Genomic DNA, 576716 nt, shown 5'->3' on the forward strand with positions numbered 1-576716 from the left:
GTCTGAACAGTACAGTCAGCAATAGGAAAAGGAGTGGGGAGGGAGAGGGAAATTGTCCACCTTTTCCTGATGATAATGCCTGGCTCAGGCCCCAGATTCACATCATACTGTGAAGAAGTTCATAAATTCTGGGCACTGCTCAGCCTGAGGAGGCAGGCAATATCCCTTCATACCTCAGGGTGAGATGAACGGTCTGTTGAAGTCATGCCAGTACAGAATACGTTCACCTCTGCTTGCTTTCTCCCCCAAGCCAGAATGTAGTTGAACACTTACATGTCCCAGGCCAGAAGATCAGGGTATGAGGAGACTGAATACTTGGCTTGGCTCTTGAAAACATTGAGTCCAAGTGTAGTTCTCTGGCTTGAAGGTCACCATTTGCTGCCTCACCATTTTTATTAGGACATCTGGAGATTGCAGGTGTTAATTGGAAGTAACTTTTCTGTATTTGGTTTCTCTCCACACATTCAGGCTTCTAGGACCTTTTGACCCAGTTGGATGGCTATATCCTAGTATCAGATTCAGCCTATTCCAAGTGGGAAGAACCATGATAGACAAGTAAGATTGCTCTTTGGCTTGGTGGCGGCGGTGGTGTTGACTCTGTCAGTGGGGTGATTATGGGTGGCCATGATGGTAAAGAAACCACTGATAACAATAAAAATGGGTATTTTTCTGAGCACTTAAAAAACCAATTTCCATCTGCTAACAGGGGTTCTGATCTCTTTTCCCCAAACTCCTTTTTTCCCTAGAAGATACTGGCCTGTCTGATCAAAAAAGAGCATTCCTTCTGAGACCATACCTAGCCAACTTATGGCCAAACTATACTTGCCTGTTAATTTACTCAAAACTAGGTTGCCTTTTAAACCTCTTTCCCCACCTCTGGCATGAGGACAAGACATGTGGAGGAAGAATTAGGTCACCTGGGGGTCCACTGTTGCATCTGGTTAAGTGGTGTAAAGAAGCCAAGCTTTCTAGAAGTGTCTGTGTTTTGTCGTTTCCGAGATGGTGAGAAAATCCGTCTGGAGTGTTTATGCCCCTCTTCGTAGCCAAGCCACGGGCTTTCTTTTGTATCGTGCTACTGAGGTTAGTCACCGCCCTCAGAAGGGACAATTTCACGATGACTTACTTCCTAGTAATCACTGGAACAGTCTCACGAGGATGTGCACAGCTGCTGCGTTTCTTTGGGCCTGGCACGTTCTCAGATGGCAGACTTGCAGAACAAATGAGAGGCCTGGCCCGGTTCACAGGCAGAGTGATCCAGAGTTCAGGCTTCCCCTTGCCTTTTATCCTCCGCCCTCCTTCCTCTGTTCCCCCACCTCCTCTTCTTCTGGTCTCTCCATCTGGAAACCATGAGCCTCATGGATTCCAGGCACGAGTCTCAGATTTCAGATGTTTGGGAAATGTCTTTGCTTGGGTCATTCTTCAAGAGTAAGAGAATTCAATTTGGGAGGAGAAAGAGCTGAGACCCTTCCTTGCACAGAAGAGAAAATAAATAAGGTGTGGTACGTATCCATCCCCTTACCCACTCAGTTCCAAACCCACACACAATGTCTGATTTCAGAAACAATATTGAGATTCCCTCCTGGGAGGGAACAGAATGGAAAAAAACAAAATCTCCACTCCTAAAAACATACTTTTCTCCCTTCTGAGGTATCAGCATAACTGGCATCAGATAATAGGATGTAACTGATTTTGTGTGTGGTGTTGGGGAGGGTCTCTGGAGGGTGGAACTAAGAGTGATGGAATGAAGTGAAAAGTAAAATGTAGCCTAAGTTGTTAGGGAGGAACTGTTAACGTTAAGAACCACTTAACCCCAGTGTTGCATCTCCAGGAAAAAGAACAATGTGTGGTCTTCTGTCCTTGGAAAATGGAATGAGCTTTCTCCTAATAAATAACTAGGTTTCAGAAGCAGACAGACTTGGTTCTAGTACTGGCTCTATCCTTAACTAACTCTGAGGAACTAAAGAAGCAGCTGGATCTATGGGGCTTAGTACAGTGCCCGACACGTAGGAGGAACTTAGTGAGTGGTAGCTTATGACCACTGTGTATTGTGATGAGCATCACTCATCAAATTGGAGTCCTCCTGGGGCTGTAGATGGAGCCTGCCCTCATGTTGTCCCACACTGGCTTGTCTGCGCAGCCTCTAGCTCCTCCCCAAGGCTACTTCGTAGCCCTCTCTACCACACCCACCCAATTATGCTTTCATGTCAGTTATAAGGATCTCAAGTTATATGTATTTATTTGTTCATATGGTTACTGTCTGTACCTCTTTGAAGCTTGTATTGTTTGTTCACCGATGTATTAGCAATGTTGATGAAATTGCCTGACGCAAAATAGATGTTCAAAAATGTTTGTGGACTTGCTGACTGATATCTTGATAGCATTCGTGTCCAGAGTTACTCCAGGTATTAATTACATCTTGATGCAGAAAACTGGGAAACACCTTTAGCTACATCTGCCCCAGCATAAGTGACCAGAGCACTCAAAAGGTCTTTGAGTCACTTAGAGTAGAAGAGTAGGTCACTTACCTGCTCTTCCCAGAAGAGGGAAGAGAGTTAGGAAACCTAACTGCCATTCCTACTCTGCCACCAATAAGCTATGCAGCATTTGGCAGGTCAGTTTCCCTCTCTAAATACTCATAAAATGAGGACTAGAATCCACTAGATTGGAGGATCTTTCTGCCTCTTCCAGATCTAACATTGTAAGATTTTAGCAAAGCAAGAAGTGACAGCGAGAACGGCAAGATGCTTCCTCTAAGAATCCCAGCTTCTCTTCCTCTGTGTGTGTGCACGTATGTGTGCACATGTACATGCACACGTGCAAGCAGCAGTGGGGTTCAGGGGGCCGGGGGGACACGTGAACTGGGGCTGGCCAGGAGAGCTAGACTCATGTAGACTCTGTGGAGAGTGACATTTCCCCAAATGCTTTGGGCTGAATATTCCAGTTATCCCCAAATTCCTGTGTTGAAATCCTAATCCCCGATGTGATGGTGTTAGGAGATGGGGCCTTTATGGAGTAATTAGGTCCTGAGGGTGGAGCTCTCATGTGAGGACACAAGGAGAAGTCAGCAGTGTGCAGCCCACAAGAGGGCTGTCACCAGAACCTGACCAGGATTCAGACTTCCAGCCTGCAGAACTATGAGAAATAAACTCTTGTTGAAGAGCCATCCAGTTGATAGTATTTTGTTATAGCAGGCCAAGCAGACTGACACCAGATGTGCATAAGCCATGACCAAAGGTACCGTAGTCGAGTAAACGGGGAGGTGGCACAGTGGGCTGAACAAAGCTGAGCAGGTTTCTTCTGTGGGCCTTCTCAGACCTCTAATGTGTTCAGTTGCACTGTGGAATTTCAGGAGGGGTAGAGTACAGTTTTCTGGCGTTCCGTCTAACAATTTTAGGAAACACTGATTTAGGGATGAGTCCAACTGACCTCATTTAACTGGTGAAAAAACTGAGGCCCAAAGAGATTAAATGATTTGCCTAAGGTCGTACAGCTGTTGGGAAGCCTGAGTTCTTGCCCAGATTTGGCCACTGTCTCCCAGAAGAGAAAGTCTGTTTATTGGCCCAAGAGCCTACATTAGAACATTCTAGGAAACACCCCAAGATTCCCTCTTTGATACTAAAGGGAAGCGTTGCATAGGCTGGAGTTCTTAGTCTCAGGCCTGCGCAGACATTAGCGTTCGGCACAGTGCAGACTTCCTCCTCAGAGTGGCAACATCTGGAACCCAGCTGTGGTTCTCTCTCGCTTTCCCTTTCTCTATCCTTCTCTGTGTGTGTGTGTATATACATGGTTTCCTCTCTCTCTGGTTCTCTCCCGCTCCCACACCCCAGTTCTCTTTTCCAGGCTGCATTCTGGGGTTACTTTTGTGGCGAGTAAAGGCAGCACTGGCTGCTTGATGGAGACCTCTACCACGGCAGTACACCAGGCGCCAGGGCGAAGGTGCTCAGTAAGCCTTGTGCGTTGGCCAGACCTTTTATTCCAGCTTAATGGTTGCATCCACTTTCTGGACTAGGTAATTAAGGTGTAAGGTTATTAAAAAGGGTCACGGCAGTTGTGTCTGGCCTCTGAAGGAGTTGACTGTGGACCATTCTCAAATGCCTTCCTTGGCACTTCAGCCTTGAACCTTCAGGTGCACTCGTGGGGGCATCAGTGTGGCAGGCAGCAGCACAGGGGTGGGAGATGCCAGTGAATGTGTGCGTGTGTGTGTGTGTGTGCGCGTGCGCGTGCATGTGCGTGCACATGCACACGTGTGGCAACACCAGAAGGAGATGTGGGCACATCAGGAAGAATACCGGCTTGGCACCCCTCCAAACTGCTATTCTTTAAATATTAGGTCAACATTTATTTAGAGGAAAGGGTGGTAGGCACCTTTCTGTGAGTGTGGTGGGCAAGCAGTAGAGGCTATCCCTACCTGCATTCCACACTCATAGAGACAAAAGCCCTGACCCCCTTTTTTAGAAAAGACCATTTAGGCATCCTCTGTTGTTATTCCAACGTACTCTTTTGCGGTCTCACCCCATCCACTAACAAATGACTTCCAACTCCACACATTATCTCCCTGAAAGGACTTCTTAAAAGTACAATTTTGGGGCTTCCCTGGTGGCGCAGTGGTTGACAGTCCGCCTGCCGATGCAGGGGACACGGGTTCGTGCACCAGTCGGGGAGAATCCCACATGCCGCAGAGTGGCTGGGCCCGTGAGCCATGGCCGCTGAGCCTGCGCGTCCGGAGCCTGTGCTCCGCAACGGGAGAGGCCACAACAGTGAGGGGCCCGCGTACTGCAAAAAAAAAAAAGTACAATTTTCGACCTCATTACAATTCTAGTGAAGTTTTTACACCAGCCCTCACCCTCAGCAGACTGGTCATATGTCATGTGTACATGTGTGTGTGTATCGTCAGGATGGTGATTTAGTGATGACCCTGTTCCTTATATAGAAAGTGTGTGTGACACTCTCATGTGGTCACAGGCTCTCTCCTACTGAGTTCAGTGCCTTCCAAGTAAGGAAGAGACACAGGGCAGTATTTTCTTAGGAGATTATTATATCCACTGGAATGTAGCAAGAGCATTGAGCAATTGTAAGGAATAAATATCCCCACTTGCTGGAGCAGCTGTCTTTCCTCTGCCTCCTTCTTCTCACCCCTTTCCGTAGTCCCCTCTGACCCTTTCTCTCCCAGGGACAAAGGCATCGTCCAGAGGAGCTCATGGACACAAACATGCCTGGACAAAAGCTATTGCCTGAATGGTCCCCAGTTGTCATCACTATGTTGCACACCTATGGAGAGATTCCGTTTCTAAGAATGCACAAAACCTATGGCCTTGAACTGGATTTACCCACCATCCCACTTCAGGTACTCTTAGCCTTACACAACAGAACACCAAGACAGCCAGGTAATGGAGGGAAAAAAAAAATCAACTGATTGTTTGGCAGAGATTAAATGGAACAACTACTAGGTCAATTGAATTATGCATTTAAAAATGAGGTTTCAGGGGCTTCCCTGGTGGCGCAGTGGTTGAGCGTCCGCCTGCTGATGCAGGGGACACGGGTTCATGCCCCGGTCCGGGAAGATCCCACATGCCGCGGAGCGTCTGGGCCCATGAGCCATGGCCGCTGAGTCTGCGCATCTGGAGCCTGTGCTCCGCAACGGGAGAGGCCACAACAGGGAGAGGCCACAACAGTGAGAGGCCCACGTAACGCAAAAAAAAAAAAAAAAAAAAAAATGAGGTTTCATAGGCACAGCTGGAAAGAAATCCTCTTGTGACCTTGAGCTTGAGGTCCTTGTACTAACGCCAAACTCAAAGATTTGCTAATGAAGACTCAAGATGGTGACACTTCCAATAATATGCTTCCAACTGGATTCCTTTTCCAGCAGTGGTTGCCAAGTTCACCTCACATTTTACCAAGTTCTCTCTTTCTAAAATAGAGATAGGTTCTCTTTTGAGTAAAATAATGGGTCAGAATGCCTAGGTTTGGCATTTATTAGTTACTTTAAACAAGTAACTTACATGCCCTGTGTCTCTATTTCCTCATCTCTAAAATGAGGATAATAATAGAACCTACCATTCTGGATTGATGAGATGACCAATAAGATAATGTATGAAAAGTGCTTAGTATAACACCTGCCATATAGTAACCCCTCAAGAAATAAGATAGCTGTGATTGATATTAGCATTATTATAAATTGATTGATGAAGTACAAAAAAGCCTTTTAAAGGAAATTTGGTTTTATCCAATCTCATGTCTAGAAGTCTAACTGAAAGAAATATGACACATGTACAAAGATTTTTGCATAAGAATGTCCATATAGCATTGTATTTAATGGGAAAAATGTGGTAATGACCTAAGTATCCATCAATAGGAGACTAGCTAAGTATCTTAGAGTTCTTCCATGTAGAGGACTACTGTACAGAAAATCGAGGGTGGGTTTTGCACTGCCTGTTCAGCACAGCCAGCAATGCTTTTGAAAATCACCAAGGCCTCCATGTTTAGATTGGCAATTACAGCTTTCCTTCCTACAATCACAGAATATTCTCTGGGATCTAATGAGATGATGATTTCGTTTTACTGGGAAGAGTGGATTTGCATCACTCAAGACAAACTGAAGAGGCACAAGCCCTGACGAGGAAGGAATCGAGAGGCTTGGCTGAAAGATGCCCTGGTTCCTGGTGCAATCCCATCTTCTCCCTATGACCTTTAAGTCATGGGGCCACTAGGGCAGAGCAAATGAGTTAAGGACCTCACTTTTGGCCATTGGAAGCCCTCATCAGAGCTTTCTACCATGAGAGGAAGAAAAAATCATCTCCTAGGCCATGTTAAAATAGAAAAAGCGGAATGACCTTCCCCATCTCTTACTGCCCCCCAATCCCAATCCCCTGGTCTGCTTCCTGGGGTTCACCTGTTCCCTGTAGCAAAAACACTAGCTTGGGAGTTGAGCCAGGCACCTCAGCCACTTTGCCACTTTCCAACCTCTGCTCCTCCAAAATGAAATCCTCATTCCTGCTGTGTCTGATTTCTCCCAGCCAGGAGCACTAATCAAGATGCTGTTCCTCAAAACAAGAGCTGTCACTCTTCATCTGAGGTTCTTGTTTTGTTTGGGTTTTTTCTCTCTATCCCTGGACTGCTCTGTGCTTGCTTTCCCTAGACCCCACTTTCCTTGCAGGGGCAGCCTTCATTTTATTTCAGTTTAATGAAAGAAGAGGAGAGAGCACAGACCACAAGAAGGAAACACGTTGTAACTCTGGGCAGTCCTTATACCTGCAAACTCTACTTCCTATTATAGTGACCCCATTATATACATCCTTGAGCACTCCATTTTGACCGTAACCCTTCAGAGTTCTTCCTCCTTGCAAATGAGGCAGAATGAAAAAGCTGGAGAGAAAACCTCTGCCGCCTCTAGAGGTTAAACTATGCAACAAGCAGTGAGTTTGAAAGCATGTTGAAAAACAAGTGCTACACTACATGCTGTTAGCAATGAAGAGCAAGCTGGCAGGACAGGCAGATTCAAGCTCCAAACTGCCCTGAAGGGAGGTTATTATCCCCGGCTGCCTCTTAAGAGCCATTGTAAGTCAAGTCTGATCTTAAGCTCCCATTTTGACACACTTTTTGATGAATATTTACACCTACAAAGAAAGTGAGGCAAGACTGAATTCTTGCCATCTCAGGTCTTGCCCCTGTAGCTAATTTCCCCCTTAATGTGAATAGGAGGCTGTGTTTCCCCATGCAGTGCCAGACTAGGCCAGCAGGGGTCTGCCATTAGTTGCTTTTCACCCACTGTGACTGACTCTTCATAGTGTTGGCTATGTGAACTTGAAGCGAGGAGCGGACTGCTGTGGTTTGAGACAGCAGAACTCATAGGTATAAATAGTTCCTCCATTTCTGTAGTTAAGACTATAAACAGTTCAGCCCACATGGCACCGATTTTCCTTATCTACAATGACGTGCTTGGCTTAATCCAATTTTCATGTTTACCCAGAAAATACACTCTATAAGGGAGCTACCTTAATCCAGGAGCTTGGACCCTCCAGATTTCTGTCTGAAACTGCACCAATTGCTGTTCAGTCCCTAAGAAAGATGCCATGGGGTCCTAAGGTGATGTTAACAAAAACGATGGTGTCTAAAAACGTAAAAGTCTTATAGACGCTATTGTAAAGAAAAGCATACGTTTAGTATTTCTGGATTGTTTTTTAAGGTTGGTATTTCAAACAATGAGTCTTTTCATTTTCCTTGAATATATTTTTGTTGTGGATGAAAATTCGTTACAATACCTAAGGAAAGTATTGTGCTTTCCAGTTTTCAAAGCCCTTTCACACATTACCTCATCTGGTCCTTTATTACAAGAAAGAAGTTATTAGTCTCATTTTATAGCCAATGAAACTGAGGCTCAGAAAGGTAAAGAGAGTTGCCGGAAATCACACAGCTAGTAGTGGCAGAGCCGACAATTTTCCATGCCGATGCAGCAATTAAAGTCCGTGCATATTACAGAACTGTTACATGTGCAAACGTTTTTATAACGCAACCCTATTACGAATTGTGCTTTTTTCAGCAATTAACCTAATTTTACTTATTAGCATCTATTTATATCTTGTTGCCATGCTGGAAAGTAATAATACTATAATTTCCTTAAATTATGGAATGCCTGCTTTTCATGAAGTTGCACATTCCTTCCCTTCACATGTCCCTATCCTATGTTCTGCTCTTTGCTGAGATGGCAGGAAGTGGGAAGAATCCAGTCTCCAAGGATTCACAAAGTCTCCCTATCTTCAACATGCTACTTTCGTCAGAGAAGACCAAACTGTTTGTTAATCATCAAAACAACCCAAAGAGCCAGGTACTATTATTATTATTTTTTTTCCGGATGAGGAAAAAAGCACAGAGAGGCTATGAAGTGCCGGAGCTGAGATTTGTAGCCAGGTATCTTGGCCCACACCGGGTCCACAGCCACTGTGGGCCCAATACAAAAGCCTCCAGATGGCACAAAGAGGTACCAGGAAGGACTCCAGAATGTCCCCACAAGACACCAGGTGGTTGTCACGACTAAATGAAAAGGGAATGTCGCTATACCTTGGAGAAGAGGAGAGAAATGTTTTTTTTTTTTTTTGAAGTTATGAAATATGGATTTAAAGGAACTTTACAGACAACATTATCATTTTAATGCTAACCACTCTGAGCTGCTCAGGCTCTCAGAATCTTACTTCCCTTTCTCCCCTGTTATTTAGAGGTTTAATGACCTCATGTACAATTAAGGACAGACACCTTGAGCCCAGTTATCTGTGACCACTGCAGCCTGAGAACCTACTCTGTGCGGAGCGTTTTGCAGCGTCTCTGAAATGGGTGCTTCAGGTGGTCTATCTAACCAGAGTGCTGCATCAGCCCCCCTTCCCGCCCCTGCGCTGGGAATATGCCCCGCCTCCCAGCTTCAGGGGTGCGCCTGATTGGTCTAAGGGAAGTCCCGCCCCCTCTGTCAGTGAGTGGTTCAGAATGAGCACATGACGTGCAGGGGCTTCTAGGAGACTTCCACCCCCCTAGGAGAAAGCCACGCAAAGACCCCAAGGCCCCATCTCTCTTCTTTCATACAATTTCTTGTATGAAAATTAATACACAGGAACCTCCATTTAAAATGGAGTCAGGAGGCCAGAAAGGGGAGCTCTCATGCCCTGCTACTCAAGGTCAATTGCATGGCCCACAGGAAGAAGAATACCTTGCACCCCCAAGCAGGAAGTGCAACTACTGGACTATCCCCAGGGAAGAATTTCTCCTTGCTCAGCAACAACCTGGCCAATGAGAAACACCCCGGCTCAGTCAGTGAGAAGTCACTGCCACCCTGAACTTCTACCTTTCTCCAATGAACTTTCATTTAGAACAGCCCCTCCTAATTCCCTGCTTTTCCCCATAAAAGCAGGCTCCCTTCCTTTGTTCTCTGGGCATGCCTGTGGTTCACCATAGATTGCACGTCCCTGAATTGCAATTCTTTGCAAAATTTTGCTAGGAAAATAATTTGCTGTTTTAATAATTTTGGGTCAACAGGTGCCTGGGTGTGACCCAGGCTCCCGAGGAGGAAGCCAACCTGGGGAGGCAAAGCAGAAGGCGAGGCAAAGCAGAAGGCAAGGCAACTTGGGACAGACGCGCCATGACCTGTGCCCAAAATGCTCTAATTGACATAACGCTCTAACCCTCACAGCAACCCCACTAGGGAAGCCTGGTTAAGGCCTTTCTGCAAATGAGGAAAACAAGGCCAAGGGAGGTACACAGAGGTGCCTTAAAATGAATCAGTGACAGAGCTGGAGTTGAACCCAAACTGGATCTGTCTGCCTCCAAAACCGAGGCCACACTTCCTCACCCCAATCTGTCACTTGTCCAGAAGGGGAAGAAGTTAGAGCAGCCCCTTTCTGTGCTTGTCAGACCAGGGACTCACCCGACCCAGGCATCCCTCCTTCCTTCCCACCCTTTGAGGGCAATTTCTTTGCTCAGGGTGCCCTGGGCCCTCCTCTCCCACCAAAGAAATTCTTTCCGTCCTCCGAAGCCCACCTCTAGGTTAAATTCCTGTTCTGCCCTTGAAATACATTACATCTCCTCCAGCCCCTACCAAGCTCTCTCTCAGCTGAACTTCTGACCTTGTCATCTGTGCCCCCCAGTTTGGCAGTCCCCCAAGTTTGTGTCATTCTTTGGGTTTTGATATATCAACATTTAAGACTCTTGAAGTTGGCCATCATCAGGTCTTCCTGGGACCTACCTCTGGCTTATATACACATCTCTATATCCTCAGGAATGAGGTCTGACATCAGGGGGTACGTCTTTCCCGCCATTTTCTCTCATTTGTTTCCCTTGTGCTCTGTGAGCCAGACTAGTTTACTAGCTTTCCAAGTGTACTTGTTTTCCCTCCTCTAGATCTTTGCTCAGGCCACTCCCCCTGCTTGGAATGCTCTCCATATCTTTATTTCTACCCAGTAATATGTTAATTTTTGTGTCTTATCCCCTTTAATGAATTGGGGACTTGATGAGGGAAAGATCCTCGTCAATTTCATCTTTCTTTATATCCTCACAGCACCTAGCTCAGGGCCCGGCCCACAGGAGACATTCAATAAATGTTTGTGAAATGAATAAATGAATAACTTTTACTCAGATATGAGAATCTATGTATATTTTCAGGACCTAGGAAAAAACTCTTCTTTGGAATGGATCTCCCAAGGAGGTAGTATTTTACAGCCAGTGGGGGTCTTATACTTTTTAACGCTATTTAAGTGACTATTGATCTCTCTCCTGTATTTTAAATAACACTTTAATTTTGAGTCTTGCCCATAGGCAGTGTTGCAAAGTCTAACTTTTTTTTTTTTTTTTTTTTTTTACAATCAGTAACACTGATACATTAAACCCAGAGCATGCACATGTGTGGTAACACCACTCACTGCACTAGAAAAGGTTCAGACAAGGCTTAAGCAGCCTCCCACCTCCTGTATCTTCTGAGCTAAATTCAGCCAAAGACTGTCTGGGTTTGTTGTGGATGGGAGAGTTTCTGGTGGTTAATTGAAATCCACCGCCAACACCTCGTTGCACTTAACAGATTTGACGACCTTTCCTGACCATGTGTTAATAAGCAGGAAATGTAAGACACTGAAGTTTGCCTCACTCTCCCTGCCAACCAATAGTGGAAACTTGAGAATACTCAAAAGGCACAGAAAGATTTAACAAAACTTCCCACCACCTACTTCCCAACCCTGCCAGCTCCTGACTTATAATAATCACCTGAAATGATTTGATGTTTTAAGAAAGTCCTCCTGGAGAAGGAGAAACAGTGTTGCCTCATGGTAAAGGTACAGGCCCTGGAAGCAATCAGACCTGAGGTCAAGTGCAGACTCCACCACTTTCAACTAGGGGGGCGGCGGGGAGCGGTACTGCTATGGTATAATGTTTGTGTCCTCCCTGCTAAATTCGTATGTTGAAATCCTAACCCCTAAAGGTGATAGTATTGGCAGGTGGGGGGCTTTGGGAAGTGATTTGGTCATGAGGGTACAGCCCTCGCGAATTGGGTTAGTACTCATATAAAGGAGATCTCATGTATTTCCCTAGCCCCTTCCATCATGTGAGGATACAATGAGAAATCTGTGACCCAGAAGAGGGCCCTCATCCACCATGTCAGCACCCTGATCTCAGACTTCCAGCCTCCAGAACTCTGGGCAATACATTTCTGCTGTTCGTCAGCTTCCCAGTCTGTGGTATTTTGCTACAGCAGCCTGAAGGGACTGTAGCAGGCATTGAGCAGACTCCTGAGCATCTCAGGGCCTTAGTTTCCTCATCTGCGAAAACCTACCTCCCAAGGCTTTGGACTGAGGTTATAGATGTAAAGGTGCTCCATAAACAGCAGTTCCTACTGGAATCTCATCTTGCAAACAGACTGGATACAGGGCCGCCCTCTCTCCTCTCTCCTGCCCCACTCCCAGACGGAAAAGCAACACGGAGAACTTGTCCCTATATTCGAGGCTCTTTCTCTTTCCTCCTGCAGCTGTTCACTGCCTGTCACACTGCACATGCCGCAGTGGCTCTCACTGTCCTCACTCGGGGCACTGCAGAGGAGCAGTTCAGTGCGTGGGCTCTGGAGCCAGATGGTGAGGGTTTGAACTGTGGCTCCATCTGGGATGTCCGATCTTTCTGGCTTGCCGTGAATTGTCCCAGTTTTAGCACTGAAAATCCCACATCCCAGGGAACCTTTCAGTCCCAGGCAAAGCAGGGCATTTGGTCCTCTTCACTAGACTCCTTAGGGGGCAGTGAACCTGGCTAACATTACCTCTCCGTACCACGGGGATTTGAACAATTCTGCAGTCACCCTTGGTGATTGGAAGGAACGAAGTGAGTGCCTGGAGCATCCTGTCCCAGAAGCTCAGTCAGCACTCAGGGTCTGTCTAACCCCCTGAGCCCACCAAAGGGCAGAGCTGCCCTTGAGAATCTATGAAGTGCCTGGTCTCAGCGTCACCTCTTTTCTTCTGGTGGGAGGGAGCTTTGACATGTCCATACTAGGGCGAGCATTCCACTGACACCCTCCCCTGTGTTTCTGAGCCCCCCTTTAAATCTTGACTCTCTCCAAGCCAGAATGAACCCAAGAACAAAGGAGGCCAATGGGGATGAAGGAAATGGGGAAACTTCTCCCTGGGATGCCAGGTGTAGGCTGGAGGTGAGGGCAAGGTGAACAGAAATGGGGCAGCTGCTTCTCTTTAATGAGAGCAGAGCTGTTGTCTGCTCCAGGAGCACATCAACAGCACTAATAAGCCTGAAAATCAATCCTTGTTGCTGTGCAGGGGTTGGACCAGGTTGCCAGCAGCCCAGGCTTTATGACTGGACACCCTACAGGGAAGCTTCCAATTCCCCTTCCAGGTTGACATTCACAGAGGAGGGGCTGCCACCACATGGCCAGCTGTGCTACGTCACTTCTCCCAGGGTGGCTTTCTGCTTTTATTGCTCAGCACTTTATTGTTGCTGGGGGGTTAGAATTTTGAAACAACTCTTCAAGATAGGCAGTATCAACATCTCCATTTTCCAGTGGAAAAAATCGAGGCCTAGAAAGTCAAAGGGATTTTCACAGTGTCTCACAGCTAGTACAAAGGTAGTGATTAAGAGCAGTGATCTTCAAACTTTTCATTCTCAGAGCCTGATCAGAAAGATGAATTCTGAACAAATACCCCGAATGTATATGCATAATTTATTTATAAAATATAGCCATGACTATTGTATTGATATATTAAGTATATTATAAAGCATAAAAATAAACATTAAAATGATTGAGATCATACATATTAATAAAAGGTCGAAGATCTGCTTCTCTCACCCCAGTGGATGATCTTATACCATCAATGAAGTGGGCACTTTGGAAACACAAACCCAAATGCCTACCAGAGCCAAGCAGGCAACATAAATAAGGAAAGTGGACTGAGTGTAAGAGAACCAATGGTATAGACAGATAAGAAATGGCAACTGATTCTCAGCCTCAGTGTTGGGCCAATAGGGAGTGGTGGGGACTGTGGCAACAATGAGAACAAATCCTTCATTTAAAGGAGGCAGCCATTACTCAGTTTTAGTCAATCATTGCCATGTGACAATGTGGGCCCAGCATTTCCAACCTTCCAGTTTTTCAACAGAAGTCAAGCATTGAGGCTTTTATGTGAAATTGCACACTTTTAAGATGTTGGCCACTGGTTTCATTTTTTTTACAAAAATCTTGAGGTCTCAGTGAGTCAAAATCAGGTTGCAGGCCTCCAAAAGTCAACCACTGGAGTAAAGGAAGGAGCTTGGCCTTTGTAGCCAGTCTTAATTTTGAATCATGTTTCTACATTTAACAAGCAATTTAACCTCTCTGTGTTTTTGTTTTGGGGCCAGCAAATGAAAATAATAAGAAGTTCCTTTGAGAGTTTGCTATGATGTTCATGAAGTCTTTAGCACAGTGCCTGGCAGCCTGGCATACAACACAGGCTCAGTTTATTGTGCCTCCGGTCATGAGCGGGGGCCACCTAGATCTCGGCCCTGCTCACTGCTGACCTAGTCCTCTTGCTACTCTAAGGAGTCTTAAACAGAAAACCCCTGTCCCTGGCATCCAAATTCCAGTCCTACACTTTGTAGAATTTACTCTCCCTCTCAGAAAGTCAGTTCTTTCCCACCCTGGTCCCATTGTTCCCAAGAAGAGTCCAGAAGCCAAAGGAATGAGCAGGCTTTCTCCCTAGCAGGCTGGGATGGGAGGCGGCATGGAGCCCGTCACAAGCACTGGAACGGGAGTCACACGATCTGAGCTCTGGTCCTGGCTTGGCCACTAACAAGCTGTGTGAACTTAGACAAATTGAACTACTCTAGGCCTCTGTTATGCCATCCAGATGTGGTTACGATAATATCCACCTCAAAGAGTAATCATGCAAATGTAAAATTATACACTGTGCTGGATCTTCTCCATCTACCCCACCCCAGATCCTCTCTCCACCCTTCTCCTACCTGCTTTGTGCCCCAGAGTTTGATCTTAACAGACTGCGTCAGCAGGGCCCTGCTCTGGTCCCCAGTAGTGGTCAGCTGATGGGATACGCCAACAGGTGAGCAGTAGATAGAAGGAAAGAGAGGACGGGCTGTTTATTCCCCCAGCTCCCTGTGTGCCAGGGCCCCAGTCCATGGCATTGGTCAGCGGCAGTGCTCCTCTATGGAAGGCCACGGCTCCTCCCAGGTAGTCCACACCTACAGCTCTAGCTCCAACTCCAGCCATAGCTCCTTTCTTCTTTTGGAATCCACTTCCTCCCCTTCCTCTGTCAGCAGGGGTGGTAACAGCTCCCTGGCATCACTAGCCCCAGGGGATTTTGCCACCCACTGTTGGTTTCCTGTAACCCTGCCCACACCTTTGTAAGTAGTCCCCATTATGCTGTCCTCAACTACCCTGATTGTGCCACCTTTCCTGCCGAGATCCTGATCATTACTCATATATAGCACATGAGTTGTTGGGGTTTTTTTGTTGTTTTTTTTTTTACCTTGGAGCCTTGGATGTGGAAGGCTCTCAGTGTTGCTGGAATTAATTTGAAAACATAAGCTCTTCTGCTTCACCCTCAAGCTGCCAGAAAATCCAATTATCCTGATCCCTCATTCCCCAAGTGCCCCAGTCCACTGAAATCCATATTCATTGATGGGCAATTCGTTCATTCACAAATGCTTGTCAGGCAGCTATAATGTACCAGGCCCTGAATTAGGTCCTGAAGCTCCAGCCGAGATCAAGCAAACAATGTCTTTCTCTTTTGGAATTTTTAGTCTCCTGGGATTATGTGAGTACTGTTACCAGGGGAACAACCTTTCTGCAGGCCACCATGAAGCCAGCTGACTGGCCAGAGCTCCTGTGGGTAACCCAAGGGTGCCCTTTCAGGACTATGTTAATTTGTGGTTAGCGTTTGCAGCCAACACCATGAGTTGGCTGACTCAATTCCCATTCAGAAATCTTAGCCGCCTTCCAGCTCAGTAGCCATGAGGAACAGTTCTGGCTAATAAGACATAAGCATAAATCATCAGGATGGGGCTCCCAGGGAAGCCCTTTCTTCCCTTGTAAAAAGAAACAGACTCCACTGGTATAAATGTTTGTTCTCTTTCCGCCTTTTCCCTTTGCCTGCTTAGAACAAAGATGTGATGTTTAGAGGTGCAGTGACCACCTTGGCACCACAAGACAACCAGCCTACACTCTAAGGGTGGTGGAGCAGACAGACCGAAAAGAACTTGTTCTTATGATGTCATTCAGCTGCCACGTCAATCCAGACTGCTTAACTCTGGATTTGTATAAGACAAATAACTCCCTATTTGTTTCAGACACAGGTAGGTAGATGTGTTACATATATTCAAGAGAATTCATATCTGGAGGAAAGCCTCAAGACTGTCTCATCCAACTCTTCTCCTTATGTAGGAGGAAACTGAGGCACAGTGAGGGACAAAACTTGCCCCAAATCACACAGTCCGACGAGAACTCAGGTCCCCCAGCCAGTCCTAGTCCACGCTCATAACCTCCTATAACCTGTGCAAAGATTTGTGAGCTTGTGCGTGTGTTTCCACTGTTTGCATAGTTTACAGGCCCTTTGGAAACAGAGCTCATCTCTTTCAGTCCTGCTTGGCCCCCTTAAAAATAAAGCTGACAGGTAGATTCATGAGCAACAATACATGCTTCGTATTTTAAGCCACTGAGTTTGGGGGAGGGCGTTGTTACACAGCAAGAGCTAACCAATACATCACATCTATGGACCATTTACTGTAAGCCAAATCGATGCTGAGAGCTTTACGTAAATACTTCATTTAATTCTCACACTGGCCCATGAAGTAGATATTGTCATCCTCATCTTTTAGATGAAAAACACTGAGATTTAGAAAATTTAAATAACTTGCCCTAAAGTCAAACAGTAAGAAGTGAGTCCAGGATTTGAACCCAAGCATTCTGACTCTAGAACCATACTTGGATTTCCTTTCTTTCAGTAGCCTCTGTTTTTCTTTTTCTCCTTCTAAAACTGGTTTGGCTCCAAAATCTTAGGAGGTTGTTTTTCTTCTTTTTTTTTTAAGAGCTTGTCACAGTACCCAGAACCTCTTGGGGGTCAGGATATGAGTGATTTTAGCCAGGGACTGAGTGGACATTCTGAACAAGCCTGACCTTGCCAGCAGCTCTAATTCCTCTCTTTCCCACAAATCCTGTTTGCTCTGTCTGCAAAATCTGCCTGACTCATCACCTCGTTTACCACCAAGCTGGTCCAACCCACGGGCCCTTTCACCGGCATCACCACAGCAGCCTCTTAACTGGTTTCCTTGACTCTACTCTTTCCCACTAGTCTTCTTTTCATATCAGCTGGAGTGATCATTTGAAAATGAAAGTCAGATTGTGGCAATCTATGCTTTGATATCATTTGTATTTGTCTGTAAGGGCTGCTATAATAAAAAGCCACAGCCTGGGGCTTAAACACCAGAAGTTTATTTTCTCATATTTTGGAGGCTGGAAGTCTAAGATCAAGATGTCAGCAGGTTTGGACAGAAATAGAGACACAGATGTAGAGAACAAACGTATGGACACCAAGGGGGGAAAGTGGCGGGGGTGTGGTGGTGGTGTGATGAATTGGGAAATTGGGATTGACATAGATACATTAATATGTGTAAAATGGATAACTAATAAGAATCTGCTGGGCTTCCCTGGTGGCGCAGTGGTTGGGAGTCCACCTGCCGATGCGGGGGGCACAGGTTCATGCCCCGGTCCAGGGATATCCCATGTGCCGTGGAGTGGCTGGGCCTGTGGGCCATGGCCGCTGGGCCTGCGCGTCCGGAGCCTGTGCTCCGCAGCAGGAGAGGCCACAGCAGTGAGAGGCCCGCGTACTGCAAAAAAAAAAAAAAGAATCTGCTGTATAAAAATATAAATGAAATAAAATTCAAAAAAAAAGAGAAAAAAAAAGATGTCAGCAGGTTTGATTTCTTCTTAAGCCTCTCTCCTTGGTTTGTGGTTGGCCACCTTCTCACTGTGTCCTCATGTGGCCTTTTGTCTATACACGTGCATCTCTGGTATCTCTTTGTGTGTTCAAATTTTCTCTTCTTATAAGGACCAGTTGTATTGGATTAGGGCCTACCCTAATGGCCTCATTTCAGCTTAATCATCTCTATCAAGGCACTATCTATGAATATAGTCACCTTCTGAGGTACTGGGAGTTAGGGCTTCAACATATTAATTTGTGGGGAACACAATGCAACCCTTTTACAACACCTTTTTATGGCTTCCCAGCAAACTTCAAATAGAATCCCAAGTCACCTCCGCATCCTCTAAGGTTCCATGTGCTCGGGGCCCTGCCACATCTCCAACTTTATGTCCCTCCACTTCCCGCTTTGCTCCACGTGCTCTGGCTGCACTGACCTCCCAGCTCCTCGTATCCACACAGCCTGCTCCTGCCTGCAGGGCCTTTCACTTTCTATTTCCTTTGCCTAGAACATTATTTCACCCCCAGATCTCTTCAAAGGCTTACTCTGCCTTTGTCCTCTGTTGTTTTGCCCTAATACTACCTTCATAATGGGCTAACTTCTTACTTTGCTTTGTTTTTCTTTGAAACATTTATTACTACCTGCCATTATCCTATGTTTGTTTATTGTTCAATTGTCTGTCTTCCCCACTGGAATATCAACTCCATGAGGGAAAGGCTCCATTTGTTTTGTTCCCAGATATATCTCCAGGGCCTAAATATAGCCGTGCTGCACATAATGTAACACCCAATAAATGTTTGAAAGAAAGAAAATGAAATGAAAGGAATGAATAATAAAGGTTTATTTTTTGGCTGCACATAGCATGTGGGATCTTAGTTCCCCGACCAGAGATCAAACCCATGTCCCCTGCAGTGGAAGCACGGATTCTTAACCACTGGACCACTGGGGAGGTCCTAAAAAAGAATGAATAAATGAAAGAAATGAAATAGAATGGAGTAAAATGAATTGAATGAATGAAAATTAAAAATGAAAGAAAACCCCATGCAACTAAAAACAAAATTCTTTTTCACACCACTATGACCTTTGTTCTTAATTCCAGTGTTTGACTTAAGAGTTAACCACTTATCTTCTGGAAGCTCATTAAGCATCCCGGAACATTCAGCATTAAATCTCTCCCAAGTTGTCATCAACTGATCGCAGTGCAAGAATCCAGAAACTTGCAAATATTTTCCCCCTGTTTATCTTTTTTCTCACCTACAACTGACAGCCCCAAGCAAAGATGCACCCCACAGCTTTGACAATGAAATCATTGAGAAACTAATATACAAACAGATCCTTTTATTATGGGTAAAGAAATTCAGATCTTTTGAAGATAGAAAAACGGGGGAGGGAATGTATACAAAAATTATGCACTCTTCAAGCCAACAATCCAATGTAGGTTTCCCTGCAATTCTGAGTCGACCCATTGCTCTAGCCCTAGTGGTAGCTTCTGGAATTGTGGGCAAGGAAGAAGAAGTGAGAAGTAAAGAGAAGCAACTTTTTTTCAAAAAATTCAACAACTAGTTTAGGGGACTCAAGATATAGCTGCCTCTCCTTTTGGGAAATCAAACCCCAGTCTCCAGCAAAACATGATCTAGAAGCACGAGTCTGCAAGAGTATTTTGACATCTTCTTTGTTCTGGTCCTATAGGTGCATTTGATGGGGAGCATCTGTTTGAATCCTCACAAGAAGCACGCAGGAAGGATAACCATCCCAAGGAAGCAAAGGCTCAGAAATATGAAGTATTCACAGAGGTAAAAAGGCTCAGGATGTGAACCTAGGTCAGGCTGATTCTAAACGATGTGCTCTTCCCAGTACCTATCAAAGGGGATAAGCCTCAGGAGTTCATCTCATTTCAGCCCACATCAAAATTCCCAAGTCTCTGGAATTTGAATTTCCCTGCCAGTTACAGTCTCATTAATTCAACGGCCTTTATTGATTGCCTCCTAAGTGCCAAGAACTGTGCTTTGCCCAGTGGCTTCCAGAGAATGAGCGAATGATAATAATGATAAAATTTAAGTGGTGAGAAAGCAACTCCTAAGGGTGTCAGAGTGTTTTCTCAAAATGAGTTACTTTTTCACTATTGAACAAATTGTAATTTGGAAAGCTGGTGAAAGTGCCTTCTTTCGGTGAGCCAAGCCAATCAATACGTGCCATTTAGAATTCTCCTTTCTGCTTTTCTCCTATTCAGGCATTTAAGGCTGAGATTACTAAGCTGAGTTTCTTAATGGAGTGTTCTTTGGTTTTGGATTTGTTTTGGCGGAGGGAGTGATTTGTTTCTGAAGAATAGGCAGTCTAGGGATGGCTAGGTGGACTGCTTTCCTGGAGAGAGAGGAAGACGGGGCTTGCCTGCTGCCTGTCCACTGGTCACAGGGGAAGCGGGGGAGGGGGAATAGCCCCTGCAGGAGACTGCTTGGAGAGGCATCCACTCCCACTGGCCCCAGGGACAGCTGACAGCTGTCGTAAGTATTGATCAACCACAAAAGCAGATTTCTAGAACAGTAGGTACCTGTTACAGGACACACATATTCAGGTACAAAACTTGGGAACTTTGGCTCTACAATCTTAAAAGGGGCTATTTCTGCCTGGTGGGATTATTAGTGACTTTTTTTCCCTTTTTGCTCCTCTGTAATGCTAATTTTTCTTCTCTAGTCTTATATCCCTTATAATCAATAGGTGTCGTTTGGCTACTAGATATACTAGAATAGACGTCATCTGGCGACTCCACACCCCCTTTCACTCTCTTCTAACATCTCCTCCACCTCTCTTTCCTTTTTCATTCCCTTTTCAAAGTGATGATTTTTTTTTTTTTTTTTTTTTTTTTTTGTGGTACGCGGGCCTCTCACTGTTGTGGCCTCTCCCGTTGCGGAGCACAGGCTCCGGACGCACAAGCTCAGCAGCCATGGCTCACAGGCCCAGCTGCTCCGCGGCATGTGGGATCTTCCCAGAGCGGGGCACGAACCCATGTCCCCTGCATCGGCAGGCGGACTCTCAACCACTGCGCCACCAGGGATGCCCCCCTCAAAGTGATGATTTTTAAAAAATAAAAATAAAAAATTCTTTCTGCCCCATCTCCTTTCTGTCTAACAGGGATGAGAAAATCCTCCCGGTGCCGCCTCTCTCTTCTCTCCCCTCCCTTCCTCCCTCCTCACAGCCTCACTGAGAATGCTGGGGGTTCCGGAGTAGGAAAGGAATTTCTCCTACCCTCAGTCATAGCTTGTCCATCAGATCCCTCTAGATGTTTCGCTTAGGAAGGGACCACCCATAGGTACAAGCAAGGGTAGATGGCAGGAACAGGGTTGGCACATGATAACAAGGTCATAAATCTATCCCGCACAATTTCCTTTTCCTGAGCTCCAGGAAGAGTGGGGCTGAGTCAAATGGCCAGGATCGCACATCCACAGGATGACCTTGGAAGCACAGAGATATTCAGGGACTTACCAGTTTCTTCATTTGTCAAAAGGAGAGAATAATGTCTCTTCTTCACAGGTGTGTAATGAGGATCAGATGAGATAATGGATACAAAAGTGTTCCAAAAGATCAAAATCCTACAGAATGAATCACCAGGCCTAGTAAGTCTCTCTTCTTAATTTCTATCCTGTCTTCTCTCAGCTTCCCCCGAGCCTACCCTAGTCTAGGCCATAATCATCCTAGCACTGCTCTTTCGGTCTCCCTGTCTTTACTCTTTCCTCACCTCAGTCCCTCCTATACATTAATGCCCAGTAATCTTTCTAAACCCACTGTTCAGCAAGGTGCATCCCTCAACAAAAATTCTTTTTGACCAAAACAAAACTTCAAATTCTTAGCCTAGTGGTGGTAGGCAGAATTCTTAAAATGAGCCAGTGACACTCATCCTTATATAATCCATTCTCCTTTGAGTGTGGTTGGAACCTGTTAATAGGATGAGTTATCACTCCCAGAATTATGCTATACAGCAAAAGGGAAATTATCCAGCTGGAACGAATTTAATCATATAAGCCTGTTAAAAGCAGAGAATTTTCTCCAGCTAGTAGCAGAAGAAGAAATCAGAGATTAGAAGCTTGGGAAGGATTCAACAACAGCCAGCAAGGAAGCAGGAACTTCAGTCCCACAACCACAAGGAGCTGAATCCCACCAGCCAAAGGAGCATGGATGCTGATTTTTCCCCAGAGCCTCTGGTTAAGAGCCTAATCTGGCCAACACTGCCAGATTGAGTTCTGCCTTGTGACTCTGAAACAGAGACCCCAGATGGAGCCTACCAGGACCTCTGACCTACAGAATTACGATATAATAAGCAGTGTTCTTTCAATCTGCTAAATCTTTAGCAATTTGTTATGCAATGTCTTAGTTCAAGCTGCCTTAACGAAATACCATAGGATAGATGGCTTAAACAACAGAAGGTTATTTCTCACAGTTCTGAAAGCTGGGAAGTCCAAGATCAGGTGTCAGAAGGTTATTTCTCACAGTTCTGAAAGCTGGGAAGTCCAAGATCAGGGTGGTCAGGTTCCGGTGAGGAGCCTCTTCCTGGTTTGCACATGGCTGTCTTCTTGTTCTGTCCTACATGGTGGAGAGAGAGATCATCTCTCTGGCCTCTGTTCTTGTGATGACACTAATCCCATTCATGAGGTCTCCCACTCTCATGAGCTAATTACCTCCCAAAGGCCCCACCTCCTAATACCATTACACTGGGGGTTAGGGCTTCAGCATATGAATTTTGGGGAAGATACACACACTCGGTCCCTAGCATGCAGCAATAGAAAATTAATACACTTGATATTTCAAGACCTTAAGAGTTCTTATTCGGCCTACATGTCCAAACCATCTCTCAAACTTAAGCTCTGGAGTGATTATGGGGTTCGAATCTGAACTGTCACTTGCTGGACAATTAATGGCATCTATTCCTCCTCTATATAGTTAAGATATTTATAGAACCTTCCTCATGAGATTGTTGGGAGGATTAAATTAGATGATCTAGCAAAGCACTTAGTACAGTATCCAGCAAAAAGTATCTGCTGGGTAAATTAGTTTTTTCTTTGTGTTGTTATTATATTCTCTGCAGACGTTCCTCTTAAGTCAAATGCGCTTATTTATTAACCTAGGAAAATACACTCTTTTCTTGACTCACATCATGCCCCTTTCCCTTGCTTCTCTACCTCTCAAATACCCATCCTTCCACACCTTGCTCAAATTCCTCCCTGCTCTGTGAAACCTTCCCATATCCTTCCAGTTCATGGTGGTCTATTCTTTGTATTAACTGCTCAAGAACCAGAGAATGGTGTAAATACTTAGACTGTCTCATATCTAATCACTTAAAAGGATGTTTTTTATTATAAAAGAAATGCCTGTTTGTTAGAGATAATTGGGAAAATCCATAACAGTTCAAGGCAGGAAATGAGTCACCTGCTGCCATTATTAATATCTCCTTCCGGACTTCCTGTTTTTGTTGTTTATGGATATATAAACATATAGGAAAACGGTTGCCTTCCAGAGAATAAATCTTTGCATTAGTCCACCCAGGGCATGCATCTGCCTGAGAAGAGACTAGGATGTGTTCACAGAAGGAATTCATAGGGAAAGTACAATGTGACATTGAACCTTACTCATGCAAAACAGGATTTTGCAGAAAACCAGGGTATTGAGAAGTTTTAGCCAAGGTCCCTGCGTTAGTTTCCTATGGCTGCCATAACAAATTACCACAAACTTAGTGGTTTAAAACAACAGGGATTTGTTCTCTGACAGTTCTGGAGGCCAGGAGTCTGAAAGGAGTCGAAAGTGTTGTTAGGGTTCCTTCTGGAGACTCCAGGGAAGGCAGTTCCTTTCACCTTTCAGCCTCTACAAGCACCCACATTCCTTGGCTCATGGCTGAATCACTCTGATCTCTGATTCCATAATCACATCACCTCCTAACCTTAACCCTCCTGCCTCTCTCTCATAGGCACACTTGTGGTTCCATTGGGATCACCTGGATAATCCAGGATAATCTCCCCATCTGAAGATGCTTAACTTAATCATATTTGCAAAGTCCATTTTACTTTGTAAGGTAACATAGTCAGAGGTTCCTGGGATTTGGATGTAGCCGTCTTTCAAGGACCACTATTCTGTCTACCAAAGGACCCTAGAAAATAGAACCTGAGGTAAGGATTATGTGCTGATAGTTTTATTGTAATGTATGAATCTAGGGCAGTAAGAGTGAAGAAAAAGGGAAGTAAAGCAGCAAGAATGCAAAGCAATGCAAGATGATGATGACTGAGCAGACCACTGCCTCAGGATGAGCTGAGAGAAGACACAGCAGCTGGCTCAGCGGGTGAAGGGTTCAGCTCCGTGGGAGTCAGGTTATGCGGAGAAACTGTCTCTTGGAGCAGTCAGTTGAAGAAAGGAATGAGAGGGAATTTATCTGTCAGGTTCCCTCCCATCTCTTATTTCCCATTGATCAAACGTTGCCCCATGTGGAGTGAATTCCTACACATTTCCGGGCCACATCATTTGGGCCCCTTTGAGAGTTTTTTGTAAGGCCTATGCCCTTCGGTGTGGTGTTGTGTCTGAGTCTGGAAGTGGTGGGAGGAACCAGACACGCCATGAGCATTTGGTCAGCCTCAGGAGGCCTACAGGGAAGTGACGGCCAAGACAGAGCCATCAGCTGAGGGGCCAGGTTGCACCAAAAGAATCCGAGAAAGCAAGTGAAGTCAGGGGAATCTGAGGAGGCCCCTGAGATGTATCCAACACATTGTACCTCTTGAATCCCTCAGATCCCTCAGACCCTCCCTTTATATCCTCTTCCAGATCATAATATGAGGCATGCAGTTATTTTTTGAGAACAAGATGCCCTCACTTCTCCAATCTAGTCAGTCATAGAGTCCCTTCGTGGTTATAGCCAGTCTAAATTTCCAGTAAAACTGAAGGCAAGAAGATTAATAGAGCAAGCTACATTCCCCACTGTGCTGGTCCCAAGGCCATAACAATATTCATCATTCCATCCTCTACCACCCATTCTAGGCCTTTCTCTCCCTTGGCCTGCACTTCTTCTGGTCTACGTTACTAGAGCTTGGTGTGCCCTATCTGGTTAAATGGAAGATGATTTGACACCAACATTTTATTCTCTCTAGAGTGACTTCCCAGGGGTTGGAGCTCCATTCTGCAAAATTGGCTCTGTGTTATGTTAAAAAATAAATTAGGCTATGCCTCCCATGTCCACTGCGTAAATGAGGGTGCAGTAGGTACAGGGCCTCAGGATCAGGCACTGCTGCCTTTTGCAGCTCAATCATTGGCAACGATGTCATCATGGTTCCCTGCTGGCTTAGTGTCACAGGACCAAAACAACTCTGCAAACAGGAATGATCAGTAGTTATGCCATTGGGTAGAGAGGAGTTCATTAAGGCCTACTGGGAGGAGCCATAGGTGTTTTGGAAGGAATTCAGGAATGGAAAGCTGCAAGGGAAGCGGTTCTTATAAAATTATTTTAGCAATAGCTACCGTTTATTGAGCATCTGTGTGCCAGGAGCTATATGAGGCCCCTTTTTTAAAATAGTTGATAGGAAGAACAATGTTGAGATAACCACAGCATCTGAGATTAAAAACTGCCTACACTTCAGTCACCTAATTCAATCAATATTTTTATTTTTTCCACATGCATATACAGTTCTTTCATATTCCTTATAACATTATAGATATAACTTAGAATATTAATTTCTACCTTTTCACTTTGATTTTTACCTTAAATAATATTTGCATTTTGTGAAAGTCACAAATTTATCTCCCTCTCTTCCAACTTGCTCTTCCCCCACATTGTAACCAATGTTAACAGCCTGGGAACATCTCTCTCTATGTTCATTTAAAATAATAATGGTAATAATAACAGCAAACCGTTACTCAATGCTTATTACAAGGTAGGCATTGTTTTGTTTTGTTTTGTTTTTACCACATTACCTGCTATAGCTTATTTAATCCTCACAACAACTTTAAAAGAAGTACTAGTGTTATCCTCAGTTGTTGGTGGGTTTTTTTTTTGCGGTACGCGGGCCTCTCCTGCTGTGGCCTCTCCCGTTGCGGAGCACAGGCTCCGGACACACAGGCTTAGCGGCCATGGCTCACGGGCCCAGCCGCTCCGCGGCATGTGGGATCTTCCCGGACCGGGGCACAAACCCGCGTCCCCTGCATCAGCAGGCAGACTCTCAACCACTGCGCCACCAGGGAAGCCCCTATCCTCAGTTTTTACACCTGAAAAAACTGAGGTCCGACATATACAAAATATTCAAAAATATAAACAAATACCTAGACACAAGCAAAGGAAGTTTTTTGGTCATTTAAAATAAATAGGAAATGTGGAACACACAGTACACATTTCATTGCAGTAACTTTTCCAGTAGAGAATATCATTGCCATCTCTCTAAGTCAACAGGTCCAGATCTAACAGATATTTTAGGAGCAAACAATGCCCCATTGTTTGAAGGTACCATCATTCGTTGGCCCTATTGATGGGCATTTATGGTGCTTCCACTTTTTTTGGCCACCACAAATGATATAGCAATAAATATCCTAGAATATAAATCTCTAGTTGCTAGCACTTTTATTTCTATAGGATAGGGTCTATGGGCATTAGTGCTAAATCTGGAATCCTCCATATGAAATGATAAGCACAGCCGTGAGCTGTGCCAAAGCATCAGACTCTTGAAATGTGTGAGCTCTCCAGAGGTCAGGGCGAGAAGATATACCATTTACACGGCCAAGGGGCTGGTAGCCAAAGAACATACACAGCCAGGGCAGCCCTGAGCTGGCCTCCTCCAGGGCCCTCCTCTTAGGTGGAGGCCAGCTCAGGGCCCAGCCTCTGTACATATCCCAGTCAATTCACAATTTCTTTGGACATCTCTTGGGCATAGAGAGCTGTAGCAATCACACTGCCCTGAGTACCGAGGTATCCACCTTCTAGTCTCAGAGTGTTCATTCCAAAGATAGAAGGGAGGAAAAAAAAATGAAACTACTTATTTCCTCTTTCTTCTTCCCTAGGAACTCTTGTTGTCCCTGGGGAGGCTCACATTAGTCTCTGCATCAGATCCTACATTTTTGTAGCTGTATCACTGGATAAAGATAACATCAGATGGGGAAAAAATGAAAGAAAACATAAAAGGTAAATGAGAGAGGTGACAGATAGTGGTTGGAGTGAAAGAATAGATGTTCTTGACCTGCCTAGTAGAAGAGAAAAACACTTAAATAAAGTGTTTTTCTCAAACGTCTATTGTAAATAAATGTTTACAATAGTCTGATATGTAGAAAAACATGCATGTGTTCAAGTAGGAAAGCATCTTCAAGTAACAAGACAAGTTTAAAAACCGATTTCAGTAATTTAAAGGGCTTATTTTTCTTGCATAACAAGAAGCCCAAAGGTAAGCAGCTTCTGGGTCAGCAACTCAGCAATATCAGGTCCAGTGTCTCTGTGTGGTCGCCGGGCCCAAGTGGAAGATGCATTAGTAATGTTGCTAGATGTTCCCAGACTCCCTTGTATAAGGCTCAGACCATTTTGTATTCTCTAAAATACAACATATATCTTAGACAGAAGATAAATATTCCTAACACATAAAGAACTTCTAAAACTTGAGATGAAAAGCAACAACAACCCTATAGAAAAATGGGCAGAGTTTACGAATGGTTTCACAGAGGGGAAATGCAAGTGACCCCAGTGCAAATATATTATAAGAGCTCAACTTCCTCTGAATATGAAAAATGCAAGACAGCACTATACTGAGATATCATTTCTCAGCTATCAGATTGGTAAAAATCCATAGTCCAACAACATTCTGTTGATAAAACTTTCAGGAAACAGGCTCTCTCCTAAGTTGCTGGTGGAAGTGCAAAAGGGTACAATCCCATGGAGGGAAATTTGGACCATCTAGCAAAATTACAAGTTCACATAACCTTTGACACAGCAATTCCACTTCCAGGAATCTATCTCAAAAAGTAAACTGGTAAAAATATAAAGTGACGTAGTATAAGGATATCCATTGCCAGTAATTGTAATAGTGAGGGGATGGAAACAATCCAGACGTCCATCAATAGGGCACTGGTTGAATACATTATGGTGCATGCATACAATGGAGTATTATACAACTATAAGCATGAATGAAAAGGCTCTCTATATACTTACTTGAAGTAGTTTCCAGGATATATTGTTAAGACAAGCAAGTTAGAGAACAGGGTTTATAGTATGCTATCTTTCATTTAAGAAAGGAGGGTAATATGAATATAGGAACATATATACTTATCTTATCAAAAGGTAATAATGGAAGAATAAACCAAAAACCAATAAAAATGGGGGACCTATAAGGAGAGAGAAGGAACATGACAGAAGGGCAGAGATGGAACCTAGACAACTGCATGTAACTTGGATAGTTTTAAATTTGTACCCAAGTAAATGTTTTAAATAAAATTAAAGTTAAAGACGAAGAAGAAACTTATAAAAGTTGGAAAAATGGAAACTCATAATAATAATGGCATATTAGATTGGTGGTTTAGCCACCCAAAGAAGAGTTGTTACAAATGACTCTATAAAACAGTATATTGACAGTATGTCCTTAAAGGGGTAGATCCTGAGGACTAAAAAGAACCATGAAGAAATCTTAAAGTGCATTCAGTGGTATATCAATCAGGATAGACTAGACTATGTTCTATTATAATAACAAGCCCAAGTCCTGGTGCCTTCAACGACAAAAGTTTCTTTCCTCCCAGGCTACATGTTCTTTGTATGCTGGCTTCAGCTCTGATCCGTATCATCGTCCCTCTGTGACCCAAGCAGGAAGGGAAGAGCATCTGTCCGAAATGTTTTGCCAGTCATTGAGTCAGAAGACATCTCTCTGGAAGTGACGATCACTGTTACTCCACTCCAATTTTATTGGCCAAAGAAAGTCACATAATCTGAGTTCAAAATGTCAGGTATGTATAATCTTCTCTCAGCAAGAAGCACTGCAGAGATTGGCACCAAATAGGGGTGAACAGTAATACAATCTCACACAGAGAGTTAGTAGGATTATATTTTTGTTTTGGAACTATCACATGCATATTGTAGGATCAACAAATTAGTACTTTTGTTAATGTCATTACAAAGATCTTCAGCATAAAAGACAAAAGACACAAGTATAAACCCAAACAATTGGGAATTGGAAATACCAATATGAACTCATAATTTATCTTTCTAAAAAAGAGGAAAGCATCCTGTCAAATGAAAAGGTTTAGAAGCAATGGCAACCTTGTAGCAATGAATAAGTACTGTGCCTAAGTTGTGATCTAAAAGCCATTTTCTTCTAAAAGGAACCAGGGCACACGTGACCTACCCCAGACCTACTCTACCCTGCTTACCCTCATTATTCTGGGCCTCAGTCACTTGCCTAGCTTCCTGGCCAGAGCATCCCTGTCTAGGCTCCCACTGTTCTTCTGATTGTAAATCCATGGTACTATGTAAATATATGTTGCTGCTACAACATCCACAAGAGTGAGGATAGCCCTTAGCAGCACTGACTGATAGAGATAATGATGCAATTCACTGCGTGAATTGGACCCACAGAAGTTATGGCTTCCCCATCGGCCCTTTGGAGGGCCCATTTAGCACCACCGAGATGCGTCAGACTATAACACCATTTAGCACAAATGTCAAACAAAGATATGAGGTGAGAAGTAACCACTAGATAAATTGCTTGCCTTTCTTTCTTCCTGGTGGATTGTTCAGAAGCACAGCAGTTTCTAATGACGTCCAGTGACATCAACCAACCACCAGCGTTTTGTGTTTTTGCAAAGCTCAAGGCAACTCAGTAATTACCCCTTAGTGATTATTCTCCCTCCTTTCATGTCTCTCTTGCATTCTTCCATGTATCTTTCTTTCCTGGGATTGTTCATCCCAATAAATTGCTAGTGAATAAATGTTTGCATCACATTCTATTTTCCACCAAACTCAGGCTAAGGCAGTTGTTACTAGAAGTGGCTCTTAAGAAGCAGACCCTCAGGATGGGATTTTAGTGCTGGGTTGTCTGCCTGACTAAATGCAATAAGCCTCCCGTCGCTATTGGTTAGTGGAGTCTCCAATAAGTAGTGATATTACAATTACTAAAGCTGTCACCTGTGGATAATTTTTATGAGGTGAAATTTTCAATTATCAGGTGGCTTCTGCACTTGATTAATAAAGGGGTGATAACAATTATAATGACTGTGGCATGAGTAACTGCTTTTGAGGGCATTAGAAACTTTGAAATAAGAAACGAATGAGCCCAGGACTGTTCATTGCCACCTTAAGGCATCCCGTGAAAGCCAGAGGGCTGGTCTAGTAGCCTTAAAGTTTTCATCTCCTACCCCTGCAGGTCAGATCATGCTGAAAATCAGATCAAGGATCTGATTGTAAAAGGTCAGAACTACAAAGAATACTAAATGTGTAACCATAATAAATATCTATGTCAAAGTAGAGCCCTGATGGAAAAAGAGTGGGGTTCTGAGACATAGGATGGGGACATTGGGTAGACGAGCTTCAGATTCTCTAATCAACATTCCTCAGAATTACCCTGACTGGAAAAAACAGCCCCATCCATTTTATCAGAGAACAGCCTCCCCTTTCTGTATACCAGAATAATCACTGACCTTACCTGAAGTAAATACCTCATGCTATGAAGCCTGGTCTTCTTAAGATCCTCTTCTACTCATCTTACTGTTCCCAGGCTATAATCAGGGGCAGATCCCAGCACAGCCTGAGTGGAGAATTATAATCCCACTGCAGGAGGAAATTGCCTACGCCCAAAATAAGTTTTAGGAACTGGCTGAGTTTTACCAACAGGAATCAAGAAATATATGTGGGAGTGGATCTTTAGGATATTAGACTAGGAGAAGGGGCAGAATACGGGGCTAATGTATGAAGGCACACACCTGTGTGTGTTTTGACAAGGGTATCTGAAGCCAGTCTAGTTACCTAGAATGGTTCTTTGAAAGTTGGACATGACAATGACATACAGTGAATGAAGTAATAATGTCAAAACCGCCTTGGCAGAATACTGAAGAAGCCAAAATATTCAGGGAAATACTAATGGTAGAATGGACTTATGAGTAAGACCTGAGAACCCATCACCGGACTCTGTGCTCCCGGAGGACACAGGCAATGGTTCATTCACTAAGACAACAGAGATTTCACCAGTGAGAGGGGCACTGGCATCTTCGAAGACCAGGTTGATGATGAGATATATTACCATGGAACTAGGCTTCCTAATATCAATAGGAACGGTGGGATTCTGGAATGGCAAAAAAAACATGTGGCAGCACCTAACACTAGGGCAAGAGGCCTGATTATTATAATTGGCAGAGGGACTTCCCTAGTGGCACAGTGGTTAAGAATCTGCCTGCCCATGCAGGGGACACGGGTCCGAGCCCTGGTCCGGGAAGATCCCACGTGCTGCAGAGCAACTAAGCCCATGTGCCACAACTACTGAGCCTGTGCTCTAGAGTGCACAAGCCACAACTACTGAGCCCACGTGCCACAACTACTGAAGCCCGCGTGCCTAGAGCCCGTGCTCTGCAACAAGAAAATCCACGACAATGAGAAGCCCACGCACCACAACAAAGAGTAGCCCCCGCTCACTGCAACTAGAGAAAGCCTGCACACAGCAACAGACCCAACACAGCCATAAAATAAATTAAATAAATCTATTTATTTAAAAGAAAAATAATAATATTTGGCAGAAGGCCAGAGTGGCACTCAGGGCACCTTGACCTGCATTTGTGGCATTGGCTAGTAGACGTTGGTGTTCATAGTAGTTAGGCAGATGGACAAGAGTGTTGCTCAGTTTTTATAATGAAAAAGTACTGATAGCTGGAGAACAAAAGGCTAATACCTGTCCTTCATCCAGTTTCAGATCTAAGTCAGCTCACAAACACTGAGACCATAGGCAGAGGGATTGGATCCCCCTAAAGAAGGACCCTCTAATGCCATTTCAAGTATATACAGGAAGCAGTTCCCCAATCTTTCCCCAAAGAGACCTGTTGTCTTTTGCCAGGGTAATAGTACGCTGGGGGGAAAGTCTATGAATCCACCCCTTGTTTATTTCTCTGGTTCCCAGTGATAACTTTGGTTAGAATGCATAAATGGGATGAATATCTTTAAGAGAGCCTTCTCATTGGTTCCCTGGCTGATGGGGTAAAAGCCATTTTTATAAGAAGGGCCATGTGGAAGCTATCTTTTGTCCTGGCCAAGATAGTAAATCGGAAGCAATACATCATTTCGAGAGGAATTACAGAAATGAATGCTAATATCAAAGACTTAAAGGATGCAGGGATAGTAGCTCCCATCACATCTCTATGCAATTCACTTTTCTAGTCTTTGCAAACCCCAGACACTTCTTGGAGAATGGTGGTGGAAAATTGCTGTGAACTTAATCAGGTGTCCTCACTTGCAGCACAGCTGCCTTGCCAGTTGTGGTATCTCTGACATTTTATATGTGGCTGTTGATAGGGTGAAATATTTTTTCTTTTATCCCTAATAATAGGAAAATCAAAAGCAGGTCTCCTTTACATGGCAAGGAAAGCAGTCGACCTTCTCTATTGTTCCTCTGTTGAGAGATGTATTGCAGCAAAAGAGGTAGGTGCCACCAGAGTCTGGATCACCTGTTCATGTCATTTACTTGTGCCCTCTGGATTTGGTCAGGCCGAATCCTGAATGGAGCATATTTTTCATACGGTGGATTACTGCTGTATTCACCCAACCTTATGACTCATTGGCTCCAATAATACTCAGATCCTAGGGAACATTTGTGGTTACATAGTCACCTGGTGTCCCATGGTCAGACATTAGTCACTGGGAGAGCCCAGCATCAAGGCATGGCCTTGCTGCAGAACTCCAGGAGTCTGTGCTGCATCTCTCTTACTGAAGTTTGTTGCAAGCCCTGCAGCATCATTATCTGCCGTAGTTACCTCTAGTACCGTCAGGGCTGCTGGCTCACATAGCCTAAGTGTCAGGGAAGCTGCCTGGACAAGCTGGAGAGCCCTTTTTGGCTTCGAGCCTCGCTGGAAGCTCTCATCCCTCTGAGTCACCCAATAGGACTTGGACTTGGTTCTAGAAGCATGACTATAATGTCAACTGTAGCCAAAAATGGGCTGCTGCCACATTACAGCCCCACTTAGAGGGCCCCCGAAATCATGGTGGAGGAAATCCTCCCAGTGGGCAGAGGCGCCAGCAGTACGTTGGCTTAATGTGTGTGCAAATGTTGACTCTTTGTCAATAGTGAATGGCTCGGCTTATTGGTCAGGGACCTGGAAGGAAAAAGGCTACAGTCCATATACCACCTCCAGTGTCCTAACCTGCCAGGTGTCCCTGATCTGGCCTTTTAGCTGACATTTCACCAGGCCATTCCACCATTTTTTTCTCAGGCTGGTAATCCTTGCTGATGAGGGACGTGAAAGACTGTGTATCTTTTTTTTTTTTTTGCGGTACGTGGGCCTCTCACTGCTGTGGCCTCTCCCGTTGCGGAGCACAGGCTCCGGATGCGCAGGCTCAGCGGCCATGGCTCACGGGCCCAGCCGCTCCACGGCATGTGGGATCTTCCCGGACCGGGGCACGACCCCGTGTCCCCTGCATCGGCAGGCGGACTCTCAACCACTGCGCCACCAGGGAAGCCCAAGACTGTGTATCTTTTGTTTGAGCTCAGTGGGTCATTCCCACTTGGTAGTAAAATGTGCTCTTTGGTTCGGTGGTAATGTAGTGTAGGATTCTATGATGATAGATTGGGCACTTTTTCAGTCCTTAGGTGGTGGTGGATGGTGATAGATACACTGAATAAAATCAGGAATGAGGAAATCTGGGGAAGAAGTACATGAATAAACTTATGGGAGTAGGCACAAAATATCTAGTTGACATCAGCTAGCCTTTCTCCTTGGCCTCTGCAGTGCTTGCAGAGTGGGCCACGAGCAAAGCAGCCACAGTGGCAGGAATGGAGGCTACACCTGTGTCCCAAAACATGGAGTCCTTTTCATCAAAGCTGCCCTAGCTTTGATGCTGAATGCCTAACGTGCGAGCAGCAGGGACTGATTCTGAGCCCTCATGGTCCCCTTTGTGGGGAGGTCAGCTAGCCTCCTGGGGGCAAGTAGATGATATCAGACTCCATTCTTCCTCACCAGAATCACCACGTACTCAAGATACGAGGAATTCCCTGGTGGGCCAGCGGTTAGGACTCCACCCTTCCACTGCAGGGGGCACAGGTTTGATCCCTGGTCGGGGAGCTAAGATCCCGCAAGCCGCACAGCACGGCCAAGAAAAAAACAAATCCATCTCTCAAAGTATAGGTTTGTTTCATCTTCCCACAATGCCTCCACCAGCACCACCATCTGAGGGTTGACAGAGTGCTTGATCTATAAGATATATGATATCCTATGCTACTTTGTACGAGACCAGAGAGAACGTTTTACTACACATGAAACATTGGGCTCAAAAACCACAAGTTACACCAGTTTTCCATGTACTTCATCACACCGGGTTGACCAGCCTGATAAAAAGGGTAGAAAGGGCTGGTGAAGTCTCAGCTAAAAGGCCATTTCAGGGATACTTCAGCACTAGGTGCAGTGTACACACTGAGCCAGAGCCAGGCTATGGTGCTAAGGTGCACGGGTCCAGAAACCAAGCAGTGGAAGCAGCCTTGGCCTTCTCAGCCTCACTCCCAGTAGACACGCCAAATTTTAGCTTCATGTTCTTGCCACCGTGGATTCTGTTGGACTAGTGCCTGGGAACCCAGAGGGGGATGCTTTCACCGGGGTTGTAGTAAGGATTCCACTGCCCTGGATGTTGTAGAACTAAAATAGGTGGTAGAGGAGTGAGATGGTGAATATATATTTTGACCGTTGGACCAGCTGTGGCGGTAGGGTTTGTAGCTTGGTTTGCTAAACCTCTGTAGGTCTTTTTAGGAGATTGCAACTGAACATTTCCTGAAAGAATTGGACTTGTACTTCCACTGCTAGGAAAGAAATGAGGACGATTTATTTCACGTGAGATCTGAATATTGTAGGAGGGTGGGAGCATGTCTACGAGGCAAAGGGGTAGAGGAGCCAGACCCAGTTAGTGTACTAGCACACATCTCCTTGGCCCGTCTCCACCAGGGGTCCTTGCGCACTTGCCTTGCTTCCTGGCCAATGCAGCCCTGACAACAACTCACACTGTTGTCTTGGTTGTAAAGCGGTGCCCACGACCACTGCCACCAGCACACACTGGGGAGTCCCCATGCACAGCAGTGACTGGTAGGGAGAGACCACCTTCACTGCACACTGATGGGTCTGGGCACGTGGAAACTCTGGCTTCCCCTACAGCTGTGACCAGAGCCAAGAAACACAACTGGGGGAGGCAGAAGGGACATGCAAGTGTGTTTGCTCTCACACTATAGCATGTGAGAGCAAACGGGAAAAGACAGAGGTGAACTGCTGCCCTTCCTCCCTACTGCCAGGCTGTTCTGAGATGCCATGGTTTCACACCTCTTATCTCAAGAGGTGCTGTCCAGCCAAGCAATTGGCTGTGTTTTCTGTGAAGCCAGGGCAGCCTGGGGACACCTCCCCTCGTACTCCATCTCCCCCCACTGCCTCACTTCCATTGTTCACCTTCCTTGTTTCCCTGGAATTGCACTCTTCCCAGTTAAGTGTTAACGTGTATGTTTTTGCCTCAGCCTCTGTTTTCTAGTGAACCTGGACCAAGACACAGGGCTTCTTGGAAAAATGACTGATTACTGGTCTGCAGAAAGAAATGCACGTGATGAGCCTGGGACATCTTATTGTGCAAGACACTAATGGTGTCATGTCAAAAGGACACAGGAGCAAATTTGAAGGGACTCCAACTGGCCAAAGGTGGGACAATTTAGGCATCAAAAGAAATATTGACTACAGTAGATTTAAACACATCAAGTACTTTTTAAATCATGAGTTCTTAATGATACCAAGAGAAAATCATTGGTAGCTAGTACACCAACTCAGTTCTGAAAGTTGATCAAGAAAAGAATTATGTGTATATTCTGTCTTTTCTGTGAAAATGTGTACTCTAGGGGGACTAAATAGCTGATGAGCTAAATTCTTCTTCATAGACTAATTCTGCCTAATAGATGCAGAGGAATGGTAGATTTAGAAAATCACCTGTGATGATTAATTTTGTGTGCCTACTTGACCAGGCCATGGGATGCCCAGAGACTGGGCTAAACATTATTTCTGGATGTGACTGTGAGGATATTTCTGGATGAGATTAACATGTGAATCAGTAGACTGAGGAAAGCAGATTGGCCTCCCCAATATAGGTGGGCATCATCCAGTTCATTAAGGGCCTGAATAGAACAAAAAAGCAGAGGAAGGAAGAATTCATTGCTTCTTCTGCCTGAGTACTTGAGCTAGGATATAGGTTTCCTCCTGCCCTCAGACTGGGATTTGCACCATCGGCTCCCATGGGTCTCAGGCCTTCGGACTCAGATGGAATAGCATGACAGGCTCTCCTGCATCTCCAGCTTGCAGATGGGAGATCATGGGACTTCTCAGCCTCCATAGTCACGTGAGCCAATTCCCCATAATAAATCCCCTTACAGAACCCTGCTGGTTCTGTTCCTTTGGAAAGACCCTGGCTAATACTTCACCATTTTACAAACCCGAATGAAATAATAGATTTGGCAGTGATTTTCAGTAAACAGTAACATAATTAGATCAAAAGTTGATAGGAAACTTGTTAGTGGAGAGATGAGGCTGACATGTCTGAAGCCGGTGATCATTCCCAACATTGCAGAAAGGGAGTGAAACAGATATTCTCTTCTCGTAATGTGATGCAATAGAAGGCACCACCCATGAATATGGGGCCTGAACCTAATTGAGCCTTTAAATCTAACAGTCAGCTCACAGGAAATTCAGGGAACATGGGAACAAGTTAAACAACGATGCAAAGATGCAATCAGGCAAACCCAGAATGTGAAAGGTTCTGTGATAGGACACATGACCCACTTTTTCCAAAAAGATAATTGCGATGTATGAATTTTGGCTTCTGATTGGAACAAACCAAGTATTAAAAGACATTTTTGAGACAACGGGGGAAGTTTGAGTGTAGACTAGGAAGAGATAGTGCTATTAAGGGGTTTTTGTTAATTTTATTAGGTATGATACGGCATTGCTGTCATGTTTTTTAAAGTTCTTGTCTAGTATAGATGCATACTGACCTATAGATTCCTGGGATTTTCTTTAAAATACTCCAGAAAAAAAAAAAGTGGGAAGGTATAGATGAAACAATAATGGAAAATGTTGGTAATTGTTGAAGTTGAGTGTTGGGTACATAGGGGTTTATTATACCATTCTCTTTGCTTGTTTGTGTTTGTGCTGGTTATTCTATTTTTTTGCCCCTAGATCTATTCTCTGTTCTACTATGCCTTGCTCTGTGCCCTAAAGGCCAATCTTGATAGATGGAATCCCCTAGACTTCTGTGTTGTCTGGTTTCTGGGTGGGCTCAGCCAGTGGAGGTCACCAACAGCAGATCAGCAGTGGGAGTGATGAGCAATCAGGGTATTTATTCCCCCTCGCTTCCTCTCTGCCTTCCTGAGGTTCTAGTAACTCTGTTCCGCCACAGCAGTGGTATTAGTTTGCTAGGGCTGCCATAACAAGTGACTGCAGACTGGGTGGCTTAAACAACCTCTTTCTCATGGTTCTGGAAGCTAGAAGTCCGAGATCAAGGTATTGGCAGGGTGGGTTTCTTTTTTTGTTTGTTTTTGTTTTTGCGATACGCGGGCCTCTCGCTGTTGTGGCCTCTCCCGTTGCGGAGCACAGGCTTCGGACGCGCAGGCTCAACGGCCATGGCTCACGGGCCCAGCCGCTCCATGGCACGTGGGATCCTCCCGGACCGGGGCACGAACCCGTGTCCCCTGCATCGGCAGGTGGACTCTCAACCACTGCGCCACCAGGGAAGCCCAGGGCGGGTTTCTTTTGAGGCCTCTCCCTGGTTTGCGGATGGCTGCCTTCTCCCTGTGTCTTCACATGGTCTTCCCTCTATACATCTCTGTGTCCGTATTTCCTCTTCTTATAAGGACACCAGTCATACTGGATTAGGGCCCGCCCAAATGACTTCATTTTAACTTACCTCTTTAAAGATCTATCTCCAAATGCAGTTATATTCTGAGGTAGTGGGTTTTAGGACTTCAACGTGTGAAATTCAGGGGAGACACAATGCAGCCCATAACAGCAGGGGTCAGTACACTTTTGCTATAATGAGCCAGATAGTAAGTATTTTAGGCTTTGTGGGCAATACAGTCTTGATCACCACTACATAACTCTGCCATTGCAGCATAAAGCAGCTACAGACAATATGTAAATGAATGAGCATGGCTGTGTTCCACTAAAACTTTATTTACAGAAATAGGTAGCAGGCCAGATTTGGCCCACGGGCCGTAGTTCACTGACCCCTGCATCTGATGACAGCTCCTGTCGGTCAGCCCTTTTCTCACGTGTTAACTTCTCAATGGTTCCTGCCCTTTCAGGCCAAAGGGTGGTAACAGTTCCCAGTGTTGCTAATCCCAGAGTGCCACCCTTCCCTTCTCTGGTTCCATGAACCTGATCACACTTTCCTTACCCCCTACATTCAGTTCTCTTTGGCTAAATGCCTTTTGGGTGTAACACTTGTTTCTTCAGGACACTCATTGAAATAGCGTATGTTTGAAATTTCCCATAGAAGAATCATAATGAAAGAAAACAACAGATTTGAAACACAAAATTGATACGACTTGGTTCTTGGATCTGTAGACCAGGGGCTGGATGGAGAACCTGGCAGGTGCTCAAGGTGAGAACCAAGGCGGGGCTGGTGCAGGCCGGGGGCACGCCCAGGACCTGACCAAGCCCAAAGACAGGCCAGGAGACCATCCACCAGCCACAGGCTGCCCTGGCCACCACCTGCGGCCGGGCATGGACAGTCACCCCTCAGCAGGCCCAGTGCAAGGATGCGGAGGCCACCGCCTCCCCCTGCTGCCACGTGTGTGGCCACGGTCCTTCTCCACATGCCCAAGCCCTGTCTCCGAGAGGAGCGGGACAGTATGAGAGGCTGAGAGGGTATTTGTTTGTTGGCTTGTTTGTTTTACTTAAGGAGGCGAACCATAATTTCTAAAAACTTGCATTAAACTAAGTTGACAGGGGCTTCCCTGGTGGCGCAGTGGTTGAGAGTCCGCCTGCCGATGCACGTAACACGGGTTCGTGCCCCGGTCTGGGAAGATCCCACATGCCGCGGAGCGGCTGGGCCCGTGAGCCATGGCCGCTGAGCCTGCGCGTCCAGAGCCTGTGCTCTGCAGCGGGAGAGGCCACAGCGGTGAGAGGCCCGCGTACCGCAGTAAGTTGACAGGATTGGACTAGAAAATATTTTATCCAGCATCTGGGGGCCTGTGAAAAAAATCTGGGTAGATATGGACAAATAAAGGAACTACATTTTCTCTGCAGCCCCCAGAGAACTGTGGGTAATTTGAGGACTGGCTCCACCTGTAACGGGCCTGTCGACTCCGGCGCCAGTGAGAAAAAGGAGCCGGAGCGTCACGAGCTGAAATCGGCTCCCGGGGGTTCCGATGAAGGGGTGTTTCTGGGCAAACCCCGAGAGCCACAGAAGCCGAGGAGAGCTTCACCGAAAGGTCCAGAGGCGGGCTGCTACCCACTGCGGGAGACGGTCCTCAGCCCTCGCCGAACGCTTCCCGCCAGAGGGCCGGGGAGGAACTTCCTGCGCCATGACTTCACCGCGCTCCGCCGGCCGCCGGGGCCCCCGGGAAATGAAGCCAGGCAGCTGCCAGCCGGCCTCCTAACTCCTCCTTCCTCTCCGGTAAGGATGGCGCTCTCCTCGCGTGTTCCTCAGGAAATTGCACATATTTCCCTGCCTTTGGTGCGTGCCGGCAGCGCAGCTGTTTGCCCCGTTCACCTGCCGTCTGAGGCCACGGGGAGAGGAAATTAGGAGGGTGAGCTCATGGGAAAGGGAAGCAAAGCAAGGCGAGGGGCAGAGCCGAAGGGCATCATTTATTTAGGTGAGAGCGTGGGCCCCTCCCCTACTGAGGGGTCTCAATCCCGGATATGCTTGTAAACGTGTCTCCAAAACTCCTGCATTCATCCAGAACAATCCGGTGGTCAAAGCGCTGCCCTGGCTGGGCACTCAAGGGGGCCTTAGTTCGGGCGGCTCTAACAGAATACCGTAGACTGGGTGGCTTATAAACGGCAGAAGTTTATTTCTCAAGAGTTCTGGAGGGGCTTCCCTGGTGGCGCAGTGGTTGAGACTCCACCGGCCGATGCAGGGGACGCGGGTTCGGTCCGGGAGAATCCCAAGTGCCGTGGAGCGGCTGGGCCCGTGAGCCATGGCTGCTGAGCCTACGCGTCCGGAGCCTGTGCTCCGCAACGGGAGAGGCCAAGGCAGTGAGAGGCCCGCGTACTGCAAACAAACAAACAAACAAACAAAAAGAGTTCTGGAGGCTGGAAGGTGGGGATCAGGGTGCCAGCAGGGTCAGGGCCTGGTGAGAGCCCTCTTCTGGGTTTTCACTTTGGGTTTTCACATGGCAGAGAGAGTGAGAGAATTTTCTGGAGCCTCTTTTAGAAAAAAGGGCACTTAGCCCATTCATGAAGGCTTCCTGAAAGCCCCACCTCCTAATACCATCACATTGGGGATTAGGATTTCAACATAGGGATCTTGGGACAGCCACAAACATTCAGTCCATAACAGAGGAATACAAAAGAAATTATTAAAAGGAACTAAAATTACCTCACTCCTCCATTCAGCCAGCATGTACTGAGTGCCTGATTTGAGCAGGTGGGTGTTTTAAGCGTAAGTGGTAGAGTGATGAATAAGATGACAAGGAGGATGTGAGATAATAAACGATACATAGGTACATGTCTATACACACACATACATATGTGTATACTTTATGTTTTTGCGTGTGCATACATAAAATACACGCATACTACACTCATATTCATGTGTATACGATACATATATAACATGAGGTAAGGCTGAGTGCTTTGAAGAAAAATAGAACATGGGCAGGGGAGAGAAAACATCGAGGGGTCAGTAGCTCTGTTCTGCTGTAGCAGCAACTGCACACTTTTTCTGTAAAGGACAGGACAGTCAATAGTTGAGGTTTTGTGAGCCATATGGTCTCAGTAGTCACTACTCTGCCCTGATTACCCCACTCCTTGGGGCTTTGGGGAAATTACTTAACCCCTGTGGTGCTGCCATTTCCATGTTATAAAATGGGACTCAAAAGAGTCCCTACTTCTGGTGGTTGTTGAGAGATTACATGAAATAATATCTTTAAAGTTCTTTGCACCAAATAAACATGAAAGGCTCCCGCTTTTGTTACACCTCCCACTCCCCAAGTCTGAAGGGGAGTAGGGCCATCGGGTCACCTGTCCTGCCCTCACACTTGGTGCTAGATGTGCAGACCCCTCCCTGCCTTACGGGTCTTGGTATCAGAAGAGGCCCAACCCCCGACTGACAGCCTGGTCTGAAGCAGCCCCTCGAGGAGAAGGCAGATCTCCACACAGATATTAGCTTGATTCACCTCGTTTACTCCCTCACAGCAATCCTGTCCCTTTGATAGAAGAGGACACTGAGGGTCATGGATGACGAGAAGTGCTCAGTTGTCTCCATGACACATCATGATGCCTCACAGGGAAGGGTTCCAGCTGAAACAGTAGCAGACCACGTGGTCCAGAGATGGAAAAGAAGGGGTCCCTCCTCTGTTGCCATCCCTTCCCCACCAACATTTAACCTGCCCCTGAGACTCCCCAGGTTCTGCGGGATCATGCCCTTCCCATGTTCCCTACTGCAGCTTCTGTGCACACCTTTCTCTCGCTCCGTCAACAGCAGTGCTGCCTCGTGCTCCATCTCCTCATGGGCCTCCTAATCTGACTAATACATTTGAATTAATGAATAATAAAAGCTTACTTGACGATGGGAAGACCTCCCAGGGAGCATGTACGTTTCAGCAAAGTTTTCATTCATTTGAGGGTGGATGAGTCCCAGGGGTGTTGTCAGGCACCCTGGCAGCCCATCTGAAGATATTTCATCTTGGTGAGGAAGGGGATAGGAAAGCTTTGTCCCATTTTGACAGATGAGGAAACTGAGGCTCAAAGAGTATATAAATGTAGTAATGCCTTCCTATTTAGATCATGCCAAATTACATGCCACTGAAATCAGGACTATAAATGCCATCACATATATCAAGCATACAGTACAGTAAATATTGTTTATCTACCCTTCCCTCTTTCCAATCCGCCAGGCTCAAGCTGGAAGAAATGCTTAGGTAAGGTAAGGAAGGACATTGAGGAGGGGGAGTTCCAGTTGGATACGGAGAAGGGGAAAATGAAGGCTTATTTGCACAGTATTGCACGTTCATCATATCACAGTTTAGAATGTGCCAGACCTAACCCATTTCCCGTAAATACATTTACTGACATCTACAACCCCCACTGAGAAATCTATTTCTGATCTCCTTTTGAAGACTTACATAATTCCAGGTGAGTGTGGCCCAGTGGCAAGATATTTCCAAGGAAAGGGAGGGAACCTAATTCTCTGCTTGGTTTCATCTTGTTCTGGAACACTTGTGAGGGCTCAAATCCAAGGGGAGAAAAAATGCTCTACTACTTCAGGCAGCACAGCAAGCATAAAGAGAAAGCAAAAATTTCCATGTAAAAGGAGGCAGGTACAAGCTCCCTCATGTTAGCACCACTTTACAAACTTACCATTTGCTTGAACTTGGAGGGACATAGGACTTTTCAAGGGCCAAGCGCAGGTGGAACAAAATGAATGTTTCAGTCTTATCCTGCAGAGGTTTAAGAGGAACAGTGGAAGAGAGATGGATGGATGGATGGATGGGTGAATAGGTAGGTGGATAGATAAATTGGTGAATGTACGGTGTGGGGGGTGGGGCAAGTGGATGTATAGGTGGATAGATGGGTGGATGTATAGGTGGATAGATGGGTGGATGTATAGGTGGATAGATGGGTGGATGTATAGGTGGATAGATGGGTGGATGTATAGGTGGGCAGATGGCTGGATATATAGGTGGGAAGATGGATGGATATATAGGTGGATGGATGGGTGGATATGTAGGTGGATGGATGGGTGGATGTATAGGTGGGCAGATGGGTGGATGTATAGGTGGGCAGATGGCTGGATGTGTAGGTGGATAGATGGGTGGATGTGTAGGTGGATAGACGGGTGGATGTATAGGTGGGCAGATGGCTGGATGTGTAGGTGGGCAGATGGCTGGATGTATAGGTGGGAAGATGGGTGGATGTATAGGTGTATGGATGGATGGATATGTAGGTGGGCAGATGGGTGGATGTATAGGTGGGCAGATGGCTGGATGTGTAGGTGGGCAGATGGCTGGATGTGTAGGTGGGCAGATGGCTGGATGTGTAGGTGGGCAGATGGCTGGATGTGTAGGTGGGCAGATGGCTGGATGTGTAGGTGGGCAGATGGCTGGATGTGTAGGTGGGCAGATGGCTGGATGTGTAGGTGGGCAGATGGCTGGATGTGTAGGTGGATAGATGGCTGGATGTATAGGTGGGCAGATGGCTGGATGTATAGGTGGGCAGATGGCTGGATGTGTAGGTGGATAGATGGGTGGATGTATATAGGTGGGCAGATGGCTGGATGTATAGGTGGGCAGATGGCTGGATGTGTAGGTGGATAGATGGGTGGATGTATAGGTGGGCAGATGGCTGGATGTGTAGGTGGGCAGATGGGTGGATGTATAGGTGGGAAGATGGGTGGATGTATAGGTGGGCAGATGGGTGGATATATAGGTGGATGGATGGATGGATATGTAGGTGGATAGATGGGTGGATGTATAGGTGGATAGATGGGTGGATGTATAGGTGGGCAGGTGGGTAGATGTATAGGTGGATAGATGGGTGGATATGTAGGTGGATAGATGGGTGGATGTATAGGTGGATAGATGGGTGGATGTATAGGTGGATAGATGGGTGGATGTATAGGTGGATAGATGGGTGGATATGTAGGTGGGCAGATGGGTGGATGTATAGGTGGATAGATGGGTGGATGTATAGGTGGGCAGATGGGTGGATGTATAGGTGGGCAGATGGGTGGATGTATAGGTGGATAGATGGGTGGATGTATAGGTGGGCAGATGGGTGGATGTGTAGGTGGGCAGATGGGTGGATGTATAGGTGGATAGATGGGTGGATGTATAGATGGATAGATGAGTAGGGATAGGATGGATGGATGGATAGTTGGATAAATAAGTGGGTATATGTGTGTGTGTGTGTGTGTGTGTGTGTGTGTGTGTGTGTGTGTGTGTGTGTGTGGTGGGTAGATAGGTGGGTTATCGGTTGGGAGGACAGTATAGATGGATGGAGAAGTGCATAGGGAGAAATGGATGAATGGTTGGATGGATGGAAATGTAGGTGAATGGATGAGTGGGTGATGAATGGGACGATAGGGGAGCTAGGTGGCTAGCTAAATCCTGCTCATGTTTGTGTTTTGTTTCACCTATATGGTATTTGAATTAGTTGTTCTAATTTTAGGTACAGAAAAATGTACCTAAAAATCTGGATTTCTGGCCTCTCCTGAAAAATCAGAAGCTCTGGCAAACCCGGGCCTACATTCCTTCAAGGCAACAACTGACTGGAACTGAGTCACAGCTGTCCCCTTTAGGTGGGTGTGAAGGCATCAGTCCACCAGAGTCCCCACCACTCCACAGTAGCTCCGACACCTGCCAACTTCATTCTGTGACATTATCTACCCGCCCAGTAGGCATTTGCTAATTCATCAAAGGACCTCGTAAATCTGGGCCTTTATTAAGTAGACACATGGTAAATTTATGATTCAGCGACTCTGCCCTCAGGCCCATGATAAGAGGCTCTCCATGTCCCTTCTCATTACTTCCAGTGTCACAATCCTAATCTTAGAGGATGGGGATGGAAGGGCTTGCCTCACCACACACCTCTTTATTATGGAGATCTAACCTCTTAGCATAACATGAAAAGCGTTTCAGGATCCAAATTCCCACGTACCTATTCAACCATGTACATAAACTACTCTATCCCCCACTGCAAACTAAAATATCTCAACTGCTTTCCCCTTAGGCTGGGCATGAACCAACAGTTCTTTGCCTTTGTTTGTGCTATTTCTTTGGCCAGGAATGGGCCCTCCCATCACTCTTGGTCCATTTGGTAAACTCCTCATCCTTTAAGTCTCAGTACAAGTATGGCCGCCTTCTCTGGCCACCCTCTCCAGACAGAATGAGATGCTCCCTTCTCTCTATGCCCCTCACATGGACAGTTATACAAACACATCCTCATATGACCATCTCTCCCAACAACCGTACCACCTAGTCTGGATCCTTAGGGCCCAGCACAGTTTCTAGCCGGTAGTTGGTCTTCATCCATGTTTGTTGTTGAATGAGTCAGTAGCTATACTGTGCTCACTTCCTCATTGAGATATCAAGGAAATTCTTTACTGCTATAGCCACTCAGGCTGTGCACTGCACACCTGCAGGGGGCACGGACATAAACTGAAATAAGAATGGCACCCCTGGATTTTGAAGTACACAGCAGTATTGGTGGACCTGCCTACAGACCATCCTGGCAGGCAAACTACAGGAACAGAATTACCTCTCCCCAACCCCTGCCAAGGTCCGTCAGAATAGATTTTGTCTTACTTACTGGATATGTGACTTTGGGCAAGTTACCTAGCCTCTCTGTGCCTCAGTACCTTCATTTGTAAAAGAGGGATAGGGCTTTCCTGGTGGTGCAGTGGTTAAGTATCCACCTGTCAATGCAGGGGACACGGATTTGAGCCCTGGTCCGGGAAGATCCCACATGCCGCAGAGCAACTAAGCCCGTGCACCACAACTACTGAGCCTGCGCTCTAGAGCCCATGAGCCACAACTACTGAAGCCTGTGTGCCTAGAGCCCGTGCTGCAACAAGAGAAGTCACTGTAATGAGAAGCCCGTGCACTGCAACGAAGAGTAGCCCCCTGCTCTCTGCAACTAGAGAAAGCCTGCGTGCAGCAACGAAGACCCAACTTAGCCAAAAATAAAAAATATATATATAAATAAATAAATTTTAAAAAATTTTTAAAAAGAGGGATAGGGCTTCCCTGCTGGTGCAGTGGTTAAGAATCTGCCTGCCAATGCAGGGGACACAGGTTCGAGCCCTGGTCCAGGAAGATCCCACATGCTGCGGAGCAACTAAGCTTGTGTGCCACAACTGCTGAGCCCATGTGCCACAACTACTGAAGCCCGCGTGCCTAGAGCCCGTGCACTGGAACAAGAGAAGCCACCACAATGAGAAGCCTGCGCATCGCCTCAAAGAGTAGCCCCCGCTCGCCGCAACTAGAGAAAGCCCATGCGCAGCAATGAATACCCAACACAGCCAAAAATAAATAAATAAAATAAATTACAAAAAAAAAAAAAAGAGGGATAAAGAGTCCCTTTTTGATGGGATAGTATGAGAATGATATTGAACAGTGTTTGATCTAATCATCATCACCCTCATCATCATTGTCATCACCATCATTATCACCACCACCACCGTCACCATTACCACCACCATCATCATCATCGCCTTCATCATCATTACCACCACCACCATCACCATCACCATCATCACCAACACCACCACACTTAGAAGTTCAGAATTACTTTGATCCTAGACTACGAAGATTTGTTTGGCCCACATGTCGTACAGCCCCTGGAGATCTGTATAGGATTGGCCTGGATGCCCCCTCTCCTGCTTCAACATCTCATGGAAGTTCAAAGCCCTCCCTAGCATTTCTCAGATTCCCAGCGTTGGGGGAGTTATATTCTCAAGACTCTCGCTTCTGTTTCTTCCTACTCTGGTCTTTGAATCTGATGTGAAACTCAACTCCCTCCTCAACCTACCCATGTACACACACACAAACACACACACACATACACACACACCACTCCTTCTAAGCATTTGTGGGTACACAGAAGATTTTCCCCAATCAGGGTAAGCTGGAGGGGAGAGATGGAAAGGAGTTGTAACCACATACTTGTAAAGAACTTCAAATTCAACGTTACACATCCCAGCACTTTAAAGGTCCCCCAACCACCATCCCACCAGGGACCTGTCTCCACCAGTCTTCCCTACGCATTCACTGGTCACCAGCCTCACACTTTCTCACGGGCACGCCTCTCCCTGCTCCTCTCTGAAATAAAGGAACAATTGTTCTCCTGAACTCACTCAGAACAGTTTAGCTTTGTCCTCTGTCACCTGGGTTCTTGCCAACACCCATGCCCCTGGGTTATTGCCTCCAACTCAAATACAGTTCATTCCCCAAGAATTCTGGGGCCAGCTTCTAAGGCACTAAAATTCTCACCTCTGCTGTGCTTGATTGGGGCCAGCTTCCCAGGCCTGCAACCAGTGCAGATACACAGAAATCTATACTTAGAAGGGCCATACTTGGGGCTGAATGCTATTCAGCCTCTATCTTGAAATTCTTAAATTTTTTTATTTAATTTTGTGTTTTATAAGTGAAGGCCAATGGTTCTTCACTTCAATGAGGTTTGGAGCCTAAGTTCATGCATGGTCCCCCCCTCCAACCACCTTCCTGCCTTCTCAGGACAGGTCCTCATCTGCCTGCTCACTGAACCCTGGTACCCAGGCCCGCCTGGCCTCCTCCTTCCCACCACTGCCCCGTGACCTTACTCCTGGGGTGTACAGGAGGCATGCACTTACACTGAGTAACTAATTGAAGGTACAAAACTTGGCACATAAAAGATGTTCTGTAAAAGTTCTTGTTTTAAGTTTCCAGGTCAAAGCCTCTTCTGGTCTGCAGGCCCATGTGTGGACCTCTCCAGGCTTCTTGGCCTTCAATTCTCCCACTTCCAAAGGGCTCCTCCATTTCTTCCTGGATCTGATAATGTGGTCCTTCCTCCTAATAATATCCAAGTACCGTTGTCTTCTATCAGTTGAGTGTCACTTAGTCCAGAGGCGCTCACTTGAGTCAGAGATGTCTATTATTTTCCATTATTCTTCTATTAAGGTATTCTAGACAGAGCTCCATCTTCTTCCTCATAATCCAGCTCTTCCTTTTGTCATTTGGCCCTAGGCCTTCATTCCTGACAGCCTCTGAGGTGTATCTATAAGTTTTTTCAACTGTGACTCCAAGGGTAGAGCTTGCCAGACTATTCTTCATGCCCTGCACCTCTCCTGCCTTCTTCTCCCCCATCCATAAAGCTGCAGCCATGTCCCTCCCCTCCCATCCTCAGTTCAGCCCTTCTTTCTAGGAGTTGGGCCCACAGTTAGTGATCTGCGCTAATGAGGGAACCTCCACTTGTACAAGATCCTGGTTTGTTTGACCCCTGAGCCCATGTTCTTGGAAGCATTTCCTCATACCCTATCTCCCACCCCGGTAAGGCTATCCTGGCAGACAATCTTCCATTGGTCCAGAGTCATCTAGGTCAGGGGTCCCCAACCCCCGGGCCAGTCCGCAGCCTGTTAGGAACTGGGCCTCACAGCAGGAGGTGAGTGGTGGGTGAGCTAGCGAGCGAAGCTTCATCTGCCACTCCCCATCACTCCCCATCACTTGCATTACCGCCTGAATCATCCTCCCCGCACCCCCGTCTGTGGAGAAATTGTCTTCCACAAAACCAGTCCCTGGTGCCAAGGTTGGGGACTGCTGGTCTAGGTCACCTGAACTTTCCTGGATGGCTTTGGGTGAGGACAGTGACATCTCTGCACCATTTTCCCTCTACCCCATCTACCTCTTTTTCTCAAATTGTCAGGAAACCAAAGCCTAAGAATTTGCTCAGGGGCGATAGAGAAGCGGTCTTGACCTTCCTCCCACAGGCTTTCCTCACAGCACTGAGTGAGGTGCTTTTGAATCAGATGGGGCAAGTGACATGGAGCCAAGTTAATGACTAGACAATACCCTTGACTCTCAGGAATCCCAATTCTCCAGTTGTTTTATAAGTGCTAATAGTTTTCTCTGTTGAGTTTGTCATCTTTTCCAATACAGGGGAAGACTGTATCTATAATACCTTTCCCACAGGTGCCTAGAACAGGGTGGATTATCAGACATGGACAGCCAACATATAGGTCTGTGTATGGCCATCATCACCCATCCTTTTCTTCTGGTAACTACAGTGGTGAGGTCTTTTAATTGTGCCCATCTTCCATTTCTTGTGATTCATGGGGGCTGCCTGCCTGGCTGCTGGTCTAGGCATGTGGCCTAAGCCAGACTAATCAAATAACCCATCCCCCTGGCCATGGTAATTTGCCAAGTGAGAGGGGCATGTGATCCACACAGACCAATCAGGGGCCTTCCCTGGGATTTTATATATGGGCTCCAGGAGAGAGCTCTTTTCTTCTGCTGGAGTTTCCAACTAGAGTGATGCAAGTCCAGAGATTACATAATTTGGGAGCAGACCTCTCTCCTTTTGTTCCCTTTTGTCACTGGAATGTATGAATACATTAAGGTAAGCAGAGTTTGGGGATGGGAGGAAGAAAAGTTGGCAAAAAGGGTTAGAGAGAAATGGAGAGCGAACAGTGGAAGAAAGAGGGAGGCCCTCCAGTCCAGCACATGCTGTAACCAGTTCCTGCTGCCTCTTCTAATCAAGCCTCAGCTACTCTGTCTCTGCCACTCTTTGTCCCTTTATCTCCAGGCTTTGACATCAAATTCTCCCAGTGAAACAATCTGGCTAGTCATCCTTGACCTTGCTGGGCCTGGTACCACCTCATAGGTTGGTGCTTAGAGTATGGACGTCTGTCCATAGGCGAGGTGACCAATACCCCTATGAAAGGGAGATGGGAGTCACAAGGTGCCACAGAGGCAGCTTAGAGGAAGGAACTCCCAGAAGGTAGAGGCACAGCACACCTTCTGGAACTGTGGCTATCCAGTGCCACCAGCCATCCCCAAATTGGATTCTTTAGTATTGAATATGTATTGATTAATGGATGGAAAATACTGAGTTGATTGCCAGTAACTAACTCATACAGAGTTCCTCCAAATTAAAGGGAGCTAGACGTGAGAGGCAAAAAGCAATTTCCTCAAAAAATTCAATTTGTTTTGTTCCCTGTGTTCTCTGGCTCTGATTTCCGTATGACCTCCAAGACCCCCAGACTCAGCTCACATCTGGAGCCATGTCTCCAGCCCAGGCCCAGGCCCTGCCAAGAACGGACAGGCTGGCTCCGCAGTGAGGTCTCCCTAGGACACATTAACCACTGTCAGGGTGTGAAGGGTGATCAGCCGTTAGATTAATTCCTCATAAAATGTCACTTAGGCCAGAGCAGGTCTGCTAAATACGTGGTCTTAAGAACTATACAGAGCTTCTCTTTTGGCTCCAGCAAAGAAGAGAAAGGCAGGGCTACAGAGGTATAATTGTGCAGGGACCTGCAAGGCTGCTGCTGGGCTGACTGCCAAGTTACTTGAGGGCAACACCATTGCAATGAGAGGGTTGAGGTTTTCCTGTCCCCCACTTGGCCTTCCCTCCACCCACTAACCCTGCAGTTTCCTTCAGCTGAAGTGGATATCAGTGGAAATCGAGAGGTTCCCTCCCACCTTTTCTGGGGACAAAACCCAGCCTCCAATCTCTGTAGACTTTAGTGAAAGACGCCAGAGTGTAGACGCCATGTGGAGTGTAGAGAAAGGTGGAATGTGGTGGAAATGCTTTGTCAGAGGTACTGCAATGATAACACAGGTTTTTATTTCATCACTGAAAGAAGCATGATATTCACTGCTCTCCCTTAGATGGCCTCTGCTCTATCTTTGCCGGTTTTCTCAATATTCTTTAAACGCAGCTTACATGCCCCCGTGGACCTTTGCACTGGCCGCTTCCTCTGCCTAGAATACCTTTCCCTTCGATAACTGCATGGCTTGCTTGCTCCCTCACTTCCTTTGGGTCTTTACGCAAATGTCACCTTCTCCGTGAGACTCTCCCTGGTCACTGTATCTGAAGTTTCAGCCACTCCAAACTGTTGCTATTCTCTTTCCCTGTTTTATTTTTTTCCTCCTTATCCCTGATTATTATTTACACTTGATATACTTTACTATTTAATTTGTTTATCTGTTTCCCTTACAGAATATAAGCTTTGCGAGGTCAGGGATTTTTTCTATTTCATTCATTGCTGTATCCCCACGAATCACGCCCCTCTTGTAAGATCCTGGCTGTACAGTGCCTGGCACACAGTAGGTGCTCAAAACATATTTGTTGAATTAGTTCAGCCATTGGAATGAGCCCATATTTGGAATCAGACCTGGGTTTGGATGTGTGTTCAGCTGGTTAGAAACATTACTTCTCTCTGAGTCTCAATTTCCTTATCTGTAACTTAGGTATAATACCTATTATACCTAGGGTTCCTGGGAAGGGTCATGAGATAATGCATGTAAGGGACTGAGCACAGTGTCTGGCTTGGAGTAGGAAGAACATAACTAGCAGTTATCTTGCTATTGTAAGAACATAAGTGTTTGTTACTACCCAGAAGCTTGAGAACAGGTCAACAGAAACAGAAAGAAAAATGAAAACCTTCAAATCTGCCTGGATTGGGGATAGGGGGCAAAACAAACCTCGTGTGCAAAGACACATGGGTATGTAAGGCTGTGTGTGTGCATGTGTGTTTGTGTGTATGCACGCACACGCATGCATCCCATTCATACAAAAGTTGGGGCTCATGGATTTTAATCCCCATCACAGTTATTCAAAGCTCTATCTTCAGACTTCTGTATGTGCACAAGTATTGTAAACACCACACGCATACACACAGATGCTCAAGCATACTCGGTCATGCACAGGTGATCCCTCAACCTCCCCGCCACCCCCAAGGGAGAGGCTCTGTAACAGGGCAGCTACTTTACTGTTTGTGGCTTGGAGGACTTGAGAGAGAAATTGCACCATTACAGCCGTGACTGCAACCAAGTTCCTTCCTAGATGCTGTCCCCAGCCCAAGCATGACTCTCTGTCCCACCTCCCTGACCCTCTTGACAACATCATACTGAGCCTTCTGAGTCTTCTTGAAGGGACTCACTCCTTCAAGACACAGAACCCCTCTATTCGTCTGACTGCAAAGGGGAGTGAGGGCCCTGCGTGAACATATGCCTGTCTCAGCCTCAGGCATCATGGAGAGAAGACACATATTGAGCAGGACAGTCATCTTGGAGCCAGAGTTTAAAAGATGAAGACTTTCTGAAGGACCTCCCTACCACGGCAAGGCACCCTGAGGTCCAGACCAGGGGGCGACTTCTGGGGCAAGGCAGCACCTGATGAGAATGGCTGATGTGGTCGTACACCCCCCAGCCTCTCCATCCCACCCCATCCTGACCCCCCTGCCACAGTGAAAATAGAATCCTGGGAAGAGCACTGGCTTCAGAATCAGGTAGTTTGGGGACTGGAATCTTAGCTCCAAAACTTGACAGCTAGGGAACTTCAGCAAATTCCTTAGCCTCTCTGAACCACAGTTTCATCATCTGTCAAATCATCTGGACAATAACTCCCTTGTAGAATTGTTGGGAGGATTTAAGTCATGTATTGCTGCTCAGGTTGTGCACTACACAAGTCCAGGGGGCCACCATAAGGCCACAAAGTCAACGACATCCCTTGGATTGTGTAAGTATGAAATATTGTGTTAGGAGCCTCTGACACAAAGCCTGGCACCTAGTAAGTGCTGAATCATGGTGGCCAAAAAATCAGGCTTATTAATCATACTTTTAATTCACAAAGGGAAAACCACCTAGCTTTCAGCAGGCATAATAGTTTCAGAGTAGAAAGTTGTAGCCATGGTAATATATGAGGCAACTTCAGAGGTGACAGGGATATGATGTCCTCAGGGAATGTATTTTCATTGTTTTTTAGAGCCCAGAGCTCCAGAAGTTGGTCATGCTTACTGGACGTTTTCTTGTGAGTAATCAGAAAGCTCGTAGTGCTTGGACGTATGTGCTCTTGAAGCCATTTTGTCTTAATGAGATGAGGTTTGATTTAAGTGGAGAGTAATTGTCTTTCCCTATTAAAATAATGTTTTTTCCTTAAATGAAAACATAATGCACAGGAGGAGTCCCAGTGAGATAGCCAGGTCTTACCAAATCTGCCTATGGTGAAGTCCAGCAGCCGGCAAGTCACACTGAGAAGCAGAGAACTTCTAATCAGCAGTTCCGAGCCTCTCTCCTAGATGTCCATCGGATATTAAGGGACAGATTTCTGGAAGACAGAGACTAAAACAACAATCAAAAAGAAAAGAAAGGAAGGGAGGAAGATGGGTGGGGGAGGGGAGAGAGAGGACGGGAGGAAGGAAGGTCGGAAGGAAGGAAAGAAAGAAGGGAAGAAAATGGAAGAAAAGGAAGGAGGAAGGAAGGAACATTAACTCAATTAATTCAAAGCTGGAGGCAAAATAACACTTCCCCCAAACTTGTAATTAGTAGCCATAATGAGAAGATTTTACAACTATAAAACAAGGACAAAGGCTCATAAAAAGAGACGACGAACAAGAAAAAAACACCTGGAAATTAAAAATGTGAGAGCAGAAATAAAAATGCACTTGATAAATGAGGTGATACAGTCGAGGACATACCCTAGAAACTCAAACACAAGAACAGAGTTGGAAAATGAAAGAGAATGATATGGTCTGTCTGATGGTCCAAGTCCAAATAATCAAGAGAGAAAATGGAGGGGAGGAATAAGTAATAGAACATTTCCTAGGACTGAAATAAGTAAGCTTCCAGATTGAAGAGGCCTTCAAAGAACCTAGCATAATGGAGGAATTCTCACATCAAAGCCTGGCAATCCAAAATTTCATATCACCAGAAATAAAGAAGATCGCAAAAGCTGTCAAGGAGAAATAGAGATCAGAATGGCATTCAACTAGAAGACTACAGAACAGTGCTTTCAAACTTCAGAAAGAAAATGATTGCCAATTTGAATTCTGTAACCTGCCAAATTATCAATCAGGAATGAGTATAAAATAGAGACATTTTCAGAAATGCAGGGTCTTAAAGATTTTACCTCTTATGTACCTTCTGAAAGAAGTTACTGAAAGATGTGCTCCATCAAAATGAGGGAGTAAACTGAGAAAGAGGAGTGGAATCAGCAAGTCATCCATTGCAGCATAAGACAGTGGAGAAAAGGAATTTTCAGGAGGATGGAAGAGAGAAGACCAGGAAACAGCTGAAGAGGAAAACCAATTCAGAACAGAGTAGGAGAAGGGCGGTGTCCAGGCAGAGGGACTCTCAGAGTAAAAAATGAAAGTAGTAGATTATCCGACATGGTTGACTGTGCGAAGAGACATTCCATAGTTGTACAGAGGTTTCACCAGAAATTTGAAGAACACCAAACAGTTTTTAAAAGCAGTTAAGTACAGTAAAAATAAAACATCATACAATAACCTCCTATAAGAATTATTAAAACTTTTTCTCCATAGTATCTCTTCACATATTATAGCACTTTTCAGACAAGAATTTTCTGCCTTTCATTTTATTTTTGCTCTTGAGACAACAAAATCTTACCCAGAAGCACACTAAATATATATGCCATAAGAAGTGATAGTTTGACATTATAATTTTAGGCAGTGACACACTTGCCAATTGATTCAACAGTTTCCAGTCAGAGACTAGTGTATTGGACCAATGTGAGATACTTACTATGTTTGAATGAGCCTCAAATGCTTTGTTATGCAAGGACTGCCAAACAAGAAAGACCTTCTGCAACACTTCAGTCTATTAAGTGTGCATGCTCTCTCCTTGTGTTTCCAAGCACTCTCATCTTTAGCTTTCATTTAGTCCTAGGAGCATCTTTACCGGTACTCCAACTTTAAGCGCAGCTTGAGTGAAAGATATTCATGAGCCCAAAAAGTTTGGTGAAGAAAATGGTACAGCAAGAACATACCTTCCAGAGAATGACTCTTGCAACCGTCATGCACTTAAGTCTACTCTTCTTCCTTTGGTGAGTAAAATAAGCCTTCATTACATCACATTATATATGCATAATGTGTATACAATATATATATACACACACACACAAACTGTATTTACTGTCAAGTTATCGTGTATTATTTATTTAAACTTGTTTATATTGTTCAATTGATTTATTTTTCTACCTGTTAAAAATGTTTGGGCACCTGGGGTTGCATTGGGATGCATCAATATTTTCCCCATTAAAATTAATGGCATTTTTTTTTCATTCATTTAACAGCTTTTCACTTATTTGTAGGGTTTTCAGGATCAAGTTAAAAATCTGTAAAAAGAATGGGTATTTAGGAAATGAAATGTAAATACACTACTTGGCTCAGCAGTGAACAATATTTACATGGTCCCAGTCGTGAAAACAACAAATATGAATTTAGTAAAAGTGATGATTTAAGCCATACGGGTGAGAGTGCTGTATCAGAGTTGAATCTTCGTCTTTCTTATTAGGAAGTCAACGTATGATATATAAATCTGGAAAATCAAGAATAGCAATACTAACAAGTGATTTAGAAAAATAGAAGTGCTAGAAGCAGCATCTAAAAGGGTTAAAAGTGGTTGCCTCTGGAAATGAGGACTTGGGTGAAGAAGGGGAAGCTTTATCATAAGCTTCAAAGGACTGTTTGACTTTTTAAAGTAGGCAATAACTTTGATAAAAATTTAAATTATGTTTAATAAATATATAATAAATATTGGGAAAAGCTCAGAAAATACAAATATGGAAAGAGAATAAAATAAAAGCCATTCGTAACATATAAACCCAGAAAAGCCTGTCAAGAGACACTAGTTTTGAGTTTTGAATCTCTCTACTCTACATACATATAGGCACATTTTTTAAAAGTGTGAGATTGTGTCGTTAATATTGTTTTGCAACGTGCATTTTCCCACACAGTCACTGTAGGGGATTTTTCCATATCAATATTCATCTACTACATCATTTTAATGGCTGCATATTTCCCGTCATATGAATATACTATAATTTATTTAATTCAACTCAACGTTAACCACTAATTATTCAACCAGCCTAATTCTTCCAGCAAAGACATGCAACTTTAACTTATTTTGGAAAGATAGCAAAAAGGAATTTTCTCTACTCTGTGTTCAATTGTTGTCTTCAATAATTTCTATTTTGCTTTACTAGCAAAGGAGTTAGAGATTTCACTTGCTCTGAGATTTCCCCCTGACTATCCACACTGTTTCTTTTGGAAATTCTCTCCCATTGAAATTGTAAATGGAATGCATATGTGGTAGATGGCTGCTCTTGCCTGTCCGTGTCCTTTTTTTGTCTTTAGATAACAGCACCTCAATTTTCCTTGGTAGAATCCCTTCTCCTTCCTCCCACAACGCTCAGCCCACGTGGTTTGGGTAAAACTGACCCACCTTCATATCTGGAAGGTGAGTTCAGCCTAGTTCTTCTTTCTAGCCTCAGTGAATGGTTCAGGGGTGGACATGTGCACAGAACTGATTCAAGGAGAGTCAACTCCAGACTTTCACTGGAACCTTTAGGAAAGAGGAACTCTCTTTCTTCTCACTGGGATTGCTGAGCTGAGGAAAGGGCAAATCTGGAGTGGCTGGAGGCCACTGGCCATTACAAAGGGAGAGCCTGCCTCGGGATAAAGCCAAAGAGCAAGAAATATGAACCAAGAGATGCAGAAAGTCAGATTCCTGCCGACACATTTTGTGCACCTGGATCCAGCACTGCCTGGTGTCCTTAGCCACAGTTGTATGAATTAACACATTTCCCCTTTTCCCTTAATCTTTTGAGTTGGGGTTCTGTCATCTGGGGTTCATACATCTATGTGTATAACATAGACTCAAAGTCAAATAATTTAAACAGAACAGAAAACCATAAGGTGAAAATTAAAAATTTCCTCCTTACCCCCTCAATTCTCAGTTTAGACTCCCCAGAGGCTGTCACTCCTTACAGTTTCTTTCACATGCTTCCAAAATGTGTCTGTCCATTTACAAATATACCAATTTTTGAAGATATACAAACAGGATTATACTATGCTGTCCTGCAATTTGTGTTTTCTACTTTGCCATGAGGTGAATGACACCTTCCGTCATCACATCCTGACATCTAGTCCATTTATCCTAAGACCTGCAAAGGATTCTATTATAGGGACAGCTCATATTCCAACCAGTCCTGTACTGATGGCCAATTAGGTTCACTTGATTTTTCACCATTAAAAAGAAGCTGTGCTGAGCATTCTTCTCATATAGTTATACGTGGCAAATGTGCTTCTGGTCCCTCGTTACCCAGACTCCTTCCAGGGGCTACATTTAGTGGGGTGTGTGTAAGTAGTTGCTAGCTGCACAGTGTAAGAATAGCTTCCAGAAATACTCCAACCACCCACTGTGCCAACTCACAGGGGTCAAGATACAAAGGTACAGGGCCATAGATCATTCTTCAGTAAAAACATGTGTGAGGATAACAGGACAGAATTATGTAGGGAGTGGAAGGGAAATGGTCTGAAATGCACAGAGCCAGAAGCTAGTTTGTAGAAAATTCTTCCAGTCATCAGAGGTATGAAAATGGTTTTGTTTCTCACCAAAATCTGTTAGAAACATACTTGATAATGCAGCATATATAGACTCCTATAAATGTACCATGTTTTTTTTTTCTTTTTTGATGAGAATCATAGAGAATAGAATATATTAAAACTGCTGTCTTTGTAGGGCCCAAATGTGTACAAGTACTGCAAACAGTGAGTATGTCTGTGGGAAGCAGCATGTTTTATGCATCAAAGCTATCAATAACAATAAAAAAAACAAGTTTCAATTTACCATGCTATAGGAACAAGTGAATTATCTTCTTATTCTCTTTATTAAAAAAATTTCAAAATTGTCATCATATGAATAAGGAGTGATCAAAGAATATGTAGCTAAAAATAAAAGGTAGGAAAGAAAGCATAGTAAGAGTGTATCATACTCAAATTAATAAAAATATGATGTTACTTTTCTGAATTTTGTGATGCTTTTGTTATTTGTCACCTTTTTAGAATGCATAATTTTTGTAAGTTTTTTCTCATTGTAGATAAATATTCATTTTTGTGCCTGACTTGTAAATTTTTTTTAAAAGAGATGCTCTAAAATTGTATGAGCTTCAGACTCTACAAAACTTGGATTCATACCTGCATAGTGTCTGAACATATAGTGTCTGGAGTTAGACTGTTCAGCTTCAAATCTCAGGTGAGCCATTGTTGCAAACTGAATGTTTGTGTCCTCCAAAATTCATATGATGAAGCCTAATCTCCAGTGTGATAGAATTTGGAGATGAGGCCTACGAGAGGTGACTAGGTCATAAGGGTGGAGCCTTCCTGAATGAGGTTAGTGCCCTAACAGACCACTCTGTTGCCCCTTCCACCATCTGAGGACACAGCCAGGAGGTAGCCATCTATGAATCAGAGAGAGAGAGCTCTCATCAGAACTCAACCACACTGGCACCTTGATATTAGGCTTCAGACTCCAGAGCTGTGAGAAATAAATTTCTGTTGTTAATAAGCTATCCAGTCTATGGTATTCTGTTACAGCAGCTCAAGATCAAGACTAAGATGGCCATCTGCCAGTTCTGTGACCCAGGGAAGTTTACTCCACTTCTCTGTGCCTCAGTTTCCTACCTAAAAAAAATGGAGTTAATAACCTCAGAGGGTTGTTGTGAGGATTAAATGAATTAATACCTATATAGAACCTAGAACCTGGCAATCAGTAATAGTCAATAACAACTATGGTTATTTCTTATGCACTTGTGCAGATATCTCAGCAGGATAGGTTCCTAGAAGTGTAAGTGCCATTATATTAATTTTAATAAAGAATGTGCCAGGGCTTCCCTGGTGGCGCAGTGGTTGAGAGTCCGCCTGCCGATGCAGGGGACACAGGTTCGTGCCCCAGTCTGGAAAGATCCCACATGCTGCGGAGCGGCTGGGCCCGTGAGCCATGGCCGCTGAGCCTGCGCGTCCGGAGCCTTTGCTCCTCAACGGGAGAGGCCACAACAGTGAGAGGCCCGCGTACAGCAAAAAAAAAAAAAAAAAGAATGTACCAAACTGCATCCCAAAAGCAATGCCAGCTTACCCTCCCATTATGTACATAGTGACATACATCAGAGCTGTGGAGTCAGGAAGCCCTTCCCAGATGAACTTATGGCTGTGGTCCTTACCACGGTCCACACTAGTCCAGTTCCCTGAACCCTGTCCAGGCCAAGTTGGTCAGTGGCTGCTGGGAATGGTAGGCCCTGCTTCTAATTAACCGATCCTGCAAAGCCTATGAGTAGCTGCCATTTACCAAGCACCTTCCCTTCATTGAGCTCAGCAGCCCTGTAGGTTAGGCAGGGTGAAGCCGAGGTTATTCTTTTATGAAAGATAAAATTGTGGCTCAGAGAGGTAAGGGACCTATGTGAAGTCACCCCAGCAGGTAAGAACCAGGGAGAGGAACAGGAATCCAGGTCTTCTAAAAACCTAATGCTTTTCCTATTATACCTTGTTGCCTCTCAAAAATCTTTCCATTAATGAAACATACTCTTTATAAAGAAATATATTCATAGTGAAATATGAAGCTTTCTCCAAGTTAGTTGTGAAGAGCAAGCATTAAGACTATATCATGTACTAAGAGTGTGCTTTTAAGAAAAATAAATTTAATTGCAGCCTCATGATTCAAATCAAATCCACCTTGCTTTAAATCTTCAATTATGGTAAAATATAGCTGTAGAGAATGTGCTTTCCATCCTAAGCACCTTCTGTACTTCTACCTTTAAAAACCTACCTCCCCCATCCCCCAGTCTTGTTATCTTCTCTTCGACTTGCCAAACAAATCTTCTCCAAAAAACAGAACTGATTAAATGCCTAAGGGAAGGAAGTGAAGAACTCAAAATTAGTAGAGTCTGTTCCCACATGTTCAGGCTAATTTAACTTTTCTCACATGACAAATTAGAAAGGAAAAGAAAAATTTGCATAGAAGGACAATTAAGAATAAACTAGAGGTGTCCTCTGCCCCAAATTAGAACAGGATTCCATAATTTTGTTTTACAGGCATGACATGCAGGAACTAATGGGTGGATGCTTTTGTCCTCCGGTGTCACCCAGCAAGTGGGAGCTTCAGCACAAAGTGAGGATTAGCCCATGATGAAATGTGCCTCAGGCCTTCTCTTCAGCAAGCTGGGCTAACTACCATGTTACATACTGTCTAGCTTATGGAAAATGTGAAAATGCCCAGGGCCCATGAAAGTTCGGTCAAGTCTATCGATAGATGATAGGTAGGTAGATAGATAGATAGATAGATAGATAGGTGATAGATGAGTCAATGAAACAATGAGAGGCTCCTCACCAGAGGGATTTATCTGAATATGCAACACGATGGCTCCCAGGCCATCTTCTAGCTCACCAACCCTAGTAATTTCTAGTGACTATCTCCTTCCTCAAAGCTCTAAGAATACTCAAAAGACCTGCTCTGCAAGTACAATTATGGGGGTAGATTTTTAATGTGCAGGACTTGGTACACAGTAGCCACTTATTACTCCAGCTGCCACAGGAAGTTTCTTTCTCTCCTTGGCAAAGCAAAGATGCCTACACATAGAGATTCCCAGCTGCTGACAGCCTTAAATTATCCAGAGATTTGCCTTTCAGAATGAGCTTTACAAGAGCTCAAAGGTCAATTAACCCTAAATAAGAACTGGCAAGCTCCCTACCCACTTCCTGGTGAACCAGAAGAAGAGAGAAGATATACAATAGGATCTGAAGTTTTGAGCATCTTGTTGAAACATCAACTATATATATATTTTAAATAATAGGTAATAGAAATTGACTCTGGCTAATTTAATTAAAATGAAATGCTAGCATTTATTGAAAGGACTTATGATAGCCTAGAGAATCCCAGGAAAAGCTAAACATAAGAACTTCTTCAGGAGTAGAAACCCCAGTAGCTCTGGGAATCTGGAGAGCAGGAATCCCGTAGCTCTGGGAAATGGGCAGTACATCAAAGAACTGTCTTGGAGAAAGGGCTTTTCAAATTATTTTCCCATCAGGCTCCTCACCTGTTGGGTGAGAACATTCGATTAGTTCAACCTTGACCACGGGGACAGAGGACACAGGGGAAGCCTGTCTGTGTACAGTGTCACAGGAGTTATTCCCCAAAGGCCAGCTGCTATTATTTTTTAAAGGCCAAAGAGATGTGGGCAAACAAAAGCAACAGGAATTCATTATGCTTAGTTTCTGTCTGTAACCCAAAGAAAAATGTATGCCAAACCTTCCAAATGTTTCAGGCCCAACACATGAAACGCCCAGTGTTCTATTTCCAGGAACTACAGATCATACACAGGAACAAACTTTCCCCATCCCTAGGTCATATATCAAGGACAAGATCTACACCTTTGGAGGGGATAAAGGGTTTGGTTTACAGATAAGTGAACAGCCAAGTGCTGTGTAGTAAGAGCCATGAGAGGGAAGTGGACTCAGGGAGGGGCAAGGAGGAGTCAAGAGTGGGTGAGAGGTTGGCAGTCTATAAAGAATGGGATGTCTGAGGGCAGGAAAAGGAGCGTGTGTTACCGTGGAGGGGTGCTGAAAGTGCTTCTATTTGTCTGGAGCATAGGGGTTTACAATAAATTGAACTACTGGTCCCAGTACTTCACTCTCTGCTGGCTCAACCTTGCCCTGGGTAGGATGAAGAGTACTTCTTTCTGTGTTGACTTTGACTTGGCCATGACATTGGTAGATGTGTCAGAGTGCCAATCATTTTTTTTTTCACAGTGCTAATCTTAAGAGGCATCTTAAGAGCCTAGGTCTTAGGCATTGGGTGTTCCACTCACCTGCATGAGTTTCTGCCACTGCCATAAGAAGAACATGCCCCAACTGCTCTGCTGGTCCAAGGAGGATGAAAAAACACATGCAGCATGGCCTTCAGGCCAATCCACGGAACTGCATCTAAAGGTAGAGCCACTCAGCCAAGCCCAGTCTAGATCACCCAACCCAGTTGCCACAGCCGGAAGCAGAATTGCTCCAGCTGACCTTCAGATCCATGAGAATAAATGATGGAGGGAGGGTTCAAGCCACTGAATGTGGGGATGGTTTACTATGCAGCATTACTGCGACAAGGGCTGAGGCATATAGGAGTGACAGTAAAAAAAAAAAAGCCTGAGAAGGGACTGGAGAGGTAAGCAGAGGCCTAATCGTCAAGGACTCTCTAAGCCTATTAATTTGAACTTTTATCTTGAGGGCAACGGAGTCCACTGAAATGTGTTAAGTAGGGAAGTTACACAGTCAGGTTTCCCTTTTAAAAAGCTCACTCTGAGGGTCTGTAAGGCAGACAGGGTTGGAGGGGGCACCAGGAGAGATTTCCTAAAGTTCTCAAACTAACAGTTTTCCAAAGTGTACAATTTTACGCATTTTTCTTCCAGCATATGACTTTCCTATTGACTTTTTAAATGGTATCTTTAATGGTTAATTTTTATAAGATCCAACTTATTAAATTTTCTTTTATGGCTACTGCTTTCTGTGTCTTTTCTAAGAAATCTTTGCCTTTCTCAAATTAGGGATGATATTCTATTTTTTTTCCTAGAAGCTATATAGTTTTAGCTTTTAAATTTAGGTCTGTGATCTGCAGTGAACTAAGTTTGGGCTATGTTGTAAGGTAGTATCAGGATTCATTTTTTCCCCATATAAATACCCAGTTATTTTGGCACCTTAAAAATGAAGATTTTTTTCTTTCCCCATTGAATTGCCTTAGCTTGGATATGAAAACTTCATTGGCCATATATGTTTGGATCTCTTTCTGTATTCCCTATCTGTTCCACTGATCTATTTTTCTTTTCTTACACCATGTTGTACTTTTTTTAAAATATTTATTTATTTATTTATTTGGCTACACTGGGTCTTAGTTGCAGCATGTGGGATCTTCATTGCGGCATGCGGGATATTTTGTTGTGGCGCGCAGGCTCTTTGTTGCGGTGCATGGGCTTCTCTAGTTACAGTGCGTGAGCTCCAGAGAGTGCCGGCTCAGTAGTCGCGGTGCGTGGTCTTAGTTGCCCTGCGGCATGTGGGATCTTAGATGCCCGACCAGAGATCGGATCCGTGTCCCCTGAATTGTAAGGCGAATTCTTAACCACTGGACGACCGGGAAAGTTCCACACCACATTGTCTTGATTACTGTAGCTTTATAAAAGATTTGAAATCAGGTGATATGTCATTCAACTATGTACTTTTTCAAGATTATTTGACTATTCTAGGAGCTTTGCATTTCCACGTAAATTTTAGAATCAGCTTGTCAATTTATACTCTCCCCGCCAAAAGGACTACTGGGATGGTTATTGTGATATTTCCATAGATTAACTGACATCTTAACAACGTTGAATCTTCCCATTCTTGAACATGAAATATCTATTTATTCAGATCTTTAATATTTCTCAACAGGATTTTGTAGCTTTCTACATAGAGGTTTTAAATATCTGTCATTGTCTTTGTCCCTAAGTATTTCAATTTTTTGATGCTAAGGTAAGTGATATTGAGTTTTTCATTTTATTTTCCAACGGTTTGTTGTTCTTTTACATGAATGCAATTGATTTTTGTATATTGGCCTAGTATCTTGCAATCTTTCTAATGTTACATAGCTGAGATAAACTATACTTGGTAATAATGTATTACATCCTTTTAAAATATTACATTAATTTAGTTAAGAAATTTTGCATATAGGCACAGGAGGGATATCGGTCTGTAACTCCTTCCTTGCAATGTCCTTAACCCTAACCCTTTCTGGAGTTATGCAGGACTCATAAAATGAGTTAAAAAGTGTTCCCTCCTCCACTATTTTCTGAAAAAGTTTGTATAATGTTGGTATTATTTCTTCCTTAAATGTTTGGTAGAATTCATAAATGAGGTCATGTGGACCTGGAGTTTCCTGTGGCAAAGGCTTTTAATTACAAATTTAATTTCTTTAGCAGAGAGTTATTCATATCCTATACTTTTTATTTTGTGATTTTTATGTGCCTTTTAAAGAATTTGTCAATTAAAAATTTTCTAATTTATTGACATGAGGTTATTAGATAGTCTTTTATCTGTCTTTTAATGACTATAGAGTCTACGGTGGTGTCTTACATTTCCTTCCTGATATTGGTAATTTGTGTTTTCTTTTTTTCTTGATTAGTCTAGCTAGAGGTCTGTTTTATTATTCTTTCCAAAGAAAACTTTTGGCTTTGTTGATTTTCTCTATTGTTTGTCTACTTTTTAGTTCACTGATTATTATTACTGAAAACTATTATTCACTACTTTTTATTACACTCTTTATCATTTCTTTTTATTTATAATAGGTATAATTTATTCTTCCTAGTTGCTTAAGATGGAGGCTTAGGTAATTGATTTAGGCCTTCTTCTTTCCTCATATAAGCATTTAAGACCATAAATTTCACTGTAAATACTTCTTTAGCTAAATCTCACAAATTTGGATATGTTGTGGTTTTATCAGCAGGTCAAAATATTTTCTTTTCTTGTGATATCTTCTTTGATTCATGGATTATTTAGATGTGTATGGCTTAATTTCAAAATATTTAAATTGGCCAGAGATCTTTTTGTTCTTGATTTTTATTTTAATTCTCTTATTGTCAAAGTATACCCTCTTTATGATTGTAATCCTTTGAAATGTATTGAGATGTGTTTCATGGCCCAGCTTATGGTCTATTTTGGTGAATGTTCCAAGTACATTTGAAAATAATACATATTCTGCAACTGTTGATTAGTATTTGATAAAATGCCAGTTATGTTTATATTGTTGATAGTCCTCTATATCTTTTCTGATGTTTTATATGTTTATGTTATATGTTTATATAACATCCAACAGTTCTTAAGAGAGGAGGGTAAACTTCTTCAACTCTTATTGTGGATTTGTCTATTTCTCCGTTCAGTTCTATCAGTTTTGCACCCATGCATTTCGAAGCTTTGTTATTGGGTATATATACATTCAGGAATTGTACATCTTCTTAATGAATTGACTTTCTTGTCATTATGTAATGTCCCGCTTTATACCTTACAATTGTTCTTGACTTTGTCTGATAATATGGCCACTCCTGTGTTTTCACAATTAATCATTACATGGTTGTCTTTTTCTATTCTTTTCCTTTTAGCTTGTACGCGTCTTCATATTTACAGTGTGTCTCTCATAAACATTGTATAATTGGGTCTCATTAAAATCCAATCTGGGAGTATTGTTCATTTTATTAGACTGTTTAGTCTATTTAGATATAAAGTAATCAGTGATTTAGCTGGGTCTAATTCTACCATCTTGCTATTTATTTTCTCTTTGCCCTATTCATGCTCTCTTTCTTATTTCCCTCTTTTCCTTCCTTTTTTTGGATCTATTAAATGTGTTCTAGTATTCCATTCTATCTTCTCTATTGGCTTTTTAGCTATGCTTCTTTGTTTTAATTTTTAGCAGTTGCTCCAGGGATTAAAATAAACATATCAGTCTACCTGTGATAATGAATTAACTTTATACCACTTCACATATAATGTAGCGACCTCACACAGTATACTTTTATTTGCCCCTTCTTATCTCTTGTGCTACTGTTGCTAATACACCCTGCTTCTAAATAGATTATATACCTCACAGTACTTTGCTAATGTTTTTGGTTTAAGCAGTCAATGTCTTTTTAACAAATTTCTAAAATGAGAAGAATGTCTTTTATATTTTTACCCGACAAATTTTCTATTTCTTGTTCTCTTCTTCATATAGATCTGATAACTTATGGAATCATTTTCTTTTCGCCTGGAGAACTTACTTTAATATTTCTTAGGGTACATGTATGCTAGTAAATAATCCAACTTTTGCTTATCTGAAAATGTCTTTATTTACTTTTTTTTTTAAGGCTGTTTTTGCCAGATACAGAATTCTAGGTTGACTGGGAACTTTTTGTTTTCGTTTATTTTTTTATTTAGAACTTCAACGATGTTGCCCCATATCTTCTGACTGGTTTTATGTCTGATGAGAAATCAGCAGTATTTCTTATCATCATTCCTTTGTATGTAACCTTTTTTCCTCTGGCTGCTTTTAAAATGTTCTTTATATTTGGCTTTCAGCCATTTGTTTATGAAATGACTAGGTGTGGTTTTCTTTGTGCTTATCTTGAGTAAGTTCCATTCAGGTTTTTTTTATTTGAATGTTGAAATTTTGTCACCTAATTTGGGGAAATATTGCTCATTATTTCTTCCATTTTTTTTTCCTTGCCTCATTTTTTCCTTTCTTCTCCTATGAAGACTCCAGTTACACTCATATTATACTACTCGATATTTTTCCACAGGTCACCAAGTCTTTGTTCATTTTGTAAGATCCTTTTATTCTGTTTCAGTTTAGATAGTATTTGTTGATCTGTTTTCAAGTTCACTAATCTTTTCTTCTGCATTGTCCATTCTAATGAAGTTTTTCACTTCATAAATTATGTTTTTTAGTTCTATAGTTTCCACTTGTTTCTTTTTAAAGTCTCTCTTTCTCAATTGAGATTTCTATATTGAGATGTCCATCTTTTCCTTTAAATTCTTGAACTTATTTGTAATGGCTGTTTTATAATCATTGGCTGCTACTGACTACATCTGTGTCATCTCTGGGGCTGTTCCTATTGACTTTATTCTCCTGGTTATGGGTCACACTTTTTTAAAAATTTATTTATTTATTCATATAGTTTTGACTGTGTTGAGTCTTCATTGCTGCGCTCGGGCTTTCTCTAGTTGCAACAAGCAGGGGCTACTCTTCGCTGCGGTGCATGGGCTTCTCATTGCAGTGGCTTCTCTTGCACAGGCTCTAGGCATGCGGGCTTCAGTACTTGTGGCTCGCAGGCTCTAGGGTACAGGCTCAGGAGTTGTGGAGCACAGGCTTAGCTGCTCCGCAGCCTGTGGGATCTTCCCAGACCAGGGCTTGAACCTGTGTCCCCTGCACTGGCAGGTGGATTCTTAACCACTGTGCCACCAGGGAAGTTCCGGGTCACATTTTCTTGCTACTTTGCATGTCCAGTAATTTTTCTGAATGCTGGACATTATGAACGCTACAATGTTGAGTTTGCTTTATGCTGTTTTCTTTTAAAGAATGTTGAGTATTGAGTGTTGAGTATTGCTTTGGCAAGCATTTCATTCAACTTTGATCCTGTTGAGCCTTGTTTTTTGGCTTTGTTAAGGTGGGTCAAGAATAGTCCACATGCTAGGTCTGGAGTAGTCCTATTCCTTGGATCGGACATTCTGGGGTCTCAGCTAAATGCCCAGAGTGTTCAGTAACATATCTACACTGAGACTGGCCAGAAGCCCAACGTCCCCCATCACTGTGTAACCTCAAGAATTTCCATCAGTTCATTGTCTCTCCGTAGCCATTCTCTGCCCAACCATGCAGGGTCTTGCCTTGCACATGTACAGCTTTGTATTTGGCCAAAGCCTAAAGGGCACATGAATGCAGATTTCTGGGGCAACTTACCTGTTCAGTTCTTTCTTCTTTAATACCCTATCCCATCCATTCCAGTCACCACAGCAGCCTGAACCCTGTTGTCACCACCCAGTGAGACCACTGCTGTCTTTTAATATCTACTTTCTCATGCCGCCATTTGGAGCATGTCCCATGGCAGAAAGCTAGACTGAACGTGGGACTCACTTCATGGGTTTCCTTTGCTTAAGGTTTACTGGCTGTGTTTTTTGGAAATCTTTACAAACACTGAGTAATGCTCTTGGCACATATTAGGTGCTTAGTAAGATGGTTTTTAAGGAGGAGGGTGTGATTATTTTGGCTCACCTAAGTCCTACTTCTGGAAATACGCACAAGGCTTATCAAGTGTTCTATCCAGAGAATCAATCTCCGTCTCCTCCTCCCACTCCCAGTTCCCCCTCAGGGTAATCAACTTTCTCTTCAGAAGCTGGCAAGCAGTTTTTTGCACATTTGGGTTACTCAGTTTGAGAGGTTTGAGCATTTGGAGAATGATTAGAATTACATTCATCCACAGTTAAGAGGCACACTGTTCTCTGGGGGATTTGATACACTTTTTCCAAATTAGCTAAATGCTCTCTGGAAGAATTATTGGTGGGAAGGGGAGGCTGTGAATAACCTAACATAAGTCATCATTCGGAATGTAGCCTTGAAGCCTCCCATGTAGCTTCTCACGTTACCAAGAAAAGAGCTTCTGAGGTTGTTCAAAGAGGGATGCTGAAGAGAGGAAGAAGGCAACTCCAGTGGGACCTCCTGGGAGGGGAAGACCGGCTGGAGGAGGCGCTTGGGCAAAAGAAATCCCCAACAAATGCCTCCTGGCTCTTTTTATTCACCACAAACACCCAACTCCACCTCATCTTCCTGGGGCCCATTTTCTGGACCCCAGGCCGTTTTCTTTTGTTTCCATCTTGACTGGGAAGATCAGGTCTCCAAAGAGAGGATTATTTCAAGACTGCTTTGGCGATTACATTTGGATTTTTCACATTTCACCATTCTCTGTCATTCTGCACACCCCACCCTCACCCCATATACACACTACATAATCAATGCCATCCTCCTTTCTGCAAAAGATGCATCATTTGGCTTTGTGGCTTAATGACCCCATTCTTGCCTTAGAGACAATGAATGGACAATTTGAGTTTGGAATTCCTATAGTTTGACCAATGGAACTAACCCTCTAAGATTTCCTGTTCACCAACACCACCACTCTCCCCAGGCCTGCATTTTAGTTCAAAAGCACAAGACAAACAAGGGATTGAAATGACTAAATGTGTGAGAGTTTTAATTTTCCTCTGGGGGAAAAAAAACAAGTTATGATTTTCCTCCAAGCAAACAACCTATTTTCCATATGTTTCCAAGAAAAACCTGCTTTTCAGTTATTCTGCACGTTCCATGGATGATTCCAGTGGGGAGAGCCTAGGAGATCCAACCTCAGCACGTTTTCTCTTGTTGCAGGGAAAATATGTTTTCCAACTCATAGTCTCTGTGTTCTAGTAATTGGGCTTGTGGTGCCCACTTCAATTCCACTTCTGAAAGGGAGCCAGAGAATGAGGAGGAGCAGGGTTTGGTTTCTACAAGCTGTGAGGGCCACTGGGTAGGGGCGCAGTGAGGCCTGGCCTCATGGGCCTGAGGAAGCTGCTGTTGCATACCCCTGTCCCTGGCCCCAGGGTAGATGAGGGGGTATTGTGCCTTCTGCAGAAGGATGGTCTAGAATAACTTCTACAGTGGAACCTCTGGAGTCTGGCTCCTGAGACATCTGTAGCCCCCACTCTCAAAGCATGGAGCAAGGATCTAGGGTGGCCCTTCTAATCCTTGCTAGACTATTAAAAACACCTGACCTTGTCGTTCTCCTATTTCAGTACCTTCAATAGTTCCCCCATTGCTTTTAGGATAAAGTCCGTACTCCCCAGATTTTCTCACAAGGGAAGTTCTCAATAACCTGGTCCTACTGTAGGCCCTGCCGCTTTCTCCTCTCCAGCACTCAGAAGTGTTTGCAGTCCCTTGAATGAACTGGACTTTCTTTCCGCTTGGGATGTTGTTCCTGAGGATGGGAACAATTCACACATGCTCCACCTTGAGGACTCCTGGTCATACTTCAAATCTCAGTGTAGGATTGCTTCCTCCAGGGAGCCTTTCTTCCAGGCTGGAGTGGGTGTCCCTGCTACTTGCTGCCATAGTGCACCGTGCTTACCACATCCCAGCTATTCATTGACAAGTACTCCTGAGCATGTCTATGTAGCAGCCACTGAGCTAGGCTCTGGGGATACAGTGGAAAGAAAACAGTAACAAACAAGTAAAAGAAGCAAATAAGTGGGGAAATACCATTTGTACTAAGTACTGGGAAAGAAGAGGATATAGAAATGGAAAATAAGGAGTGAGGTAAAGATTACCTATACTATTTTATGCTAACTTCCTCTTTACCTCTCTGCCTTTTCATTAGACAGCAGTTCCTCTAAAGTGGAGATTTATATTAATCACCTCTTTATTTCTACTGCACAGCACAGGACATGGCATATAGAAGGCACTCGATAAGAGTTTGGGGTTTGAATCATAGCCATTTTCTGCACCATTTCTAGGCTTATTTTCAACTCTGCTGGAAAGTGGAAATGTCAAATCTTTTTCCAGGAGGGGTAAACTGGGTAATTAAAGGGACAAAGAGCAAAGACACTGGCTCATTTGGGAATCAACCTCCAAATCTGCCATGCACCTATCATTATTCATAGAATAGGAGAATGTTTTAATATATGTCCTTGGAGAGAGTGGCCAAGATGGTGGAGTAGAACGAACCCTGAGCTCACTGCCTCTCACGAGGACAACAAATTCACAACTATCTACAGAGCAGCCATTGATGAAAAAGACTAAAATACGTCCTCAAATTCTTTGACAACACTCCCTCAAAAGATGTAGCCGAATTCTTCTCCTCTTGAAAGTGTGCTGGTCTTGGTGACTGACTTTTTGTTTTTAATTAATTTATTTATTTATTTTTGGCTGCACTGGGTCTTCGTTGTTGCACGCGGGCTCTCTCTAGTTGTGGTGAGTGGGGGCTACTCTTCATTGAGGTGCATTGGGCCTCTCACTGTTGTGGCCTCTCTTGTTGCAGAGCACAGGCTCTAGGCACATGGGCTTCAGTAGTTGCAGCACGCAGGCTCAGTAGTTGCGGCTCACGGGCTCTAGAGCGCAGGTTCAGTAGTTGTGGTGCACGGGCTTAGTTGCTCTGCAGCATGTGAGATCTTCCCGGACCACGGCTCAAACCTGTGTCCCCTGCATTGGCAGGTGGGTTCTTAACCACTGCACCACCAGGGAAGCCCTCAGTTGGCTTTAAAATGGAAGATTATTCTGGATTAGCTGGGTGGGCCCAGTGTAATCACATGATCCCTTCAAAGTAGAAGAGGAAGGCAGAAGGGAAAGTCAGAGATATTCAAAAAGCAAAAGTGATTTAACATGCTGTTTTTCACTTGAAGATGGAGGGGCTATGTAAGAATGAATATGAGTGGCAGCTGACAGCCAGCCAACAACAAAGACCTCAGTCCTACAACCTCAAAGACTGGATTCTGCCGACACCTTGAATGAATTTGAAAGTAGAATCTTCCCCAGAGCCTTCAGATAAGAGCCCTGATGGCTGATTTCAACTTTGAAATCATCTTGATTTCAACTTTGGAGTATACTGAACAGAACCCAGAAGTGCCCGCCTGGATTCTTCACCTACGGAAATGTGACAGAGTAAGTAGTATTGTTTTAAGCTGCTAAGTGTTTATTACACATGACTAGAAAACTAGCAATATCTAAGTGCTTTTATTTTTTTAATGTTTTAGTCTGGATTTTTTGTTTTATTTTGGTTTTTGATAGTCTAAGGCTTGAATTCATTGATAGATGGTTTCACACATCCAAGCTCCCTGCCTCTCTTTGAAGACCCTGTCACATTCCATGTCTTGCAGGAAGCTTTCCCCAATGGAGTCATCTTTCATCAGCAGCAGTAATGATCTTTTCCCCCAAAATTCTTATTTTGTTGGTATTTGCACTAATGTGTAAATGGACCAAATACTCCAATTAAAATTTAAGTGAAAGTTAAGGATGGGGTAGAGGTGATAAAGGATTGAATGTATGTATGTATTGGCAGCCAAACAGAGAGATAAGTTCATTAATTCATTCATTCAAGAAATGATTGAGCACCTATTATGTTCCAGGTAGTCTTCTAGGAGTTAAAGGTATCCTGGTGAATAAGACAAGGTCCCTCTCTGATGAACTCTACATTCTAGCAAAAGGAGGCAGACAATACATAAGTCAATAACTAATAAAGAAAATATTTCAGACAGTAATAAGTCCTATGGGGAGAAAACCTCCAGTAATATGTGGCTTCCAAAGGAAGGCACATTAGAGAGGGTAGCTGCTGAGGACCTCTCTAAGAATGTATTGTTGAGCTGAGACCTGAATGATGAGAAGTCTGGAATGCATCCAAACAGGGAAACAGCAATTGCAAAAGCCCTGAGGTTGTAAGGAGCCTGACATGTTGACTGAGCAGGGGAGAAACGCACAGTTTGACAAAGATGCAGTGAGCAAGGGGAATGCATAGCTGAGGTCAGACGGGTAGACAGAGGCCAGATCAGCCAGAGCCTTGTAGACCACCATTAGGAGTTTGGGGTTGATTATCTACACTGGGCAGCCACTGGATGTGGAATATTATTGCAACTGCTTTCAGACCAGTCTCCCTGTGTCAGTCCCTTCCTTCCCAGTCCCTCCTCTATTTTGCTACACCTGAGTGACCCTGGCCATATCACTCTTTAAAAACTACCAGTGAATCCCACAGCCCACAGGGTGAAGTCCAGACTGGACTGGGCAGACCCTCATGATAAGTCCCCATCTTCACTCCCAGGCTTGTCTCTGGGCCTCCCTCATCTCAACCCCATTGTCAGACCACATTAAACTATGCTGCTTCCTCTGAATACCCTCTCCTTGCCTCTCCTCCATGTATCAACATCAAGGGTTAAACAGGAAAAATACTTCCTTGCAGGAAGTTTACCCTAGGGACTATGAATAAAGGTAAGAGTTGATCTAGGGGAAGCAACAAGTACAGTGAATCACCCAGGGACCAGCAACAGCAGGGAGCTGTTACCTGGAAAGGTCTAAAGAAGCAGGAGGAAGGAGTCATACCAGCAGAGCCTGGTGGGAGTAGGAGCTTGGAACAGGAGCTGGTGGGTTGGGGGCGGGGGGGGGGCAGTGTGTAGCTGCTGTCAAAATCATAGTAGGCTTGGAGGGAGCAAATAAGTATTCCAACTGCTCTAACCTTTCACTCACCCGCAGAGCCTCTCATTGGCTACAAAACAGAAAGCCAGAGGGCAAGCCTGCTTGGCGATGTAGTCATAGAGGTCAGCTCATGGGTCACAGAGAAAAAACAGAATGAGCCAGATGGGAGAGGGCAAAGTCAGTACCCAGACTCGCTGTTCTTACTACATGCAATGTCTTCCTCCTGCCTTTTTGCCTAGAAAACCAGTAGTTTATCTTCAAAACTATATTCCAAAACCTACCTGAGTGGAAGGAAATATATGGAGTTAACGTATTCTACTAAAGTCCTTGCATTGTCCAGGAAGTAGCAAAAGCATTAATTTGTATTAAACTGTTTTAAGTCAAGAATGTATGGTATAATTTCTAGGGAAACCACTTAAAAAAGATAAAAGAATGTAATATTTAAAAAGATAATAGAGGGTGGAAATGAAATGATTGAACAGGCTTGAGTAATTGGAAAGAAGTGGAACAAAGAGGAGAAAATTATAAGATGTAGATTTAAACCAAATATATAATTTTTTCAGTATTTGCACTAATGTGTAAATGGACCAAATACTTCAATTAAAATTTAAAGATTGTTAGACTGAATTTTAAAAACTCAACTATGTGAAACACACCTTAAATATAAGGACACAGGAATGTTAACTGTAAAAAGATGGAACAAAATATAGCATACAACATTAAGAAAAACAAACATAGTGGAGCTGTACATAACAAAGTAAATATTACAAAAGAAATGATATTAGATGATGATAAAAGAGTCAATACACCAGGATTGATTTAACTCTGTTTAGCATAACACTGCTAAATTTTTATGCATGTAATATATAGCCTCAAAGTATATGAAACAAGTTAACAGAACTGAAAGGAGAAATAGGTAAGTCTATTTCTCAGTAGATGATAACGTAGACAAAAAATCAATAAATAGAACAACACAATTAATAATCTTAACCTACACTGAACACCATAGTCAACAACTGCAGCATATAAATTTTATTCAAGTGAACATGGAATATTTACCAAAATTAACAGTATACATGACCAAAGCAAATCCCTATGAATTTAAACGAATTTAAATCACACAAAGCATGTTCTTGGCCTACAATGCAATTGAATGAGAAGTAACAAAAAGATAACTACACAATTGGGAAAAAATTATGGAAAGCCTAAATGAATGGAGGGATATACCATCTTCATGGATTGGAAAGCACAATATTGTAAAGATGACAGTGCTCCCAAATTGATCTATAAATTCAGTGCAAGCCAAAGCAAAACCCCTGCTGTTTCGTGTGAGAGTATGTGTGTTTGGTGGGTATTGACAAGTTGATTTTAAAGTATATGGGAATGCAAAGTGCTAAGCATAGCCAAAACAATATTGAGGAAGAACAGACCTATAGGACTAACAGTATCAGGTATCAAGACCTATAATGTTACATAGAGTGTAGAATTATTGTAAAAAATATACAAATAGACAAAAACAATAGAATTTAGAGTCCAGAAATTGATAATGGTCACTTAATTTATGATAAACTAGAAAAACATATTTGTTTAAAATAAATTGTTCTAAAGCCATTAGAAATCTTTCAGGAAGAAAAAAATAAATCTTGATCCTTACTTTACATTACACATAAGAAACAATTCTAGATGATTGCAATCTAAACTGAAACATAAAACAAAAATTTCTAAAAGTAGGAGAACCTCTTTGTGCCTTGGAGTAGTTAATATTTCTTTAGAAGGACATAAAAAGTGCTAAACATTAAGGATAATGGGCTATGTTAAAATGAAGAACTTTTATTTTTCTGAAAACATGATTGAAAGAGTGCCAAGGGAGTCCACAGAGTGGGATAAGTTATGTATAATACATAATTCAAAAAGAGGACTTGTATTCAGAAGATATAAAGAACCCCTACAAATCAACAAGAAAGTAAACAAACATACAAGTCAATCAGTCAATGGAAAAATAGCAAAGACTTAAATAGACACTTCACAAAAGAGATTAGCCAAATGGACAATAAACCTATGAAAAAGTGCTCAAGTTTATTAGACATCAGAGAAATGCTAACCAAAACTCCAGTGTGTATCACATCTACCAAAATGAGTACAACTAAAAAGCTAGATGATACTAAGCATTGGCTAGGATATGGAGCAACTATAATCCTGTATATTGCTTACAGGACTGCAAACTGAAGGTATCTATGAAAGTTGAACATACGCAACCCTATAACTCAGCAAATTTTACTGCTAAGATATCCAACAGAAATGCATTCATATGCTCCTCAAAAGACATGTGAAGAGGTACTGTCATACTAGCCCACATGCAATGTCATACTGGAAACCACTCGAATGCCTGTCAATGTCAACACTGTAAATAAATGTTGTATATTCACATAATGGAACACTAAGCAGCAATGACAACAAACAAATGATAATCACGTTCAATAACATGAATAAATCTCACAAACAGAATGTTGAGCCAAAGACAGAGAAAAGTACATAGTACATCATTCTATTTATATAAAGTGTATAAAACAGACTTTATTGTGTTCAAAGTTAGATGGTGGTTACCATAATGAGTGGATAGTGGTTGGAAGTGGGCATGACAGAGCTTCTGAGGTGCTGGTTACCAAGGATGTTCAATTTGTGAAAATACACCAAGTTGTACACTCATGATTTGTATACTTTTCTCTATGTATGTTATATTGTAATAAAAGGGTACCAAAACTCAATTCCTGGTGGATTGATAAATATGACTACTTTAACAACTTCTTGGATAACGTAATCCCACTGAAGGGGGAGAAGAAGAAAAGAACTAACTTAAGTTACTTTGGAAAACAGGATGATGATTATATTCTGTAAAGATAAAAAGAACTGTGTAGAAATACTGTACTGTAGTGTTCCTCGTAAAGGGTATGGGTTAGGAATTCTGAAACTAATTTATGCGTGTATGACATTTGAACAAATAAGTAAATACATCGTAGGTCATGACAGCTGGGTTTTTCACTATCAGAGAAAGAAGATAAAAATTAGAGAAATGGGAAGAGTCAAATGAGCCCTGTGGTGTTGGATAGAATCTATAGTATCAGCATGAATTCATGGCTTTTAATATACACACACACATATACATAGATGTGTGTGTGTGTGATGTATACCTACCTACATATACTTCTTATTCCCTTCTGTTGAAAGGGCCTAGAAGCAATGACACCCCAGTAGCAATGAGCACACCTAGTGCCAAGATCTTGGTTCTAAATACCAACCTATAATTCAAGGAACCAGGGATCCTTGGAAAAATGATTGAGTCTAGGGTTTGGACAGGGAAAGTACAAGGTGAGCATGGAGCATCATATGGAACCAGAAAGGAAGGAACTGCAAAGGGGAAAAAAAAAGAAAGGTGGGTGACGTTGAAAAGGCACAAGAGCCAGGACTTCCCTGGTGGCTCCGTGATTAAGAATCTGCCTGCCAATGCAGGCAACACGGGTTCAATCCCTGGTCCAGGAAGATCCCACATGCCGCAGAGCAACTAAGCCTGTGTGCCACAACTACTGAGCCTGTGCTCTAGAATCCGTAAGCCACAACTAATGAGCCCACGTGCCACAACTACTGAAGCCCAAGCACATAGAGCTTGTGCTCTGCAACAAGAGAAGCCACTGCAGTGAGAAGCCTGCGCACTGCAGTGAAGAGTAGCCCCCGCTCGCCGCAACTAGAGAAAGCCTGCGCACAGCAACACAACGCAGACAAAATTTAATTAATTAATTAAAAAAAAAAAGAAAAGGTACAAGAGCACAAAATCTGGGGCAATTTGAGGAATAAAATAAATATGAGAAAAAGGAATATAACCCAAAGAATAAAATAAGTACCTATGAATCCATATTAATACAATTGAATAAATAAACGGGAGCAAAAGGACAGCCCTTCCCCACAGCAGAACTTCCAGTTTATAAATTTGGAAGGAATTATAGAAGTAGAAAATTACTACCAGGCAAACAACATAGTAATAATTATTGCAGGCAAGAATCATCAAGGGATGCTAAAATTAGTGGGTGAAAGTCTAATGAGAAACAGGGTGTTTGCATAGTCTCAAAGTGTCTCCCCAGGGGATACTCATTATTGACAAAGGGAAAAACGGTAACTTTACTTTGGAGAATCCTGGCACACACCACCTTAATCAATTGATCAAAGTCAACCTGGACATAATAAGATATATTAGTCTATGTGCCTTCTGATCTGATGCACTGAGAAGCACATCCATGGTATCCTTGCCCACCCCCACCCCCCCGCCCAATACATAATCTCAACTAATGCAAAAAATTGACAATCTCAAGTGCTGCCAAGGATGTGGAGAAACCAGAATTCTCATGTGTCGCTGGTGGTGATGCAGACTGGCACAGCCACTTTGAAAACCTGTTTGGTAATTACTTATTCATACAGTTAAACATACTGTTACCATATGACCCAGTAGTTCCATGCCTAGTATTCATCTGAGAGAAATGAAAGCTTGTGCTCACACAAAGACTTAGACACAAATTTTTATGGTGGCTTTATTAGTAATAGCTAGAACTGGAAACAACTCAAACGTCCACCAACTGGTGAATAGATAAACAAATTGTGGTACATCCACACAATGGAATACTACTCAGCAATGAAAAGGAGCAAATTACTGATATCCAACATGAATGTATCTCAGATACATTATGCTAAGTGAAGAAAGGCCGACTCAAAAGGCTCCATGTTGTATGATGCTATTTATATGGCATTCTGAAAAAACAAAACTACAGGGATTAAAAACAAATAGGTAGTTGTCAGGGGTTGGGATTGGGGAGAATAAGCTGACTACAAAGGCACATGAGGGAATTTTAGGGGGTTGATGATGCTGTTTTATATGTTGATCGTGGTAGTGGTTTCATGACTGTAAATATTTATCAAAATTCAAAACTGAATGCTAAATAGGGTGGCAAAAAAAAACAATAAACCAAAACTTCTTAAAGATATCATGTTTATAGTTACTAATGCTTAAAATAGTGTTGATAATCATAAGAAAACATCAGACAAACCCAACTGGGGGACATTCTACAAAATTACTCTTCAAAAGTGTCAAGGTGATAAAAGACAAAGAAAGACTGAGGAATTGCCACGGCTTGGAAGAGACCAAGGAGACATGTCAATTTAAGGCAATGTGGGAATCCTGGATTGGATCCTGAACTGTAAAAAGGATAGTAGTGGACCATTAGCAAAATGAGATTAAGGTCTCTGGATTAGTTAATAGTATTGTGACAATATTAATTTTCTGGCTTCAGTAATTGCACTATCATTATGTAATGTGGAATATGTTACTCTTAGGGAAAGCTGGATGAGGGGTACACAGGAACTCTATTATTTTTGCAAGTCCAAAGTTTTTGTAAGTTTAACATTATTTCAAATTAAAAAGTTTAAAACCATTCATAATTTCTATTTATCAAAAGATTCCGTGAGACTGTAAAAAGGCAATCTACAGAATGGGAGAATGTATTTACAATATACATATCCAACAAAGAATTCATTTCTATAATAAAGAAGTCTTACAAATTAATAACAAATATATATATATATATATATATCACATTAGAAAAAGGACAAAAATTGTGCAAGTTTACTTCATAGAAGAGAATATCTGACTTGGCCAATAAAGATAAAAGTTGTGTAATTTCTTTAGTCATCATGAATATGCAAAATAAAACCACAATGAGATGCTGCTACACACTTAATAGAATTGCTATAATTAAAAGGCCAATAATTCCAAGTGCAGGCAAGGATTTGAATTAATACTGGATTTTCACATCCCTTTGATGGGAGTGTAAATTGGGACAGTCCACCAAAGGTAAAGATATTTGTGCTTTGTCCCCCAGCAATTCTGCCCCTCAGTATACAGAACTAAAACTATATGTGTATATATTCATCCAAAGACATCCACAAAAATGTGATAACAGTACTATTTGTAATAGCTCCAAAGAGATGCAAACCAAATGTCCATCAACATAAATTGCATCGTATTCACACAATGGAATAGTATGCAGCAGTAAAAATGGAGAAATCACCACTATACATGATAACATAATTGAATCATACAAACATAATATTGAGCAAAAAGAGGGAAAATTCCTCTGTGATGACAGACATCAGCACAGTTGTTACCTTTGGAGAGAGGCAGGCAGTGATAGAGTGGGGAGGTGATGACTGGGTGGGCCTGAGGGGACAATGGTTACGTCTGTGTGTTCACTTCATGAAAATACATTGAGCCGTACCCTTATCTGCATATGTTACACTTACAAAATATTTAATTCTTAAAACCTTTTGGAAAGAAAATAATAAAGGAAAAATAGTAATGTTTTCATGAAACTATTTAAAAGTCCCTTTGTTTTGAAGAAAACACAATTGTTCTGGGTAAAGCACTTCTCTGTATGGGTGAAGAAAACACCTGGGATAGACCTTTTAAATGTAGGTGTGATGTAAAATCCGAGACTTCTCTATGCTGAAACAGTCTCAGCAACGTAAACAAATGCCAAAAGCAAGCAGACAGAAAATTAGAGAAGAAACTAACCATACAAATCTGGAGAACCAAAAACAAACCAAAAAATTAGTTTCTAAGAAATTAGAGAAGTGAAAATACATGTTTTATATGCTAATCAAACCACCCTGCCATGGTGATTTTGGGAATCAGCCTTCTCAGAGTGAAAGCCATGGGTTACCACGTGGGGCAAGGATAAAGAAAGCAAAAGGTACATTGCATAATGAAAGGGCATCAGAATGAAAAGAAAATAATTTCCTGGGACACGAAATGCAATCAAGTCAAGACCCATATTTTATCTCTGCTGGAGGCAGTCTTATTTGTTAGTAAAGTGCTGGGATAATCAACCATTGTTCTCCCTGCCAAGACCGTCAAAACAAATACAAGCTTCTTAGCTCAGTGCTAAAAATGTCTGAGCCTTCAGAGAACAGCTGGGCAGAAAGCAATCTTGTTCAATTTCAGCACATTTTCCCCTAGTATTAGGCTGTCCGAATGCAACCCACATCAAAGCATCCCAGACATCCGCTGCAGGGATAGACCTGTCATGTGAACGCGGCCTATCAAACTCCAGCAAGCAGAATGCACAATGAAACCACTTTAAACTTGTCCAACTCCACATCTACAGGAGCAAAGACTTTGAAGCATAAAAAAGCTACTCTAAACAAATAATTTCTTTGAGTTGCTTTTTATAAATATAAAAAAATAATGGTCTGCCTGCAAAATGCTGTGTCTTGGTAAGGCTCTGGGAGTGTTAGAAATGATTCGTGATCTCTTGGCTATCTATTTCAATATTGCCTAAGGGACACCTTCTTCTAAGCATTTTCGGAATTATTCTCCAGCTATTGTCAGCTTTTATTAAAGTATGTCTTATTTGTGGCTTTGTGATTTCTATTAATTACGAAGTGCATCGATTAGGATGTTTGGGATTGCAAGTAACAAAAAATTTAAAATAACTGATTTAAACAATACTTCTTTTATCAAGTAACAACAATCTAGGGTGTAATGTACAACATGGTGACTACAGTTAATAATAGTGAACTGCATATTTGACAGTAAGAGAGTAGATCTTAAAAGCTCTCATCAAAAGCAAACAATTTTAAACTATGTATGGTGACAGATTTTAACTACACTCACTGTGATGTCATTTTACAATATAAACAAACAACAAATCATTACTTTGCACACCTGAAACTAATATAATGTTATATGTTAATTATACTTCCATTTTTAAAATAAATAAATAAAATAAAACAGAATGCCAGAGGTAAAACAGTCCCAGGTGGGTTAACTCATTTGCTCAAATGGTTCATCAAAGGCCCAAGTTCTTTCCATATTTCTGCTCTCTTGTCTTCATGCTAGGTCCCCTTATGGTCATAAGATGGCTGCCACAGTTCCAGGCCTCACATCCAGATACTAAAGTGTTAGATGGATAGGAAGTGTTCCTGTGAGTTTCTTTTTATCAGTGAGAAAAATATCTTTGCAGAAGGCCTCTCAGAAGATTCATCATCATGTTTTATTGGTCACAATTGTGTCATATGCCCATGTCTAAGCCAAAAGGGATCACAATGCAACCATTAGACTAATTTACTTCTAAACACAGGGATAGGGCAAGCTTTCTATGACTGATATGAGGGAGGAATGGACACCCAAATATATGTGGGATCCTGCCAGTTAAGCGGAAAGGGGAACAGGCTGTTAGGTGGGCAACCATCTGTGTCTGCAACAATTGGGATGCAGAGCAAAATATGTTTAACTAAGTTGAATTTTTGGCTTAATTGTGGTATGTGCAGAAAACCTTTTAGATTGTGACCTTGGTTATTGAAAATTATTCTGAAACATTAATCCCCTTTTTTCTCTACTATGTAAAGTGGAATGACATCTTTGGTGCCTCTACACGGTGACACTCTCTTCTCCTACCCTTTGAGACCTCCTCCTTTATCCCCATCCTCAGGAGGGCAGGAGTAAACCTCAGCCTCCATGTCTGGACAATGGGCTGTTGCCTCCTTGGCCATAGATGATTGGAGCTGAAGTGTATACAGTGGACACCAGCTGGACCAATCAGCTTCTCTTCCCTGGGAATCTGGAATGGGGGCACCATCTGATTGCATCAGTTTCTTCAAATGGTTGGGCCTGTAACACAAAATTTCCAGAATTGTCGGGCAGCTGTCTGTGTGTCATTCGGGATGTGAAAAGCTGATGTTTGGGACGGTAAAAATGAAATAGATATACAGAGAGACATAGACACACATTTTGGCTCTGTAAGTCCCCTTGAAATCCACCCCGCCCCCCCCCACACACCCAAATCCAGATCCAAGCTAGCTTGAAGTAGCTTACGTTCCTTGCAGCTGAAGAGTCCTAACCCATACATGAGAGCACAGCGTCCCTTTTCCGGGGTGACTGAGGATTCTGTGGCCTTTTAGGGTCATCCTTAAGGACTTCCAGTTCTCATTAGTCAGAGCTCTGTGTGCAGAAAACAGAAGAAAATGAGTCATACCTGTCATAAGTTCACCCCAGAAGTTGCTACAAAAGTTTCCTTCGTTTGAAGTCCATCCTAACTATTGGTTCAGTTTCTAAAGCTTTAATTCTTTTCCCTAAGGAAGTATTCAAACAAAACACTTCGCAGGAAGGACGACAGTCAAGTGCGAGTGGTGCGTGCAGTGCTGTGGGCCGGAGAGGCAGGTAATGGGACTCACACATACTGAGCTCCAGCAGTCTGCTCTCCACGCATTGTTTACTCCATCCTCACCACCTACTCTGCCGGAATCACTGTAAAACCATTCTACAAATGAGGAAACAGAGGTTCAGAGAAGCTGATTGATTTTGCTAAGGGGAGGAAGATTTTAAACCCTGATGTGAGGAGAACCACAGCTAATGATGTTTTCACTATTTCATGCTGTCATACAGGAGGAAAAAAAAATGTGCCTTGATTGGATGTCCCATTAGGTAGATTCTGATTAATGGACTTTTGACTCTGGTTATTATGAGTATTTACCATCCTAATATCAAATCATTTGTATATTCCAGGAAAGAGACACAGGGAGGATGACCACCTAGCACCAGGTCTATTAAGATATTTCTGCATTTTTCTAAATTAATCATTCCCACATCTGGGAAAAACAGAGGACAAGAACTTTTAGCACCTTATTTATAAAGGCGGAAAACCCAAAAGCCAGAGAAGGTAAGTGACAGGTGCAGGAGCCTTACCTGGACCTAGAAACACTTTGTAACCATGTGGTTCTGGCTATCACAGTAGGTGTACATTCTTAAGCTGTTGATTTTTCTTGACTAATTAAAGCTGATTGGAGTTTCAGAGCTGGGCTTTGTTTTTGTTTTCCCCTATCTTTCACATACTGGAACTCACAGGCTGTCTTGCTGCTGCCAATTAGCAATAATGTTGGAGAAGAGTTAGTCCCCGCTGTTCCCAGCTTGTATGGGAAGCTGTCAGAATGAGATTAGGGAGAATCAGGCAAAACTGTACATTTCAGTGTGGCTTGTTCCTAGCAAGACAATCATGCAGATGTTTAGATCAAATTTTCCAGACTCAAAATTGTCACAGACACGTAAAGCTGCCCATCTGGAATATGCTGCAAATCGGAACCAAATATTTATCCTCTCCTGCTGCTGTTCTGTAGGCCAGTTAACTTTTCTCAACCTAGTGACTGTTTTCTTAGTTTTATTTAGATTTAAAAAACAAAGCAGCTGACTTGGTTTTCTTCATTATGGAGAAATGTCACATCCTTATTTTGATGCATTCCAACATTACAGACATAAAAGGTAGAAAGGGAAGATTTGGATTGGAGTTTGTAACACTGTCAGTAGCTTTTCCTGTAAATCTTGCCAATGTCAAGAACATCTTGGGGAATGTAAGCCACAGGAAAACTCCAATGAGTCAAAATGTCCAGGGGATGAGGGATTCCAGGTTATCCCGGAGTTACCCAGAAAATCCTTTTCCCATCAAGCTTGATGTTGAAATCTTACTGAAAGGTGTGAGTTGCGTTTCCTGCTCTAAGAAGCACAGCTCACTGTGAATGTGATTTAATGCTTCTCTGATAGTCGAAGGTCAGCCTGGACCTCAGGCTAAACATTCTGGACCCCAATTCCCATTGTCCAGAAAACAAAACAGGAGATTGGGTAGAATTTGTACTTGACCCCAGGCCATGTTTTTGAAGTTCCTTGAATAAGCTTCTTCCATGTATTTTGCTCCTTTTTCCTTGTAGAAGAAGAAAAAAAAGTCTGCAAAACTGGGGGCTTTGCCTATACAAATTCCAGTAAAATGAAGATTTTACCGGATTTAAATATTCTCCTTTAGTCCCAATGGAAGATGCACTGAGGCCTCAGCCGTCAGGAGTTGGGAGCCTTCCTTCCCTTGGCCTCAGGCCCTGCACAGGTGGAACTGGAGGAGAAGCGAGTCCCTCCCTTAGCCCCTCCCCCACTATCAACCCCCCCACCCCCAATAGAGAACAGAACGTAGGGGCTCTGTATTTGGTCGTTTCTTCCCAGATCATTTGTCACTATCTAGACCAGGGTTTCTCAACTTCGGCACTACTGACACCTTGGGCCATACAGTGCTTTGCTGTCTTGTGCACTGTAGGATGTTTAGCAGCATTTCTGGCCTCTACCCACTAGATGCCAATAGCATTCTCCCGACCGCACTCCCCCCAGTTGTGACAACCAAACATGCCTTCAGACCTTGCCAAATGTTCCCCAAGGGGCAAAATGCCCCCCACTTGGGAGCTACCAGTGTAGACAGAGGCACGATTATTCTTTTTCTCCCCCCTCTTGTCGAGATTATGAGTTTTCTTGACCTTGGCAAGTAATTTCATAACATATTTCCTGTGCTATTTTATGGAAGAATGCAAATAATTCTCTGATGAAAGTAATATTTTGATTTGAATTGTGTGAGGCAGGTCTCATTAAAACAACTGCAGGTTTGGCATTGTTTTTAGAAGGCAGTAGATTTGTTTTCTGAATCAGTTCTGATTTTGAGTTTTAAATACTGAATTTTCATACTTTCCTAAATTTCCTTTGAGGTCACTGTCATCACGGACATGAAGTCAGTGTCTTAGCCACAGTCTCTCGTGTGGTACTGTCATTCTCAATTTCATATTTGCATCCATCACAGAAATATTTTTACTACTGTTGCTGCTTCCTAATGCTTAAGAGATTTTCCACCCACTGTTTTTTTTTTAATCCCTTATTCCGTCTCTCCAGTGGATTGAGTTACATTTAAATTAGATGTTCTTAAAGAACAGTCAGTAGATTTCAAAAAGAAATCTGCTAAATTGGTGCAATCCAGGGGTTAGTTTTATATCCCTTATTTCAAGCCTACAGAGGTATTTATGCTATAGAAAGAGGGAGGGGTTAAATTGTTTCGGATAAGCAGATTTTCTGTATGTTTAATGCTGCCGTGAAAGTCTCTGTACACAAATCTTTGTGCACACGTCTCAGCAGCACTTTCAGCTAAAACTGGAGAACAAATACAGGGTCAAAGGGTATGAATTTTTTTAAAATAAATTTATTTATTTATTTATTTTTGGCTGCGTTGGGTCTTTGTGGCTGCGTGTGGGCTCTTCTCTAGCTGTGTTGAGCGGGGGCTACCCTTCGTTGCGGTGCGCGGGCCTCCCACTGCAGTGGCCTCCCGCGTTGCGGAGCACGGGCTCTGGGTGTGCGGGCTTCAGCAGCTGTGGCTCACGGGCTCTAGAGCGCAGGCTCAGTAGCTGTGGCGCACGGGCTTAGTTGCTCCGCGGCATGTGGGATCTTCCCAGACCAGGGATCAAACCCGTGTCCCCCACATGGGCAGGCGGATTCTTAACCACTGCGCCACCAGGGAAGCCCAAAGGGTATAAATGTTTTAAGGCTCAATACATATTGCCAAATTACCTCCAGAAGGTAGTGCCCATTTTCAGTCTCTTTATTGGCAATTCTCTTGAAGGGCTTCCGTCTTGTTCTGTCAGCCTCCAGGCCCGTGAAGACATTTCCCACGGGACAGTCTTCAGATATGTCAATGGAATAAGATCCATCTCAAGATATCTGTCAACAGCCTCCCTGGGCCCATCTCAGACCATCTGGCAGTGGCAACTCTAATATATTTTTGGAAGATGCTGGTGCAGTTGCCAAAAACAAGCTTGCAATATTGAATCAGGTTTTCCAATCAGTGAGGTTGCAGAATTGAACTGTGTTAATGGCGTGTGACAATCTTAGTCCAATATCCAGAGACTCCTAGAAGGAATGTTTCCTTGTAAATTTAAGGGCAGCTGCAAGAGAGGGAGTGTGGATTACCTTTCACGTGAATTCTGTAGCGCTCGCACCATCCCAACCACGTTGTAAACCTGGCAGCGAGACTTGATTGCCAAGCCTCAGCTTCAGGCAAGACTGGGGAGAAAAACACTACTTAGATTCAGGGCTGTAGTACTTAGAAAGGCACAGCGATGCCGTCTGACTCTCACACATGCAACTGGTACCCTGAGTGGGTTTGTATTCCATGCCACCAAAGACACGTAAGTGTGATAACGTACGTGCCCCCAGGAGATAGAATCAGCTTGCTTACGGTGTATGAAGTGGTCTGTAAATTGGAAAGCACTATACGGATACGAGTTTATTACATTTGTCATTGTATTGTTACGAGCTCTGAACTGACTCTGAGATGTGGAATTGAAAGCATCTAGAATCTATCCATTTTATTTTAGACACACAAAATTGTAAGTCCCTTCCCTAAACCCTCCTTGGACACTTGAACTCTAAAGAATCATGGAGCGCAAATCAGCATTTAGTTTCAAGAGGCTAGTATAAATTTCAAGCGTTCAGATGGACGGAGTTGCCTCTGCCCTCAAATGGATGATGTGTTCTCTTTTCTCTGTACCACTGGCTGAGTCACTCTTTGAAGTGTCACAAAGCCCCCAGATATCCAGTCTGTTCCTCAGCTCCCTGGACCGTATCGTCCCCTTGGCATCTAGTATGAATGAAACAAACCACCAAAGCCAGAGCAGACAGAAACCACAAGGAACACATAAGAGACAGAGCCCGGGGCCACCACCTTGCCAACGAGGCAGACTGGAAAGGCAGGCCTGACCTGAATGGTTTCTCACTATAAGTACCTTTAATAAGAATGGGCTGTACTCAGCCACCCTCAGACAATCTCAAAGCATCTTATCTGTTCTCCTGTATGTGGCTTGTCAAGGATAAGAATGGCCTGATTTCTTTCTGTCATTACAAGGCCACCAAAATGGGGATTACAACAGCTAAGATTTTTAAAGTACTTTTACCTGTTTGGTCGTTCATATGGTCGTTCATATGGTCGTTTCATATGGTCGTTCATATGGTCCTACAAGCCAGGACTTTTTATGTCTTTCAGAGAAAATGAAACTGAAGCCCAGAGAGGTTATATCTCACCTGAGGCTACACAGGAAAGAAGTGGCAAAGCGAGGACAGGAACGCCAAACTGCCTGACTTTAAGGTCTCTGTTCCCTCCATTATCGCATAGTGGAGTCCTGGGCTGGGATATTCTTTCTGGTTTGGCTTCTGAGATAACCTCGTCCCAGCAGATCCACAATCTTCCATCTCTGCCTCAGAGCTGCTATTGAGCTGTTGAGGGAAAGGAAGTGGGTAGAAGGTGAGAGATCCAGTCAGAACGAAAACTTAAGAAAATTACTTAAGTGAAAAATTACTGTTACAAGGCATGATATAAATTTGCTTATAACTTTGTGCAATTTTTGTGTTAATTTTTCTATGTAAAGGAACCCATTCTACTCTACATCAACATACATACTTTACCTGTGTCTTCCTACAAATTTTTGTTTAGTCTCACACTCCTAGTACCTGGGAGCCGTGGCCATCTGTGTTACACCTAGAACTTAGAATTGCCTTTCATTTTCCTTCAGTCCTGAATCGGTGTGGAATTCAGGGACAGTGCAGATAAGAGTGTATGATTGTGGCAGACACAGGCTGCCCAGTTAGGGTCCCATTTCCAAGTCCTCTCTGCTTTGAGCTGGGCTCAAGAGACTGGGAGGCAGTGAAGAAGCAGGAGTGTTCCTTCTAGCTCCCTCTCTTCCCTTCCACCTGGATGCAGAGAACTTTGGGGCTGAAGGGCAGTGATTCTCAAACTTGAACATGCATCAGGATCAACTGGAAGGCTGTTAAAACACAGACTGCTGGGCCCCATCCTTAGAGTTCTTATTCAGCAGACCTGGTTGGGATCTGAGAATATGCAAGTCTTATAAGTCCCAAATGTTGCTGATGCTGCCAGTCTGGGAACCATGCATTGGAAACCATTGCCCTAGAGCAACACCCTAGTGCAATCCTGATTGCACTTTATACTCCTCTGAGAGGTATTTTAAACATTTTGACGCCCAAGCTGCTATTTAAACCAATAAAATCAGAGTCTTCTGGGGTGGGGGGCGCATGTATCAGCATTTTTGAAGCTCATCAGGTAATTAAAAAGTGCAGTGAAAAGTTGAAGACTGTTGCCTTAAAGTGGAGCCTTACGGTGGAAAGAACATGGGTTCTTAAATCACTAAGTGTAGGAAAGCAGTCTGTCAGTGAGAAGCATCCACTTTAGATTGTTATATGAACAAGAAATAAACTTTTATTATGTTAGGCCGCTGAAATTCTGGAGATGATTTGCTATTGTAACCAGCATTATCCTAACTAATACAATAATGGTAACTATTAAGAACAAGTTTTCAGAAATTCTCTTTTTACCTCCTGCCTTCTTCTCCTCTGATAAGGAAAGTATCTATCTGATTGGTTCCAAGACACTCATTGGCTCACATTTTCTAAAGGTGACGTTTCAGTGGGAATAAGGTTCCAGCACATGTAACATAGTAGGCTCTTTTTCTCGCTCTTCCTTGCAGCCAGGATGGCAGGGCAGCCCTACATTCCCCTCTCCCCACCCCTCTACTTTCTCTCTGCTTGGACACACATTCATCCTTTCCACCTGGAAGCAGATTCAGAGTGCTTGACTCGGCCTGACAGGTGTTAAAGTAGCCAGGTGAAGCCCAAGATTGAGTCGCTCATGCTAAGCCCCACGTCAGCGAACCAAAACTTAACTGAGTTTCGAGGCTCCGTTCTCCCAGAAAAGGAAGACTGAGGTCCACCAATCAGGGCTTTCCCGCTCAACACAAGTTACCTGACACAAGTTACCTTCTCCGAGGCTTCCTTTTGCTCCATGTAAGGAACGCAATCCTGCTTTAACCAATCAGTAAATGCCCAGTATAACTTCCTTGCCCCTGCTCACTTTGGTCTATAAAAAATCTCTTGCCTGGTGTAATGCATTGGAGCACCTTTCCAGCTGCTAGATTGGATGCTGACCAATTCCTGAATGACTGACTAAAGCCAATAAGATCTTTAAAATTTACTCAGTTGAATTTTGTTGACATAGGAATTGGGCAGAAACTGGGCAAATATTCTGGGCAAAGGTGACACAATGCTCTTTTCCTTCTCTGATGTATGTCAAAAACCAAAAATCGAAACCAAACCAAACCACAACGACAAAACACCTGATTCAACACATGTCAACAAGTGCCAGAGACTATCCAAACTGAGAATATCTGAGAATTGGGATTGAACAATGAGGAGAAAGAACATGAGTTCCATCCTTGCTTCCTGACTTTGCAGTAGGGCTTGGGACCAAAGCTCTCTCTAAAAATAAAGTGCTTCTTATTGCCTGCATGGGGCACTGCAGAGAATGGGGTCGATAGGCCAAGACAGGATTCAGGTGATTCTGGGTACCCCTGGCCAAACATCTTTGTATACCATCCCTGAGCTAATAAAAAGATGGTGTAATTGAGATGGTAACATAAACACTTAAAAGGCATGGTGACCAACGAAACGACATGGATGACTTTTTGAGAATTCAACCCATATCTGCCTTCACTTTAAAGCAGGTCCAGCAATCACTTGAATAAAAAACTGGATAGATTTTTTGCCCATAGAAACATCAAGTGTTACATGGAAAGGAATGGAAAGGTTAATGGCTCTACGAACATATTTTGCAGCTTCTGCCTTCTCATGATAAATGTGAAGGGACAAATACCCTCAGGTGAGAATTTCTTTGCCGGCTGAAGGGCTGTGATCTGCCCCCACTCCCCGCCTCGCAGCTCTCATTCTTGGCGCCTCCTCTCAACTTCCTCTAGTGGGAGAGAGACAACTCTTTCAGCTGCAACCAACAAAATCCAGTCCAACACAGTAGGAGCCCAAATAAAATTTACTGAATCACGTAATCGAGAGGCTGGAAACAGGACTTGCTTCAGAGATAGACTGATTCCGGGGCTCCAGCACTGTCCTCAAGGTCCAGCGTCTCATTCTTTTCCCGAGTTGATAGTATTTCCAGACATGCGCTCACTACAGGGAGGAAGATGCTTACCAGGTGTTCAATCTCACACCTCTCATTCAAGCCCAGCGAGGATAGACCGAGAATCTCCTTCCCAGAATTCCCAGGGAAAGTCTCGTTGCCTCTCTAATTGGCGCCAATTAAGTCATATGATTATCAATGAGCCAATCATTGGCAGTCAAGGAAATACAATGCTCTGATTGGCTTAGGCCTAAATCACATACTCTATTCCTGACCCCAGGGTCTAATCCTTCTAGAATCACTTGATTGAAAAGGGAAGGGGCTGGTGACGTTGTCAAAAGAAGGAGTGGATTCTGAGTGTCCAGAAAGCCACAGGTGCCCGCCACTGGTGCCACTAACTTCCCAAGTCAGCTCCAGAAAATTCTTTAACTGTTTCCTCCAAGAGGAGCTCCGCAGGCACGTCTAACTTCTTATACAGCTTTTCCAACTAGTGGCGATAAAAGGGGCGATAGAAGGGGGAAGTTGGAGACAAGAATAAGCCTAAAAAGGGAGCAGAACCCTGGGGCAAAGATCTCCTGGGAAGTAAAAGGCTGCTGGAATGAGAGCTGTGTTGCCTGATCTGATTGTCATTACCCCGGCAAAGTAGCCCGCGGCACAGGCACTGGATACTAAGTGTTGGAGATATTCTCTTTCCGAGGAGACTCACCAGGCGGATGCTTCTTCCCCTGTTAGCTCCGGGCCACTTCTCTTTCTCCGCTCTCTTGACACACACATAGATCCTTTTATGACGCTCCATGGAAACCAGAGATGGAATAAATCAAAAGTGGTCAGAGGAACCATTGTTCTCACTTGTAAAATAACCGAACCCTTGTTAATTTGTTGCCAGCCTTACATTTCTCCCGAGAGCTCCCCATTGGGTGGAGGCTGTAAACAGGAAACTTGAAACCCTCAGTCATCCTTTGTATTACTTATTGTTTGTGGGCAGCTGCAAGGGATTCGCCATCACAGGGCTTGTGAATCCTAGTGGGGAGATGAGCCGTATATATTTCTAAGACAGAATACCCGGAGGAGAAACTTCATTTCTTCAAAAACAAAGTAGAAATGCGGCTCAGGGATGAGGAAAGAAGCATTTTTTAACAGGTGACAGGTTTGCCAGAATGGTAAAGTAACTCTTGGTTTTACTTGGTGTACGATCAGCAGCCCCCCCACACTGTGGCCAGAAGAAAATATAAAAATTCCTTCTTCTCCTGCAGTACAGCTGAAGATGGACTACAGCTATTGAGAATACTGAAGTGTTGGGGTAATAGAAGGACAAGGCAGAACTACTCCTGTCCATGCTGAAGAGAACCCTTATTGCAAAGATGGTGCCTAGTGAGGGTTAGGAACTAGGGTCCTGGTGCCAGACTGTCTGGGTGTGAATCATAGCTCTCATACTCACTAGCTATGGGACTTTGGAGAAATCACTTAGCCCTTTTCTCCCTCAATTTCCTCATCTGTAACATGGGAATAATAATAGTATCTACCACATTGGGTTATTGTGACTATTAAATAAGTTATTATATGTAAAATACTTAGGAAAAAGACCAGCTCAGTGTAAGTATTTGTATGTATTAGCTGTCGTTATGACTAACCACAGAAATAAACGTGGCAGCTTAACAGAACATTAATTTATTATTGTATTTTCTATATTTCTTTATGCAGGGCACAGGGCAACCTCTGTGTGGCAGCCAAGGGCTGACCTCAGCACGAGGGCAATTCCTTATTAAGTCTGCATTTCTCTGGGAGTCTGGGCGCCGTTGTCAGAGTGGGCGCCTGTGTGTCCAGCCTCAGGCCGGTGTAAGAACCCAGTATCCTCGCCTCATTCTCTGTACTTGGATCTGACTCTTACCAGGATGATTAACGACTGAACTTTCTCTGAAACTCTTCCCACAGAGGTATGAGCTCAACCTTTAACCTCAGAAGTTTCTTCGTGGCTGAACACAATGGTCAGCTATCAGTATAGTTCTCAAATTCTGGAACTTTTCAGTATAGATCCCCAAATCTGAGTTATTTTCCCTCCTCTGGAATGTAAACCCCGTGAGACTGGGCACTTGACGGTGTTTGTTCACCAGTGCACCTCTGTCTAGAATCAGGTCGGCACTGGATTTGTTTATTGAGTGAATAAATGGATGTGACTGGATGGAATCAGCCTTGACTTCTACTTCACACAGAATATCAACCTCACAGCCCAGGTTGGGTTTTGCCCAGTTCCATCTTCTCAGCCATGACTAGTGCGTGAGGGAGCTTCTGCAGCCTTCTTGGGTGCTTTCTGCAGCCTTCTTGGGTCTCCAATCTGTAATTCCCAGGAGCTAGCCACTCCTCACCCCCTCATATGCCCAGAAAAACAAATTAAAGTGTAGTCTAAATCTCTTCAGGAGGGAAGAAAGGTTTTCTTCAAATAAAAAACAAAATCAAGCAATATTGCCTGTGAAACAGGCAATTTACCAAATGAAACATTTCTCATAGTAGGGACCAAATGGATTACTGGGTACCTTCAATAAAAATCAAGGTGTTATCTTCCAGGTTATTTGATTCTGTGGGGTCTCTGTACCTTTCATTGCCTTGAGCTGTCTTACAGCTTTGTAAGTGGTAGCTGATCAGTACCAATGCAAATAATTCTTTTCTGTAGACATATGTAAGAGGCTTCTCTTGCTCCGCAGCAGACTACCACAAATTTGACAACTTACTGTAACATAAATTTATTATCTTGTATTTTCTGTGGGTCAGGAGTCCAGGCATGTTAGCTGGGTCTTCTGCCCAAGGTCACAGCAGGCTGACATCAAGGTCGTGACCTGGTCTCTTCTGGGGCTTGGGTTCCTCTTCCAAGGTTACTGGTGGCTGCCTGAATTCATCTTGCAGTTATACATCTGCGGTCCTGCTTTCTTGCTGGCTGTCAGTTCTCAGATTCTAGAGGCTGCCTGCCATTTCCTGTCATGTGCCCTCCACTGCTTGGCAGTTTGCCTCTCAAAGGCCAGCAGAATCTTCATGCTTCAAATCTCTTCCTTCAGGAAGGGTCTGGTATCTTTTAAGGGTTCACTTGATTAGGTCAGACCCACTCAGGCTAATCTCCTTTTTGATTAAATCAGAGTCCCAAAGTTTTAATTACACCTGCAAAAATCCCTTCACTTCACCTTTGTCATCTAATGTAACCTAATCATGAGAAGAAAGCCGTCATATTCACAGTCCTGCCCATACTCAAGGGGAGGGTATTATACAGGATGTATACACCAGGGGGCAGACAGCTCAAAATTCTTCCTACCGCAACATGCAAATAGATTTTGAAAATTGCCCCTACCACCCTCCGTAGAGCCAGTTTTGCATCTATTAAACAGATTTATATCAACCTCTACATGTATGTATCTGCTTTTTTTTTTTTTTTTTTTTTTTTTTTGCGGTACGCGGGCCTCTCACCGTTCTGGCCTGTCCTGCTGCGGAGCACAGGCTCCGGACGCGCAGGCCCAGCGGCCATGGCTCACGGGCCCAGCCGCTTCGCGGCACGTGGGATCCTCGCGGACCGGGGCACGAACCCGCGCCCCCCGCATTGGCAGGCAGACTCTCAACCACTGCGCCACCAGGGAAGTCCCTGTATCTGCTTTTTGAATTCTCCCTTGAACTCATTGTATCATCTTACTGGTTCCTTAATTAATGAATGAGTCGAATAAAATCTTTGACATGTGTTCATTTTGTATTTGTATGAGTCATGAGTTTAAAAATATTATACTTTAACATCACCTTTATAATAATAATTATCTCATAGTTTCTCTTAAAACAGTGGATGTGTTGTTTACTTTTACATGCATAACTAAAGGGTTCTTTCCCTTTTCCAGAAATTACCCCAAAGAAGTATTCAGATTGTACCTCTTGACACCTGATACTATTTGCTGCTTTGAAAGGATGGTGTTTCTAGATTTTACTGATCTCACTTGAAGTGGCTTAATCCTGGCACCCAGTAACACCAGTACTATCTCTTTAGCATTAAAAAGGGCAAACAACAGCCCCACCGTACCACTTTTATGTTAACTTCCTCGTTATGTACAAAAAATATCAAAGGGCCCTGCTGACATTTTCTCCTGGAATCTTGGGCTTCTAGGATTTTGCTAGTGGGGTGGGCAGAGGGTTTTCTCCCCTCTGTGTTCAAAATGATGCACTTTTCTCATCCCTAGCAGTGATTAGTTATCTGTACTTAGCATGATGCCTGATACAAAGTAAGTGTTCGGTAAACGACAGCCCTCTTCTTCCTTTCCAGCCACTCGGTGAAGAGTGAAGAGAGAAAAGACATGGGATCCCTGCCTTATCCTGGGCTCAAGCTCCTTGAAGGCAGGGCACAGCTTTCACAAGTGAGTATGGCTCATAGCCCACTCCTGCTTGTTTTCCTAAGCAAAGCAAAATCTTGCTCTGCCAGAGAAACAAACGAAAGCATCGTACCAGTTAAATAATATGTAATAGCTGTATCAGTATCCTGTCTTCTCACAGTCAGCTAACTTTGTAATGTGTAAATGCTTATCGGACATACAAAATCAAACTATGTAAACTGTTGTAAAGTGGAAGGAATGATTCCGATCAGTCTGGCAGAGTACAAGGCCACAGGAATTGTATTTTGCTTCCCTTTCTGCAGTTGAGGTAGGAGATAGATGGGCTCTTGGTCTGGACAGCTGCTGTTTGTCCAGTGGAGTAAAATTGAAACTCTGTGCTCACCCAGACACTCCAAGGGCAAAGCTAGTGTCAGAAGCTGAGCTCTGCTCAAGTAAATAGATAAGGGGCCCACTCCTTAAGTCAGGGAAAACTTCCCTGTCTGCACATGCGCGGGAAGGCTCTTGGGCGTCTAAAAGGGAGGGCACCCCATAATACCTGTGGATGTGCACCCACAGGCCTCTGTGGTGGGATCCATCTTAGCAAAAAGTTGCGCACGCATCTTGCGGAGGGTCCTAGGACCAGTCAGGTGTAAAAAAAAAAGAAACAAGATAATCTGCCAAATGTAAAGAAAGACCCGGAAGGACTGTCCTGTATAAGTGATTTAAATCACCTCTTTACTGCACTCCTCATTCAGGAGCCCACACTCCACTCTGGGTGTATATTTCTGCCCTGCTTCTGACTTAAATAAATAAACTGCTTCCCTGTGTGCTCTCCCATATGTTGTGCTGTGTCTCTAATAATAAACTTTGTATCTGGTTTGTGTTTTTTTCCTCCTTGAAACATTTCTGCTTTCAAACGGGGTAAGAATCAGGGAATTTTGCTTCTAGCCTCTAGCCCCTGCTGGACTGGCGTCTAAGTTCAGTCCCTGGGCAGCAGAATAAGATCCTGCTCAAGACTACTGTCCCTCCAAGAACACAGTGAGGAGCCAGGCTGACATTCTGGACAATCATAGCAAAATGATTTTCCTGTCCAAGTTTAAAAGGCATCCATTCAGTGTTTATAACTGGTCCCCCCAGTCCACCCCTCATGCTACCTCCCTCTCAAGTTCCCTCTGCCTTCAAAAGCAAAAGCTGTACCACCATAGCTTTTGCCTCCAAAGTCATTAGCATATATTGAGTATGTTTCAGTAAGGTGTGTTCTGAAGAGACAGAAAATCCACATGACTGTCTTTATCCATTTTTCATTACTACATGGTAAGGATGACACAACAAGCTAATTTAGAAAAAGCATTAAAGAGGGGGCTTAAGATGGGGAGAGGAAGTGTAGCTTGCAATGTACAACTTGAAAAGGCATTCAAGTGTGAGCAATGCACATCTTTGAAATTGCTTCCGGATCCACTGTTATAGGTTACATTGCCAGCTACCTGTATTGATTATTATTTTGTAGTTTATTTGTTAGAATTTCTGCTAATGGACACTTCTGAATCATCTTCTGCATTTAATGTACCTAATACCCATTGATCAGGTCATTGGCTTATTGGTTATCTACTTTGCTGCTAAATGATTCTCAATGGTTGCTTTTTTCATTACACATTTTTATTCCTGGAGCAGCTTCTACTGTGTCCCATTACACTAATGGAAATTTTTTTTTTTTTTTTTTTTTGGCGGTATGCAGGCCTCTCACTGTTGTGGCCTTTCCGGCTGCAGAGCACAGGCTCCGGACGCACAGGCCCAGCGGCCGTGGCTCATGGGCCCAGCTGCTCCGCGGCATGTGGGATCCTCCCAGACCGGGGCACAAACCCGTGTCCCCTGCATCGGCAGGCAGACTCTCAACCACTGTGCCACCAGGGAAGCCCTAATGGAAATTATTGATATGGAAATTATTAGGCACTGAGCTTACGAATTCTATGATACACAATAACATTCCATTTCTTCAAATGGTAGAATTGTTCCTGTATAATTAGCAGTAAATATTGACATATCAGTGAAATTAATTTATTTACTATAAAGCAAAAGAACAAGAAACATCTTTAGAAAGGAGAGGAAACACCAAATATTTTGCATTACTATGCATACTTTGGTAAAAATAAATATGGCAAGTTCAGTGTTTATGTTTAACACTTTGTGTTGAAAATTCTTTAACATCCCTAGTTAAACACAAGAATATTTTTGGTTATAGTTGCTGTAAACACGCCCATGTTACAGATAGAAAAGTTAGCCTCAGAGTCGCCAATATCTGCATTGTTTTGTCCAATATGGTAGCCACTAGCCACATGTGGCTGTTGAACTCTTGAAATATGGCTAGCCCAGGGCTTCCCTGGTGGCGCAGTGGTTGAGAGTCCGCCTGCCGATGCTGGGGACATGGGTTCGTGCCCCGGTCCGGGAAGATCCCACATGCCGCAGAGCGGCTGGGCCCGTGAGCCATGGCCACTGAGCCTGCGTGTCCAGAGCCTGTGCTCCGCAACGGGAGAGGCCACAACAGTGAGAGGCCCACGTACTGAAAAATATATATATATATGGCTAGCCCAAATTGAGATATGTTGTAATTATAAAATTTACACCGAATTTACACCGAATTTTTAAGGTTTAGTATGAAACAAAAGAGTGTAAATATTTAGTTAACATTTTACTGATTATATGTTGAAACGATAGTATTATTTTTTAAAGAATTGTTTGATGTGAACCTTTTTTTTTTAAGTCTTTATTGAATTTGTTACAATATTGTTTCTGTTTTATGTTTTGGTTGTTTGACAAGGCATGTGGGATCCTAGCTCCCCAACCAAGGATCAAATCCGCACCCCCTGCATTAGAAAGTGAAGTCTTAACCACTGGACTGCCAGGGAAGTCCCGAAATGATAGTATTTTGAATAGTCAATAAAAATAAAATATATTATTGAAATTAATTTTATCTCTTTCTTTTTTCTTTTTTTTTCTTTTAGTGTGGCTACTAGAAGAATTTAAGTTACATATGTGGTTCTCATTATATTTCCACTGGACAGCACAAGTCCTAAGTGGGTTGTGTCTAGGGCTGTGCTGTCCATTAAAGTAGCAAATAGCCCCACATGACAGTTATATTTAATTCAATTTAAAATTCAGTTCCTCAGTTGTATCAGGCACCTGTCAAGTGCTATTGCCATATATGGCTAGTAGTTAACCATTCTGGACAGCACAGATAGAAAAGACTTACAGAATCCTAGAAAGTTCTTCTGGGAAGCGCTGGCCTAGAACATCACTAAGCAGGCATTGGAACTAAGAATGCCACTCTGCTAAGCCATTGTCCACTGAGTTTGTAAAGAAAATAGATGTGTCATAGTAAAGGTAAAACTGCAAATAGTGATAGCATGTTGGTGGTAGTGATGGTTATTAAATACGGGATTCATCCTTAGAAATTCTCCTCTTCTAAGTGCTGCTCAGGATATAGCTTCAGAGACGATGCTGATCCATTGGGGTGACCACCTAATTTTGATGGACAGAAAAGATGTCAATTAGGTGGAAAAAACTAGAAACACTTAGTATGTTTCATTAAGTTTTAGTGAACACGAGTTTCTGTGTCAGCTCCAATTCCCTCTTTGTAGGGGTCTGGAATCTGCTGTCCAAAGAAGTTAGGCTACAAAACAGGGTCTGGGTCTCCAAGTCAGTGAACACCAGTGTATGTTCTGCTGGGCTGCCGCCCCTCCATTAAGGGAGTAATGAGATCGGTCTGTATGTTTAGGGGTTAGGGGACTACAGGATGGGGAGGTCACAGATTTTAAAGTAAGCACTTAAGGGGAAAATTCTCTAAAGTCAAGAGTCAAAATGATTCTTAAACCATCACCTTCAGAATCACAAGCCAAATTTAATTTCTTTAGTCTTTCTTTTATTTTAGCTGTGACCTCTTCTCCCTAGCGCCAGAGAAGGCCCAGGTGTAGTCCAAAAAATATGGCAAAGAGGTAAAGGGGGAAATGAACCAGAGTTTCTCATTTTCTTTCTTTGGCACACTCTCTTTTTTGTGATGGAAGGGGAATGGGTGTCCAAACACATTTATATGAACATATACACAGTGGAACACCTCTGAAGTTTTGTTTGCTTTATTCTGTTTGTCCAGAAGTGAAGACACAAAGGGCATTTGTTATGATTGTCCTTTGTTTTCAGAGAAGGAAACCAAGCCTGTGAGTGATTAAGTCCACTGTCCAGGGTCACTAGCTGGTTAGCAGGTAAACCAGGATTTAAACCCAGGACTCCCCGAAGCCAAACTCTGCTTTACATCAAAATACCTGTCTGGGGCACCCAAGACGGGGCGCAGTAGTATTCCCTGCTGCCAGCATTAATGTGGGTGTAATTAGTTAACCCTGTCTATTGTTTCTGAGGTGCATTTCTTAGCCTGTGGGAGTCTCCACGCACTGGAGTACAGAGGCTAAGGATCTTTGTTTTGTCACTGATAAATGATCTGCAGGCTCTTAATCCCAGTTGCAGATTCCTCATTTGTAAAGCTGTTGGCATGTTTGCACTGAGCAGAGTGGTCTCTGCCAGCTTAGCTTCCCATTGCAGTTTGGGATTTTTTCTTTTTTTTCTTTAAGATTTTATAGAACTGAGTATAAAATGGCAATGTTTTCATAAACGCTTTAAGCATCTTTAGTGAAGTTAATTTATAGAATGTAAATGTTCCTCTCCGGCAGTTTAAACCCAAATTCCTCAGCAGTGGAGTGGGGGCAGAGAAACAGGAAACCACTCTGTTTCATTGTTCGTGCTCAACAATAAAAAATTAAACGGCCTGAGAAAATGCAAGCCAGAGAGAATTTTTTTAGACATTTTCTCCTCCGAATTTGAGTGATGGTGAGGAACACAAAAATTGCATGCTTCTCTTTCCTTTTTTTTCCCCCCCACAGGGCCTGGCAGCTGTATCTTGGACCTCTGGGGTGACCCAGCCCCCATGGCACAGTGCTGGGCACGACACCCAAGCAGTCACTCAGTTACCTTTGCCAGCTGCACACCTTCCAGCCTTCCCTTGGGAAAGGCGTGACCGGCCGGTGAAAAGCTGCATTGGGCAGCCCCACAAGGCCCTTTTGCACAGTCTGCTAGAGAGCTTAGCACTCAGCCAAAGTCTGCAGGAAGCTTCCCGTGGTAAGATTTTTTTGAGCTACTTTCTGCTTCTATTTTATAGCCCCATCCCTGTTTTAGTGTCTTTTTTTTTCCAAATTATGAGACAGCATGAAATCTGCCTTCGCTGTTCTGTTCTCCTGTGGTACCAGGCAGTATATATAAATAAGTAGGTATTTAATACATCAAAAGAGCAGGTCTTTCTCCTCCATTCTTATCTATGGCTTTAGCAGTTCAACACCTCCTTTTATCTCTTGTCCCTTAACCCTAATCACATCCAAAAGATGCTAAATCCTCTGTGGATATAATGACTTCTTTTTTTTTTAAATTGTGCATAGCTGACACCATCCTAGCCTTCAGATCAGGAGATTATGGACACTGTACACTAACAGAATGAATTCAACAACTAACATTGAATAAGTCCAATGCTCTGTCAAGTGCCTTATAAAAGATACCTCATCCCATTCAATTCTCGCAACAATCCTGAGACAGGTGCTGTAAGCATCATTCTCATTTTGCAAATGAGAAACAGGATCAGAAGGATTCTGTAACGTATCCAAGGCCACGCGTGTGGCTCGTAAATGGCAGGGCAGGCACCCTCATCCGAGTCGTGTATGTCTCAAGTGCCGCACTGAGCGGAAAGCCAGCTTTCCAGATTGCCCGTGATGGAACAGAAAGACATTCCTCAGGCTGGGTCTCCAGGCTGACCAAGACCAGAAGACAAGGTAAATTCAGGTACCTCTCATTACACGACATAGCTCCGTATTTGGAAATCGTATTAGTCCAGGCTAAGGTAGACTCTGCTATGATAATAAATCCCAAAGTATTAGTGGCTTAGTGTAATAAAGGTTCATTCTGCTCATGCAGAATCCACTGTGGAAGCCCAAGCTGGGTGGAGACACAGTGTGTGTGTAGTTGCCTCAGTTAACAGCCTGAATGGGAATTCAGGCACCAGACCTGTGAAGAAAGAAGCTTCCAGATGCTTCCTGCTCTTAGCATCTGAAGTCACCTCCAGTTAGTCACATCTTCTTAGCTAAGGCCCCAGATATCATGGAGAGAGAGAGAGAAGTCATCCCACTGTGTCTTGTCTGAGCAATTCTCCACGGAATGCGTGAGCCTATTAAAATGATTGTTGTTTTGTGGGTGGCTGGTTCTGAGTCCATAGATAAGCGCAACATACACACTGGATCTGCACATGCTGCAGGGTGTACCTTTCAGTCACTCAACAAATATTTACTGAGCACATACGAGGAGCCAGATGCTACTCTGGGCATACATCAGTGAACAAAACAGATAGAGACTCCTGTCCTCATATTCCACAGGGAAAATAGTTGCTGGTTTTTCCAAATAATCATTTTAAATATGTTTTTCTAGGAACAAAAGTAATATTTGCTATTCTACAAAATTTGAGAAATATAAAAATGTTTAGAAAATACAAAAAAATCCAACAGAAAATGATAATTACCATGCAGCAACAACGCATGATTACTCGCTAGTGTATTATCTTACACACAAACGCATACGCATACTCTCCAAACTGGAGTCACATTATGTGTTCAGTTTTATATTCTACTTCTTTTTTTTTTTTTTTTTCCATTTAGAGTGTATTGCAAACTGTCTTGGTCCATATTTGGGCTGCTTGTAACGAAATACCTGAGACTGGGTGGTTTATAAACAACAGAAATTTCTTTCTCACTGTTCTGGAAGCTGGGAAGTTCAAGATCAGTATGCCTGCAGACTGGTTGTCTGGTGAGAACCCAGCTCCTGATTCATAGGTGGCATCCTTTTACTGTATCCTCACATGTAGGAAGATGCGAGGGAGCTCTCTTGGAACCTCTTTTATAAGGGAACCAATCCTATCCATGAGGGCTCCACCCTCATGACCTAATCACCTCCTAAAGATCCCACCTCATAATACCATTGTCTTGGGGGTTAGGATTTCAACTTTTGAATTTTAAGGTGACACAAACATTCAGACCATAGCACAAACTTTTCCTCACATCACAAAATTATGATTTTTAATGGCTGCATATGGTTCCAGCCTGTAGCAATACCAGCTACTTAACCGTTCTGCAACTATTTTACATCTCAGTTGATTCCAATTTTTCACCGTGATAAGCAACGCCTCGAAGAACAGTCTTGTACACGCATCTTCGGCTGCATCTCTGATTCGTTATTTAGAATATAATCAGAGAAGTGGGATTGCTCGTTCAAAGGGTATGCAAATGTTCAGGTTCTTGATAAATATTGCCAGGTTGCTTTCCAGAGTGTTAGCACCAATTTACATTCTCACCTGTATTTTATGAGATGCCGCTCTCTTGCCAATATTCAGTATTAGAGTGTTTCTAATCTTTGCCAGTTTGTTGCATTAAAGAATGGTATTTCATTTTAACACTGGTTCACTGTCTAGGTTGCTCAATAATTATTGGGATTTTCTGAGTTTTAATTCCAACTCTGGCACCTCCTACCAAGATATGTAACCTCTCTAAGCATCAGTTTTCTTTCCATCAAACTGTGATAGTTATTCTGACTTCTTGGGATATTGAGTGGATTAAATATGTTCAGGTTTATAAACTGCTTATAAAAAACTGTTTAACACTGTGCCTGTCACAGAACAAATAAATGGTAACTATTATCATGGGTGTTATTCACAATTCAAAAATTGTCAACACATGAATAGTTCTGGCCTTTTTCTTCCCTCTGCGCCTTAATGAAGGTTCTGACTTTGCTCTAACATATTTCTTTCCCTTCCTTCTCCTCTGAAAGGGGGCCACCATTCTTTTGGGCTTTTGTGAATTAGAATTAGTACAAATGAGAGAAAAACATACAAAGAGACACATTGACCAGGGACAGACCACCCAACCCCCCAGGGGCTAACGCTCATGCACATGGATCTGGTTTTGGCTACAAGTAGGCTGGTGGTGGCAGGGCTCAGCTGGGCGGTTCTGCTTCAGGCTGTGGGCTGACTGGGCTTAGCTCCAGGTTGTGAATGGGTTCAGCTCTGCCCCAGGTATGCTTGATCTGGGGCCTGCATGGAAGGAGCAGAAAATACCCAGGTGTGTTCTCATGCTAGATCACAAGAGCAAACGAGGTCAACAAAACTCACAAGCAAATTTAAGGCCTCTGCTCTGGTTACATCTGCTAATATTCCACTGGCAAAAGCAAGGCACGTGGCCCAGGCCGTCATCAGTGAGGCGGGAAGTCTCCTCCCCAACGAGAGGAGGAGGAAGTGAGTGAATATGTGCCTAACAAATTATCATAATGAATGTTGCCAGGAAATTTCCGGAAGAGGGTGTTAGTGTGTGGTGTATGGAGACTGGAAAAAAAGTGATCATAAGACATGTTGGGTGTGTGTGAGATTTTACAAATCAGAATCCTTTTAGTTTCTAAAATTCTCCAGTTAAGAACTTGTAAATTACTTTTTGTCTGTCTGGACTGGGCTTTATCAAATGGTACTTCCCCTTGGGACTGACCTTACAGTGTAATGGCTTGCACAGAGTCACATAACGGAAACAATTACTATCTCTTCTGTCACAACACTACATAGCTCTTCCTCTTTGCATATCTTAGACCTTTTAAGCATTTTCTGATGGTTCTGTTTCTTTTTCTTCCACTAGTAGAAAAAGTATGGATAGTGGATTCCTATTTGTGATTTACCAAGCAGAGGTACAGTCTCCACGGGAAGTGTGTCAGATACCCCATTGCCATCTCATCTAAAGTAGGGCAGACATCAAGTTCGAGAAAACTTGGACAGGAGGAGCCCAAGGGCAGAGAATGAGAGCAACCAACGGGGTCTCAATCATGACTCAGAAGCTCCAAATTCACTCAGAGAACCTTCTGGTGAAATCAGATAGTGAGCACAAGGTGTGACACTGGTGAGATAGAGCCGAAAGAACTCTAATGAGAGGAACCGTGTCATTTTAGTGGCCTTTATTATCTGTGTAGAAAGCTTCCCCTTGCCTCCCTGGAGATCATTTACCTGGAACCAGATCTCCAGGTTTGCTTAGATCTGCGGACAGCTGGCACGTCACATGCATAACATTACCCCGCACTCCCAGTAGGACAAGGGGCTTGAAAATAAGTTCATCCCAAATATTAATTCTCATCCACTCTGACCCTAGGTAGACCAGCTGAACCCATGGCTGTGTTAGCTCTGCTTCCTTCTCTAAATGGCATCTGTCTATAACTTTACCCAAAACATCTGAGCTTTGTTTCAGAGAAAGCCATGTTTTGACCTCTTAAAAAATCCAAGCTGAGAAGAATCATAGACCATGTAAAGAATTACACTCAATAATTGATCCTCAGCCTTCCTAGAGCTGTGGCGTGGTGCGTCAGTAGCCTCAATATCCACTGGGCTTTCCCTGGAATAATAAGCAACATGTGCTTTGAAATATATAGTATATTTGAGTACTGGGGGTAGGGGATTGTCTGTAATTCTGTCTCCTTAAGTCATTAGAAAACATTTTTAAGAGTTTTAAAAAATCTATGGCCAGATTAGCTGTCTCCCTATTTCCATAAAAAGAAGGGAGTGTGTATATAAAATCTTCCCTGCTATTGTTTCTCCCTCCCTCCCATCCACAAATGGTTGCTTTTTCTTTTTCTTTTCTGAAGTCCCGTTATAGGCAATACTTTCACAAGGATAAATGCTTCGACTCAGGAGTTGGATAAGGCAGGTTTGATCTTCAGCCGTCTCCTAGCTCTGCGACCTTTCTTAAAGTACTTTACCTTTCCTGTGTCTCAGTTTCCTCTTCTGAGAATGAGGAAAAGAATAGGACCTACCTGTGGAATGTCCGATACCTGGCATATCGGAAGCCTCATCACTTGCCCCCGTGGGATTTGGGCTGTGACTACAGTGGACAGCTTCCCCACACACTCTGGCTGGATCCCACCTCCAACATCACCGAGTCTCTCCCATTAAACTGCCTGGTCCAAGTCCTTGTCTCAAGCTCTGCTCGGGGGAATCCCAACTAAGAAAACTCTCAATAAATATTTGCTCTTATTATTTTTATGGAAAAACTTTTCTACTCCTAGGAAGACCAATTTTGGAGCTCAAATTCAAGATGCATGTTGAGACTTTCGTTTTCCTCATTTGATATTTCATTCAAATCAAAAACTATACCAAAGGATAAACATTGGCTCATTTGGCTACACATTTAGCAAATCCTGTGAAATCAGACTCTTCCCCCAATACTGGAAACTGGTGGTTTCTGTACTTCTTTTCCTTTCCTGCCGCTTCTCACTCTTGCTTTGGGGAGGAGCTGGGCAGCCTGCTTGATGTGAGAGCACTCAGGGGACTCAGTGTCTTTATTCAGGCAGTCAGCTGTCTGTATTGGGGTGTGCTGCCCTGCCTGTATCTCAGCCCTCATTGTCAAGATCGGCATTCGGTTCTCCAGAGTCCTTTACCCAATCCCTTTTTGATCCTGGATACCGGCATTGGCAGGACAACTGAGTGGGATGAAGATTCTAGCCAGTGACCATAGAACACTTTTTTCCCCTCAGGGCAAAGCCAACTGGCCCACAACAGTATCAACCTCCACTTTGGCTTCATTGGCTCGATGCTGAGAGATCTGAGCCAACTGGCCTTCGTGGACGCTTCTAGCATTACCATGGCCTGATCTTTCCCCCTTGGAAATTTTCATTGTAATTACCATGGCGTTTCGCCATGATCAGGCTCATGGCTATATGGCAGGGAGCTGAATCTTGCGGGTGGGTGGGCATACCTCTACGGATGGGCTCGTGTGGGTAAAAGTCCTCCTTCTAGTTCTCTTTTAAATTCAATCCCTCTCTGGCTTGGCCACGAGGGCATGGGCATCGCCAAGGTGACTTTCTTATGTGTATCTTGGAGTATATTGCCTTTTGTGTATGTAGTTGTTTCCTGGAATTATGACTTCTGGTAGGATTGGGTTTGATTTCTGGCTATCTATTGTTTTTCCAGCTGAAATGTTTTATTCCTTCACTTTGCCATTTCATGAAGTTTAGTGAGGACACCCATCCTGCTCTGGAAAGGTCGTTTTAGAGGGTGTTACTGCTCTCAGCTTCTCCTCCCGCCTGGCCAGCCGCCACGAGGTGTGAGACCAGAGGCGGGTTGCAGCTCTGACGCTCCTTGACTGTAGGACTGCGGGCTCATATCTTGATTTCTCTGAGCCTCTGTTTCCCCAACTGTAAAGTGGTAATAAAGATAGGACAAAAGAGATCATGTGACTCAAAGTAGGAAGTAATCTAAGGTATTTGTTCATTTAGTAAATATCAGAGGAACTTTTGCCAGAGTTCCCAGCCTTAGAGAGCTATGGTTTTGTGGGGGAAACGATACATTAATGGTCAATTAAGATACAGACACATAAATCCTACAAACAGGGATAAACACAAGGTGTTAAAAGAGCACATGGGAATGAGGCTTAACTCAGTCTTTTTTTTTTTTGCGGTTCGCGGGCCTCTCACTGTTGTGGCCTCTCCCATTGCGGAGCACAGGCTCCAGACGCGCAGGCTCAGTGGCCATGGCTCACGGGCCCAGCCGCTCCGCGGCATGTGGGATCCTCCCGGACCGGGGCACGAACCCGTTTCCCCTGCATCGGCAGGTGGACTCTCAACCACTGCGCCACCGGGGAAGCCCTTAACTCAGTCTTGAGGGCTCATGGAGGGCCGCTTGGAAGAAGTGTAGGAAGATTAAGAGTTATTAATGGTAATATTAGTCATGACTAGTCGGGAGCTTACTATGTGCTGGGTACTGTATGCTGTATGCTGAGTACTACCTCATTTAGATGTCATAACTGTGCCTATCACATGGCGTCTTAATATCCCTTTTGCAGTTGAAGAAACCGGCTCAGAAAGGTGACGTAACTTGCCCAAGGACACCCAGCTAAGTGGCATGGTCAGACTTTGCAACTAAGTTTGATCCCAGAACCCTCGCTTTTAACCACGGTGAGCATCTGTCCATGCATGACCCTGCTTAAAACTGACCATTTGTGACTTCCTATTGCTCAAAGGATAATGACTAAACTCCTTAACATGCCCCAAATCTCCTGCCCACTCCTCTGGTCTCATCTTTACCCCTCTCTCTGCTCCCAACCTCCATGACAGCCTCAGCAACAGCTCATGAAGGTTATACTTGACTGATAAGTCTGAACTTGTCCTGTGGGCAATAGGGAGCCATAGAGGTTTTAAGCAGACAGAGTGGCAGCAGGACAAGACCCGAGAAGGCCAATTAGAAGAAGGTTGAAGCAACTCAGGCCAAGGTGCATGGGGATATGAACAAAGGGAGGGGCAGGAGGGAAGGAGAAGGGTGAGTTGGAGTCAAGAGGCATTAAGTAGGTAGAACCTACAAATCTTGGTGGCTAATCATGTTGGGGAGGAGTGAGTGAGGGGTCCAGGCTTATCCCCAGATTTCTTGCTTGAATAACAAGGTAGAGGGTGCCAGCTATGCCTAACAGAAGCAAACAATACCTGTAGTTCTATCGCATTTTCATTAGTTGCGTGCTGAAGGGTCCTGGAAACTGTAAAAAAATTTCCCTTCCTTGTCTCTTTTGTTCCTTCCCTTCCACACTGGGTATAGGAATTCAGTGAAAACTGACAAAAAAAAAAAATCCTTTTTCTCTGCCCACCCGCCCCCTGGTGCCCCCGGCCCAGAATTGAACTGCAAACCCACACAGCATCAGCCCCAAATTAGGCATCAAACAGCACCTGAAATTAAGCTTTTTAAACATTAAAATCAATCAAGCCCAAAGAATCTAACTTGAAATGAAAAGGTGTTTAAAAGAAGTAGGCTGCGGTGCAGCGAGGAAAACAACTTAAATTATTAAAGTGGAGTTTTCATGGTTCAGGGAAAATGTTCCAGTAATGTCAGATTAAAAATGTAAATCTATTTACCTTCCAGATGATTTTTTCAAGTGCTCTTATTAAAGTCTACTGCTTACCTGTTTGTCTATGAAAAAGAGCTTGTTACTTAGGGAAGGGGATCAGACCTCGGCATGCTGCAAACATTGCCTTGTGTTTGTCACCGAATGAATATCTCCTATCGCTTTTGGCTTGGTAGTTAATTACTGTATAAATTTCCCTGCTGAAAATGGAGATCTTATTCAGTGTTGGGCTCTTTTCAGAACTCAAGCGCCAAATGTTCATAATGTTTAAAAAGACGGTATCTTTCTTCTCTATTCATTCCCCCACTTCCTTCTTCTTGACCCTGTGGGGCATTTGTAATATTGAAATTATGACATTAAAATCACTTTTATTTCAAGTGACTTGGATGACAAAAATATACAGTTAAGAGGGGTTGGAGACAAAATTGCTCAGATGGAGACACTGGGAAGAAAAACGTTTTTTTTAAGTCAGTGATCTCCAAGTGAACTTATATTCAACAATGATGCAAGGAAAGCAGACAGGTCATGTGTTCATTCAGCAAATAAAATATCTGTTATCAGTGCCCTTGAAAAGAAATATGTTGTGAGCCCCAAATGCAAACTACATATGAAATTTTAAAATTTCCACATTAAAGAAGCAGTAAAAAACCAGTGGAGTTAATTTTAATATTATTTTATTTAAATCTATATATCTAACTACTATATTTCAACCTACGGTCAATGTAAAGATTATTGAGATCTTCTACATTCTTTTTTGTACTGTCCTTGCAATTCAGTTTGGGTTTTATACTTAGCGCCTACCACAATAGCCATATTTCAAGAGCTCAACATAGCTACACGTAGCCACATGTAGCTAGAGGCTATCATATTGCACACTGAGGATCTATATAATTCAATGACAGTTTTCCCTCTCAAATTGATCAACCAAGAATAGGTTTATACATGTAATGAATCTACCTTTTTTTCCTCCCTTTCCAATTGAGAAGGAAAAGAAAAGTGCCTATGATGAAAACTGGCAACATGGCCCTGTTGATAAATTGCAGGTTAAATTCTTTTTCATGTAATTGTTTGTTGGTTCCAGGACTGGTCACAAATGAAAAATAACTCTTTTAAGGGTGTAGACAATTTCATTCAAGGGGCAATAAAACTGAGGCATTAAAATAAATAACAAGCTGCATGTTTTTTGTAAATGAGGGATAAAATTTTCATCCTTTCAGATGGTACACATTTTTCATTAATAAATGTCAGCAGATCTCTCTTCCTCAAGCTAGTGACTATATTAAACATGAATTACAAGAACTCTTGTAAGTCATGTTTACGTGAATTTTTCTGTAGATTAGTCTGACAATTTAAAAATATATCTATACGTTTGGCAGCTCTGGGATGACTTTAATTTCTAGCCAGGAGAATTCTCACACTCAGCATCTTTTGGGGGTGGGGACTACTATAATTAGATGTATCTAGAAAAGTTTTCTGGAAGTTGAATTGTATTACATAATAAATCAAGTTCTATTTAATGCGCTGAGCATCTTTACCTTTCTAGCCCCAAACCCAGTGAACATATTATCTTTCAAGCTGCAGATACATTCTGGCTTTCATGAATTGGAAGCTATTTTGCTGTAGAAGGCAGCGAGGTTCAGCATAGTATCGTGGGAATCCTTTGGAATCAAAAGGATCTGGCTTCAAATCTCGGTTATTTTCGTGGGTTATTTGGGGCCAGTCACTTAAATTCTCGGCACCTCAGATTCCCCATCTGTGCAAAAGGTATCATAATATCTAAGTCAGAGATTGCTGTAAAGACAAATGTTACCACAAATGTACAATGTCTGATACAGGCACGATTAATGACAATTCTCTCCTACTGCCTTCCTCAGGGTAATGGGTAAGTGAGATTCAGTGATGCTGAATGTTCACAGACTCAATTTTATAGTAAGGTTTTTGTATTAATCTGTTGCTCTGTAACCAATTATCTCAAAATTTAGTGGCTTAAAACAACAAACATATATAATCTTCCAGTTTTCCTGGCTCATGAACCTGGGCACAGTTAGCTGGGTCCCTCTGCCTTAAGAGCTCTCATGAGGTTGCAGCCAAGTGGTCACCCAGGGCTGTGATCTCATCTGAAGACTTGACTGGGGGGAAGATTTGCTTCCAAGTTCAGTTATGTGATTGTTGGCAGGATTCAGTTCTTGGTGGGCTGTTGGACTTAGGGCCTTTGTACCTCACTAGCTGTGGCTGGAGGCTTTTATAGTTCCTTGCCAGTTGAACCTTTCCATAGTGCAGTTTACAAATTGGCAGCTAACGAGGGAGAAAGAAAAAGAGAGAGAGAGAGAGAGAGAGAGAGAGAGAGAGAAACAGGAGCCTGAGTGTTGGTGTAATGTAGTTTGGGAAATAACTCCCATAACTTCTGCTGTATCCTCTTGGTTAGAATTGAATCACTAGGTCCAGCAACACTCAAGGGAGGGGATGACATAAGAGTGTGAATTCCAAGAAGTAGGATCATTGGGGGCCATATCAGAGGTTGCCTACTGCAGACTTCTGCAGCTTTAACCTTCATATTTAATGGTATTACTTCCCACTTACATGTGGGTCCTCAGCCAGTTATACAAATAAGAGCTGAACAAATCAGGGCTGTGAGTCAGGAACTCTGCATAATCCTTCACATTGCCCAATGATAAAGGGCACTGTATTACAATTTGATATATGAGCTCTATGAGGACAAGGAAATGTGTGCTTACCGCAGCAATCCAGAGTCTAGAACAGTGTTTGACACAGTTCTCTCTCAATAACTGTCAAAAAGGTAAGGGGATCAGTGAGTCCTCTTGCTTCTTGCAACATCCCTAGGAGGTGGGTACAATTGTTGTGTCCATTTCACAGAAAACTGACAGTTGGAGGTAAAGTGACTTTCTCAGCCTCATAGAACTAGTAAGTGGTGGGAGGTAGGAGCCCAGGTGTGTCAAGCCACTTCCAAGCCTGTTCCTCAGTTACTTGACTTTGTGGACTCATGATAATAACATGTGAGGGGTAGACAGTGCACATGGGCATGTGTGTGTGTGCTGGGCATTGTGCATTTCAGGAGAAGTGTAGTCATCTTCTTCCACCAGGCAGCCTTTCAACAGACACATTCCAGCATCTACTACAGGTTGGAGTGGAACAACCCTTCTGTGGCTGTATCCTCAAGTGAATTTCTGTTTTCTTCACATACCAGAGAGAAGAATGAAAATCAGATGAATGAAAGGTAGAGCCTAGGGCAGGGAGTATGGAGCCCTTGTGAAACTGTGAGCCACAGAAGTGACTGGGGGGAGGGAGGTGGGATGTCTCCTACCATCTCTCTGCCTGATTTTTTTTTTTTTTTTTTTTTTTTTTGCGGTACGCGGGCCTCTCACTGCTGTGGCCTCTCCCGTTGCGGAACACAGGCTCCGGATGCGCAGACTCAGCGGCCATGGCTCACGGGCCCATCCACTCCGCGGCATGTGGGATCTGCCCGGACCGGGACACGAACCCGTGTCCCCTGCATCGGCAGGCGGACTCTCAACCACTGTGCCACGAGGGAAGCCCTCTCTGCCTGATTTTTTATGAAGCTAATGCCTACTTGTTTTCAGTAAACTTTTTGTAACTCAAGTTTCTCTCTATCTTTTCAGTGTCCCTGGCTCTTCCTCCTCTTGTTATTCCATACAAGTCCTTACTCTTCTTCAAGTTAAAACATTTTTCTAAAGTTTGAAAGTTGCTTAGGTGCGTTGGAAAAAAGGTAATGGTAATGACAATAATTTTAAAATAAACCTTGATAACAATAAAACGAACATTCCAGTGCTTACCATGTAGCAGGCAAAATTCAAAGTGTTTTCTAAGTATGAAGTCATTTAAAAGATCCTATAGAATCATTAAGTCAATCCTCTGGATGGTTTTAAAGGCAGAAGTACTAGTTATCTATTGCTGCATAAGGAATCACCCTGAAAGTTATTGGCTTAAAACAACAATAAATATTTTTTATCTCTGACAGTTTCTGTAGATCAGTAATTTGGGAGTGGCTGGGTGGTTCCAGCTTAGGATTTCTCACAATAGCCAGTCAGATATTGGTCTAGGCCCAGTCATCTGAGGGCTTGATCGAGGCTAGAGGTTCTGCTTCTAAGATGGTTCATTCCAAGTTGGCAGGAAGCTCAGTCCCTCTCCATGTGGGCCTACCCACAGGGCTGCTTGCGTGTCCTCACAACATGGTGGCTGGCTTTGCGCAGAGCAAGGGATCTAAGAGAGCAAGGAAGAAACTGCTATGTCCTTTGTGACCTAGCCTTAGAAGTTACCCATTGTCACTTCCACAATATCCGTTGGTCACATATGTCGGCCAGCCCCATTCAAGGGTGGGAGGGGACTACACAAAGCATGGATACCAGAAGCCAAGGATCTTTCAGTGCCATCTTGGAGACTGGCTACCACAGCAGCTGCCTTGTAATATGAATCACAGCCACAATTACCCCAGCATCTACCTTTCCTTGAGCAATTACTATGTGCAAGGTACTATGCTAAAGACTTTACATATCTCATTGAATCCTGACAGCAACCCTAAGATCTAGGTGCTCTTTTTATCCCCATTTTACAGATAAGGAAACTAAGGCTCAGAGAGGCTGATAACTTGCCCAAAGTTACAGACTAATGTGTGGCAAGTGAAGAGAATTGGAGCACATGTAAGAAGAAGCTGAGCTCAAGTCTAGTTTGTGCTGTTTTCACCTGTGATGTCGCTGGAGCTGCTGTGAGGAGTTAATGAGAAAAAGTATGGGAACTATAGAGCATTCTACCAAAGACCACGGAGAGACAAAACTCTTTCTTCCCTCCTTCAGCAATGTGAAGCCATGTTCAAAGCACACATCCAAGGTCAGAGTGTCTCATTTTTGGTAAATAAGCGCCATAAAGCACTCTGGTTTTGATTTGTATGAAACCAACTGTAAAAAACGACTTGGGACTGGCTCCCTGAGATCTGGACAGTTAGCACTGGAACCTACCATGTTTTCTGGAAACCGAGTGTCCTGTGCTTTTGATAGAATTCTAAAGAACTGGGAAAGAGGAGAGTAATGAAGTATAAAGAATGGTTTTACCTCCTGCCCAGGTTATATGGTGAGGAGGTTGGGAGTGATTCAATATAAGTATAAAAACAACCATTGAATGTAAAGAGGGGTTTACATTGTTGGAATGATTTCAAAGATATTCATATATTTAAAAGAAATATGTGTGTGTGTGTGTGAAAGAGAGAGAGACAGACAGACAGACAGAGACAGAGAGAGACAGAGAGACAGAAAGCAAGCCAGGCACACTAAATCCAGCGTTGAAGGTCATGTACCCAAAGTAACACAAGGAAACAAGAAAGATGGTACTGGGTCAGATCCATTCTCTTTCTGTATTCCTAATGTTTGGGGGAAATGAGTAGCTGTAGGAGAAATTATTTGCCTTCTTGTGTATCTTTATCAGAGGCCAGGGGCCTCATTCCAACATGCTTCCTGGAAAAACACACACCCTGAAATATGCATGAAATTTGGGGGGGCTTTAAAACTCTTTGAAGCTTATGAGATGAGCTCCCTAGTGTTTCATGGATCCCAGGATAAAACCCCCAGTTGCTAAATCTTTTGGAGAATTTGTTTATGTTTTCCATGCGTGACAGACTCCTTTGTAATATGGAACTTGCTCAACTCTCCTACATTGCTGCACATTTTCTCATTACCTTGAACCGTCACTGGTATTTTTAAATTTTGACCCGATTCACTTTAGCCTTCATGTTTCCAGACTAGAACAGATAATTAAAAAACAACAGCATTGAATTTCAGTATCCTGCAGGTTGTGTCCAGCGCATCCCAAATCTAGTGTGGGCATCCTATCTACAAGCTCCCTCACCCACAGTCCCAGCACCCACACCCTCCTTGCTCCTCCAAACTGGTACGATTTATATACAGTAAAATTCACTTGTTTTAGGTGTGGGTTTTAGGGATGTAGTTCTCTGTTTCGACAAATGTATAAAGTTGTGTAACCACCACCATAATCGCCATGCAGAACAGCCCACCAGCTCAGAAGTTTCCCTTGCACCCCTTTGCACTCATCCTCTTCCCTAGGCCAGACCCTGATAACTACTGATCTGATTTTGGTCCCTAGAGTTTTGTTTCGCTCCCTTGCCCTCACCCCTCATGTCTTTTTTTTTTTTTTTTTTTTTGCGGTACGCAGGCCTCTCACTGTTGTGGCCTCTCCCGTTGCGGAGCACAGGCTCCAGACGCGCAGGCTCAGCGGCCATGGCTCACGGGCCCAGCCGCTCCACGGCATGCGGGATCCTCCCGGACCGGGGCACGAACCCTCGTCCCCTGCATCGGCAGGCGGACTCTCAACCACTGTGCCACCAGGGAAGCCCACCCCTCATGTCTTATACATGGAATCATAGGGGACTTCTCTGGCCGTCCAGTGGTTAAGACTTCACCTTCCAATGCAGGGGGTGCGGGTTTGATCCCTGGTCGGGGAGCTAAGGTCCCACATGCCACAGGGCCAAAAAAATACCAAAACATAAAACAGAAGCAATGCTGTCACACATTCAATAAAGACTTCAAAAATCGTCCACATTAAAAAAAAAATGAAATCATACAGAATGTACCCTTGGAGGCTGGATTCTTTCTCTTAGCATGCTTTTAAGATTTATTCATGTTGTTGCATTAGGTGATAGAACACAATTTGTTTATCCATTCCTTAGTTGATGGATATTTCCAGTTTTGGGCGATTACTTGCGTTCGGTTTTTTGTTGTTGTTGTTTTTGCTTTGGTTGTTTTCTGGGGAGGGGTGGGGCTGGAGAGTGGAGCACGAAAGTGTCATTGATTCTTCCTCCATCTAAATTCTTTGAGAACTGTCACCAGTGCTGTCTTGGAGCCCCAACTGCACTGGGGCCCCAACTTCTTTTTGTATGTGGGCTTCTACTTTCACATTTACTTTCCTTTTCTGCAAATTGGGACCCAAAGTTCCCCTGGTCTAGGTAGACAAGATCCAGAGGAAATAAAGCACAGGACAATGCTGTGTGCCTACTCCACATGTGGTTCACCATCAGTTTCCAAATCACCTAAAAGCTTGTTAGAAAAGCAGAATCTTAGACTCCACCCCATACCTACTGAGTCAGAGTCCCGGTGCGTCGATGCGTCTGAGAAGTTTGAGAAGCACTCACCGTATTCCACTCTAGCTACTAAAAATAATACATACGTATATGTGTGTGTGTGTGTATATATATATATATAATTTTTTTTCCTCATAATATTTGGCCCTTTCTTCCAACTTTTTCTTTCCCTCCCTAGAGTACACTCATTTTGTAGTTCCGTAAAGAATCCAAATTTGGGACTGAGGAGGAGATGGTGAGCGCGGCATCCCCAGACGATGGAGGAGCAAAAGGCGGAGGAAAAAGAGAAGGAGAAGGCGAGAACAGAGCCCAGGCTATTACTAGATCTTCGCAGCCAGACGGGGTTGGCTGCGAGAGGCCGCCAGGGCCGGACCCTCCTCGGCCTCCTCCGCGGCCTCTCCGAGCCTGGACACTCTAGGCAGGACGCGGGCTCGGCGCGCAGCCGGGACGCTCGCAAAACTTCGCGGAGCTGGGCCGGGGCCGGCCTGGCCGAGGAGGGCGGGGCGGGCGGGAGGAGGGACAGCGGGGGGCGGGGCCGGCGCGGCGAGGGGCGGGGTCAGCGCCGAGGCCGCGGGGGCAGCGACGGCGCCGGGCAGCGGGAGCAGCGGCCGCGCCATGTGGCTGCTGGGGCCGCTGTGCCTGCTGCTGAGCAGCGCCGCGGGTGAGTCGGGGGGCGTCCGGCGAACTTTCTTCGGGGCGCGGGACGCGGCGGCCGGGCTGCGATCGTGCCCCCTCCTCTTGCCCGGGCTGCGTCTCCCGGCGCGGGTGTGCACGGAGGGCGGACCCCGGCGCCGGGCTGGCCGGGACCCCGGCGAGGGGCCGCGGCGGGGTGCGCGCCGTCCTATTGTGTGGGCGTGCGCGCCGGCTTGTGCTGTGTTGTGTGTGCACGGGCGGGGCTTTGTGTGCAGTCCGGCTCTGGGGAGCCCGGCAGCTGCCCTGATTGGGCGTAGCTGGAGAGTTCGTGCGTGTGTGTGTGTGTGTGTGTGTGTGTGTGTGTGTGTGTGTGTGTGTGTTGTGTAAGGGAAAGGAGGAAGGGAGGGGAGGGGAGAGAACGCTTCCCTGATCCCATCATCCCAGACGCGGGATGCTCCGTGCCTTGCTAGCCTCTCCAGGTCCCCTTTGGTTTCTCTTGTGTGCACCCCTGTGCCTCAGTTTCCTACCTGGACAGCAGGGCGACCGGTAATCGCCGTTTCCTTCCATTCCTCCCTGGGACTGTGTTTGGTTTGGGCAAAGAGAGATGAAGCAGGGCCGGACCTGGGAATTATTAATCTTTCCCATTGATACTGGGAGCAGGACATTTATTTAAATCATCTGATTACCCCCACTCGACCTACAATGGCGAGATGCCCTGGGAGAGAATCCGGGCTTCATCTGCCGGCCCTTTGAACCTGGCATCGCCGTAGCGTGTGCATCCTGAGGTCCCCAGGAGCAGCATTGCTATTCCAGGGAACTTTTCTGCTGATGTGGGCGCGCTCCGAATTCCAGCCTGGAGCCCTTCCCCTGCCCCTGCCCGCCGGCCACAGCTGTCAGCTGCCCCTCCTAGGGTCGCCACGCCCTTGGCCCCTTGATGTTTATTTCTGGGCGGCTGATGCCCAGAAAAGTAGGTGACAGGGCCCAGTGAACTTTCTTCAGCAGAAGCTGGCTTGCCTGACGTCGGTGCCATCCTCATGTCTAATTAATGCCTGATTCTCCCAGATGCTTCTAGCTACTTGCTGTGGAGGTGTCTTTGGTGGTGTGTTTGTTGGGGAAGTGGAGACTCACTTAATTCTGAACTTCCCCCTCCCTGCCAGGTGTGCACTTGGAAAGAGAAATCTCCTCCTTCCTTGAAGTCCCTGGTCCTGGCCATCCTCAGAATCCACTGGGTAGCCTTCCCCCACTCTCAGACCTATGACATCATCCCCACTCCTGGAGACTCCCGTTTAGATGTCTGTGGGTTTGCTGCGGCTTCCAGTGAGGGTGCCATGCTGGTGGCTGCTGTGGATTTTTAACCAGGTCTGGGTCACAGTGCCTTGTTCCTCCTGAACTATTGGGCCACCACAGGGAGAGAGTTCCAAGAGGGCACTGGCACTCACGGGTAGGGGTGAATGATTATTTGGAGGCTGTTAGAACAGGCAGATTTCCAGGACATCTCAGACACAAAGACCTGCCTAGATTCATGCTCTCAATTTGCATTGCCCTGGTGTGTCCCCTGATAACACCCAAGCAGGACAGTCTGGAAGCCGGGACTTGTGTTTGTCCTCAGAGAGCTGCTTGAGGCTCAGTAGAAAGTGTTATTTATTGCATCTCCCAGTTAGTACTGGGCTGCTTTGGTTGAGTCTCCAACTCTGTAAAAATAACTGTAAAGTTAATTTTGTCTTTCTCTGGTCAGCACGGGTTACTTAATATGTGTGTGTACGTATAAAATAGGGCTGAAATAAATAAAATAGTCATAATGGGGAGGGAAAAATGGAGGGCGTGCGGTCACAGAATGCCTGGCTGTCCCAGGTGGTGGTTTTCTGTTACCTGTGGTCATTGAGCTTGTGTGGTTTTGTCTCACCTTTACAGTTAGTTGTTGGTTTAGAAACTTCTAGGCAGGTTGGGGTGTGTGCATTTCCTGTTATATTAAGCATCATCCTTCTAGCAGGGATTCTATTTTGACCTGAAGTGTTACCAGAAACAGGGCTGGTCAGTTTTCCTGAAGCCTGCATGGTGGTTCAGTTTGGGGTTCATAGTAGGCCAGGGACCCTGGCCTTCTATCCCATATCCTACAGCTCGATCCTCTTCGGGGAAGTTGATAGAACAAGAGAGATTATAAAAGCTGGTGCTTTTGACTTCTGTCTTCTTTTGATAGTCTGTAAAGAAACCTGGGGTCAGAGTGGAGCCCTAGTCTGAGTTCCGGATCTTTGTAGGTCTGAAAGGCATTTCTAGAGCAATCTGGAGGCCTTTGTTTTTCAGGAACCTTCTCAGACGCCTTCATATGTTTGTGTATGTATTTTTCTTCCTTTGTTTTTATTGTTTGTGTTAGGGAAGTGAAGCATCGATTTTGACCGCTATTATTTTTTACTGTAGCCTGTGAGAAAGGCTCAGCCCATCTGATACCCAGCTTTCCTTCCCGTGGTGGGCTCGGTGGATGTAAGTGCGTGGATGGTGAGGCATGTCTAATGGTGGCCGGGCCCTGAGGGGGTCAGACAGCCCACCTCCTTCCTGGCTGACCTTTTAGGGACTGCCTGACATTATCTTTGAAAAGGCTTGATTTCCCCTATGTGCACCCAGGAGTGTGGGTGTTGACCTTTTCTCCTGGAGAGATCTGCTTAGTGGTGTGAGTGGGTGGGTTTTATTATTATTATTTTTAACGAACTGAGTCGCTTCGTGCAGCCCAGGCCAGTCGATGAGGCCGTGTGCACCAAGTACAAATAAACACACCTTGTTGCTCTTCGTCTTCAAAGAGATGGATGAAGGCTCCCTACTGGGGTGTGAGGTGTTTTTTCCTGACAGCTCACTTAGGCCTTTCACCCTGTGATAAGTGAGGGAGAGACAGGGATATGAGCCAGTAGGGGAGGGAGGACGGTACCTTCTGGGCCTGCAAGACTGGTTTAGATGCCTCGTTGTCAGAGTCACCTGGGTAACTTGAAAGTGGACTTGTATCATCACTTTTCTGAAACAGTTTAGAGAATTTGGGAATTAGGACGGTTTCTAATCACATAATCTATGAAAGTCATGGCCTTTTCAACCTTGCATCTTTTCATGGGCAAGGAGAGGAAAGGGAACCCAGTGTTTGTGGACTGTCTCCTGTGTATGAGGTGCTTTGCTCGCCATTGAAACACATGATCCCGTTGAATTTTTCCAATAATATCATGTGATGGGAAGTCATTTTGTGGCTCCTGAGAGGTCATCTGTGCCCAGGGTGCCAGATTCTAACTCAAGTTTCTCTTGGGCCACAGTCTGGGCTTTCCCCCCTGTTTCTAGGCATCCTTCCATGCCTTTCCCCCATGTGCTTTCGTGAATTAACAATCCATGAGCTTGTTTCCATAAACAGCCCCCCTTCCCAAATCTGTCCACTTTGCAGTCACAGCAGTTGGTATTTGTGGTAATACATAAAAATAAATCCCAGCAACTTCCCTGGTGGCGCAGTGGTTGAGCATCTGCCTGCCAATGCAGGGGACATGGGTTCGAGCCCTGGTCCGGGAAGATCCCACATGCCGCGGAGCAAATAAGCCCGTGCGCCACAACTACTGAGCCTGCACTCTAGAGCCCGCAAGCCACAACTACTGAGCCCGTGTGCCACAACTACTGAAGCCCACGCGCCTAGAGCCTGTGCTCCGCAACAAGAGAAGCCATCACAGTGAGAAGCCCACGTACCGCAATGAAGAGTAGCCTCCGCTCGCCGCAACCAGAGAAAGCCCGTGCACAGCAATGAAGACCCAACACAGCCAAAAATAAATAAATAAATAAAAATAAAATGAAATAAATCCCAGTCCTTGAGTAAAAACGGAACTTTCAAAATAGCACCCGTATTTTTACTCTGTGCCTGGGAGAGGCACGCCTGGCAGGGAGTTACCAGTGGACACGGTTCCATTTCTTGACCTGAGTTGTAGTTACATGGGTTTGTTTTCATTCATTAAGCTCAATATTTACATTTCCCCTCTCTTATATGTTTATCATATTTTACAATTAAAAAATAAAAGATGCTATATACTATGGATGACTCAGAGTGATTGAACTGTTTTTAGCTATGAGATAGCCCTGGGGGCAAATCTGTTTTTGGCTGTGGAGTTGTCCTGTTGGTTCTCTTCCCCTCTTTCTTTCTATCTTTGGATTATTTTGGAATCGCATGGGCCATCCTAACTGTACAGCTCTTTTTGCCTGTGCCTCTACCTGACAATTGGGGAGATTTTTAAGATGACAGCTCCTCTGTGTGTGTGTGTGTGTGTGTGTCTGTGTGTGTGTGTGTCTGTCTTTCTTTCATTGTAATTGTGAAAGAATCTACTTTCTTGGGTCCTGAGGAGCGCCCTTAAAGACGTTTACTGGGAGAACATCTGAGGATGCAGCACTTGCGTGTCACATCTGCTTGACGTTTACTCTTGCTTACGGGATATGTGGACTTTTGTGACACGGTAACTGCCCAGTCAGAGGCATGGCAAACGTTTATTTCAGGTAGGATTGTTAGGGTTTTGGAGACGGCTGCAGGGATGGGGTTAGTCTAGGGAAGTGTCTCCACCTCGGTGCTGTTGACGTTGGGGCCGGAGAGTTCTTTGTTATGGAGGCTGTCTTGTGCATTGTAGGGTACTTAGCAGCATCCCTGGTCCTTGATGCCAGTAGCAGCCTCGCCCAGTTGTTACAACCAACAACGTCTCCAGCTGTTACCAAATGCCCCCTGGGGGCAAAAATCACCCCCACTTGAGTACCCCAGTTGAGAAGCCCTAGTCTGGTGTGAGTGCCCCCTCGCCATACATCTTGAGCATTCTGACTGCTCATCCTAAGAGTGTCTTGTAGATGCAGTGGTTCAGGATGGCATCCTCCTCCCAAGGGTGTCTTAGTCATCAGGTTTCTGCTTTCTGTTTCTGCAACCCCACAAGTTCAGTCAGTGTGAAAATACATTTTTATGTAGAAACACCCTCAGCATTGACCTTTCCCTCCTGTTTCCCTCTTGTGCCATAGTGAAAGCGGGTAACCTTGGAGATTGTGGAATTGGTTCCCTTGGGAGTGACAGGCTGAGAAAGCAGGTAAAAGGCAGGTGGCGGGGGCTTCCCTGGTGGCGCAGTGGTTGAGAGTCCGCCTGCCGATTCAGGGGACATGGGTTCATGCCCCAGTCCGGGAAGATCCCACATTCCGCGGAGCGGCTGAGCCTGTGAGCCATGGCCGCTGAGCCTGCGCGTCCGGAGCCTGTGCTGCACAACCGGAGAGGCCACAACAGTGAGAGGCCCGCGTACCGCAAAAAAAAAAAAAAAAAAAAAAAAAAAAGGCAGGTGGCGGGTGACACCAGAAGCCACTCGGTTCCCTGAGTAAACTGTTAAGCTCGGGAGGCTCACTAGCGCAGGGAACTGGAGGAGAAGCTATCTGAAAGTTTGCCTTGGGAGTTGCGCGTTGAAATCTTACCCTGGAAGTCCCCCTGCCTCTGCCCTACAGAGCAGTCATTGTTCCGCTCAGTTCCCATTTCTCCCCGTGGTTCCCTCCCCCTTCCCATCAAAAGCTTTTATAACTTGAGTTCCTTCTGCAGGTGGGCGGGAGTGTGTGGAGGGGAATCCTCTGTACTAGCAGCCAGTTGGTTTTGGAGAAATTCTCATCTTCTGCTTTCTTCTCTGAAGTCTTTGGAAAGTTACACTCTGCGTCACTTTGTAACTCTTGCATTCCTTTAAGACACTTTGCCTCGCAGCTGTCCTCCTTTGTCCTTCTCCTTTGTTCGGTGGCCAGTCTTCCTTGGGTTTTTTGCTTCCTCCTCTCTTCAGACCAGCGAAGTGCATTGTCTGCCGCTGCCTTCTTTTGTGTGTGGATTCGCGGGAGAAAGGATGTACCAATAGAGGGGCGCTGGGTTTTAAGGGGAGAGGTGCTCGTTATCTTCCCTCAGGCACACGAGAGCCTCAATCACGCCCTCTTCCAAAAGGCTTCTCCAGGGAAGAGCCCTAGCTTCCCGAGCAGGCGACCCTTTTTTTCCCTTTTGTCTCTGGGTAACTCGAAAACTCTCCTTGACCCTTTATTTGGCTGTTCACTAGTGCGGTACCAGCTCTGTGCTGTAGGGGGGCAGAGCTGTGTAGAACTTGTTCTTGGCCCTTGAAGAATTAAATGATCCAGTGAAGGAAATGGGGTTGTTTGCCTCTGTCGTGATCTGGGAAGGGCAGAGACACGTCTCCCAAAAGTGGGGTTTTGGAGGTGTTTCTAAATGTGAGATATACTGACGGATGCACCACCTTCTTGGGAACAAAGCTGTGTGTATGTCACAAGGTCTTGGCAAACGTGGATATCTGGTCATTGGGAATGTTTAATGGATGGGTCATTCTTTAAAAAAAAATTTTATTTTTATATAATTTTTAAAGGTTACTTTTCATTTAAAGTTATTACAAAATATTGGCAATATTCCCTGTGTTGTACAATACATCCTTGAGCCTGTCTTACACCCAGTAGTGCTTGTATCTCCCACTCCCAGCCCCTTTATTGCCACTCCACTGGTAACCAGTAGCTTGTTCTCTACATCTGTGAGTCTGCTTCGTTTATGCTGTATTCACTCATTTGTTGTATTTTTTAGATTCCACATATAAGTGATGTCATACAGTATCTATCTTTCTCTGTCTGACTTCTTTCACTGAGTATAATGCCCTCCAGGTTGGATGGGTCATTCTTGATCAGGTTTCAGAGGTGATGACACATGTCCTAGCTTGCTTCTTTAGCTTTAGCTATCCAGATAAAATGTTGGGGTACATCTGTTGGTATTCTAAGGCTCTTTTAGCTCTAGGCTTATGAGATTCTAATGAGACATTTCTTCTGTGGCTTTAGGCAACAACCTTCTTTATCTTATCATACTACCTACAGACACATATATGTACATACTACATACACTGTATATGATAAATATGTGTATATGTGTATAATATACATATCTTGGTATATGTATATATATACACACACATATCTTGGTGTATGTATATATACATGTCTTTATATATATATCTTACCTCTTTTAGTCACTAATCCTACTAGCTTGTAAACTCCTTAAGGGCTAGGATCATATGTTAAATGTATATGTCATATTTCTTATTTCTTTTGCGGGGTCTAGGAGTGTAGTAACGGCTACCACTCGAGGGTTACTCTACCCGGCAGGGTGCCAAGACTGTACATGTATCATTTTGTTGTAATCTTCCTGAATTAAAAACATTACAAAAATAATGCATTGAATATATGCTCACTATAAAAATTTCAAGCACAACAGAAGTCATTAAAATAAAACATTAAAATCTCTCTTCATCCTGTTTACCTTTTTTTCCTCTTTTGAAAATTACTATTAACTGTCTGGTATATATCAGTTTAGTCCTTGTGTGCCCATAGAGTTTAATGAGCTCATACTTGTCTATATTTGTAGTTTTTTGACTTGCTTTTTTTACTTAAAGATTGAATTTTGTCAGTTCTACTTTGAGTTATCTGAATTGGTCACACCTGCCTCCTGTTGTTTAAACCTTCTAGTTATTCCAAAGCATTTGGCCTTTTCACTCAACTTCACTTGCAGTTCACTTTCTCAGTTCGTGAATGGCAATCCTTTTGCCTCTATCTCAGAAACAAAATGTGGTATGGTTTCAGCTGTTTCTGGATATATTCAAGCACCTTCCTTTAAGGTGTTTGGCTTATGCTTTGCAAGAAAATATGGAATTTTAGTCTTTCTCCAATGACAGATATTTGTTTCCCTATTTTCAAATTTACGCCGTTTCCTTGCCTTTTTGTATACACAATAATTTTTCATTTCAATGCAAAATTTTAGTGTCATCTTTTACAAGACATTCTGAATAGCAGGTAAATTCAACCTCGGCATTACCAACAATGCACAGAACTGGACGGAAGTGATGACTCACATCAGCCGCTGTGACCAAGTTCACCCAGGCACTGCCAGTGACCAATAGATCACAGCTTCTGCTTACCCTGTGCTCTCATAAGAGGCTGTTGGCTGTTGGGCACATCTTGATTTCAGAGATGTTACAGTATTAAAGATGAATGAGGCACATCCTGATTTCGGAGATGTTCCAATACCAAAGGTATGTGTCTTCTTGGCCATCTTTCTTTTAGTTCTTATATAACTACCCATTCTTTTAAAAACAGCTTTAAAAACATCTGGTATATGTCAATATCGTAATTTTTTTCATGCCTCCTATGCTGATGAATCTTATTTCATTTTCACAGCAGTTCATTTAGGTAGGTGGTATGCTGTGCCATTTCAGAGATGGGGAAACTAGAAGGCTAAGGAATTTTCCCAAGCCCGCAGCCAGTAAGAGGTGGTTTCAGAATTGTCATGTAGGTCTGCACAACTTAAACCTGTGCTCTTGACTGCTGGCTCTACTGCTTTGGCACCGAGTAGACACTCAAGTTCACGTGTGTTGGAAGAAGGAGGTGTACTCCCTAGCTTGTGCTAGAGAATTCCATCACTGGGTAGTGGTGTCAGTATTGAGTCCATGCTTATTATGTTGGACAGAATGATCTGTTGGAGAGCCATTGGTCGGGGCATATCTCAAGTTGATTTTATTCAAGTGGCCTGTCCTTGGCCGATTGAAACTGACATTTTGCTCTTCCCTGCTATGGAGGACTTGTTGTTATAGGCATTTAAGTTAGCCTTTGTAGAGGCTTCCTTTATTAAAAGAAACAATAACGACAAATTATTTCAGCACCATGAGACTTGCCTTTGAATGTATTCATGATGGAGAATTTTCTCCCCCCCTTTGATGGAAATATTTTGTTGGAATACCAACCAAAAGCAATTTCTTTTTGGTCAGTACTGCCCTCAAATAGTGCTGGGTGCCAAAAAGAAGGGCCCACTGTTTATAAAGTCTAGAAATAGATTTTTAAGGCAGAAATATAGTGCTGATTATAATGCCTCCTATAAAAAGAAAAAATCTAAGTTTTTTCTTATTTTTTCACTCTGAGCTTAAGCTTGTTTAGTTCACATGAGAGAGAACTTTTTCTGAACTACTCATTGATGTTATTTATTGCGGAAGGTGAAATGTTAATGTACTGTACCAGAAAGAAGTCGTAGCTGGCAAGAATTTGCCCCATCTTGTTACCTCAAACCAAGGGGCTCTTGTGGGCAGCAGGTCCAGTCTTGTGTGGAAGTAACGCTGCAGGTCTGAAAAGCGTTAATAACTACAGGCAAGCCAGAATGAGCCTCAGAATTCCAAACCCTTACTCCCAAGTTCTCTCCTGAAAACTGTTTCTCTTTTTAATGAGTCATTGTGATACCAGGAGACTGTAATTTGGGTGAATTTGCAGGTGCTCAAGTCCAACTGTGATTTTCGACAGGCGACGTAGTTCAGTCTAAAGACAGGGTTGTCTCTGGCCTGGAGGGAGGCCGCAGCAAAGAGGGAGGGCCGCCAGTCAGCTGACTCTGGAGCAGGCCTTCAGGAACTGGGCGCTGGAGGGACATGGCTGTATGAATAACTTGATTTAGAAGACGTGCGGACCTAAGATGCCGGCGTTCCATGTGGGACACTCGTGTGCCTGTTGGCAGAGAGAAACGAAAATATAAATGGTGTGTAACTTTATTGCATTAAAATCCCTTCTCGTTATTATAAGGCCCAGTGAGGTTAGCTCTAGGGGTATCACAAGTGCGCTGCCTTTGATGGCCTTAGGGGAGCATTTTCCTTCAGCTTTTGCCTTGAATCAGGGCAGTGTTCTCCGAGAGTCATTAAACTAACCGGACACGGCTGAGAAGTGAGACCTCATCACACTTGTAGCTCCATAGTCAGTTGAAAAAAAAGCCTCTCGATTGGTTTGGAAAGTGCTAAATTTAACTTGTTTTTTAATTATAAAAATAAGATGGGGGAGTCTGGGGACGATGAAAGAGTGATTAGCAGCATAGGGTGTTTCATCAGAAAAACATCCAAAGCTGTAAAAAACTGTTGATGCTAAAAGAAACCAGAACAGAACCGAATGGAAGTTTCAGAAGCAGACTTTATAAAAGTTTGATTACAAGGTATGATAGGAGGGAGCCCAGCTGGCTGGGGCCTGGCTTAGCGGGACTGGAAAGAATGGTTGCTAATTACTGTAAAAGAGATAAAGTTGGAAAGAATGACTCGCATCAGGAATATTCCGTATTAATTAAAGATTGCATTAACCTTGTAAATGTTATAGAGAAACGATAAACATCTGTGGAACCTGTGAAGGACAGCAGTGATGCAGTAGGGGAAGATTTAGCATGCCCAAAGTTCAGTTATGTTGCCCAAGTAGATGATAATGAAATTGGACTATATGTTCAGGGAAAGGAACACAGTCCAGCACTGAGGGGGCAATCTCAGGACCTTTTGAAAGTACCCATAAAATGTAACTCAGCAATAATCTTGAACTGAAGAAAGAACTCTCCCATTCTCGTGTGATTCAAGTTCCATGAGGCGGGATGGGGTCTGTCGTGTTCTTTGGCGTCCATCTTATTTGTTTTACGGTCCAGCACCTGAGTCAGGGCTTGGCTTCGTGTCTGTCACACAATAGGGTTTCCTGTAAGTTACCTGGAAGGCACGGAGGTGATCACTAAAGATAAGTGACTGTGACTTTGAAGAAGAGAAGCAGTTGAGGGAAGAATGGAATTTAGATGTTGCCCTTTGGTGACACATTGTTTCTTCTCTAGATTTTAAAACAGTCTCATTTGGCTTCAAAGACCTGCAGAGATCTTTACCAGAGACACCTGTGGCTTAAAAAAAAACATGACAAAAAGAGAGAGGCCTTTGAGAGGGAAATGGATTATAGCAATTGTAAAGTCAGGTGATAAATTAGACAATTGGGAGTCTAGCATGTGGCGTATAAACAGGGGTTTCTGACAGGTGAATGAAAACTGTGCATCTTAATTCCATTTGAGGGGAGTTCATACAGTTTACTTAAGGAACGTGAGAAGTTACTGCGAGGAAAAAGTGAAAGCAGTTCTCTTATAAAATAACAGTGTTGAAAACATTAAACAATAAGAAAATTAAGGTTATCTTCCGGTCTAATTTAAAAGGAAATAAAAGTTTGCTACTGAAACCACACAAATGATTCAAGGAAGGAAGTGCATCAATCAATATAATCTTAGAGGGAAGTGGAGGGTAATAGAAATACATCAATTATAAGACTAAGTGTACAACAAAATGTCACTAACTCTTGCGGAAAAAAAATTACCCATCTATTCATTGTAAGAGACATAGTAAAATCCAGAAGATAGAGAGTGAAAAGTTAGGGAAATAAAATCCTGTATGCAAGGGCTACTTTCGTGGTATCAGATGAGTAATTGCATAGCATTGAGCATTAAAGGAGATAAACAGGGTTACTGCAAATGGCAAAAGTTTCATTAAACAAGTATCTGATAATGCCATGTAAAAAGACATGAAGAATTAGGAACATAATTAAAGGGTGTTGAAGGTTCTTTGAGATAAGATTAGCAAGTGCTTGCCAGATTTTGGAAGGTTAAAACATTTAGAGAGTACCTAATTTTAATGTTTCAAAGAAAAGGTCCGTGGGAATAGGGACCACCAAATCTAAAATGTGCTGGCGACTCGGCAACGAGAATCTGCCGTCAGGGGTGGCGGGTGAGACCGGCTGCTTCCTCAGGACACCCCTGGGGCCTTTCCTCCACATACCTGCTCCATGGGTTTGTGGAATTGTTTGCTAACGGAAGCTTTGGGGATAAAATCCTCCCTGCTAATGAGACGAGAAGGTTGATAAAGCTTCGAGTTGGGCTTATTCTGACACCAGCGTCTGTGGGTGGGAATTTACAAGAGCAGTTTAAGCCCTGCCATATGGATAGAAAAGGAGACTGCAAAAGTGATTGAGAAGACAAATCTGTTTTTGCTTTTATATCTTAGTAAGCATTGACATTATTTAAATTATTAGAAAACATCTTCCTGGTTGAGTATAGTGTATTTGCTCCTTTAAGAAGGTAATCTTGTCATGGGAGTATGGTGGAGAGCTTTGCTACTCAAAATGGGGTCTCCAGGCCGACAGCATCAAGCATCACCTGAATCAGAATTTGCACTTAAACAAGATCCTCGGGTGACCCTGGCTCGCGTTCAAGTTTGAGATGCACTTATGTCGTAGCTAAGAATGCAGGCTTTCCAGGGAGCCAGCCTAGGTTCAAATCCCAGCTCACTGCCTCAGCTTTGGCCAGGTTTCTTCAACCTTCTGCAACCCACTGTGTCTTCATCTGTAAATAGGGATAATAATGGTCCCTCCCATGTAGAAATCTTGTGAGTGAGGTAATGCATGTGGGGCTCTTAGCTTTTATGATTGCTCACTAACATAACTAAATGTTGTTTAACATTTAGTAACGTATAACTAAATGTTATTTCAAAAATTATTCCAGTTTATTGTAAAAATTCGGACAAAAATTTAGAAAAACGAAACTTACAGTTCTATGATCTAAAGACTGTTAACACATTGGTTTGTTTTCTTTGCTTTTTATGTCGTTTTGATCATCCGGAGAATATAATTTCATATCCTGCTCTTTTCACTTGTGAATGTAGCATTGGCATTTTCCCTCCTTAAGCTGATGTGGGAGAACAAATGGTCTAACATCCCAGAATGGCTGGGTGTATTCTTTGATGTCGGCTGTAAAAATCCTCTAAACCAACCAAGTCAGCGGCATGCTCTTTCACAGCTTGTTTCCTTGTCTATACATACAGGCTGCTATTCCCTGCCCTGTCTGATTTTACCTGGGAGTCGTTGAGGATCCTTTGAGGATCATGTATGTGAAAACAACTAGTGATAGATAAAATTCTGCTCACATCTATGTTACTGTAAATGGGTGGTCTTGCTATGTAGGAAAAGCCTAGAAGCGTAATTACCCACTGACTCCACAATTCCACTTCTAGGACTTTATCCTGATGGGATGTGTACAAAGATTCAGCCATGAGGATTGTGTGCCAGCATTGCTTTTAATGGTGAAAGGCTGGAAGCTAATGCTTCCTAGAAAGGGTGAGGTACCACATCAATATGCTAGAATACAACACAGACAGTAAGAAGGATGCTCTCCAATATGACATCCACTTGCCACATGTGGCTACTTAAAGTTAAATTAGTTAAGATTAAATAAAATAAAAAATCAAGATCTTCTGTCACACCAGGCATATTCCAAATGCTCATTAGCCCCACGTGGCTAGTGGCTACCTTATTCGGCAGCTCAGATGTGGAAAATCTCCGTCATCGCAGAAAGTTCTGTTGGATGGCACTGTTCCCGAAGAATAATTCTTACATGGAAAGAAAATTCTTAAGAAACAGAATGATTCAGATTTGCAGTATGTGTGTGTTATAAGTTTCCCCTTGGTACTTGGGGCACAACATAGCATTTCTTCATTTTTCTAAATTCCATCAAATCTAGCCCTGATTGCCTTCCGTCACCAAAAGCTAGCAATTTGCTGTAAGTCAATTGTTGAATTCTGCAGATCTTCTCAGGACCCCTGGGTGCCTGACCTGGTCACTGGCATTACTATTGCTTTTTGTTCTAAGGCCTGTTGCTTAGCTTTGGACCTTCTTGTTTGCCAAACACTTCAACCCACCTCTTCCCATAAATTAACTCTCCCACACATTTTACAGCAATGATTTACAAGGGCTGCATGGAGAGTAAACCCCTATGCCTCTTCCCCGTTCAGATGGGTGGGAAATGTTACCTATGGGGAGAAAAAAGGCTGAAACCAGACTACATTAGTAATCAATAATAAGAAAACTCTCAATTGGTTTGTGCGCTCAGCTTTCGTCTGGTTTGCAGATCCCAGTGGATACTTCGGAGAGGGCTCTGCAGTGGTGGACCCTGCATCCCTGCCCTTCCCAGCAGCATCAGGACTCCAGGCACCCAGGCCTCTTCAGGAACACCCTCCCTGCCTTGCCAGTGGGCTGAACTGATACAGATGATCCTTGCCCTAACTTCCTTGGTGGACGGTGTTGGTGCCCAAGTGATCCCTATTTCTTGCTGGAGTTTTAGCAGATGGTTCTGGCCAGCTTGACTGAGAAGGGTTTCCCAGCTCGTTCCTTCTCCCACAGCTAAATGCAGCCTTATGTCTATAGTGTGTACCCTTGCTTGCTGTCTGGTCTTACTATTGATTTAAGCTATGCCCGTGTTTGTACAGTTTTTCAGAGAAAGCTTCCTCTACACCCTTCACAACTCTACTAGTGAATTTCCTTGTCTAGAAAGCTTTCCTGCCATATTCAATTCCCAACCCAGAATGAATCTCACTTCTTTTTAAAAAAAATTGATATATGTCTACATTGCGAAATGATTAGCACAGTAAGTTAACACCCATCGCTTTACATAGTTACAATTTTTTTTCTTGTGGTGAGAACTTTTAAGATGTACTCCTTTAGCAACTTTCAAATATATAATACAGTATTGTTAACTATAGTCGTCATGCTGTACACTACATCCCAGGACTTATTAAGAATAAAACTGGAAGTTTGTACCTTTTGACCACTGTCACCCATTTGTCTACCCGCCCCCCCATCCCAGCCCCTCCCTCTGGCAAACACCAGTCTGTTCTTTTCTATGAATTTGGGTTTTTTAAAGATTCCACATATAGGTCAGATCGTACAGTATATGTCTTTCTCTGTCTGACATATTTCACTTAGCATAATACCCTCAAGGTCCATCCATGTATTCCAAATGGCAGGATATCCTTTTTTTATGGCTGAATAATACTCCATAATCTCACTTCTTAACGGCTGCCACTACCTTGCTTTTGTTCATGTTAAACTTCACACGTGGTATTCTAATTTATTTATGCTCGTTCCCTATACTTGAGTGGTTCTTAAACCTCAATGATTATAAGAGTAGCCTGGGTGTTTCAAAATACATACTTTTTAATTACTTTAAATTCTGGAATCTCTCAAACATCATAAAAAAACCAAGAATAATATAACAAATGCTAGTGTACCTGTCACACAGATCTATCAGATTTTTAACATTTTCCATATAAATTCAGATTTCTTAAAGAAAAAAATATTACAGATACTCTCGAAGACTGTCCCTCATCTCATTACCTTCTCTTCTGCCCAGAGGCCACTACGATCCTCAAGTTGGCATATAGCCTTTCTGTCTCTGTTTTTATCTTTTCCCGCATTTGTGTGTGTCTCTCTCCAATGCATCACATTTTAAAGTGTACATAAGTGCTATCATTCTGTGTGTACTTTTGCAACTTAATTTTTTCATTTATTCTTGTAATTTTGAGGTCCATCCCTGTTGCCACATGTAGATGTGTTTTTTTTAACTGCTGTAGGTATCCCATTGTATGAATATGCTGAAGCTTGTTCACTCATCTCTTAAGACATTTAGGTTGTGACCATGACTAGCCACTGCAGTGAAAATCCTTGTGCACAGAGCAGGACTTCATAATATTCTCGAAGTAGAATCCTGGATCAGAGGGTTTGCACATTCTCCGCTTGTCTAGGTAATGCCAACGTACCCTCTGAAATGGTCCTATCTATTCATATTCCCATTAGTGGTTTATGAGAGCACCTGCTTCCCCACATTTCTTCCAATATTTGGACTTGAGTTCTTCATTAGTTTTCCCAAGGGCACAAAGTGGTAACTTGCTGTGGTTTCAATGTCCTTTCCCTTGATTACCAGTGAGGGGAGTGCGGTAGGCTGTGGCCAGACCTCCCCGCCTCGTCCCCCCACTCCTTGGTCCCCCAGCTGGATATAGATGGAGAATCGGGAGGACGTTCAGCACAGGTGCAGGTGAGAGATGGTTGCTTCCGTGTCGGCATGGCAAGAATTTCCAGGTCCAGAACTCCAGGCCTCGGGGCTGGGTAATCAGGTCTAATTCTGCTGAAGGGCTGAATGTCTGCTTTCGACATGGATTCTGGGGGCTCCTATGGCTCAGCATCTCGAAGGCGGTTCTGGGCTCCTCTGTCTTGGTAGGTGTTTTACCCTGTAAGGGCTGCTGAGATCACTGGACTAGGGGTGCTCCATGGTGAGAAAACCAGCAGGGCACTGGGGAGCCACTTTCTGGACTCCACTTCTGATGGTGGTGTGGGGAGTGATGGCTCAGAAGAGAGGCAGGCTCTTGGATCAAATGGTCTGGGTTCAGATCCTGGCTATGTGACCTTAGGCCAGTTACAGGACCTCTCTGTGCCTCAGTGGGCTCTTTCCCTGTAAAAGGGAGATGATGCCAGCCTCATAGCATTCTTGGAGGTATTCTCTGTGCCTCAGTGGGCCCTTTCCCTGTAAAAGGGAGGTGATGCCAGCCTCATAGCATTCTTGGAGGTATTCTCTGTGCCTCAGTGGGCCCTTTTCCTGTAAAAGGGAGATGATGCCAGCCTCATAGCATTCTTGGGGAGTGTGGACGAGATCATGGATGCAAGGTATTTAAGCCTGGTGCCTGGCACTTCCGCAGCATCACCACCTGCTTACTAATCCATGCTCTGCAGCTGGGTTTGAGGGCTGGGGGTGTCGTTTATGTCTGAACTCCCAGTGCCCAGCCCAGTGCTGGTACTGAAGTGGGGGCTCAGTGAATGGTTGTTGAATGAATGTATGAGCTTCTACTTACGTATGAACTTCAGTTTGTACCGCAGGCTATGTTCAGCCTATTGAGTACTGGAAATATTTTCGACCAGGGACGACTGTGATTCTGGTCTTAAAACAGAGATGATGACTCTTGGTCCGCCTGGCATGTTCAGTCCTGAAATTTCTGGTCATCAACCATGAGCCTGAAATTAGGTTTTTCTGACTCATTTTCACACTGACTTTGAAAATTTTATTCTTCCCATTTTTTCTCTCCCTGAGATGTTTGCCCCTTGCCTTGTTGGCCTTTCTGAAACATTCAAACAGCTTTTTTTTTTGTTTGGTGGCTCTGAAATACCCAAGTATTTGGAGTTCACACTGGAGCTTGTGTACAAGTTCTAGAGGGTACTCTTCTTCATGACCTAGGACATATTGAAGGGTCAGTACTAGGTTAGACTCTGGAAGGAGAGTCCTGAGAATTCTGGATATATTGTAGGTCTGCTGCAAGTTCAAACGGCTCGTCTCTGTCTTTGCCTCTACAGAATCCTTTTTCCCACTTTTCAATCGAAGAGGGTGAATACACCCTATGGGGCCATCATGCAGACTAAGTGACTGATGATAATTTTCCATATGTGGTCCTGCTCTGACTTCAAGGGAACGAACAGCTTGCTTCTGGGAGGTAATCATTACGTTTCCTGGGTTCTCTGGAGCACCTCCTTTTAAATGAGTTCCTACGGTGAACAAAAGAGCCTCAAAGATTTTGAAATAGAAATGCCCTTCCTCTAAGTACATTTAGAGGAAGACACACGGACTGGTCCCTTGTCCGTTTAAATAATTTTCATTTATTTGAGAGACGGAGGAGGAGAGCAGATTGGAATGAAATTGAACTCTCTCTGGACGTGAGTTCTTTGCATACATAAGGCACCATACCAAGGCCATTTAGTGGATCCAGAAACCCAGGGGGATGAGGAACAAAACAGAGGGTAAATGGCTAGCTTTGTAGAATAAATAAATAACAGTGCCACATGGAAAGGGTGACTTGAATGAAGGGAGGGAAATAATGTGGTAAAGACTAAACCAAAGGAAGACGTAATCAAAACAACACGGAAGTCAGAGTGCAAAGTTGTAAATTTAATGGGAGAGCAGAGTCGAGTCGTGTAGTGACAGTTAATCAGAATTGTGGGGTGAAGGAAGTGCTGGGCCCCAGAGACAATGGATTTCAATCCCATCAGATTAGAATTTTAATTACTGTCCTTTCGCATTGCCTGGGATTTTGGGATGAACATATTTGTGTGTGTGTGTGTATATACATATATATACACACAGCCCTGTATATAGATGTGTGTGTTTATATACATATAAATGTTGCTAGCTTTGGTTCTAGGGAGAAATTCAGCATCGGACATAGGAAGTCATCACACTACATCTGCTTCTCTATTTTAAAATGATCTATTGGGGATGATATCACTGGCTTCTTAGAACAATTACTTATTGATCACTTACTTGTAAGGCACTGTGGCAGGTACTGATGGATGCACAGAGCTTCCCCTGACTTTAAGTAATTGAGTTTTAGCACAAGAGGGAAGGTGCGCACATAGGTCTGAATAAGGCATGTGTGGTCACGTGGAGAGCAATGCAGTCAGGAAAGTGGCACAGACCAGATGCTGCCCGAGTTCAGAGGAGGACCACACTTCTTCCAGCTGCAATGGATACACAGGGATTGTGAAGGAGGTCCCTGACATGAGCTTGGAGGAAAGGGTGGGAGTGAGGCTGGAATTTCGGGCTGGTGGGGCAGAGTCCCAGAGGTGGGAAGGTATATGGTGTATCTGGGGACTCACAAAGATTGTAGTTTTGCTGGAGTCTCAAGAAGCCATGGGAGATAAAGCTAGGAAGAGGGCATGTCTACTACGAAGACTGCTTCTACTAACTGTCCCAGTTCATGGTACTTACTGTGTCCCAGGCACTGTGGAAAGTGCTTTACACACATGATTTTGTCAGATCTTCTCAAGATCCCTGTGAGATGGGGACTGTCACCATCATGGCTTGACCTAGTAGGAGACTGACGCTCAGAGAAACAAAGCAACTTGCCTGGACTTGGGTAAGAGCTAGGCTGTGGACCCTGGGCTTTTCCAGCTCTAGGGCCTGTGCTTTGGTGGGTGGGGTGGTGATGACCAGAGATGCCAGTGAGAGCTTGGGCTCATGTGATCGGCACTGAGAAGGTTTTGCCTTGATCAAATCTGTTTGGAAAGGCTGGGGTTGGCCTTTTTATGGGGGCTCTGGTATGTCTGAGTAAGGACAGCCTTTTCTGGACTGTCTGATGCAGGAAGGGGCCTGGATTTGGAGACCTTGGAGTGAACAGTTTCCCTTGCGTGGTGAGAGCAGAAGCTGGGTTTGTAAATTAGGGTAAAGAAGTTGAGCTGGGGATGAAGTGGAGGCAGCCATGCCCCCCTGATGGGATTATTCGGGGGACTTCCATGCTTGAATTTATGGACCAGTAAAGTAATGAAAAATAAACCAAAAGAGGCTGGACTTTCGATGTTGCCTCACCTACTTTTATTTGATCAAACGAGGACAATGAAAAAAGAATCACCTTTTATCAAATCGCCACCATTTTATAATAGACATCAGATTTTAATACAACAATATAGGAGTAGCTTATCCTCAGAACACAGGGTGGTCCTTTAAATGGGGTTCGAAGAAGAGCTGCAGCAATTGTTCCTTCAGTTTCTAATTTCGTCGCTGACCACTGAACCCTTCGCAGTGGACCAAGGCGTTCTTGCGATGCGCGCTTGGGAACCGCAGGTAGAGGCCGTCCTGTCCCGAGGTGTGAGTGCGGGGGAAGGAAGCTGGAAGCAGAGGCTGCGGGCAGTGGGAGATGTCGGTGACCTGTGTTCAGGAATGTGCGTGTTTAGGGTTTAGGGAAGGGTTTTCTAGGGAGCCCTGACGATGTTGAGAGGAACTGGGGAGGGCTCCTGAGAACATAGGAGGGTGGGACATGCCGGAGAGACGAGGGAGGGAAGAAAAACGGTGGGGGAAGATCTGACATTTATTTAACACCCGCCGGAGGTGCGTTATGAGAGATCTCTCACGTGATCCTCATAAAAAGTCTCTGGGAGGCAGAGGCACTATTATTCCCATTTTACAGATGAGGAAACTGATACTGCAGGTGTTGGATGTGCCGAAGTCACGTCACAGCCAGGTCGCAGAGCTGGGGTTCACATGCTGTTTGGAACCTAAAAGGTGGCTTATTTATTTGGAGTAACAGTCGTGATGTGTTGAGGCCCTTCTGCGTTTCCCCTTGGGCCTTGTTGGTTGTCTTGTGACTTGGTGACTGTGTCAGGCGCTTATATTCCTAAAGCGCAGCATCAGGATTTGGTATCTGGCAGACGGGACCGTATTGATGTACAGATTTCCTAAGAGCGTCTGGCGTGCGCACCAGTCCCCGGCTCAGCTTCACGATTTTATCCGCAGGCCTGCATCGTGGAATCGTGGGCCTTACCCGAGGGTGGCAGCTGGGGCTCTGGTTTCTCCCCCTCGGGAAACAGGGATCCCCGACATTCAGAGCAACCAGGATTCGAACCCTGGGGCTGCCTCCTCTGTCCAGGCCCATCTCACTCCCGTCCGTGGAGCTTCTGCCTCACGGAGGGAGGCATGAACAACCCAGAGGCCCTCCTGGAAAACTCATAATGGAATCTTTGAACAGCTGCCCAAGGACGGTTTTCAGATTTTCAGCCATTTTTCTCTTTTAATGGAAGCTCCGTCTGGCTAGCTGGTTAATGGGTCCCAGGTTCTCCCAGGCCACTTACTTCCTAATTTTCAAGCATTATCCATGGAGAAAATCCACCCTGCAGGAGCTTATGCCTTAATGAGCCCCGTCAAAGTCAATCTCAAGTCGTGGGCAGCAGCTTTGATCGTGGCGATGGGCATTTGGGTTCCACCGAGGCGGGCAATGGGAGTCTGGCTCTGCCCATGATTTATTCATCGCTTCCTTGGCCTCACTGCCTGCCCGGCTGGCCTTGGGAAGGACCCAGCCTCGGCTCCGGGCTCTATACAGCCTATGGGGCTTACAGGGCCTTCCGTCTGGATGCTTCTGCACAGCTGGAAGGCAGCCAGATGTTGGAAGCCGAGCTGCATACCTTGGGTAAACCCTTTCCAGCAGCCCTCGGGGCTCCTTACTGGCAGACCAGCTCTTCTCCCTCCTCCGAGGCATGTGGGGCTCACGTGCCGGAGCACGCTTGCTCAGAGACCCACTGATAGAATATTTACATCAGTGACGTGGTGCCAGGCCCTGGTTGTACGTTTTAAAAGTCTTAACGACACATCAGCCATAAGGATGCTGGCATGTTGGCTTTTGGTTTCTTGCTTGTGGTTTTTGTTTTTACGAGGAGTGAAGAAGTGTGGCCTGATCTTCTGGGAAGGAGGCTGCTGTGTGGGAGAAACTGCTCCCTTGTGTGGCTTGTTGAGTGCCCTGTGTGCCCCTGGCAGCGTTCTTAGTGCTTGGCATCCTTGTCTCTTTTTAATCCTCTCACTATCTTCTAGGTGGGTTGAATTATGCCCCCCCACAAAAGATATTCATGTCCTTACCCCTGGTATCTGTGGATGTGACCTTATTTGGAAATGGGGTCTTTGCAAATGTAACTTTTTAAGATGAAATCCTACTGGATTAGGGTGGGCGCACATTCCAAGGACTGATGTCCTTAAGAGGAGGGAACGCACAAATGGATACACACAGGGGAAGATGGCCGTGCGAAGACAGAGGCAGTAATTGGAGTGATGTAGGTACAGGCCAAGGAACGCCAAGGATTGCCGGCCACCACCAGAAGCTAGGAGAGAAGTGAGGAAGCATCTTCCCTAGAGCCCTCGGAGAGAGTGTAGCCCTGCCAACAGCTCGATTTCCAACTTCTATCCTCCAGAACTGGGAGAGAATAGATTTCTGGATTTTTTTTGTTTTTTGGAAGTATAGTTAATTTACAATGTTGTGTTAGTTTCAAGTGTACAGCAAAGTGATTCAGTTATTTATACATACATACATATATATATACATATATATTATTTTTCAGATTCTTTTCCATTATAGGTTATTATAACATATTGAGTATAGTTCCCTGTGCTATACAGTAGGTCCTTGTTGTTTATCTATTTTATATATAGTAGTGTGTATATGTTAATCCCAAACTCCTAATTTATCTCCCCCCCATCCCCTTTGGTACCATAAATTACCGAAGTTTGTTTCCTTTGTCTGTGAGTCTGTCTCTGTTTTGTTAAGTAAGTTCATTTGTATCATGTTTTTAGATTCCACATATAAGTGATATCATATGGTACTCGTCTTTCTCTGTCTGGCTTACTTCACTTAGTATGACAATCTCTAGGTCCATCCATGTTGCTACAAATGGCATTATTTCATTCTTTTTTAGGGCTGAGTAATATTCCATTGTATATATGTGCCACGTCTTCTTTATCCATTCCTCTGTCAGTGGACGTTTAGGTTGCTTCCATGTCTTGGCTATTGTAGATTTCTGTTGTTTTAAGCCACCGGTTTGTGGTAACTTGTTAAGCAGCTCTAGGAAACAATACAGTAGGAATTACCTAGAAGGGAATTTAGAAAGGCATTAACCCCATTCTGCAGACGCACAAAGCAAGACTCAGAGATAGTGAGCATTCTGCCCCAGGTCACTCAGCTCGTGTGTGGAGACAGACGAATGAGGGATTGCATGGTGCTGTGGCCAAGGCTGTGCTTTCAGGGTGAGGTGGGGAATCTCTGATGCCCATTATCTGGGTCACCTTACTGAGCAGTTAGGACTAAGAGGGGGGTCACTCAGTTGCAGTGTAGATTTGCTTTCAATCTGGATTCAGCCAAAAGTTTCCCTGAGTGTGACTGTGGGGGCGACCCTTGCTTTGGCTGAGGGGACACAGGTATTTTGTCCAGAGGATCTAAGTATGGGGTGGAGATGTCATTTCTGTGACATGACATGTATGTTCAGGGAGGCTCATAGGTCATCAAGGGCCAAGCCTCATTCTTCAGAGAGGTTGGACAGCTTGCCCCAAATCTGTCAGTTGGAAAAAAGAAGAGAAATAACAGAAGGCACCATCCTTCCTAATCTCTCTAATCCTGTCTGTTCCCAGCTGTGCTCTTATCTCCGTCTGCTTCTTTCCCCCCTCCTTGTTCTCAGCTGGGAGGGAGAGAAGTAGGCAGGGGTCAGGTGTTGGAAAGATATTCTAAGGGCAGTGGGACACCCATAAAACTGAAGGCTTTTATGGAGGGGAGTGCCGTGACTTGTCAGATACTGTTATGGGCTGAATTGTGCCCCCGCTACTGCTCCCAAATTCAAGTGTTGAAACCCTAACCCCTGTACCTCAGAATGGGCACCTTTAAAGATAGAGATTGGGCCTTTAAAGAGGTGATTAAGTTAAAATGAGGCTAAGGTGGGCCCTCATCCCATCTGATTGGTGTCCTTATTAGAAGAGGAAATTTGGACATACAAAGAGAGATCAGGGATGCAGGCACACAGAGGAAAGGCCATGTGAGGACACAGCAAGGAGGTGGCTGTCTGCAAGCCAAGGGGAGAGGCCTCAGGAAAACCCAACCCTGCCCACACCTTGATCTTGGACTTCTAGCCTCCAGAACTGTGAGAAAATAAATTTCTATTCTTTAAGCCATTCAGTCTGTGGCATTTTGTCCTGGAGCCCAAGCAGACTCTTAGAGACGTTTCAAAGCTGAGTGTAGCAGCAGCGGGGAGTGTGGATGGGGGTGATGTCATGGGCATTCAGAGCAGCTGGGAGCTTGCAGGGAAGAGATGAAGGCGGCCTGCACTAGGGAGGTGGCTGCAGAGGTGGAAAGAAGTGGGAAGGTTACAGAACAGTGTAGAGGTAGGATCCACAGGGGCTTGTCATTAGTTACCGGGAGGGGGCCTGAGTGCGGGAAGGAATCCAGGGAGACCCTGGGCTTCTGCCTGGTTGAGTGGATCCAGGGAACACGCAAGAAACTGCAGGCGTGGGGGTCCAGGAGTCTGAGTTGTCTGTGAGAAGACGTCCTGGGTTTTGTATCTGGAGCTCGGGGGAGAGATCTGGGCAGCGATGGAGATTGGGAAACTGCCAGCGTCTAGAGGGCATTACGTCGCGGGCGCCAGCGAGGTCGCACCTGAGCAGAGAAGAGCTGAGCTTCGTGGACCACAGAGCTCTGAGGACTCCACCTCCTCAGGGGAGACGCCGCCCAGGGAGATCTAGAGGAGGAATGGCCAGCTGTCTGTGCTGAGCAATGGAGACGAGTTTTAGGACACAAGCTGGGGTGGAGACAGAGATTGGGAATCTTTAGTGTGGATGTGTGGGGAGATCCATCGGGGGCTGAGGGGGTCTTAAAGGAGGAAGAGCAGAGGACCAGAGGGACCACAATGGCTTAAGCATTTTCATCGTGATCTGTCTTTAGATTGGTAATATCTGTAATGGTTCAGAATTTGAAGAAAATATGGTGAAAAAGTAGTTCTCTCTCTCACCCCTGCTGCCTCACGATGCAGTTTACTAGGTACCAGTTAATACTAGTTCTCCAACGCAGAGGAAACCAGCCCTCAGATTCTTGTGTGTTCTTCCAGAGGTAGCTGTTTATGGCTACGTAATATGTAATATATAGACATCGGTTTAGAGATGGATATCCATATATAATATCTTATCTAGAGTTGTGTATACTGGATATAATATTGGGTATATATATTCTAAATTTACTTTCTTTATAGAAATCATAACATGCAGGTTGTTCTACAATTTGTACCTATTTACTGATTTGAATTTTGTTTTGAAAAAGAAATGTAACCCTGTGGTTTAATATTCATAAGGTACAAAAAAGCACACAATGAAAAGTCTCCCTCTCCTCCTGTCTCCAGCCACCCCTAGTCTCCTCCCTGGAGACACCTCTTGTTTGTTTGCATTTTGGTTATTGTTGTTGTTTAATTCCAAATATATTTCAGAGCTCTCTCTATCAGAACAGAAAGAGCTGCCTCATTTATTTTTATGGTTGATGGTATTCATGGTATTCTGTTATGTGAGTGCACCATAAATTACTTAACCAGTCTCCTATTGGTAGATTGGATGATTTACATCCTTGCTGTGACAGACAATGTTATGTTATATTATATAAATACATTAAAATAACATAGGTTATTTTAAATGTTCAATGAAGTAGAATTGTTGAAGAGCTAAGTGCATTTGGTATTTGGTCATTACTGCCTAATTGTCCCCCGGAGAGGCTGTTTCCAGTTTACCCCAACCAGTTGTAAATGAGGGTGCCAGTTTCCCCACTGCTTTCCAACTCACTGTGTTATCAGACATTTTATCATAGTCACTGTCTCATGGTCACTGCTCTTTTAATGAGTGAGCATCTTTTCCAAATGATCTTTTCTTATTGATTTGTAGGAGCTACTTATATATTAAGGAAATTAGTTCTTTGTGATATATGTTGCAGAATATATTTTCTTACTTTAGTCAGATTTATTAATCCTTTCTTTCTAGATGAAAAAATTGTTCCAGATTTTCACTTCACACTTAAGCCTTCCTCACTCCAAAATTACATATTAAAAAAATTGTGTTTTCTCCTTTTGATTTATTTTTCATATTTAAATCTTTTATCCATGTGGAGTTTATTTTGGTGTCATGTGTGAGCCAAGGGCCCCAATTTATTTTTTTCCAGGTGGCTACCTATTTCTTCCAATCATTTACTGAATAATGCCCCCTGCTCACTGACTAGACCTGTATTAGTTTTCTATTGCTGTGTAACAATATTATTACCAATGTAGTGTCTTAAAACAGCACACATTTATTTTCTCACAGTTTCTGTGGGTTAGGAGTCTCGGTATGGCTTAGCCAGATTCTATACAAGGCTCCAATCAAAGTGTCAGCTGGAGCTGAAGTCACATCTGAGGCTCGCCTGGGGAAAGATCCATTTCCAAACTCACTTGGTTGTTAGCGGCATTCATTTCCTGGCAGACATCTGGACTGAGGCATCATTTTCTTTCCGGCTGTTGCTCTCAGTTCCTTGTCATGTGGGTCCCCAGCATGGCCTCTTGTTTCATCAACCCAGCAAGAGAAAGAGGGGGTCCTACAGTCTTCTATAACGTCTCATCACCTTTGCTTTGCTGGAAGCAAGTCACAGTCCTGTCCACATTCAAGGGGAGATGATCACACAAGGTCATGACACCAGGAACCACGGAGGGGCCTTCTTCTTTTTTTTTTTTTTTAACATCTTTATTGGAGTATAATTGCTTTACAGTGGTGTGTTAGTTTCTGCTTTATAACAAAGTGAATCAGTTATACATATACATATGTTCCCATATCTCTTCCCTCTTGCGTCTCCCTCCCTCCCACCGTCCCTATCCCACCCCCCCAGGCGGTCACAAAGCACCTAGCTGATCTCCCTGTGCTATGCGGCTGCTTCCCACTAGCTGTCTACCTTACGTTTGGTAGTATATATATGGCCATGCCTCTCTCTCGCTTTGTCACAGCTTCCCCTTCCCCTTCCCCATATCCTCAAGTCCATTCTCTAGAAGGTCTGTGTCTTTATTCCTGTCTTACCCCTAGGTTCTTCATGACACTTTTTTTTCTTAAATTCCATATATATGTGTTAGCATACGGTATTGTCTTTCTCTTTCTGACTTACTTCACTCCGTATGACAGACGCTAGGTCTATCCACCTCATTACAAATAGCTCAATTTCTTTTCTTTTATGGCTGAGTAATATTCCATTGTATATATGTGCCATACCTTCTTTATCCATTCATCCGATGATGGACACTTAGGTTGTTTCCATCTCCTGGCTATTGTAAGTAGAGCTGCAATGAACATTTTGGTACATGACTCTTTTTGAATTATGGTTTTCTCAGGGTATATGCCCAGTAGTGGGATTGCTGGGTCATATGGTAGTTCTATTTGTAGTTTTTTAAGGAACCTCCATACTGTTCTCCACAGTGGCTGTATCAATTTACATTCCCACCAGCAGTGCAAGAGGGTTCCCTTTTCTCCACACCCTCTCCAGCATTTATTGTTTCTAGATTTTTTGATGATGGCCATTCTGACTGGTGTGGGATGATATCTCATTGTAGTTTTGATTTGCATTTCTCTAATGATTAATGATGTTGAGCATTCTTTCATGTGTTTGTTGGCAGTCTGTATATCTTCTTTGGAGAAATGTCTATTTAGGTCTTCTGCCCATTTTTGGATTGGGTTATTTGGTTTTTTGTTATTGAGCTGCATGAGCTGCTTATATATTTTGGAGATTAATCCTTTGTCAGTTGCTTCATTTGCAAATATTTTCTCCCATTCTGAAGGTTGTCTTTTGGTCTTGTTTATGGTTTCCTTTGCTGTGCAAAAGCTTTGAAGTTTCATTAGGTCCCATTTGTTTATTTTTGTTTTTATTTCCATTTCTCTAGGAGGTGGGTCAAAAAGGATCTTGCTGTGATTTATGTCATAGAGTGTTCTGCCCATGTTTTCCTCTAAGAGTTTGATAGTTTCTGGCCTTACATTTAGGTCTTTAATCCATTTTGAGCTTATTTTTGTGTGTGGTGTTAGGGAGTGGTCTAATCTCATACTTTTTACATGTACCTGTCCAGTTTTCGCAGCACCACTTATTGAAGAGGCTGTCCTTTCTCCACTGTACATTCCCGCCTCCTTTATCAAAGATAAGGTGACCATATGTGCGTGGGTTTATCTCTGGGCTTTCTATCCTGTTCCATTTATCTATCTTTCTGTTTTTGTGCCAGTACCACACTGTCTTGATTACTGTAGCTTTGTAGTATAGTCTGAAGTCAGGGAGTCTGATTCCTCCAGCTCCGTTTTTCGTTCTCAAGATTGCTTTGGCTATTCGGGGTCTTTTGTGTTTCCATACAAATTGTGAAAATTTTTGTTCTAGTTCTGTGAAAAATGCCAATGGTAGTTTGATAGGGATTGCATTGAATCTGTAGATTGCTTTGGGTAGTAGAGTCATTTTCACAATGTTGATTCTTCCAATCCAAGAACATGGTATATCTCTCCATCTATTTGTATCATCTTTAATTTCTTTCATCAGTGTCTTATAATTTTCTGCATACAGGTCTTTTGTCTCCTTAGGTAGGTTTATTCCTAGATATTTTCTTCTTTTTCTTGCAGTGGTAAATGGGAGTGTTTTCTTGATTTCACTTTCAGATTTTTCATCATTAGTGTATAGGAATGCCAGAGATTTCTGTGCATTAATTTTGTATCCTGCTACTTTACCAAATTCATTGATTAGCTCTAGTAGTTTTCTGGTAGCATCTTTAGGATTCTCTATGTATAGGATCATGTCATCTGCAAACAGTGACAGCTTTACTTCTTCTTTTCCGATTTGGATTCCTTTTATTTCCTTTTATTCTCTGATTGCTGTGGCTAAAACTTCCAAAACTATGTTGAATAAGAGTGGTGAGAGTGGGCAACCTTGTCTTGTTCCTGATCTTAGTGGAAATTATTTCAGTTTTTCACCATTGAGGACGATGTTGGCTGTGGGTTTGTCATATATGGCCTTTATTATATTGAGGAAAGTTCCCTCTAGGCCTACTTTCTGCAGGGTTTTTATCATAAATGGGTGTTGAATTTTGTCGAAAGGTTTCTCTGCATCTATTGAGATGATCATATGGTTTTTCTCCTTCAGTTTGTTAATATGGTGTATCACATTGATTGATTTGCATATATTGAAGAATCCTTGCATTCCTGGAATAAACCCCACTTGATCATGTTGTATGATCCGTTTAATGTGCTGTTGGATTCTGTTTGCTAGTATTTTGTTGAGGATTTTTGCATCTATGTTCCTCAGTGATATTGGCCTGTAGTTTTGTTTCTTTGTGACATTCTTGTCTGGTTTTGGTATCAGGGTGATGGCGGCCTCGTAGAATGAGTTTGGGAGTGTTCCTCCCTCTGCTATATTTTGGAAGAGTTTGAGAAGGATAGGTGTTAGCTCTTCTCTAAATGTTTGATAGAATTCGCCTGTGAAGCCATCTGGTCCTGGGCTTTTGTTCGTTGGAAGACTTTTAATCACAGTTTCAATTTCAGTGCTTGTGATTGATCTGTTCATATTTTCTATTTCTTCCTGATTCAGTCTTGGCAGGTTGTGCATTTCTAAGAATTTGTCCATTTCTTCCAGGTTGTCCATTTTATTGGCATAGAGCTGCTTGTAGTAATCTCTCATGATCTTTTGTATTTCTACAGTGTCAGTTGTTACTTCTCCTTTTTCATTTCTAATTCTATTGATTTGAGTCTTCTCCCTGTTTTTCTTGATGAGTCTGGTTAATGGTTTATCAATTTTGTTTATCTTCTCAAAGAACCAGCTTTTAGTTTTATTGATCTTTGCTATCGTTTCCTTCATTTCTTTTTCATTTGTTTCTGATCTGATTCTTATGATTTCTTTCCTTCTGCTATCTTTGGGTTTTTTTGGTTCTTCTTTCTCTAATTGCTTTAGTTGCAAGGTTAGGTTGTTTATTCGAGATGTTTCCTGTTTCATAAGGTAGGATTGTATTGCTATAAACTTCCCTCTTAGAACTGCTTTTGCTGCATCCCATAGGTTTTGGGTCATCGTGTCTCCATTGTCATTTGTTTCTAGGTATTTTTTTATTTCCTCTTTGATTTCTTCAGTGATCACTTCGTTATTAAGTAGTGTATTGTTTAGCCTCCATGTGTTTGTATTTTTTACAGATCTTTTCCTGTAATTGATATCTAGTCTCATAGCATTGTGGTCGGAAAAGATACTTGATACAATTTCAATTTTCTTAAATTTGCCAAGGCTTGATTTGTGACCCAAGATATGATCTATCCTGGAGAATGTTCCATGAGCACTTGAGAAAAATGTGTATTCTGTTGTTTTTGGATGGAATGTCCTATAAATATCAATTAAGTCCATCTTGTTTAATGTATCATTTAAAGCTTGTGTCTCCTTATTTATTTTCATTTTGGATGATCTGTCCATTGGTGAAAGTGGGGTGTTAAAGTCCCCTACTATGAATGTGTTACTGTCAATTTCCCCTTTTATGGCTGTTAGTATTTGCCTTATGTATTGATGTGCTCCTGTGTTGGGTGAATAAATATTTACAATTGTTATATCTTCTTCTTGGATCAATCCCTTGATCATTATGTAGTGTCCTTCTTTTTCTTTTCTAATAGTCTTTATTTTACAGTCTATTTTGTCTGATATGAGAATTGCTACTCTAGCTTTCTTTTGGTTTCCATTTGCATGAAATATCTTTTTCCATCCCCTCACTTTCAGTCTGTATATGTCTCTAGGTCTGAAGTGGGTCTCTTGTAGACAGCAAATATATGGGTCTTGTTTTTGTATCCATTCAGCTAATCTGTGTCTTTTGGTGGGAGCATTTAGTCCATTTACATTTAAGGTAATTATCGATATGTCTGTTCCTATTCCCATTTTCTTAATTGTTTTGGGTTCGTTATTGTAAGTCTTTTCCTTCTCATGTGTTTCTTGCCTAGAGAAGTTCCTTTAGCAGTTGTTGTAAAGCTGGTTTGGTGGTGCTGAACTCTCTCAGCTTTTGCTTGTCTGTAAAGGTTTTAATTTCTCCATCAAATCTGAATGAGATCCTTGCTGGGTAGAGTAATCTTTGTTGCAGGTTTTTCTCCTTCATCCCTTTAAATATGTCCTGCCACTCCCTTCTGGCTTGCAGAGTTTCTGCTGAAAGATCAGCTGTTAACCTTATGGGGATTCCCTTGTGTGTTATTTGTTGTTTTTCCCTTGCTGCTTTTAATATGTTTTCTTTGTATTTAATTTTTAACAGTTTGATTAATATGTGTCTTGGCGTATTTCTCCTTGTATTTATCCTGTATGGGACTCTCTGTGCTTCCTGGACTTGATTAACTATTTCCTTTTCCATATAGGGAAGTTTTCAACTATAATCTCTTCAAATATTTTCTCAGTCCCTTTCTTTTTCTCTTCTCCTTCTGGAACCCCTATAATTCGAATGTTGGTGCGTTTGGTGTTGTCCCAGAGGTCTCTAAGAGTGTCCTCAGTTCTTTTCCTTCTTTTTCTTTATTCTACTCTGCAGTAGTTATTTCCACTATTTTATCTTCCAGGTCACTTATCCGTTCTTCTGCCTCAGTTATTCTGCTATTGATCCCATCTAGAGTATTTTTAATTTCATTTATTGTGTTGTTCATTGTTGTTTGTTTCATCTTTAGTTCTTCTAGGTCCTTGTTAAATGTTTCTTGCATTTTGTCTATTCTATTTCCAAGATTTTGGATCATCTTTACTATCATCACTCTGAATTCTTTTTCAGGTAGACTGCCTATTTCCTCTTCATTTGTTAGGTCTGGTGGGTTTTTGTCTTGCTCCTTCATCTGCTGTGTGTTTTTCTGTCTTCTCATTTTGCTTGTCTTACTGTGTTTGGGGTCTTCTTTTTGCAGGCTGCAGGTTCGTAATTGCCGTTGTTTTTGGTGTCTTTCCTCAGTGGCTAAGGTTGGTTCAGTGGGTTGTGTAGGCTTCCTGGTGGAGGGGACTAGTGCCTGTGTTCTGGTGGATGAGGCTGGATCTTGTCTTTCTGGTGGGGAGGTCCACGTCTGGTCGTGTGTTTTGGGGTGTCTGTGGCCTTATTATGATTTTAGGCAGCCTCTCTGCTAATGGGTGGGGTTGTGTTCCTGTCTCGCTAGTTGTTTGGCATAGGATGTTCAGCACTGTAGCTTGCTGGTCGTTGAGTGAAGCTAGGTCTTGGTGTTGAGATGGAGATCTCTGGGAGATTTTTGTCATTTGATATTACGTGGAGCTGGGAGGTCTCTTGTGGACCAGTGTCCTGAAGTTGGCTCTCCCGCCTCAGAGGCACAGCACTGACTCCTGGCTGCTGCACCAAAAGCCTTTCATCCACACGGCTCAGAATAAAAGGGAGAAAAATTAGAAAGAAAGAATTAGTAGAAGTAGAAAGAGAGAAAGAAAGAAAGAAAGGAGGGAGGGAGGGAGGAAGGAGGGAAGGAAGGAAAAAGAGAAAGGAGATAAAGTAAAATAAAATAAAGATAAAATACAATAAATTAAAAAAATAATTATTAAGAGAAAAAAAAGAAAAAAAATTTTAAAAACGGACGGATAGAACCCTAGGATAAATGGCGGAAGCAAAGCTATACAGACAAAATCTCACACAGAAGCATACACATACACACTCACAAAAAGAGCAAAAAATAATAAATCTTGCTCTCAAAGTCCACCTCCTCAATTTGGGGTGACTCGTCGTCTATTCAGGTATTCCACAGATGCAGGGTACATCAAGTTGATTGTGGAGCTTTACTCCGCTCTTTCTGAGGCTGCTGGGAGAGATTTCCCTTTCTCTTCTTTGTTCTCAGAGCTCCCAGGGGCTCAACTTTGGATTTGGCCCCGCCTCTGCGTGTAGGTCGCCGGAGGGCGTCTGTTCTTCGCTCAGACAGGACGGGGTTAAAGGAGCCGCTGATGCGGGGGCTCTGGCTCACTCAGGCCGGGGGAGGGCGGGGCATGGAGTGCGGGTTGAGCCTGCGGCTGCGGAGGCCGGCGTGACGTTGCACCAGCCTGAGGCGCGCCGAGCGTTCTCCCAGGGAAGTTGTCCCTGGATCCCGGGACCCTGGCCGTGGCGGGCTGTACAGGCTCCCCGGAAGGGGGGTGTGGCGAGTGACCTGTGCTCGCACACGGGCTTCTTGGTGGCGGCAGCAGCAGCCTTAGCGTCTCTTGCCCATCTCTGGGGTCCGCACTTTTAGCCGCGGCTCGTGCCCTCTCTGGGGCTCCTTTAAGCAGCGCTCTTAATCCCCTCTCCTCGCGCACCAGGAAACAAAGAGGTAAGAAAAAGTCTCTTGCCTCTTCGGCAGCTCCAGACTTTTCCCCGGACTCCCTCCCGGCCAGCCGTTGGGCACTAACCCCCTGCAGGCAGTGTTCACGCCGCCAACCCCAGTCCTCTCCCGGCGCTCCGCCCAAAGCCCGAGCCTTAACTCCCAGGCCCGCCCGCCCCGTTGGGTGAGCAGACAAGCCTCTCGGGCTGGTGAGTGCCGGTCGGCCCTGATTCTCTGTGCGGGAATCTTTCTGCTTTGCCCTCCGCACCCCTGTGGCTGCGCTCTCCGCCGCGGCTCCAAAGCTTTCCCCCTCCGCCACCCGCAGTCTCCGCCCGCGAAGCGGCTTCCTAGTGTGTGGAAACATTTCCTCCTTCATTCTCCCTCCCACTGGTGCAGGTCCCGTCCCTATCCTTTTGTCTCTGTTTATTCTTTCTTTCGCCCTACCCAGGTACGTGGGGGGGTTTCTTGCCTTTTGGGAGGTCTGAGGTCTTCTGCCAGCGTTCAGTAGGTGTTCTGTAGGAGTTGTTCCATGTGTAGATGTATTTCTGGTGTATCAGTGGGGAGGAAGGTGATCTCCACGTCTTACTCTTCCGCCATCTTCCCGGAAGCCGGAGGGGCCTTCTTAAGAGTGTGTCTGCTACCCTACCGTTTTATAATTTAATTTTCTATGTATATTTGAACTCATTTCTCTAATGCCACCAACTTTTAAGGAGTAAGAAGGGACACCTGCTCACAGACGGGGAGGAGGTGCCGTGGAGCTGTGCTCATCTTCTCCAACTCCCTTGGCCTTGGAGCCTAACCCTGGCCAGCTGTGGACTGTGTTTCACTGAGACACTTCAGCATCTGGCACTATTCCTTGGCTAACCTTGATACGAGGGACTGCCTGCTGCCTTCATGTCCATGTTCCATGTCTCCAGGCTGAGATAACCTAGCAACTGCTTGGGTATAATGGAAGTTTGCAACCTCACTTCCATGCATTTGGCCCTGGAATTCTGTGTTTTATTAGAGACGCTGCTCATATTAATGACTTACTTTCTGGTCGCACCACTGCCTCTAGATGCAATCAAGTGTGTTGTTGCAACTTGAAAATGTTATCCTGGTAGAGGCAGTAATAGGACAAGCTGTGGGGTGTTTCAGATGCTGATGGGTTAGTACCAGTCCTTCTTCCTGGAGGACAAGAGCGTGCACAACAGGCCTCTGGAAGGAGGATGGAAATTCTAGCAGCTGTGTTCTCTCCACTTTTGTTTTCCCTACACTTCCTGAAGTCAATTTTGTTACCTATAGTTTGTGGCCAAAAAAAAAAAAAATAATAATAATAATAAGCCCGCATTCCCATTCCCAATAGTCATTATGGATTGATTGGTCTGCTGGGAGGAGTGGATGTAAAAAGTAATTAAGAGATGATGGGTTAAAGGAAGTTAACAAAAAAACCCAACAATAATGAACAGCAGATGAACTGGTGTGCTAACGGTGTAATCTCTGGCACTGGGCTTTGTAGGGTGGAAAGGTGTAGAGTGATGCACTGGTTCTTGATGGGGGTTGGGGAATGGACCCTCTAGCCGGGCTGGGCCAGACAGCAGGCCTAGAAGAGGAGGGCAGTAGGGGGCTTTTGGAAAAATGGAAGCATTTGAGACCAAAAGAGAGAATTTTTATGTTGCTCGAAGGTGCTGATGGTGGTAGAAACTTCTCAGAGCAAGCAAGGACTTAAGCGCTAAGGCTCAGGAGGATGGGTACTTAGAAGATGCCCTTGGCAGGGTTGGAGTCAGTGGATGCAGAGAGGGGACCGTTCTGCTTTCAGGTAGGTGGAGTTGGACTGGTGCAGAATGGAGGGCTTTCATATCCCCACGAGTGCAGAGTGCTGAAGAGAGGCCCAGGCCCTGAAGTCGAAATGGGGTGGTCCTACAGTTCAGGGGCAGCAGAGTAGCATAAGGTGATGTTGGCAAAAACCTGCCAGGTAATTACTTAAACTTGTTGTTAGTGAATCGTATCGTGGTAGAATTTGAATTTGCAATTAAGAAAAACATAGTTGTAGGGATTAATTCTGTGAATCCAGAGATGTGGAAGGCCAGTGTCCTGGGGGGAAAAGGAAGATCGGTGGAGACGACTTGGCACTTACAGGTGGTGGGACTGGAAAGCTTCGCCACCACAGCACCTGCTGGGAGCTGGCTCGGGGGAGTCTGTGAAGGAGGTCGTATAGAGAAGAGAGGGGACGGGGGTCCTGGGAGAATGGACGAGGGATGTTTCCTGGAAACACTGACACAGACACACTCAGGAATGAAGATGCTCTCTCTATATATATCCTTGTACACTCCTTTCCCCTCTCCCAGGCCAGTGGATGAACTTTGTTTCATTCATCATCAAGTTTACTATGTTTCAGGCATTGTGTTAGGCACTTGGGGATTCTGAGTTGAGTAACACGGTCTTCTCTCCAGGAGCTCAGTGGAGTGTGTTTGGGAAACACACTTTCAGGTATCTGAGATGCTGTTGGAATGAATGAGACTTCTTTCCCAGAAGAGTTTGTTTTGGTTGAATTGTATTGTGTGGCAGGGTAGACAGTGACTTAAGTGGTATGTGTGTGTGTTTAGCTGTGTTATTTTAGCTTTTTATTTTTCTTGGAGTCTTAGAAATAGGTGTGCTTAAAACTTATTTATGAAAGTGTTTTGTTTGGGTGTAATGGCCCTACTGAAACTCAAGCCAAATTCAATAACTTGCGTAATTTGCATGAAAAGTGCCTTTCTCAGGCATGTATTAAGCCCCTTGAGTAGCTTTCAGGGCTTGCTGGAGGCAGGTCATTCAGGGTGGCTTGGTGGCTTCATGTTATCAGGGACCCAGGCTCTTTCTCTTACGTCTTCCTCTGCTAGCTACTTCATGACCCAAGATGACTGCTTGAGTACCAGCCATGTCATCTGAATTCCAGTCCGGAGGAAGGAGGAAGACACGAAGCAGGGTGGGCTCCCTCTTCTTAAGGATCCTTCCTGGAAGTCAAACCCAGAACTTCTTTTTATATTCTGTTGGCCAAAACTTAGTCACATGGCCACATTCTGCTACAAAGGAGATTAGGTCTAATCAGGAGTCCTCTTAGTAATTAGAAGAGGAAAAATCATAATAGGGGATGCATGCAGAGGTTAATTATGAAGGAGAAAGGACCAAATAATGGAGTTTTGTACCTGAAAACTTCTTTTAGGCTAACAAAGGGTACAGGGTAGGTTGCGTCACTGAATTAGTATATTACAGAAAACATGTTCTCCCAGGCAGCTTTGAAAGAGGAATAAGAGGTGCCCTGGGAGAGTTCAGGCTGGGAGAGCCCCGACAGGGTGCTTCAAGGTGGTGGAGTGAGGGAAGACAGACAGCGGTTTCCAGCCTGAACCCCATGCTCACGGTGGACACTCTGGGTTGCGGTTGTCGGTTTGCAGGGCTGCACCTTCTCACGTGAGCACCCCGTGGAACGTGCTCCAGCCAGGGTGAGGTTTTTTTTATTGATTTAATGATGGCTTGTGATTCTCCAGACTGATGCAGGGTAAGATGGCCAGTTTACAACTAGGAATTCTGACTCATGTTTTGGGGGAGGAAGGGAAGTCATAGCGAAGCATCTCCCTCATTGCATCAAAGGTAAAATCCAGGCTATAGACTCTGGGAGCTGGATTCCTGCTTTCCTGCAGTCTCCTCTTCCTTGAGGTTGGTGTGCCTGCCGTACAGAGCTGCACTCTGCAGTCCTTGTCCAGGGCCATCCAGGCTGTCCAGGGCGGAGCGGCCCCATCCTTTCTGTTTGTAGCATTCAGGTGACACGTGCCTGGCACTGAGGTGTGCTCAGTGTTTCCCTGTGTGCATCCGTTCTTCTTGCTGTACTAAGCTCCTTGGTTCCCTTCGGGCTGTTTCTCACACATCTTTGAGTCCCCAGCGCTGCTCTGCTTGGGACGTTTGGTGGGACCCAGTGCCCTAGATGTGAGGGCCCCTCTGGGTGGCAGTCCTGAAAGGATTTCCCTGTTTTCTTAGCCTCTTGGCCTCACCTAAGCAGGAGGCACTGCTTTACCTAGGGCAGATTATTGAGCTGGAAAAGACAGTTCAAAGGTAAATTGATCACCAGCTGAACCTGGAAGAGTCAGCTCATTGAAATATTTAAATCTTAAACACACACATTCAGAGTTGTTTCTCTAACAGTCCTAGTGCCTTGGGTTAGAGGGAGGGAGTAGGATTCTTCCAGCTTAAATGATTGCTTTAGCTCTTGATGGCGTCCCTTGAGTTTGGGCACCGGGATGCAAGTGGTGTGGTTTCTGCTGTGAGCACACTGCAGTTGAGTGGGACCAGGGAATCCCAGATGGGACAGCCCGGTGGTAGAGTTTGGCCACAGGCCAGACCAGGCAGAGGATGGTCCTCAGAGGGCTTACAAGAAAATACCCAGCTATATAGTTCCTTAATTCACTGCTTGATCATCTTGGCTAGTTTGGGGATCAACCAACCTGTGACCTTTTGACTTTGGGAACTGCAGTTGCATTAGTTGGCTCTGAGATTGATGGGTTGAAGGGTGCCAGGGTCTCTGCCAAGGTACTTGCAGTCTGATGGAGCTCCCTTCCTGAGGGCGGGCAGAGGCTAGTCCCCAGGCAGTGGGCGGTGTTAGTGTTGGGCCTCTTGGGTCAGCAGAGCTTGCTTGCTTGCTTGATTTAACATCATTTGTCTTTTTTTATTATAGCCATTAAAATTTTTTCTATCGAGATATAATTGACATATAATATATGAGTTTCAGGTGTACAACATAATGATTCGATCTTTGTATACACTGAAAAATGATCATCACAATAAGTCTAGGTCACATCCATTACCACACAGTTACAAGTTGTTTTTCCCCTCATGATGAGAACTTTGACTCTCTTACCAACTCTCAAATATACAATACAGTGGTTTTAACTATAGTCACCATTCTGTATGTCACATCCCCAGGACTTAACTTACTTTATAACTGGAAGTTTGTACCTTTGACCCCCTTCACCCATTTCACCCACCCTCAACCTTCTGCCTCTGGCAGCCACCAATCTGTTCTCTGTATCTATGAGTTCCGTTTTTTTCTTTTTAGGTTCCACCTATAAGTGAGATCATACAGTATTTGTCTTTCTCTGTCAGACTTCTGTTTCACTTAGCAGAATGCCCTCAAGGTCTCTGTATGTTATTGCCAAAGACAGGATTTCCTTCTTTTTCGTAGCTGAATAATATTCCATTATGTGTATATACTACATTTTCTTTATCCAGTTGTCTGTCGGTGGACACATAGGTTGCTTCCTTGTCTTGGCTGTTGAGAGTAATGCTGCAGTGAACATGGGGGTGCATGTATCTCTTCAAATTAGTGAGCTTTAGATGAGTGTTGAAACCATAGGTGTTAGAGTTTCTAGTCCATTTGTTTTAGGTTGTTGTCATTCATTTGCCTCTTCTGAAGGCATTAGGATAAGGAAAGTTAAACTAAGTCAAGTTAGTTCAAGCTCTTTCCTATGTACCATGCTTGAAAGAGAATTTATACGATCCATTGGACCTCGTAGTTCTGTGCAGAGACATGTGGGGTCATAGGTGGGACAATGTTCTTGAGCCAGTGGCTGTCTACTGGCGGGGGCTTTCCTAGTCTCTTGGTTTCAGCCTGGCTCTCAGATCCATCCTCTAACCTTTCTTTTTAGCCAACTATTTATCAATGCTGAGCTTTATCAAGACTGTTAGAGAAAGGTCTTACATCCCTGCTCTAGAAATGTCTAAGCTGGTTTTGAATGTTCTGGTCTTTAACAAGGTAATGGAAAATTTTAAAAAATAAGGCTCTTCATTGAGCCTTAATTTCTATTGAATTAGTTTTATAAGATTTATAGCTGTGTTTAGTAGGCCTCTAATGATACCATGAATTTGCATAATGCTGATTATCCAGGCAATTCAAAGTAATTTATAGCTATATCTTCATTATCAGATGATAGATATTAACCCCATTTTATTCCTGGGGAAATTGAGGCTTCTTTGACCCAAAAAAGTCAAATCACAGGAGAGGAATTACACTCAGATTTCAAGATTTCCTGGCATTTCCCCTCTCCTAGTCACCCCTGTCTTTATGGGGATGGGCATGCTCTTGTTAGGCAACTAAGCTACTGGCCAGTTAGTTAGCTGGTTTGAGTTACTCCTTTTGGAATTGTTTGTTTTTATATATAAAAAATGGAAATTCTAGTTCATTTGGCTCTCCCACTGGGAAGGTTAATGAATGAATGTGAACTTTGTTAAACAGTTTGGGAAAATGACAGTATGAGAAATGTTATTTTATTTTTTATTTTTTAAATTTTTGGCTGTGTTGGGTCTTCATTGCTGCTCATGTGCTTTCTCTAGTTACGGCGAGCGGGGGCTACTCTTCATTGCAGTGCGCGGGTTTCTCATTTTGGTGGCTTCTCTCGTTGCGGAGCAAGGGCTCTAGGGTGCATGGGCTTCAGTAGCTGTGGCTCGCAGGCTTAGTTGCTCCGTGGCCTGTGGGATCTTCCCGGACCAGGGCTCGAACCCATGTCCCCTGCATTGACAGGCAGATTCTTAACCACTGCACCACCAGGGAAGTCCTAAAATGTTATTTTATTAACGATAAACTTGGATTTTGCGTTTGGGCCTCATGCAGGCCTTTTCCAGTTTCCCAAATGTGCATGCCAAAGGCGCTGATAAAGCTTAGTCTACTTACTTTGTGTCTAACCCAGCCAAGGACTTCTTTTAGAATATTCCCCTACAAACCACATGTTTTGAAATAGCTTGCTGCTACCAAACCGCAATTATTAAATAATAATTTGTATTGTTAAAACATTAATGAAAGACTTTTATAACTGAGAGATTCCATTTGAAGGAAGTAGTTTTTACCACACTAATGTGTTTTGATTTCAGCCAAGAACAAAGAAATTTGTTGTGTGAATTGCCCAACATTTAGGCAATTGGACAAGTTTGGTGGGTACTTTTGAATTAGTCCTGGGAATATTCGGTATCCCCAGCCCTTTGGGGACCTCAGTTTGGGAGCTGTTGTTGAAGACCATTGGGCCACGGCTGACCCCAGTAAGGTCAAGGCGTTATCATTTGGGTTTTGGTTTTCAAAATGGTTGAGAAATTTCATATATAAAGAAAAAAAAATGTAGAAAACCTCTCTCTCTGGGGCCCAAGTTCTATCTAGAGCTCGCCCGGGGCTTTTAGTTCTTGTTTCTCCACTTTCATGGGTCATTAGGTCACACCTTGGGGAAATAACAGAAGGAAATGGGAAGGCAGAACCAATGGCAGGGAGGATTTTACTGTGAGAGCAAGGGCTCTGCAGACAGAGTGACTTGGGAACAGACCCGAGCTCTCTGTTTCTCTGCTGTGTGACTTTGGCTTTGTTACTTAACCTCTCTGGTCTCAGTTTTTTCATCTGCAACATGGAGGCAATAACTGCCTCAGTGGAATTGTTGTGAGGACTAAATGGAATAGTGTTGATAAAAAAGTGGTGTCCTAGGCTAGCACCTGGAAGGCTTGTAATATTGTTAAGAACGGAAAGTAACTCATGGAGACCTCAGATCCTATTGGCAGGTGTACATACTGTTGAAAAGGTTTGTTTTCACATCCTCATATTTTGTTTGTTTGCTTGTATTTTAAGTTCTGAAGCAGGAATGATGTTATTTGCTGTAGTTTTTAAAAATTTGTTTAGTTTATTTTGACTGCATCGGGTCTTCGTTGCTGCGCACGGGCTTTCAGGGGCTGCTCTTCATTGCAGTGCATGGGCTTCTCATTGTGGTGGCTTCTCTTGTTATGGAGCACGGGCTCTAGGCGCACTGGCTTCAGTGGTTGTGGCATGTGGGCTGTAGAGCGCAGGCTCAGTAGTTGTGGTGCACGGGCTTAGCTGCTCCGCGGCATGTGGGATCTTCCCGGATCAGGGCTTGAACCCGTGTCCTCTGCATTGGCAGGCGGATTCTTAACCACTGCGGTACCAGGGAAGCCCATCCTCATATTTTTTAAGAATATACTAATCTTATGTTCTTTTAGATGGTCCTGATCCTGTGACCCTCGCCCCTCCCTTTGGGGAGGGAAGTCAGTTTCAGTGGGACCCTCTCTTGGCCTGCAGTTTGCCCAAAGCCACCATTGGCATAAACAGCTCCCTGGCAGGATGGCCTTGAGAATCCAAGGGTGCTTCCATCTCCCACCAGGTTGTCATTGCCCTGGCTTTAGCTGTGAGCAGGAGTCAGTGGCATCCCGGCTCAGCCCAGACTGTGGACGAGCTCTATGCATGGAGGAGGCACATTTTGGTTTCATGTCAGAAAAGTTGCATTTCCCACTCTTGGTTCTTCCAGTGGACGATCAGGAAAGGTCACTTCTTACTTGGCCTCGTGACCTGGGAGTTTGAGTTCCTTGGCCCTTCCAGCACCAGTTTTGCTTCCTTAGCTGTTCTGGGTTGCAGTAATTAGGCTCAAGGGCCTCTTTGAAGACTGGGACCATATTTACGCTATATTGGGTATAGTGGGTTAAATAAACCATATTATCACAATGAATTTTACCTGTTCCTTTTTACTTTCTTTTGTAATGCGGCTGCTAGAAACATTTAAATTACACATGTGGTCTGCATTATATTTCTATTGGACGATGCTGGTTACCGCCTTCTCCCTGTATCTGTGTAATAAACTACATGGACCTGCCTGGGTTATATGGCCGAGCTGAGGGTTGAGGGCAGAGGTGGGCGTGAGGTGCTCTTACGCGCTGGCGTACCTTCTGGATGGTAATGCCGAAGGGGGGTGTAGGGAGTTGAATCCCCTCCCCCCAAAAGATATGCCTACCCAGAGCCTAAGAATGTGACCTTATTTGGAATAAGTGTCTTTGTGGGTGTAGTTAGGATCTTGAGATATCATCCTGGATTACCCAAGTGGGGTCTAAATCTAGTGGCATGTGTCCTTATAAGAAGACGAAAGATGGGCTGTGTGCAGACAAAGGCAGAGATTGGAGTGATGTGTCCCCAACCTAAGAAATGCCAGGGACTGATTGCCGGCAGCCACCGGAAGCTGGGAGAATGGCATGGAGTGGATTCTCCCACAGAGCCTCCAGAAGGAGCCGCCCTCCCAGTACCTTGATTGTGGACATTTACCCTCCGGAATTGCCAGAGAATAAACTTCTGTTGCTATAAGCCACCCATGTTGTGGTAGTTACAACAAGAATGTATTCTCCCTCCGTTCTGGAGGCGAGAAGTCCAAGTTCAGCACGGCAGCATGGTTGCTTCCTTCTGGAGGCTCTGAGGGAGAGTCTGCACCATGCCTGTCTCCTGGCTTCTGGCGGTTGCCGATGACACTGGGCGCTCCCTGGCTTTGTAGCGGCATCACGCTCACCTCTGTCTTCATCTTCAAATGGCCTTCTTCCCTGTGTTTCTGTCCAGATTTCCATCTTAGAGGGATACCAGTCCTTGGATTACTCTGACCCAGTATGACCTCTTCTTAACTTGATTACATCTGAAAAGGCCCTGTTTCCAAATAAGGTCACATTCACAGGTCCTCAGGTTAGAACTTGAACATATCTTTCGGGGGGACACAATTCTACTCACTACAATAACCTCGGGAAAGTACTAACACAGTACACACACATAGTGGGTCTTCAATAAATAATAGTTTCCATTACTCTTCTGAATAGAGTGGGAAAACCTACATGGAACTTTCTAACTGAATTTTTCTGTATTTTCAGACCTTTGAGGTTTAGAGTATCAATAAAGCCAGAGCATTTTCTGTTGTTTTTTGGTAAGGCACAGCTTTTATTTGCAATACGATGCTCTTCTAGGGTATGTATGAGAGCTGCCATGCATCTCAATTACAGAATACGTTTGCCATTTGGATTTTGAGTGACTTTAGCCCAGTGCTGTCAAGGTTTCCTTCGGGCACTTTTGTCTTGCTTAACAATGCAAAACAGAAAATGCACACAAATAGTTCCCCCAAATGAGGCCTGTCATTATTGCTTCTTTTACCTCCGGGGCCCCAAACTGCAGAAGCTTATTCACTGCGAGGCAACGAGAGCTCTAAATCTCCCGTCTCCATATATTACGTTTCATATTATACTCGAACATGGCGAAATTAATTGTGACCAAGTCAGGGAAGACGGGAAAAACCTATAATGGTTTATCATATTTTGCAGGCTTTGTGAGGGCCATAAATTTTTTTTTTTTTAGGGCCATAAATTTAAGGCATATAGGAATTGTATTTATTCCTTAGATTTCACAAATTTGTCACGTTCCCTTTCTCTGAGGATGACGAGTTCTTCGAGACAACAGGATCTCTGATTTGGAAGTAGAAAAAGAGGTGACCGTGGAGATGCTCCCAGTGTCCCAGGCGACTGCAGGGCTGTCCCTCTCAAGCTTCTTTGGTTACATGGCTGTTAATAGCTAAATTATTAATGTAGGTTTGCTGGTGGAGGGAGCTGCTTCTGACTGTTGTCTCTTACATCAGCCCTTTAATAGCTGCAGTTGTGGGAGACAGCCTTCCTATGGAGCAGTTCATAAACTGAATAGTGTGTGTGTGTGTGTGTGTGTGTGTGTGTGTGTGTGTGTGTGTGTGTGTGTGTGTGTGCTGGAAGGAGCTTGTAGTAGCTTCTGACCTTATTTTGTGAGTGCACTTGTATCTGGGACCTTGAGATGCAGGAATGCACATCTTGGAATTGGATTCATCTTGGAGCTGCTTAAACAAGGACATTTACCCATTACTGAATTCCACTGGCAGCTCAGCAGCTTCCATCAGCATGGAAATGCCCCCTGCCTCAGGCTGTTTGGGCCCTGAAGGTGCATATTCCAGTGAAATTCACTGAGATGGTGGGTTCTTCAAGGTCACAGTGAAGCAGTTTTGGCTATAGATTCTCAGTGGCTGCATCAACAGGAATGCAGCCTTGATTTAATGGTCTTTGTTTCCTTTTCCAAAGGAAAATCCATGAAGTGATTTTTTTTTTTTAAATCACAGAACGGTGTAACTATCAGTAACCCTGTAGCTCATTAGCTTCAAACTTTGTTGATCGCAACCCACAGAAACGTATTTATAAGTTCGCACAAACATTTGTACGTAAATGGTTCATAGCAGTGTTATTCAAAATAGGCCAGAAGTGGAAACAACCCAAATGTCCATCATTGGATGAATGGATAAATAAATGTGTTATATTACCTGCAATGGAATCTTATTCAGGCATAAAAAGGAATGATGTACTGATGAGCGCTGCAATGTGACCGACCTTGAAAACATTATGCTGAGTGGTAGAAGCCAGATATAGAAGACCACATGCTGTATGATTCTGTTTTTGTGAAATGTCCGGAATAGGTAAATCCGTGGAGACAGAAAGTGGATTGGTGGTAGCCTAGGGCTAGGGTGGAGGTTAAGAGGAAATGGGGATTGACTGCTCGTGGGTATGGGGTTTCCTTTTTGGGGTGACACAATGTTCTAAAATTGACGGTGGTGCTGTTTACATAGCTCCGAATATAGTAAAAACTGTATACGTTAAATAGGTGAACAGTTTGGTATGTGAATTATATCTCGATCAAACTTAAAAATCACATGTACATCGCAAACTAACATTTGTGTAAAGCTGAATTCAAACTTACTCTTTCTGTGTCTGGTACTTTCCGATTTATCCCAATCTGTTCCATTCTATTTCTTTAAAAAGTTGCTGCATGTGACCCACCGAATCGATTCCATAATCCACACTTTTATAGATTCCACTCCCTTTGACAGATGAAAAAACCGAGTCCCAGAGCTTAAGAAGTGAGAGCAGGGTTGCACAGTTTGTTAGTGGCTGAGCTGAGACTACAGACTGGGTCTTCTGATGCCCAGTCAACTGTGCTTGCCAAGATGCTGGGTGTTCTTTTTAAAAGAGTGAGTGGAATTTGGGGTTAAGAAAAGGTACTGGCCATGAATAGCCTCCTTATAAACACCTTCTCGCGGGGCCTGGGGTGCTGGAAAGCTCAGGACACAGAGAAGGGCTGACTGCGGTCTTGCATTGAGCCCAGTATCCAGTCCAGGACACACGGTGCAGCCGCAGCTTATCCAGGAGGCCCTGTGTGTTTATTTTTCAGGCAAAGATGCTATTTTCTGAGCATTGCAGAGTAAAAACATTAGAAATTCCTGGTTGCCTGCCTTCTAGCCCTTCTACTGGAAGTAAAATTTGACATAGGGGATGATAGAAAATTAGGAGAATACAAACAGGCAATTAGGGAAAAAAGAGGAGCTGGGTTCCCCTGCAGCTCTTGCATTAGCCTGTTGGTGGCAATCAATTGTGCCCTGAGTAAACAGCCCTGGTCAGAGATACAAATAGAAGAGAATTTTTCCCCAGGTAAAGGATGGGGAGGGAGTGGGGAGTGGAGGTACCCAAAGTCCCGGTTAGTCTAAGTGCCTGGTACCTTTGCTACAGGGTTCCTTTCCGAGGACTGAAGAGCTGATTCAGCCCTGCTGTCTGCTCCCGGGTCTGTGAGAGACCATTTCATGGGCAGGGCTATTTTTTCACCAAGTTTTGCTCAACTTTTGGACAGAACACTCTACCTCCTTAGTTAATTATGTGCATAAACATTTGCTCCTTCCTAACAGGACCGTTTCCTGTGTTAAAAAGGGCTCACGTGGAGTCAAGGTTTTCTTTTCTCCCTCCCACTATGAATTTAGTGCTGGTTAAAGGGGGCCCACCTCAGGGACAGAACACCTCCTGTTTAGTTAGGGGTCTGGAGCCGAGGTGGAAGGAGCAGCCTGTTTGTCCAGTGGTCTGGCCTTCAGCCGGATTCCCGGGGCCCCTACCTGCCTAGGAGGGCATCTGCCATTGGATTGACATTGGGTGACAGCACCGAGAGCCCGCTGTGCACGGTTTCAGTGTGGGTGGAAGCCTGCTTCTTGATCAGGAATTGATGACCTCCCTGCCCTGATTGAGAGGGTAGGGGGCAGGGACCACGCCGGAGGGAATCCGAGCAGCAAATATAAGTAATATTTGATAAAACAATAACAGAAACAGGTTTGGGTTTCAAGTCTCACTGAAACTTTCCCAGCAACCCCACGTAGAGGCTAAGACACTGCTGAGACTGAGATGGGGCAGACCTGCCTCAAGTCCTGCCTCCTCCACCTGCCCGCGCTGTGACCTTGGGAATGTTTGCTCCCTTTCCCAGCCTCAGTTTCCTTCTCTGTCAACCGCGGATGGTGATGTCCTCGCCTCATGGGGTGACAGACAGTATATGCGTAGCACTTCACGTGTAGGATGGCCCATAATATATGCTCAAAAAATGACAGCCATTTATATGATCAGGTGGTGACTCTTCTTATCCCTGTTTGACAGATCAGAAGCGGAGGCACTGAAAGCTCATGTCACTTGCTCAGGGTTCACAGCTCCGAAGGAATGGGGCCGGGACCCGAGTTCAGGGGTGCCTGACTCTGGACCTCGTGTTTTTCACCACAGTGTCCTCCTTGCTTATCATTTAATCAAGGGGTTAAGTTTAGAGGAGCCACCCTGGTAACGGGCACTGGACCTTCCTGCCTTTTCAGATCTGCAGGTCTTCCCAAAGGGAGTTGACTCACCCAAGTGACCTCAAGGATGTTCACCGGAGAAGGGCAGTCACGGGGCGTGTAAGAGTGCACGAGCCTAAGCCTCTGTCTCTCACGTCCCTCTTTCTCTGTTCCTGGAATTACTGGGGCTGAGGAGGTGTTTTCCACCTGCCCTTTTTTTTTTTTTTTTTTTTTTTTGCAGTACGTGGACCTCTCACTGTTGTGGCCTCTCCCGTTGCGGAGCACAGGCTCTGGACCCGCAGGCGCAGCGGCCATGGCTCACGGGCCCAGCCGCTCCGCGGCACGTGGGATCTTCCCGGACCGGGGCACGAACCCACGTCCCCTGCATCGGCAGGCGGACTCTCAACCACTGCGCCACCAGGGAAGCCCTCCATCTCCCTTTTGAACTGACGATCTCAGGGCTGGTTTTCGGCTGTACAGATTCCTTTGTCATCCAGTTTTCAGCCTTTTGTGCGTGTCTGTTACAGATTACATTCGGTCCTGGCAGATACGGGCTTCCCCCCTCCCCCTCCCCCCGGCTTCTTTGATGCTTGCAAACATTTCTAGGGGCTAATAAGTATTGGATGGGCCCAAGAAATTGAATAAACACATTTAATACGAGGTTGATTTTTCTGAGGCCCTCCCGCCAGCCTCCTTTCAGCCATAGCATACTCGGTCTCTGTCGGACTTGTGTGCGCAGCTATGTGAAATCACTTAGAGCCTGTTGGGCGTGCTGATTAAAAAATAATAATAATAAAATAAAAAATAATAATAAAAAATAATAATAAAATAATGATAATAACCAATAAACAATCCTAGCCTCTGGAGAGGATTATCCTGGATTCCCTGGAAAAACATCCTCTGTGGCTCCAGGGAGGTCAAAGTTGTGAGCCCGGGGGCCTGTGGTCTGTAAAGGCGGCAGATCCTCTAACCTGGGGCCTTGGTCTGATGGCTCAAGGAATCCTGTGGACTCAGAGTAGTAGTAGTAATAGCGATTTAAAGTAGGCTCATTACTGGAGCAGTTATTGCTTTTGTTCAAAATGGCCCATTGAAGTCAGGCCCTATTAAATACAGCCGTTTAACTGACACTTAGCATCTATAGGGAGATAAATTATCCTTTGGCCTGGTCACCTCCACTTTGAAATTTGCTCACTGCTATGAGCCCTGGGAGGGTAGTTCGGGCAGACTCATCTGCCCACAGCAGCTCACGTTTCAGTCATTTGTTCAGCACACATTCAATGAGGACCTGCTCTCTGCTGGACACTGTGAAGCTAGGAGGTTTGCTGAAAATGGGCCCTGCTTTTAAGGGGCTCACAGCTTTTATTCAGTCATGAAACACTGATTGAGCACCTACTGCATGCAAAGCCCTGTGCCTGGCATTGCAAGGGAGACATTGATGGCAGAACGGGCGTGCCCATGGGGCCCTTACAACCTTGTGCAGAGGACAGACTTGGAACCACCTAACGGGGCACAGCCTAGAGCTGAGCCTGTGTTCTGAGAGGGACAGGAAGGTGCGGAGAGCACGGAGGGAGGAGTGATTGGTTCCATCACTTGGATTGAGGAAGGCTTTGTGGCGGAGGTGATGTTAACTGATCCTTGAAGGACGTCCTCGCTGATGAAAGTCAACCAGATTAACTTTAAAGGAGCTTAAAGCAGGGCTACTGCTTTGGGGCCTGGACCGGAGCCAGAAGGCTCTCCAGGACGGAGGCCGCTTCTCTCCCCATCTGTCTCGATGCCTGTGTGGTCGCTTCCTCTTGGTGTCCTTGGCCTCGCTCTGCACGCCCGCTGTGCTCTCGTCCTGCCCACTGCCTCCTTCAGCTTCCCGTCCATGCCGCCCAGTCCTGTCTCCCTCATGCCCTTCCCACTCAGCTCCCTGCTCACTGGCCCGCTGTGCCCTAAAGACCCCAGGGGAGGCATGTGTGCCACCTGCTCGTCTTTTCTGGTCACGCCATGGGTGTCACTGGCCCCTGGTAACCCCGTCTTGGATCGGAGGGCTGCCTCTGGTTCAGTCAGCAGACGTCAGGGTCTGGCACGGCGACAGTGGTGACCTGCTCCTCAGGGGCCCTAGGAGGGTTGAGCCACGTGTGCTACAGACCAGGCATTGTCGCTCAAGAGGGGGTCTCTGACTGTGCCTGCGGAGACGTCTACCAGGATGCTCACGGCAGCTCTGTGTGCAGTGGTGAAACGTTGGAAATGGTCTCAGTGTGCATCTAAGGGGACTTAGTAAATAAATGCTGGCATTCTCCTAAAGTGGAGTGCTATCTGGCAACTAAACTTAGGGGACTAGGTCTTCACACACAGACATGGATAAATCTTTCCAGAAATTTAGAGTGGGAAAAAGAAAGGATCTATATGGTATATGCCACTTGAGTTTATTTTGAAACCACGCAAAACAGGACGGTCTATCTGTCTGTCTGTCTAGTGTGTATGTGTATAGTGTGTATATATAGATACATAATTATATATACACACATACATAGTGTATGTACATATACATATGTACATGAATATACACACACACATTATTGTAGTAAAGGTACAAAACCTGAAAAGAAGATTTACAGCAGGTTTGTAGTTACCTCTGGGGAAAGTGGAATGGAATGGGATGATGGGGGGGGTACTCTCAACCATCCATCTCAGTAGTATTTTATTCCTTAAAAAAGATATGAAATATGGCAAAACGTTAATATTTGTGAATTTGGTCTGGGTCCATGAGAATCTATTACGTCAAAATCTGTGCTGCTTTTTATGCTTGAACTATTTCATATCGTTAAAAAGGATGTTTAGAGAATGGAAGATTGTGTGGGGATAGCTGGAACTTAGTCGTGGATGATACAGATAGAAGGTGGATGGAAGCTGCATCATGTGGGCCATGAATCTTCTTGCCAGTGGGGTTTTGGGTGGAGGAGGTGGGGAGACATGAAGTGGAGACAGTGAGGTGATGAGCCCTCTGTGAAAATGACTGAGGGGAGGAAGAGCTTGGGGGCGCAGAGATTGGGTAGGATGCTGCAGTGATGGTACAGACAGAGAGGATGGGGGCCAGAGCCGGGAGGGAAGGGGGGTGAATCGGAGAGCAGGAGGTGAGGCAGTGGGACCCCTGTGCCCTTTACACTCCAAGGCGATGCTGGCTGTCGAAGTGGTAGAATCGGTTTACCCAGACTTGAGGGCTGTGTGTTCTACCTGTTCAGTGGTACCTGCTCTATGAAGGAACTGCCCAGAAAAGCAGATTATGGTTGGAATGAGAGCTTGGAGAATAAAATGACTCTGAGTCTGACTGGTCAGGTGAATGTCCACAACATTTTGTGATTTGAGTGTCATGCAGGCATGCTCGAAATGTAAAGTGTCCGTTACATTTATTTCCAAGTCACACATTAAGGATGCCACTTATTTCAGAAAGATTCTGTGGAGGAATTCTTTAATTAATGAGCTTCTTTTATGCATTACTGTATAGTTACTTTGTCAAAAAAGTCTTTTAATTGAATTATTAGGGGAAACTGTCTCTTCAGAGTCAAAACTAACCTACTTTGATGTACTCTCTGACAGTTTGGTTCTATGATGGTCTCGGCCCCCATTAAAATTCTGAAAAATCACGTTTATTGCTATTCTTATTGTTATTTGTTGTGGAAAATACAGTTAATCAGGAAGAAGAAAATAAAAATCACCAGTAATCCCACCATTCAGAAAAAATTGGTGTATTATCCTTTCTGACATGTTATATATGTGTTTGTATGTATACGTAGTTTTAAAACTTTATTTTATGGTACAGATGAACCTATTTGCAGGGCAGGAATAGAGCTGTAGACGTAGAGAATGGACATGTGGACACAGTGGGGGAAGAGGAGGGTGGGACGAATTGGGAGATTAGGATTGACATATATACACTACCGTGGGTAAAATAGATATCTAGTGGGAAAATGCTGTAAGGCACAGGAAGCTCAGCTCTGTGCTCTGTGATGACCTAGATGGGTGGGCTGGAGGGGGGGTGGGAGGAAGGTCCAAAAGGGAGGGGATATAGGTATCCATATAGTTGATTCACTTCATTGTTAGCAGAAACTAACACAACCTTGTAAAGCAATTATACTCCAATAAAAAACAAAACTTCATTTTAAATATTTACATGGTGAACATTTTTCTGTTCATTAAAACATTTCTATTTTAGTTTATCCTCAGTTTTTCCCCTAACTCTGTTCGTCATTATAAATTTTATTAGCTTTATTTTCTGTAGTCTATATTATGAAAACAATAGGCTTTTACATTGTCTCCTAACTTAGGTTGTCTGTTCTAATACTAATTGATATTTTTGAAACCACACAAGACCCCTCTTAACTGAGCTGCTCTCCATCTAAGGAGGATGCTTCCACTTCCAGTCACCAGTTCTTCTGCACGAGCTTTAATGGCTGTATTGAATTCTGTCCAGGAGATGTTCCATCATTTATTTAACCACTCCCAAATTTGGGGCATTTGTGTTGTGGCCAGGTTTTTGTTTATCCTAAGCATCACTGTGGATAACATGTTTGTAAGATGTTATTTGTGCACAACTGTAGTCATTTCTGTGGATTAGAAAAATTCCCAGAAATCCAACCCCCATTCGTGTCCCCGGTATTGAATGGCCAGGAGCAGAGACTGTTGTCTGGCATGGTTCCTGCAGAACAGGAGTCCGATAGCTCACTGCTTCATGCCTGTGTTGTGGCTGCTTCCTGTGTCATCCTTTTGTTAACAACTAGAGTCGTGGCTAGTACTGCATTATTCTGTTACTATTACTGCCTTGCCTGGAGAAGAGCCCCAGTGATACCCTCAGTTAGCACCATCTCCTCTGGGTGCTTTTTTTCCCGCTTAGCTCTGGCTCTGTGTCTTAGCAGCCACCCAGGGCCACATTGGGTCTTCCTAATCCAGGCATCAGGCCCCACCAGACTCCCACTTGGCTGCAGGACAATGGGTCTCACTTCACAGACGGGATCTCAGAAGGTCTTGGGTTGCTTAGGTGGGTCAAGGGGCCCTGTGGTACACCCACCCCATCCATTGCTTCCCACTTCCTAGTAGAAAAGAATTAGAAAGGGACCACCTAGGTAATGAGGTGGTGTTTATGTAACAGAAGCTCGCCATCATCCTACAAATGTATTAATGTAATGGTAGCCATTTCCTATATAACTGTGTCAACTTTATTCATTAGCTGTCTGGTATAGAGTAACCTTGCGAGTGTTATTAGGTTACCATACACATTTTTGTTAGGTAAAACCATACACATTTCCAATTAAGACAAAGAATGTGCAATTTCCTGAAGTCAGGGTCGAGGTCATAACCTTGAGTGCTCAAGAATTCCAAGTTTAATTAATCCACCCAATTATGATGACTAAAAGGAAACATCCTATCAATAGTAGATGTGACGGGACGGCGATCTGGCTGTGACAAGGCGCTCTTCTGGTGGCCAAGCCTGATCTAACTTATCTGGCTGGTCCAGGCAGTGTCTTCTATCAGAGTGAGCGCACCCGCTCTGGACGCCCGCCACCTTCCCTCCCAATACCCTTTTTCTGTGGCAGTGTAGACTGCACGCAGATTTTGCCATTGTGGGAGTCATGTGTTGCTTTCCTTCTACATTACCTGTGTTTTCTCAGCCTGGCTCTCCTGCTAAAGTAGAAGTTCCTTCAGTCCGGAGGCCTGTAAGCTTTCCAAGCTGAGTGGCGGCAGAGAGATTTGGTCCAGCCGCGTCCTGCTTCTTGCAAGGAATGGAGTGTTTTCAGTGTCTTTGTCCCTCTTCTCAGGAGTCGCACTCCAGGGAGGGAGCATCTATTCAGCTTAGATCACACCACTTCCCTTCGGCTGGAGAGTGTAGGACTCCTGGTTATGGTCCTGTTATAGCATAGCCGTTGAGAGAGAGGTAATTCCAATAAAGCAGAGGGAGAAATGGACGCTGAGTAACTGAAACCAACCCCGCCACCAGTGTCCACTGTAGTCGTGGCTTGAAAACAGCCTGCTTGCTCTCCACGCGGCATGGGCTCTGGGACCTTGTGGTGGCACCATTCGATGTTCTCTGGCTCCAGCCGTTCGGTCTCCTTTAATCCTTTTTCTCCCTGAATTGCGAAGGCTGCATGGCGACAGTTAAGTTACAGATTAGGCTCTTAGTTTAGAGGAAAAAGCCTTGAATTTAAGTGGGTTAAATTTTAGCTCTGCGACTTATTAGCCGGATGGTCTTGACTTTCCCTCGCCTTGGTTTCTTCATGGGTGAGGTCAAGAAGATGGGACACCTTCCAGAGTTGTCCCAAGAATTAAACAGAGCGGCCTCGGTGAAGGTGCCCCGCTGTGTGCCCGAGACATAGGAGGCTCTGAATGGACATGTGGTGTTTTCTCCTTCCCCAGAGCCCTGACGGGCATCTGGGGCTGGCTGCCCCTCAGCAGATGCTGCAGCTCCCGGGATTTCACCAAATGAGTCTGAGAGTCACACCGACGCGGTTCCACTACTCTGATTATGTGACCTTGGGCAAAGTGTTTAGTCTCGGAGCCTCGGTTTCCTCCTCCGTAAAGTTAGTGCGAGTTCCATCCTCACTCACGCGGCTATAGTGAAGGATCATAGGCAGATGCAGGGTTTGTGTCCTTAACTCAATGTCAGGCACGTAGCTCGTGCGCTGTTGCACAAGGTGAAATCTCCAGATGGGCTCAGTCCCAGGGACCCAGACCTCCCTTCCAGCAGCATCGGCCTGGCTGCACCGGTGCCTGTTCTGCTTCTTGCAGGGTAGGGAGCACTTTTAGCTCAAGAGGGAGGCAGGTGCTGCTCTTACACCACCACCCTGTGCAAAGCTGCCCCTCCCCGTCCCCTGTTTTTGTCTCAGCCCCTCACAGTGGGCCTGGGTGACTCGCAATCTGTGGGGAAAAAGTTAACAATTCTGATTGCAAGAGCTTTGGAAAAGTCCCACCTCCCCAGCAGGCATTGTATATTTATGCTTTAATCTTCATAGACTCCTCTGAGTTGCTCTCACCTCTCCTGAAAGCCCGGAGTAAGTGGATATAGTGCATGCACCCGAAGTAATTAATGTATTTTCTACTAGCAAGGGAACATGTAATTTGCAGGAATGTGTGTCAAGACCCAACCCTGCTAAATTTATACCCTGCAATTTGCAACATTTGCCGGCACCCGAATCGGCCGATGGGTGAGTTTAGCCTACCTGCTTTGCAATTATATCTGCTGGCCGGAGTTGCAGGATTGAGTAACTGGGAGACGGAGATCTCAATCGTTTAAGTAAATTAGAACGGGCTCTTGGGACCCATCTGAGATCACCCTGTGGTAGAGGAGGCTGGTGGATGATGTTTTCTTTGCACAAACTTTTGAGAGCCTCTGATGAGAGGCAGGAGGGGAAGAGGCAAAGAAGACACAAGTCTGCAGGCTATCCTGGGCGTGGTGGACCACAGGCCTCAGGAAGGCATCTCTGTAGCACTCTTCCCTCTGACAGGCCTCTGGAAGAGGAAAACACAGAACTAATATAACAGAAAAAACGGTTTTATGGTCTGTTTTATGAGCTTACATCAGCCCTAATAATTGGCTCTGGGGAGATTCTTGTCAGTTTTTAAAACTGGAAGTCACTTCATAGCCTCTGCAGACTAGTGATTTTTGTAAAATCCTCGTAAATTTTCTGTTTTGAGCAAGCTACAGAAGAATCTTGTGGCTGACATGCAGGCTTCTTGTTCTGTGGGGTGCTGGGCAGGGGGCGGTGTGTGTGAGATGGCTGGGCGTACCCTTTTGGGCCAGATGGAAGAATCCAGCAGAAGATAAAGTGTCAGCAGATCCAGCCCTGGTATAAATCCCAGATCCTCAATTACTCCTGTGACCTTGGGCAGACTATTTAACCTCCCCGAGCGGCCTTTCCTCATTTGTGAAATGGAGCTAATGATTCCTTCGTTTAAAACTGTTATAAATGTTAGATGTTTGTAAAGGCATCTGGCACATGGGGAACACTCAATAAATGGTAATTGTCATCGGTACCATTTATATTTGTGGAGGGCATATTATTTATCAGTTGTAAAGAAGGCTTGGCCACACAAACCAGGCAGTATTGGTGATCAAATTGGGTCAGATCCTTTTCTCTTTCCAAAAGCCATTTGTGTATACACCCTGAGGGCTGAAAAAGGCGGGTCAGTTGCAGTGGGTGCCACTGATGGGAGTGGGGTTGTAGCTAAAGATAAGCCTCACTCATCCCAAGTCCAGGGTTTCTTAAAGAGGGTGGGATTTTTATTTTGCCTTGGGACCTCCAGAAGGCTTGAAAAATAAAAGGAGGAATTTAGAATCTGGAGAGAGAGAGAAAGCAGGACAGAGATTCTTTCCCTGGGGAGTTGGTTGTGGTGACGGTGGGAGCTGAGGCTCTAAGTGCTCCCACTTGCAAGGTTGGGTTTGTAAATTCATGGACAATTCTGTGGGTGTCCCACTCCTGCTAGGTGAGAAAGAATATTTTCTATGTGTGTGCACGCGTGCATGTGACCGAGTGTGCGTGCCTGTGTGTGTGCATGTGTTGGGCACATGTATGGTGTGTGTGTGTGTGTGTGTGTGTGTGTGTGTGTGTGTGCGTGTGCGTGCCTGTGTCTGCTTCTCCTAAATATTTATGGGCTGGGAGATGGCAACTGGGAAAGGCCGGTGTGTAACTGACTAAGTATCAATAAGCATGTTCCAGAGAATTGAGGCCTTTGTTTTGTCTTCATCAAAAATGCATCAGCTCTCATTCGCTGTGTTTCTGCAGGAAACTGTGCTGTGTGAAGAAGAAGTGCTGCTTTGTTTTCCTTGTAGGCTTTCCCGCTTGGGCTTCTATTTCCATGGAGGCCTTATTTTTAAAAACATGTTTTTACAGCAGAATTACAGCTCTGACGATATGGCAGTCTCTTACAACTCTGGTTATGAAAAGAGTTTCTGTAGTGTTTTTATTTCTTTTAATGGACCATTTTCTTACCTTCCCTTTTCTTCTCCTGGGACTGTGTCAGGTATCTCCCTCCTGTGTGTTTTCTTCTCCTTTGTCCAACAGTCTGAGATCAAGGCCTAGTTCCACACTTTCACTGTCATCCTGCTTCCTGGGATCCAGGGAAATGGATTTTCTGCTGTTCTCGTGTCCCAACCTTTCTCCAACTCCTATGTGTGGCTGCTTCTACCTTTTTTTCTTCCTAGAACTTCCCTGAAGAGTTCATTTTCTTCTCTTGGCATCACTTCCTAGGAAACTCCCTTTTCTGCTCTGAGACTGACCTTTTTTGTTTCCTTAAATCAAATGCTTCCAAACTACAGTTGAGGTCCACTGGTTTGGAATCAGACATCATCCGCGAGGCTTTTGATGAATTCCATTTGCAGGATTTGGTTGGCTGTCCTGGTCACCTGGCTGCAAAGGAGACTTGGAAAAAAATCCAGAAGACAGTCCTGTATTATTTTTCACTTCCATACCTGAAAAATTAGTTTCCATTAGAATAGAGATGGTTTTTCCTCCTGCCAAAGGTTTCTGTCAGAAGGAATAAAGTGGGATCGCAAGGATGAAATGAAACTCTTTAGGAAAGGATGGCTCTCCCACCCCGATTATAATCCCTGCTGTGCACCATCCTAAGTGGGTCGGTGCTGTTGAAATGCAAATGCCATTGGGTCTGTTATTGATTTGCTCACAAGAAAGTAGCAGAAATTTAATCCATGCAGAAAATGCTATGAGTCACTTCATCTCCTGCAAGAGTTACTTTATTATTATTATTATTGCAGAAAGGAGCACATCAAAAGGCAAGTCTAGAAAAACAGTTTTCAGAAAGCTAGTTTCATTTGTCTTACTTAGTAGTTATTTTCCAGAAATCTGTTAACCAGTATAGGAGTTTTCCGGCTTTGCATACATAACCACTTATCACTGTCTGATTCTACTCCATGCTTTTCTCTCTGTTGTTGTTGTCTTTTGAAGATTTGAGGGAAACTGGTCTGAATTGTTTACAGAGTGCTCAGCAACGGCCCTCCGCCAAATACCACCAGCACTGGAGATTGAAGAATATAATCTACTCCAGTGTACTTGTGTCTGGGTTATCCGAATGCTCAAATTCGAAGCCCAGTACAGCTTCCTTTATTGCTCGTTACGCTTTGGGATTGCCTGCCCCTTGCTCCAGGGGTGCAGGATGAAGAAATACAAACAAAGTGCAGCATTAGCTTGAGCAAAACATATAACTAGGACAGTGGATCTCCTGCCAAAAATACCATCTGCTGTTTTCTAAGCCAAAGATTGACGACTTGGGTTGTCTCTTCCTTCAGCAAATAGTCGCAGAGACTCGCTGTATTTATTTACTTTAAGTTTGACCAGCTTTTCGTCATAGTTCTTGTTAGAGGGGGGAATGTATGTTGGAGTTAGTAAAGTCAAACCCAACTCTGATTCCCAAACAGACGCCTAAAAATGTCCAATAGCTTCCAAGCTGGATTACCGTCCTCTTTCCCTACCCCCAGTGTCTCTCTAGGTAGGGGTGCCAGGTTAACTGACCCGAAGTGTCACTCATCTCCTGTCACTCCGCAGCTTGAAACTGATGCTGTTGGTTTCTCATTGTGTACAAAGTAAAGTCCAAACTCTGTAGTCTGGCGTTTAAAGCTTTTCTCAGCCTTCTGTCTGTTGTTCCTCGGGACGGTTTGCTTTCGGGCCTCTGCTTCGCTTAGCCTTTCATTTGGAATGCATGTCTACAGCCCCATGCCCCGCTCCCACCCCGGCGCTGCAAAACCGGCCTGGTTGAGAACTGCTCTATGATGCACTCCACGATGCTTCCTTGGAATACATTTCTTCCTCCTTAGTGATGACTACATCCCATTTTCTACTCCTTTCTTGTGGCATTTATGACCCCAACTTTTATACTTCCAGCTGTTTAGGCGCACATGCCTCTCTTCTGGTCAACTGTAGGCTTTGAATGTGCCCCAACCTTGTAGCCCCCACAGTCTTGAGTATATTAGGTGCCCAGTAAGTTCTCTGTGGGTGAATGAATGAATCCGTTAGTTGGATGAATGTGTACCATGCAAACAGAGCGCGCAGTGGGGAGCAGGTAGACGTTAAACGTAAGCACCTTGTTCATGGACCCAATGCAGTGGCAAGACGTCATCGTCCAGGAGAACATCAGCTGCAGTGGTTTAGCCGTGAGCTCGGCAGTTGCCATGTAGACCAGTTTCACATCTGGATGGTCCCCCGACCCTTCAGATGTATATTGTTACGATTTGTGCATCAGAAGTTCTGCTATTCCAATAATAGGCAAATTAAGACCTTGAAAGGGTGGAGAGAGACCCATAGCAACTGTAGCTTGTGTTTTCTACGTAATAAGGAGGTCTGTTTGTGCTGTTTTGAGAGTACAGTGGTGGTAAAGAAAGAGAGCTTTGGGGAGCCACGATGACTTTGATCTTGCATCCAAGTTCTCATTCACTCGTTTGTCATCTTGAGTCTCAATTTCCTCACCTGTAAAAAGGGGATAAAAGCCATTCAGTAGGGATGCAGTGTGGATTAAGTAACATATGGAAAGTACCAGTGCAGGTCTTCACACATCGTGGGTGCTCCATCAATGTAGGCATCACTTCTAAGAGGAGTTTGGGTGGTGGCCTGTCGCCGGCATCGTGAATCTGTCACTTCAGAGTCTGCTGTTTTATCATGGCTGGCCTTGAAGGTGGTTTCTTACTAGTAGATTTAGAATGGCTTCCTTCCATATTCTAAGATTAGGAATTCTTCCTTCTGTATTCGCTAGAGGTTAGCAATTCTGAGTGCTCTATCTCTATTGAAAGATGTGAACCTCTGGGAATTTTGAAGCTGGAAAAAAAAAAAAAACTATGGATGGAAAAAGTGGAAAGGAAGAAAAAAAAAAACCCTGGTGCTTGGGGGCAGAAAATGGAAATTTATGCCGTGTTTAAATTCTTACTTCTCCATTGTAATTCTGAAGTGACTTGTTAATTTTGAAATGTTATTGGCTTGCCCATAGGTACTTGCTATATTTAGAGCCAGAAAGGCTGTTCTGATTTATTTGCATGGACATTCTGAACAATATTTTCTTTTCTAAATGTTTCTGAGCCTTCTTCTCTCTTGTTCTTTAAGCAGCACTGAGGAGAGTGCCTGATTCACAGGGGGGTTTGGAAAGAACAGACATTTTCCTGAAACTGTGCTTGTTAGCAGGGCCTCTTAGCCTCTTGGCAGCTGGCTTATGAGTACAGACTTTGAAGAACTATTTCTTTGGATGGTGTTTTACAAAATAACCCCTTCCCTCCTCACGAGTTTGTAACCCCCCGAGGGAGCGTTGGAGGTGTTCCCTCCTGTTGAGGAGTTGACAGTGGTGGTTACTTGAAGTCTTCCTCCGCCCTCTCCCCCAGCCAGTTTTGCGGACACTCCCAGGCTGTGGCTCGGCTCCTCATGCGGACGTGTTATCTGCTAGGATCTGGAAGGCAGTGGAAGAGAGCTGATGCCGGGTCGGGTTTGCTGGCGCCCCCTTTTTTTTCCTTAATAAAGACGCTGTTTTTATTAAGCCTTCAGTTGGTTCTTTCTTTTCAGGCTTTCGTGGTGTGATCTTTGGATCTGTGACTTGCCGCTGAACCGTGGATCTGTGATTCTTGGGCCTGGTGAGTGTGGCCTGAGGTGTTCCTTCCACACCTCACCGCCTCCCTGCTCTCGGAGTCTGAGCCGGCCTTTTCCATGTTTACACAAGTTTGGGATTTGTCCTGGGGGAGGTGGCAGGAGATTGAGTTGGTCTGGGCTGAGGTCGGAGCAGAAGCTGTTTGTTTTGTGGGAACGCAAGAGGTGGATCTGAGAGACAGAGAGACAGCAGTGCAGTGTATCTGTGTGCAGAACACAAGTGGATGGTATCACCAGCCTGGGCTTTGATGACACAGACAGTCGAAGTTGCTGGAAAGCTGCAGTATGCGGGTGAGGGCTTGTACCCCGATGCTCTTAAAATCAGACACTCCCCTTGGCAGGGTAGCTCTCGTCACCCGCTCCTGCTTCTGTGCTATGCCCTCCGGAAGTGACAGGCGCGGTGCTGGCGAGCTACGATCAGCCTTCCTTCCCTGCGGCTGAGGCTCCTCTCCCTGAACATCTGGGCAGCGGTGGGGGGGACTTGGCAGGGCCTGTTTGAAAGCATGATTATAGCAAGGGAGAGAGAGAGAGAGAGAGAAAGCCAGATCCAGGGTTTCCACTCCGCCTCCGGCAGAGATCAGCTAGTTTGTTTTCAGTTGCCTGGTTTGTCGGTTCATCGAATATAAATCGTTTGGGATTGCTTTTCTCTCCATATAGTTTTCTATAAACTTTACATTTTTCTTCTTGTCAAAGACAAACAAAAAAACCTTTTTATTTAACCAAAGAAGGGGGGAACCCTCAAACTAACCACATGGGAAAGTTCATTGAAGACCCAAGTATCCCTGAAAGGCAAGAAGAGCCCCCAGAGAGTTTGGGGAGCGAGGTTGAAGGTAACCAGAGATGGCATTGGCTTTCCAGGAGGAGAGTCCCAGCCCAGGCCAGACTCTTTTTGGCATGAGAGCTGGAGCGGCCGTGCAGACTTTGCAAATGCTTCCTGGAGGCTGGTAGTTCAGCCACGTTCCATGGATGGATGGGCGCGTAGAGCCTGGTGCCCGGCCTGAGAAGTCTGCATGCTTGGGGTGTATCAGGGTTGGGCTGATGCCATCTGGGGCATTGGAGAAAAGGAGTTGGGACTGTTTCGATATTAGGGGAAAATGAGCAAATCAACTGAAAATAAAGGCTGGACGTTCCATTCCCCCCTCCTCCACTGCCAGTCCCCCGCCTGTCACCAGATGGTGGCATTGTGACCTGGGGAGCTGGCGTGACTTTGACCAGTGAGTTTGCTGGTGGCTCCGGCTGTGGAAGGGGGAGAGGAGAGAGTCCACCGAGAATGGACGGAGTCGGTGCCTGTGAGCAGCTATCTGTTCTTTTATGATGTAAACTTTTTACAAAGTTTAACCTACAGACTGAAGAGTGTACAGATATTAAGCGGGGAGCTCGTGAATTTTCATGAAGCAAACACACCTGGGGAACCAGTGCTCAGATGGAGAAACAGACCATCACCAGCACCCCAGAGCCCCCATGGTGCCCTCCATCCTGGCTTCCAACACCATAGGTTACTTTTGCCTGGCAAGGATAAGAGCGTCTGGTTCCTTTCGCTCAACCTGAAACAACATCGAATTTCCGCCCCCTTTTCCAGGAGGTGGGTTGTGGGATGACCCTCCACCCAGTGAGATTGCAGGGACAACTCTGAAACCTTGGTGACCAGGTGCCCCACCAGCCTTGGGCTCTGGGCCCCAGGCTTTCGCTCCATGTGCCCCGCCGTTGAATGAGCTCTGTGTCTTCCAGCAGGGAGTGTGGCTTGCTGCCACCTGGAAGACCCAAGAGCGTGGAAGCAGGAGTCCAGAGCAGCTATAATTGCGGGCTCATGGTGAGCCCAGCAAGCCTTGGAGAGACTTACTACATTCCTCGCCGAGGACAAATTAGATTTATATCCCTTAATCAGAGTCAGGGCCCCTGATGCTCCCACACGGGCCACTGGGGTGGTGACCTCCTGTGGAGAGAGGGGCTGGCCAGGAGGGGGACCTGGAGGGGTGGCCACAGCTCTTTGTAGAATTGATTTGTGTTTTGAAGGGGGGTAAAAGGGAATATAGCCCATGGGTGATTTTCCAGAATGACTCGTTGGGAAGCAGCCATCCACACGCTTTTCCAGATGATTCCCTATTCAGTTTTAACATTTTATTTTAGTTTTTAACTTTTAGTTTGGGCCAACAGTTGGGGCTATCAGTTGCATAACTATGTAAAAGTATTCTTACCCAAACTCGTTTCTCTTAAGTTTTAAGGCATGCTTTGTCTTTTTTTTATATTTTGTAAATTCATGAATAGATGACCTTTTCTTTTGGGCTTTGCTTCTTCAAGTTAAAGGAGCCAGTGTGTGTGTGTGTGTGTGTGTGTTGATAATGAGCAGTGCTCTACAGTTCCTCCCCCAGATCATCGTGGTTACTCTTTTAAGTTCTCCAGACATATTTACTCTGGCGATATTTTAAGAACTTCATTTTGAAGAAAAGATGCCAGTAGAAAATATAACCCATATTTTTAAAGGACCTCAATTTCTTCCCTCAGAGTGTCTGTTCCAAGACCTTGCAGATGTAAATGTGAGTACAGGGGCTTGTATATTATCACATACATCTCCAGAGAGAAACAAAAAATGGATTCTGTTCTACGTACTGTTCTGCACCTTGCTCTTTCCCCTCTGCCTATATTGTAGCTATTCTTCCGTGTCAGTACATTCTGGATCCTGGGATTTTTTTTAAAGGCTGCAGTGTTCTAGATGGCTATGCTATATCATAGTTAGCCATCTCCCTCTTGGTAGATGTTTAAGTTCTTTTAAGTTTTGAGCTTTTACAAATAATGATGTAAAGGGAAAAAAGCCTTTCTGCATGCTTCTCTATGAATTTATATATTCCTAAGGATAGATTCCTAGAAATGGAATCGGTGAGTCCAAAGGTAAGCTCATGATAAATAGTGTTGGGCAGTGCCCAATGGCCCCAGACAGCTGGTACCAATGTATGCTCTCACCAGTAGTATCAGAGTGCCAGTGTCCCCACATCCATGCCAGCTCTCAGTATTATCCATCTTGTTAACTTCCGCTGATCAGATTGTTTTTAAAAATGGCATTTCCACTTGCGTTTGTTTAACTACCAGTGAGGTTGTACATCTTTTTGTCTACTAGCCATCTGCATTTTTTGTGACATGCTTGTTTCTTTCCTTTCTCCATTTTTCTCTTGGTTTCTTACTGACTTTTACGGAGTTCTTTGCGAATAGGGACGGAGAGGATAGTTTTGAAAGATAACATTTAGACAAAAAAAATCATCTTGATTGGCGTTCCTGGCTATAAAGCGCCACAAAAGATCGAGTATTCCATCTTCTCTTTGCCTGGTTAAAGGCTTTGGTTTTCTGTTTTGTTTTTATTTAATTAGGTGCAAATTCTCCTCTTGGCTGGAGAGTCCCGGCTGTCTGTAAACGCATTATCATTGGTGCAGCCTGGGGTGGGTGGTGATGTGCCCTGGAAAGGGAGCCGCGCCAGGCGGGGGCTGGTGCCTGTCAGAGCCGATTACTGTGGGTGTTCAATGAGAAGCTGAATCCCTCGCCTCGTTTAAAGACCGTGGTCTCTCGTGTCTTCAGCATAAAGGCACATGATCCACAAAAGAAGAGGCAGGGAGTGTCTCTTGAGCCGTGTTGGCAGTTCTGGTTCATTGTGTTTCTTCATTCTGCTGGCGTTTCCTAGATCAGCGCTGCTTCCTAAACTCTCTTGGCAGGTTCACGTGGAGCCAGTATTCTTCCCTCCGCGTCCAGAGCCCGTGGAGGTTTGCCACCTTCCATACTGGTAAACACACTGGGCTGTTTGTTCCAAGGAGGCCAGGGCTGCCAGGGATGGAGGTAGCTAGGGGCCTGGGTCCCAGTGTTCCCGTAGCCATTGATGACAGGCAGACCCTTGACAGAACACCTTAGACCCCTACATTCCTCCAGGCCACTCTCAATGCCTCCATTAGGGGAGGGCTTGCTGCTCTGCCTGAGGAGAGTCCCAGCCCCAAATGCCACCGTCTTTGGTGCAGCTGTCACTACTCCCTGGTTACGGAAAGAAACAAACAAAGGCCAAGTGTGTGGGGTGCTGATGGCTTGGGATTCATTGCATGGAGGGGAGAATCAACCTCCTTGTGGATGGAAGCCCAAAGGCTTGCCTGAGGCTGCCTGCAACCCAGTGCAGAGCAGAAACAGAGGGGGCCTGACTCTGTTATCAGCGACTAGATGCACCTGGGCCTGGTTCTTCTCCCCCAGGAACATGGGCCCAAACTTGGTTTCTTGGGAGCTGGCTCTGAGAGAATGGGTCATCACAGAATGTTGGCTTTGTCTCCCAGGCAGCTGTGTCAGTTGTTGCTGACAGCCCATGCCCTAGAGAGAGTGCTTGTGCCCAAGAGTTCTGGAGGCCAGCTCTTACCTGCCGAGGTTACGGTCTAAAGTATTGGGTTACCTTTGAATTTTTACTCTGAGTCATGAAGAATTATTGGTTTAAGTTCAAGCAAGTCCAGAAGTGAAGATGGCTTTGTAGAAAATCCCAGATTTCTCAGGAAGGAGAATAAGAATAATGACGTGAATAAAAATATTTGGGGGTCCTGCTCCCCCACCCCCATTTTTCCAATAATCAAGTTGAGATGAAATTACTCTCTGAGCATGAAGAAACATGTCTTCATTCTGTAGATCTTAGGCTGCATGCAAATGTGGACTGTCCACACGAATGAGGAATAATTTTAACTTGCAGGAATAACCCCCAAAATGTTGGGTGAAAGGCTTTTCAGAATATTATAGCACAAAGAAGCAACCATCCATAATTCCATCCACCCGCATATTTCATGCCTCCCACCCTCCCTCCATTTCAACATTCTGTCCTTGGCTCTGGGCTGCATAAGGACACTTTCCCTCCCTTGGTGTAAAGTTGCTTGTGGGGTTTTGTGGGGAAGACAGGCACACAAACAGTGGAGGATTGTGATAAGGGAAGAGATAGAGGTTTGCGTAAGTTATGTTGCGAGTTCCAGTGGGGGAGCTTGTAAAGTGACCTATACATTAGGGAGGAACTGCAGGAGAGGTGGGCTGGCCAGGACACGCAGGCCTCCTGTGCTGACCCCAAGACAATTGCCTTACCCTTCGTGGGATGGGGCTGTGGGAGGATTTTAAACAGTGAGGGATGTGGTCAGATTTTCTCTACAGTTATGTGAAAGATGCCTTTTAGAGGTCAAGACTGGATCTCGGAAAGCCAGTGAGGAAGCCATTAATGTGAAGCCATAAAGGCAAGAGAGAAGGATTTGAACTAGGGTTGTGAGTGGCAGGGATATCGAGGAAAGATGGAAATGGAAAATGTTTTGCACTGGTTGATTGATGTGGGTGGAGGTGAGGGGGAAAGATGGTTGGCCATTCTACCAATGGAAGTACTGAGTGATGCAGGAGGGACAGGTTTAGAAGAAAAAATCCAAAGTTCTATTCTGGGTGTGTCGAGTTTGTGTCTGGGATGAAAGTGTCTTGGGCAGTAGGGGATGGACGTATGCAGCTGTAGATGGAGGATGGAGTTGAAGGGAAGAGAGCTGAGTTGGAGGTTGACCCTCATGGCAGACGAGACAGCTTTTCCAGGGAAGATGACTCTGTCACTCAAGCAGCGGGAGACACAGCTCCGGAGGTAGAGGAGGGGTGGGCGGAGGGAGAGGAGCCTCCGAGCTGATGGAGGAGGAATGGTAGGGAGCCAGGTGTGTGGGGAAGGTGGGCGAACAGGAGAATGTGGTATCAGGGAGGCCGAGGGAATGGAGTTTCAGGAGGAAGGAGCCATCCAGTTGGAGTTGGTCCCTTGCAGCTGAGTTATGTGCAAGGTAAAGACTGAAAATAACTTTTGAATAACATGCTGGAGAGGGCGTGGAGAAAGGGGAACCCTCCTACACGGTGGGTGGGAATGTAAATTGGTGCAGCTGCCATGGAGAACCGTATGGAGATTCCTCAAAAACTAAAAATAAAGTGGCCACATGATCCAGCAGTCCCACTCCTGGACATATATCTGGATAGAACTATATATAATTCGAAAAGATCCCTGAACACTTATGTTCAGAGCAGCACTACTCACAATAGCCAAGACGTGAAAACAACCTAAATGTTCATCGACAGGTGAATGGATAAAGAAGATGTGGTACATATTCACAATGGAATATTACTTAGCTATAAAAAAGAATGAAATAATACCATTTGCAGCTACATAGATGGACGTAGAGATTATCTTACTAAGCAAAGTAAGTCAGAACGAGAAAGACAAATACCATATGAAAGCACTTATCATATGGAATCTAAACTATGATGCAGGGACTTTCGTGGCGGTCCAGTGGTTAAGACTCCACCTTCCAATGTAGGGCGTGTGGGTTCAGTCCCTTGTCAGGGAACTAAGATCCCACATGCGACAGGGTGTGGCAAAAATTTTAAAAAATATGATGCAAATGTGAACTTATCTATGAAACAGAAACAGATTCATAGACATAGAGAACATAATTGTGGTTGCCAAGTGGGGAAGGGGGACAGGGGAGGGTTGGATTGGGAGTATGGGATTAGCAGATGCAAACTATTATATATAGAATGGATAAACAGCAAGGTCCTATTGTATAGCACAGGGAACTATTGATATGGTCAATATGCTATAATAAAACATAATGGAAAAGAATATGAAAAAGGATAGATAGATAGATGTATACAAACACACACAACTGAATCTCTTTGCTGTACACCAAAAACTAACACAACATTGTAAATCAACTATACTTCAATAAAATAAATAAATAAATAAATAACGTTTGGATTCAGCAGTTGGGAGGCTTGGGAGGCTATTGGTGCCTTTGTGAGAACAGATCCGGGAAAGCAAAGGGGGCAGGAACCAGCTGGGTGTCAGAGGACTGAAGACCATGCAGACCGTAGGGGCTGAAGCTGCTGAAAGGTTAATCATGGTGTCGGCGTTCACCAAGCCTTTGACTTCTTTCCGGTGTCTTGGTGCTGAGCTGCTCCCGTTGGTAGAGCACTGGACTAACCTGCACTGGAGCCACGTGGTAGGGCATCTTTAGGTTACCAAAAAATCGTTTCTTAATGGGCAGCTCCTGTCTCCCAATTTCTCATTTCCCTGATAGGAATCTATCCTGGTCAGTTTAAGGTGGATCCTCTTACACTTGAGATCACCTTTTCTCTAATTAATAATCATGTAACTACATTATAATGATATGCCTTGTGTAATGACATATTCTGTGCCTAACTTACATCTAGTCTTTGTATAATAGTCATTCTTTAATAGTGAATAATAATACCTTTAACAAATGAACTCTGGCTAACGTATGGCCTCTTTTTGTGTGCTGTCATAAAATGTATGAAAATCCCAGGAGCTTCCACTGAATTTTTAGGATATGTATTTTTTCTGTAAGAGGCTATCTGATGCAAGTGATACACAATGAGAGTTGAAATGTTTTCAGATCTGGGACGATGTGAGTCCAATACCAAGATGGACAAAACAGCTCTTTGATCACCCCAGGGAGCTTATCAAGCTTGTGTTTGGTCCATCTCCACTTTGTAGATGAGGAAACTGAGGCATGGAGGGCTTAAGCCATCCCCCGAGCTTGGGAGGAGTGGAATTGGAATTCAGAGCTTGTGGGCTTCGGGGCTGACCTGAATGATACCAGCTCAGGGATCCCTCTTTCAGTTTTAATTCTCTTTGTTTTCTGGACCATCATAAACTACCTTTCACAAGCTGGAGAATCCAAACAGGTTCGCCTGTACCTTTTCAGCACTTGTAGTTACCAAATCCGACAAATCTCTTGCAAAGGTGAGTTGCTCACTCTGAGATCAGCGCTCATTCAGACATGCAGACTGAAGCGGGGACTCCAGCAGTAAATACTGCTTAATTCTGGCACTTGCTAGATGTACAAACATCATTTGCTCAAGAAGTCAGCTAATTCCTCCTGATGGAGGGCCTGTCGGCGCGCTGAGCACCGAAGGAGGATGCTCGCGTGAGCAGACTGTAGAAGCAGGACGGACTGGTTTAATGGATTAAGCTACTTAAGAAAATTTAAAAAGACGCACCAGTTAATATGTATTCCTCCCTTGGTCGGCGGTAACAAGCTGGCGTTTTTGATTTCCCTGGCAGAGTTCCTCTCCTAAGCGATAAGCCAGACAGTCGTTCATTTGCTGAGACGTGATAGAAAATTGTAGATCATCGGAGGGAACCAGAGAGCCCTTGACTTCATAGGGAATGGGCTGCAGGTCTGATGTGTGGCCCTTCAGAGATTATTTTCTCCTTGGGCAGGGAGGGTGTGGGACCAGCCATCTCTGCATGGATGGCGCAGGAGGTTGGAGTTCTAAAGTGCGGAGGCAAGAGTCGAGTCTCCTCCAGGGGCTGGAACCTGGGTTCTCTGGCCAGTTCCAGCCCTGCCCTTCGAGAGGCTGGCTGGCCTCTGGGTCTTAGTCTCCTTGTGTTTAAAAAGGAGGAACTGCCTTCAGTACCTGCCTTGTGGGGATGTGTTTAGCTCTTCAGAGGAGGAGCTCTGGGTGAATGCTGGATTTTATTTTTAAATGTTGGAGAATGTATCTAGGACAGGCAGATGGCGGGTGTTTGCCTGCCGTGGAGACCGGGGGTGTGTCCACAGAAACAAGAATGAGCGGTCAAGAGCTGGAAAGGAACTTGGATATCATCTATTCCTGCCTTATTTTACACCTGGGAAACTGAGGTCCAGGGAGATGGAGCCACGTCCCCAGATCCCAACAGTGAATCCCTGTGCCTTTCTCTTTTGAGTTGCTTCATAACCACGTGGTTTGGAAAGGTTGGTTCATGGTTATAGTTTGGCTGCCATTAAAGAGCCTTAGGAATGATTAAAAGGAAGGTTAATTATTTCTTAGGAATAATGGAACTGAGACTGTCATGTGTTAGAAGACACACAGCCAGGGTCACATTGTGACCTTAACTATGCTCTTCAAACCTGGTGACTATCTGCAAAGTCTGCTTTCTTGGACCTAAGTGACCACTGGTCTCAGCCAGCCAACCAGCCCCACGTTGCCCAGGCTGTGGCCTTTCTAGGGAGGCAGAGGGAGAAAAGGGACCCAAGCTTGTCTGAGTTACCACTACAGTACCAGCTCTAAGAGGAGAGGCAGGGAGATTGTGGAGGGAAGGAAGGAGTAACAATCTAGTACTGTTTATTGAACTTCCAGTATATGCCACCTACTCTGTTACATTTATTTTATCCCTTTATTTTATATATATATATATATCCCTCTATTTTTTATATATATATATATATATATATATATGTATATATCATATCCCTCTATCCCTCAGCAACCCTGACAGGGAGGTGGGGTCACCCTGGTTTCACAAGTGGAAAATTCAAGCTCAGAGAGGGTGACTCACCTGTCTGAAGTCACACAGCTAATTACAGTGATAAGAGAATCCAGCATTTGGCGATTGTGATGGGGTGTGCCGAATCACCGCCTTGGGTGCCCCAGCTCAGCCCCCGTTTGCTCAGCCCCCTGCAGCCCCATATTGGAGGGTGGGGCGAAGAGGCAGATGGCATGGACTATTCTGAGAAAGAAAGCTTTCCTGTGACTTTCTCCCACCCTGACATCTCAAGGGAGTTAGTATTTAAAAAATATCTGACCTTCTGGCTGGGCCTTGCTATTTTTGTTTTTGGAATGTCATGGCTTGGTAAGTTGGGTGGGTAAATCTATCTTATGAGATGTGTTTATTTTTTTCCTCCAGAATCCGCTTCTGCCTTGCAACTGTCGCTGCCTTTCAGAAAATGAAAAGAGTTCGTAATAAACCGAATCTCGCAGAGGGATGTCCTTGCATTTTTTTTCTCAGTGTGAACACTTGCCCCCTTTTTTCTCTCCTCCTTTTATAGTTGATGGCGTTTTTGATGCTAGAACATTAGTGATGAATGGTTCCACGTGTCTTTCATAGACTTTTCTCAAATATTAGCATGATATTTGTTCTTTATAGCAAATTTTATTAGTGAAACATCTTTTAAAGGGTGGGAAAAAGTACCAAGAATAATGCGAAGAAAGTCTGTGTGCTTTCCGCCCAGCTCCGTTGAATTCTAATATTTTGTCATACTTGCTTCAGGTTGGTTGAAAGGAAGAACTCTTACAGCTGGAATTCATCGGGTGCCTCTGATCCCATTTGGCAGAGGGTAACCACTATCCTGATTTTGATATTTTCTTTTCTTGCACATTTTCAAAAATACCTTCACATCGGGCTGTATCCATTAGAGTAGTATATTTCCCAAGATCAATGTAAGTGCTAGTCTGCCGCTTGCCTTTTTCACTAAGCATTAGTTTCTCAGATTGATCCATGGTGATTCGTGCCCCTCCACTTCATTAAATTGCAGCCCTGGGTAGTATTCCATTGTTGTGAATGGACCCGAGTTTTCACCCGTTCCCCTTTTGGTGACCATTTGGTGTGTCTTGCACTTTTGTATTACAGCAGTGCCACGGTGGAGATTCTCTTGCTATTGTCCTGCACACGCTTGCCCCCAGGCCTGGGGTATGTACCAGAAGAGGATCAGCTGGGTGAAAGCCCTGGTGCGCCTTGCACCTCACGGGGAGTTGTCAGATTGCTCTTCTGAGTTGCTCCACACGTGTAGCCTGGGAGATCATATTGTACCCCTGCCACGTGAGAATATCAGACTTCAAATTTTTGCAAGTCTGGTGGGTGTGAAAGAGAACTCCCTTGTTTCGTTAATCATTCTCTGAGTACAAGTGAGGTTGAGTCCGTCTGAAGCATTCATTCCCTTGTTTGCTCATCCGTCAGCATACCTGTTCATTCCTATACTCTGACCGGTTTTCTATTGGGTGGCCTATGTTTTCATATATGGTCTTGTAAGAAAATCCTGAATATGGATCTTTCTGGGTTACATGTGTGGCAGACACCATTTCTAGTTAGTTGCTTATCTTTTACATTTGTTTAAAGTATCTTTTGAGGACTGGAAGTTTTACATTTTAATGCGGTCATGTTTATCACTCTTTATGGCCTGTGCTTTTTTTGAGTCTTCTTTTAGAAATCCTTCCTTACCCTGAGCTTGTCAAAATATGCCTTGGGACTTAAATGAAGCTCATTTTGCTTTTCTGGCCTTATTTCTTGGTTTGCTTTGGTGTTTTCCACACTTGCCTTGGGTGTATCTGTGCAGAGCAGAGTATAGGCTGCAGAACCATTTCCAGTGACTGTAGGAATGGTTGCAGCCATCCTGGGGCAGATGAGGCTGGGCTGAACTTGGGGTCAGAGCTGAATCCCCCTCTTCTTGACCCTTTGGCTGTTTCTGAGAGGTACTGAAGTGCAGAGTTGATTGGTCCTCTCTGAAGCCTGGCTTATCTGCAAGCCTCATAAATTGGTTATAAAGTTGTCCCCTCTCTCGTCTTTCAGTTTATCTTCACTGCTTGATTCTTAGTTCCTGCTGCTGCTGTCGATTGAAGCTGAAATGACAGAAGGCACATGGGGCCAAGTTCTCACCCTGGCCTGCCATGCGGGTCACCCTTGGTGAAGACACGGCATGTGTTAAAAGAGAACGCCTGTAAAAAGTTCATCCAGAAAAGTTCTTTGCTTCTCTTCCTTCCCTCCTAGGAGCTCAGGAGTGTTTTACAGAACTCATCTCATCTGTTCATTGTCTTTTGCGCAGAAGTACAAATAGGTTCAGGTAGGCTTTGGGTAAATTCACAGAACCTGAGCGTGTCAGAACCGGAAGGGTCCTTAGGAGCCGTCACTCATGCAGTCAACAAGCACTTCCTGAGTGTCTCCTCGGTGCCTGGCACTGGCGGGGACACAGGGCCGCAGAGGCCCCTGCCTTTGTGGTGGGGGAGCAGCCACTGAACCACAGGGGTCATTTCAGAGTGTGGTAGGTGTGATGGCGCCGAGAGGAAGGCCTTTTGGGTTGGGCGCCTCTGCTATTTTGTTATTTTAGGCAGACCTACCATCTTCTCACTTAGGAGTCTGCAAACTGTGGCCCAGGGGCCAAAGCCAGCCCGCCACAGCCCCTGAGCTAAGAATGGTTTCTACGTTTTTTAAATGGTTGAAAAAAAAATTAAACATTTGCAATAGATTTTGATGATAGGGGACACTAACTTTGAATCTCAATCACCTGCCCCCTTCCCCGAAAAAGAATTCTGTTCTTTTCATTAGTAGACCTGTGCTACAGAAAATTGTTCTCAATTATGATGGTTGTATTTTGAATTTCATCAATAAAAATTGTGTGGAATATTGTTTTCTCTCCTATTATGTAAGTACTGGTATAATATCTTTAATTTGGCCTCCTGTCCTGCACAGCCTAGAATATTTACCATCTGGCCTAAAACGTTGGCAGACCCCTGTTCTAGGTGTGACGTCTTCAGTCTCAGTTTTCTGGTCTGCAGAATGGGCATGGTGCCTATTTCAGAGGGCTATTGTGAAGGCAGAGAAAGAGAACGGATGTTAAAATCCTACCAGGTATTAGGAGCTTCAGTAGATGTTAGATTTTCCCTAGTGAGAAGTCAATAATCAACTCCTTAAGGGCTGTTAAAGGGAATGTAGGAGAGTTGGGGACCAGGGTGGGATGGGGCTCAGAGCTCACCTTTGAGAATCAGTGCCCTGAGGAACAGCATCCCCCTGCGTTGCTGTCCAGCCCCTGAGCTGTGGACCTTGGACCTTGCAAGGGTTGCATCCCGACAGCTCTGCCAATCCCCATGATGTTAATGCCGCCTGGACATAACTTTCCTAATGAAGCATACCTAAAAAATGGAAGGGACAGCTTTGGGCCCTTAATGAGGCTATAAATACAGTACGAAAGTAATTTATAGAGCTGCTTCCTGGTGAAGAACTGTCCTTTTCCTAGACCTCTTCGCTTTCCCTTTGCTTGCCTCATTAATACTAGCCGTTGGCTTTCTTTGCTAACTCGTTTTAAGAAGGAAACAAAGCATTTGTCATTTTGTAGTGGCTGCTGCTGTGCATTGCACGAGAGAGGCAAAGGGGAAGCCGTGTGAAGTGCAGATGTGGGTCGGACAGCTAGGCTCACTCACTGTCAAGGTGACTCACTCCATCCATAAAGTGTTCCTGCAGGAAAGTTACACGCGATCTTCAGGGTCACTGTAAATATAATACACTGTATGTGTAAATATGAAATCTGTGGGTGCCAAGGGTCAGCATTCCTGGGCTGAATCCGTGAGTCATTTTATAACTTCTCACCTCTGTCCCTGGGCTGCGTATCTTCCTTGCAGGTGGGTACACAGAGACCGGGGCTCCTGGAATGAGCTAACAGGGCGGGCAGGGCACTGTGCAGAGTCTCGACAGAGCTGGAGACCTGGCTCAGCTTACGTGCTTGGAGGCCGAGGCCCATCCTCACTCCAGGCTCAGATATCCACGCGTGACTGCCCTCCCTGGTGACAGCCAGGACTCCCTGTGGCCGAGCTCTGGTGGGAAGCAGCTGGTTTGATGAGAACCAAATGGCTCTGGGAAGTGCTCAGGACAGATGTCTGCGGTTCCACCCAACACTGATGCCACCACGAGGAGCAGTCTGGAGTCGAAGGGACCTTCAGGGATTTTTCCGGGATAGTTTAGGAACGAATCACGACAGACCCGCTCGCTTGGTGCTTTCGTGTGCCCATGCATGGACTGTACGTGTGTATTTGAAGGAGCGAGTCAAAGGGAAAACGGACGCTTGTCTTCAGTGGCCTCAAAACATTACGTCTGTTGGTGTCATGTTCCAGGCAGGGGGAGAGGTGTGTTAATCCTCCAGGGAGGTTTGAGGGACGATCTAGTTGAGATCTGCAAATTGGAACGCTAAGCTGTATGTGTGTCTGTACATATATGTGTCTGTGTCTTGCTTTGTTGTTCATCGAGCCTGCCGACCAGATGATCAGGAAGCGAAAGATGAAAACGAAGGTGACTGGGCAGAAATCTGAAAGCAGGGCCTGTTGATAGTTTGCAGATGCCAAGTCCATCTCGCATCGCGATAAGGCGTGACCTTAGCGGGAGGAGGTCGGCAGAGGGAGAGCAAAGCCTGTGGAGGGCTCCAGCCGGTGGAAGACGATTCCCATTTCTCAGCTGGAAAAGTCAGCATTGCTCACTGCATGTTCCAGAAGGAGCAGAATGCAGCAGCTGTCTTGAGTTTTTGCAGTGCCCCCTCATCAAGTAGAAATTTGTGGGTGCCAGAAATTTTGGAAGAAGCCGCAGCAGCAGGTTCTTTGCTTTTGCCCAATGGGGGAGGACTTGGAATTTTTTTTTCAGTCTTGGTGCAGATGGCGTAGTTATTTTAAGTAAGTGATGTGCTGCTGCAGTGAAAATGGGCAACTCTTTTTTCATTTTTCAGCCTAATGAAAAAAGAAAAAGGAGAAGGAGAAACCCCAGCTAGCCAACTTCGTGCTAATGCTTGTCTTTTTTGCATTCTAAATGTGTCCCAAGACACTGAGATGGGATAAACATTTCAGCTACTAGAAAGTCCTGCTGTCCGGCTGAAAAGATTTCTAACCTCTTTTAAAGCAGACGGGGTAGTAATTTACTTGCACAAATCCAGACACCCCTGTGTCCCTTATTTTTAACTATATATGTAAGATCCCACTCACCTTCCGGGGGATGGCGCAGGGGGTAGATGGAACTTTCTAAGGAGGAGTGTGAGGGATGGGGGATAAATCAGTAACTGAACACTTGGTTTTCTTCTGAGAATGACCACAGATATTTACCGAGAACCTACTGAGTGCAGGATGCCCAGGATGGAGAGCAAAACGAAGCAATGCCCTTCGGCCTATGGGGTCGTGCAATCTGGTGGGGAGGGAGTACAGATTCATTGGTGAGCACAGTTGGGGTGAAGGAAAACACAGGACACGACCAGAGCAGAAAACAGGGATCAGCTTTAGATTGGGTGAAGGAACCTCAGAGTCAGTGATGTAAAGCTGAGGTCAGAGGACAAATGAGATTAGCCAGATGTACCAGTTTGCTGGAGCTGCCGTGACAAGGTACCACAGAGTGAGTGGCTTCAGCAATAGACATTTATTTTCTCATGGTTCTGGAGGCTAGAAGTCTGAGGTCAAAGTGTGCAGGGTTGGTTTCTTTTGAGGCGTGTCTCCTTGGCTTGTAGATTGCTGCCATCTCCTTGAGTTTTCACGTGATCTTCCCTGTGTGTGTGTGTGTGTGTGTGTGTGTGTGTGTGTGTGTGTCCTAATCTCTTTTTATAAGGACACCAATCAGATTGGATTAGGGCCCATGCTAATGGCCTCATTTTAACTTAATCGACACTTTAAAAGCCCTAGCTCCCAGTATAGTCACATGCTGAGGTACAGGGGTTAGGACCTCAACATATGAATTCTGGGGGCACACGATTCAGCCCATAACAGCAGGTGGAATGTGCATGGAAGAATTGGGGTGAGTGAACAGTGTGTGCAGAGGACCACGGCAGGGCGGACATTGGTGTTGGAAGAAATGGTTGGAATGAGATTGTAGAGGTAGGCGGGGCCTGATCATGCCTGGCTTCGTAAACCATGGCAACAGTTTCAGATTTATTATAGGGGCACCGATGAGCCATCAGCAGCATTTAAAATCTCCCTCTGCTATGAGGAGAAGAAACTGGTGGGAGTGAGAAGTGAAAGGGGGAAGGTTGGTTTCAGCCAGGATTTCTCAAGTCAGCACTCTTGACTTTTCGGGCTGGGTGGTTCTCTGTTGTGAGGGTCTGCCCCGTGCATCGCAGGTGTGCATTCCTGGCCTCTACTCAGAAGAGGCCGCAACCGAAAATGTCTCCAGACACTGCCATATGTCCTCTGGGGGCCAAAATTGTCCCCCGTTAAGAGCCATTGGTTTAAAGAGGGCACGAGGTCTCGGTGGCTTGGATTGGATGGTGTCAGTTTAGTGAGGCACCTTGGATGCGTTGGAGGAAGATCTTTGAAGACAGAGTCAACATGATTTAACCTCTCTTTGCCTTGGTTTCTCCTCATACTCTCGAGTCTGCTGATACTGTCGCTTCCCTAAAGCACAAGGCCCTGCGCCCCCTGTGTGGGTGATGGAGTTGCTCCGACGTGCACAGACTGCCCCTCTGAGTTATCATTCACCCGGCCCTGGGGATCCGAGGTCCTGCCGGTAGGGCACTGGGAGCCCCGTGGCTGCAGGACCACCTGTGTCCAACCCACGTGGCGTTTAGTCTCGGCATCGCACCCTCTCATTTATCAAGTCCACGTGCCGCCAGCCTCTTGACTCCCAGAGCAAGCACTTTGGGGTCTCGTCTGGACAGTTTTCTTGCCCCAGAAATCTGTTTATCACAACAAGGTCTCACGGTTTCGGCGACTCTTCCAGGGGGCTTGCCTTCGAGAAGCTAGTTCTGCACAAGCAAGTGTAAGTGGCTTCTGAACACATCAGAATGGCAGGTACGTTCTGGAGCCCTGAAGAGTCCCTGCTGGCCGGGGGGAGCCCAGAGCAGTTGTTAGGAAACAGCTGGCACGTGTAGGTTTTCAGTGTTATGTATGGTGTGTCTGGCTGAGATCCAGCTCCAGGCTGTCCTTCTAGACTCCTCTCCTACGAGACCCACTCTGGCATCTTGCGACTCTGCCCGGAGGTGGGGAATTGGCTTCACGACCATCTCAGGGTTGGTGGTGGCTTCCTCAAGTTGAGCCTTGAGAGGGATTCTGATATCGACAGTGGGCTCAGTGGTCAGAGTCCACTGTGATTAGTGATACCTGACCTTGGTGTAGCATTGGGGAAATAGGGGCACAGTCTTCTCGCAATTCCTAACTATCAGAGCTCTGTGTTTTTTTTATTCCATACCCATCGTGGCCTGCGCTGAGCCTGCCTGCTCTGGTCTTTGCCATCTTTCTGTAGATGTGACGGGTCCTTACGTTTCATCTCTTTGTCTATCAACGTCCACTGCAAATGCCACCTCTTTCCCGTGACCTTTCTTTAGTGCCTTGAATTCTGACTTTATCTTAAGAGCACTGGGGAGCCATTCAGTGGCTTTTTAAAGCCAAGAAGTGTCATGATTGATCTGCTCTTTAGAAAGGTCCCTCTGAGATAGACTCGAGGGGAGGCTGGGGTCACTTGTGGCAGTGATCCTGGTAAGAGATGGTGGTGATCTGGGCTGCAGTCGTGGCTGTGGCAGTGGAGACTAGCATGCAGGACTTGGTGATTGGCCATCGTAGGGGGTGATTGAGTGAGGAGGGGACAAGGAAGAATTTGAGGAACCCAGTGCAGGTTTTTAGGGCAGGATGAGGCCCCTCACTGTAGCTGCTCTTCTAGAATTCTTCAGTGAATTACACAAGCTCATTTTCAGTAGGGTGTTCATGTACAGTATAAATTCAGTGCAGTGGGGCAGATGGTCTATAAGGAATAGCCATGGCACCTGGGCTGATGTGGTACCGCTTGCCTCTGGCTCTGTCTTTTCCAATTTTTTGCCCACTCGTTCCAGCTGTAAAATGTTTTTAGTGTAACCCCAGTAGAACCCTAGGCACACAACAGGGTGACTGCCCGTTTCTCCTTGGGGAAGACTTCAGAGGCAGAGTAACACAGAAGTTGTATGCTAATGGGTGTGTCGGGATTTCCAGGAGACCCCATGAGTTGAAGGGCATTCCAGGTAAAAATTACAGCACATGTAAAGGATAGTGGCATGAAAGAAGGTGTGATGTCAGGGGTCTAGCATGAAAGAAGGTGTGATGTCAGGGGTCTAGCATGAAAGAAAGTGTGATGTCAGGGGTCTGGCATGAGACGCTTCTCTTGGCAAAGCTTGTGGAAGGGCGTCGTGGGCCCTGCCCTCCCTCCTGCTGCCCCCAGGCAGGTCTGGACATCCCTCTTGGTACAGGGCACTAAAATTGTTAGTATACCCTTGTGCCTTTCCAGCCCGGAGGGAAGAGCCCTAGCTTTCGTCTATGCATCTTTAACACTTAGCAGAAGTGTCTGGTCATAAATGTTCAATAAATGCTTATTGAAAACTCAGGAGGGAGCCCTGGAGGGACCGGTCTTTTATTTCTCCTTTTCCTCTAAGACTTTTATTTCCTGATGGCTCCTGATCTCCCAGCCGTTGATCACAGTAGCTCAGACGGATCAGATTGATCCAGTTCTGGCTCCCTTGACAGTCTGCCCCCGGGGTCCACTGGTGGATGAATTTAGCTCTCCTTGGCCTTCCCTGTTTGCTTTCCAGCCTAAGAGTTCGCACTTTTGGGTGAGGGCCTTGGCATTCTGTGCCTGTGTTCAGTGGAGTCGAATCTAAACCTTGGGGCTCGGTGCTAAATCTCCGGGAACACTTGGCAAACAGTCCAGGGACCTTGGGACTCTCTTAGGGTTAAAAGGCCTGTGTTGAAGTTTTGGTCTGGCCTTTGCTCCCCGTGTGACCCCAGGCAGGTTGGTTTTTGTGGGTGATTCCTGTTTCCTAAAGTGAAATGATGTCCCCGTATTCCCGCTGACTTGGCCCAAGTGCAAGGATTCTGTGATATAGGGCCGCAGAGTCTGAGGTCTGGACGGAGTCTGCAGTCCCTGCTCCTGGGTACTGGGAGTCCTGCGCTCCCTCTGTCTTGGCACCTTCCTTTGTAGCCACTGCCCATGGCCAGAAAAGAACGTTTGGGTTTTACTACCAGGCTTTTTGACAGAGAAAGAAGAAAAGTTCGTGAACCCCTGTTGTGTGCCCAGCACCAGCGAAGGGCTTTACCTGGGGCTCTCCGTTTAGTCCTCGCAGAATCCCTGGGGGTGGAGCAGATTCTGGGTCCCTTTCACAGATGAGAAAACTGAGTCCCAGAGAGGCAACGTCACCCACCAGAAGTCTCACATACACAATCCGTGTTGAAGAAGAGTTGTGCGGTCCTGGGTTCTTGCTGCCTTGGCGGCGCCGTCTGACCTCCCTGTCCCCTGTCTCCCACAGAGAGCCAGCTGCTCCCCGGGAACAACTTCACCAACGAGTGCAACATTCCAGGCAACTTCATGTGCAGCAATGGGCGGTGCATCCCCGGCGCCTGGCAGTGCGATGGGCTGCCCGACTGCTTCGACAAGAGTGACGAGAAGGAGTGCCGTGAGTGGCCTGGCCCTTTGCTGGGACAGGAGGAGGGTGGCGGCAGTCCTGGGGCATCAGCGAGGAGTTCTGGGTCTGACTCAGCCCTGCACATTCTGCGTGCTGCCCACGGCGGGGCCAGGGCCTCTGCGGGCAGGGCTGTCCTGCCCTCTCCACCTGTAGTTCTGTCTCAGAGCAGCGTGGTCTGTGCAGAAACAGGGGTCTTGGTGGGGTGGGAGCCACAGCTTTGTGGGAGCAGAGGACCTGCCCACCAGGCTCTACTCACCCTCCCGCTGGGAGACTCTCACTGCCTTCACTTTACACGCGAGGATGCTGAGACTCCCAGAGGTTATGTAGCTTCAGTATCTTCTAACCAGCAAGCAGCAGACCTGGATTTGAACCCAGGGCTGCCTGACCCCAAGGTCCAGGCTGGTAAGCATCTCGCACATCTTCTACATTGTGCAGTATTCTTGAGGATGAAATAAGCTTTAGCATCGCGTCAAGTGTCTAGCATGGAGTTGGTACTGACTTTGTAGTAATCTGCTGCCAAATGCCCTTTCCTTTGCCAACACCTTGGACATCATTTTCAAATGGGCAACACCAGGACCGGGATTCTTTCTGATCCTCTCCACCCCCTCCTTCTTCAGCCTCTTTCCCGTTTTGTACCCAAAATCCGCGTGAGATGTGAGTCAGTGGTAATCTGCGAGAAAGGAGGCACCAGGGATGTGAGTTGAGGGGCCTCCAGGAAGTGGAACGATCCTCCCTGCCCCGTAGAGGTGTGTTTCTCTTCTTTGCCTAAGTTTGGTGCTGCAGAGGGAGCTGGGCCACGGCACGCTGGCCGGCAGGAAGTACACCGGGAGTCCTGGGCCCAGGGTCGTCCGGTGCCTGGGGACCACACAGCTGGACGATGGTTCTTGGCTGTTTCCTGGGCTTTGGGCACCAGGCCACAGGGCCTCTCGCACAGGAGAACTATGTGTTCTGGCTCTGAATCTGCCGTCTTTTTGGGAGCCAGCTGAGGAAATGAGGAGAAGATGATAATTTGAACTTTTCACATAGCTGTTACCGGGATTTGAGGCTCAGCTTGTTGTTGCGCAGGAAGGAGCTCCGGGTTTGGGGCCCCCTCTGGAGCCAGGCCCCCTCTTCCTCGTGATGTACTCCCTCTGAGACTGGCCCCTCTGAGATCTGTCCAGTATCCCTGCTGCCTGCCCCCGCTCTTCAGAGAAATTTTGGGAGGGGTTGGCTTGAGGGTATGTTTTTTGTAGGAAATAGTTCATTTTCTTTGTTGCTTGTGATTTCTTCTGAATCGACTATTATACATAATGCATTTTTATTTTTGCAGAATTAAAAAAGAGTATTATGTCTATTGCAGCCTTTTCTGTTTCTAGCCTGGCTTCAAAATTGCTAGAAATTGAGTGTTTGTAATTTGAGTTTCAAATGAGATAGTATGCGTGAACCCTATAATCTGTCCAGTTCTGAGCATTATTAAACACTCTGAATGTGTGGAATGATCATTTTTGGAATATGGTGTGTATTGGAACTCCAGTAAATGCAGATTGTCTTTAGCTGAGCTGGGAATGTTCAGAACGGGACACGTTTGTGACAGAATACAGGATCAGAAGTTGAGACCTAAGTTATATCCCCAGCTTTGTCAATTTCGACTGTGTGATTATTAAAGTTCTCTGTGACAAGCTGTGTCCTGTGCCAGTCCAGTTCCATGATTTCAGAATTCATGCGTAAACGGGAAGGGTTGGTGGAAAGAGAAATTTTAAAGAAAAGAAAAGAAAAGATAGTGTGGGCAGCTGTCTGGCGCAGTTTGGTTTGGTTTGGAACAGGCTCGCCTTGGCTATTCTCCGTTAATTTTTTTCTCCTCATTACCGACCCGTCACCCCCAAGTGTAGTAGAGACTTGATTGGCATTTATTTAGTCTTTTGATCAAAACATAATTTGAAAAACCATACACATAAACACATGCATTCGAAAAACCTTTCCTCTGTTGCCCTTCTTTTCTCCTTTGGTCTTTAAATTCTAAAAACAGAAGAACACTAGAAAGTTTAGACAACAGAGGGAAGGAAAAGAAGTCCTTTTTCTAAGACAAAGTTTCCTTGCATTTCAGATTTCTTACATATTCCCTTCCCAGTCTAGGACCTGCGGGTTGAGCCCTGGAGAAGGACTGTGTCCAAATCCCAGCCCTCCCTTCCATCCCTCTCCCCCAGCGCTGTGTGATCTTAGAAAAGTTACCAGAATGGTCTAAAACTTAGCCATTGGAAGGATTAAATGAGAATTAATTCCTTAACCTTCTGCTGCCTCAATTCCCTCCTCTCCAAAATGAGAATAATCAGCCTTCTAAGTGACATTGTTGTGACGTTTTTAATGCATGTTAAGCACACAGCACAATGCCTGGGTATAGTCAGTGACTTGTAAACGGTAACTGTTATTGGTCAGTCCACACAAAGTATATTCATTGTCATGGGGACGCGTGATTGAGTAACCTGCTTTTTCTACATCAATGTAGAGGCCCTTTGCCACGTTACCATATATGTAGCAACGATAATTGTTGTTTTGTGAGGTTACCTACTGTTCCATCAATAGATGCACTGCAGCCTAATTATTCCCCTCTTGTCGGGTGTCTAAGTCTCTTTTGCTTTTTTACTTCTGTTGATCAAAATGTTTAGGGTCGACAGCAATCCCACTACTGGGCATATACCCTGAGAAAACCATAATTCAAAAAGAGTCATGTACCACAATGTTCACTGCAGCTCTATTTACAATAGCCAGGACATGGAAGCAACCTAAGTGTCCATCGACAGATGAATGGATAAAGATGTGGCACATGTATACAATGGAATATTACTCAGCCATAAAAAGAAATGAAATTGAGTTATTTGTAGTGAGGTGGATGGACCTAGAGTCTATCATACAGAGTGAAGTAAATCAGAAAGAGAAAAACAAATACCATATGTTAACACACATATGTGGAATCTAAAAAAAAAAAAAAAGGTTCTGAAGAACCTAGGGGCAGGACAGGAATAAAGACACAGACGTAGAGAATGGACTTGAGGACATGGGGAGGGGGAAGGGTAAGCTGGGACGAAGTGAGAGAGTGGCATGGACATATATACACTACCAAATATAAAATAGGTAGCTAGTGGGAAGCAGCCGCATAGCACAGGGAAATCAGCTCGGTACTTTGTGACCACCTAGAGGGGTGGGATAGGGTGGGAGGGAGACGCAAGAGGGAGGAGATATGGGGATATATGTATATATAGCTGACTCACTTTGTTATAAAGCAGAAACTAACACACCATTGTAAAATAAAACATCCAATAAAGATGTTAAAAATTAAAAAATTTTCTTTTAGTAAATAAATAAAATGAGAGAGTTGAACAAAACAAACAAACAAAAACAATGTTTAGGGTCGATTAAGGAACTTATGCATGCCTGGAGGGTAGAAATACAGGATGGTTTCAGCCAGAGCCAGGCTGGGCTGGGCTGAGGTCTCCAGGGTAGGTACCATCTGGTCCATCCTTTCGAGGACTCCCTGAGAGTTGTCCATTTAGAGTTTGTGCCGCCTCCTTCTGCGTCTCGTTCAGAAGTTACAGAGCTCTTTCACTGATTCTTTGAAACAACTTGGTACTTACAGGAGGGAGAGAGAAGGCGGCTGATACTCTCACTTGGTAGAGGTGATTGCCTCAAAAGCCCTACGCCATAGCTTTGGCATTTAGAAAAGAATACACCTAACTGAGGAGAAGTCTTGCCCTTGCCGAAGGGTGAGAGAAGGGCCTGGAGAAGTGTGTCTTGGAGGGATACGAGGCAGAGAGCAGCTATTCTGTATCCACGGCAGAGGAAAGATTTTCGTGAGACAGGAAGAAACTTTTGTATTATAAAGGTAATAAAATGTTATATTGTAAAAATCGGGGGAACAGGGAAGGAGAAAAACAGAATCCCACATAGAGTCTGTAGGCTTCCAGACCCACTGTGAGCATCGCACAAGTTTACATTCAGGCTTTTCTCAGTTGTAATCACCATAGGTATACGATTTTATATTTTAATTTTTTTCCCAGGTAACATTTCAACATATTAACATTTTTCTATGTTTTTTTCCCCATATTTCCCTATCACTTTTAACGCGTAAGTGGCCCATTCACTTGGTGAATAAATACAGTTTATGTACTTATTGTTTGGTATTTATGTTGTTTCCAGTTTTTCACTGTTAGAAATAGTGCTTACGGTTGTGAAAGGAGGGTAGATATGACTTTCCCCCTGTTTCGAGAAATGGTCTTCAGCTCGATTCTCAGAAATGCAATGACCAGGTTGAAGGACAGGAGCCTTTTCTGCCTCTTGCCCACTTGTTCTGCTACTGGTTTGCATCAGCTTTTGCTCACTGGCAACATGTGAGACGTCTGGCTTTGTTTTAGTCTTGGCAGCATTGGGAAATACCTTTTTAAAAAAATCGGTTTTCTGGTTCGTTTAATAGTTGAAAACAGTTACATATTTTAATTTTCATATTTTAAGTTATCTAAAGAGGTTGAATGTTTTTCCCAGCCCCCTATGGACTAGTTGTATTTCCGACCTTGTGAAATATCTATTAATGGACTAGAATAAATTTCCAATTGGGTGGAGTCATTAGATTTTCCACCTTAGAGTTTTGAGAGTAGGGGCTCCTTTGGGGATAGTCTGAGTGTGTTTCTGTTCTTGGTTAGTGGAATGCCCTAAGTGATCGTTTTAGCCAAATAACTTTTTGTTATAATAAAGGAATAAGGATATGTTTTAGAAAAGCATACAAGTTCCATGGAAGCCCTGATTATGGCAAGAGCAATGACATGCCGTTACTTGAGCTTCTCCTGGGCTGCACTGTCCCAGGCACTTTACATTATAGTAACTCACGGATTGTCACGAGCCTTATGAGAAAGGGACTGTTATTATCTCCAGATGAGGAAACTGAGCCACAGAGAGATGATGCAGACCCTGTCAGCTGTCCCAGCGTGTAAGTCCTCATAGGCCTCCATCAGAGACCACCGGTGGGTTCATTCAGTCTTTTTGTACATGGATCTCTGTTATTCTGCTGAACAGGATCGTACTGTATGTTATCACTACTGATCTGATTTTTTTAAAAATTAAGAAACGTCGAAAATGTTTTTCTGTGTACAGGCATACCTTGGAGATACCGTGGTTTCACTTCTAGACCACCATAATAACGCGAGTCACAGAAATTTTTTGGTTTCCCAGTGCATATGAAAGTTGTGTTTATACTATACTGTAGTCTATTAAGTATGCAATAGAATTATGCCTAAAAAATAATGTACATACTTTAATTAAAAAATACTTTCTTGCTTAAAAATGCTAACCATCATCTGAGGCTTCAGCGAATTGCAATCTTTTTCCTGGTGGAGGGTCTTGCCTCGGTATTGATGGCTGCTGACCGGTCACGGTGGTAGTTGCCGAAGGGTGGCATGGCTGTGGGAATTTCTTAAAATGTTACTTAAAAGTGAAGTTTGCTGCATTGATTGACTCTTTCATGAATGATTTGTCTGTGGCGGCAATGCTGTCTTTGATAGCATTTTAGCCACAGAACTTCTTTTAAAAGTGGAGTCCGTCCTCTCAAACCTGCTGCTGCTTCTTATCAACTAAGTTTATGTAACGTTCTAAACCCTTTGTCATCATTTCAACAGTCTTCGCAGCATCTTCACCAGGAGTAGATTCCATCTCGAGAAACCACTTTCTTTGCTCGTCCATAAGAAGTAACTCTCCTCATCCATTACAGTTTTATCATGAGATTGCAGCAATTCAGTCATATCTTCAGGCTCCACTTCTAGTTCTAGGTCTCTTGTTGTTTCCACCACATCTGCAGTTACTTCCTCCACTGAAGTCTTGAACCCCTCAAAGTCTTCTGTGAGGGTTGGAATCAACTTCTTCCAAACTCCTGTGAATGTTGATATTTTGACCTCTTCCCATGAATCACGAATGTTCTTAATAGCATCTAGAATGGTGAGTCCTTCCAGAAGTTTTTCAATTTACTTTGCCCAGATCCATCAGAGGAATCACTACTTTTGGCAGCTATAGCCTTATGAAATGTATTTCTTAAAAAATAAGACTTGAAAGTCAAAATTACTCCTTTATCCATGGGCTGCAGAATGGATGAGGTGTTAGCAGTCATGAAAACAGCATGAATCTCACTGTACATCTCCATCAGAGCTCTTGGGTGACCACGTGCATTGTCAGAGAGCAGTAATATTTTGAAAGGAATCTTTACTTCTGAGCAGTAGGCCTCAAGAGGGGGTTTAAAATATTCAGTAAACCATGTTGTCAACAGATGTGCTGTCATCCTGGCTTTGTTGTTCCATATAGAGCACAGGCAGTGTAGATTTAGCATCATTCTTAAGGGCCTTAGAATTTTTAATGGTAAATGAGCATTGGCCTGAACTTAAAATCACCAGCTCTTTTAGCCTCCTAACAAGAGAGTCAGCCTGTCCTTTGAAGTTTTGAAGCCAGGCATTGACTTCTCCTCTCCAGCTATGAAAGTCCTAAATGGCGTCTTCTCCCCATATATTGCTGTTTTGTCTACATTGAAAATTTATAGTCACCTTTATTAATTATCTGAGCTAGAGCCTCTGGATAACTTGCTACAGCTTCTACATCATCACTTGCTGCTTCACCCTGCACTTTTATGTTATGTTCTTTCCTTAAACCTCATGAACCAACCTCTGCTAGCTTCAAACATTCCTCTGCAGCTTCCTCACCTCTCTCAGCCTTCACAGAATTGAAGAGTTAGGGCCTCGCTCTGGATCGGGCTTTGGCTTAAGGGAGTGTTGTGGCTGGTTTGATCTTCTATCCAGACTACTCAAACTTTCTTCCTATCAGCAATTAGGCTGTTTTGCTTTCTTATCATTTGTGTGTTCACTGGAGCAGCACTTTTAATTTCCTTCAAGAACTTTTCATTTGCATCTACAGCTTGGCTACTTGTTCAGCACTAGAGGCCTAGCTTTTGGCCTGTCTTGGCTTTCAGCATGCCTTCCTCCCTAAGCGTAATCATCATTTCTAGTTTTTTATTAAAGTGAGAGACTTGTGACTCTTCCTTTCAATTGAACACTTAGAGGTCATTATAGGGTTATTATTTGGCCTAATTTTAATATTGTGTCTCAGGGAATAGGGAAGCCTGAGGTGAGGGAGAGAGCTGGGGGAACGGCCAGTTGGTTGATGGAGCAGTCAGAACACACACAACATTCATCAATTAAGTTCGCCATCTTATATGGGTGTGGTTCGTGGAGCCCCCAAACAATGACAATAGTAACATCAAAGATCACTGATCACCATAACAAATATAATAATAGGGAAAACATTTGAAATATTGTAATAATTACCAACATGTGACACAGAGACACAAAGTGAACAAATGCTGTTGGAAAAATGGCTTGACACAGGGTTGCCACAAGCCTTCAATTTGTAAAAAACTCAGTACCTGCAAAGTGCGATCAAGTGAAATGCAATAATACGAGGTATACCTGGAAATGATTTCTACTGAAAGAAGAGACTGTACTTTATTACTGCCCCTTGCTGTAATAATAAAGCGGCAATCCAAATTTATAGAACATACATGTGACCTGGAATCAAGAGCCTTAAGATCTCCTGCCAGCTTTGTGTTGGATTGCAGCTGCCATCTCTCCGTGGTCTAACCAAATGGGGGAGGGATCTTGGAGGGTTGAGATCCGTGTTACAAGGTGGTTCGTTTTCTTCTTTGAAAAATTACATTGATCCCTATTTTTGTTTTTGTTTTGTTTTTGCGGTACGCGGGCCTCTCACTGTTGTGGCCTCTCCCGCTGTGGAGCAGAGGCTCCGGACGCGCAGGCCCAGCGGCCATGGCTCACGGGCCCAGCCGCTCCGCGGCATGTGGGATCTTCCCGGACTGGGGCACGAACCCGTGTCCCCTGCATCGGCAGGCGGACTCTCAGCCACTGCGCCACCAGGGAAGCCCTTGATCGCTATTTTTGAGGCATGTACAGACTTTTAAAGTCCCAGGCCCTTTATGTGTGTGTGTGTGTGTATGTGTGTGTGTGTGTGTGTGTGTGTGTGTGTGTGTGTTGGCGGGGCTGGGGATGGGGATAAATTCAAGAATCTTGTCAAATGATAAAATTTTAATGAATCTCCAAATCCAGAGGCATAGAAAAATAGGTGAAAAAATGGAATTTGCTTTTAGTGTTCCCAGCCATTTCTTGAGCACGGCTTTTAATTGCACCAGTGTGATGGCAGAAATCCAGGAGATTGGGCTGAGAGGGCAAGTTTGAAATAATGATCACCAAGGAATGCAAGGGGAGGAAAGCCCAGCCAGAAACTCTTCTTTTCCTTTTTATGGTCTTCATCATAGGCCTCTAGGTGGCGCCACATATAATGTTTTCTTTTAAACCTGGTGTTTCAGGGCAAGCAGAGATGAGGGGAAATAACTGGATTCTGCGTTATTCTTCTCACCAAACTTTAGCAGTAATTCAGCGATTTCACCAAGGCACCTACTGCTCGGCTCACATGCAAAATGCCCCAGGAAATCAGGCAGTTTCCATGGGGTGGGTACAGTTTGCTTCTTTCTCTCTCAGGCTGCTCTGTCTTTTCTCAGAGAACGGGGTGTGAGAGCTGACATGCTGTGACCTGGGAAAGCAGCCTGTCAATGAGCTGGGGGATGCAACTACAGTGGGATCTAATCCTCCCCTACTGCTGTGTAAGAAGCAAAACTGGCACAACGCTATCATCATGGGTTGAATTGTGTCCCCAGCCCCCAAATTCATATGTTGAAGTCCTAACCCCAGTACCTCAGAATGTGACCTTGCCATAAAAAGGAATGAAATTTTGCCATTTGCACCAACACGGATGGACTTGGAATGCATTATGCTAAGTGAAATAAGTCAGACAGACAAAGACAAATACTGTATGATATCACTTATATGAGGAATCTAAAAAATACAACAAACTAGTGAATGTAACAAAAAAGAAGCAGACTCAGAGATATGGAGAACAAACTAGAGATTACTGTGGGTAGGGGGGAGGGGCAGTGTAAGAGTAGGGGATTAAGAGGTACAAGCTATTAAATAAGCTATAAGAATATATTGTACAACACGGGGAATGTAGCGAATATTTTCTAATAACTATAAATGGAGTATAACCTTTAAAAATTGTGAACCACTGTATTGTACACCTGTAACTTTCATAATACTGTATATCAACTATACAATTAAAAACGTTAAAAATTAAGATAGCATGAAAAAACAAAAAAATGTGACCTTATTTGGAGATAAGGCCTTTATAAAAGTAATCAGGTTAAAATGAGGTCACTAGAGTGAACCATATCCAATACGCCCTTATAGGAAGGGGGAATTTGGACACCGAGATCCATCCAGGGGGAAGACGATGGGAAGACAGAGAGAGAGGATGGCCATTTGCAAGCCAAGGAGAGAGGCCAGGAACAGATCCTTCTTCAGCCCTGAGAAGGAGCCAGCCCTACTGACATTATGATTTAAGGCTTCTGGCCTCCAGAGCTGGGAGACAGTACATTTCTGTTGTACCACAAAGTCGTGGCACTTTGTTACAACACCCCTAGCAAAACTAACCCAGCCATCTACCCATCTCTTATTTTTTAAAAAATTGTTACGTAATGAGTGAGTGACAGCTGTCCCACAGCTGTGTAACAGGATGAGGTTCACAGACATCCTGCTTCTATTTTTTTCTTTAACAGTTTGAAAGTGAGAATCTTACCGTTACAGGTTGAATTATGTCCCCTCCAAGGACATGTTGTCGCCCTAACCCCCAGTATCTCCAAATGTGACCTTATTTGGAGCTGGGATGTTGCGGTTGTGATTAGCTAAGATGAGGTCACACTGGAGTCGGGTGGGCCCTTAATCCAATGTGACTGGTGTTCTTACAAGAAGCAGTGTGCGGATGTGAGGAAAGAAGCCATGTGACAACAGAGGCAGAGATGGGAGTGATGCAGCTACAAGGCAGGGAATCCCAAGAATTGACAGCTGCCCCCAGGAGCTAAAAGAGGCAGGGAAAGAGTCTACCCTGGATCTCAGAGGGAGCATGGCCCTGCTGACACCTTCATTGCAGTCTTCTGGCCTCCAGAAACACGAGAGAATACATTTCTGTTGCTTAGAGCCACTCAGTTTGTGGTACTTTGTTACGGCAGCCCCAGGCATCTAATACACATACTTCCAAGGGATAATTCAATCGATTTGGGCTTTTGTGGGCTGGCCCAGCCCAGTAGGTGTGTGCTTTCTTTTATCAACCTCCCCGCTGGGAGAGGTGGGTGGAGCCTGGCAAGCCATTGTTAAATGCTGAATTTCAAAAGCCTTCTGAAGACGCGGAGCTTCTGAAAACAGGGGTCTAGAGAATATCACTGTGGTTTAACACTCTGTCCATTAAATGCTTCAGAATGAAAGTTCACATTCCTTCCCAGCACTTGTGGTGAGGAAGGAATCCAAGACCTGTGTGTGTTAATGTTGTTCTTTTTTAACTTAGTCATTTTCTTTGTGTAGTTGTTTTTAAACATCTCAGATAATTCCAGGCATGGCCCCCACTTCACTTAGTTTCTTTCATCTCAAATTTGAGACCATAAATCCTGTGGTTTAAAACAGGGGCTTTGGGGGCCAGCCTCCATTTATGACCTCTGAGGCTCTGGGCACCAACTTACCTACCTCTACACCAATTTCCTCATCTGTAAAATGAGGATCATAACAGTACCTACTTCAGGGGGTGATAGTTAAAAACATTTAATAGGCGGTATGTCCAGGTGGTAATGCAAGTTAGAAATAGGGTGTAGATCAGCTCTGCTGACCGCAGGGCATTGCTGTCAGTCTTAAATCAGCTAATGTATGTGGGGCTCGGAGTTGGGGTGCCTGGCCTGGGTTAAGCATTCAGTAAGTGCTAACTGATACTGTTCCCTCAAAAGTGCCGGTGACATTATCCTCAAACCCAGGTCTGCAGTGACATTCCTGGTCCTGCAGTGCTAGACGTCCAGGCCATCCCTTGCACACCCCCTCTCTTCCTGCTCTCTCTTTGAAAGCCTAAGCCTTAGAAACTCCTTCCTTTGCTGGGTCAATATCTTCTTTTCACTCCAGAGAGTCTTGAACACACAGTCATGAGCTCTTACGAAATTTTCTTTAGCTTGGAGCTCCAGGGAGGCAGCCAGACACACAGAAGCCGCTGTATGAGGGAAGGAAACAAATACTTGAGGGCCTTGGGTGAGCCGGGCAGGCCCTTAGGGTCACAGGGAGGGGGGTTTGGAAGTAGCTCTCCTGCGTTCAGCTGGGAACCTGTGTCTTCACAGCCCTGCACTTGTCCCCCACCCACCAGAGTGTTCCCAGCTCTGCCCTAGTCCCACACAATTAAGCACCTAAGTGGATTTTGATGACAGCATTTTGCTGCATCGCTTCAACAGTCTTCTGAAGTCTCTGCCTTCACTCTGTTGGCCTGAAACCCGCACTGCCCCCTGCAGCCTCCAAGGTCTAGGACTCGTAGAAGTCACAGCCTTCCAGGTCCTCTCCCCGCTCCCAGATGTGCGTTTTGTGCCCTGTGCCAATGGTGCAGTCCAGATGTTGGGATCGCCGTATAAATTCCCAGGTAGTCTCCTGACAGCTACGTAGGGACAATTTCTGGCTTGTCGGGCTATGCCTGACCTTAACACGAATGTGACCATATGCTCACTTTTCTAAAAGGACCCTGGCCGCTGTTTGAAGATGCCAGCAATTTTACACTAGGTGGAGAAATACGAAGTGCTCCGAAACTCTCTGGGTGTATCAGTTGCCTGGGGCTGCTCTAACAAAATACTGTAAACCGATGGCTTAAAAGAACTGAAATATATTCTCTCCCAGGTCTGGAAGCTGGACATCCAGAATCAAGGTTTCCACAGGGCCGTGCTCTCTCTGAAGGCTCTAGGGTACAGTCCTTCCGTGCTTCGTCGCCGGCATTCCTTGGCATCTTTGACTTGTAGAATCAACAGTCCAGTCTCTGCCTCTGTCATCACCTGGAGTCCATCCACCTGGAGTCCACCTATGCATGTGTCTCTGTCCAAATTTCCCTCTTCTTAAAAGGATACCCATCGTTGACTTAGGATCCATTTTCATCCAGCATGACCTCATCTTAACTTGATTATATATATGCACTATTTCTAAATAAGGTTCCATTCTCAAGTTCCAGGACACTAATAACCTGCCACACCAGGCGCATTAATTTTTTTTAATATAAATTTATTTATTTATTTATTTACTTATGGCTGAGTTGGATCTTTTGCTGCACGCGGGCTTTCTCTAGTTGCGGTGAGTGGAGGCTACTCTTTGTTGTGGTGCACGGGCTTCTCATTGCGGTGGCTTCTCTTGTTGCAGAGCATGGGCTCTAGGCGAGTGGGCTTCACTAGTTGTGGCACATGGGCTCAGTAGTTGTGGCTCGCGGGCTCTAGAGCACAGGCTCAGTAGTTGTGGCGCACGGGCTTAGTTGCTTCGTGGCATGTGGGATCTTCCCGGACCAGGGCTCGAACCCGTGTCCCCTGCATTGACAGGCGGATCCTTAACCACTGCGCCACCAGGGAAGCCCTGGGTGCATTATTGACAAAGTAGAGTGTGCAGTGGCCAGCGCCACCCAGGACCAGGCCTGCACAGTCAGCTCCCTTGGATGTCCCTGTACTGGATGTGTTCTCACTGCATCCACTTGGGGTAATTTGCTGTTATTGTTCTACTCCTGCCTTTATAGCTGGTGGTCATGGAACAGGACCAGGTGTGTCAATAGAACAGGACTAGTTGAAAGCCTGGGGAGAGTGCTTTATATGAGAAAATAAATAAATATATTCTTTTAAAGTCAGTTATAAAAGTAGTCTTACTTCTATGACCTGGCGCCTTGACTTTGCTACTTCCATGATAGAAAAAGTAAGTACTCTGAACGCTAGTTAGTGTGTATGGCAGCCTGTGAAAGTCCTGTGCCTTTAAAAGCCACAGGGGTGGGATGTGCTGCAACTAAATTGATACCTGTAGCTCTCTGCCTTCCAGTGCACCTGGGAGGAAGCTGGGGGGGCTCCCAGCCAGACTGGGCTGTAGACAGCTTTTTTGTCCTGCACAAAGACATGAAAAACATGAATTCGTTTCGAAATCGGAAGCTTGCACATAAAATTGGGATTATCAGGTTTGCCTGGAAAATTAGATTTAGTGTTCGGATACTCTGCACTCAGAGAACCTTGTTTCCACCCTGAGTCTATCGTGCATTTCACCATCTTGCTCATTCGAAGGCCTTCAGTGTTTCTTTAATTCTAAGACACACATCTTTTTACATTTTCAGGTCTCTGAAAGTGAGATGCCTCTTACAATTGATGGGATAAGAAAACGTGTGTCCTGGTTTAATTGGAGAGTTTTTTTCTTTCTCCGTTGTATGTAAATTAGTGGCATCCCTTACAATCGGTGGTGTCTTAGAGTCAGTGAAATTGAATTCATTTTCTCTGATTGTCAGCATAGGGCGTTTCAGCCCAAGGTCCTGACGTTTCCAAACAGATAGACATACCACGTGTGTCTGTTTTCCTTGGGGTGCTCGCTGCGCTTCGGGACAGGAGGCAGCGTGCAGAGCGGGAGGGGTTGGCTCTGGGGCCACAGGGCCTGGGTTGAATCCTAGCTCTGTCACATGTGAACTGTGGGCCCTGGGCAAGGTACTTAGCCTCAGTTTCCTTAAATCCCGGGGAATTTTTATGAGGATTAAATGAACTAAAACCTTGAAAACTCTTCAAACTGCTGCTGGCACCAAGCACGTGCTCAGTAAACAGTAGCTGTGCTCTTATTGGCAGCGTGGAGTCTTTAGATCTCAGCTCTGCCGCTGGCTATCCACTTCCCTGCGGGAGCCTTAGTTTCTTCATCTGCGAAATGGGAGCAGGTCTGGAAAGGGGGGTATGAGAGTCAGATGTTCGAGTGCTGTCTGGCGCACAGCAGGCACTTAATAAAATACGCTTTCCCATCTTCTCCCTTCCCCGGCGATGCGTATTCCCTGGAAGGGAGAGTCTCCAGGGTTGCCAGAGAATTTTTGATCCGGGCTCCCTCGGGCTCCCACAGTCATCAAAGATGTGCTGGAAGATGCTCACTAGATTCTACTTTGCAGCAGGTTCTCTAAACTAAGGAAGGTGGACCGTTCTGTTTCAGAAATACTGGGAATATTCAGGATGGCAGCACACTAGTCAGAGTGATCAAGTCCCCTTCCCTGGACGATTTTCAGAAGACAGAACCCAGGGACCCCGTGACGCCCTGTTTTAAGGGATGTGCTGTGCAGCAGCCTAGGGTGGAGGAGCCCCGTGCCATCTCACGTCCCCATCGTCCCCACCAGAAGGCAAGAGGAATCAGACTCTCTACCAGAGGTCCCGGTTCCCCTTCCCTTGGAGCTCGGACAGGAGACCCCAGACTCTCTGTTTGGGGGATGTTGAGTCAGGTCTGTTGAGGCAAGGCATCCTGCAGCCTAGAGAAAAACTGGGAGGAGTGTGTCCAATTTAGTATCTTCCTAGAGGGGAGAGGAACTTTTTCGTTTTCTGAAGTCACCAAGGCTCCCAGTTCTTAGAAAGTTTTGTTTTATTATTTAGTTACGGCTCCCCCTCTCACATTCCTGCCGGTGTCGTTCTAATCCTATTCTGGTGGTGACAGGGCGACTCGAAGGGCATCTCCCAGAGGCCCCACCAAGCCCCATCTGGCTTCCTCGGTCCCTCCCAGGTGATGGCCGCTGCTGCTTGGGACCTGCCACTGCTTTCTTGGAAAGCACCAATTTAAATACCAATACAGTCACCAGCTGAGACGTTAGTGGCATGCAGTCATCCTGACGTCTTCTTTCAAATCAACTCTTTCGCACAAACATCAGCCTCACTCTGTCTCGCCAGTCCTCCCCGCCACTTCCAGAGAACTCTGTTACTACCAGCTCTGTGTGCTGCCTTTTCTCCGCCTGCAAAAAGGGGAGAATCTCAGTGAAGCGCCCTGAGCTGGGATGGTTCATGTTCCTGTGTCACTGCAACGCATGTGGCCAGGTTGCCTGGGCCCCGATATTCTGGTGGTGCTCTCGTTGCCAGGACTTGGCTGGAGCTGCAAGATGTTGTCAGTGGTAACAGGCTCCATAATTGCTAATAAAATTTAAATGGCTGCAAAATCACAGAACATCAAAAACATTTTTTTTCCTGGCACATCCAGACAAATCTTGCTGATCCAAGTGAGGCTGTGACTGGGCAGTCTTTTTATTTTTGTTTTTTTATGCAGACTTGCACTTTCATCTGCGATAAAGCTACTTTGCAGTTGCCTAATGGCTTTTTCAAAAATTCAGAGACAGATGAGAAAGTGATAATTAAACGAGGAGGATATGGTGCGTTCCTATAATTCAAACACCTGACCGGAGTGGTTTGTTTACTAGTAACACTACGGTTTAGAGTGGGAGGAGAAGGGGGCGGAAGAGAATCTTTGCGGTCAGAAGGTAACTGTATACCCCTCTTAAAAAAGCACTTCAGGAACTCGTGGCTTTTGACATGGTTACTACCATGTCCTTTGTTAAGACCCCTGCAAGAGGAATCCCATAAAATGTAAGGAATGTCTTTGGGCTATAAAGGCTGTCGGGTTTTCCACACTGAGTGATTGGAAGAGAGGGAACTAAAATGGGTTACAGGCAGTTGTTCCTTTCCCACAGCATGGAAAAGCTTCGGTTAATTCCAAATTAGGATACAGTCTGACTCCTTTGGAAAGGCGTAGTCTGCACGTACCTGGGTTGTTTTTTTCTATCATCGTGCCCTTCATTTTGGGGGGATGGGGGCGTGGTGGCAGGTAATCGGTGTCTCCGATTTTCAATGCGATTTAAAGGTGCATGGGCCCAAGACCACCTTGGTTCCTGCTGTCTCTTGTGGGGGGCAACGTTTGTCTGCCTCTCCAGTTCTTTTGGGACCTAGCGGTAGAGCCCGAGATCTTTACTGAACTCCTGAGCGAAGAGAAAGCGCTTTAGGGAGGGATCGGGCACTGTTGGAGGAGCAGGCGATTCTGGTGGGGAGGGCTTTGTGGTGCATTGAGAGCATCACGTATCCCAAAGAGCAGGGTGGGCAGCCCGCTTGCGCGGTGACTTTATGGCGGTCACCCAGCGTGATGTGTTTTTTTCTCTTGGCCATTTTGTACCCTTCGGCCAACAAGAGGGGAGCCAGCCCGTGGCTGTGGATTTGTTCCCAGGTCTGCTCAGGCCCATCACCGTGACTCTCCACGTGTCTTCAGGCCTTTTTCTGTTGAGCTCCTGGGCACAGCCCGCTCCTCGATGTTCAGTCAGACAGTCCCCCTGCTCTCGGTGCCCGGGCAGCCTGGTGGGAAGCTCTGTCTGATGGCAGGGAGCAGTTGGTCCTGAGGCAGAACATGGCACGTCTCCGCCACTCGCTGTCTGACATTAAAAGCCAAACTGGGGTTGTTCCCGGTTCCCTGGAATTGAGGACACCAGCCAGTCTGATGCTGGGAAGGGGCGAGGGAGAGAAGTCACGTGTCACCCACAGTCGGGGTGTGTTTCCAGGGTGCAGCAGTGACAGTGCAGGTGCTCGGATGCCCCCCTTCCCCATCAGTGCCATCACTCAGGAGCACCTTCTGAGATGGGAATGGAGGTGAGGCACCCACTTCGGCTCCGCTTCCCCATTTAGCCTTTTCTTCACAGTGTGCTGGCACGCTGGTTCTAGTGGTGACTTGAGGAAGAACCTGGGCGGCTGCCCTGACTTTGGGGACAGGCCTGCAGTAGCAGTTGGGACCCAGGCTCTGCCACTGCATTATCCAGGCCTGCCGAGATGCAGACGCCGGGACGGGATGAGGCGTCCCTGAGATTTCCTGGGGGTGGGGGCAGGGGAAGGCAGGGAGGACAGACATGGAGGTTGGGTACTTGTGGAAGGAGAGACGAAAGGAAGGAGGAAGAGGGGGAGGAGAAGAAGGGCAGGAAGAATCTCAGCTGCAGTGCAGGCCATGAATGGTTCCACCAGGACCACAGATGTCCCGGAGCGGAAGGCACCTGTTGGCAGCGTCCCAGGCCTCGCAGGGATGGGGGGGGGGGTCTCAGCATGCTCGCTGTGCCCGGTCGGTGGTGAGGGCAGCCCATGGCAGGCGCGGCTTTGGCCTGAGTGAGGCTGCGGGCCCAGCAGGGCAGAAGCTCCCATCATTCGTGCTCCATGCCCCCGGAGAGCTGGTGTTGCATTTTCCTCACCTCCACGGCCACCGAGGAGCTGTGTTCGTGCATTCACGAATTCACAGACATTCATAGAGCACCTACTGAGCGCTCGGCACTTGCTGGCAGGGGCTGGGAGGGGGAGGGGATGGTGAACAAGGACATCCCTGTCCTGGAAGAGGCCAAACGAAGACAGCTGAGGCGATGAAGCAGGGAATGGGATGTGAGCCATGCTGGGAAAGGGGTACGTCCTGGGAGCTGGGATCCTGCGGGAGGGACCCCCAGTCTCACCTGGGGCATCCACAGAGTGTTCTGGGGGAAGCCGTCATCTAAGCTGAGACTGGGAGGTGAAGGGTGAGTTAACCCAGTAAGAGGTGGAGGAACTTGCAGGGAAAAGGAAAGCCGAACAGATGAGAGACAGGGCGCTGGGTATTCAGGTCTGCCCGTGCTAATGCCTGTGCTGGTGGCGGGGAGGGCCGATTTTCAGGGGTTCCTAGAGAAGTAGGTGGTAGGCGGCAATCACGCGGGACCTTGTAAGCCAAGGGAAGGACGTGAGCTGTGTGCCTAGTGGTCAAGAGCCCGATGAGTGGGTCACATCAAGCTCTAGCCCAATTAGTGGGTCACATCAAGCACTTCCTGGCTAGGCGACCCTGGGCAAGTTACTTAACCTCTGCGTACCACTTAACCTCTCAGGTGCCGCGTCTGTGAAATGGGATAGAAGTAGTTCCCTTTCATGGGGTTCTGAAGATAAGACGGCTCTCTGTAAAGCTCTTAGAAGTACCTGCCATTCAGCAAGTATCAGTTGTTCCTGCCATCGCTCCATGCTTTAAAAGTCCTGGTAAAGCCGTCCCCAGTGCCTGCCAGCTGTTCTCAGTCACCAGACTTATCAGAACAACATGACTAGTGCATTTGCGGAATGGATGGAGGAGAGGTTGTAGGGTTATCTCCGTGGCTTGGCAGGAAGCTGCTCCACGTAATACCGCCAAAAACAAAAACAAAAAATGAGCAAAGAAACCTCAGTGATGAAGTTTTCCTTGAGTTTTCTCTTGAACAGCAGTTGAAGGGGGCTGTAAGCTGTTCTCCACCGGAGGTCCTGGTGTCTTAGGGACAGCCCTTACCCAGCGTTTCCTAAAGTGTGTTTTGTGCGTCACCCGACTCACTGTTAATGTAGATTTGGGGACAACTCAGAACCCACTGAAGCAGGATCCCTGAGACTGAGGCCCAAGAATCTGCCTCTTACCCAGCAGCCCAGGTGAGTCTTGTACCCACGACATTTTGAGACGTTCTTGTCCTATGATTTAACTAACAGTCTCACGAAGGGAGGAAGTTCCTGAGGACAAATCTTGCACTGTCAGCCTCTTCTCCTATCAGGGGAGAAGGGATGCCCAAGCAGAGCCTCCCTCCTGAGAAGCCCAGGCAGGTAAGAAGCATCCCAGCTAGTGTGTTGGCCTCCAGCGCAGCACAGAACAGAGAGCACCCAGCAACGTGATGGTGACGTGCTGAAGGTCAGTGCTCTGCTTTGCTTTTGCGGTGCTTCCGTGCGTATTGCTTCCTAAAGAAAGCAGGTGGATGGCTAGTGCTATCCCAGCACTGCTCATGAAAGAAAAGGACTTTATCTGAGCCAGAAATGAAATTCCCAGCAAGAGGTGACCAGCATTTGGAAATCTCAACCAGAAACACCCGCGAGATTTCAATCCCCATTAACAGCGGGTGACTCTGAGAGGTGGGGTAATGGATAATTGCTCTCTTCTAACTTCTTATTTTGTACAGGAGACAGTGCATGGTGTTCTTCAGAGCACACAAGCCTGGCACAAGCCTGCCGGGGTTTGTCCTGGTTTCTCTGCATCCTGGGCAAGTTACTGAATCTCTCTGTTCCTCAGTTTCCTCATCTGTAAAATGGAGAATAATCAAATAGTATTGACCTCATAGAATTTAATTGTATTTTTACCAGTTAAGTGTTTAGACAGCGCTTGACACTTACTAAGCTCTTGAGGAGAATTAGCCATTATTAGTAATAATATCATCATGGTTACATACATGCAACGAGAGGTTTTTAGGTGATTAAAAAAGTGTATAAAGAGAAAGGCTGCACGGGTCATAGAGGCTTATGTGTGAAGGGTCTAGAAAATCTGCCATAAGGACCAATAGGGATTTGTGAGGACCAGATCTTTGGTTTGGGGTCTCATTTTTTGATCTCTGTAGTGAAGGGTAAGACTTCCATCAGTGTGTCAGCCTGTGCTTCTTGGAGTGCCAAGGGTCAGTGCAGGGGAGCAAAGGGGCCTTTGGACTGCAGCCCTTTTCTCTCTGAAAGCAAAGCAGCTGTACATCTCCCTCTCTTTTTAAATATCTGGTGGACTTTGCATAAGATTTCATTTTCACAGTGGGTCTGCGGTCAACAGACAACAAGAGTCGAATCCCCCTGGGCCAGATGCCTAAGAAGCGCCCCGCCGTTATTCGTCCTGCCTTGACATCTGCGATTCCAAAGGCAGCACGATAATTGTCCTTTTCCAGAACAAAACTCACTTCCAACGATCATAGCATGGGAGTTCTTTAAATAAAGAAGAAATATATTTCTTCTAATGAGCCCAGATCTGCTTCTGGAACTCTTTAATGGTGGCCGTGGGGTGCCCGAGGTGCTAATGAATTCCCTGTTTTTAGAACCGCTCAGGCTTCGGGTGACCTCAAGTTCCAGCTTCACTGATTGTTTGCTGTGTGAGCGGGTGAGTCCCTCTGCCTGTCGAGGAGAGGATGTGAGGATGTAGGCAGAGTGCTTTAGTGCAATGGTGGCTGGCGCCAGGGATGCCACTGCTCTGAGAATCAGAGGTGACTGGCGAACATCTGCTTGCGATTCTCATCCTGTGACCTTGGAAGCGTCGCTCAGACAGCAGAGCTGACCTGCCTTCCGATGCAGTTTCCAGGCGATCTTCCTTCAGGGCTGTTGACTTTGCCTGTGGGCCATGAGCCGTTAGGAGACAGGCTTTTACAGTTCCTGTAGGGGCTGCCTGGAATCATTGTACGAGCACCTTCCAGAAGTCGTGGGTCCCTCTTTACAACAGCTATGGTCAGCCTCCGCCACAGTCATGGCTGTGGATGTGGTTCCTGTGGAGTCCATCAAGGCCACAGTCTTCCCGTTTCTCTGCAGGGCGTATTTCAGAAAACATAAACCGTGGATAGTATAATCATGCTGTGATGCAAACCAAATCTTGGCAAGTGTGAACGACAATGAAAACGATACACATGTGGGACTCACTTTCCCTGTGCTTTCTCTTGAACGTTCCAGTTCTTGTGCCAGGTTTTCCCGCCACGTTCTGCATTTCAAAAATATTTTGTTTTTCATTCCAGACAGTGGGAGTACGAAGGCAGATTTGTTTCATCACTTAATTTGCTAATTCTGCCAGGCTTTTTCTCCCACCGATTAGCGGTCCTCCTTAAAGTGTTATATTGAAGGCTGGCCTTCAGGAGAATTAGAGAGGAGCAGAATCATATTTACCCTGTCTGTGTATGGCTACAGAGGACATGACTAACATCAAAAGAAAACAAGCATTTAGAAAACCAAACAGTGCTTCCGTGAGTGGTTTCTAGGGTAGGCTGCTAGGCTGCAGCTGAGCAGGGTAGGGGAGCAGATCCGTCTTTGTTCTTGACCCTACATGGAACTTAAGGCATGTGATGTTACTTTTCTGAGCCTTCTTTTCCTTCTAAGTAGAAACCTGCCCTCTGGCTTCTGCCCAGAGATGTTAGTTATTTACAGGATTGACATGACCCAGTTTTTTTGCCTCCCTTTGATGGAAGTGTAGAACTGGAAAACACCAGCAGAAGCTGCTGCTTAAGAAGAATGATGGATGGATAGATGAATGGACGAATGGATCAGTGGGTGGATGGATAAAAACAGGGATCTCTCATTCTATAACCACATCCCTGTTCAGAAGCCTTCCCGTCCTCCTCCCCAGGCTATATAGAGGCCCCTTGTCCCTGTTTCCATAGCCCTTTTCTACCTTACACTTGTAAACAAGCAGATACAGTAAAGGCCATTAGGTACCATCTTCCAGGTGACATTAGAAGCTTCAGGACAGCCAAGAAAGACCCTGCATACATCGTGATCCCTGTCATTCCCACACCGAACCGTGTGCCAGCTCTTGGCACATGAAGGATGCTCAGTACACAGTTCTGAGTGAACCAGTGAACACACCTTCGCTTGCCTTCTTGTATCCTTCTCACACTGCTGCTCTCTCAGAGCTGGTTTTCTCCTACCAGGGAGCCAGATGGGATTGCTAAGCAGGGACAGGAATCCTCCCACCAGTAACACACACACACACACACACACACACACTCTCTCTCTCTCTCTCTCTCTCTCTCTCTCTCCCCCCCTCCCTCAAGAAGTTCAGAGGGCATGGGTTTGCTTTAACAGCCTGACCTCACCTCCTCCTTTTCTGCATCCCCCATCCTAACTCCTCCTTGTTAATGAGTCATTCTTCTGAGGGTACATATTCCTCCAAGCTCTCTCCTTTCTCTCTGGGCCCCAAGGGATGTGGCCTCTAGGACAGCCCTGCCTTTCTCTCTCTTTCTAAGCCTTTGCATAGACACCTGTTATCATCAGCTCATTGGATCCTGCTACTTTGCTGGGATTTGAAGACCAGAGGCAGGGGCTGGTGAGGACTTCCATATGCAGCAACAGAGGGCTCCTGGCGGCTTCAGCAACTGCTCCGTCTAACTCCAGGCCTATAGGGGCACTGTGCTTAGCACAGCCCCAGGGGCGCGGCAGAAGCACTCTGGCTTTCCTGGGCTTTAGTATTCTCATCTGTAAAACGACTTGATCATCCCCATGCCCCCTTCAACTACAGATGTCTACGATTTAAAATAGAATGTTCTCCTCCCTGTGAAAATACAGAAGGGTTTTCTGGCATGTGGGCCTACACACGGAGGAATGGATTTAGGCCGGTTTAGGCTTAGGGGGAATGGTGGAGACCCCAAGTGAGCATGTAGTGTAGGGGCTCTGGGGTCAGACCGTGGAACTTATAACTGTGTACCAGGCACCGTGCCCAGTGCTGTCTGCATGATCTCATTCACTTCTTACCATTGCTCCCCCCTCCAAGTAAGTCCTATTAGTATCCCCATTTTACAAATGAGGACTGTGGCTTAGAGACTTAAGAAATTGGCTAAGGCACTTGGGTGGCCCAGCTGAGTTTTGAAAGCAGACCTTGAGGCTTGAGTGAGCTGATGGACCACTCTGCTGTGCTGCCCCCTGTAGGTAAGTGCGTGCCATGCGGCTCTGTACAGGGTGGTTTTCAGGGTTCAGACAGAGCTCCTGGCCTCCCTTGCAGAGGGAGTGTAAACTGAATGTCCTGTACAACACGTTCCCATCCTGCAAAAGAGGATAACATTTTAAGTGTTTGCCATCATGCCTGCCGTTGTTCTGGAAGGTGTAGCAGGGTCTTGAAGCATCAGAACCCGTACGGGAGTTCCATCAGCATCTCTTGCTATCTTTTGTAACAGTCAGCAGCAGGGAAGTCTCAGGACACTCTGCACTAGATACGTGTGCATGAGGGTGCCAGGGTACCTTTCCCCACATCCCCAAGACCCTCCATTTCCAGTCCAGAACTTCTCAAACATTCTATGTACTGGAAAGGCATGGGCATCTTGGTAAAATACAGATTCTGATTCAGTGGGACTGGGGCGAGGCTGATTGAATTTCTAGCTGATTGTCTGAATCTCTAATAAGCCCCCAGGAAGTTGCCCATACTGTTGGTCTGAAGTCTACACTTGGAGCGGAGAGGGTCCGTGGGTCCCAGGCTGCATGTATCAGAATGACCCAGAGTCCTCGGTAAACAGCTCCCCAGGACCTTCATGGGAGAGTCCCAATGAGCAGGTCTAGGATGGGTCCCAGAAGCTACAGGTGTTCCCAGGACCACACTATGAGAAACACTGCCCAACTCAGAGGTCATTAGCCTCTGTGGTCATTGGGGTTCCCGGGGATTGAGGCTACCTGGGGAAAGATTGGTTCATGGGCCTTGGGTCTTATTTTTCCAGGTGAGTCTGACCCGCTGCTCCGCACTCACGTCCGGGACCTACTTATCTTCAGTCTCTCCCCTGGCCCCAAACTCTCCCTCTAGCTAGAGTCCTGCCAGCCTCTGCTCTGTCCTTCTCCTCTGTTGTGTCTGGTTTGTGCCTCTTCGGCCGTCTGCAGTCTGACCTTTGCATCCGCCACAGGAGTAAATTTGCTCTGGGGAAGATGAGGAATCTCCTAGTTGCTGGATCCAGCAGGTGTCAGCATCGGATCCTCCCTGACCTCTGAGCAGCGAGCGGCGTTCAACATCATCATTGACCGCGTCCTCCACTTCCCTCCTTTGCTCACTGGGGTTCCACCCCCTGTCTCCTGGCTGCCCTTCTCCCTTGCAGAGAGCCGCTGAGTCTGCTTCTCTGCACCATCATTCACCTGAAAATGAATCCCTTCCTTCCCATCTCATACATCCTCCCTTGGTGATCTCATTCACTCCCATAAACTAGTGATGCCCAAATATTTATTTCCTGAATGATGTTTTTAAAACCGCACATCAGGTCATGTTACTGCTCTCTGACTTAAAATGGGAGGCAGAGGACTCTGGAGCCGCCAGCCTGGGCTCAGACCCTGGTCCGGCCACTTGCCAGCCAAGGAATCTTGTGCAGGTCATTGAACTTGCTTAGCTGCAGTTTTCCTATCTGGAGGCTGGGATAAAGGGCCTCTTGGAGGGGGAGTACCCGGTTATACTGTGGGCGCTCACAGATGCTGCTTTGAGTCTGCTTTCATCGTTAGGAATAAGGAATGTGAATAATACCAGCAGCCTCCAGCAGTTCCCAGATCACCCGTGGAATCAAGTGAGACTCTGAAGTGTCTCTGGCCTGACCCTTCCTTCCCTCCTACACTCCTCCCCACCTCCCTTCTCACACCCCTGTGCCTTTGCACATGCTCTTCCCTTCACAGCCTTGGAGCCCCCAAGGAGCTCCCCTGGGAGCGAAGGGCCATGCTTTCCTTCGTGCTTCTGCCCAGTCTCAGGGGTTCCTCTGATGCATGAGACCTCCTGTACTGACCGGACTTGCTTGTATGTCTGTGTCCTCATCAGACCCTTTCAGTCACGGCTGCATCCCTGGCATTGGGTACGGCCGACACTCGCCATGGCCTGTGATGCTCACTGTGGAATGAATGAATGTTTGAGTGACAGTGAAATCAAGAGCAGGCCCCGTGGCGTGGAGGGCAAACCCTCAGAGTGTGTGAGATTATCTTACCTCGTTATGGACAAAAACTTAGAAATCACCCTTGGGGCCCCTCTTTTACCAGCGGCCCCGTCTCCCTAACCTAGCCTATCAGCAAACCCTGTCAGCTCTGCCTCTAAAGCAGTGGATCTCAACCAGGGTGATTTTGAACCCCAGGGTCGATGTCTTGGGGGTGTTTTTGGTTGTTACAACTGGGATTGCTCCTGGCATCTAGTGGGTGGAGGTCAGGGATGCTGTGAGACATCCAACAGTGCAGAGGACAGCACCCCCTGCAAAGAATTCTCCAGCCCAAATGTCAACAGTGCCGAGGTTGAGACATCCTGGTCTAGAAGCTTCTGGTTCTGTTCACGGCTCTCCATCTTCCCCACTCCCACAGTAGCCCAAGGCACTCCTGTCACCCCTAGGGTGGTCCTCCTGCCTTGGCCTTCACAGCCTCAATCCATTTTCCACCAGGCAGCTGGGTGATCATTTACAAAGATACATCAAATAAGATCACTCCCCTGTGACACTCCCCATCACACTTGGAATCAAACCCCGACCCCTTAGCCAGGCTGGGGAAGCCCTCCCTGACCTGGCTCCTGCTTCCTCCCACTCATTGCACCTCCGCCCCCGCAGCACTCTGCCCCGGCTCCACCCTTCTGACCTTCTTCCGGTTCCAGGTTCTTTTCCGGTCTTCGGTGTATCCTTGAGATGTTCTCTCTGCCTCGCCCGCTCTGTGGCTTCTTCTTGTCATTGAGATGTCACTGTAATTGCTTCTGCCTCAAATATTCCTTTCCTGATGACCCCAACGACCCAGGCAGTCACTCCTATCACACTGCCTTACATCTTCCTGTAGCACCATCTGGTTTTGCTGTTTGTTTGTTAGAGCTCCCCTGCCTGGTGTAGGGCTGCGTCCATCCGTGCTTAGAACAACGCCTGGCACATAATCAGGTATCGATAAACTGAGATGGGAGTAGGAACAATAGTAATAGCTTATATAGAGGAGCTTAAGAATTGCTGTAAGGGATTGACGTTGAATCCCCACATCATCTCCATTTTATAGGTGAGGAAACCGAGGCACCAGAAATTTATGTAACTGGTGAAAGATCTTGTAGCTAGAAGTGGCCCAGCTGGGATTTGAACTTAAGGAGTCTGACTCCAGAATCTTAATCACTCTTCATCACTCCACCACACTGCTTGTTGAGGAAATGAATGTGGAATAAGGATGATGCATTCACACCCATTCTTCCTGAGCGCGTGATGGTAGGGCAGTCTTTGCAGGACTGGAATTTTGTCTTATCTGGCCTTGGGTGTTGTGACTCTCTCATTTTTGTGACTCACTGATGTCTGGGTTAGGAGAGAGCACCCAAAATCTCTTTTCTCATGAATGGTTAGCTTTTAATGTTCTGGACCCTTCTCTCCACACTCACCACCGATCTTGTTTCCTTCATTGTTTTGGCCACTAGGAAACTCATACTAAAATTTGAGCCCTGTTGCTCATAATTGTATGATCCTTTATGGAACGCGTTCTGTCTATTACCTTCTTTTCTTCTGTTTTCCTCCACAATATCCCATTTTCCTCATTTTTAACTGATTTCCTTTCCTAAGCCAACTCAATCTAAGAATTGAGATGGAGCAAAAACAAACAAATATATGTGGAAAGCGTTTCCCTGGACAAGTTACTTAGTCTGTCTGATTCTCAGTGTTCTCTGTACAGTGTTGGTAATCATTCCTGCCTCGTGTTTTTTGGTGGAGTGGAGCTGGAGTAAAGTCCACGAAAGCCCAGGGCACACAGTAAGCATTTAGTGTTATTTTCTTATCTTCTTCCCTCACTTATGAGGGCATCTCGTGCTGGTCCCTGGCCTAGTGGAGGTGATGGAAGGCACTGAGCGGTTTAATCTGTCTTATCAAGTCACTCCTTTCCACTACTAACTGGTGGGCTCCATTACAGAGATGCACAGCAAATGACAGGCTATTAGCTTGTCCTGTTTTTGGTGGCTGTTTCCACTACAGTAAATTGGTTTTTGAGCGGCAGAAAGATATTAGGTCTAGTAGGTGGAAAAGACTCCACCACTGTGCAGTGGGCTTGTATATAAAGTCTAGCCTGACAAATAGAAAGCATTTACTGGAAAGAAAATGAGTCAGGTTCCCAGGAACTTTTTATTACTATGGAAACAGGGTATTTAGCCAGTCCTGCTTTGGCTGGTGTATACTATAGTAGTGAGGAATGTCAACTGTTATGTCTCAATGGCTTATTAGCTCATAAAATGTCCCAGTTTACATACTAATTGTTGCTGGAGAAAATAACCCTATTTTATTTTATTTATTTATTTCTAACATCTTTATTGGAATATAATTGCTTTACAATGGTGTGTAAGTTTCTGCTTTATAACAAAGTGAATCAGCTATACATATACACATATCCCCATGTCTCCTTCCTCTTGCGTCTCCCTCCCACCCTCCCTATCCCACCCCTCTAGGTCACAAAGCACCAAGCTGGTCTCCCTGTGCTACGCGGCTGCTTCCCACTAGCTATCTGTTTTACATTTGGTAGTGTATACAAGTCCATGCCACTCTCTCACTTCGCCCCAGTTTACCCTTCCCCCTCCGCGTGTCCTCAAGTCCATTCTCTACGTCTGCGTCTTTATTCCTGTCCTGCCCCTAGGTTCTTCATGACCATTTTTTTTTAACCCTATTTTAAAATGACCCAGTCACCATTTCTTGGTACTAAGCCACTTTGGGGCTTTAACAAAAAACAGTAATTATAGTAATGAAAGCCCTTAGCCTTGCTGGTGCCAGGCAGCTTCTCACTGAATCCTCACAACCACATTGTAAGGTCATTTCATCATCCCATTTTACAGATGAGGGAGTTAAAGTCCAGGGTAGTTAAAGTCCAGGATAATGCCCAAGGTCACAGTTCTGGGAAGGGGTGGAACCAGGATGTGGATCCAGGTCTGATTCCTAATCCTTTATCCTTTACTATTAGTGTAGGGTTTTTTCTTTCTTTAAATCAGAAGAGGCAAAAATTCAAGAGTATTGACCTTTGCCTAGCATAGGGGTCTTCCACCTTGAAACTATTGACATTTGGGGGCCAGATAATTATTTATTTGTTGAGAGGGCTGTCCTGTGTATTTTAGGATGTTTAGCAGCGTCCCTGCTCTGCCTACTAGATGGCTGTAGTACTCATCTCCCCCTGGTCCATCTCCCCCAGTATTGCCACACGTTGCCTGGGGAGCAGAGCAGAAGAGCCAGGGAGGAATTTGGCCAATTTAGTACCTTCCTGGAAAAGAGCAACTCTTCCATCTCTGATGTCACCAACCCTCCTAGATTTCAGGAATTCTTAGGAAGTTTTGTTTCTTTATTTAGTGGTATTCAGAGAGCTGTGCCACTCATTGTCAAGATCTAGTTTTAGAACATTTTCATCACCCCCAGAAGAAACCTTCTGTTATTGGTTTCTAATTTCATTCCATTGTGACTGGACAACGCGCGTGGTATGATTTCACTCCTGTTAAGTGTAGTGAGGTGTGTTCTGTGGCCTCACAGTTGGGATTCCCTGGAGGATGTTTCATGTGCCCCTGAGGAGAAGTGTGTTCTGCGTTGTCGGGTGGAGAGTTCTATGGTGAAGTCTGAGGTCTCAGTGTATTCAGTGTCGTTCGTGCCTCCTGTTTCCTTGTTGATCCTCAGTACTGTTATTCTATCCATTCTTGAAAATGGGGTATTGAAGTCTCCAACTCTTATTATTTAAATGTCTGTTTCTCCTTTCAGTTCTGTCAGTTCTTGTTTCATGTATTTTGCGGCTCTGTTTTTAGGTGCATATATTATGTCTTCCTGATAGTTTGACCATTTCTTGGTCTTTAGGAACATTTTTTGTCTTAAATTCTATTTATTTCTCTGATATGAGTACTGTCACTCCAGCTCTCTTGATTTGGGGTAGTTTTTTTTTTAACCCTCCTGGATTGTTTTAATGTGCAGTCAGGATTGAGTGTCCCTGCTCTTTAAAGATAAACTAGAAGCTGAGGATTGACGTTTTGTCTTTAAAGTCAGCGCAGGGCTACCAAGAGATGATATCCATGGGATTATGTGATTCCTCTGACTGGTGTTGAAAGCATCATAGAAACCTCTGGATGCCTCGGTGAAAACCTTTCCTGGAGCAAGATTTGTGGTGGGTTAAGTACTGTTATTTTGGAAACAGTTGTTTTCAGGTTACCTCATGACATAGGTCAGCCTGTCAGAGCAGCTAGAGGCCACCTCTCTGTCTGTGCCCTGTTGACACCACCCAACAAAGGGTTACGCCTGCCTTCTCTGAATAAAAGTCGTGTTATCTGTGGGTATCACCGTGTTTAATCCTCACACATAGGCCTTGCTCTGGGGCTCTCTGCAGGTGCTGTAGCAACAATTAAGGAGACGGACTCTGAGTTCCAAGGTTGCTCTGTAGCTGTGGCTATGTGGGGAGAGGAGGGGCAAGTGAGAAGGACTGTCAGGCATGTCTTGGAAGCTAATCAGAAATGAGCTTTCTCTTCACAAGTCTGAAGGTAAAGCATATGCACAGAAATGAGGGTGTTCTAAGAAGGGAAACCTCACAGTTTGTCAGGGGCCCAGAGAGCAGGCAAGGGTGAAGGCTCTGAAAAGTAAAACCTTCTTTAGGCAAAGATGACCCTCATCGCCCAGCAAGATGGAAGGTGGTGTAGAACGGATTCTTCATTATTCGTTTTTATTCAGACTGAAAACTATCTTTGATTCTCCCATCCCCTGACTTTTTTTTTCCTTTTTACATTTTCTTTTCATTTCTTAGGAGTTGTCCCTTGGATATCACCTTTCATAGAGCTGCTGATGCCTTTTTTGAAGTATTCTTTTTAAGGTGGAAACCATTCTGTTCTATCTGTGTCTGTTCCCACATCTGTTCTTAATCCCAGGGACTCCGATCCCTTGTCAGGAGGGTTTTCTTCCAAGCACTGAAAGGCCTCTGGAGGCTAAGTTATCTGACCCACATTTATTTATTACCATTTTAGAGGGTTTTTTCCTCTCAACATTTGTCTCTAGGAGAATCAGTTGGGGATGTCTTGGTTTCCTGCTTATAGGTCCTCTGGAATTTGCATTCCAGTACCTAAGCACACAAACAAATGTACCTTCACACACATATGTACATGCGTTACACATAGCCAGAATAAGTAACCTGAATAAACCTTAAGGTTATAAAATAATGTCCTAATCCCCAACTTGCTAACTTGTTTTCCTTTTTACTGTCATTTTAAATAAGATTATTTAAACGGCAGTGGCAGGCACTTTGAATTCCCTGATCACTTATAGTGACTTTTTCCCCTAAAAGCCCAAAGAATATTGTAGACTTGGCTCTCTTTCGTTCTACCAGGGCTTTTTGGGAGTGAGGAGGATATTTCCTTGACTTACAGAGCCTCGTAATATCCTTGCGAGTCCATAAAAATTTTCTTTATAAAAAACAAATCTCACATGCCACTTTTTTTATAGATGTCTGCTGGCTCCTAGGATAAGTGTCCAAACTCCTGCCTATCTCTCTTTCAGCCTTACCTTCTGCCACATTCTGTGTGCTGGATACCCTAACTTCTCCCAGGTCTCTGTATAAACCACACGCTGTCACAGTTCACATCATTCATTTTGCCTGGAATGCCTGTCCTTTTCTTTTTCAGCCACACACTTCTCCTGATTCTTCATACCCAAATAAAATAGCACTGCGTTGTACCGTGTGCCCTGGTCTCCCAGGCTGCATGGGCTGTGCTCTTTTTTAAAGTTTGTCTCGCACTCTGGCCATCCTCCACGTATTTTTTTTTTTTATTAAAATGTAGTTGATTCACAGTGTTTCAGGTGTACAGCAAAGTGATTCAGTTATATGTATATATGTATGTATATTCTTTTTCAGATTCTTTTCCCTTATAGGTTATTATAAGATATTGGAATATAGTTCCCCGTGCCTTATAGTAGGTCTTCGTTGTTTATCTGTTTTATATATAGTGTGGTGTGTGTCCATCACCCACATATTGATTGAGCATGCGCTGCTGGGCAGAAACTGTTTGAAAATAATAGTAACTAATAACTTTAATAATAATAACTAATACTGTGTGATAATACTCTATAATACTATCTAACACTAAATACTATATACTACTGTATTTATAGTATAATATCAAATAGTGATAGCTAATATGTAATATATATGATAGTAGCTAGTACAATATGAACTATCATAGGTAATAGTGGGTTTCAGAGAAAGTCCTAAGCAATTATTATCTTGTCTCATTTAATCCCCAGAGCAACCCAACAAGGGAGGTACTGTTCATATCACCGTTTCCTGCTAAGGAAATGGAGGCACAGAGAGGTGAAGTAACTTTCAGTACATCACATAGCCAGAAAGTGGTCCCAAAGCACTTGGTTCAGTATTTGAACCCAGGCAGGCTGACATGCAACCCTGCATTAACTATATGATAGAGTGTTGAAAGGTAAATGTTTATACAGCTTATATAGTTCTTGTATCTTATTGCCATTATCCATTTATTGTTCTTTTTTCCCCTTCCTCTGGGCCTGGTGTCCCTTAGTGGGGCTTCTTGCGAGCAGAAGTTATGTTAACCCCACACTCGGTCCTATGTGTGCTGTAAAGAGACTCTGAGAAGTAACGTTAATGGAACCAGTAACTGAAGAATAAGGCCTGGGGCGCAGTGGTTAAGAATCCGCCTGCCAATGCAGGGGACACGGGTTCGAGCCCTGGTCCAGGAAGATCCCACATGCTGCGGAGCAACTAAGCCCGTGCGCCACAACTACTGAGCCTGTGCTCTAGAGCCCACGAGCCACAACTACTGAGCCCATGTGCCACAACTACTGAAGCCCGTGCACCTAGAGCCTGTGCTCTGCAACAAGAGAAGCCACCACAATGAGAAGCCCGCGCTCTGCAACAAAGAGTAACTCCTGCTTGCCGCAACTAGAGAAAGCCCATGCACAGCCACGAAGACCCGATGCAGCCAAAATAAATAAATTGATTTATTTAAAAAAAAATTGAAAATCTTAAAAAAAAAAAGCCAAAACAGTAAGGCCTTAGATAGCATAAACATTTCACTGGTTTCCACTTCATTTTTCTCAGGACCGTCCATATATGTGAAGAAGAGCAGTTTGTAGAACTGTGAATCGTGTTAGGGACAGGAGAGTATTCTCGGATTCCTACTAGATGTCAAACATTATGCTGTATTCTCTGCATGTAAAATCTCACATTGAAGTCTGTGCTGTCTTTATGCCCCCTTTACAGATGGGGATACTGAGGCCAGTGGAGTTTAAGTGACTTGTCCAATGTCTCAGCTGTCATGTGGCAGAACTGGGGTAGAAACCCAGTGGAAACGTTCTCTGCCCCAAACCCTTCTTACCTCTTGGCCCAAAGGCTCTAGGCCTCCTATTCTTATTATAAAAGAGGAGATGTTTAGAAAGAATTTTCTGCTTGAATTTTCTCGCAAAGCTGTTTCAACTAGATGCCTTCTTTCTATATTTATATTGCAGTTAGCATGTGGTCTTTTGCTCTCTTCACTCCCCAGGGTGTATCTCTGAAACAGCCAAGATGACATTTTCAGAATCATACACTGCAATATTTGATCAGTGAACTGGTGGAGTCCACTCCAGTAGTCATGTGGAGGTGAACTGCTGGAACAGGCAAAGGGCTTTTTTGCTCAAGCAAAAATAATGAATTTGCAGAGGCTTGGATTCCCAGGCCTGGATCTGGCTTGCTGGGCTGTTTGTCATCTGCATTTGGACCACAATGAAAGGCCTGTTTCTTTCCCTCCCAGACTTCTTAGAGAATCCAGGGATATACTGCTTTTTAAAAAGTCTGTTATTTTTATAAGGCTCTTTTTGCTTTCTTGCCCCCAACCATGAAGTCATCTTTGACTTTTAAAAGGAACCAGTTTGACTTTTTACAAAATGAACCAGGGGACTGACTACAGTAGCAATTTCAGATCCGTTATGTTCTGTCAAGTTTTTAGCCAGTGATGGCCGCATGTGATATTCACTTTGGGGGTCGGGGATGTGCACGATGATTCAAATTATGTGAATTTTATAATTTGATGTTTTTTCTAATTTATACTTTAATTCCCACAACTTTAATACGAGTGGAATGCTCCCTAGCTCGTAGCACATTTCTTATGAGAAATAGGGTTTTACATTTTTTTAATTAAAGAAACGATACTGGGTACTTTTACTGATACGAGAAGCAAGTTCATACTGACCCGCTTGCATTTCTTCCATTACCACATTGTTCCCGTCTCCAGGCCTTTGCGCATGCTGTTCCCTCTGCTTGGAACAGCCTTCTCTCCGCAATCCCACCAGCACCGAAGGTTCATCCATGGCATAGCTGTCTCGTTTGTATCCTCGTTCTTTGAGGTATGACAGAGTTGGTGGATTAATATTAGTGGAATGAATAACTAAATGAGCAAGGCCTCAGACTGCCTAAGCGTCCATTGATTTGCACCTGAGCCATGTGTATGGCATCTCTGCTGAGGCTAACTTTCCTTTGAGAAGGCTTTTCTGACGTCAGCCTCCTCCCCAGTTGGAGATTAGGTGTACTCTAGCTCCCCCATCAGAGCACTCATGGCACTGCATGCAGAGGCTCGTTTACCAGCCTGCGTCCTCCCTATCAGTTAGGGAGCGCTGTTGAATCACCACACAACTGACTCAGGGCCTGACAGATAGTAGGATGCTCAGAAATATTTTGTTCTTTGCCAAGAAAGGGCAGCAAAAAGAATGTTGGCCCCTTGAACCCTATTTTGTACTGTGCACAGGTAAAGTGTAAATTCTTAAAAAGTGGACAGACCTGGTTAAGAGTCTTAGTTTTAAAAGGGTCTGATTGCTGGGACAGCAACCATTTGAATATGAGCCCACAGCTTTTTACGTAAAGCTGAGTTATTTTGTATCTTGCACACGATCGGGGGAAGAACAGAGAAACTGTTGAAATAGGGAAAGAGCATGGAGAGGCCTGTGGTTTTGTTGTGGGTATTCTTCTCGTGGTAAGTACACCATCTGGGATGGGTTAGACTTGACTCGAGGGAATGATGGTCAGAGCAGGTCCCGCACTGGCCCTGTAGCCAGAATTCTTGGAGTGGCAGCTGGTCTGTGCAGTGGCAACATCAGGAACAAAGGAATGATGAGGTCCCTTGCTCTCTGGGCATAGACATAGGTGGAATCTGCCCAAGAAGGGTGTTCACACTTTAATGTTCATTGGAATTCACCGTGGGCTTAATAAAGATGCCGATTCCCCTAGGGGAGCGGCCCAGGAGTCTGCATTTTACAAGCATCCCTGGGGATTCTGCTGTAGGTGGATCACTGGCCTGCCCTTCATGAAACAGTGCTTTACAAGATGGGAAATTCTGGAGAAATATTGGTAAGCGGGACGGTCCGTGGAGCGAGAAACTGTCGTTTGTCAGGTCCCTTAGACAGAGGGGAGAGTGCAGTCTGGGAAAGTCAGCTCAAGGAGCAGCTCCCGGAAGGAGGGACACTTTGCATTAGCCCGTGATTATTGTACCCCAGGGAAACCAGCTCCAGCCAAGGCTGATGCTCTGCGCCCAGTGCCAACTTAGAAAGAGAAAGAAAGAGTCATGGTTTCCTTGACTGGATAGGAATGTCGCCTACTCTGTGAAGTAATGAAATACACATGTAAAAATGAAGAGAGACAGAGACAGATGGAGCATAATAGAGCACCAGCAGCAGTGAAGGACCAACGGAACACACACGCAGAGGAACCGGGGGGTGTTCTCAGCCTGCTTCTAGGAACGTCATCGCCAGCAGGGGAGAATCAGCCCTCCTCGGACCGTCCTGGGCTGGAGGCTTTTCCCGTAGTCATCTGTGGCCAGAAGACAGTACCACTTCCTCAGGAAGGAGGCACTTGATGATCAAAAAGATGCCAAAATAGCAAATATGCATATCCTTTGACCTAGCTGTTTTATCTTAAAGAGATTTTGTTCAAGTGGGGAAAATAATGTATGCATCTGCACGTGCATCGTTTATTGAAAACATCCCAAATGTCCATCAGTAATGGGACTTATAGGCACATAAGATGCAGTAAAATTACCCTTAGCTATTAAAAGTGATGGTATGGGGCTTCCCTGATGGCGCAGTGGTTGACAGTCCGCCTGCCGATGCAGGGGACACGGGTTCGTGCCCCGGTCCGGGAGGATCCCACATGCCGTGGAGCAGCTGGGCGCGTGAGCCATGGCCGCTGAGCCTGCGCGTCCGGAGCCTGTGCTCCGCAACGGGAGAGGCCACACAGTGAGAGGCCTGCGTACCGCAAAAAAAAAAAAAAAAAAGTGATGGTATGGACCTGTAGTTATCGACATGAAAAGATGTCACAGTATATGGTTAAGTGACAAAAGCCGGTTTCAGAATAGCATAGTATTTTATTCAGGTGCATTTAAGCAAAACTGTATGCCTAGATTTCTGTTTATTAATTCAGTTAGTAATTATTGAGTAACCTATGTACCAGGCACTTTTCAGGGTCTTGGAGGTAGAGCAACAAACAAGATCATGGTCCTCTGCCACTTGGAAGTGAAGTGCTTGGAACCAGCAGCATCGTCATTGCCTGGGAGTGTGTTAGGAATGCAGAATCCCAGGCTCCATTCTAGACCTACTGCATTTTAACGTGGTCCTAGGGCTGTCCGTTCGCATGCTGTAGTTTGAGGGGCCGTGCTTCTGGAGCATGTTGGCCAAAATGGCCCCAGTGGATTTCCCTGGGTGGCGGCAGCGTGGGGTAATTTTTGCATTGCCTGTGTCCGTTTCTCATCGTTGGAGTTTTTCACGGTGAGCTATGTCTTGAGCTTACAGAGCAAGGATGCTAATTTGGCAGAGTAGCCGGAGGCTCCTGCTTCTGGTTCTGTGGGCTGTCTCGGGCACACACGGGCAGGATCCTGGAGCAGGAATCAGAGGGGAGCAGGAGGTGGAAGTTGTGACCGTGGCTCCTTTGGGCCATCCCAGAGGTCTGCAAGAGAGACCCTGAATCCCTGCGGCTGTGGCTGGAGCTGTTGCTGCAGCCTGAGAGATGCCGCAGGTCTGATGAGCTGAGCTCCTGGCTGTTCTGCCTGAGCAGAGAGGCTCTGGCGTTCAGACTCTGTCCAGCTCTTTTGTGTCATCACTATGAGAGAGTCTGGACCAGCAGCTGTCGATGGCAGACCTGCGCTGAGGTATCTGTCGTCCTCCAGGCCCAGTGGGCAACCCTGTGCCCTGCCTGAGCAGATTGGGAGGTACAGGCATGCTGCCTGGTGAAGAGCATTTCTGTCCAAGGCTTGGGAAGTTCTGACCATGCAGACAGGGGGTCTGAGCCCTTTCCTTGGGGTCTCTCTTGAATCTGGTCCCTGATGAGGGGTTTGGCAGGATATGACCCTATAGCACCCCACCTAAAGCATAGGCGTAGTTGAAAGAGGGTAGACGCAGGGGCATGAGGACTGGATTACAGACCAGTCTGACCCTAAATTAACTAAGTGACTTTGGGCAAGTCCCAAATTACCTCCTCGGGCCTCAGTTTTTTCATCTGGGAGTCATGAGACTCAGTTATTGAGTGAAGCTGTGTGGCCTACCTGCTGGGCCCCAGATGTTATGCATAGGAAGGTGGGGTCTTTGTTATGAGGGCATCACAACCTGGTGACACGGGAACATCTCTTGGTTCCCCTCTCATTCTGACATGATCCCCAAATGCTGCTCTGAGGGCTTTGGCCTTCCTGCGTTTTTGTTTAGGGCGATAGTGAGTAGAGGTTATTGCAGATTTATGTCCTTGCTGGTTAAAAAAAAAAAAAAAAAAATCGACAATTGTGTTAGTCCTTCCTCCACTCCCATCTAGTTTTAAAAAATGTTTTATTTTACTGATCCGTGAAATCCAGAACTGTGGCATTCGGGCTCTAAAAGGAAGGGGAGCGCTCAGATCAGGAAATAAACCAACCCCCAGGAGAGCCCTGAGCCCTGTCTCGCTGCTGGTGAGAGCTGCTGCTTTGAAAAGTTCACGGAGCAGGTCCTTGAAGAGCGGTGGATTCAAGTGCTCAGTGGGATGGAGTCGCCCTGCCTGCCTTTGTCAGGGCAGTTTTAGACTCAGAGTTGGTCTTCTGCTTCTGCCAGGGGCTGCTGAGTTTCATGCCGGAATCTCCCCTTCGTGGAAATCACGGCGGGCTGGGGGCAATCCAGACTTTGTCCGAGAAGCCCCCTGGGGCCCACGGGGGCTCGTGCAGACAGGGAGCTGCTTGCCAGCGGTGGGCTTCTCTCTGAGCCTCTGCCAGGCGCTCAGCAGGCCGTCTGTGATCTGCCTCACCGTTGCCTGAGCAGGTGTGTGCTGGTGCAGATGTAAATCATAACAGGACAGGCTGCCCGACAGAGGCGGCAGCTGAGCATCCCTGGCAAGGCAGGGAGTCTCGTTAGTGATTCCTGAAGAGGGTGCAGGGCCGAGGCCAAAGAGCTGGTCAATTGAATGGAAGCTGATGCATTTATAATTACCCTTATTCTCTTTCCTCTTTCTTTGTCTCATCAAGTCCAGTCCTTGGAGCTGGGCTGGGCCTTAGAAGTGTCGAAGGAGGCAGTAGAGTAGGTGAGTCAAGAAGTGAAGTGTGAGCCTTGACTGTTTTTCAGCTGTGTCAGGCGCCTTCACTTCTGGACCTGTTATCTTTTCTGTAAAATGGGTTTTTGGGAGGAGGAAATGAGATGATATCTGTAAAGTAGAGCACAGTGCTCAGCCCATGCTAAGCATTCAGTGAGTGCTAGCTGTGGTTACCCAGCCCCACTCTCTCCTTTTATGTGCTCATTTGTGTATTCGGCAGTATTGATTAGGTACCGTGGTAGGCACTGCACGGTTGCAGCTCCTTCAAGAATGGTGAATGAAAGTATTCAAGTGAGTGTGTGTGCATCAAAGCTCTGCACAAAGCCAATGACATCTATCCTAGGAAGGAAAAGGAAGAAACAGTAAGGGCTAGAGTGCCTGAGGGTAGGGAGCGAGGTTTCTACTGTAGAGAGTGCACTGCTTAAGGAGACCTCAATAAAGTAGCGGAGTGAGCCATGCCGACCTCTGGGAGAAAGACAGTCCAAGCAGAGGGAACCACAGGCTGCAAAGGTCCTGAGAAGGACTGTGCCTGATGGGCTTGAGGAGGAGCTGGGAGGCCAGTGTTAGCCAGAGCACGGAGAGTAGGTAGGCATGAAATTAGAGGGGCTCCGCCGGAGTGGCACGATGCTGTGATGGCGGCTGTGGGCTTTTCTAAAGTGTTGGGAGGGCAGAGACGTTTTGAATGGAGGAGTGACGTGTTGAGTTTACAGGGAAACGCTCTCAGGTTAGCTGTCAAAGCCTATAGGTAGCTTTTCTGCCCTGATCCCCGAAAGGGTGACGGGAGCAAGGATGCCCGATCCTCTGATTTGCGCATCCATCCCTGGATCTTACCTGTGACAGTTATTGCCATGGCGTCTGCTTACTGGGGACTTTCTATTTCCTACATCTCTTCTGTGTTTATTAATTGGACTTCTTCTCCCTCATTGATGTATTTATTCAACAGTTATGGGTCCACAGATCTCTGGGTTACAATCCAGTACTACTGTTGTTCGTTTTTTTGCTCAAATTGTTCTAGCTTTGACCGCTGGGAGCCCCTGCAGGTTGACTCCTGTGTCCTTTGGACATGCCTCCATCGTATTTTAAGCACTTCTTCACTTTCTGGCAACACAAGACACTCCAGGTTCATCTTGTATTTTCCCCCAGGAATGAGCCACTTCTCCAGGGAGCCCTGGTTCTCTTTATTGGATCATAGAATTTAGAAACCAGGATCTAGGCTCTGGCTGTGCTTATTGCTATTGGGGTGTACTGCTTCTAGTCTTTTCTTAGCAGATGAGCTAGGAAATGTATGTACGTACACTAACCCATGCACACACACAGATCTATATTTCTATCTATCGATCTATCCATCCATCCATCCATCTATCCATCTATCTGTGTTTACAAATCTTGAGTTCATATTGATGCCTTCAATTCCGGTCCAAAGCCTCGGGGTTCATTTTCATCTTCTCACTCTCTTTATTTGTGATTTCTTCCTCTGATAGTGAGAAACCTTGCTCTTATTATCTGTAATATACTTACCTATTTGTTCAACCCTAGTACTACACAAAAGGCAGTTTCAGAATTGCTGATTCATACCCCTGTGAGAAACAAATATAACTAGAGTACTTGTGAACAGTTCTTTTTTTCTTTAGCCTTATAGAATCCAGGCAAAATAATGTTTACCAGAGTTACGTGGGCTACTTCTTCTTCCCCACCTCCTTCAGTGTGGTGCTGTTATTCATCTGTAAGTTATGTTCATTTGTTGCTGTTTATATTTCATTCTGAGCCCTGCCCCCAACACACACATGCACACGCACATGGGTTTGATTTTAATTGTTTACATTTTGGGTATGTGAAATATTATCATGGTTCTAAGAGTCAAAGCTATACAAATAGACTCAGAGAAGTGCGCACCCTTCTCATCCCTGCTACCTTGCTCCATTCCCATTTCCCTATTCTTTCCAACCTTTTCTCACCCACCCCCTGTAGGTAACCAGTCTCTTTGGTTTCTGGTTTATCCTTCCTATATTTCTTTTGCATAGATGAACAAGTACATGTATGTTTTCTTAGATCCCCTTCTTTTGCTATATGGAGGGGTAAAGTACTGTAGATACTCTTTTGCACTTTGCGTTTTTCGCTTAACAGTATGTCCTGGAGATCACTTCCTATCAGTTCATGGAGATCTTCCATAATGAGCTTTTTAAACTTGGGTAATCAGAAAAAGAAATTTAGCAGCCCAAGGATCAATTTTAAAGTTCTATAAGCCTAGTGATATGATGATGATGATGATAAATAGCATAAGTTTTACCATTAATTGAGCATCTACTGTATGCCATGCTCTGTGCCAAGCATTTTATATAGATTATCACACTGAATCCTTCCCTGGGCCATATGAGATAGATATTACCTCCAGTTTACCAATGAGGAAACTGAGGCTCAGTTGTATTTAGAAACTTGCCCAAGGTCATAAAGATTAGAGCCACAATTTGAACACAGGACACTCTCTCCCAAGTTTGTGCATTGTGAAGAGCACACCAGCACCATTAGAGTACTTTCAGGTTAAAACAAAGCCATGTGGGTTTTTAAAATCTAGCCACGTCCCAGGCTTAAAATCCCTGTTGATAGTGTATCAGCTGTTCCCAAAGTTGGCATGTTATACTGATGACGAGAATATGAAGGTAATCTACTGCCTGTTCGTTCCAAAGAAATAGCCCCTTCCTTCTTGAGGACCATGGGTCCTGCCTCTAAGACAGGAGACAAAAGGGATGCTAGGTGGGGCCTGCTACCTGGGATACAGCAATAGATCCCATCACACCTTAGAATCACAAGCCAGAGCCGCCAGCACCATTTACAGGAAAGTACATTACCCCACAGGGCTGTTTGGTTAGCAGGACATCAATCAAGCTTGAGTTACAGCAGTTCTGTTAAAAGTCTTTGTATAGCAGGAGTGGAAGAAGGGTTTCTCTGAGCAGGGTTCTGGCTTCTGTTGTGAGAAGTGACAGCCTCTGGCAGAGAGGCAGTACAGTTGAGCGTGGCTTCTGGACTCTGAGTACTGGGGGCCTCACCCCAGCACCATGTTTTCTAGCCGTGTAACCCTGGGCAAGTCACTTTACCTCTTCAGAGCGTTTCTGTGAAATGAGGAAAAGAAGCACACCCGTGTTTGTCAGGGGTTCCCAAGACCACCTTCAGTTTCAGTGATTTACTAGAAGGAATCGTAGAACTCAGCATACAGTCATACCCACAGCTGTGATTGATTACAGTGAAAGGATACAAAGCAAAACCAACAGAGGGAAGAGGTGACGGAGTGAAGTCAGAGGAAAACAAGTCCAGGCTTCCAGAGTCCTTGCCCAGTGCAGTCACACCGGAGGCCCTTCATTCCCTCAGCAGCAAATGTGACATAGCATGTGAAATGCTTTCTCCCAGGGAAGCTCATTAGAGGCTCAGTGCCCAGGGTTTTTACTGAGAGCTGGTCATGCAGGCACCCTCTGCCCAACATGTACCCAAATCCCAGACTCTCAGAAGAAAGGCAGGTGTTCAGCATAAATGCACTGTTTGCATGGATAGTTTAGGCACAGTGAGCCCTCCTCAGGAGGGAATGATGCACACCTTCCTGACATCCAATTTCCCAGATGCCAGCCAGGCGAGGGCCAACTTTGCAAGCAAGCCTTTCTAAGGATGGCGGCCTCGGGCCTCTTGAGCCCTGCTGGTGTGGAGGCTGGGTTTGGCCTGTTTGGGACCTTGGTGGCAGTGGATGAGCCACTCCCCTCCTGGAGGATGACACATGTGGGCTTCTAGTCTGGCTGGGTATTGGAGGTGGGTGCTGGTGGTAAGAAACTTTGGGGACTTCAAGGTAGATGTAAAAGGCCCCGGTTGCACACTCTGAGTCAGCGGGATGGGTATGTGGTGGTCAGAAAACTTATCCTCCTGACGTCTCGTGGTTTGTCTCGTTTGTCCTCCTGCAGCCAAGGCTAAATCGAAATGTGGCCCGACCTTCTTCCCCTGTGCCAGCGGCATCCACTGCATCATTGGCCGCTTCCGGTGTAACGGGTTTGAGGATTGTCCCGACGGCAGCGATGAAGAGAACTGCAGTAAGTACCGGGGCCTGCGTACCACGCTCCCCTGTTCATTCCCACCAGTGGACCTTCCATCCTGGCCGCTCTCATCTGTGTGCCTCTTACACCCACAGGCTTGGGCCTTTTCTCTCATTACCTGGAATCTATTTGTTACTGCTTACTTCTTATGTGATTGTGTAGATGCTCAGCTACCATTTATCAGGGCCTTTGCTAAGTACACTGGGCCTGGGGCATACTTTGTTTTCTGTTCTGATGATGGCTCTGGAAATGTAAGTGTGTTATCCCCATCAACACATAAGGACTTGAAGTAGGAGAGGTCAGCGGACTCATCCAGAGTCACATAGCTTATCAGCTGCAGAGCCAGTTCTAGGCTCATTCAGACGCTCATCTGATTGACCCTGCCACTCAGCACCCCACGTTTAGGTGCTTGCTTTCCTTCTCATTTTGAATTCTTTAAAGAAAGATGTTTGTATATTAATTATATACATACTATAAGAATATGCTCTTGGAAGTTGCCACATGATCCAACAATCCCACTCCTGGGCATATATCCGGAGAAACCTCTAATTCGAAAAGGTACATGCACCCCAGTGTTCATAGCAGCACTATTCACAATAGCCAGGACGTGGAAGCAACCTAAATGTCCATTGACAGATGAATGAATAAAGAAGATGTGATACATATAAACAATGGACTGTTACTCAGCCATTAAAAAGAATGCAGTAATGCCATTTGCAGCAACATGGATGGACCTGGAGATTATCACACTAAGTGAAGTAAGTCAGACAGAGAAAGACAAATACCATATGATATCACTTATTTGTGGAATCTAAAATATGACACAAGTGAACTTATTTACAAAACGGAAATGGACTCACAGACATAGAAAACCAATTTATGGTTACCAAAGGGAAAAAAGGGTGGAGGGAGGAGTAAATTAGGAGTATGGGATAAACAGATACAAACTACTATATATAAAAAAGATAAACAACAAGGTCCTAGTGGATAGCACAGGGAACTATATTCAATATCTTGTAATAAACCATAATGGAAAAGAATATGAAAAAGAAAATATATGTGTGTGTATAACTGTGAATCACTTTGCTGTACATATGAAACTAACACAACATTGGAAATCAACTATACATCAGCGTTTAAAAAAGAATATGCTCGAGCACTGCGAGTAGCATGAGGGGCGGAGCCTTGGGAGCTCCAGGATCATGAGTTGCAGCGGGGATAAGGGAGGATGGGGGCATCGGCTGCTTCTTCTAGACGCTAAGGAATACCGCTGGACCTGGATCCAAAACAGGCTCTTCATATCCACCAGGCACAGAGGACAACAACTGGCTGGAGGACTGAGTGGAGTGCAGAAGGCTGGCCACTCTGTGCCTTTCGATTGGAGAATTTAACCCATTTACATGTAAGCCGTGTGGCTGACAGGGCCTTGGTTCTCCAGCCGGGTGTCACGCCGGACCCTCTGAGGTGGGAGAGCCGAGTTCAGGACACTGGACCACCAGAGACTTCCTAGCCTCACATAATATCAATGGGCGAGAGCTCTCCCAGAGATCTCCATCTCAACGCTAAGACCCAGCTCCACTCAACGACCAGCAAGCTCCAGTGCTGGACACCCTATGCCAAACAACTAGCAAGACAGGAACACAACCCCACCCATTAGCAGAGAGGCTGCCTAAAGTCATAAGTTCACAGACACCCCAAAAACATACCACTGGACGCGGTCCTGCCCACGAGAAAAACAGGATCCAGCCTCATCCACCAGAACACAATCACCAATCCCCTCCACCCGGAAACCTACACAACCCACTGAACCAACTGGGGGCAGACAACAAAAACGACAGGAACTACGAACCTGCAACCTGTGAAAAGGAGACCCCAAACACAGTAGGTTAAGCAAAATGAGAAGACAGAGAAATATGCAGCAGATGAAGGAGCAAAGTAAAAACATAAACAAACACCAGACCAAACAAATGAAGAGGAAATAGGCAGTCTACCTGAAAAAGGATTCAGAGTAATGATAGTAAAGATGATCCAAAATCTTGGAAATAGAATGGAGAAAATGCAAGAAACATTTAACAAGGACCTAGAAGAACTAAAGAGCAAACAAACAATGATGAGCAACACAATAAATGAAATTAAAAGTTCTCCAGAAGGGATCAATAGCAGAATAACTGAGGCAGAAGAATGGAGAAGTGACCTGGAAGATAATATAGTGGAAATAACTACTGCAGAGCAGATTAAAGAAAAAGGAATGAAAAGAATTGAGGACAGTCTCAGAGACCTCTGGGACAACATTAAACACACCAACATTCGAATTATAGGGGTCCCAGAAGAAGAAGAGAAAAAGAAAGGACTGAGAAAATATTTGAAGAGATTATAGTTGAAAACTTCCAGAATATAGGAAAGGAAACAGTCAATCTAGTCCTGGAAGCACAGAGTCCCATACAGGATAAATCCAAGGAGAAACACACCAAGACACATATTACTCAAACTATCAAAAATTAAATACAAAGAAAAAATATTAAAAGCAGCAAGGGAAAAGCAACAAATAACATACAAGGGAATCCCCATAAGGTTAACAGCTGATCTTTCAGCAGAAACACTGCAAGCCAGAAGGAAGTGGCAGGACATATTGAAAGTGATGAAAGGGAAAAACCTACAATGAAGATTACCCAGCAAGGATCTCATTCAGATTCTATGGAGAAATTAAAACCTTTACAGACAAGCAAAAGCTGAGAGAGTTCAGCACCACCAAACCAGCTTTACAACAAATGCTAAAGGAACTTCTAGAGGCAGAAAACACAAGAGAAGGAAAAGACCTACAATAACAAACCCAAAGCAATTAAGAAAATGGTAATAGGAACATAAATATCAATAATTGCCTTATATGTAAATGGATTAAATGCTCCAACCAAAAGACATAGACTGGCTGAATGGATACAAAAACAAGACCTGTATATATGCTGTCTACAAGAGACCAACTTCAGACCAAGGGACACATACAGACTGAAAGTGAGGGGATGGAAAAAGATACTCCATGCAGATGGAAAACAGAAGAAAGCTGGAGTAGCTATTCTCATATCAGACAAAATAGACTTTAAAATAAAGACGATTACAAGAGACAAAGAAGGACACTACATAATGATCAAGGGATCAATCCAAGAAGAAGATATAACAATTGTAAATATTTATTCACCCAACATAGCAGCACCTCAATACATAAGGCAAATACTAACAGCCATAAAAGGGGAAATCGACAGTAACACATTCATAGTAGGGGACTTTAACACCCCACTTTCACCAATGGACAGATCATCCAAGATGAAAATAAATAAGGAAACACAAGCTTTAAATGACACATTAAACAAGATGGACTTAATTGATATTTATAGGACATTCCATCCAAAAACAATAGAATACACTTTCTTCTCAAGTGCTCGTGGAACATTCTCCAGGATAGATCATATCTTGGGTCACAAATCAAGCGTTGGCAAATTTAAGAAAATTGAAATCTTATCAAGTATCTTTTCTGACCACAACGCTATAAGACTAGATATCAATTACAGGAGAAAAACTGTAAAAAATACAAACACAGGGAGGCTAAACAATACGTTACTAAATAACCAAGAGATCACTGAAGAAATCAAAGAGGAAATCAAAAAATACCTAGAGACAAATGACAATGAAAACACGATGACCCAAAACCTATAGGATGTAGCAAAAGCAGTTCTAAGAGGGAAGTTTATAGCAATACAATCCTACCTCAAGAAACAAGAAACATCTCAAATAAACAACCTAATCTTACACCTAAAGCAATTAGAGAAAGAAGAACAAAAAAACCCCCCAAAGTTAGCAGAAGGAAAGTAATCATAAAGAACAGATCAGAAATAAATGAAAAAGAAATGAAGGAAACAGTAGCAAAGATCAATAAAACGAAAAGCTGATTCTTTGAGAAGATAAACAAAATTGATAAAACATTAGTCAGACTCATCAAGCAAAAGAGGGAGAAGACTCAAATCAATAGAATTAGAAAAGAAACAGGAGAAGTAACAACTGACACTGCAGAGATACAAAGGATCATGAGAGATTACTACAAGCAACTCTATGCCAATAAAATGGGCAACCTGGAAAAAATGGACAAATTCTTAGAAAAGCACAACCTTCCAAAACTGAACCAGGAAGAAATAGAAAATATAAACAGACCAATCACAAGCACTGAAATTGAGACTGTGATTAAAAATCTTCCAACAAACAAAAGCCCAGGACCAGATGGCTTCACAGGTGAATTCTATCAAACGTTTAGAGAAGAGCTAACACCTGTTCTTCTCAAACTCTTCCAAAATATAGCAGAGGGGTGAACATTCCCAAACTCATTCTATGAGGCCACCGTCACCCGGATACCAAAACCAGACAAAGATGTCACAAAAAAACTACAGGCCAATATCACTGATGAACATAGATGCAAAAATCCTCAACAAAATACTAGCGAACAGAATCCAAGAGCACATGAAAAGGATCGTGCATCTTGATCAAGTGGGGTTTATCCCAGGAATGCAAGGATTCTTTAATATATGCAAATCAATCAATGTGATACACCATATTAACAAATTGAATGATGAAAACCATATGGTAATCTCAATAGATGCAGGAAAAGCTTTTGACAAAATTCAACACCCATTTATGATAAAAACCCTCCAGAAAGTAGGCATAGAGGGACCTTACCTCAACATAATACAGGCCACATATGACAAACCCACAGCCAACATTGTTCTCAGTGGTGAAAAACTGAAACCATTTCCACTAAGATCAGGAACAAGACAAGGTTGCCCAGTCTCATGGCTATTATTCAATTAGTTTTGGAAGTTTTAGCTCCAGCAATCAGAGAAGAAAAAGAAATAAAAGGAATCCAAATCGGAAAAGAAGAAATAAAACTGTAACTGTTTGCAGTTGACATGATACTATACATAGAGATTCCTAAAGATGCTACCAGAAAACTACTAGAGCTAATCAATGAATTTGGTAAAGTAGCAGGATACAAAATTAATGCACAGAAATCTCTTGCATTCTTATACAGTAATGATGAAAAATCTGAAAGAGAAATTAAGGAAAGACTCCCATTTACCACTGCAACAAGAAGAATAAAATACCTAGAAATAAACCTACCTAAGGAGACAAAAGACCTGTATGCAGACAACTACAGGACACTGGTGAAAGAAATTAAAGATGCTACAAACTGATGGAGAGATATACCATGTTCTTGAATTGGAAAAATCAACATTGTGAAAATGACTCTACTACCCAAAGCAATCTACAGATTCAATGCAATCCCTATCAAACTACCAATAGCATTTTTCACAGAACTAGAACAAAAAATGTCACAATTTGTATGGAAACAGAAAAGACCCTGAATAGCCAAAAGCAATCTTGAGAAGAAAAACGGAGCTGGAGGAATCAGGCTCCCTGAGTTCAGACTATACTATAAACCTATAGTAATCAAGACAGTATGGTCCTGGCACAAAAACAGAAATGCAAATCAATGGAACAGGATAGAAAGCCCAGAGATAAACCCACGCACATATGGTCACCTTATCTTTGATAAAGGAGGCAAGAATATCCATTGGAGAAAAGACAGCTTCTTCAATAAGTGTTGCTGGGAAAACTGGACAGCTATATGTAAAAGAATGAAATTAGAACACTCCCTAACACCATACACAAAAAATAAACTCAAAATGGATTAAAGACCTAAATGTAAGGCCAGACACTATAAAACTCTTAGAGGAAAGCATAGGCAGAACACTCTATGACATAAATCACAGCAAGATCCTTCTTGACCACCTCCTAGAGTAATGGAAATAAAAACAAAAATAAACAAATGAGACCTAACTTAAAAAAAACTTAAAAGCTTTTGCACAGCAAAGGAAACCATAAACAAGACGAAAAGACAACCCTCAGAATGGGAGAATATATTTACAAATGAAGCAACTGACAAAGGATTAATCTCCAAAATATACAAGCAGCTCATGCAGCTCAATATGAAAAAAACAAACAACCCAATCCAAAAATGGACAGAAGACCTAAATAGACATTTCTCCAAAGAAGGTATACAAATTGCCAACAAACACATGAAAGGATGCTCAACATCACTAATCATTAGAGAAATGCAAATCAAAACCACAATGAGGTATCACCTCGCTCCAGTCAGAATGGCCATCATCAGAAAATCTACAAACAATAAATGCTGAAGAGGGTGTGGAGAAAAGGGAACCCTTTCGCACTGTTGGTGGGAATGTCAATTGATACAGCCACTATGGAGAACAGTATGGAGGTTCCTTAAAAAACTAAAAATAGAACTACCAAACAACCCAGCAGTTCCACTACTGGGCATATACCCTGAGAAAACCATAATTCAAAAAGTCATTTACCATAATGTTCATTGCAGCTCTATTTACAATAGGCAGGATATGGAAGCAACCTAAGTGTCCATCGACAGATGAATGGATAAAGAAGTGGCACATATACACAATGGAATATTACTCAGCCATAAAAAGAAACGAAATTGAGTTATTTGTAGTGAGGTGGATGGACCTAGAGTCTGTCATACAGAGTGAAGTAAGTCAGAAAGAAAAAAAACAAATATCATATGCTAACACATATATATGGAATCTAAAAAAAAAAGGTTCTGAAGAACTTAGGGGCAGGACAGGAATAAAGGTGCAGATGTAGAGAATGGACTTGAGGACATGGGGTGGGGGGAAGCTGGGATGAAGTGAGAGAGTGGCATGGACATATATACACTACCAAATGTAAAATTGATAGCTAGTGGGAAGCAGCCGCATAGCACAGGGAGATCAGCTCTGTGCTTTGTGACCATCTAGAAGGGTGGGATAGGGAGGTTGGGAGGGAGGGAGGGAGGGGGAGGGAGGGGATATGGGGATCTATGTATATGTATAGCTGATTCACCTTGTTATACAGCAGAAACTAACACAACATTGTAAAGCAATTATACTCCAATAAAGATGTTAAAAAAAAAAGAATATGCTCCTGGAAAAAAATCCAAATAGTATAGAAAGCTAAAGTGTTCCTTGACTTGTGACCACCTGATTCCTTTTACCTGGTATATAATATTCCATGGTATCAACACACAGACAGACAGACAGACACACACACACCTCCTCTTGTTCTCTCTACCCCTCCTGCCTCTTAGCAGTCTTGGTGTTGAAGCTCACCTCACTACTCCTTGGCCTGGATATACTGGTGCCTTGCTTGGCAGCATCTCTGTGTCCAGATCCACACTCAGCAGTTTCAGTGACCTTCAGGTGTCCCTTTCCCGCCTTTCACGCTGTTCCAGCTCCCCCAGCAATTCGCTTTGTACCTGCTTCTGGTTCCTCTGGTCACTGCTTAGTTTATTCTTTTTCTTTTCCCCTTCAATGTTTAGACTGCTGGAGCCTTTCTAACTGTAGTTGGCTCTTGACAAACTTACACATTTACCTTCTGCACTTATATATTTTAATAACCCTTTTCTCTTCTGATTATTGTAAAGAACTTGCGAAATATAGAAAAGTATAAAGAGGAAAGCAAAAATGCCTAGAAGGCAATGCTGTTAATATGTGGGTTATTTTGTGATAGTCATCCCCCCTACCCTATCTGTCTACCTATCATCTATCTTCTCTAATATGTTTAATTGAGATGTCCTCTGTATTGTGACCATTTTCTCATGTTATTAAATTTTTTCGAAGCATACGTTTTAATGACTTCAGGGATTGTTTTGATAAACTGATTTTCCCTTACCCTGTTGGTTCTATTTTAAGTCCTTGAGGAGGAGAGTGACTATCTCCTATGTTCTTTTATGTCTTTCCAGGGAACAATCATTGCTGTACTGTCCCAAGAGGGACACAGAGAGTTTATAACTCTACTGTATGCATTCTCCTGTTGCCTTATCTCACCTTCTGGGTCTCAAATGGCAGAGATATGGCAGAGCTGCTAGATTGCTGAATGGTTAGTAAGTAGAGGGGCTGAACCCCAGCTTAGCGAGGAGGGTGCATATCACTAACAGGGTAGGGGCCTGACTGAGCAAAATGACTCTGGAGCTGGGGTCTGGCCTCAGATTTGTGTTCTGCCCTAGGGAAGCACCAGTTGGGCTTCTGACATAATCTCCTTGTACAGTGGTTTTCTCTAGAATGGAGGTACTGGCAGCCTGCTTTCCAGGTTTGTTGTGAGGGTTAGATGAGATAATATATGAAAAGTGCTTAGTGTGGTACTAAGTACTGTCCATAGGGATCTTATCCCGGAAGGGGGGAATTTTATATGTATCATCATACATATGTAGTAGAGAGTAATTCAATGGCAATAAAAGCAAGTGTGAGGCATTACAGTATGTACATTCTAAATGATTGTGTCATCCTGTGTACTGTTTGCCATAATTAAGAACCCTGTATGATTAGATGTTTGGATATTGGGCTTTAATTGTCTAAATGCGTAAATTACATTCACTCTAAATTAAGCCAATGAGGATTAAGCCAGCATTTTCCTCTGGCATATCTGCCATTTGAAAAGAGTGGTTCTAACTCACTGTTCTGAAAACTGGTAAATAAAAGGAAAGAATCAAGCATTCATCCTCCCTTTCATATATGAATTACACTTCTGAGTAATTAAATAGCTGACTTAGAAAAGTGTTTTTTATTGAAGAATACCAGCTAATAGAAGAATGAGAGAATTAGAGTATGTCTATTTCATAACCCCTAATGAAGAAATAGATAATCAAATGGCTGCTGAAACCATTAGATGAAAAATTGAAAGGGAGCTTTATAATGTATGGATCAGGCAGAAAAGTCCCGAAACGGGCAGTCAGTCTTCTCACAGATGACTTTGAATCAGTATTGCATCACTTCAAGTGGATTGTAGAAACCTTATCACTCTATGGATCTCTCTGTATTATAGTTGTCTTAAATAGTACATCTTCACGCTTTAAAAATCCCAAAAGATGGGCTTCCCTGGTGGCGCAGTGGTTGGGAGTCCGCCTGCCGATGCAGGGGACACGGGTTCGTGCCCCGGTCCGGGAAGATCCCACATGCCGCGGAGTGGCTGGGCCCGTGAGCCATGGCCGCTGGGCCTGCGCGTCCGGAGCCTGTGCTCCGCAACGGGAGAGGCCACAACAGTGAGAGGCCCGCGTACCGCAAAAAAAAAAGAAAAATAATCTTAAAAAAAAAAAATCCCAAAAGACAATGCTTTAATGTTTGCTTTAACTTTTCAAGTATGTTAAAAAGAACTCCAGAGGAGAAGATTCGTCTATTATATTTACCCAGATATTTACCATTTTGGTTGCTCTTCCTTCGTTCCTGATGTTCCAGGTTTTTTTCTGGTATCATTTTCCTTCTGTCTGAAGAACTTCCTTTAGCAATTCTTTTAAAGCATGTCTGCTGGCAACAAATTCTCTTAATTTTCCTTCATCTGAGAGTGTCTTTATTTCACCTGCTTTCCTAAAGGATATGTTCACTGCATGTAGAATTCTGGGGTGGCAGTTCTTTTCTTTAAAGCACTTTAAAAATGTTGTGCCACTTCCCCTGGCTTCTCTTGTTTCCAGTGAGAAATTTGCAGTTATTTTAAACTGTTTTCCCTTAGAGAATACACCACTTTTATCTGGCTGCTTTGAAGATTTGTTTTGTTTTGTTTTTAGTTTTTACCACTTAGATGACAATGTGTCTCGGATGACAATGTGTCTGGGTACGTGGATTTCTTTGTTTATCCTGTTTAGGGTTCTCTTTGAATCTGTAGGGTTTTGTCTTTTGCCGTACTTAGTACATTTTCAACTATTCTCTCTCTCTTTTTTTACATTGAAATATAGTTGATTTACAATCAATCCTCTTTCTCTTTTTCTTGTGGGATTCTGATAACAATTTTAGGTCCCTGAAACTCTGTTCATTTTTTAATCAATCTTTTTTCTTTTTATTATCCAGATTGGATAACTTCTATTACTCTTTTGTCAGGTTTACTTTTTCCTCTGTCATCTCCAGTCTACTTTCGAGCCCATACAATGTGACTCTTTTTTACTTTGGTTACTATATTTTTCAGTTCTGAAATTTCCTTTTGGTTCTTCTTTACATCTTGTGTTCCTTTGCTGAGACTTTCTATTTTCCATTTGTTTCGAGAGTGTTTGTGATTGCTTGTTAGTATTTGTATAATCGCTGCTTTAAAGTCTCTGTCACAAAATTCCAACATCTGCCTTATCTTGCTGTTGGTGTCTGTTGATTATCCTTTCCCATGAGAGTTGAGATTTTCCTGTTTTTTCATATGACAAGTAATTTTGGATTTTATTTTGATTATTTTGATTACTATGCATGACACTTTGGGTTTTGTTTAAATCCCACAGAGAAGGCTTGTATTTTTGTTTTAGTGGACAAATGACTCTGCTGGGTCAGGCCACAAGTTCCTAACAGCCCTCTGGAAGGGCAATAAAGCCCTCAGTGGACTGTAGTCACAGTTGTTTTTAGACTGTTTTTGCAGTGCTGCTTGGACCTGTTCTGTGTCTGCACCTCCCAGTGGCCAGTCTGGGACCTGGGCAGTGGTCTATGCGTTTAGTTCTTACCATCTTTAGTGTGCTGATTAGGACCAGATCCATGCATGTGCATCTTGGGAATCAGCCTCGGAGTTCAAAAACAACTTTATGAAGTTGATTTCCCAAGTTCCCTCCTTCTCCGTGATCTCTCTGATATTTGCCAGTTTCCTGGGAGTCGGAGAGGGGAAAAAGAAGGTAAACTTAGCACCATTTCAGTGCTAGTTCAAATTTTGGTCTTCTTCCACAGTTTGTCTGCTCCAGTTTACTTTTCAGAATCTAAAAATAGCTGTTACATGTATTCTGTCCAGGTTTTCTTTAGCTGCATTCAGTAGGAGAGCCAGGGTGTGGTGTGATTGCTGCATCTGACCTAGAATTGGATCCTCCCACAAGTCAGTTGGCGCATCACAAGAAAAGAGACAACCAGACATTTGCCTTCTGATACAACCCAAAAGGAACACACATCACCACTCTATGGTATTTCTGCCCCCAAACATCCAACCTGAATCTGATTGAGCCTCTTGGTCTGTCTTAGTCAATTCAGGCTGCTATAATAAAATACCATACACTGGGTGGCATACGCAACAGAAGCTTACTTCTCACAGATCTGGAAGTCCAGGAACAGAGTACCAGCATGGTCAGGTTGGTGGTGTGGACCCTCTCTCTGGTCATAACCTCACATGGCCTTCCTTGGTGTGTGCACACAGAGAGAGAAGTCCTCATCATCATCTTATAACGGCGCTTATCCCATCATGAGAACATCACTCTCACGACCTCATCTAACCCTAAGCACTTCCCAAAGACCCCACCTCCTAATTCCATCCATTAGGGGTTAGTGTTTCCACATATGAATTTGGGGGGAACACGAACATGCAGTTCTTAACACTAACCACTAGTTTATAGGAAATTCAGGGACAGAGGAGCATGTTAGTGACCCCGTGGGTAGATAAACGGCCAGATCCGGAATGTGGAATATTCTCCACCACTCAGTTTCAGCCACAAATAAATTCTAAGAAAAAAAATTAGAAGGGGGAGCCTACAGATTCAAAGAGACTAAGGGACAAGCCAACCAAACGTAATATGTGGACCTTGTTTCAACCCTGATTCAAACAAACCAACTGTTAAAAAAATTGAGATAGTTGGGAAATCTTGAATTGTGGTTGTATATCTAATATTAAGGCATTATTATTAAGTTTTTAAGTTTAAGGATGGCATTGTTTATTATTTTTTAAAAATCCTTATCTTTGAGAAACATCTACTGGAGTATATGAAAGTGAAATTACATGGTATCTAGGATGTGCTTCAAGCCTTTGCTCTGGGGTTGGGTCGGGGTGGGGGGTGGATAGTGGGTGAGGTAGGACTGAAACAGATGTGTCAGCGTATTGGTAATTCTTTTTCATTTTAATTATGGGTTTATTGCTTAGATACTGGAAAATAAATTTTTTTCTTTTTTTAATTGAAGTATAGTTGATTTACATTGTTGTGTTAGTTACTGCTGAATAGCAAAGTGATTCATTATACATATATATGTACATTCTTTTTTTTTAAATATTCTTTTCCATTATGGTTTATCATAGGATATTGAATATAATTCCCTGTGCTATACAGTTGGACCTTGTTGTTTATCCATTCCATATATAAAAGCTTACATCTGCTAACCCCGACCTCCCACTCCATCCCTCCCCCTTGGCAACCACAGGTCTGGTCTCTATGTCCATAGTTTTGTTTCTGTTTCATAGGTTCATTTGTGTCATATTTTTAGATTCCACATATAAGTGATATCATATGGTATTTGTCTTTCTCTTTCTGACTCACTTCACTTAGTATGATAATCTCTAGTTGCATCTGTGTTGCTGCAAATGACATTATTTCATTCTTTTTTATGGCTGAGTAGTATTCCATTGTATACATGTACCACATCTTCTTTATCCATTTATCTGTCAATGGACATTTATGTTGTTTCTATGTCTTGGCTATTGTGAATAGTGCTGCTATGAACATAGGAGTGCATGTATCTTTTTGAATTATAGTTTTGTCTGGATACATGCCCAGGAGTGGGGATGCTGGATCATATGGTAATTCTATTCTTAGTTTTCTGAGGAACCTCCACGCTGTCTTGCACAGTGACTGTACCAACTTACATTCCCACCAACAGTGTAGGAGCGTTCCCTTTTCTCCACACCCTCTCCAGCATTTGTTGTTTGTAGACTTTTTAATGATGGCCATTCTGACTGGTGTGAGGTGGTACCTCCTTGTAGTTTTGATCTGCATTTCTCTAACAGTTAGCGATGTTCAGCATCTTTTCTTGTGCCTCTTGGCCATCTGTATGTCTTCTTTGGAGAAATATCTATTTAAGTCTTCTGCCCATTTTTGGATTGTAATGGTAATTATTAAAACCAGGTGATTGAAACACAGGGGTTCCCTATGCCAGTCTCTATTTTTGTATGTAACTGGAATTTTCCATAATAAAATGGTAAAAAGAAATAAAAGATAAAGGAGCAGTTTTGTTGGGTGATGTCTTGACTTCAGCAAATAATTGGAGAGTCATATTTTTAAAGAACTTTATTTCTGTGGATGTGTTTTCCACTGTTTGCATTCATTTTGCAGGAGGAAGGATAAGCAAGGACCAGTGTTTCCTTCTAGAGGATCACAGTGCTGAGATTTTGCCCTTTCACTTCCTTCCTTTCTCCTTTTTACTGTGTTTGGCCTCTTCCTCCTGCCTTGGGCTCAGACATCCTTGGCTGGCGGTGAAGCCCGGATGGGCTGGCAGCACAGCTCTCCCCCGGTCCTCCATCAGGGAGGACAGGTACTCCTTCCAGGAACTGAGTTATGGCAGAGTGGTCTGGGTGACCACGGTGGAAAATTCTTTCAAGTGGGATCTTCTGCTGCTGTTTTCAGCATAGTTGTGCTCAGAAAACCCGCTGTGTACTGGACCGTTTTTCTCCCACTGCTGATGAATTGCCTGTCCCCCTAAAGAGCTGAATTGCTCAGCCAGTGTGTCTATATTTTTTAATCACGGAGCCCCTTGGTGCTTGTGTATTTCTGTAGCTTTATTCATGTCAACCCAGATCAGATTCCACATGTCTTCTTCACCCCTCAGCAGATCCATGAGTGGAAGCCTCAGGGAGCTGTGCCTCACGTCGGAGGGGCTGGGTGAGCAGAGGGGCGGGAGGATGCTTGCACCTTATGCTTCCAAGCTCCATCAGCAAGGTCCCCTTAAAGGCTCCTGTACGACCTGCTTCCTTAGGGAGTTGTTCCTGGTCTGCCGAGCCTGTGTGTTGGCACAGCACCTTGGGCCTCCTCCAAACAAATCAGAGGCCTGCCCTGAACACCCTGCAAAGATAACTCCTCTCCTCTCCAGTCTCCCACTCTGTCTCCTTCCCCTGATTCACTCTTCTCCTCTGCACTTACCACCACTTTCTGTTTATTTTTTGCCTTCTCTGCTGCACCATGATGGCCGTGAGACGGTATTGCTGCATGGTTCACTGCTGTACTCCCAGTGCCAGCTGTATAGTCTGGCTCAGCCTTAGCACGGGATAAATGCACGTGGAATAATTGCACTTCTCATGCTTTATCTTCAGTGCACATTGACCTGCCTGTCTCCTCACTAGAGTGTAAGCTCTTTAAGAACAGACTGGGTTGGGGGCTTCCCTGGTGGCGCAGTGGTTGAGAGTCCGCCTGCCAATGCAGGGGACATGGGTTCGTGCCCCGGCCCGGGAAGATCCCACATGCCGCGGAGCGGCTGGGCCCGTGAGCCATGGCCGCTGAGCCTGCGCGTCTGGAGCCTGTGCTCCGCAACGGGAGAGGCCACAACAGTGAGAGGCCCGCGTACCACAAAAAAAAAAAAAAGAACAGACTGGGTTTTCTTTTATCCCCAGTGCCTAGTAGAGTGCTTCATTTATAGGCAAACTAAATATCTGTGGAATGAGTGGATCAAGCAGCTAATCAAACAGAGGGTTAAAGAAGAAGCCAGACAGTCAGGATATATTCTCAGCATGGGGATGTCTTGGCCCTCTTCTTTGGTTTCAGATGTACACCCAGTGGGCACATTTAGGCTGCACATTGTTCATTCACCCCAGCTCCCACCTTCTTTCAGACTCTCATTCTCTTTCTGCGGTTTCTGTGCCAGACACCCTGCAAGATGCTGCAGGGGATAAAGAGATGGGGCAGATGCAGGACCCTGGCAATGTTGAGGTGATCCTCAAGCAAGGGAGACAGAAAGAGTCATACCCAAATAAATACAATATGGGTTGACAGCGGAGAGCGCTGTGGGAGCCGCTGCTGGGAGAGATTATTTGCCTCTGGGCTCGTCAGGGGGAGTTGCTGAAGGAGATGGACCTGGGAAGATGGGTGCCATTTAAAAGTCGGCAATACGATTCCGTGGAGTCTTTTAGGCTAAGGGCTCAGCAGTGAGGTATGCAGACCGTGCAGAGCATAAGAAGCCACTTGACTGACAGTGACTGAGTACTTACTATGTATGTGGCACATTTCTATATGCTTTACACGTGTGATATTTTAGGCTGATAACATTATGACTCCCTGTTTGTAGATAAGGAAATGAGACATAGAAAGGTTAAATAACTTGCCTAAGGTCACACAGTAAGTGACAGAGTTGTAACATCAACCCAGGCAGTATAAATCCAGGGTCTGAACTCTTAACCACTATACTGTGTATCCCCAATGATAATTATTATTACAAGCATTTATTGAGCACCTGCTGTGGGCCACATGCAATTCTCAGTTATTCAGGAGCATTAACTTTTTTCTTTTTAATTTTTGTTGGAGCATAGTTGATTTACAATGTTGTGTTAGTTTCAGGTGAGTGAAAGTGAGTCAGTTATACATATACATATAAACACTCCTTTTTAGATTATTTTCCCATATAGGTCGTTACAGAGTATCAGATAGAGTTCCCTGTGCTATACAGTAGGTCCTTATTAGTTATCTATTTTATATACATGTGTGTACATGTGTGTACATGTGTGTACATGTATATTTTATATACATGTGTGTACATGTCAATCCCAATCTCCCAATTTATCCCTCCCCCCATCCCCCCTTGGTAACCGTAAGTTTGTTTTCTACATCTGTGACTCTATTTCTGTTTTGTAAATAGGTTCATTTGTATCGGGTGCATTATCTTAATTTTCACAAAATCTTAAGACAGAGGCACTATTCTTATTTTCATTTTACAGATAAGGAAATTGAGGCTGAACGAAGTTAAAGCATTCTCCTAATGTCATGTGGCTAGTGAGTGGTAGAGCTGAAATTTGAACCCAGGTGAACTTCTTACCCTCACTGCTAATCATTACAGAAAAATGTACGCTCGGAAGGGTAGGCTGGGGCAGGTTGTGAAAAGTTAAGAGTCTGGTTAATAAGTACCAGGGATGTAATGTACAACATGATACATATCATTAATGCTGCTATACGTTATATATAAAAGCTGTTAAGAGAGTCAATCCTAACAGTTCTCATCACAAGGAAAATAATTTTTTTCTAGTTATTTAATTTTGTATCTATATGAGATAATGGATGTTCACGAAACTTATTGTGATAATCATTTCATGATGTATGTGAATCAAATCATCGTGCCGTACACCTTAAACTTATACAGTGCTGTATGTTAATCATATCTCAATAAAACTGGAAGAGAAAAAAGTTAACAGTCTAGGATTGTATTTTATACGCAACGAGGAGCAGTTGATTCTGAGCTGAGTGCAGAGCGAGGAGAGGGAGAAGGTCAAGCATGGCTGGAGCCCGGGGAGCTGGGACGTGGCGGTCCCTTTAATGGAAGTGGATCCAAGAAGAGAGGGAGAGGTTGGGGAGAGAGGGAAGGATGTCCGTTTCAGACATCCAGGTGTGTCTTGAGGCGAGGGGGTCTTCAGGCAGAGGTGTCCACGAAGCATCGAGAGAAAGAGGATTATCGCTGGAGGGAAGACTTGGGGAGCCATCCACTGAAGGGTGGTGGTTGAAGCAGTGAAGTCGAAATTGGCGGGAGACAGGCTGGGGGGTTGGACAGGAGGTAGCCAGGCCCAGGAAGCCTTTACAAGGAGGAGGAAACAAACGGCCATTAGCAATGAATCAGGGTCTGCCACTGCCACTGCACTGCCTCTCGAAGGGTTCTGAAAGTTTGGATCCTTCGGGTCCTTAGAGGCTGGGGAAAAGGCAGACGGGATTGAGGAACCTTTGCCTCCTCCTGCTTTCCCAGAGTGGGGGGCCCCTCCCCTCCTGCAGCCTCGGAAGACGGCTGCACATGACCCTGATCTGTCTCGGGGGCCAAGGGCTGCTGGGAGAGGTCCTGTGGGTGGACTCTGAAAGGAAGGCAAGAACTTGCAGCTGGCCACAGACAAGCCACCTCTTCTCTGAAGGTCCAGGCTGCCAGCATTTTCCAGGCCACAAAGGAGCAGTGCTTTTAATGGGTCGGAGTATTTGCAGAGAGGCTTGGGGCCAGGCATCCTGTGTCCTGGAACAGAGGAAGTCTCGGAGCAGCTCCATCTCCCCCAGTTGCCTGGTTCCCAGGGAAACGGGGGCTGGGAAGACAAGATACCCACGGAGACCATGAGGTTGGGATGCTCGGCGAGGAAGTGGGCGGGCAGCACAGCGGGATGGGGAGCAGATGGGGGATGTGGGGACTGGTGGCCAGGAGGTTCTCATTGATGTGTTTTGTCAAGAACCCTTTGAGGTGGGAGAGGGGCCGACTTCACAGACTTTAAATGGATTAAAGGCGACATTTCCTACGTCCCGCTGGAGACAGATTGCTTCATTTCCTGTCTTGAAGCCGGTCAGTTGCTTTTGGACGACTGCAGTGGGCCCTGGGTCCTTTCCTTCAGATGTGGTTGAGGTGAATGCCACCAGTTTAATTAACCACTGAGCTTAACCTTCTCACTCCTCCCTCCCCTGGGCAGGGAGAGACAGCTTCTCTTTCCTGAGTACTGTGGGCTGGGAAACAGATTCTTAGATCTCTGTGTTTGTGGTGGCAATAATAGCTGGGGAACTTTGGAGTCGCAGTTGAATTTTTGAAGTTAACTCTGCGGACAGTTTTCCATCCTTACTGAAATAAATACTATAAAATGCAATGTTCCTCTTCCTAGTTAGGCGAGTAAAATAATACATTTTTTCAATGACTGGGAAACCTCAGGAAGGACAAAGAAAACATACATATGGAGCACATTAAATATTGCTAGAAGATGCAGAGATATAACATCCCAGAGTAGGAAGTGTTTCATGGTCAGTTTGTGGGCTGTCTGTTGATCAGTTATGTTTCAGGGTCCTGGGTGAGGATCCACGGCATCACAGAAACCCCTAAGACTTGACTTCTGTCCCCCCCAGAGCCTATAGGTTTGGTCCACCATACATGCACCCTGGAATCTGGCTTAAGCCTGGTAAATGCTGCAGAGGTCCTGGAAGAAATACAGCAAAACTTGAGCTGTCTGGGGTCTTCGGGGAGATTTTACTCTAGGTAAGTGAGTGTGCCTCCGACAACAGGGATCTCCTCTTGGCTTCCTCAGTGTCTACCTCTGTTGGTGACAGTGCAGGGCCATTCTTAGGAATGTTAATTTTTAGACTGGGCTATAATACAGTGTTGTCTTTGGCTCCTTTTAGAACTTTCTGGTCTCTTTTGAAGCTATCTTAGGCTGCTCTGCTTTTGGAATTCTTCAGGTGGCTTTTTATAGCTTTGTGGTCCCCTCCCATGGTTGTCAGCTTTTATTTCTTGCAATTTGTCTGCAGGTTGGCAACGGTGTCCTCTCTCTCTTCTAATTTGCCGTGTCCTTGGGAACTGGAACACAAACCTTGCTGGAATTTACATAACCGGAGAATCAACAGACCTGGGGGAGGGGAAGGCTGGAGGGCCCTTCCTTGAGGACACTCCCAGCACTTAAAGGACAATAACATCCCAAAGTGTGTTTTGATGGTTCGGAGGCCTTTTTCTGGCTTGCTGCTGGTTTGGGGGAGGTCCCTCTAGCATCCTCTGCCTCTGTTTCTCTGCCCTGCATTGGGGGTGGGGGGACATAGTATTTATGAGGAGCCCTTGACAAGGAGGAATCCCAGGTGTGTCTGCTTACCAGCGTGTACCTGTGTTCTCTGAACAACAGGGCACCTAAGTGTGAAAGATACTAAAGACAGGGGTTTGTGAGCCAGAGAGAATTTTTTTTTTTTTTTTTTTTTGCGGTACACGGGCCTCTCACTGTTGTGGCCTCTGCCATTGCGGAGCACAGGCTCCAGACGCACAGGCTCAGCGGCCATGGCTCACGGGCCCAGCCGCTCCGCGGCATGTGGGATCTTCCCGGACCGGAGCACGAACCCGCGTCCCCTGAATTGGCAGGGGGACTCTCAACCACTGCGCCACCAGGGAAGCCCCTGAGCCAGAGAGAATTTTGTGGGAAAAGAGAAAAGGAAAAGGAAAGTGAGTGATCACTGAGACATCTCTGCCAGACTAGACGCTTAGAAACTTTTAGTGGAGTCTTTCCAACATACTGAAAAGGAAAAATAAAATTAAGTGAACACCTGTGTTTCCCAGCAGCCTGTTTTAAAAATCATATTACCTATAGTTATGGTTAAATTATTATAACTATATTAACAAGTTACTAATACTATATTATATTATAATAATAATACATTATAATATTATAACTATATTAACTATGGTTAATAATACCATATTGTGTATTTGAAAGTTGCTAAGAGAGTAGATCCTAAAAGTTTTCATCACAGAAGAGATTTCTGTAACTGTGTGAGGCGATGGGTGTTGACTCACTGTGGAGACCATTCGCAGTATATACATACATCAAATCATCCTGCTGTACACGTGAAACAAATACAATATTGTATGTCAGTTATATCTCAGTGGAAAAAGTCATTACCATATTGCCTTATTTGCTTCAGATTTTTAAAATAATAAAGTGTTACCAAATATTATAAGTCTACAGTACACCCCTTTCTGACCCTATCCTTCTCCCTTCTCTCCAGAGACATCCTTTGTCCTGAACTTAGGGTTGTTTCTTCCAATGCGAGTATATATTTTTGTATCTTCAATAATTGATAGTATTCTTTTGCATGGGTAACTTCATCTAATTGGTACAACACTATACATATTCTTCTGTAACTTTTATTCTTATATAACTTGCATATATCTTCTATAACTTCGCCCCCTCCATTGTATTTGTGAGATTGATCCATCTTGATCCTGGTTCATTCTTTTTTTTTTGATTTTGTATTCTTTTTTTTATTGAAGTATAGTTGATTTACGGTGTTAATTTCTGCTGTACAGCAAAGTGACTCAGTTATCTACATATATACGTTCTTCTTTATATTCTTTTCCATTATGGCTTATCCCAGGATATTGAATATAGTTCCCTGTGCTATACAGTAGGACCTTATTGTTTATTGGTTCATTCATTTTTTTTTCGGTACGCGAGCCTCTCACTGTTGTGGCTTCTCCCCGTTGTGGAGCACAGGCTCTGGACACACAGGCTCAGCAGGCATGGCTCACGGGCCCAGCCGCTCCGCGGCATGTGGGATCTTCCCACACCGGGGCTCGAATGCATATCCCCTGCATTGGCAGGCGGACTCTCAACCACTGCGCCACCAGGGAGGCCCTGGTTCATTCATTTTATACTGCTGTTCAGCGAGGGTTGGCAAACGATAGCCCCTGGGCCAAATTGGCCTACGCCCTGTTTTGAAAGTTACTTACTTTAAACGTACTTACTACCTGTAAATCAAGTTTTATTGGAGCACAGTCCTGCCCTTCGTTTATGAATTGTCCATGGCCGCTTTGTACCACAATGGCAAAGTTGAGTAGTTAAGACACAGTGCAAGACCCAAACGTTAGCAAAGCCTAGAGTATTTACTATCTGGCCCTGTACAGTAAAAGCTAGCCATCCCCTCCTGTAGAATTGTAACAGTGTAGCACATGGTATTAATTCTCCTGTGGGTGAACATTTGGGTCATTTCTAATATTTTTATTTTACAAGCAGTGCTTCAGCACACATTTCTGTTTGTTCAGGATTCTCCCCTGAATCTGTAGCTGGAAGTGAAATGACTGGGCCATGGGGCATATGCCCCTTAAATATCACCAGGTATCACTAAGTTGGTCTCCAAGGTGGATCTACCAATTTGCACTCCCACGAGTAGTCTCTGAGACTTCCTCTCCCTCCCCATCCTGGCCAACAACCTGGGATTTTAAGACCTTAAGTTTGGCAAGTCTGCTGCGGTTAAAGTGGTGCTTCATTACTGGCCATAGTCAACATCTTTTCAAGTTGTTATTGAGCGTTTGCCATTGCTCTGATGGGAATTGCCCTGTCATGTCCTTTGCCTATTTTCCTGTTGAGTTGTTTGTCTTTTTTCTTTTTTTTTTTTTGCGGTACGCGGGCCTCTCACTGTTGTGGCCTCTCCCATTGTGGAGCACAGGCTCCGGACGCGCAGGCTCAGCGGCCATGGCTCACGGGCCCAGCCGCTCCGCGGCATGTGGGATCTTCCCGGACCGGGGCACGAACCTGTGTCCCCTGCATCGGCAGGCAGACTCTCAACCATTGTGCCACCAGGGAAGCCCTGTCTTTTTTCTTTTGAGTTGTGAGAGTTCTTTCTGTATTCTGGTCCTAGTCCTTTGGTTATATGCATTAATACCAAATGTATGTATTCATTCTATGCACTGAAATTGGTTTTCAGTCCCTGTGGATTCTTTATTAGTAGAGCTGTGTCTTAAGATATAGTCAGTCTTAATTCATTTGAAGATATATGTGATCTGGATATACACATACGTACATATATACACATATATGTGGTATGCGTGTATATGCACACGTGCACACGCACACATATGTGACTTCTTTTCCTTGGGAAAGTTTGTGAGGTTGAAAGGGTCTAAGGCTGACGAGAAGTCAGTAGATGCCGTCGCGTCTGCAGGGTTGGTTCAGCACCGCCTTCCCTGCTGGGGCGGTTCACATAAGTTTGCAGCAGCTCCATCTTGGAGCAATTCAGGTGCCTTTCCAAGGCTGTCCATTCGAGTGAGCTGATCGTTGCTGACGCTTTGGCTGCGTAGATGTGACCCACAAGGTCCCAGGGAAGCCAGAGGCCACCGTGGTGGGATGCTGCAGGGTTTGGAGCACTGCCCGGGACAGAAACCAAACGTGACTTCTGGTTTCGGGTTTCCCCATTTTGGTCTTGGCTGAGGTCAGACCCTGGTTTCAGCACGATCAAGTGGAGCCGTTCTCTGGCCCACAGCGATTTAAATAATTACAACTTCCATTTTCAGGCCAGACTCCTTTTGCTTACCTTCACGCTGGTCCATCATCTTCAAAACTAAGAGCACTGGCTTCCCCATCCCTCTACCTCCTCTGACCTTTCAAATCAAACTTTCTGAGTTGAACAGTTAAAAACTAAAAAACTCCACAGCCCTTTGGGTTTCCAGGGCCCTGTGAAGTCTGCAGCTATGATCTCTGTGCATCTTAACAATCGCTCCATCAGGCATATGGGGAAGATAAATTACAATTGCCATCCTGCTGGTGAGGACCATCCGGAGATGCCGGCGCTGGCTTGTTCCTGATCCCGTAGCCGTCTTCAGTGATGGCTGTGCCGTCCCGCTCTGGTGCTCTTCGTACCACGTATGATGCAGATGCCGGCTCAGTTTGTGACCCGAGATCCCATGATGACCCCTCTTCGTTATCACCAATATCACTCCTTCAGGGAGGACCACACTCTGGGGGGCTGAGGCAGACATAACTCGGGGAGCACGTCCAACATTTCCTGAGCCTGTGCTACATGTCAGACTCTGCTGTGTACATTTTTCTCACATGTCATCTCATTTGATGCTTAAATTAATGCTGTAAGTAGCAGGGCTAGCTTCATGGACCTGTGACCTGCACAGGCTCCGTGCTTAGCTTAGAAGCACGCCACTCTTGGTTTAATGCCCAGCACTTAACTTCTTGAAGTTTTAAATAATTTTTGAACAGTTGACCTTGCATTTTCAGTTTGCACTAGGCCCTGCAAATTATGGAGTCAGTCCTGCACACAGATAAAGGAACTGAGGCTCAGAGAAGTGAAGTTAGTTACCCAAAATCACACAGCTAATAAATGGCAGACTGGGGGCTGGAGTAATTTCTACTTTGCTGCTTTATTGATTGAAAATAGAGCCCTGGAAAGAGCTTGAATTGCACTGCAAGGAGTGAGGAAGCAAGATAAATCGTGCTGTAGAAATAGCGATTTTCCATGGAGATTTGCTTACATGTTGTTCAGTGGTTTTGTGCTGACCTTATGCTAGCTGGTTGCAACCTTCTTCCTTGAGGGGAAGGGCCATTTCTGTCATTTTTTGGGGGGTTCCTGAAAGTGCCTGCAACAGGGAGCTGCTCAGACTGAGCCAGTGGGTTCATGGGCTTCTCTGATTGCAAAGCAGAGATGGAGCTCACCTTGGTGAGCCATAAGGAAACATGAGGACTTACCAGACTGGTCCATAGTTAGGGAACCAGAAGGATCCGACATAGGCCTTGGATTAGATCGTGCCATCACTCCATCAGTGGCAGAGGTTCACGGATCCCCGACCCATCTACTCCGTCTGGCTTTGCTCTTTTCTGTGTGTCTCTTATGTTACCGACCATTCCACTCTTGACTCTCCTGGGAGATTCGGGTTTTGCCCCAGGCCCCTCAGAGGCTGCTGGCCCGCCTAGCGGTTGACCAGTTAGGGCGAGGCGTTGCCCTCTGGCCATGTTGGTGTGGTTATAGGACACCAGCATGATGACTTGGGAGAAGGAGCTTTTAGAATGGAGCAGAGTAAGTCTCATCCTGTCCAGGTCATTGCCTGACCAGTCTCCCAGGATGGGCTTTGAGTCAGCCATCCTAGAAGATGAGTTTGCTACTTCCCGAGCAGGGCATACCCCTGGCTGGAGAAGGTGCTGGGGGGTCCTAAGGGGACTGGCTAACCTCCCTGCTGATCTGCTCTGGTTTCCCTTCACAGCAGCAAACCCTTTGCTGTGCTCCACTGCCCGCTACCACTGCAAGAACGGCCTCTGCATTGACAAGAGCTTCATTTGCGATGGGCAAAATAACTGTCAAGACAACAGCGACGAGGAAAGCTGTGAAAGTTCTCAAGGTAGGAGCCCCTCAAGCTCTAAAAAAAATAATTACGACACCACAGCACAGTAACACTGAAGAAAACAACACCCATCCCACGTTCAAATGCAACAGCCATGTTAATTTCTGCTCTTTACCTCGAAACCCTCGTACCCATGGTTCAAACCGTAATGCACCTACCATTTTGTATTTCTCACGCATTAAATATCAAATATACATTTTCTCTTCAAAATTGTAATTTGTCCCGCTGCACTGCACACCGTCTCGGTGCTCTACTGTGGTTTTATAAATTGTTGCATTGGTGGAGGCCACCTAGGTTGTTTTTTTCCATTGAGTTACTTCTTCAGGATAAATTCAGCAGAGTGGGACACCTTCACAGTTCATGACTATGCCTCGTCATACAGCTGTTTGGAAATTTTTAAAACTTTGCCATTGCTGCTAGTATCATCTGCGCTTGTCAGGTTTATAGTAGTATCCCAGGCATTCACTGTTGTTCCCTTTTTCCCACTTTTGCTGATTTAGTAGTCATAGAATGATAGCTCCCCAAATGCTTTAATTTGCATTTCTCTGATTATGAGCAAAGTTAACATTTTCTCCTGGCTGTTTGTTTACTGCCTTGTTTCCTCTTGTATGAATTGCTTATTCCTATCAGAGCTCTCAACCTCAGAGCTGTTGGATGGAAACTGAAGGGTGCATTTGGGGATGGAAAGAGGAGCTTTTTAGGAAACCCAGAAGGACATGGAGGGGTCATATCCTCCCCTGTTAAAACTGACTGGGTACGTTTCTTTACTCATTGTCTCTTTTCCAGTAAACATGTATTTATTTCTTCAGTGATTAGAAAAAACTACAAAGATTTAAAAATGCATGTCAATTTCAAGGCATCCTAAAAAGTATATATTTCTAATGTTATAAACAGGTATTGTCCATATGTAATCTTTACTTTTCTCACTTAGCATTATGTTGCTGTGATCCATCCATTTTATTGTTTATTGGAAGAGTTCATTTGTTTTGACTGTTATTCAGTATTTCACTGTATGACTGTACCACAGTTTACAAATTTAATAATACTGTAAAAAAGAAAAGCAAGAGAAAGATGGATAGCTGGTTAATTCATATGTTGGGAGGCAGGAAAGATGGGAGGTAAGATGAAGTTAGGTGCAGGTTCCTTTCAAGGTCCTGGCTTTTATTTTGGTTGGTGTTTATTATGTTATTAAAAATGAATGAATGACTGGGTCATGCATAGACCACTGGTGAGAGTGTGCCACAAATTAAGGAATTATGAGCCATCCCAATCCGTATGCCTGAGGTCCATAGACGAGAGAAGACAAAATGTGTACCTACATGGACTTTGCCAAAATTTGTACAGAGAGCAGCTCTGGGAGGTGAGTCTTGGGTACAGTTAGCCTCTGATTGTCCTGACCTAGAAAATTCCCTCCTTGTGTCTTCTCCTCACCAGTGGTTCTCAAAGTTTAATCCTCAGACCGGCAGCATCAGCATCACTTGGGAACCCTTTGGGAATGCAAAGCTCCGGATGTACCCAGGTCCACGGAATCGACCCAGGAGGTCAGCCGAGCAGTCTGTAGTTTAACAAGCCCTCCAGGTGAATTGAATTCACATGCAAATCTGTGAACTGCTATCAATTATCCACTAACTTTAGAGAGGTTTCTAATCTTGCCATTTGCCTAGGGATTTCTAAACTTCTGATTCAGAAGTTCTGAACGGCAAGGTGTTTCTAGGCTTATGCAAAGTCACATTTTTATAAACCAAAGCACATGGCGTTGGGCCATCGGCCATCGGCCACTGGCAGTGGTAGAGGAACAGTAATCACAGAATCAAGTAAAAATTAGCTTAGATAGGCGGGATTGAGAAAAATTTTCCATATATATTGTTTCTTATGCGTGTATGTATCCTAGACTCACTAATGGTGCCCTGAGATGGTCAACAAAAGGACTTTCAAGTCTAAAACTTGGAAGTTAGGGAATTCGTCCTGATGCTTTTAGCAGCACCTACAATGCTCCCCCGAGCCCATGCCTATCCCAGCATTTTGCTGAAGCAGATTTTTGCTTGTCCTTAAGAAGAACTGTTCCTCTGAAGGCTGGTTCAAGTCCAGCTTGTTTCTCTCTGTATATTGTACTCTCATATTATAAGCATGAGGGGTAGGAAGAGTTGGTGGTGGACACACACACACAAAGCTCAACTCTTGGCAAATGCCTTACTAGGAGCAGCTTACCTTAGAATCTCAGCTTTGTGCCTTCCATACCCAATGACCTCCCTTTAGAAAATAAGCTCATTTGCAGCTGCTCTCAGAAAACTAGTCCCATCAGGGCATGGGTAACAGCTGTCCACTGCTGTCAATGTGACAGCCTCTGAGCAAGGATGCCTGTTGTGGAAAGGCATCTCCATTAGCTACCTAAGAACAGGAAGCTTTTTGGCCTCTCGAATCACACAGATCCTACCTGGTAGCATAGGTAGTGCCCTGCACATAGTGGATTCAGTGAGTGCTGAAGACTAGAAAAGATTTCTTTGTAAGGTGTTGTTATTAAGCTGGGTTTAATTTGTACCTTGTGCGGTATTACACTGTACACATGCTAAAGTTATGTGAGTTCAAGTATCCATAATCTATTAAAATAATCATAAGAAGTATTATTATTACTGTTTAAACAGAACAGATGATTCTGTCATTCCCTCGATGGGGGTATGCCCCCGCAGTGCGCATGAGATGGTAATCTGGACCTCCGTTCCCTTGGCCAGCCTGCATCTCTCTTAACGATGTAAACGTCCCTCTGCTCCGAGTGTGATTCTGGTATTGAAGGGGATGCTTTTCTCTACCCTGTAGCTGCTAAAGCAAACTGACTGCTGATTTTGGTGTTAAAAGGAGCACCGTTGTGCCCGTGCTGGGGGAGAACCTGACCCACACTGGGCTTTTGAGAGACTGTAGTGTCTTCCTGAGGAATTTCAGAGGCATCTTGAGTAGACAACGTATCATCTTATACCACATAGGATTTGACCTATTGTCATCTTAATAATAGCGAATATTTATCTAGCCCTACCCTGCACCAGATACTGTGCCGGACACCTTCTGTACACAAGTTCATTTAGTTAAAACACATCCTATCTGCTTCTGCTGGGCTTCCAGCCCTTGAAAAATGCATCTTTGCTTTCAGTTGAGGTGGGAAAAGAAAATTATATTTTATAACGTTTATTTTGATGGAGTGAAGAAAACTGACCCCAAGACAGGAAATACTTCTAATTTGCTGAGGGTATGAAAAAGTCGTGTCTCCACTGAGAGACTCCAGTTTTGGCTGTACCTCTCCTTCCTTCTTCCTCTCATCCCCATTTAGTTCCCTTCCTTACGCTGACCTTTCAAAGCAACAGCGAACCCTGCCAAGACTCGGAGGCGGGAATGGGACCATGAAAGTGCAGTCATTACTGTACCTTTCGATTCCAGATGGGATGTATCGGAGACCAAAGAACACTGTGCTGGAATCGAATTGTAACTGCGGCTTCATTCATTGGAAGCATAACCTGTTACCAGATAATTCCACAAGCAGTGGCTTTGGAGCAAGCTTTGCATATGGCTTTCTAGGAACTTTCCCTGGGAGGGTGCATCTGAGGGTCAGCAGGTGCTGCCGTGCGCATGTTGGCTGTGGCCAGCACTCAGGTGGCCTTAAATATGTTGGATTCAGTCCTAACTGAACAGATAGATTCTTTCCAACTTTGGATACATGATAATGTGGCAGGCAGCCTTCAGTGGTCCCCAGCCCCTGGGGTTCATGCCCTGGTATAATCCCATCCCTTTGCATGTGATCTGGAACTTGGAACTAACTTTTTTTTTTCAATTGTGGCAAACTACACTTAACATAAAATTTACCATAGTAACCATTTTTTAAGTATATGGTTCAACAGTGTTAAGTGCATTCACCTTATTGTGCACCCATTCTCCAGAACATTTCCCTTTTGCAAAACTGAAATGCTCTATACCCATTAAACAACAACTCCCCATTCCCCCTCCCCAGCCCCTGGCAACTGCTGTTCTCCTTTGCGTCTATGAATTTGACTATTCTAGATACCTCATATAAATGGAATAATACAGTATTTGTCTTTTTGTGCCTGGCTTGGTTCACTTCTGGAATGTCTTCGGAGTTCATCCATGCTGTAGCGTATGTCAGAATTTCCTTCCTTTTTAGTTAAGGCTGAACAGTACTCCATTGTACATTGGTACCACATTTTGTGTATCCATTCATCTGTTGATAGACACTTGAGTTGCCTCCACCTTTTGGGTTTTGTGGGTCATGCTGCTGTGAACGTAGGTATACAAATTGTGACTCGCTTTCTACAAAGAAAATAGCAGCAGAAGTGATAGGATGTCAATTCCAAGATAAGATTACAAAAGACTCCACGTGTGTTTTGCTTATCTGTCTTGCTCACTCTGACGTCAGCGGCTGCCACGTTGTGGGCTGCACCATGGATAGGCCCATGCGGCAAGGAACTGGGGAGGGCTCCGACCAAATGCCAGCAGGGAATGGAGGCCTCCAGGAGCTACAGGAGTGAGCTCAGAGGCGGCCTCTCCCTTCGTCCAACCTTGAGCTGTCTGCAGCCCCAGGAGTCACCTCAACTGTAGCCTTGTAAGAGGCTTGAGCCAGAGCTCAGCCACTCCTGGATTTCTGAGCCACAGAAATGGTGAGCTAATAAATGTTTGGTTCTTTAAGCCTGTAGGTTTTGGAGTAATTTGTTGTGGCATAATAGAGAACCGACACCATGAATACCTCTTAAGTGGGCCCCACTTCTGATCGTTCTAGTAACAGAGAGCTTATGAAGACTCAGGTGATGGTGAGTCAGTCCTTTGGAAGGTCAAGCAGGTGTTTATAAGAATAGCCATCATGTTAAGTGCTGTCAGACACCATTCCAAGCATTTTACTTATATGTTCCTACTCAGTCCTCACAAAATCCCCATGAGAGGAGGATCCTCTCACAGAAACTGACCCCCACTTTTCCAGATGAAGAACCCAAGGAACAGAGAGGTTCCGTAGTTGTGCCATGTCCACGCAGCGAGTAAGTGGTGAAGCCAGGGATGGGAACTCAGGTCCTCTGACATACGAGCTAACATCCTCCATCACCCCGTGATGTAGCCGTCTGGTTATTACTGTCCTGGGACCAGGAACAGCAGACATTGCCCGGCCTTGGTCCTGTGAGCTCAGAGGGGAGGTTGTGTATGAGGCTGGCATATTCCCTCTCTTTGTACTCAAGGTTTCCTGTCAGTCAGAAAGACTAATGATGCCTATGCACCTTCCCACCTCCTGAGGAATGCCAGGGAGATAAGCTCTTCTGAAGAAGCCACCAATGCCAGGATAGTTAATTGAGTGTATTGGCAATTGGGTTGCCGTTTCTTTATCTTGTTTGCTGTATACTGGTGATAATGCTTAGAGGAGAATTTGGAAAGCTGGCCATGAGGTTTGGCAACTCACCAGAAGCTAACAGTGACAGTTTTGTCCTGTTTCTTCTGTAGAGTTGTGTGTGTGTGTGTGTGAGAGAGAGAGAGAGTGAGAGAGAGAGAGAGGGCAAGAGAGCACATGAGCTGTCCTTTCCGGCATTTTTGTTAGGGGGCACGTAACGGGGTGCCCCCATGTGCCGGGCCCTGAGCTCCATGCAGGGGATACAAAAATGGTCTTGGTGTCTCTTAAATTGTGTTCTCCCCTATAATTCATATGTTGACGTCCTAAACCCCAGGATGTGACCTTGCTTGGAAATTGGGTCATTGCATTGTAGTTAGTTAAGATGAGGTCACACCACATGAGGGTGGGCCGCTAATCCCATATGACTGGTGTCCTTATCAAAAGGGCATGTTTGGACACAGATACACAGAGGGAGGCGGCCATGGGAACATGAAGGTAGAACTCGGGTGATGCGTCCGCGAGCCAAGGAATGCCAGAGAATGCCAGCAAACCACCAGAGGCCGGGGAAGAGGCACTTCCAGTCTCCAGAACCGTGAGACGGAAAATTTCTGTTGTTGAAGCTGTCTAGTTGGTGGTGCTTGGTTACAGCAGCCCTAGCAAAGCCATACGGCTACCCAGAAGTCACACTCAGGCAGAGCACAGCCCTACGCCAAGTGCCACAGCAGAAATACAAACAAAGAGACACAGAACTGCTGGAAAGTGACCAACGTGCAAAAGCAAAGGGAGATGAGGGCGTAAGGGAGCCGTGAAAGCACTCGGTGCCTTCATGGAATCGGGACAGTTGAGGGTGCATCCTCCTGGTGGGGAGAGGTGCTGGCTAGAGCTGTGCTTGGTTAATGGGGCATCTCCCAGGTTGCATTTTGAGATGTTCATTTTCTGTACCTGGTGTGCAGGCCTCATTAACTGTCTCCACAACAGCCCTGGGACTGAAATCAGGGCACCAGAACTCCTCCAAGTTTCCTTAAAGTCCTGACCAAGACCATCAACACTTCTGTTGTCCAGTCACCTTAGGACAGTTGGACTTGGGTCTTTCACCCTCTGGTCCTAATGCCCCAGCTGAGCTAAATTAGCCAGTCACCCTGGCGGTTGCCAAGGGGGAAGGGGTTAGGGGAGGGTGGAGAGGGAGGTGGGGTTAGCAGATGTAAGCTTTTATAGAGAGAATGGGCAAATGACAAGGTCCTACTGTACAGCACAGAGAACTATATTCAATATCCTGTGATAAACCATAATGGAAAAGAATATTAAAAAAAAGAATATATAAAGACACAGACCTACTAGAGAATGGACTTGAGGATATGGGGAGGGGGAAGGGTAAGCTGTGACAAAGCGAGAGAGTGGCATGGACATATATACACTACCAAACGTAAGGTAGATAGCTAGTGGGAAGCAGCCGCAAAGCACAGGGAGATCAGCTCAGTGCTCTGTGACCGCCTGGAGGGGTGGGATAGGGAGGGTGGGAGGGAGGGAGACGCAAGGGGGAAGAGATATGGGAACATATATGTATGTATAATTGATTCACTTTGCTGTAAAGCAGAAACTAACACACCATTGTAAAGCAATTATGCTCCAATAAAGATGTAAAAAACAAAAAGAATATATATATACATATGTGTGTAACTGAGTCACTTTGCTGTACAGCAGTAATTAACACAACATTGTAAATCAACTATATTTCAATTTAAAAAAAAATTTTTAATAAATAAAATAGCCAACCACCCACTCAGATTAGGACCTGGAGCCTAGGCTTACAATGGTTAAATAATCAGCTACGGAAAGAAAGAATTAGGGATGGTGACTGCTTCTTACTCTCTCCTCTCAAATAAATACCTCAAATAAAGCCTGAGAGCCGAGGGAACCAAGGAGGAGGGTCCTGGTGCCTGCTGGGCAGAGGGCTGCTGACCAGGTCAGACCACCACTGCTAACTCAGGGGCTTTCACCTGTGGTGACCAGGGCCATGTTCTGTATGGTCCATTAAGGAAGCTGTCCTTCAGTGCTGTGGAAATGGGAGGTCGGTGTCCCTGCACGGACCTCTTCTCCATAGGGGGCCTATGGTGGGTGGATTCTTACTCTCAGGTCTTTACTCCCCACCTCTATCCTGTGACAGTAGCCGGAGGAAGTGTCCCTACCTGTGGATGCCAGGCTTGCTCTGGCCGTGGAATGTTGGTAGACGGACAAGAAGGGAGATTGGAATGTGCTGTGCCCCTGTGCTTGGTCTCTTTCATTCCAGTGATCTGCTACGAGACAAATATACTACTGGTCCGTGGAAAAGTGTCCCATGGGTCAGCCCTGAACCCAACCCACGGCCTGGGGTCAGTCCCAGCTGAGGCCACAAAGATACAGCCAACCGGCAGACCCCTGGCAAGATAATACATCTCTAATGTGGTCAGTCACTGAGATTTTAAGGTGTATTTGTGATGTAGGAAAACCCGACTAATATCAAATCTTCGGGAAATGTGTGTGTATGTAAGTGTGTATCTATCAGGTATTTATTGGTGGCTGCCATGTGCCAGGCACTGTGCCCATTAGATACAGGGACATACCTTATTTTGACAAACACCAAGATGCCATCAAGTGTAAGACCCACTATTATTTTATGTTATGCTGAGAAAGAGAAAATGGTGACAAATTATGACAGACTATTGATTTTAAGATGCATCCCAGTTTTGGAATGTTAAAATGGGAGAAAAAAATGTGGCTTTTCGAACGGAAGGTGGGAATAGGTGGGAATAGGGAACAGGGTAAGTGTGATCTCTACTCTGATGGCACCTACATCCTAGTAGGAAGAACAGACATTGAGTTGGTTACTGGTGTGAGGAGTGTGTGGAAAAGGCAAAGACAGGATGCTTTGGAAGCGAGTGACGGGACTCTGTAGGGTACTGAGACCTTCTTGAGAAAGTGATGCTGAAGCTGAAATGGGACGGATACGGAGGAATTAACTGGATAAGAGGAGGGCAGGGTGGGGGGAGAAGGAACCTTCTCGGCAGAAGGAACTGTAGGGTAGAAGATCCAGGATGGAGCATTTGAACAGCGTGGTGCACTTCAAGGGCCGAAAATCCACGTGACACCCTCTCCCTCTGGTGGACAGGAGGAGAATAACCTGGAGGGAAGCTGGAGCGGTCAGCAGTGGCCTGTGGACTGGTGGCCTGGGGAGCCACATGAAGGACCTTAGACTTTCTCCATGGGCAATGGGAAGTCATGGACCAGATGTGTGAAGGTGATGACAGTGGGATGGATGGGCCGATGGCTTCGAGAAGTGTTTGGGGCTGGCGGCGTCAAGATTTGATGGTAAACTGCATGGGGGTGGCCAGGGGTAGAAATGGCCTGCGGCAGGTCACCGTGGGGATGCTAATCTTGTGGGACCGGAGAACCTGCCGGAGCATCTTCCAGTTGTGCCTGCTCTTTGCCCTTCCTCTCCAAGCCCCCCACTGGATAATTGAGAGGAAAAGGAGCTTGTGCTTTTGGAGGAGACCTTTGCTTTCTGTCGCAAGATAAAACCAAGTGACTACGCAGCCAAAGATTTGTAGAGAAACCATGGAGGGCATGAGATGGGAGAAGTGCTAGTTTTTTGTTTCATTTTCAAGTATGAATGGAAAAGAGCTTTACATATTTTTAGAAATAGTAGTCTGGGGTTTAGGGGATCCAACCCCAAATGTCACAACCTAGAATCTTGGGTGGTCAGTACTTACCACAAAGCTCGTGCCGCCAGACAACATCAAGAGCATCATTAGAGAGGTCCTTGGAGTGAGTCGTCACCCTGAAAGAATTTGTATGGCTTTACCTAGAATAAAACTGCTGGAGGTACAGTTAACAGGAGGAATGCGGAAGCCATTTCTTCACTTTTCATTTGAGAGTTTGAAAGCCCAGCTGGGCCGGGAGAGGCAGAAACGCTGACTTCATTGGAAGAAGCAAAAGGAGGTTGAGAGAGGTTGATTGTGCCTTTCTGTGTCTTTGGGGCTCTCTTCTTAGTAACTGAGTGTTTGCATCATGAAAGCCTCCATTTCTTTAACCACCACAGCAGGCATCTGAGGATTTCTAACGTGTCCCTCGTTTAGAAGCAAGTCAGGATGATTCTCCATTCACGACAGTAATTGCTTCCTGATCTGGTGATCACCATGCTCATCTGCAGAGCTGTTTCTGCGGTCTCCCCCGCTCCCCACCTACGTTCCCCTTCTCTCCCCCGTCCTGGCTTCTGCCCCCATCGGTCCCTCCCTCTCCCTGGCGTGTGGTAGATCCCGCCTGGACACGTGGCAGAGCGTGCCTCTTGCTGAGGCAGGTGGACTAGGTTTCGGGGGAGGGGGACCGAGTATGGGGCTTACCGTCTCTCTGCAAGTTTTCTGAGCTGGAGGACAAGCCGTGTTGTGCTGTTCGATTGTGCAGGGGACATTTGTCTGTCCGTGGACAGCTTGTGGCCCTCAGCTCCCCACCCAGTACCCTTTCACTGTCTTGACTCTTCCTTCAGACACAGATCATTTGCACAGTGCCTGCTACTGCCCGGCCCACCTGGGTTCTGGAAGAAACACAAAGCTCAGTCCCATCACAGTTGCTCATAGTTGACAAGGGAGAAGCGGAGCGCCCCAGGGATAATTACCCCGAAATGTGATAAATGCTGTAATAGAGGAAGGAACAGCACGCCGTGGGGGACACGAGGACATGACTGGGACACTGGGGAATGACTGTTTTTCCTAGGGGATATGGGAAGCCTTCAGAGGAGTGAAATCTCTGCCCAGACGTTAAGCATAAATAAAAATGGACCCAGCAACAAGCACGAGGGTGGGCATCTAGCCAGAGGGAAGAGCACATTCAGAGACAGAGATTCCAAACGGCCAGAGCAAAGTGTGCTTGTGTTTGGGGGGGGGGGGGCAGTGCGTGGAGGGACGTGAAGCTGTCAGGGGGGTTGAGGCTAGCTTGCCAGGCCCCCTCCCTGGGTGCTTCCGTTGGAAGGTGGAGCCCAAGGAGGAAAATCAGGAGAAATGAGATGCTCTGCTCTGGTAAAGGAATTCACAGGAGGGGCTGGTTATCCTTGCCTGCAATGAGAATTTTGATTCTCCGTGGGTCTTAATAGAGCTTTGCTATCCCATTGGCAGGGGAGATCTAATTGCAACTTGGGGATACTGTAAATGAGACCGCAGAATAATAGATTCTGTGAATTCTCCAGGATGAGAATAGCTTGGGCGGTTAGATGGCCACATGCTGGGTATTTCCATCCGCCACCCTTGACTAGAGGCTTGAAAATCTCCCTGGGGTTATGCAATCCAGTAAATATCTTTCTTTTTTTGGCCCCGGTTTGGCTACCTGAGAGCTCTGTGACCTGTGGGAAATGAAAATGTGCTCTGATATTGCAGATATCTTGTCATATCCCCCAATGCTCCCAGCACCTCTCTCTTGCTGCCTCCTTGTTTCTCTCTGGAAATTCAGCAGGTTATGTCGGGTTAGTCTTTGGTTCTGAAATGCCACAAAATGACACTTACGCACGTTTCCCTTCCGTGAGTCCTCTTCCCTGAGATCTTGTGCCCTATGTAATGTGTGCGCTGCTCAAATTACCGTCAGTGGGTCAGCTTTTACTGAAGGTCTTCTTTTGCTGAGCGCACTGCTAGGTGCTATGAGAAACCAAGAGACTTCCTGGCAGCAGCTCTATTTCCTAGTAACTTATTTTTCAGTTGGAGACGAAGACCAGGAATACATGACCACTCCTTTGATCAACACTACTAACTTGAGAAATGTCCCATTAAGCCCTTGCGTTTGACAATATGTACACATTAATGCTCCATATATTCTGGGTGCCAAAGTATACTGAATATGTCGTGTTAGCTGCCCTGTCCTCAGCTCCTTCCAGACCGTCTGCTCCACTCATGACCTTTGGAAGGGCAAAGGTCACTTTCCAAGACAGTTCCCCGCCACCTCAGCCACTGTTGACCCAACTAGGCTTAGACACCTGACCCACGACCAGTCAGTTCATGGGCTGGCCAGCAGCAAATCAGAATGACTGTCTCAAACTCAGACGCTCAGGGTTGAATCAGCCTTAGGAGGCTGAGCAAACACTGTGTAGAGGTAGGACCCAGCAACGTGGCAGCCACAGTTGGGAAGGGCAGAATTCACAGTTGAGAGTGCTGGTCTGCTTAGAGGGGACATCTAAGAGGCCAGAGGTGGCAGCCCCCAGAGAGGGATGGAGAGGGTATTTGCTTTATCCTGGATGGCTTCCCAATTCCCAGCTCTAGCTCCCATGAGGCCCAATGTCTCTACCTTTCACTGAGGCCTCTGGGACCTAGAGCAAAACTTTGTCTTCATTTGAACTGGCTTGAGTGAGTTACAAGTGATAATCTACTGAAAGAGTGGTCAGTGTCAGTCATTCATGGAATCATGGAAGACTTATATTATGTACTTCAGACAATTAGGAGGGACTCAGAAGATGGGAGATGTAGAGAAAACAGGGATGTGAGCAAATTGGGGGGAATCTTTAGGATCTGGTGTCTAGTGTTTCTTCTCTGATTCTTTCTGACATTAGGTTCTTAGTTTAAAAGACTAGAGACAGTCCAGGGACTGGACTATGGTTAGGAAATAGGCTAAGCTGCTGTAACAAAGAGACCCCAATATATAGTGGCTAAAATACGATGGAGGTTATAACTTAAATAAGTGCCTTAAATAAGATGAATTCTCTCACATATAACATCCCAAAGATGAGCAGTCTGGGCCAATAGGGAGCTCTGCCCTCCCCCAAGGTTGCTGCAAAGGTCACTATTTCCCAGATATCAGGAAGGAGGAAAGAAGGGGAAACCAGGATATCTGCTTCGTTTTTAAGGCAATGAACTGAAAGTTGCACACATCACTTTTATTTCTAATCCAGAGACCTGAACTTAGTCACATGACCATAACTAGCTGCAAGAGAGGCTGAGAAAGGTATTCTTAATCATTTGGGTATTTATGCTCAACTAAAACCCAGGAGTATATATCTGAAAAGACAGAAAGGGAGAATGGATAGATACTGGGGAATAATTGGCCACACTCTCTGCCACGGTCTCTTTTAATCTGAGCTGATATTTCAAAGGTTGGTATATGCCAGCAGCATGTCTTGTAGGTTTTCTACATGGACCACCACCAGACCACAGACTTCTATCTGAGAGGCATTCGTTCCCACAGCCTGAGAGAGAACACTCCGAGGTGTGTGCTTTGCCTCCTTGGGCTCTGAAACAGGTCTGAGCTGGAGTGCTGTGCAGTGCCAACTGGGGAGACTCAGGTACACACCCCGTGCGGGCAGCCCCTCTGCATCCCCAGATGTATCGTTGAAAAGGCGCTTCTCGTATTTCTTTGTTCCTTCATGGTCTCATTTATTGTAAGCCTGTTGTGACCCTCTGTAAGCTTTTACCTTGATTTTGGAGTGTGATCAAGGTGACGGTTATTCTTTAGATGGCAGGAACACGACTTTGATTTTGCTTTTTTCACAGAAGTCAGTGGGCCACAGATTTGGGTCAGTTTGCATCTGAAGGAAATCTCCAAGGACAGGTGCTTTGTCCTCATTAGCTGATTTGTGAGACAGTCTTTCCCTGTGGCTCAGAACCTTTTATAGATTTTTCCCTCAAACTCTTTTGGTCTACCTGTGCCTGTCTGCTTACCTTCTGGAAATGTGTGTTTGGGGAAAGTGACTCTCTGGTGTGTCCCTCCCCGCTGTCCACATCCCCATGCTATCCACAGTTCAGTTACTTCTCTCTTTCTCCCAATCTCAGTGTGACAGTTTTAAAATATGTCCACATATTCTTTGTCATCCTTCCATCAAGAAGTGGAGCCTTCCCCTGGAAACTGGCCTGGCTTTTGTGACTATTTTGATCAATAGAGTATCATAGAAGGATGCTATGTGATTTCTACGACTATAAAAGGCCATGCAGCTTCCTCCTTGCTCTTGGAATACTCCCTGTTGAAAGCTTCAGAAGCCATGTAAGCAGTCCAGCTGCCCTGAGGCTGCCATGTTGTAAGGAAGCCCAAACTAGTCTATACAGAGAGACCTTGGAGAGGCCCCTGAGGAGAGAGATGCCTGGGCGGCCCCTGGCTGCCTCCACCACTGTCTGATTACAACAGTATGTGAGACCCCCAAGCCAGAAGTGCCGCTCCTTTCCTGAATTCCTGAACCACAGAAACTGCGAGAGATAATGAAGTGTCATCCTTTTGAGCCATTTGAGGATGATTTTTTATGCCGTTGTTGCTAATTGGAACCTCAGTCAGTAGAAAGGCATCTCCCTTTGCCATTAATCTGCTCCTTGAAAGAAAGAAGATGATTGGCTCAAACCCTTCACTTGGCCTCTCATTTCCCAAGAGGGCTTTCATGTGGTCCTTATGTTCCTGAGCTCTCAGGAAGAGGGTGTTGCACACATAGACTGGAAAGGCTGGTGACCAGCAGGCTCTGCTGTGTCATGTCTCAGTCACACAGAGCTACTCCTGGTCACCTCACAGTCACCCCATAATTCACGGGGGCTGCGTAAGGTGTTTCTGATGGAAGCTGAGCCCACATCCCTAACCCACCACTTCCTCAGAGTGAGACAGTTACCTGGGGGGCTTTGATTTTCTCTGCCAGCCCTGTGTAGGCACGGAGGATACAGAGAACATTCGATGTGAGAAAATTAAAAAAAAAAAAAAATCAGGCTTTAGGTATAAATTTTGGAGCCAGCTGCTTTCCAAGACCTCCCATCACCTTGCAGCGGTATCAGCCATATTTGTGATACAACACATTCAGACCCCAGACTTTGCATAGGGTCAGGCGGAAGCTCTGCCATTTGGCAGCTCTGTGACTTTGGGCAAGTTGCTTAACCACTCTGAGCCTCTTCGACACCAAGGTGACAAGGCCTGCCTGCAGGATTGCTGGAAGGAAAAGTGAGAGAAGGTTGCAGAGCATGCAGCTCAGAGCAGGTACTCAGGTGTGGGTTCCATTCCCCAGGGGTTAGCGTTCCTCTCTATAACCAGCAACCACCATAGCTGCTGGCCGGAGCCTTTTCTTCTTTGGAGAAACACTAAATGTAAAAGAATCAGGTGAGCTCTCCAGGGTGCTCTGTCTCTGACAGCTAACAAGGTTTTCTCCTTCCTGCCTACCAGCAAGGAGCCAGGCCCCAGGCTTGGTTTCATTTGGCATCTTGCTTTCTGGCCTCCACGAGTGGAAAAAGCAGTGGAACATTCCAGATGGTGAATTCAGATAGAGGTTGGGTGGAGCAGACCCTCTGCCAAGGAATCAGGGGTGTGGGATGCTCAGGAGGGGCTTCTGTTGTCTGAGTGTCTCAATAATAACTTCCCTGGTTATGTCCTTGGAGAAGCTCTCTTATTGGTAAGTAACAGAGGTGAATTCATATTAGCCTTTGTTCGTTCAGCAGATATTGTGTTGGGCATTGGGGATGCATCATTGGATAAGCAGGCCCCCTACATTATGTGGTTTTCTCCATTTCTAAGGACCAGCACCAGGTTAAAAGACATGTGTAAGTCTTGATTAGTTTGGAAGAAATTACTTTGATGATTTATCAGGAGGAACAAAGATTAGTCTTCTGATTGCAGGGTCATCTTCTAGAGCAAAAATTGTGAGGTAGAATCTGGAAGAAAAGAGGGAAAAAAGTCTCTGGAGTGACTGATCATCTGTTCTACACAATCACACTTTGAGATGTGCAGAAAAGACGAGTCCCCTCAAACTAATTTATGGCGTGTTTTCTATTAGAATTGCAAAATTTGCACAGAGGGTGTTAAAATGTGACTTCACATCATATTTAATACATGCTCTATTTAAAACTGGGATAAGAACTGAAACGTGAAGCAAAAACCAGAAGGGTTTTGCTGGGTTCTAAACTCATCTTCGTTCTGCTGTTGTCTTTTTTTGTTTCCATTGTTGTCCCTTATTGTTTTTCATTAGAAGTATTTTGAATCAGAACCACACCATGAATTTTCAAACTTAATCAAATAGAATGAATCTGAAGCGTCGCAGCACCCCAGCTGAAACTGGACCGGTAGTTGTCTGAGTCCGCGGCTCCCCATGCAGTCTGACAGTGTGACAGGCAGCATGATGGCCGTGGCTGCAGCGATGTCCACACGACTGAGGTCCACGTGGGCTCTGCCAGTTCAGAAATGCCTTACATGGCACTGTTCTCTGCTTGGTCAACCCTTTAGCTCCCAATCTGGTAGTAAACTTCAGATGATTCTGTAAGATGTTTATATCCACCGAGGAAAGACCTGGAAAGTGGAAACGAGTGTGATCAGGGTTCTATGGAGGCAGAAATTACTAAGGAGGAAGGCAGTATGGCCAGTGGCAAGGACTGTTTGGAGCTAAAAGAGTTACCCTGGAGAAATGTAGGTGAGAGAGAGGGTGTTTGGAAATGTTGATGGTGAATTTCAAAATGATGGGGCAGGAGGTGGAGACATGATTGGCATGTAGTGGATGGGGTCAGGGAAATTTAACGCCCTTCATCGTGGAGTGCAGTCTCACAAAGAATTGGGCCCCCCTCCCCCAGATACCATTAATGGTATTCTCTCTCTGCTTGAGAAACATTAGATAAACTCTTTGATTTTTTTAAAAGATAAAATGGAGGCCCAGAAAGTGACTTGTCCAAGGTCACACAGCTTGGAAATGACAAGACCGGACAGGAATCCAATTCTTCAGACCCTGAAACTCAGATCTTTTCCCATTATGCTCTTTGTGAAGGGGTAAAAGAACTTAGGAGTTAGTAATTAGAGGGAAAAACATCTGCACGATATTGTAAATGGTATTGGCACATTATACACTGTGTCGTTTGACACATACACAACTCCCAGCAACAGAAGCAAAAAAATAAGAATGTGTGTCTGAAATACCTCACTTTCTGCCAGTCGAAGGCTCTAAACTGAACTCAATTTGGGAGTCCTGAACACCAGTACAGGAGGTATTAATTGAAAGTATATTAGATTGTTTTGGGATTTTTCAAACAGCTTTATTGAGATGTAATTTACATACCATACAAGTCACCCATCCAAAGGGCTCAATTCAGTGTTTTTTAGTATATGCACACAGTTGGACCACTGTCTAATTTTAGAACATTTTTATTACTCCAAAAAGAAATCCTGTCCCCATGAGCAGTCATCCGCAGTAACCCCATGCACTCCTCTCTCCACCCTTTCAGTCTCTATAGATTTGCCTGTTCTAGACATTTCATATAAACAGAATTCTATAATATGTGCTCTTTTGTGACTGGCTTGTTTCACTTAGCATGTTCCCAAGGTTCATCCAGGTTGTAGCATGTGTCAGTACTTCATTCCTTTTTATTGGCAAATATTATTCTGTTGTGTGGATATATGACATTTTATTTACCTATGCATCAGTTGACGGGCATTTGAGTTATTTGCACTTTTTGGCTCTTATAAATAATCCTGCTATGGACATCTATGTGCAAATTTTGTATGGACCTATGTTTTCATTTCTCTTGGGTATATACCTAGAATTGGCATTGCTGGGTCATGTGATAACTTTATGTTTAATGCTTTGAGGAACTGCCAGACAGTTTTTGAAAGTGGCTGCACCATTTTACATTACCATCAGCAGGGTTCTGATTTTTCCAGATCCTCACCAACACTTATAATTGTCTTATTATTATTATTATAATAGCCATCCTTATGGTGTGAAACAGAATTACACTGTGATTTTGATTTGCATTTTCCTAATGACTAATGATATTGAGCATCTTCTCATGTGCTTATTGACCATTTTTTAATCATCTTTGGAGAAATGTCTATTCAAATCCTTTCCCATTGTTAAGTTGAGTTATTTGTCTTTTTATTGTTGAGTTGCAAGGGTTTTTTATATCTTCTTCTAACAAGTCCATATCAGATATATGATTTCCAGATATTTTCTCCCATTCTGTGAGCTGCCTTTTCACTTTCTTGACAGTATCATTTGCAGCACAAAAGTTTTTAATTTTGATGAAGTCCAATTCATCTATTTTTTTCTTTTGTTTGTACTTTTGGTTTCATATCTAATAAACCATTGCCTACCCCAAGGTGCCAAAGATTTATTCCTATGTTTTTTCTAGGAGTTTTATAGTTTTGGCCATTACATTTAGGTTATGATCCGTTTTGTGTTCATTTTTATATATGGTGTGAGTCAGGAGTTCAGATTCATTCCTTTGCCTGTGGATATCCAGTTGTCCCAGCCTCTTTTGTTGAAAGGCTGTTCTTTCCCCTTTGAATTGTCTTAGCACCCTTGTCTGCTTTGTTTTTTAATAAATACACTACCTAGACTCCCTCAGCTATATTTCTGGTCTGGGGACAAGTTCACAAGTAGTGCGTGACAGTCCTTTCTTTCTCGAGATTTATATTCAGTTAGGAGGAGCTGAGAAACACCCGTGAAATAAGACAAAACTGTGTGATGATGTAGCAAGCTTTTTTAAAAAAGTGGTCAGATCCCTTCCTCATTGGATGACTTCATCATACTATGTACCTCTGCTTCATCAAGCCAGTGGCAATCTCTTTCACCTGAATAATAATATTTTTACTCTGCAGGTAGTGGTAGTAGCAGCCCTAGTTGTACGAAGTGGAAAATAGTTGTACTTAGTTGTACTAAGTCGTGTGTGTTTACTATGTGCTGGGCACTTCTCTGAGCATTTCGTACATGTCAATCATTTAAACCTTGCAAGAACCCCATGAGGCAATAAATATTATCCACATTTTATCAATGAAAAACAAATGAAACCCCAAAACTGTATTTGCAGATGACATGATTTTATATATAGAAAACCCTGAAAACGTCACCAAAAAAGTACTAGAAACAATAAACGAATACAGTAAAGTTGCAGGGAACAAAAGCAGCATACAAAAATATGCTGTGTTTCTATGTACTAATGATGAGCTAGCAGAAAGGGAAATTAAGAAAACAATCTCATTTACAATTGTAACAAAAAGAATAAAATACCTAGGAATAAATTTAACCAAGGAAGTGAAACTCCTGTACACTGAAAACTGTAAGACATTGCTGAACAAAATTGAAGAGGACATAAATAAATGGAAAGATATTCTGTGCTCATGGATTGGAAGAATTAACATTGTGAAAATGTCCATATTACCTAAAGCAATCTACAGCTTCACTGCAGTCCCTATTAAAACCCCAAGGACATTTTTCACAGAAATAGAAGAGAAAAATTCTAAAACTTGAATGGAACCACAAAAGACCCCGAATAGCCAAAGCAATCCTGAGAAAAAAAGATGAAAGCTGGAGATATAATACTCCCTGATTTCAAACTATACTACAAAGTTACAGTAATTGGGACTTCCTGGTGGTCCAGTGGTTAAGAATCCACCTTCCAGTGCAGGGGATGTGAGTTCGATCCCTGGTTGGGGAACTAAGATCCCACATGCTGCGGGGCAACCAAGACTGCGTGCTCTAGAGCCCATGCACCACAATGAAGAGCCCGCATGCCACAGCGAAAGATCCCACATGCCACAACAAAGAACCCACGTGCCGCAACTAAGACCCCAGGCAACCAAATAAATAAATAAACAAACCACAAAGTTACAGTAATCAAAACAGGATGGTACTGGCAGAAAAACAGATACATAGACCAATGGAACAGAATTGAGAGCTCGGATATAAATCCACACATATATGGACAATTAATTTACTACAAAGGAGCAAAGAACATACAATGGAGAAAGGATAGTCTCTTCAATAAATGGTGCTGGGAAAACTGGACAGCCACATGGAAAAATATGAGTAGACAACTATGAAAGTAGACAACTATCTCACACCATACACAAAAATCTACTGGAAATAGGTTAAAGACTTGAATGTAAGACCTGAAACCATAAAACTCCTAGAAGAAAACATAGGCAGTATGCTTTTTGACATCAGTCTTAGCAGTATCTTTCTAGATGTGCCTTCTCAGAGAAGTGAGACAAATACAAAAACAAACAAATGGGACTACGTCAAACTAAAAAGTTTATGCACAGCAAAAGAAACCGTCAACAAAATGACAAGTCAGCCTACCAAATGGGAGAAAATATTTGCAAGTAATATATTCGATAAGGGGTTAATACCCAAAATATATGAAGAACTCATACAGCTCAACAACAGAAAAACAAACAAACCAATTTAAAAATGGGCAGAGGATCTGGATAGACATTCTTTCAAAGAAGACGTGCTGATGGTCAACAGACACATGAAAAGATGTTCATCATCACTAATTATTAGGGAAATGCAAATCAAAACCACAATGAGATATCACCTCACACCTGTTAGAATGGCTGTTAACAAAAAAAGCAAGAAATAACAAGTACTGGCAAGGATGTGGAGATAAGGGAACCCTTGTGCGCTGTTGGTAGGAATGTAAATTGGTGCAGCCACTATGGAGAACAGTATGGAGATTCCTCAAAAACTAAAAATAGAACTGCCATGTTTCAGCTATCCCACTTCCGAGTATTTATCCAAAGAATACAAAAACACTAATTTGAAAAGGTATATGCAACCCAAAGTTCATCTTGGCATTATTTACAATAGTCAATACATGGAAACAACCTAAGTGTCCATCAACAGATGAATGGATAAAGAAGATGTGGTATGTGTGTATACATATATATGTGTGTGTGTATATATATATATACACACACACACACACACATATATACCTATGTATACGTAAACACACATTATATATGTTATATAATGGGATGGAATATACTATAATATAATGAAATATTCCATATATATATATGGAATCTATATGTGATGGAATACTACTCAGCCACAAAAAGGATGAAATCTTGCCATTTGCAACAACATAGATGGCCCTTCAGAGTATTATGCTAAGTGAAATAAGTTAGATGGAGAAAGAAAAATACCATATGATTTCACCCATATGTGGAATATAAAAAAAAAATAAAATCCCCCAAATAAATGAATAAACCAAACCAAGCAAAAACAAACTTGCAGATCACGAGAGAGAGTTATTGGAGGGTAAGTGTGGTGGAGAGGGTGAGATGGGTGAAGAGGGTTAACTGTATGGTGACAGATGGAAACTGAATTTTTGGTGGTGAGCAGCACACCATAGTATATACAGAAGTCCAATATAATGTTGTACACATGAAACTTACCTCAATAAAAAATAAATTAAAAAGAACAACTGTAGGGCTTCCCTGGTGGCGCAGTGGTTGAGAGTCCGCCTGCCGATGCAGGGGACACGGGTTCGTGCCCTGGTCCGGGAGGATCCCACATGCCACGGAGCGGCTGGGCCCGTGAGCCATGGCCGCTGAGCCTGCGCGTCTGGAACCTGTGCTCCACAACGGGAGAGGCCACAACAGTGAGAGGCCTGCGTACTGCAAAAAAATTAATTAATTAATTATTTTTTAAAAATAAATAAATAAAAAGAAAAACCGTATAAGGACATAGTATTAAAATGTTGAGTTTATTACTTGAAAAAAAAACACCTAAATTGAGATCTAAGAGACCCAGACTGCAGCTTAGAAGCGGAGCATGTCATTATGTCACCACAAGTGTGAACAAAATCCTGCAGAGACCAGGTGTGGGGTCTTTGGAAGGATCCAGAGGAGGAGATAGGACCACAGGGTAATCTGTGTGGAGATTGCTTGGACATCACCATTTCCTTTTGCTCTTAATAAATATGTGAAGAATTAATTTCAAAAAAGAAACTGAGGCCCAGAGAGGTTGTTTAATTTGCTTTGGGTCACACAGCTAATAGGTGAAGAGGCCAGATTTGAACCCTGCAACCCAGCTGCAGATAGCAGTCTGCACTTTCCACGTTTCGGCAACGTGGCTGAACTGCCTCTCCCTTTCACACTTCTGTCCCTGGTCCCCAGCACACACTTGGCACTTGGTAACCATCTGTTGAATATACAATTGGATGAAATGAACGAACATCTAGAGGAGCAACTGAGACAGAACAGCAGTGGCCATGGGAAGGGAGAACTGATTTATGGGAGAAAATTAGACCGAAATCCACAGACAGAGTCTGCCTCCGTCAAAGTGATGCCCGAAGCCAGAAGGCGCCTGGAGGAGAGGAAGCATTTCCGTGGTAGTAACGGGGAGGAGGGCTGGGTGGTGGAGCCCTCCAGAGACGAGGCTGGAATACGACTGAGGGAGCACCGAGCTTACCTGGCCGCTTGTGGCCATGTAAGAAGAGTATGGCAGTGCCGTCGGCATGTGCCCCGGGAGCGCCGGACCCCGACATCGAAAGGGGTGCCTGTGCTCTGCGGGGTGCAGGGCAGGCCAGCGAGGGCTCACCTAGGATCAGCAAGACCTCGATGAATTCTGAGAAGATGGTACAGCATGCGTATCAAGTTGTTACCATTCCAGCAAAATATTGCAGGTTGTGGAATTCGGGAGAAGCAGTGTCTCAGGAGAGAGACCTTCACAGAAGTGTTCAGGCGGGAAGAGCTGGTTTCTGTGAAGGAGGAAAGCGTGATGGGCTATCTGAGGTGATTGATGCTAGGAATTCTTGGCTGCTTTGCTTGTCTCACGGTCTGTGAGCCAAAAGGTCACCTCCAGCTTGGAAGGGTAAGGCTGTACCACCATGAGACCACAGGTCAAGGTGTGAGACGATCTTCTTTGCAAAGGCAGTGCCCGCCATCTGGGGACCTGGAGAGAGCAGCCGTCAGCAGTAGTATTGCCCACACTCTGCCAGGCAGCGGGCATTCGCTTTACACTGCACTGGATCTTTGGAAGCAGTTTCTCCTATTACTATGATCCCCTTTTTACAGGGGAGGATATGAGGTGAGGGAGGTTGTGGAACTGGCATGAGGTCACTGTGACGGTTGATTTTATGTGACCCCTTGGCTGGTCGTCCCTTAGGATGACCAGAGAGCTGGTAAAACGTTTCTGGGTGTATCTGTGAGGATGTTTCTGGAAGAGATCAGCATTTGAATCATGGACTGAGTAAAGCAGGGGGCCCTTCCCAGTGTGGGTGGGCCTCATCTAATCCATTGAGGACAGAAAGGTGGAGGACGGGTAAATTCACTCTCTCTGCGGGACCATCCATCATCTCCTCCCCTCAGATGTCTGGACGTTGGTTCTCCCGCTCCTGGGGTTTCAGATTCAGACAGAGGCTTAAACACTGTTCGCTCCCTGGTTCTCAGGCTTTTGGATTTGGACTAGAGCTACACCCCTGGCTTCCCTGGGCCTCCAGTCTGCAGAGGGCAGACGGTGAGGCTTCTCAGCCTCCATGATTGCCTGAACCAATCCCTCACGGTAGATCAATCAGTCTGTGTGTGTCTATTGATCCCGTCTCCCATCGGTTCTGTCCTTCTGGAGAACCCTGACTGTACAGTCATCCAGTAAATGGCAGTGCCAGGATTTGAACCCACACTCTTGTGACATCAGAGGCAAAGCTCTTAACTACCACATTCTAAAGACGTGATCCCTGCCCCCTAGGACCTTACAGTTTGGTTTGGGTGACCAGGTGCACAGACAGAAAACAGCAAGTAAGGCCTGTGCTGTGTACCCGCGAGAGCAAGTGAGGGGATCTAGATGAACAGCTCGGAGACTGTCTGAGGTAGAGCTGTGGTCAAGAAAATCGAGGCTCAGGGTGAGGGAGGACATAGAAAGGGCTTGCTCTGCACATTTGAGGGTTAAGAACTGATGGAATAACCCCTCCAAGACTCAGTTTTTTCCTCTGAAAAATGGGGACAAGACCATCTCCTCATTTACTATGATTAGCAGATGAAATAATGTTGGTAAAGGGTTAGCGTAGTGCGTGGCACGTGGGAAGCGCATAGCAGATAGTAGCTGCTGTGATTCACTGTTGCTATGGCTGTTGCGATTATGATTATTATTATGCAGACACTGTCTGGGGCGCTGGGAGACCAACGGGAATAAGACCCAGACCCAGACCTTGAGGAGCTTAGAGTCCAGAGAAGGAGAGAAGCACAGAGAGTACTGGAGCAGATACCGTCACATGAGTAACCACCAGTGAATATTTTGAAATGTACCTAATGCAGTATGAGAGCTGGACCCAGTCTGTAGTTTGGTAGGCTTCCGCTGATGCAGGCCAGGCTTGGCTTCGTTCTGCAGGTGGGGCTCAGGTGTGCTCTACCTGTTTCTCTTGCTTCTGGGAGAAGACACGGGCTACCCAGGGCCTGTTGTTTTCATGGTAGTGTCAGAAGTGCAGAAGACCACACCCAGCTGCACAAGCATATTTTAAGCCTCTGCTCGTGGCACATACTGTGGTCCTGAGGGCCAGAGTAAGTCACATGCCCACTCCCAAGGTCAGTGGTGCAGGAAGTGTATTGTACCTCTAGTGAGAGAAATGGCATGGTTGCATGGCCAAGGGCGTGAGTGCAGGAAAGAGTGAAGAATTGGGAACAACAATGTTTTCTACACTGAATCTGGAGGGGGAGGCGGACATGGTCACAAATGTCTGCCCCCTGGCCTGGCGGATGCCTTGTTTTCCAGGAGACTTCCCTGGCTGTGGCAAAGCGCCTCCCCACTTAAATCTCCGTGGCAACCCCCCAGATTCCTGAAGGCCTGCTGCAGTCCTGGAACCAGACTGTGACTCCAGCCAGGGCTGCCTTTTATTGAGTCTGCCTCTGCCTCATTATTTACATAGACAGTAAAATAAAGCTTAACTCAAAATTACTCAAAATTATTGTAAGTCAGCGCATCCAAGTGAAGCCGGCATCTGGACCTTCACAGTTGAAAGCAGACTAAATAAAAGGGGGAGGGAATAAAAAGAAGGGAATGCTTAATTATATACAGGTTATGCGTCTGCCTGCGTAATTGTCTAAAGTGGCTGATGGCAACAGCTGGCCAAGGAAGCTGGTCTTCAGTGCTGTTTATGTGTTTATCTGGTGCCTGTCACCATAATGGCTGCAAGCAGTATTGGGTGCAAGTTAATTTTGCCTCATTCCTTCTCTTTCTTGGCTCTACCCTTACCACTGCCTCCCCTACTAAAAGAGGAAACTTATTGAATACGTGGCAAAAACTTGGAAGTTTTGGTGGATGGGAGTGGGGGTGGGCAGAGTCCACCAAGTAACACACAAACAAGCTCTTATTATGTGCCCAACACTAGCCTAGGTGTTTTTTTTTACATGTATAACTGACCTTTCTAATACTCACAACCACCCTATGAAGTAGGTATTATTATAATTCCTGTTTTACAGATGAGGATACTGATGCCCAGAGAGGTTAAGTAACTTGAAAAAGGCCACACAGCTTGGGTGTGGCCTAGCAATTCACTTAACCATGGCCCTCCTGATTGTGTCCTGCAAGGTGATATTTTGGGAGTTCTTTCACGTATCAACACTTGGAGTGAGATTGAACTCTTCGCCAAAGACTGCAGTGCCCGTATGTTCCAGCTCCCAGCTGGTCTCCAAACGCAGTTTTTCCTGATATTCTCCACCTTGTCCAGTTGGCTCTGGCCCCATGGTCTCCTTTCCCTTTCTTAGATGTGCTAAGCTCTTTCCTGTCTAAGGGCCTTTGCAGGTGCTGTTACCTCTGCCTAGAACGCCACCCCTGCAAGGATCACAGCTCCCCTGGTCACTCTCTTTAAGCAGGCTGTCCTCCCTTTGCTCTTCATATGCTTGATCACAGCGTCCTATGTGTTTCTCCTGGGTGGTTATTAAGTGTTTATCCGTTATTGCAAGTCTCCCCTCGGGACTGTACATTCCATGCAAGCAGGGGTCATACTTGTTTGTTCACCTATGTGTTCCCAGACCCTGGAACACAGAGGCAGTAGAGTGCTTTAGAGCCTGGGCTCTGGAAGCAACTGCCTGGTTCAAATCCCAGCTCTGCCACTTACTGTGGACTATGTGGCCAACAACTGTATCTTTCTGTCCTCTGTTTCTCCATCTGTAAAATGGGGGTAATGACAGGGTTATCATATAGAGTGAATTAACTAACCCATAGAAATGCTTATAGTATAGAGCCTGGTACCCAGTAAGCATTCAGTAAATGTTAACTGCTATGACTATCATCATTCATGTTATTCATATTTTAATTATTATTATTATTAGTGGCACATATTACATTAGAATGGACGAACGAATGAATTTTTATTTATAGAAAGGGAAGCGGAGGCCTCAGTAGGTCAACGGGATTGTCCGTGAGCTGGGCACCCTGATCCAGCCCTCGTTATACCACCTCGCTCAGCGTGAGATGGCCCCTCTGAAGGGACACAGCGACGGCAGGGTTATTCTTAAGTTCTGTGCTGCCTTCCACTACTGAGCACCCAACTGTTCAAAGTAAATAGGTTTGGGAGACCATCTGTGCAAAGTTCTGTAAATCCTTTGGGGCATCGGACAGGTAATTTTGTTGGTGGAGAATGATGTGCTCCTGCTCAAAGAAGGAGCACGTTTGTCCCAAGCCACGTGGAAGGTGCGACTGCTGTGCCCCATGGTCCTGTTCCATCCCTCCAGCACCCCCCCGCCCCCCCCACCCCCGCCCAGGCTATTATGCCAGGCCAGCCACTCCTCCTGGGAGGCATCTGATGGAAGAAGCTGTCGGCTTTTCTGGGCCCCAGCCAGTGACAAACTAGGCCAGTTTGGAGCTGTGTGCGTGGTGATCTGTGCATGCCATGCGTCTCCTCACCCTTCATTTGCAGAGTCTAGTTCTGTCTTCCCCTCTCTTCCTTGCCTTCTGCCCCTCTAGGCTTCAGCAGGCTCCCTACAGGAAGCCTTAGCACTCTCCCACTGCTCTCCATCCCTTGTTTCTCCTCCCTTCTGTTGGTCTCTGCTACCTGCTCTTTCCATCCACCTCTACTGACTTCTCTATAAAGCATCACCTGTCACCCCTCAGTTTCCAGACATGGGCCTGCTCTTCTTGGCAGCCTTTGCAACTCCCATCCTGCACCATGTTCCTAAATAGAGGCTGATACCCATTAAGAGCAGGGTTTCCTTTATCCCATTGTCATCGCTCATCCTTCCCAAAATGCTCAGATCTCTTATTAAAGAGAGTTATCACAGAGACCCTGCCAGCCTCATTTTAGCCACGCCCAGCTTTCAGAGAAGTGAGGGGAGTCTGACCCTTGGTCACAAATGGAATACTGGTCCCCAGAAGCAGCCAGCTGGCTGTAGGCTGTGGCTTTGGGGTAAGGAAGTCTGGAGGCTGCCTGGGTCATCCACTGGGGCTGTCAGCCTTGTTTGGGTTTTCTAGTGGGAGCTCGTTAACATATCCAGTGACAGGATGCTGGGTGGTCTGAATTGCCCTTTGGTTTTTAGTCTCCAGGAGTTCCAGTGTTCCTGGTGTTATGTGGCATGTCTGTGACTTTTTAAATTTCTGTTTAAAGGAAGAAAGAACTCTGTGAAGCTAAGATCTACAAAGAACCTATGTTGTAAGACCAGTGGGTGTCTTGAATGGTTAATATGAACATGTGTAGCCACCCAGTGTGAAAGCCACTGCTGAGTGCATCCTGTGAGCTCGATTCTGTAAACGAAACTATGCAGGATCAGCCTGGAGGACAAGTCACCAAATGTAAGCAGTGGTCATCTCTGGTGGTGGCTCGGTGGGTACTTTTATGTCTAGTTTTAAGCATTTCCCATTTTTTTTACACTGAGTACATTACTTTCATGTTTTAAAAGAAAGATACACATTAAAAAATAAATAACACCCATACTTCTGGACACTTGATCTTGTGATCTTAATAAAGAAGACTGGAGAGAGATAAATTAGGAGTTCGGAATTAACATATATACACTACTATATATAAAATAGGTAAACAGCAAGGACCTGCTGTGTAGCACAGGGAACTATACTCAGTATCTTGTAAAAACCTGTAATGGAAGAGAATCTGAAAAAGAATGTATGTGTGTGGGCATGTGTGTGTGCATAACTGAATCACTTTGCTGTATACTTGAAACTAACACAACATTGTAAACTAACTGTACTTCCATTTGAAAGAAGAAGACTGGAAATATGATTGGTAAAAGCTAAATACACAGATTGTAAAGACTATATTTTATTATTTATTTGTGTTAAGGAAATATTAATATAATAATACTGCAGGTTTGCATTGGAGTTGGGGATTGGCCGAACAGGGGTTTGAAAGAATATCAGTTACGAATAATTTATTGTGAAAAGTTAGAATCAGAAAATAAAACAGTGCTAGAGAGGAAGGGGTTTTGCACTTATATTTTTGAACTCAGATAGGAGTGCTGTTTAATCCTGGGCTGGTTCCTTGATATCTCTGTGCCTTAATTTTCCCATCTATAAGATGGCATAAAATCATCCTGGCCCATAAGGTTATTCTTAGAATGAAATGAATTGATGCTTGTGAAACTCATAGAACAGGACTGGAACATAGCAATTACTCAATAAATGTTTGCAGCTGTTGGGTCACTCTTGTGGTATTTAGGCTTTTGACTACAGCTTCTACCTCCCCGTGAGAAGTAGCAACCCCGATAAAGTTACAACAGCAAATCAGCGAACATAGGTAGAGTTCTGACCACGTCTGAACCACCATGCACAGTTTTTAATTTAGATTACCTCATTTGCTCCTCATACCTACTTTGTACCATTTGTCCTGTTACTATCTTCACATTATAGGTTAGGGTGCAGGGGGCTCAGAGAGGTTAAGTAACCTGCCCAAGATCACACAGCTTGTAAGGATTTGACCCTGACTCCAAAGCTCACTCTCTAAATCACTATGTTCCCTTATGTGCCCGAGATATGCAGTTATCTTTGCTTTCCCTGGAATTCGTTCTGTGGGTCAAAGGTCCTCTAGTTGAGGTGTTTTAAGGCCCTTCCAAAGGGGTATGTCAGGAATATCTCCAACTGTGTCCCCAAAGCAGAGCCTAAGCCACCTCCTGGTGGATATACGTCAGGGGAGGCAGGAGCCAGCCCACACCCACTGATCTCAGGCAGCAGCAGGATGTTCATAACTTAAATGCTGCACATTGATGGCGGAGGGTTTTTAGAAATGTAAAGCAATTATGCAGCTTGCAATTAAACTCAGAATGGGACTTCAAAGTTGGATAATTAATTTCCTGTTTATTTGTAGTATGGTGTCTAAGCAAACAGTTCATCAGCATCTGTCTAAATACCCACCCCGTAGGGGGCCGGGACCCAGTGAGAGGGGGCTTCTCTGCCTTCTGTTAGCTGGAGAGCTGTCGGTCCATCTCACGCATTTAAAGGCGACTTACCCTGCCTGCCTGTGTGCCGCGTGCTTCGACAGCTAAAGATGACTCAACCGTCAAGCGCATGGATGCTGCCCTGGGGCCCTTGGATAGAGAGGCCAGAGGGTTCTAATGAAGGTCTGCAGAAGCTGTGGGCCATGGAAATTGGACTTTATTCCAAGAGCAGGGGGAGTCCCAAGGGCACGATCAGACTTGCGCTTGGAAAAAACCACTGTGTTTGCAGGGTGGAGCAGCGATGATCAGAGGCCAAGATTCACAGAGAGAGACCACGGCTGGGAGGCCATCTCTGTAATCCAGATGCAGGCTCTTGGTGGTCTGCCATGTAGACGGAGGGAGTGCATAGACTCCAGAGAGGTTAGGGAGGGAGATGTAATAGTAGCTGTGATGCTTGTGGGGAGGAGAGGGAATTGGTCCCTGTATCCAGCTTGAGAGATTTAATGGGCTTTTGCAGACATGAGTGTGCAGGTCGTCATGTGGGGTGAGAGAAGGTTAATTTAGAAGAGTGTATGGCATTAGTTCTCTGCCTACTTCAAGCAGAAAGGTCACAGCCTCTCTTTCTCTCTTCCTTCTTCCTTTTCTCTCTCTCTTTTCTTGCTTCCTCTCTCTCTCTTTTTCCTTCTACCTTTGTCTGTCTCTCTTTCTAACTGTATTGTTCACTGCTGTAGCCCAAGCCCCCAGAACAGTGCGGGGAACACAAAAGGCACTCAGTAAATATTTGAACAGATAATAATACTACTGGCTAACTTTTATCAGCGGAGATCCTGTGCGCACGGTTCCTCGTGTAGTGGGAAGACAGGCATTGAACAAGCAACTTCAAATGTGACGACTCGTGTATGGAAATGTGCAGGGCACAGTATGAACAAGGCTGGCTTCCCTGAGGAAGGGGCATTCAGGTGAGGCCTGAAGGGGGAGTAGGAATCTGAGCAGAAAGGAGTTTTCTAGGCAGAGGGAACAGCGAGTGTGAGGCCTAAGGTGAAGAGACTGTGGCCCACAGTAGCACCCAGATGTGAAGACCCGAGTGTGGAGAGACCGGTCTTGGAAGGTCTCCTGGGACTGGGTGAGTCTGGATGGGGCTGGCCTTAGACCTTGGTCCTCGGGGTTGTAAGAGGCTATTAGAGGGTTTATTTTAAAGGACAGTTTAAGACAGAGGAACCCAGAAGGCTGGGGGCAGTGTGCCCTTGCTCAGATGAATTCACGAGGACTCTCAAGCAGTTTTATCCTCTAAGCCAGGGATGCCCCTGAGCCCAGACAGTGATGCACCCGAGCTTCCTCTTCAGGTGCCTCGAGCTCCCCCGTCGTTCTCAGCGTTTCAGCCCCAGTCTGGGCGCCTGCTTGGGGCCCGACCCTGCGCTGTGTCCTTCACGCAGCAGCTGGTTCTGGAGCCGCTCTCATTGTCATCCCCGATGTGCAGTGGTGGAAGCTGAGCCTTAAGAGACTCGCCACGTCCTCTCTTCTAGACAGTGTCAGAGCTGATCCCAAGTCCAGTGCCCCTGACCCCTGTCCCTTTCATGAACCGGCTCTCCTACTCCCAGGATCCCAGGGTCCTCACCCTGCCCTGTGCTGGCCCCAGACCTCTGCCTGGTGCCCTCCTGTTCCTGGCCCCTCTCAGGATGCACTCACTGGACTTCCTCTGGAATCCAAACTGAGCCTGGCAGGTCCCAGCTCGCTGGAATAGTAGAAGACCAGAGGAGCAGCCCTTCCCACTCTAGAGGAACTCAGGAGGCTCTGTGAGACATGCCCATCTCCCCCAGCTCTCGCCCACTACCATTAATCCACGTTTCAATGTGGGTCTCTTGCCTTTCAACACAAGTGAAATGCAAATAGTGAGATGTGAAGCAGCAGCAGAAGCATTACAGAGCTAGTTTGGGGCACAGGACCTCTCTCTCTATGAGAATAACCTGCTTCAGAGCCTTCTCAAAGGTGGGAAAGTTGGTATTTACACGAGGTGAGGTTTTCATAATGAACTGAGGGCCCAGCTGCCCGGTGGTGCCCTGCGTTATTCTGGAGTCCACCAGTTTGTAAAAGAGCTACTTTTTTAGTTGCTTTGAGGCTGGAGAGCGTTATACCCAAGCAAGAGATGGTTCCTAACTGCATTTTTGTGATTATTTTTATGAGTGAAAATGCTTTTCCTATTAGTGGAGATGATTTGCCTTTTTTTTTCTAGTTCTTTCTTTAAATTGCGGTAAACATACATAACATAAAATTTACCACCTTAATCATTTTTAAGTGTACAGTTCAGTAGGAAGTATATTTACGTTGTGATGATTTGCCTTTTGAAATTCAGAAAAGAATGCCTGGGCATATTTTGTCCAGGGAGGTAAAGCAAGCATAGAATATCCCCTCCTTGACTACTGCTAACACTGGATAGTTTATTCCAATTTGCACGGTTTCTGTCCCACATCTTGCCTCGGTGAACCCATCGGCAGAGCGGGGTGGGGTGGGAGGAGGGCTGGAAGAGGCCGAGGCTCCAAGCGTGTTCTAGTGCCACCTAGTGTCTGCGGTGCCTTGTGCCTGCTGGGCTAAGGCTGTTGGGTTTCTTCCTGGCTTAGGGCGGTAGCTCTATAAACCCAGATGGATTTAAAAGAGCACCAAGGAGATATTTGTCTTTCTAGATCAGCTGGTATTTTTTCTGCCTCTGGTCTCTTGGAAACTTGCAGCTGAAGTCCGTTTCATTAACAGGCAGAGCAATTTGTCCCTTTGAAGCTCAGACAGGGTGAGATTAATATGAACCCGATATTAAGGCTATTAAGCATCAATTTGGCGAACCTATTTATAAAGGAGTGCTGAGGACAGAAAATAAAGAAGGTTGCATTACGAAGCTCTGTTGCCAAGTCCACTTTCTCTTTGCAAAATGTGACTCTGTCACCAGTTGTGTGTGAGGGAAGGGAAAAAAGTGTGTGTGTGTGTGTGTGCGCGCGCGTGCATGCACATGCATGGGTGAACATGTGTCTTGATGATGTGTGGTTATTCTTTTTTTTTTTTTTTTTTAACATCTTTATTGGGGTATAATTGCTTTACAATGGTGTGTTAGTTTCTGCTTTATAACAAAGTGAATCAGTCATACATAAACATAGTGTGGTTATTCTTAATCACAGTAATAAGAGAAGTAATGCAGTGTAGCCAGACTTACATAATGCTGACTATGGATGTGCCCAATGCTATTCTAAGCACTTTATATTTTATTTTATTTATTTATTTATATTTTTAAAAATTGTATTTATTTATTTTTAGCTGCATTGGGTCTTCATTGCTGTGCGCGGGCTTTCTCTCTAGTTGCGGTGAGCGGGGGCTACTCTTCCATGTGGCGCGCGGGCTTCTCATTGCAGTGGCTTCTCTTGTTGCAGAGCACGTGCTCTAGGTGCACGGGCTTCAGTAGCTGTGGCGTGGGGGCTCTAGAGCGCAGGCTCAGTAGTTGTGGCGCACGGGCTTAGTTGCTCCGTGGCATGTGGGATCTTCCCGGACCAGGGCTCGAACCCATGTCCCCTGCACTGGCAGGCGGATTCTTAACCCCTACGCCACCAGGGAAGCCCTACTTTATATTTTAAATTATTTAATCCTCATGACAACCCAAAAGGAGGAGGAGTGATTATCTCCCCATTTTACAGATGAGGAAACTGAGGCGCGGAATGGTTAAGTAATTTGGCAGAGGTCACAAAGTCCCAGTGCGTGTCTTGTGATGGAGAAATTGCTGAGGACTTAGAGACTCCCGGATTTTAGTTAGGGTTCCAGGTGATGGTGAGTTGCCCTTGCTCCCTGTGTTCCTCAGGCAGCTTCTGGCCATGGCTGTTGCTCTCATGTCCACGTGTCGCTGCTAGTCCTGAGGACCTCGCAGAGTCATGCACACAGAGGGCCCTGGTGTGCTTGTGTAGTGAATGGAGGGTTCGGGCTTGTTTGTTTTAATTGGCTCCCACTGCCCAGGCTGGGAGAGGCTGCGTGCGGAGGGCACACCCCAGCTTGGAGCTGGCAGGTCTGAGTCCTATCCCCAGTCCTGCCGTGACTTACCTCACCTGCCCCGTGACTGCAGGCAGTCGATTGTCCTTCCCACACCTGGTTCCTCCATATGGGGAAGAATAAGTTTTAGAGTATGTTGGGGTTTTTTTTAAGGATACGTCAGGTAATGATTATGATAGCACCTTGCCCATTAAAAAGTTACTTTGTGGGCTTCCCTGGTGGCGCAGTGGTTGAGAGTCTGCCTGCCGATGCAGGGGACACGGGTTCGTGCCCCGGTCCGGGAGGATCCCACATGCCGCGGAGCGGCTGGGCCCGTGAGCCATGGCCGCTGAGCCTGCGCGTCCGGAGCCTGTGCTCCGCAACGGGAGAGGCCGCAACAGTGAGAGGCCCACGTACCGCAAAAAAAAAAAAGTTACTTTCTTTACTTTTGGTCCAGAAAGTTAATCTTACTTTAGCTTCCCATCCACGTGCTTCTGGCACCTCCTGCTGTGATGGTACATCTGCCCTGTCACCTGAGAGGGCTGAGTCTGTCTTCTGTTTAAAGGATGGAATGGTCCAGCTCCAAGGGCACATGATTCTTAAATGTCTCTTTTAGTTGGAAGAACTAAAAGCTGAGAAGGTTGGCTTTATCACCCCCTTCCCTATTTTAGATTTCTTTACACACATATGCACACATACATGCAATATGTATATACACACATACATGGACACATGTGTCTATGTGTGTTTACATATATGCATGCATATATATAACATACACTCAAGTGTATATACACATACACACATGCATATCAACCTGGATAATTTTGCATGAAGTATAACAGGAATGGTGATGAAACCAGGACGTGAAACATTTGCATGCCTGGCCAGACGCTGGGAAACAAATTATGTTCGTCTGCATGTTACCTCCTACAATGCAAAATTATAATATCAGCATCTTATGGAAACGGTGAGGAGGGAGATCCTGAGAAATTTCCTGCAAGCAGGGGATAATAAATCATGATGCATTAACAGCCCTCATTATTGCAATTTAGATGTATAAAGTGTCACTGCTTGTCTCCTTGATAAACAGCATGTGTTGTAGTTAGGTGAACTAACAATATTAATAAGCCCTTTCATAGGTCCTTGTAAAAACTGAGTTCTCCTAATCCTGTTTTACCCATCAGGTCTTAGGCTGCTCTGTCACAGATTTTCACTCCGTGGGGACTGTAATATTTGCATGTCTGGAGGAATTGATTTCTTATCCCAAAGGTATGAGACTCTGAAAGGGACTTTTATGTATTATCTTAATGGCAGTGTGGGAAATGAGATCTTTTTGTTCAGGGGGCTCTTGTGGGTCCCCTTCTCAGATCATGGAGGGGGCAGCCGTTTAGATTTTGCAAGTGTGAGTCCAGGCTTTCAGCTGAATGGTAGGAATTGCCCTGGTAGCCGCGACTCAGGGCATCTGCTCCTGACTCTCATGGAGAAATGGAATCATCCCTCCAGTCCCTCTTGGGCCTATTCAGTTACGGTTGGAACCTCCCATCTGGCTGGAAAATCTGTCATTTGACCTAGAGCAGGAAGAATAGCTTGGACTTGGCAAGTTTGTGGTGGGTGCCTCGGGTATTCTGGGGGCCCCGGAGAGCATTAGCTGCCCGGCACCATAACGGTATTAAATGGGGTGGAACGCTAATTATTTTTTCCAGTTCTCTCTGCCCCTGGTCCCCTCTCCTCCCCGCTCACCTGGTCCCTTTCACTGACCCAGTCCCCCACTCTCTCGGCACCCTTCTCCTCGATTTTCCCTCTTTCCCCGCTCCCTTCCCTCTCTCTCTTCCTCCCTGTTGTAGATGCAGTAAAATAAGGGTGATGTCTGATGGACACTTGGGATGCCCATGGCTTCCATCTTTTGACTCAGCCCATCCCCAGAGGGATGCAGCCTCTGCATTTGTCTGTGCAAATCATTTAAACACAAGGTTTTGCTGTGGCTTGTTCCTGTAACCAGCTCACTCCGGTCGAAGCCAGAAGTCCAGGGAAATACCTGGGGAAAGTTGGATTGCACATTCTGGCTCTGTGCCATCTGATCTATGAAAGACTCATCGCCGGCTTTTGTCCTTTCCTGGGTAGAGTCTGGGTGGGTCAGGGACCGTTGCCATTTCTGGCCCTTAAATCTTGAGAGGGTGGCAACAGTTCTGACCTTCCATTCCTCTTCCTGCCTTCTGTTCTCATTCTGAGTCTTTTCATTACCCTGAGTGTCTAAAATGAAAACTTTTTCATGCCATCTCCCAACACCCCCCAAAAAAGTTCTGTGATTTAAGAAGTACGGGTTAACACTGGGTAAAGCCAAATTAAACCATTTTCTTTGTTTTGGGGACTGTTTCAAGCCTTGGATGCACTTGGGTGCATTAGGAATCCCTAAGTGGAGGAGATGGTAGCTGGCATCTTCTGAAAGTACTCAACCACAGAATCGTGTCTTTGAGTTACGCCTGGATGGGCACTGCCAAAAGTCTGGTTCCCAAGACCTTCCAACATCATCCCCTCAGGATAAGCAGTTCCTTCCATTACGCAGGTCATCATCTGTGCCTGTGAACCTGTGCTCGTTGAGTCCTGCGCTCTGTGGCAATTTGCCTTTGTGGATGTATTGCTGTGAGCGAGCCGACTATTTCTGGAAGGATTAAATGGAGGCAGGAAACCTTGAGTGTCTACTATGCACTCGGTATTTCCCATGCTCTCTCTCTCTTATGTAGACTTCATAAGAACCCTGCAACATAGCAGGCTCATTATCCCTACGTCACAGATGTGGCCACTTGTGTACAGAGGGGTTACCCAAAGCCACACAGCCAGTAAAAGAGCCAGAATTCAGCATAAACATTAGGAAGAGTCCCATGGAGCTGAGCCCTGCTAAGCCTTGATTGTCACTGACCAATGACCTGACCTGAGGTTGACCAGGGAACAGAGATATGTGATGGGACCGTTCTCATGCTGTGTGTGTGTGTGTGTGTGTGTGTGTGTGTGTGTGTGTGTGTGTGAGAGAGAGAGAGAGAGAGAGAGAGAGAGAGAGAGAGAGAGAGAGAAAGAAAATGAATAAGGGCTCTTCCCTGCCGCTGCAGCCAGAACACTTAGACCCTTTGGTTACATGAACACCATCTAAAATACAGGACTCATTTCAACACCTACAAGTTCAGCGTTTATCCTCCCGATGTCTAATGACATAACCACGAGAGTTCACTGTACCTGTAACTTCTCTTGCCAGAATTAGCATATGCTCTACAATTTGGGGACTCTGGTCAAAAGCAGGGGGAAAGATTCCGAAGGCAGAGCATCCCTTTATAGCGGCCCCAGTGGAAGCGTCATCACAGCAGGCCCTACATCTGCAGTCCGCCCAGATCCCTTAAATTGGTTTCTGGGAGGGTTTATGGTTCGTGAGAACATTTGGCAAAGCTAAGCCTGTATTAATAAGTGCCTTGTGCCCACGGACAACATTGTAGATCAATACGATATGTGCTCCAAATTCAGTTGATAAACGAGTACCATCATGACCTAATTAGCAAGACTTGTATTTTGAATGGATAAATTAACATTCCACCGCATAATCCTAAACAACTTCTTGAAAAATGCTGTTAACCTGCTGCACAGACGAAGGCAAAGGAAGCAGAACCACCATTTACATACTTATTTGCTCCGGAGATGAGTAACTGTTTTGTCTGTATTCACTGGCCTGTCTAGCTCAGCTGGGCTCATCATTTTTTAAGGTTAGACAATATTTAAAGCATTCAGACTGGGGGAAAAAAAAGCCAGACTGCCTCTTGAGGGTAGAATTTCCCGGGTCCCACATGACTTGGGGGCTGCACTGTCATCCTTTAATCTCTTGCATTTGAGCAGCATCTGCTGAGTACTTGACTGAAGGTCACGGCATTGGGTTCAAGGTCAGCAGTGATGCCAGCTGGCTGCTCTCGGTAGAGGACCACCACCACCTTATGGGCAAGCACGTGGGCTCTGGAACCACAGAGACCTGGGTTCAACTCCTGGCTCTTACCTTTCTTAGTCTTTCTGAAAGGCAAGTAAATGAGAATGATAATAGTACCTGCTTCCTTGGGTGGCTGAGAGAATTAGTGGGATATCATGTCCAGTGCTCAGCACAGTGCCTGACGCATGACACGGGCCTAGATCAATGTTAATTTTTCTAAGTAGTTTCTCTAGACCTCAGGTTCATCTTCTGTACAATGAAGCAGTCGGACCACATCATAGGTTCCGAAATGGGGTCCTCAGATTCCTATGCTTCCATAAACATATTCATGGAGGTGGCCCACGTGACACTTTCATTCTGAATTCAGATTGCCCGATTTCTTTGCTCTTGGCTGGACTCATTTAAGCTTCATACAACCCCTGTTATCTCATGCAGATCACAGGCTTGTAATTGGCGGGTACATTTGTTCAGGATTAATAAAAAATGGGAATCCGATGACTTATTACTTAACAATTGCGTTGTGGTGATAGATGTGGCAGCCAGATTGCCATCACACATCTGATGTGAAAAATGCCTGTCGTCCAGAAGATGGCAGCTGTCAGAACATGCGGTCCTTGGGGGGTGGGGGACGGCTGGACACTAAAGCAGCCACGTGGTGGTGGAAGGTTTGGGACCTTGGTCGGGATGGTATTTCCACTTAGCCTTGTCTGCTTCTGTGGGTCGGGTCTGTCTGGAGAGCACAGCCTTGTGCTGTGGGGAGTCCAGGCAGCTGTCCTCTGACCTCAGGTTATTATTTTAGTAAGAGTTATGACCATTTTTACCTATTCGCACACCTTGCCTGCCCCCTCTACTCCCACCTATTATCCCCCAGCTTGTGGCCTTGGCTTGAGCCAGATACACATCCTTACAATCTCAGGAAAATGCTGCGCTCACTCTCATCTGTTACCTGCCCAAGAGTGCCCTTCTCTCTCCCATGACCTAACGCAGAGCTTCTCAACCTGGGCACTTGACATTCTGAGCTGGCTAGTTCTTCATCGTGGACAGCTGTCCTGTGTATTGTAGGGTGTTCAGCAGCATCCCTGACCTCTACCACTAGATGTCAGTGGCACCTCCACCCTCAAGTTGTGACAATTAAAAATGTCCTCAGGGCTTCCCTGGTGGTGCAGTGGTTGAGAGTCCGCCTGCCGATGCAGGGCACACGGGTTCGTGCCCGGTGCGGGAGGATCCCGTGTGCTGCGGAGTGGCTGGGCCCGTGAGCCATGGCCACTGGGCCTGTGCATCCGGAGCCTGTGCTCCGCAATGGGAGAGGCCACAGCAGTGAGAGGCCCACGTACCGCAAAAAAAAAAAAACGAAAAAATGTCCTCAAGTATCCCTGGGGCCCAGACCCAGCTTAACATCCCACGTTCTCCCTGAAGACTTCATTTCCAGCCCACTGAATTCAGCGGTTAATTCTGGATGATCCTGACTTTGGTCTGCGTTTGTCTTCACTGTGTCTCCCCAACCAGGATCTGGACCACATCTTGACCTCTGTGTCTGCACAGAGCTGATCTTTGTTTGATGTATTGATTTTTAACAAGGGCCTCTTGGTTTGCCGTCAGTTACCGTGAAATGAGTGCCTGGTATTTTCCAGTCCCTTCACGTGTAGCATATTTTCTCTTGATTCTTACAACCACGCAAACCTTTACTGGGAAGGTTTCTGAGACTCAGAGATGGTAGGTAACATCCCTGTAGTCACACAGCTGATGAGTGCAAGCCTGTGCGCTTTCCACTAAACCTTCCAACCCCGCCAGTTCAGGCGGGCGGTGAGAAGGCAGCCAGCATCTCTGCCTGTCTGGGGGTCAGGAGATCCTCTGTGGCCAGTGTTTGAATTGCCTCTAGGAGATGACAGTGAGATGTGGGAGTGCCCTTTCAGATGGATGTGGGGAGGAGCTAGTGTGGAGAGAACGGGTGACAACCTCTGAAGCACCAGCGTGCCCTCTAATTGTAGAGGTGGGCGCTGGGTGGTTATTGGTGCTGCGGCCCTGAAGGCTGTGTTAGGATTGGGGTCAGTCTGCCATCCTTGGGGATGCCCTGGAAAGCGACATATCTCTCATTGGACTAAGCGCCACGCCAAGGAAAAGTAAAGATTCCCTCTGGCAGCCATGAAAAGAAGGGTCAGTAGTGGCAAGCAGCAGAAGCGGGGTAATTTGCTTTGCCTTGGACAGCTGTGTTTGTTACCTCTGAATGTGGCTTGTTTGTTCTTAACAAATACTGACCTGGGCAGCTCGCTTCTAAAAGGGGAAGTCGGATGAACTAGCAGCCTAGGAGGAGGTGCTCAGCCGTTTTAGTAGACAGAGCGAAGCAAATCAGAACAGCAAGGGCCCCTTCTCACACTAGAGAAAATCTTGCCATGTGTATAGAAGGATGTGATTAGGAATTTCTTGTCATCGTTGCTAATAATGAAAAAATTCCAAACAATCTAAATGTCCATCAGTAGGAGATTAGACAAATCATATGATGGAATACCATGCAGCCCTTGAGTTTTTAAAAAGAGCAAATCTGATTGATAGTATGGTAATAATACAACTTGTGTATACTTTAAAAACATGCAAACCAATACTACGTATTGGTTATAGATGCAAATATGTATATGAAAGTATTTAAAAATGGACTTTAAAGTTGCAAACAAACTCAAGAAAATGATTACCCAGAGTCAGTGGGGTGGATGGCAGGAAGACATGCAGTCAAGAGGGGCTGGATAAGGAGACCTTTGCTTTCTCTGAAAGTTTTTTTTTTTTACGGTACGCGGGCCTCTCACTGTTGTGGCCTCTCCCGTCGCGGAGCGCAGGCTCAGCGGCCATGGCTCACGGGACCAGCCGCTCCGCGGCATGTGGAATCCTCCCGGACCGGGGCATGAACCCGTGTCCCCTGCATCGGCAGGCGGACTCTCAACCACTGCGCCACCAGGGAAGCCCCGCTGGAAGATTTTTAATCATAGTCTCAATTTCAGTGCTTGTGATTGGTCTGTTTCTATTTTCTATTTCTTCCTGGTTCAGTTTTGGAAGGTTGTGCTTTTCTAAGAATTTGTCCATTTCTTCCAGGTTGCCCATTTTATTGGCATAGAGTTGCTTGTAGTAATCTCTCATGATCCTTAGTATTTCTGCAGTGTCAGTTGTTACTTCTCCTTTTTCTTTTCTAATTCTATTGATTTGAGTCTTCTCCCTCTTTTGCTTGATGAGTCTGGCTAATGGTTTATCAATTTTGTTTATCTTCTCAAAGAACCAGCTTTTAGTTTTATTGATCTTTGCTATTGTTGCCTTCATTTCTTTTTCATTTATTTCTGATCTGATCTTTATGATTTCTTTCCTTCTGCTAACTTTGGAGTTTTTTGTTCTTCTTTCTCTAATTGCTTTAGGTGTAATGTTAGGTTGTTTATTTGAGATGTTTCTTGTTTCTTGAGGTAGGATTGTATTGATATAAACTTCCCTCTTAGAACTGCTTTTGCTGTATCCCATAGGTTTTGGGTCATCGTGTCTCCATTGTCATTTGTCTCTAGGTATTTTTTGATTTCCTCTTTGATTTCTTCAGTGATCTCTTGGTTATTTAGTAGTGTATTGTTTAGCCTCCCTGTGTTGTATTTTTTACAGTTTTTTTTTTCCTGTAATTTATATCTAGTCTCATAGCGTTGTGGTCAGAAAAGATACTTGATACAACTTCAATTTTCTTAAATTTACCAAGGCTTGATTTGTGACCCAAGATATGGTCTATCCTGGAGAATGTTCCATGAGCACTTGAGAAGAAAGTGTATTCTATTGTCTTTGGATGGAATGTCCTATAAATATCAATTAAGTCCATCTTGTTTAATGTGTCATTTAAAGCTTGTGTTTCCTTATTTATTTTCATTTTGGATGATCTGTCCATTGGTGAAAGTGGGGTGTTAAAGTTCCCTGCTATTATTGTGTTACTGTCGATTTCCCCTTTTATGACTGTTAGCATTTGCCTTACGTATTGAGGTGCTCCTATGTTGGGTGCATAAATATTTACAATTGTTATATCTTCTTCTTGGATTGATCCCTTGATCATTATGTAGTGTCCTTCTTTGTCTCTTGTAACAGTCTTTATTTTAAAGTCTACTAGCTCTGAAGTGGGTCTCTTGTAGACAGCATACATACAGGTCTTGTTTTGTATCCATTCAGCCAGTCTATGTCTTTTGGTGGGAGCATTTAATCCATTTGCATTTAAGGTAATTGTCGATATGTGTGTTCCTATTACCATTTTCTTAGTTGTTTTGGGTTGGTTTTTGTAGGTCTTTTCTTTCTCTTGTGTTTCCTGCCTAGAGAATTTCCTTTAGAATTTGGTGTAAAGCTGGTTTGGTGGTGCTGAATTCTCTTAACTTTCGCTTATCTGTAAAGGTTTTAATTTCTCCATTGAATCTGAATGAGATCCTTGCTGGGTAGAGTAATCTTGGTTGTAGGTTTTTCCCTTTCATCACTTTAAATATGTCCTCCCACTCCCTTCTGGCTTGTAGAGTTTCTGCTGAGGGATCAGCTGTTAACCTTATGGGGATTCCCTTGTGTGTTATTTGTTGTCTTTCCCTTGCTGCTTTTAATATTTTTTCTTTGTATTTAATTTTTGATAGTTTGATTAATATGTGGCTCGATGTGTTTCTCTTTGGGTTTATCCTGTATTGGACTCTCTGTGCTTCCTGGAGTTGATTGACTATTTCCTTTCCCATGTTAGGGAAGTTTTCAACTATAATCTCTTCAAATATTTTCTCAGACCTTTTCTTTTTCTCTTCTTCTTCTGGGACCCGTATAATTCGAATGTTGGTGCATTTAATGTTGTCCCCGAGGTCTGAGGCTGTCCTTGATTCTTTTCATTCTTTTTTTTTTTTATTCTGCTCCTTGGCAGTTATTTCCACCATTTTATCTTCCAGCTCACTTATCCATTCTTCTGCCTCAGTTATTCTGTTATTGATTCCTTCTAGAGTATTTTTAATTTCAGTAATTGTGTTGTTCATCGCTGTTTGTTTGCTCTTTTATTCTTGTAGATCCTTGTTAAATGTTTCTTGTATTTTCTCCATTCTGTTTCTGAGATTTTGGATCATCTTTACTATCATTACTCTGAATTCTTTTTCAGGTAGGTTGCCTATTTCATCTTCATTTATTTGGTCTTGTAGGTTTTTACCTTGTTCCTTCATCTGTAGCATATTTTTTGTCGTTTCATTTTTTTTTTTTTTTTTTTGGTGGGTGATGCTGTATTCCTGTCTTACTGGTTGTTTGACCTGAGACATCCGGCACTGGAGCTCGCAGGCAGTTGTATAGAGCTGGGTCTTGGTGCTGAGATGAGGACCTCCGGGAGACCTCACGCCGATTGATATTCCCTGGGGTCTGAGGTTATCTCTTAGTCCAGTGGTTTGGACTCGGAGCTCCCACCACAGGAGCTCGGGCCCAACCTCTGGCCTGGGAACCAAGATCCCGCAAGCTTCATGGCATGGTATAAAAAAAGGAAGAAAGAAAAAAAGGAGCAGTACAATACCAAATAATAAAAAACAAAATCAGAAAGATAAAAAATATATTAGGAAAAATAAAACTATAATTCAAACAACCGGTTGCTGGGGGTTCCTCCCATCCCCTTAGGTGTCCGCAGTCCCCCACCAGTGCCTGGTAAGTGCCCTAGTTGCGAGGAGACGCAAATTCCGCATCCTCCTGGTATGCCACCTTGACTCCGCCCCTCTCCACAGCAGCCAAGTATTCCAGGTGGGGGATTTCGGCATCTGGGTGAAGAACAGAAACATTGAGGAAGGTTGGAAAAAAGGGAACACAGCCCCTCGCCCCTCCCCCCAGCCGGGGCCACCCAGCACCCTGTGTGTAATTTTTTTTTTAATTTTTATTGGAGTACAGTAGATTTACAATGTTGTGTTAGTTTCAGGTGTACAGCAAAGTGAATCAGTTATACATATACATATATCCACTCTTTTTATATCAATAGATTCTTTTCCCATATAGGCCATTACAGAGTACTGAGTAGAATTCCCTGTGCTATACAGTAGGTCCTTATTAGTTATCTATTTTATATATAGTAGTGTGTATATGTTAATCCCAATCTCCCAGTTTATCCCTCCTCCCCTTACCCCCTGTTAACCATAAGTTTGTTTTCTACATCTGTGACTCTACTTCTGTTTTGTAAATAAGTTCATTTGTACCCTTTTTTAGGTCCGACATATAAGCGATATCATGTGATATTTGTCTTTCTCTGTTTGACTTACTTCACTCCATATGACAAGCTCTAGGTCCATCCATGTTGCTGCAAATATTATTATTTTGTTCTTTTTTATGGCTGAGTAAATTCCATTATGTGTATGTACCATGTATTCTTTGTCCAGTCCTCTGCTGATGGACATTTATGTTGCTTCCTGACTATTGTAAATAGTGCTGCAGTGAACATCGGGGTGCATGTATCTTTTTGAATTATGGTTTTCTCCAGGTATATGCCTAGGAGTGGGATTGCTGCGTCATATGGTAGTTCTATTTTTAGATTTTAAGGAACCTCTATACTGTCCTTTGTAGTGGCCGTACCAATTTATGTGTGTGTAATTTTTTTTCAGTCTTTTTCTATAAATTTTTTAAAAGTCTCCACCCTTAATGGAGATTTGTATGTTACTAGCCCTGCCTCACGCGTGGGGCTGTCATGAGGATCTGTTCGCGTTAATAGATGTGAAAATGCTCTGTCAACCAGGATGCAAGGGAAGAGTAGGTAGTGTTTATTTAATAAGAATAATCACCTCTTGGGCTTTTCTTTGGTCGTTGGCTAAGTAGCGTTTGTAGCTTTTGGAGGCCTGGGGGGATTTGCAGTGATTTACACTCTTTGTACCTTGAAGTTCATGTTCGTTTGTTTTGTAAAACCTCCTCAGAGCACACAGCAGGGATAAAAGTAAAAAGAAAATTGGGATTGGATTTTTATGTGCATCTTGGAAGGCTGGGGAGGATGTGGGAGCGGATGCTTCCCTTCAGGAAAACGGAGACAGCTGTCTTGGGGTCTGGGGTTTGATCTCCCCAACAGTCATATCCTCTGGAGCAGATCCAGTAGACTGTGTTGCATGCTTGCTGGGCCGCGGTGCACACCACGCCCAGAATTCAAGGGAGAGTGGAGTTTGGTGGGGTTGGGGGTAGGGAGTCAGTCAATAAAGGGAGACAGGTAAGCGGGAGGAAGGGATGTTGGCTAACCAATATAGATGAAGGGCAAGATGCTCATATAGTGGTTTCTATGACAACACGTGGACCGAGCTGGGTGTCCCCAGACGGAGGAGACAGACATGCTCTGCAGAGAACTCCTGCCCTCACCTGAAAAGGTAGCCAGCTGGAGTCAGCTGGGCCATGGGAAGTCAGCAGAATTGCTGGTGGGGGGCAGGCTGAATCAGAGTGTAGCCTCATCTGCATTTCTGAAGGCAATAAATTCTCATTTCAGCTGCAATATTGGTCTGCTCTGTGAAACTGCAGCATCAGTGATTTTTTTTAAGCTATACAATTGGGACCTTTTCCTGAATCTGAGATAGGATGTGCAGGGGCTAATTTGCTCCATTTTCTGATAAAAAGGCATCTCAATTGCTTGCTCCTAACCCCTAACCCCTTCTTCGTCCTGGGGGACGCCATCACGCAGCATGTGGGGGGTTGGAGGGCACACGGTGCCCAAAACCCCGCCTTGGACTTCCGTCAGGGCCGCTCCGAGTGCAGGGACACCCTGAGGTCCACTCCCTGTCTGTGGCCTCTCTCTGATGGTTTTCCTCGGTGAAGGGTAGACTACAGTCTAGACTTCATTCAGACATCCCCGCTGGATTTGCTAAGTGAGCTGCAGAAGAGGTTGACAGAGAAAATCCATCTGTCTGTGCCTGCTCTGCAAGTCTGTTGTCTGGCTGTGATTGGAATCACCTTGGGTGTAGTAGCTACTGGTGAAATTTTGAGATGGAATTCTTAATAGTACAACCTGTCCACCTGCCCGCTTTAAATGTGGCGCGTCATGAACTGAACGTTGGTTACACAGCCATTAGTCAAAGCTGATGAGGATTCAGTGCCTTGACCCACGGTTCCCGCTGAACCCACTGCCTGGTCCCCGCCCCCTTCGCTCTCCTCCCTGAGCTCTGCGTACAGATATCCACAAGAGCCCGGCAGGTGGCAGTGGGGTAGCTGCTCAGGTCACCCCCATGCACGCCAGAGGGCACACGCTCCATGAAGGGGGCACCCCTGCCCAGCACCAGCCAGGCACTGCCACAGAGGAGGGCGCTTTGTATAGCTGCATCTTCCAGGTTACCAGAAGGACTCAGAGGTTGGAAATTTTGTGGGAAAGCTCTTGATTTTTAAAGGCTGGGAATGAATATTCAAAATCTTTTACCACACTGTGCAGTCACACCAAAGCCCAGGCGCTCCCGGGAGCATGTAACCATAGGAGGAAAAAGACCGAACTACCCCCATGGGATTTAGGTACCTTTGAAAAGGGAGCCAAGTTTGGGCACCCTTTTCGTTAATACGCGTAAGAGACATTTATTAAGCACCTCCTGTGTGGTGGGCACGATGCTAAGTGCTTGACATTGCAGATTCATCCCCCGCAGTGGGGCTGGGTGGCGTTGGCTTCACTTTACAGTGAGGAAACTGAGTCTCAGCCTGGGGAAGCAGGTTGCGTGGGGACACACAGGAGGGACTGGAAGCGGGCTCTGAAGCCAGTTCCCTTCCAGAGCCAGTGACGCGGCCACCACACCCTGCTTCCTACAGCCTTGCTTCCCCTGTCTAAAAGTCACAAAGCACCCCTGGCCCGAAGGGAAACCCAAGCCTTCATCCCCTGCCCCCGCCCCTCCCCCACTCACACTGGCGGCCTGCGGCTCTAGGTGAGCAGCCGGAGAGGCTGGCACGTCTAGCGAATGTGGCTTTGACCACGCCACCCGCCCAGCGGGCGTGGCGGACCTTCTGCAGAAGATGGATTTGCCCGAAGTCTTGGCTTTTGTTGCTAGCCCAGAAATAACCTCACTGGGCAGGAGAGACCTGTAGCTGGGAATTGTATATTTCCCTGCTTCCTGTTTCAGCCCAGGGAGGATACCGCAGGAAGAGGAGAAACCGGCATAAAGATTCTGCCTTCCAGCCTTCCTAAGCATCTTAGCTTGGGCTGCTGTAACACATTACCCAGACTGCATGGCTTCACAACAGAAACTTACACATTCAGTTCTGGGGCCTAGCAGCCCAAGATCAAGGTCAGGGTTCTTCTGAGACCTCTCTCCTTGGCTTGCAGATGGTGGCTTCTCCCTGTGTCCTGACATGGTCTTTCCTCTGGGCATGCCTGCACGTGTCTGATGTCTCTTTTTCTGTGTGTCCGGATTTCCCCTTATGGGAACACCTGTTGAACTGGATTAGGCCCACCCCTAAAGACCTCCTGTTAATTTAATCGCCTCTTTAAAAGACCTTGCCTCAAGTATTGCTGTATTAGAAGTGCTGGGGGTTGGGACTTGAACATGAATTTGGGGGTGGGAGGGACGCAATTTAGCCCCTAGCACTAAATAAATAGCCAGACGCGACTGGAGCTGCTGAGAAGCACCCAGAGACCCAAGTTATTCAAACTCAGCCACCGGCTGCACCTTCTGGAATAAAGTTCCCCTGCTCTCACCTCCCCAAGTTATTTTGAAGATCAAATGTCTGGTGAGTAAGAACTGTATCATGGGAGCAAGGTTTGGCTCTTAGCTAATATCGTTGGTAAGATGGCAAGTTGCTTGTGCATTTTTTTGTTTGTTTGTTTGTTTGTTTTGCGGTACGCGGGCCTCTCACTGCTGTGGCCTCTCCCGTTGCAGAGCACAGGCTCCGGACGCGCAGGCCCAGCGGCCATGGCTCACGGGCCCATCCACTCCGCGGCATGTGGGATCTTCCCGGACCGGGGCATGAACCCGTGTCCCCTGCATCGCCAGGCAGACTCTCAACCACTGCGCCACCAGGGAAGCCCTGTGCATTTTTAATAACTTTTTCATTCTTTATAAGAAGAATACACACTCATTGTCCATCTGTTTTACATAACCGAAACCATCCTGTAAATAGTTCTATAAGCTGCTTCTGCATATCACTGTACATTAGTTTCCTAGGGCTGCCATAAATGACCACAGACTTGGTGGCTTCAAACAACAGAAATTTATTCTCTCACAGTTCTGGAGGACAGATGTCCAAAGTCAAGGTGTTGGCTCCTACTGGAGGCTCTGAAGAACCCATTCCATGCCTCTCTTCTAGCTTCTGGTGGCTTCCAGCAAGCCTTGGCATTTCTTGGCCCCTAGGGGCATCACTTTAATCTTTACTTCCATCTTCATCTTCTCCCCTGTGTGTCTCTGTGTCTCAGATCTCCCTCTCTTTACTCTTTGGATTTAGGGTCATCTAAAGATCCTTAACTCAATTACGTCTGCAAAGACCCTGTTTCCAAATAAGGTGATATTCACAGGTACCAAGGCTTAGGACTTGGACGCATCTTTTGTGGGGAACACAATTCAACCCACTGCACGCAGTACCATGTGCCTTTTCTCAAATTGTTAAAAGTTCCTAAAACAGTAAGTGTTTCAAAATATCCCATCATATGGTGATGGTATCATTTGTTTAACATGGCAGTTTACTTCATGCCAGGCTCCTGTGATTCTGACCTCTTAGTCAATGCAAAGCTGTACCTGGCTGTCCATGTGCCCTACCGTGTTGCAAGAGCGAGCTACCAGTTTGAGTCTGTAGTACCTGTTCTTTTATTTCTTTTCCTTTTTCCCGTCAAGAGTTTTTACTGCTTCTTTTTTCTTATTCCATAAATGGTACATATAGGGATTTTAGAAAATACAGAAAAGCAGAAAGAAAACTATGCAGTGGGGTTCCAGGGGTGATGCTTTCCTTGCTTTTCACCCCTGTGTTGTTCGTGTTTTAACATCTCCCAGTCATTTCAGGGGCTCAGAAGCAGAAATGAAATGTCTGTAGATGCTCGGCCCACCCTCCTGATGCACTCCGGAGAAGTTCTTTCTGAATTCCTATGGTGACTCTGGTTGGGGGGTGGGGACGGGCGTCTCGGTTCATTTAGTGGCAGATCCAGCTTTTCTGTTCCCTCACTGGGACATTGCTGCCTTTATTGTTCTCCTCTCACTGCCTGCTTTGGGGAAATTATTCTGACAGCTATGTTTACCAGTGGGATCAGAAGGGAAAGGATCAGTCTGAGAGCAGTTGTGCGGAGCAGCATGTGGAATCGGGGGTTGGAATTTAGTTGGGGGTCTGAGGGATGGCCAAGAACAGGAAGGAGAAAGGGTCGTCTTGGGGTTTCTGCTGTCTCGGACTCTCGGTCTTGGTGACCCTTTTGGGCACATGCAGCAGCTGGGAACCTGAGCCAGGGCTGCTCCGTCCCAGGAAGACTCCCAAATCATATCTTAGAAGTTCTGAGGGACATGGAGAATTCAGTTGTCTTCTCCCTCCACAGATCACCAACCCTGTGAAGAATGTGCTCCCCTGGCTCGGATAGGCAGAAAATGTTGGTAATGAATTGAAATAACATTTTGCCTGGAAGCTTTTGTGATAGACTGTGGTGGCAGAAGCTCTAGAAAGGGCAAATGAAGTGCGAAATGGACCCTCATTTATCCCTTCATCCATCCATCCATCCATCCATCCATGTAGCTAACATTGTTGGTACCCCCTCTGAACCGGCCCCCATGTTGTGCACTGGGATTGTAAAGGGAAGTAAGATCTGGGCCTTCAAGAAGCTCAGACTCTAAGAAGAGCAACAGACTCAAGGCCAACTGGTGAGTTCTGTCGAGTACCAAGGAGGCACATAAAGGGTGTGTGTACCTCCATTCGGGGGCCCAGGGAAGGAGACCTTTCTGCTGGATTCTAGGGGACCAGCAGGCACGTAGGACTGGGTGGGGAGAAGACATGAAATATCAAGGGCCTGTCTTCAGAAGGTAAGGAAGGAGTTGAAATCTGCCACCTCGAATCCGTGAAGGAATAGAGGGAAGCAAATGCAGAGACTATCTTGGATAAAATTCAGTTGGCAGAAAGCAAGAGGGAAAATGGAAAGAAGGTAGCAGCGTGTAGTCCATCAAAAGGAAAGGACAAAATATCCCAATTTGGAAGGCCCTAGAAAGACAGATGATTCAAGAGACACCACCGTCTTTGGCTGAGACGCTGACCTTGCACAGCAGTGTCTGCCAGCTGGTGAGAGATGAGGACGGAAGGGAGTTTGAGCCTGAGCCCTGCTCCTGTTCACTTCTTGTTAAAAACGGAGCCTCCTGTCTGCTTCTGTGCTGGTGGTCAGGGGTCCATGCCTCACAGCACCCCACCGTCCTGCCTCGTTCATCTCAGGAATCGGGAAGCAAACCATTGCCTGGAGTCAGTGATGGGGGGTGGGGGAGGGCACACAGCACCGAACCCGAACCTCCTTGGGGCGGGAGTGTGGAGGCAAGTGCAGTCCTTGCCAGGGGCAGGGACAGCCTCCTTGAGGCTCTGCACCTGTTTCCACGTGTCCTCCGCGTTGCTGAGTGAGAAGGTAAAGCCCTGCTTCATTCTTACAGCATCACTTTTCTGTACGTAAGGCCCAGGGAAGTGGTGGGCGACGGGGTAGGGTGAGGCGGAAGGAGTAGGGGGGGATCCTTTTCCATCCCCAGCCACAGCTTTCTTGAAGTTACCATCAGGCTACAGGGGGGTGTCGTTTACCTGGGTGTGTGGTGTTGCATCCTCTAGGAAAGAGCGGTGTCGCCTCCTAGTGGCCGTGTCTGTCTTGGATACCACCCATCCCTGGCCCAGGAACATTATTTGCTGAATGAATGAGGCGTCCATTGTTGCAGCTGAATGCCTGTGCCCTAATTCTGGGCTTCTTTACATCATGCCTTCGCGTAGCTTCCTGCTAATGAGGCTTCCTGCCCCTCATCCTCCCTCCCTCCAATCCATTTTACTCCAAACCTAGTCCCAGCTGTCTTAAAGTCCCAGCAGCATAAAGCCAAGCTTCTTACTCCACATCGAAGGTTCTGTTCACCATTGCCTGTATGCACTTCTTGGTTAAGCACCTTTCACTCACACGTTTCTCTCTTCCTGGAATGCCTCCCTGCTCTCAGCCAGGCAAAAGATTTCCAGTTCAAATTCTCATTCAGATGCCTCCTTTTGGCGAGCCATAATCACATCTGGGAACGCCTTCTGAATTCCCTTACGGCTCAGACAGTTGTTAATTCTCTTAGGGTGTTCACCACACAGCAACACCACTGACAGTAATAGCACCACTGTTTATGGAGCCCTCATTACATGTAGATGGCAGGGCTGCCAGGTTGCACAGCTTAAGGACTTTGGGATCCTGTTTACCTGGCTTCCCGTCCTGACTCTGCCGTTTAGTGTGTGTTTGTGCAAGTCATTTCTCTGCTCTGAACCTCAGGGTCCCCGACAAAGGGGATATTGACCCTGGAGGATTCAGCGAGATGCCTGGCGTAGGGGAGATGCCTGACCAGTGTGGCTCCACGAGTGCAGAGCTGTGTTGTCCATGATGCAGCCCTGCTTCTGAGAATGGGGTCTCTCGCAGGTAGCAGGTCCACAGTAAATAGTTGTTGAATTCATGCTCCACGACTGGATAAATGCCACCTTACCTTACTGCAGGAAGCACACGGTCCGGGAGGAACCAGAGGTTATTGTCAAGTGAAGTGAGTAAGTTTCATGAAGTTTCTGCCTGACCGCTAGCTGACATCTGGGTGCTGTTGAGAGAACCTTTAATTGAACACCCCCGGGCTGTGGGTGGGGGATGGAGGGGAGTATCTCCACTTTACCCAGACCTCCTGCCTGGCTGGCTCATCTATCCAGACTTAAGAGCCGGCCCCTTCTTGCTACCCGGGGCACTGAGACTTCTCTCTGGATGACCTTGGTTTATCTGTTTCTGGATCAGTCGGTAAAGTTGTTGTAAATATAGACCCAGTTATCAAGTACATGATCTAATTAGCAAGACTCTCACTTGGAATGGCTAAGTAGAACATCCCCACGTCACAGTCCCAGTGACCCATTTCCCAAATGCTCCCTTTATGCTGTTTTTTTTTTTCTGCTTCTTGAACAAAGGAGAGGGGAGAGCCACAGCCATTTGCATATTTATTTGCTCCAGTGGTGGGCGACCACTTGCACTCCGTGCCAGAGGGAGTTCCTCTCGCTTGCTTGTTTGTTAATGTTTCTCTTACAGGATAAATAATGTGAAAGTGTCATCATAGGCCAAAAAGAGGCAGGCCAGCCACGGGAAGGCGGAATTCACTGCCTCCCCCCAGCCCAAGGACACAGCTCCTCCTGAATTTTTAAACACCGGGTTGGAGTTGCACTTTCAGCAGGAGACCAGGTGGGAGGGCCGCCAGAGGAGTGGAGGGAGCTCAGACCCTGAGGGTCAGGGACCCTGGGTTCTCATTTCATCTCAGCCACTGAGTTGCCCCTGAGACCTTGGCTGTTCCTCTTCTGTAAGCAATGAGTTATCCAGAATGTTCCCTTACATCTCTGACATTCTTCCAGAGTGTCCGTCAGTACACAGAATCCCAATTTTGATCTCTGAGAATATCACACCCACTGAAAGTCACATATAAGCACCAGGCAGACTTAACTGCGAAGAAGGTGCCCATTCTGCCACCACCACCAGCGTTGCCAAGTGGGGAGATGGTGACACCTCTAGTGTCCACGAGGGGACCAGACCCCACATGGCACAGTCAAGGGGCCCTTGGGTCCCATCGATTCCTTGTGAACCCAAGTAGCTTTCCTAAGGCACTGCCCTTGGAATCACACATCTACAAGCAGCTCTACCTGTGGTCTCGTGAATTTGGGAGACACCATCCCGCTCTTAGAAATCCCATAAGACATAAGGAGAAATCTTACTGCAAAGAAGAAACCTGTGTAACAGTGTCTACCTAGTGTGTCCCGAACTTAATTGACCAAAGAATCCATTCTTTTCCCCTTTTCATACCACCTTTCCCCTCCCGTGCAAACCCATTCTGGACACTGTGGCTGCACTCAGCCAGGTAACTTAGTAGGGAATCTGCTCCATGTCTCTGTTAGTTTTCCTGAAGCCTGTGTCAGACTGCTAAGGATTGATTGTTTGTGTCCCTCCCCCAAATTCATAGGTTGAAACCTAATCCTGGTGTGGTGCTATCAGGTGGTGGGTCCTTTCGGAAGTAATTAGGTCATGAGGGTGGAGCCCTCATGAATGGGATTAGAGCCCTTGTAAGAACAGGCCAGAGAGCTAGCTTGCTGTCTTTTCTGCCACGTGACGATACAAGGAGAAATCGGCAGTCTACAGGCCAGCCCCGAAGAGGGCCCTCACCAGAACCTGACCACATGGCACCCTGATTTTGGACTTCCAGCCTCCAGAACTAACTTGTAAATAAATTTCTATTGTTTATAAGCCATCTGGTCTATGGTACTTTATTATAGCAGCTCGAGCTAAGACACAGAGGGATGTCCATGTCCATCCTAATGGCTCAGGGCAAGTTTTTCCATTAGGGATAGTTAACCAGCTCACTCTCAGCAGCTGCCCCCTGGCCCCAGTCTTTCTCTGAAGCACCCATCTCACCGTCAGGCTCAGTCTGTCCGTTTGTGTGCTTCTTTCTCTCCCTTCTTTTCCCCTTCCTTGGACCTACACCTCTTTTTCTCCATTTCAGCATTCTTCATCCTCTCACCTTCCCCTTAGTTTGAACTCTGCTAGGAAGGAGATGGCCTTGACCTCAGACCAACAGCTCTTCCAGGTTCGGGCTGGCTTATTTGCCATCATTGGGCTTCTCACTGATCAGGAATTAATTGGTGGCTGAAGGGCTCCTCAGAGTGGATCTCAGCTGTCTAGGAAATCTGCTGATCTAGAAGGATTTTCAGATGTTGTTAGCAATCCAGAGAGCATGCTGTCAAGTGGTTCTTTTTCTGACGTGCTCTTGCCACTGTCTGCGTGTGATTCAGCCACTCTGCCCTGTGTCCTTCTGGTGACATTTAGTCTTTATTCAGGGCCTTTGAAACTATGCCTCAAAACGTCATTAAGGATTCTAAATTATTTTATTTTCTTCCTCTTTTGTTTAAAGAACTGTAAGTAAAAACTTTGCTTTGAGACAGCTCGCTTAAGTAGTAGCTAGGTTGACTTCTGCCTCTGCCCTCCGGTTCGTTTTTGCTGCCTGTTTTCTCCCCAGTCTGGTTCTGAGGTTTAGAAAGAGTCAGACTGGCATCACTTCCTAGCTTTGTGACCTTGGGCAATTGCTTAATGTTTCTGAGCCTCAGTTTCTTCCTCTGTAAAGTGGGCTTACTAATACCTCACAGATTGGTGATAAGGATTAAATGAGAGCACGAGAGAATGCAAAGTACTTAGCACAGTTTCAGAGCATAGTTGTCTGTAGGGGAAGACAATGCTCTTAGGTTATTTGCAGGGGCCTGCAAATTAAACTGACAAAAGACAAGCTAACAGAAAAAATTTTACTGATGTTAATATTTTTAATTTTATGTCCACAGGGAATTCATGGAAAAGAAATGAAAACCCAAAAAAGTGGTTAGACCTGAGGGCTTACATACCATTTTAACAAAGGGTGATGAATTGTGGAGAAGTGACTAGACAGTGGGAAACGGGTTTGGACCCCTAGGGGTGGTAAATTGTGGGAAGTTAAGTATATGGGGAAACTAATGGTAGGCAGGGTTATTCAGTAAGGTGTGCTTATGCAGACTCATCTCAGTGCCACCTCTGTCCCTGATAATAAGGTATTCTCCTCCTGGTATAAGACCAGCAGGCACCTTCACAAGGGGCACTTAAGCCACCTTTACAGAGGGAAATGGATGCCCTGCTTTTAGGTAGGTAGAGGGCAGGGAGAGAGCTCCTCCTGTGTCTTCTGTTTCTCACCTGACTTCAGAATAATCCTTACGCCGAAGTGGCATATTTTGGAGTGGCATATTTTGATCCCTTTGATATCCATCACTTTAGGGGAAGGAAGAGGCCTCTTGTTCACTCCTATATTTCCAGGGGTATCTGGCTTATAGTAGATGCTCAGGAACATTGGAAAATGTTTACAGTGGACAATAGAGGAGTGGGATATGCCTGTTGCGAAATCCTCTATCGAAGTCTAGTCTGGGCCCTCAGCAGTCCTGGGCCTGCCTTCTTCCTGGCTTCGAGGTGCTAAACCTGCCACAGTAGCCAGGAGGCCACCTGCAAGATTCTATGGAGGAGAGAGCGTTGAGCTGGGAAAATGCATTACTAGATAAGTCATTTTTCTGGCTCTCCATCTCTTTAGCCATTTCATTCCTGGTTGCATATTAGAATCACCCAGGGAGCTTTCTTCACAATATTGATGCCAGGGCCATCCCCAGAGACTGACTCTGCTGGTCTGGGGTGGGGCCTTGCGAGGGTCAGAAAGCCTTGGCTTTAATCCAGGAAAACAGACTGAGTGGAGATTGTAAACCCTCATCGAACGCGAAGCATTTGAAGGGATAAGGGAGAACTCCAGTAGGTTGCGTCTTAATTGGGGCTTCAAGATTGAATCAGAAGTGGTTAATTATCTCTATAATAATAATCTCTATAATAATGGGGTGACACCAGCTTAGGAGCAGCTTGTATATCTACACTGTCACTGCAGGCTCCGGGTTGGCTCCTACAGCCAGCTCTGCCCAGCAGGACCATGGGCAGGGCCAGGTGTCTTGGCAAAACATGAAGCAGGTGGTCCAGGGCCACTTGGAACCACACCACCCATTTGTCATCGTTAGCAGAAGAAGTCGGGTCTTCCCAAGGCAATTCCACCTCATTGAAGTAAACAGCAACTTTCCTACCATCTTTAAAAAGACCCAGCATCTTTAAATAAACACAGATTGGGTTTTGTTTGTTTACCCAGACGAAGCTTCCTCTTGAGGGGAGGTTAAGTGAGGAGCACAGTCTCAACTCACACTCTGATGTGGCACTACTTGGAAACAGTGACTCATTCTTCTGCCAGCCGCCCCCCTGCTCCGGCCGCCCACATGACTAGTGGAGGATGACAAAGGTGGAAGGTCAGCATTCATCATCTTCAGCACGATAACGTTTCAGAGCTGTTTAGTGTTTGATTTGTAATGTCTTCGGAAGGCAACAAAAATCACGTTGGTAATTTTTTTATCGTGTTTAAAAAAAAAAAAAGGAAAGTGTGAATCCATGTAGGACAGCATGTGTGTCAGTCACAGCCTGTTTGGATCTGGTCGAAAAGCTGCAAATATTTTTTTCCACACAAAGTGTATTCGGGATTTTGTTAATGATGCTGTTGTTAGTACAAATCTCCTCAGGGACTCTGAGTAACTCTAGCGGGGAGGATGGGAAACAAAGCGCAAGGGCTGTAATTTTCAGCCTGGAGTAGAAGCAGCAATTTATAAAGTCTATTAAGGGCAACCTGTTGGTCTCCTTCTGGAAAGAGAGGGCCTTGTTCAGAATGCTCTTGGTGATACTCTAAGGGGCTGATGGGGTCTCCAGATTTTGACAGAGTCTCCCACACCCCCAAAGCCATCAATAGGACCCTGCTCCCCACTTCTGCCCCCTCATGCCTTTAAATGGGAACATTCATAATTTCCTGCTTAATGGAGGGTCTGTTGCAAAAACTAGAAATGAGTTGCCCAGATAAAGCGAGATCTCTGGGGGCTGCCCGACAGACTTGGTTTTGTCAGAAAAGAAAAAATTCGGGGAGTTGACTGCAGAGTTTCCCACATTGCAGCCTGTGAGCGGTGTAGTGCTTTTGTTGATTTTTAAAATTTCTTTTTATTAAGTCATCATTTTTTAAAGTCCCTGCTGAGCCAAGAGAACAGATGAACATTGGTTCAGCCATGTTTCCCAGCAGGCTGCCCGAATTGGGCTCCACTCTGTCGAGTGGGGGTCATGATAAGGAAGGAGAGACCCCCCCAAAATTTGTTGTGCGTGTCTCTGTGGGTCTTAAAATCTAATGGAGCATGACCCATCGGGGCCGTTGGGTAAGGACCCACCCTGTGGCCAGGAAGCTGGGTGTCAGTCTTTAGAGAAAATAGTCTCTATTTCATTCATTCCCGAGACAGGTAACATCTGGTGGGTGAGGAAATGTCTTCATATTTCTGCTCTTCATTTTCTGAGCCTGCATTGTAAGGGGTCTGGATTTCTCAAGGGAGATGCTCCCAGGTGCTGGGGACAGAAGACACAGCCACAAGGCGGCAGGTTGGAGCTTAATAGAAGGTAGCCTATGGGCCAGTAGCTTTCAAACTATTTTTTTAAGTTATTTTGATTGAAGGATAGTTGGTTTACTATTTTGTGTTAATTTCTGCTGTACAGAAAAGTGCCTCAGTTATGCTCTCAAACTATTTGGACAGCAATCCACAGTAAGAAATACTTTTTATATCACAATCATGTATACAGATAGGAATGTATTCTATATTCTATATGTATTCTATTCTATACATCTATAGGAATGTATTCTATATGTAGCACACTAATGGGTTTAGTAGATCCTATTTCCTTCTGTTAGTTTTATGTCAGCCCTGACCCACTGTGTGAGGTCTACTTAATATTTGGTGGAAATCTGTTGTTTAAAAAATTGCCGCGGGGCTTCCCAGGTGGCGCAGTGGTTGAGAGTCCGCCTGCCGATGCGAGGGACGCGGGTTCGTGCCCCGGTTTGGGAGGATCCCGCATGCCGCGGAGCGGCTGGGCCCTGGGCCCGGCTGAGCCTGCGTGTTCGGAGCCTGTGCTCCGCAACGGGAAAGGCCACAACAGTGAGAGGCCCGCATAACGCAAAAAAAAAAAAAAGAAAAAGAAAAAAAAAAATTGCCGCGGGCTTCCCTGGTGGCGCAGTGGTTGAGAATCCGCCTGCTGATGCAGGGGACACGGGTTCGTGCCCCGGTCCGCGAAGATCCCACATGCCGCGGAGGGGCTGGGCCCGTGAGCCATGGCCGCTGAGCCTGCGCGTCCGGAGCCTGTGCTCCGCAACGGGAGAGGCCACAACAGTGTGTGGCCCGCGTACGGCAAAAAAATTTTAAAAATTGCCGCAGTAGGGTATTCTACGAGGAGGACCTCGGCACGTGCGTCCTGAGAGCCGCCTCAGCTAGACCATTTCCGGGAATGTTGCTGCCCCCTGCTGTTCCTGACCCCAGGATCTTTGCACTTATTCTTCCTTCCACTGAGGACAAGCTTCTTCTAGATATCCAAAGGTCTAGCTTCAGTTCTTTATCAGGTGTCACCTTCTCAATAAGTCGCCCCCTGGCTTCCCTCTTTAAAACCGCGATGCATCCCCCATCCCGCCCCTGCTCCCTCTTCATTCCACTTCCCACGTTCTGGAGTGTTTTGGTTGTGGTTTGGTTTTTACCACCATGCTTATTACCTCTCAACAAACAATATACTTTATAATTTATTTGTTATATTTACTGTCTTCCTCCCTCTGCTAACTCCTAAGTTCCACAGGAGTTTTTCATTGTTGATCAATGTATCCCAAACAGCTGGAGAAGTTGCTGATACACGATGGCTGCTCACTCAAGACTTTGTTGAATGAATACATCAATGAGTATGTGATTGAAAAGCCTCTGACTGTGACTATCTTGAATTGAGTAAATTAAGGGAAAGGCTGAGCCTCCACTTGGGGAAGAACAGAAATGAGGAAGAACAGTGAGACCAGGAGATGGGGATGGTGGTAGAGGGCGAACATCCCCGGGATAAAGGAGAGATCAGGGGACCAGCATCAAGGTGACAAGGTGCCCACAGGAGAACCCACCCTCACCCCAGGGGCCCAGGGCTAATTAGGGGGCCGTCTGGCTTCCTCTCCTTCTACCCCAAGCCCAAATCTTCCATTCATTAGGTGCCCAGCATCTCATCAGCACCACCCGGCTGTAGGGTCTTTGTTCGGACGCCCATGAAATGCTCGGGCCCACGCTGCTGCAGGTTGCTCATGGCTGATAAGACCACTGCGGGAGAATTTATAAATCCATTGCTTTAGTGGCTGTGACTGAGGCAGATAAGCAGCGGTCTGACACAAATAAGAGCATCTTTCTCCCCCTCCCTTTCCTTGCCTGACACACAGAGAGTCAACCTGAATCTGTGTGGTGAATGAACATTCTGGTGAAACGAAAAATGATAAAATTCCAACTTGCTGCTTTGTGGGGAATATTGCAAGCCACCCATCTTTGTTCTTCAGACCACTGCGTTCTTTGTGTAGGCCAGCCTCCAGGCCCTTTACCCACCGAAACCTGGAGGAAAATCATACTCACCAAAAGCCAGTGTGATTTTCCAGCCAGAGGAGATAAGGCCGCTGGGGAGCGTGTTTCCGTGAAGTGATGCCAGCTGAGCCAAGGCCTCCTTGAAATATTTAATTATAAGATATATGAACACATATCCCAGCAGTTCTTTTTTCCCTCTTAACCTATATTTAGCCTTGCAGAAAAAAGAAAATTTTCTGGGACTTTACCTTACTTTTAATTAGGATCTCAGAGGTGAATTTTATAATATTTTTATCCCATTGGTCAAGCCAGAAACTTTCCTTATCTAAGGTGAGGATATTGGAATAAAATAATGTCGTCTGATCCCCTTTATAGTCATAGCTTACCTTTTATATTGGTTTTCAGTTTAAAAATTATTTTCACATAGAAGAAATAGGGACCAAAAATGCACTCATGACCTGCTCAAAGTTGTACAGTGACTCGGTAAGAGCCCTATGGAAGCTGAATCTTTGACCTGGAAAGGTGCTGGTCTCTCCATTTCTACCCAGTGAGGGCTCCCACATCTGATTTCTCTTTCCACTAGGAGAGAGGGCAGGATCTTTCTGGATGTCAGGCCCTGTGAGTGAAGTAGCCTTCATACGTTACCCCACTGGCTCCTCCCAGGGATCCTGGGAAGCAGATCCTAGTACCCCATTTTCTAGTTGACAGAACAGAAATTCAGGGTGGTTTTGTTGCAAATGGAAATCGAGCTTTGGCCTCTGAGCCCCTGCAAGCAAGGTGGGTTGTGAACTTTTACATATGGCGGAGAGACCACCAATATGTAGATGTATTTATAAATAGAAAAACAAGCAAACCAAAAAACAGGTGAAAATCCCTGCCCTTGTGGAGGCCACCTTCTAAGGATTCCTTTGGGGATGGATGGATAGGCTATAACAGTCCTCAGAGGCCAGCTCCATTTCCAATCCAGGAATAATAATTAGCCCTCTTGTGAAAGGGCTAGCACAGATGCACTTGTAGACATACACAACCTGGGCTCCAGACCAGGGAGGTTTGACGTGGCCAGTAAATTTGGCCCCTGTGGCAACACATCTCATAACTCTTAAGATGACTGAGAAACCCATGCCTTAATGAATTCTGTATGCCCCACATGCTTACTGCTTCCTAGGTGCTTATGGAATGTTTAAATGGACGAACCATGTAAACGAGCTAATGTGAGGCTCTCTGAGAATGAATTAACATACATCAAGAGTCGTGCAGTCCACAAACTTAGAAACATCCAAAAATAACCACCACCCTCCCAAGAGATCTCTGAGAAGCAGCAATGAAAGAGCTAAGCGGAAACTGTAAATCTTCATGATAGTTTCATACGTTTACAAGTAAGTGGTTTTGGAAACAAGATTGGTGTAGAGCTGCATTTAGCCTTGGTATGCTAAGCAAATTTGCACCAAATATAAATTCCTGGCATGGTATTTTTAAGCCATGCGGGGCGGCGGGCCTGGAGAAGAAAGAGTATTGGAGGCGCATCAAAGCTATTTTTGAAAGTTTAATCTGCATTTTTAGAAAGCTGCGTTTTTGAAGCATTGGAATATCAATCACCTCCCACTGGCGGGATTCTCAAGGGAGAAATGACAGCACATCCGATCTTCCTTGAGTTTCTTCAGATCACACTAGGAAAATGGTTTCTGTTGCTGTGCACCACGTGTGAGAAGGAGCCCTTCCTTGGCATGCCGCCCTGTCCTTCGCCTCCTTATTTACAGCCTGAGATAGACTTGTTGAGTGTGAAGGGAGAACCCAGACAGAATGCGAATGCAGAGAAATGACACGTGAGTGCGGGCGCCCTGGGCTGTGCATGCAGGTGAAGGAGGGGAGGCCCGGTCAGGTGTGGCTCTGTTCCTTGAATTAGCTTTGATGAGCTAGACATTGCGTGCAGAATGAATCGAACCTCAGCCAGAAGGCCTGCAGCCAGGAGCCAAGCAATGGCCCTTAAGTCTACAACATCCCACTGAGACTACTTAATTAGCCGGGGTCCTGAGCTTGGCTGGTGGTGGGCCCAGTGAATGCCTGATTTGCAATGGGAATCCACAGTTTGCTATGGAGTCTCCCTTTTTTTAAAGTGTTGGCTAACGTTGCCGCTTCCCCCTATTCCCTTTTCATGACAGTTTCCCCTTGTGGAATATTTCAAATGTGAGGAATAAAACAGGTTTGTCACTAGAACTGGATCCTTCCCAGGGGGCTTATTAGTCGTGACATTCAACGGGACAAATATGGACCCAAGAGGCCAAACGGCATCTTCCTCCCCAGGTAGTTAAAACAGAGATCTGCTCGCCGCCTTGCCCGCATGTGTCTGCATGGGTGTCTGATATCAGGGTAATCTAGGAGCTAAAACAGAGGGCAGAAAAAGCAACGCAGATGCATTAGGCAGGAAGCCAGGGTGGATCGGGAAAAGGTCTGGAATTACGGAAGGTTGAAGATAAGCAGTTTTGGTTGGCCTCCAACATGGGCAGTTGCCTGCTTTAATGTCTGGATAAGAACTTGCTTGTAATTGGTAGATGGATTGCCTGGATGTAAATGGAGCCTGAAAAGAATCTATTCCCTTCCAGCAATTAAACATTCCCCTCCTGCTTTCTCCACTCTAGTTATTCAGCAGACCGTTTCTCCTGAATACACTGCACAGAAGTGTGTTATAGCCCAGCCTGTTTTGAATTAACTTATGGGCTCCACATAATGAAGTTTGGCCTTACTTGTGACTAGATATAATACGGTGACCAGGGTGGAAAAATGGATTTTGGAGCGTGCTGGTATAAGAGACCTACCGACAAGATGCAGGGCGGGGGGCGTGGCTTTTAAGTATCCCCTCAACAAGAGAGTAAAGGCAGGAAACCGTTACTTCCTGCCCCTCTGGCTGACCCCATGGCTGCCACACCGTCGGACAACCCACTTCAGTATTTAGAACACTTTTCCAAAGAGGGATGTGTGCAAGGTGACTCTTTAGGGTTCAAGTCAATATTTTTTACCTTAAAGAAAAAGAAAAGCTTTATATTTGATATATGGATTGACGGAGGATCGTATATATAATAAAAAATCACTATATGTCTATATTGGGGGGATATGTTAAAAATATATTAATAAAAATGTTTGGAGTCTACTGGTTTAGAGCACTGAATGGGGTACCCAGATTTTGCTCCCTTTTTCACTTTGTCATTAGTGCTGAATGGCTTCACTTTTCGCTACTTTCATCCCTGTCCTGCCTGAATGGGTTACGAGAACAGAGCCTGAGAGCTTCTAGGGAGAAGAGAGGAAGTCAGTGCCATTCCTCCCACTGTCCTCCGTGATCTCTAGGTTTCAACCGAGTCTCGGGGACCTCGGCCATGCACGGTCCACACACTTCTCATACAAGCTTCCCAGACAATTAAAATTGTAAAGATGCTTTAGGTGAAGCTCGGGGTCCACTGGGCTGGCCCATCCCAAGAGGCCCGGTTCTGTGTCCTGCTCTGCCGCGCTGCTACTGCTGCTGCTGCTATTTAGGTCACCCAAGTGTTGCTTTATTTAAAATTGAACAAGATTCAGGTACTTAGAAAATATATCCATAAGCTCATCGCTCAAATGAAATTGTTCCTGCACCCCTGCACCCTGCATATGGCCTTAGATTGCTTCTCATTCCAGAAACAGATGGCTTGCTTCCAAAAACTTCAAGCAGAGTCAGAAAACTGGAGATGATAGCTTTCAAGTGCACAGATCTGCCAGGAAGGGAGGGTGCTGTGATTGGAGATGCTCTCTGGCAAGGAGAAATGTCCAATCTCATTTACTCCTGTCCATCCGTGCATCTGTTCTCCAGTGCTACACGGTGGATCTCCTTCTAGTGAATGAACTTCGGCAAATGGAGTGTCTAGGACAGCTGTTTGCCTCATCTGGAGTCTAGTAGTTGAAAGCTGGCAGCCCTGACTCTTAGTTTAACTTCTTAAGTGCAGTATTTTAGACAGATACAGCTGCTTTGCAAGCAGGCAGCAGGTCACATTTTTCTCTGCCCCAGATCTGGATGTCAGATTCAAAAATTTGGTATTTACAAATATGTCTCACCTTGAATTAGGTATGACTGAATTATTATTGTTGGTTGAAGGGGGCATCTTTTAAAATCTTACTTAGATAACTGACTTGCTTTTCAAAAACACGATAAAATCATGTTTTCATTGTAAAGGTACACACACTTGTTAAAGAACATTTGGAAAATAGAGAGGAGGGAAAAATTCACCCATATTTTCTCCATCCATAAATAATGATTATTAGCAATTGGTGTATTTCCTTCCATATTTTTTTTTTCTGTGCCTATAAAATGGAGGCTTTTTGGTCTTCCGACGATGGAATTATTCAGTCTTGCATCCGACTTCTTCCCCACTGGTATTGATAAGTATTTTTCCATGTCGTTATAAACTCTTAATAAACATTCTTAATGATTGCATTATGTTCTATCCCATGGATACACCTTATTTTACTCAACCACACGCCTAGTGGTGAACATTTAGGTCTTACCATTGAATTATTATAGACAAAGCTGTAATGGGCTATAAAGCTTTGTTTCAGAGTTTGGATTACTTCCTCAGGATAGATTTCCGTAGGATTTATACCCAGTATGAACACTTTTAGGGCTCATTGCCCGTAAATTACTAAATTGTTTTCCAAATGGATTGTCTCTTTTTACACACCCACAAGCAATTGGACGGAACTTTTTTACCACATCCTTGCCAACATAGGATATTATAATTTTTAAAAAATCATTCCTGGGGCTTCCCTGGTGGCGCAGTGGTTGAGAGTCCTCCTGCCGATGCAGGGGACGCGGGTTCGTGCCCCGGTCCGGGAAGATCCCACATGCCGCTGATCGGCTGGGTCCGTGAACCATGGCCGCTGAGCCTGCGCGTCTGGAGCCTGTGCTCCGCAACGGGAGAGGCCACAACAGTGAGAGGCCCGCGTACCGCAAAAAAAAAAAAAAAAAAAAAAAAAAAAAAAAAAAAAATCATTCCTGCATTGCTAGGCAAGAAATGCAATCTATTCGGCTTTAATGCAGCAGCTTCCTTTTAAGTGTTGATTGAGGCTTTATTTGAGAAGACCCTGCTGTGTTTTCTATAGTTCATGGAAATTCTAGGAAAAGTGCTCTTGAAAAAGGAAATAATTTATTTTCCTTCTGCTTTTTCAAAACTTTCATCTTTTCTCCTTCCGCCCTTTTAAGTCATCTGACATGAAGAAATGTATGAGCAAACCACAGGAGCAGGGAATTCATACTCCAGAGTTTCTGTTGATGGGGATGGCCACCCAGTTTTCAGGCAATAAACAACCTTACGTGAATTTTAATTTTTCTGACTTATACCATTGAGTGCCTACCGTTTACAGTCAGTAACTATTGAGTGTCTACTATTTCCAGTCCTTTCTTCATTCCTCCTTCCCCTTCTTCCTTCCTCCCGCCCTCCCTCCCTCCCCCTTCCCTCCTCTCTCCATCCTGTGACAGCTCAGGGGAAGGTCTGGCAGAGGGAAATTAACTGGCTAATCCGTGTGCAGCGGCCCCTACTTCCTGCTCCCCTTCCCTGCTGAACATGATTTATAGTTGTTTGTCAGAAGGGCAAAATCTGGTTCCTCCGAGTCGGGGTTGGAGGGGGAAGTACTTGATTTCTTCGACACGGTTCATTAAAAATTCATACATATGGATCTGAAGATGAAACATTTCTCCATGTCAACGTGAGTTACGGTGGGAGCCTAGAGCAAGACTTCAGTATTAGAATGAGACAACGTACCCAAGCTATTATATCGCCTTAGCAGGCCTCTCGATGGGCTCCGGATGGTGGTAATGAAATTTTTGTCCCTTTTGCCTAAGGGCTTTCCTTGTAAATGGAAGCTGGTTTATTAGAAAACCTCTTTATCTTAAAGAGCCCACTTTATTCATTTATTCTTTTGTCTACTTGTTTGACAAATATTTTATCTAGTCTCAGCTATTGGTAAGGTGCATCTTAATGAGACATGACCTATTTCAAGATTCCCTGCTACCTCTACTCTCTTTCTTAGTTCCTCTCCCCTGACCCTTTACTTTAAGGTTGTCTGACTTTTACAATGTCTAGACTCCAAACCTTTTATTATAAATACCGTAATGGCTGGAAACGCAATCTTCTAGCCCAGAGCTTCTCAAACTGTAATGTGCATACGAAGCCTCTGGAGAACTGTGGAAGTCGAGATTCTGAATCACTAGGTCCAGTGAATGGGGATTGGGTAGGAGAGACTGCATTTCTACCAAGCTCCTAGGAGATACCATTGCCACTGACCCAAGCTCTACGCTTTGAATAGTGAGGCCCTAGTCTACATATCTTTACTGGGTTGACGTGTTTCCCTGAAATTCATGTCCACCCAGGACTCATAGATGTGACCTTCTCTGGAAATAGAGACTTTGCAGATGCAGTCAAGTTAAGACGAGTGTATTAGTCAGGGTTCTCCAGAGACACAGAACCAATATTTACCTATCTATCTATATTTTGAGAGAGAAAGAAAGAGATTGATTAATTGACTTTAAGGAATAAGTTCACTTGTTTGTGAGCACTGGCAAGATCACATCTGCAGGGCAGGCCCACAGGCTGGAGACCCAGGGAAGAGCTGATATTGCAGTATTGAGTCTGAAGCCATCTGGAAGCAGAATTCCTTCTTCCTTGTTGAACGTCAGTCTCTTCTCTTAAGGCCTTCAACTGATTAAATGAGGCCCACCCACATTATGAAGGGTAATCTGCTTTACTCAACGTCTTCTGATTTAAATGTTAATTACATCTAAAGAGATACCTTCACAGCAACATCTAGATTAGAGTTTGGCTCAAAGCTATGTGCGTAGCCTAGCCAACCTCCATAAAACTGACCATCACAGTGAGGTCATATTAGATGATGGTGGGCCCCAGATCCAATATGACTGGTGTCCCTATAAGAAGAAGGCAGTTTGGACACAGACGTACAGGACCATGTGAAGACAGAGGCAGAGACTGGAGTGACACATCTACAGCCCAAGGCATGCCAAAGATTGCCAGCCATCACCAGAAGCTAAGAAGAGTCAAGGAAGGATTCTTTCCTGCTCTTTAAGCCACCCCACTTGTGGTCATTTGTCCTGGCAGCCCTGGGAAACGAGTACAGCATCCTAAGTAACAGGCCAACGACAAGCCTAAGAACAGCATCACAAATGCTTGACTTTTCTGGTAATCTGCTACCTTGAAAGATGGACCCAGAGCCTGGAGAGGGCACGAACTAAAGTGTTTCATCATGAAGAGGGGTTCAGAGCTACTGTGGCTGGGAATGAATTGGTCAGGACTCTTCTTTCCCCGACCTGCAAGCTGGCCTGGAAATGCTCATCTGTCTTCTACTCTCTTCTCCCTCTGCCTCAGGTTGCAGGCCAGCTGGGTGACAGACGAAGAGGAGTTAAGTTTGCTTTTCTTTGAACAAATTATACTAATTAGAATGTCCCCCCCCCACTGGGATTGCCATTTGCCATAAGTAATGCATATTTCATTAACATTCGTTTTAAAAACTAACAAGATCACAAAGTTAAGATTGCTTTAGCCTAAATGCTGTCCAGATTTAATGTACATGATATAAACTCCCAGCATAGCAGTAAGCTTAAGTAGGCAATTTTTGGTGCCTCACCGATGCTTACTTTTAACAGGAGGGGAATCGATCCTGGGTGAGGGTTAGACTAACAATGTGAGCTGTCAAGAACCAAAGAAATCATTAAATTATAATATTAACAAAGCAACGTGGTTGTAGGGAACGGAGAGATGATACTATTCTGGGTGCTTTTTTCCCCCCTGCCTCAGGCACATTTGTTGGCATTTTAGAAGGAGATAGAATCGGGAGGTATTTTTCTGCTAGGGAACGTTTAAGTAAATGTCAGTTGTGATCAACAGGGTAGCCTCCACAAGGAATACAAAGCTGTAAATATCACTCATTTCACTTTTTAGCCAACAGTTGTGTGTGTGTGTGTGTGTGTGTGCGTGTGTATGTGTGTTAGAGCTGAAATCTGAAACCAGTGTATTTGACTTTAGCCAGGAGGTATCAACCAAAATCAGTGGTGAGGAAACAAAATTACCCTGAAAAAGCTGAGTTCCTCATAACAGTGGTAGATAGCAAGGAGAAACCAAACTCCTAGACACTGTGATTTCTCGACTATTTAATTCAGCAAATTAAGATGTCCCTTTGGACTGCCTCAAGGCAGACTTCAGACAGAACACAAGCCCCATCATTCTTTGAGCTTGAAAATGATGCTTTTGAAAGAGTGTGGATATCTAGGTGGTAGGGCAGCTGTAGAGACTGGCACATCGTGAGTAACTCTGTTCCCATGGTGTGGCTTACTCTGTGTTTTGACTACTCAGGAAGGGTCTTCTAAGTACTGGCTTGGGTTAGTGAAAGCTGTTGTTACCCAGCATCGGCTAGATCCTTACTAGTACTAGTACTAGTACTGGGCTGAAGCAGATCCTTCTTATTGATCTCCTATGGGTTGGAGGTCCATCTACTACCACAGTGTTAAACCAGCCTCACTCTCAACCTCCAGCGCCATCTTGCCGAAGCTCGTGCTTCCCACTTTACGGAGAAGATGAAGGCCACCCAGTGTGAGTTCCTTCAACTGCTTTTCCACCTCAGGATCTCACTTTGCTCTGCCCCTCCCTCTCCACTGTTGAGGACCCTCTCCTTTCTTTGCCTTCCGTGGTTCACATGCCAACTGGTCTTCCCACCTCCTCATTCTCCATCAGGTCCATCCATCCTGCAGTCAGTGTCAGATCTGTTATCCGCAGTCTTACCTCCAGTATTAACTCTCCCATTCAAACGCCTTCCAAAGACCACCCTCCACTCTCACCACCACTTTGCCTTTTAGATCAAGAGTAATCTCCTCACCCCGGCATTCAGAGCTTCAACTCTAATGGACTTCTTCACACTTAACCCTGTGCCTGAGCAAAACTGGATTGTTTATCATTCCCCAGACGGACCTTACCATTCCCCATCTTCCACTGGCCAGTGGTTCTTTTCTTCACACGGAATATTCTGTCTCCATCTCCACTTGCTAAAATTGCTTCCATCCTTCAAGACCCATCTCACGTCCCACCTACCTGATGAATCGTGCACGCTTCTCACTTCTAAGCCGGAGACCATCGTCCTGCCTTTGAACATCCATAGCATTTAATTCATACTGCTTTTCCAACACGTACGTTGGAGCACTTATATTCCTGACTTTTGTTTCCTTTTATTTTTCCACCTATTTGATTATAAGCCTCTTGAGATCAAGAGAAGTAAAAGAGTGCCATGTCACCTGAAGTACGAACATCTGCCTTAAGCCGTCCTTAAATGTGAACCGCACTGAACACTCAGCAGGGCAAGTTCTGTCTGTTTGTAGCTTAATTCTTTCTGTGACTTGAATGATGCTGAGGCAGGCAGGCAGCGTGCCCTGGCTGAGAAGGGAATCCCAGGGCATTCACTCAGCACAGATGCTTGGGCTGCATCCCTGCAGATTCTGAATCAAAGGGTAGAGCTTGTCATTTTAATAGGTATCAGAAGTTTGTTGCTGCTAAAAGACCTCTTGGGAGCTGTTGGTGCAGTGGATGATATGGAAGTGAGTTTGAATCCAGTTCTGCAGTTTCCTAGCTGTGCAGACCTGGTCAACCTCCCTAACTGTAAAATGGGCTATTATCATAATACTTGCTTCTTTAGGCTACTGGGGGGGGGGGGTACAGTTTAAATAAAACAACAGGTGTAAAATGGTCGGCCCAATGCTTAGATCAGAGAAGACACTGAGACTGTCGGTTTCCTTCACAGAGTGTCACATCCGATCCTGCATCCCAGAGGCAGGTCGTTCTTACCAGCCTCGGTTCACTCTCAATGTCCTCACCTGAGGCATTATTTGGAGGTCCCTTCCATCGTAAGCCAGCAGCTGTTCTCTCCCGGGATTTGTCTATATTTTCACCCCTTTCTGCTGCTTGTGGCCCAGTGGACCTGAGTTGCCAAGGACACAACTTCAGTGCTCCTTTTCCTAGAATATCTTTCTGTTGGTGTCATTTCTTCAACATGTACAGAGTATCTGCCCTGCCAGACCCTGAACATACAGCAGTGAACAAATTGAGCAGAAATCCCTGTCCTCAAGGGGTTTATATTCTAAACAGACTAGAAACATGATAAGTAAGTAGGAGGCCATGCAGGGAGCCCTGTGAGGGGCGGCGGAGGGAGAGGAGGCTGGAATCAGATGGTGAAGACTTGTGAGGCATAGAAAGGACTTTGACTTCTACTCCAGGTGAGATGGAGCCAGTGGAGGGTTTTGAGTAGGGGAGTGATGTGATCGGACTCTTGTTTTCAGCGTTATCTCCTTGGCTGCTGTGTTGAAAGTAGACTGTAGGGAGCAGTGGTGCACATGGAGAAGCAGCAGGGCGGAAGCTACTGCAGTAATCCAGACGACATGATGGCAGCTGGTACCAGGTGGTAACAGTGGAGGTGGTGAGAAGCAGTTGGATGGGAAGGGGCTATGTCCTGAAAGTGGAGTCCATTGGAATTGTTTATGGATTTGATGTGGAATGTGAGAAAAAAGTCAAGGATGATGCCAAGGCGCTGGCCTGAGGATATGGAAGGATAGAGGCACCGAGAACAGAAATGGGGGTCGTAGGGCTTCCCTGGTGGCGCAGTGGTTGAGAGTCCATCTGGCGATGCAGGGAACACGGGTTCGTGACCCGGTCTGGGAAGATGCCACATGCCGCAGAGCGGCTGGGCCCGTGAGCCATGGCCACTGAGCCTGTGCGTCCGGAGCCTGTGCTCTGCAACGGGAGAGGCCACAACAGTGAGAGGCCCGCGTACCGCAAAAAAAAAAAAAAAAGAAATGGGGGTCGCATTGCAAGAGGAACGATCAGGAACTCAGCTGGAGACATGCCACCTCTTGAGGTTAAGCGCGGCCTTAGTTCAGGTAGCTGATCTCTGGGACAGACTGGAAACAACACCACCTGTGACCCAACATTAACTTTTTAAGAGTATAGGACTCAAGTGGAAAAATAAGTTTTCCTCAATACCCCTGCTCCCCTGGGATAATTATTGTTGAATTTTTGCTGTTGTTTTGCAGGTAACATTTTTCTACATGTCCTTCAGAGCAGGCCCTAGGCTAATTAAGTGCTTGAAAAGCATCACCTCACAGTAACCCTCTTATTTATTTATTGCCTGAATATTACGGATGAGGAAATGGAATCAGGTAGAGTAACTTTCCTAAGACCAGGAGGCTGGTGAGGGCAGGAGTTCATGGTAGGTCTTCAGACTCAAAAGCCTCAGCTCTTAATCACCGTCCTGGGAGCAAGTGGTCCAGGCTTTTGTGAAGGACCCTTCTGAAACTTCTCTAGCATCTCCTGCTATGGGGTTGGATGTGAGCTGTTTTGTGTTGACTGTACCTAAATTGAATTAAAATGGGCTAATTAAATGTGGCCTGTTTCAACAGACTGCTCTATTTTTCCAATTACAGCTTTCCTTCTCTCCTGAGAAGGGGTGGGGGGGATGGGAGTCAGTTTTGCCTGCCTGCGTTCCTCTCCCCCTCCTTCCCTCCCTCCCTCCCTCCCTCCCTCTCTCTGTCTCATACAAACACACACAGATTCTTAGTTCACAGATGACCCAAAATATTAGAAATAAAAAGTCAGACTGACTGACCTTAGCTGTTAGTTAACATCTTATCTTGCCTTCCCTGCCTTTGGCCCTGAGACTTTGATCTGAGCCTGCAGGTCACAGAAAGGAGCGGGTTATCTAGACAGGACCCATGGAAATAGCTGGGAACGAATCGTCACCATGAGGAGGAGAACTAAGGAAGAGAAATTGACCAGCTTTAAACAGGAGGTGGCTCCCCATGCCTCTGGCTTGGTAATGGTCCCTGGGCTGGAATTATGTCCCACGTATGAAGTTGTTGCTTGTGATCCAGTCCTTTCCAGAGAGAATAAATGAGGTTTGAAACAGTATAACGCTGATCACGAAGAGGTGTGCAAGTTTGTGGGTTTCAGAGCTGGAAGATGGAAGAAAATGTTGAAAGAGGCAAAAGGAAGTAAGTGGGGAAATGTAGGAAGCAGGGTAATGGCCTTGAGTGACCTCAGAATTTGGTGGCCCAGGTTCAAAATGTTGGCATCATCTCAACATTATTTTTGCTCCGCTATTCACGTCCACCACAGCCTGCCCTCTGTTAAGAAGACAAAGAGTGGCTTCCAGTCTTGCCAAGGTCTGCTGTTTATCAGTGCATTTGCACTCCTGCGAGCCTTGCTCCCAGTGGAAAGTTGCCAGTTCCCTTCAGTGCCCTGTCGAGCCTCTTGCAGACCCCTGACTGTGCAGGACACCATTCTGAAGGCAAGAACATGATGACAAGCCATGAGGCTTTCATCTGGCATTTTCTGCATCTTTGGGAAGGCATGCCAGGAATTACCAGGGTCCATGTGTCTCAGTTTCATAATGCCAGCTTTTAATATGTGTTAGACATTTAATATTTGTTAGACATATGTTTGTTGAGCCTGATATTAAGCAATTAGGCAAAAGAGCCAGGCTAAGACAGTGGTGCCAAGAAGGGGCTGTCTTTGAAGAAGCACAAGAAATTTGGAGAGAAAACAAGAAGGAGTCTGAAAGGTTAGGGCTACAGTTCAAGAAATGGACGTATCATTTATTAATCATGGCTTCCAGTGTGCCAGGCCCTGTGCTGATCGTTTCGTGCATGTTGCTGGGGATATAGATGGTGGGATGCCCATGTTACAGGTGGGGAAGGTGAGACGCAGAGAAGTTAAGTGAGCCAGACACACAGTGGTGGTTAGCTAACTTCTGAGAGATGCTTTTCACAGGCTGGAGTGAGTAAAAGACAAGCAACGTGTACTTTTACTAAACCCCAATGAAAGCAAAGATGATAAATTCACACACACTAAATTTGTAAAAAATTTTACATGTCACTTGCTTTGGAAATACAGAATTACTGGATTTCAAAACATGTTTTGATTTTCCTGTCTAAACCCCAATTGAATTAAAATAAAGCACATTTACCATAATCCACAGAGGAACATTACATATTTTGCCCAACTGTTCTGAGTGGGAAGGGTACAGTCAGTGAGAGATGAAAAACTTAATCTAGTTTGGAAAAAAGGAAAAAAAATAACGTCGGAAGTCTGCCTCCAGAAGTAACCGTTCCAATACTTCTTAAAGTATGGGTGGCCTCCACACCTAGTACTGTGTATTCCTGGGACCCAGCCTAGTATTGAAGAATAAAAATAATGGGAACGGGCCCCAGCTTCTATGTTTTAACAAGCTCCAAAGGTGATGCTATTGCACCATAGTTTGAATTTCCTTTAGACCACCTCACTCTAAGTCTGTTAGCCTCTTGTCCGTATTTTCCATCTTTTTGTATGTCTCTGCTGTGTTCTGAATGGTTCCTCCTGAGCCATTTCTCAGTTCATTTATTATCTTTTCACCTGTGTACTGTTAAAGTGGTCCATTGAGTTTTACATTTTAGTTACAGTGTGCTTTACTTCTAGATGTTCTATTGGTTCTTTGTTCAAATGTATTTGGTCATTTTTTAATAGCTTACTATTCCCTGCAGATGGATATATTCAAGCTTTTATTTCTTTAAACATAGTAAGCACCTTTATGATCTGGTCTGATCATTTTAATATCTGAAGTCTTTGTGTCTGTTTCTAATGTCCATTGTTTCTACTGGTCTATTCATGGTGCCTTGGTTCTTCAAGTACTTGGTATTTGGGGCTGCATACTGCTCACTGTATCTGAAAAATTATTTGTGGGGATTCATTAAGAGGTATGAGATGCCTTTCTTCAGAGAGATTTAGCTTGGCTTCTGCTAGGTGCCTGGGAGGAATACAGTTCAATTACATTCCAAACCACGTTTATGAAGTTCCCTAGACCATCTACGTAATGCAAACTCAAGGTACACAATCCATGAGAGGGCCACCCACGGCGACAAATTCCTCCGCATCTCCCTTGTTGCACCTGTTGCAAAGATAACCTTCCCTGAAGTCCCCTCAGCAAAGGGGAGGAGGTTTACCTCTGGTTCATTCTTACCCTAAGAGGAGCCCCAAATCCTGACTTCAGTTGTTGGCAACAACCCAAGTTGTTCCAGATCACCATTGCTCTTGGGAAAAAAAGTTACTTTAGTTTTCCAGATGCTTACCTTTTACTCTTTATCATGTCTTCAATGATATTAAGATTTTTTTAAAAAAATATTTTATTCCAGCCTTGTAAGTTACTTTTTTCCAGTGGGAAAGTTGGTTGGAGGAGATAGCCCACCATATTCCCAGAACTGGCAGTCTCTAGGCTAGAGTTTAAGAACCATGCTTCTGTCCACTTTAGTTCACACTAGCAGTGATAGAATAAAAAGCTCTACTTCTTGCTTCACTTGCCTTTGCCCAAAACTTTCACTTTTATTCTCCCTAGGGTATCTCCAGCTATCTCAAATGAGATGGGCCAAGGCTCAAACACAACAGTTCCTTTAATGCAATAAAACAATCAAACCACGCTTTTAGAAGGAGGTCAATGGGATGCCATCAGGTTGAGAATCTTTAGTCTCTAGGAATTCAGGGAGTAGGGAGCACAGCTGCTGAGATGAACTTGGGCTAATCGTCCCTGTCGATCACCGTGTGCCCCTAGAGGGAACACGCAGGGCGACTCATGCAGTGGCACAAGATGGCTCGTGTTCACCGCAGAGACTGATAGATGTGAACTGGAGTGAGTACTCCAGTTTCCATCATTGAAAATTGTGTGGACAGTCAGTACCCGGGCTCTGCCACTCTCGTTTTCATTATCCCTGAAAATGGATGAATTGGCCTCTTGAGGTGCAGTTGCCGCGAATTCTGAATGATGCCTCTCTTTGCCGCATTACTGCTTGCCCTTCGCTCTGCTCCTGCAAGTCGAAAACATACATTCCCCTGCACCCGTGGAGACTGATTTATCAGCCACCTCCTCCAAGAAGAAACAACAAGAAACAAAGAAAACCTCCGGCTATAAAACACTGTTCTGCATTATGCTCTGTTGGTTTTGTGTCTAGACAGAGCTAAGAGACCCCTGTGTGGCCCTAGCAATACCTGGAGGTGACTGTATATTTACCTTTTTAGAAGAACAATGGACTTGACTGTTTTATGGATTAGACAGAGGCCACAGAGTCTGGCAGAGAAAGCTCTAACCAAGAAGTCAGGGAGTGACACTTTCAACCCTGGTTCTGCCGTCCTTCCCAATGAGAGGAAGCATCGCCCTGCAGGGTTCCAGTCTTGACACTATCACTCACTGATTCTGTGACCTTGGGCAAGTCACTCATATCTCTGCCTGAGTTTGTCATCTACAAAGTGGCGATAATGATCAGACCTATCTCATGGTGGTGTTGTAAAGATAAATCATGTAAATTGCTTAGAATATAATGCTTGGCTCTAGCAAGCACTCAATAAATGTGAGCTATTGTGATTATTATGCTAGCCCAGAGCAATTATATGCAGGTACTGTCAACACCTGTAAAATAGCCCCCTGTTCCAATGAGTCACAGGAGCTGAGAGCTTCCATTTGGAAAGGGGAAATTGCCAGTGGTAGCTGGCTTATGTGAGAGAGCTGGTCTACCTCCAAGGATCTTTTCAGCTCAGTACATCCTTGCCAGACTGATTGCATGTGTGGTCTAGGGTTATCATGTTCATTGCCAAGAGACATGTGAGTTCCTGAGCCAGGAGACGCCCATATTAGGAGTCTACAGAATCAGAAAGTGTCTGGGGAACTCAGAGAGAAGACTCCGTAGCACCACCAGGAAGGTGCTGGTTGGGCATTAGTGAGGTGGATGGGGTAGGAATCCCACACACCAGCAACAACCCCTGACCCATCACAAGCTCTTAGGGTTGGGACAGTGATCCACTCCTGCATTTGACCAGGGGTGAGTGAGCCCATCCCCTGCAGGTCCACGCATCTGCATAGAGCTAGGAGATTGTGTTAAAAATAAATTCCCCTTGTGGGTTACCTGGGTATATGCATTTTATTAAAGTCACTGAACTGCACACTCAAGGTATGTGCGTTTCACTGGTAATGACACGGTTTTTAAAAAATGAGTTTTCCTTCCCCTTAAGTTGGTAGTGGAGCTTGCACAGATGGGCAGGTGGTTGTCATGGCCTGAAGGGGATCCTTCTGTGGTTACCAGCTGGGAGGAGGGACACCTGTTGTGTGTCTCTAGCAGAAGCAGAGACTCCCTGGCCTCTTTCTTCGCCTCTTCTGGTCTTTCCCTCACTTCTTGCTACCTTTACTGTTCTTCCGTTTTCTTTTTTACTCTCCTATGTTTAATCTTTTCTTTTTATGATTAGAGATAATATATGCATGTTATGATAAGCATTAAACCGTTGAGAGTGTACGAAGTAAAAAGTGGAAGTCCATCCCCATCCCCAATCCCATTCCCCAGAAGTGACCACCACGAGTGGTTTGGTGAGAATGCAACCAGGTCTTTTCTATGTATATATGGTATGTAGCTATAATTAAATAGATATGTGGCTACATACATACATATATATGCATATATATACGGTTTTGTTGTCTTATTACAGGGATGGAATCGTTCTCATGGGTCTGCATCTTGTTTTTATTACTTAATAGTGGGTATCTGTTCATGGCACCGCATACAAAGCTGCCACCTCACTCTTTTCAAATGGTTATAATATATCTATCTACTCTTTTTCCTGTATTTCTGACCTTAGTCAAGATGGATGTATATATAGCTCAGCTGGAGACAGGCCCACTGTGGAGCGGACCCCCAGAAAGAGTCCCGTTTCACTCTCTCTTTTAGGTAACACAACCTTGGATGTTTGTCTGGGGGGATGTGGAGCCCAGGTGTCTTTGGCAACTGGTTGGACAGTGTTTGTAGAGTGAGAAACACTGTGCCATGCCGTACGTCTGTGTGACTAAAAGATATTCTTTGGAACAGCAAAAGGGTGATTTATAAGATTATTGGAGACAAACCTCTCTCCCCTGAAGACAGGCCAAGAGAATGTTAGGTTGAATCTCAGGAGATGAAAGTGAGGTTTTAAGGAATAGCAAAGCCTGCATTTCTGTAGTACTTTATGCTTTTTGAAGCGCTTTCACGCGTCATTATCCCATTTGATCCCATTTAGAACTCTGAACGTGTGTCTGGTTGGTGGTTATTACCTTGAGACTGCAGATGAGACCAAGGATAACAATGAGTAGGAATCTGAGCTGTGATGAATCCCTTTATTCCAACCCCCAGCCCAGTGTTCTTTCTTCACTGAAAATGCACCCCAGGAAGAGACACCCAGCACAGACAACCAGGATCCCATTAGCATCACTTACCTGTAAATCCAGGTGGCCTAGATAGTTTTTGTTCAGGGGAGTAAACTATGATTACCTATCTTCAAGACTTCTAGTTTAAAATGGCAACTTGGACACACACATTTACCTCTGCTTCCTCCTGCACATCTGCTCAAATGACATTTTAAAGGGTAAACCCTCAAGGATAAAGGAGAGAAGAAAAATCGGCAACAAAGATAGGGAAGCCAGGGAACAAATGGGTGGGCAGTAACTGACTTAGTGAGCGCAGAAAATGGAATCCTCAGCTGGCACTCAGGAGAACCAAAAAGCAACCAGATTTGCTTCCAGCAGCCCTGGGGATTGGCAGCAAGAGATAACTCTGGAAACAGAGGTGACGGTGGGGCTCGAAACAGGAAGATTGGTTGGCGTTTCGTTAGGAAGCTGTCAGGCTTCCAGATCTGCTCCCTACCTGACTTAGCCGCACGACTGCCCCTCACACACCCAGAGAGAAGGATAGAGTTGATTCTCTGGTGAGGATAAAGCAGAGGGTCTCAGGAATACCAGGCATTAAGTACAGTTGAGGGTGGAGGTACTTCTCTGAAAACGGATTTAGTGCAAGTTGACATAATGAACGTTGAAACCTCAAGTCATTTCCCAGAGCACAGTCAGCCAGGCTCGGGAACCTTCTAGTCAGAGTTTAGAAGAGTCTTTTGTGTAGGAATCTCACCAGTTTAAGGAATTGGAGATCCCCAGTGAGATGGGCCAAATGAGTCATCTCATGGTGAAGGCTGCAGTCAGCAAACCACAGTCAAGAGCTTTTTAGTGCCCCATGCTTAACAAGGAGTGGTCAGCCGAGAATCACCAGACACTTGGGGAAAGCCTTGAATATGAAGAACACTCACACACATACACGCACACAGGTGAATGGGGGGAGAGAGAGAGAGACAGAGAGAGAGAGAGACAGAGAGAAAAGTGAAAATCTCCTTAGAAGAAACAGCCTATACAACGAGAAGAAAACTTCAAAAAAAAAGATAACTGAAAATACTGCATTTTTGAAATGAAAACACCCCCCACCCCTTTTAAAGAAGCAAACAGGAAAGAACTCGCAAATTGAATATGACAAAGCTGGGACGTAAATTTAAGGATGTATCCCAGAAAGTACAAGAACACAGAGAAATGCAAAATAAGATCGAAAAGATGGGAAATTCGAGGACATGGTTAGATTAATACCCAAATAATAGGAATTCTAAAGAGAAAAGACAAGTGAAGGAAATTCCCCCTGAATCCCAGGACAGTTCTCAGATAGGAAAGGGTCCACCTAATGCTCAGATCCATGAATGAAAGTAAACTTCACCAAGCCCTTGGACGTGAAATTTCAGAACACTGGCGCAAAAAGAAGATCCTACCAACTTCCAGAGAGGGCATTAAAAAACTAAATACGTAAATAAAAACAGGTTTTATACAACGGTTCCAGAGTCGAAATGGCATTGGACATCATATTAACATTGGACGCGAGTCAGCAGTTCGGAAGTGAATAATTTCAAATTCTGGACCATAAAGGCATTTTCAGAAGTGAGAAAAAAAGTGATTTCCAAACAGCTCTTTCAGGAAACTACCAATGGATATGTTTCCAAAATGAAGGGAGTAAACCAAGGAAAAAGAAGACACAGGTTATGGGAAACTAGCAGAAGTGAGAGTGAAAGGGACCCTCCAGAAACTGATAGAATAGTAAATGGATTTGAATGTATCGAGAGGAGATTAACAAAGCTGGGAAGACTTAGTGTTTAGATTAGTGAGAAATCTATAGACCCTTAAACCAAAGTAGGGGCTTCTAAGGAAAACCAAAAGTTTTTCCAGGAAGAAAAGTGTTTTTAACGAATAATATACTGTGTTGATGCGTCAACTGATAACATTTTCATGGTCAAGGTAGCAAAAACACCGATTATCTAAGTTACTGTCTACCGAGGGGGCTTGAAAGTGGGTCTGCATGTGGTGGCAGCGGAGACGGAGGTACCCTAGAGCTAAATTCTCATCTTCCAGAGTCAGAAGTCAATAGCCAGTTCCTAAAGCTGAAAAATCAAGAAGTAGTACTAGGGGCTTCCCTGGTGGTGCAGTGGCTAAGAATCCACCTGCCAATGCAGGGGACACGGGTTCGAGCCCTGGTCCGGGAAGATCCCACATGCCGCGGAGCAACTAAGCCCGTGCGCCACAACTACTGAGCCTGTGCTCTAGAGCCCGCGAGCCACAACTACTGAGCCCACGTGCCACAACTACTGAAGCCCGCACACCTAGAGCCCGTGCTCTGCAACAGGAGAAGCCACCGCAATGAGAAGCCCACGCACCGCAACAAAGAGTAGCCCCCGCTCACCGCAACTAGAGAAAGCCCGCGTGCAGCAACGAAGACCCAATGCAGCCAAGAATTAAAAAAAAAAAAAAACCTAAAAAAAACCCAAAGAAGCACTAAATGTGTGTTATTTAGAGATATGGAAGTAAACTGCGAAAAGACCCAACCAAAATAGCAGAAAATGATTGCTTCTGGGAGAGGAGAGTCAGAGAATACTGTTTCTTTTATCAAGCCTTATACAGCTATCTGACTCTTTAAATTGTGTACACATGTCCCTTTGACAAAAAATGAAGATGGAATTTAAAGAATGCGCTGGAAGGAACCATTGGTCTGGAGCAGCGCTTGCACTTTCAAAGTGAACTGTCAGAGGAAAAGCTCTTCCAAGTATCTCCAGCCTTGCTGCAGATGGCTAGGCATGAAGAGCACCTCTGTACCCCGACTTGTCCCCCACTCTAGGGTCCACCTTAATGATGCAAGCACAGATGCAGTGGTGACCTTTCAGGAACCCGTGGCCTGACTTTTTTCTCTGCAGGATAACTGCAGGATGAGTGGCTTATTGAAAAATCCAATTCTGAGCATTTTGGTCTACCACAAACCAGAAGGGGCCGTCGAGGTGCCCTCTCAGTGGGTTTGGAGCACACACAAAGCATCATAAGGTCCCTTTGTGGAGTAAGTTGTAATTCTACCCTGGTTTTCACAGTAAAACCACATGGCACATATCTGGGAAGCAGGATGAGGATTTATTCCCTTTTCTCCCACCCTCCTAAACATCCTGGATTAGGTACATTGACTGTGGCACCTTGCTTTACAAGCTCCAAATGCAGAACGTTACTTGATTCATCTTCCCAGCCCCGCTCGGGGTGAATAGCAGAGGCTCCTTTGCTGAGATGGGATTCTGCACCGTGCTACCAGGCACGTAGCCCAGCCGGCCTGGGCCACAGAGACCAAACAACACGTTCTCATGAGTGTAGCGGGTCAGAGCATGAGTTTTGGAGCCAACCCAAAGTGGGTTCAAACCTTGCTTCTTATCAGTTGGGTGTGACTCAGAATAAGTTACTTCACTTCCCAGAGCCTCTGTTTCCTCTTATGTAAAATAGGGATAACTGTAGTACCTCTGGTGTAGAATGAAATAATACGTAAAATGTGTCCTTAGAGCAGCACCTATCACATAGTAGCTATTAACTCAATATTAGAGTGCCTTTGTCATATCAGGAAAGTCACTGAATCTCTCAGAGCCTCACTTTCCCATTTGCAAAATGGGATAATACCACATCTCCTGAGATTGCTGTGAACATTCTGTGAGCCGGTGTGTACAGATTGCTTAGCCCAAAACACGGCAACTAGTGAGAGTTCAGTTCATGAAGGTAATTATTACTTCCCTTCCTGTCCATTTCCACAGCCTCTGTCCTCATTCAAGACTTCCTTGAATACCTTCCTCTTGCCACAGAATCGCTTATCTGACTACTCTGAGTCTCTCTCCCTCTCTCTGCTGTAGCTCATCCTCCAAACAGTTGCCAGAACCATTTTTCAGAAACACTGCTTTTATCCCTTCCCACCCCTGCCGAAGAGCCCACTGTGGTTATCAAATCGAAACACCCAGCCTGTTATTAAAAGCTTCACACAGCTGCCTCCTTCACCGTTCTCCCACTTTGCATCTTTTCTGTCCAAGTGGCCACACCGTCTTCCTCATCCACTCTCGTGTCTTCTGCTTCTGTGGGCTGCACACTGTCACGTGCCCTCCCCGGCTTCTCTCATAAGAGCATCACTTATTTGAAGAGTTGACTTGAAACTCACTTCCATCAGGAAGTCTTCTCTAATCACTTCGTTATACCTTGTCCGACAGCACTTCTGGCTGAAGCCAGCACTGTCTCTTACAATTTCGGGTAAATTTCCCTGGCCAGGAAAACCGCTGAGTCCATTGGTGAAAAAGAGCGTGAGGTTTTGGAGTCTTGACAGATTTGGATTCAAATCTCAGCTTTGCCGCTTACTAGCTGAGAGACCTCGGGAATATAATTTTATATCTTAGGGTCTCACTTGTAAAATGGGAATTTGTAAACTGGGAACAGTGTCATTATTCCCAGTTTACAAATGAGGACATTGAGAGATAAAGTAATGCATGAGATCATTATGAAATAACTGCATAAACCCCTTAGTATCCCATCTGGCATTTAGTTGCTTCCATATCAGTTCTCTTCCCTCCGTTGTTTCCTTTGTGTGTGTTTTGTTGCTTCCCTACAGCATCAGCTTCTTAGGTCCAGGGCCTGGATATTTTGTCATGTAACTTACCCCTCTGTATCAGTCAGTATATGCTATCTCATGCCATGGTAACATACAAGCTCAAGTCTCAGCAGTTTAAAACAGTGGAGGTTTCTTTCTTGCTCCCCCTGCATGTTCGCTGTGGATCAGTAGGGCAGACTCTTCTCAGTTTAGATACCCAGGGAGCTAAGTTGCTCACATACCACTGACCAAGGCAAGTTGCAAGGCCAAGTCTAACTTCTAAGGGGACAGGGAAGTCTAATCCCACTGAGTGTCTGGAAGGAGAGAAATTCAGGGACATTGGTCAGCTGCTTAAAGGCCACCATGCCCTCCAGGAGCCCACCCCAGACTTCATACATGGAGATTCCTGTTGGAAAGTCACTGCTGGGGTGTTTGGTTCTCTGCCAGGCGCTGGGAGTCCTGGTGATTGGGTACAGTCCTGTTCTCTGTGGTCTCATGTTTCCCTCACTGCAATGCACAAGCTTTTCCAGAAACCCAGAACAAATTCAGCTATCTCAAGACTCACCGTTCCTGTCAGCCCTGAGGACACACAAGAAGGAAGCTTTCTCCTGTCTGAAATTATGACCAATATTCAAGGACCCCAGTTCTCTGAAGTTCTGTCATTCTTGACTCATTTATTCATTTATTCATTTACTTGACAAATACTGTACTTACTGAGACCTGCTGTGTGCCAAGCACTATTTTATTTACAACGATATAGCAATAACCAAGACAGACACGGTCCCTGCCTACTCAGATTTGACAATTGGGCAGAGAAGGCAGTAGACTACAATGGTGGGGCATGAGCTCTAGAGTCAGACCACGCCCTGGGTTTTCATCACTTACTAGCAACCTTGGGCAAGTTTCTAAACCTCTCTGTGCCTCAGACTTACCATCTGTAAAGTGGGAATGATAACCATACTTACGTTATAGGATTATGATAAAGAACAAAAGAGACAGAGAATCCGTAAACATTTCATAAAGATGGTGGCATGTAGTATAGAAAGCCCTCAGTAAATGTTAGCCACGACTGCTGTCGTCATCACCATCGTCATTATCATCGCCATCATTAGCAACAACAGTACTTAGGACACACGGTGGTAGGAATGGTAAGATATTGAACCAACAGGGAAGACGTTGCAATTTCCTATAAGAACCATATTTAACATGGTTGTTTGTTTGGCACGTGAGTGCATGAAAGCCTGTTTCACGTGCACCTGAAACCCCCCCGAATGGCATCATTACAGTCACACCTCACCACTGTCTATAGTATTGTGCTGGATCCAGCTAATCCCCTGTGATTGGCCATTTATGTGGTTCCAGCTGATCTGCTGTTGTTGGCCTCTGAAGTCCCACGGTCTAATCCCTTTTGAACCAATTCAAGTAGCTTTTCACTGTTAAGTTTCAGACATCGGAAAGAACAGCTGAATATAAATTGAACATTTTAAAACAGGGAGAAAACGGCTAATACTTCTGAAAGCCAGGCTAAAGGGCTGCAAAGCATCCACACGTTACATCAGACATGTGCCTGGGAACACTTCTTCATGGAAAAATACAGCCTAAGTCCTACCCTCAGGTCACCCAGGACACTTGACCGGCAGTGATACGGTGGGTTTGGCAGGAAGGAGAGGAGAGACAGAGAAACACCACTGGTAATTCCCCGTACATGCAAACAACTCTGACATTTCTAGGTCTATAACTACTCGTTTTGAGGATGGGCAAGTAAAGGAAGCCTCTGCTGCTCAGTCAGACGTCACCTGAATCAAGGAGGTACCTAGGGACTTCCCTGGTGGCACAGTGGCTAAGAATCTGCCTGCCAATGCAGGGGACACGGGTTCGAGCCCTGGTCCGAGAAGATCCCACATGCCACGGAGCAACTAAGCCCATGCGCCACAACTATTGAGCCTACACTCTGGAGCCCGTGGGCCACAACTACCGAGCCCGCGGGCCACAACTGCTGAAGGCTGCGTGCCTAGAGCCCGTGCTCCTCAACAGGAGAAGCCACCGCAGTGAGAAGCCCGCGCACCGCAACCAAGGGTAGCCCCCGCTCGCTGCAACTAGAGAAAGCCCACGTGCAGCAATGAAGACCCAATGCAGCCAAAAATAAATAAATATTTTTTTTTAAAAAAAAGGAGGTACCTATTCCATAGTCAGCCCATCCCAACTTTTTGCCAAAATGTCCACGCCCCCCCCAAAAAAGTGTACCCCATCCAGAAAGCTGGCCTAATTAAATCCTGACACATTACTGCTCTGTTTCACAGCTGCCTGGTAGCTGGATCTATTTCTCAGCTCTGGCAGGAATCAGATACATCTGGCTTCACGGAGTTATTTAATATCTTTGGCATGAGCCAAAGAACGGTAGAAATGGTAGAAAACTGTGTTCTTATCTTACTCTAAGACACTAGGGAGTTGGAAAAAAGAATTTTTTTTTTCCCACTTGATGTTGAAATGGTCAGAACAGGAGGGTGGGAAAGTTCATGGGCAGCCGGTGAGTGTACTCTTGCATTCCATTTCCAGGGCATGCTGTCAGGGTGTGGTGGTTCCTGCAAGCTGTGAAATGGGGTGGCAGTTGAACCATATCAAATGCTTAATAAAGTGAGGCCCCATCTCAGTATTCAGGGTGGCACTGACATGACATACACTGATCCTGAAACAATAAGCTATAAGAAGATGCCTCCTTTCTTGGTTCGAAATGAAGAGAGCAGCCTGGATTATTCCAGTTTTATCTCCTGCTTTAACCTGGAATGATGCCAGCATGTTGGGTTTTACCCTGGGGAATTCATATCATATGAAAAATTTAAATCAGGTCTGTCTGCCAGGACACGTGGTCCTAACCTGTTAAATATCTCTAGCTAACAATGCATGTAGGGCCCTCTAGCTCCACAGACGGTCATGTTCTGCTAAGACCACGCAAACATAACTGCTTCTGCCTGCCTTTTTAGGGAGGAATCGATCATTTCCCATGCCTACATGGTTTTACCCAAATCCTTCACCAACAGACAAGGCATTTGTCATGTCTTAACCTTAGCGGTAGTACACTGCCTGTTCTCGAAGGCTGAGTTCTCTTACCGTGAGCCTGGGAAGGTTTCAGATGAAGAATTGGCTTTCTCTTTGATTAGCTACATATGAGGAACCAGAATCCTTGACTTTATCAAGTTATGGGAAGTTGAGTCCAGAGTCCGGCTGTAGAATGTGTAGGGAAAATGACATTGAGCGCTGTCAGTCCCTACTCCCTCCTGGGTTCAGGGAAGTTAAAACACTGGTACTTGTTTTAACGAATGAACCCTGTGTGGAGCATTTTTTTTTCAGAGTCAAGCACTGCTGTCTGAAAAAGAAAATTTCTTTCCTGAAAACTGGATTTTCATAACTACCTCTTTCACTCTGCTGGTTCACTCCCAGTGGAGTGGTTTTTTTATTTCCCTTCATCCAAAAAAGGAGATAATGTTTTTGGAATTCTAAAAAGGGATATGCAATTGATCTTTCACTTAACAAACCTTTATTGGGCACCCCTGGGTGCTAAATAAAGTGCTGGAGAAAAGGGCAGTGCAATGCAGTTTTTCCAAGCATGGACCCAGGAGCCCAGTGGCCTGGGTGCACATCCTGCTTCAACACTTGGTGGCTGTGTGAGGTTGTGCTGGGCACACAGCCTTCCTGTGTCGTGGTTTCCCCATCCATAAAGTGGGGATGTCAGCCATGTTTACCTCACGCTGAAGTCCTTAGACTAGCACCTGGGATTTAATAAGTGTTGTGTGTTAGCTGCCAATGCCAAATTTGCTGCTGCTGCTACTATAGACATCATCATCATCATTACTATTATTAGATGCTGGGAACAGAGTTGTCCAAAAAACAAAACAAAACAAAAATCCACCATGGTCCCTGTCTTTATGGAGCACAGTTTCCTGGGGGAGGCAGACAGTACATAAAAGACTGTAGTAAAACTATAACTGTAGTAGGTGGTATGATAAAAAGAGAGAGAACTGGGGCTTCCCTGGTGGCGCAGTGGTTGAGAGTCCGCCTGCCGATGCAGGGGACATGGGTTCATGCCCCGGTCCGGGAAGATCCCACATGCCGTGGAGCGGCTGGGCCCGTGAGCCATGGCCGCTGAGCCTGCGCGTCCGGAGCCGGTGCTCTGCAGCGGGAGAGGCCACAACAGTGAGAGGCCCGCATACTGCAAAAAAAAAAAAAAGAGAGAGAACTAGTTCTAGGTGAACACAAATAAGAATTATCCCAATCAGGAAGGTCATCAAAGGCTTCCCTGACAAGGGGGTGATTGACCTGAGATCAAAGGAAGGGGAGGCATTAATTCATTACAAAATATAATTAATTCAGAATATATAGGAAAGTACCAAAAAAAATAAAAACCACCCATAATTTATTCATCTAGGGATAACCACTATTAACATTTTACTCTACAGCCTTCCACGTCTTTTTTTATGAATGAATAGAAATATACACCTACGTTACCTCATCCACAGAAATGACATCCTGCTCTCATAAAATATATACTTTTCACCAACGTGCTTTCTTACACCAAGCAACATACCTCGGACACCTTTTTGTGTCAGCCTTCAGGACAGAACTCCTAAGAGCTGAGAACCACTCTGGACCTTCCGGCTCAGTTGTGTACCTGCTTACCTCCCCACCCAACCCCTCCCCTGCCTTCCCATGACCCACCTGACAGCTCTTGTCACACCCTAGTGAACTGGGCTGCCCTCCATCTGCAAGGCTGCATTACAGCACCCACTTAAAGCCTTCAGACAGCCTATAGCATATTATCCTGACGTGCAAATGGTATCCAGAAGCTTCGTGGCTGTATCTGAACACCTAATTTGGGTTTGCAACTAGCATTTATGGGCTTATCTGGAATGGGAGCCTCTGTTTAATATGTGGAGGGAAAAATTATACACATGCACATCATCTTATTTTTAAACCACCTCTCATATTTTGAGAGCCTGAACTCTAAAGAATCATTGGGAAGGCATCTGCTCCTTTAGTCATAAGCTCCTTTAGGCTCAGCCTTATGAGCCTCTTGGAGGATGAATTGTTTGTGCTGAAATTGCTGAAGGTTCAGGTCACTGAAAGTCACCCATAAAGGAGATAATTTTATGGACTCAAAAAAAAAAAAAAAATCAATGGCCCTGTGCTCTGTGGATTGGTTTTCTACCTCTTTTTCCTCCCCATCTACTCAGTGACAAGTTGGTTCATCCTTTTCCTCTGTGGTACAATTGAAGACATGTCTGGTCTCTAGATGAGGACCCCTGTTAGCGTATGTAATACGCATTCTGTCTCATTCCAGGTGGGGTGACAACAGCCCCTTAGCACGTGCTAAGCCTTAGCCTTGGAACTGTAGCCCATCCAGCTTCCTTTGTGTCACAAAGACATGTCTTCTCCCTCTTGACTTGGTTTTCACTTATCTTTTCCTTCATACTCCCACAGCTTCACCTTGTATCAGTCCAAAATGTGTAATGTGAGTAACCAGGGTCATTGAACAAAACAATGGAACACTGTCTTACTCTGCTCTGCCTGCCATAACAAAACACCATAGCCTGGGTGACTTAAACAACAGAAATTTACCTCTCATAGTTCTAGAGGCAGGGAAGTCCAAGATCAAAGTGCAGACCAGTTCAGTTCCCGGGGAGAGCTCTCTTCCTGACTTGTAGACGGCCACCTTCTTGCTGTGGCTTCACATGGCAGAGAGGGAGAGAGCAAGCTCTCTGGTGTTCCCTCTTATAAGAACACTTATCCTATGAGAGTGCCACCCTCATGACCTCATCTAACCTTAATGATTTCACAAAGGCCCCATTTCAAATACCACCAAATTGGGGGTTAAGGCTTCAACATATGAATTTGTGGGGGACAGAAATATTCAATCCATAACAAATGAGTTTCAGGACTCAGGGTTAAGAAAAGCAGGTTACCAGGAGACCATGGCTGGCAGAAGATAAAATCTGAACTGTCAGGATGGTAGGGCATCAGGAGAAGGACAGAGAGGCAACGTGACATGGTGTCAGAGAATGGTGCCAGGTCCCAGCTCTGCCATTTACTGGTTGTGTGAACTCGAGAGATGTACTTAGTCTCTTGGAATTTGCCTTCACTTCTCTGTACAGGTGCTGCTGGCGATGCTCACTCGTGGGCTTGTGGCAACTAGTCTTTATTCAGTCAGTCAGGAAATAACTCTGGATTGACTGATTGATTATCTGTGATATGTCACACACTGTGTTAGGAGCTGAAATTAAGTGAAGCTCATGCATATGCCTACAGCCAAGTGCAGGACAGAGAGGCACCCAGTCAGTGATTCCTTCCTGGTCCCACACAGAACAGATCACAGAAATAGGGTTAATGGGAGTGACTCAAAGCAGCTGGGGATAGCCGAGCAGAACTGTGACAGAACGAATGGGGAGAAAGAGACGTTTTCTTTCGTTAGCATGAGAGGGAAGTATCCTGGATGTCACGTTGCAGTTGGATCCTGAAAGTGGGTACCAGCAGAGACATTTGAGGGTAGAAGTGGGATGGGGTGATAATGAAAGCCACATGCCATTCTTCCTTGGAGGCTGGAGATGCAGTTATTGAACGTAAAATGATAAGCCCACAGCCAGAAGATGGCCAGACCATTGGCTGGCCTCTCCACCCATCATGAGTCTTGTCTTTGTTGCTATATTGTAGAGATGTGACTCCAGGGGCAATTATGGGACTGGCCTTTTACTATAGCTTGACATGTACAACCCTGCGTCCAGGTTAGCAGTAATTGCTTCACATTTTTAATGCATATGATAAGTCTTAGTAACCAGGTTTGCCATAATTGCTGGTGGTGGTGTTTATGTCATGTGGTTTTGGGTGGGTTTTTTTTGTATCTTTTAAATTAATTTTCCATTAAGTTTTGAAAGGACAAAGTATAAAATTAACTAACTTGCAATTAATTTCAACAGTAATTATGCAGAAATTCTAGGCATGTGAAAGATGGGGAGCATGGAATAATTAGTCGTGGAGTTTTTTCACTACTGTAATTACAGTGATGAATATGTATGAGGCCGTTTGGGAAAGGAAGGCACAGGAAGCAATTGTATTTCATTAAACTTTTAGCTGGCTTAGCTTGGGGAGCCTGCATTAGGTTTTAGTCTCCTCAAGCTATTAGCAAAGTCTCTCCCAAAAGTAGCCCCCAGGCATATAAAGGAGACAGTCACAGGTGCCTCTTTTCTCAACTTTCAATTTTGTAGACTTATGGCTTTCTTGGACCTTTGGCATGGCATACATCCTTGTCCAGGGTGTGGTCTGAAGAATACCTTGGATTCCCATTTTTACGGCAAGTAGGTATAGCCCAACCCTAGTACACAGGCCACCTTGTTTCCGTTCAGCCTGTTGTCTAAGACCCCTCACTGGGCATTTCTTGGGGGCATCCTTTTCTCTAGTGCAAGATACAGGAAGTAGGTTGTAACAAGAATATAAAGATAACCTCACCTCCTGGGTTGAGCCGTTACTGAAGGCTCGTCAATGTGCTGGGCACTTGACACGCATTATTCTCTCCCATCCTCCTGCCGCCAAGGCCTGAGACTCAAGGAACTTGCCCAGGGTCACTTACCAAGTAAGTGGCAGAGAGAGATTTGAACCCAGCTCTTTCTGAGGCCAAGACCTGTGCTCTCTGCCCCTTACTCACTCTCGTGTTTCTCCAAGTGGGAAAATAAGAAGGAAATCCTTGTAGTCCCTACTTTAGGCTGCATGTGGAATTTATTCATCTCCTCTGTTTTTCCAAGGCCGCTCTCCTGCTACAGATAGACGTTCTGGGGGTATCTAAGGCAGTAAGGCAGCCCCCCCCCCCCGCCCCCTCGTGAAGAATAACACAGCAGAGGCGATGGTGATGGTGGTACTAGCAGTAGCAGCAACAGATATTTATTGAGCCCTCAGACTATTCACCGGCCTCTGTACCTTATAATGACCATATCTGATCTTCACAAGCAACCATGAGATGGCTGCTGTTAACCCCATTCTACAGATGAGGAAAACTGAGGCTCCGAAGTTTAAGTAACTTGCCAGGATTGCAAAACTAGTCAATGATAGAGCCAGGATTCAAACCTGGGTTTGTCAGCCTGTGGAGTCTATCTATGGTCTACACTGGACATAAGTGTATCATCTTCTCAACCCCTTTTTAATGTCCGTGGGCAGCCACCCACCAGGTAGGAAAACATGACCCAGCAAAGGCAGCCTCCAGTTTTGCCCCTGGTGATAAATGCCAGAGTCTTAATGTTGGAAATCTTAGAAAAATTTCCCCCGGCTGCAAATAAGGTGATATTTGGATGGTTGTAAAGATCTTTCTAGAATCTCCAGAGCAAAGAATTAGAGAAGGGTAGATTGTGTCTAACTGTATTCATGACAGGGTCTCGTGTTTATTCAACACAGAGCACGTTTTCTGAGTTTCCATTTCCAAATGCATATAACCCCAAAGAAGGCCTCTTCACCTTCGTCTCTCTCTGTCAGGCTGTCCCCTCTTAGCCAAGACCTTCTTTTGAGTTTTGAAGCACTCTCTTTGAGGTCAGTGGTTACCGTCTGGAAGAGTATGTGATTTCTGAAGGCAGTCACAGCTCACCAGAGGGGCCAGGAGGGCCCCCATGAATGCCGCTTCTATGGCCCTTTTCCAATTCTCATTAAGCTGGACAGCTTTAGTTTAAAAAAAAAAAAAAAATCCCATCACAGACGCACATACCAGACTGCCATGAGCAGAACCAGGGAGAACCTTTCACCAAGTGAAGCAATTTCCTCATTCTGTAATTAAAGCAATTTGGGGGCTGAATGTGTTTATGGGCGAACTTGCTGAAGTAAGACAGAAGCGTTTTACAACGTGCATGTCAGAGGAAAATCAGAGGGTCTGGGCAGGACATCCCAGGTACCTCTCCATCATAAATACCACATTACAGGTGAGTCAGGCCTGAGTCAAATCTCTATGCTGTGTCAAGTGCAGCATTAGAAGATGAGGAAACTGAGGCATGAAGTCAGGCAGTTTTCCAGAGTCAGAGAGCCCGCTGGCCAGGGGCTGAACTGGTCCAGTCCCACTCCTTCTCCTGTTCCCATGTGTCTCCGGGGATGTACAGTGGAGCTGAACTCACGGAGCTAGTGCTCTTCTCCAGTCATTTTCTAGTTTTCTTGTTGTCATTGGAGTTTCTGTGTTAATGGTTTCAGTTTTCCTCTGGTTATACATTTATGAAGTTTTCCCAAAGTATCATTTCACTGCATAAACTTTCCCGTCTCCCGCCAGGCAGCCCATTTAGGCTGTTACGTCAGCACTTGCTCTGCAGAAGTCTGTGAAGAGCTAAGGGCCACAGGCTCAGGCTGCCTGTCCTTGTGCACCCCCAGCTCTAATACACAGCCCCATCTTCCTCCCCAGGCTCCCAGATCCTTCCTTCTCTTCATAAATGAGTGACCCGACTTCTCTGGAACTAAGATTTATATTTTCCAAGCTCAGCTGGGGCTCAAGATCAATGTTCTGTTCAATATGGGTTTACCTTATTCTTAATGCTAACAAATCCTGTGAATTTAGAATAAGGTCACAAAACTCTGATCCCTCTTGGTCCCCAGGAGCATGGAGAGTGCTAAGATTCCTGCCATCAGCTGGGCTCACCCACAGGTGACTGTCGTCAGTGTGAAAAGCCAAGGGATGCTCAGAGCTTGTCTCTACATAGAGTATGAAACCCCAGAGCCCTTTTCCTTCAGCGCCTCTGTTTCCTCCTCTCTGCCTCTTGAAATGTGGCTTTCAAGGAGTAGGGCAGTCCGAGGCTTCACAGGGCCAGCCCTATCACTGTTTTGACCCCCAATCGTGTCCACATTGAAAGGCTGTTTATACAGCATCTTTTAACCACAAAGAGAGCCCGTGATGGTGGAAATGCCACAAATGACAGTATCTTTAGCTAAGACTCAGGGTTGAAGGGTCTTCTAAACCAAAGGACGCAGGAAGGTCTGCAACATCTTCTCGTATTCCCTCAGAGTCTTCAGAGAGCAAAACAGGGTTAAGAACTTGTTTATCTGCCATCAGACAAGATGCTTCAGAATAGCGTCAGCTTAAGTCTGTACTGTTGAGACCAAAAGAGGAGTTTGTAATCATGACTGATTATGAGGCTTCCTCCTCTGAAACCAATAAGAAGTACAATCAGCCAAGTCTTCCTTTATCTCCCTCATTTGTGTGCTCGGTTAGTACAGTTGGACATAGATGCTGTTGCAAGAAGAGCTTCGCTGGGTATGATAGGGTGGCCAGCAAACCCTCAGAAATGAGGAGGATTATTTATTTATTTATTTATTTTTGGCTACATTGGGTCTTCATTGCTGTGCATGGGCTTTTTGTAGTTGCAGTGAGCGGGGGCTACTCTTCATTGCGGTACGCGGGCTTCTCATTGCGGTGGCTTCTCTTGTTGCGGAGCACGGAACCTAGCACGTGCTGGCTTCAGTAGTTGTGGCATGCGGGCTCAGTAGTTGTGGCTTGCGGGCTCTAGAGAGCAGGCTCAGTAGCTGTGGCGCACGGGCTTAGTGGCTCCAGGGCATGTGGTATCTTCCCGGACCAGGGCTCGAACCCGTGTTCAAGCCCTGCATTGGCAGGCGGATTCTCAACCACTTCGCCACCAGGGAAGCCCTAGGAGTAAAATATTAATTGACGTGAATTTTGTCGATGCTCTTGCCTGGAGATTTCTGCTCCCTGAGTCTTCGGTAAAGGTTCAAGGTTGGCATTAACACTAGTATCCCCTTGTTGCTCTAGGTGGAAACATCCCAGAAGGAGCATTTGATATATAAAAACAGCAGAATTAAGCTAGAGGCCCTTAACTTTCGGTCTGGAGTTATTTTTTATTTCCTCTAAACTTGGAGATTCTGAGATTGGAGAGGAAGATCATGGGGCATCCAGAAAATTCGATCCTTGTTAGAGAAGGGAACGTTCATTCATGAAATATTGAGGGGTGATAATAATGCTCATAATAGCTAATACTGTCTATGGTAAGTGCTGTGACTGCCAGTAGAGCCCAAACCCCTAAATTAAGGCTAATTATTATTTACTGGTTCCACAGATATTATAGAGAACCTACTATATGTGTGCAAAGCTGAATTTAGTGCTTACAAGAGAGAGGGTTAGGTTATAAACATGACTGAGACAGGAAACTAGCCCTCAAGAAATTTAGGGTTGTCTGTACGGGAAAGTAGCTATATCAGTAAGTCTGCAACAAGGGAGGGAAGGAGGAGTGTCATGACATGGACCAGGTGAATTGCAGGGGGAGGCTGAGGCAGAGAAAAGTTGTTTCTAGTTGGAGAGCCTGGGGGAGACGTCAGGGAGAAAGTGGCTCAGTGGCCCTTTGAGTCTTGGAAGGCCAGCCAGGACGTGGACAGGAGGTCATGTTGGAAAGGACATAGCAGGCCAAGAGAGCTGCAGTTCTAGGAAGGAAGGACTGCTAAAAACATCTACCTGTACAGCCTCGTAACTAGAAAGACTGCTTTCCACTCCAAGCTCTTCTAAAGCATGATTTGATTTTGCCCTTTGTACACAAGTACCTCTGGCTCAGGGTGTCTCCTGAGATTGTAGTTATGCTGTTGGCTGGACTGTGGTCTCATCCGAAGGCTCGTCCAGGGAAGCTCGGACTCATGTAGTTGTCAGCAGGGTTCAGTTCCCTGTGAGCTGCTGGAATGAGGGCCTCAGCTCCCCACTGGTGGGCTGTTGGCTGGAGGCCTCCCTCAGTTCTGTCCCACGTGGTCTTCTCCATAGGGCAGCTCCCATCATGGCCCTCAGAGCAGGTGAGTGAGGGAGCGAGAGAGAGAGAGAGAGAGAGAGAGAGAGAGAGAGAGAGAGAGAGAGAGAGAGAGGAAGAGGAAGAGAGCGAGAGAGCATCTAAGACAGAACACAGCCACAGTCTTTTTACAATCTAATATTGGAAGTGACAGCTCATCATTTCTGCCATATTCTATTCATTAGAAGTAAGAAGGTAAGTCTAACCCCAATTCACAGGAAAGGGATCACACAAAAGCAAGAACCCTAGGAAGGGAGAATCAGAGGGCCCATCTTAAAGGGGCCCACCACCCCGGGTGACCGGGAAGGAACAACAGGACCCAAGGTCAGAGAGAATGTGGGGGGCTGCTCAGGGAGGGCCTCGTAAGTCTTCGTAAAGATTTTAGGTTTTATTTTAACAATTACAGAAGTGTGAAATGACCCATCTGTAAGGATTCTTCACTGTAAAAGATTATAATATGAAAAGATTGGAAATAGATCCAAATGCTCACCAAATGAGTTTTGGTTAAACAAATGATGGCATATCTCTACAAATAGCACATTACAAAGAGCAGCTATTCATTACAAAAAGTCAGAGCTGATGCCAGGCCTGGGGCTGGGAAATGCAAGATGAGCCTGAAACATCCCCCACCAGAAAGTAAACAAGTAGTCAAACAAACAAACAAACAGAATCTTAGCGGTATTTTGAAAGGTTCCAGGAGCCAACCCAAAGAGCTCCCTGTGGCCAAAGTTGAAACGACTTGAACAACAAATTAAATAATAATAGGACTGGAGTCTAGCTCAGGGAGTGAAATAAATATTCATGAGTCCATCCGATGTAAATAAATAACCAATTAAATAAATAAGTGGGAGGAAGGGGCAAAGCTTCCTTACAGAAAAATTCCAGTTAATGAATGTAGAAGGAAGGAAAGAAGGAGAAAATCACCATTAGGACAACACAGTAGTAATTGCTGCAGGCAAAATCCAGGATGAATGCTAAAATTAGGGGGTGAAAGTTTAAGCAGAAACAGGGTATTTGCATAGTTTCAAAGGATCTCCTCCAAGATATTAATTAACTACAAAAGGAAAAAGTAACTTTACAGCATAGAATCTTGGCAGATCAATAAATACACAGCAGGCATCCCCTGACCAGACACACAGAGAAGGGCCCATTATCTCTGTGATATTCTTCTTAATGTATATAACTACTAGGCCTCTTCAAAAGTGTCAAGGTCGTGAAAGATAAGGAAAGACTGAGAAACTATCACAGGTTCACAGAGTCCAGTGCAGCATGGGACTCTGGATTGGATGCTAGGACAGAAGAAGAACGTTAGTGAGGAAAGCTGGCAAAATCTGAATAAATCCTATCATTTAGTTAATATAATTGTTCCGAGGTTAATTCTTAGTTGTGACAGTCATTCCATGGTTAGTTAAGGTGTTAACATTAGGGAAAGCTGCCTGTGGGGTATGTGGGCACTCTACTATTTTAGTAACTCTCCTATAAATCTAAACTGATCTCAAAATAAAAAAAATTTTAGGGCTTCCCTGGTGGTGCAGTAGTTAAGAATCCACCTGCCAGTGCAGGGGACATGGGTTCGAGCCTTGGTCCGGGAAGATCCCACATGCCGCGGAGCAACTAAGCCCGTGTGCCACAACTACTTAGCCTGCGCTCTAGAGCCCATGAGCCACAACTATTGAGCCAGCGAGCCACAACTACTGAAGCCTGCGCGCCTAGAGCCCATACTCGGCAACAAGAGAAGCCACCACGATGAGAAGCCCGCGCACCGCAATGAAAAGTAGACCGACCCCGCTCGCTGCAACTAGAGAAAGTCCGCGCACAGCAACGAAGACCCAATGCAGTCAAAAGTAAATTTTAAAAAATAAAATAAAGTTTAAAAAAGCATATAGTCAGTGCTGTATAGGTAGTTATTAAATGGGCAAAATGTTACTTGTTTTTTTAAAAAAAATTATGTAGTTCATTAAGTGAAAAATTTTTAATTACCATAGTGTCCAAGATAATAGATATTTGCTAATATATGTCTGGAATATTTCTGGAAGCCTACACGTATGTGCTGCACACACACACACACTCACTGGTACCAGTGGTTGCGTCTGGGGAGGGGAATGTGGTGTCTAGGAGACAGATGGGGAAACAGACTAACTTTTCTCTACAAACCCTTTTTTACCTGTTGAGTTTGGAACCATGCATATATTGCCTATTCAAAAAATAAATGTTAAAAACCTAAGCAGCCGTGGTAGCCCTGAGGTTCCCAGGGGTCCTTGTCCATTGCCCGATAACTCCCAGCCCATAGCTGTGCCCAGAATCCCCTGGCACCCCGGCTGGCCCCCAGCAGACGTTCAGTAAATGGTTAATGAATAAGCGGGTGTCCTCCACTGTCGGCACATCATAGGATTCATCTTTGTGTCACATCTGTCCTGCTGGGTCCTCTTATTTCTCCTAAGGAGGCCGGCTTGGGCCCTCTGTCAGTGACAGAAGCTTTGATTTCTCCCCTTGCTTGTTTTAACACATCCCCATTAATATTTAAAAATGCTTGCCTGAGCTCTCTAAGCTGTCTTTGGTGTCTGGAAAGCATTTGACAGGGATACACGGATTGTAAGATGGCCCTGGGGATACGTGGTGATTATTTCCTCTTTAAAGAATCTGGCAGGTCATGGAATCCTCCACTGCCCCAGACCCTGTAAGTTATTCATCTGTTATGGAAGAGCCGGGTTCAGAGGCCCACTTCCCAGGAGGCCCTCAGGTGTTGGAATGGAGCTTCCAGCACCTCGTCTTGGAGAACATTAAAACCTCCAGCCAACCTTCATCTCAGGAAGCGTAGATACGTACCATCCGAGCACCTCTCAGAAGACAGGATTGTAGAGTCAGGCAATATTACCTAACCAGCCAGGGAGGTGGTGGTGGCAGAGAACAGACAGATTTTTAACCATTCAAGGTTTTTCATATCCAAGATTGAGGCCAAATTTGCCGCGTCCTGTAGGAACATTTTAGTCACTTACTTCCATAGACAACAAAAAGTCAGAGCTGGTGAAGGCCGGGCTGGGAAGGGCTGTGCTTGACTTCTTCCTTGATTTCTTGGTTCCACCATTTACTTTCTGTAGTGGTTACAGGCACCTTGTCATGATTGCCACATTTGGGGTATTAGAGGAACTTCCCACAGGGACTGTACTCTGGATAACAGCAGCCGGTATCCCTCTTAGCTCGTTGCTTATTACAATGTTCATCTGCTCAAGGATTTAAAATTAGACTTGCGTGGCCAGTCAATATTTTAGGCTTTGTGGGCCCTAGAGTTGCCTGTCAGAACTATGCAACTCAGCCTTGCGGCACAAAAGCAGAAACGGACAGTACATAAATGAAAAAAGCTGTGTTCCAGTGAAACTTTATTTATAAAAACAGGCAGTGGGCCAGACTTCACTGACCTCTGAGCTAAAGCCTGGGGTACCAGATGGTAAATGGCTCAAGATCAGGTTGTGGAAGAGCTGAGGGCCAGATTAGAGAGGCCTCTCCGGGCCGTTGTTAGGAGGTTGGATTTTGAGTACGATAAGCAGCCATCTTATTTACTTCCTAAAAAGAACTTTCTAGATGCTGTGCAGAAAATCGATTGGCGAGGAGCAAGGGTGGAAATTGGGAGGCCAGCTAGGATGTTCTTGTGCTAATCCATGCCACAATTTGGAAGCCGAATTAGCAAAACCTGCCTTTGGATATGAGTCGGCCATGAATGGAAAAGGGTTGGACATGAATGGAAAAGAAAAGGCGAAGACAGAGCTGATGCTGGGACTTCCGGCTCTAGGGTAGCTCGGGATGCCATTGTGGGGTCGTAATTGATATTTGACGGTATTTGTTTTCTCAGCCCCGTGCTAATGAGATTTTATTTGCTGCGACTGTGGCATGCCTCAGATAGAATTTTCCTCTCCCCAGTTTTTAGGGTTAGCTTTTCCCTGCAGTGCTATCTGTTTATGCCTCTACGGCACTCACAAACTGATCGAAGCATCCCACTTGAGTTAGCAGTATTCCGCTCTGGCCGCTGACACTACAGGCTCAATTAACCATTGTATTGTAACTCTCCAAGCCTCATCACCAGACCAGAAACCAACTGACCATCAAGTTCAAAGTATGTCTGCTAAGCATTTAATTTTGCAACTTCCACCAGCCACGCCAGGTACACAGATACAGTACACCATAGAAACAGTAATTCTGTACAGCCCTCCTTATTCAGCAAATTCCAGGAGGCACGTATATCCATTTCAAGCACATTGCCTGCAGGAGCCGCCAGGATGTCATATGCAGGAGCCTGAGTTGGCTGAAGCCACTCTGTACACAAGAGAGAGGAGCCCCTTTGATGGTTAGAATGATTACAACATTGATCCCAATGTCGCACGCCTCTCCCCTGCCAGCTCCCATTGGCTTTTGCTTTTTGTGGTCTGCAGTAGAAGACGTAGCATAGAACTACAGTACCCCCCCTCACTGCATGCACTCTTCTGTTGATGTTTGTGAAGCCATTACACAATTGAGCAGAGTTCTAAAAATGCCACAGAGGCCCTAGCTCCCAATTACCCTTATCACTGAGTTTTGTTTGTTTGTTTGTTTTTGGTTTTTTTGCAGTACGCGGGCCTCTCACTGTTGTGGCCTCTCCCGTTGCGGGAGCACAGGCTCCGACGTGCAGGTTCAGCGGCCATGGCTCACGGGCCCAGCCGCTCCGCGGCATGTGGGATCTTCCCGGACCGGGGCACGAACCCGTGTCCCCTGCATCGGCAGGCAGACTCTCAACCACTGCGCCACCAGGGAAGCCCTATCACTGACTTTTGGCAGCAATCTGCATTTCTTTTTTTTTTTAAAAAAAAGCCCTTTTCCACCTTAAATAGCCAATTAAGTTCCTTACCGTCCAGCTAATTGTGTGATACTGCCCTGGGCCAGTGTCTTAGCAGAGGCCATTCATCACCACCTCACTCGCTGGCTGTCATTGGTGCTCTTCCTCATCAGAGCCAGAGAACGAGCTCTGAGCATGTACAGCAGCTCTCGGCAGGCTTCTGAGAGCTCTGGATCACGGGGGGCTCGCCTCCCTACCAAGCCGCCCTCCTCGCGGTGAGCAGCTTGTAAATTAGGGGCTACTGGTAACAGTTGCCTGGCTCAATAGCGTTTGTTGAAAATGCAGGGCTTTTTAGGGACACTTCCTGTCCCCTTTGCCCAAGGGTGGGCAAATGTGAGAGGTGGGGAGGACAAGAGCCCCTGGGGTCTCTTGGAATAAGAACCACTAGAATTCCCAGGGAGATATCCACTCATTCTATCTCCAGTCTTAGAACTTTCGCTTTTTTTCCCTCTCTCCCGTTTTGAATGTAATCTTAATGCGCTCATCTCTTGGCTCTCAATGGTCTTAGAGCCCTAGTTCCCTCCTGGCAGATGGATCCCCTCTCTAATTTTCCTCTGGCTCCAGGCCAGGATGCCTCCTGCTGTGGTCCGTCTGACTCTGGGCAGGCTGGCAGCAAGGATTTTCCCATCACCCTCCTTTCGGTTAATTTTAGAAACTTGCGTTGCCATGGCAATGGTTCAGTGGGGTTTTTGTGGTTCTCTTTTGATTCAGTCATTTGCCAGTCTGCCCTTTAAATTAACCTTTTTCAATCCACATCTAAATTGGGACAGGAGATGTGCTTGGAATGGAGATCCACAAAGGCACAACAGCCCCGTGGGATGTTTTTTAAAAAACAAGGAAAAGTCCAGGTGGATATAGGGATGCCCTTGGCTTACGATGGCCAAGACAGTTCCTGGACGCTTCCCTGCTTGAGAGGACGTGGCTGCAGGCTGGTAGAGGTGATCCTGGGGGAACCTGGAGAGAAGTGGGGCCCCAGGGCCTGTCCCACGTGAGCATCCCCAGGGTCAGGTCTCTGCTGTTTTGGTTCTGGCATCCCCAGCCATAAGCTCAAGGTCCAACCGTCTGTCTGGGATCTGAGTGATAAATGAACATGCCCCCAGCCAGATATCCCTCCTTAGCTCTCAGCACAAACCTTGGAAGGCCTCAGCCTCCATGACCCTAAAATCCTGGCTATTCTGCCTGCTTCCCTCTGGGCATCATTTCCTCTTTCCCGCCAGTCAGCTCAGGCGTGCAGAGATCAGAGTCTTTGCACAGACAAGAGGAAGTCAGAGCCTCCAGCTCACAACTGGTTCACTTGGCTTGGATTTAAAACAGCGGTTTTTAATGTTCTTATCAACTCTGTGGTGGGGCAGATTTTTAATCCTGACATTACAGATGAGGCTTAGGAAGGTCAGGAGGGACTTCCCTGGTGGCGCAGTGGTTACTAATCTGCCTGCCAGTGCGGGGGACACGGGTTCGAGCCCTGGTGCGGGAAGATCCCAGATGCTGCGGAGCAACTTAAGCCCGTGCGCCACAACTACTGAGTCTACACCTTAGAGCCTGAGAGCCACAACTACTGAGCCCGTGTGCCACAACTGCTGAAGCCCGCGCGCCTAGAGCCTGGGCTCTGCTACAAGCGAAGCTACCACGATAAGAAGCCCACGCACCGCAACGAAGAGTAGCCCCTGCTCACCGCAACTAGAGAAAATCCTCATGCAGCAACAAAGACCCAACACAGCCAAAAATAAAATAAATAATAAAAATTTTAAAAAAAGAGAAAGACCTGGTTCAGATAGATCTTTAAAAAAGAAAAAAAGTTGCAGGAAATTGCCCAGCGTCATTTATGGGGTCTGTGGCTGAACCAGAACTCTGAGCCTGTCCATCAAACTTTCAAATGTCGGCTGACCATCACACACGCCACCTGTTGTTCGTTGGATGGACCCGTCCTCATTCATACCTACACCTCGCTTCCCTCCAAGAACAGTCAGGTACCTGATGACATTAGCAGACTCGCCGTTCCCAGGCAGGGACTTTACCTGCGTCAGCTCTAAGCTCCACAGAGATGCTACATGCTGGACGTTTATCGCCCTTACTTTACAAATGATGAAAATGAGCAATAGACTGGCCCTGGGCATCAGGGGGACTCAAGCACAAGTGGGATTTGGGCCAGACCTGGGGACATGGGTTGGATAGTCAGTGAGAAACTGAATATACAGATGGGCAGTGACCAGACCGTGTGTAAAAGCAGAACTCTCACCCCCAACCTCCAACCACCAGCCCAGGAAGCCAAACAATAACCCCTGTAACAATGGACCCCGAACATCCAAGACTGGATTAGTAACTGACAGCTTCCCCAATTTTTGGCCCCATTTCCAGCTTAGGACCAACCAGAGGAAGCGAAATATGCTCCCCGCCCCCTCCCCGGCCGTTCCCATCAGATGCCCCGCCCGCCGCCGGCTTCCCTGGGCCGGTAGCCTCTGGTCAGAGCACACCCGAATCCCTCCCTTTTGGCCACTGTATGCTCTCCCACTCCTCTGCCTTCCTCGGGGTCTCTGCAAGTGATGGTGGCTCACTCCCTTGCTACAGTGAGCTCTGCATAGATAGTCTTGGCTTTCTCATTTGGTTGCTTTGGTCCATTAGCAGGTCAGGGTCAGGTGGGCGTGGCTGCCAGCACGGAAGGCAAGTGTTTCCCTGCGTGGGGCGTGAGCACTGCGGTGCGGCGCTGCCCAGCACGGGGCCAGAGGGCAGCGGGTCGTCCCTCTGCCGCCTGCGTGTCGTCAAACGTGGTATAAAGCAAGATGTCACGGGGGTCCAGCAGAGGGGACAGCTTGTGAGGAGAGCACAGGAAGGAACCATTTCATTCCAACAGAGGGGACAGTGGAAAGCTTCACGGGAGTAGTGGCGTTTGAGTCAGGGCTGGGAGTCTGGTAGGGTTTGCAGGCTGAGACAGGGAAGGAGGGCAAAGGTCGCAGCCGAGGAGCAGGGGGCCCCCGCCCTGAATTTTCTCACCAGCCAGTCTCCACACTCCTCCTCCCCTCCCCCCCCCCCCCCCCCCACCCACAGTGCACCCTCTGGGCTGCACTGGCTGAACCTCCTTACCCTCTGGCTCTGGGTGGGTTTGACCAGGAGGAAGCATCAGCAAGAGGTTGGAGGGTAGAAAACAAAAGGTCAGAATATCTGTTCCCCCAGCTCCCTGCCTGCAGGCCACCGATTGGCAAAGGGCACATTCCTCCCCCAAAGGCCTCAGCTTCCATCGGGTCCCACCGGATTCCAGAAGCCACATCCTCACCCTCTCAGGCCTGAGGCTGGGAACAGCTTCCCACTGTCCCTTCATTAAACTCTTTCTGTACCCCCTCTGCTCTGGGACCGAAACACAAGACCTCGGTGTGTGCAGAACGAATAGCCCTTCCCTGGGGTGCAGGAGACCAGGTCATTGTGTTAGATTTTCTGAAATCTCAGAAGCCATGAATTTCTTCATGGTCAATAAAACTCCCCCTCGGGGAGTAATGATTCTATTACCAGCCCTTTCCCCTAAATTATTCAGAAACTTTTCTGCACTCGGAAGCTCCAAGTGTGCACGCTCAGCGTTTCCCTGGGTAATAAGGTTTACCAGACAGATGTAGCACCGAGGAGCTGATTATGCAGGGGCCACAGGGAACCCGAGGATCCGGAGGACAGACCCAGGGCAGCCTTGGGCTCTTGGCGCATTTGAACAGGATCAGCTCCTGCCTGCTGGGTTTTGTCAGGTGTCAGGACGGCAGGGTGTCGGACAGCCCTCCCGATGGAGGGAATCGCTCATTTCACATGGCAGGAGCTGCTGCACAGTCCGAGGCTCCTGGTGCTTGACCGACTTCAGTCAGTGATGGGGATGCTGGCCCATAACTGGGTGTGGCCTGGGAGGCAAGTGCCTGTGCTGCACAGAGGAGGAGGGGCGCTAGGCAGTCGCCCCTCACCTCCTGCCTCTTTAAGTTAGCAGCGACAGCCGCAGAGCTTCCTCCAGCAGCTTACCCAAAGGTCAGGCATGCCCCGGTGACCTATGGAAAGACAACTTCTGGAATGTGATGTATGTTCTGTCCATCTCAGCAAAGCACCAGGGCTGGTGGAATAGCCACATCGTCTCAGGAGGCATCACAGTATACATTTACCTGGTAAAGGCTCTGAAAAGTCCCATAATGATACCTATTAATATCTAGGCTTTGTTGAGTATTTACTATGTGCCAAAGTTCTAAACTCTTGTTTTTCATGTATTTTCCATAAAACAACCCTGTGGGGTGAACTCTACTGTTATCCCGTTTCACGGATGAGGATTTTGAGGCACAGGAGGTAGAGTAACTTGTCCTAGGTCACACAGCCAGTAAGTGGCAAAGCCAAGGATTGAATCTAGACAGTTTGGTTCCAGAGCCTGCACTCTGAACAGCTACAAAGAAAGTGGTTTAATTTGTCGAATCCACTTTTTCTCATACCTCTTTGACCAAGGTACGCTTTGTCATGAAATACCTCTTACATCTCACAGAAGACATTTCAGAATATATTGATCAGAGTCATTGGAGTTATTGGAGCAATGATTCCATTGCTTATCATTGCTCATTGCTTCAATAGATAAGCAATGACTTATCGCTTATCCAAGAGAGATAAGGTTGGTGACAACTGGACAGAACAAGCGGGAAAGGGGAGGGGAGGGCATATAGAACTACCAGGGACAGGGTGGTGACTTCTGGCATCAGACTCCTGGGTACAAATACTAGTTGTACCACTTGTTTGCTTTGTGACCTTCAGTAAGTTACTTAACCTCTCTGGGCTTCAGTTTCCCCATCTGTAAAAAAAGGGTTGTCGTAAGGTTGAAGTGAGATCATACATACAGGATGAAGATTAGCAGCAGGGGGCCCAGTTCTTATGCCTCAGCTTCAAGGTTGCCCTCATCTTCTTATTCAATGTTTGACTCTTTCTGTAAATGGAGAGATTGTGAATTACTGTGTCTCAAAGTCAGTTTACAGATATCTAAAAATACGCATGGAATACCTACCGTATTTACAAGGCTGCATTTGGCCCTGAGTAGGGCTCCAAGAAGGGGAGAGCCCAGCCTTTGCCCACCAGGAACTCCTCTTCATGGTGGGAGATAGGGGTGAACATGAAAGAAAGTCATACGTGAAGAGCGGGGATCCTGGAACCAGACTGGCTGGGTTTCTCCCTGTTCCCTCTCTAATTAGCTCTAACAAAGCTAGATCATAACCCAGGTGCACGGAGGATTTGGGCAAGTGACTTAACCTACCTGCTCCCCCATTTCCTCCTCTGTAAAATAATGGTCTACTTCACAGGATGCTGTCTTTGGTTCCCAGGGCCGCCAAAACAAATTGCTACTACCTCAGTGGCTTAAAACAACAGAAATTTATGTTCTCACAATTCTGGAGACCAGAAGTCCAAAATGCAGGTACCGTCAGGGTTGGTTCTTTGTGGAGGCTCTGAGGGAGAACAACATCTCTCTCCTCGCTTCTGCTGGCTCCCTGCAATACTTGGTGTTCCTTGGCTTGGGGGCTGCAAGATTCCTATCTCTGCTTCCATCTCCATATGGCCTTTTCCCTTGTCTGTTTCTGGGTCTTCTCCTTTTCTGTCCCTCATAAGGACACCCTGAGAGTCCACCCTAATTCATCTCAAGATCTTTACCTTAATTATATCTTCAGAGATCCTTATTCCAAATAAGGTCACATTCTGAGGCTCCCAGTAGACATATCTTTTGGGGGGACACCATTCAACTCACTGCAGATGGTTTAAGGATTACACAATCAGAGGTCATATGTGTAAACACATAAGATATGCTGATAGGATGAGAGCTGCAGTGATATTCATTATGATGATATCATGATGATTATTACTCTGTTTTTGAGTTCACAGCAAACATGGATGGTGGTTGTATTATTTGTATTATTATTTCTTTCAAATCAGGAGTGGGCAGCAGGTCACAAAGCAAATAGCAATGCAACATTCCAACTCTGGACTTCTCTCCCCACATCCTCCATGGGTTGATACTGGGAAGCCAAGGTGGGGAAGGCTGCAGAGGCTGAATGCGTGGCTGGGGAGGGTGATGTGAGCCATTCAGGGTCCTGGATCTGAATAATTTTATAAGAATGACACAGCGACAGAGCTGGGTCGTGTTCAATCTGATGAGAGTATTGCAGAAGGGTTAGAGGACAAAGAGACTAAAGATAGTAAGAGCACAACGAGGTTTCTCTTCCTGGCCTGGGCCTGATGGAGACCAGAAGCAGCGTCTAGAGAAGCACTGCACAGCAGCAATTGACCACGCTTGGTGGCTCAGTGTGGACAGAGAAAAGGAGAGCGTTCAAGACAGCCCCGGAGACTAGATGGCCACGGAAACGCAGTCCATCCTAAGAAATCGTTGCACCAGTGACCACAGACTAATTTACTCAACCTCTGTGTTGGGCACTGAGTATAGAAGTAGACCAGCAAGCCTGGCCCTCCCCTCATGGCGCTCATGGTCTGGTTGGTCTGCCTGAATGTTGTTGTGGCATTGTTTGTCAGAGCGCCAAAAAAAAAAAAAAAGCAACCAAAATGTACATCAGTAAGGAATTGGTGAAATTGTGATGTGCCTATATAATGGGATACTACGTAGCTCCTTCTTCACAAAGGTGTGCGTGAGTGAGGAAGATGTCCATTTGTAGAAATGTCTGTACAGCATGAAGAAAGCACGTGTGTACATACACAAAGAAGAGTTTTGAGGGATCTGTACTTAGCAGGTCAGCAAACTACGGCCAGTGGGCTCAATCTGATCTGCTGCCTGTTTTTTGTTTGTTTGTTTGGTTGGTTTTTTAACCTTGCATTCTATTTGACACTACAGTTTTTGAAGCAATATCTAAATGATGTTTTAAAATAACTTTTGATCTATGAAAATTATGTATAGTTACATGATTATTCAGGCTTAATGAAGATATTCAGGCATTTTTACACATAAAAAATGTCAAGAAATAAGATCTTCCTGAAACTGAATTAAAAGAACATTTACAGGGCTTCCCTCGTGGCGCAGTGGTTGAGAGTCCGCCTGCCGATGCAGGGGACATGGGTTCATGCCCCGGTCCGGGAAGATCCCACATGCCGCGGAGCGGCTGGGCCCGTGAGCCATGGCCGCTGGGCCTGTGCGTCCGGAGCCTGTGCCCCGCAGCGGGAGAGGCCACAACAGTGAGAGGCCCACATACCGCAAAAAAAAAAAAAAAAAAGAACACTTACAATGAAATCAACTGTAAAATGTAATAATTGTTTTCTCTGCCTTAGCTGGAAGTTTTAAGAACTATTATCTCTTCCTGAAGGATTATTGATCTGAAGTGAATACATTCCTAAAAATTTTTCCTTGTTAAAATCTAACGCATGGTCACCTACATGCATGTAATACAAACGTAATTCTCAAAATAAGAGAAGATAAACAATGGCTTGGAGAAATCTATGAAATGATAGTTTCTCAGCGGTTGGTCTGGCTGGCTGTCTTTTTTAATCAAGTTTGGGACACAAATACACTCATTCATTGATGTACTATTTGTAATGCTTTTGCACTACAGAGGCAGAGTTGAGTGGTTGTAGCTGAAACTGTATAGCACACAGATCATAAAATATTTACTGTCTGACCCTTGACAGAAGATTTGCCAACCCCTAGTCTACACCAAACTGTGAACTATTTTTTTTCTAGTAGGTGTAAGGGGTGAGGGAGCGGTGGTCTGTCATGAACATTTCTATATTACTTTAAATTTTAATTCTAATATATTTTTGTAATCAGAAAAATTCAATTTGGAAGAAAAGAGAGCACGCAGGACTCACACGACCTGATTTTGAGACTTGCCGTAAAGCTGTAGTTCTCAGCACAATTACTGGCATAAGGATTGGCATGTAGCTTCATCAAACAGAATAGATCATTTAGAAATAGACCCAGCCTTGTGTGCACAATTGATTTTCAACAAAGGTGCCAAGGTTATTCAATACAAAAGGATAGGCTTTTCCACAAATGGTACTGGAACAATTGGATATCCAAAGGGATGGGGGGAAAGGACATTGAACTTCACCTTGTACCATAAACAGAAATTAACTTGCAGTGGATCATAGCTGTAAATGTAAGAGCTAAAGCTATAAAACGTCTCCTAGGCAAAGATTTCTTGGATAGAATACAAAAAACACAGAACACGAGAGAAATAATTAATACAACGGTCTTCATAAAAAAATGTGAACACTTATCTTCAAAAAGACACAGTAAAGTAGATGAAAAGCCAAGCCACAGTCTGGGAGAAGATATTTGCAAGACACACATCTGGAAAAGAACTTGTCTCCCAGAACATCTAAAGGACTCTTACTACTCAATAATAAGTAGTCAGACATCCCAATTCTAAAATGGGCAAGAGATTTAAATAGGTGTTTCACCAAAGAAGATATACAGATGGCAAATCAGCACATGAACAGATATTCGACATCATTAGTCGTTGGGAAATGCAACTTAAAACCTCAGTGAGATACCACGATGCACCTGTGAGCATGGCTGAAATTGAAAAGCCTAGCTATGTTACATGCTGGGAGGATGCAGAGCAACTGGGAGAAGGCTAAGTGCTATAGCCACCTTGAAAAACAGTGTGATAGTTTTTTATAAATTAAGCATACGCTTCCCATACGACCCAGCAGCCTGCCCCTAGGTATATACCCGCCAAAATAGGAAAATATATGTCAGCACAAAGATAGGCATTCCGGAAACTGCAAACAACCACTTCCCTCCCTTAACTGGTGGACGGATAAACAAATTGTGTTGCATCCAAGCAATGAATACTGCTCAACGGTCTAAAGGAATGAAATAGTAACACTCAGAGAAACCTTGGTGCACCTCAGAAGCGTTATGCCAAGCGAAAGAAGCCACACACAGTAGGCTACTTACTAGATGATTCCCTTACCTGACTTTCTGGAAAAGATAAACCTATCTGGACAGAAAAGAGATCAGTGATTCCCAAGTGGCTGTAAATGACGGGAGGGATGGAAATGTTTGATATCTTGCTTGTGGTGGTGCTTCTTGGAACTGTTACGTTTGGTTACAACTCATCTAATTGTACATTTTAAAAGGGTAAGTTTTATTGTGTATCGATTATACCTCACTAAACCTGACTTTTAAAAATATTTACTCTGGAGAAAAGTTAATTTTAAAAATAAATTTTTTAAAGAGGCAGTTGAGCTTTCAGGAGAATGGTAAGGCGTCAGTTTGAACAGGGCAGTGAACCTTCTAGAACAGGAATTCTGGACTCAGGGAGGGGTCCGAGTGAGTGAGTGGCAGTGAAACTCCCCAGGGAGCCCTCACACTACAGGGAGAGAAGGAAGGAAACCAGTAATGAAACCTCTACTCACATCAGCCTAGGCAAAGCCAGAGGAAGAGACAAGATGCTTATTTTTTGACTGGATAAAACAGTATAAATAATACAAAGTAGAAAAGAGTAAACAATGAAAAATACGTCTCCCTCTTGCCTCTCTTCTCTCCCAGTCGTACCAGATCTGTGTGTCCTTCTAGAAATACTCAGAACATTCTCTACTGGACTTTTTTTGTTGTTGTTCAGCTTATCGCGATATCTTTCAGACTGTTTCACATCAGTCTATGTAGAGCTGCCCTAGTTTCTTAAATAGGTGTGGTACTGTCTGGAGGCACCATCATTTATTTAGCCAGGCTGCAATTGACGGACATTTAGATCTTTCCTGATATACATGCTATTGCGAACAATGCTTCCATGAATACTTGTATTAATACTTCTCATTTGTGTGAGTATATATATCTGTTAGATTCCTAAGAGTGGAATGGCTGGGTCAAAGGATATGTACTTTTTCTATTTTGATATGTATTGTTAATGTATGTTTGTTATTTTGATCTATATTGTTAACCCCATCACCACCCTGGGTTGTACCAATTTACCCTCCCACCAGCCATGCGTGAATAATTATACCTGTTTTCCCAAGTCCTGGCCAGCAAAACGTGAACTCAGACTTCGCCTTTGCCCAGTCTGAGAGGTGAATAATCGTATCCTGTAGGAAATGCAATTTGCATCTGGAGGAGGGAATCTTTTAGAAGCAAAGGAACCCCAAGTCACAGGTGTCAGTTGGTTTAGTCCTTCTGTCAGTCCAGATACCACCTCTGTGTGAATTAGAAGAAGGCCCTCCTCCTCAGGATGTTCCCATCTGCTCAAAAACTGTCATGATAGGGCTTCCCTGGTGGCGCAGTGGTTGAGAGTCCGCCTGCTGATGCAGGGGACACGGGTTCGTGCCCTGGTCCGGGAAGATCCCACATGCCGCGGAGCGGCTAGGACCGTGAGCCATGGCAGCTGAGCCTGCACATCCGGAGCCTGTGCTCTGCAACGGGAGAGGCCACAACAGTGAGAGGCCCAAAGTTAAATAACTTGCTTGAGCAGCAGCTAGCAGTGACGGCCCCAGAATTCGACCCTTCAGCTCTGTGCTAGAGATGAAATAAAGAGGCTCTTCTCTTTTAGGCCTGAAATCTGAAACATACACACATACACACACACATATACACACATACATATATATATATATATATATACCCAGAGGCTCCCACCCAGCTTTTAATCATCTAAGCTGAGAGCAGACAGCACTCCCTCAGTCCTTTCTCCCGTAACCGTCTGCAGCACGCTTCTGCCTCCCCTCTGGGATCTTGCTTGCTTCTTTCTATACAGTTCATCATTGAAACAGTGACCGACAGGAACTTGGAGAATCTTCTTAGCCTTTAGTCCATGTCTGAGCGTGACTGGAACGAAAATTAACACAGCCTGGAGCTTGAGGGGGAAGGTCTTTCTTTGTGTCAGATTAGGATGATGTGGGGAATCAGGAACTGTTTGTGTCGGGAAAGGAGGGGAGATGGTGTGTTGCATGGCACGTGGACTTTTGAAGGAGAAATATCTGGGTTCTCGTTCTGACTCCCCTGCTTAGTTCTTTTGTGCACTTAGACACCTTAATTCACCGCTGAGTCAATTTGCTCGTCTGAAAAACAGGAATAATAAACTAATAATAGCACCTACCTTACCAGGGTGTGTGAATACACAGATTTTTTTTTTCGTTGAGTTGGATGCATTTATTGGGTGTCGACTCTGTGCCAGACACCATCCTACTCACTGGAGATCCATGATGAACGGAGCATGTGCGATCCAGTGATGAGGGGCCCAGGACCCGAGCAGCCAGCGGACGGTGCTGCCCCTTCACGTCTACACGCTGGCCACTGTGAACCCACTAAAGCCTCTCCACGGCTTCAGCGGCTGAACGGGCCCAGGGTGTGGTCGCAGACTTGCTCACTTAGGCTGCATTTAGATTATTTTTGCAGCTGGGCCGCAGCTGTGGGTAGTTGTGGATCTTCCACAAAGAAGAGGGGTCCCCAGCTTTCTACGAGGAGGGGCCACTCTGGTGTCCCGTGCCAGCCTGGGCCTGGCCACCATTGCCAGGTGTGTCCTGCTGACGGGGAAGCCTCTCCCCTGAGTGTTGGAAGTGTGCTCCTTAGTACACGTGGAGAGGAGGGGACTGGCAGCCTGCAGGGCTGGGGCGTGTACCAGGCCTTCGTCCTAGGGCCTCTGAGGAAGTGCGTGCCGGGTGCCTAGCTGGTCTTGGTAGCGGGCTGCAGGGCAGAGTGTCAGAGGCAAGGCTCTGAGTCAGACCACAGGGCTCAAATCAGGCACAGCTCCTTACCTCCTAACCCTGTGACCCTGGTCAGGGGACCCAAGTTCTCCAAGCTTCCCTTTCTTCATCTTAAAAAGAAGGCAGTTACAGCACCTACTTCACGGAGTTGCTGTGAGGCAAGTAGCTGTGATAAAACACATATTTGTATGTCTTGAACACCCGCAGTGTGTCAGCTGTTGTTCTAAGTGCTTGATAATTATGCACTCATTTCATGCTCAGGACAGCCCAGTGAGGTGGGGACTAATACCACCCCCATTTCACAGATGAGGAAATTACAGCACAGAGAGGTTGACCACTTCCCAGAGGGCACACAGCCAGTCAGCTGAATAGCTTGAGTTTGAACCTAGTCTGGCTCCAGAGTCCATGATTTCAGCCTGTGCTCTGCTGGCTCTCCATCTTGAAAGCTTGGCAAAGGCCGGGCATTAAATAAATACTTTGCCGACATAAGGAACCCCAGACACACTGGCCAGTGTTCCTCACGTATGTGATATGATAAATTTCCAGAGAAAAACTGATTTCTGTCACTGGAACTATCACTCCTGTTCCCTGGATATTATATTTCCCCGGGCTGATTTTTTTTTAACAACTTTATTGAGGTATAATTTACATGACATAAAATCTGCCCGTTTTAACTGTACAACTCAATGAGTTTTAGTAAATGTATCACTTTGCACAGCCATCACCACATCCAGTTTTAGAACATTTCCATTCCCATCACCCGAGCAAGATCCCTGATGCCCATCACCGGTGAATCCCCATTCCCACCCCCAGCCCCTGGCAACCATTAATCGACTTTTTGTCTCTATAAATTTGCCTTTCCTGGACACATATAAATGGAATCGTACACTATGTGGTCTCTCGTGTCTGGCTTATCTTTTTTTTTTTTTTTTTTTTTTTTTTTGCGGTACGCGAGCCTCTCACTGTCGTGGCCTCTCCTGTTGCGGAGCACAGGCTCCAGACGCGCAGGCTCAGTAGCCATGGCTCACAGGCCCAGCCGCTCCACGGCATGTGGGATCTTCCCGGACCGGGGCACGAACCAGTGTCCCCTGCATGGGCAGGCGGACTCTCAACCACTGCGCCACTAGGGAAGCCCTGTCTGGCTTATCTTGCTTAGCACGGTTTTTGTTGGTTTTTTTGTTTGTTTGTTTTGTTTTTTTTTAAACGTACTTTGAATTTTATTTATTTATTTATTTATTTTTGGCTGTGCTGGGTCTTCGTTTCTGTGTAAGGACTTTCTCTAGTTGCGGCGAGCGGGGGCCATTCTTCATCACGGTGCGCGGGCCTCTCACTATCGCGGCCTCTCTTGTTGCGGAGCACAGGCTCCAGACACGCGGGCTCAGTAGTTGTGCTCACGGACCTAGCTGCTCTGCGGCATGTGGGATCCTCCCAGACCAGGGCTCGAACCTGCGTACCCTGCATCGGCAGGCAGACTCTCAACCACTGTGCCACCAGGGAAGCCCGCTTAGCACGTTTTTGAGGCTCGTCCACGTTGTAGCATGCACCAGTACTTTTTATGGCCAGATTCTATTCCATTGTATGGGCAGCCCACATTTTGTTTATCCATTCACCGACCTATGGACATTGGGGTGCTTTCCACTTTGCGGCTATCGTGAACCGTGCTCCTGCGAACGTTTGCATTCCCGTCCTGGGCCTGACTTTGCGGCAGATGGGTGCGCCGACTTGGTAACCTCTCTCCTTTTCTCTCGCCTCTGGGGCTTCTCAGAACCAGGCAGCGGGCAGGTGTTCGTGACCTCGGAGAACCAGCTCGTGTACTATCCCAGCATCACCTATGCCATCATCGGCAGCTCCGTCATCTTTGTGCTGGTCGTGGCCCTGCTGGCTCTGGTCCTGCACCACCAGCGGAAGCGCAACAACCTCATGACGCTGCCAGTGCACCGGCTCCAGCACCCCGTGCTGCTCTCCCGCCTGGTGGTCTTGGACCACCCTCACCGCTGCAACGTCACCTACAACGTCAACAATGGCATCCAGTACGTGGCCAGCCAAGCCGAGCAGAACGCGTCTGACGTGGGCTCCCCGCCCTCCTACTCAGAGGCCCTGCTGGACCAAAGGTGCGTGCTGGGAGAGCCTCGGGGAGGGAGGTCATCCCACGCAGGGGCGGGCGTCCATGTGCACGTGCCTGGGATCCTGGTCTTGCCAGGAGCCTGCATTCAGCTGCAAAGGCGGCGGCAGCTTTTGACTTCTACTGAGTCTTCGCAAAACGCTTCACGTGTATCATCGCATTCAGTCCTCACAGCCACTCACCGAGGGAGGTTCTATATGTGCCTCAGTTTTACAGACGAGAAAACTGAGATTTTTAAGTTACTCATCTGAAGACATACCGCTAGGATCCTGGCCAGTTCAGATCCCTCCTCCTCCCTGGTAGTGCCACACGGACACACGTCCAGGACCCTGACCAGCTCTGGGCACTCACCTGCTACCGCAGAACAGTGCCCAGTATATACTCGAGGTTTGGTTCCTATTTGAATGAATGAATGGATAAGTGAGTGAGTGAGTGAATGAATGAGTGAATAAGTTCCTTAACTTTGCTTGGCTTCATCTATAAAATAAAGGAGGTGGCGTAGAGAACTCTCAAGCTTTGTTAAGCAGTAGAACCTTCATCACAGGTGGAGCTGTACAAGGAACCCCAAAATATAAAGTTAAAACCCAGAGTTCTGTAGTTGGATCCAGTAGTAGACCTCATTCCTGCCTGCTCAGCCTTCCTCTCTCCTTTGGTGACCTCCAAGGTACCCAAAGAACCCACTTTGAAGTCCCGGGACTACAGCTACCTGAGTCTCCCTTGGTTCTCAGCATCCCCTGCCCTGCAGGGACCCTGCTCAGCGTTCCTCTTCCACTGAGCCCAGGACTCACCAGGTGTGGCACGAGGCATTTTGCAGGCAGTGTTCCTGGGCTAACTGGGCTCCTCCTTGAACCCTCTCCGGTGGCAGCTCTTGTATTATTTAATCTTCCTTTTCCTTCCTCATAAAAGATAAACAAAGCTCCAAGGAGCGGTGCTTAAGGACATCTTCACAAATAAGCATAAGAACACAAGACCTCACTCATTTGGACCATCCATTGTAGAGCAAGGTTAAAACTGCTGCATCTGGAGACAGAATTCCTGGGTTCAAATCCTAGCACTGCTGCTTACTAGTTGTGTGTGATCCTGTGCAAGCCATTTAATGCCCCTTTGCCTCAGTTTTCTCCCCAGTACAATGGGCATGAAAGTAATGGCTCTCTCCTAGAATTCTTGTGAGCATTAAATAAGGGATGTAAGGTAGGTGGCGCAGTGCCTGACTCGTAGTAAGCCTTCCATAAATGAGAGCTGGAAAATAAAATGTCTTTTAAGTTATTTCACTGCAAGCAAGGTGTCATTATTACTCCCTTATATAGATAGGAAGACTGAGGGTTTAGGAGGATATCCTCTCACCCAAGTCCGCACAGCCAGTAAGAGTGGGCTTTCAGTAAGGACCCCCAGTTCTGTGGACTGTCAGGGGCTCTATCGAAACACCAGGCCAGGTGAATCCCTGCCAGACCACCCAGGATGAGCCGGGGAGTATTTAGAATTCTCCCTACCAAAGGTTGTGGTTTGGGCACTGTCCAGTTGGCACAGGCCAGGCAGAGCACGCTGACCTGTTCCTTTCGTCTTCTTACAAATCACTGGTTTTCCTAGTCCTTGGATTGCCTTTCTCCTCATCCCCGATGTCAGCATCCGCTCGGAAAAGGGCAGACGTTGGCATTGCCTGCCGTGCCTGGGCTCCTAATGTTTTCTCTTCCCCCTCCTCTCCCCCCCTTCCCCCCACCCCGCCCCATCCTGCTCTCTCCATCGCAGACCCGCATGGTACGACCTCCCTCCACCGCCCTACTCTTCAGACACCGAGTCTCTGAACCAAGCTGACCTGCCCCCTTACCGCTCCCGGTCTGGCAGCGCCAACAGCACCGGTTCCCAGGCAGCCAGCAGCCTCCTGAGTATGGAAGACACGGGCCACAGGCCGGGGCAGCCTGGCCCACAGGAAGGCACCACGGAGCCTAGGGACTCTGCACCCAGCCGGGGCGCCGAAGAAGTATAAAATCCAGCTCTTCCAAAGTCCACATGGGCTCATCTGCTCTGACTTGTTACCATCCTAACAGCTTGCGTTCATGGGAAGCTCCTCGGGAGGCCTCAAGGAGTGATGCGGGGTGTCAGCTCTCTCTCCGTTCACCTCCTTCCCCAGATTTCAGGGATGTTCTCTGGAGGGCGACCTGGCACTGTTCTGGCCTCTCAGTTGCCCTGATGTATGTGCATCTTTTCTGGGCAGTTACTCTTCCTTCGGGGCCCAGGATCACAGCCTCACTCTGCACATCATTCTGTTACTGCTGGAACCTTGCTGAGCAGGTGGCCGGAGAGTGCGGTACTTAGGTGGCCCTTGAGAAAGCAGTGTTTGTGCCGTGTGGGGTGTTCAGAAGGGCAGAGGACACTGGACCAGATTCTCTGTGGGCTGCTTCCTTAGAGCTCCATTTGGAGATTTGGGTCGGATGGTCCTACCAGGAGGCTGTCATTGGATGGCCACTCTGGAGAGAATCCAGGGGAGCATCAGAACCCGCCTTGCACTAGGCTGTTCATTGCTCTGGGTCGGGGCCAAAGAACCCTGTTGCCGTGAGTCACGCCCTTCAGAAGTCAACAGTGTCATCCTGGTTTTCTGAAGGACTCTGAAACCATCAGGTCTGGATAGAGTCTGGATTTAAAAATGTGTCCGAGAATCCTCGTTTTGAGAGCTTTCTCCAGGATCATATATCATTGGCCTCATTCCAGAGCAGGCAGGGCGCCCCACCATGAGTTTATCTGAGTTCTCAGCTCCTAAAGTACAGGCTGCCAAGATCCTGGGTCTGCTTTGGTCCACAGTCCTTTCCCTGGCTTCTGGATCGTCTCCCTCCCAGCTGTGACCTGCCCGTAAAACAAGGGATGAGTACTAAACCAGGGTTGCCCAGAAATCTGATCTGGCCCTTTGTCCCTGTAAGCCACACCCAGCCTGCCTTGCCCATTCATGCAGCTTCAGCACTCGCCCCCTAAGTCCCCCTGACACTCAGAAGTCATTTTACCTGTGCATTTGGACTGGAGAACACTGTAGGTTCTAACTCAACGTGAGAACCTAATTCAGTACCTCCCCCGAGAGAGCCTGGATTCCTGGGCTGCACTCACCCCCCTTCCCAAGGCCCAGATTCCTGCGCTGCAAGTTAGGGTTAGGGCTGGAATCAGAGCGAGGCTCAGGCCTGTCCGAGCATCCCATAGTTTCTCCTCTGAGAGACGTGGATAATAGTTTGGAGTCAAGATTTGCCATTCGGACTTTTTTTTTTTTTAAAATCTCTTAGAAATGCATTTGAAACAGTGTGTTTGTTTTTTCCCTTCTAGTTAAGGGACTATTTATATGTGTATAGGAAAGCTGTCTTTTGTTTGTTTGTTTTTCCATTAATGAGGTCCAAGCAAAGATGCAAAAGGAGATGATGGTTCCTTTGTCCCGCGGAGCACGCTAGTAACAAGTCCCCCCAGACCGACCTGTGTGCCGGGCGTCTGTGCATTGTTGCACTTTGAGTTATTATTTATCGAGGTCTTGAAGGACGCAGAAAGAGGGACGCCTTTCTCCCTCGGCTCATAGGCTCTGTGTTTATGGTAGCTTTCCTCTTTCTCTGTGCCCAGCCAGCCACAGTGCCAACCCCCTCAGGAAGTCATGGGTGGAAACGTAGGTGTTATTCGTCAAGAATCCACACTAATGGCTGTGGGGGAACAAAACTGGAACCAAGTGGAGCCACTCCGGGCAGCTGTCACCCATGCAGAGCTGCTTTCCACGTGGTCAGTAACCTCTTTGACGCTTATTCAAACGGAGCCTGCAGGAGGGGGGATGAAGTGGCATTCAATGATCCTATTCTGTAGGCTTTTTTTTTTTAAACCAAATTCAAAGTGTGTTACAGGAAAGCTAGCCACTTGGTGATTTTTTTTTTAAGTTAAGAAAAGGAACATAGTTGCCTACATCTTTCATTTTTAAAATAACGTGAGTTATTTTCTGAGTAATCCAGTGAAGAAAGAACTTTTGGTGGCAGCCGAAGTATGTGAGGAACTCTAGCTGAATATTTCATCTCCTGTGAGCCAGAGTGGCTTCTTTTCTCCCTCTGGTGGCCCCTGCTGCTTTCTGCTGCTCTGGAAGTTGTTTAGAGGAAAGGATTCTAATTTTAATTAATCATGTGATGAATTAGTCTCACGCGCTTTTCAGCTTCCAGGCATCTTAGGAAAGACAGATGGCCTTAGTAGCATAAGGAGAGCCTATTAATGTTGTTTTTTAAAACAAACACAGGGATGTTTTTATTATAGATTTGATTTTTTTAAATGGCTGTTTTTAAAAAGATATAAATAGGACACCAAAGCTGCAGGGGCTTTTTGTTTTGTTTTTTTCCCCCTACTCAAAATAGCAAATAAGTGGCCAGCATTATTTTTTAACTCATTCCAACGAGGATGTTTTTTTATACATGGCCTAAATCTATGCCGATCAGAAAACCATCCCTGCTCTCTTTTCTCAAATGAGATCAGCGAGTCCTTTTTATTTTAGCATTAAAATCGTTCAGCTATGATCATTATCACCTGCCCTCAACTCCTTCTACTTTGAAATTGACATTTTAAAAAAATGCAAGCAAGTGGTAAATAAATCGTGTGTGACATTCAAAGTTGATGTAAACTGGAAAGGTTGTGCGTGGTTGCTTTTGTTTTTTGATTAGGTTTTTTTTTAATTTTATACTTTCAAATAAACTTGCAGTTTCATTCTTTCTGTTGGTGTGAATGGTCCTCAACGCCCCTTTCTTCTCTATGGCGATATAAAGAGTGGACAGCCGCTTCTGTCATGGCTTCTGCAATGAATGTATGCCCTAATAAATTGAGAAAAGGTGAGAGAATATTGATGGGACCTCAAAATATGGTGGCCGTTTAAGGATTCCACATTTGGTGTGGTTGGAATACAGAGGTAAGTATTCCATGGACACCAGTTCGTATCAAGAGCCTGGGATGTCAGTTCAGAATATGGGCATTAACTATGCCCTCTCTGCCCATAGTGACTTCACTGTGGCACTGCTTGAAGGAAAGGAGCAAGTGGCTGTGATAGCTGGAACAGATTCTGACCACATATTCAGGGGCACATGCTCTAACTCAGGCACAGGTATGTTGGTAATTGGTTTTGAACCACAAATGGCTCCCATTCATCCCACCAGTGATGGGAGCATCTTTGTGCTCTTACAAGTCTCGTTTTACGCTGCAGGTACAGTTGCGCAGGAAGTCAGCGTGCCCAGGAGGTCACCACCACCACCACCCATGAACAAAAATAACCTTGGCCTTGAGCAAAATTAAAATCTACATGGGAATCAAAACATAGGACTTACAGAACCAAGATGTAGATCATGTACTTGTACCCAGATATGTCAAAAAGAAGACTAGGCTATCAGATAGTGGTGTCCCAAGTATATACCAGGTCATGTCCTGCCCCAAGTGGTCTAGAGTAGACTTTACCAAACAATATGCCCAAAGGCTTGTCAAGATATTAATTCCTTTTTCTTTTTTAATTTCTTTTTCAGAGTACCATTTTCTGTGGTGCTAGGATGAGGAGACAATCAAGAAATGCTAATCTAGGGCAGAGATCAGTAAACTTTTTGTTTAAAGGGTCAGATAATAAATAAGTTTTGGCTTTGCAGCCATATGGTTTCTGTAGCAATTACGAAAACCGCCATGACAATACATAAATGCATGGGTGTGCCTGTGTTCCAATAACCACCAATATGGGCTGGATCTGGCTTTGTAATTTGCCAACCCCTGGCCTAAAGGATCATTCCCACATTGTGCTGGTGGGTCCGAAGCTAAGGGCATTGTAGAAAAGAAACGGTGTGTTAATGGCTGGCCTGGAATGTTGGAACCCTTAGAATGGCATCATCCAAAAAGTTAAAAATGGAAGAATTTAGGAAGCAGGCAGTTCAAGGACCTGTGAAATTCATTTTAATTGACCCTATTAGCTCTTTTCCAGTGAATAAGGAAATACAGGGTTACGATGAGTAGAGGCTTTCCCAGTGAGGTCCTAAACAGTGGGTTGAATGCAAAGGTCTTGTTCAGAAAGCTACTCTCAGTAGGGATTCTCTAAGGTGATAAAGTAACACGACAGTCTGCCTTTTAGAGAAAAGTTCATGGGGATAAATGATCTGGGAGATGTTGTTCATCTTCTCCATTTAACTTGCTATCCTCAGGCAAGGCAGTAGATTCAAAGAATGAACTGTATAAGAAAGAAGGAGCTTCTGACGGCTGCAGTGGATGTGTGATACATGTCCGTAAGGAAAAGAAATGTATCCAGTGAGATAATATGCAGACTCCCTTGACATCTTATAGTTAAGTGAATGGGAACGTTAATAGAACCCCCAATTGTAAGTGATAGTTGTAAGGAATCGCACTCATACAAGCTGAATGTGGTAAATTTTAGAAGATGTATTGGCTAGTGCAACAGCGTTCAAGGGTTTGGAAAACGATTCGGGGCAGGGCTGGATCCGGTTGATCAAGAGCTGTCATTAGGAACCTGTTCTTCCCCCTCCAGCTTCTGAGTCCTGCTTTACCTGTGTAAAGCGATGACTTCATGGCTTTACAAAATGTGGTGGAAAAGAGGGTCCCAGAAGATCCAGGTTCATGATCTAAGAAAACGAGATTCTCTCTGAGAACCAGTGGAGATTGACTATGATTGGTCATCGTTGGTCCTATGACCACTATTGTAGGTGGGAACTCTTGACTGATTGACAGCCCCACCAGAATTACATGGAGTAGGAGAGGGACAATTCTCATATGGAAGGGTCTGGTAGTATAGAGCCTCACCAAGGAATAGGACCCACAACTGACTGGCACAATTTCTAATATACATAAGAAGATATCCTGCAACCACAAGCTTTAGGCAACATAGCCAGGTCTGAAAGGAGCAGAGGCAATGTTACAGTGAAAACGTCAGGAGACTCAACAGCCTTTCCTTAAACCTAGATGGCAAGGGCAGTTTCAAGCTGCAGGCATTTGGGGCTTGGGTTAGGTGTGCTTTTTATGAGATGGTCACTGAGGGTAGGTCACGGTAACATGGATAAAGCCATAGAAGAGGAATTCTACCTTGAAACCTGAATTCACTCGTGGGTTCTAGAACTGTCCCTAAAGCACTGAAAGTATTGAAATGGGTGGATTACCCACCAAGAGTCACCCCCAACCCACATAGGATTTTTAAGTTGATGGATCAGAGATGCATTCCTATCTATCACCCTTGTCAAGCTACCCAAAGACTTAGATTCATCTATGCATGCTGTTAACTTGGCTTTCCACAGTTAATTCTTTTATCTACCCCAAGAGGTAGAATGCATCAGTCCCTTAGACAAACACCCCTTGGAAATTCTAAGGCAGCTGGGCTCACAAGAGCTGAGGGGCTGATTTCCCTTCAGATGTGGGGCTTAGAGGCATGACCATGGGGGACTGGGATGCAATATTGGGGGAAGCTTATTTATTTTAATATGACTGTTGCCTCAGCTGAGCAGGGCTTGTGTTCTGAATGAGGGTCATTCATGCTAAATTCCATTGCCAGGCAGCATTTGGCTGTACTTGGCTTTCAGGTTCACCCTGGTGAATCATCCCTGTGAGCCAGCAGAGGAGAAGGCAACAAAGGAGCAAAAATGGGCAGTGTTTATGGGCCAGCCATGGAAGTAGCACGCACCCCTCCACTCAGATTCCATTGCCCGTAGCCTGACCAGCCCCATAGCCACGCCTACCTTCAGGGGAGTCTGGGCAGGTAAATTGGCTATGCGTCCCGGAAGAACCAGAAGTGGGTTTTGGCTCCGCCACCAATCATATGTTTATAATCTTCTTTTCACACATAGGATACCTTTACCCCCTCCTGAAAGAAGAAACCCAACCATCCCATCTAATCAGATTTAAAGTCCAGGATCAGTGACAATTTCTATGTCAGATCTGTGTGGTTCCTCGAGAGACATAATTTCTTAGCCCCACATGGCTCTCATCATCTCTCTTCTAGGTTGCCCCCCTTCAGCCCATTCTCAGAATGCTTGAGTAACTTTCAAGTCACTCAAGATAAAAGTCAAAATCATGGTCTCCTGGATCTCACACCGTTGACTCTCCAGTACATATATAGCCTCATCTTCCACTAATCTCCCCGTCTCCCTCAAGTCTGCTCCAAGTCTGGGCCCCCTTGCTGCCTCTTGAACCCACCAGGCACACTCCCAGCTCAGGACATTTGCTCTTGTCATTCCTTCTGCCTGGAACACCCATCTCCATATACTCTTCTGTATCAGAGAACCGTCAGGAATTAAAATCCACTTAGAATCTTGATATTGTCATCTTTGGGACTCAGTTGTAGCCACTGTAGTCAAGACTCCCAGAATTAAGACATACCAGAGCTCTCTCCTGACCAAGATACAGTTACCACCCAAATGACACTGAGGGATTCCTAGACCAAAGAAGCACATAGGACCTTGGGAAGGAGCATTGGGGAATATATTCAAAAAGTAGGGTATGAAAACTTAATTTGGACCAATGCAAATGTTATCCATGAGTCAGGAGGTGAGTCAGTTTAAGAAATAATACACTGGAATGTGCAGAAGAGGACCTAGGGATTGAGGTGGTCCTTGAACACAAGCCCACCATGTGACCCTGCATGAAGTGTGACTCTTTTGCAAAGGAACTTGAGCCAGACCTTCAACTTGGAGTGTGTTCCTCGTGTGCTAGTCTGTGAATCAGCTAAGGGCATGCAGATGTGCCTAGAAGCTCCCTAGGACCACAGATCCTATTTGGAGAGGATGGCAGCCCCAGTTCAGAGATGAGGGACTGACACCTCGTTCAAGCAGGAAAATGAGTTATCGGGGTATTATAGAAAGAGAAGAAGGGGTTGGGCCCACCCGGGGACCGTGATCTTGGTTCATGCAGTGGTTTCCAGAACAGACACTCTCTCCTCCCAGTGAAAGAGTTCTTGTCATGTAGCAAATTAGACTCAATGAGTATTGGACCTTAATTTCTTTGTGTTTAATGAGAAAGGGGAATTTCATCTTTGACCTTTAATTTTTCTAGGTGTATCTGATAATTGGAGTTCATAGTTTTCAAAACTGGAATGACTCTATTATTTAGTATAATCTCTGATAAGCTGGTTGGACAACTTGTGCTGGGAAATAGAAATGCACGGCGTCGGAGTGACTTTTTTTTTTTTTTTTTTTTTTTTGCCGTACGCGGGCCTCTCACTGCTGTGGCCTCTCCTGTTGTGGAGCACAGGCTCCGGACGCGCAGGCTCAGCGGCCACGGCCCGCGGGCCCAGCCGCTCCGCGGCATGTGGGATCTTCCCGGACCGGGGCACGAACCCGTGTCCCCTGCATCGGCAGGCGGACTCTCAACAACTGCGCCACCAGGGAAGCCCCGGAGTGACTTTTATTGATGATCTGTGTTGACCCTGAACAGAACTTCCTACTGCTCACTTTGGGTCCCAGGGAGACTCACAAAGGGACAGTTGGGGGTGTTGAGTAAGCAACTTCGTGAAGATGGGAATAAGATGCTCATCTCCTGCCCTGAGAGAAACGCCAGTAGGTGGACCACAGATTAGGCTGTCAAACCAAATGAGTTAGAATAGAAAAGATGGAAAAGTGTAAGGCTTCCAGCCCCCTCTCCACGGCTTCCCTCTCTCCTGCTTCCTGACACCCTTCTCACAAGAGCAAATTTACTAGGTAAGAGTCAAACCAAGTAAAAATATCAATTGGGCCACATTAGCCAGAGAACCGATTGCTCCAACTGGGAACCGGCATTTCAGAGATTCCAGAAGGAGGAGTCAGCCTTGAGGAAAGGCGGAAAATCCTCTCTCCCTCCTACCCTTTTCCTCTCATCCTCCCCTGTCCTCTATGCCCCTCTCGCTCTGTCCTCCCCTTCCCCCCCCCTTTCCCTGGTTAATGAGTTTTAGAGGCAGAGCTCGTCCTGCTTCTTGGACAGGCAGGGTGGCTGAGTGCCCGTGGAGTTTAATCTGCGGTCCCAGCTCTCCCACTGGAAGAGCTGAGGGCTTAGATTGGGAAGTAGAATGTAATACAAGACTCTGATTTTGATTTTAGTTAATAGCTATGTTTTTCTTATCATTCTTTCCTGGGAGCCCTGTACAGTACTTAGAAAGTTTTCTGGGCCTCTACTATTAAGACTGACATCTTGATGTTATCTTTGGCCCTTGCCTCTGGGTTCAAACAGAGTTCGCAAACCAGCAGCCCAAGGGTGGCATCCAACCCAGAGATAGATTTCCACCAGCTTGCAGACTCATATTATTTGAATCTGTTGCCAACGATTAAAGTTCAGGAGATTTCACATAAATATCTGGATGTCTGGCTTCTTTTTTTTTTATTTTTTATTTTTATTTATTTTTTTTTACATCTTTATTGGAGTATAATTGCTTTACAATGGTGTGTTAGTTTCTGCTTTATAACAAAGTGAATCAGTTATACATATACATATGTTCCCACATCTCTTCCTTCTTGTGTCTCCCTCCCTCCCACCCTCCCTATCCCACCCCTCCAGGCGGTCACAAAGCACCGAGCTGATCTCCCTGTGCTATGCGGCTGCTTCCCACTAGCTGTCTACCTCACGTTTGGTAGAGTATATATGTCCATGCCACTCTCTCACTTAGTCCCAGCTTACCCTTCCCGCTCCCCATAGCCTCAAGTCCATTCTCCAGTAGGTCTGTGTCTTCATTCCTGTCTTACCCCTAGGTTCTTCGTGACATTTTTTTTTTCTTAAATTCCCTATATATGTGTTAGCATACGGTATTTGTCTCTCTCTTTCTGACTTACTTCACTCTGTATGACAGACTCTAGGTCTACCCACCTCATTGCAAATAGCTCAGCCAGGAGATAGAGCAGCACTGGGCTCCCTGCCCACGTGTCAGATTAGCCGGAGCTGAGGGGCAGCTGCCCTGTTCAGACAGAACCTGTGTTCCTCAGCGCGTCACAGTCACCCCTTCCCCTTGCTGTCTCCCATCCAACCTACTCAGCTCCTTGAGTCACTTTCCTGGCCCCCGTCCTATTTGTTAGACCCTGGGGAGCAAGGCTGAGGAGCGGTCACCAGACTCTAACGGTCGCCAAGTCTCCTTCTGGAAGGAGCTAGTACCTGAGATTGGCGATTGCCAGCTTTGCCACCAATCAGTCACTTCTGGGCCTCCTCTGCCCCTTCTCAAAAATGAAATCTTAAGTTCTTAGAGTGGGTATCTGTCATGCCCAGCACCTTCCTTTGTGATAAAATATACATAACATACAATTTACCATTTCAATCACTTTGTGTGTGTGTGTGTGTGTGCGCGCCAGGTCTTAGTTGTGGCGTGTGACCCTTAGTTGCGGCATGTATGTGGGATCCAGGTCCCTGACCAAGAATTGAACCCGTGTCCCCTGCATTGAAAGGCAGATTCTTAACCACTGCGCCACCAGGGAAGTCCCGATTTCAACCATTTCTAAGTGTACAGTTCAGTAGCATGAAGTACACTGACGTTGTTTTCCAACCATCACCACCATTCACTCCTAGGACTTTTTCATCTTCCCAAACTACAACTCTGTACCGATTAGACAATAATTCCCCTCCCCCGTCCCTGATAACCACCGTTCTACTTTCTGCCTATGTATTTGACTATTCTAGGTACCTCATATGAGTGCAGTCATACCATATTTGTCCTTTTTTTTTTTTTTTTTTTTTTTTTTTTGCGGTACGCGTGCCTCTCACTGTTGTGGCCTCTCCCGTTGCGGAGCACAGGCTCCGCACGCGCAGGCTCAGCGGCCATGGCTCACGGGCCCAGCCGCTCCGCGGTATGTGGGAACTTCCCAGACCGGGGCACGAACCCGTGTCCCCTGCATCGGCAGGTGGGCTCTCAACCACTGCGTCACCAGGGAAGGCCCATATTTGTCCTTCTGTGTCTGATTTATTTCACTTAGCATAATATCATCAACGTTCATCCGTGTTGCAGCGTGTGTCAATTTCCTTCCTTTTTAAGGCTGCCTAATGTTCCATTGCACAGATAGGCCGCATTTCATCTGTCCATTCAGCCGTACACAGACATCTGAGTGGTTTCCACCTTTTCACTATTGTGAATCATGCTGCCCTGAACAGGGGAGAACAGGCATCCCTTTGACTCCTTGCTTCATTTCTGTGAGCTTTAGACCCCAGGGTGGAGTCGGCTCAGCACCTTGGGCACAGCCTTACTGGGTTTGGGGAATCCCCCTCCTCCTTTGAGCTCTACCCCCACCCCCACCCCGCCAGGAAGCAGTCAGTAACTCATCTGGGAACTAGAGTCCAGACACGTGACGAGGCTCAGGCCAATAGGGCCCTCACTTGAAGACTTGCGTTTGAAAGAGAGTAACGTGTAGAAGGGGGCACCGTGCAGGACTGGTTCTGAGGTGGCAGAGGACTGAACTTCAGGCTGCAGCAGGGGCAGGCATTTAAAGGCACCGAGCGTCGGGCCAGCCGTGGCTCCTGCGTCAGGAGTGTCTGCAGCCGAGCACCAGGCGTTCTCACGGGGCTGTATTTTCCCCTCAACAGCCTCTAGCTCGATTCTCTGCTCCTCCCGGAAATTCTCCAGGCCACTTACTTAGTGAATTCCTTTTCTGTTTAAAACAGCCAGTTCATCATGTGCAGCAAAGATCCTGACTGAGCCAATACTCAGTGCAGACGTGCCATCGGGGCACGAGCCCTGGATTTGGAGTCCACAGACCTGGGATCCAGCATCCGCTCAGCTCCTGATTCTCAGCCTGACTTTACACAAGTCAACCTGTTTTACCAAAGCTCAGTTTTGCCTGCAAAATGGTTGTAATCGCCTTTACTTCTTCAAGCAGCAGTGAGAAATCTGTGCTATGTTACACAGGAAATCCCTTGTGAAGGGCAATAGAAACTTCTAACGGGGAGTCATATCCTTGTTACTTCACTGGGGGTCCAAGACGCCCTTGCTTTTAAATGCTAAGCAATTTGAGAATCTGCATCGTGCAGGCGAAATCCTGAATGCCCTGCACCCAGGAATTGAAGGTACCCCTGTAAGTGCCCTTTTTGGAAATTTAACATGTTGGTAAAGGAAGGGAGATATGTAGAGGTATTTATTAGGCAGCACCTGGTGATCCAAATGCAGAGCAGTGATGCCAATAAAGAAGAGGAAGCGGGGCTTTCCTGGTGGCGCAGTGGTTGAGAGTCCGCCTGCCGATGCAGGGGACACGGGTTCGTGCCCCGGTCCGGGAAGATCCCACATGCCGCGGAGCGGCTGGGCCCGTGAGCCATGGCCGCTGAGCCTGCGCGTCCGGAGCCTGCGCTCCGCAACGGGAGAGGCCACAACAGTGAGAGGCCCGCGTACCGCAACAAACAAACAAACAAACAAAAAACAAGAAGAGGGAGCGGTTGAGGATGAGGAAGATGCTAATATTTATTGGTTAGTTTTTGTGCCAAGCACTTTGCTATCGTTTGCACTGTCTCATATAATCCTCTGAATCAGCCGTTGGCAAACTGTGACTCACTCCCAGGCCAAATCAGACCCACCACCTGTTTTGTAAATAAAACCTTATTGGACACAGCTATGTCCATCCATTTACTATTTCTATGGCTGCTTTCATTCCAACGACCGCAGAGTTGAGTTGCTGCAACAGAGCTCCCATGGCCCCCAAAGCCTAAAATATTTGTTACCCAACTTTTACAGAAAATGTTCCAGACCCTTGCTCTAAATGAAGCATGAGAGATGGGTATTATTGTTCTACCCACTTTCCAGATTGGGAAACCAAGGGCCAGAGATGTAAAAAGATTATTCTAAGAGCTAAATCTCGAAAGCCCTCAATTTCAGATCTGCACTCAGAGACCATGCTCCAACCACTAACTTTTAACTTTTTCCATCACTTTATGACAGTGGTGTCCCCTCCTTTTCATTTCCTTTCGCCTCTGGGGAAATTGGTGTGTGACCCATAGTTTCCACCTTCCAACTTCAAAGGACGGCATCAGCTCTGGACTGAAATGTCCACTTCCTGCCTCCAGGCTCTCCATCTAAACTGGACGTTGCTTCCCTAAGGGTTATTTGCTGCCTTGCTGGTTCCCTGAAGCCACGGTGCTATCTATCTGGTAAATGGTTGGGAATCTCTGCCAGTTTGGGAGCTGAATCCAGGGACCCGGGAGAAATGCAGCTTTGCCAGGCAGGGCTGGCTTTTTTTCTTTTTGGCCGCACAGTGGAGCATGTGGGATCTTAGTTCCCCAACCAGGGATCAAACCCATGCCCCTTGCATTGGAAGCGTGGAGTCTTAACCACTGGACCGCCAGGGTCGTCCCAGGGCTGGCTTTGTAGACACTTCCCTCTGGAGCACGTGTGTCCAGGGTTCCAGCTCATGTCACTTTGGTGTCCCTGCACCACATCCTCCCACCAGCCACATTAGGGAGCCCTGAGCCCCAGAGGATGTTTTAGCATTTTGCTCTTTCTCACCTGAGTCTAAAGCTTACTCGGGATGGATTAGTCTCTGACAGTAAACAGCGGCAGACCGTGGAGAGGGGCTCCCGGGGCCGGGCACCCACTCACTGCCTGTGCGCAGAGCTCAGGAAGTAGGGAGCCAGAGGGCAGCCACTTAGGAGGATGAACACTTCCAGCCGTGCCGCCTTCCTGGTTCAATCGCTTCCTCACCTCTGTGGTTTTCAATCGACTTTGCCATGTTAGTTCGGTTGTCTGTGTGATTCATAAAACATTTCAGGGCTGGGGAAAACATGTGGCGGGAGCCAGTCTGCAAGCCCCTGGCAGATCTATCTATTAGGAAGGGGTTGGCACATTGGTACGAAGCCTGAGAGAGCAAGTTTGTGCCTGGGCTCTGTGCAGAAGCGTCTTCCAGGCAAATGAACGCTGATAGAATGATTCTGATCTTCAAAATGAGATGCCCATGGCCCTTACTACCACTCAGAATGGTCTCATTTGTCATTTCAGGGTGTTCCAGAGAGATGCTTTGTCACATCTAGCTCCCAAAGACAGACAAGCCCACGCCAGTCCTGGCCTTGGTGTCCCCAGGACTGTTTCCATGTGTTAGTCCCTCCTCTATGCCTCAGCAAACCCATCTGTAAAATGGGAAAGCATCTGGCCAGGAGCCCAGGGGGAATCCTCATTCCCGAGAGCCTTGGTCCCAGGAGACAAGCTTGGGACCTGGCAGCACTGACAGCAGGACCGTCCTACCTCCAGAAGGGAAGGCAGGGAGTTCTGCATAGTCTCTCAGTAGGCCTTATATCTTGGATAAATTGCATATTGGAATTTAATTTGGAATCCCTGCTGTTTCCTTGATGAACACAAACCACACTGCAATTAGAGTGATGAAGCAGGCTGCTGTCACTCCTGACAGGAGCGATCTGTCTGAGCAAGGAGGCAGGGGACAGGCCCTTGGCAGGTGGCTGGTGGACTCATTCTGGGCGTGTTCTCTGCCTTGCCCCTGGAGGACAAAGGCCCTCAGGGGAGGAGGGCCGTCTACTCTAAGCTCAGCTCCAGGGGCAGGGTGGAGGAAGGGTTTGGGGGACACTTTCTTGGTTTGCATCCCTGGCTCATGGCCCACGCTGATCCCTGCTAGCACTTGGTGGTAACAGCTAATTCAGCCCCTGACTCAGGTCTCAGAATCTCACCTCCTCCTCCGTCCCAGTGTGAAAGGGAACAAACATTTATTGAGCACTTGTTATGTGCCAGGCACTGGGCCACATATTCTCAAGGCATGAACGCATTTGATCCACTATGTAGATTCATGAGATGGGCACACTCATCATCTCCATTTTACAGATGAGAAACCTGGGATGCAGAGATTAAATACTGCACACAAGGTTACACAGCTCATAAGTGATGGCAGTAGGTAGGATGTGAACTCAATGGTAAGGGTGCAAGTTCATTTTCCACCTTATCCATGCACCGCACCCAAGACCCCAGCCTTCCAGCAACTAATCTGGTCTCTCCCTGATCATCTGCTATCTCCTCCTTCCCTGCACCTCCCATCCCCATATTGCCTCATTGACATGGGAATCTGCTGTCTCTCCACCCCCTCACTGGCTCTTCCCCACTGGAGGACGCCTTATCTGACGGATGAGTTCAGGAGAATGGACAGTCCACAGGACCCTGAGAAACAGGTGCAGGGGGCGTGCCCCGCCCTCCCAGTCTTCAGGTGGAAAGCACCCTCTGCAGGGCCGCTTCTGGAAGCCTGAGCCTGGTGTTTGCTCTCCTGCCCCGGCTCCTCCACCCGGAACTAGACAGAACGGTCAGCGTGGCATGCTCTATGGAGGGATAGCAGGTAGAGTTGCTAAAAAGTCTCATTTTGGCCTCAGGTCAGGGCCGCCCATACTCAGAGCTGATGTTTGAGCCCCGTTTTGTTCAGTTCATTGTCTTGATATAGGCCAGAATTCAGGAGAGGAAGAGAGGGACCGGTACCTCAAACCTAACCCCTAACTCCCAGGGACCAGAACTGGATATCCATCAGCATGCAAAATTCATATAGCCAAACCGCTGCAGCCCCCAGGAGGTCTGCCATAGGTATTGTGAACCATGGCTGCCGTCTGAAGACAAACACAGTGTGCGTCTTAGGACGATATACAGAGGGGGCTTGTCCAATACCGGCTCCATTGCTGAGTAGGGTGACACTGGATCCGTTAGGAATGCTTTTGGCTGCAAGCTACTGAAAACCTGACTTAAATAATGTTTTCGATGTTTTTTTTTTCTTAGTAGCAAAAGTCTCTAGGTGGCTGGCTGCTGGCATTCATTCCATGGTTCCATGATGTCAGGGCTGGCATCTTTGTGAGTCTCTTGACAGTTACTTAATGTTTTTGCTCCATAATCACTAGGTGTCCTCCCCAGCTCCAGGCATCAGGTCCAAACTCAAGGTGAGGAAGATGGAAAAGATAGCACCAATAACTCCTGGGTCTGTTAGCGGGAAAGCAAGTTTTTCTATCTCATTCGCCTGAAATAGTCATGTTGCCATCCCTAGCAGTGAGGGAGGCTGGAAAAGAAAATATTTGACATTTCTAGTCTATAGTGAAGCTGGGCGATGGAGAAAGACATTAAGTATTGCGTTAATCAAACAGAAGCATCGGTCACCACCTTTCTTGGATTCACTGGGTTGATCAATCCCATTGAATGTGAGCCTGAAATATAGTTGGTTTGGGCCGATCATGCGTAGCAGCAACTTTCATCTCACCTTTTCTAACCCCCATGGCAAAGCTGGCTCTTTGGAAAAGACTGTTCATCCTCGGTGAAACCGGGGCCCTAGCAGCCAGTGCTGGGACACAGGGAACTCACTAGAGCCCCGCAGCATGGATGATGGTGACCAAGGACAGTGGTGGTGGCGATAGAAATAGTCACATGAGGTAAGTTCTATTATTATTCCCATTTGAAAGATAAGGAGACGGGGGCTTGGAAAATGTGCATGGCCTCTCAAAGTGACACCACGACCAAAGTTTTTGGTCACTGTGCTCTACCACCTCCTGGAATTCACTTTCCAGGACCAGAAGACCAAAACCAGCAAATCTCCAAGGACTACAAAAGCCAGCGGAGGAGTGTTTCTAGATGAATGATCCAAGTGATGCCACCAGTGTCCAAAATCCGTTGCATGTATAGCAACAGTGGAGGCGAAACGTGATCTGAAGAGGCAGCAGACACACCACACACTTAGCTTTATCCCACAGCTCATTAATCACCCTCAATTCAAAAGCATTTATCATGATTAGATCCAGCCCAGTGTCTGTGATAATGGGTATTTTTTAAAATAATGCAAATATAAAACCACACCTTTCCCGTATATCATACAGGTGAAGATCTGGAGGTCAGGATCATTTGTTCATTTAACAAATATTTGTCGTGTACCTACTGGGTACCTACTATGTACTAGGCACTCTTCTAGATGCTGGAAATCCAGCAGGGATCAAAGTGAATAAAAATCTCTGCCCTCCTGGAGTGTATATGTCTCTCTCCTCCAGGGGAGAGACAGGCCATAAACAAAATAAACAGGTAAGATAGAAAGATTGTTACTTGGTGGTCCCACACTCCTAGGAAAGGACTGATTATTCTATAGTCATGGGCACAAGTTTCCACCAGAACTAGTTTTCAACCTGTCTAATCCATCAATGACGATTCTATACTTGAAGAATCGACGAGTGACAACTCACTTCAATGAATGCAACTCGGAAAGCCAGGTAGTCAGTGACAGCATCATGGTGTGGAAGCCAGCCCACTGCTGGTAGACTGGCTTCTGTGAACACACTTCTAAGGCTCACATCAACCCACCCCTGCCTCTAAAACCAACACAACCCCAAATACACTCTTCCCAACAACTCAATAAAAGACCAGCACTCTGCTTTGCTCACAGAAATTTGTGTGATCAGCATGGCTCTTCCTTTACTTAAACTTAAGAAATATTTTCGGATTTCAAGTGGTGGTCTCCTCCTTTGATAAGTCTGGAGGTTCCAGTGAAATTATTTTGAAAGTCCTCAGTCCAACAGGTACACTCACCTGGTCCTTTGTGCCCAAGGGTAGTTACTCTATAGATTTCCCTGACATGTTTCATTAAAATGTCTTTGCTGAATTTATTTTATTATCCAAGAATTTGCAACCAGATGATTCTTTGTACAAGGAAATTAGGCCTCAGTCATTGTATAATTAGAACTTTCTTTGCAGCTGTATCATTTGGTGAATATTTTTGCCATTAATTGGCTTATTCTTTTCCTGCTTGCTTTGCTTTTAGTTTTGTTTGACTATTTGTACAAAGTCTTGTCTTGTGTGTCTTTGTTTTGACCTGAATTGTCTTGTGTCTTTTGAATGCATAGAGAATGCTCCACGGGGAGCATAGGCCCCAATCCAATCCAAACCAGCCCCAAGGACTATAAGCTGGTGATCCAGAGACCAACAAACGATTCATGTAAAAGCGATGGGTCAAATTCTGCTCTGGGTCTCCTTCAAAATGTTATGAGGATACTCCTCGTCTTATCAATTTGTAAAAGAAGTCACTTTGTTCGGTCTATACCAAGGTCAATAATTGTTGGGTTATTGTTTACCTGACCCCTTCTTAGCCTTTGTTTGGTTGGGGAATCTGAAACACCATTCATAAGCACACAGACTTCTGACCAACTGTAGTGGTTGGTCTTTTTGCCATGGGCTTGGCTACGTCAAAGCCTCAACCTCCTCCTGGCAGAATTCCTGCTTCTCATACGAGTTTGCATTTAACTGGGTAAATGGCAAAATATTGTTTTCACTTGGTGTATTAGTTTATAAGGGCTGCCATAACAAAGTATCACAGACTAGGTTGTTTAAACAACAGAGATTTATTATTTTCTCACAACTCTGGAAGCCTGAAGTCCACAATCAATGTGTCAGCAAGGTTGGTTTCTTCTAAGGCCCTTCTCCTTGGCTTGTAGATAGCTGTCTTCCCCCTAGGTCTTCACGTGGTCTTCCCTCTGGGTCTGTGTTCTCATCTCTTCTTCTTCTTCTTGCCAGTCACACTGGAGTAGGGCCCACCCTAATTATCTCACTTAAACTTAATCACCACTTTAAAGACCATATCTCCAAATACAATCACACTTTGAGGTAGTGGGGCTTAGGACTTCAACAGATGAATTTTAGGGGGACACGATTCAGCCCATAGCATGTGGAATAATTGATTGTTTGGACCAGACATGTCAAAGTGAGGAAATTAATACATTTAACAATAGTTCTAGAAAATTATGAGAAATTATATTAAAAATTCAAGAATCAGTAACTTTGTATGGGGACAGATGGTTGACTAGACTTATTGTGTGATCATTTTATAATGTACGTATATATTATGCAGGATATCTGAAACTCACATAATATTGTACATCAACTATATTTCAATTTTAAAAATTCAATAGTCAGCTTCCTTGATTGATATTCTAAGGACTCAAAACAAAACACTGACTCCAAGAGAGTCTGTCTCCATAACTTTCTATTTCAATCCCATCCAAACTTTCAGGATTATGACGTTTTTGCACTGCTCTCTCTACTTTATTGTCACCACCCACTTAGGTCCCTTTCTTCCTTCTGCTCTTTCTCCCCACTTTCTAAGTGAGTTTGTCTCAGGAAAGGCACAATAGCATCGCAAAATATCCCCTTAAAACTACTAGATCAGAAGGCATATCTATAGAGCTGAAATTTAACTATAGTCCAGTGCTAAATTGAGGGCTATAATTATAGAATTTTTGTAAACCTCAGGAAGAAAGAAATTTGCTGTCGAATTTAGGATTTTGCTAGACTGATTGTCCTGGGCTATCAGATTTTTACCAACCTAACTTTAGTTCACTTAATTGTTAGTCCCCCTGGTGAGGGACAATGTTAAAAGCAGCAGCGGAGGAGAGAGAAAAACTAAACAACCCAGCTATGCCACAGCTTTTTCAATGGCCCTGAAAGGGCAAGAAAAATAAGAAAGTTACTAAAAATAAGGCCATTTCAGAAGCCTTTTCATTATAGGCAGTGGTATGCTGGTAAATATTTAGCCACCAGCCCTCAACCTGAAAGGGGAGCCATGAATTGTAGGGTTTGCAGATGTCCATGGTGTAAATTTACCCATGCTGGCCAATTCCAAGCTAACAACATGACATCATTGAACGCAGTATTGAGTAGAGAGGCTCTCGAGAGCCAGTGCAAGCTGGCTCCAGCACACACAGATTCAGGCTAGCTTGGCCAGGTTCAGAATTGCAAACAAAATAGGGAGTCAACAGTGACTTCAGGAAACTTCCAAAGATATTCTAGGGTAGACCTACAGCCACAGTCAAGGGAATCTATTTTCTTTTTTAATGTCCTCTGACCTGAAATAAGAGAATCGGAAAGCAATAAATGGGAATGAAAAGTTGCCAATTTAGACTCTTCTCAACAGGAAGCCCTGTAGAAATAAATAAGTTAAAAAGGGAAACAAACATCTGGCTTAAGCCGCTGGTCCAGAGACCGAAAGGTGCTCTGTGCACTCAGAATGCAGAGCTTGTTGAAAGGATCACCTGCAGGCGTTGCAAACATCGGAAGGACGAATGCCTCACGGTGTGTAGAAACTCAAGGGCAACTTTCCAAAATCTGTCCAGCGGTGCCCCTCAGGCAGACATTAATACCCAACACTCCCTGCCCTTCCTTCCTTCCTCCATCTACAGCAGATAGCTGTTCTTTTTGTCTACCTGGGTACCTCTGGAGTCTTTTCATGTGGTTCAAGTGAAGCTGACCTCAGCTCCATCCCCCTCTTCCTTCAGACTAGCAGGTGATCAGAGGTAGCTGATCAGGAACTCTAGCCCATGGGTTCAATGATGGGCAAATGACCCAACCTGTGTCCTTGATCTCCAGAATTTTTAGGAAGGATGGTATCTCTTCAGTGGAGTTAAGCTGGCTGCCAAGCTAGAAAGCAGAATCCATGTCTCCTTATACCTGGGCTTGCCCTGGGGCGGCTCACCTGTTTTTGTGCCTCTGCTTCTGTTTCCCTGCAATTACTTTTCCCTTCTCCCTCTTCTCACAGCCTCATGGCTGCTACTTTTTCATGGCCACTGATGCTCCCTCATTCTTGCCTTTTGCCTTTGCTCTGTGCATCTCTCCCTTTCTCCCCATTCCACCCCATGATGCAGAGATCATGTCTGTTTTGTGTACTATTGTATACCCAGTGCCTGGAATACTTTTGATTAAGGAATGATTTTTGCCTTTCTCTGGGTTTTCCATTCAGACTTGACAAGACATGGCATCTGATGGGGCTGAGCCCCTTCATGCCTGTCTTTGGTCAGGCATCACCCCGGTCCAGCCCATTATGGTCAATGTCTAGCAGGGCCACCTGCAGGTGATTAAAGGCATCCAGAAAGATGGAAGTATAACTTGTTCAGTGCAAACAAGCTATGATGGGCAGATTCTGGCTCGACTCCTGCATCCTGGTATTCCTGCCCTTGTGTAATCCTCTCCCCTTGAGTGTTGGCTGGGCCTGGTGACTTGCTCCTAACCAAGAGAACACAGCAAAAGTGATGGAAGCCATTCCCATGATTAGGTTATCAAAGATTGTGACCTGTCTTGCTGGTATTCTCACTCTGGTTCTTCGTATATGCTTGCCCTGTTGGAGAGGACCATGTGTCAAGGGACCGTGGGTGACATTCAGCCAACAGCAGAAAACTGAATCCTACCAACGGTCACATGAACTGTGAAGTGTACCCATCCCAGCAAAGCCTTCGGATGAGACCAGAGCCTCAGCTGACGCCTGGATTTCAACCTTGTGAGAGACCCTGAGGCAGAGGACCCAGGTGAGCGGTTCCTGGATTCCTGACCTACACAAATTGTGAGATTATAAATGTTGTTTTAAAGTCACTAAGTTTGGGGATAACTCACTTATGCAGCATTAGATAACTATACTTAAGCCAAATGATATCTGAATATCATTTCTACCATTATTTCTTTTTTTAAAATTTATGTTATTTTATTTAGTTTTGGCTGCGTTGGGTCTTCGTTGCTGTGCATGAGCTTTTTCTAGTTGCGGTGAGCGGGGGCTACTCTTCGTTGCGGTGCGTGGGCTTCTCATTGCGGTGGCTTCTCTTGTTGCGGAGCACGGGCTCTAGAGCTCAGGATCGGTAGTTGCTCTTTCTAGAGCATTAACTGTGCCTGACATTTACTGTCCCATTTGTTTATTTTTATTTCTATTACTCTAGGAGACGTCTCAGAAAAGATATTTCTGCGATTTAGGTCAAAGAGTGCTCTGCCTATGTTTTCCTCTAAGAGTTTTATAGTATCCAGTCTTACATTTGGGTCTTTAATCCATTTTGAGTTTATTTTTGTGTATGGTGTTAGGGAGTGTTCTAATTTCATTTCTTTACATGTATCTGTCTTGTTTTCCCAGCAAGACCCACAGAGTGGGAGGAAACATTTGCAAACGATACAACCAACAAGGGATTAGTCTCTAAAATTTACAAACAGCTCACGCGGCTCAATATCAAAAAAACAAACAACCCAATCAAAAAATGGGCAGAAGACCTAAACAGACATCTCTCCAAAGAAGACATACAGATGGCTAAGAGGCACATGAAAAGATGCTCAATATCACTAAGTATTAGAGAAATGCAAATCAAAACTACAATGAACTATCACCTCATACCAGTCAGAATGGCCGTCATCAAAATATCTACAAACGATAAATGCTGGAGAGGGTGTGGAGAAAAGGGAACCCACCTAGACTGTTTGTAGGAATGTAAATTGCTACAGTCAATATGGAGAACGGTATGGAGGTTCCTTAAGAAACTAAAAATAAGCTATGATATGATCTAGCAATCCCACTCCTGGGCATATAGCTGCAGAAAAACATAGTTCGAAAGGATACATGCACCCCAATGTTCATTGCAACACTGTTTACAATAGCCAAGACATGGAAGCAACCTAAATGTCCATCGACAGATGAATGGATAAAGAAGTTGTGGTACATATATACAATGGAATATTACTCAGCCATAAAAAGAATGAAATAATGCCATTTGCAGCAACATGGATAGACCTGGAGATTATCCTAAGTTGAAGAAAGTCAAGCAGTGAAAGACAAATATCATATGATATCACTTATATGCGGAATCTAAAAGAAAAGATACAAATGAACTTATTTACAAAATAGAAACAGACTCAGAGAATGAACTTATGGTTACAAGGAGGGAAGGGTCAGGGGGAGGGATAGACTGGGATTTGGGGATTGACATGTACGCACTGCTATATTTAAAATACTGTAGATAACCAACAAGGACCTACTGCACAGCACAGGGAATGCTGCTCAGTATTCTGTAATAACCTAAATGGGAAGAGAATTTGAAAAAGAATAGGTACATGTATATGTATAACTGAATCACTTTGCTGTACACCTGAAACTAACACAACATTGTTAATCAACTATGCTTCAATATAAAATAAAAACATTAAAAAGTTGCCAGAAAGCTCAGTAACCAACATAAATAATATATTAATACAATATTTTTAAAAAATCACATTTAATGCAAAAAAGTCATGGGCAACAAAATATCACAATTTTAAACAAAGACGGGACCTGTGAACATTAGCGGCCTTTGTGAGATGCTCCCAGGAGGCTGGAGAGGTGGGTCGTAGCCACACGAAGAGCTCCTGTCGGCCAGCTCAGTCCTAAGTTCAAGTGCGCCATGCTGGCTTGCTCTGTCTAGAGCAGTGGTTAGACATACAGGAATGGGGGGATCCCACAGACCCGGGTCTGTGTCCTGTCTTTACTACTTACACCTTTGAGGCCTTGGATAATGTTACTTCACCACTCTAAGCCTCAGTTTCCTGACATGTGAAACAGAATAATAACAACACTATCTCCACCAAAGGGCGGTTGGAAAACAGGACGCCTGACAGTAAGTGCTCAGTCTTAGTGGTTGTCATTATGACATCATTTAACATACTTCAGAATCAACACGAACAACTCCCTTGGCTGGCCAGAGGATAAAACACACTGGCATCTTGTGGCTGCCTGTGCGCTGCCTTTGTGAGCCCTGCAGATAAGCTGCCTCTTCTGGGCTCTCTGGTTAATCAGATACACAGGTGGCCTGGGAGCTGCCTGACTGGAGCCACCTTTACTGCCGCGTCCGCTACCATCTGGATATCAGAGGAAGCACAAGAAGGGCCCGGTTGCCAAGGCAGGAACAGCTGGGGTGGATGGCCTGGAGAGCCCTGAGCTGCAATCTGTTTGCTGCACACTCTTTTGGGGATGCGTGGTTTGGGGCAAGGATCAAAATAGCATCTCTGGGATACAGCCAGCCACCATCTGCCTTGGTGTGCAGGGAGCATAGGGCTTTGGCTCAGTTCTGACCAGTGAGGGTTCTAATGGTTGCATTGTCCAGTTTGGGGAGTGGTCAGGGTGCAGGTGACCCCAACAAGACAAAGGAGGGCATTTGCCATTTGGGGTGGATTTTTTTTCCTTCTGACGCTTCAGATGCTGGAAGAAGGGCTTTGAACAGGAGTTAGGAGCAGGTGACGGCATTACTTTGTTCACTTAGTGAGCTGCAGGCACTACACTAGGCTCCAGGAAGACTCACTGCAAGGGAGGAGAAGCGACAGACTCTCAGGGTACAGGGCTCTCGAACTTTCAGGTGTATCAGCATCGGTGGAAGAATTCATTGAAAAATAGAGTTTGATTCAGTAGGTCTGGGGTACAGCCCCCAAATTTGCATTTCTAACAAGCTCCCAGGTAATACTGATGCTGCTGGTCTGGGTACCACTCTTTGAGAATCCTGATGCTAGTGGATATGGGATCTGGGATCAGGCTGCCTGGGTTTGAGTTGAAACCGACTGAACTACTTACTTGGCTATGGGACCTTTGATGACTTAGTCTCTCTGAGAATCAGTTTCCTCATCAACAAAATAGGTAAGTAGGGATGATCATGACAGTACTTATCTCATGGGTTTCTGTGAGAACTAAAAGAGTTATGCATATAAAGCACTCAAAACAGTGTCCAACATAGAGGAATTACTACTATGCATTAGCTATTATGATCTGTAACATTTAAACATTTTCCAGTGAGAGTTATTACATGGGTGCTTTTATAAATAAAGGTGAGTAAGAAAATGTCCCTGTGGTGACCGCCTGGAGGGGTGGGATAGGGAGGGTGGGAGGGAGGGAGACGCAAGAGGGAAGAGATATGGGAACACATGTATATGTATAACTGATTCACTTTGTTATAAAGCAGAAACTAACACACCATTGTAAAGCAATTATACCCCAATAAAGATGTTAAAAAAAAAAGAAAAGAAAATGTCCCTGTGTATTTATGCATGTGCAAAACATTTGCCTGTGATTTCGAGCGGCTCACAGACCCCCAAAGTCTCATCCTTCTCAATGCCCCTTGTTTCGTAGAGTATAACAGTTACCATTTCGAGCCTCTACTATGTTGCATGAAGTGTGGCAGGTAATTTACATTCTAAGTTACTTTATTCAGTCCCCACAATCACTTCATAAGGCAGTCATCATCATTCCTATTTTACAGACAAAATAATTGAGGCTCAGAAAATTGCCAAGAGAGATTTGCACCCAGATCCATCAGACCCTACATCACACTGCCACTACTCACTTCCTTAGAGGTATTGTATCACCAATTTATCCAGAAAAAGGTATTTAGCAATATCTAAGTGCTCAGTCCTATAGGGGGGAAATAAATGTTGCTCTTGACCTCCAAGAAGTTACATCTAATGGAGGGATCCAGAGAAACATATAAATACTCCAACAGTACATAATTACAGGCCAAATCATGGGTGTGGCCGAGAGTTCATGTGGTTCGCCAGATATTCCTTTGCTTTTCACATTTCGCAGCCTCCCTTGCAGTTATGTTAGGACCGTGTGACTGGCTTCTAGCCCATGAATGTGGGTGGGCGTAATAGAAGTTATTTCCAGGCTTGGCCCTTATACATATGTCATGTGATCCCTCCTTTCCTTCTCTTACTTGCAGCAGCGATTTCAGAAGCCACGTGGTCCAGGTGGCATAGCGCAAGATGGAGGAGGACCACCTAGCCAGTATCAGCCTGAGATTGGAGGGAGAGATGAACCTCGGTGGGTTAAAGCCACTGAGATTTCTAGTTACTGCAGTGTAATGCAGCCTCCCCTGACTAGCCAAATGGGATAACCATCACTATATACTGAAAAGTTCTGGGAAGATTAGTGAGTCATGAGATATTCAGGTGTTAAGTCAGCTGAAGGTCCCATTCTAGACCTAGTGAGTCAAAATATTTAAGGAAGAGCCCTGGGAGTCTTTATTTTTAATAAGGTGATATTGAGGGATGGCCAAGTTTGGGGAGCCTGGCCTTGCAGTCTGCTCAACATCTCCCAGAAAATTTTACACAATAAAGACACCATCAAGTGACCATCTAACAGGCAAACTGTGGGAGATGGAGGTGGGTGCCCGGGCTGAAGCCCCGCCTTTACCTCCTTCTAGCTGTGTAACTTCAGGTGATTTATATATTTATTTAATTTTTGTTGGAGTAGAGCTGATTTACAACGTTGTGTTAGTTTCAGGTGTACAGCAAAGTGAATCTGTTATACATATACATATATCCACTCTTTATTAGATTCTTTTCCCATATAGGTCACTACAGAGTATTGAGTAGCCAGCAGGTTCCTATTAGTTATCTATTTTATATACAGTAGTGTGTATATGTCAGTCCCAATCTTCCAGTTTATCCCTCTCCCCACTTACCCCCAATAACCATAAGTCTGTTTTCTACATCTGTAATTTTATTTCTGTTTTGTAGATAAGTTCATTTGTACCCTTTTTTTAGATTCCACATATAAGTGATATCATATGATATTTGTCTTTGTCTGACTTACTTCACTCAGTACGACAATCTCTAGGTCCATCCATGTTGCTGCAAATGGCATTAGTCTGCTCTTTTTTATGGTTGAGTAATATTCCATGGTATATATGTACCACATCTTCTTTACCTATTCATCTTTTGATGGACATTTAGGTTACTTCCATGTCCTGGCTATTGTAAATAGTGCTGCACTGAACATTGGGGTGAGGTAATTTAAGTATCTGTAGAGTTGTTGTGATGATTGAATGAGTTAATGTATTAGCTATCTATTGCTGCATAACAAATTATCCCAAAACGTAGTTGCATAAAACAAGAACTTTTTATTATCTCTTATAGTTTCCATGAGTCAGGAATTCAGGGGGGTTCCATCGGGCAGTCCCCACCCAAGGTATCTCATGAGGGTACAGTCAGATGTTGGCCAGCGCTGCATCATCTGAAGGCTCTACGATGGAGGATCCATTTCCAAGAGAGTGCACTCATGTGGTTGTTGTCCAGAAGCCCAGCTCCTTTCCACACAGTGATCCAAGACACCAAAGAGGAAGCTGTGATGCCTTCACACAGTCACTTCCATCATATAAATTTCCTGGTCACACAGGTCAGCCCTGAATCAACATAGGAGGGAACTCAACAGGGTAAGAATATCAGGAGGCAAGGATCAGTGGGGGCCACATGCCAGGTGGGGCAGCATCAAATGATGCCTGACATGTGATCAGCACTCGACAAATGTTAGCTATTTTTATTACTAATAGAATGACCAATAAGCTCTAGCTTAGCTGCAGCTCCTCCACCATCTTACTATTCTTCACTCATTCCTCAGAGGCTCTCCTGCATGGAATCTACCTGAATACCCATCTGTGTGGCTGTGTGCTGAGCACTGGGTCCCTTGGTATCCCTGAAGTAGAAATACCATCAGATGGGGACTTCCCTGGTGGTCCAGTGGTTAAGCCTTCACCTTCCAATGCAGGGGGTGAGGGTTTGATGCCTGGTTGGGAGCTAAGATCCCACATGCCTCAAGACCAAAAAACCAAAACATAAAACGGAAGCAATATTATAACAAATTCAATAAAGACTTTTAAAAAATGGTCTACATACAAAAAAAAATCTTAAAAAAAAAGAGAAATACTGTCAGAGACATGGAGAGATGCTGGGAGCCAGGGAGGAAGGGGTGATAAATAACGAATTCTTAAGTGGGGGTGTCACATTTAACATGGCCTGTTCATCTTGTTTAAGAGACCTGGTGGTTGTAAAGAGCAGAAAATCTGGAATGAGTCTGCCTGGAGCGAATTCCGGTTCTCATTTTTACTGGTTGTGTGACCTTGGGTGAGTTACTTAACTTTCCTGGATCCCAGTTTTCTCATCTGTTACAAATGGAAAGAATAATAGTTCTTATTGCACAAGGTTGTTAGAATAGTTAATGTGCGAATTCAACATTCTAAGCATCTAAAAGGCTCAGAATAGTGGCTGGCTCGTAGTAAATGCTCAAAAATGCTATTATTGTTCTTCCTTCTCAAATCCTCCAGGGATGGAGGTTAAGGACGAGATAAAGAAACAAGGAAATAAAGAGATGTGTGGCCCTTGACTCAACAATTCCAAGGCAGAGCTAGTGTTAAATGTCACTTTCCTTCCAGGACTTTCCCCCAGACTCTCTAGCTCGATTGAGAGTGTGGTCACACAGGGGCAAGCTTGACGGAGACTGTGTCCATGATGCTGTGAGTCCCTGAGCCAGGTGGGTACCCTCAGAGCCCCCTGGCACGCGCCTAGGCTGACTTTGTTCTCTACCCCCACCCCCATGCTGCTCTCCATCTTTGTCTCCCTTCCCTAGTTCCTTTTGCTCAGTTCAGACAAGCTCAGGGGTTCCTGAGCAGATCTTGCCTTCCTTTGATGGGTGAGCGGCAAGGGAGGTGAGACTGGGGCTGAGGGGCCTGGCGTGGAGGCAGATGGAGCGGGGGCGGGGGGGGGGGGAGCGGGAAGGTAGAGGAAATCAAAGGGCTCCACATCAAAGGCAAGAGGAACCGATCAGCGGAGGATTCTTCATCCTCTGAGACCGGAACTGCGCTCTAATTCGTGAGTCTTAGTCGAGTATCAGAAGCTAAGGGGTTGCTGGACCTCCTGCCTACGAAGGTGTTTGTTGAAAGGATTCAGGAATGTGACCAAGAAACAGCTCCCGTGGAACTCTGCAGAGAAGGGAGTTCAAGTTCTAGAAGGTGGGACACAGCAGTGAAAATGCCAAAGGTTCAGGCTGTCCTGTAGGGTAGCTTCTGGGGGAGGAGACGGACAACACCCAACGAGATCATTTCAGCAAATGGGACACAGGACGGAGAGGACACTGCCTTGCACTGGGCTGTCCAGGAGGCCTCTCAGAGCAGCACACGTTTCCGCTGAGCCCTGAGCAGCCATGTGCGGATCTAGGGGGAGAGCATTCTGGGGAGAGGGAAGAGCTGGTGCAAAAAGGCAGAAAAAGTTCAACATGGTTGAGGAAGCCCTGGGAGGTCAGCACGGCTGGAGCGGAGGGAACTCAGGCCAGGGGGCCCTTCAGAGAGGGGGCTTGGCCCTCAAGGCTGGGACAAGGTCTGCTGTCGTTGTGATGAACCCCGAGCCCCATGGCAGATTTTAGTACAGGAATGATGACCCCTGATGGGTTTAAAGTGATGACTTGGCTACCAGGTAAAGAATGGGCTTCAGGGGCAACAGTAGAAGCAGGGAGGCGGGTTAGGGGGACGCCTGGAGTCCCCTGCGAGAGGTGTCCTTCTCCCGAGCTCGTGTCCACGGTGGGACTGAAGGGATTGAGCAGCTTGGAGCTGTGTTGTGACTCTGGGACAGAGAACTCGCTGTGCTACTGGTGGGGGGCTGAGGAGAAGGGCAAGGCGCTTAGGTTTTGAGGTTTGGGGCTGAGTCCAGGGGGCTGTCTGCCTGCACAGGGTCTGCCTCTGGGTCGTGCTGCACCCCTCATTCCCACCAAGCTAAGCAAGCAGTTGGAGCCCCAGAGCTACGGAGAAGGGAGCCTCTCTCTCCTTATGACGCCCAGGGCGTGGACCTCCGACCCCTGGCCTGACGATGGTACAGGCAGCGCCCTGAGGAAAGGAAGGCCAATTGAGGCAGGTCCTGCACTGTCCAGAAAAGAAAAGGGTTGGGGAGGGTCCCGGGCTACAGTCCCATCCCCAGCATCCTGGGACTCAGCGGCAGGGAGGATTGGGCAGCCGATGTCCAGCCTTCCTTATGGACGAGTGGCCCTCTCATTAGTGCAGAGCTTGGAAGCAAGAAGCTTTGGGAGGTTAGAAAAGAGGAGAGCCTTGGATCAGGCCAGGACATGTGTGTCATGGGAACCAGAGTTCCTCTGTGCCATGGTAGCCTCTGGTCCCTGACAGCCTCAACCCTGAGGAGGGTTATGCACACGGCTTCAACTCCTGGTCTGGACGGAGCACAGAGATCCCGTGGGATCTTTGCACCTGCCGCAAAGTCCAGAGGGACCCGGTTCCCAGAGGATGCCTGAAGGAAGTGCGGGTCCCCTGGGAACATCTTCCTTGCCAACCTGTCCTCACGACCCTCCACCAGTGGGCCGGGCTTGGCCTCCTGCAGGCGGGAGCAGCAGGGGGGCTGCTGCGGACCACATGGACGCACTGGGGAGCATCCCTGGGGACCACTGTGTTGGAGGAGAGGACAAGAAAAGGAAGGGTCTCGGTGACTGATGCTGGCCACCTGAGACTCGGTTCTCCCTGGGGCAGCAGGCCCCCGACTGAGCCCTCCCCTCCACACACGTCCGTTCACTCACTCACTCAGGCAACGGTATGTGAGATGCCAGCAGGCAGGAGTGCTGGCGGCTACTGGAGGAGACACGTGCCTATGTGACAGGAACCTCAGGTGGAGGCTTCCGAGAAACCCACAAAGGCACCTCAACGTAAAGCACCGGTTTAAAACCTCCCCCGGAGCCGAAGAACTTCCCCGCAAAGGCAGCACATCTCCCGCCTCTCCCACTTTCCTCCCATCCCCAACCTTCCCTCTGCTGCCTGGAATAACACGGATTCCAGGAGCTGGCCCTTTTGATATTGGTCCCCAGCCCCAGCCCCAGCCCCGGAGTTCTTCTTTGCTTCCATCCTCTCTTCCCAGCTGCTCCTAATGACACGGGTCCGTCTCACCCTCGGGTCCATCTGGGACAGGACAGGCAGCCTGGGGCTCGGAGCTTCAGATCACTGGTGCCCTCACTCCCACCCCCCAGGGGACATCTTCTCCTTGATTTTGACTTCTGTTCTCCCGGGATGATCCTTCTTCACACTGTAAATTCCTGCCCCTTAATTTTTCCGGAAATGGAAAACCACTCGACTTGCGGCCAGAAGACACTTAGCCTGTGACCTCCAGTGGGTTATTTCACATCTCTGAGTCTGTCTCCTGACCTGAGGATGGCTTCGTGCACATGCCAGCCAGAGGCTTTATGTGGCAATGTCTGATGCCCAGCATTGAAGCGGGGTCACTCCGTCCTCTCGGTGGGTCCATGGGTTGATGAGAAACACAAAACGGTTTCTGAGTTTGCTATGGAGAAGCTCATGCTGCTCGGAAGGGCTGTGTCGTGGAAAAGCACCTAGAAACCCCCAGTTCCTGCTCAAAATGCCACTCCCTCCGCCCACCCCGCTCCCCCCACAGACGCTGGACTTACACCCATGGTAAGGGCTGGGCCTGGAGGCCCACACCCAGAGCCACACACTGGGCACGTAGGAAATGTTTTCTTCATGGGCTGAGCTGGAGACTCAGAAACGCCGTCCTCAGTCCTGACAGCTGCCTGGTGCCGGGCTTGGAAGCTAGAGCAAGACACCTTGGCTCAGAGCCACTCTGCCAGCGGCCAACAGAGCTAAGTTTAATCTGCCAGATAAGTGTTTCAGGGTGGGGAGCAGAGCAGAGGCTGGGCCGGAAGGAGACCTTCACCAGGGGCCTGAGGCTCGGTCACGTTCTCTAATGGGGCAGGGGAGGTGGGGAAGTGGGCCAGAGAGCCCCTCCCTGCCCTCCAGAGAGGCTTCTCATTCATAGGGACCATGACCCCTGGGGGCTTTTTTGCAGTCTTGCTGCATCTTAGTTATGACATGAGTGGGACAGGCTCTCTGGTCCCCATGCACATGCCTTCACTCAACTTGTCACCCAGGACATACGATGTGCCGAGCACCATGCTAAGCGCTGGGGATGGAGTGGGAAGTAGTGGATGTGGCCCCTGCTCCCAGATCTGCTGACTTCCGGGACTTGAGAATTCTCTTGCTGCCTGGCCTGAGACAGCACTGGGGAGTCGGCCATCTGCATACCCCTTCCCAGCCATGAGAGACAGCGAGAGAGCGGTCTCTGCCGATCTCAAGTTGTACCTTTGGTTTCTTGGTCCAGAGTTTAATCCTTATTATGGTTAAAAAAGAAAAAAATTAGACATCATAGAATTGAAGCAGTGCCTAGGATCATGAAGATCATTTTCACTCCCAGGCCAGTGCTTTGTCTGCAACACGGCACACCTCCTGGTTTAAGCGTTTCCATCTTCATTCCCCATAGGCCTGACGAGGAAGCCAGGACAGGTGAGCTTAAGTGAGATGGTAAGGAAACTGTAACGGAGCCCAGGGAGTTTGGCACGTATGCTGAGGGCAGTGGAGAAGCATTGACAGGCCAAAGTAGGGCAGTAACACGATGTATCTTTAATGTGTTTATTACATTCATGTAACAAATATTTATTGAGCATATACTCTGTGCAGGCCTGTGCTGGGCTCTCAGGATATAGTGCTGGATGAGACAGACAAGCTTCTCACCCTCACAGTACTTTCTAGTGGGGAGAAAGACAGTGACAAATTAAATAAGTATGCACCTAAATTCATTAAATAAATAAAACTTTATATTGGGTAGTGGGAAGGAAATAAACAGGATTCTGGGACTGAGAATAAAAGGAGGAATCGTCTTTAGAGAGAAGCATGAGAAAGCCCCTCTAAGGAAGTAACTTCCTTGCTGAGCCCTAAAGGATGAGAAGGAGCCCGTCTTGTGAAAACCAGGGGAAAGAGGGTTCCAGGCGGGGGTAGGGGTGGGAGCAGGGGAGCAGTACATGCAAAGGCCCTGTGGCAGGAAAGAGCTTCGAGGACCCCTGGAACTGATGGTTGGTGTGATGAAGAAAGTGACATGAGATCAGGAGGCAAACTGACAGATGTCACCATGCTTAGGAGCTACTGAGAAATGATGGTACCGTGAATGCAGAGATGAAGAGAGATGGATCAATGTGAATACGTTTCAGAGGTAGAGCCAACAGGACTTGTGAGTGGGTTGAATGGGGGGAGAGGGAGGAGACAGTGATGTCCCCCACATTTCTGGTTGGAGCTGGTATTTGCTGAGATGGAGAAGCCTGGGAAAAGCAGGGTCCGGTTTGGAGGGTAAAACAAGATGGGATTTACTTTCTGGAATGCATTGTGAAGGCCAGATTAGGGAAAGACAACAAGTCCAGCGCGGGGAGCCCAGTTCAAGGCTGGTGACGAGGGGACCTAGAGCGGTGTCCATGGGGATGGTGGGAAAACCCACGTCCCTGCTGAACATGCCGACAAACGGAAGAGCGTTCTGCTTCCCCAAACGCGCTGGGTTTCTGTCTGCCAGGTGGCTGAGCAGGCCGAGCACAGGGAGGAGCTCCTTTGGGAGAACGTTGAAGTGAAACTACCATATGGAGAGGAGGGAAGGCCAGTGATGTGGAAAATGGGGTCACGAGAGAGACCAGGAAGAGGCTGCAGCAATGCGACATCTTCCGCAGCCGGCTGTGCGCCATGGAAGGGGGAGCACGGGACATGCAGTATCTGTGCAGGGACAAGGCTGTCCCGAAACAGATGGCCGGGCAGCCACACCCATGCCCCTGGCTGACTAAGGGGTTCACGGGGGAAAAGGAGGGTGAACCTTCCTGTGAGGGTCAGGACGGAACACTGAGAGAGGCCACGGGCAGAGCAGGCCCAGGCTGCACGGCTGAAACCAGCTCTCTTCTCCTTGGCCTCGCTGTCCTCCAGCACTGCCTCTTCCGGCCTTGAAGGCCAGCTAAGGCAGCAGGGAGGGGGGCTAGCCCGGCAGGTGGGGGAGAAGGAGGTATAGCCCCTTACAGGCAAAAAATAGTGGCTGTAGGACACAGGAAGTGTCAAACAGTCGACCCTGGGCCCTGCCATGCATGCGTTCATTCATTCACTCGTTCATTCATGCCTGCACGCATTCAACAAACACTGACTGAGCATCTCTGACGACAGGCAGTGTCCCAGGTGCTGGGCAACCAGTCTCTGTCCTTGAGAAAAGACAGAACAAGGCCTGGACAATGCTGGCCACCAAGGCCTCTCGTGTCTTTCTTCCTCACCCTGTCCTCACGTCCCTTCCTGGTGCCCAGAGTTGTCTGGAATCATCACCCAGCGCCCACTCCCTTCAGCCCCTGGACCTCACGCTGTTTATTCTGATTGAAGTCCATTTCCTTAGTCTTGTTTCATGAGCCTGAACTATAGGGAGGAATCAGATTGTAAAGAACACCCAATGACATTTTTCTGAGTTTGGCCTTTATGCCAAGAGTACAGAGAGCACTGCAGTATTTTAAGTGAGGGACGGCCTTAGATTTCCACTTAGAAGACACCTTCAGCAAGGAGGAGGCAAGCAGGGAGGCCAGGAGAGGAGGACGGAGAGGCTGGAGGTGGGGAAGCATTAGGAGGCCCCTGTCCGCCCCACTGGCCACACCCACACGCTCCCAGGAGAGGATGGAGGAGTCTTCCAGCCTGCGGAAGGCCCTGCCCCAGCAGAGGCATCTGAACGTGTTGGAAGTTTAACCATCACTGATTGGGCAGCTTCCATTTCTCAGACACCTTCATGTATAATTAATCCCCTCCAAGCTGCATTGTCAGGAAAAATTAAACTTAATCTCTCCTTTTTGGAGATGAAGAAACTGAGACTTGTCTCCAAGCTGACCTGAATTTCAATCCAGGCTCCACCACCTGCCCACGAATTTAGCTAGGAAGTTATGCAGTACAAGGTCTTGTGGGCGTTGCCACTAACAAACCTTATTGGGAAGAGTAGTATCTTCCAGCCCCAGGGCTGGGATTTCTGGCACCCACCGGCCTGCGGTGGAAGCTGGAAACGATGAGAAGGCAGTGGGTGCTTCCGACCTCGGCCCCGGGAACAGTGTTGAATGGGCTCCCTGGGCGGGCCTGTCCTGCCGCCATCTCCCTCCTTCTCTCTCATTTGTTGCTCTGGGCCTGAGGGGGCGGGTTCTGTAGGGGAGGGGGCCTGGGTCTGCGGGCTTCCTGTGCAGGAAGCTTCTCCCCTCGCCAGGGTTCTAGGAGAGGCCTGCCCACTACCCCACCTTCCCCATTCTTTCCCGGTCTTTGTTTCCCATGTTAGCCCGGCTGGGGCCATAAGGAGGGCAACTGCGCCATCTGCTGGGAATATTGGGGAAGCTCCAGCTGCGCGCAGGTGCGGCGTAGGCGGAAACTTCCCTGCGGTGTGTCTTTTGGGCCTAAGAAGAATCTTGGGTCAACAAAGGGGGTATAACAAGTGACAAGCGAGCTCTTCCATAGGAGTAACCCTGGGAACAGAACCCCATTTCAGCTGGTGGCGGGAAACTCAGTGCCCATAGGAGCTGCCTATTACCAGTGCACTTAGGTGACGGGGATACAGTGTGAACAGTGCGCGGGGGCGGGGTCAGAGGCAAATACCTAGACGGTTAAGATGCAGTGCGGTAAGAGCATGATGGGGGAAATACAGGCAGAGAAGACAGGTGGTTAAGTTGACTAGCTAGGGCCCCGTTAGGCCCTGCTCCTGAAGCCAGAGGGATGAATAGGTGCTAAGCCGGGATAAAGGAGGACATTCTGGAGAGAGGGTGCAGCAAGGCCTTGACGTTTGTGCTGCCAACCTGCTCAGGCCCAGGGCTCGTCTCTCCTTTTCTGCCCCCTCCAGCAGCTGGAGAGAACTCAGCACCTTCCCTTGGAAACGCTGGTCCCTGAACTCTGTAATAGTGACAGGCGCTGAGCTCTGCCCTCAGCTCTTACCCCGCCAGCGGACTCCCTCCCACCCTCCCGCCAGGGATCCTATCCCTTCCTCCTCCTACTCAAACCAAACTAGCCTGGTTGGGAGACTGCTCTGCGGCCTCCCCACACCCACAGATCTGAAGTCAGCCAAGGCCAGAAAGCGTGGTGGCAACAGGGGAGAATGGTCCCAGTTGGTGAGTTGGAGCCCAGCTGCCACAGGTCCCTCCGCAGGGATTTGGATGAACTGAGCTGGGGTGAAAGGGGGCACTGCTGAGGTAGGTTTAGGAAGAGCAATTCAAATCAACATTAATTACGCGAGTCTGCCATTCTGATCAATGTGATATAATTCAACCGTCATTTACTAATAACAGGTCAAATCCTGTGTGAGTCTGTTTCCTGGGGCATCTCCTGCCTGGAGTAGGATTTTTTTCGGAGTAGGATTTTTATCAGAGTTCCTGAAATCCTAACCAGAGGCCATCTCCTGAGCTGTGGATCCAGTGTACATTTATACTGACCCCAGAGCCCTCTGATATTCCATAGCACCTCTGAATTCATTTATGATTTAACCTGTTGGGACAGGATTGTGTTTCACTGTGTGGTATGTGTCTAAGGTCACATGGCTAATGCAGCACTGAAACCAGTAGCCAAGAGAGCCCCATTCTTCAGCCTAGGGGTCAGCTTTGTACTTTACTATAAATCTATGAGATGCATTACCTAAGTACTTATCTCCACTTACAGATGGGGTGGAAAAGCCCAGCAGAGTCTTTCCCAAGAGCCCAGGGCTAGTAGAAGCTCAGCTCCCCAGAGCTCTTAACATTTCCTCAAATGAAGAATGGTTCTCTCCCCTCAGAGATTAGGGTCCTCTGGTACCAACCAGGAAATGCTACTAAGAAATCTTTCTTAGTTGTAAAAAGGACAACTAAACCACAGAAATGTGGGCACTAAAGAAAGAAAGAAGTTGTACAAAAGTCAGCATCATGCAGGTGAGAGAATGTTTAAGAATGATCAGTATTTAGAAGTTAGTGGGTACAGGTTCAAAATAGTTCTTGTAAATGTCCAACCACTGGAAAACTTTCAAAATGCCAGGTAGCCAATGGTTTCTAGATGAAAATATTTTAAAAATGCAATAAAAACCCTCTCTCACTTCTGATAACATCTCACTTGACTGAACAAAATAACGAAAAGCCCTCTGTACCACACTGGACTCACTTCCTGGATATCTGTAAATACCAGAGCACAGAGCTTGACTAACAAACAACCATTAGACATGGTGCCCACCGTGTGTGTTTAGAGAACCGGCGTGTGTGGGAAAGACCCAAATGTCTGGTCCTCAGGTCACTGCCTTTGGACCTGAAAATCACCAGAAGCAGGAAGTAGGAAGGCAGGACTGATGAGGGAGGGAGCTGAATGTCACTAGATTAAGGGTAAAGTTCTGCTATCTGTGAAGAACCCAAGTTTTCTTTTTCCAAGATCAAGGCAGGAATGGAGAGAGCACAAGCCTTTGAGTTGAAAGACCCAGACTGGAGTTCTAACTCAGCCCTGGCCGTGTCCTCAGGAGCTGACACCTTCTCAGGGAAATGCACAGATCCTCGGGGAACGACGCTTCACCAACTTCAGGAGGGTAAGGTGAACAGGCAGTAAGATACTTGGGAAAACGTTTCACACCTTTCTAGTGCCACACAGGTGATGAGGTTTATCGTGAGAAAAGGTGCCAAGACGGCATGCGTGTTGTTACTCATAATTCTTTTGTTTATAAGTACAGATGAGTTTAGACAAAAAGAAGTCTTCGGTTCAGACGTCAGGGGACAGTAGTTATAACAGCTGATCGCAAACATCCCATTTCTCCTCCTTCATGGTACACGGAAGGACTGACGTTCTCTGCCCTCTTTAAAGCCAGGTGTGACCACGTGACTGGCCTGTCCCTTCTGGGCAGAACTTCAAGTACAAGACTGTGACCCGCCATATTCTCTCATCCTGCCTCGGTGACAGGGGAGGCGTGTGTTGAGATGAAGCTTCCCTGTCCCTGGTCCCTTAGTAAGTATGGTGAGCAGAGCGCTTGTCCCTTTGTCCCCAACCTGCACTGACTGTTGTAGCAAAAATAAACTTCAGTTGTATAAAAACCACTGCAATCCTGGGATTATTGGTTACTACAGCATAACCTTGCATTGACTACATTTTCTTATTTTCTGTATTCTTGACGCTTAGGCATTTGGGGCCTTGACCCTGAAGAGACTGACCTCCTAGGGCTAGCTAATTCCTAGAGATAGCAAACAGCTCCTGTGAGAACACACCTTTGATACACAAACCAACCAATCTACAGCCACGGCCCCAACTATGTCTTCTATCAAACGCACACCCAAGCCAGTATTCTCCCTGCCCTGAATCACCCCAGGACCAGGTACTGGACAGCTAGGGGCCACACCTGTAACCCAGACCTGCCAAAATTATCCAAACTAGTCAACCCTATGCTTACTCAGTGTACCTACTCTGCCTCACCCATTCCTTCCTGCGAAAACCCCAAGAAAGGCTTTGGGCCATGCTATTCCCTGGCCCTCCGCGCCTCCTGACCGACCCCGGTCCCCCTCCATGTGGCACTGCAAGATGTTCCATGCCTCCTGCTTCTACAGATATGTGAGTAGAAACTTCTTTATGATCATCATGTTTATGCCTGCATGTCTCATCATTCCTGATAAAAATAAATCCCGGTCCATTTTAACTCAAATCTGACCCCTCCTGATGGATACACTAGGAGGACATTTGGGACTGGCATCAGACACACTGGGTTTTCTTACCCTCTTCCCAACCTCTGGGCTCTGCTTCACTCCGAGATAGCCTCTCCTACTGCAGATGGGCTTTTGTGTGAGGAAGGCGGGCCCAAGCATCCCCGGCTTCACTATCAGAACCGCTGCCGATTCCGGCAGAACACTCATAGGGAAAGATCAGTTTGGCCCAGTTTGAGTCAGGTACAATCATGGGACAATCTCTGTGGGACACGGACATCGGTCAGGATTGAGCCATCCACTCACCCCTGTGCCTGGGTGGGTGGACAGTGCTGGACAGCCACCACTGAGACCTATCATCGCCCTTCTGTGAATGGGGTTTGGACACCCAAACCTTGCCTCACCCTAAGGAAAGACGTTTGCAGGCAGCTGCTCATTACACAAAGTACTTCTGGGAAACCAGACAAGCACTAAATGAAGGAACTTCATTTGAGGTAGAAGCTAGGAGGTTTTTTCTGAGATAGGGTCAAGCCAACCCATTAACATGGTATCTACAAACCATCCACCCTTGCCAGTAGTAGGAAAACTACCCACTTAAAGGAGCGCGTGAGGTGAAGAGCAGCGAACATTCATCAGTGTTATTTCTTGAATGCCCTCTATGTGTCACGCAACCAGATGATTCTGTTCACGTGGATCTGGCTGAAGGAATGTTCAACCGTCCAGACACCTATGCCAGGCTTCCTGCTTCTAGTCAGTTTCTTATGGAATGCCATGGGAAGCCCAGCGAATGGGCTTTTGGAGATCTCCATCTGTGCGTCACAGAGAGTGGAAGGGAAAGAGAGGGGGGTGAATTCAGGACAAGGCTAAACTCCACCTGAGGGTGAGACCAGGGGCCCTTGACCTGGGGAGAGTGGGCAGGTCTCAGGGCCCATGAATGCTTGTCCTTGAATGTGAAAACTCGAGTGTTCATCGCCTACAGAAGGGATCCATGGCTTCCATCAGATTCGCAGTGGCTATGGCTCCAAACAGGTAAAGAACTGCCGTTTCGACAGTAGGTAGCTCAGCTTCCAGGAGACGGCAGACGGCAGACGGAGAGGAGCCTGGGGTTTTTTCTCGACTTCTCTAGCGTTTCACTGGGGGGATGGCGGGGAGAAGTAAGATTTCTCGTCTCTGCTTCAGTTCCAGTATTTTCCAAATGGAGCTAAAATCACAGAACGCCAAGTCCCCTGCAGAGTCCTGTGTGGCAGAGAAATCTGGGCCCAAGTCCTGATGAGGTCATTTACTAGCAGGGACTTCACCTCGATGAGCTGACTCCCTCGTTGATAAAGGGAGGATAATAACATTCACCGTCACCCAACCCCTTTACAGTAGATGAAGCAATGAATGCAGAGAGCTTTCTACTTTGCTTCCCATTAGTAACCGAAGCCAGCATCATCCAGTCCTTCCTATTTGCCGTAACAGTGCGCAGTGCTTTTAGGTACATTATATCACTTAGTCTTCACAAAAGCGCTGTAGAGTAGGTATGATTATTATTCCCATTTAATTAAAACAAAACAAAACAAACCTTGGGGTGGGCAGGAACTGAGCTCAAGAGCATCCTCTTAGCCCGAAGTCCTGCCTCCTCCACCCACCCTCCCACCCCGTCCACACACCCCACCTGAGAAGCCGCCAAACAATGCGCTCAGAGCAGGCAGGCTCTTGCCACTGGGTGATCTGGAGGAGGAAGGGGGAACACCTTACACTGAGCCCCTGGGACTTGTCAGGCCCGTGACAGACGGTTCTATCTGGTTAAACTCCTCGAAGAGTGCTTTCATCACAGCTCTCGCGACAAGCACCTGCTGATGTCAGCAGTGCTTGCTTTTGCTCTACGTGACGGACGGATACATGGAAGGTGGGCCGGTTCACAGGCCCGGTTTCAGGTCATCCCGTGCTGATGAGCTGAGCTAGGAACGAGGAAGCTGGGGTCACCTTTACAAACGAGAGGCAGCACGGGCCTAAGGAAACGACTCGGGCTAAGGACAGAAGCTACAGAAGCGTGACCGGAATCATGAAGTTTTTAGAACTGTTATTTATTTCCAATCACTCCTACTTCTTCACCCTGAGTGGCTGCATTACATCAAGGAAGGGGCCTCTGGCTCCAATGAGAAGGAAATGAGTTCCCATTTCAGACTTCCTTCGCTGCCAGGTGGTCCAGCAGGGCTGAGGGAGCTCGGGCAGGCTCTGGGCTCAGGGCAGGCAGGCACGCAGAGGGGGTCCTGCCCTGTGGGATCCACCTGGCTTCTCTGACAGAGAAGCAGAACTGCTGGTGTCACCCACCTGACTCCCTGCGTGCATTCCAGAGCTGGAAATGAGCTCATCAGAGCGAAAGGAACTCATTAAGACGAGCACCACAATTTGGGCCTGAATTCTCCAATCAGCCAGACGGAGGCGGCTGACCAAGCAAACGCTCCCTCCTGCTGCCACGGGGTCATTAAGTCCCACACAGGAGCCTCGCGAGATCAGCAGCTTCTGCTCCATCTTTGGAAAGAGGAAAAAGCAGCGCGGGGGCCTGGCTGCTTCTGCCTGGTCCAACCGCGCCTTCTGGATAGCAGCCCCCATGTCCCCACCGCTGCCTGCTGCGAGGACGGCGTGTGCTGGGGGCCGGCTGGCCGCGTCACTTGCTGGCCACAGCGGAGAGCTGGTCCCGGATGCGGCCCAGCCCGTCTAACATCGTGTCCAGGGTCTCCTTACTCAGCTCCACAGTGACAGCTGACACGGAGGGCTGCTCCCCACACAGACTGGGATCTTCCTGGATCTGAAAAGAGAACACTGCCCCAAAGTCAGAGCTGCCTCTCTTCGACCTGCAGGCCCCACCCCGTTCTGGCGAAGCTCCGAAGAGAGGCTCTTTGCTCAGAGTCACAGAGAGTCGCAGCCCTGGAGTCACTCAGCAACTGGGGACAGGGAGGGAGCTGTCTCAGGGGCTCCGGGCAGGGGTCGGAGAAGCCAGGCTCACTCACCCTCCCGCCCCCAACTCTCTCTGGGCACTCGAGTGAGGAAACATCCTGGGTTCATGCTGGTACTTTAGGCCGTGGGCTCTAGGGGTATGTAAGAATCCTCCGGGATGTAGGAAAAATATTACAGCCTCTAGTTATATGTATTTGTATCTTTTTTTTTTTTTTAAAGTAAGCCTTAGTAATAGTTAAAAACTTAGTTGTTAGAGGCACCCTTGCTCTTTCATTTTCTTACAGCTGTTGAGTTTCTGGGTGTCTGGTGGTTCAGTAAATACAGCATTATGCTACCTAGTTTTAACTAAACAAACCCTAAAAATGGGTATGTGGCTTAAAAAGACTCCTGAAAATAACTGTGAAGATAACACCAATGAAGAATGTGAACAATAAGATGAAGAACTGATACTTCTCCAACTGCTAATAGGAGCCCTTGTTCAGCACAGTACAAATGGCAACAGCCTAAGATTGGACAGGAATTTGGAAAAGTATACCAAAGTTCTCAAGAAGGCAACTGGAAATCTGAGTGCGTGCTTCTATTGTTAAAGCCAAACCTTCCTGTAAGTGTCTAAGACAACCTTTAGGTGTCAGCAAATTATTCTGTAAATTTATATTCTGTGTTTGTCTTGTTTTAAAATTTCTAGTTTCGGTATATGTTTTATTATGACTGTAGTACGTTAATACACATATACTTTCTAAATAAACACTGCATTTGGGGGTGCTAAATTTTTTTTATTTATGGGGTTGGAGATCCTAAAACTTGGAGTCTGGCATTTTTGCTGGACCGCAGGGGCGCCGAGCCCCTGCTGCCCCTCCTTTCCTTCTAGTGAGCATGACAGTGGATGTACCTTCATCTGGAGCAGGCAGGTAGGGACGGCCATGCGGCTGATGCTGTCTGAGGAGGTTTTGATGTCCACCCTCCAGTCCAGGTCGACCAGGCGCGGCAGAGAGACTGTGTGGGGACAGCTCGGCTCAGTGCTCACGCCACCTGCGTACTAAGCCTTTCCTCGACGACAGGCAGCTCCAAGGGCTGCACGTGGGTACGCATGTGATCCACACAGCAAGCCTCTGAGGGGGGGAGACAGACAGGGCCCAAGACCCCACAGCAAGCCCTGGGCCTTCCTCACCACTGATCGTGGCCCCTGCACTTAGTGCAGATTCGTGGTGGTCAGCACCTCCAGCTTCTGCCTGAACACCCAACCCTCCAGATGTCCAGACAGAATGAGGAATGACACAGGTGGAGAAGAGGAGGCTGTGGCTGGAGTCTTAGGCAATGTGTAGCTCTGAGAATAGCGGAGAGAGCTTTTGTTTGAGAGACACACAGACTTGGCTTGAATGTGTGTTCTACCACCTGTCTAACCTCTGAGCCTCTGTTTGCTCACCTGTAAAATGGGGATGATCTCAGCCTAGCTCACAGGGCTGCTGGGAGGACTAAATGAGTTAATGCAGGTAGAGTCTGCGGCACTGTGACCGGCTCAGAGTGAGTTTAGTGACTGTTTATCAAACACCCACTTTTATTCAATCTTTCACACTAATTTCAATCATGGTTAATTTGTTTTCCAATGGAAATATAGTTATTTTAAGTACTTCACTTTCTGCTTAGGATATTTGTTTGTTTTTTAACAACATGCCTCTATTATACTAGGTTTATAACCAGAAAAGAAATTAAAAAGTGGAATTAAAAAGAAATACGTAACAAACACTATTCGGTTTGGGATTAGGTTAATTCACTTTGACTTTAGTTAAAAACTCTGGTAGATTTAGGGCTGGGGCTGGGGAGGAGGGGGAAGGAGGAAGAGGCAGGTTTCTTGGTACTCACTCTGATTTGTTTGGGCTTCAGCTCTCCAAGTAGATCTGTTTAAGAGGGAAAGATAAGAAAACTATAATGGAAAAGGGATGCGAATTGAGTCTTCTGATAATGAGGCCCTTCTGTGATCTTAAAACCTATAATCACCTCCTGACAGGAAAGGACCACAGAAATGCCTCCCTCCAAGGAGCAGTTTTTTGTTTGCTTGTTTTACAAAACTGAGTGATGTTAAGGCCATAGATGCTGTTAGTTTTCATGGCTTAGGAAAAGCAGGAAAAGGCTAAATGCACTGTAACTGTGCTATTGTTCTCAGAGACAAAGCAGAAAAGGTCAACTTATCCTCTCTTTACTGAGCATCTACTATGCAAAGTATGGCATCTTACGCAAAACACATCTAACAGACGTGTCTGATGCTACACAAATCACGCCATAGTGAGATGCCAAGCAGAGTCATAGTAAACTGTGGTCACGCAAGAGAAAGTTTCTAAATAAACAACAAAACCCTTGGGAAGTAAGCATTATCAGTTATTATTATCAGAGAGGTCTCTTCAAGCCTGCTGCTAACCAGTAGTTAATCAGTTCTGCTTAAATTGTATGTATCTAAAAGGATTTGCCCAGCTAGAAAATGTACAGAAAATTCACAAAAGAATAAAAGTGACCAATAACATGAAAAAGATATTTGACATCACTAGTACCAAAGATATATAAACTGAAATGAGGTACCATTTGCCATTTGTGAAACTGGGAATAAAAAGTAAAAAAACAAAACAAAACACCCTCAGTGCTGGTGATGGTGTCGGGAGAGTGGCACATCAACGTCCTCCTGGTGGAGGAGTAGTTGGTGCAATCTTTCCGACGGCAGACTTGATAAGAAAAAGCCAAAGCCTCAATACCACCATTTACCAGTGAGGAAATAAGGACGCACAATGTGGGCAAAGGTTCCACAATAAATTGTTCACTGCAGTGAAAACTGCCAATAGCCTAAATGTCCAACCCTAAGGAATTTATTAACTAAATTACACATAATTTCTTCATGTAATGGAATATATTTACCCAATAAGAATGATACTGAAGGTAAATATTTATCGACCTGAAATATCATTAATGTTAATTCTACTAAATGAAAACAAGCAAGTTATAAAACGGCATGATCCCATTGTGTTAAAAACAAAAGCAACACCAACCCTCTATGTGTAAATGGAAAAAATAAACCAGTCTTAAAAGGTTTCCCGTTAAGGAATTAACACTACTAACCCTCTGGGTGGTGGGATTACGGTTTCCTTCTTTTTGCTTACCTGTGCTTGCTTTTCAAGAATAAGCATATTTTTTCCAGAACAGGAATAAAAAATACAAGCATTACAAGAAACTCCCAAGAAATAAGCACTTACACGTGTTCTAGGATGATTTTTGTCAGCAGGTTTTTGAGGTTTTGGTGGAAATTTTCAGGAAAGAGTGCCAGAATCGCCTCGGCGGAGGACAGGTCACGGAACACCACTAGCCTGGTGAGGCGGTGCAGAGCCTGGAGCAGCTGCAGGACAGACGGGGAGCCCTGGGTGGTGAGGGGCAGGGGGACAGGGGACAGGGCTCTATCTCCCCTGCTGGGAAGAGGGCCTGCCACAAACGGCCACCGTCATTCAAGCTGAATCCCAGGAGTCCGGAGGCCCCTGGTACAGACGCTGATGCTCACGTGCCTCGGCCCACCTCCAAGCTCACCTGTTGCTTAGAAGACATGTAGCTGCCTGACCAAGGATGCTGTTAACCTGCCAGAAAGTCTCTGCTTGTGGGCAAAGGGTTAATAAATCCCCTTCCTTGTGCACGGACTCTGACCTTAAGCTAACTTTCTAGCCTGTTCCCCTCTTAATGTGAGAGAAGCAGAAAGTCAGCGGTGTTACTAGACAACACTGCACCAGTCCCCTGCCTCTGGACCGCGAGGGCTGCAGAAACACCGGGGCCCGCGGCTTGGGCTTCCCTGAGTGTGGCTGCGTGGTCTGTGCCAGCACCCAAAGCCGTGCTTACTGAATTGCTGCCAGAGGTCCTGGCTCCTGGGGAGTTGGGGCTTCTCATCCAGGCTGGCTGGACTGTCACGTCCTCACCCCTAGGCTGTCACCTGGTGGGGTGAGGCAGGCAAACAAACAGCTCCAGGCCGGCTGCGCGGACCTCCCTGTGGAAGGAATGCCTGGCGCTGCCCCGCTAGGACGCTGGATTCTACCCTGTGTCCTTCCAAGTGAATCTGCTGCTCAGCGGAACAGAACAGGACTCTCTGGAGGTAACTTTCTCCGCTTTAGGACTTTCCCGGATGCCACGGGAGGTTGCTCAGCTCAGAAAAGCACAACCCAGAGGCGAGGGGACAGTAAGCCTCTACTGGTGAAGGGTGGGAGTGAGTGGATAAATGCCCCACCCTCCCTGCCTTCCAGGGTGACAGTGCTGGGGCATTTACCCATGTGGTTTCTTACAGGATCTCAACTGCAGACCCCGCAGCACTGACCGCTCCCTAACATATCCTTCTCCTGGCTTGTCTCTCTTCCCGGCCTGATTTTCCTCACTCCCTCCTTTGTGCTTTCTGGAATCACCTCCCAAGTAACTACTAGCAGCCAGGTCGTTGCCTCGCGGTCTACTTTTGAGGAACCCAAACTAAGACTCCAACTCACTTTCATAACCTTGCTGCTGTCTCTCACTTCAATAAGCCAAGCTCCAGATTAAAAAATAACAACAACAACATAGGTCTGCTTGGATGAATTACTGTTTTGGAAACACAGTTGCCATGGAAAGATAAGGCTGTGAGTGCTACATAACCATCCTTGTCCTCTTGGCCACCTGAGATCAGGTGAGGTCCAGCAGTACATCCTCCCTAATCATACTCAGGCCTCAGAGTTTCTGCCCAGCCATCCCTGAAAAGTCTGCCTAAGCTATCCAGCCAACAATTCATCAGCACTATTAAGTTACAGGTTGGGAAAGAAAATCATAGCAAGGTTGGCTTTTGTCCATACTGTCTAGGTGAAAGTCTGAAAAGGAAATGGTCAGGAGCTCCGACTCTGGGTATACTTTTCCCATCCACGTCTCACTTATCACAAGGAAGTGAAGGTTCAAAGACAATGGCTTTTAAGTTCACTAACATTAAAAAAGAAAAAAGCATCTATTTTAAGTTTGCTATAAGGTCAACAGACACTTCAGGGGAAAAATTCCCTTGGACGCGGCAACAACTGGGAAGTCAAGGAAGAGACTAATGAGCCGCGAAGCCAGCGGCCAGAGGTCGTTTCTGACCCCACTTACTTGTTCTGCCTCCTCCTGGGTCACAGACAAGCTGGAACACGTAACATCCAAGAGCTTTCTCGAGCCAAGGGCTGAACTGGAAAAGCTCTCTTGGCACAGCTGTCTGACAACATCTTTCGAGGAGGCCTGGAAAAAAACAAAACAAGCAACAAACTCAGACTCTGAAAATACATTTTTTTTAGAACGTAATACTGTCTCCGTCATGGTGTGACACCTAAGAGGTGCATAGGACACTTCCAGTTCTGTGAAGATGACATAGATGTACTTTTCCCTATTTTTCCTGCTAAACACAACTACATTCCCTGGGCACTTTATACAAAACAAATGTAAGACGACTCTGAAAGGGGAGAAGAGAAGACAGACCTGCTACGGACCTCATGACAAAGGAATGACATGGCCATATTACGTGCTGAGCCTCTGGAACGTATTGAAATCTTCTATTTTAGCTGGCTTTCTCTGACACTGCTCAGGCGGCAGGACGAGCACGGTAGGGCTGGGGGTTGTTGCTTCATTACTACCAAATGGAGACAGAAGTCCAGCTCCCCTACTTGGTTCCTGCTCACACCCAAAACAGGGGTTCCTTGTAGCTACTGGGCAGGGGTGGAAGTGCTGGCTCCAGTAGCTTCCACGAATACCGTGGGGTGGTGGAACTTGTTACCAGCTCGTGGGGATGGAGGTCCAGCGCCCTACTTGGCCTCCTCTGACACCGCCCTGATGGGGGTGTTCGCTCTCAGACTTTGTTGACGTACAGTGGAGCGGGGACACACTTTTTTCAGTGGTGTTTTGGTGGAGTAGAGCAGTTATTGTCTAAAAGTCTTCTGTCTTCCTAAGCCGCCCCTTTCTTGGTCTTTGGCTACAGAGAGCAAGTATTTGTTGGAGTTTGTTTTCACCCACTGGCGTTCTGGGTGGCCCTCTTCTTCAGCTCGAAGTCTGGGATATATGAACAAAAAGAAAAGCCACTGTCCGATGTGGCTGTAAATGTATATATATATGAGGAAATATTTAAGACAATTATATTATAAATAAGGGTAGGACTATAAAGGGATGACTTCACTCTAACTGGTAAAATGATGACACTGATATGTCACTGAGATTGTGATGTTATAGTAAATAAATGTAATAAGTTGAACAACCACTATAAGAGTTATAAAGAGAAATGAATTTTAAAACACTACCGATAAATCAAAATGGAATTGCAAAAAATGTTCAATTGATCGAATAACCCACAGGAAGGCAGTAAAAGAACAAAAAATAAATAAAAGAACAAATAGAAAACAAAAAATAAAATGGCAAACTTAAGTTCTAATATTTCAATAATTACATTGGCTGTAAGTGGTCTAAATATACCAATTAAAAGAGAAACTGGCTGAGTGGATTAAAAAATATGACTCAGTTAAATGCTATCTACAAGAAACTCCCTTCAAACATAATGACAGAGACAGATTAAAAGGAAAAGCATGGAAAAAGATAGATCATGCAAACATTAATCAGGAAAGCAAGGGTGGCTACTTTAATATCAGATAAAGTAGACTTCACAGCAGAGAAAATTACCAGAGACAGAGAGGGACATTACATAAAGGTAAAAAGTTCTGTCGACCAGAAGACATCCTGAATGTGCACGCCCTCAGCAAGAGAGCTGCAAAATATGTGAAGCAAAAACAAACAGAACTGAAAGGAGAAATCGACAAATCTATAAATACAGTTGGAGTCTTCAACACCCCTCTTTCAACAATTGATAGAACAACTAGACAGGATTCAACAAGGACACAGAAGAACTCCACAACGCCATCAATCAATCTAACTGACATTTATGGAACACTACCCAGTAACAACAGAATACACACTCTTTTCAAAAGCTCACTGAACACATACCAGATAGAGGATATTCTGAGCCAAAAAACAAACCTTAACAAACTTAAAAGAACTAAATCATACAGAGTGTGTTCTCAGTGATCACAATGGAGTCACATTAGAAATCAGTAAGATAACAAGAACATGTCCAAACATTTGGAAATTTAAACAACACATTTCTAAATAATCCACAGATTGAAAGGAAAGTTAAAAAAATTACACTGAATGAATGAAAATGAAAAACAACACCAAAATTTGGGAATACGGCCAAGATGGTGCTGAGAGGGAAATTTACAGCATTAAATGTATATATTAGAAAAGAGGAAAAGTCTCAAATAAATAATCTAAGTCCTCATCTCAAGAACCTAGAAAAACAAGAGCATAATAAACCCAAAGGAATAAGGAAGGAAACAACAAAGGGCAGGCACCAAAGAAACTGAAAACATAAAAAAGGAAAAATCAATGGAACAAAGAACTAGTTCTTCGAAAATATCAATAAAATTAACAAACTTTTAGCAAGACTGACAAAATTAAAAAGAAAGGAGACACAAATTACCAATATCAGGAATGAAGCAGGGCATATCACTACAGACCCTGCAGATTTCAAAAAGAAAATAAGAGAATAACTACAAGCAACTCTATACACACAAATGTGACAGTTTAAATGAAGTGGATCAATTTCTCGAAAAACATAAACTACCATAACTCTCCCAATATAAAATTGAAAACGTGAGTAGTGCTATAACTGTTAAGGAAATTGAATTTGTAATTTTAAAACCCCCAGAAAAGAAATCACCAGACCCAGATGGTTTCACCGGAGAATTCTAACACACATTTAAAGAAAGAATTAACTAATTCTACACAATCTCTTCTAGAAAACAGAAAAGGAGGAAACACTTCCCAATTCATTTCACAAAGCTAGGATTACCCTGATACCAAAATCAGACAAAGCCTGTATAAAACAAAACAAAAAAACAACTACAGACCAATGTCCCTCATAAAAATAGAGGCAAAGATCCTTAACAACATACTAACAAACAGAATTCAGCAATATATAAAAAGGATTATTCACTATAACTAGGTGGAATTTATTCCAGGGATGCTAGGCCAGTTCAGTATTTGAAAATCTATGTGATCCACCATATTACCAGGCTCAAGGAGAAAATCATTGGGTATCAATCAATGCAGAAAGAGCAGTTGACAAAATTCAACATCCATTCTTGATGAAAACTCTCATAAAATTAGGAATAGAGGGGAACTTCCATAACTTGACATAGAGCATCTACCAAAAAACCTAGAGAAAACATACTTAATGATGAAAGACTAAAGTTGGGAACAAGGCAAGGATGTGGGCTCTCACCACTGTTATTCCACATTGTGCTGAAAATTCTAGCCACTGAAATAAGGCAAGAGAAAGAAATAAAAGGTCTGCAGATCAGAAAGGAAGAAATAAAACTGTACTTATTTGCAGGGACATGACTGTCTATGAGAAAGTCCCAAGAAATGTACAAAAAAACTTTTAGAATAAGTGAGTTCAGCAGTTTGCAGATCCAAGATACACCTACTAAAATCAGATGTATTTCTACACACTAGCAATGAACATGTAGACACTGGAATTAAAAGTACAATATCATTTGCAATTGCTCAAAAAAAAGAGAAATACTTAGGTATAAATCTAACAAAACATGTACAGGACTTGTATACTGAAAATTATACAATACAGATAAAAGAAATCAAGGATCTAAATCAATGGGGAGACACATCATGATCATGGATTGGATGATCCAACACATTAAGACATCAATTTGCTCCTAAATGATGTACAGATTTAACCCAATTCCTATGAAAATCTCAGCAAGTTTTTTTTTTTAAGATATATCCAAGATCATTCTAAAATTTATACAGGAAGGTAAAGAAACTAGAATAGCTAAAACAATTCTGATAAAGAATGAAGTAGGAGGAATCCATCTATCTGATTTCAAGACATTATATAGCTACGATAATCAAGACTGTATGGTATTCTCAGAGGGATAAACAAATAGATCAATGGAACAAACTAAAGAACCCTGAAGTAGACCCAGTAAATATGCCCAATTGATTCTTGACAAAGTTGCAAAAGCAATTCAATGGAGGAAAGAAAGCCCTTTTCAACAAATGATATTGGAACAAGGGGACATTCACAGGCCAAAAAAAAAAAATTCTCAAACTTTTCCACACACCTTATACAAAATTAATGCAAAATCAATCATGGACTTAAATGTTATATAAATGTAGGGACTTCCCTGGTGGCGCAGTGGTTAAGAATACACCTGCCAATGCAGGGGACACAGGTTAGAGCCCTGGTCTGGGAAGATCCCACATGCCGCAGAGCAACTAAGCCTGTGCACCACAACTACTGAGCCTGCGCTCTAGAGCCCGCAAGCCACAACTACTGAAGCCCGCGTGCCTAGAGCCCATGCTCCTTAACAAGAGAAGCCACCGCAATGAGAAGCCCACGCACCGCAAAGAAGAGCAGCCCCCACTCGCCGCAACTAGAGAAAGCCTGCGCGCAGCAACGAAGACCCAACGCAGCCAAAAATAAAATAAATAAATATTTTTTAAAATGTTATACAAATGTAAACTATAAAACTTTTAGATAAAAAGAGGGGAAAATTTGGAGAGCTATGGCTTCACAAAGAGTTCTTAAACTTTACACCAAAAGCGTAATTCATTAAAAAATCACAATTCATAAAAGGAAAAATTTTTGAAAAACTGTATTTCATCAAAATTAAAACATTTTTTGCTCTGCTAAAGCTCCTGTTATGGGTTGAACTGTGTCCCCCCTAAAAGTCATATATTGAAGTCATAACCCCCACTATCTGAAAATGTGATCTCATTTAGAAATAGGATTATTGCAGATATAGTCATATTTATATGACTATAAATATAGTCATATAAAAATATATGACAAAAAATATAAAGATGAGGTCATAGGGTGGACCCTAATCCAATATGACCGATGTCCTAATTAAAAGGGATAGTTTAGACACAAAAATGCAAACAGGGAGAACTTCATATGAAGATCAATGCAGAGATCTACAAGCCAAGATACACTAAATATCACCAGAAACCACCAGAAGTTAGGAGAGAGGCACAGAACAATTTGTCCCTCAAAGCCCTCAGAAGGAACCAACTTGGCTGACACCTTGATCTCAGACTTCTGGCCTCCAGAACTGGGACACAATACATTTCTGTTGTGTCAGCCACCAAGTCTGTAGTACTTTGTTACAGCAGACCTAGCAAATTAATACACCTTTGTGAAGAGGATGAAAAGACAGTTAAATACTAGGGAAGACTATGTGCAAACCACATATCTGACAAACGACCATTATCTAGAATATATAAAGAAATGCAAAAGTAAAAAAGCAAACAATGAAATTAGAATATGAGCAAAAGACATAAAGCAATATTCTGCTGAAGAAGATACACAGATGGTAAACAAGCACGCGAAAAGATGTCCAACATCATTAACCATTAGGGAACTCTGAATTAAAACCACAATGAGATATAAATACACACCTATCAGAATAGCTCAAATAAAATATAGTGATGCCAATAAATGCTGGCGAGGATGGGGAGAAACTGGACCGTTCGTGCATTGCTGTTGGGAATATGAAGTAGTACAGCCGCTCCGGAAAACAGCTTGGCAGCTTCATAAAAACAACAACAAAACCCTAAACATGTAACTACCAAATGATCCAGAACTGTTCTCCTGGGCATTCATTTCAGAGAAATAAAGACTTATGTTCATACAGAAATCTGTCTACAAATGTTTATAGCAGGTTTACTTGTAATAGCAAAAAACTGGAAACAATGTAGATGTCATACCATAGAATACTACTTAGCAATAAAAAGGGAAGAACTATTAAAACACATAACATGGCTCCAGAAAATTGGGCTCAATGAAAAATGCCAGTCCCAAAAGTTTACATATTATATGATTTCACTTATATAACTTTTTTTTTGGAATGTTTCATTGTTTGTGTATAGAAACAACTGATTTTATTTTATAGTATTTATTTTTGGTTTTGGCTGTGTTGGGTCTTTGTTGCTGTGCGTGGACTTTTAGTTGCAGGGAGCGGGGTCTACTCTTCCTTGTGGTGCACAGGATTCTCACTGCAGTGGCTTCTCTTGTTGTGGAGCACGGGCTCTAGGTGCACGGGTTTCAGTAGTTGTGGTACGTGGGCTCAGGAGTTGTGGCTCGCGGGCTCTAGAGCACAGGCTCAGTAGTTGTGGTGCACGAGCTGAGGTGCTCTGCAGCATGTGGAATCTTCCCAGACCAGGGACTGAACCCGTGCCCCCTGCATTGGCAGGCGGATTCTTAACCACTGCGCCACTGGAGAAGTCCCTCACTTATATAACATTCTTGAAATGACAAAATTACAGAAATGAAGAACAAATTGGTGAATACCAGAGGTTACAAAAGGCGTGAGGGCAGAGGGGAAGGGGGTGTGGCTATAAAAGGGCAACATGAAGAACACTGTGGTGATGGAAAATGTTGTGAATCTTGACTATCAATGTCAATATCCTGGTTGTGCTATCATACTACAGTTTTGCAAGATGTTACCATTGGGGAAAACTGAGTAATGGATAAATGGGATCTTTCTGTATTGTTTCTTGCAACTGCCTGTAAACCTATATCTCAAAATTAAAAGTTTATGTAATTTTTTAAAAAAGAAAGTACATAGGACAATAGGAATGCAAAGGAATGAACTACTGCTACATAATAGCAAACAAAAGAAGCCAGACACACACACAAAAATATGCCCTATTATTCCATTTATGTGAAGTTCAAATGTAAGCAATATTAAATTGACATATTAGAAGTAAAGATAGTGGTTACTGTTGGGGAGCAGAGTGAGGGAAATAACAAAGGGACAACAGAGACTTCTGCCGTAATGGTAACATTTCATTGTTTGACTGTGGTGGTGGTAATAAATCATTAAACGGTGCACTTATAATCTGTGCACTTCTTTTGTATGTGTGTTACACATTAATAATGATTTTTATAAGTGTATTAAAGAAAAAAAGCCCATAGAACGAAGAGGGATTGGGGTGGGGGCTGGGGGTAGAGCAGCCACAGTAAGGGTGCAAAGGCACTGGGTTGGGAGTTGAGAGCTCTAGGTTTCCAGTCCCAGCTTTACTACATTTATTAATTCATAGAACAGCTATTTATTGAGCACATGCTGTATGCCAGGTGTGGAGGATACGCTTGTTATGCATACATTTGTGAATAACAGAATAGATGCCCGTAGAGATTGGAGAATACAAGTGAACACTGGGGAGGCGGTTAAAACAAAAGAAGGACCATTATGTGGACCAATGATGATGCTGTGCCATGAACTGCTGAGTGTAATCAACTCAACCCTCTTCGTCTGGAGTTTTTTTAAAAAATTAATTAATTTATTTATTTTTGGTTGTGTTGGGTCTTCGTTTCTGTGCGAGGGCTTTCTCTAGTTGTGGCGAGCGGGGGCCACTCTTCATTGCGGTGCGCGGGCCTCTCACTGTCGCGGCCTCTCTTGTTGCGGAGCACAGGCTCCAGACGCGCAGGCTCAGTAGTTGTGGCTCAAGGGCCCAGTTGCTCCGCAGCATGCGGGATCTTCCCAGACCAGGGCTCGAACCCGTGTCCCCTGCAGTGGCAGGCGTATTCTCAACCACTGCACCACCAGGGAAGCCCCGTCTAGAGTTTTTTTAAAAACAAGGTCCCTCGTGGATCTCACGTTCTTGTGAGAAAAAGGCAGACAACAGGCAACCAGGTGCATAATGTCATCTAGTGACAAGTTCTACGAAGGACGATAAAGCCGCCGCTTCTTCTATAGGGAAAGTCATAAATTAAGCAAAAAATTCCAGTCTCGTACAAAGCCATATGAAGTACATCCCTTCCATCCTCACAATTTTTCAAGTGATTGTCAGGAGAGTGTTTTGGCCCTCACACGGGTCACAGCAAATAAAAAAACCCAGGAGGGCTTCCCTGGTGGCGCAGTGGTTGAGAGTCCGCCTGCCGATGCAGGGGACACGGGTTCGTGTCCCGGTCCGGGAAGATCCCACATGCCATGGAGCGGCTGGGTCCGTGAGCCATGGCCGCTGAGCCTGCGCGTCCGGAGCCTGTGCTCCGCAACGGGAGAGGCCACAACAGTGAGAGGCCCGCGTACCACAAAAAAAACCAAACAAACCCAGGACTCAAGAGAATACAGAAGGCACACTTGACTCAGGGGGCGGACGCAGAGGAGAGAACTGGAGAGCGCAGATGGGCTGCGGGATGAAATGGGGAACTGGCAACGCGGATCTAGAGATTACCACCCCAACGCACCAACCCCGAAAGCCAGCCCCCGAAGCTATTAGTAGGGAACATTTGTACAGCGCCTTCAGGTCCATTGTCTTGTTTCCTCACTATCCTGTCAAAGTGGTATTAATTTTGTTCGTACTTTCAAAAAGCTCGGAAAAGCGCAACAACCTGCTAGGAGTCACAGTGAGAGGCAGCGGCAGCGTCGTGGCTCCAAATCGGGGTCCATTTATTCCCAATTCCTGCTCTGTGCAAAGTCTCGGAGACAAAGGCCTACCTCGCGCTGTCCCGACCCCTCTCATTTACCTTCAGCAGGCTCTGGAGAGCTGCAAAAACCTCCGCCGTCAGCGCGGCCATCTTCCCCGAGTCACGTGACCTAGCTACGCGGAGAAGCACGGTCGGGAGACTCCGACAGCAGCGCGGGGCATGCCGGGGGCTGTAGTCCTTTAGGGTGGCGGGAGCTGCCTGGCTCTTGGCACTACGGGATGGGGAGGAGCCGAGTAGGGCGCGGAGGCTGGATAGCTCAGCGCGGGGACTCTAGGACCGTGGGGTTTGGAGGACGCGGGTGCTGGATGGTTTTCGGGGGAGGAAATTGGCTTGGCTTGGCTTGAATACTTACCAGGGCAGGGGAAACTGATTTTCTCTTGACTCGTGGGTGGGCTGGCTCATTGGGGGAATGCATTTGCAGGCTTGACAAGCGCCTTAGCTGTTCTGGAGTGATCTTCGTACCTGGCCTCTTAGAATTAAAGTAGCTGTGCACATCATTGCAATTCTTGGAATTTACCCCCAACCCCGCCTGTCTTGAAGAATGTGAAATTGATTTCATGTGTAACAGTTTCCTTTGTGTCTCTGGGGTAGGTAGGAGCTGGTATTATTAACCTTATCCAGATGAGGAAAGGGTGTTGATGACTTTCTCTAGTCCAAGGGGAGATCGGTTTTGATGAGCAGGTGAGGAAGTGTTTGGGACAAAGAGTAGAAAGGGAATCCAACGAAAGATATTACCTAACTAGGTTCCTCTTACACCTATAGTGGGGATGGGAGGGGTAGTTCATGGAAATGATTTAATTCATTTATTCAACAAGATAATTACAATGAATGTAAGGATGGTTTTGAGTGAGCAGTCCAGGACTCTGATTTGCCCAGTGATCAGAGGTCCTACCTCGGAACAGACTCAAACTGTAAAGTCCTGGAACTTGGTTTTACGGAACCTATCTCCTCTGCCTTCTAACCCCAGCCTCTGACATTTCCCCTATGCATCTTTTGGATCTAGTTGGTTCTTTCTTTTTCCATACCCAGTTCCTTAGCAAAATTTGGCTTGAAATAGGGTCTGATAAATTCAAGCTAGAGGAAGAATGTCTAATTGTGCGAGTCCGGGAATTGGTCGTTTGTTTTTCTACCTCCCACTCTCCCCCTTCTTTTCTCTCTCCCATTTTCTGTGAGGATGTTGTCCAGCCCCAGGAAAATAAACCCAGGTTGTCTGAGGATGAACCCATATCTGAACTAGAAGACTTTAGACCCACCTTGTCCTGGAGTCCTGATCCCAGCTCTCTTTCTTGGCCTCTCCCTCTTCTCTTCTTCCAGGACCACATGGCTTGATTCTTGTTTTCTGCCATAAGTCCCTGTAAGCCCTGGGGTTACTCCTGCCTGTATTCATAGGGCCAGCCCAGTGCCTTGATTGAAGTAAATGTTTTCTTTTTTTTTCTTAACATCTTTATTGGAGTATAATTGCTTTACAATGGTGTGTTAGTTTCTGCTTTGTAACAAAGTGAATCAATTATACATATGTTCCCATATCCCCTCCCTCTTGCGGCTCCCTCCCTCCCACCCTCCCTATCCCACCCCTCTAGGTGGTCACAAAGCACTGAGCTGATCTCCCTGTGCCATGCAGCTGCTTCCCACTAGCTATCTATTTTACGTTTGGTAGTGTATATATGTCCATGCCACTCTCTCACTTTGTCACAGCTTACCCTTCCCCCTCCCCATATCCTCAAGTCCATTCTCTAGTAGGTGTAAATGTTTTCTTAAATAAACAAAAACCCCTCAAAAGTGGTTAGACTAAAATTACTTTCTGTGACTTTTCTGCAGGGATATTACCTTATTATTTGCAGGTCTGTGCCTTCTTGTCTTACTTTGGAAAGATGGGCAGAGTGGTCACCAGCCTCCAAGATGGTTCCCAGTGACCCCTGCCTCCTGGTACTCATCCTTGTATCGTCCCCTCCCTTGTTGTGCCAGGATTAGTCTCTGACCGATAGCAGGTGGCAGAAGTGGTGGTATGTCACATCTAAGATTAGTTGTAAACTAATTCGTTTAACTTTTGCAATTAGTTAACTGCAGCTTCTGGGTACTCTTTCGTCTGCTCTCTTTTTCTTGAATCTCTTGCTCCGGGGAAAACAAGCTGCCATGTTATGAACAGTCCTCTAGAGAGGTCCATGTGGTGAAAAACTGAAACCTCCGGCCAATAGCCAGCAAGAAACTAAGGCCTGCCAACGGCCCCATTACTGAGTTTGGAAGCAGATTCTTCAGCCCTGGTAGAGCCTTGAGATGACAGTAGCCTTGGCCAACATCTTGACTACAACCTCATGAGAGATTCTGAGGCAGAACCACCCAGCTAAAACACTCCTGGCTCTCTGGCCTTCAAAAACTGTGTGATTATGAGTGTTCGTGGTTTTAAGTTGCTAAGCTTTGAGGTAATTTGTTACAGAGCAATAATAACTATTTCATGTAGGCAGAAAAGCATAGGGGCTTTAGAATTCAACCTAAGTTCGAATCCCACATGTAACTCTACATGTTATTAACTTAAACTTGAACAAATTCTTGAAAATTCTCTGAGCCTCTTGAACTTCAACTGAAGCTGATGTTGATCCAAAAAATGATGTTGATCACACCTACCTGCCCCAGTGGGAGGGTACCCAGCTCTCCTTGCCCTTGAGGGCAGGCATGAAAGGAGAGGAAACCCTGGGCTCCATCAATGCCAGGCAGGGCCTGCAGCCCTGCACCAGGTCATCCCATTGTTCTAGGACTGCCCGCATTGCCACTGCCATGTTGCATCTAAAGGTTTGTCTATGGCCTGGAGAGCTTCCAGCAATTCCTCAGCCATAAACATTTACGTGAGAAAGAACAGAACAGAATGTTAATTTCCATGATTTGGTCTCACTACCTGGTTTTTGTTAGGCCTAGTCTGATTTCTTTCCAATTCTGGGTATATGGATGTGTGCTTGCTTTCATTTATGTAATAAATTTGTATTATTAAATAAATGTATTAAATAGATTTATTTAATAAATATACCACACTCCATTTTAAGGCTCTTACACTTAATGATTTATTTACTTCCCATAACAATCCTGTGTGATACACACACACACACAGAGTACTATAATTTTCCCATTTTACATATGGGGAAACTGAGGCACAGAGAAGTTAAACAACTTGTCCAAGGTCACACAGCTAAAATTTTGGCAGAGCCCAGGTTCAAACTTGAGCAGTTTGGTTCCAGAGTCTGTGCTGTTAACCACCAAGCTCTACGTGTCTCCTTGTCTTGCTATAGCTGAAAACTCATGCTTCTTCTGTCTGGATGTCTGACTACCTTCTCCAGGAGGCAAGAAAAATCTAATGGTATTCATGGACAATCAACCCAGTGGTATGGTAAGAGAAAAGATGATGAGTGGAAGGCGTAACTTGGGCTTTGGAAAAAGATCAAGGTTCAATTTCTGGCTCCTGTGTGCTTCTGACGAGTTATTTCATCGCTGAACCTCAGTTTCCTCATCTGTAAGTTAGGAACAACAATAATAAAAATACGTTTGACCATTAGAGGGAGCTCAGGGATGACTTGTACCCAAAATGGGGATGGATTATTTATATTGAGACTTGGTTCTAGCCATTGGCAGCACTGAAGGGTAGAGCTATCCAGTGCTCTCGGAAAGAGTTGGCATTAGGGTGATCAACCAACCGTCTCAGTTTGCCTGGGACAGGGGACTTCCCGTGCCAACATTGGGATAGTCCTGGGTAAACCAAGCTAGTTGGTTACCCTCGTTTGAGCCCTGTGCCTTTGAGGAAACCATCCTTTTAGAGCTCTTGTCCTGTCTTCTCCAGTGGGGCTATGGTGAAAAGAGTGACATGGATAAAGAGTTTCTTTTTAATAGAAGGTAATTAAGGGCAGCAATCTTAGTTTTGAGGTTCTTTCTTTGGTAATGACTTTACTGAGATGTAATTCACATATACAATTTACCCACTTACAGTGTAACAATTCAATGGATTTTAGTGTAGTCACAGAGTTATGTAACCATAACCACAGCCAATTTTAGAACATATTTTATCACCCCCAAAAGAAAAACTATACCCTTTAGCTATCATCCTGCCAACTCTCTTCATCACACCCAGCCCTAAGGCAACTTTTAATCTCTTTTCTATACCTATAGATTTGCCTAGTTCTGGACATTTCATATAAATGGAATCTTATAAAATGTGGTCTTTTAATTCATTTCTTCCACTCAGCCTAATGTTTTCCTGGGCTGTCCTAATGTTCTTATGGTCTGTGTCAGTGCGTCATTCCTTCTGACTGTTGAGTAATTTCCATTGTGGAAACACCACATTTTGCGTATCCATTCATCATTTGATGGACATTTGGGTTGTTTCTGCCTTTTGGCTATTGTGAATAATGCTGCTGTGAACACTCTCAGACAAGCTTTTGTGTAGATTTCTGTTTTCATTTCTCTTGGGCTATATACCCAGGAGTGAAATTGCTGGGTCATATGGTAACTCTGTGTTTAACTTTTTGAAGACTTGCCAGACTGTTTCCCAACATGGTCGCACCATTTTACATTCCCATCAGTAATGTCTGCGGGTTCCAATTTCCCACATCCTTACCAACACTTGTTATTATCTGTCTTTTTGATGATACCATCCTAGTAGGTGTGAAGTGGTATCTCATTATAAGCAATCTTGTTTTGAAGTTGCGTTTGCATGGTAAGCACTTTTGGTCACTTAGACCTATACTTATGTTCATTGGAGGTGACTGATGGAGATTATGGGGGCTTAAGCCCTCGGTCTGCCCTTTATCAGAGGAATGCCAGCAGTGGGTGGACTGGCCAAGGGACCGTGGTCTTTGAGGGAGAGCGCCCCTCATTTCCCTGGTTTCCCTTTTCCTCACCCCCATTTCGTGGACTGGGGTGAGGACGGGTATCCAGGGAGACCGGGCTGCTCATCATTTTTGATCTTACACCGCCTGCTCGAACTCCAGGAGGGCTGTGAAGTGGCCTGATCAGCTCACCGGAGGCTGCAGGCAAACAGAGGCCAGTAGATCTGCAAACGACAGGCGTGCCCTGGCTGGGGAATGCCCTGTGTGTCCAGACCAGGCATCACAAGCTGCATGATTCAAGGCTCACTTTGCACTAACAGTGCCTTGGGAAACACTGTTTCAAAATTGGGAAATCTGACATAAAAATCCAGGTTTCTGGGTTGCTTTAAAGACTGACAGGCCTGGCCATGCCATTGCCACATTTCCACGCTGCCACAGTTGCCCGGAGCTGAGGCCTGGCTGCTCCCAAACACTGGCTCGGGTGCTCAATGGGTATATATTGGTGCCCAGCTTCCCTAATGGGGCCTAATGGGGCCAACGTAGGCCATAGTAGGTGGCAAGGCTGAATTGGGGTATTCGAGATCCCGGGTTTCCAGCCATCCCCATACCCTCTCCTCATGAATCTAAGCAAATCGCAGGGATGAGCATCTAATTTGTCATTCATGCTTCTTGAGCAATCTTGACAGGCCAAGTAACGTGCTATGAATTTTACATGTATTAACTCATTTAATCCCCACAGTAATCCAAGGATGATCCCAGTTTACAGGTGGGAAAACTAAGGCTCAGAGGAAAAAAACCCTCGCAATCTATGAGTCATTAGTGGCGGAACCAGGATTTAAAGCCTCACTTTGTGAGCTTGATCATAACGGAGTGTCTGGCCGGTCAGGGGGTCCCATGGATACTACCACATAACGATTCATCTGGCCTTACCAACTGCAGCTGACATGCCACGTGGCCGGGCATCAGTCCAGGCCAGGTGCCCCCTCATTAAAGCTGAGAGTTGGAGTGTTTGAAGAGATGATAGCTGTGATTCTTTTCAGCTCTAACTTGTGGTGAGTCTCTGAAAACTGGTAAGAGAAGAAGAAAGGGAGAGGGGAGGGGCACTTGGCAGTTCACCATGCCTAGAAGACTAGCACGGACCCAGGTCACTCCTGACGGGATACCCCGGGCCCCCACTGCAGAACACCATGGGCTGGGAGTCTGAAGTTGTTCTCCCAGCTCTGACTGGCCTGGTGACTGTGTTAGCAAAGTCCAGAGCGCACCAGACCCAGGAGGGCACTGTGGCCTCGTTTCCCGTTTCCCGTCCTCCTGTCCCCAGGAATAACACAGAAGTGGCTGGTAACACACAGCATTGTGCTCACACACAGAGGGCCTCTTTGTTTCCGGATACACAGAGAGGAGGCTGTAACAATGGCCTTGAATGGCACGTTGCCCTCCTTTCTCCAACGTTACACTTGTTTTTTTCAGTCCTGGAATCAGTTAAACAATGATTTCCTGCGGAGGGTGTCAGCCTTTCATCTTTTCCATCTGCTCCCCCGCTGGTCCTCAGGGCCCAGGGCGGTGGGAACCGAGTGGAGAGCCAGCCCCAGGGACAGCTGGGCACCGTGGAAATGTCACCTTCTCGGAAGGCTGAAAGGCAGTGGTACCTCGCCTCTCCCCTGCCAGGTGGGGCCTGCCCTGGAGGAAGGAACCAGACCAGGTAACAGGAGAGAGGCTGAGAGCTGCTGGCGGGGAGCGGGGGCTGGAGATCATGGCTGAAGGTCCGGCCCGAGGAGGATGGGTTTCTGCTTTCAAGATACCCCGTTTGCTTGAGAGCCACTGTCTGCTGGTAAACAAATAAAGAGGCAAAAGCAACTGAGGTCAAGTTCTGCCATGTCCCGAGTAGGGAAGCACTCTTCCCCTCTGACCCCCATTCCATGCCTCTGATGTCTCTGGGTGACCAGAAACTTCAGGGTCCGTGTGGGTTTGTTGAGAAGACTAGTTCTCTACTAATAGCTGTCGGAATTAAGCTCTTAATTCTACGTGTTGTCTATGTATGTGTATGACTGTACGTATCTGACTGTACCGCTAGCAATTATAGCAAACACTTATACAATGCGCTCTCCGTTCTTGGTTGATTCAAACCCAGGCAGCCTGGTTCTAGAATCTGTGCTTTGCATCATCATGCATCTTGTGTAATGTTCCTTACAATAAACCGAGGTTATTGCAAGGTTTCACCCTGAGGGGCACTGACCTATAATGCTAACTGTGTGTAACTATGTATATGCTAACTATCGTGTCAGGCAAGGTCCTAAATGTTTTGCATCTATTTCCTCATTTATTCCACATAATAACTCTATGGTACTTTAATCATCTCCATTTTATAGATGAGGAAATTGAAGTAACAGAGATATTAAGTAACTTGCCCAGGGTCACACAGCTGTCAGGTGGCAGAGTCAGGATTTGAACTCAGTTTTCTCTGGAGCTGACTCTAAAGCTTGCCCAGCCCTGTGGCTGGTTTGGAGTTAGTTTCCTTCTCTGGGTCATGAGGTATGGAGGAGGGTGGTGTTCTGACCGTGGCTTTGTAGGACATCAGCACTTGCGTTGTCAGCTCCAGGAGCGCAGAAGCTCTTAAATGGTTTGCCTGTCGTCCTTAGATTTGCCGAGCTTGAGGAAGATGGAATTGTCCAACGGTGACAGGGAAGGAATTTAGAATGATAATAATTGCTCAATGAATGCCATTGCTTACCTGGCCAGAGACAGGCTAAGCTGCCACGTATGTAGGAGAACAGATGTTAAATAAGCAGGAGTCACCAGGTATATTCAGGAAGCCAACTTTATTTGTGTCTATCACTGCCCCTGAATTTTTTTGTGGCGCCCCACTCTTTCCTTGCCCTGGGATGAAAATTAGGGCAGGTCCTTGATTCTTCTGGTTACCTTTCTAGTTCCAGCACTGTCTCAGGTCAGTAATTGATACATCCAGGTCTGTGCAATAACCCAGACCTTCAAACTTCCTTCCCAGTGGATCCTCCTCCAGTGGGGCCTGGAGCTGGGAAAGGGGGTCCGTGGTCAGTTTCTTGCTTCCCCCCTTGTGCTTCCATCTGGCTGACTGGGGATTCTGGCCCCTGGCGGGGAGAGGAGCAGGAAGTTCTTACCTGGTTGACACTGTGGGAAGCTGGCATCCCACTGGCTGGGCCTGGTGGGTGTGAAATCTGCTTCTTTATCTCTTGGTACAATTTTGTGGCTACTTCAGAGAACACCCTCCTTCCTTAACTGTGGAGATTTCTAAGCTGCTGGTCCCTTGAAGCAGGTGCCTAAGACTCTTTCCTTAGCTTCCCAGAATCTGAGCAGTCTGTATTAGTCAGCTAGGGCTGCCAAAACAAATAACACAAACTAGGTGGCTTAAACAACAAATTTATGTCCTCACAGCTCTGAGGGCTAGGAGTCCGAGATCAAGGTGTGAGTAGGGCTGGTTTCGCCTGAGGGCTCTCTCCTTGGCTTGTAGACGACATCTTCTCCCTGTGTCCTCACGTGGCCTTTGCTCTGTGTATGTGCATCCCTGGTGTCTCTTTGTGTGTCCAAATCCCTCTTCTTATAAAGATTGGACTGGGGCCCACTCTACAGGCTTCATTTTAACTTAATCACCGCTTTAAAGCCCTGTCAGCAAATATAGCTACATTCTGAGGTTCTGGGGATTAGGGCTTCAACATATGAATTTGGGGGCACACAATTTAACCATAACAGATGCTGTCAGCTTTCCTTTTTTTTTTTTTGGATGCTAGTTCCCTGACCAGGGTTTGAACCTGGGCCCCCTTGGACTGAGTCCTAACCACTGGACTGCCAGGGAATTCCCAGCTGTCAGTTTCTTTCTGTGGAAGTTTCTTCCTGGTGGTTCTTCTTAAAGGATCTACACAACACACAAGGTTGCCTGTTGCACACCTCTGGCTTATAGAAAATACTCAACTCCCCTCTCCCCTGGCCAAAACAAAGTCCCCCCTCCCACTCCAGCTGGCCACCCATCTCTCCTGCATCCTCAGTTTCTAAGGCATGATTTAGACACCAGCCCCTGATGACATCCAAGCTCCAGGGACACAGTGCCTTTGAGATCACTCCTGAGAAGTAACGACTGGGCAGTTGGGACTTGGGGGGTACCTATTGCTCACTCCAAAATTCCTCCTCTGCTCTCCCACAGTTTTCCCCATCCAACCCTTCTCTGTGGGCTGGAGGTGGTCGGATAAGGGGGAGAGGGTTTTCTTTCACGAGTCCCACATGATGGTGTCATAGCTCACTTTGGAATGCATCATCCATTGTCTTGTGGCTTCAGCAGAAACAGAGACTAAAATCATTTTTTCATCCTGCTACACATACAGCATCTCCTTTAATTTTCATGAAGATCCCTATGAGAAAGGTAATATTATCCACGTACAGCTGAAGGAGAAGAATCTGCAGCTCAGAAAGCTTAGGGAACTTACCCACGTTAGACTGTTCAGCTAGCAGAGAAAAGGGGGTGTAGATTGCAGCTTTAATCCACTTTACTAACCCTTCTCTGGGCCTTCACCACTCTAGGTTCTTAGAGCTTTTACCTGCCGAATTTTGTTCTGTGCTGGTAAAAATTTCCTTTTAAGTAGAATGTTGTAAAGATAAAAAGGTGAAATCCTTGTTTGTGCTCCAGTTGTAACGTAGGGGCTGGTGCCAGGGGTGACAAGTACACCAGGAAGGTTCACAGGTCCAGTGTGAGATTAGCTCTAGGTACCAAAAGATCTCTGCTTGAAACCCTTGCCCCTCCCCCAGTATAACTTAATCAGTGGAACCATGACATGGGTGGAATATTTTTTTTTGTAGAAGTGCATCAAAGCAATATTGTGTTCTGAAAACCTTATTCGAGGCAGAAGGGGCCATATCATCTCACCTTCTGTCTCCTAGGAGGTACTCCAGCTAACAAAGACCTTAAAATATAAAGATTTTTTAAAATTTTATTTTATATTGGAGTATAGTTGATTTACAATGTTGTATTAGTTTCAGGTGTACAGCAAAGTGATTCAGTTATACATATATCCATTCTTTTTCAGATTCTTTTCCCATATAGGTTATTACAGAGTATTGAGTAGAATTCCCTGTGCTATACAGTAGGTCCTTGTCAATTATCTATTTTATATATAGTAGTGTGTATAGGTTAATCCCAAACTCCTAATTTATTTTGAAGAAACCTTTTTTTTGTATAGACTTTTAATTATTTTCTTTAAATATAAAAAGTCCAGGCCTGCCATTGCCCATCCTTGCACAATTTCCTAGGAAAGCGAGGATGAAAAATGTGTCTGGCAGCTGTTCAGAAGTTGCGTGCTAAGGCTGTGTCCAGGGTCCATTGGAGGCAGCCCGGGGCTGGGCTGGGCTGGGCTGGGTGGCATCGGGGGCCCAGGGGACTGGACTGGGATGGGCTGGGGCTGCAGCTGACTTGGACCAGGGAGGAAGCGGATGATGATATTCCTGTTCATCCACTGAGCAATTATTTAATGAACAACTATTATGCCCAAGGCCTTTGTGGGCACTCTGCCAGGAAGGGATGGGTCATTGAATGGGGCCCTGGAAAAAGTGAAGTCCGATCTTCTCTCTGGGTTCTCAGAGGAAGACAAAATGCTAGAAGGAGGGTGTTTCGGGTGGAGGGAATGGGAAAGCATCATGTGCTTGGAGGCCAGCAGATGGCTTGGAATGGCCAGAGATCAAGGGTGAGGGTGCAGCAGCAGGGACAGGGAGAAGGGAGAAGCTGGGAGATTACACCTGAGGCTGGAGAGGGAGGGCCCAAGTGGGAACCCAACAGGGCTTTCAACAGAGAAGCCCCCAAGTGGGTTTGCCTTGTAGACGCAGGACAGGGATGCATTGGAGAAGTGGAGGGGTCAGCATTCTGGGAGCCGGGCAAGACAGCATGAAGGGCCAAACCGAAGCCTTGGCCTCAAGAATGAAAAGGGGGGCTTCCCTGGTGGTGCAGTGGTTGGGATTCCGCCTGCTGATGCAGGGGACACAGGTTCGTGCCCCGGTCCAGGAAGATCCCACATACCGCGGAGCGGCTGGGCCTGTGAGCCATGGGCACTGAGCCTGCGCGTCCAGAGCCTGTGCTCCGCAACGGGAGAGGCCACAACAGTGAGAGGCCCGCGTACCGCAAAAAAAAAAAAAAAAAAAAAGAATGAAAAGGGGAAGGGGTTTGGCCCGAGAGAATATGAGAGCCATGTGAGGTCAACCAAAGCCTCTAGAAATGCCCCTCTGGTTTCTGACTTGGACCAGTGAAGACATGCTGAGCGAGTGTGTATATGTGTGTGTGTGTGTGTGTGTATCTGTATCTGTGTGCATGTGTGTGGAGAGGGAAAGCTGGGCTGGGACTGCAGGAGGCTGAAGACCTTAGCAGGAGGAAGTGGGACTCCTCTCAACAAATACCTACTGAGGGCTGAGTGCCAGGGTGAGGGAAGCAAAGGGACACATTCCATTCCTCTCGGAGCTCACAGCCCAAGGAAAGGAGCAATTCAAATGCAATGTAGCAGAAAGACAGAAGAAGGGAATTAGGGAGGGGCTGGGGAAATTTGGATACAGACCAAGTATTCAGTTATTAGAGAATGACTCATTTTTTGTAAGTGTTATTATGGTATTATAGTTTAGGTTGGAGAATAGCCCTCAGCCTTTTTTCTTTTTCGAAGGTGCAAGTTGAAATGTTTAGAGTGGAAAGGTCATGATGTCTGTAATGTACTTGGAAACAAGAGAGCATCAAATCCAAGTAGGGGCCCTTCTTTGTGTTCCCACAGTATCCTTACTTCCCGTCAATGCACTTGCTACTTTATATTTTTAAATTTTTATTATGAAAGATTTCACACAGAAAAGTCAAAAGCCAAAAGAACAGTACAAGAGTACAACGAACTCTCATATATTCCCAACAACTGATAACAATTCACCGTAGTTGCCGCTACTTGAATTTGATGGGTGAGAGAAGCTTCCCAAAGAAAATATGTAAGACCTGAGAGATGAGTTGTCGATGGGCAAGGGGGACTGGGGAGAACTTACCGGAGAGTGTTCTAGGTGGATGTAATAGCACGTGTGAAGGCCTGGTAGTCTGTTTTGCTAGAGGAACAAAAAGACATTGAATGTGAGTATAGAGTGAGAAGCAGGGAGTCACCAAGAGGTGAGATGGGAAAGGAGAGCTGGTCCTGCAGCGTTGTGGGGTGGTAGGAAGGCTTGGATTTTGTCCTGAAACTGGTGTGAGCAAGGAGGTTGCATTTCAGAATGATGTCCCTAATGAGTGTTGAGCTGTTAGCATGTGGCAGCCACTGTTCTAAGCGCTTTGTCTAGATTAGTTCACTTAATCCTCACTGTGCCTTTTCCAGGGACCTACAAAATCAGCATCTCTATTTTAGAGATGAGGCAAATTGAGGCACAGTAGGGTTCAGTCACCTGCCCAAGGTCACAGATCTGGAGGAGCCTGGAGGAGCCAGGATCTCCTGGTCCCCAGAGTCCACGTTCTTAACCACTAGGCAGTACTACCTCTCAAGTCCTGTCACTCTCTGTGTGAAGGAGGAATTGGAGGAAAGCAGGAAGTCTGCTTAGGAAGTGGTTGCACACGCCCAGGCATGTGGTGATGGTGACTTGAACTAAAACAGTAACAGTGGAGATGGAGAAAATGGACAGGATAGTCATTTTGGAGTGAAATCAACAAGACTTGGTGATGAAACAGTTGTGTGCAGGGAGAGTCCAAGAGGGTGCCAAACCCTACCCCACTGAGGACCCGCCCCCTCTTGGCCTGCGCCGTGGGACGTACAGAGGATGTCCCGTAGTCAGAGAAGAGATATCCTCCTCGTAATAATGCAGAGGGTGTCAGTAGGCCCCTAACATCCCCTTCATCTGTGAGGAGCAGGCTGCTGTACGTCCAACTCACGTTTCTCTTGCCCTGGACTCTGCTAACCATCTCTTTTGGTACAACTTGACATTTTCACTGTTTGAATTTTGTCATCTGCAGCTGTTGTAATCTGTAGGTCAGTCCTGTACCCTAAGTTTACCAGCACAGTTAGGCCACAGCCCCTGGTCCCTTTCCTAATTGTTTGCTAACCCACCCGGCACGCTGTTCCCTTTGAATGCTGTGAACACCTGTGCTGTTTCACCAGCAGCCCTGGATCCTTAGAACCCTTCAGAGGGCTCACAGGGCCGACAAATTAAACAAATACTGAAAAACAGTAGAAGGAAAATTACTTGGCTGTGTCCTTCTAATGCTTATTGATTTTTAAGATCTTCTCAGGCATGAACACAAGATTCACAGCTGGCATCTTGACACTGGATTCCTGTTAACTGGAAGAGCGGCTTATTGACCAGGCAGGGGATACCAAGCAGGGCAGGAGCAGCCAGTGTCCCCCGCAGGTGATCAGCCCCAGAGATGGAGCGCCACGGGGAGGGAGCCATATTCACTTGAAGAGAGGGGCACTGCGGCCCAGGAAGGTCCTCGTGTATCCCAGCAAGCCACGGAGGCTGCGTATCAGTTCCATACCAACACTCTGGGGGCCTCTTTTTTTTTTTCTTGCTAAAAGCCCCAAGAATTCCAGATTAAAAAAAATTCTTTGGCATGTCAAGGTACAGGAAGCAGAGATCACCCCTGTGCTGCTACCTATATTTATCCAGGTTATTTTTTTTTCCTGTGTCAAAAATGATACAACTACTACATGAATTCATGCCCAGAGGACATGGCTCTGCAGAATGAAACAGGAGCTCTTCTGTGTGTACTCCTTCCTTCCATTCCTCTCTCCGAAAGAATTGCTCATTTAACAGCAAATATTTATTTAACTGCTACTATGTGCTACATCCAGTTCTGGGCATTGGTGATACAACAGTGCACAAAATGAAAAGAGCCCTGCTCTTCTGGAGTTTACTTCCTAAGGAGCTTGGTGTGTAGCCTTCCAATCTATACTTATATCATTTATATCTGTCACTATATCGATGTCTGTAGTTCTGTATCTGTAGGTTCATGTTGTACACATGATTCTGTGACTGAACTTTTCACCAACAAATGTCTTGGGGTTTCTTTCATGTCAGAATAAATGGGCCTTCCTCATTCTTTGAAAGCTGGATAATGGTTTTCTGTAGAGATAAACCCCTACAGATAGACGTACAGGTTGCTCTAATTTTTTTTCCAAGCCAGCAGTGCTGCAGCAAACTTTCTTCTGCATACACTATTGTGTCCGCCAGAGTCTGTACACTTACTGAGTAACCGTGGGTAAGATCGTTAACCTCTCTGTGCCTCAGTGTATTCATGCATGAAATAAGTATAATAATAGGACCTCTCGCTACTCATCACGGAAGGTGCAAATTAACCACAGTGAGATGCCACTTCACATCCACTCAGATGCCTATAATCAAAAAACAGATAATAACAAGTGTTGGTTGGTGAGGATATAAAGAAACTGGAACCCTTGTACACTGCTGGTGGGAACGTAAAATGATGCAGCCACGTTAGGAAAAAGTTTGGCAGCTCCTCAAAAGGTTAAACATAGAATTTCCATAGGACCCAACAAGTCTACTCAGATGTATATACCCGTGATAAATGGTAACACAAGTCCACACAAAAACTTGTACACAAATATTCATAGCAGCTTTATTCATATTAACAAGAAGAGAGAAACAACCCAAATGCCCATCAACTGATAAATGGATAAACACAATGCAGTGTATCTATACAATGGAATATTATTTGGCATTAACAAGATATAAAGTTCTGACACAAGCTACTATATGAATGAATCTTGAGAACATTATGCTAACGGAAAGAAGCCAGTCAAAAGAGACCATATATTGTATGATTTTATTTATAAGAAAAGTCCAGCATAGGCAAATCCATGGAGACAGAAAGTAGATTGGTGGTTGCCAGGGGCTTGAAGACTTGAGGCAGTGAGGAAGGACTACCAATGAGGGTCTCTTTTGGGGGTGATGAAAATGTTCTGAAATTGTGGTGATGGTTACACAACTCTATGAATATACTAAAAACTATTGAGTTGTACACTTTAAGTGGGCAAATAGTATGGTATGTGAATTGTATCTCAATTGAACTGTTATAAAAACTAGAGTATCTCCCTCATGGGTTGTGAGGATTAACTGAGATAACATAAAAATGTGGAGAACAGTGCCTGGCATTCTGTAAGCTCTATCCAAGTATCCACCACTCTTGTTGTTTCTGGGGAATGGATTCCTAGAAGCAGAATTTTCAAGCCAAAGTGTAAGTGCATTTTAAAAAAAAATTTTAATTTTCAAAGACTCTGCAAAGTTGCCCTCCAAAAACGGTCTTCACCAATTCACCCTCAAAAGTAGCGTACAAGGATGCCTGTTTTTCTCTTTTCTTCTTCTTTTCAAAGAAGTCATCACCAAAAAGTTCGGAAGAACACACGCATCAGTGTTCACAGTGGTTTCCTTTGGGTGACTGGGTCACATGTGAATTTTCTTTTCTTTTTCCCATATTGCTTATCTGCATTTTGTCCTATTAAAAGGAGAATATATTAATTACATAATGTTTAAAAAATAGAACATAAAAGTATCCCCCTTCTACTCTTCACCAAGGGACTTTTACCCCCCACAGTCTTCAGAGGTTCAGGTAGGACAACTTATATTTATCAGTCCATCCTAAAGACAGGTTTTATTGTAACTTTCTAGAAGAAACAGCCAGAGGGCGACAACTGTAAACATTGAGAAGTACAGAAGTTGCAGTTATTAGCCCAGGCCTGCACTTTCTTGCTTGATGGTATCCCAAAACCCTGTAATAAAAACCTTGCTTGTGAGCCATTTGCACCCTTACCAGGCACCAGACACTGCAAGTTTTCAGATGCTTCATGTTCATTGTCATTTAACCCTGACAACAATTCTATGCCATAGGTACTGGTGCAAAAATGGAGTCAGAGGAGTTAAGTGACTTGCCCAAGGACACAGTGCTGGTCAGTGGCTGAGGTAGATACTGGTTAAGCTGTGAGTCAAGAGTCAGGAACTGGGATCTTTTATGATCTCATTGAAAAGCGACGACATGGTTAGGGCCAGATTCATGGGAGGTTGATTCAGCAGTTCAGTGCTGTCCTCAGGACACTTGTTCTTTCCATCTCTCTGCTTTGCCATCTTCCAGTTGTTTTCATCTTTGGGAAGACAGAGGGCTCTAGCAGTGACATCTAGACATAACAAGGTTCAGGGAAAGAAGAGAGGGTCAGTTTCTTTCTAGGGCTTTCTCCGTACAGTGAAGGAATGTTTTCCTTCCAGCAAACTCTCCCCACAGGCACAGTGTTTGTCTCATCGGCCCATTCTAGGTCATTACCTATTCTCAAACCAATCACTGGCAAAGGGAATAGAATTACCCCAAGTTAATTAGTCTGAGGTTTGTGTCGGAAGTGGGTCATTTTTCCCTGAGGAGGGGAGTTCCCTGAGCAAAATTAAGATTCTTCTTGGAAGGCAGAAGGGGAAATGGATGTTGGGGAGCTGGGTGGGGAAGCCCATAGTATCCACTTAAGAAGAGATTCAAGCTTATGTTGTCACACTCAGGAGTCTCTATTCCTGGCCACTGCACTGTTCTGCATCTTGGCCAAGACTTCCATTGCTAAGCATTGATTATTTAGGGTGAAGCTTCTGAATCACCCACACCTGCCTCTTCTCTCTGCCTGAAGGTCCCATGCTCTCTGAAGGGGGGGCTTGAAAGCTTGATTTAGGGCAGATCATGAGGACTGAGGTAGTGGGTTTTTAAAATATCCCAGTTCAACTAGATACTTTCTACCTTGGTGATCTCCAGTCTGGGAGACTGCCATTTCACATTCCCCTTGGGTCTCTCAGGAAAGGTCCCTTTGGGATGGTCTCCTCTTGGTAGCTTACAGGACTGACTTGATTAATAAGACATTATCAGTTTGTAGAGTTAGAGGGCTTTGGGAAGATGTACTTGACCTCGCTTCCTGGGAATCACGCTTTTAGCTAACGTGATAGATTGGAGTTTTATCAGCAAATCTTCACTCATCTCCCTTGCAGCTTGGGACATAGGACGTTTCTTGCCCCAATGACTTTGGGCTTGGCCACGGATTTGCTTTAGCCGATGGAATGTGAGTGGCTATGACTCTAGCAGAGCCTTTAAATAATGCTTACACTGTCTGGCTTCCCTTGTAACCACTATGAGAAGAGCATGACTTGGATAGCCAGTGCCCCTTCTCTCTGGATCCCACGATTAGTCACATGGAACAGACCCAAACCCAGACTGAAGCAGGGTCACCTTAGCCAATCTGCAGACCTGTGAATAAGGAAAATAAATGCTTGTTTTCGTAAGTCGCAAGTTTTTATTTTGCAGCAGTGGTGCAGCCATAGGGGACTGCTACAGGTGATGTTTTTGAGTGTTGCTCAAAGGGTATGGATGGTGTGGCAGTCTTGTAGGAGAAGATGTGAGAACATGTCCTATTAAAGCAACCCCTGGGAGCGTTCCCTGGTGGCCCAGTGGTTAGGACTCCATGCTTTCACTGCTAAGAGCGTGGGTTTTGATCCCTGGTCAGGGAACTGAGATCCCACAGGCCACATGGCACAGAACAGCACGTGCTGAATATAACTCAGGGAGGGAGATGTTTTGGTGAATTTCTTGGAACAGCCCAAATTCTAAGAACTTTCTATCAACTGTTCTCTGACCCATTCTCACCAAAACAACCTTCACGGCCAATAAATTGCTACACCACATGTTTCATCATCAGTGCTCAAATGTAGTAGAATTGTAAGGGAAAGAGCACTGAGCATGCTGTGGTTTTATACCAAAGTGCAGCTCGTGTCTAGTCTGTGACTTTGGGTAAGTCATGTAAACTCTCTGAATCTCATTTTCCTCACCTGCAAGTTGGGTGTGGTTATAAAAATAAAATGATCATGTAGAGTTATGGTTTTCAAATTGTACTTTTGGTTAGTTGGAGTTCTTTTTCAAAATCGATATATAAAATTGATAACTGGCTACAACAGGCAGTTTAAATACTCATTATTTGGCACCATGTCTTTCACTGTTGGCAGAACCTGCCAGCTACCTTCTCAGAGTCCTTAGGGTTTCCTACAGCCCAGTTTGAAAACAACTTACAGTGAAATTCCTCTACAAATGTCGGTGGTGGTGGTAGTGGTGATGGTGATGGTGGTGGTGAGAGTGATGGTGATGGTTGTGATAGTGGTAGTGGTGATGGTGATAATGGTGGTGGTGGTGGTGGTAATGGTGGTGGTGATGATGATAGTGACGGTGGTGGTGATGATATTGGTGGTGGTGGTGGTGGTGATGATGGTGATGATGGTGATGGTGGTGGTGATGATGGTGGTGATGGTGGTGATGGTGGTGGTGATGGTGGTGATGATGGTGCTGCTGATGGTGGTGGTGGTGATGATAGTGATGGTGAGGTGATAGCGGTGGTGATGATGGTGGTGGTGGTGGTGATGATGGTGATGGTGGTGGTGATGATGGTGGTAATGATAGTGATGGTTGTGATAGTGGTGGTGGTGGTGATAGTGGTGGTGATGATGGTGATGGTGGTGATGATAGTGATGGTGGTGGTGATAGTGGTGGTGATGATGGTGATGGTGGTGGTGATGGTGGTGGTGATAGTGGTGGTGATGATGGTGATGGTGGTGGTGATGATGGTGATGATGGTGGTGATGATAGTGATGGTGGTGATGATAGTGATGGTGGTGGTGATAGTGGTGGTGATGATGGTGATGGTGGTGGTTATGATGGTGATGGTGGTGGTGGTGATGACGGTGATGGTGGTGGTGATGATGGTGATGGTGGTGGTGGTGGTGGTGATAGTGGTGGTGATGATGGTGATGGTGGTGGTGATGATGGTGATGGTGGTGGTGATGATGATGGTGATGATGGTGGTGGTGATAGTGGTGTGTGATTTCAGTCTCTCAAAATGTTTCCTTGCCTTCTCTTCCTCCCAGATTTCTCTCATTGACTATAAACTGAAAGCCACAATTAAACCTTTTTGAGAGTGTTTTGGAACACTTTTAAGCTTGAAGGGATGAAGAGACTCAACCACACTCACCAAGTCAGCTATAATTACAACACAGTCACTGCCAAAGTTCTGGGATGCACCTCTGCACCAGAACCTGGCAGATCCTCAGGTGAGAAGAATAAGAAGTACAAATTCTCTAAGTGGATCATTGGGAATGATGGCAAGAGGAGCCACTCTTATTTAAACTCCTTGGTATCCAAACCTGTGTAGCCTAGTTACTGGGGACACAGCACCATATAATGATCATTGGTTCAAAGTACACGCTACATTTTGAAGCATCCCCACCCCACAAGGTGTCATCTTGAAGCTGGCATCTTCCCTGCATTTTTAAGAGGTCATTCTAATCTTATATTAGACAAATAGCTTCTGGGTGATGTGGTATAAAGTGAGACCAGTAGATCTTTTGGTTATTGTAATATCTCCTTTGCTGTAAAGCGAGTCCCTTGGCAAGGCAATGCTATGCAAGATCCCATGACAATAAATCAGACATTCTGTGGGCCCTCGAACAGTATTGCTATCTGAGGCAGTGCAACCAGGAAAGGCAAATCCATACTTGTAATATATTGTTAGTTCCAGTACCTCTTCCCTACCAGGGCTTTGACTTTACTATAGGAGACTTGCTGGGGCTATGAATTCAACATGCTTTGCAACGTTGCTATTCACACAATCAGATCCTGTGCTTGATTTTAAGCACAATCTTCTCTCTGGCTGCAGGAGATGAGGCTCTCCTTAGGAGCTTGTAGGGACTCCTGGCTTTTACATCATAACTTGAGTTGCTAGTTGAATGATTGGAGCGCATCATTTTCTTCCTTCAGTTCTCCTATTGAACTCAACCTCTAATCAATCAACCAGCTCCACAGTCTTTACAATGACGCTTACTCCCATATCTATCCAATGCTGGATATTGCATTCCCTTCCACCTGTGTCGCACCCCCATTCACTAACCAGAGTCTTAGTCCTTTGATGCTACAGCACCCTAGGGATTAGCAGCACCTCACCTACCACCAGCAATTGGTCCTTGCTGCCATCCAGCCATCAAGGGATCCACCTCCCAGAATCCTATCCTGAGATTCTGTTTCTTAGGAGAACTTCTGGTACCAAGAAGATCTTGAGACAAGGATTCCAGTACCAGGAGTTCATTTGACAAAAGAAGGAAGCACCAGCAGGGAGTGGGGAAGTGAGACAGGCAAGAGAAGTCCAGTAGATGGTACCTTATCAAGCAACTTATTACAATGAGCTTAATCCTGCTGGGGAATACTTGTAAACAATATAAAACAGAATACTTAGAGTTTTCCCACCTGAGGGGCAAAGGAGCTGGGTTATTTATTTATATCAGCTTTGGTCAGTCATTGGTTGAGGGCTGCTGGGGCGGTGGTGGTGGTAGTAATATTAACTACTGAGCCCTTCCAGCCTGCCCTGCACATGCGCAGAGTGGACACTGGTAGCTGGGTAAAGAGATGCTGATGCTGGTCATCGAAAGCCAGGCCAGTGTGCCCTGAAATGGTCCCACCTAAGAGAATGTGGGCAGGGCACCAACAGCATCAACTGCAGGGTGGGAGGAGAGAGGAGACAGCTTGAGAATGCAGTGACTGAGTTTAGGGAAGGCAAGGATATTAGGACAAACCGGAGGGCATCCAAATTGTGCTAATTCTCATTATTTTAGTGCTGGTCCCATTCTAAGGTGTGGCTGTTGGCACAGCTGTTTTTAGTAAAAGTCTTTAAGGGGTAAGAGAAGAAGCACATACCATTTCTTGGTGACAAATCTAGCACTGATGTGCTGGATATTTTCACAACTGCGGGTATGCATCTCTGGCTTGGATGAAGGAGGGCTGGGGAAGCGAATGCCTTAGTGGAGAGGACTACTGCTCAGCCCCTAATGGGTCCAGCCAGAGAGGCAAAGGAAAGGCCTCCCTGTTTGGCTTCCTCCTGAGTTGTAGGCTAGGCTGGGTTATGTTTTATATTATATCAATAACCCACCCCCCGAAATTATAGTTAAAAAATGTTCTACGTATAGAGTACCTAGTTCAAGATGTCAGGTTTTTTCTGGGCTGAGGGGAAATGGAATATTTGGGAAAAGGTGGACATGGCAGTCTCTCCTGGCAGAGTAAGATCTTCTTAGAATGGGGCTCTTGCTGAGTGTGTTTTTCTTCTTTGCTCTGACAGATTGTAGTGGTAGACCATGTCGGAATTTGGGGATGCCCATCAACCTCCCTCCTATTCACGGAGTTCTAAACAATTGAGATCTGAACACAAGGAGTCAAAGTATCAACTTATGAATAGCCAAAGTTGTTGACCATCAGAATGTCTGTTAAGCTTGAGTAAATATGACACAGCCATAAAATGGAATACTATGCAACTATAAAAAAGAATGAAGATGCTCTAAGTAGTCACATGGCAAGAGCGCCAAGACAATGGGCAGGAGTGAGAGGGGTTAATAGCTACTAAGTTTGTAGTGTCTTACATATATATGTGTAAGTTTGGAAGGAATCACAAGAAAATATTAAGAGGTAGAGCTTGGGGATGGGAACAGGGTGGGTGGGGGGAGACTTTTCACTGAATGCCATTTTTGGTAAACACGTACATAAATATATTACCTGTATATATCTAGAGATCTAGAGAATGACTCAGAGAAGGGAAGACATAGAGGGGATGGATTAAAATAGTTGCTTTGCCTCTCACCGTTAAGTCACCTGACTGCCTCTTACCATGACTTTGGGAAAGGGAGAAGGAAAAGGGTAGGTTGAAAATTTGAGAAGCTACAAGTGAAGAGCAGAGGGTGGGGTGGGTGCTCTGCCTGAGGTGCAGAGCACCATCTCCATCTGCTGATCATGCCACTGCTGTGCTCCCAACATTTCAGTCCACTGGGTGTGCTTGACACTGAAGAGGTGCTCGGAAATATGACTGCTGGGGTCCAAGCCAGCCAGAGTTCTGTAGAATCTTGTCAACTGAAAAAAAAAAATGCAGAACCTAAACTTTAAGAATTATGTTTTCTTTGGTGGACTTGCTGAGGACTTGAGCACAGAAGACAGCCTCTCAGAGAGCTCTGAGGGACAGCTCCGAAGAGGGAAGGGCAGAACCAGGATATATAGAAGTTTTGCAACAAAGACCAGGTAGTCAGAACATCGGAAGAATACTGTTCATTTAAAAAAAAAAAAAACAGACATCTCAAGTTAATGAATTTAGTACTTTTCTACATATGGGAAGATGCAAGAGTCTGGGCTCATTGAAATCATTCCTTTGATACCCACCTTAACTCTCTAGGGCCAGTATCCTGCTTTTCTTCATCCTGAATCCCCTCAGGGTACACAGTTAGGGGTGGCTGTAGTGGTTTGTGGCCTGGTGGCCACCACATTCTTTGTTTACTGAAATAGCAGGTGACACTTCCCATGCACAATGTGTTGGCACACCTCTTCATGACCACCCACTTGGGAGTTAGCATATGGTGATGGTTAAAAGCATGGGATCTAGCATCAGAATAAACATGTTCAAGTCTTGGCTCTGCCACTAACTAGGTATGTGGGCTTGAGAATTCCTTTCTCACTCGTTAAACAGCAGTAACACTAGCACCCAGCTCACTGTTACAAAGCGTCACGTACAGAGTGCACAGGACAGCGCCTGGCCCATTAAGATGCTCACTTTGGGTGTTTATTTTTACTAGTTTAGTCATTCTTTCTGTGGCCAGGAGCACAGACCCTGACTCTCTATATAAGACAGAGTAGAGTCCAGAGTTCCTTGCGTGGTCCGGGCAACCCGTCCCTTCCTGACTTCACTGGCTGATGACGCAGCTGCCTTTCCCATACAACTTCCAAGGGGTCTCTCCAGAGAAGCCGCTTTGCTGGCAGGCGTGTCTGCTAGGATTCCAGAGGTAACGCCAGATGCTGGCGTGCAGCTGTACTCACGGAACACCCTATCGGTGTTTATTCCCTGCATAACTGCAAAGTAAATGGCTTAATGTTATTGTGAAAATGACTCTAAAAGTTAATGGTTCCCCTAATAGGAGAGCCCTCCTCCCATTAACTGCACCAGCTTATCTTTCTCCGTCTTCTTTCAGCCTCAGGGAAAGAAACAACAAACCCGGGACTCCACCCTGGGCTAGAAACTTACTTGGAGTTTTGCTTGTGTTGATCTCATCTTGATCCGGGCAGGGGGCCCGGGAGAAAAAGTAAAGCCAGTGTAAGTCAAGTTATTGGGGATTTCCCACTCTTAACATTGTTACTTTTTTTTTTAACCCCACTTTGTGAAAGAAGTTTTAAGCCACACCAACGTCCAAGGTTCAAAGAGTTAAGTGTGTTTCGGATTTTAGAAACGTTGAGTACATCAGAGTTAGTTTTGTCCTGGTCCTCAGGTTCTGGTGGGAGATAAACTTTGCTTTGTCCTGTGGCCAAAAGCTGTCTGATTTTTTTTTTTTTTTTTTCTTGCTGTATGCGGGCCTCTCACTGTTGTGGCCTTTCCCTGTTGTGGCCTCTCCTGTTGCGGAGCACAGGCTCCGGACGCGCAGGCTCAGCGGCCATGGCTCACGGGCCCAGCCGCTCCGTGGCATGTGGGATCTTCGCGGACCGGGGCTGGAGCCCGTGTCCCGTGCATCCGCAGGCGGACTCTCAACCACTGCGCCACCAGGGAAGCCCAAGCTGTCGCCTTTAGAAGCAGAAGGTGAGCCAATGACAGACAAGCCTGCCGTGCTGATGTAATCTGATGTAATCAGACCGAGAAGGCTGTGCTCTGGCCAGGGAGAGGCCTGGGGACTGGACATGGGGTTTGTGAGACCCATCGCATCCCCGGGGTCTTTTTCTTTATGGACGCCTCAAAATAGGGGCCCGGCAGCAGCCAAACATCACTGACCTCCCCTGCACTGCCAATGAAATCCAGCTAAGGGGGAATACAAGCTTGAGTCTGGATGACTCAGGACCCGGATGTGGGAGGATAGAGGGCCCTGCAATTAGTGTCACTACTGAATTCTCCATGCACTGTACTCCAGGCAGAGTGTGCTGGGCGGTTTAGTGTAGTCGTTCAGATCCTGGACTCTGAAGCTGGATTGTCTGAGTTCAAGTCCCAGCCATACTTCTTACTAGCTGCTGTGTGGTTTTGACCCAGTTGCTTAACTTCTCTGTGCCTCAGTTTCTCTTCCATAATTGTGATAAACAAATGAGTTGATAATTGGTGTTTATGTCATGACTAACAAAAAAGCAATGTGAGAGGAGGAGATCCTGAAAATGGATGGTTCTTGAGGAAACTCATGCAGGAAATTGCTAACCTATGGGGCTTTAGAATTGTGAAGCTTGGTCTGAAGTTTAGTTTATTTAGCTTTGAATGACTATGAGTGTCTTAACTCCTGAAATAAAGTCAATGGGCAAATGCAAAAAATAAAAATTGGTAAAGTACCTGTTTCATAGTAAGTGATATAGAAGTTTGGTCTCAAATACCCTGTAAGGAGTCTTTTTTTTTTCTTGTTTAGTACCTGATACTAAAGAGTACTTAATTCGGTACTAAAGAGTACAGTTGAATCAGGTGGTTGGCAAGAAGGAACTGAAATGAGCTCCCTGTAGAGGACTGTGTAACCTGCATGGATGTCAGTTGACCCCTTGGGCTTGGGCTCTTGCATCACATGTGCTGTATCTGTTTTTGCTTTGCAATAATCCGGATCTTGGCACCTGACTAAGTTACCCTAAAAGAATCTCCTCACACATCAGTGAGCAAGGTGGACTTTACTGACAATATTCTGGCGAGGTCTGAGGAGGGGATGAGGGGTGTATGTTGAGTGCATACATACATACATACACACACCATTGCAGCAACTTCTTCCCCCTCAGGATTTCTTCCCTCCAAAGTCCCTGCCTGGCTGTGTTTTGAGGGTTTCCTTTGGTGCCCTTTTCCCCACACCAGCCTCCAATGGTGTTCTCCTCTCTCTGCCTCTTGGGAACTTTAAATTCTTTACTTTTTAAATAAGCAGGACCGTTTGGCCCTGCCCTGGCTCCAGCGCACCAACTTACCCAATTGAGAGCATCATAGCCCGACATCCTCAACTTGATTCATCGGATGGATCAAGATGTTGCTCTCCTTAAGGGGCTTCAGAGCACTTTGCAAACATCCAGGTGCCCATTTCCCTTATTGAAAACCTACTGCTCTGGTCTTTACTAACTCTGTGATGGCGGGCAAGGTACTCAACCTCTCTGAATCTCAGGCTAGTCACCTAAGGAATGAAGATAATGATAGGACTGACGCGGCTGTTGTGAAGACAAAGTGAAATCATTCCTGCAAAACACGAAACAGTGCCTCGTGTTTGATAGAAATGCAATCTATGCTTTTTGAATAAATCATAGCCTGAGTGCTCACAAAACATAAATGGGATTTCTCTCAGTGGAAAATGGGCATTGTGAACTTTTTTATAAGATGCGTATGAGGCATTAAGAGCACAAACGAGGGAACAGTTAGGGCTATCTAGATGACATTGGGAACTTTTTTTGTAAGTTACTTTATGACTCTGCACATTAGTTTCCTCTATCGTAAAATAGGGATAATAATAGTACCTTTTCATATGGCTGCTGGGAAGATTAAATCAATAATGCACGTAAAGACAAAGACTTGTCCAAGTTAAAAGTTTAAGAAACTGTAGCTATTATTATTAAAAGCTTATGCCTTGAATTGAACTCTTAGGACAGGAGAGTCTATTTGCCTCATTTCCTGGTATAAAATTCACATTTGCGAAGTTCAGATGTATTTAGGAAATCCCAATGCTATTTTACTAAAGGCTTTAGTCAAGACAGAAATTGATTAATTTAAGCTGATAGCTCTGGCTTTAGACATTTTAAATCATTACACAATTCATAAACTTCCTAATGGTTTTCTCTTGATATTTAGTTTTGGAATTCGTAAATTCTTTGGGGGCTGTTAGCTTTGTAGTCATTTCCTTTCATCAGCTACACATTGAGAATTAATTGGGGGTACGAGCTAATAGCCCAGCACTCCTGACCAGAGTTCCCTTTGATTCTGTGTAAATTATGAGCAATTGGCCATATTCCACAAGCAACTAGTTATGAAGATAGAATGTGCATGAGCAGAGTTTAGTGTTGGGATCAAATAAGGCTTGTAATAAATTTAATATGACGTTGTAAAGGATATGCAAAATCAGCATTGTGCTGCGGACTAATTAGACATAAATGCAGTTCACACAGATGACCGTAGTTACCTTGCCCCCAAACGAGTCCTTCCAGGATTCGCTACCAGAGAAGGGATGGGTCTGTTAGGAGCAGAAAGGAGCTTTGGGGCGCCTCAGTTCTCCTGAACCCAGAGCATCCAGATGTGTCTCTTTTGGGATGGGGCCTAGGTGACACGGAGGCTTATTGTTTAGGACCAGGACATGATGAAATCAACCTCCTCCTGCTTCTTACAGGGGTTTGGCTGCAAAGGAAGTGTATTAGTCTAGGCAGGGGTCAGCAAACTTCTTGTGTAAAGAGTCAGATAATAAATGTAATAGGCGCTTATAGAGGGCCATATGCAGCCCTCTGCGTTGCAAGGACTCAAGGCTACCATTGCAGGGCAAAAGCAACCATAGTCGGGCTTCCCTGGTGGCGCAGTGGTTGAGAGTCCGCCTGCCGATGCAGGGGACACAGGTTCGTGCCCCGGTCTGGGAAGATCCCACGTGTCACGGAGCGGCTGGGCCCGTGAGCCTGCACGTCCGGAGCCTGTGCTCTGCAACGGGAGAGGGAGAGGCCACAACAGTGAGAGGCCCGCATACTGCAAAAAAAAAAAAAAAAAAAAAGCAACCATAGTCTATACACAGGCCAATGAGGTGGGCTGTGTTCCAATAAAACTTTATTTAAAGAAACAGGAGAAGGGGTGGATTTGGCCCTTGGGCTGTAGTTGTGGATTCCTGGCCTAGGCTAAGGCTCTGGATGGGAACCTGGAAAAGAGGAGAGCCCGAATCAACAAGTTCCTGAAGCAGGCTTGCATCTGTGTTGGTGGATGAAATAGGGGTGTGGGAACCCAGAGCACAGGGAACCCTCAAACCCCCTTTCCTCTTCCCCTCCTTCACAGGGCTTGCCTACCTCAGTGACGGCAACCAGTGGCAAAGGTGCTACAGAATGGATAAGAGTGTGGGGACAGACTGGATCAGGTTTAAACCCTAGCGCTCTCCGGATGTAGCTTGGGCAAGTTATTCTACCCCTCCGAGCCCATCTGTAAAATTGGGGTGATAGAACCCATCTCAGAGTTATGAGGGTTAAATGAACTTTGTGATGTAAAGCGTTCAGCACGCATGAAATGGTCTGCATACTGTATTTTATGGGCAGTTTAAGGGAGCCTCAGGAGTGATTTTGCCTTTTGGGTTTTTTTTTTTTTACCTCTCACACAGACTTTAGAATACAACTCCCCATAAATTGGGTCTGTTTAGCATTATTTGATTAATTCTACGATATACCTAGAAGTGGAGTTGTTGGGTCATGGGTTGTCTGTGTCCAGCTATAGTAGATACTAAACTGCTTCGTAGACACTAAGTGGGTTTCCAAAATGGCTCTACCTATTTGCATTCCCATGAGACTTCTTATGAGAGTTTCAGTTGTTTATCATTCTGGTTTCTGGCGGTTTTCACTGGTGTCTCCCAAGACAGTGATGAGTCTGTGTGCCATTTGAATACCCTCTTCTGGAAAGTGCCTGTTGAGGTGCCAGGTTTCTTACTGGTTTGCAGAAATTCTTCGTGGAGTCTGGATATGAGAAGCTTAGCCATTCCAGGTGCTTTCTGATAAACAGAAGTCCCTGATTTGAATATAGTTCTTCTTATCACTCTTTTCTTACCTTTTTAAGTTCAATGATTTAAGTAAATTATTTGGTACTATTTTCACCACCTTGCTTAAAACACTTCACACAGCTGATGAATACACACCAGTTAGAACCATTGGATTAGCTAAATAATTTCCTTCCAATCCTGAGATGTGATGAATCTATGAACCCATCCAGTTGGTGTTCATTTGGGTTCATTTTCAACACACCTGGAAAAGGTGTATATGGATGTGTGGGGCTGCTGTCAGCAGTGAATCATTAAGGACCCTGAGAGTGGACATTTTGGAGTGCACAGCCTGCACTAGGACAGGATCTCAGGGATGAGTATCGTGAGAAGGAGGTTTGAACAACCATGCAGTACAGCCAAGGAAGTGTCCTGGATATCTGGAAAAGTGAAAAGGAATCAGAGGGAGTGGATCACAGGATAGGTCCGAGGGAAGGGAGATGGGGGAAAAGGCAGAAGAGAAGGTTTACATTTGGTAGCAAATGTCAGAGACTCAAATATAGCAAAAGGAGGTGTTCTTGGGAGCTTGGCCTGCTGAGAGCTGGTTTCCTTGAATTTTCCTTTTTTTTTCTTAGCTAGAAAAGCTCTGATAGACCAAATCACATAGCAATAATTTTTTTTAATAATAGAGGCACTTAATTCCCATCACTTTTTTTCCTCTCCTGATGGGAAATAAAATGGGTTATTAACTCTTCAATAGGTACTGTATGAAAAAAAGGGAATAAAGGAAACTTAGAACCAGCAGCAAGCACTGTGAAGAGTATACACATCCCATGTCAAGATTATAGAACTAGTCTAGCCTCCTTTTCTTTGAGGGTTCTGTGTGGGTCATATTGGAAGGCCCATTCTATCAGACAGAACTCTTGTTTGCAAATGACTGAAAACCCAACTTGAAGGCTTCAATGGTAAAAGGACATTTTTGATTCTAATAACCGAAAAGTCTAGAGTGGGTGCTCGCCTCCAGTGAGGCAATTTCTAGCAGCTCATATGATGTCATCAAGGATGGGGATTTCCGCCATATCTTCACTGTGCCTTCATTACTGTTGACCTCATCCTTTGCTTATACGCAAACCCGAATCTCCTGGTAGTTTCCTGCTCCCGCATCACGAGAACAACATAACTATAGCAGTTGCAGCCCTCAACCCATACTGGACTCAGGAAGACTGGGAATCTCTCTAACGACTCCTGCTGAAGACCTAGCATTCACAACCTCTCACTGGCCCATACTGGGTCAGGTGCCCAGGTCATGCCCAATCACGTGGCCAAGAGTCTAAGGCAGGCTAATTGTGTCAGACAGTCAGGATCCTATGTGGAGCTGAGTGTGGAGCTGGTCCTGCCCAAACTGCATGGCTGAGAATGGGGGAGGAGTGGATTCTCCCATGAAAGGAAGGGTGCTGATGCTGGAGAGGCATCAGAGACCGGCCGTCAAACCTAGCAAGGGAATGTGGGTGCCTCAGGGAAGCTTTGTGAGCAAAGAACAGCACAGTGATTTAGCAGCTAAAAGGCTGAGAAAGTGGAGCTTTGCTTGGTAACTGCTGGAGTCAGGAAGCCTGGCTAGATTGCGGCTCCAGTACTTAACGGTTAGGTTATCCAACCTTTCTTAGTCTCAGATCCCTTAACTGTCTAGTGTGGAAGTGATGCCAGTCCTCTTGTTATTGGTGGAGTAAATGAGAGAATATTTTCAGAAAGGTTTTGGATAACGTAAAAAAGATGTGGATATGAGTGTATGGTGTTTTCACTACTAAAGATCATAGCAGGAATAAACAAGTCCCAAATGCAGCATATCCATTTAAAGTTTGACTTCCAAAGCTAATATTTGAGCAAAGTAAAATCAATAGTGTTGATTAAGATAAAAGTACTAACCGCTAACATCTATCAAGTGCTTACCATGTGCCAGGCACCGTTCTAAGCATTATTTCAATTAATCTTCAAACAATCTTATGAGTTAAGCACCATTATTGTCCCCATTTTACAGATGAGGAAATTAAGCCACAGGAGGTTAAACAACATCCTCCAGCTAGCAGTGCTGGAGCTGGGATTCAAATCCAGGCAGCCTGTCTCTAGAATCTGAACTCTGAACCACTATTTATCCATGCCAATAGCGTTGGAATCTACTGCTTTGAAAGTCAAACGATGGAGCCAAATTTACCTACCCCATTTTGGGCATTAACATATGTAATTAAGCAAAGTACATTAATGGACTCATTAGCCTGTGAAAATAAATCCCTGAATAGAAGCATTTATCATCTTGGTATTTTTTCTTGTGGTGACTTGGTTCTTTAGTTTGGACCTGTTTATGTGTGTGTACATATCCCAAGGCAAAAGCATGCTATTTGTGGGCTTACAGCTCATAGAGTCGAGTCTGGAATCAAAAGACTAGAATTATAGGCACAGCTCAGTCAAGTATCAGCTATAACTATGTTCACATTTCTATTTTCTTATCTGTAAAGCCCCAGAGAGTGAGCATGGGGCTAAAATCAGATGGTGCTTAGGACTGTCCTTTGAGAGCTTTCAAGGACCATACAGATCTAAGACATTTCTTAATTCTCTTATTATTAATACTCCCAGAGACCTTTTGTGTCATCAGTGAACTGTGTTCCGTAGGAACAGCATTTAACACTTATATGTATTTCTGTGGTATTGTGCTTTTAGATTTCCTTGGAGTCTGGCTCTCCTAAATGGCCTGATTGCTTTCTAATGGAGCTTTCTGGATCACCTCTCAGTATGGCCGCCTAATGGGTTACTTTCCTACTTTGGGGGCCCACCTGAAGTCAGCATAAACCAATACTTTATGGAGCTCCTTGAGGGGCCGTGGGAAGCCTGTATAAGCACACACATCTCTAGCCTCACAGGGCCAGACTCTAGCTTCCCACCACGGTTGGATTCACCCACAGGTGCATATATTTTTTTTCCTTAGTGTTACCTGCCCTTGATCAGTTTTTCCACAGTGGATACTTGTGTGGGTTTTTATTTTATTTTTTGTTTGTCTACTTAGCATCTAATAGCTATTTATTTTTATTCTGGTAACAGAAGTGTCCATAATGTTTTGCGCTGTGCTGGAGCTGGCTGTTAAGTATCTGTCAGTTGTCAAACACGGCCATTATTAAAAATTAAATTATATAAATGTGCAGTTAGTAATCAATGTTCAAAGTTCACCACTTCCTAATTATTTTGCTGCACTTTGTTATTACCTCAGCCCTTGAGATATTTATGTCTATTGTATCTGTGGTGGAAATACTATTTAATGGTGTGCTACTGTGCATCTCCTCCCAACTTTGCATTTAGTGACGTGTTGATGGCTTGAAGAAGGCCATGGTAGGAGTATTTACACAACAAATCTGGCAAATCAGGGCTCCCACGCCCCTGTAGAATCCTGGTTTACCCCACTCTTAGCTTCAGGGGGTCAGTCCTTACAGACTTAAACCAATTAGTAAGGCCTGTTCCTCTGCCCACACTGAAAGGCTGATTTGGGCCAATGAATGCCTGACCCAAGACTTTTACTTTCCCGTGGAGGGGATGAAGCTCTCGTCCCTGCATGGGTTGCAACCGCAAGGGGAGAGCTAGTCCAAGAATCAAGCTAACACATGGAGGAAAGCAGACAGAAGCTGAGAGATGGAAGGCCTGGATTTTGGAAGTATCATTAAACCCCAGAATCAAGCAGCACCTGACTTTGAGTCTGCCTAAATCAGAGATCAGCAGACTTTTGCTATAAGGGGCTGGATAGGAAAGGTTTCTGTCAGAGCCACTCATCTCAGCTATTACAGTGTAAAGGCCATAACCAATACATAAACCAGTGGGCATAACTGAGTTCCAATAAAACTATTTACAAGGGCAGGTGGTGGCCAGGATTTGGCCCAAGAGCAATAATTTGCAGATACTGCATCTAAGGCAATAAATTCCCTTTTTTGCTCAAGCATATTTGGCTTGGTTTTCTAACACTTGTAACTGGAAAAGCCTTAACTAATCCAGGTTCATGGGTTGTGAACAATACAAACTGACTCTGAATTCCTTAAGGAAAAACAGAGATTTATTATTAAAATAAATGGTAGCGAAAATTTAAATTCCCAGGAGAGAGATTCCCATTGTTCTAGCTCAAGTCACATCTCTAAGGGAGGGAGATTTACAAGTCCTTCCAAGACCACATGTGGGGGGAAGGGGTTGTTTCCACAGGGAAAATTAAGGGGCTATAATCAGATGAACAGGCCCTGGAGGCTCAATCTACTCCATTAAGACAGGGGAAAAGTCCCCGAATTAAGCACATTTAGCAGGCACCCTGTACATGCAGCTCATCAAAGGAACTTTTGTGTGTTAGAAAATAGCTCTCCTTTTTTTTTTTTTTATAAATTTATTTATTTATTTTTGGCTGCTTTGAGTCTTTGTTGCCGTGCACGGGCTTTCTCTAGTTGTGGCGAGTGGGGGCTACTCTTTGTTGCAGTGCGCAGGCTTCTCATGGCGGTGGCTTCTCTTGTTGTGGAGCACGGGCTCTAGGCGCGCAGGCTTCAGTACTTGTGGCTCGCGGTCTCTAGAGCGCAGGCTCAGTAGCTGTGGCGCACAGGCTTATTTGCTCCACGGCATGTGGGATCTTCCTGGACCAGGGCTTGAACCCGTGTCCCCTGCATTGGCAGGCGGATTCTTAACCACTGCGCCACCAGGGAAGCCCTAGAAAATAGCTCTCCTTGACAGAACAAGTGTGTCCTAGTTGTACCTCTGCCACTAACATGCTGTGTTTCCCTGGGCAAGATATGAAACTTCTCTGGGCCTTAGCTCTTCAAGTGCTAAAAGAAGGTGATGAGCCAGGAATCTTTTAAGGGCTCGCTGAGTGCCCAGTTTTGGCGGTTCTTTCCACATATCAGTTATCTTGCCTGTTAGTCTCTAAGACTTAATACTCTGTGCCCTCTGGTTCACCTTTTTTGCATAATCATGAGCTGAGGGAGCTCCCACCTGTTACTTAATTTCTGTGAATATGAATTTCCTCATCTGTTATGGGTCCCACCCTGGAAAGTGGTGTAAGGATTAGATTGATGGATGATTGGAAGGCAGTGTGTGCACTCGTTCAAGGTGGGGCTTTGGAGTTAGACTAGCTGGGTCCAATTCTTATTTAGCCTTTTTTACTGTACCATTGAGCAGGTTATTTAAACTCTTGGAATCTTTGTTTCCTCATCTGTAAAGTGGGGATATTTGTAGAATTCTCTTCACAGGAGTGTTGTGTAGATTAAATGAGCTACTGCATGTGACATGCTTAGTGTAGAGCCTGGCACATAGTAGATCATCTGTAAAGAGTAACTGTTTATTATATTTGCTTATCATGATTGTATTCGGTTTTTAGAAATAAGTTCCTGATAGAAAATTCCTCCTGCTTTTTACTATTCTCATTATGGAATTTTTCAAAAGTAATTCTTTGGGTTTTGCTGTCAGTTGCTTTTAGTTATTTCTCTAAACTTGTGAAAGTAATCCAGGCCTATTTTTTTTTAAATTTGGTTTTCTAACCATTATAGTAGGATGCTTTCAGTTAAAGTAACAGATTTATATGAGAAAGGGCATTTATTGGCCCATGCAATTGCAAAGTCATCTAAGGCTTAATATAGCACTCAAAAATGTCACCCAAGATTGTTTTCTTCCTCTCACTACACTCTGCCTTCTGTACGGACTATTTCATGTTAAAACGATCTCAAATCATGGCCACAAGATGGTTGCCAGTAGATCCAGGGGTTACCTGCTTCCTCTTCCACATCCTTCAGAAAGAGAAAAGGTCTCTCCCAGTGGCGTTCTCAGAAAAGCAAGAAAGCTGCTTTCCCATAAGCCTCTAACAAATGTCTTTTCAAGCCTTATTTGCCCAGATGAGGTCATTCACTCATGCCTGAGAGAAATTGTGCCCCCAGAGGTTACTGTGTTTAACCCAATCTTCAGACCCACCTCTGAAGCTGCCTGACTGTCCGCCCAGCACACCGAGGACGCAGAAGAGGCAGGCTCCAGGGAAAGTTGTGCCAGGACTGAATGGTAAGGGCAGAGTGCTGGCTCATGTCCACCACCTCTGTTTTGATCCTCTGTGTTGCTTCTAAGTCCCTGTATTAGTTTGCTACGGCTGCCATAGCAAAGTACCACACACTGGGTGCTTTAAACAACATAAATTTATTTCCTCCCAATTCTGGACGCTAAAAATCCAAGATCAGGGCATTGGCGGGGTTGGTTTCTTCTGAGGCCTCGCTCGCTCCTTGGCTGACAGGTGGCTGCCTTCTCCCTGTGTCTTCACCTTGTCTTCCCCCGTGTGTGTTTGGTCCTAATCTCCTCTTCTTATAAGGTCACCAGTTATATTAGATTAGGATCCACCCTAAGGACATCATTTTACCTTAATTACCTCTTTAAAGACCATATCTCCAATACAGTCACTTTCTGAGGTCCTGGGGGTTAGGATTTCTACATAAGAGTTTGGGGGGACACAAATTTTTTTTTTTTTTTTTTGCGGTACGCAAAAAAACCCTAACCCTAACCCTAACCCCACTGTTGTGGCCTCTCCCGTTGCGGAGCACAGGCTCCGGACGCGCAGGCTCAGCGGCCATGGCTCACGGGCCCAGCCGCTCTGCAGCATGTGGGATCTTCCCGGACCGGGGCACGAACCCGTGTCCCCTGCATCGGCAGGCGGACTCCCAACCACTGCGCCACCAGGGAAGCCCTGGGGGGACACAATTTAGCCCATAACAATTCCCAGCTTCCAAGACTACTCCTCAAAATAACTATTTTTTAAAGGCTTGTTGCATAATTATAGTTCATAATTATTCCAAAAACATTCTTTGAAATGAACCTACCCTGACTTTGCCTCAGAGATTAAGACAGCTGTTTTATCCATGAGATTCTCTCAAGAGTCAGGAAATGTTTCACGCACCTGACAATTTCACCTTAGAAAAGTTTTAAGGCAGGTGTTACCAGTAATTTGGGCACCTATATTTGAAAAGTAAAATATACCCAACATAAATTCTTGGTGAACCTCTCAAAATGAACTGGTAATAAACATAACCCCAGAAAATGGAATGATTTGATATAATGGTTTAGAGTGAACTGTGGCAGCTTTTATTTTCATCCACCTAGCACACTTTGGTCATACCATTTCTTTTGTTTTTTTTGAGGAATTTTCTCAACTCCATGTGACTTTTGGGTACATGACAGTCAAATCATTGCCCACGGCCCACCACCACGCACCTCTGGCCTCATCACAGGGTTAAGCAGGCGGTTGCATCCTCAGGACAAGGTGATTAGCTGAAGGACTGGGCACATGGCCCAAGTCAGGACTTACCCGGATGTTAGAAATTGGAGGGGGAGGGTGGCCCTCCTGTTGCGGGTTGGATTGTGTCCCCCCAAAAGATATGTTGAAGTCCTAAACCCTGCTACCTGTGAATGTGACCTTATTTGGAAATATGGTCTTTATAGATAGAATCAAATTAAGATGAAGTCATCCTCTGTTACGGTGGGGGCCCTAATCCAGTATGACTGGTGTCCTTATAAGAAGAGAAGTATGTGTCAGATACACACTGCTATATATGAAATAGATAACCAACAAGGACCTGCTGGATAGCACAGGGAGCTATACTCAATAATTTGTAATAACCTATAAAAGAATCTGAAAAAGAATATATATATATATATACACACATATATATCTGAATCACTTTGCTGTATACCTGAAACTGACACAACATTGTAAATCAACTATACTACAATTAAATAAATAAATAAATAGGAATAATAATGGCAGAAAAAAAGAAGAGAAGAGAAACAGAGGCACATGAGGAGAACACCATATAAGGATGGAAGCAGAGACTGGAGTGATGCCATAAGCCAGTGGAGTCTACAAGCCAAGGAACACTAAGGATTGCAGCTGTACCAGAAGCTGAGAGAGACATGGGCAGATTCTCCCTGACAGCCCTCAGAGAGAGCACGTCCATGTGAACACCTTGATTTCAGACTTCTAGCCTCCAGAACCACGAGAAACTACATTTCTGTTATTTTAAGCAATCCAGTTTGTGGTACTTTGTTACAGAAGTCTTAAGGAATTGATACGCTTCCCGTTCTCTTGAACTGTAAATTGCAGCTGAAGATTCTCAGTGTCTACCATTGCTGGCCTGGGATTATTTCCTTAGGATGGATTCCTGTGAGTCAATTGTCAAAGTTAACAAAATTGGCAATTTTTTTTTTACGAGGTAGACATTTTTATTACTTTTGATATGTATTCCAAATGGGTTTCCAAAAAGTTTATTAATTTCCACTACCAGCAATGATGTATGCCATTTTATTTGACTTTTAATTATTTAAAATATCAAACCTGCAAAGATCTGATAGTATGGTGAACTCTCATGTCCGTATTACCCAACTTTAATAATCATCATTTTGCTATTCTTGGTCAGTCTGCATCCTCTCTCTCCCACCAACATGCATCATTTTTTTCTTTCCTGATATAAATTGTAGAGGTAGCTTTTCGTCCATAAATACTTTAGTATGTATCTCCAATAGATAAGCAAATCCAAACCAATAACACACAATTAAATTAACACAATCCATTCAGTTTCCCCCTATTTTCAAAAAAGAATTGTTAACACTTGCTTTATTGGAATCAGGATCCAAACCAACGTTGCACTTGATTGATCTATCTCTTGTGTCTTTTAATGGCTAACAGTTTCCCCTCTCCTCTCTTTCCCACTTTTCCCCCCCAAATTCCATTTATTTGAAGTCTCTGGTCAGTCACTTGTCCTATATTCCTCATCTGGGCCCCATTCCTCATTTGACTGACTGCACCCCTGTGGGATCCTCAACACATTCCTCCCTCCCCTATCTCCCCACCAGATGGTAAGTGGCAACGGCTCCATTAGACTATTTCCCTTAAAGTTGCTAAGCTCTTGAAATGACTTTTTAAATGTCCCCTGGAAAGACTAACTATTTAAAGAATCTAAACCATCCTTAAGGACCCAATTAAATGTCAGGGTAAGTGACTGTTAAAACCTTGCTTTAGTTAGGGGCAATAAAAATAAAACCCTGTTATCCTCGTCTGGGTATATTCCCCTCGAGGCCAGTGGGAGAGGAAATATAGAGGTGGTATGACATCTTTAAGACATAAGCCAAAGTCATTCTATATTTACTTAGTGAGCTTTCCAGCTCTGTGCCCCACAGCTGGAGTCATCAGACAAAGAGCAGAATGATGATAGGATGGGTAGCTATCCATTTAATACCACCTGCAAGGCAGTCAGTCTCTGTTTCAATTAACCTGCTGGGGAGAAAAAACTTCTCATCTACACTCTTATGTTCAGCGTTTGGAGCTCTGCAAATTAATCTGACAAAAGATAGATTAGCAAGAGAAAAGGCAGATTTTTATTCACACATGTATGTGGGAATTCACAGAAAAATGTGACTCAAGGAGGCAGAATATGGAGCTCATAAACCAACTTAATAGAGGACAGAGGAGGAGAAGGGCGTTTATGGAAAAACAAACGACTTTTAGAAAAGATAAATGGGCCCTTAGGAATTACTTGAGAGATATGATTGTTTTGTGATCGTGTCTATTTAGGTAATTTCTTATTCTGGTGCCAGTTTGTCATCTCCAATGATAGGAGTCAATCTTTGCTGGTTGTGAATTCCTGGCGCAGAGGTTTATGACAGTTTAATTCTTTCGGAAGGTTCTGCTTTTACGCAGATAAGGGGAATTCAGAACAAAGACTCTTCACAATGGTATATTCCAGATCCCTTCATTTACCCCATCTGAAACTTCCCTAGAAGTTTCACAGATAAGGAGCTGAGTTATCTGATTGGCCCGTATTCCACTGACCCAGCCTCTCAGTCCTGGGAACAGATCAGTCCAGTTAAAGTTTTGTGTCATTTTAGGAGGTGATGGTGCAGAGGGAAGTAGGGCCAAAATTAGGCCTTTATATGGTGCAAGCAATCAGGCATTTAATGAGGAGCATTTCTATGAAAACAAAAGAAAAACAAAGATTTATGGTTGGAGCTTCTCTCTTCTCTTCTCTTCTTTCTTTTTTCTTTTCTTTTCTTTCCTTCCTGGTCCAGAGTGCAGCCAGTTGAAATTTCTAAATGTTGAGCTCAAAATGTCTTTGGGTGGTAGCCTGATGATGGTAGTGGCAATGTCACAGTCATGGCTCTTCCCCGGAGGGGACCATGGAAGAAGCAAGTGTTCTGGTGAACTTTCTGAGTGGCCCACAGTGTTCTGGTGATAAATCTTTTGAAGTTATGTCAAGTCGCCCAGTTCAGCATGCAGGACTTTGGAAAAAGGACATTTTAGTTCTCAGCGATGCCAAGACGAGAGTGGGAGAAAAACTGGAAACATTAATTACTGACAAAATGTGTGGTATAGCAGGATCCAGTTTACAAAGAGGTGAAATAAGCTCAAAGACAATGAACAGAACTAGAATCTGATAACCCACAAGGGTGGATGATAGTTTTCCATCGACACATAAAATTGCTCTCTACAATCACCCCCATTCTGATCAAAGCTAATCAAGGTAAGATTACTCTTATTTTCAAAATAATGAAATGGGGGAGGGGCAGCAGTATGCTTTAATGTGTTTATGTTGTTCATTTAATTAGGGAGGCAAGACCATGTTGATCTACCTGAGGGACAGATTATTTTCAAGTACATGGTATTTATTTAGTATGCAGATATGATATGGTCTACTTAAATGGAAGCTTTGACAGGATAATTATAGGATATTAATAGATTCAGAAAAACAGGTTCTCCATAAGGCAACTCGTGGTTAGCCAACTAGATAATTAGCAAAAGTGAAAATCACTTTTCTTTATAAATATTTTCCTATTCCAAGTTTCCTTGATTTACAAAGCTTTGCTAGTTAATCTAATGAGTGGGTTTTCCTGTAATTTCAAAATGGAAATACTCTGACTTAATCTTGCATACACCTCAAAACACAGTCAAATAAATAAATAAAAGAGGAGATATAAACAGAGGAAGAGGAGGGAGTGGGAGTGGGGACGGATCCTAGCACTTCTTGTGAAAGCGCCCGTCTGGGAACTCCGTACTGTAAGCGCTAACTTCAGGCCCAGGGCATCCCTGATGTGGCTCACTTTATACCACTTTCACTAGTTTTTGCCATGTCTGCACACCAACAAGGTATTGTTCACTTAGTAAGATGGATTCTACTTTTCAAAGTTAAATTTACTTAGAAAGGAAAACCATAGTTAATTGTAAATGAAAATTTATAACGCCGGCCCCAGCAGCTCAAGGATTTTTCTGTTTTGCTTTCTGCTATATTCCCTTAGTGCCTAATAAAGTGCTTGGTAGGTACTCAAGGTTTTTGTTGTTGTTGAATTTATATTTTTGGCTGCATCGGGTCTTCATTGCAGCATGGGATCTTCGTTGAGGCATGTGGGATCTTTTTCTTGTGGCACACGGGCTTCTCTCTAGTTGTGGCGTGTGGGTTTTCCCTCTCTAGCTGTGGCGTGAGGGCTCCAGGGTGCGTGGGCTCTATAGTTGTGGCACGCGGGCTCTCTCATTGAGGTGCGTGAGCTCAGTTGTTGTGGTGCACGCGGGCTTGGTTGCCCTGTGGCATGTGGGATCTTAGTTCCCCGACCAGGGATCGAACCCGAGTCCCCTGTATTGGAAGGCGGATTCTTTACCACTGGACCACCAGGGAAGTCTCCGGTACTCAAGATTTGTTGAATGAATAAATGTCATTGTCATCAATAGAAAAGCAAGTATTTCTGGACTTCCCTGGTGGCGCAGTGGTTAAGAGTCCACCTTCCAATGCAGGGGTCATGGGTTCGATCCCTGGGCCAGGAAGATCCCACATGCTGCAGAGCAACTAAGCCTGTGCTCCACAACTACTGAGCCTGCGCTCTAGAGCCCACAAGCCACAACTACTGAGCCCAATGCTGCAACTACTGAAGCCCACACGCCTAGAGTCCTTGCTCCGCAACAAAAAAGCCACCGCGATGAGAAACCCGCGCACCACAACAAAGAGTAGTCCCTGTTCTCCGCAACTAGAGAAAGCCCACATGCAGCAACAAAGACCCAATGCAGCCAAAAATAAATAAATAAGTTTATAAAAAAAAAAAAGAAAAGCAAGTATTTCTTTAAGATACATTGTCAATCTACAACTATTACAAACAATTAAAAATGTTCATCTGTTTTCCATGTAAAATCTTCTTGCATGCCACCAGCAATATATACTGTGGACCATACTTTTCTCAGCCACATAGGAATTGTCACTGCAGAAATGATTTCATTTCATTACTTACTTACTGCCTTTCTCACTCACTAGCTAAGCAACACCATTCTTAATTGTTTTGTCCATCCCTGTATCCCCAGCACCTAGCACAGTGTGGGGCACATAGCAGGTATAACAACCCATGAATGAATGTCTTCCTCATTTAATGCTTACAGTAACTCTAGCATATAAACTATGGATATCCTCTCCATTGTCATAGAGATGAAGAAGAAACCAAGGCACAGAGGAACTAAATGACTTGCCAAAGGTTGCAGAGCTGGTAACTGAAGCAGCCAGGATTTGAACCCAAGCTGTCTAACTCAGGAGCCCTCCTTTTAAAATGTTATATGATATTACTTGATTTTCTCAGGTCCAGCCTGCGCCACTAAGGTGAGATTTTAGTTAGATCGATTAAGAAGCAACAACTTTTTTCAACATTATCAAAGAACATTATACTCTGTGTAGTTTTTACTTTTTTATCCCAGTTTTTAGAATGATTTTCCCTCAAAACAGGTTTCGGCACGTGCTCATTTGTGTTGGTTAATTTTATGCATCAACTTGACTGGCCAGAGGGTACCCAGATATTTGGTCAAACATTATTCTGAGTGTGTCTGTGGGGTTTATTTTTGGATGAGATTGACATTCGAATCCACAGACTGAGTAAAGCAGATTGTGCTCCCTAATGTGAGAAAAACAAAAAGCGCTGAGGAAGAGAGAATTTCCTCTCTCAGCCTGTCTTTGAGCTGGCACGTTGGTCTTCTCCTGCCTTTGGACTTGGACTTGTACTGGAACTGTACCATTGACTCTCCTGGGTTTCTAGCTTGTCAACCGCAGATTTGAGGATTTCTCAGCCTCCATAACTGTGTGAGCCAATTCCTTATTATATATATAATTCTATTAGTTGTGTTAGAATTTTTTAGAATATATATAAATTCTATTCATTCTTTTTCTCTGACGAACCCAAACTAATACACTCATTTATTCATTTTGCCTAAATTACTGCATTAACCTCCTCCCTGAGCTCTCAGCCTCTGGATTCTCCCTGCCCTCATCTCTATTGCACAGTTGCTTCCAGACTGTTCTGCATTGTATCCTCCACACCAAATATTCATCTTGTCACTTGCCTGCCCACAAATTTCCAATGGTTGCTTGATGCCCCGGGATAAAGCATACAGTCTTTGGCTTGTGTATCAGTCAGCATTAGGTTTGGCTGCAGGTTAAAACAGACCCCAAATAACAGTGACTTAAACAGTAAGGTTTATTTCTCTCTTGTGTAACCTTTCAGAGGTAGAATATCTGAGGCTGATATAGTTATCAGGGTGTTTGGTTCCTTCCTTCCTCAGCCAACACCCTTAGCTTTCTGCCTCCTGATCTAAGATGGCTGCTAAAGCTCCAGCCATTGTGTCAACATCCCAGAATTTGCACATAAGACTTTCTCTTAAGTCCCATTGGCCTTAACTAAAATCAGATTTTAGTCACATGGCTGCCCCCACCTACCAGTTTGGCTGAGAAGTACAGTATATTTGGGGCAGTATATTTTAGGTATTCTGTTTAAAAGGAAGAAAAAGAGACATCTAGCAATCCCTATCATAGCCTGGCATTGAAGGTCTTTTTCAATAAAGTGTCAATTCAGCTTTTCCAGATTTCCTTCACTTACTAGCTGTTTGGAACACTCTGTCCCCATGGAGTTCCTTTGCTCACTGTCCCTGAAACACACCTAGTACTTCATCACCATCTCTCCATGGACTCAGCCCTCTCGGAATGCCTTTTTGCTTCATGTCCAAGCCGCACCTCTGTTTCCATGAGACTTTCCCCTGACTGCTTGAACCTGAGATGATGTCCTCTGAAACTGAACATTCCAGCAATGCAATTGTATTTGATTCTTTCAGATACCCCACCCTTCTGCTCCAGATTCCCTTCTTTTGATGACTTGAGTAGTGTAAATCTTTCACTGTTAATGTTCTACACATTTAGGTCTTGTCCCCCCTCCGCCACCCCCTATTCTGTAGATTCCCAGAGGACAGGAGCCCTTTATTCAATGAACATTCATTGGCCTCTTACCTCATGGTCCACACTGTGCTCCATGTTGGGGATTTAGTAGTGAGTAAGACTCAGGGCCTCTCTTCAGAGTCCTAATATATCCCATGAAGTCTGGTTTTAAAACTTGGACTCATTAAGTGCTTCATAAATTTCTGTTGCTTTGTGAGTAATAAAAGCTAACATTTATTTAAGTGACTATTACTTATATTCGTAGTAATATTTATTAATTATGATGTGCTAGGTACTGTGCTAGCTTTTCACACACATCACTTTGTTTCTTATGACAGCTATGAGACAGGCGCTATTAATTTTTACAACTAAAACTGAGGCACAGAGAGGAGAAGCTAATTGTTCGAAGTCACACAGCTGATAAGGGGTTGAGTCAGGATGTAATCTAATCCAGGCAGCTTGATGCCTGAGCCCAGGCTCTTGGTCATGTAGTAAGAAGGTGACTGGAAAGTAAGGGTGGTCTTGTGATTTGAAGATTTAGTGACATCATTTAAATAGCCATCCATAATTTGGACTTTGCCTGCCACCCTGTCCCAGCAGGAAGCTTGCCTAGGCTGGGATGCCTCTTCCCCGTGGAATTCCCCCGGGGCTGGGCACTCCACTACCTGAGTCTCAGCTGCTCACCCCTGTCCCCTCTCTTCCCTTTCGATTGTCAAATCCTACTTTGGATGCAATAAAAGCAATTCATCCACCTCTGTATTTCATGGAAGCTGCATGGCTTTGATCTCCTCCATTCTGCAGTGACAGCATGCAGTAAGTAGGGAGAGGTTGCAGTCTGGAGGCTCCCAGCTGGATCAGGCTCACTGACTTGTTTCGTCCTGTGCAGCCCAGCATTTAATGTTTTTTAAATTCACCGTCAGCATTTACAGATTAGAAGACGTCACACAAAATCTGGATATGGGGCTTCTTTTGAAAAGCTGGAAGATTTTGGAAACACTGGGTGTGTATGCCCACAGGCTCAGGCTGCCAAGTTCAGATGGAGCACGTTCTGTCTAAATGGCAAAGTGCCCCGCTCTCTATTACCCAGACACCTTCAGCCACATTCATCTTCCTTACCAGCCAGCAGCAAATAGCATATGTAGGTAGCACTATATGTCAGATACTGTTCTAAGGGCTTCACCTTTCATTGTCACAGTCACCTTTGGGAGAGGTACTATTACTATCCCCATTTTACAGATGAGGACATGAAGACCCACACTAGTAATAGTGTGAGGGCTGGGACTCTTAGCCAGGCATTCTAGCCCCACTGTCTTTGCCTTCTACCTCTCCTGTAGGCATTGTGTCCCTGCTCTAAAGGGAGAGGGAGGTGGGAAGGGGACCTGGCCCCTATGCTGCCTAAAGGCGATACATTGAAAATCCAAACCCACAGATCTGATTTCCTATACAAATAACAAGTAAGCAGGGAAAGGCTGCTTTTCCGTATTGCTCCGAACAAAGCTAACCTTGCCCCAGAGGAAATCAGGGCAGCGAAAGAAACTAATGAGCACCTGCCAGTGTCTTTGGGTCCATCTGAGAGCCAGCTGTGGTGGAGAGTTTTCCCTTATCTCCTTTTCCCTTCCTTCTTGGAACACAGAGAATTAATTAATTCGATCAAGCCTGCATCCAACTCTCACTTGAAACGTTAGCCCATAAACAAGTGTAATCCATCTCTATCCTGATTGTCTCCCAGCGAGGGAGGTGGGGATGAAATATGATACCGGCTGAACAAACATCTCAGCCTTCGTGAAGGTGTCTAGGGTGGTCACCGAGGCTGTCTGAGCCCCACTGGTCTGCAGAGTCTGCAGAGAGATAAATGGAGCCTGTAGCACAGAGAGAGATTCACTTACAGGCTAACTGCCTGACAGCCTCGGGAAACAGCCCTCTTCATATGCTCTGAGGCAGCGGCAAGGGCTGCATGGCTGTTTCAGGTGGGTGATGGCTGTCTCAAGACCCGTCTGGGGAAGTGTCTCTGAAGCTACTGAGCACTTCCAGATTCCAGGCGCTGTGGATATAAAGATAGACAAGTCTATGGCATAGTTGATCGTAAGATTCCAGACCAGGGCACTGTGGAGAGTGAAGAACACTGACTTAAACTGGAACTCTCCGGGGCTAACTGGGACATATGGTCACAGTAAGGTGAGCCATTAAGACCACTCATGGCTCTGGATTTCTTGATCCCGAATCTGGCTGAGTGACTCTGGGCAGGTAAACCTCTGAGCCTTTTTCTCGTTGTCTAAAATGGGAATGATTACAGACCCCAGTTCTTCCCTCTCAAGACTGTCATGAGGATTATATCAGATAATATAGTGTCCAGAACATGCTGAGAACCCCCTCCCCATGAGGGAGATGCTTGAGACCAGGTAGTTGGGTTCTGGGGATGAACCTGGCTTTCCTGACCTGAGATGTCAGGTGAGTTTTGCAAGGTGAGGGCTACTGCTCTGGAAGATCAAGGGAATTATAAAGCCTGAGGGTGGGGAAGAGAAATGAAAAGACAAGTAAGAGACAAGAGGAGAGAAATTTGGGGATGGTGGTGAGAGGAGACAGCTATTGGGAAATGCTTAAACTAACACCCTGTGATTCGAAGACCACATGTCCACCTCTGCTTGGGTGTTCAGTGGAAGAGCCACTGCTCACAAACGCCATGCTAGAGGCAGATCTTTTGGGAGGATGCCACAGACTCAGGGTGGGCTGGTGGTGAGAGCTGAGACCCTCCAGTGAAGGCTCACTCCATGTGGAGTTCGTGAATGCCTTGTGGGGGTCTGCAGGGAAGGTTCCATAAGTGTTAGTGCCTGCTCTTATTGCCATAATCATTCTTATGCCGCCAGGTCCCATCTATCAACACCAACCTGGAAATACAAAGCTGAAAACCAGTGGGGCCGACAGGAGGGGGAAAATGCCCCATGAGAACAAAGAGAAGTTTTCTTACAACGCACCGTTCCTAGAGAAGGCTAGCATTCCGCAGAGCCAGCTGCAGGAAATCCCAGGCCAGCCGTGGGCAGCCCACCTCAGTAAGGCCGGCAAGACATAGGTGGCCCTCCTCCCGGTTGTCTGCAGAATGAGAAGAATGTTAATTAATCCTGTTATCTGAGCTGCATACTTTCTGGTTTAATTCCTCTGATAAAACTACCCTGAATGGAGAGCTCTCAAAACACCGAAGGAGGCCTTTTAATGGGATTCCTGAGGTGCAGTGAGCCCTGGAGTGGGTGTGGGTGGGAGGTTAACTTTGTGGTCCTAGGAACATGGGCATCAGCACTGACTCTTGCCTTTCAGTATTCTGAATGGAGACCTTTTACCATCCAGGCTTCTTGCCCCATTCAACATGGCCACATTTCACAAAAGAATGGGAAAATAGAAATTCACTGAAAAAAAAAAAAAAGAACAAAACCTTAATCTGTTTGACCTTAAAACATAATACAGCCAGGTATTTTACCAGTAAAATGGGTTTATTCAGGAATGGCAGAGAATTGTAATTCGGGACCAGCATGCTCTAGCAAAAACTGAAAGCAAGTCCTGAGAGACAAAGGAGAGGACCCTTATTTCATAGAGGAAAAGGGGACGTTCGGAGGGGCTGTTACAAATAAAGAGTCTATTGGAGGATACTGGGAGTGCAAAGTGTGGTGGCTTTTCATTGGCTGAGTTGTGACAGTCTCTCATTGGCTGAGCTGTTGCCAGGTGAGGAGAAAATCTTCCTTTCTGCTGAGGTTGTAAAGCAGTAACCTTCCAGTTGGAGATGCAAGGCGAGTCTCTTCCTGATTGGGGTCTGCAGAGAGAAAGAGGTAGTAAGGCATGAGACCTCCTCTCTGGCCTCCTTGACTCCATTTTAAGTGAGGTTTCCTTTTTCCAGTTCCACGGTTCAAAATCTGTAAGGGAGTACATGTAAGAAATGCAAAATTCAGAAAAAAAAAAAAAAGAGAAAAAAAAAAAGAAATGCAAAATTCAGAATATGGAGCTACCTAGAATTTTTGCATCAGATTTAATAATCACATAATTGTGGTGTGCTTACATGTTTCAGGGCTTTTATTACTTTACAGGTGTTATATGTGTGATTAACTCTAAAACACTTCAGCATAGGTCCTGTGATATTTGTGTACACTATTTGAAGTGACACCCCAGGGCAGCTACCATTCTAATCAGGCGTCTCCTCTCCATGGGTAGTCAATTAGAATTATGTCAGAAAAATACCACTCCAGAAGAGACCATTTTAAGTGCTTCAGCTATCTTTACCTCTGAGAAACACCAAGAGTTTTACCAGTTAGCAAACTGTCAGAAATAGATTTTCACTGGTGAAATTAGTAGCCTGTTGATAGGTATAATGGATGCTAGAAACTCAATTACTATCAGTGAGTGGTATTCAAGATCTATAAATTGGCTAAAATGTTTTATTATTGATACCCCCACCCTTGTGTGAAAAATATATACGAATTCAAGTCTTTACCCCCAGATGGCTCTCTATCTAACTATTTGGAAAATTTCTTGGTTGTCTGAGGCTGGCTATAAGGGTTCTACAATCCTACCTCTGAATTATTGTTTCAACTGCCTTGGGGATCGTTTCATGCAAGGTGGTAGTTGATCTGAGCAGCTAAAAAGACAGCAATAAGGGACTTCAACTGAGCATACAGCACAGGTTATAGGAACTACATATTCCTGCTCACTGATAAAAGTTTGCAGATGTTGGTAGTGTAAGGGAGAAAAGAAGAACTTCTCTATCTTCTTAGGTTCAGTATCTGGGACCTGTGAATTAAACTGACAAAAAGATGAACAGGAGAAAAGGTTTATTTCGTATGCACATGGAGGGCCTCATAGAAAAAAGGTGAAAACCCACAAGGTGGCTAGGCCTGGGAGCTTATATACCATTTTAATAAAGGGTGATAAATTGTGGAGAAGTGGCAAGACAAAGGGAAAGGGGTTTGGGCTTCTAGGTGGTAAGTTGTGGGAAGGTAAATATATGGGGGGAACAAATGGAAGACAAGGGTTGTTTAGAAAGGTGTGTTACGCTGGTTCAAGTCTCACAATAATTCTGTGATGCAGGCATTATTATTACCTTCACTTATTGCTGAGGAAGCACATCTGGAGAGATTGAATCACTCTAAGGACACAGAGTCAGGATATAAATCTAGGTCATTTGATTCTAAACTCCATGCTCTTTCTACCATGCAGATATAAGTTTTATGATTTTTTTCTTTTTTTTAATTTAAATTTTTATTTATTTATTTTATTTTTGGTTGCCTGGGTCTTTGTTGCTGCGCGCTGGCTTTCTCTAGTTGTGTCGAGCGGGGGCTACTCTTCGTTGCGCTGTGTGGGCTTCTTATTGCGGTGGCTTCTCTTGCTGTGGAGCATGGGCTCTAGAGCGCAGGCTCAGTAGCTGTGGCTCACGGGCTTAGTTGCTTCATGGCATGTGGGATCTTCCTGGACCAGGGCTCGAACCCGTGTTCCCTGCATTGGCAGGCGGATTCTTAACCAGTGCGCCACTAGGGAATTCCCAGTTTTTTTCTTGATTTTACAAATATCACATACTCACAGGAAAGCTGGAAAACATATGAATGTATAAAATAGCATAATTCCACTACTCAGAGAAAACCGGATTAAGCTTTAATGTTTTACTTCCAGATTTCTTTTTTTATGCATATTTAGTTGTAATTGTATAGTACTTATGGTTTTGTGTCCTGTTTTACTTAACATATTATAAATGTTTCTTCATATCATTAAGAAGCCTCCATTAACATCATTTTAAGGTGAACATAATATTCCACCCTATGGCTCTGTTATACCACCTGTTGTTGGACATTTAACCTCCTTCTGTATTTTACTACCATCAGCAACAAGATGGCCATCTCTGAAGGTAATCTCTTGTTTACATTTCTCGCTGTTTCTTCAGGGCAGATTCCTGGAAAGGAAATTTCTGGATCAAAGGCAAGAACATTTAATGGACATTATGAAGGATTGAAATAGACCACGGTGAGGGACTTCCCTGGTGGCGCAGTGGTTAAGAATCTGCCTGCCAGTGCATGAGACACGGGTTCGAGCCCTGGTTTGGGAAGATCCCACATGCCCCGGAATCACTAAGCCTGTGCGCCACAACTACTGAGCCTGCTCTCTAGAGACCGCGAGCCACAACTACTGAAGCCCGAGCACCCAGAGCCCGTGCTCCACAGCGAGAGAAGCCACTGCAATGAGAAGCCCGCGCACCGCAACAAAGAGTAGCCCCTGCTCTCCCCAACTAGAGAAAGCCCATGCGCAGCCGCGAAGACCCAACGCAGCCAAAAATAAATAAATAAATTACATTAATTTATCTTAAAAAAATAGACCACAGTGTACCCTGCCTTTGTAAATAACAAAGTAAAAAAAAAAAACAACAGTGTACCCTGCCTTTGTAAATAACAAAGACCAGCATGACTTTCTAAGACTCTGATTAAAAATCAAGATAAATTAAAACTGAGGATTTTCAGTAAGAAAGGACTAACCGGCCATCAGGTTTATTTAGTGCTTCTTTTCTAACCAGGAGGGGGCAGCACAAACAAATACCAATGGAGATCCTCCTTGCTCATTGAATTTGACATTTTTGCAGCATTTTTATGTGTGTGGCCAAACTTCCTTTGTAAAAATTTAGCAACAACAAAGTCATCACATTTACAGGCAGGGGCCAGAGAAGAATAGCTAGTTTAGTTGAAAGATTTACAGCTTTCAGGAAGGTTCTGGAAGACTGATCCAGATGGCAAAAGGCTAGAAAGAAAAGTATCTTTCCAGTGTGGGCTTGCACCCAAGGCTAGGAAAGCAGGTCATGGTAAGAGCAACAGCAGGAAGAATGGTGTTGATCCGTGGGATTGATGATGGCGTTCTGTGCCCAGCGAGAGGTGTCTGAGGGCTGGGAAGTGGGTTTATCTTCCCAAACAGGATAGCCGGAGGAAGAAGGAGGCACATGACAGCCAGCCTGTGGAAGACCTTTAGAACGGCAGGCACAAGGTCGGTGATGCGAGAAAGGAAAGCGTTAATGAATCATAGAGAAACACGCTGTGTCAAACTCATGACAAGGGCTGGGTAAGCCACGGTAAAGAACATGATTGCAGTGTACCTGGAGCCGGGGCTGCTGACCTGAGGACTGCGTGCCATGAAAGTTTGTTCATACCCTGAATTTGCACAGAATCCTTACAGAAAAATAGACATGTTTTTCCGGGAGGAAAGATCTATAGCTTTCAGGAGTCTATGACCCCAAAAAGATTAGAAACAAGTAATCTGTGTGCATTCCCTCCATCTCTAGGATCAAAGGCACTCTCTCTCTCCAGAGCTGAACTCCTGCCCTGTTTCAAAGGCACCTCTTTCCCCACAAGTGGCAGAAAACCCTGCCTGGCTGGAACGGTGGGGTGCCCCAGCCTAAGTCCTGGGCGGTGGAGGGCTTAGCAGGAGGCGTGGGTGGCTCAGGTGGCAGAGACTGGATGCCCAGGGGAAAGCTCTTTGGCACAGCTGAAAGCTGGGAAGCATCTAGGTGAATCTGTCAGGACAAAATTTCTGCTTGGAGCTGTGCTCTCTTTTCTAAAAGTTAAATTCCTCCCGTGTAAGCCTGGCAACACCCAAGCCTGACTAGAACTGCTGCTTGAAGAGGCTTACTGGCACAGTGAGAGCTTCATGTTTGAGCCTGTGGATCTGTTCGTTACATCCCATTTCTTCTGGAGCATTTTAAAAATAGACATTTTTTTTTAATTTTTAAATTTTTTATTGAAGTATAGTTGATTTACAATGTTGTGTTAATTACTGCTGTATAGCAAAGTGATTCGGTTTTATATATATATATTCAGTTATATATATATGTATATATAATATACACATTCTTTTTTTTATTCTTTTCCATTATGGTTTATCATAGGATATTGAATATAGTTCTCCTGTGCTATACAGTAGGACCTTGTTGTTTATCCATTCTATATATAAAAGCTTATACATCTGCTAACCCTAACCTCCATCCCTTCCCCACCCACCCCCCTTGGCAACCACCATTCTGTTCTCTATGTCTGTGATTCTGTTTCTGTTTCATAGATAGGTTCATTTGTGTCATATTTTAGATTCCACATATGAGTGATATCATATGGTATTGTCTTTCTCTTTCTGACTTACTTCATTTAGTGTGATAATCTCTAGTTGCATTCATGTTGCTGCAAATGGCATTATTTCATTCTTTCTTATGGCTGAGTAGTATTCCATTGTATATATGTACCACATCTTCTTTATCCATTCATCTGTCGATGGACATTTAGGTTGTTTCCATGTCTTGGCTATTGTGAATAGTGCTGCTATGAACGTAGAGGTGCACATATCTTTTTGAATTATAGTTTTGTCTGGATAGGTGCCTAGGATTGGGATTGCTGGATCACACTGTAATTCTAAAAAATAAACATTTATTACAGCATTGACTATAGCGGCAGAAACCTGTGAACAATCTGAGAGTCCATCAATAGTACAACTGCTATGATCAGTTTTTTACCCACACTCCAGTTTCGATCCCAAATGTGTGGATTTTCCACACCAAGCAATTCTCCTGTTCTCTGTGGACACCAACTGGGTGTCCTACAAGTCAATTCAATTTTGACACTAATTACCCTGAGTTAGCCCAACCCACAGGTTAAGGGTTCAGCCCCACAAAATTGCCTGCCTCACTTCAGATGCCAATTGAAAGTAGTGGGTTCCCAGATTACCCAGGCTTCTGTCTGACCTGGCTACAAATTGGGGGTTCCCACGACCCCCTCCTTAGGTTTGATAATTTGCTATAACGGCTCACAGAACCTGCGGAAACACTTTACTTACGATTACCTGTTTATTATAAAGGATATTATAAAGGATACAAATGAACAGCCAGATGAAGAGGTATTTAGAGTGGGGTCTGGAAGGATCCTGAACACAGGAGGTAGTGTCCCTATGGAGTTTGGGATGTGCCGCCCTCCCAGCAGGTGGATGTACTTACCAACCAGTTGCTCTCCAAACCCCTCCATGTCGTGTTTTACAAGGTTCCGTTACATAGGCATGATTCATTAAATCACTGGTCATTGGTAATTAACTCAATCCCCAGCACACACACACACACACACACACACACACACACACACACACACCCGCCGTCCCTGGAGGTAGGGGCATGGTAGAAAGTTCCAACCCTTTAATCACGTGGTTGGTTCCTCTGGCAACCGGTCACCATCCTGAAATGACCTAGGGACCCACCGAGGGTCACCTTATTAGCATCAGCTCAGGTTTGGTTGACAGGGGCTTATTATAAATAACAAAAGACACTCCTGTTGCCCCTATTATGCAGGAAATTACTAGGGTTTTAGGAACCCTGTGCCAGGAGCCAGGGAGAAAGATGAAATATACATTTCTTATTATATCATAATATCACAAATAGTGAAATGATAGAATAAATTATAATTCATCCATATTATGAAACATTAAATAGCTTTAAAAAAGAATGTTAGATCCATATGCAATGACCTAAAAGGCGGCCATGATACTTTCTTTAAGTGAAAATACAGGTTGGAGTGTAGTGCATAGGGCAGAAATGGGCACATGTTTTCTGAAATGAGCCAAATAGCAAATATTTTAGGCTCCTGCCTTTGTAGCGTAAAAGCAACTATACACAATGTGTAAACGAACAGGCTTGGCTGTGTTCTAATAGAACATTATTTACAAAAGCAGCCAGTGGGTCAGATTAGTCTGCAGACCATAGTTTTCTGACACTTGGCATAGGGTGTGATCTTTTTGAAAAGAACCCTTGAACATTGTGTCTATATTTCGTAAAGATAGGGTCCAAGCTGTTAATATTGGTTACCTTGGGGAGAAAAAGGGCGGAATGGGGAGCAGGGAGATTATTCATTTTTCTTTATTCATTTCTGTTTTGTGTGATTTGAGGTGGAACACATGTATAGATTTTGTAATTTCTTTTTTGAATTCCCCAAATGACGTAATTAAGGATTGGGAATTCTCAGCTGCACAGCTGAGTGTTTCTGCCCGTAGAATGGGAAAATTGTGGCATAAGGAGGTTTCAGTTAGTCACAAGCTCCAGAGAAATCAGTAATTGCTAAAAAAAAAAAAACCTAACCCAGTTTGAGACATAATGAAAGTGTTACCGAATCGAGTCTGGCTGCTCACCACTCAAAAATCAATACTCGAGAGAGAGACAAATGTTGGTAGAAAGTCGCTTTTAATCAGAATGTCGGCAATCTGGGGAGATGGTGGACTTAGCGCCCCCCAGAAACCATCTCTGCAGATTCTGCTCAGCCATGAAAGTTTTTAAAGGGAAAAAGGGAAGTGATCTCAGTTCATCATTGAAAAAGGGGGTCAGAGTCATTGCCGTCCCTCACCGTGTGCAGGTCTGTGTTGGCGTCTTGTGATTTTTCTTTAGGTGCTCTATTGTTCACAGAATTTGTTCACGAGGTTACTGAAGGGGAAGCTGGGGAAGAGATCTGGTCATCTATTCATTACTTATTGTGTGACCAAAAGATCTGAAAGGTGTGCTAGGGCTGGAGATGAGTAGAGCATGGGGGCGCCTGGTTTAAAGTTAGTGGCAAGCCCAAAGGGCGCCTCCCGCAGAGAGCTCTTTCCTGCCAAAAGCTTGATGATAAATAGAGGGTCACTCTCACTGTTCTTTGTATCAGTCAAGCCACATCCAGGGCTCTCTTCCGAGCGTGGGGTGCTGGAGTGTAAGGCAGACACGGGCAAACTAGATGACCGCTGAGGACGGAGGCTGGCGAGGCAAAGGACCAGGGAGTTCTTTCGAGAGGCGCAGAGCCTGCAGAGCCTGAAGCAAAGAGGGTAGCGTGGAGGATGAGACAGCTGCTCTGACACAGTGGAGAGGAGAGAGGATCCACTCACCCGAGCCCCAGAGTCTGTGCCCCATCTTGTCAAGCAGAGGACAGTTCAGCCACAGGGACTATTGGCTGGGAAAAGACTAGGTGATCCTTACACGGACCCTTTCTGAAATAGCCCACAACAAGCTGGTCTCGGCAGGACTCTGGGGGCAGTTTCTATGGGCCTGAGCTCAGGGCCTGAGCTTTGGGGTGGACGGACCTGGGCTTGCAGCTGGCCCTGCCAGTGACGAGCCCAGCAACCTTGAGGCAAGTTTCTGAACCTCTCTCAGCCTTAATATTTCCTCTGTAAAGGAGAGAAAGTAATAATAATAATAATATAATACCACCACCGATTTCATAGACATTATGAGAACGAAATAAGCCAACACACATTTAGCATTTTCCATGACGCCTGGTACAGTGAATAAGTGCTTAGTAGATGTTAATTGTTGTCGTGACATTTATCATTGAGGTTGTTACACAACAACAGCCAGATGACTCGGTTGACTCCTGAAGCCATGGTAGCCTTTTGTTAACGTTTCGCCGCCTGATCTTTGACAAAATGAGGCTGGTATTGGCTTGGCTGCATTTCTTTCTCTAGGGCTCAGTTTCTCACCTATACAGCAGACTTCCTGGCACCCGTTGTCCCTATTTAATCAGGCAGAAGAGGTATGAAAGACCCTGGGCATGGGCACTGGGAGAGTCGGAGGAAGGATACAAACGGAAGGTGACATGGTACCCAATGCTGGGAGGTCCCCGCCTCACCTTCCTTGGGACCAAATCGTGCTCCTCCTTCAACCAGCTCAAGTCCTGCTTCTTCTGACCACACAGATATCTCCCTTCTCAGGACTTTCGGGCATACTGTCTACCTTGCCCGTGTGGATTGGTAGTGCTACACCCACCCTAGTACCTTGTATCCTGAATGAATCATTTCATATGGATGTGTCACAACAAAAAGTGAGATCTTGGAGAGTTGGGACTTTGTCTTATGTATTTTCAAGTGGATAACTATTAATAAGAGATGAATTAAAAACTAATCATAGATGCTAAATTCAAGGAGATTGCTGTGTGTCAGATATGGTGCTACATGCCTTCACACAGAATTTCAATTTCATATCACAACACCTCTATAAGGTAGGTATCAATGTTCCCACCCTACTGAGGAAAAATGGGGTTCAGGAAAGTCATTAAGTAGCTCTAGTACTTAGTACCCCTCAAGTATATTAAGAGGCCGACTCTCCTACTTTCTTAGTGCCGACTATCAGCACACACTAGGTTCAGGGTAAATATGAAGTAATAGTAAGTCCCCTACATACAAACCTTCAAGTTGTGAACTTTCAAAGATGCAAATGTGGGCTTCCCTGGTGGCGCAGTGGTTGAGAGTCCGCCTGCCGATGCAGGGGACACAGGTTCGTGCCCTGGTCCGGGAAGATCCCACATGCCACGGAGCGGCTGGGCCCGTGAGCCGTGGCCGCTGAGCCTGCACGTCCGGAGCCTGTGCTCCGCAATAGGAGAGGCCACAGCAGTGAGAGGCCCGCGTACCGCAAAAAAAAAAAAAAAAAAAATGTGCATCTGGTTCCAGCAAGGAACCAGAACCTGTGCCACCAACGTCAGGCGTGAGTGAAATTGCAGCTTGCCCTCCACCTCCTATTGCTGACGATCCCTCAGCTCTACCATCTCCCACCTCCTCTCCCTCCTCCAGTCAGTAACTCTTCTTGCCTGTTCACTCGATGCCAGCCCCTGTATGCCAGCTGTTGTACTGGACTACTGTGCTTTTCAAGGTACTGTACTATAACATTCAAAATGTTTTCTTTATTTTTTTGTGTTTGTTTTTTATGTATTATTTGTGTGAAAAGTATTATAAACCTATTGCAGTACAGTACTGTATAGCCGATTGTGTTAGTTGTGTACCTAGGCTAACTTTGTTGGACTTATGAACAAATTGGACTTATGAACGTGCTCTCGGAATAGAACTCGTTTGTATGTAGTGGGCTTACTGTACCCCTCTCTGATGAATTTGAGATTTAAAAAATTGTTATTTCTATAAAGCAACTAAGTTAAAATTAACAACAACAACAAAATGTATGAATTGCACTCGGTCCTTTCTGTCTGTTTACCAAACAGGCAGAGCGCTCACCTGGAGCTGAACCAGGGCAGAGAGGGACGGGAAGCAGGAGGCCCTCATAGGGCCTGGGTTTCCTGCAGGGAAATCCAGGGGCTGAGTGTCCCAACTTCCTTCTGGTCAATTGTTCAGGGGAAGGAAAGCAAGGGGCCTTCTGTTCTCTCTCCGGAATCCCGTGATACTCACACTTTATAGTGGGTGAGAATAATTAGCACCTCCCCCATCCCGGCCCCAAACCTCCACATCCTCCAGGGAACTCTCCACTCTTCCCCCTGGAGGAGGGAAGAGGAATGAGGAGGGAATGCGCGTTATGGTGGGGATTGGGGTGGAGTGGTGTGCAGCTACCTACGTTTTCTCCTGAACGGCAAGGACAAGCAAGTTTAGCTTATCACTTTTTTTAAACTCATCATTTTTTGAACCCTACTCTACCTAAGGCATCTTGGGGTGGTCCAGATGGAACTGGTCTCACTCTTTCCTCCAATAACCAGAAAAAATACTGTGAGACCTACCCATCCCCACAGAGGATTCAGCAAAGGAGAGAGCCCAACACCATCTCTGGCTTTGACCTCCTGCCATCTGCTTTTCCTCCATTACCTCTTACCCATCCTCACTGATGCTGGGGGCTGCTTTCAGCTCTCTGTACCACTTAGCCCCCAGGCTAAAGAGAATAGATTTCATTCTCTCTCAGTTTTACTTCCCATATTTTTCTGAGCTAATAGAATTACATCACAGAGCAAGCACACCCACCTGCAATATAGTAAAGTCATTAAAAGCACAGATCTTCAAGTCAGACTGCCCGGGTTCAAATCCCAGCTGTGCCTCCTACCAGTTGTGTGATGTGAAGTAAGTCACTTAACTTCTCTGTGCCTCAGTGTCCTTGTCTATAAAATAGTGATAATAAATAATACAAGTGGAATTGCCATAAGGATTAAATGACTTAATACTTGGAAAGTGCTTAGAACCTTGCCTAGCACATAGTAACCACTAGATAACCAGTTATTAAATAACACAGCAATGTTATTTAGCATAGCATCTAGGTCATCTCTGTCTTTGACCTGGTCAGTTTCTCTGTTGCTGGGGCCTGTACCCACCTTCACCCTGAAGAGCAGCTGCTTTCATTTTCTTCTGTTATATGACTCCTGAGCCCCTCCAATATCCCTGTGGCTCAGGCTTCAAGGGAAAAACAGAATTCTTGTTACCTTATTCTGGAGAACACTTTTAGCTTCCTTTATTTCTGCTTCCTCATTCCAGTCAGAGCCAGATAAGTTTTTAAAAAATTAATTAATTTATTTTTGGCTGCTTTGAGTCTTCGTTGCTGCGCACGGGCTTTCTCTAGTTGTGGCGAGCGGGGGCTACTCTTCGTTGCGGTGCGCGGGCTTCTCATGGCGGTGGCTTCTTTTGTTGTGGAGCATGGGATCTAGGCATGCAGGCCTCAGTACTTGTGGCTCGCAGTCTCTAGAGCGCAGGCTCCGTAGTTGTGGAGCACGGGCTTAGCTGCTCCATGGCATGTGGGATCTTCCTGGACCAGGGCTCGAACCCGTGTCCCCTGCACTGGCAGGCAGATTCTTAACCACTGTGCCAGCAGGGAAGCCCCAGATAACTTTTTATACCTAAAGGCTTATCACCATGATTTTCTAAACAGAAGATCCTCCCCACTCCCCCACCACTGGAACAATGGACAGTGCCCCTCAATGTGCTCATTGTGTAGAAATAGCTGCAGTCAGTAGTTTTCTAATAATTTTGGCTTTGTAGGGGAAGAAAAACTTTTCCTCTACCCTCTTAGGTTCTGAGACTCAGGACTGTGAATTAAGCTGACAAATGACAGAGTAACAGGAGAAAAGCACACAAATTTTGTTTGATATTAATATTTTTATGTGGCATGGGGAGCTTCATAGAAAAGAAGTGGAAATCTCAAGAAGCAGTTAGATTTGGGGGTTAGATACCATTTTAACAAAGGGGGATAAATTGTGGAGAAGTGACTAGACAAAGGAAAGGGGTTTGGGCTTCTAGGGGTGGTAAATTACGGGAAAGTGACTAGGGAATATATGGGACGATAAGGGTTATTTTAATAATGTTTATTTGTGCAGGCTCATTTCGCCTCAACTCCCCATCTCAGATAATAAGAATGTTCTTTTCTTCTTGGTACCAGGAGGGCACCTTTCTCCAGGGAAATTTATGCCCTGCTTTTAGACAGAAAGGGTTACGAGAGTGTGAGCAAAGAAGAGGCAATTCTGCTGACTTGGGGGAAACTTCCATGAAGAAGGATTCTGAAGCATCAGCTGTTCTCCAGGAAAGGTGGAGAGAAAATGAAGAGGGGAGAAAACATGCCTTATGTCACAGATTAGGGGATACGGGGCCTCCAGGTCAAGCTCCTGAATCTCTTGAGGATTTAGCCTGGAGAGAAGGAGGTCGATTAGAAATTTCATCCTGTAATCCAGGTGGTGACAATGACTGTCTGGGTAGAGGAAGTGGGTGTGTGTGGTGGGGAAGGGGAGGTACAGAGAAGTGAAAAGGAGAAAATTGCAGGCGTGTCTTAACAGTAGACAAAACACTTGACCTGGGATTGGATGTGAAATCAGAAGGATACATTAAAAAAGAAAGAAAAGATCAACTTTCAAAATGTGTTAAAACCTGAGGATTTTAGAGCTAAAAGGGGTCACCCCCATCCACACCCGTTTTACAGATGAAAAGTTGAGCCCAGCCCCTTGTCTATGGCACTAAATCATGTTAGTTCCAGGTTTTAGGAACAGGAGTTACATCTCTGGATCCTCAAGCTGGATCCCCAATTTTTCCCTGTTCCTTCCATTCAAATAAGAGGCAAAAAAAAAAAAAAGGGCTTCCCTGGTGGTGCAGTGGTTGGGAGTCCGCCTGCCGTTGCAGGGGACACGGGTTCGTGCCCCGGTCCGGGAGGATCCCACATGCCGCGGAGCGGCTGGGCCCGTGGGCCATGGCCGCTGGGCCTGCGCGTCCGGAGCCTGTGCTCTGCATCGGGAGAGGCCACAGCAGTGAGAGGCCCGCGTACCGCAAAAAAAAAAAAAAAAAAAAAAAAAAAAAGAGGCAATACTGACCCTGGATTATGGCACTTGGCACTCAGATAAACAGAGGGTCTATACATCCCTGCCCCATCTCAGCCACCAGGACACCAGCTTCAGGAAGAACAAACCTTTATATCAGGCTTCTCAACCTCAGCACTATTGACATTTTGGGCCAGATTGTGTTCTTTATCGTGGGCGACTCTCCTGTGTATTGTAGGATGTTTAAGGGCATGCTTACCACTAGATGCCATTGGCGTCCTCTTCCCTTCCCCCCACCACCAGTCGTGAGAATTAAAAATGTTTCTGACACTGCTAAATGTCCCCGGCATAGTGGAGATGAGGGTATAAAATCACCCCGGGTTGAGAACCAATGCTTTGCATCAATGTGCTTACAATGAGCTCCAACATCGCATGGGCCCAAACCCATAAAACCTTAAAGGTTGAAGCTCTTAGATCATTCCTCAAGAATAAAATGATTACCAGTTTTCAAATAATCTTTAGAAAGATGATTTGTTCAATTATTCAACAAATATATATTGGTTATGTACTACGTGCCAGGAGTTATGGAAGTCTTTAGAGAGATAGGAGTGAATGAGATGACTTTAAAACGTTTATAGTCAAGATTGGTGATAACGTGAAAGTGAATGATCTCCTCCAGGACTTGAAGAGTCCCACGGGGAATGGGAGAAGGGAGAGAAAGCAGAAAAGACATTGGCAGTCAGGTGTCTTTTTTCTTTCTGGGAAAACTTGGAGAACATACTGCTGCAGAAGTCAGCCTAGGAATTGAGCTGCTGAGAGCATGGGCTTTGAAGGCAGATGCACCTGTGTCTGAATCTTGGCCCAATATGACTTGGGCAAATTATCTTCTTAACCTCAGTGTCCTTATCTGTAGAATGGAGACACTAAGGATACTCAGTTCATGATTGTTTTGAAGATTCAAGAAGATAATGCGTGTAAAGCTCTTAGCACAGAGCCTGGGACTTGGTAAACACTCAACAATCCTACAGAAGCTTCTCTGATCATCTTTCAGCTTATTTTATACTTAGGAACAAAGTCGTGCTCTGGACAAAAGCGTATGCACTGCCACCAAAGAGAGGAGGGAGTCAACGGGGCAGTTACTTTAGTTTCAGCCTTTTGATTGTCCCTTATTTATGGCTTGTTGGTTGTGTGTGTCCTTGGTTTTGAGGTGTCTTATGAATATTACTAAATCTTTTATTTCCTATATGCACAAAAGCAGGGAGTGTTAAACATGTTACTTCGAGATTCACTCATAATGGAAATGAAAGTAGAAGCCGTTTTTAAAAATTGAAAGTAAGAAAAAGAATTCTACATGTGCATTTGAGGTGAAGTGGGGATGGGGGGACAAATGATGCATTTAAAGTGCTGAGAACCGAGCTGGGCACATAGTAAGCACTCAAGAAATATCTTCCGGGCTTCCCTGGTGGCGCAGTGGTTGAGGGTCCGCCTGCCGGTTGAGGGGACACGGGTTCGTGCCCCGGTCCGGGAGGATCCCACATGCCGCGGAGCGGCTGGGCCTATGAGCCATGGCCGCTGAGCCTGCGTGTCTGGAGCCTGTGCTCCACAACGGGAGAGGCCACAACAGTGAGAGGCCCGCGTACCGCAATAAAAAAAGAAAAAAGAAATATCTTCCGTCCTTGTCATCATCATCAAATCATCAACACATAGAATAAAGAGGGGATCATATAGTATGTGGAAATTGTTGAGTCATGTACTCTACAGTTATCAGCCTGAAGCAAGAAAAAATGAAGAGCAAAATAGAAAAAAATCTCAATTAGGAGAGGCTGGAGCAGAGCATCAACCCCAGAAGCCTCGTGCAAGTTTAGGAGCCGGCTGGGCAACGGAAAATGCAAGGGCTTAGCTTGCGGAAGCGGAAAGCGCTGCTTGGAGAGTTTTGGATTTAAAAAAAAAATAAATTTATTTATTTTATTTATTTTTGACTGCATTGGGTCTTCGTTGCTGCACGCGGGCTCTCTCTAGTTGCGGAGCGGGGTTTACTCTTGGTTGTGGTGCGCGGGCTTCTCATCGTGGTGGCTTCTCTTGTTGCGGAGCACGGGCTCTAGGCGCACGGGCTTCAGTACTTGTGGCTCGCGGTCTCTAGAGCGCAGGCTTAGTAGATGTGGCACACAAGCTTCGTTGCTCCGTGGCATGTGGGATCTTCCCGGACCAGGGCTCGAACCCATGTCCCCTGCATTGGCAGGCGGATTCTTAACCACTGACCCACCAGGGAAGCCCACTTGGAGATTTTTTGTTGCAAGCCTGGGTGTTCCATAAATTTAAAGTTCATATGAATCTGTTCCTCATTGAAATGAACCTTGAGTGATTAGGGGTATGGATCCCATAGAGACCATCTGGGGAAGGAGTGTCGATTGCCTCTACAGATTTCCAAATTGACCTGTTTTAAGGAAATACACCCGAGAAAGTTGTATGACAGCAGCAAGGAGAAACAGAAACGTCACAGCATCAACCAATGCTTCCATTTGGTGGGTATGTGAATGGATGTTGCAAAGGTAAACTCCTCTCGGTCGTCTTAGATTTACAAATATTATACCGACAATAGCAACTTACATTTATTGAGCATGTACTATGTGCCAGACAGTGTTCTAAACATATTCCATGGACTTTCACCCAAACTCTGTGAGCTAGGTACTGTTATGTTCCCAGTTTATCACTATGGAAGCTGCGGCACAAGGCATCCTGCTAGTCGATCGTGCAAGCAAGAGATGAACGAGGCAGTCTGGCTCCAAAGCCCTTTTAAATACTGAACTTTCAAATGGCTTTTTAAGACCTGACCTATTTTTAAGTATAAAAGCTTCTGTATTATCACGACGACTATCACTATTAGGGAAGCATGGTCATTGACGTCAAGGAGAATTACGACCAAGTCAAAGACTTTTGATTTAGGACAAGCGCATCATTGACCCTTGGTTTCTGTTAAGCGCTGGGATGGCAGCCAGACTGCAAGGGCTTACAGGAGTCAAGGGAGGTGAGAAAAGGGAGGCCTCGATGTATATATCACTTGCAGGAGTTTGGCAGTAACAACCGAGAAAGAAATAGAATTATAACCACGAGGGGCAGCTAGCCTTATGAAGTCTTGTTTTTTCTTCTCCCCAAGGCAATAAATACACATTGGAGGGAAGGAAAAGGGGCCAGTGGAAGGGAAGAGGATAAAGGTGCTGAAAATGGAGGAAAGATATTTCAAACGAACATTGGGAAAGGGATGGTACTCAGGGCACTAGTGGAGCGTTTGACGTCCAGCTGGATTTGGAAAAGATGTTTCAGGCCCTACTTGTTAATGATCCCGGATGAAGCAGTGGCTACATTTTCAGTAATCTGGACCCACACTGTGCTGAAAGCCCACATTGTTCTGGTGTGGGTGGTCCATTATCTAACTGTTTGGAGAGTTGGGTGTGTGTCCCAGAGCCGCTATTAAACAGCTCTGTGATCTTGGACAAAAAAGTCACTTCTTATCTCTGAGCCTCAATTTCCCCATCCTGTAAAGTGGCAGATTTGAACTCAAGGTCCTGGGTCCTTTGCACTTGGCAGCAGTACTAACTTCTCATATGAGTAGAAGAAGGTCTATTTTAGGTGAAGGATAATACCTCTATTGTGTGATTTTTGTCTTAGAGTGAGAGAGAGGTCACAGTCCCTTCCCTCTGTGCTGGAGAGAGAGGTGATTTGACCAGAATTGTAAATGGCTCTGTATTTTATTTATAAACGTATATAATGTTCATTAAAATAGACTGATTTGTTACCAGGAATCTAAGGGCATCCTTCTAAATACTATAAAAACTTAGGCCCTTTATTAGCTATATACATATCTGAGCCTCAGGAATATCAGGTAACATTGCTCACTTGTTTCAGGAAAATGATGTATCATCATCATTGTGTGAATGCACAAGTCCACCCATTGGTCATGGGGTTGCTGATCTCTGGAAGAGCCTGGTTCTCGGGAGGGAGGACCAATTGCTGCATTTGTGTTGTCAACCGTCAGTTGTTAACAGCATTTAGTAAGTAGAATATCCCCCCAGCCACTGGAATTATAAAATTCAGCTCAGCAAAAGCACAGAGCGCCTACTGTGTGTTAGGCACCAAACAGGAAAATGGGGATGATAGATATCAGTTCGGCTGATCAAAGCCTGCAACCACAATAAAAACACAAAACAGGAAACTATGATGAATATCGGGTGTGCAGCCATTTGGAACACAAGGGGTGCAAGCTTTCAGCTAGAGGGGTGTGTGTGTGTGTGTGTGTGTGTGTGTGTGTGTGTGTGTGTGTGTGTGTGTGTAATACACTGAACATGGCAGATTATGTGGAAGGCACCCAAGGGGAAAACGTGCACAAGTGATCAAGAACACTTATGCCTGGTGATCCAGAAGCTCAAACAACACACACACACACACACACACACACACACACACGCAGACTGCTACCTCTATAGCGTTTTGGTGTATACTTGTGGCCCTAAGTCAACCACTTGATGCAAGATGCAGGTCATATCCTGCAGTAGCAGTTCTCAAAATGCGGTCCAGGAACCTTTGAAGTAACCCTCAGGACCTGTGCAGTCATTCAGGGACCCCTGATCAGAAGGGCTGGTGCTCTGTTTAATGCTGTGCTGTGGCTGTCTTGAAATTCGAAGTAACTTTTGAATAAGAGACACACAACCCCCACCAGCCATTTTCAGTTGGCAAATCATGTAGCTGGTCTTAGTTGCTTGAGACCCCTTCGTGGGGTGCATGAGTTCAAAATTTTTTTTTTTTTTTGCAGTACGCGGGCCTCTCACTGTTGTGGCCTCTCCCGTTGCGGAGCACAGGCTCCGGACGCGCAGGCTCAGCGGCCCTGGCTCACGGGCCCAGCCGCTCCGTGGCATGTGGGATCTTCCCGGACTGGGGCACGAACCCGTGTCCCCTGCATCGGCAGGTGGACTCTCAACCACTGCGCCACCAGGGAAGCCCTGAACTATTTTAATAATACTAATAATGATGACGATGAGGAGGATAATAATCTTACTTTAATTGCCTTTTCCACTCTCATTCTCACGCGTTGGATGGTTGTGAAAATGTGTGTGTTTGCCTCTTTTCCCCAGTAAGATGTCAGCTCCATGAGGGCAGGGCCTTTGTCTCTCTTGCTTACGGTTGGATCTTGGCAGAAGAGGAGCCAGCAGCATTTGTTGAGAGAATAAATGAAAGAAAGAATAAATGAATATACAAAATGGTCCCAACTGGGTTCTATAAATTTTTGTATAGGAGTTTACCAGGTGGTAATGGTAGGATTAAAGATGACTTCAGTTTTATATAAACTTGTATATTTTAAAACATATTTTATAATTCGACCAAATAAAAACATCATGGCAATGGGATCAAGGCACTGACTGGTTATATCAATGGCTCGCCCAGACAGAACTTCAGGTGGCCCTATTTGTCCTTACAGCAGCACCAGGATTTATAATTAGACCACATAATACATGTCATTAGAATTGAGAGTTTTAGCATCAAAGGTTTCAGAAAGCAGCCTCAAGCCAAGCAGGAGAACTGATCCCCGCAACACGCTGAGGTCCACGCTGAGGGGAGGGTGTGCAAAGTGCTGGGCAGGCCGCCCCGTGGGGAGGGGAAGCGCAGTCCTGCCCTGGCCCCTGGAGGGGGAAGTGGGTACTTATAAGGGGGAGCAGGAGAACAGGGTGCTCCAGGCCCAGAGAGGTTAAGTAACGGGCCCAAGTTCACAATGGTATGTTGCTGGATGAGCACTGAAATCTGGCTTGTCTCCATCACCTGAACCCTTGACCTGAATGCAGTCCTGCCTTTCCAAGAACGCAAGCAGCTTAGTGTGACTTGGCGTAGGGTGGGGTGGGCAAAAAGGAAGAGTGGCTGGGAATGAGGCTGGGGTCCAGCCTATATATAGCATCCCTTCAGTCATACTGGTAAACAGAAAAAGGAGGCAAACATTTATGGACCAGAGAAAAGTAAAACCCGAAGTTTTAAGGGGCTGTTCACTTATATTCATGTTACAAGTTATTTGGCACATATTCATTGAGCCCCTGCCCTGTGCCCGGACAGACATCACTCCCACCCTGTCTCGGAGCTCACGCCTGTCCAGCACAGCTGGGGGAAGACTTAGTGAGCTAGGCAGGATTCACTGTTAATAGTTCAATGTCATTTCTTAGATGCTGTGTTTGCAGCTTCTCATGCTTCCTTTGAAGACCTTTTGCCCCTTCTCCTAACAAATAACCTGACTCACATCTTTTCTTTCATCCTTTCCTTCCCCCAGCTCCCTCTGTCAGAGGTGCAGAGGGCTGTGAACTGACCCAAGGCAGGTTTCCTGCAAAGAGAGGAGGAAGGGGCCCAGCTCCTAGACCAGCAGAAAGCAGGAGCCGACCCATCTCTGCCGGGTTCTCTCGACAAAGAGGTTTGGTCCCTTCACCTACCAGTCTTTCCCTGGCTGACGCTGGCTGAGAGCTTACTCTTCCAGAGACAGTGGGGGCCCAGGGAGAATTGCCCACCCCTCCTGCAGGAATGCAAAAAACAATCGGCTATTAATTTCTAGTAGGATGAGCAGAAACATTTTTAGCCAGGAAATCTAAAGCTCCCTGGCCCCCGTTTAACTTCCAGGACTGCAGATGGCTCTGAGTTCCTCTTCGAGATCATTTTAGCCACTGGTCTTGGGAGGATATTTCACTTTTAAATGAGGTGTCTGCCTGTTCCCATTGGGCAGCACCCCATAGCAGTTAAGCACAAGGACTAGGGATCCAGACTGCCTGGGTTTGACTCCCAGCTCTGCCACTTGCTGTGTGACTTTGGGCAAGTCACCAAACTCTCTGTGCCTCAGTTTTCTCATCTACGAAATGGAAATAATGATAGTACCAGCCTCATACTCTTTTGCGGTATTATAAGAATTAAATGAGTTGATACTGGTGATGTGCTTAGAAATATGTAAACATTTTTCAGGGTTAAATTAATAAAATAAATATATTTAATTATCCAGCTGTGGGTGGTACGTGCCTCTGTCTGTTCCTTCTCTTGGGATGTCTATCATTGGACTGAGGGAATAGATGTAGCAAAGAGGCTAAGCAGGGATTTGAGGGTCAAACTGCCTCAGTTCAAATCCTGACTCCTCCACTTAATTAGAGATTGTCATCTAAATCTCTCTGCTCCTCAGTTTCCGCATCTGTAAAATGGGTTTATAATTGTACTTTCTTCTTAGGATGTCATGGGGAAGGAGCTGTGTCATGTTCTCAGTGTAGTAAGTGGTACATAGTAAGTGCTCAATAAATTTTAGCTGTTATTACCAGGCACTCCAAAAAAAAGTGCAATTTTGATTGCATAAACTACAGTAATGCCAAAGCTAATGCACAGAGCACACATGGCCAGAGCCTCACACCAGCTCCTCAAAGCTGGTTGTGCGCTAATTAACAAAAATCTTGGCGGTTGGTCAGATGTGGGAGAGCTCAGCTATTTGGCATTTAAATCCTGGCTCTCCTGCTTGCTAGAGGTGTGATGTTGGGCAAGTTAGCATCTCCAAACCTCAATTTGTTTCCTTCCTCCCACCCTTCCTTCCTTTAATAAATATTTATTGAGTGTCTACTCAGTGGAGGCACCGTGCTAGGTTCTGGGTATTCCCCAAATGGACAGGCCCGTGAGGCATCACAGGCAGGCTGTACAATTAAACAGGTCACCCACTCTCTGCTGGGGGCCTAGCCTGGGCCGGGTACGTGCTCTCAGTAACTATGGCTGCTCGTGCTAATTTACGATCAAATGCCCTTGATCACATCTCCATCGGGTCTCAACAGCCTTTCTCATGAAGGAGGTGGCTGGGTCTTATTCTTTTCTCCAGCCCAGATGAGATGCATAGGCGGGTCAGAGGAAATGATTGTGAAGGTTACTCATTTGGTTTCTGCAGTGGAAAGTGAAGGAGGGAGACGCTTTCCCTGTAAATTTGGATAGTATCCGTAGATTAGTCATTCAAGAGATTAAAAAACTGAAAGCAAAGTCGGCTGAGTAGATTCCGTTAAGAACTCCCGTTGATCTTATTTAGTTCTGGGACCTCTTCAAAGCAAATTGGACTGACGTGCAATTCTCCTGTCTAGGACAGCATTTTCCTGATGGTGTTCTGTGGAAAACTATATCCCTAAACTCTTAATAGTAGTCCATGAAAAGAAGTTACATTTCTGAATGTTTCTTTCCTGCAGACCGCCCCCAAGTTCTTAACATACAGATGCATGTTATGATATTGTGTGCACGATATATCCAAAAATTATTTGAGTGAAGAACCTTTTTCCAGTAACACTAGCAACAGCTTGTGGTTTACTCTTCCTCAGAGGAGAGCTTGAGAAATGCCCTAAGTTAGACTTCACTGATGAAAGCCAGGCTGAAACACCCAAACTCTGGTAACATGAGTACCACACTTAGGAGAAGTGGAACAGACATTGAGTGATGTCAGATCAGAACTGCCCCACTTAATGCCAGAGAATGAACAGAGAGTTCTCTCTGAGCCACGGCCATCCATGTGCTGGCTTGGCTCACCTTGACCCAGCTGCTAGGGACAGTTGTCCAAAGGGACAGGGCATCCTGGCTCTGCCCACCTTCTCCTACTGCAGAATTCTCCTTTCCCATGTCCAGCAGAAAACCTCCCTACAGTTGGTGGTTTGGATGAGAATATTTATCTTCCCCAAACAGCTCTGTAACTTCCTCTCCCTAAATTGGGAGGTTGAGATGACTCAGGGTAGGGAGGAACTTACAGTGGGAAAGAAAACCTTGTAATTTGTGGTTATTTCTACTTCTGACAAGCCGGGTGACCTTGGGAAAGGGCTAAAGCGTTCATTTAAGCCTCAATTCTTCATCTGTAAAATGGGGTTTATAGTAGCACCCATGTCATAGTGTTGTCTGAGGTGTGAGATACTGCTTGCAAAGCACCTGACACAGTGCCAGTATATCATATGTCTGCAATTAATATTAGTGTCAGTTGTAACTGTTGTTATTGTAGATTCCACATTTGTGTGTGGGGGTGGGGGAAGGAAGGGAGGAAGGAAGGAAGGAAGGAAGGAAGGAAGGAAGGAAGGAAGGAAGGAAGGGAAGAAGAAGAGAGGGAGGAGGGAAGAGGGTGGCACAGGATGCAATGTTTAGGGTATAATGGGAATTCCATCGTGCAGAGGAAGATTTAGATTAAAATGGAAAGTGAATAAATTTCCTACTAATGCAGGAAAAAGAGAAAATTTATCAATGTGATTCTAGGCAGAGTCCTAGAAACCAAAATTACTGGTTACATATTAATTAGTATGTTAGTTTATACATCAGGCTCTGGAGAATTTAGTTAGCATGAGTCAATCCCCAGAAGCTTACTTTGCATGGGATACATCTTGCGGCTGCATCGTGGTACCCAGGACACTGAATTTGTGGTTAGAGACTTGAGAGATGGGCACTGACTCTGAGGAAAGGGGGATAGATTGCCTTGAGGGATTTTTTTCAGCAGGCCTCTGACTATAGCCTAGATGAACTCTCCTGGCCAGAACTCTTTCACTGGCCAAAACCGTCTCTCTCCCCCTGTCTTTTTCTTTCTCCTCTTCCACACTCTTCCCTTTCTTATCCTCCCTTCTTCCTTTCCCTTCCCCTACCCCAACAGGAATGAATAAGCATAAACACACTCCTACTTATTCCATTTGTCTTTGTATATAACCAATGAAGACTACTATCTTATGTCCTTATATTTATGTGATTCTGCTCCTTATTTTTATTTTATCTATTTTTGAAGTGGGGAGCATATGAATGTCACATTTTATGATTACCATTTGATTTCCATATTCTTGGACCACTTGTTGAAGTCTCCTTTATACTCAACAGTATTTTTTAATACAAGAGTATATTTGTATTGCAGTAATACAATAAACATTAGAGAATAAAGAAAGGCTGAAATATATGTGAATCAAACTGGGAATCAAGCTCAATACTAGGCTTTATCATAAAGGAATTGGGATTATTTATCTAGGGAAACAAACGCTATAGACAATAAACACACAAGATCTCCTGTTTTGAATATGATGCCTCATTGCTTTTCTATCGCTACTAAAAAAATGTACTGCAGTGTGCCAAGCACTATGCCAAATATTTCACAAACCCTCATAAACTTCATTTCGACTTTATAAAATCCCTGAAAACCAGATTGTGTCTGCAGCTGAGACTCTCATGGATTAGGGAACTGCCCTGAAATAATGCTACTAGGTCTAAATCAAGGTTTAGGCTTCTTCCCCACAAGGAAGCATTTCTTGATGGTAAGATTTGGGTTATATCAATACTAGAAGAGATGACTGTTCTGGTCAAGATACCTGTGTTGCAAAGGACAGCCTTACTCCTACACCACTCTTAAATAAAAGAGGCCTCTTGAAGACATAAAGCCAAGCCAGGCTTTGTGGGAGCCGGGGCCAGGAAGAGTTCTCTCTCTCTCTGTCCTTCTCCCTCTCTCTGCCCCTCCCCCTCCATCTGTGCGTGTGTGTGTGTGTGCACGCACACACATGTGTGACTTTTCTGTTGGGAGATCCTCACTCTCTGAGAATTCATTCATTCATTCCTTCAACGAGTATTTGAGTTCCTATGCGACATGGAGATCATGGACAATGTTGACAAGTAGTTTCGGCAGAATGGAGAAGATGAAAGCCTGATTGGAGAGGGTCAAAGAAAGAAAAAGAGAATAAATATTAGGGACAATGAATATGGAAAAGTCTTTCAAGCTGTTTTGTTCTACATAAACTGGAAGGGTGGGAGTGGAGTAACACCCCGCTAGGAGATGTGGGGGGATGGGATCAGTTGCACAATGGAGGGTCTAGCCTCAGATTTGGCACTGGCAGTCCATCTCCAGCAATAGGAGGGAGGCAGAGTATGGCTACAGATTCTAGCAGGTGCCTAGGTACAGCAGTGGTGGTATGTGTGTCGGTCAGCTCAGGCTGCTGTAATAAATGCCATAGACTGGGGGGCTTAAACAGCAGACATCCATCTTCTCACAGTTGTAGAGACTGGGACGTTCAAGATCAAGGTACCAGCAGGTTTGATTCTTAGTGAGGGCTCTCATCACAGCTTGCAGGTGCTGCTTTCTCACTGTATGTTCACATGGATTTTCTTTTTTTAAAAATTAATTAATTAATTTTACTTTTGGCTGTGTTGGGTCTTCGTTTCTGTGCGAGGGCTTTCTCTAGTTGTGGCGAGCGGGGGCCACTTTTCATCGCGGTGCGCGGGCCTCTCACTGTCGCGGCCTCTCTTGTTGCGGAGCACAGGCTACAGACGCGCAGGCTCCGTAGTTGTGGCTCACGGGCCCAGTTGCTCCGTGGCATGTGGGATCTTCCCAGACCAGGGCTCGAACCAGTGTCCCCTGCATTGGCAGGCAGACTCTCAACCACTGCGCCACCAGGGAAGCCCAATGGATTTTCTTTTTTGAGAGAGAGAGAGAGAGAGAGAGAAATACAGAGAAACAGAAAGACATATTGCTTTTGTGTCTCTTTCTCTCTTTATAAAGGCATTAGTTTTTTCATGAGGGCCCCAACGTCATGACCTCATTTAACCTTAATTAACTCCCAAAGGCCCCACCTCCAAATACCATCACATTGGGAACTAGAGGTTCAACATATGAATTTGGGGGGACATAATCATTCAGTCCAAAGCATTATTGAAATTGTTATTAGATGTTCTTATATTATCGTGCAAAGGAGGAATGAAGGTTCTCAGATACGAGTGAGGATGAGGAAGAAAACTTTGGAATGTGGGAGACAGTAGAAGCCTGAAAAGACTAGAGACATTTGGTGCGGGTGCTGAGTGGCGTTAGGGGCCCAGGAGGGTGGTAGGTGTGAGCACACGGTTGCCTGTATTTCTCCAGCTGTTTATACTGATGTAGGCACTGAGTAGAGGAGAATTGGATTGAACAACCTTGGCTTAGCCAAGCAATGCAATGAGAAAGGGGCAAGGCAGTCTAGGGCGTATGTGAAGAAGTTAATATAATAATGGAATCTAATCTGAATGAGGAGGGAAGTGAGGACCTGAGGGGTTGAGAGCCATGAAAAGGTAGTATATCCCAGGGAGTTGAAGAATTATGGGAGTCAGGGAACTAGAGGGAGAGAAGTGAAAGTTAGAGAGTGGGAGAGAGTGGCAGGCAATAGGAAATGACAAGGTCAAGGTTGACCAAGAGAGTGAGTGGCTGTGGTAGAGTGAAGGACAAGGTCATTGGAGCAGAGGTCAAGGAACTGAGCATTGAGGATACTGGAAGGATTCTATCTATGGATATTGAAATCACCAAGATGATTCTTCAATGGACATTGAATGGACATTGAAAGCACCAAGAGCAATACCTAAGAGAGTGACCTTGAACTGGGAGTGAAAGCTTCAAGGAAAGAGAAGGATAACCCACGAGATGGCAATGACCACAACAAGGAAGGAAAGTGGGTAGAATAATCTGATGGTTTGATGGGATTTTTAGGAGGAACTATGGTCTGGAAGTGGTGTAAGGAACAAGGAAGACAAGTACTCTCCCTCAAAATTCAGTGATACAAGGAGTGCGGGAGAAAAAACACCACCATTTGAGAGAACTTTGGAGGAGGCAAGGCCCTCAGGGGAGAACCAGTGTTCATTTAGAATAGTGATTCTCAAAGTGTAGTTCAGGAGCCCCAGGGAGTCTCCAAGACCCTGTCAGAGATCCATAAGTCAAAAACTATTTTCATAGCGACACTAAGATATTATTTGCCTTTTTGCTCTCATTCTCTCACAAGTCTACAGTGGAATTTTCCAGAGGCTACGTGATGTGTGATAACACAACAGATTGAATGCAGGAGTGGATAGAAGAATCCAGCTGTCTTCCATTAAGCTGGAAGTTAAAGAGATTTGCAGAAATGTAAAACAATGTCATTCTTCCTGTGACTTAAAAAGATACATATATGTGAAGTTATTTTTCATAAAATATGTGATGGTTTTTCTATAGTTATTTGAAATTAATAAGTTAATTTAAATGGTGTGTTTCAAATCCAGTAAGTATGGATAGATATAACACACACAAACAAAAGTTTTTTGGGGGGTCCTGAGACCCAAATGCCTGAGAACTACAAGGTTATGGCATAAAGGCTAATGAAATGTTCAGAGAAGTTGAACATAAAGGGGATTTTGCTGATGATGGACTACGGGTTCCAGAGCACACAACAGAAGGCTTTGGGGAATGGGGAAGGGCTGGGAGACAGGTCAGAAGTGGGAATGGAAAGACCCAATGTGGTGATGGCAGTCTGGAGGATTAATGGTGATCTTGAGCCCTGGCTTCTCATGTTGAAGGCATAGAGTGGTGTGAGCATTTCCAGGAAGCCAGGAGCACTGTGCGAGGCATGAAGCTGACTTATATGGTATCTGGGCACCTCAGTCTGAATTTTTAGAGGGCAGCCTGATAGGCACCGCTCATCTGCCTACTCCCAGGACCAGTCACCTGTCACAAGTCACAGGATGATCTGCTGCCCTATTCTGCGGAATCTGAGTGTGATGGTTCTTAGAGAAGGGAGTATGGTCTGGGCAGTCATTCTCAAATGCCTGCTACAATGATGGAGGAAATTTATTTTTGGAACAACTTTGATTATTTGGAATTTTTCTAACTCAGTTCTGCCTGAAGGTGCAGAGGTGGACTGGGTGTGTGCAGAGTTTACACTGTGACATGGAAACTGGGGTATATGGTTTACCATGAACGTATTCCATTGCCTCTGGACGCAAAAGACCTTCTGAGAGGTGCATCGGGCAATACAATGACAGCATCTTTGGAGGTGCCAGTGGTGAGTGGGTTGATGTATGTAGTCAGATTCTTAAATCTGCAAAGAAAATTTGGGCATGGGTCTGCACCAGTGGTTGGTTGGTAGAGGATCTAGCCCAAACAGTCTTAAGGTTAAGTCTGCCATATTGCACAACTTCTAAAAGATACCATTCGCACTGTGGTCTAAGGGACTGATGTTTTTTTGCAGCTGTGAAATGCAGAAGCTCTGATGTGAGAACTTTCCCTGTGCATGTCAGTATCTTACTTCCACATGGTTTCCTCTAACATCTTTTCGTCATAGTCTCAACATGTCAATTTATTGCATTTAAAATATGTTTAAATGGTGCCACGTTTGGAGAATGTGTTCAACAAGAGCATTTATTTCCCTAGCCCCTCCCACCAAAATGTGTGTAGGGATATAAATCAATTTCCCTCTCTACTGGATAATTCTCATCAGCCTTTAAAACATGCCTTGCTATTTATCACCCATTTAAAAATAAACCATCAATCAAACCAGCAGACTATCTTTTGACCGTGCACCCTCCAGGTACAGCCCCATTTCTCTGCTCCCCTTCATAGCAAAACTCTTTGAAAAAGTTGTTAGTATTCCCTTTCTCCATTTCTTCAATTCTCTTTCTCTTCCCAGCCCACTCTGATGGAATTTCCTTCCATACCACTCCCCTGAAAGGACCCTTATCAAGGTCACCAATGACCTACATTTTGCCAAAGAAATGTTATTCTCTGTTTTCATTTTACTTGACATTTTGACAGCACTGGACGTACTTGATCAATCCTTCCTTCTTGGGATATCTTCTCGAAGCTTCTATATCACACTGCCTTGGATTTCCCTGTCTCATTAGCAACTCATTTCTTTCTATTCTGCTGGTTCCTCCTCTTTCACTAGACTCCTCTGTTCTTCCCGGCTTCTCTTCTCCATTCATACTGTCCAAGGCATCATACCTAGTTCCTTGGTTTTCAGTACCATCTATATACACTGAAAAGTCTCCTATTTCTCTCTCCAGCCCTCAATGCCATCTCATGTATTCCAATGTCTCTTTAACATCTCTGCTTGGCTCTCACTTCAGGCATTTCAAACATAACATGGCTAAAGCAGAACTACTAATTCTCCTTCTAACTTCACTCTCCATCCTGTCCTTGCCATCTCAGTAAATGGTACCACTATCCACCCCATTGCTCAAACAAAAAAATGCAAGTACCACCCATGACGGTTGTCTTTACTTCACACATCCAATCTATCAGAAAGTCTCATCATCTTTAATTCTATAATGTTTTACAAACATTATTGCTTCAAACTAATTCAAGCATCATCATCTCTTCTTTGGTCTGCTGTGGCCACCTCCTTTAAGGGACTGCCAGCCCTCACTTTTCCTAGCTTATGAACCACATATCAGCCAGAGGGATCTTTCTAATACAGAAATCAAATCACATTACTTCCTATCTAAAACCCTCCAATAACTTCCCACTGTGACCCAACTCTTACCGTGACTTACCAGGTCCCATATGATCTGACCCTGATCTATTTCTTGGACCTGTTTGCTAGGCTTCAACCATACTGCCCTTCTTTTTATCCCTCTAACTTGATAGGCTTCTTCTTGACTCAAGGCCTCTACACTGACCTTCTCTTCTGTTTGGAACATTCTTCTGTTCCTATGGCTGCCTCTTGTCATCATTTAAATCTCAACTCCAAAGCTACCTTCTCTGAGAGACCATCCATGATAACCAAAGATAAAGCATTTCTCTTCTTCCCTCCAATCACTCTAATACCCCATTTTATCCTCATCATAGCACAGATCAGTACCTGAAATTATGTGAAACTACCTTTATGTGTTTGCTTCCACGTTTATTGTTTGTTTTCTGCCTCTTGATGGCAGGGACTTTGTCTTTTTTGCTCACTGTGGCATGCCCAGTACCTGACACCAATAAGTGATGGTTCAATATTTGTCGACCAACTGACTGACTTGGAATTGTGGGAAGGAATAATTGAAGTCTGGATTATCTGGGGAAAATTCACGTAGGATTGCTAAAGTTCTTCTCACTTTTAAGATTTGCTCATTCAAGTTATTCTCAAAACACATTCATACTGAATTAAATACCAACCCCTTTAGAATGGAGAGGCACTTCCCAATACTAAAAGATAAAATTGATAGAAAAAAACCCAACACACCAGAAACAGCCCATTGCTATCAAACAAAGAATGAAGCGAACGAAAACAATTGTTTTTTGTATCATCCAAAATTCTTCCCGAAAACAAACTTCAAGGTTCTCAGTTTTTCTTACTGTGGAAGTTAAAGAGAGGGCAGAAGGAGAGCAAGGGTTTTCATTGGTGTGTTAAGTCCTCCTGCTAGGCCAAAGGTCACTGATTTTATACCCCGGTGTTAGATCAGATGCTGAGCTTATTTTTCAAATGGTCCTGTTTTTATGGATGGTGCAGTGCTGTGGACATATATTGAGGGCTTATGCAAGTTCTGTATCTAGATTGGCATTTATCATGAGTAACTACATTAACTTATTTTATGACCAGAGCTCCAAGGACCTGAAAAACTATGTGTTCGAAACTGCATATGCCTGGGCACCTACCTGTGCTCCTCGCAAGCTCTGTACCAGCCATTAGCAAAGGATCTTGGATTTTCTGGGCCTCCAGCTTTCTATCTATAAAGAGGAGAAAACTTATGGAATGATTTGATGATTTTTTTCTTCATTGGAATACTTTTATGATACGATATGAGACCTTGAGGTGTCATGGAAGGAGGTCTGAACTGGAGATCAGAGCTTAAACACCTAAATTCAGCAGATGTTTATTTCATACCTATTATATACCAGACCCTTAAGCTACTACATGCTATGCTTCTGCAAATTGAAGTAATTTTAATTATTATTTAGAGAGGAAGCAGTTAATGAGACCAAGAGGGAGTATAGTATAGAACAAGAGTCCTGAATTGGCATTAGGGTCCCTGCTTTGTCCTTCCTTGTTTGTGTATATTTTTAGACAAGTCATCTAACCCTTCCTAAACTTGGTCTGATTAGGCTTGGGGGGTAGAAATGAGTAATGGATTGGGAGGGGTAGGCATTGTCATGGGAACAAAGGAAAAGTAGGAACAACAGACCTCTGGAAGAGCAAGAATTGGATGGTGGCTTTGATCCCAAGGCAGCCCTAGTGGGGGCCTCTGCTGCTCCCCGCGCCCACTTGCGTCCCTACCTACCCCATAGCTTCCTTCACTTCAGTAGTATTCAAATTCTGCAATTCCATGCAAAGTTTGTTTATAAAGGCGTTCTCTTGCTGGGAGAAAAATGGTTTGAACCAATGCCATCCTCTTACATAATGTCTGCTGACTCAGACCTCTGCCCCCCTCCCCCACCCCCGCCCCTCCAACTATATGCCAGCATCCCTTTTCTAGCTGCATCTGGGTGGCAGGGAAGTGGGTGAAGCAGGCTGGGAACAAGAGAAGTAGAGAGTAGGGAGTGGCTGGGCTTGTGGCAAACTGGAAAGTGCATGCCCTGTTTAACAGGAAAGAAGCACTGTGGCACCAGCTAATTGTGGCTGCGCGGGCCTGCACCATGGACAATGCCAGGTCATCCAGATTTTTCCAGGCAAGCTGAAAGCCCACATTTTTGCATGAAGTTTGCTGCTTTTTACGTGTTGGCAAGTAATTTAGAAAATGTTGACACCATGGGGTTCAAACAGTATACATCTAATATATATCTAGTTAGTCTACAGACAGTTTTTAGAAACTAGAGTTCAGATAAAGTCATGACCTTTCAGCTTTTGTTCTGGATACTAGGTACGTGTGTGTGTGTGTGTGTGTGTGTGTGTGTGTGTGTGTGTGTGTGTGTGTTTTCACATTCCTGAAATGGAATCTGATTGGCCCAATGTACCTTTTCAGGCCAGAGTTTCTCAGAGGAGTTTATCACAGAGTTTGGCTGCAATGGGGTCAGTGACCACTGGCGCTGCCTAAGGCCTACTCTTGCAGCAGGAGCCTTGATTGGGCCAACTTCCATTTCAGAGGCTGTAGCCATGGTAAGCTGTGTGACTGATATATCTAACAAAGAACTAGAATTTCCTCCTCCATAAATGAATATTTAAGTAGCATGATCTGTATTGGTTTCTTCTAACAAAATTCTATTTCTTAATAAGAAAAAGCAATGTTCCACTGATATTTAGTTAGAATTTCGGTAAAAATGCGGGTGGTGACAAGTATAATATATTGGTATTAATGGTCCTTAGAGCAAAGCTCTGATTTGCACCAAAATGTTGGCTCCTTCTTATTTTAAGAAAATTCTGTTCACAAAATTAGCAAAACCCTTAGGGTTAGAAGAGAGCTTAACCTCTTTAAACCTCCCTTCCAATCTTTGAATATTCTTTTATGGCGTCCCCACCAAGCTGGCATCGCCTATATTGTGAATACTTCTCTTTACAGGGAGTGTAAAGGGAGCCACTTTTATCCTCGGATAGCCTGGTGATTAAGTTTTTTCTTATTGCACAGAGCCCAACCCACCACATGCAGTCAGCATAGCATAAATTTGCTAAATGAAATCTATTCACGTATTCTTTCATACGATATTTACTGGGGAGATACTATATGCCAGGAACTCTCCTAGGATCTTGAGTAGTATCAGAGCAAATACACGTTCTTGTAGAGCTGATGTTCTAGCACAGAAACAAGAGGTGGTGGGAGAGACAATAAATTTCTTTAAAAAGTAAATCATATAAAATGTTACAAGGTGATAGATACAATGGAAAAAAGAAAGAGTAGAGTTGAATGAAGGGGATTGGGAGGGAAGAGTGAGCTACAATTTTAAATAGACTGAATAGGGTAGGCCTCATTGAACAACTCCCTTTCCACTTCCCAGACCTGCAGGATAATAACAGTAATACTAATAGCTTAGTATCTGTTGAATCCCAGCAGAGATTCTAAGCACTTTCTCTGTATGAAATTCATTAAATCCTCATAACAACCCTGAGCTAGCTACTACTTTTATCCTCGTTTTCATAGGAGCACACTAAGGGGTAGCGGTTAAGTAAGTTGGCTAATATCATGCAACTAGTAAGAGATGGTGGTCGACTAACCCTGACCTTCTGGCTCCAGGCTTTGGCTCTAGGCTTTGGCTCTCAAATGCTCAACACAGCTGCTTTTCAACGCATCTCCCAAGTCTCCTCGTTGACCACTGCCCTCTCAAGCGTGTCTTTCCCAGGCACGTGCTTTGTCCAGTGCCTTTCATTGTCTCTGATTCTTGGCATGAGGTTTAAAGTCTCTTTATCATCCTGGGGTTTGTTGAGAATACTTTAGCTTTATCTGATATCACTGGACAAGGGAGGGGGGCACCCAGAGCTTCACGAAACCCTCCTTGGGCACACTCTGACCAGCCACCCTTACATTGGTTTTGTAAGGTCACAGTGATCAAAATAAACACGAATTTTTTTTTCTCAGTTTTGACATAAAAAGACATCTTTTTTCAGCAAATGTCACTGTGGTTTCAAAGCCTAAGTGTGATGTGTGAACGGGCAGCGTTTGTAAAGTATTTCCTGCTCAGCCATAGGGTGAAATTATGCAAGCCAGTAAGTCCTGAAAACAGCTGCATCAAATTCTTAACACCTGCAAAAATAAAAAAAGTTTTAAGAATAATTTTTCATTGTTTTTAATTTGGGGATTGGTTGGTTTTCTGCTGTTTCAAACTCTGAAGGACCCTCCAGTTCACTAAACCTTCCGTTGGAAAGAGAATTGGGGAATTTTAAGAGAGTTTTGCAAATCTAAGTGAGAGACTTCACTGGAATTATATTTTCATTGATGCACTTAAAACAACTTCTCCTGGAATCAGCCTCAGGACTGCTCCTTAAAGCAACGACAAAAGCCCCAGGCTCTAGTCCTCTAGTGCACCCTGTATCACTCCCTTGGCTTCTCGGTAGAGTTTCTCTTCGTAGGGGTGGAGGTAGGTGGGGGGTCTTGTCTTGTGCGACGGGAACGCAGAGCCAAGCTCCCATGACCTGTTGCATCCTCCCCAGCTTTTCAAGTTAAAGCGCTGGATTTCCTGAAATTGTTGAACTGGATCTAAGCGCAGGCGCCCCCTTTCCCCTGCCCCCCTCCCTAGCAAGGTGAGGGTTGCTGCTGGGGAGGAGAAGTGGGAGGGGGTGAGGTGGGGCTGGGATGGGGGCTGTTGGAGAGAAACTGAAGCGATGAGCACAGGACAGGAAAAGTGGGAGGAGGAGGAAGGAGGGGGGAGGAGGAGGTCGTAAGATGAGAGAGGAGGGAAACGTGTCACCAGCTCGGCTCCGGGAGCTCCGCTGCCGCCGCGTTTGTGGACTCGCGCGGGAGAGGACTTGAGTCTGGACCGGACCCCGCGGAGGGCAGAGCCGGGAGAGGAGGGAGAGAAGGAGGCTGAGCAGAGCGCGGCGGCGAGAGCCATCCAGGTCGCTCACTGCTCTCGGGTGAGAAAACTTTCTCGGGAAGACCGGAAACTTTTCCCTGGGCGCGCGGAGTCTGGGGCGGAGGCGAGCTGAGGGTGTGCGTGACTCGAGGTGACTCGGGAGGGGCTGGAGTCAGGCTCAGCAGTGGCACGGGATCGAGAACAAAATCGCCGGGCACACCGGGCACAATCCGGCGGGGCACGGGGAGGGGCCTTGGGGAAAGCGTTACATTTGGGGGCAACCGGGTGGGGGCCCCCGCGTGGTTAAGGATCCTCCGATTGGACGCTGCAGGCGGGTACAGAGAAAGGGGCTCGCGACCACCGTGGGGGGCGCGGGGGGGGGCGGGAAACGCGCCCAGCGTCCGCACCTTAGGGTGGGCGAGGGATCGCTGTGGGGTGGAACGCGGGACGCCGCCGATCCTGGGACCCAGGCTGTGCCAGGAGATCGAAAAAGAAAGTTTGCTTGTCGGTCTTTCTCGTTCTCCTCTTTGGCCTGAGGGGCAGATCTAAAGAGCTGCCCCTACTCGGGCGCGGGCGATTCAGCGCCCCGAAACACCCCATCTTTTCCTGCCATTTCCCCCTTTTCCGGAGAGAGGCGTGGGAGGGGAGGCCAGAGAAGTGAGCCGCTTTGTCCCGAGCGCCGCTGGACGTGCGCGCTCTGCCGACTGGGGCGGGCCCGGGCGCAGCTTGCGGAGACCCGGCGGGGTGGGCGGCTCTCCTCGCCGGCGGCATTCCCTTTCTGCTTCACCTTTCCCGCCAGACCTCCCTTTGGGGAGGCTTTCCCCTGTGCGCCTACTGTGCGCGCGCGCTCAGAGCTCCTTGCGCGCACAGGGGGCGCCCTGGAGCCTCCGCCCCTGCAGCCCGCACCCTCTTGTCCCCAGCCTTCCGCCCCTTTTCTGAGGGGCGGCCGTCCGAGGGCAGACCAGGTTGTGTTACTTGCAAACCGTGCTTCAGGAATCGGCTGTGGGGTGCCCCTGTGGTTGGCAACAGGGTTTTCCCCTTGTTCTACCCACCTGCCTTTGGTCACATGCCACCGCCTCTTCCCCCGCGGTGCCGGGAGCCCGCGTTTTGTTTGTCAGCAGTAAGGCGGTGAGTATTTATAGACGCACTAGCGAGTGCAAGGTTTCAATTACTGCGATGCGCCCCACAGGACGGAAGGCTCACGCGAGGCGGCTCAGCGGCAGGTCTGCTCCAGAGACTCGCTTGGAAATAGTTCTGGGCTGGAGTCTGCTGGCATCCTTGCTGGGGCAGAGTTCTGGACCTGTTCCTCAGACGGTACGTGGAAATCCAAATGACCCATTGCAAAGGACCAAAGCAGTCAAGGACGCCAACTCCAGATTGTCTCCATCCCCTGCCCCTCCCCCATCAAAGGGTGCTCGCTGATCAAGCCTCAGAGACTGCCCTTTAGTGACCATCGTGGGTGCAGTCATGACATTTCACTGGCCTACATGGTGCAATATTTCACGGTGCTGCGCCCTGGTAAATTGCTCTCCGGCTGGAAGGCGCTGTTACTGACAACATGAAGCAGCAAGCGGGTCAGGAGGAGAGGTGGAACTTGCAGAAACTAATTTAGCCACATTTTAAATTTAGCCCCTGATGAGGTTCCTAGTAGACTGAGGAAAGTGCAGCCCTCCTCTCTGTGGAACCTGGCTGGCCCGTCTTCTCTGGTTGCATTCAGCCCAAGAATCTGACCAAGGGTGCTGTTCAGAGTGTTTTTGTAGAATGTAGCAGATAAGGGGAACAATGCTTGGTCAGTCCACAAAGTTGTCTTTGGTTTTTTCAGCTCCAACCATTGTCCTTTCAGTGTTGTACTGAAGCTTCTGACAGCCAGAACCATTAGTAGTGTAAAAAAGAAAGGCGTTAGAAATAGGCTTGTTTCACTGGGTTCTTTCTCAAGGGCTTAGTTTATAGACAAAATTATTTCTCGAGGAGACCTCGTTTCTTTCAGATCCAGAGGGTCATGGGTGTGTATTTATTTCAATGGGTGAAATTTCAGTAATGGTCTGTGTTTGAACATTACAAAAATGTTCCCTTTATTTTAAAAAAGGGGGCAAGCGCCTATTGTGGCCTTAATATGTCTTAAACTTTGCACTAACAGACTCTGATAATATTATATAATCTGCACCAAAACAATGATGAAATAGGTACTATCATATCTGCATTACATAGATAAGCCCACTGAGGCTTAGAGAACTTAAGTAATTTGTCCAAAGCAACACACACAGGGGTGGAGCTGAGAATGGGTTCCGGATCTGTTACTGCAGCCTTGTAGTGCCAGCCTGTTCTGGAGATGTCTTTCCTTTCAGGGCCTCAGTTGTTAATTCGATCATCTTATAGTTGATTAACTTGGCGGCTTTTTTCTTTAAATGTCACATAATATCACAGAGTGGCTCAATAACTGAAAAAATAATCCCAGTCTTGTCTTTAGAAAACTACCACTCTGCTATCTGAAAATTTCATGCTGGAAATCCAGAGCTAATGTCAGAATCTTCAATTCGTTCATCGACAATGTATGTGCAACATTTAGACCATTCATCTGCAGAAAATTGAAATTAGTAAGGGCTTTGTGGATTTCTTAATGATTTCTCTATCTTAGGGAATTTGTAGGTGTGCATGTGTGTAATCCGCTGTGGTCATCCCTTTTGTATTGCCCTTGTACAAGGTAAAATATACTGAAATCTTTCTTGAATTGTAGCCTTTTTCATGTTCATCTTTTTTTGCAGAGCTAGACCAATACAGAATCGATTTGAGAAATAGAGTGTGAGGTCCTAGGAAAGATCCCTACTGTGTTTAGCATTCATCATTGAAAGTTTATTCCCTAGAGTTGCCTCTGTATGTGCAATATGTAAATGCTTGCTAAAAGCAATGCTTATAGAAAGTATCATTTGTGAACAAGTCAGTGGGAATTAATATTTCAGTTGCTGAAAGTTGGGAATAAAGTATTTTGTGGGCTTTGTGTGGGGTATGAGGTTAGTAATTTTGGAACAGAGACAGTGGTACCCTGTTAAGCAGAAGGTACTGTTTTACAAGGGAAGGTTCCCCTTTGGAGCTAAGAAGGAGGTTGGGAGCATAGATGATACAAAGCAATAATGGGGCATCAGAGGTGAACTTGAGTTATTTACGCTTTTGTCAGGGGCTGAAGATCCAAGGCAAGGTTTACCTTGAAACTTGTACAGTTAAACGAGCCAACTTATTTACTGGCCAATAACTGTGAGCCAGGTCCAGCCATGGTAATGTTATTTGAACCTCCCAACAACTGTGCAGGTAGCTATTCTTTTCTCTATTTTAAGATGTGAAAATGAAGGCTCAGAGAGGTTAATTACTTTCCTGATGTCACACAGCTATTAACTAAAGCCCCTTGTTCTTTCTAGTTCATTTTGATATCTACCCTTGAAGGCCTTCCGTGAAGAACCCAGGGTTCCAAGTACTCAAGAAGGTCCTACTTGTTCACATGGAAGTTTCTGGAAGTTTCTGGATCAGAGCAGTGTGGTAGCACTCAAATGAGGGCACAGGAGTTGGGTGAACAATGGAGGAACTAAAGGGACAGTCTGGATAATTCTGACAGTAGTTATCCCGTGGAAGAAGGAGAGAGGCCCAGAAGGTATTGTGAATTTAAGAATTACTGGCATTGGTCTGGCTGGGGATGGCTGTCACATTGCTCGGCCCGACAAGGTGCTGAGAGGGGAAAAGGGGGGAGGAAGTACTGCCACCTCCCTCGGCATGGCTTCTGTTGTGAAGAGGCCTTGTTAGAAACCCCAGGTTATAGTCGATATAAATTAGCGAGTCCGTGAGACCTGTTTCCATTTTAATTGGACTCGGCTCTTTGAGGTAACAGTCGCCCAATCTCTCTCTTTATTCTTTTCTTACGTTTTGCCAGTTTATGGCCTTTGTAGATCAATCCTTGGATTTCATTTAGAGGCGAGAGAGAGAAAGAGGAAGAAAAAATAGGGCGAAGGTTAGTGATTATCTAAATTGGCTAAGCTCTGTCTAGCAGCCGTTTAAAGAAATACTACTTGTTCTCTAATTACCATCAACTAGGAATTTAAACGGTCTGTTAAATTTAAGCTGACTTTTTTCCTTTCTTTCTCTTTTTTTTGGCCTTCTGATAGTCGCAGCCTTAACATATTCTGGAAGTTTGGGGGCTTTTTATATATTCTTCAAATGTGTGGAGGACATTCTCTGCCTCCTCCCTTTAAAAAAGATTACATTTCTGTAACAGGATAATAAATGATATTATTATATACTGGCTTGGTTAAAAAGCAGAAGCTCATAGCCAGGTTCAGCCGGCCCTGGCTGGCTGGAGAGCGAGTCAGTTAACCGAGTTCTTTATCAGAAATGTAGAGACACCTATGTTAGGCTTTCAGGGTGGAGTATGGCTCGCGTATTTTTCTCTGTAGTAAAAAGTTAGGCTTAGAATGAAAATCAGCCACCTTTACTCTGTGTAGAAGCTTTGGGTCAAAAATATGAACGTTCTTTATCAAAGTGGGTGGTGTGTGTGCTTTGGGGCTGGGACTAAGGTGAGGCAAGTGCGGCATCAAGAGCGTGGCCCTGAGAGAGATGCCTCACTCGCCTCTCCCTCTTCCCAGCCCTGCTGTGCTTATGGTGAACTGTGCCCAGAAGGGTTCTGGAGAGATCTGTCTCCCTCTTGACCATGGCCTATGGAAAATCCAGGTCGACATCTACCCCTGCCACTGCCCAAACAGCCTCTCATAATTATTTGTACAATTTATTTTGCATATAATCATATGTTACCAAAAGCGTGTATTTACCTCTAAGCTTTCATACTCTTTCCCTCACCTCAATTTTAGGGTGTAAATGTGAGATTTCTCTCAGGCACTCATCAGTGTTCTGGTTTCACTTTAGCTGATCACCAAACACCAGCAACACCTCCAGTTTCTTGCTTCTCTCATTTCTTACAGAACTTCCTTCAACTTTGCTGGTTCTTTTGGACACAGGCCAAGTTCTGTGTTTTGTTGAAGGCATCTGTGACAGAGGTTAGGTTTCTAGCAAATAATAGGATTAGGGGGACACTTAGGGGCTCCCTTGGCCATTCAGGAACTAGAGTATATGTCCATTTAAGCTGAGCCTGGGAGAATACGTGAAGGAATTTGTTTTCCTCTTCTTCCCAAGGACTGGGGGCAAAAATCCAGCAAGGCCTCTGATGTGTGTCTGTATTATTCTGAACTAAGCTGCCTCAAACCCTGTTACAACCTGCTCGTGACCTCAGCTGCGTAAATCCTCCGTGTAAACCCTTTTACGCTTGCTGTTGAACTCTAAATACTCCTCTGGAACGGGTTCAGCATCATTCCCCGGATGTCTTTGGGGGAGAGCACGTCAGCTGCTACTGTCATTTTGGAGCACTGCACTACGGCTTGCTGGCCGCTGGAGTCCATCACTGTGCAGCTGTATGGCCACTTTCATAAAATATCTGGATGCAAAAGTAGTGGGTGAACATGGTAATCCTTTGCAGCGTTCTAAGATAATTAAAAAAAAACAAAACTGGACCAACAGGATAATCGATTCCTTTCAGGCTTCAGAAAAGCCCCCAAGACACCCCCAAAGGTTGGAATCAACTTTGCAGAGGGGAGAGTTGTTCAGAGAGGGCACGCATTGGTCCTAACTGGCATCTTGGAGACAACACAGGTCGGGGATTTGAGATCTGGAATCTGATCCTGACTCTGCTGTGGGCAAGCTGTCTGACCCTGGGCCAGTTGCTCAGTGTTCCTCTCTACAAAATAACGAGATTGGTCTCCCGTGAAGGTTCCTTCCTATTCTAAAATTCTGTGATGGCCAAGGAAGTGTGGTTTAGAGCAGTGCTTCTCCAAGTGCCTACCCGGTTGGGGACCTTGTTAAGCCACAGAACCTGATTCAGTGGGTCTGGGTTGGGGCCTGAATGACTAACAAGCTCCCAGGTGATGCTGACTCCGCTGATTCTCAGGTTGCTGGTTATGTAGCCAGGCACTAGAGTCTGGACCAGGGTCTCTCAACCTTGGCCCTATTGACACTTGGGGCTGAACAATTCTTTGTTGTGGGAAGCTGTCCTGTGCATTGTAGGAAGTTTAACAGCATCCCTGACCTCTACCTGCTAGATGCCTGTAGTACCCTTCACACCTCCCCAGTATGGCAGCCAAAAAATACCTCCAGACATTGCTGAATGTCTCCTGCAGCAGGAGAGGAGGGCAAAATCACCCCTGGTTGAGAACATTGGTTCTCCCTAGAACAGTGTTATCAGTCCTGGCTGTACCTCAGAATCCCCTGGAAGATGTCTAGAAAATACAATAGTCTGGAGTTCTTCTCTGAAATTCTGGAAAAGGACTAGTCCCAGACTTGAGTCGTGGTGCTATTATCCTTCCATAGCTGTGGGACCAGTTGTTCCTCTGGCATCCCAACCAGAAACTCTTCACTTCTAAAATAGAGGTCATAATGATGCCTACTTCTCAGGGTTGTTGGGAAGATCAACTGAGATGACATGAAATGAGCTTTAGAAACTACAGTCATCCCTCGGTACCTTCAGGGCACTGGTTCCAGGACCTCTCCCCGCTTCCCTATACCGAAATCCAAGGATGCTCAAGTTCTTTACGTTCGGCCCTCTGTACCCGAGGGCTCAGAACCCGCAGATAGGTAAGGCTGACTGTATAAAGTGCTGTGCAGATGTCAGTGGTGAGTGTTATACCACAGGCCCCTGGAGTTTCATTTTATTTGTTCAATTACTTTATTTATTTTTCCCAGGACTGGATTCATCTTCCCACAGGTCTGCCTAAGTGACCTCCACACTTTTCCCTCATTATTCCTCCAGTGCTGGTAGTTAGGAGCTGTGCGTGTTTTTCTGCAGTCGAAAACTGGCAGCCCGGGAGCCAAACTTTGGCATCAGAAATGTCTTGTTTGGTTTGAGTCGTGTTTTGAAAAAAAAAATGATTATTTTTTCCAGTATTTAAAAATTGGGAGATTTGACATATAAACACAGGTTTCCAGTTTTTCTTTAAAAATACAAAAAGAAGACTGAATGTTCTCTTTAGTTTGGTATGGTCCCCACCTGGCCTTCTAAGCGTGGTTGTGTTTTCTGCCTTGGCCCCTGTAGGCACTGAGTTTGCCATCTCAGCTTTAGGCCTTCCTGTGTTTTTCCTTCATCGTGACCAAATTACTATTCCTCTTTTCTCTTTTCTTTATCACTGGTAGGACAACATCTGGCTCATCTTTGCATCCTGGGTAGTGGACGCTCACTAGCTATTTATTAAAATGCGATATTTTGTCCCATCCTTTTCTGTCACAGATGAAAAAAAAAAAGGATGCTCGTTGAGCTTTACCTTTGAAAGCTTGCTTTTCCGTCCCCAAATTTCCTTTCCAGTGTCCAGCGCCCATATTCTTTAGAGAAACACAAGAAAATGGAGAGCATGTATTTTCGGTTGACCTTTCATTAACTTTACTTTGTAACTGGAGAAGGTGATTTAACCTTTGTGCGTCAATCTTGTCTCAACTGTCCATCTTCAGTTACAGCCCTCAGTGTCGACTTGCATTTATAACATTACTTCTGAGTATTTCCTGCGAGCCCCTGAGCCCCTTGGGGGCAGATACTTTATTCTTCTTTGCCCCATATGGCTTCCTCTACTTAGATCCTGGCACACAGCGGACCTTCTAACATGTGGTGGTTGCATGAACTTGAATCGAACCCATGACCTCCCTGAAATGATCATATCCCAAGAGCCCCTTCAGGCTTCTGACTCTCTATCCAGTGCTGTTTACACTTGGCCCCATGACATAGGAAGAAGTGCCCTTTCCCTTCATCTCCTTTTCTTACGAAAAAGCACTCCATCCTGTTTCTGCAACGGGAGAGTGAAGCTAATTTTTTAATAAATCGCACATGTTAATCTAGAGCACATTTCCCCACACTGAAAACTCTTGTTGGCTGCCAGACAGTAGCTTTTGACCGCCCTGTCACCCCCTAGGGATTTATGTATGTTCCATGTCAGCGATGTAATTGCAGACATCACGGTCGGTCTCGGCTACTGCTGGTGTCTAGCCTTTTGGTTTATCCTCTGGGAGGCACTGCAGAATTGCTCTGGATGGCGTTTATAGGCCACACCCAAACAATTTGCACTCCAAGAACCTCCCTCTTCAAAGTGAGGCTTATAGAGGAGGTGATAAGATGTGTGGTTATTCCCCACAGCTTTGCTTGACTTGTATCACAGGAGGGGATTTTTCTGGTGATTATACTGTGGTTTGAGGCCTGGGTGATGATGATGATGGGATGAAATAATCACTTCTAGATGGATCTGAATTGTCAGTGCTCTGAGTCCTGTGGACATTTAGGCAACACTTTGAAACAGAGAAACACGCGCCTGCATCCTGTTGGTGCCGATATTTACTCTTGCACAAATTCAGGCTCCCAGACTCTTCTGTCTGCGCTTGGTTTCCAGTGGAGCGCTGAGAAAGTTGCCTCATTCTTCCTGTTGAGCCTTTTCCATAGTCCAGACTTGACCCTTAACATTTTCTTGTTTGTGGGAGTGTCTGTCTCTCGGCTGTCTTTTGTCTCCTCAAAGTTGCGAAGTTTTGTCCTTAATCCCAGCGAGTGTGCTGTGCTCTGCAGCAGTCACCTTCCTCTGCTGTGTTTGTAGGATCTACTGACCAGCATGCAGACCCAGGACTCTGTGCCCGCGTGACCCAGGTCCAATAATGCTTAGGCGGACCCCAGTTCAGGCAGAAGGAAGGGCATTTTTCTGGTCCCCCAGAAGTGGGAGGGCTGCTCTTTCTGCTGGCTTGGAAGTCCACATTTCATCCCATCATTCAAAATTATTTACTGGGCACCTTTTATGTGCCCAGCCTTGTGCTCATAGCGGGATACAGCAGTGAACGAGACAAGCAAGGTCTTACAGGTCTTTAAGGAACTTACGTGCTCTCAGGGCCAGTCAGACAGTGAACAAGTAAACACAATGACTTCAGCTCGCTCGAAGGTACCATGAAGAAACGAAGCTTCCTTCCTGTAAGGGACAGAGCGTACAGGCTGCCTGAACCTGGTAAGAAGCTGTTGGTAATGGTTGAGAAGGGAAGGCATGGGTGGTGACTGTGTGGCGGACAGGAATGTTGTTAAAACAGAGGGTTGGGAGTTCAGGCCCTGGAATCAGGTAGGATTTGACTTTTGGTCCCACTTAGTAGTCTTCTGACCTTGGGCAAGTTAATTTCCAGGCTTCAGTTTCTTCCTCTGCAAAATGGGAATAACAAAACCTACTTCCTGTAGGTTGGTTTAGGGTGGAAATGAACTAAGGTGATAGATGCCCGTAGAGGCTCTGCACCATGTCACCGTCATGGCCAGCCTCTGATGATGGTTAGTATATTCTTAGGAGCAACACCAATAGTAAAATCGGCACGGTAGGCAATTGATTTGCAAAACGGTCCCACTGCTCTTAAAAACCTACCTCTGACTTGGTTTCCATCCCATGGGCGGAGGCTGGGTGGTTCAAATCTGGTTTCCTAGGTCGGCTTAGAGGGTTCTGTTTGGTGTGTGTTTCTTTTAGTGAAATCCCAGGTGCTGCTGGCTCTCCTTGGTGAAGAGTATACCTCGGTGTGTATGTGATATGGGGGTGGGGGGTTGTTGTGGCTCTACCGAGGAATTGATGATGGGGTAAGAGTGAGATAAGAGACAGAACTGGTTGGTTAAAGAGGCTGGTCAACTAGCTGATGTGGCAGGTAGGAGCTGATACATTGGCTGAGGGCTGGTTCTGTGTATGCACTGTGTCAGGGTCTGATCCCCCTCCAAGTCTGTCAAAGGCACCCGTTTTTGTGTGGCTTCCAGGGTAGGGACTGAATGCATGGCTGGTGATGCTGAGAGGTTATCATGGCCATCAGCAAAGCCAAACTCTTAACTAGCTGAGAAGTCACTAGATTTAGGGAAGGGAAGTGACTTACCCAAGGCCCCAGTGGCTGGGTAAGTGCTGGCTTACGTTACACCCCCGTTAGGCTCTGGGTAAAAGGTGTGCGAAGGTTTGGTGGTCATAGCTACGATGGGATAAAATAAAGGTCACCAACCTATACGTGAGGCCCCCAAAGTGTTAGTCGGCCTGGTGAATTAGTTGCCAATACTTACATATCAAGTGATTTCAACATTTTAAAAAGTCTGGATTTGGGGCTTCTCTTCGAAAATTCAGATCTGGGACTGCTGGGCTTTTATACTGAGATGGCAAAAACCAGATTGCATTGAGCAATGGCTGGCTCCTTTAGCCTGGGTTGGTCCTGCCCACTCTCTGGGATGTGCCAGGCTCAGCCCTTTGGGCTTGTTTGTGATGCATGATGCAAAGACGGAAAGAAATTGGTTCTTCCTTTCATCTTCTTTTCTTACCAGGGTTTATTTTCTGGCCCACGTATCCCTAACAAGGCAGCTCCTTTTATAGAGTAAGTGTGCTGAATAAATAAATTTGCGTTGAATGAATGAGTGAATGGATAGTTATGGATAGAGGGCTGCGCTGGGGAACAGGAGCCAGGTTTGAATCCTGACTCCCCCCCGATAGCTGAGTGACTTTGAACAAATCATATAAGCTCTACTGATTTTTACTTTTGGAGGAGGGAGGGAAGTAGGAGGCGGTCACTGTTGTTTTTACTTATTTATTTGAATAAGTAATACATCTTCATGTTTCAAAATTCAAAAGGTACAAAAGGGTTTATAGAGAAAAGTGTTGCCCTCTGTATCCCTACCACCCAGCTCCTTTCCTGGGGAAAACCTGTGTTACCAGTTCCTGGTTTGTCCTTTCAGAGATACTTTATGCTCATGCAATGAATTGTGCAAATACTCTTTTTCGTCTTTTTTATGTAGATGGGAGCCTAATATACAAATGATTCTATGTTTAGCTTTTCAACACGCTTCACTCAGAGTGTCCCCTGGAGAGCGTCCCTGTCTCTCCCCTTCTTTCTTAGATTCCAGAGTATGGGATACCCTAGTTGACACAGTCAGTCCTCTGGTGCTGAGCATTCAGGGTCTTCCCAACCCATTGCTGTTATGAAGAAGGCTGTAGTAAAAACCCTGGTTCCATAAGCCACTTGACATGCCTGGAATAACATTACTGGGAGTAGACTTGCTGTGTCTGAGGGTACAGCCGTTGTTATTTTGGTAGACCTTGTCAAATCTCCCTCCATAGCAGTTGCCCCAGACTGCTGTCCCTCCAGCAGGGCGTGAGAGTGCCTGTTGCCCCACACCATGGCTGGGTGTCACCTTTTGGGACCTATGAGGGCTTCGTGAAGAGCAGTGTTCTATACAAATTTTAATACTAGCTACAATTTGGGGGACCCCTACTGTGGGCCAGGCCATGGGCTGGGCTGTCTCATTTAATGTTAACAACATCGAGGTAAGTATCACAGTCATTTGACAGATGAGGAAACTGAGATTCAGAGAGGTTGAGCCATTTATCCAGGTCACCCAGTTAATAAATTGTAGAGGCTGGATTTGAACCCACGTTTGTCAGATTTCAATACCAGGATGTTTTCATACAGTACAGCCGTATGTAATTTGGGGTGTCAGTATCCTCAGCTGACACGTGTCTCCCAGCAATAGTACCTCTCAGGGGGCTGGTTCATTTGCTCATTTATCAAATATCTGTGGAATTCCTGCACTATACCAAGCTCTGGGGATGCACTTGAGAACAAGATAGACATAGTCCCTGACCTTATGGACCTCATAAAAACAATAAGAAACAATTCTGTAGTGATTTATTGAGGTGGATTGTGATACGACAACAAAGGAGGTGAGGAGGGTGCTCTATGGGGTGATGTGACCTGATCATGGGGGAGGGGGAGGAGGGCCTTTCTGAGCAAAGGAAGTTTAGACAATAAAGGGTGTACAGGTTTGAGCCTGGAGAAGTGAGTGGGAAGTATTTCACACAGAGGGTACAGCATGTGCAAAGGTCCTGGGGCAGGAAAGAGTGGGTGGTATTAGGGGAAATGAAGGAAAGTCAGTGAGCTGGCATGCAGAGTGAAGGGAGGTGAGAGTGTGAGGTTGGGGTTTGGGGATTTATTCTAAGACCTGTGGGGAGCCTTTGAAGTCATTGAAGCAACATCAGCCATAAGCATCACAGGCACTGGGCTGTCGGGTTCTTGTCCCAAGCAGCATCTCCATTTCCTTCTCTGTAAGATGGGGATGGCGATGGCACACAGGGCTTTCCAAACATTTTGAATGTTACAGACTGTAGGAAATACTGGTACATTTAGACTCAGTACGAGTACACGTGTAATATACACGTTTCTCCCAAATGCAGTGCACTCTGATATTTTCTGTTCTAATCTATATCATTAAAGGTTTTTGGTCAAGATCCCCTAAATTTATTTTAGAAACACCGAGATCATACATGTCAAGTACCTGCACCTTACTTCGCCCTCAGCGAACGTGCTATCATTCTCCGCTCTCATCATTATAAAGATCTCTCTGGCCACAGTTAGAGAATGGATGGGTGAACTTGAATGACAGTATCTAAATCCTGACTCAGCTTAAGGACGTTGCCTCTTCATTTCTGTGTTTGTGTCCCAGGGAAGGAGCTCCACACTGGGCTTCCTGCCTGCAGGGTCTCCTGGGGGCGGGGGTGGGGGGACGTGTCAGATGGGCTCTCTGTCTGGTTTCCCTGGGAACTGGTTTCTCCTCGTTTTCCATTTTCTGGGCGGCCACATCAGACTGAGTACCCAGTTTTCTTTGACTTCTTTGTTATTTACACTCAGAATGGCTTTTTCCTGGAAGCCTCAGAGTCATTGTAAGCCACCCACTTCTTTATTTTAAGTTGTGCCATGGTCCTACTTCCCTTTTCAGAGTCGAGGGCTGGAGCCTTAGTAGAATTCATTTGCATTTTCCACTGAGTGTACCACCTTCTTCTGCCTACTGGCCCGGCCCGAAAGCTGCCACCCCTCTCCGTGCCCTGGCCCTGGAAGCTGGGAGGAGAAGGCAAGAAACCACATTCTTTTTCTCCAAGAAACACATTCTGGATCGTGAGTGCAGAGGTTTCCAAAGAGACCCCTGTGCAGTGAGCCTGGGAGAGCAAGGCCAGTGGCAGCACCCAGTAACCCTCTAACTGCCTCACGCATCATGGACACAGGACCCCGGCTTTCCAGATTACTGAAGTGAACGCATCCAGCACCCAAAACTTAACCCCTTAAACCATCTTAGAAGCACATTTTTCTAAATGTTAGTAACCTCATCGGTCCTTCACAAGGGAATATCTACTGAGACACTGTGGCTTCTGTAACTCAGAGACTTTAGGCAAAGAAGGTTTTGTGGCGGTGACAATGATGATGGTGGGGGTTGTAGCTGAAGTGTGTCCCCCCCCAAATTCATATGTTGAGACCTAGCACCTAGTACCTTTGAATGTGACTGTATTTGGAGATAGGGCCTTTACAGAGGTGACTGAGTTAAAATGAGCTTGTTCGGGTGGGCCCTAAGCCAATCTGACCGGTGTCCTCATAAGAAGAGAAGATTTGGACACACAAAGAGACACCAGGGGATGCATGTACACAGAGGAAAGGCCACGTGAGGACACAGGGAGAAGGTGGCCATCTGCAAGCCAAGGAGAGAGGCCTCAGGAGAAACCGACCTTGCTGACGCCTTGAGCTTGAACTTGTATCTCCTGAACTGCAAGAAAATAAATTTCTGTTGCTTTAACCATCCCATCTGTGGTATTTGGTTATAGCAGACTGAGCAGGCTAATACAGCAGTGATGGTGGCAGTAATAAAAATAAACAATAGGTAGCATATATCAAGCACTTGCTGCATACCAAGACTATTTTCAGCCTTACTTGAATCATCTCATCCAGCCCCCCACCAATCCTAAATCGCCTGCCTTGGCTGGAAGTGGTGACATGGGGCCTGGCTCTGGCCCCTTTGCTCTGAACCGCCACTGCACCTGTGGTAGCACCTGCATAGTTCCAGGAACCCTGCCAAGCACCTCGTAGATAATCTTTCTCATCGGCACCACAACTCTCCAAGTTCCCGTGTTTTAGAGGTAGAGACTGCAGTTTAGAGTGGTTCAGGGACACAGAGTGAGTATCTTCTCTTTCTGTTGGCTGCAATAGCAAATTCCCACAACCGTGGTGCCTTAGAACATCAGAAATGTATTCTCTCACAGTTCTGGAGTCAAAAGTCCAGAATCAATGTGTCACGGGTCACACTCCTTCCGGAGGCTCTAGGGGTGAATCTCTTTTTCTTTTTTTCACAGTATACCAACTTCGAGCTGCATTGGGAGAATCTATTTCTTTCCTCTCTCAGCTTCCTCTGGTGGCTGCCAGCATTCCTTGGCTTGTGGCTGGATCTCTCCAGTCTCTGACTCCATCTTCATACCTTCTCTGTGTGTATCTGTGTCTCCTCCTCTTCTGTCTCCCATCTCCTGCATCCCTTTTATCAGGTTACATGTCGTTGTATTTATGGGCCCACCTGGATAATCCAGGCTAAGCTCCTTCTCTCAAGATCCTTGACCTAATCCCATCTTTTGCCACCCGAAGTAATAGTCACAGGTTCTAAGAACTAAAATGTGACATATCTTTGGGGGCCAGTTTTTCTGCCTCATACAGTCAGTGAGTGGCAGAATGAGCATTGATGCCAGGGTTTGTCTGATTCCAAAGCTTCTAGTGACCACTGCTCCTTCAGAACTACAGGCATTCTCATTAATTTTAATGGTATGTTAACTCTTCCATTTAGGGGGTACCATACTTGATTTAACCTTTCCCCTTTGGGTGGATATTTTGGTAGTTTCCAGTTTTTCGTTACTGCAAAGAATGAGCACATCTGCCAGTCTTTGGGGACACGTGACCATGTCTGTAGGGTGCATTCTTAGAAGTGGAACTGCTGGGCCAAAGGGCTGGTAATTCTTAGCTTGCTTCACTCTGTGACCAACACCCACCCCCGCTGCAGCCCAGAAAGAACGCTGCAGGAAAGGAGTTGAGAGTCATCATGCCTCAATAAATAACATCGTGAGTTACCAAAGACCCTGATGCACTGTGACCACCATGGGAGCTCAGAGGCCTGGCCTGCTCCCAAGTGGAGTATTTTCCAGATGTTTGTGAGGTCGCCATAAGCTAGAGGAAGTGTTGCTCTGTGTCTACTGCTGTCATTGCTTGGAGATTTAGAAGTAACAACAAGTTATTTTATTTATTTGACAAGCACTTATGAAGCATTTGCTCTTTGCCATGCGCTGTTCTATCTAAGTGCTTTACAAATATGTACTCACTTTATCCTCCTTCAACCCTGAGGTTGTCATGCTAGCAAGCTCATCTCTTGCAGGGGGAAATGGAGCCTCAGAGAGGTCAAGAAACTTGCCAAGGTCACACAGGTGGCTTGTGGCTGGATCTCTCCAGTCTCTGACTCCATCTTCATACCTTCTCTGTGTGTATCTGTGTCTCCTCCTCTTCTGTCTCCCATCTCCTGCATCCCTTTTATCAGGATACGTCATTGTATTTATGGGCCCACCTGGATAATCCAGGCTAAGCTCCTTCTCTCAAGATCCTTGACCTAATCACATCTTTTGCCACCCGAGGTAATACTCACAGGTTCTAAGAACTAAAAAGTGACTATATCTTTGGGGGCCAGTTTTTCTGCCTCATACAGTCAGTGGGTGGCAGAATGAGCACTGATGCCAGGGTTTCCCTGCTGAGTAAGTTTCCCTACTGTGACAGTGCTTGTCATCATGTCAGGCAGGCAGTGGTGCCTTATTAGCTGCTGTCCTTTTCTTCATTTTTATCTTGAGCACTGCGCTTAGGCTTGAGGTAACAGAGATGAGTAAGTCCCGATGCCCATCTTCAAGGAGTTTACAAATGGCTTAGGAGGGAGTCAGGGAACCTGAGTTCTAGCCAGTCCTGGCTCTCTCCTCCCTCAGACACATTGGACGTTTCCCTGCTCCTCTGGGCCTCACTTTTTCTTTTTTTTCTTTTTTTTGCGGTACGGGGTCCTCTCACCGTTGTGGCCTCTCCCGTTGCGGAGCACAGGCTCCGGACGCGCAGGCTCAGCGGCCATGGCTCACGGGCCCAGCCGCTCCGCGGCACGTGGGATCTTCCCGGACCGGGGCACGAACCCGTGTCCCCTGCATCGGCAGGCGGACTCTCAACCACTGCGCCGCCAGAGAAGCCCTGGGCCTCACTTTCGTCACCTGTAAATGGGGGCCTGGACTGGCTTCACCCCAAAGCCCCATCCGTCTTGTCACTTTCTGATTTGTCCTATTTAGGTCAGGACAAACCGATGTCCGAGGAGCCAGCGCCGTAGCAGGTGGATGCAGGGTGTGTCAGCTTTTCCCTTTAGACTGCTCTTGTCAGCACGCCCAGCAGCTTCCTCTGCGTGCTCTGGGGAGTCCTCTTGGCTCCGTCCAGAAGTGAGAATTGTTGAGACCCAGACAGCTTTGCATTGTCTGTATCTGAGGGTGGCAGGTTTTGCCGGCGACGAATGAGTCAGAGGTGCTGCTTGTTGTGTGTTACTGTGGGGCTAATGCAAGGCCGAGGAGGCTGTGGTCATCATCCCTTTGGCTGAAAATTACCCTTAGTTAAAAAGGTCACGTGTGTGCATGGGTCTGCCCATGCGTCTTGCAGGATGCGCACACGGCTTGGAGCAGGCGGCCTGGTGGGAGGCGTTAACTGAGAAGTCGGGCGGGGCCAGGGTGGGGACGGGAGCCCACCCTGGGACCCTCAGTGTCGCCCAGCCTCCTGGAGAAGTGGTGTTTCAACAGGAAGCCGGAAGCTGAACCCCTGATCGATCCGTTCTGCTCACCTTTCTGCTTCCCCGTACAAGTGCCCCTGAGTGGGAGGCAACTGCATCACCTGGAGTTTAGGATGCTCATAAAAGGAGTTAATAGCCCGTAATTACACAGATGAATTGCACTTAACAGGCCCATTTAAAGAAGGGCAGTGAAACAGAGCCTCTCTTAATAGTGTGACCTTTACCGGGCAAACCAAATCCCAAAGCCGGCTAGTTTCAGGCTTCTGAAGGGGCTTCTGTGGTTGTATCACTTCTTTGCCTCACTCACTGATTTGCACAGATCTTTCCACCTTGCAGGGGCACTTGGGGAAGTATTGAGACCCTCTGAAACTGAGCGGGCTTGTTACAACTTCCCCAGCATTTACTGGTAAAGTTTAGTCACTATTTGCTCAGTGTGAGAATGGGTCGAAGGGCAGGAGATTGTAAAAGAAAATGGGACACAAGTCTGCTTTCCTTTAAAAAACTGTAAGAGGTGGGCGGAGTCATTCCTTTTTTGGCTCTTGGTTTTACAAGTTCACTGTCACTGTGCCACAGTGCTAGCACCGCCCACACCCTCTGGATGGACGGCCTCCGTGCCCATCTAGCAGCCTCGCTCCTCTTCTGTCCAGAGCAGCGTGTTTCATTAGAAGTAGGCACCTCAGTTCCTCCTTCTTCTGACGCTGCAGTTGGACCTGCAGAACCTACCCCTCCTGCCAACCTGAAAGTTGGCATTTATGGCTGGAATGTCTTTTTCTTTCAGCATTGTTTTCGGGATCATAGCAGAGTAAGCTGGTGAGAGAGGTGCCAGTGAGAATACTTCTGGGCTAAACCTTAAAGCCTTGGAAGGAAAAAGTAACTAGGACCTTGGTGGTTTCCTTCTGTCCTTCACTCTGACCAGTTTCAAAACTCACTTTAAGTCGTCAGTTTGGACTTGAGGCTCGCTAAAGATGAAAAGACTGAAAGGACAGGTTCAAAGTGCCGAGGAAAGAAGGAGATGAGTCTGAACAGAAACAGCTGATGCTTGAGAGCCTTGGGTCTGCTGTTCTGCTGGGCATGTCACACCATCTCATTTCCTCTCTCATCAGTCCTGGGAAGTTGGCAGTGCTAACAGGTGTGGACTCTCAGACTTAATGAGCTCAAAAGTCACACGGCTTGGGAGTGGCCTTGTTAAGACTCAAACCCAGATTCACTCAAAGTCACTGCCATTAACCATGGAGCCTTAAATGTTTCCAGGAGATAGTATCCTTGAACCCAACCCTTCAGGGTAAGTTAGATTTAGACAAGCAGAGAGGAAGAGGGAGGGGGTTCTGGGCAAGGGAAACGGTAGATACAATCAAAAGCCTGGGAGGGAGTCAGCCTGGCATGGAGCATTGCCTGCCAGTTGTAAGCTCCATGGGGCAGGGACCACATTCTCCAGGGCCACCATTGTATCCCCAGTACCTGAGTGCCTGGAGCATAGTAGGTGCTCAATAAATGTTTATTGTGTGAACAAATACATGACCAGTCATCTTCCTCATGAGCCTCTGGAAGGCAGGGACTAGGTCTTAGAAATCTTTGGATGCCCCACAGCTCACATGGTTAATAAATAGTAACCAATAAATATGTTCTGATGGAATGAATGAATGAACAGCAGGTAAGAGAGTGAGGAGATGAGCCTGAGTGAAGAGGCACTGACACTTTGGGAAATACTGAGCAATACACATGGGCTGCTGTGGTCAGGGCATGTTATGGACAGTCTTCAGTGCCAGGACAAAGAACTCTTGTGTTCTCTGTTTTTTAAAAAGCCATCTCTTAACGCGCAGCATCGTGGGGTCTACAGAAACCCAGCCAGCACCCAAACTCTGATGAGCGTGCATGGGAACCAAGTCAAGTACAGCTTAGAAATCACTTTTCTGTAGCACTGGCCTCAACCCACTGTCGCTGGCTTCCCATTTTGGGAAGTGACCAAAACTAACAAGAGGCGTGTAAACACTTGTGAATGGGACCCTGCAGGGTATAGATAGTGCCGTGGGGTCCTGGAATTGTTTTTAGGATAGTTTGGCCAGGAAGCCCCCGCCAGCTTCCTCCAAGTTGGGGGTCTGCTCAGCCTAGGCGTTTTCAACAAAAGCTGCCCTCTCTTTTCAGGTGTTGGCTCACGTTGTGGTTTTGAGAAAGCCTGAGGGCCAGAAAACAGTCCTGGGAGAAGCCCTCTGGGTGGGCAGTCGGAACCTTCAGGTCCAGAGGAGAAGCCGTCCCCTCACCTGGACTTATGACCCGCGGCTTCGCCCCCAGCCTGCCTGTTGAGTTCCCCAAGATGGGCTCTTTCCGCAGGCCCAGACCGCGCTTCATGAGCTCCCCGGCGCTCAGCGACCTGCCCCGCTTCCAGGCAGCCCGCCAGGCTCTGCAGCTGAGCTCCAACTCGGCCTGGAACAGGTACAGGAGGCACGGGCGGGCACAGGGGCACTGCCAGCACCAGAGCAGGGCCAGGGGCTGGCTGAGCTTCAGCATCTCCTGCTATCTCAGCTCCAGAAGGTCGTGAGTATAGGGTTGATTGACGAAGAGAGTGCTTTCCCTACGGCAACTGTATCCATTCGCTTTCCTTTATTAAAAAATATTTTTTTCTTTTTTTATTGAAGTATAGTTGATTTTCAAATGTTGTGTTAGTTTCAGGTACACAGCATAGTGATTCAGTTTTCTTTTTTCTGATTGTGTTCCATTATAGGTTATTCCAAGATATTGAATATCGTTCCCTGTGCTATACAGTAAATCCTTGTTGCTCATTTATTTTATGTATAGGAGTTTGTGAATCCCATACTCCTAATTTGTCCCTCTCCCCCTCCCTCTCCCCAGGTTTCCTTATTTTAGTAGAGGGAAAGCAGACCACTGGGGGCCTCTGGGCTCTCAGAGTCAGTTAACCAGCCCGGGACAGTTGGATCAGAACTTACAGTTACCGTTCATGCCCATTAGTCACATGCCAATTGTAAGAGGACCCGGGGGTGGGAACATATAAGTAACCTCAAGTCACCTGTTACCCCTTCGGAGAGCTAAGACAGTATCTGTGAAAAGCTAACTAAGCAGCGTAAACCAGGGGTGATCCATACCTGGGAGCCACAGGTGGCTGGGAGAGGAGACACTTAGCCTTTGTAAGGCGTTCAGCTGAACTATTGTGCACCAGCACTGAGCAGAGACTGAATCCGTTGTATGTCTCGCCCTTCTCTGAGCTGCTTTTCAAATCTGTGTGGTTCCTTTTTGGATAAATCAATGCATCATTATTTTAAAGCATTATGGAATTCTTTGTCATTTGGATTATTATGGATTTTTTCAATGAATGCCCAACCCTTATGATGGGGAGGGAGGAGGTGTCCGAAATGTTTTGATGTTAAATGGAGGCTTGTTCATTGAAAAAGGCCTAGAACCTTTGGTAAAGACAAGCTTGTGATCAGCTCCTTGCTGAAATGTTGGGCTGGGGTCCAGAGAACGTGGAGTCAAGACTTACCTGGGCCCCTCAACGGATTAACCCTTCTGCCTAGACAGTGGCAGGAGTGGGAGTGGCCGGGGAAGTGAGGCCAGCCCCTCTGGAGTTCTTCCCAGAGGGTACTATTAAAAGGCAAGGACAATTAAAATCCATATTTGAAATTTTTTTTTAATTAAAAAGGCAAGGAATTATCCTTTCCTATTGGCCCTGGGTCTCCAGGCTGCCCTGTGAAGGCAGGTCTCCTGAGTGAAAGGACCCAGACCTGAGTCGTCTCCTACGTGCAGTTACTGCCACGGGGGATTCTTTCAGGCCCAGCAGTGGTGGCCACGCAGTTTCCTGAGAGTAGATCCCACTGCCTGCCCTTCATTAAGGCCGTCCCCCAGCAGGGCTGCCAGCCTGCGAGAAAGTGCGGGGGGTGGTGAGGGCCTACTTTTGGGTCCTCCTGGCCTCAGTCTCCCTTCCTCTCCAAGGACCCTCAGATGGAAGTGACGGATTCCAGGGACAGAAAACGTGGCCGTGTTTGTGCCACAGGCTTCCCGGCCCTTGCACTCACCTTCAGCTCTGAGCTGCTTGAGGAAATGGCCCCGGGGACACAGATCCACTCACCAGGGGTCGTTTCTATTTCCCTGCAGCGTCCAGACTGCCGTGATCAATGTCTTTAAAGGGGGCGGCTTGCAAAGCAATGAGCTCTACACACTGAACGAAAACATCAGGTATGTGGCTGGCCAGGCCGGGACCCTCCCACCGTGGGCCTGAGCTGGGGTGGAAGGAGCTACCCCACCCCCAGGAGCTTTACCTTAAGTTCTGTTTTCTGCTTGGTTCCTGTTGCTGCTTCTGTTGGCTTTAATGAGACTCTTGTAACTGTTAAGTTCTGAGGCCCTTATCTGTCTAGACTTCTGCTCCAGAGAGGGCTCGTCCATTTGTCCATGTGTATAATGTATGTTTGGGTCACTGGGGTGCAGGGGGTAGAGGGCTGACATCTGGTAGCTGCCGTTTATTCTGTAAACATTTCTTGTGCCCTGCTTGATTATTAGGTGCCATATTAGGCCAGGGTGGCCTAGCAGTTGGTAGCAGACGGCTTGGGATTTTATTACTGTCCTTCCTTTTACTAAGTAGCTTGGCAACTTCTTTGTGCCTTGGTTTCCTCTTCTGTGAAACAGAGATAGGAAATGCACCTACTTCCAGTGCACAAGATTCTTGTGAGTTATTGAGTTACTACATACATAGTCTGTAAGAACAGGGTTGGAACACACCAAGTATTTGGTACTTGGGGCTCTTATCATCATCGTTACTGTCATTGCTGTTAGGTTTTGGTGATGAAACCCTCAATAAGACATGGTCCTTGAGGAGTTTAATGTCTTTGAGAATCTTCCCAGTAGTGTCCACTACTTGTTCTTTCATTCATCAAATATATGAGTGCCTCCCTATTAGCCAGGCACTGGGAAAACAACAATGAGGAAAGACAGATGTGGCCCCTGCTCTCCTGGAATTTATGTTCAGTTGAGGAGATAATCATTAGTCAACTGATCACACATGTAAAATGTAATATTATGCACCTGTGATGGCTACTACAACACAGCTGATGTGATGAAAGTGTATGTTAGTAGGACTTGATCTTGCCAAGGAGGCCAGGAATGGTGATGTGATACTTGTGCTTTCATCTGAAGGATCGGTGGGAATTAACTAGATGAAGAGGGCTCCAGGTGGGGGCAACTGCACGTGCAAAGGTCCAGTGGTAGCAACGAGCAAGGAACTGAAAGAAGGCCCACGTGCGCAGAGTACTGGAGGTTGGGTGGTGGTGTGGTTGGGTTTGTGTTTTGGTGAAATGCGGGCAGAGAGGCAAGCAGGGCCCAGAGCCCCGAGGTCTCCTGGGAAAGGAGGTTGAACATCAGGTCTTTTAATGCCCTGGTGTTCATTCCTCTTGGGTGTGTTAAGTGCAGAACATCAAGGGTGAAGACCTAACCCTGGAATGGGCAGAACATTAAAAAAGGCCATTATTCAGGTCTTGTTTACATTTAGTTAAGACCTGTGTTAAGGGTCAGTGAGGTGTTTTAAGAGCTCTGCTTTCATTAAAACGTTTAGAGCTTGGAAGCAAACAGAGTTGTGTTAAATTTCTAGCCAGGCACTTGAATTTCGCCTAATAATTACACAAATATGGAAAGAGACAATAGAGATCATCTCACCCAAGCCCTCCTTTTACAGAGGAGGAAACTGAGGCCCTGAGATGTTGAGTGACAAGGGCAAAGTTGGGTTGGCCAACCCCCCAGCTTGCAAGAGCTGAATTTTACTCCAAGAACTAAGATCTCAGTCTTTTCCGTGAACGTTCCTTAGCTCACAATAGATGTATAAATAAATAAAACGGTGACTCAGGAACGTGCTAATTGTTCCTCACATCAGGGGACTGATCCTGAAATTGTACTTAAAACCTTTGTGGGCAGCTAGGAAAAATACGGGCCACGCTAGATTTCAACAGCCCTGTTAACCCCGGGCTGCTCACTCAGAAGCCCGCAGGTACCCAGCAGGTCTAAGTGGGTGAAGCCGGCCTGGAGGGTGGAGGTGAGAGCTCACCCTCTGTCTAAGGGGATCCCCCCCTGCCCAGAACAATGCAGGTCCAGTGACATACCATCTTATTTCTCAAGAAGAACCAGAAATTGAGATTTTTATGTGAAATTTTGTCTTTTAAATGTTGATAAGTAATCCAAATGTCCCCAAACATTGGTACAGGCCAAACAAAACACATCTGTGGGCTGAAGTTGACCAACGGGCTGCCCATTTATGAGATCGGCCATAGCATACATGGGGCGGCATCGCTGATGGGGTGTCGTGTCCCAGATTCTAGCGCTAAGGACACCCAAGTGCGGGAGAAGGGAACTGACGCGGATGGAGGTACCAGGAAAAGTGCCAGGCACCTTTCACATACATCATATGCAGCCCTCCTCACAGCCCTGAGAGACAATCATTGTTCTCAGTGCATAGCTTATCGGCAAAATGATGGGCAAGAGAAACAAAATAGCTCGTCCAAGGTCACGCAGCTATGAACGATAGAGTCAGGATGTGAACCCCTGTCTGACGTAGGCACCTATGTTAGTTTGCTCAGGCTGCCGAATGGTTTTTGTAACTATAGACTGGGAGGCTTAAACGAGAGATGTTTATTTCTCACTGTTCTGGAAACTGGGAAGTCCAAGGTCGAGGTGCTGGCAGATTGGGTTCCTGGTGAGAGCTCTCTTCCTGGCCGCCATCTTGCTGTGTCCTCGCACGGCCTCTTTGTGTACGTGATGGGGAGAGAGCAAGCTCTCTGGTGTCCCTTCTTATAAGGATGCTAATCCCAACGTGAGTGTTGCGGGTCCTACCTTCATGACCTCATCAGAACCTAATTACTTCCCAAAGGCCCCACCTCCAAATAGTGTCACATTGTGGGTGTAGGGCTTCAACATATGAATTTGGGGGGTGAGGGGACACAATTCAGTCCCCAGTGGAATCTGTGCTCTTTGCACTATATCGTAGTGTCAGAGAGAGAGGTTCTAGGCTGGAAGAAGTGTTAAGCCAATGGTCTTGATCTTTCTTTCTGCCTTTGTTCCTTTCCCAAGGCCTCTGGGACTCCATCTGTACCATGTGCTGTGATTCTTAACATCCCTCCAAGGATCACATCACTCCTCCAACACTCCTTTCCAGTATTGGGTTTAGCGGGGGCTGTTGGATGTTCCTCTCTATGTTTGGAGCAATTTTCAGGCTAGTGAGAAACACATATGGTTGGGGTTTGAAAGTAATTGCCTGGATGTGAACAACTCAAAGCTGTCAAAAGCCAGAGCTTCGATGACCATGTCCTGGACCGTCTACCCTCTGTCCTTCTTTAGGATGGTGGTTAGAACAGAGATGGGCTTTCCCAGCACAGACACTCAGAGTATAACTGAGAACATGAAACACACCCCAGGCATATGTATGACCTGGTCCTCCCAAGTTAAATAAAGTGAACCCACGTCTGCAAGAGCCAACATGGGAATAAACACAGCTGCCTTTATTTCAGTAATTAAAACACCAAAACAGACATACTACTCTCTGGTTACATTTAAATTGACAGGTTTTGGTTTTTCTTCACTCTCTTTTTTCTGTGAAAAGACCTGTTCGCAGAACACAATGGCAAACTGGCCAGCGTTGAGGCCCGACCAGGTGGGGTGAGGGGCAGAGGCGGTAGGGATGAGGGAAGAAGATGCCAAAGGAGAGAAGGCTATTCATCTCAAGCCCATTTTTCAATCAATTATGACGGTTCTATGTGCAAGAAGATCCCTGCCAGATTCGAGAGAATAGTTTAACTTGTTAAGAGAGTGGCTTTTGGATTCAGAGAGACGAGGGATCAAAATTAGGCCAGCTGTGTGACATGGGCAAGTTACTTCATTTATCAATCTCTGTTTTTTCTTTTATGAAACGGGGAAAATAATGACATGAACATCATAGTGGTTGGGAGGTCTGAGATAATGCTAAAAATGTCATTATTACAAGATCTGGTGCCGAATACATGTTAGCCATTATTATTCCTGTTATGAAACTTGAGCAATAATAAAGTGATAAATGCTGGCTGAGTACCATGCGTGAGAGCACAGGGCAGTGTGATGAATTGCCCCATAAACAGTTCTGTATACAAAGTTCTCTAGCTGTTTGGATGAGGTGAGCTGACTTTGAACTAGAGAGGTCCAGGACAGGCCTTTCCAAGAATGTGCTGGCCTGGAAGTGTGGGTGAGGCTAAGTTCTTACAAGGAGAGCCAGCTGTTTCTCCTTTCTGCAGAGGAAAGAACAAGAGGAAATGACTCTCTCAGTTCTTCATTCTGCTCCAGCCAAACAGTAATAAACTTTGATGGATTATCCAAGTCCAATGTCAAAGCCTAAATCAGCTTTCCCGGGTCACCCCAGCCAGCCCTGGCCATCTTTCTAACTGTGGAGTTAGTGTGTTCCCTGGGAAATAAGAATTTGTGTAAATATTAGCCAATGCGAAGGATGACCAGGAAGGTAAGTTTTATATAACTGGGTTCTGAAATGCAGTCGTTACAAACAATTGATCTTTTCTTCTAAGACGTGTCTCCATGTCTTAAAAATGAACTTCAGTTTAAACTTAAGTAGATAGACTTTGGGGTATCTCTGAGGAAGAACTCTGGACTAAGGATGTTCAACTTCTAAAACACATTACTAGATCAAGAGAAGGATGCGGAGACCTTTTTTTTTTTTTTTGAAAAAAAGACTGGAAAGTGTCCAGCTATAGTTTACATTTTTATTGAAATGAAAATTATTGGAGGTACAGAGATAGTGCCTTTCCATGCACTTGTGTCCACATTAATTAGCAACTTAAAGGATACAATATGCTTGTGTATATTATGTGTTTTAGAAAACAAGAAAATTCCTTATATAGTGTTCCTCAAGCTAACAATGGAAATGTGGTTCTCACGCTACCCATTATTATTGCCAAGAACAGATATGCTTCTGAACACAACCCTGGAAGTGGTGGTCTAATCTCACTGGTATATTTATATAGCTGTTGAAAGAACATAACAGAATATGCTATTGATACATTGTCCACACCCTATGGATGGAGCTAAGAGTCCTTCACTATCGCCTTTGCTGTTAATTGCACATATTTCTGGATCACCAAATTTACTCAAAGATTTTTTACAAAAATAATAAATTAAACAGGTTAAAAAAATAAGGACATTTGTGATAACATGCATGGTAATTACGGTAAAATTAGCAGTCTGAAATTTCATGCTTTTTCTTAAATATTAATTTAAAAACAACTTTTGCTCACAGTGAGCCAGTTTACCTCCTGATGCAGAAGCCAGGATATAGGATTTTTGTCATCTAACTCCACATGATCTTAACCCCATTTCTCATTAGCACTTATTTCCTCATTAGTTTTTTTTAATTTAATTTTATTTATTCTTTTATACAGCAGGTTCTCATTAGTCATCCATTTTATCCACATCAGTGTATACATGTCAATCCCAATCGTCCAATTCATCACACCACCCCCACCCCAACCCCTGCCGCTTTCCCCGCTTGGTGTCCATACGTTTGTTCTCTACATCTGTGTCTCAATTTCTGCCCTGCAAACTGGTTCATCTGTACCATTTTTCTAGGTTCCACATATATGCATTAATACACGATATTTGTTTTTCTCTTTCTGACTTACTTCACTCCGTATGACAGTCTCTAGATCCATCCACGTCTCAACAAATGACCCAATTTCGTTCCTTTTTATGGCTGAGTACTATTCCATTGTATACATGTACCACATCTTCTTTATCCATTCGTCTGTTGAGGGGCATTTAGGTGGCTTCCATGACCTGGCTATTGTAAATAGTGCTGCAATGAATATTGGGGTGCATGTGTCTTTTTGAGTTATGGTTGTCTCAGGGTATATGCCCAGTAGTGGGATTGCTGGGTCTATGGTAATTCTATTTTTAGTTTTTTAAGGAACCTCCACACTGTTCTCCATAGTGGCTGTATCAATTTACATTCCCACCAGCAGTGCAGGAGGGTTCCCTTTTCTCCGCACCCTCTCCAGCATTTGTTGTTTGTAGATTTTCTGATGATGCCCATTCTAACCGGTGTGAGGTGATACCTCCTTGTAGTTTTGATTTGCATTTCTCTAATGATTAGTGATGTTGAGAAGCTTTTCATGTGCTTCTTGGCCATCTGTATGTCTTCTCTGGAGAAATGTCTATTTAGGTGCAGAGATCTTTTAAGAACAAATTCATCAGGAATGTCACACCTCAATCAAGTGGCCAATTTTCCCCAAATTAAAGTCAGGGCTCATGGTCTGTCAATATGAAGACCATAAACCAGAATCTTTTCTATTGAAAATCACCCCTCAGAATAGACATATTCTAGTGAAATCCCTCGTCATCACAATCTACAGTCCTGCCCGCCCTGAGTGTCCGTCTGCCCTGGTGTGGGCTGGACCTGAGTGTCTTCTTGGTTTAAATTCTCTATGGGCATCGATGTGGTTTTGAATGCCCATCTCCAGCCTCAATTCTAATGTGGCTGCATTTTGGCAGTGGGCACACGTCTCTGTTAGAGGTCTGGGTTTCACGAGCTTTCCCAGGAACAAGAGTGGCCAAACTGACACAGAAGCATGCTCTTGCTAAACATGCCTTTCGGCAACTATTCCACTGATGATAGAAAGTTAGGAAAGCGTGAGAAAGCCATGATTTATTTGTACTGGTTCTTATAAGAACCTACGCAAGTAGTTTCTGAAAAGTGCTTTCACGTTTTGGTTGGCTGGTGGGAGTGGGGGGGGGGGTACGTGTAGAGGGCGGGGTCATTGATGCTTTTCTTCATTTAATCAGTGAATATTTGTGGACTCTGCCAGGTACTGGGCCAGGTTCTGGGGCAGCCATTGAGGTGGGTTGTTCTTGCCCTTGGGGAACTTACGGCAGAGTGAGAGTGGGGAACTGAATAGGCAGTTATCATAGGATGTTCTAAGTGGGGTGGTAGCAGAACCCAGAGTGTTGGGGAATGTGAGGGGCTGGGCACATGATTAAATATGGGAGAAAGCCATGCCTCCTTTGAAATCTGCAGGATGAACAGGTGGGAGTCAGGTAGAAAGGGCAAGTGAGGATATAAAGATCTTGCCACTACTGTCTCCATACTCTTTCACCCCTCCTTCTTCCTGGTTTTTTTTTTTTTTTTTTTTCTCAGCAGAAATAAATGCTCAGAGATGAGGTTTCCGGAAACCAGAGATGAGTTATCTGCAGCTGGCCTGAGGCAGGAAACTCACATTTTCCTTCTCTCTCCAACCACCCCGCTTCTGTTCTTGTTGGGAGGGAGGTGTCATGAAGGAAACCCCAGAGATTTTCAAGGAAAGAGGAGGTTCCAAGAATTGAGCTCGGTCTCTGACAGGTCGGAGTTGAAACGTCCTGGTTCTGAGTCAGTTGGCTGTCTGAGGCCCGGAAGGGAGCTCCACCTCAGATGCTTCCAGCTCTGTGAGGGAGTCTGTTGACTGTACTGGGACCCACAGCTGCGGGCAGAGCTGGGAGGGGAGGAGAGGAGAGGAGAGGCCGGATGGAACCCACAGGCTGGCAGAAGGGACCAGGCTGAGTCAAGATTCTGTGCGGTAGTAATAACAGTAGACGTCAGCAGAACATTTATTTAGTGCGTGCCGGGCTCTGTGTGTTAACTCTTGTAAAACTCACCACGCCCCTATGAGCCGGGTGCCACTGTATCCCTATCTTACAGATGAGGAAATAGAGGCACAGAGGACTGGAATAACTTGCCCAGAGTCGCAGAGCTAGTTAGTAGCTGACCTGGGACTTGAACTTGAGCTTCCCATGTTCCTCAACACACAGCAAGTGGGCTGCAAGAGGCACATGCCTGGCATTGTCCAGATTTAGGCCTGACGCTCCTGGATGTAGATGCATGAACAGATCATCAAATGAGTGGGGCATCGTCTTCTGAGGGCCCTCGTTTGGGAGGCCTGCAGGTGAGATCTTCTCTTTTTGGCCCAGGTCGCTCTGCCTGGCCATGTGTTGATACCTTGTGTCTGCTCTAGTTGAGAAACAGACTCATCTCTGGGGGCAGGAAGAATAGTTGAAGGGAAGTAGTGAATCAGAAACCTCTGGGATTGGCCCATGAAGCGGTCGGCCTGCACAGTGTTTGGAAATCTGGACATCCCACCTGAAGATCCAGGCCTCTCTGGAAAGTCTGCATCGGGCAACGCTGCATCTGGAACTGGTCAGTGGGAGCGAGGCCTGGCTGCTGGCTTCAGTGGAGTTTGCTGCAGCCCCATTGTCTGTGCCCGTCTGCTTCCCTCACTCACCTTACCTGCCTGCCCCTGTGGGGATGGGGGTACCACTGCCTGATGTTCAGGTGGGCCTCTGTTTGAGTTGGGATCTGCCGGTGTATGGCCTCAGGGAAGGCTCTGAGCAACAGTTGCCTCATCTGCAAAATAAATTCCTACCTTACAGGCTATTGGAGAATTCAAGATGCTTTGTGCCATCTGCTTAGCATAGTACATGTGACATAATTAGGAGCTCTGGAAATGCTTTTTGTTGGTTTTCTCCATCTTTTTCACTGTCCCCACTGCCACCCACTGGGGTGCAGAAAACAGAGAGGTGTGAGAATCCTAGAATTTTATCTGAGTTACACACACAACCTCTGATGGGCCCCCATAGAATGGGCCAGCAGAGGAAAGGGATGTTTCCCTGTGTTACTGCTTAAAAGATGCCACCTCCTTGAAACGTGTCCTATTGCAGAAGCAAGGTGGGTGATCTCAGGAGGATTTAATGATCAGGTTGGACAGGCACTGACTGACGAGCTATAGCGTCAGGCACAGGACCCTGAGGCCCCCTGCTGTTCCTAGACCACGAGGACGTCTGGCTAGATCCCACCAAAAGGCCTGGGTACTTGCGGCAGCCCCTGATTGCCAAATGGCACAGAAATACTTCACAACTGATATGGTGTCCCCACTCGTGCTGGCTAGACTTTAGCCCTGTGGCACCTGTCTCCAAGCTGTTTCATTATCCTTTGGGATTTTGCCGCCTTGGGGCTTTCCCTGTGCACAAGAGAGATTGTGGCTCACATCTAAGGTGACTTGTCTACATCATTTCTGCCACTCCGTGCCCTGCCGGCCATCTGGTCCTCCCTGTACCTCATAACCAGCTAGATCCAGCTTGGGCTGTGCCTCGTTTACCTTCAAGCCCACAGAAGTGGGAAGTTGAGTTGACAAGATGGTGTGGGGTGAGATGACGGTCTGTATAATAACAGGAAATCCTGTCATCTGGGGTGGTGTCTCACCCAGTCAGCCTGGAGAAAAAGGGGGTGAGATAGTACAGATCAGCGTGTGAGTGGTTCCTCATTTCTCCTTATTACTGCCCTTTTGGCTTCTGACTGAACTTCATGCCCCATTTCCCTTTTGGGTTGAGTCCCACATAAGCATTCACTTCCCATTACTCTCAGGTCCCCACTTCCTTCTCTTTCTAGCTCAATGGCTGATGGTGGTGACGGTGGTGATGATGATGGTGTTGACAATGGTGGTGATGGTGGTGATGATGGTGCTGGTAGTGGTGGTGATGGTGGTGGTGGTGATGATGGTGGTGGTGATGGTGGTGGTGGTGGTGGTGGTGATGATGATGGTGCTGGTAGTGGTGGTGATGGTGGTGGTGGTGGTGGTGGTGATGGTGGTGGTGATGGTGGTGGTGGTGGTGGTGATGATGGTGGTGATGGTGGTGATGGTGGTGGTGGTGGTGGTGGTGGTAGTGGTGGTGATGGTGGTGATGGTGGTGATGGTGGTGGTGGTGATGGTGGTGGTGGTGGTGGTGATGATGGTGATGATGGTGATGGTGGTGGTGGTGGTGGTGATGGTGGTGGTGGTGGTGATGATGGTGCTGATGGTGGTGATGGTGCTGGTGGTGATGGTGATGGTGGTGATGAGGGTGGTGGTGGTGGTGATGGTGGTGATCATGGTGGTAGTGATTGATGGTGGTGATGGTGGTGGTGGTGATGATGGTGATGGTGGTGGTGATGATAGTGATGGTGGTGGTGATGATGGTGGTGGTGGTGATGATGGTGGTGGTGATGGTGGTGATGGTGGTGATCATGGTCATGATGGTGGTGATGATGGTGGTAGTGACACTTGCTGAGCCTTGCTGTATCCCGGGAGCATACCGTTCAAGGATTAATTCGTTTAGCCCTTGCAATAATCCTGTGGAGTGGCTACCCTTACTATCCCCAAATTCCAGTTGAGGAAGCAGTTACAAGGGACTAAACTGTACAGTTAACTTGCAAAGGTTACTGCTGACCACAGGCTTCGGACCCAGGCGGCTGCCTCCAGACCCTCACATTCAGTGAGACTTCTCTCCTCTCCATCCTGAGCTTGCTGCATGCCCTCCTCAGTAACCTCTGCCGTTCCATTTTCTTGTGTATAAAAAGCGGTTTTGTTTTACGCTTAAATGAGGAAATACATATACGTTGTTGACAATGGTGCCTGGCACTTAGTAAGTGCTTAGTAAACTTTAATTGGGAAAAAAGCTAGGCTTCATCCTAGGAGCAATTTGATTTTTGTTTATTATTATTATTTGCTCCAATATGTAATAACTTTCCTATTTCCTGGGAAGAGACCCTAGGAAAGGATGGAAAAAGTGGAAGGAAGGCTGCCGGGTTCTGTGCCTCTGTGCCCAGGAGGCACATATGTCCTAGGTTTTGGGAATCAGGATTTCCATCTCTTCCGTATCTAGGGAACCACAAGCACGGGCTCTTCGATTCTGTTGTCTTTCTTCTGCTTTTCTCTTCTTTCTCGTGCTTTACAAGCTTAACTGGCAAATGTAGTGAGGAAGGTTATAGGGTGAGTGGTCCCTCTGTGAATTTAGGTCTGTGCATCCCTAATGCCTTGATACTTTCCATTTTTGGGACGAGATGGTACCCCTGTCTCCTGGGAGAGGGGTCCCGATGGGCAGGAAGTCATTGTCTGAGCTCTTCCATCCTTCTCTCCTAGCACCTCACACCACATCTGACACAGAGTCGGTTTTCAGTAGACGTTTGTGATTCGATGAATTAACTCATGGGGTCCCGATGTTCTATCAGTCACCCGTTCCTGTTTTGGAGGGAAGCTACTGATGAGTTCCCCCTGGAGATGGTACCTCAAGGTAGAGGGGTGGAAAATCCCTTTCTCTCAGTTCAGCTAAGACCAGGGTAGAGTTTTTGAGAAGTACCCTTTCCTTGTAATCCAAGTGCAAGCAGAGTAAACACAGAATATAGAAATAGATGGTGGATCTCGCACTGGGACTCAGCACAGACTGTCCTCAGCTTGGCTCTGTCCTCTCCTCACCCCCCTCTCTCTGCATGAAGTTCTCGGGTTACCAGCCTGGGGTGGGTTTGCATTGGCAGATTCTCAGGACTTGTGGGATTCTCTGATCCCCTAGGATAGTCTGCTTCCTGATATTGTGCCCTTGATGTGGGAACGCACTCCCACAATTCCTTCTCGGCCTCAAGCCATCTGTTGGTAACCCTGATGGTGGTTATTGTTAATTCAAAAAAATTTTTTTAATGTTTCTGAGTAGGATGTGTTCACAGTGTACTAAAAATTTATATATACAACGAGATATGCATTGAAGAATCTCCCTGCCTTGTACTCCAGAAACCCAGCTCCTACTCCCCTGCCAAAGATAACTTTTATTACAGTAGTTTATTGGTTATTCTTCCAGAGCTTCTTTACGCATATATGAGGAATATTTGTGGAAAAGCAGCGGGGGATACTTGACACTTTATACGAGGTCCACAGACTAGGGTCTAACGAGGTGGTTTGGTGTCTCTAGCACAGTGTTTCCCAACTTCAGGGGATAAAGTTTGCTAAAGTGTTTTGTTGCCCTACTAAATTTCCAGTAACGGCTTCAACCTTCTCCAGCCTCCTACTTGGGAAGGTGGAGAGGAGTAGACACAACCCAGTGCATTTACATATAATTTTGAAAATGCATGTATGTTTTGTGTGTTTAAAAATCAAGATACTGAAAAAAAAAACAAGGTACTGTATATTTCAGTTCAAAGGGTCTCTTGGAAACCAAATCATAGTTACGACAGAACAACAAGTTAGAGCAGATTTGACAAGTGAATTTGTTGCTCTCGTGTAAATAAAAAATACATATATTTTCTCTTCCCTTCTCACAAGGTAGCGCATTATACACACTGTTCTGCATCTTGCTTCTTTTTGACTTAACGTAATGTAGATATTTTCATATCATTACTTAAGAGCACTTCCTTGTTCCCTTTTGTTTTTTTATGGCTACTTAGAACTTCATTGTACGAATGAACCAGGTTTTTATGAGCACTTTATTGGCGCACATTTACGTTGATTCCATATTTCACCACAGCGGAAGTGCTGTACATGTATGTATTGACCTTGTCTAACTCGTAACATGTGCAGACAGAAATAAGACAGGATTTTGTAAGGAACAGGGTAGTTTACTGATTTACCCACCCAGGACAATGGAATGTTGACTTAAATGATCAGCTAGGGTCTATTCTGTTCTGATGATTCTGTACAACAATACCTAGTAGAGAGGGTTTTGAACATGGAATTCTCTTACAATACCTGCTTACAGTCTATTACATTTAACATATATAAAGCAGATTGCCACACCTGTGTGTGGTTCCGCTTCAGTAAAGGACTGAGGACCACTCTTAACAGTGTGGTGGCAGCACCTCTTCATATCCTGCCTCTTTATTCTTATCCATCACCATCTTGCTGCCCCTGGTACGGCTGCTAGCTTCTGGGTCCTTTTTGCTATGCCTTTGTCTTGGCAGTTGCAACAAGTTCACTCTTTAATCTCTGCTCCTTTATCAGCTGATTTGTACCTCAAGCTTTGTCTTCCTGTAATGCTCTGCAGAATTCTGGCCTTGGCCAGAATTGCTGCAGTCCCGGCTGTCACTTAAGGGTGATGTACCGTTCCTGTCACTGCAGTCTGCAGCCTTTCCGTCCTCCCTGATAGGTAGGGGAGGAGATCTCTTGGATTCCTCAGTTGTGTAGCATCACAGTGCTCCTGGGGTACCACCTGTCTAATCACGTCCAGCCCCAGTTCACGATTGTTACTCCTCCGCCTTGCTCCAAGTGGGTCTCCATAGCTCTTGACCCTGTACTGACGACCTCTGTCTCTTTCCACTTTACCTGAAGCGTCTACATGAACACAGTGTCCTCCCAGCGTGGCTTCCTCGGGACACCAATTCCATAGCCTGCGTTTTAGTCTCAGAACCGTGTTGACCCCTTAACATTGTAAGTGCCCGAGATAATGCTTAAGAAACTGTTAGTAGTAGCCCGTTATGAGGACTTGTTTTTCCACTTTTTTTTTTTTTTTTTTTTTTTTTTTGCGGTCCGCGGGCCTCTCACTGTTGTGGCCTCTCCCGTTGCGGAGCACAGGCTCCGGACGCGCAGGCTCAGCGGCCATGGCTCATGGGCCCAGCCGCTCCGCGGCATGTGGGATCTTACCGGACCGGGGCACGAACCCGTGTCCCCTGCATCGGCAGGCGGACTCTCAACCACTGCACCACCAGGGAAGCCCTGCTTTTCCACTTTTTGATGAAGCTTGGCTTCTTCACCTATGGTTTTGAGACTTCCCAGTGGCCATGAAGACTTTTTTGGGAGGTGCTTCTCTTTCCAGCAGCCAGAAGCAGCCTCCCTGCCTCTTCCTGTTTCAGGGCCTCCCTCTGGGGCTGCCCACTTGATTTCTCTGTCCCGTCTGAGCGACGCCTCTGGCCTCGAAGACCAGCCGTGACCCACCTGCTCTTGGCCCAGTGACCGACGAAGGCTCCCCGGTGTCTGTCAGACCCACCCACATCTGGGTGAACCCCTGGGTTCTGTGGATGGGATGGCCTTCTGAGAGCCTGCCATTCACTTGGGTCTCAAAATGCAGTGTCCACCACAGATACGTTTTCTGTCCTGGCAAAAGGAAGGTATCTTCCTTGCTCAGCATGAGTTTTCAGCTTTCCAGGGCTTTTCCAGGTGCAGAAATTTAGATCTTGGATGTTTCTTCTTCTTGTGACTCAGTCTTATTGTATCTATCTTCTGCACACTGTGGCATCTTGTTGTAACTTCCCGTTTATCCTACAGCGACAGGTGAGAATGCATTTTTTGAGGAGTTAAAACCCAGCAGGTGTTGTCAGAAGCTTGAGTGTTTGCTCTTTAGTAACCGTGTCCGGTGGGATGCGTAAATGAAATTATTGGAAGTCCTGAAGAGTTTTTTTTTTTTCCTGGATCCTTGGTTTTAGCTTCCTCACCTTATTTGGATCAAATTAAAGAAAGAGCAGTAGGGATAGTCCCATGATTTATCTCAGGGAGAAGGAGGTCTGGTGCCAATACCACCATGTTTTATTTTTATCTTTTAAGCACTTAAGACTCTTTGCACTTACCTCGGGAGTGTATCGATTAACCTGCTAGCTCTCCACACCCCTCCCCACAAGGATGTAAGCTCCTTGAGAGCAGAGACCTCGCCTGTCTTGTTCACTTCTGCAAGCCTGGTGCTAGAACAACGTCTGGCTCATAAAGAGCAGCTGAATAAATGTTTGTGCTGCATAAATAAAATCCATCTGTTCTCCTTTGAAGGACTTTTAAGTCCCTTTGGGATGGGCAGTAAGGCCACTGAAACCACGGCACCAAGCTCAGTGTCTCCGATGGATTTGGAGGCGAGACTGGGTAGGGTTATGCAAAGAGATGTTGAATTTGCAGGTCTGGGTTTGAATCTTCACTCTGCCACTGACTTATTTGGGAGACCCCTCTGAGCCTCAATTTCTTTATCTATACACGAGAGATAATAATTGCTCCCCAACACACACACACACTTTGCAATCCTTGGGTGAAGAATGTATGAAAAATGCATTTTAAACCGTAAAGTCTGCAAATGAGGGGGAATTACAAAACCATGGCCTTTCTCTTCCTTAGTTTTTGCTGCACGTGAAGCCAGGTGCCCCTGCCTGCCTCCACCTCTGTTAGAATTGGGATATCCTGTGGCTGCCCTCTTGAGATGCTTTATCTGTTAAAGTGAACTAAGGAGCCGATGCTTTCTAGGAGTTCCATCTGCCCCAATTCCCTAATGACCTTGGTGGGGGTGGGGTATTACTGGCACCTAGGAAAGCACACTTCCGGCTCAGGCCCAGCCTCGGCCCCTGTGCCACTGGTGAGCACGGCAATTCACCAAGCATCTGTGAACTCCAGGAGCTATAGCATCAAGGGCTGCTTGACAGTTTTTCTCTCTTTCCAGGAGGCTGCTGAAGAGTGAACTTGGATCGTTCATTACAGACTATTTTCAGGTAAGCTGTGTGGGTCTGAGCTTGTGTTATATTGTGCACGTGGGTACATGTTCCTAAAGGAGTGACCGATACTGTACACCTGGACATGCCTACAACATCCAAAATTATGTATCCCGAGTTCCTACTACATGCTGGGCATTGCAGTGCAGCCCTACTGCGTGCTGGGCACTGCAGTGCAGTGACAGTGGAGGCGTACAGGGCAAGCGTGGTCCCTGCTCTTATGGAGACTATAGCCTCAGACAGCGGTTCTCAGGCTTTTTGGTCTCAAGGACCCCGTTACGCTCTTAAAAATGATCATTTATTTGGGTTATCTCTATGTATTTTCACCATGTTAGAAATTAAGCCTGAGAAAATTTACTGTGTGCCTTAATTCATTCAAATAATAAACCTACTACATGTTAGCATAAACGGCATTTTTATGAAAAATAACTTTCTGAAAGTAAAAGGATAGGAGAGTGGTATTGTTTTATATGTCTGCAAATCTCTACCTGCAGACTGGATCCTCATATCTGCTTCATAGTCAGTCTATTGTGATATTGCCCATCTGGAAAATATTGCACCTAGTCTCTGGAAAATTCGACAGTACACTCAACGGAGGATGCAAGGCAAATAACAGCTTAGTGTTGTTAAGGATATCGTTTTGACCATGTGGAAAAGGTCTGGGTGATCCCTCAGGAGACCCCAAACCACACTTGGAGAACTGCTTTCCTAGTGGCATTCCCTCCCACTCCGTGTATGGTACCTAATTGAGTGTAATGCTATGTCCCTTTAGCCAAGTTCTTTCTTGTCACTAAGTCTCTCGGTCTGTTCTGTTAAAGATAGAATTGAATCAGATAAGCTAACATCCCTCCTGCCTAGACACCGTTGTTAGGCAGCTAATGAGTTCAAGATTCCACGTGCAGTCAGGATGGTTTCTAATCCACTGACACGAGATGCCTTCCTGACTCCATCCAAAGACACGTGGTGGGAAGTCCCCACACAGATTTTTTTCAATAGTCAATACTATAGTACTGCAGGATCCATGGTTGGTTGAATCTGTGGATACAAAAAAACCTCAGATACGGAGGGTCAACTACAAATTATATGCAGATTCTCGACTACACGGAGGGTTGGTGCCCCTAACCCCTCGCGTTGTTCAAGGGTCAACTGTATACATATTTGTTATTCTAAAGTGTAATCCATCCCTTTTAATGGGAAGGTGATATAAAAATCCATAATAAATTGGTTTCAGGTTGGTGATATTATTCTGTATCCCAGGTGAGCATACTTTTAAGACAGTTTAAAGAGTTTTTAGCTTTTAAAAACAACACAGGCATCCTTTCATTTTCTTTCCATAAATCAGGAAGCTTAAACTTTTATGTGCACTTTAAAAGAATGACAGATGTCAGTTGTCTGTCTCTCACATGCACACACACACCCACACACACCAGAAAATGACCACTTGGCCACTCTATATCTGGACAAAGCAAGACCCAGCAGAAGCCTGGAATTCAATCAGGGCAAATGTCTCAGCTGCTTGAAAGAAAACCCCTGTCCAGGGAGAGACAAACAAAGATTAAAAAAGAGATAATTAGTCACAAATGTGAATCATTTCAGTTGCCCTCGACTCAAAGGTCAGTCTTGTCCTCACTCTCTTCTCTTGCTGTCTCTAGTGATTGAGTTTTAAATCCAACTACAGAGAAGTGGTTTTTCAATCCCTCCTGGTGAAACCTGCCAGCCCAGCTGCCTTCCTCATTGACATTTAAAATAGACAGGGTTCTGTGTGGTTTCAGTCAAGTTTGAAATGTCAGTCATGTCTTGGCTTTGGGGGCTACCCCTCGGATGGGTGGGGAAGGGCATTTGGGTGGGGATTTATTTATCTGGAAAGCCCTGAGGTTTTGGGGGCAGTAAGTGCTGCTTACAAAGTATGCCAGACACTTAACAGCTGGTAACCACATGTCATTTTTTATCGAGTGCTTAATCAGAGAAACTGCTTGGTGAATATCGAGTCTCTTTCTGGGGGTGTGGGGTATGAACTGGTTTTCACAGTCTTGAGTCTGGGTTTTTCCTTAGTTTAAGGTGCTAGACTGGAGAAAAGCCTATCCTAGACACTGTTTATTAAAATGTAGGTTTTAAGTCTCATGTAGGCACAGAGACTTTTTAAAAATGTGTTTGGTTCTCCAGTCCCTAGAAATTACCTAGCACATAGTAGATGCTCAATAAACTTTATTGGGAGAGAGGGAGGGGTTGCCCACCACAGATACAAGAGAGATTTTAGGAGTTGTACACAATGGTATTAAATAACATTTGCCTTTGTGGTAAGTGTTTCCTTTCCTTATTTTCCTTTAGCACTTCTGATCGTGCCAGGGAGAGTCTTCGTTTGTGCCATTGTGTCTGTTACACTTCTGCAAGACTTGGTGATCTCTCTTGTTTAAGGAAGAGAGCAGGTTTCAAAATTAGTGTCTTCAGCTAGAAGCAATGTCTAATTAGGATTACATAACATCATTTTGAGATTGAGTTGATCCTTGAGTTACATTCTATTTATGGTAAATGGTGTTGCTGTGGTTTCTTTTATAAACATATTTATGTTTTTAAAAAAGTGGATTGATTGAAGAAAAATAGTATACAAAGGATAATAGTGTATGTGGCCCTGGCTGTGACCAAGTGGTGAAGGTGGTTCAAGAGAGACTCAGGTGTGGAAAGTCCTTCGCTAGGCACCCTTGAAAATGGGCTGGTTTCAAAGCCACACCAAGAAGAGCTTTTCAGATGAAGACGGAAATCCAGGAGGCAAGGCTGATAGAGGTGACCTCAGCCTTCACACTCAACTATCGGATGTAGTTTCAAGAGGGAAAGTCAGAATGGGCTCCAGAAAGAACATTCCTCCAGCAAGGAGGAGAGGGGAAGGTCTGGGGACAAGTGAGGAGCAGAACCAGGGGGGTGGACAGGTAAGACCCAAATGCCATGGACGTGGCTGTTGGGGAAGGTGACGAGTGGGTTCCTCCGTGTGGAGGATGAGATGGCCACCCCACCCCCCACCCCGCCTGGACATCTGGACTCAGCAATGAGGTCTGTCTCCTGGGACCCAGACCCCCCACCCCAGAGACTGCTACCTGTAAAAGCCATCACCGTGGCTCCGCTTTTGAAAGTGAACATTCTCATTTTGCAGCTTTGAAGAAAGACTCACAGAAAGATTGTCTTCAGTGAAGAATAATGAAAATGACCCGAGGTGAGGGCAGGGGCAGAGCAGGCGGAAAGATGGTGCTTATCTTGTGTCTGCACACAGAGAAGACAGGCTGTTTGATTGACAAAAGCACAGATAGATTTCCATATGACAGAGGCCAGAAAAATCTTTGACATTTCCAGTATTGATTTTCCTTTTTCCTCCGTCTGTTTTGAATTGCACCCGGCAGGAAAATTGGGGTTTCCGACAGGAACTCTATATCCTAGAGACAGCTCTGCGGGGTAATTGGTTCCTTTTATCTTTGGAAATGGTTGACAGGAAATGCGCTGCATTTTTCTCTTACCTGATTAGGTGCCTTGGTGGTCCGGGGCCTGGGGATGCGAGAGGTGGCAGATCATACTTTCTGTGCTTCTGCATCTGCTGGTTGTGTTGTGTCTGTCGAAAGCTTTCCCCCAAGCCCAGAAAGTTAAATTATTTTTGGTGGAACTAGAGTTTCGCTTGATATAGAGACTCAGTTTGTAGTCAGTGGCTTTGAATAAGATAGTACCTAAGCAAAGGAGAAATTTGGCCACCATACTTGTCAGTAGGGCACGGATGATGTAAATGTTTGATGTAAAGGTTTCTATCTACTGCTCCTATCTGTGGCAGTCACAAGAGGCCACTTTCCCCTTAGCTCATCATTATCAGAGAAGATTCATTAAGGGCGTGTGGCATGTGGCAGGGAGCTGAAGGAGAGACCCACAGAAGCATCCTGGTCACCATGGAGTTTGAAACTGAAGTGCAGGGAGGTAGATGCATCCGTATAGGGGACACACGGCATCGTGTTAACTGAAACCCTGATTGGATGGTAAAGGCTTAAAAACAGGCCCAGTATAATCTTTACTATTCTTTAAGATTATCAATCTTTATTATTAATAATAATCTTATTATTTAAGATTAATAATAATCTTAAAGATTATTTTAATAATCTTTAAGATTATTAAATAATAATCTTCTTTAATCCACCTGGGAAGGCTTCTAAAACAAACGGGATTCCCAAAAGGGGAAAAGAGATAATTAGGTGGGCAGAAGGTAGTAAGGCACAATTCCCATATACTCTGCTTTGAAGGTAAAATTGGGGCCAGTATACAGAGGGACTTGGAACAAGAGGAGCTGGGCTCCAGTGAGAGGACAAGCAAGAGGGGAGAGGATGATGTCTTTAGGTGAGAAGGTCGTTAGAAGTTGCATCTTGCATTTGGCCAGTACTTGGAAGAGAGGCCTTGGGGAGTCTGTGAACATTGGGGTGGCTTAAAGCTCCCCTTGGCTGTTGAGAGGGGAGAGAAAAGGTGCTAGTCTGGGGGCTGCCAGGAGGACCCCTGGATGCTTCAGGCTGCCCTCCTCGGCAATTACTTGAATTTTATGCAATTATTTGAATATTTTTATTGGACTTTCCTGCAATTTTATGAAGAAAAATGGAAAAATGAGTCTTGAAATTGATAACCACTGATCTTAATATAATTGAGAGAAGGATGGAAATCAACGGGTATACGCGGAAATGGCAACTCTTCGACCTCATTGCACTGAGGTTATTACACATTCCGTTGTTAAGGAGGGAACATGTAGGTACCAAATGCTGCAAATATATCACCTGAAGACTAGCTCTGAAAATGAGGTGTAGTTAGGGATTTTATCATCCTTTTTGGCTCTGTGGGAACAGAACTCCCCCTGATATCAGGTAAGTGTCTAGGTCCACATGGGTATGTGTTTTCAGGAACCCATAATGGATGAAATTGGGTGACTTCCAAGTAGACTAGGCCGGAAATGGCAGGAGACAGGTTTAGGGAACCATTGGGGGAAGGAATGGAAGGCAGGGGTAGATGCTGGAAAAGTGGGAACATCCAAATACGTGGAAACATCCAGCAACTCAGTGGCCATAAGAAGTAAGGACTGAGGTAGGAGGTCTGAGAAGTATTTGTTAGACTTGGAAAGCAACGGGCGACCTTTCTTGGAGGCTGTTTCACAACTATAAGGAAGACTAAAATAGCCATCATTGTAACAACAGCTAATATTTTCAAGCATTTATGTGCCGGGCATTGTTCAACAGTTCTGAGCGGTTGGTTCTCAAAGTGTGGTCCCTGGACCTGCGTCTTCAGCATCACCTGAGAATGTGTCAGGAAAGCAAATTCTCAGGCCCCACCTCAGATGAACTGAGTCAGAAGCTGAGGGGACTGCGGCCCAGCAGCCTGTGTTTTAGCAAGTCCTCTGAGATTCTCATGTGTGCTCAAGTCTGAGAACTGCTCTAAGCATCCTTCCTGTCATGTATTCCTCCTGACAGCTGATGAGGAAAATTTCATTATTACCGTTTAGCATATACGGCGGCTGAACCTGAGTAAAGGAAGGTTATCCACAGTCATACAGCTAGTAAAAGGTAGAGCGGAGATCAAACCCAGGCCATCTGGCCACAGAAGAAAATCTTTTGGATTATACTTTAAATGTTAAAAATGCCTGGAAGATATCCCCTGAAAACCCCAGAGAAGAGAAGTTTCAGTGCTTTTAAATTTAATTTTACTTTATTTTTTTAGGATCCAGCAAAACAGACATGGGACCATTTTCCTGCTTCCTTGTAAAATAACTTTGAAAAAAGCCCCAATTCACCCTTTTAGTGAATTTTACCCTTTTACCAGTGAAATGGTGCTAAATGAAGATTAAACTTGTACCAAGTTTCAAATTTTCTTCATTCCCCATCTGGGGCTTTCTCTCTGGTCTCATCACACCCACACACACAACCCTAGGACTGGTTTATTAAGAACTCTCTGGTCCTGGGGGTGAGTTGTGTTTATAAGACTTTTTGTTGCTTATCTAGGAAGGCATCCAGGTCCACAGGAAATGTAGACATCCTAAGAGATGATGGCTGTACTTTCAAAGTTACAGAAGAGAAAAAAAATGGAGGTGGCCCATGATTTCCATCACTGGCTTGGTGCCAACAACAGCAACTTTTGCAGACATTGCTATCCCTGGAAACAAATGCCTAGAATGGAATTATTGGTGAATACAAGTTCTCAGTAGGCAGAGTGACATGCTGCCAGACACCTCTGGGATGGGAAAGAATGTCTCATTTGGGAATAGCATCCACCTGGGAGCCAGGTGTACGCCTTGCCGGACATCACATATGGTAGTGGAGAGGGAGACCCCAGGAAAGTACTTTTGGAGAGGCGGAAGTTGAGAAGCTAGTAGCAGGATTGGGCAGCAGCAGTGACCCAGCTGGATGGAAGCTTTGGTGGAACCCAGTTACATGGCCTGAAATTGCCAAGCCAGCTGCCCCCAGTATCTGAACCGAGTGGATCTCATCTACTTTCCCTTGTGGGCAAGGGCATTGAAAACCTCTCCAACTGAGAGGGCAGAAGAGTGTGATGCCTAAAAGCACCAGCCTTTCTCCCAGGAAGGTCTGGATCCCAGTCCTTGCTAGAACACTTACTGGCTGTGTGACTGTAGGCATGTTACTTAACCTCTCTGAACCTCAGTCTTCTTAGTGGTAATCTAGTTGTAATCGTAGTACCTACCTCAAAAGGTTGATGCAGTGACTAGATGAGATGACGTATATCAAGTGCTTTGTACAAAAAGTGAGCAGTGAATGAATGATAGCTGTTCACCTTAGTATTTTTTTAATCATTGTTGAAGTAAACCAGAGTAATATCCTGGGGGAAAGATTGGGGCTTTGGATTCCAGCCAACCTGGGTGCAAATTCTGGTCTCGCATTTGCTAGTTGCTTCTCTGAACCTCTGTTTCTTCATCTATATAAAGGGGATAAGTTTGTGGCAAAGGTAGAGTGAGACAATGCATGAGAAGGGTATAATACAGTGCCTGACAAAGAATAAAACAATAAAAAAACTCCACCGTCATTCTTTGTGTTCTCATTATTATCATCACTGCTAAAGCATTAGAAGCAACAGGTGGCTGGCAGCCTTAAGCATTTACAGAATTCCCGCCTTGTGTGGGAATAGCATCATTCTCCTCACCCCCTAGCTTGTTGGTTCCCCCTTTTCCTGAGTCCTTCCGGCCGGGTCGAGGAGGAGCCTGCTTGACTGAAGATGCATGTGGTTGACATTGAAAGCCCTGCACTACAGCAGCCCACCCTCTCCTCTGCCATCCTCGCCTCGTCCTGCCCACCCTCCGTGATTACCCAGGATGAGCTCGGTCTTTCCAACCCACTGAAGGCTTCATGGTTTTGGATGCCTTTCCACAGACATCCTTGTTTTTTGCATTTTTCCTTTGAGCCTTGTTCTTCTGTTGGCAGCCCGTTTTCGATGTCTTAATAAAAACAGATAGGTCAGCTGTTTTTGACTTCCGGATCCTCTGCCACTTCCTTAGAGTGCTGTGTATTCCCCGTCCAAGTTCATTTGTGGGGGCTGCATGAAGTGACAACGGGCCCATTTCCTAGGTGGCTGCTATTGAATGTAACTAGTAACGTTAGCTAGTTACGTTAACGAGTAACGTTAACATGTAATGTTCTTTGGCTTGAAGCCTTTGGGCTGGGGAGGTGATGCGGTTGGTACCATCAGGCAGGGAGTGGGACAAGAGAAAAGTCAGGATCTTCTCCAGCTCGGTTCCCATACATTTTCTCAGCACCTTCTACAGTCAGGCGTTTGTCTGGGGCTGGGAATACTGGCAGGTGAGGCCAGAGGGGACAGACACTTCGAAAGACAAACAATGCAAGACAGCTGTCTAAATCCAGGCGGGTTTTCTTTTCTTTTTTCTTTCTTTTTTTTAGGTCTCAGCAGCCTTAAGCCCCACAGATGTCCAGTTGGTGTGTCCTTAGGTGAAGCGGCCAGCAGACAGGGTGGGCTTCGTAATTTGCAGGGCCCAGTGCAGGATGCAAATGTGGCTCCCACCAGGGTGAGGAAGGTACTCCCCTTCCCATGGACCTGTGGCCACAACACGTCGTGGACAGGGGCCCCCAAGAGATTGTAACCTTGTTCTCGGTACATGCTCTCGGTACATAGCTCAGGGGTGGTCGAGAGGCCCCCAGCTGAGTCATCAGCACTCAAGCCAGAGCTCTGCCAGCCCAGGGCAGGGAGGGGGGGCTGCCACCAGGCCTCTCCCCAAGATGCCACAGAGCACCAGGGCCTGGGCCCCTGCCGACGCAACCCTGTCACCACCTTGGGAATAGAAGGATGGCAGTGGTGGGGCAGGGCAGGGGAGACCAGCAGGGTGGAGAGCAGCAATGGGGGTGCGGAGCAGGGGCCTGATAATCCCTCCTGGGGTGACTGTAGAAGGCAGGACCATGAGTGAGCTGAGGCTGAGCCCCTGCGCCGTGTTCCGTTTCCCCAGCAGGCTTCACTTACAAAACACAGATTCAAAGCTAAGACTATTAAGAAGTGAAGATGCACCTGCAGAGCATTAAACCCCAAGCCTGAGGCCCTTCAGAGCACCGGGCCCTCAGGATTACAGGGCCCTTTGGGGTATAGGGGGCCCGTGTGACTACAGATTCCCAGGGGAGAAAATGATTGGCTCAGTTTGAGACCCAGGTGGGGTGGAGGGCAGGCACCAAGCCAATCAGCTAAGCTGAAGATGCAGGCTAGATTCAAATGCTTCGAGCATGCAAGATAGGGAAGCGGGGCTTTGAGCCAGGCTGGCCCCGAAGATCCTAACTCACTTAGCACATGCCAAATAAAAGATGGAGACCGTGCTTCTAGCTGCAGTTTATTCAACTGTAAAATGAGAGCAAAATCTACAAAGCGTAGGGGTATAAACATTTTCAAGATGCTTTTGAAAGGTGCTTTAGCTTCCTGGAAAATATGTCCACCTAAAAATTATGGAAACTGTATGTGACCTGTTGATTTGGACCACAGGACTGGGGAGAGGGGAGAATGACTAGATGATTTTTAAGGCCCCTTTTAAGTTTTTGTTACTGTTATTTTGGTCTAAGCTACAGAATTTCTATGCCGTGTATCATGAGAAATTTTAAAATGAATGTTTTCCATTTCTCCATAGTACACAAATAACTTCTTCTCCTTGAAAAAAAATTTTTTTTTGCCCCAAATGTCTCCTTGAAGGGGGAAGACATAGAAAAGAGGAGGAAGGAGAACCTAGGCCACTTTTTAAAGTTTATGTCGTAAGATGCAAAGTAGTTTTTATCAAATGAAAATAAATACCATTTTTAAAATAAGAGCAAGGTGTACAAATGCATAGGGGTGTTAGAATTTTAAGGACCTGTCACTCCTGTCAGAGACTCACTGTCTCTCCTCTTACAAATATTCTCTTATCTTGGTTTCTTAAAACCAAAGAATGGTCTGTAACATCAAAACAGGCAATATATACTCAATATTTATTAGCTTCTGCTATGATCTAGGCACTGTTCTCAGAGCCAGGGGGACTAAATTAAGTGGTCCTCACTCCTAAGGACCTAAAGTCCTAACACATAGGATATAGGGTTTGAATTAATTTCCATTATTAACTAATGATATAACCTGGACTAGGCTTTTATTTCTCTCAGTGCCTTGGTTAGCCCCCCATACCTTTAAAATGTAGATAATTACAGTGATGGAACAAAATTATGAAGCCTGCGTCATAGGGAGGAGTCTCTCTTACATTTGTAGGTGCATCTCAGAAACATGAAATTAAGGAGGGTTTGTAGGTGTTCTGGAAGAAGGCTGAGGTGTCCGTGTTGGCAGTAGAGGCGGTGACAGAGAACAATGCATGAGGAGTCCTTGCACGGAGTGCCAAGGGGACTCCCTGAGGCCCTCGTCTGGGCCAGTGAAAGGGACCCGGGCAGACACTTCAGACCTCAGTTGGGATCTTTGCTCAGAACCATTCAGGGGGAGTGACTGCCATCTGGAAACACCTCCACCGTCCATTCCTGCCCAGCTCGGTGGCACAAAGTCCTGATTTGGATCGTTTCAGTTTGGTGCTGTGGTGTTTTCTTGCTGCTGGGATTCGTGTGCTTGGCTAGAAGGCAGAGAACACAGAGTTTCACCTTAAGTACCTGTCTGTTCCATGATTCCTAGTAAAGGAATTGATTTTTTTTTTTTTCCTTTAACAGAGTTGGTAGACTCCTATAGGATGTCACTCTAACTTTGAGTTGGGGTTCCATCTTGAAACTGAAGGGTGGCCAATTACTTTTTAAATTAGGTTATAGCTTGTGAATTTTAATAGGATCTATAAACTCTGGTGTATATGTGTTAGTCACAGGAATGTGATAGTACCTTTGATCAAATACTTTAATATATTTGATGTAAGTCCATTCATTACTGACTCTCTTTACCTCCCACTCCTTTTGTGAAGATAGCTGGGCTAAAAGAGCAACTCTTGTCAGCACTACCCAATTCCACTGATTACTGGGAACATAAAACACCGTGTGTGTTTTTGTGTGTGTGTGTGTATTTATAATGGTTAATTATTATAAGAACTTTATGATAATTGCTGTTGTGACGCCGTGTTGTAGATGAGGGACTCAAGACTCAGGGAAATGAAGTCCAAGGTCACACAGCTAGAAAGTCGCTGAGCTGGGACTTGAACGCCTGTCTGATGTCCAGGTTCTTTCTTCTCTGCCATGTATGCTCTCATCCTCACCGTAACAGGGTTTAGGGTTTTATAAAGGAGAGTACTAAGAAACGCATTAGGTTTGGGGTAGGATATATACCACTGTGTATCCCCTACCCTATAAGCATAGGCCTTTGCTAATCTAAAGATGTGTGGTGAGTGGGGAGGCATCCTTACTCTCTGAGCTTCTGTGACCCTTGGAGGGGCTGCCCGCGTCGTGTGGGACCAGCTGTAGCCTTCTGAGGGAAGGAGGGGTCTGGGTGGGAAGACTTGCTGGAAGGCAGCAAAGCGGAGTGGGCAGAACATGGCTTGTGCAGCTAGGAAGACCAGCTCTGTGTCCTGTGCTCCAGCCTCTCCCCCGACCATCAGTGAAGTCAGGGTAATGGCACCAACTTGACCGGACTGTTGGGAGGGTCAGAATTAGATGAGCTGAAGAATATAAACACTCTGATACGTGCAAAACACTCAGCAATTGTTAGTTGTAATTGCAAAGGGACTTCCTCTTTCCACAACTTTCCCACGCACACGCTCATTGACGGACCCACACTCACTGCTGCTTAAAATTTTGTGGGCAGTCTCTTTCATGCTAGCGTGAGAGATTTAGCATTTTTATAAAAAATCATTTTTATAAAACAAATCCATTATTTCTCCATGATTTCCCATTGCCTCCGTGCTCCCTTTTCTGAGTTTTACTCGAAGGGCTTGAAGGACATTGGGTGTCTGCCCTAGTCCTTCCAGAGAATTCAGCCAAGCTTGGGGCAGCCCATTCCCTGGTCGGAGGGACGGGGATGGCACTTGGGTTTGGCTCTCATCTCCTTCCTTTGCTTCGGGCTGTCTCACTGATGCCTCCGGAAGCCTCGGCCTTCCTAGAGGATAGAAGGCTTTTTCAGCCTGGAGGCTTGAGCAGCGCCCGAGTGCCTGGAACCCTGTGCCCTCGCCCACTGGGAGTGGATCTGGGTTTGTCACGCGGTGAAGTAGCCCAACTCTTGTGTCCTTTGTTCTCTTTCGGCAGAACCAGCTTCTAGCAAAAGGACTGCTGTTTGTGGAGGAGAAGATTAAGCTGTGTGAAGGCAAGTACAAGGCGGCCCCCGTCCGGTGGGCCCCTGACTCAGCCTTTGATGCTCGGACAGCTGGAATGCTTCTGTCCAAGAGAGGCGCGTGCCTCACCCCGGCGGCCCCTTCTCCAGCTAGGGGGCAGCATTTCCGCCCGAGTTCGCCACTCCCAGCAATGCAAGTCAGACTGTGTTTGGGGAACTGAGGGGGAATTAGGGTGGCCTCTTTGGAGATCCCCGTTAAGGGGGGTTTTCATGGGATGCATGCTGGTGGTCTCCTTTGAAGGGACAACTTATACTGCAGATCCTGCCACACTGTTCCCTCTGGTTTGATCCAGGCTATTTCCTATTGGCCTTTGTATAATCCTGTTTCTTGACGTGGTGCATGTCAGGAGGCCAACCCACTCGAGGGACAGGAGGCTAAGCAGGCACCTACTCAATGGGGGGTGATTTACTAAACAAAGAAAAGGGCTCCCCTGCTGGCGCAGTGGTTGAGAGTCCGCCTGCCGATGCAGGGGACGCGGGTTCGTGCCCCGGTCCGGGAAGATCCCACATGCCGCGGAGCGGCCGGGCCCGTGAGCCATGGCCGCTGAGCCTGCGCGTCCGGAGCCTGTGCTCCGCAACGGGAGAAGCCACAGCAGTGAGAGGCCCGCGTACCACAAAAAAAAAAAAAAGTGTTAGAGTCAAGCTGGCAGGGTAGAAAGGCACTGAACGGATCTGGGAGGTGGTCAAAGGCAAGGGTCGGCCGACCCTGTGGCTCCGCCAACGGCTAATCTCAGCTCCCACCGATGTGGATCCTGACGCAGCTCACCACCTACTTCTTGGGTAACTTTTGGCAAGTTTCTCGTTTCTTTGAGCCTTGGTTTTTTAAAATAATATTTAAAATGATAAAATGGGACTAGGGATCGTAGGGAGTATAAAAGTATAACTGGCGTAGCGCCATACCTGGCACATAGTAGGTAAGCAAACTGGTTCCTTCTTTTTTTTTTTTTTTTTCCATTCCAGCCTAGAGACCTCCATCTGTAGGTCAAGTTTACTTCTAGATTCAGACTTATCAGGCAGTAGATCATTCCTTTTTTCTTCCCCTTCCCTGGGAGAGACACTTGTGTCCAGTGAAGTGTCTCCTAGAAAGACAAAGTAGGAAGAAACATGAGAAATGGACACTGCAAGGTCCCAGTGCCCAGCACACAGTGAGTGCTCACCAAACCTTTGGAAAATGGGAGGTTTGAAATTAACCTCTGTCTATTCAAGAACTGACTGAGCCTGCAGCCTTGTTTCCCTCCAATGCAACTACGCTGAGATTTTTTCAACCTTAGCGATACCCAGTAACCCGAGGCCTTATTTTTGAGTGACCGGCTTTGACAAGAGCTTCGTGGCCCTTTTGCGTGTTGGAGTTAGGCTAGTACACCAGTGTGAAAGGTGGCTGCCTGCCCGGTAGTAAGTCGTTTGGAGTTATTCCGTGCTCCTGGAAATGCGGAAGGCCAGCATTATGAAAGAGATGCTGAGCAAAACCAGAGCGTCAAGGACCCTTAAAAGGGAAAGTTGACTGTGTGTCATCCAAGTGACACTTAACATAGCTACGTTCAGAGTGAAAACTCAGGCACAGAGCTAGACGGGATAAACAAAGGGCATCCAAGGTTCTGTGTTTCTGCCCCAAAGCATGACTAGAGAGCAGTGGGCCGGGATATTCTTGCTGGGTCCCTTCTTGTCCTGGGGTCTGGGTGGCAAGGTTCTTTCTGCACAGTGAAGGGGCAGGTGGGAACCTGTAAGGGTCTTTCACATCTTTAACCAGAACATCTCTACTTTTTCATTTTTTGTGTTACAACTCCAAGAAAGATTTTATTTGGATAAAAGGATTCTTTTGCTATAAAATAGAGTTTTGATCCATCTTATCACTGAACAACCTTTACTTTATTGACCTGGCTTGTACACATCCACTCTACCTGACGGCTGCAGAAGGGACAGAGGTAGCCCCTCATTATGTGGTACTCTTTCGTGGACAGAATATGCCTTGTTACTTTCCATAATCTTTTCTAGAGCTTTAGTGACCTTGGCTTTAAAGAAGTTTCTCATACCTCTTCTATACCTCTGGTGATCTAAACTTCTATGGCAACTAGAGGACAGTTTTTATAGGACAGTCATCTAGAACCTCCCATCCAAACCCCTTTCATCTTTGCAGGGGGCTAAGGCCTTGACTTGTGGGCTGTTCTTGGAGATGGGGTCACCTCCTTCCTTTAAGTCTTTCTTCCCGGGGCTACCTTGTTTTGTTAGCCTGTGTCTCTCTGATGTTCTTCTCTGAACACTTTCCAAAACCTTCACTCCTCTCTGAGATTTGCAGCAGGTTCCCAGGAGAGGCGCCTTCCTGCTGCCAGGTTGAAGGATGACTTCATTGCTGATGAGTATTCCATCTTGGAGGTGAAGGGGAGTAAGTAGGCACCAGCACTGAACAGCAGGCTTCTCTGTCACTTCCTTCCAGTCGGGAGGGCCTCTGCTTGTCTTTCTGATGGAAGACTTAGGATAAGGGCCATCAGTAAAGGAGCTGGCATAGCCTTTTCTCCTTTGAGATACACTCTCCAGGTGTTGGGATTCACCTTGGTTTTAGGCACCAGGATGCCCTAACATTTCAGACCATCCTCTTGACTTCCTGACCTCTTCCCTGCAGTGAACTAGCCTACCTTTGAAAAGAGAATGGTGATTGATACATTCATTCAAACATTTATTGATTATCTACTTTTTTTTTTTTTTTTTTTTGGCTGCGTTGGGTCTTCGTCGCTGTGCACGGGCTTTCTCTAGTTGCGGCGAGCGGGGGCTACTCTTTGTTGTGGTGCGTGGGCTTCTCATTGCAGTGGCTTCTCTTGTTGCAGAGCATGGGCTCTAGGCGCACAGGCTTCAGTAGTTGTGGCACACGGGCTCAGTAGTTGTGGCTCGCTGGCTCGAGAGTGCAGGCTCAGTAGTTGTGGCGCATGGGTTAAGTTGCTCCATGGCATGTGAGATCTTCCTGGACCAGGGCTCGAACCCGTATACCCTGCATTGGCAGGCGGATTCTTAACCACTGTGCCACCAGGGAAGTCCTTGATTATCTACTGTTTACCAGGTACTTTGCTAGGTGCTAGGGACACAGTGGTGAACAAAACTTCATAGGATTTCAGGTCCTCGAGGCCCTCACTACCTGGTAGTGGAGACAGGTATTAATCAAATCACCATTAGATATAAAACCCCAACTGGGACAAGTACTAAGAATACAATCCATAATAGGGGGATTTGGCCAGTGGGGGAGACTTTCTTGTGGAAGTAATGCTGGAGTTGAAAATATTAAGATAAACGGACGTACGTTAGGCAAAGAGAGGAGAGCGAGAACAGTCTAGCCAAAGGAAGTAGAACGTGCAAAGGCCCTGTGGCATGGAGGGGGCATGGTGAGCACGAGGGGCTGAAATAAAAGTCGCATACAAGGGGAATACAGAAGAGGATGAAGACACAGAAGAAGGAAGCAGACTCTCCCCAGCCAGATTGCCTATGCTGTGGTTTCTTTATCTAAGAGCAAAGGACAGTGTTGGAGCTAGCTATTAAGTCCTGCTCTGTCCTGTCCCATATTTGGGTTAAAAGGTAACCTCCTTCCACTCACCAGCCCTAGTATCTGCAAAAACCTATGCACTCGGTACTTGCCATTCATTCATTTAAAGATTTCCAAACATTGATTTACTGATGTGTCTGGCTAAGTGCTAGAAATAGAATGGTGAGCAGGACAGACAGGGCCGGGGCCTTCACTCCCATTCTAGTGGAGGAGACAGAGAGAAGTAAATGAGCGATTCCAACAACGTGTAATTAGCACACGGTGAGGGAAAGGAGAGGGTGCTGTGGATTTGCATTTCTCTCCAGTGTATTTCACTCTGACCTTTCAAAATCTGCACAGCTTTGGCCCTGCTAGCTACTAGTCACGCCCTCGTTCTGTTTTCTCTGCCAGCCACTGCTTTTGTTGTCCGTTAAATTAATAGATGGACAACACTAAATGACTCTTTCAAGATCGGCTCAGTGGAACTCGCCGTGCATTGCCAGACGCATCTCTCAGGGTCTAATCTTGGCTGACCCAGTTTCCCTGCCTCAGCTGAGCAGAGATAGTGCCCAGTCAGCTCTGTTATCTAGGTCATTAAACAGCAGGCACCGTGCAGGCTCTGCTCTGCCAGTGCCTGCCTTTCCTGCAGGTGCAAAGTCCCTCGAACAGCCTTCCGGTGGCGTTGGGTGACCTTTGTCCATCTAGCCTGGGGGTGGCGCTTGGCCAGGGCTTGGGCTCCTGATCCGGGGGATGAGGGTAGGCATAGCATCAGGAGGTGGGTCCCGCGTTTTGCAGGTGACTGTTCAGAGAGTAATGCCCTGCCGGTTACAGTGGGTGGAGGTGATAGTTTCTAAGCCCTCTTTCCATCTCTCTCAAGTGACAGCTCAAATCTAGACTGAAAAGCCAGTGTCTTAGTGATTATGAAAAACAAAATAATTTATAACTGTGCACATGATCTTTCTGGATTGTACGGGCAAGAGCACGGGTTCTGGAATCCCAGCTTGGCCTTCTACCTGTGAGACTGTGAGCCCAGATACCTGGCCTGTCTGAGCTGTAAAGTGGGGTAATAGCGTCTACTCATGAGATAGCTTATAGATAAATAATCTAGCGCAGGGCCTGATAATGTTGTAACCATTCTTGTGACGATAGCAGTTATGGCGTGCTTTTCAAAATTCAGCTCCCTTTTCTGGATTAAGGGAGAGAAGGCATATTTTCGGTCGAGTTTTCCCATCCAATCCCATGTTTACTGTAGTAACACTTGTGGATCAAAAGTAGGTAATGAGGGACTTCCCTGGTGGTGCAGTGGTTGGGACTCCATGCTCCCAATGCAGGGGGCCCGGGTTTGATCCCCGGTCAGGGAACTAGATCCCACGTGCACGCCGCAACTAAGAGTTCGCATGCTGCAACTAAGAGTTCGTGTGCTGCAACTAAGACCTGATGCAACTAAATACATATTTATAAAAAAAAAAAAAAAAGTAGGTAGTGAGCTTCCTCTCACGACCATCCCATGCTCCGTCTGACGTGGAACTGTCTCCTGGCCTCTCCTGCAAGTAATGACCAAGTGCTTTTCTTTCCTCCTCCCCTCCCACCTTCTGCCCTCATGTAGGTGAAAATCGCATGGAGGTTCTGGCTGACGTCTGGGACCACTTCTTCACTGAGACGCTCCCCACCCTGCAGGCAATATTCTATCCAGTTCAGGTCAGTCTTACTGGGGAACATCCTCCTGCCGGTCTGGGCAGCCTGTCTTATTCCTTGGCCTTTGCCCCCTGGGGCCTGCCAGTGAATGGGGGAAAACCAGGGGATTGGGCGCTGCCTGAGCCGGCTCAGGACCTCGGACATCCTTGGAAGGCCACTCCGTTCTATATTCAGCAACTAACCTCAAGCAACGAGCAGTGCCTGCAGACCTAGCAATTGGTAGGCGCTCTCTTCCCTCTTGGTTTTGAGTATGTCTGTATATTCTTGGAGTGGGTTGTTTCTTCTTACTTTTCAGAAGTAGGGAAGGTGGGGCAAGGAGACTTTTTCTTCCCTTTTCTTTCTTTTCTCCACCCTCTTCTTTGAAGCACAATTTTCTGGCACGTTTTCTGTGGCTCCCAAATTGTGGGAAAGGGACAATGTTCCTCGCCCCTTGTAAGGGATTCCTGAATACGAGAAGGCCCATGATGTTGCAGAAAGCACTGGGGACCTGGAATCAGTAGCTGGGTTTGGGCAAACTCATTTCCTGTTTCTAGGCACAGCTCTGTTTCATCTCCTGCAGAATGAGGAATTTAGAGTAAAACCGAGTAGCATCTCTTATGCTTCTTATTCTGTGAGCTCAGCTCATTCTACCACATGCGTTGGTTTCCCTCTACCTTCCTGAAGTGGCTAATAGCAGGACTGGTCAGTGCTGGGTCAGAATGGACAGCCCCTCAGGCAGACTGACCAATAAATATTCCTCTCCAAAATGTATGTCTCTGTCACACGCTTATGCTGCTATGTCCTCATGAGCGCACCTCCCACTGCAGTTAAGACATCATACCTATTGTTGAAGTGCAGGCGTGGGTGCTGCAACAATGCAGCCATTAACAAAGGTAGGAATTACCTTGGACCAGAGGTAAGGGCCCACGTGCTTTGTTTGCTCTGAGTGGTATTTTAAAGGAAGTTGGAATTCTTTTAAATACATGTCAAATATTAAAAATTGGGAGGTTATGCCTTCAGAGTCCACCTCCCAATTCAGGTTTGCCCCTAACAATTCCAGGAGAAGTGTCTGGCCTGCAGCGCACTGCTCTTTTCATTTCGTCCTCAGCTCCACCCTGCACCCCTGCGAGAGGATTTGAAGCATTTATGTGGATGGTTCACTCCCTGTGTCCACAGACTTCTCCCTTCTCTGCAATACTCACTCTTCGGCCAACAGTGGGTCTTAAGAAGACACACCAGGGAGGTAGGGTTGGCAGATTTCGCAAATCAAAATACAGGATGCTGAGTTAAATTTCAGATAAACAATGAATAATGCAGTATTTGGGATATACTTATGCTAAAAAACGATTCAAATTTAACTGGACAGCCTCTGCTTTATTTGGCAGTCCTACTGGAGAGGGGGTGTAGACCTAGGTCCCCCTTAGGACCATTTGGGCAGGGAACTCCAAGGTGCGGATACCCGGATGGATTTAGAATGGGGGGGGAGGGATCTGAGTGGGCATGGCCCCGTGCAGTCATTGGAGGCCCAAGAGGGGCCCTCTTAGCCTCAGATCCAGGCAGGAGCCCAGTTGCATGAGTCTGAGGATGGTACTGTCCTGCTTCTCTTGAAAAATTCTAAGAGCTGGCAAGGGTTGCTCTTGCCCCTGTCTGCCCCTCCCCCACACAATTTCCCAAGTGCCACTGCTGGTCCAGACACCCCACTTTGAGAACCCCTGAGTTAGGGACTCTTACCACTGGTAGTGACACCCCCAGAGGTGTCTGTTTGTCCAGCTAGGTCCTTCTCGCTGTGTAAGTGTCTGTGTGAGACCTGCTTCCTCACTGGACGATGTGTTTGCGTGCCCACTGTGTTCAAGGGTGTGGAACTTTGCTTGCCTTTTTCTGTCTTGTAAAGTGAAAGGAGTCCTGGCGATGAAGCGAGGGTACAGATACCTATGAGATAGAAAGTCAATGCCGAGTGCTGGGATGTGGTGCAAAGAATAGAAACTGTAGGACCTTGAGGAAAGTGGGGGGACTGCTGTCATTGGAGGTGGTTGGGGAAGGCAATCCAGGAGTGGTTAAGCTGAGCCTGTGAAGCATGGGTGGCGTGTATCTCTTGGGACTGGAGGGTAGGGGGATGCGGGGATGGCAAAACCTCTCTTGCCCATGTTTCTGTAAAACCCTAAGGAGTTGCAGGAAGTGCAAAACTTCCTTAAACCTTGGTCAACTTGAGGGATGGGAAGCTATGTCGTCTTTGGGAGGATACCCTAGTGATACCTCACCTCTACCAAGGTGATTTTTGTTGTGCGCTGTATGTATATGTGCAGAGGAGAGTCCAGGAAATGGGCCCTCCTTTCCCTTTCTGTTTTGGGAAACTTTAGGAGCTCTAAAATCAAATAGTTTAGGTTTGAGATCCAGCTCTATCTTGGGTAAATTCCTGTCACTCTGGGTGTAGGGTTTTTCATCTGTGGAGCGGGTTTTAGAGTAGTATCTATCTCAGAGGTGGTCGTGAGGATTAAATGTGCCATTTACATCTAGGATATTGCGAATCAAGCCTAGCACATGGTCAGAGCTTAGTAAGGGTCACAGCTCTTATGATCATTAGTTACTGTTTTCATCCTCTGCCCCCAGCCTACATGGTTGAACAAGTCCCTTTCTTCTACTTTCCCAGTGATTTTTCTTCCTGTGTTTCTTGCATTTGCAGAAGAGTCTAACAGGTCCTGTGTTTCCTTCTTTGCCTGGCACATGATAGGTGAGCAGGTATTGAATGGGTGAAGCTGAGGAAGCAGCCTTGCCTGTAGGGAGGCGCTGTTGACCTTCCGTCTCGTTTCTCCTCATCTTCCTCCTTTCTGACCACTAGCACACCATGGCCCCCACTGTACGTGTCTTGTATCACCTTTGGGTCATCTAGGCAGGTTGAGTCACACCTTATCTGAAGTATAATTGATTTACAATATTAGTTTACAATGTTGTACAGCATAGTGATGCCATGTTTTTATAGATTATACTCCATTTAAAGTTATTATAAAATATTGGCTATATTCCCTGTGCTGTACAATATATCCTTGTATCTTATTTATTTTATACCTAGTAGTTTGTACCTCTTCATCCCCTACCCCTGTGTTACCCCTGCCCTCTTCCCTCTCCCCACTGGTAACCACTACTTTGTTCTCTATCTATGAGTCCGTTTCTGTTTTGTTATATTCATTAGTTTATTTTTTAGATTCCACATATAAGTGATAAGGTACAACATTTGTCTTTCTCTGTCTGACTTATTTCACTAAGCGTAATACCCTTCAGTTTCATCCATGTTGTTACAAATGGCAAAATTTCATTCCTTTTCATGGCTGAGTAGTATTCCTTTGTGTGTGTGCGTGTGCGTGTGTGTGTGTGTGAATTTATATACACACACCACACCTTCTTTATCCAGCGATCTGTCTAGGACATTTAGGTTGTGTTCACATCTTGGCTATTGTAAATAGTGCTGCTATGAACATTGGGGTGCATGGATCTTTTCGAATCAGTGAGTCACACCTTATCGTAAATGAAGCTTTTGTTCTGAAGGACGGGGGCCAAGTCTGTGGCTGTTTGACAGCCCCCCCGGGCCTTGCAGACACCTCGTTCCCCCCAACCATCCATTTGTTTTGCTGGCCCCCACGTGGTGGGTGGCAGATCCCGCCAGCTCTCACCTCCCGACGCTGCTGCTTCTCTCCTGCCAGGGCCAGGAGCTGACCATCCGCCAGATCTCCCTGCTGGGCTTCCGCGACCTGGTCCTGCTGAAGGTGAAGCTGGATGACTTGCTGCTGCTGGCCCAGCCCCAGCTGCCCTCGTCCATCGTCCAGATGTTGCTCATCCTGCAGGTGAGGCTGGGCGGAGACATCACCGCAGGTTGAGGGGGAAAGGGCCCTGTGGCCAGAGCACCCTGGCTCAGTTTAGTGTCCTTTAGTGTCATCGGTCACGTTCCAGTTCATTTGTCCATTTGCTGTGTGTCCACTGTGCACCGTCAAGGTCCCTGGTGCTGTGCTGGGTGCTGGGATCCCGGGGGAAGCCAGAGGAACACTGCCCCGTCCTTCAGGGAGTGGACACCCTTCTCCCCCATCCTGTCATGTCAGGGAGCCTCGCGTTGTAAGTTACGACCAGAACCCACTTCATCCCAGCTCAAGCCAGACCAGGAACCCACAGGAAAGGTCCTCAGGGGCTACAGCCACAAGTGAGACCACGTCAGGCCACAAAGCTGCCAGCCTCTCTCCACTTACTGGTCTCTACTCGTATCTGGTCCACCTGGCTTCTCTCTGACCCTGCCTCTCCTGGCCTTCTTGGAGTTGGTCTCTCTCTCTCTCTCTCTCTGCAGAGTTGCAGTCAGTGCTTCGGTTTGCGCCGACAAACGTGGCATCCCACGGCTTGCATGTTTCCACCAAGAGATGACCCAGGTGGCTGCCTAGCATCTCTTAATCCCAATTCTAGATCAACGATAGGAAGATGAGCTAACCCTGGTTGGTTCCCGGCTATCTGCCAGGCGTGGGCCAAGGACTTAAAGTGTGTTGCTTTCTGAATCAAATAATCCAAACCTTATGAGCTGGACACTGTTGTTAGTGCCATCTTACAGACAAGGAGACTGAAACCCAGGAAGTTTATGTGTTCGCCTGAGGTCCCGCAGCACGAGGTAGTAAGATTTAGAACCATGTACACTCAGGGGAAAGACTGATTGGCCCAGCTCGGGCTACGTGACTCCCCTTTGTGCAATCGGCTAGGACCTTGAATAGGATCACATAGAATAAACATGGCCTCCATGAGCCCGGTTCTGTGGATAGGGGTGCACAGTTCCAAGAAACAAGGCTGTGGCCTAAGGACATCCCCAAAAATGTGGCTGCTATGCCTCTCTGACCTCTGTACAAGTTCAGATGCTGCAGCCTCAGCTCTGAGCCCGTCCTCAGGGAAGACAGTTTCATTCTTGGTCAGGCTGGTGAGGTTCCCTGGCTGCCGTCTCGGTAGGGGTGGAACATCAGGTGTGGAACCCCCGATCTCTCCCTCCCCACCAGCTGCTGTCTTCTTCCGGTTCTCTAGCTGGGCCATCCTTCTGGGCCTTCTCCCCCTTTCCTGAGGTCAGAGAGGAGGAAGGGTTACCTAACAGAACAAGAGGGGGTGTCATTGGCTCGAATACCAGGTCAAGTATTTTTATGAAAAGGAAGGAGAAGGAATGGGGATAGGAAAGCATGCGTATGCAGCTCAGGTCTGCGAAGCATAAAATAGGGCTTGGGTCCTGAAGAAGGAGTCTAGAAAAGGAGGCCTCTGGGATTCGGAGAGGAAGATTAGGAAAGGAAAGTTGGGCTTCCACACTTCCATTTCCATTTATATTGTGGGAAGTCGGGCAAGGAAACAGTCTCTGTTTTCCCATTTCACAGACGAGATGGAGGTTCAGAGAGGTTGGCAGACTAACTCAAGGTCACGTGCTGATTTGTGAGAGAGCTGGATTTGTCACCCATTCCTCAGCTCTCGCTCTTTCTACCTTCCCACCTAGCCTCTCCCGGCTACCACTGCCTCCCCTCTCGCAGCCTCCCAGGGTACTTGGCGACGCCCCATGAGCTTCTGAGATGGTCTCTTTAACACAGGACATTTGGCCTCATTTCCCCGAGGGCCTCCTGGGACTGGTTCCCTGGGCCATGTTCTTCTACACTCTGGGAGCCAGGAAGCCGGAGGCGGGAGTGTGACAGTGACAAAGGCAGGTTTTTCCCCAGTCCAGGTCCAGCTCCTTGGGTGGCAGGGGCGGCAGCTTCTGGATCTGAATGGAACGTGCAGGTTGTACTACCCTGGGACCATTCCTGCTACAGGAAATTTAGGCCCCAGTAGTTAGAATTGCTCTGCTCTCTCCCTGGGCCCCTACTTCCCACAGCGCCATGAGATCTGGGGCTGGTTTTTCCCTGCCTAACTCATATGGAGAAAAGAGCCATTTTTCAGGCCATCTCTCCCTTTTCCAGTGCTTTTCCAAAATGTCCCTGAACAAACCCCTCCCTCCCCAGAATATACAAGGGGTTCAAACTACTGTGGGCCATGAACTCCTGTCCTTAGGCTGTCCAGGAAGAGGCTGAGCCAGAAATTTTGACCACTGTGGAGATCCGGTTCCCCCTGGCAGTGGCAGACAGGTCTGAGACCATCCTAGAATGGTCCCTTCCTAGGGGACCCGCCAAGCCAAGCAGGAGTGCTCCCTGCCGGGCTGGCCCCCAGGGCCCCCAGTCTCAGCAGGGCCCCGTGCTTGGTTTAATTGTCTCCTGTCGCCATCGGGAAACTCTTTAACAAGTTTTGAACCAGGAACCCCGCGTTTTCCTCTTGCACTGGGCCTTGCAGATACGTAGCCCGTCCAGTGGCCAGGCCAAGGGCTGAGGGCAGCTCCCTCCTAGAGGGCTGTGTGCAAGTCAAGTTCTCAGCCATCCAGCTCCAGATCAATGCGTTTGTTAGTTAAGCATTTTCTTCCCACCTCCTTCCTCTTTTCCTTATTCTGTCACCCCTCTCTGTTTAGTGCTTAGGAATTGTAGCGGGGGAGAGGCTTAGATGAGAAATATCAAGTCATTAAAAAAATGAGAAAAAAAAGTTTCCTCAGCTCTGAAACCCAACCAAGGTGGTTTTGGGGCTGAAACTGGTCCACTTTTGAGGCCGGGGGTGGGTCTCTGGGAGCATGAATAAGGCTCCCCGCGCCCTTCTATTGCCTGGAGGATCCCCTTCCATTTGGGCAGATTTGTGTGTGAAGCATCTTATTTCCACTGCTGGCCTTTCGCAATGCTTCAGCTCCTGCTAAGCAGTATTGGAACCTGGGGGCGTGAAAAACCACCAAGTCGTCTTCCCATCATCACCCACTTCAAGCACCAGGCAGCCCCACTTGCATTTTCTCTTCATTTCTTTTCCAGGCCCTTCCCAGCCCTAACTCCCAAGTCTTCTGCATCACAGCCCCTCCTCAGCCTCCTCTGTGTTTCCTTAGGCTTCCCCCTCCCTCCCACTGCCCCCAGCCACCTCCTTCGCACGGTGATGGAGCTGACGAGGGACCACGTCAGCCAGTTTCCTTGGGGGCTTCTTACACCTCACCCAGCGATCTCCAGCCTGTAGGACTGGCCCTTCCCCCTTCATGGCCCAGCCTCCAAAACTCCAGTGCAGTGGAGAGTTTTCACTTTTCGAGTGAGGGTGACATAAAACCTATTCCGCGTTGAGAATTCGATGGGACCACCCTTTGGGCTGAGCATAGCCCCTGCAGAGCCTTGTCTCTGCTCCCCTGCAGCCCCTCAACATGACCACCTGGCTTCCAGGACTTTCCAGTGAGAAACTGAATTCCCTTGGAGTCTGCTGGTTTTCTAGAAAACCTTGGTGACCTTCTGGCTCCTTTTAGCTCTGAGGACTCCTGTCGGGCTGGGCTTTTGAACTGATCCTTCATCTTGGTGCTAAATGTGTGTCTAGTTCCACAGTGACACTCCCTTTCTTCTACTGTTCCGGACTTCTCCAAATTCTGTTCCCCTTTCTTTTCGAGCTAATTAACAAGGGCAGTAAGACGGGCTTGGAGCCAGACAGCTTGTGTTCTGGTCCCAGGTTTTTGCCTCTGTCCAGCTGTGTCTCCCTGGGCAAGTTACATGGGCTTTCTGGGTCTTACTTTCCTCACGTGTATAAGGCAGATGATGAGGGCTGTTGGGAGGCCTCTGTGCTCTGATACACGTGAAGTGCTTATATAAAGCGCCTGTGTGCCAGGTGTGAAACAGTCATTGTGACAGTGTGGGTGAGAGTGCTACGGTTGGAACCGCTCAGACCTCAGCCCTGGAGCTGGGGTGGGGACAGTTCCCACGGGCCCCGCATCGGGGTGGGATCCAACCGCAGAGGCCACGGTGCTCTCCGTGCGCGGTGCCGATCACCGCCACCATTGACAAGGGCCTGAGGCTTCAGTCCTGGCTGTCCTTCCTTTCAGCCACAAGGATACGGCCTGCCTTGAATAGAGTAGGAGGGCAGTCGGACCTTGACTGACCTTTGTCTCTCTTGGGTGTTCATTTCCAGAGTGTCCACGAGCCCACAGGCCCAAGCGAGGGTTATTTGCAGCTGGAGGAGCTGGTGAAGCAGGTCGTTTCTCCTTTCCTCGGCATCAGCGAGGACCGCAGCGTCTCAGGCCCCACATACACACTGGGTAAGGGGCACGGCTCTCAAGCTGCCAGGAGCGTCCATGGCAATGATACCAGCTACGTTTTACCGAGCCCCGATTATACCCCAAGCCCTTTGCTTCCCATGTGGGTCGTGCAAATCTCTGCACGTCCATCGCTCATGTTTCCCACTGACCTGTGTCTCGGTAACCTCCCCTCTTGGCAATTCCTCCCAAGGCACTGTTACCGTACCTCCGTGGCGGTGCTCGTTTGAGCCGCATCTTTGATCTCTGGCTTTGATCTTTTTCGGTGCCTGCGATGTTAATTTTCCTGTATCTCATACCAGAAACGGCCTTACTGCACCCCATCCCCCCATGAGTGGAAAAACCACCAGTGATGAATTTCGCTTTGAAAGCAGCTCAGAATGTGAAGCCAGCCCATTGTGTGTGTGGCTGGAGGTACAGCTGCTGGCTGCCCACTACATTTCTGTAGTTACCACCAGGGCCTTCACACCAAGGACAGGGGCTCCTGGACTGGGGGACAGATCCCATTGTGGCCTTTTTCAGTGACTGTAAAGCTAGCATTCAGGCTCTGTACTAGTCACCCTGGCGAATCTAGAGATGAACTGGGTCTGTTCCTTCTCTCAGGGAGACCACGGCCTAGATGGGAAAATAGCTACAGAATATCATAAAAGATATGGCTCAGTTCCCCTCTGAAATGAAAATGCCCCAAATGCATGAACTTTGGGTTTGTGGTTCTATCTCCAGCATCCAGGATGGTGCCTGACACACAGTAGGCACTCAAAAAACTATATTTGTTAGACGGATGGGCGGCGTCTGTACCTGGGGCTGGGGTGACCAGCACCCACAGACAGGTGCAGAGGCGGAAAGGGATTCCCCAAATTTGGAACCTTTTGCCCCCCCTTCTTGCTTGCATGGAGACCTAGCTGAGCTTCAAAGAAAAGCGGGGAGGAGCAGCCTCCAGCAGGCTTCCCGCCCCTTCCTGGGCCTCAGGACTGCAGAGAAAGGCAGGGCCGGCCACAGTTTTCAGGCCCCGTTTATGCTTCTCTGGAGACACCAGTATAACCACAGCCACCACAGATCTGAGGGTGCTGGCCCGAGCCTGGTCCTCCACACTCCCTCCTTCTCTGCCTCCCTCCCTCATTCCACCCGGCTGAAGGAAAACAGTCCCCTGCCCTCCCCGTGAGGAGGCCTGGGCGCCACCTTCCGGCTTTGGCCCAGCAACTGGCCCCCGAGTTTTTGGGGCAGGTGTCAAGATGCCAGCGGGTTAGCCAGGCCATGGCACGGACCCCGCCATCCTCTGGGCCTAGAGCCGGGAACAAGAATAGATTGGAAGTTTGTTTGGTGAGGACTTGCTTTAAGAAGGGATACCTTCAACTTTTCAGCTATAATAAGACTAAAACATACTTTCATCAAATTATAAACCAAAGGCCTGAGGTTTTATTCTTATACCAAGGACAATCCTTTTCTCTGGGGCATTGTCACCGTAGGGGCAGAGAGGGAAGGAAATGACCTTCTTTTGATTTTTTTTTATTATATTATTGTTTCAGCAAATGTGTACTGAGACCCTGTCCCTGGCACCTTGTGAGGTGCTGCAGGTTTATCTGTGACAAAACTGACCCATCCCTGCCCTCTGGGATGCAGGGTCTGGTGAGGAAGTCACAAGCAATAGACGATGACTCATCCGTGTACGAGTGCTCTGAGTGGGGAAGTCCAGGGCCCACGGCAGGAGGACTTCACCGGGACTGGGAAATCAGGGAGGACTCCCTGGAGGAAGTGGTATCTGCAGTGGGACCTGGAGGATGAATATAAGTTAGCTGAGTAAACGGGAAAGGAAGACTGTCCTGGGCAAAGGGAAGGATCTTTGGGAGGGTTTTGGAGTTGGGGGGAGGAGGGCGGGGAGCAGGAGGGTGAAGCATTGGAGGAACTGAGAGGGCCTTAGAGTTTTAGCGTGGCTGATGGCAGGGAAAGCCCCGGGACACAGACCACATCCTGGGCACTGTGCGGGTGGGCTGGATACCACCTTCCCACACACAGGGGAGGCGAATGAAGGTCAAGGTCGCTTGGCTATTGGAGACAGGCTTCCAAAGCCCCGAGCTGTTTGCCCTTTACCAGCTTTTCCCCACACTCCACCCGCACCCCACCCACCCCGTCAACTCCTAGGAGGTGACTGATTTCACTGAGGGACAGCGGAGGAGCTGGTCTTTCCCTCTCAGTTGTCGACTGAAAAAAATATACAACCTGAAAGTTGAGAATTATGTTTTATTCGACGGACACACTGAGGACTTAAGTGCAGAAGACAGCTTCTCAGAGAGCTCTGAGGGACTGTTCCCATGAGGTAAGGGAGGAGCCAGGATACGTAGAAGTTTTTGCAACAAAGACCAGGTAGTCGGAACATTGGGAGAATACTGTTAAAGAAAAATAGACGTCTCAAGTCAGTGAATTTTGCGCTTTTCTGCATATGGGAAGATGCAAGAGTCTGGGCTCATTGAAATCATTCCTTTGATACCCACCTTAACTCTCTAGGGCTAGTATCCTGCTCTTCTCCATCCTGAATCCCCTCAGGGGGCAGCTTCTGTGGCTGAGGGCTTGATGGCCACAACCCCTTTGTTTACTGACACGGCAGCCGACATTCTTTGTCCACACACTCCTTAGCCCAAGAGGTGTCCGAGGCCGGCATGTCATCCCAAACCCCTGGATACCAAAAAGCTAACATGGCCACGAAGGTGCCCTTCCTTATCGAGGACACCCCTTTCTAGATAAAGAGAGGAGTCTCTGGGCCTCAGTCTTCCCCTCAGTCGGTTGGAGGCAATGACATTTCTCCTGCCTGTGGAAAAGGCAGCTGCCTGTTATGACGGCCGGCCGAGGTAAAGACTGAGGAGATGGAGTGGACATGAGAGATCCCTGGACCCTCGGGAGGGCTTTGCCACGGCCGCTCTGGGCCTGACTCGGTGGGAGGGGTCAAGGGCAGCTGGGACCGTCATCTCCAAAGCCACCCCTTATCAAATGCTCGTCACCTTCCAGGCCCTGAGCAAGGGCTTGGCATGCCCGCTGCGAGGGTGCCTGCTGTCATGACCTCAGACTCAGCGTTGGTAAGAAACGTCCCCTGGGTCACATGGGGTCGGTGACCAGAGCCAGAGAAGTGGTTTTCCAGGGGGCTCCCCACTGCACCCACGTGCCCACACGGGTTGATCTGGGGACTCAAGGGCAGGCCCTCTTCCTACTGGCCAGGCCGATGGGTCTGAGAGTTAAGCCTCACCCTGCAGAGGTGCAAGGCTCGCTTCAGAGAGAAAAGATGAGTCCAAGGCCGTGATGGAGTGAGTGTGTGTTTGTGTGTGTGTGTGTGTGTGTGTGTGTGTGTGTGTGTGTGTCCTCCCTGCCGAAGCTGTCACTTTTCTCGGGCAGACGGAGTGTGGGGAAGAGGAGGAAGATAATGAAATCTTAAAAAAAACCAAGAAAACAAAAAAATCCAGGCTGCTTTGTCAGAGGTCAGGCCCGTGTTTCTACCTTTCTGTTTCCCAAGTTTGCAGGCTGCTGCCCTGGCCTGGGTAGTGCGCAGTGTCTCCCACATGGAAGCCTGGCCTCCCACCCGTGTGTCCCCATTGTGTCCTCCCTCAGGGGGAGGGCCCTTTCCCTCAACATACTGTAACTCGTCCCCGTGCCCAGTAGGCATTCATGGGCTTTCAGGTGCCGGGGCCTGAAGAGGGACGCCCACCGTGGACGTGGTGGGCAGGGATCACAATGCCTGCCTTATGGGGGCCACTCCGGTGGGGCCCGGCCGGCGAGCCTGGGAGATCAAAGGCCTGGGAACTGAGTCCCCAAGAAAGGACCGCCTCCTCCAGGCTTTGCTTCTCTCTGGGGAGTTGAAAGGAGCTGCCACGTCTGGCTCCGGAGCAGAGGGATGAATGCCAGGGCTCAGCGGGGCGCCTGGGGAGTGAGGGGGGAACAAAGGCTCCCCTCGCCATACCCCATGTGACAGGCGGGAGGAGGCCTGGAAGTGGGTACAGGAGGTGGCAGGGCCCAGCCCCTCTCCCTGCTCCAAGGGCCCCCTTGCAGGGGAGGGACCAGTTTTTAGGCCCCAGGGGAGGTCCACAGCTTAGTCAGTCCCTTAATGGAAATTTCCTTCTCTGAGTGGCAGGGCCCAGCTTTCCCCGATACAGAAGAAACAGAGGGAAAAGAGCAAAAGCAGCCACGGTGGGGGGGCCACTGTCAGCTCCAGGCCTGCTCTTCAGTTTTAAGGCCTCCCAGGGGGCCCTAGCGGGGTCTGACCCCGCCAGGGACACCGCTTGGCGTATACTTGTCCTGGGGTTGGCTCTGGAATCCAGTGGGAGCTTCGTAAGGACACACTGTCTGCCCAGGGGACTCACACAGCCCAGCGGCCCCTGTGGTCTCGGCTGTGCCCACACCCAGTCTTGGGAGCCAACACATTCCACCCAGAATGCAGGAGGAAGAGCTGGAGGCCTCTTAGTCAGCGTCAGGCAACAGCCCTAAGGAGAGAGGTGAGGCCAGCCGCAGAAGGAGCGGGGCCCTGGAAACCACAAGGGCTGGGCTTCAGCTGTGTGCCCTGGAGTAAGTTACTTAACGTCCCTGAGCTGCAGAGGGCCGAGCACAGAGGAGGAAGGAGACTCCCTGTCTCAGGGCAGGGCCCAGGCAGAGCTGCCACCTGCTGTATTATGGGCCCCAGATAGAATGGCCTGGGGCCTGTGGAATCACCCCAGGTGAGGAGTTGTATGTACCTCCCCTTCCCTTCTCTGGACCCCAAGCCACATTCTGGCCCTTACCATGGTGTGTAGTCATGGCCTGATTATTTGTTGGTCTCCCCCTTAGACCGGGAGCTCGTTGCATGTGGCTCACCTGTATCCCAGGCCTGGCATAGACCTCTCCTCCGAGGGAGGGGATAAATGAACCACCAGCTGGGGTGCAGGCTGTCCACCCCTCTCAAAGGAGCAGGCCCATCTAGAACGACCCCTCTTCACGACTCCTCCTCTGAATCCCCAGAGTGCTCTGTCCGTAGCCCTGCCCTGCCACTTGACACTGATTTGTGTGCAGGCTTCCCAGAGGTCAGGAGCAAGGGCTGTGCTGTCAGCCTTGGGTTTGAATCCCGGTTTCATCACTAATCGTGACTGTAAAATGATATAGCATCTCAACCTCAGGTTCCTTTTCTGCAAAATAGTTAGCGGGAGATCATGTCAGCGAAGCTTCTCCTTTTTTGATACAGTGCAGAGCAGAGGCTCAGTTAACGATTGCGCCTGAGACTCTACCCCTCTCCAACGCACGTACCCCCTGCGCTCCAGGCCCTGTGCAGGCCCCATATCAGATTCACATTTCTCTTGCTCTCAGCAGTGTGCACAGCATCTTGCACAAAGTTCAAGATGTGTTTGCTGAAAGAGGGGGCAGATGTCATGGGGACCCCTTCCTCCAGGCTGGCCGCCCTCCCTCTGGCTCCATCTCTCCGCAGCAGCCCAAGTGGCCTGTCTTGTCAGTTTGCTGCCTGTTGAACCCTCCAGGGCCTTTGGGGTGCTGAACTAACGGTGTGAGAGATGGCCAATGCCCAAGCCCCCATCTGAGACACCTTGCTAGTTCGTTCTACTATGGAAATCATCAAACGAATTCTTTCCCCCAGAGCTTCTGTGTGTGTCCACCATGCACATCTGTCCCCCAGGCCCTCACCTCATCCCATGTCCTGGGCCTGGGCTCTGTCCTACCTCTTTCCTCTTCCTGGATCTGCATGTAGTAAATGCTCACCGAACAGTCCAGCCCAGTCTCCTGCCAGGCTGGTTGTAGGGCCACAACCTGGGTCTTGCCACTGCCAACCTAGAGTGTGCTTGCTTTTAACAGCAGCAGGAGAGAAATGAATTGCTTTCAAGGGCATTTTGTAATGGATGGTTCTTTAATGAGGTCCCTGCTTCTCTGGACTCTTCCGGTGCTTCTGCTTTACAGTTACCGATTTCTGTGATCATAAAAGTAATACATGGTTATTGTAAAAACGTGGGAACATTATAGAAATGTGCGGCTTGGCACGTACAAGCACCCATGCTTGAGAGGACCTCTGCTGACGTCTGGCATCGATTCTTCTGTCCTGGTGGCTCCTTGGCATTCTGTCTCCTATTCATTCTTCCCCAGAGAAGGGGCTGATGACGCGGCCTCTGTCTGGCACTACTGGAGACCGTGTTTGCTGTTACCTGAATTCAGAGGGTGGGCCGGCTCAAGCGCAGCGGCGGCGCCCTGAGAGGCAGTGGTGTAGTGGGGAGCGTCTGCCATTTAGGGCCTCAGAGGGCTGGGCCAAGTCTCAGTCTTCCTCCTCCGAGCAATGGGGAGGATGAGAGCCGTCCTAGTGTTTCAGAGGGAGATTGGGATTCAACAGTGAGACGGCAGATGGGAACACTCTCAGTAAGCTCTAAATTCTATGTATTATTGTTTGGTTTTGAGAAATATTAGTTATTGCTATTAGCACCAAACAGCTCCCCTGGGGCTCTGAGCCAGTAGTCTTGGTGAACTTAGTCCTAAGGGTTAGCATTTCATTCTCTTGTCATTGTTTATACCTATGTGTGTGTGTATATATATATATATGTGTGTATGTATACATATAGACACACGTATGTATATGCATAGGCACATACACGTAAATACACATGTGCATATATGGACATGGAAAATCGTCCAGTGCTGGGAACTGCTGAGAGCTTTGCAGGTGGACCTGGCAGCCTCACTGCAATGCCCATCTAGGAGCACATGCTGAGAGCACATATCAGGGCCTCCAGATCCATGGGAAGAGCTGACACTCAGCTAGAGCAGCATGGGCCGAGTGTCCCCAAGGCCAGTATGTGACCAGTGAGCGCTGTCTGCTCTCCCTTTAGAGACGAGTTTTCCCCCTCCCCCTCTGTGATCCCGTCAGGGGTGCTGCGAGTACCAGCGCAGTCAACCCTTCTTCATTTCTCCCCACGGCATCCCCTGCTGAGAGAGGGATGTGTTAGGGGTCATTGAGGTCTCAGGGATGAGGAACCGGGGGAAAGCAGTGACACACGCAACGAGGTGGGCGGTTGGAAGGCTGGGAGACGTGTGCACTGGCAGGAAGAGGGCCAAAGAAAAGGAGAAAAGGCTTTGAACAGAACCCGCCGTTCCTCAGCCCTCCATCCTCACCTCCTCTGCTTCGCTGGGGTCTTTCATCCAGTTCGTGATGCAGACACAGTGCCTGAGCGGGAGAAGAGGACAGTGCCTGCAGAGGAGGCTTCCCTGGGACCTTGGGGAGGCAGGCTTACCCTGGTCCCTACTCCGGCCACACTGTAGGTCTCTGGACTGGCCTGGTCCTTGTGAAGGCGGGAGATGAGAGGCCTTCGGAACTGGGTGTTGCTGGTACACGTGCTTCCTCCTTTGGATTCTTCTCCCTGGATTTGAACCCCATGTACGCGGCTTGTCCTTCCCACGAGATGCTCAGTCTCACTATGTGTACGTTGTGTGGGCAGCTTGCAAGAGTGAGGTCTGGAGTGAGACAGACCTTGTTTGCCTCCCAGCTTTACTACGTTCTCTCCGTGTGAGCGTAGGCTTGTTACTACCTCTCTGATATTCATATTGTCTCCCACTTTACAGATGAGAAAATGATCATAACTTAGGTTCAGTTTAAGGAGGATTCAAAAGACAAAAAGCATGTTGAGGTTGAGCATATTTTCTAGAGTGTGGTGAGGATTCACGAAGCAGCAGTTTTATAATAATTCCTGTCCAGCCTTCTCTCTGTCTTCCTCAGTGGGGCCAGCCACAGAGCGTCATCATGCTTTGGTGCTGTGAAAGGCTGGTTGACTCCAGAGTATTGACTTGAACAGAACACGGGTCTCAGACCACTGACCTGCTGGGAGCATCGATAGTCCAGCTTCAGGACGAGCTGGAGGACGTCCCACTGCCCTCGCTTTGATAGCCGAGCTCCCCCCAGTAACCTGTTCCTCCAGACCTAAGCTTACGAGGCCTTTTCCACTTCCTCTGTTGACACTGCGGAGAGCACATCATGCTGAATAGAGCCGAGGGCTTCTTTTGGCAGCTGGTCCAGCCAGTGCCCGGGTCTTCAGAGGAGACTGGTTGAAAGGGAATTGAGGGCAAATCCCATGAAGCTCGGGCAGCAGCGGGGAAAGCGGGGGGAGACTCCCTTGGACCTAATCAACCATGGAAAGTCCTTTGGTGACCCCTACTGTGGGGGGCAGTATCAGGCATAGACAAGTAAAGTTACAACAGAAGCCTTTAGACATAGCCAGGTTCCTCCCTTACGTTTTAGGGCTTCATCTAAAGCTCTCTCTGAAGGTGGGGCCACCGCCTCCCTCGTCCCCCAAATTCATTAGAAGTTTTTGACTCCCACTAACCCCTCTGCAATCACAACCTTTGCTGGTCTTTCTCTTGCAGCCAGGCGCCACTCCAGGGCCCGGCCCAAGGTCACGCTCTTGAGCTACGCCTCCCCGATGACCGCCGTCAGCCGGCCCCTGAACGAGATGGCCCTGACCCCTCTGACGGAGCAAGAGGGCGAGGCCTACCTAGAGAAGTGTGGCAGTGTCCGGCGACACACGGTGGCCAATGCCCACTCGGACATCCAGCTGCTGGCCATGGCCACCAGGATGCACTCGGGCTTAGGGGAGGAGCCTGGCGGCGAGGAGAAGTGCCTGCTTCTGCCACCCAGCTTCCCGCCGCCCCACCGGCAGTGCTCCAGTGAGCCCAACATCACTGATGGCCCCGATGAGCCGGAGCAGGAGGCAGCGGGCAGCCAGGAGGACTCAGAGCTGAACTGTTCATCCCTCAGCTGAATGCCCGCCTCTGGGACCTCCCGGCTCCTGCCTGGCCACCAGGATGAGGGCGGCTTCATCCGCGAGGACCGCCGAGGGGAGCTCTTCCTTTGGGCAATGCCGCCTTATGCCTTTCCAGGTACAGGCTAGTGTGAGCGCCCTTGGGAAAATCCCCGTCGTGAGCCTCTCCATTTTCGTGACTGTGACCACCTACCTCTTGGCGGCCACACAGATCCAACTGCCTAATGTTCACCTTCTGACTTTCAGCCTTGCCTGCCTGACTCAACTCAAATCCTCCTCTCTGGACTTTTCCCCTCAGATATTGGACTATCTGATCCTCCCAGCCCTATATCGCAGTGCCCCTGGCGTTCCTATAGCAGGAAGTCGTCCGACCCACACACACAGCCAGCAAGGATGTGTTGGCGTGTGGAGTTCCCCTTGAGGGTCCTTATGATACAGAGGCCGATGGGTGAAAAGAGGCAATAGAGAGGTACCTCTTCTCTCCGTCTTGTGTGGAGTAAAAGTAGACTGCAGCCCCTCCCAAGCCTGACTCTGGGAATGCAGCTTTCATTTCAGTTTCAGAATTACTGGGAAAGAGTGGCCCCAGCGGTGGGTGAGGGTCCGTCCTCACCTATATCCAGACCCTATGTGCTGCCCTTGGCTTTTGGCCCAGGAGGGCCACAGTGCTGGAGGAACCCCGTCTTTGATTAAGCCTCAGCATTCCCCTCTCAGGCTTCCTCCCCGACTCAAGGAACTAACCTTCCCGGTGGAGTAGCTGGTGCCTCCCTCCCTTTCTCATTTCAGAAACGACCCTTTTCCTATTGTGGGGGTGGGGCCAGCTGATACCAACCAACCAGTCTGTTCCTGGATTTGACTTGAATTTTTTAAATGTGCATCGTTTCAAAAATAAATTGCTTGCAAGTATTTGCACGTAGGATCTTGCACCGCTCATTTCCAATGGGGTGTGTCTTCAAACTGAAAAACAGCAAACCCCCTAAGAAAGGAGACTGGAAGCGGTCCAGGGTGAAAGTGATCCGTGGTGGGCAGGGCTTAGAGGCCGCAGAGCTCTGGAAGCAGCTGGACTTGAATCCAGTGTGGCCTGTGTTTGTGAGTGTTGTGGTTTATAGGAAAAGTTGCATTGAGATAGAGAGACTCAGCTTGTCTCATGAGCTGAGAGTTCTAGCAAATGGGATGTCTCAGCGCTCTACAGTGCAGGGAGCTGGGAAAGATGTGGGCAGGACCTTTTGGAGAGATGTCCATTCCCTGTGATTAAAGAAGTGCCTGGAATGTATAACCTGTGGGGCCTTGACATGTTTTGGGGGGCAGCGGGCTTTGGTACTGTGCTATATATATCCTCAGCACTCCTCCCTCCATCCAGGCCTGGGCTTTTTATCTCCGTTGACCTCCCTGTTCTTTTTGTATTTGCCTGTTGGCCCCGCTGATAACAGCTCCAGAAAAAAGAGAAGGCCCCTGGGCCCTTCTGGCACCTTCTAGGTATCCTGTTAATCTTTGGAAACTTTGTTTATGAAATGTCAGAGACATGAGCCAGTTTGGCTTCCAATATGGCAGGAGGTGGCCGGGAGAGAATGAGGACAGTTTAAGCTGCCAACAGAGGAGGAAAGCTTCTAAGCTCATCTAAGCCTTGACAGCATTTCCCTTCTGGGTGAAGATTTGAAATATGACCAGAGGCATGCTTTTGATGGCTTTTGATTTGGAAATTTTGTTTAAAAAGTTGTTTTGTTTTCAGCCTTTTAAGAGATTGATGGAAGAGAAATGTCCAAAGGAGATCTTCTGAGAATTTCAAACAAAAAATAATCTGTGTATGCGTTGGATAAAGTCCACAAATTCACTAACAGATATCAGTAGGTAACAACATGATGATTTATTTTAACTGATGGCTTCTGTCCTTATTGGTACACTTAGCACTTGGGACTAGTATTTATTGATCCAGGCAAAGTAATTAATCATGCTTGGGTTTGCTTTTTTAGTTTACAACCTGAATGATATATATGTCTTTAAATGCTTTTTCCACACACTAAATGCCCCTGATGGGGACATCAGTCATCAGTTAAATATGTAAGCTCTTAGGCCGAGAATGGGAGTGTCAGTACAGACCCAGTGTACTTAATTGCTAATGAATGTTAGCCAGTTTACAACTTTACCTTTGATGTACACACCTGATATTTGTACAGTATTTCGCACTGTACATATAAAAATTGTGCTGATGTCTATGAGCATTCTAGCCATCAGAGCTATTGCAAGAGCGACAACCGTAGTGTTGCTTTTTGTTTTTTTGTTTTAATTTTATTATTATTTTTGGCTGCATTGGACCTTTGTTGCTGCATGCAGGCTTTCTCTAGTTTTGGCGAGCCGGGGCTACTCTTCGTTGTGGTGTGCGGGCTTCTCATTGCGGTGGCTTCTCTTGTTGTGGAGCACGGGCTCTAGGTGCGCCGGTTTCAATAGTTGTGGCACGCGGGCTCAGTAGCTGTGGCGCACGGGCTTAGTTGCTGCGCGGCATGTGGGATCTTCCCAGACCAGGGCTTGAACCCGTGTCCCCTGCATCGGCAGGCGGATTCTTAACCACTGCGCCACCAGGGAAGTCCCACCGTAGTGTTTTTAACCACTTTTTCTCCCCTTCACAAGATGAAGATTCGTTTTTGTTCTTTAAGCTAGGATCTTCCGGTGGCTGAGGTTTAATGACAGGAAATGATCATGACTCTTAAACTCCGAGTGGGCTCGAAACCAAAAACCTTTCATGCTGTCCGTTTCCAAAATGGATTCAATAAACGTCATTTTGTACATGCCGCCCTCTTCCCAGGCTGCATGTCTTGATTGAATTTGCAAGCGCAGAGCGTCTGTTAGATCTTTTCTGCCTCCTGTCCTCACACTCCCTGTGTGAGGAGCCTGCCTTCCCTGGCGCCATGTTCCGTTTCCTGTTGCCCCCACCCCAGGGTTAGGCAGCAGCCTGACCTCAGCCGGTCTCCCCTGGGCTTGGCTTGCCATCCTTGTCTGGATTGGCAAGTCATTTCCTGGAGGAACAGCCTGTCTGCAAAGGAGCTTGGAAAACACCGAACAAAGTCGGAGAAGGCAAGGCCTCTTCTGAAGCCAGCTTGGTCTCTCTCCTGAGTGTTTGACCTGGAGGGGGCACTTACCGTATTTACTTTACCGTATTACATCTCCTCATATATGCCCCTTCGGTTCTGCTGGGCAGAGGCTATTTATTTTTTAAATTTTTATTGGAGTAGAGTTGATTTACAATGTTGTGTTAGTTTCAGGTGTACAGCAAAGTGAATCAGTTATACATATACATATATCCCGCAGAGGCAATTTATAATATTTTGCTCTCCACATATATTGGGCTAGCCAAAAAGTTCATTCAGGTTTTTCCATGCGAGCCGATGGAAAACCCGATCGAACTTTTTGGCCAACCCAGTATTTTCCTGGGAGAGCTGCAGCAGTGTTGTCTTGAGACCCCTGAAGGCTTTGTAACAGGCTTCAGAGAGGTGTGACCTGAACTGACTGAAGATCCTGGAGGAGGTCAAGGAGAGCGTTCACACTTTTTATGGTGCCTTCAGAGGCTGGAAGTGTGAACTATGAACCCTGAGCATTCTGCCTTGGTAGATTTCATGCCATTGGGGCACCACCTGTATTCACTCAGCCAGCCACTCATCTTCCGGCCAAGGATTTGTGGAACTGCCACTGCTTTGTAGACACTTGTGTGTGCTGGGGACGCAGTGATGGATGGATAACCTGCGTGCCTGCTCTCTTGGAGCTTACCATTGAATGCAGGAAGGCTGGCAATCGGGTCAACACAGGCATTTCAAAAAATTAACAACACTGGATGACACAGAATGGCAAAATGCAGTGACTAGAGGGTGATGCGAAGGGGACCCTAGGTCAGGTGGCTAGAGACGGTCTCTCTAAAGTTGCAGCCGGCTTTACAACCTGCTTTTGTTTCCGCTCGCTGCCGTAATAAATTACCACGAATAAGTGGCTTAAAACAGCGAACACTTCTAATCTCACAGTTCTGTAGGCTGAAGTCTGACCTGGGTCTCCCTGGGCTAGAAGTCAAGGTGTTGGCAGGGCTGAGCTCCTTTCTGGAGACTCTGGGGGAGAATCCATTTCCTCACCTTTGCCTGCTTCTAGAGGCCACCCATGGCCTCTTCATCTTCAACACCAGCAACAGTGGGTTGAATCCCTCATGCCAGCCTCCGTTCTGCCTCCTTCTTCCACTTTTAAAGACACTTGTGATTCCATTGGGCCCACCTGGATAATCTTTATCTCAAGATTTCTATGGGCAAGGCCTCTCCTGCCCCCTCTGCTGATGTCTCAGTGGGAGAAAGGCCAGCCACCTGGTATGCTGGGGACCCCGAGAAGATGAGGCTGTGTCGAGCGGGTGGGTGCTGGTCTCCAGGGAGACTGGCCCACCTAGCCCAGAGGCCTTTAAGCCTGATTTCTACCCACTGGCCCAGACTCCCATGGTGACCATGATGCTGGAGTTCTTCACTCAAATCTTATTTCCCATCTCATATGCCTGTCAGGCCCACATCATCCCTTGAATGCACTTGTATGACTTGGTACTCCCTGTATTGGTCTCCAGGTTCCATTTCACCCTATGGACACGCCCCAGCTGATCTTTCTAAAATGCAATCCCTGCTTAAAACTTCTCCCTGGCTTCCAATAAAATCCACACACCTGAACTTGCCTTTCCAAGCTGATCCCCACCTGCCTTTCCCGCCTCCTTCATTGCTCCCTGACTGTCCGTTATCCCAGGAAGCTGCCTTCCACCTCCACACCCTCCGCCGTGCCCCTGCTGGTCCTTCCCCCTCATCCAGGTAGAAGCCTCTACACACTCTCAGCTACTGTCCTAGGAAGGTGAGGATGTGCAGGATTTCTGTTTGCATGCCTGGAGCCTAGCAATACAGAGAGGGATCCAAGTCTTGTGCATTGAATGAATTAATGGGGTCGTGATAATTCTGATCTGACCCCCTCCCTCCCAGGTATTTATGGAAAGCACCCTCATCCCCCTTCCTTTCTTCCTCCGTGGGGACCTTCCCCATGATGCTCTCTAGGGATGTTCCAACTGAGGCTGCGTGGCCAGGTGACCCTGTGAGCAAGGCAGGGGTTGGAGGCAGGTCTGAGTCCGTCCCTGTATCCCTGCCCCCTCCTGCTGCAGCCAGTGGCTGCCGTGGCCCTGTGGACAGCTACCCCTGTCCACAGGGCTGCTACCTTGCTGCTGAGCCAGCCACCTCTTTCTTGGCCTTTCCCCTTTCTGTCTGTGGTGAGAAATTCCTTCGGAGCCTGGACCTTGTGCCTGAGGGAGAGAGAAAGCCCTTGTTTGTCGCAGGGCCATCTCCTTGAAGAAACCCTCCTGCCACAAAGTAAGAGGGAGCGGCCTAGGCCCCTGTGCTCAGGCAAGAACCTCCTTGTCCTAAGCCCCCTGCCCTCAGGATCCAGCACAGGGGAGGTTCCAATGCCGCCACCCTGGTGTGCCCCGCACTGTGCTGATCCTCGTGGCAACCTTGCAAGGCAGGTGTCCCCTCATTTTGCAGATGGGGAAACTGAGGCTTGGGTTCTTTAAGCAATGGAGCTGGGACTCAACCCCAGGTTCTTTCACCTCAAATCCAGTGGTCATCCCTATCTGTTCCATGGGGTATCCCAGCTTTAGAAAGTGAGAAAGCAAAACAGATAAGCCAGGGGCATAATCTCCTCTGCCTGCTGCAAGGTGAGACGGTTTCAGGGTTTCCAGAAAAGCAAAGAAACAAAGCTGCCTCTCTTGCTCTTCTCTAGCTATTTCTAGAAAACCTGAGAGTAGAGAGTGGGGAGGGGGACCCAGGAAAGTGGATTTCTTATGTAGGAAAGATTTCAATGGATATTTTTATTAATGAGTTTAATTTTGGCTTTGAAATACTATTTTAATAAGTTTAATAATTAGTAATCATTTAATAAGTAATACAATTAATAATTTTGTCATTGAATCAAGATACAAGTTAAACTTTTTCAGGCTTTTAATTTTATTATCCTACGAATTTTATTATTCTATTTTTAAGTCTAGCAGATTGTAGCAGTAACTTTGGAGGAGACTTCTGCATAATGCTTGGTCCTATTTACAAGCTAGGCTCAGCACTTGAAACGCTTTTAAATGCATTTATAAATTTAATATATTAATTTCTTTTCAAAGTACTTCAGTTTTTATGACAGCATGCAAAATGTCCCCCAATCCTAAGTTCTTATAGGAACTAATAAATTAAACTTATAAATAAGGGAAACTTTAAATGTTTTCATACTCTACTTAAACTTAGATATCACCATAAAAAAATCACAAGTCTAAATTAATTACTCAGTTATACATTTTAAAGTGGAATTATAAAACTGTCATTCTAACGGACCTTATTCTCTTAAATATCACGTGTCTAAAATACCAATATGCCGTTTGCTTTCTAACATAAAAATATTAGAGCTATAGTTTTGTTTTAAATCTTTCTCCACTTAAGCCTCAGTCTTCCTGGTGTGGTGGTTGTTAATCTATTGTCTCAGCTTCGAGACTTCTCTATATTTGGGGATTCTGGGGCTGGGATCCTGCACATAACACATCCGATTGTTAGCTGGGTCCCTGTTAGCTCTCCCAGTGGGGGCCACTAGAGGGAGCCTGGGAGGCTGGTGGAGTCTCTGCTTCCTGTCCTGTCAGCATTGCACTGACAGTTGGGTCCAGTGGCAGTAGCTACCTCCAGTTTGCAGGTTTTCCTCCCCCCCAGAACCCGCCTCAACATTCCTGCTCAGAGACAGCAGCACCGCTGGCCTGGGCCCCCCTCAGACGTCTGCAGCCCAGCTCTCTGCGGCCATCCTCCAACCCTTTACATCTCAGTCATCCCCAGCTCTTCCTTCTAAGGGTGGTCGTTGCCTCCTGTAGTTACTTCTGTGATTTCCTCGGTGTCCACTCTTTGCCGTTTTACTTGTTCAATACCTGATTAATAATTCTTCCTATTAAATGCTCTCTGTTAAAATGATGGATATGGCTTTTGCCCCTGACTAGACCCAGACTGATGAACCAGGGTTGAAAACTACATGCCTGCTAAAGAAGACAGTAACCATCCCAGTTAACCAAGGTGATGCATTACCGGAAATTTCCTTTGGACGTGAGACTCAGACCTGCAGACATTCAGAGCGATTCTTCTCACCTCCACCTAAGGGAACCGTAGTATTTCAAGTAATTTTGGTGATTGTTCCTCAGCATTCTTGAAATTATGAGCAAATTGTACTTGATTCTTGTCAGCATCCCCAAGAGACACTGGGTGCTATTTATGATTTAGTCAATGACTTCAAAACCTAAAAGAAGCATAAGACAATTGCCTACTTCTTCAGTCTACCTTCAGAAGTATGCCCTTCTCACCAAGTCACTCATTAAATTGGTTCTTAATTTCCTTGGTTTTTCTGGCCTAAGTCTAATGATCTTTGAGAAGAATACTAAGCAATGTAAGT

At 45.7% G+C, this 576716-nt stretch overlaps 3 protein-coding genes across 6 annotated transcripts; 2 read left to right on the plus strand and 1 right to left on the minus strand.

Annotated features, from left to right (window-relative positions):
- Positions 1–114450: 114450 nt before the first annotated feature.
- Positions 114451–368930, plus strand: LDLRAD3 (low density lipoprotein receptor class A domain containing 3; the record flags this gene model as incomplete). Of its 2 annotated transcripts, none has more annotated exons than XM_082844027.1 (6): positions 114451–114496; positions 191570–191716; positions 232586–232711; positions 256207–256341; positions 365738–366083; positions 367841–368930. In XM_082844027.1, 6 exons carry the CDS (start codon positions 114451–114453, stop codon positions 368076–368078), a joined length of 1038 nt encoding a protein of 345 aa, XP_082700153.1. In that variant the 3' UTR covers positions 368079–368930. The 2 variants fall into 2 exon arrangements, with proteins under 2 accessions (XP_082700153.1, XP_082700152.1); XM_082844026.1 differs by lacking the exon at positions 114451–114496 and adding an exon at positions 172913–173072.
- A 38045-nt stretch (positions 368931–406975) lies between these two features.
- On the minus strand, positions 406976–421628 carry COMMD9 (COMM domain containing 9). Of its 3 annotated transcripts, none has more exons than XM_082845832.1 (6): positions 421574–421628; positions 413095–413220; positions 411213–411352; positions 409837–409871; positions 408866–408969; positions 406976–407827 (listed from the first exon to the last, which is right to left on the minus strand). In XM_082845832.1, exons 1-6 carry the CDS (start codon positions 421622–421624, stop codon positions 407687–407689), a joined length of 597 nt encoding a protein of 198 aa, XP_082701958.1. In that variant the 5' UTR covers positions 421625–421628; the 3' UTR covers positions 406976–407686. The 3 variants fall into 3 exon arrangements, with proteins under 3 accessions (XP_082701958.1, XP_082701957.1, XP_082701959.1); XM_082845831.1 differs by having other exon boundaries at positions 411213–411373; XM_082845833.1 differs by having other exon boundaries at positions 406976–407841; positions 411213–411373.
- Positions 421629–518440: 96812 nt separating this feature from the next.
- PRR5L (proline rich 5 like) lies at positions 518441–569258 on the plus strand (the record flags this gene model as incomplete). Its single annotated transcript, XM_082845782.1, has 8 exons — positions 518441–518604; positions 520279–520359; positions 535375–535423; positions 547114–547171; positions 552310–552401; positions 556073–556213; positions 560379–560505; positions 568864–569258. The coding sequence occupies 8 exons, from the start codon at positions 518441–518443 to the stop codon at positions 569256–569258; spliced, it is 1107 nt and encodes a 368-aa protein (XP_082701908.1).
- Between the last annotated feature and the right edge of the window lie 7458 nt (positions 569259–576716).

Source organism: Leucopleurus acutus (assembly GCF_964270905.1).
Source record: "Leucopleurus acutus genome assembly, chromosome: 8".
In the NCBI taxonomy this organism is placed as follows: domain Eukaryota; kingdom Metazoa; phylum Chordata; class Mammalia; order Artiodactyla; family Delphinidae; genus Leucopleurus; species Leucopleurus acutus.

Coding starts and splice junctions, on each gene's coding strand:
- COMMD9 (XM_082845831.1), bottom strand. CDS start 421,624: ATGGCCGCGCTGACGGCGGAGGTTTTTGCAGCTCTCCAGAGCCTGCTG. Junction 413,221..421,573: donor CTCTCCAGAGCCTGCTGAAG/GTAAATGAGAGG, acceptor GTTTTTTTCCAG/GCCTCCTCGAAAGATGTTGT. Junction 408,970..409,836: donor TGAAGCCCAAACAAATCAGA/GTGAGTACCAAG, acceptor GTCCCCACACAG/TCTCTCTGCCGCGCCTGGTC.